The sequence below is a fragment of the Leptodactylus fuscus genome, chromosome 3, assembly GCF_031893055.1.
Source record: "Leptodactylus fuscus isolate aLepFus1 chromosome 3, aLepFus1.hap2, whole genome shotgun sequence".
NCBI lineage: Eukaryota > Metazoa > Chordata > Amphibia > Anura > Leptodactylidae > Leptodactylus > Leptodactylus fuscus.
In genome coordinates, this window is record NC_134267.1 from 47,303,180 (window position 1) to 47,879,895 (window position 576,716).

The following is a 576,716-nucleotide window of genomic DNA, read 5'->3' on the forward strand; positions in this document are numbered from 1 at the left end:
CTTTGGAGGTGGTCTGTGGATTGTCCTTGACTGTTCTCACCATTCTTCTTCTCTGCCTTTCTGATATTTTTCTTGGCCTGCCACTTCTGGGCTTAACAAGAACTGTCCCTGTGGTCTTCCATTTCCTTACTATGTTCCTCACAGTGGAAACTGACAGGTTAAATCTCTGAGACAACGTTTTGTATCCTTCCCCTGAACAACTATGTTGAACAATCTTTGTTTTCAGATCATTTGAGAGTGGGCTGTCCATGTTCGGCGACCATCAAACTTAACTGAACTTGAATTGTGTTGTAGAAAGAAATGGTCCAAAATCCCTTCATCCAGGATCCAGGAACTGATTAAAAGCTACAGGAAGCGACTAGAGGCTGTTATCTTTGCAAAAGGAGGATGTACTAAATATTAATGTCACTTTTCTGTTGAGGTGCCCATATTTTTGCACCGGTCAAATTTTGGTTTAATGCATATTGCACATTTTCTGTTAGTACAATAAACCTCATTTCAATCCTGAAATATTACTGTGTCCATCAGTTATTAGATATATCAAACTGAAATGGCTGCTGCAAACACCAAAATATTTAGAACTAAAAATGATTAAGATTAATAGGGGTGCCCAAACTTTTTCATAGGACTGTATAGAGCAGTGCCCCCTAGTGCCCATTCATAATTACCAGAATATTGTCTTACGCACATGGCCATACTACAGCTCAGATTTTGTACAGTGTTGTAATGGATCTATTGTACATCTATATGCCTCAGACTTCATACAGCGAGTTTTCTGCTTGGGGGAGAAAAAACCAAATGTGTGGCCTGTTTCATTGCACTTGTATGTATGGAGATATTCTCCCCAGTCAGCGACCTAAGTTGAAGCTCCCAGACCCAATGTAAAATCTGTGATGGGCCCTTACCTACCTCTTGCCATTTAGAGTGCTAATATATTTGTGTGGCAGAGGGATCAGGGCCTGGTGGTGACTACTACCTCTGCACCCCCTTATAGCTACGTTCCTGTCCCCTACAAGCATTGGGCAGATCATCTCTGTACACGCAGGTCACAATTTAAAATAGTCTTTCAGTGCAAGCATTCAGTATACATAAGCTAGATCTGGAGACACTAGCATTTATCAGAATAGGCATATGTGCTGTATTGCATGCAATATGGAGAATAAATAATAATATTCACTGTTAGAATCCATATTCTAGAGCAGTGGTCCCCAACCTTTTTTGCACCAGGGACCGACTTCAAGCAAGACCATTTTTCCGGGGACCAGTGGTTGGGAATCCCTTTTTCTAAGGGATCTAATGCAATATGGCGGACACAAGACTTCCAGGGATTGTGGTGCTGGGAAGTTTTTATGTACACAAGCCGACACAGCAGCCTATATGATGCAACATATACCATACATAAGGGTATTAAAAGTAGTGTGTCATAGGATGCACAACTGTACAATAAAATGGGAGACATGATATTTACACAATTTGTTACACATGATAGACAATCTCTCTTCCCTACACCACTGATAGATGCCGCCCCATATTATGGCTCCTTGTAGAAACGCCATCTCGACTAGATAAAATCTAACTAAACAAAGTTTACCAGATTTCGTGCACACCTTGTGACATTTTTTGCGCAGTTTATAATGGATGTCTTCTGTATTTTGTGTAGTAAATCTCACAACCTTTTCTCTATATTCATCTTTTTCTCTGCATCACATCCAATATTGGCCTGTATACAGAAATGCTGATGTAATCCATCAGCGTTCCTCCCCCTACAGCAGCATGTGCCACCCTTGGGAACAGAATTCGGTGTATTATTCATTTATAACACATTTGTAGCTGTTATAGCAACAGTAACGTAGTAACCTTCTCCTTCCTATTCGCCAGCAGCGACATGCCCAACACCCAAAATGCCATCTGGGAAATACTGTAGTATGTGTTATCTATTACAGGATAAATCTGTGCAGCCGAAACGTAAAATGTGCTTTGAAAAGAACACAGAATAAAATAGGTTAGCATTAGAGATGAGTGAGTAGTACTCGATTGAGTAGGTATTCGAATGAACACTACGGTATTTGAAATACTCGTACTCTATTGAATACTACTCCTATTCGCAGTAAAGATTTGATTCAGAACCAACATTGATTGGCCGAATGCTATAGCATTCGACCATTCAACGCTGGCTCTGCAGCAGGTTCGTCTTTGCTAGTCGGGAGAGCTGGCAGCTTGCGGTTATGCGGGAACTCACTTTTTCTCATAGGAATGCATTGATTAGTGTTGATTGGCCGAATGCTATACAGTTTACAGCATTCGGCCAATCAACGTTGGCTCTGCCAGAGGCTCGTCTGTGACAAGGCGGAGTCTAAAATCGGACTACAATGGAGACTGTTGTGGTTGTGCTTGTAGTTGCACTAATATTCCGTTCGGGGGGGTCCTCCTGCGGACTCCTTCCGGCCCATAGTCTATGGGGTCCGTGCGCTTTAACTGCACTTCGCTCCTCCTAAACACTCTCCTCCTGCTACTCGTGGACTTGGTGACTCTCCTTTAGTCGAACAGTGGTTTCCCCTGAAACGAGCATTTTTTCCCATGGACTATAATGTGATTCAATATTCGATCAAGTAGTCGAATATTGAGGCTCTACTCGAAACGAATATCGAATGTCGAATATTTCACCTCTCGCTCATCTCTAGTTAGTGTGTAAAATATAGACCTGTGAGGTCAGGCCTATGACATGAAGCATGGGGAACTCCTTATAACAGGACTGGGAAGATATTACACTGTTGGCATTCACTAAACACTACGCTAAGAACTAGAAAAACAAATTGCTGCAAAATGATATTAGACACATGTAGTGCTGCTTATACACCCAATAACATTTAACCATCGCAAGGCATTGACCATCATGCAGAGTACAAAACGGAAACGGGTGTGCAGTGTCCGCTGGGATAGTCTTCACAGGTGGGAGGAGGTGGAGAAACACAATTTCAGCGTGTAAGGGTTTGAGCCATCTGTGGAAAGAAAAAAATAGGAGGAATTTAAGCAATGAGTTAAGTGGATTAACAGAAAAAAAAACTGCTGCAAGATTAATTTTTACCACATATTGACCTACATATCTGCTGGGAATACTGAACACTGAATTCCATACATGTATATGATGCTGATTGAGTCGATGCAGGAACTGGGCTGTAAGGGCATGTTCACTCTGCTGAATCTTTGAAAAAATTTTTTTTGGCAGTGGATTTTGACGCGGAATCCACCTCAAAATCCATCTGCCAAAATAGCTCCCATTGACTTCAATAGGAGCCGCTTGCTTCTATTTTCTGCTAGTTAGTAGCGGAAAAAAGAAGCGAGATGACTTATCTTGCTGCGGATTCTGCGGCTGACTCAGCCGCGATGCAAGACTCCCTCCCGATTAGGTCAATTCATTCGGGCCTAATCCAGAACGGAATGCCGCGATGGGATGCCGGTGCACTTCAGCGCATGGCATGTTGACACGCAGAATCCTTTTTCCGCCATGTGAACCTACTCTTCTTTGCTGAAAAATTCCACAACTGCCATATGATATTTTTCCCTTCACATTCATTTCAATGGGAGTTATCAGGTGAAATAAGCCTGAAGATACAGCATGAAGCTTTTTTTTTTTTTTTTTTCTGCTAGCTGACAAAATCAGCGCCTGCCTTCTACTGAAATAAGTACAGGTTGGTTTCAGGCAGAATTTGGAGCAGATTCAGGCGGTAACCAACTCAAATTTATAGTTAAACTCTGGTGTGTGAACATACCCTAAGGCCGGGTTCAGACGGGGTATTTTGGACTGGAATTAGATGCGAAGGCTGCCTCAGGTTCCGGTCCAAAATACAGGTAGCCGTGACTGGATGACGATGCAGTGCATCCAGTCGCGGCACTCTGATCCGGATTAGTCCCAATCCAGATTAGGCCCAAAAGAAGCAACATGCTCAGTCTTCAGGTGGCAAATCTGCCTGAAGAAGAAGCATGTTGCTTCTTTTTTCCGGAAAAAAAAGAACTGACTGTCTCCCATTCATTTCAATGGCAGCCGTTTTTTTGGTCAAGATTTTGAGGTGAATTCAAGCTCAAAATCCTGACCGAAAAACTACTTGTGAACTCAGCCTAAATAGTAGCCAGGCTACCGCTGTCCATGGGCTATGTTGGTTACTGCAACTCTTAACTGAATATGGTGTCACTTTATATGTGCTGCTATCCTCAACTATCCCTTTAAGTCACCATGACCAGCACAAATAATGTTTCCATCTGTGGGACAATGCAAGAGCAGAAATTCAAGCACATTAAGTAATGCTGGCGTACTGCTGAGTGAAGTTATGAAATTAGTAAAGCAAGGGTCAATTCACATGGTGCAGTTATGCTTCAGGTTTTGTGTTTTTTTTCTTCTCAATTCCACAAAATACAGTAAAAAAAAGAATTTTGGGGGCATTTGCTGTGTAACAAAAACTATGGCACAACCAGTTTGTGAATACATGATATCTTAACTAGTTTCAGAGGGATTTTCATTATACAGAGGTGAAGATCAGCTACAGCTTATTGGAATTGTATTAATACTTGCAATTGGGTAGATCACCAACTGTGTGTATAGTTCATACGCTGCCAATTCCACCCCAACATGCGACGTCAGTTCCCAAGACTTTACAGTGTTTTAATAATAATAGGATCCTCTTCCTTAGCTACCCATCAGAAGGAATTCTCTAATTTCATATGCGCCTATAAACAGCCTGATATTCATATACACACTATATCTCCATAGGAGATCAGGAGAACTGCCGTTCCCTCATTATAAATACTATGTTGCCGCTAAGCTCTGCAAACTTTGTACCATCTATAACAAAACAGACTGTCCACAATGGGTCACATTGGAGTCAATGCTAGTAGCCCCAACCTCTCTACAAGCCCTGCTTTGGACCTCATGGTCACCATTCTCCATACAATTCCACTGTGGTGGAGGATTCATTTTAGCCATCGACTACATCAGAGTTTTTTGGTCAGGAATCTGCCTCAAAATCAGCCGGCCAATGAAAACAATTGCTAGCAGGAAAAAAAAAAGCGAGCGACTCTAATTGAAACGAATGGGAGATGTTTTTGCAGGTGAATTTTGAGGCAGATTCCGTGTCAAAATCCACCTGCAAAAACCTCTGTGTGAACATGCCCTTAGAGTAGCATACAGACTCACAAAGGAAATCAGTCAGGGGATGACCAGAGAAAAGAAACAGAGCTCTGTAGTATACAAGTTGTAAGAACTGGAGCATGATTTTGAAGTAAAAAGAGTAAATCCTGACAGGACTCCTAGGAGCAAGTTCACACCGGGTATTTTGCATCAGAACCTGAGGCAGAGGCCACCTCAGGTTCCAGTCCAAAAACTGGGTAGCCGCGACTGAAAGCCAGTGCACTGCACCAGCATCCAGCCGCGCACTCCGCTCCAGATTAGGCCCAATGAATGGGCCTAGTCAGGAGGAGGGCGTGTCTTCAGGTCGAATTGCGAGGCGACTCAGCCTGAAAAATGAGCATCTCGCTTCTTTTTTCCAGGAGCCGGAAGAAATGGCTCCTGGAAAAAACTCCTGAGCGGCTTCCATTGATTTCAATGGGAGCCGTCTTTTTGGTGAGGATTTTGAGGCGGATACGGTCTCAAAATCCTGACCAAAAATCTCCGTTAACTTCGTTCACATGGAGTTTTTTGGTCAGGAATTTGGTCAGGAAACTGACTCAAATACCTTCTCCTAAAAACGCCTCACTATAGGACTTTATGGTGAGGTGTTTTTTTTGGAGGAGGAATTGGATTCGGACGTGCCAGTAAAGCCTATTTGATTTGATTTGTTCTCACAACCCTACAGTCATCACCTTGACTGAAATAATAATATAGAGAGCCGTTTTATAGCCGTCTCCATACAGAGGATGTGGTTCAATTTCTATAGAAGTCTAGTCATGTGTGCTTATAAGCTCTGCTGTGATTCTGACATATTGTATATGCATAGAAAGTCTAGTATATAGCCTAAGAGAATTCATCCCAGTGCTCGCTGTCATGCAAGTACTTCAGGCAACTACCCTGGAATACTGCGCCTTATTATCTGCACAGATGCAGGAATAAACTAGAACCAGAACTAAACACACTGTAAATATGAACCGTTATTTTCATTTCTCACCAGCAGGGGGACAATGAGCACATTGGATTGTATACAGGGAGGAGGTCATGTGCAACAGCCATACTGCGAAACAACGGCACTTTCTCTCATGGTACAAACAAGCATGTACTAGTGCTGGGGATTAGCAGCGATCAGGAGCGTATTAACCCAGCTTAAAAGATAGCTGCCATTCTTGTGCCAGGCTCCTTCAGACCGGCACTGTTTCAATCCAGGAGTAAGCAATGTTAGAAAAAAATGTGTTATATGTGTTTTCTGAACAAAAATAAAGAATAACTTCTGTTGAGAGCTGTGTAATTCTCTATTAGACGCGTCAATTAAAGCCAACATCTTCCGCAGCACTATATACATTGTGATCTCTATTATCGATGGATAGATAAACAGACAGAGAGATATATTAAAGTCAGTAATGAAACAGCAAGTACTCGGTGCCTGTGATCTAGATCTACACAACAGAAATGTAAAAGTGGTTAAAGAGATCAATGCAACCTATTAAAATAAACTCCTATATGCAGTACTATGCATAGGGCTTATGCAGTGGCGTAACTAGGAATGGCAGGGCCCCATGGCGATCTTTTGACATGCCCCCCCCCCCCCCCCAGACCGACACCAAAGACCTCGACCGATCCCCTCCTACGCATTCCTGCGCGCTCTATTATGCCCCATAGTGGCCCCTGCACACAGTATTATGTCCCACTGTGGACACCCATAAACAATTATTATACTCTGGGGTCTTTTCAGACCCCAGAGTATAATAATCAGAGACCTAGGGGGAGAAAAACATAAAAAAACACCATTACTCACCTATCTCCCAGCTCTGCTGCAGTCCTCCACTGTCAGCCTCCGCTGTAGTCCATCTTCAATGACGTCAGACGTCACATAACCCGGGACGCAGGCCGGGGTCATGAAACGTCAGACGACTAGGCCTGAAGCCTGTCCGGACCGTGCAGAGATAAGTAACAGTGTTTTTTATGTTTCTTACCTTTCCCGGGCCTCCGATCATTATACTCGGGGGTCTGAAAAGACCCCCGAGTATAATGATAGTGTTTGTGGGGCCCGCGGTATCACTTACCGATCCTAGCCCTGCCAGGATTGTTAAGTAAATAGGGCCCGTTACCGGCTGGAGTTACTAACGGCCTATTAAGAAGAAGAAAAAAAAACGCAGCGGTAGCGGCTGTCGCCGGGCCCTGTGGCAGTTGCTACTGCTGCTACCCCATATACCCCGCTGCTTTTAGATTATAACCAGACTTCTTTACCAGATAACAGGCCTTAATGATATTCTCGTCTGCATCATACAAATGACGACATTTCCATTCTCAGTGACCACAGAGTCTAGTCATCTTCAATTGTACACAAGAAATACTAAGAAATGAGAAAAAACAGGCGCAGTATACTCATTGCAACATAAAATGTCACACAGGAAGAACTGTGTAACACAATAATATGGTTAACCATTGAGACAAATTTCAGAATGTACAATGAAGGAAAACAGCAACTAATGACAAGTGTCATGGCTCCTGAATGGACCATATAGAAAAATACTAGATCAACGGTTTCATAAATCTCCCCCAAAAGTGTACTAACACAGTATATTCTATATTAGCAGGTTACATTTCATATAAGACATACAACGTGGTGTGCAAGGACGCTTACCAAGAGTCAGAATTAGGCTTAATTAACATCTTTGTCAGATTAGAAAGATTAGAAAAGAAAGTTGACGTATGGCAGAAAAAATGTGACTACTTAGAGAATAGGTGGAGCAGAAATAATGTTCGGATTACTGGATCCGAGAACATGGCACTCGAGATTTTCCAGGAGTAGCCATTTTCTGTAGCCTTTGTAGTGGAGAGAGCCCACCAAGTGCTGGCAAAGCCCCCAGAGCCGGGCCTACCACCACGCCCTATACTAAATTGGGAGGACAGTGATCTCATCCTACAGTCGGCTCACAAACACACAGATATCAGACATGAGAACGCACAGAATTCATTGTTCCCGGACTTTTCGGCAGACCAGCAGCACAGAAAGGCCACATTTGTTGCGGTAAAGCGAGACATTGGGATCTCAATCTCCTCTTGGCTTATCCTGCCAAGCTTAGTGTGGTAGATGGCAACCACACTGTTTTCTTCACCGATCCACTCAAATTGATATCCAGAATCCTGCTTCCATAACTTCATGTTGAGTTAAGTGTTGGTTGGTTATAGAGGACAACCCTCACTTTCCCCTCCTCCCCTTATTCTTTCCCTCTTCTCCCCTATATTTATTTCCTTGCATAGCTGTGTACTAGATAGGTAGAAGTGTTAGACCCACATATACCCCCCTTAGAGGATTTGCTTGTCCACAAGTTTAAAGACTGAGGAACTCTCCCACCTTCAGTATTGGGTAGGATGAACTTAATAAAAATAATTATTTTGCCCAAGGTACTCTATATTCTGGAACATTCTATTGGACCAATTCCATGAGACTTTTTCTAGAGCTTGTCCCACATGGTTGGTTTTGTCTGTGGGGGCTTCCCGGAAACAAATAGCCCTTTGTACCCTGCAACAGCCCAAAGCCCAGGGAGGCCTTGCTTTGCCAGAGCGATTTCTTTATTTTATCGTGGTTCAGGTGAGTTACCGGTCATCATGGATATGTATAAAGTCCCATATACAAACAGAATATCTCTTAGCCGAGGTGCTGAGACTCTTGGCCCTGTGGCAGGGCAGGCTGCTATTACTGCATAGATTGGCTAACTAGGTATGGAAGTCAAAGATGTACAAGGGTTTTGGGGACCTGGCTGAGGACAATGATATATGGAAAAACCTAATGTGTCCACACTTCTGGGATCTAGATGGCCATAATCTTTGGAGAAAGGGGGGGGGGGGGTGTCATTGCAAAATATTCTACTATTATTTCAGCAATTGAAATATAAGCTAGATCTCCCAGTCCATCTTCTATATATACTTGCAGCTGAGATAAATGCACAATTCTCTGCAAATCATCCACCCACATTTAAATTCCCTCTAACTGGGATCCTAAATACACAGGATCCTCCGGGTATGATCTCTGCACTTTATACACTGCTGCTATGTGCCAGGATAGACACCCACGGGCTGGCAGTAGAGGATTGATGGAGAGGACTCATTCCACCCGCTTACACAGACCACACTGCTATGGATGCAACACATGTCAAATGCTCAAAGATTGCAGAGTTACTCTGCCTGCATTGTATCTAATGAAGGTAAACGGGATTGTGTTACTGTGACAACAACACAATGATCTCAAAAAATCTAAATCTTATGTACTGCATGGCGTCACCTTGTTAAGGCAAGTCACAACAGACAAGCATTTGCACATACAGCATTACATATGCACAGTGAGATAATCCTTGCTGTCCACCCTCAGGTGATATACTTGCATTTTCAATACCACTCCATGACACAAAGACATTGGTTTCCTGAAATATCTGATTTGGCATTTACAACACAGAACATTATAAATGTAGTCACACTTACTAGGTACTCTGATTTGGTAGTGATTTAATACTGTAAGTGCTTCAACTGCTTCAGTCTTTGTTTCCCACTCAAGAAGACCAGACAAAGTTTTTGATGATGCTGCAAAAGACATAAAGAATATTATAAGCTTAAATAAGAACAAAAAAAACATAACTATAAGATTAAGACAAATAATAAAAGTGTCATCTTACTGAAAGTACATCACTGAGTATTGACTGTCCCTCTGACATGTCTTAGCTTTATCTGAAAGGGAATCTCTCAAAGACTGAACTATTGCTGTGTCCACCCTCTACTAACAGACCTAACCCTGATACACTTCAGTCTGTGGTCTTACCATAATGCCTGTTGCTTTGGGGTTATGTTTTACTCAGACCTTTCCATCACCCCCAGATACTCAATTACTCGCACGCTCATGTCATCTCCGCCTCAAAAACATCCCTTTCCTTATCATGGAAACCTTGAAAGTCAATTTGACTACCGTAACTCCCTACTAATCATTTTTTACTAAACTCTCCCCTGTACAATCTATTCTGAATGTAGCGGTCAGGCCCAACAGTCTAAACACTATACCAGTGCCACTGGTCTGTCACTACATTGGAATACAATATAAACTTATCACCCTCATCCACAAAAGCTCTCTATAATTCTACAGAGGACTTCTTCTGAGTTGCACCACTGCCCTGGAATGCTCTACCCTTGACAATTAGATTAACTCACAACTTACAAGCACATTCTAAAGACACAGCTCTTCAGACAGGCCTATCAAAATTCCTAATCTCAGCCCTTCTGCAGTTTAAGTTCCTAAAACGAACCCTGCACTGTTCCTGCATTACCCCACAGGACATAATGCCTTATCAGAGTGTAACCCTGTATGTTCAGGCACCATCTGCACACAAAAGGACACTGACTGGTGACGGCTCATACGGCTTTATTGATATGTGTAATTGCTGGACCACTGTATAAGCAATGCTACCTCCTATACCACTTCTACCTTGTGTGTCATCCCCTCTACCTCATAGATTGTAAGCTCTTGCACGCAGAGCATTGTGAGCATTCACCATTGTGTGAATTGATTTATTACTCTGCTAGATCACATTTTGTCTGTACTTTAACCCTATTATATGTAAAGTGCTGCAGAATATCTTGGCACTATGTAAATAAAATATATTAACCCCTTCCCGCCGGTACCGGGGATACTAACTTTATATGGTTTAAGTTACATTTTAACCCCTTAACAAAAATCTAAAACTGTGCCAAATTTTTATTTTTCTAAAAGTCGCCATATTCTGACACCCATAACTTTTTTTTATACTTTCGTGTACGGGGATGCATAGGGCGTCTTTTTATGTGGGGCAGGGTGTACTTTTTAGTTATACCATTTTGGGGAATTGTTATTACTTTGATCACTTTTTATTCAAATTTTTATCAGATGCAAAACAGTGAAAAGAGTTTTTAATATTTTAATTTTTTTTATATATTTTTTTACTTTTTTTTTTTTTTTTTGCAATTATTGAACCCCAGGGGGTCTTATCAGTAATGCAATACATTACAATGATAATGCATTGCGAAAATCTGGCATTTCTATTGCAGGCTACATAAAGTAGTCTGCAATAGAAAGTATAGAATGACAAGCCTGAGAGCCTTCACAAAGCTCCCAGCTGCCATGGACGCAGGCCCCAGAGCTTTGACCGAGGCGCCAGAGGGGTTAATTTGTGTTCTAGTACATGGGGTTAATATGGTGTACTAGTAGTAGAGGGGTTGATCGGTGTACTAGTACGGTGGATGTTAGGAAGGGGTTAAGAATAATATTATTATTATCAGTTTGGAACACACATTAGACTTGGAATGAACATCTGATCTCAGATATGACACCCATCATAGCAATCAGCTGATCACTCAAGGTCTGACTCCTTAGCACCCAGCTGACTTCTCCATGGAGAGAAGGACAAGGTGTGCATTTTCCTCTTCTTCAGCGACTGCTGCACGAGAAACATAGTAAAACAAGGGAGCCATTCAGACAGACGACGGGAGCAAGAGCCACTGTTTAATACAGAAGCAGCTTTTAACTCCGGCCTAGAGAGGTGTAGGGGGGTCCTGAGCAAAGAACACTGGTCACATATACAGGGATTGTCATGATGAGATACTTCCATGGGTGGAGCTACAGGGCTAGCAGATACAGCTTCTGATATGGGCTCAACAACTAAGAGGGCCCATTATCACTGTGAAGGCAATTAGTTATAACTATGGATGACAGAGGAGCAATATGCACTGTGCATTATCCCTGTACTGTGACATCACTGTGTGCATTATCCCTGTACTGTGGCATCACTGTGTGCATTATCCCTGTACTGTGACATCACTGTGTGTATTATCCCTGTACTGTGACATCACTGTGTGTATTATCCCTGTACTGTGACATCACTGAGTGTATTATCTCTGTACTGTGACATCACTGTGTGCATTATCTCTGTACTGTGACATCACTGTGTGCATTATCTCTGTACTGTGACATCACTGTATGCATTATCCCTGTACTGTGACATCACTGTATGCATTATCCCTGTACTGTGGCATCACTGTGTGCATTATCCCTGTACTGTGGCATCACTGTGTGCATTATCCCTGTACTGTGACATCACTGTGTGTATTATCCCTGTACTGTGGCATCACTGTGTGCATTATCCCTGTACTGTGACATCACTGAGTGTATTATCTCTGTACTGTGACATCACTGTGTGCATTATCTCTGTACTGTGACATCACTGTGTGTATTATCTCTGTACTGTGACATCACTGTGTGTATTATCCCTGTACTGTGATATCAATGTGTGCATTATCTCTGTACTGTGACATCACTGTGTGTATTATCCTGTACTGTGATATCAATGTGTGCATTATCCCTGTACTGTGACATCACTGTGTGCATTATCCCTGTACTGTGACATCACTGTGTGCATTATCCCTGTACTGTGACATCACTGTGTGCATTATCCCTGTACTGTGGCATCACTGTGTGCATTATCCCTGTACTGTGACATCACTGTGTGCATTATCCCTGTACTGTGACATCACTGTGTGCATTATCCCTGTACTGTGACATCACTGTGTGCATTCTCCCTGTACTATGACATCACTGTGTGTATTATCCCTGTACTGTGACATCACTGTGTGCATTATCCCTGTACTATGACATCACTGTGTGTATTATCCCTGTACTGTGACATCACTGTGTGCATTATCCCTGTACTGTGACATCACTGTGTGCATTACCCCTGTACTGTGACATCACTGTGTGCATTACCCCTGTACTGTGACATCACTGTGTGCATTATCCCTGTACTGTGGCATCACTGTGTGCATTATCCCTGTACTGTGACATCACTGTGTGTATTATCCCTGTACTGTGGCATCACTGTGTGTATTATCCCTGTACTGTGACATCACTGAGTGTATTATCTCTGTACTGTGACATCACTGTGTGCATTATCTCTGTACTGTGACATCACTGTGTGTATTATCTCTGTACTGTGACATCACTGTGTGTATTATCCCTGTACTGTGATATCAATGTGTGCATTATCTCTGTACTGTGACATCAGTGTGTGTATTATCCCTGTACTGTGATATCAATGTGTGCATTATCCCTGTACTGTGACATCACTGTGTGCATTATCCCTGTACTGTGACATCACTGTGTGCATTATCCCTGTACTGTGACATCACTGTGTGCATTATCCCTGTACTGTGGCATCACTGTGTGCATTATCCCTGTACTGTGACATCACTGTGTGCATTATCCCTGTACTGTGACATCACTGTGTGCATTATCCCTGTACTGTGACATCACTGTGTGCATTCTCCCTGTACTATGACATCACTGTGTGTATTATCCCTGTACTGTGACATCACTGTGTGCATTATCCCTGTACTATGACATCACTGTGTGTATTATCCCTGTACTGTGACATCACTGTGTGCATTATCCCTGTACTGTGACATCACTGTGTGCATTACCCCTGTACTGTGACATCACTGTGTGCATTATCCCTGTACTGTGACATCACTGTGTACATTATCATTGTACTGTGACATCACTGTGTGTATTATCCCTGTACTATTACATCACTGTGTGTATTATCCCTGTACTGGGTCCCTCTGTGTGTATTACCCTTGTACTGTGACATCACTATGTACATTCTCCCTGTACTGTAAAATCCTTGCGTACGTTATTTTGACCAAATAATTAATTATACACATTTCAAGTTCTGAACTTTCTGCTTAAGGTGGTCATGGTAGAGTGGAGCTCCCAACCCTTTGTTATGGGACCCCATGGTTACTTATTACACCCCTAGACAATTCCTTTTGGTCTGACCTTGAACCAACACGGATTTCCAGAATGAAAGGATTCTATGGAGAATGTAATCCTGTTTTGCCTAGAAATCTCTCCAAAGTACCGATGAAAGTGCCTATCACCAGGGCTCCAGGAACTGCAGTTTTTAACCCCAAATACCCTATGCATAGATATATTTGAAACCCTAGTGGCGAATCATTTTAGGACATCTGTGAGGCAGTAAATTTAAAGGGCAGAAACTTAAATGTATATCTGGGTGTAGGTGAAAATTCCCCAGTGTCTATTTATGTATTTGATCCTGATGGGGAGCAACATGTACTGTCTGTGACATAGAAACTATAAACAGACACCTAGATATAAAGGGAAATCTCCTAAAACCCAATACATTCCGTTAACCTTAGGGGGGGAATGAGTAGTGGCATTATTGAATAGGGGATAGGCTGATTTGCTATGGGACCCCATGGTTACTTATTACACCCCTAGACAATTCCTTTTGGTCTGACCTTGAACCACCACTGATTTCTAGAATGAAAGGGTTCTATGGAGAATGTAATCCTGTTTTGCAGGGCTCAGAGATTTCACATATTAGAAATATTACAGAAGATTACAAGCAAAATGTAAGTGATTTGTTTTCTTAGAATGCTGATAAAGCACTGAATTGTGCAGGGGTTGGACCTTTTTATTCTGAAAATTGGATTTCACCTCAAATCAAAAATTTCACCAATATAATCTTACCACATTGATATAGCACATATCAGAAGATCATGCCCGTCATATTTCCCCTTAAAGTTTTTTTTCCCATGAACACTATGTAAGTACAGCTACATTTGTAGACAAGTAAAAAAAAATGAAACATAATTAAAAAAATGAGTTTAAGATTTTCTATAACCATCATAGTGGCAACACTCTTTTATCTTGATAGGTTGTCAAAGTGGATACAACCATAAGAGCAGAACTGTTTATGGTCTGGCACTTCACAGAAAGCCAGCCATTAATTATTTCCTTATTGTGGTTGGTTTACTTTCTTATGCATGCGCTCTCCCTGACTGTTTTTATGTGAGAAATAAGAGTTTCTCACAGGTCTCAGACCATAGGAGGTTTCTGCATTCATGGTTGTGTCTATAGGGAATCGGTCATGACAAAATCTTAAATACTCTGAAAAATGTTTTTTATTTATATTTGCAAAAATGTTTAGAAGAGGACGTTTCACGTCCTCTAACATGTGACATGTTACCACTGCAAAGCTGACAGTGCGCTGAATTCAGGGTTCCCAGAGATATTGGTACTGTTAGTTTCAGTACACTGGAGGAGAGGTCAGAGTCATCGCTTGTCTTGTGAAGGAGGAAATCCTCACCACCAAGCTGTGAGCTCAGCCCCTCTGACATTGCAGTGATATTGGGACTGAAACTAATGGCATTGATATCTCTGCCACCAAGGAACATGCTGCAAGACTTCTCTTTGCAACAGTATGTTACATGGCACATACTAAAGGACATGAAAGGTTCCTTAGCATTTACTTGTCTACAAATTTAAATATGATTATGTTCAAGGTAAAACCCCGTTAGGCCGAGTCCTCACGTTGTGTAAGAGCAGCCCTTTTTGTTGCATATTTTGTGAACCAAACTCAGGAGTGGATTGAGAAGAAGGTAGAAGTGTAAGAACTTCTCATATATTCCCCATTCCTTTTGTAACTTATTCTGAGGGATATACCCTCAATATGGAGGAATCGGCTGCGCGCTCCTTTCGGTGGAATGAAATGCTGGTACGCTGATGTAACAACAACGTGATTTATTTAAGATGTATTTAAGATACATTTAATATCATTTTGTAGCCATTTTTGGCTATGGCTTGAAAAACCTCAAAAAATCTGCAACAAAAAAAGCTGCGTTTCCGCAACGTGGGACCGTTATACAATGTGATACTAGTCTTAACTAGCCAGTGATTTCAAGACTACAAACATTTTAATAGATTTACTATTTTATGTTCTTGTGACAGGTGTAATGATAGCAATGTTGCATTATACTAACGTTTGGCATCAAACACTTTGTACTTGATGAATTTCGGAACATCGTGATCTTCACAGAGCTGCAATAATAATAAAAAAAAAATTAAAAAGAAAAGAAAACACAATAGTACAACATGTATGGCAAATTATTAGAGAACAGTAGTCATAAGGAGACAGGCGGCATCTTTTTCTAAAGATACATTGGAAAGTTTCTTATATTCACTTGTACTATTGAGTCACGAAAAGGTACACTTCAAAAACTGAAAAAAAAGGAAAGGAAACCATCCCAATAAACAGACATGCAAAGCTACAATATATCCACCTGGCACATAATACAGTATTTCTGCTTTTTTAGTTTCCACAAATATTCATCACACACACACACACACACACACACACACACACACCCACCCTCTTTCCCAACACTGACGGTGGAACCACTTACATAGACCAGTTCCTCGTGTGTAGTAGTGGAAATTCTCATCTACTCAGACTAGAGTTTGACAAATTTCAATGGATATTTATGGTTCAGGTATAGAATTGTATGTATGGCGCCTATGGGCTTACCATTTGGCCAGGGTAGGGGTTAGAAAACATCCAGGACATAATTATAGTTTTCCATGCATATATCTGCCATCCACTTATGGAGGACTGCAAATAGTTCAGTGCGATAAGACTGGATAAGGGGATATAAACAAATGATTGGCTTAGCCAAATTAGGGGTATAAGGTAAGTTTTATAAACTAGACCCGTGAGGATCCAACTTCAGACTGGAGTGTGACATAGCTGTAAGTATCTGACAAATCCTGTTATCAATATGTTTTTTGTAATCCATGGAAAAATGTGTCAATCAATCAATATATATGTCTATCAGATCAGTATATTTAAGATATTTGTAGAAGATGACCAGAAACCCACACCACAGTGCTCAGAAAAGTGTGGATTAAGCCATTTCAGGGTTCTGGGTGATATTGTGCCAGGGTTACCTTCTAGGTGGTGTGGGCTATTTTTCAGGCATTTGATGCCCTGACACGTTGATTCCCGTGGAGGTACCTATAAGGGAACAGTATATTTGCAAGGCCTTCATGAGACTCAATGCTCAATATAGGGTGTAGGCTAAACGTCTGAGATCAAGGTCTAAAGGTACCTTGACATGGAGCAATTATCGCAACAATTATTGGAATTATTGGATTCCTATCGCTAGGAACGATAGTATCCTATGATCATCCAACAAACCAGCATAATGCTCATTTGTCAGGGGATCACATAGTTCATGGCAGGAGCACAACACCTTGTGTAAACCAAAAAATGCCAACTGTATGGGGTGAACAATTCTCTTATTCACGTACATCAACGAGATGCAGCAAACCAGCGAGCAATGAAAGTTCCCAAATAACTTGCTTTCTAGATCACTGCTCCCGAGTTGGCCCGTCAAAGGGGACATTAACCACTAATGTGTTTATTCACTATAATGTAAATCTCACTCACCTGTTGGAAGATATTTTCTTCCATACACAATGGAACATTATAGTAGTGCAGAACACAAGACGGCGGCTGGATTATGTTTTTAGAAGCCTGGCCCGCACTAGTAAACCTATTATTCTTGCTCATTGCAAAATCTTTGTAACTACTTGTGCCATCTTCTAGCTCAAATATCTGACTTGGAACAACATAGTGCTGCTTTGACACACTGAAAAGAAGAAATGCAGACAATTATTAGGCAAGATTTTTAAAAATAATATACCATAAATATGCAGCAAAATGAAAAAAGTGAAAGTGCTAAAACATTTCTAATTTTCTGCCATTTCAAGCACCAGCACTAAGGTATGATGTCATGATGTGCTTTATCCTGGCCTAGTAACATCATAGTGTCCATTATCCCTACATGGTGACTCCACAGCGTCCATTATCACGGCACAGTGACACCACAGTGTCCATTATCCCGGGACGGTGATGCCACAGTGTCCATTATTCCATTATCCCAGCACGGTGATGCCACAGTGTCCATTATTCCATTATCCCAGCACGGTGATGCCACAGTGTCCATTATTCCATTATCCCAGCACGGTGAAGCCACAGTGTCCATTATCCCGGCACAGTTCTGATCTTGCTGCTCAAGGTGGGCATGGCATAGCGGGCCCCCTGATTACTTGTTACACCCCTAGTGAAAGTATTCGTGGTAGTCAAATAAGCCAATAGTACAAATCATGTTATTTTTTCCCACAAATTTGCCACAGGCTGTGCAACGCACAGCTTGCTTTGCATTGCTTGCTTTGTTAGGGTGGTCGAATTTGGTCAGGAAAAAATCCGCTTTAGGAATTAGGAAGCTTTTTTGGAGCATTTTTTGACGAGGCATTTTTTTTGGAGCGTTTTTTGTTTTAGGTTTTTTTCCTCCAGCACCTCCAGTGAATGGACCTTGCAAAAACCGCCTGGCGTTTTTTGAGGCATTTTTGCCAAAAAGCACTAACGGTTTTTCCGCCTCCCATTGATTTGTATTGATTTCCTGAGGTGGAATCCGCCTGAAGAAAAGTCATATCGCTTCTTTTCACCACTAGCGGAAAAAAGAATGCTAGCGGTCTACATAGACTTCTATTGTGAGGGGGCTAATTTTGAGGTGGATTACACGTCAAAACCCGCCCTCTCTTTCCCCGTGTGAACCAGCCCTTATGGCATCCTATATTGGAGCTCAGGATGCTGTTCAGTACATTGAGTATCACTTGCATTTGTATCATTTTAGCAGATGCCTCACTATCAATACAACATATCCTCTTATACATTTAAACAGGAGTGTTGAAGAAAATGTCAAATATCTCAGTCTCTACTTTTTAATGAAATCTTGGAGATTTTAAACTGTAACCACGAATATACTGTAAGAGAATCTCAAGGTTCTCCATTAAGATTTCATGTCGATGAATACATCAGCAGGAATAAATAAATGTCCAGCAGCACGGTGGTTCAGTGGTTAGCACTGCAGCCTTGCAACAACGTCTGCAAGGCGTTATTATGTATAATAAATAAATGTTACATAACCCCATCTGTCTTACCAAACATTAAGTCTCTGTCCAAAAACCTTCACGTTATTGAGATGAGTAACTGCTCTTTCCACGGCATACTCATCACCCATCTCCACCAGCGCTGTGCCTGGAATCGTCTTCATGAACTTCACCTGTAATCAAAGAAAAATTGGAACAATGTAATAAAGTCTGGATCAGCAACATATGAAGGGGGATACATGTAAACCACACTGGATAAACTTGGATTTCGTGATCATGTGAAATAAGGCCAGCTATGAAAGGCATGTCTTCTCATAAAAATGAAGAGAAAGAAAATCTCAGCAGGCCTGCACAAACTCGAATGCAGGCAGATTGTCTTAATGTAGATTCACACATGACAATGAGGTTCTCAGGACACATTGTATGAGCATTGTAGGGAGATGGGCTCACACAATGTGTGCTAAGAACCTAGTTCTCAGGAATTTATATATACAGTAGTTACAGCACTTTTGATCTTAGAGACTGTACTGCATCATGGCAGCGCCTACCTGCACATATACTTCATATTATTTAGCAGGGCTGACTAATTTTGTTTATCTGTTGCATCAGACAGCTAGCCTTGTTAACCCCTTAAGGAAATAGGGTAAGATGGACGTTAATGCTTCCAAAATTCTTAAGTTCTTTATTTTTCTATTGACATAACTACACAGTCCAGTCACAATAATGTGACCACCGCCTACTTTGGTGCACTCATCATTGTATTATGCCCCATAGTGGCCCCTACACACACTATTATGCCCCATAGTGGCAACAGCACACACTATTATACCCCATAGTGGTCCCAGCACACAGTATTATGCCCTACTGTGGACACCCATGTACAATTATTATACCCTGGGGTCTTTTCAGACCACAGAGTATAATAATCGGAGCCCGAAGGGGGTACCAACATAAAAAAACACTGTTACTCACCTATCTCCAGCTCCGCTGCAGTCCTCTGTGGTGTCTGCCATCTTCATGTCCCGGGTCATGTGACATCAGGGAGAGTCACAGAAGTAGGACCGAACCTTCCCGGAGAGGTAACAGTGTTTGTTATGTTAACTGACCTCTCCTGCACTTCCAATCATTATACTCGGGGTTCTGGAAAGACCCCTGAGTATAATAATGACATTTGTGGGGCCTGTGGCGTCACTTACCAATCCCAGCCACTGCTAGAATCGGTAAGTAAATAGGGCCTGTAACGGCCTATTAAGAAAAGAAAAAACATGTAGCGGTAGCGGCTGTCGCTGGGCCCCTAATGTCCTGGGCCCTGTGGCAGCCGCTACCCCTGCAACCCCGGTAGGTACGCCACTGATCTCAACCTATGGGTTCAGGGGGTATGCATAACAATAAAAAATAGTTACCATAACCACCATTGTGCATCCATGGAGTAGGTTAAGGATAAAACTGCCTTGTAATGTTGCATGCATCTTAAGTGCTTCCACTTTTTACTAGCTAAAGGTGCCTCATAACAGTGTTTTCCAACAACAAGTGCCTCCACAAGGACCTTTATTTATATATTTATTTTTTTAAATATACATTTATAAGATTTCTTGAGGGTACCCGATTAGAAAATTTTGTTGCTAGGGGTTGCAAAAGGTTTAAAAACACTGCACTAGAAAACATGTACTAGCATTTTCATGCAGGTTACACAGAATCATGGCCTCTAGATAGAAGAGAAGGCCATATGTATCATCTAAAAATACTTATTTTATGTAAAGTTGTATACAGAGTTGTACACAGCTCCTCAGTCCTTCCTTACCTTTTCAATGTTTCCATATAAGCAGAACAAGTTAAACACTTGATAACAGTTCATCTTTTCCTGGTGGAGGCCACTAACCATGGCTACTGAACCAACCGGAGGCCCACCATGGATGTATGAAGACGACGTCTGCGGCAAAGGATATGAAACCAGCTCTGGGGTGTCTCTAGATCCCATTCTGTAGCGGTTTGGTAATGGTAGTAATGGGCCATGATTTCCTGCACAAAAAGATTTAGGGTTTCTGTTATTGAAAAGTCTTTAGTGCGTGATAAAAATAATTTAGAAAAATGCCACATCTGCACAACATATTTTACAACAATACACAATTGAAATATAAGTTGCAAACATTGCTATTCATTATATTGGGGTTTCAGTTGGCTATACATATGCAATAATTGTTCTCTGAATGCTCTTTCAGGTGACAGCTATTTTAACCAAAGCCAAATGTGCATTGTGGTACATTGTGAAGCCCTGTGGGGTTATGTAAACACATTTGGGGGGTGAAGAAAGTGCAACCCTTCAGTTATATCTGTGCAGTGCAGCATTAATATGGTTGCCGATAGATGGGTCAGGTCACATGACCCTCTAACAGTGGCTATTTCATGAATGGCGAGCTAATCTGCAGTGTCTCAGTCCCACCACTACACAGAGAACAGAGCTGTCTGCTTCCTGTCCCATTCCCTGTGTATTGCCTGCAGAGAACAACTGATTGGAGGGGGTGCTGGGTGCAGATTATGTGACTTGTCAAAGTATTGTCAAAAGACAGGGGCAGTGTCATATGTTTATTTCATAGCGGTAAATGGAGCTACTGGTTCTCTTCGACCTCTGATCCTCCCAAAGTAAGGTGATCCTATAGTAGTGGGTCTCATTACACCACTGACTGGAAAGATTAAAGAAAGATATAGAAGTAGCATACCATAGCCATCATAACTATAGGATGATGGGTGGTCTCCCAGAATGGCTTGTCTCTGGCGCCCCTTACCGTGGTCTGGAAAAGAACAAAATATTAATTATTAGTAAGTTGAACATAGATCATGCATTAACAAATAAATCCTGGTTATTTATTGCCTATTTTTTAATGATAATATCAACCATTAGAAGGGTTTTATGATGTTATAACAGACTAAATCAACAGAACAGTAGACAGGAGATATATAGAGATCATATTGGAAATATCCCAACCCTTTTGAGGAGCCAGTGTAAGTAAAGAATCCCTATCTTTGCAGTCATGGTCCATAAGCATGGCAAATAATCATAACAGTGTAGACTAGATTAGATTGTAGAACTATCTCATAGGAATTAATGAAGAAACTATTTCCACCTCTTAACCCCCCCCCCCCCCAGAAAAAAAAAAATAAAATCTGCAAAATGCAGGGATCTAGTCGATAATGGTAAGTTCACACGATGTAACATTGAGTGTGATCTGGCACGTATACACGTGCCGGCAGATGACGCGCTCAAAATGCTCCCATTCATTTCAATGGGAGTTAGGAGCGTATACGCCGCGTTATTTTGCACCCGTAAAATAACGCGGCATATACGATCCTAACTCCCATTGAAATGAATGGGATCTTTTTGCGAGCGCAATCTGCTCACACGTGTATACGTGCCAGATTGCGCTCCACTTTCCTCCGTGTGAACTCACCCTTAGAGGTTACATAATCTGTAAACCCTTTTACTATAGTCTTCCATACAAGAGTTTTCAGGCTCAAAAATCCCACATGTACAAAGCAAATATTCCCATACTGACATCCATTGTAGAAAAATAACAAATCAGATACAAGCGAGACTGAAGAAATTTCACCAAATATGAAATAGGAAGTAATAATCTGAGTTACAGAGAAATACAAGATGATGCAAGATACAGAAGAAGAAGAATACAGAGCGTCTAACAGTTTTTTATAGTAAACTATATGAACACAATTGTTTTTCATGATAGGCATAGAACAGGTTGGTGAAAAAAAAAATGAAATACATCTGAAAGTTGAGAAATAAATAGTGGGTGAAATAGTGGCGGTATACGGCTGTGCGCCATAGACACCATGTCTGCAGCAGGAATCACTCTAAAGATGTCCTGTCAGCTTTCCCGACAGGCCTGTGTTAGGAAATACTTGTCTGGATCATCTCTTCTCAGAACTGACAACTGAGTGTCGCCATACAGTGCACAGTGTCAGACTGTGTAGCCACAAATGCTAGTTATACACTTTGGCCTGTACTGGGATTTTTTTTTAAACAGTTTCAGAAACTCTACAGTCAGGTGTTGCTTTAACCCTTTAGCCTTTATATCTGTATGCTGTTCCAAGATTCAGGCTCAGACTTGGGGGCTGAGCTTATACCATTCACAGAAGGTGTTAGCTGTGTTATACATTTGACACCTGTCAGAAGCTTATGGGATAGGTAAAAATTCAGATCTCAGAACTTTAACCCCTCAGATAATGTGCTCAATAGCAACCAAGGCATCTGTGGGAATAAATGTAATATGAGGGTTTTCTCCACTACACAACGTAATCTCTGAGTGGCAATTATACACAGTCCAGTCATATTAATGTGACCACCGCCTACTTTTGGCGTCAACGTTAAATAACCAATGGCAGAAGGCACGTGTCATCAGCCATCTGTGGAAGGCACGATGGATCAACACAAGTATGCATCTATCCTTGCAGACCATGTTCACCCCTACATGCGAATTGTTTTTCCTCAGGATGATGGTATCTACCAGCAGGACAATGCGACGTGTCATAAAGCTCGCAGTGTACGTGCGTGATTTGAGGAGCACCAGGATGAGTTTACCGTATTCCCTTGGCCAGCAAATTCCCCGGACTTGAACCCAATCGAGAATCTGTGGGACCACCTTGATCGGGTAGTTCATGCCATGGATGCTCAACCGCGTAACGTAGCGCAGCTGGCCACAGCACTGGAGTCGGCATGGCTCAACATCCCAGTGACATCATCACATCATCCCCTCTCTTCCTGCACGTCTCGCAGCGGCCCGCTCTGCCAAAGGTGGTTATTCTGGATTTTGACAGGTGGTCACATTAATGTGACTGGACTGCATAGGTTTGGAAATGTAACATAGTGAACTGAAAAGTGCTGAGAGTCTCCATATTCTGCCAATATGATATCTTCAGCTTGTAGGGAAGGTTATTGATATGATACGCTGCAGCTTTCAGATGACACTAGAAGAAATTTTCTAGGTGATATAAAACCAAACATACAGCAATTTGGAAAGAGACTCTCTGTGGCATTTGATATGTGTGTGTATACTAACAATATATGATAAATATGGGGGCAGAGCTTCCTGCACTGCTAAAGAGAACTTTAGAACTTTTTTTTTCTTTTAGACATTAAAGTTTAAGTTTTATAAACCTCAAATTATTTTTGTTATAAAACTTCTTTTCTGCTAATAGATCAAAAATATTCAGTTAAAAAAAAAGGAGTTACCCAATCGAATGATACTAAAAAAAAATACAAAAAAAAAAAAAAAGCGCTACGGGGAGTGAGGAACAAAGAAAACAATATCTAAAATATACTGGAAAAAAGTGTGTGAAGAAGAGGAACCCGAGGAGTTCTAAGAAAAAGATGCTGCAGAATTGTTACTACACAAGGAATACAATCGCATTTCATATCAGCAACGCAACATTTCAGGAATAGGAATGTAACAAGTCACATGCTTTACACAGTACCTTATTCATACTACAAGCTTCACCATTTTCAAAGAGGATTCCTTTCAAGAGGTCTCAGCATAATCCAACAATAACCTGTATTACATGGTTTCACAATTAACAATCCGCATTGAACAATACACAACAGTATGACATTTTAATGCTGAACAGAATTAAACAGGAAAATAGACATGTTTTTTCTTAATTTAATCCAGTAAACATTAACATTCAATTTATGCTCCATGAATACAATTAAGAATAATAAATTAAGCAGGGCTCAATAGACACTTATAAGCCTGTGCACAATAAGGATAGTTTAAAGGGGATGTCCACAATCTCTATTGAGCACCTACCCATAGGTGCTGGTGATAGGTCCCTGCGGCCAGACATTTATCAGCTGTGCTTTGAATAGAGAATAAATGTTGATTGTAAGAAACCACTTTACAAGAGTATTACCCTGGGACGTTTATAGCATATTCACAGGATATGCCAGAAAAATCTAAGAGATGAATATGCCATGAATGTTCCAGATGGGAATACGCCTGTAAGTACAAATGGCTTCATTCATAGGAAACGTCACAAAGGCTGGTGCTCTGGGTTACCACAAGGGCAGCTGACTTGTGTTATATTTAGGGTAGAGCCAATGTTGAGATTTCAGGATCGATTTCAAAATCCGATTTCCGATCATTTTCCAGCCGATCCCGTTCGTGAAATTTGCTCGATCGCCGATTGGGATCCGATCTTTTCCGATCCTCAACCCTAGTCAATGCCTCTCTATGGGAAAAGTCACTTGATAGCTGAGCCGATCTTGAAAAAATCTCCGATCGCAATCCTGCTGGAAAAGATCGGTCAGAATTCCGATCGCGAAATTTACTCGATCGCCGATTGGAATCCGATCTTTTTCGATCCCAATCGCTCAACCCTAGTTATATTACAGTACTGCACCTTGTCCTTAACTGTTCACCGAAATTACAGACAAATGAGATATTCAGACACAATAGAGCTGGCCATACAAGGATGAGGCCTGCTTGGAGAACAGAATTTCAACTCTTCTGGCTACAGCAAGAATCAATACAATGCTAACACACTGTGAATACTGACTGCTCCATGGAGTACCTAGTCCAGCGTCAAATTGAAAGGGCCAGGTGCCATATGCCTGTATGTTTGCTCTGTGTTACAGCATGATGATTACACAGGTGAAGGGCTTGGTACAATGTATCATTTGGGCATAAATGTAATCATAAGCCGAGAATCAATGGAATTTTGTTTCATGTCTAGAAACTGGACAGAATTTATACACATCTTTTACCTCTTATATATATAAAAATGATTTTTTTGTCTGTTCTTTATGCACGACCAAATGACTGGTCCGATCCTCACCAAATTTGGCACACAGGTTTATCAGGTGTCCAGGAAGGTTTTAGACCAGGTCTCAGCTCTCTAGGATGTATCATTCCTCCCCCCCCAAAAAAAAACCTGCATTAGCGAATACAAGCCTGCAAGTCTTTCACTCATATTCCAATTGCCATACACATGTCCCTTATCAGCCAATAGAAGCTCGCAGGCGCATAGTTTCCACATGCACACAGTTTTACTCCAGGTTTCCATTACAGCCCAGCCATTTTTCTTCACCGCTGTACGTCAGGTTTATAGGGACAGGGCGCGGTAGATGATACTGCTATACAAGCTCATATGCACACAGCTTTATTCCAGGTTTCCATAACAAATGATCACAGATTTTTCACTGATATCCAAATAAGAGATACAAATGACGCTTAGGGACCAATGGAAGCTCGCAGGTTCTTCAGTCTTTACATACACACAGATTTACACCAGGTTTCCATAGCAACCAACCTATTCTTACACAAACAAAAAAGAAAATATACCTGTGCAAAGCCGGGTTCCTTCTGCTAATAGACTATAAAACTTGAAAACTTCATGCAATTATTATATTTGCTAGATCCAGAATATTCCTTTACAACATAAGTGTTTTATATGCTGAAGTAATACTGGGAACCTGGGTAATGAGATATTGAAGACCATTCAATAGGACACACAAACACAATAATATGGGGCACATCGAAGGTGACAAACACTCTTTCACACTATGTTGCTTTGACTTGTTTGCCTATGGGCAAGATAAAATTCAGAAACTCTTCATAACTGGATATATTTGAGATAAGTTTGAGTTTACAGAGGATATATTTTCTACATATATCCCTCTTCCTGTGCAATAACTCCAGTGATATTGTTTCACCACTAACTGTGAAAACACTATCATTTGTACATAACTATAAAGTATATGTAATAAAATACAAACAGACAATTAAAGTGACCCTCCAATCAGAAGGCCACTCCAAGCCCCCCCCCCAAAAAAAAAATAAATAAAAATAAATAAATAAATTTTTTATAACATTCTTACATAAGCTGGCAACTTTAGCAGTAGTCTTGGTGACAGAGGTCTTGGTGACAGAGGTCACTGAAGGAAGCGAGAGTCTGAAACCTTCATACAGCAGAGATTGTCACAGTGCAGTATTCACAGTGCTTTCTTGTATAGGCACATGCTTGCATTGTTTTAAAGGATATGTAATAAATATAGCCAGAAGAGAGAACATAATAAATGAAGTGTCCGATTGTTGATTTCCACACATCTATAAATAGACATGTGCAATATAATTTTCTTTGTACATTTTGGATGTTCTGAGTTTCACTCATTTTTATAATCTTTCAAACTAAACCCAAAAGGAGATCTGCAAGTTCTGGAAACCACAAAGGAATAGGGATCTTGAGAAATACATTTCACAACAAGGCCGCTACACTTATGTACAAGATGTTAATTACATCCATAAATGTCTTACGTGTTCCATCGTTTAAAGGCTATGGAAACCTTCATAAAAAGTTTTTTTGATCATTTTATGTATTTTATGAAATTTTCTGTATTTGCAATTTATTTCTGTTAAAAATGTCATATGTTTTATTGTGGGGGGGTTTTGTATCTTGGATGCTTTTCTATACCCTGAAAGTAGCTCTATTCCTTTTTGTGCAAAATCTTAGAGATCTTTGATAGTTTACACTGCAGCACCTCTACACATCTCTTGTGAATGCTCATGTGATCACTACTTAGCCAACTCCTATCACAGTTTAGGTGGAAGACTGTCTACAGCAGATCACAGCATAGTGTAGGGGGAACAGGGTATACAGCAGCTCACAGCATAGTGTAGGGGGAACAGGGTATACAGCAGCACAATGCACTGTGTATGGTGAAGGCTGTCTACAGCAGCTCACTTCACAGTGTAGAGGGAACAAGGTATACAGCAGCTCACAGCATAGTCTAGGATGAAGATAGTCTACAACAGCTCAAAGCACGTTGTAGACAAAATGGTATACGGTACCTCACAGCACAGTGTAAGGTAGCGAAGTAACTCATAGCACCTAACAGCACATTATGGGAAAGAATGGTCTCCAGCAGCCCACAGCACAGTGTAAAGAAGATGGTCTATCATCTAACAGCACACTGTAGGGGTGGAGAGGTCACACATAGCACCTCACAACACATAGGAAAAATAATCTACAGCTGCTCACGGCACAGTGTGCAGGGGAGGTAACCCATAGCACATTATGATCTACAACAGCTCATAGAGAAGTGTAGGGGAAAGATGGTCTTCAGAATCTAACAGGACATTGTAGGGGAGGGGAGGTCACACAAAGTACCTCATAACACAGTATAGGAAAGAGAACCTACAGCAGCTCATAGATAAGTGTCGTGGAATGATTGTCTACAGTGTAGAGGGATCAACATCTCACAGCGGAAGAATGGAGGGCAAAGGCAAGATACACAAAATAGCCGCTGAAAGAGGAGCCAGAGTCAGTTTTGGGTGGAATTGGATCTGGAAAATAAGTTACCAAACTTAACTTCTAAATGATACAGTGATTTTTATACAAATATCAATATCGTATCATGAATTAGATGTATAAGTTTGTTACGTATTGTCAGATACTTTCATAGCAGTTAGATCACTAGTTTTTTTTTTCCTGAAATAAAGGAGCTTTACGGCTTCTATTTGTACATGGGTGTTAGTCATTTAGTGAAGGAGTCCAAGTCAGACCAGGAGTCAGAGTTGGAGTCAGGATGTGGGAAAATAGAGGAGTCATATTTGGAGGTTTGGTGTACAGACTCCACAGCCCTGGAAGGGAGAGTGAAGAGCTTAGATGAAGCTTAGAATGTAAGCTCTTGTGAGCAAGGCCCTTATTCATACTGTTTGATATGTTTATTTCTTTGTCACATTGTAATGTTTCATATTGTCTGTCCATGTGTCCTCTGATTTGTATAGTGTTACGGAATATGTGGCTGCTATATAAATGAAGATAATAATAATAATAATAATAATAATAATAAATAATAATAATAAACTGTGCTCCTTCACAAGAAATAAAAACAGCCAGATAAGATAACATGACCAGTGCTATGGAAAATCCCCATTTAAATGCAGAATAGGTTGTAAACCAGCTATGAGGGTTGCGGAATGAATAAAATGAATGCACAAAGTGTCAGATCTGTGCAACTCTTACTTCACTACAGAAACCTAGTGAGATGTGCAGTTATTAATTTTTCACGTACAAAGGTGTCCATAGCCTTTAATGGAATAACTTGGGGATGCAAAGTCTCTGAAACCTGTATGTTTTTGTAAAGACTACTAGGAAATGTTGGTAGCGATATAGAGCAGAAAAGGAAATTGCAAATCATTCCCGTGATTAACATCTACCTGGACTGCATTGTGAAGGTGACTAAATTCACAAACCGCAGAAATCTAGAAAACAAAGGCCTGTGTATCTGAAAAGTCATATACAGTGAGAAGATATGCCATTCCTCTAAAGTCCTGAAAATGCTGATTTGCACTCACATTATTAAGTCAATGTACATCCAGGTGACACTTTTCAAGGAGCAATGACACCATATTCAATCCATGCAAGTATGCAGAGGGCTCTCAATTGTCCATCTCTAGGAGCCTGTGGTGGTGGTGATGATGCATGCAGAATGCAGTCAAAGTGAGTTGCAAGTCTGTGGTTTTAAGAAGGATATTTTCAGAGAGCTGATGCCGATATGGTGCATGGTAGAGTCAGCCTGATGGATGATCCTCCACTAGACTTCGGAATGCCTTGTCCAGCTTGGGAATAAAGTCTTGTCCGTTGAGTTGCAGCGTGCAAGTTTATGGATTGATAAAATACATTCCTTCTCTTAGCATACAGATAGAAAGTGAGAGGGAAAAACAGGGAGTGAATCTGTTCAGAGAAACAGCACTGCAAGCATGTCAGCATGTGGGGGCTTCTTCTGGTATCTGAATGGTTCACCACAGAGACAGGTACTAAAACAAAACCTACAGGAAAGCTACTCTGGACCTAAACCAGAATGGAACCACACACAACATTATCCATACATGACAAAACTGTGAAACTCCTACCTCGTCTGTTCAAGTAGGGTTTGCTGTAATCCCAACTATCATTGTCATTGCGAATAACGTTGAGGCGCGTGGGCTGTGTGCAATGAAACAAGTGGTTAATGTCACTGCAGCTAAAGAAACAGTAAAGAGATAGACAGAGCGAAGAGTGAACAAGACTTACCCTGGCATATTCTATTTTTAGTGTGCAGCATCCAACATAAATGTCTGCTCCATTCAGTGCAGCTTTGGCCTTCTGGGCACTATGTACAGTCTCAAATGTCCAAATGAGTTAAGGAACATGGATGCTAATAAATGCATGAACTCACAATAATAAGAAATGTGATACAATAGCCGGCAATATTTAATATCTTTTATAGCATTCAACGTAGCATTTTATAATACTGATAAAAGACATTAAAAATAAGTATGTGATGAAATGCTGTGCCTTCACTATTCACTAATACTTAGAGATAAAACTAGACAAACACACAACTTTCTCCTGGATTGTTGCGCTGCCCATCTGTCTCATACTGGTCAAATATGATAAAGGCTTCTGAAGAATATGTGAACAGCAAGAAGTTTCAATAATCCTTTGCTGGTGTATCCTAGCTCTAACTCACAGCAGGAAAGCAGATCTGGATCTCCAGGACTGACTACATACATAATGTATACTGGACTTGTTTCTGGTCCAGCATACATTATGTATATGCCTGATAGTGGAATCTATTTCCATTGCGTAGAAATATAGGGCTCCATAGCTAATGCACTATATACAAATCAAACTAAACATACAAATATGGTGCCGACAAGCGACAGCAAGCAACAAAACAATGCAATAGGAAAAAAATAAATAATTCCATCTACTGACCATGCAGATGGAATCAACTGAACACAGAAAACACTCTGTGAACACATTGCTGGAATTCCCCTATATAATAACTAAAGTGCTGTCTAAGCTGAGCCTCAGTAAAAGAAATAAATGTATATTTTCATATGTACATACTAAAATAAAATTCTGTAATGAAAAAACATTTCTCTAACCAACTCTCTTTTTAAAGCGGACCACCTCCACCAATTCCAGTTCTTGGCATTGTTAATAGGCAACTCTGATTCCAGCATAGTTGTAATTTTTTCAGTAGCCCCCACCATTCCCAAGCTATCAATGCCGTTCATTTTGGTGTCCAATGTGATATATAAACTTTGTAATGTCAGGAGGGCGGTGTCAGGCAGGGGGGTGATTCAGAGCTCCAATTAGAGGCAGCCAGTGTCAGAGCTCAGAGTCACACCCCCTGCCTGACACTGCCCTCTTCACTGTACAGAGACTAAATAACATATCAGGCACCAAAGCTAACTGCACTTACTGCTTGAGAACAGTGGGGGATAGAGAGAAAACCCTTCTAAATTTTCCTGGAGCAGAGTGCTAAGCCATCTAGTTTCCTATGCATATCCGTTACGCTAGCTACTATAATATCCAAGCTATATGCCATGACAATTTGACAAAAGCATTTTAACTGTTTTCACATATGAAGGAATCTTTAGACGGGACGACCCAGAGAACAGCTACAAGAAAAGTGTAATTGTGTACATTAACTATACTCCCAATATTTCCTTTAGCAGGAGATGGAAATATACTTTGAAATAAGATGCACTTGGAGCACATTTGTAAGTGCTTGTCTACATTTAGTGCTGGAAGTAATACAGTAAGAGGTAAATCATATCAACTATATTTAGTAGTCAAGGTGGCTTCACTGACCTTTAGGATGGTTTTACACGGTGCTTTTCGCCATAAACAAACATGTGTTTTTATATTAAACACACATGCAAAAAAAAAAAAAGTTTTTCAGAAATGCATGTATTTTTAGTATAAGAACACACGTATTTCTGTATGTATTTTCTCTGCAAAATATATATTCTACAAATTTTATCACGACTACATTAAAAGGCTGCAGAATGAAATAACTAATTTTATCTACAGTCAACAATTCTGAAACAACTGGTTACATAGCAGCAATGCCCAACTCTAGCCCCGAGAGCTGCCCACATCCCCTGTGTGCTAGCACTGCGAGCCAGGGGAATGCAACTCATACTGTACAGCTACCTCCCCCAGGTTACTGAGCAGACCTGTAAACTCAGCTATACGCCTATCCATAAGTAAAAAAAGAAGAAAAGACTGGCTGTCATTTAGCTGTTCTAATCTCTAATATGGGGGCACTGTAGCCTCTATCTTGTCTCCAAAGAAGGGGGTTGGATGTGTATGCATATATACATATGGGCTTTTTGTATATTTGTGGTCAGTATCCTTCTCTTTTGTTGTGTACTAGTTGTATTCCCCTATGCTGGGATTTATAGATTACAAGTTTCACTGTGTATGCAGATCAGATTGTATATGTGTGTTGTAAGCCGATGGCTGGTCAGGTAATGGAGGGGGTGTACATCTCACCCAGACTACTCAGGTGGGAGAGATGAAAAACTCCAGAAAGACTGGTTCTCAGCAGATAACTTTTGTCTGCTAGGTGTTATTTCAAGTTCTCTCTATTGGGCTGGATTTTTAGGAATGGCAGGTAGGTTGGTAGTGGGACCTGTCATTCCAACCCCCTCCAGTCCACACATTGTGGATGTTTCTGCAGCGTGTCAGCTGCTGAGAATTGTCCTCACCAGTGAGATTTAAAAGGTCAGCTCCAGCAGCAAGACTGTGGACAGAGCTTGGCTGGAGAGCCAGCAGGAAGGTCAGACTGTTGGAGCTGCCTTGGTTGATGCAACCTACTGTTGAGTCTGCTATCCTAGGTGAGGTAACCTATTCTATGTTTAGTTAGAGCCTATTCAGGCAGGTATTTATTTTTGTGTTGTTTCCTTTTGTTGCTGCACTACCTTTTTGATTAAAAATAAAACTCTTCCTTTGTTTTGGACTAAAGAAACTGGACTTGTGTGTCTATGCCACCCCACCTAGCAACCTCAGACCCTGACAGTGTAGACTTAACCCTTATCCCACTGACTACATTTGAGGCCCACCTACTAATGTCAGATTAATCCTTACTGCAGTAAAGGATATTCTACCATGGCCTGGATTCCATTCCTCTTAAAAATGACTATTCGTTCCACTTTTCCTACCGGATTGCAGACAGAATGAAGGACGTCCTATGGAAAAAGAAAACAGTTTATTTATGGAAATTTATTAAGGATGCAATCTATATACACATTATAAATATATAATCGAATGTTAGTCTTAGTTCACATGTTCACGATGGATGAAGGTTTAGACGTGGATTCAGATAAGCTGACATTTTGCATCCAATGAGCTGAATGGGGTATTTTGTCCTCAATTCAAATGTAGTTAAAAAAAAAAAAAAAAACATTCCACGTAAAATAATGACTGTGCTGTGGATTTTAAAGACTCCTTGTTTACATGGATTTCACACAGAAAGGATAAAAGGGCTGATCATTATGCAGATCAAATAGCATATCTATGGCAGAAATCAGTGTCAGTGTCAATCTCAGATCTCTATCACAGAAAGTGCATATGGCAAATCCTAGAAATAGGAATATACCCTTAGTGGTGAGACACACATGCAACCATAACACAAATAACTGTACTAGAATCGGTTATATGTAAGCACACAGGCTTTGGCTGGATTTTTTGCAGTGGCTCCTGGCTTCCCAACTTCATAGCAGGCAGTTCTAGTATCTTTGCCTAGTCTTGTATTACTACATATCTGCCACGACAGAAAATATTACTGATATTTCACTTCTTGGTTGGTGAATTTCTACAATGAAGGTCTCTGACCATACAGAATGGCACATTTGCTACTTAAATATAAATCCCTGCTAGTGAAGTAGACAGGAGTGCAGAAATAAGCACAGTACATTGCATGGGTGCGGGGTCTGTCGCATGTGTAATGGCGCTGCTGGCAAGGAATCTTTGTGATTATTTTATAGTTATTGCTTTGTGACTGGCACAATTCTGTGGGCAACTCATAACCGTACTGGCATTAACATTTCGCAAATATTAATGCTATTCAGTATTGAAAACCTGCAAGGTAGCGCAATACTGCAATAGTGCAAGGCTGCCTTTTGCTGGAAGTCCTCGCCAGATGTGACAGCTCGGGTCGCTTCTACTGATTGGCCTTAGTGGTCATGTGAAAGCGGAGTTCAAGCAGTGGCCTAAGAAAAGGACCAAAGGATGTCACAGGTAGTGACACCCCATGTTTTTTTGCTGAGGTCGCTGGTGGGCTTCAGTGGTCACATGCGGCAGGGACTAACGTTGGTTGAAAACAACAGAGCAGCAGGATCAGACCGAGCTGGAAGACACCAGAGCACCAGGGACAGGTGAGTATTTTTTATTTTGTTTTTTCAGCTCCCTTGGCTTAATTGAAAAAAAAAAAAGTTATCCTGGACGACCCCATTAAAGCTGAGTTCACAAGGGGTTTTTTTGTAAAGAATTTTGATGTGCAAAATCCGCTCAAAAAAACCTGCCCATGGCTAGCTGCAACTGTATGCCAGTGTAATGCACACAGAGTTTTCTGGCATCCAGTCGTGGCATACCGCTCCAGATTAGGCCCAAATGAATGGGCCTAATTGGGAGGGAGTGTTGTGCTGCGGACGTCTGCGGCTGAATCAGCCTCGGAATCGGTGTCAAGAAAGGGCAGGTCTCTTCTTTTTTCCACGAGCGGGAACAAACCGCTCGCGGAAAAAGAAACCTATTGAAGTCAATGGGAGGTGGTTTTTTTAAGCTGGATTTTGACACGGATTCCAAGTCAAAATCAGGACCAAGAAACCCCGTGTGAACCCGGCTTAAGACTCCACAAATGCAGCAAGTCAATAATGCGATTCCCAAAAGGCAGGTAGTGGGTCCTTCCTGCTGAACGGTATAACATTTGTACTTAGAGACTTACCACTGTTATTGGATAAAGCGGATTTTGGATGGAAAGAAGAAGAACTTTATTTCCACCAGATGGGTCTTCAGTGTTTGCTGGTCTAGTAATCCGTTTGCTTGTGGAGTAGTTAAAAAATGCCTGTTGTCCTGCTATGTAGACTGGTTCATTGCTAGCAAAAGTCACACACTTCTTTGAAAATTCTGTATCCTCAAATTCAACCAGAGCTTGCCGCTTGAAAGGCATCATCATGACATAGCTAAACAAGGGGGAAAACCAGTAAGAATCTGCATTTGGTTTATCAATAGATAAGGAAATCTAGAGGAAAAAAACAAAATATAGCTCTCTCATTCTAACAAATAAAGGTGAACACTAACATCACCTTTACTTGTAAATTCTACAGTGGACATTACTGACATATAGCGCATCTCTACTGTAAGCTATATCATCATTTAAAACTGGGTTCAGATCTGCGCCTATTGGAGACTATGTCGCAGTCACCATTGAAAATCCCCAGATGAAAAAGTGCTTTCTGGCAGCTTCAGCTTGAAAAACAGACACCCGACGGATCCCATTATAGTTAATGGCGTCCCTTCAGGTAGGGATGTTAACTGCTATTTTAATAGTTTTTGTGTCCATTGTTCTGCTTCCCCAATGGACCAGAACAGTGAACACACGGGTGCAGATGTGAACAGTGTAAGCTCCCTATGAAGAAAAAAAAAAATCTAGAAATGTACTCCATATCTCTAAACAAAATTCATGCTCATGTTCAGATTTAGAGAGAAATTTGAAGCCTACCATATTGTGCCAAATTTAGAGAGTGCCTCCACAAGGTCCGCTTCCACCACGGACTCACAAAGCCCCCGAACATGAACTACTGGAGAGACTGATACTTTGTGATGGTTTCCACCTCCATCCTGTAGATAACATGAGAAAAGAATTTAGGAGTTACGACTCTTCTTTCAGTGCAAGGTAACAAGTGACAATACTCAACCTTCATTCACATGACTATTTTCACACGTTCCATGTTGCCTTGGATCGCTCACATGGGTCATTAAAACAATGGCACCAATTAAGTATCAATGTATAAATAACACAAAAAATGCTTTTGATTTTAAATCTAAATTTATTGTTACAAAAAATTTTTTAATTGAAATCAGAAGAATTTTTTGTGTTATTTATACATTGATACTTAGTTGGTGCTTTGAGTTTTTGCGGGTATCTTTGTTTATCTAGTATTGAGATTGCTTTGGGTTTGACATTAAAACAATGGTCATGCGACTACATCCATTAAAATCTATGGGTCTGTGTGCTGGTCATGGAATCCTGTCATGTGAACGAGCCCTTACTGTGAAAGTGTAGTCTGGATAGGTTTGCCAAACAAAAGCACGAAGCCATTAGACATCAAGTAACTTAATATTACCCTGATATTAGAGTAAAGTAGGCACCATCCCTCATACACACAAACCAAGCGGATAATGAGAAATTGATGCCTCTTAAAGCGATGCAATTTTTTTTTTAAAGAAGCCATGTACCTAAAAACTCGCCAAACATGAGTAACATGTGTTTTCATAACCAGGGACTCTGTGGCTGCATCATCCAAGGCATTTGCAGTAAGTTCAAGCAGGACACTTATTTTTTCAGCAGCCTGCTTCGATCTCTGCCTCCCATTGTTTTCAGGGTGGAATCTGAAATCTAACGTAGGTACATATAAGAGTTTCAATTCATTTAATGGAAGGTGATATAAAACCACTAAAATGGCTGGAAAAGTAATTTTGGTTACAAGAGTGGAAATAAAATTAAAACACATTAAAATAAGAAAGTGATTTGGCCGTCTGGATGTTAGTGTTTTTGCTCTAAAAACTTTATCTGCAGGCTCTGAATAATTTTCCAGGGGCACATTCAAGGAACTCCCACAATGACAACTTTGTCCCTAGAGCATAACAGGGTTCCTGTACATGAGTAGCTGCACGTAAAGGGAGAGACTGCCATAGAGCAAACATAGCATGTCGTCCTCTTAATATGCCATTCGCTGCTTGCTAGTATTAGCATGGAGATCTGGTCTGAGTGTCTTTCTTAGTTCGCCAAGTGCAGCCACAGATGCAGCATTGTTTTCATTTTCGGCATCCCAATTCAATTATGTAAGTTTTTGTACCCATCCTCCCACAATTACGTGTACCGCAGAATAGTTTAGACATGTTATAGATAGATAGTCGCAGACAGATAAGGCGGCGCTATACACTGATGTTCTGTCACAGTTCCATCACTTTGTTGACTTCAATAACTTTAAGATTAATCTGTCCAAGAGCGAAACTTAAAGGGGCTCAATCACTAGATTCCCATGTTTTTAGCTAAAGATATTCCTGAATAGCCTTTAAAAAAGCTATTCAGGTGCTGCTAATCGTTTGTAGAAAGACCCCCATTTTTGTTAATTTTGTTAATCATGCACGTGCGCAGTAGCACTCCCTCCGGCGTGCTACTGTGCACACTCTAGCACCATTTTCCTGTAGAGAACATTGCGAGCTGGCGCTGGAGCATGCGCAGTAGCGCCACAATGGTGGCGGTGAATAAGCAGGAAGAGGAAGGCTTGGAGGCAGCGGTGAGTGTCCAAAAAGTATGACGCAAGGGGGTGCCCACCTTGCACCCTGAAGCTGATCTGCATATCGATTTCCACGGTAATTAACAAAAACCAGGAGGAAGGGTGTCTGTCTATAAACGATTAGCAGTACCCAAATAGCCTTTTTAAAGGCTATCCAGGCATATCTTTAGCTAAAAACATGAAAATCTAGTGATAGAGCCCCTTTAACATTACTCTACCCCAGATGAGGTTGCCCATCTGACAGATCAATTCCCCTTCATATGGCAGTCTACCTTGAGAAAATACTTAAGGATTCAGATTCCCTTTGACCTTTCTTGCATCTTTCATCTTAACTATCTTTCTATACCAAAAACCATTTTGACAGATTAACAAAAATATGACTTAGGCTATACTGGTTTGGTTGCATTATTGCTCTGAAAATAGATATAGTTCCCCGACTTCTTTATGTGTTCCAGGCCTTCCCTATCCGCTTCCCATGACATCTCTTCACCTGGCTACAATCAGCCTTCGGGAAGTTTGTATGGGGTTTTGGCCCGGTGACATGCCTCTGGTTCTTCTTAGGGTTGTCCCCCTCCCCTCTCTTTTTCAGTCTTAGCCTAATCACCCTTCCTCCTTTGTATCTTTTTGCTTCTTCCTTCTGTATCCTTTTGATAATTGTCTCCCCCTCCCATATGTGTCTTTGGATTCCCTTTTGTGTGACCTGCGTGGTCAGTTCCCATACTTTGTCATCTCCTTCCCTTCCCCATGGTTCTAACATAAGATAGACTTAGGTAGAGATAATTCTGAGCCTAGGTTCTTCTACACCCTTTTTTAGTGTGAATACATCATATTTGTTTTCCCAAATGCTCAGGTCTTCTTTTAATTATATGTTTGCCATCTTCTTTCTTTTTGTACACCATAACTTGCCTCGAAGTATTAAATAATATTGTTTGATTCTTTTACTAGAAAAATATATTGAATAAACTTTGATTCTATCTATCTATCTATCTATCTATCTATCTATCTATCTAGGAATACAGAGACACTCACAAACAGATTAATGTCTCGTTCACATCTGCGCCCGGGACTCTGTTACGCAGGTTTCCGTTTCCTGCACAAAACAAAGCAGGAGACGGAAACCTGCCGGCATTTTTCAGACCCATTCATTTGAATGGTTTTGAAAAGTGTCCGTGAGCGCCGATGAGTGTTTTATTCCCTTCCCGATGAAACAGTTTTTAGTTTTTTTTTTTAACCGGACACAGAGTCGGACATGCAGTACTCTGTGTCTGGTTTAAAAAAAATGGTTTCGCCTAAGAGAGTTCAAAACGTTCCCCAGCGCTCACGGCCGGACTCAGCATGACGGAAACCTAATACGGAATGCCGAACACTGGTGTGAACCCAGCGTAAGAGGAAAAGCTAAAGCTTTCTATGCCAATATCTGTAATAGCAAGTGCTCACTAACTCCTTTCTGCACTGCAGCACAATAGTATAGGGCGGGGATAATATAGTTCCTAAACCATGCTGCACTAATATGGCACAGAAATGGAGCAAGCTCAGGAAATGTGCCTTCACCATCAGTTGCAAGTACCAGCTATAACATGCAGTTAGATACCCTACTGCAACAGCCAGAATCGAGGATACCTGCAAATCCAGCTGTACCTTAAGGGTAAGTTCACACAGGGTTTTTTTTGGCCAGGAACCTAAGGCAGGGGCCGCCTCAGGTTCCGGACCAAAAAAAACGGGTAGCCGCAATTGAATGCCAGTGGTCGCGCACTCCGCTCTGGATTAGGCCAAATGAATGGACCTAGTCCAGGGGAGGGAGTGTCTTCAGGCGGACGTTGTGAGGTGAATCGGCCTGAAGAACGAGCATCTCGCTTCTTTTTCCGGGAGCCAGAACAAACCATTGATTTCAATGGGAGCCATCTTTTTGGTCGGGATTTTAAGGCGGATTCGGCCTCAAAATCCTGACCAAAAAACCCCGTGTGAGCTGGCAAAGTTGTGTATTGACTGGCAAAGTTGTGGTAGTCTGACCTCTACTAATGACAAGCTATCCCAAGTACAGATCTTCAATAGTAAAGTTGTGGAAAAGTATAAAAATAGAAAAGTTATGGCAGGCAGAAACAAAAAATAATGTCTCTTTTTTTATTGTGCAGTGGTAATAGAAAGAGAAAAACAGTAGAAGTCTGAGACAGCCGGTGAACTGCAGTAAAATTCATCTAAATTGTGCAGCTTCAGCCTAAATTTGGCCTTGCTATTACTGTAAAGATGCACAGAAATAAAGTTATGTTATTTATGCCACAAAAAGAAATTCCAAGAAACAATCGTACATCTACGTGGATGGAAAAGAAATACTAGTTTTGAAAAAGCACAGCACCCTCCGACAAGGCCACCATAAGACAGACAACCCATTTAAAGTAACACTATGAACGTAAAGCAAGCTTCCCATGAACATACAGTAACAAAAAATAAAATCTTTAAAACTCTGCAAAATTTTAAATTATTTATATTTTAAAAAAAAAGTTTGATTTTCAATTGTCTACAAATATATACCTGGTTATGTTCATGAGAAAACCCTTTACATCCACACATTGAATATACAACGGCTTTTAGGAAGTTTTACTGCAAACAGTTCACGTGGCATTAAGATAGATATTAATATATGTGTGAGACTGTGCAGGATACAGCACTACTACGTGTCAGGGGTGAATATATGTGTGTGACTGTGCAGGATACAGTACTACTACATGTCTGGGGTGAATATATGTGTATGACTGTGCAGGATACAGCACTACTATGTGTCAGGGGTGAATATACAGTGTTGGCCAAAAGTATTGGCACCCCTGCAATTCTGTCAGATAATACATATTTTCTTCCAGAAAATGATTGCAAACAAATTCTTTGGTATTATTATTTTCATTTAATTTGTCTTCAATGGAAAACCACAAATTTGTCAAAAAGCCAAACATAAAAAGGGGGTGGACAAAAGTATTGGCACTGTTTGAAAAATCATGTGATGCTTCTCTAATTTGTGTAATTAACAGCACCTGTTACTTACCTGAGGCACCTAACAGGTGGTGGCAATCACTAAATCACACTTGCAGCCAGTTGAAATGGATTAAAGTTGACTCAACCTCTGTCCTGTGTCCTTGTGTACCACATTGAGCATGGAGAAAAGAAAGAAGACCAAAGAACTGTCTGAGGACTTGAGAAGCAAAAATTGTGAGGAAGCATGAGCAATCTCAAGGCTACAAGTCCATCTCCAAAGACCTGAATGTTCCTGTGTCTACCGTGCGCAGTGTCATCAAGAAGTTTAAAGCCCATAGCACTGTGGCTAACCTCCCTAGATGTGGACGGAAAAGAAAAATTGACGAGAGATTTCAACGCAAGATTGTGCGGATGGTGGATAAAGAACGACTAACATCCAAACAAGTTCAAGCTGCCCTGCAGTCCGAGGGTACAACAGTGTCAACCCATACTATCCGTCAGCGTCTGAATGAAAAGGGACTGTATGGTAGGAGACCCAGGAAGACCCCACTTCTTACCCAGAGACATAAAAAAGGGAGGCTGGAGTTTGCCAAAACTTACCTGAGAAAGCCAAAAACCTTTTGGAATAATGTTCTCTGGTCAGATGAGACAAAAGTTGAGCTTTTTGGGAAAAGACATCAACATAGAGTTTAGAGGGAAAAAAAAAAAGAGGCCTTCAAAGAAAAGAAGACGGTCCCTACAGTCAAACATGGCGGAGGTTCCCTGATGTTTTGGGGTTGCTTTGCTGCCTCTGGCACTGAACTGCTTGACCGTGTGCATGGCATTATGAAGTCTACCAACAAATGTTGCAGCATAATGTAGGGCCCAGTGTGAGAAAGCTGGGTCTCCCTCAGAGGTCATGGGTCTTCCAGCAGGACAATGACCCAAAACACACTTCAAAAAGCACTAGAAAATGGTTTGAGAGAAAGCACTGGAGACTTCTAAAGTGGCAGCAATGAGTCCAGACCTGAATCCCATAGAACACCTGTGGGGGAGGAGAGATCTCTTGATGGCAGTTTGGAGAAGGCCCCCTTCACATCTCAGGGACCTGGAGCAGTTTGCCAAAGAAGAATGGTCTAAAATTCCAGCAGAGCCTTGTAAGAAACTCATTGATGGTTACCGGAAGCGGTTGTGCACAGTTATTTTGTCTAAAGGTTGTGCTAGCAAGTATTAGGCTGAGGGGGACAATACTTTTGTCCGGCCCATTTTTGGAGTTTTGTGTAAAATGATCAATGATTTGACTTTTTTTTTTTCCATTCTCTTTTGTGTTTTTTCATTGGAAGCAAAATAAATGAAGATATTAATACCAAAGAGTTTGTGCTTGCAATCATTTTCTGGAAGAAAACGAGTAATTATCTGAAAGAATTGCAGGGGTGCCAATACTTTTGGCCAACACTGTATCTGTGTGACTGCGCAGGATACAGCACTACTACGTGTCAGAGGTGAATATATGTTGACTTGAAGCAGATTGTTCTGTTACTGAAGTTTTTTGTTCTTTATATTTGCAGAGCACTTAATACTATTGGCATCTCAATGTTATCAAAGCTGTTCTAGATTCCGGATTATAACCACTTAGACGATGAGTGCTTGAAAAGATGCAGCCTTGTGGAATACCAGGAATATGCATTTATAGAAAGAAATGATTGTCACCGGTGAAAAGAAAAAACACAACATATTTATTCACATAAGGGCCCGTGCACACGGAGTTAACGCGAGCATATTTTAGCAGAATACACGTGTATAGAATACACGTGTTAAAATAACACTCCCATTGACTTCAATGAAATCTTTTACATGTGTATTATGCTAAAATGTGTTTGCGTAAACTCAGTGTGCACGGGCCCTTAGAGTGAAGGTGCGTTCACAGCTAAGTCTGTCTGAAACGACAGACAAAGAAGTCCTAACCCAACTTTTATGTCTAGCCATGTCAGGGAAAAAAAACACAAAATATCAAACAGACACAATTATAATCAAAGGGGTCTCTCAGGATTCAATGTTGATTCTTTTAATTTTTTTCTTCTGGTCCTATGCAGGACCAAAATAAACGGATTAAAAAAAAAAAAAAAGCTGATGTGAACGCACCCCTCTCTGGCTGGGCAGCTCTCCACCTGCTTCTCTGGCAAGATTGATCAGTCTGCTTGGGGAAAGCTGATCTGCTTAAAAGTGGTTATCTGTTGGAAATCCACAGACCCCATGAATTATATAAAGGGGTTTCTGCCAGAAAAATCTGGATAGAAAAGTCAGGACTTTTCTCCGCATTTTTCCAGGGGATTTGGGGATAGAAAACTTGAACAGAGTTTGAACGCTGGTGTGAATCTGGCCGTAAGAGGGTCTGCACAACACAGCAGCATAGTCTTTGAGACTTATCCGGGGGTTCTGCTCTCAAACCCGACCAACAAATCCTGCTTTTCGGAATTGTGATTATATTTCTCAATGTCATTAATAGTCCTCGGTTGGGTGACCACTGGATGTCCTGGACTTGGACTCAGCTGTGCTAGCGGGATCTCCCTGATCTGGACTGCTTGCCTGCAGACTCTGGGGCTTCCCAGAACTGTTTTTCTGTTGCTGAAATTACATTTTTAGGCTTGTTCACATGGGACAAGAGGGGGCGGATTTTGGCGCCGAATCCACCGCCTCACAATGGTGGTCTTCAGGCAGATTCTGCAGCTGAATCAGCTCTGGTAGCACGCTCAGACCTAGGCCCATTCATTTGGGCCTAATCTGGAGCGGAAAGCTGCGACGGGATGCCATGCTCTGCACAGATATCCCGTCGCGGCAGCCGCGACAGAATATACACACGCATATTCACTGGCTTTTTAGCATTATATTCCTGCTTGCTGAACCATAATATGGTTGTTATGATGACCTAGGACTGACTGGTTTACAGGTCTGTTTGTAAATTCGTATTCACACTGAGCCTGGAAAACTTCTCTCATCAGTTGCATAAAAAGCCTGTCTGTGACAAAACTGCTGCTTTCATAGTCTGGTGCCTCCCACTAAGCGGGTGCTACTATGTGGAATGTGGAGAGCCCTCAGACTTACAAAGCAAATAATGAACTGGTTCATGACCTTGAAGAATGTGCATCACTTGTCCACATACTTTCCTTGGAACAGTAGACAGGAGTCCAAACTATATGAATGGGAAAGAAGCAGTGAAGTAATACAGCAATGAAACTTGAGGCTATATTCACATGACCATGATATAAAGTGGGGAAAAAAGTATTTAGTCAGCCACCAATGGTGCAAGTTCTCCCACTTAAAAAGATGAGGTCGGCCTGTAATTGACATCATAGGTGACCTCAACTATGAGACTACATGAGATAAATCCAGAAAATCCGATTTGGAAAGTATTTATTTGCAAATTATGGTGGAAAATAAGTATTTGGTCATTAACAAAATTTAATCTCAATACTTTGTTCTATATCCTTTGTTGGCAATGGCAGAGGTCAAACGTTTTCTGTAAGTCTTCACAAGGTTGGCACACACTGTTGTTGGTATGTTGGCCCATTCCTCCATGCAGATCTCCTCTAGAGCAGTGTCGTTTTGGGGCTGTCGCTGGGCAACATGGACTTTCAACTCCCTCCAAAGAAGATCTGGAGACTGGCTAGGCTTGGGATCATTGTCATGTTGAAAGACCCAGCCACGTTTCATCTTCAATGCCCTTGCTGATGGAAGGAGGTTTGCACTCAAAATCTCACGATACATGGCCCCATTCATTCTTTCGTGTACCCGGATCAGTCATCCTGGTCGCTTTGCAGAGAAACAGCCCCAAAGCATGATGTTTCCACCCCCATGCTTCACAGTAGGTACGGTGTTCTTTGGATGCAACTCAGCTTTCTTTCTCCTTCAAACATGACGAGTTGTGATTCTACCAAACAGTTCTACTTTGGTTTCATCAGACCATATGACATTCTCCCAATACTCCTCTGGATCATCCGGATGCTCTCTAGCAAACTTCAGATGGGCCCAGACAGGTCTGTGAGAGCCAGACATCTTGCTTGTTTGTAGGTGAACAAATACTTATTTTCCACCATAATTCACAAATAATTACTTTCCAGATCAGACAATGTGATTTTCTGGATTTGTTTTCTCACTTTGTCTCTCATAGTTGAGGTCTACCTATGATGTCAATTACAGGCCTCTGTCATCTTTTTAAGTGGGAGAACTTGCACAATTGGTGGCTGACTAAATACTTTTTTCCCCACTGTAAGTTGGCCATGAAAAACCAATGAACTGATCCATTTTTTAAAGACCAATTTGCATCTAAATAACATCTGCTTTCTCAAATCTCAGAGTTGAGTCTATTCAGTGATCTGTGAAAATAGCCAAGAACATGCCTTATTATTTGACAAGCCACCATTCCCAGATGTTTTTTATACCACAAGCTACAGTATGGCAGTGGGTGACACTATCTGTTCCACTGAGCGCCTCAGCTCCTCTAATTTGCAATGATGTGTTTTCTGACCCACTTAGTCACCACGCTTAGTGCAACTTCATGGCGTCCACCTTCCTGGACATCTGTTCCATTATTTTATTGCCATGTTTGTAGCCATGAGGATTTACGCCATATGTTCTATGCTGGATGAACAGATCTATTTGGACCCATAAAATTAGCTGGATTTCCCTTTTTCTGGATTTTAATTTAAATGTGTATGGGCAACTTAAATCTTAAAGTCACCAAAGTGCTGCTCTGCTTCAAACAGATGAAATATGGGGGAAGGGAGATGCCTAATATCTTCCTTTCTATTTTCAATTATTTTTCAAGCCACTTCTGAAAAAAAAACAAAAAAAAAAAACCACAGCAAAATCTGCCACTGTTTCCACAACATGGGGCCTTAGCCTTAATATTAGCGTAACCAATAGACTTCTGCACTGCTGTCAAACTATCTGACACATATGGGGGTGCCCTGACAATTTATTTTAGTGCAAGCTTACTGATATTAAAAGTGTATAGTCCCCTTTAGATTTTCGTATTGCATAAACACCACTGTCAGGAGGAAGAAATGGGCATGTTGAATTTTACATGCCTGACCTATTTGTTTTCAGGGGGAGATAAGCAGATGCCAGAGGTTTCTGGCAGCCATTTATTCCTCTCTCTCTCCATTCAAAACACATGAAAGTAAGGGGGCGTTCACACTACCGTCGGTGTTTAACAGCTAGCTTCGGACACTAGCTGTGTCTGTTCCATTTTGCATTGATTTAATGGGACATTGTGTGCGTTCTTTTACAGTCCGTGTCTGTCCTTAAGTGTCCGTTCACAAAGATGTCCGATTTTTCAAGCGGACAGCAAAACCCTACAAGATTTACTCGGGAATATCAACCAATGCATAGAGGCCATTTAGGGCACGGAGAGCTTGACTCCAGCCCTTGACTCTCCGCCTCAATGACACTCATTTGTATATTGAATAACAGATATTCTCCACATTGAGATGATTCTGGGCTATAAAAAAGCCATCATTTTGAAACTCTGCCACTGCTTTGTAAGGTACCGATGCTGGTTTGGGGTGTGAATTGTCCCTGACAGGCTTCCTTTAGGGATTTCCTCCTAAATAACATTTATAACCTGTAACTGCAGTTATGGGTAACACATTCTACTATGCCAGTAAAGCTCCATGCACCCCGATGTGTGCTTTGTCACTGTGCTAGCCAAGTACTTCACGGCTAGCACACTGCACACCATTTTATTCTATTGGCCTCATACACACACCTGTATTTTAGCCCATGAGCCCAAAATACAACTCAGGACGGGTTCTATACCTGTCCATTTCGTGGCCCAAGCTCACTGAAGGAAATTAATGGCTCCGTGGAGATACTGGCAGCACACGAATCATTCATACTGTCTTACCATGGAACCTGGCATATGCACACATTTGCATGGAGCCTAAACCAGAGACTTTCAATTTAATACCAATTTGCATACAGGAGAAATGCATAGCAAAATGTGCAACTCATCACAGCAATGAGAAACTGCATGCAGTTCTTCAGTACAAGATGGCACCATGTGAACCCATATTCACAAATCTGTGAGGTATGAAGATAGCACTTACATAAAGAGAGTAGTAGCTATACATATGGAGGAGCCGGCTCTGGGCATGTCTTTGTAAATACTGATGACTCTGATGTTTTTTCATCTGGTGTGATCGAGATCCTGGCAAACGAACAGTGACTAAAGCATCCTGCTCCGAATGTGCCTGGAACTGGCAAGTGTCCATGGACCAGGGGCTGATAAACACACAGAATAGAAGCCCTCACCCTGGTGTTATTCTGTCCAGAATGCCTTATAAGGTCATATTAACAAGGAGCAAGTAGTGATGCCCCCCCCCCCATTATTCCTTCAAAATACAGAAAATCCCCTGTGTATTAGTACATGTAGTTCTGCTTTGGATTTTTAGTATATTCATCAGCACAAGTTTACCTTTGTTACATGGTTAATACGGCTGAAAAAAAGATGCCAGTCCATCAAGTTCAAACAAGGGATGGAAAAGTACATGGCTGAATCCTAGGCCTTAAAGAAGCAGCTCTCGGAAATGTTCCTAAAGCTGAGGCCCCACGTTGCAGAAACGCAGCCTCTTTTTGTTGCAGATTTTGCTGCTTTTGGAGCCAAAGCCAGAAATGGCTACAAACATCATGGAAAATATACAGGAAGCTCTTATACTTCTACCTGCTGCACAATCCACTCCTGGCTTTGGCTCAAAAAACACAGCAAAATCTGCAACAACAAAAAAAAAAAAGCTGAGTTTCCACAATGTGGGGCCTCAGCCTAAAACTTACAGTGGGGCAAAAAAGTATTTAGTCAGTCACCAATAGTGCAAGTTCCACCACTTAAAAAGATGAGAGGCGTCTGTAATTTACATCATAGGTAGACCTCAACTATGAGAGACAAAATGAGAAAACAAATCCAGAAAATCACATTGTCTGATTTTGTAAGAATTTTTTTGCAAATTATGGTGGAAAATAAGTATTTGGTCACCTACAAACAATCAAGATTTCTGGCTCTCACAGACCTGTAGCTTCTTCTTTAAGAGTCTCCTCTTTCCTCCACTCATTACCTGTAGTAATGGCACCTGTTTAAACTTATCAGTATAAAAAGACACCTGTGCACACCCTCAAACAGTCAGACTCCAAACTCCACTATGGTGAAGACCAAAGAGCTGTCAAAGGACACCAGAAACAAAATTGTAGCCCTGCACCAGGCTGGGAAGACTGAATCTGCAATAGGCAACCAGCTTGGATTGAAGAAATCAACTGTGGGAGCAATAATTAGAAAATGGAAGACATACAAGACCACTGATAATCTCCCTCGCTCTGGGGCTCCACGGAAAATCTCACCCCGTGGGGTCAAAATGATCACAAGAACGGTGAGCAAAAATCCCAGAACCAGGCGGGGGGACCTAGTGAATGAACTGCAGAGAGCTGGGACCAATGTAACAAAGCCTACCATCAGTAACACACTACGCCGCCAGGGACTCAGATCCTGCAGTGCCAGACGTGTCCCACTGCTTAAGCCAGTACATGTCCGGGCCCGTCTGAAGTTTGCTAGAGAGCATTTGGATGATCCAGAAGAGTATTGGGAGAATGTCCTATGGTCTGATGAAACCAAACTGGAACTGTTTGGTAGAGACACCACTTTTCGTGTTTGGAGGAAAAAGAATACTGAGTTGCATCCATCAAACACCATACCTACTGTAAAGCATGGGGGTGGAAACATCATGCTTTGGGGCTGTTTCTCTGCAAAGGGGCCAGGACGACTGATCCGGGTACATGAAAGAATGAATGGGGCCATGTATCGTGAGATTTTGAGTGCAAACCTCCTTCCATCAGCAAGGGCATTGAAGATGAAACGTGGCTGGGTCTTTCAACATGACAATGATCCAAAGCACACTGCCAGGGCAACGAAGGAGTGGCTTTGTAAGAAGCATTTCAAGGTCCTGGAGTGGCCTAGCCAGTCTCCAGATCTCAACCCCATAGAAAACCTTTGGAGGGAGTTGAAAGTCCGTGTTGCCAAGTGACAGCCCCAAAACATCACTGCTCTAGAGGAGATCTGCATGGAGGAATGGGCCAACATACCAACAACAGTGTGTGCCAACCTTGTGAAGACTTACAGAAAACGTTTGACCTCTGTCATTGCCAACAAAGGATATAGAACAAAGTATTGAGATGAAATTTTGTTACTGACCAAATACTTATTTTCCACCATAATTTGCAAATAAATTCTTACAAAATCAGACAATGTGATTTTCTGGATTTTTTTTCTCATTTTGTCTCTCATAGTTGAGGTCTACCTATGATGTAAATTACAGACGCCTCTCATCTTTCTAAGTGGTGGAACTTGCACTATTGGTGACTGACTAAATACTTTTTTGCCCCACTGTATATATGCCAAACTCACTACAGTATTTGGCTCCAGGCATACAATCAAACAGGCGCTTTATCAGTGTGGCATATTTTTAGCAGCTAACTCATTGACCCATTATTTTCTATGGCCATAATGGCCCTACACGCCTGTATATTATCACAGGTCCACGTAGGTTCCCATGAGACCAGGGCAGTAACAACAGAATGGACCAATGCACGAGGATCTGCTCGGTGTTGCCTCCTCTTCCGTTTTATGAGACCAGGGCAGGTCCATTTTGTGGCCTGGGCTCACTACATAAAATTGATGGGTCTATGGGTACTCAGGTGGCATACATATATCATCCATACTGCTTTCCCACGGACCTGTGGCTGAATACTTTCACATATGCATTTTACCTTACGCCAAGTACAGTACTACAGTATTATTTTAATAACTCACTTGGGGGGGAAGTCACAAAAAAATGCCACATTAACGCACACCCTAGACATCCTGTGACAATGTGCCACAATGTGTGAGAATGGGATTTTAGGACACAATAATGCTATGATGCATATACCTCACCCCAGATACAGAGAGCTGAAGAGAATATACACTCACCGGCCACTTTATTAGGTACACCTGTCCAACTGCTCGTTAACACTTAATTTCTAATCAGCCAATCACATGGCGGCAACTCAGTGCATTTAGGCATGTAGACATGGTCAAGACAATCTCCTGCAGTTCAAACCGAGCATCAGTATGGGGAAGAAAGGTGATTTGAGTGCCTTTGAACGTGGCACGGTTGTTGGTGCCAGAAGGGCTGGTCTGAGTATTTCAGAAACTGCTGATCTACTGGGATTTTCACGCACAACCATCTCTAGGGTTTACAGAGAATGGTCCGAAAAAGAAAAAACATCCAGTGAGCGGCAGTTCTGTGGGCGGAAATGCGTTGTTGATGCCAGAGGTCAGAGGAGAATGGCCAGACTGGTTCGAGCTGATAGAAAGGCAACATTGACTCAAATAGCCACCCGTTACAACCAAGGTAGCCAGAAGAGCATCTCTGAATGCACAGTACGTCGAACTTTGAGGCAGATGGGCTACAGCAGCAGAAGACCACACTGGGTGCCACTCCTTTCAGCTAAGAACAGGAAACTGAGGCTACAATTTGCACAAGCTCATCGAAATTGGACAATTGAAGATTGGAAAAACGTTGCCTGGTCTGATGAGTCTCGATTTCTGCTGCGACATTCGGATGGTAGGGTCAGAATTTGGCGTCAACAACATGAAAGCATGGATCCATCCTGCCTTGTATCAACGGTTCAGGCTGGTGGTGGTGGTGTCATGGTGTGGGGAATATTTTCTTGGCACTCTTTGGGCCCCTTGGTACCAATTGAGCATCGTTGCAACGCCAAAGCCTACCTGAGTATTGTTGCTGACCATGTCCATCCCTTTATGACCACAATGTACCCAACATCTGATGGCTACTTTCAGCAGGATAATGCGCCATGTCATAAAGCTGGAATCATCTCAGACTGGTTTCTTGAACATGACAATGAGTTCACTGTACTCCAATGGCCTCCACAGTCACCAGATCTCAATCCAATAGAGCATCTTTGGGATGTGGTGGAACGGGAGATTCGCATCATGGATGTGCAGCCGACAAATCTGCGGCAACTGTGTGATGCCATCATGTCAATATAGACCAAAATCTCTGAGGAATGCTTCCAGCACCTTGTTGAATCTATGCCACGAAGAATTGAGGCAGTTCTGAAGGCAAAAGGGGGTCCAACCCGTTACTAGCATGGTGTACCTAATAAAGTGGCCGGTGAGTGTACAAGTACCTAATATGGAACAGAGATGAACATCCTGAAAAATGATTCTCATGCCGATAGTGCTGCATAACACTACAAATACAGCACACTGACCTACAATACTGACACATTAAAGATTAGCAGATTAGCTAATATTCGTGGGTTGAACAATCTGAGTCTTATGCTTGGTTCACACATCAGTATGACATCCGTCCGTTTGAATTCAGTTTGAGACTAAAAACGGACTGATGCATATATTAAAAGTAGCAATTGTAATAAATGTCCTTATCTCTACTCTGTTTACAATTTTCTACTTTTATTCTAAAGGTAAGAGATGAATAGCCTTTCTAAAGGCTATTCCGACGTCTAAGGCTGGTCTTAAAGCACAAAAAACAGCGTTTTAGTGGTAGAATCCCTTTAAATGGGAGACAGAGATTGCAGCAGAATGCTAAAATATAAGCGTCCTCCTGCTCAATCTTGCCACCGCCGATTCAGCAGTTTAGGACTCCCTGACAGTTAGGCCCATTTCTCTTCATTTTCTGCTGTGTGAACTTATGCTAACAAGCACCTATAAAACCTTATGATGATGTGTTGGTTTCAGGAATTTCTGATATAGTGGTGAAAATGCGCTGCAGTAAAGAAGTGTTATGTGATATGCATACCGCCCAAATTTTAAAGGACAGAAAGAGGGACAAAATGTGGGTGGGCTGCGACAAATTTAGCTCCACACACTTCTAAATTGAACCTGCCCATTAGCACCCATTTCTTGTTGGGTACACCCTGCACGCCACATTTCTCCCCTCACAGTACACCCATGCATCCCACATCTCCAACACATACAGTACACACTGCATCCCACAGTACACCGTGCACCCCACATTTCACCCCCCACATCTCCCCCTCACACATAGTACACCCTGAACCCCACAACTCTCCCCCCCACACACAGTCCACCCTGCATCTCACATCCCCCTCCCCCAGTACCTTAGACCACACATTTCTCCATCTCTTCCTCCCTGCACGGGATTCAAAGACATGCCTACCTAGTGACATGGCAGTGTGATGTCACACAGGTCCTTCTGAGCACAGTACTCAAGCTTTCCCCTGATCACCTCCCACTCTTATCCCGGTTACAACCTTTTCTCTATTATAAAAGAGCAGGTGGTGATCAGGGGATAGTTTGTTAAAAAGTAAAACACTTCAGGGACAGAGCGGGACATGCAGTAATCCGTGCGGGACCGGGGGACAGGAGTATAAAATCAGGAATGTCCCACAGAATGCAGGACGGTCGAGAGCTAAGAATATGCTATGAAAATCAAAGCAAATAAAGGACTGAAATTGTACTTTCATGTGCATTACATGCTTCCCAGCCCTTCTATTCTGTATGACGGTTATAACAGTCCTCTGATCGGACACGATACGCAATGCACCGTACATGTAGTGGCCACGACACCGGGGGTCAATTCAAACAAGGAATTCATACAGTCATGCATCTTACATAGCCATCACCTTAGGTACATATATAATACTCTCCCCATTCTCTAAATAGCGATGGCAGCAATTTTAACTCTCAAAACCCTAAATTGTATAATATTAAAATGTAAAAACCCTCACATAATTTTGTTTTGCAATCTAATATGAGATCAATTGCTGTAAAGCACTGCGGAATATGCTGGTGCTATACATACAAGATAAAAAATAAACAGATCACAATGTATATGTCCCAGGAGCCCACCCTAAGGCCCGGTTCACATCTGCGCTCAGAAACCAAATAGAAACCTATATGTGTATAAAAGAAAAAAAAAAAAAAAAAAAAACGTAGGCTCCATAGACTATAATGGGATCCATGTGATTTCTGCACAAAACATACGGAGAGAAAAGTGTGGAAACCACACGGACCCCATTACAGTCCTTTGGGGTTCGCGGGTTTCCTTAGGTAACTGCTTTTTTTTATGCGTATAGGTTTCTGTTCGGGGTCCCCAGCAGACTCAAGGGGCAAGTAGGCCCCGAATGCAGATGTGAACCAATAGACATGATGTCCAGGGGATAACTATGAAAATAAACAAAGAAAGAGAGAGAGAGATGGGAAATGTAACTGAAGCTATTGCAGGTGGATGGATATTTATTTTCTGTTATACAATCACAACTTCCAGAAAAATGATATTAATGAACGAACGGCTGTAGTGGGGTCAACGCAGCAGAATAATGGAAATATGTCAGACACACAGTAGTTGAATGTATTGTGTCTGTACTAGCTGAATCAATGACCATAACCTATTCAATCGTTGCACAGCAAATGTCTTGTTTATGTTGCACATGTGTCTGTACAAGCCATCATGCCCGCAGCCATATAGGAGAGATCATGTTCAGCTTCCTATTTAGTATTATAACTTACACAGCGTGTGAATTATTCATATTTCATAGAAAGCAGAGTGTTACTGTTACAAGTGTGATGACGCTACATTGTAACTATTGTTTGCAATGCTCTGACGGGTGTACCCATCATGTGCAAGCCGTGGATACAGACTGGGATGCTCAGGCCATGTAAACCCTGGCTACATACGCCACATGTGACATTTTTATGTAGTTTGCAAAACTGCAGGTAAATAAGTCAGAACATATGTAGTGAGAACATAGTAAGTGCTATAAGTGTGCTGCATATTGTGGACAAATCATGTGATATATAGAAGGATATGCCACAAGGAGCAATACCAGTGATGGGACTGAAACCAATGCAACACACAACACTGTATATATCTATATATACACACACATACGTCTGTGTATGTGTACATATACATGTATATAGAATGTAAGCTCTTGTGAGCAACACTCGCTCCTATTGTTTGACATGTTCATTTTTTTGTTACATTGTAAAGTCAAATATTGTCTGTTCAGGTCTGACTTGTAAAGTGCTGAATAATATTGGAACTATATATATGCATACATATATACTGTATATACACACGTATATGACATATGGCACACACAAGTATAATAATACTGCCCACAGTACATCAGCAGTCACACGTATACAGCACAGGACACAGACGAGACCATATATATATATATATATATATATATATATATATATATATAAAATAATATATCATGTTTTACCCCATGGCCGCCCGCGCCCCGAGCACTGCTCTCTGTGGTAACATTAGACTCTTCGTGCTCCTCTGATGTATAGTCTAGCTCCCCGTCCTCCTGGCTGCTCTTCAGTCTCTTGGGCTGACTCTCATATTCGCCCTCTTCGTATTGCTCGGAAGATGAAGACGACGACATGACTGCGGCTCCTTTGTCCCGCACTGACTGACACTTATACACTCAAGGTCCATCCAACCGGGAGAGGGGCGGGCACAGGATGACGCCGCTGCTATCAAGTGGGCGTGGCCTGTCAGCCGCTGGCGCTCTGGAATTGTAAAGAACAGGGCGCAGGTCTCTCCGACAAGCCCCGAGCCAGCAGCTAGAGGGCGGGGCTGGACGATTAGAGCCACGCCCTCTGGCCGGCTGCTTTCTTCCATTGGAAAGCTTGTTGTCATGGTGATGATGTTTTCTGCTTGCCGCTAGTTGTAATGGCCGTAGGGACCTGACGGACGGATGCTGGCGAGGGTCAGACGGAGGCTAGTGAGGGTCAGACGGAGGCTAGTAAGAGTCAGACGGAGGCTAGTGAGGGTCAGACGGAGGCTAGTAAGTGTCAGACGGAGGCTAGTGAGGGTCAGACGGAGGCTAGTGAGGGTCAGACGGAGGCTAGTGAGGGTCAGACGGAGGCTAGTGAGGGTCAGACGGATGCTAGTGAGGGTCACACAGGCGGGGAGGGATAACTGTATTACAGAAATAACACACTCCAATGGGAATTCACTTTTACATTTTTATTAATTTAGGTTTTTTTTATTATCATATTTGAGCTCGTCAGAGAAGATATAAAATGGTGGATAAAATAAATAATATGTGTTTTTAACAGCAAAACATAATATGGTTAAAACAGCTGGTGTCAGGTCATATACCAACAACAGGGGGGCCTGATAGAAGTACAGTATATGGGAACCTGCCATACAGTATAGTATTTCCACCCTGAGCTGTGATGTCACAGCGGCACGCCTGACCGCATCCTGTGCGTGATGTCACAGCGGCCTAACTGACTGAATCCTGTGCGTGATGTCACAGCGGCACACCAGACTGCATCCTGTGCGTGATGTCACAGCGGCCTAACTGACTGAATCCTGTGCGTGATGTCACAGCGGCACGCCAGACTGCATCCTGTGCGTGATGTCACAGCGGCCTAACTGACTGAATCCTGTGCGTGATGTCACAGCGGCCTAACTGACTGAATCCTGTGCGTGATGTCACAGCGGCACACCAGACTGCATCCTGTGCGTGATGTCACAGCGGCCTAACTGACTGAATCCTGTGCGTGATGTCACAGCGGCACGCCTGACCGCATCCTGTGCGTGATGTCACAGCGGCCTAACTGACTGAATCCTGTGCGTGATGTCACAGCGGCACACCAGACTGCATCCTGTGCGTGATGTCACAGCGGCCTAACTGACTGAATCCTGTGCGTGATGTCACAGCGGCACGCCAGACTGCATCCTGTGCGTGATGTCACAGCGGCCTAACTGACTGAATCCTGTGCGTGATGTCACAGCGGCCTAACTGACTGAATTCTGTGCGTGATGTCACAGCGGCACACCAGACTGCATCCTGTGCGTGATGTCACAGCGGCCTAACTGACTGAATCCTGTGCGTGATGTCACAGCGTTACGCCTGACCGCATCCTGTGCGTGATGTCACAGCGGCCTAACTGACTGCATCCTGTGCGTGATGTCACAGCGGCCTAACTGACTGAATCCTGTGCGTGATGTCACAGCGGCACACCAGACTGCATCCTGTGCGTGATGTCACAGCGGCCTAACTGACTGAATCCTGTGCGTGATGTCACAGCGGCACACCAGACTGCATCCTGTGCGTGATGTCACAGCGGCCTAACTGACTGAATCCTGTGCGTGGTCACAGCGGCACACCAGACTGCATCCTGTGCGTGATGTCACAGCGGCACGCCTGACTGAATCCTTTGCGTGATGTCACAGCAAATGACATGACTGAAAGCCATATACAATGACAAAGCAAATTACCTGATGGAAACCCATTTGTGACCAAAAGTCACATGTATTATCACAGCAGCATACCGTGCCGAAACCCACAGAAAAAAAAACCCATACTCATACCTCCCAACCGTCTCAGATTCTGCAGGACAGTGCCAGATTGTGTGATGTGTCCCGGTCATCCAGAGAGGACACACAGGAGTACAGTATGAATACCGTGGTGAAGCAGGAGCGGGCAGCCCCTGCCTCATCACTGTACCACTGTGCACCTGCATGCTCCAGGACCTGTGTGCACAAGTTGATGATGTCACTCACATCCCGCCTGCAGCTCCCTGAACAGACTGGGACAAGAGACTGCAGAGTGCGCAGCAGGGGTGTGAGGAGAGTATCAGTGTTTTTTACATTAAACTTTGGCACTGGAAGAGGGACATTAAAGAGAGGGCAGCTGGGGGGGGGGGGTAAATAAATATCCATTAATTAATTAAAGAGATCATATCTTTCAAACCCTTTTTTTTTCTAACTAACACGTCAGAATAGCCTTAAAGGGGCTCTATCATCAACCGCTAATGGTATTTTAAAAGCCCCCCCCCGTTTTAAAGTAGGACCGTAAAAACATATATGCACATTATACTTATGAAAGGTAGGAGAAGAATAGCCTTTCTTAAGGCTATTCCGACGTGTTAGAACAAAAAGGGTTTGAAAGATAGGATCCCTTTAAAGGGGCTCTATCAGCAAAATCATGCTGATAGAGCCCCACATATGCGTGAATAGCCTATTCAAGGCTATTCAGGCATCGGTAAAGTTATATTAAACTACTCCCCCCCCTTCCCGTTTTAAAATAAAACTCTAAAACAGAATATGTTCAACTTACCGAACGTGCATAGGGGGGCGGGCATTCAGGGACCGACATCATCTTCAGCCACGCCTCCTCTTCCAGCGATGTCCTCGGGTCCCGTCTAACTAGCGAACTGACATTGATAAAAAATGGTGCAGTAGCAAAAGCAGCATGCTACTGTGCATGCACCCGCGCCATTTTTTATCAATGTCAGTTAGACGGGACCCGAGGACATCGCTGGAAGAGGAGGCGTGGCTGAAGATGATGTCGGTCCCTGAATGCCCGCCCCTGTGCACGTTCGGTAAGTTGAACATATTCTGTTTTAGGGTTTTATTTTAAAACAGGGGGGTAGTTTAATATAACTTTAGCGGTGCCTGAATAGCTTTTTTAAAGACTATTCACGTATATGTGGGGCTCTATCAGCATAATTTTACTGATAGAGCCCCTTTAATGGGTTTTCTGGGCTGGGCCCCCTCCGGTCTGTTCCTAACTCAAGTACCCACAGGAAGCCTAGTAACTGCTTCATGAGATATAATTTGTTGTACTGGAACCATTCCAATAACTTTGTTATGTGTGCCTTGCAAAAGTATTCATACCCCAAAAATCTTAGTATCTAGATGCGCAAAGCCGGAAGAGACATAGCCCAAAAGACTTGAAGCTGTAATTGCAGCAAAAGGTGTCTCTACAAAGTATTGACTACTTTTGCACATTACGTCACACTGGTGTATTACCGTATATACTCGAGTATAAGCCAACCCGAATATAAGCCGAGACCCCTAATTTTACCACAAAAAACTGGGAAAACTTATTGACTCGAGTATAAGCTGAGGGGGGGGAAATCCACCATTGGAGATAAAGTCTGGTCATGTGCATTGCAGCTTAGGAACTCGATGGGGATCATAGTAATAGCAGTTAACCCCATCATGTCCCTCACATTAACCCCCTGTGTGCCTCACATAAGAGTTACTGATATGTGGGACATATGGAGGTAATAATTAGGTATCTTCATTAGAGAAGAGCGAACACTGTTCGGATCAGCCAATCCAAACAGCATGCTCCCATAGAAATGAATGGAAGCACCTGTGACGCTGACTTTGCCGGCGCCCGGTCGGCGTCACAGGTGCTTCCATTCATTTCTATGGGAGCGTGCTGTTCGGATCGGCTGATCCGAACAGTGTTCGCTCATCTCTAATCTTCATAATTAAGGTCCTTCATTAGTACCCTCATGTGTCTCGCATATTAGTAACCCTTATATGGGGCATACAGGGGTTAATATGAGGGACATGATGGGGTTAACTGTTATTAATGTGAGGCACATGGAGTTACTGAAACTAAATGAATAACCCCAAATGCCTGACATTAATAGGCCGAGTAACTAAAGGAAGGTCCCTGTGTGTCACGTTACTGTAGCTTCCTCTCCTCCATACAACAGACATCTTCCATAAGACACAATGAATCCTGGCCACTCATCTGCAGGGTAGATGCTAAATCCTAGTGTGCTAAAGACCTCTGATGACGTCATGACCATGTGATCGGACTCTGGTGTGGGCGGAAGCTACTAGGATTTAGACTCAACCTTATCTGCTGATGTTACATACCAGTGGCTACAGGACCTTTGATGACATCACAGTCACGTGACCTCATGACAAGCCAATCACAGAGCAGTAGCACTAAAGGACCTCGCCCTTCCAGGTCCTTCCAGTTTTCTGTGCTCCGTGGACCCTGACTTGTGTATAAGCCAAGGAGAGCTTTTTCTGCATGAAAAATGTGCTGAAAAAGTCGGCTTATACTCGAGTATATACGGTACTTAAAATCTCAAAAATACATTTAAGTTTGTGCTTGAAATTGACAAAATGTGAAAAAGTTCAAGGAGTATGAATACTTTGCAAGGCGCTGTATATTATTAGTATTATGTAAAACAGCAGCGTTCCTTCCCTGGAGCCTCATGTGCTCTTAGGGACAGAATCTGGCAATAGTAACGTGACAATCTATTCCTGATTACCGTATTTTTCAGACTATAAGACGCACTGTACTATAAGACGCACCTAGGTGTTACAGGAGAAAAATAGGGAAAAAAAAATTTCAAGCAAAAAATGGTAAAATATTTAATATATGGGAGTTGTAGTTTTGCAACGGCTGCAAGTCCACATTGACAGGTGACCCTGCAGCGGTATGCGGATGTATAGAGCGTTTTTAGTTATACCATTTTGGGAAATGTCTATTGCTTAGATCACCTTTTATTTAAATCAGAGGCAAAACGGTGAGAAAAACCCAGCGGTTTAGCACTTTTGATTTTGACGTTCACTGTACAGGAAAAATATTAGTAGACTGGGCATTTTCGGACACAGGGATACTTAATGTATATATGTTTCACAGTAATGTTATACTTTTATATGTATTCTAGGGAAAGGAGGTAAACTTTTATTTTTTATTATATTTTTTTTTTTTTACTATTTTATTAGCGACCCCCTAGGGGGCTTGAACCTGCAATCATTTGATTGCAAGTCCCATAGACAGCAATACAAGTGTATTGCCATCTATGGGAGATTCTATACATTACTATTGCGGAGGGTCATAGACCAGCTGCAATAGTAATATAGCGATGACAGGCCTGGGAGCCTTCAGTAGGCTCCCGGCTGTCACCGGAACAGGTCGACTCCTGCAAGCTCGCCGCGCAGGAGCTGGCCTGCAACTTTAAAGGTACGGGGCCAGTGGGGACTGCCCCCAAGGCTAACTTTAAACTTTTTTTTTTTTTTTTTGGGGGGGGGGGGGAGAGGATATCTCCGGTGGGCATCTCTGCTGTAATTTTTACAGCGGAGTTGTTGGAGATCGTGCCTGCAATCTCTGATTGCAGGCATAAGCTTCGGTATTTGATGGGGGGGGGGGGACTTTGATGCCTGCGATCAGAGATATATATAGAATGGCGGATGCCGGGGAGTGTGTTAGCCACCGGCACAGGGCCTGCAGTATTGCCATGCTCCTGCCGCTGCAGAACACCAACGGTGGCAGGAGCGCGGCGATGCTGCAATTCGGCTCCTCCCCCCTCCTTCGGACTATAAAACGCACCCTCATTTGCCTCCGAAATTTGGGGGGGGGGGGGGGGAGTGCGTCTTATAGTCCAAAAAATACGGTACTTACCAAAGTGGTACCCAACATCTAAGATACCATTTGGGATATATTTCTTATTCGATTCAATACAGATTAAATCTGTGCCTTGCATCCAAACATTAAAATATACTTTACATGTAATATGGGAATATAATAGGGTAGTATTTAAAATACAGACATGGAAATGTTAGGTCAAGTGGAAAATATAAAGCGTTATAACCGGACTGGAAAGATATTGTTGGCATTAAAGGGGTTTTCCAATAGTTTTTATGGCCTATTCCTAGGTGAAGCCATATATATATATATATATATATATATATATATATATATATATATATATATATATGTATACACTCACCGGCCACTTTATTAGGTACACCATGCTAGTAACGGGTTGGACCCCCTTTTGCCTTCAGAACTGCCTCAATTCTTCGTGGCATAGATTCAACAAGGTGCTGGAAGCATTCCTCAGAGATTTTGGTCTATATTGACATGATGGCATCACACAGTTGCCGCAGATTTGTCGGCTGCACATCCATGATGCGAATCTCCCGTTCCACCACATCCCAAATATGCTCTATTGGATTGAGATCTGGTGACTGTGGAGGCCATTGGAGTACAGTGAACTCATTGTCATGTTCAAGAAACCAGTCTGAGATGATTCCAGCTTTATGACATGGCGCATTATCCTGCTGAAAGTAGCCATCAGATGTTGGGTACATTGTGGTCATAAAGGGATGGACATGGTCAGCAACAATACTCAGGTAGGCTTTGGCGTTGCAACGATGCTCAATTGGTACCAAGGGGCCCCAAGAGTGCCAAGAAAATATTCCCCACACCATGACACCACCACCACCAGCCTGAACCGTTGATACAAGGCAGGATGGATCCATGCTTTCATGTTGTTGACGCCAAATTCTGACCCTACCATCCGAATGTCGCAGCAGAAATCGAGACTCATCAGACCAGGCAACGTTTTTCCAATCTTCAATTGTCCAATTTCGATGAGCTTGTGCAAATTGTAGCCTCAGTTTCCTGTCCTTAGCTAAAAGGAGTGGCACCCGGTGTGGTCTTCTGCTGCTGTAGCCCATCTGCCTCAAAGTTCGACGTACTGTGCGTTCAGAGATGCTCTTCTGGCTACCTTGGTTGTAACGGGTGGCTATTTGAGTCACTGTTGCCTTTCTATCAACTCGAACCAGTCTGGCCATTCTCCTCTGACCTCTGGCATCAACAACGCATTTCCGCCCACAGAACTGCCGCTCACTGGATGTTTTTTCTTTTTCGGACCATTCTCTGTAAACCCTAGAGATGGTTGTGCGTGAAAATCCCAGTAGATCAGCAGTTTCTGAAATACTCAGACCAGCCCTTCTGGCACCAACAACCATGCCACGTTCAAAGGCACTCAAATCACCTTTCTTCCCCATACTGATGCTCGGTTTGAACTGCAGGAGATTGTCTTGACCATGTCTACATGCCTAAATGCACTGAGTTGCCGCCATGTGATTGGCTGATTAGAAATTAAGTGTTAATGAGCAGTTGGACAGGTGTACCTAATAAAGTGGCCGGTGAGTGTATATATATATATATATATATATATATATATATATATATATATATATATATATATATATATATATTGTAAGCCGATGGCTGGTCAGGTAATGGAAGGGGTGTACATCTCACCCAGACTACTCAGGTGGGTGAGATGAGAAAACTCCAAAAGGAATGTTTGTTCTCAGCAGACAACTTTCGTTTTGGTAAATGCTCAGTATTGGGCTGGATTTTTAGGAATGGCAGGTAGTTTGGTAGTGCGACCTGTCATTCCACCCCCCTCCAGTCCACACTTTGGGGATGTTCCGGCAGTGACTCAGCTGCAGAGAGTCTGCTCATCAAGGGAGGCTTAAGAAGCCAGCTCCAGCAGCAGACTGTGGGCAGAGCTTGGCTGGAGAGCCAATACAGAGAGATCATATTTTTGGAGCTGTGTCCTGAGTGATTCTACTGTCTTTTTGATTTCTGTTATTCTAGGTGAGGTAACCTATTCTATGTTTAGTTAGAGCCTAGCCGGGCAGGTATTTATTTTTGTATTGTTTCCCTTTTGTTGCTGCACTATATTTTTGAGTGAAAATAAAACTCTACTTTTGTTTTGGACTAAAGAAACTGGACTTGTGTGTCTATGCCACCCCACCTAGCAACCCCAGACCCTGACAAAAATCCTGAAACCCCACCCCTTTAACTAAAAATTTACAATTACAAAAACAAGTGGATGAAAATATTAGACACATGTAGTGCTGCTTAAAACACCTAATAAAATGTAACCATTGCATGATACTGATCATAAACAGGACGGCTGTACAGTGTTCTTTCGGACACAGGATTCATAGGTGTGAAGAAGTGGAGAAACACAATTTCAGTGTGTATAAATTTGAGCTATCTGTGGAAAGAAAAAAAAAAAACAACATGAGGCATGTTAGCAATAACTAAGTGAATTCACCTACTGCGGGTGTCACTGTCCTCAATCCATCCATTTAGATTTAAAGGGAATATTATCATCCGAGAAGCAGGATTGATATTTGATAGTGGAATAATGGCTAGAGTACATTTTTATACATGGAAATCTAGACTAAAATATATACGAATCTCCACACTTATGTAAAAAGGAATGTTTTCCTTCTATATTGGAATTGCTGGTAGAGAATATTACTGATAAGTTACCAGCAATCACTGTAGGGCCCAAATAAAGATCCTTCTATAGGATAAGGCGCAAGTAGGGTGGAAACTTGAAGTGCATTGAATAAAACTGGCCTATTGTTCAGTGGTACACCAATATAAAGTTATAAATCTTCTGTGAACTTTTCCAGTTACATTTTCACTAACTTTTCAACTTGGTCTCACCTAATAGAGAATGTGACTCCTCAGAAAAATGTAATGCACTTTAACCAAAAATGTTGCTGCTTTCTGCCTGAAAAACCTCTCAAGTTCCTGCCACTAAGTGTCTCCCTTCTAGCCAATTTGTCGTTCACACTCTGTTGCTATGTAAGTCCCATCCATAAATACCATAAGATAAGTAAGACATCTTCACAGTGAATAAAAAGGAGAGGGCCTGGTCTGTTCATACTGTAAATGCAAATGGGAGGGGCTGATTCTCCTCACAGCCTTCAAACACATCTGCAAACTGCTGAAACTGAACATTCTGCACCACTCACAGCTTACAATGTAAGGAAAGTCTACTTATGTACTTCTATCTACTTTTGGCTGGTTGCGTGATTATAGACGGGATATTATTTACAGACAGTAAGCAGCTTTCCTGACTGTGCTCATAGATGGCTCTTCCTGTGTCACAAATCTTACAAGCTACATCATGCCTGGACATATTTGCAGTCCAGTTTCCTTAATCTCCTATTTAGGCTCACTTAGGCTTTTCTCAGATATTTCTTTTCATTGTTACTCTTAGTAGAATTGCATGTAAATGAACCAGTATGAGTAATAATGGATAGGGGAGCGGGGCAGACTGCTTATCGCAAACTATATCAATCACCGGGAACAGTCACTAACAAAATAGGGAGGAGTAGTTGTTCCTTTTACTCATGAGAGAGCCATTGGAGACTGCTTTTTGAGATAGAGGGTGGTGGTAACCAACTGTGATTTATTACATGTGGCTGAGTCTGCAGCACTCCTCTTATGCTTTGGCTACTACTTAGCAAGGTTAGCTAGATAGCACAGATTAAGTCTAAATTTAAGGGAGGATGGGAATGGTTGTTCCTTTTCTTCCTAGTCCTGAATATTAAATCCTGCCAACTGATTGACCACAGAGGTCTGGCATGTAAATATCTATAGGTGGTTACACTTCTGCAAGCCTTAACGGGGTTTTCCAAGCAAAAATTATTTGTTTAAAACAGTCTGTTACTGCTATTAATGTGTCAATAGGTACACCCATATACCTTTAGCAGTGTTTTGAGTGATTTCTGTGTTTCTCTGAGAGCTCCCAGCATCCTCTCCGTTTGTGTATATGGTGTAGCTTCCTGTGCTTCTAGCCTACAACTACCATAATGCTTTGCTCCGTCCCCCTCCATCCCTCACTCCCTTACAACCCCTCCCTGTCTCTCAAGCTAGTCCACCCACTACTAGCTCTTCCCAACTAACTCACTCAACCCACCCTTCCACCGGCCCTTCACATCAAACTTACCTGTCTTCCTGTCTCCTCCTCTTCTCCACATGTCCTGGAGCGCTGCAGGCCTCCAAAGCTGCCTGGAGCCGGGCCAGACGTCACTTCGGGAAGTGACGCCACGGCATGGCTCAGAATAGAAGCAAAAGAAGATAGGCAAGTATTGTGTGCCAGCTTCCCAGGCACTATTACGTGTGCATGGGGAACTGGCACACAGAAGAGGAGGAGGTGGCTTTTCCTGGATGACACGTTGGTGGGTATAGCGGAAATGTTAAGTATAATGGGGCTGGGGGGCAAGGTGTTTACACTGACATAACAGGTCAGGATAGGAATTATACCAATGACCCATTATATCAGCGGAAAGGTAAAAAATGTAAAATATGTAAGTCACATGACCATATATTACTGAAAAACTATATAATATGGATACAAAAGGTAGATTAGAAAGATGAAGGGGGTGCATGAGTGACTTAGCTAGGAATTGTCAATTAATCCTGGACAACCCCTTCAATAAAATTATGTGGGTTATATCTATGTTCAGTCTCTAAATGGAAAAAAGAGGCGTTTAGGATTTATAGGCAATAGATGAATGTATCTAGCACAATTATATACTATGAGAAGGTGAAAGGCAAAGTGCTGGAATCACACTATATCATCCCCAGATTCCAGTGCGGGTCCGGAGTAGGCCTCAGCCCAGGTGTGGATCATAGGCTTGATATTGGGTCATAAAAGCCTGCTGAGCCTGCACTTCCGAACAGATCGTGGGAGGAGAAGAAGTGACTGGGTCTGTCCTGTAACCCTGATTTCCAATTTGTGCTTCGTATAGTTAGGTTAGAACTTTCTGTTTAGCTCAAAGAAAACAGAAACACAGTGCTGAGCGGCCAATAGTGTAACTCCATATACAGTCCTATGAAAAAGTTTGGGCACCCCTATTAATCTTAATCATTTTTAGTTCTAAATATTTTGGTGTTTGCAGCAGCCATTTCAGTTTGATATATCTAATAACTGATGGACACAGTAATATTTCAGGATTGAAATGAGGTTTATTGTACTAACAGAAAATGCGCAATATGCATCAAACCAAAATTTGACTGGTGCAAAAGTATGGGCACCTCAACAGAAAAGTGACATTAATATTTAGTAGATCCTCCTTTTGCAAAGATAACAGCCTCTAGTCGCTTCCTGTAGCTTTTAATCAGTTCCTGGATCCTGGATGAAGGGATTTTGGACCATTCCTCTTTACAAAACAATTCGCGTTCAGTTAAGTTTGATGGTCGCTGAGCATGGACAGCCCGCTTCAAATCATCCCACAGATGTTCAATGATATTCAGGTCTGGGGACTGGGATGGCCATTCCAGAACATTGTAATTGTTCCTCTGCATGAATGCAGAGTCGATTTGGAGCGGTGTTTTGGATCATTGTCTTGCTGAAATATCCATCCCCGGCGTAACTTCAACTTCGTCACTGATTCTTGAACATTATTCTCAAGAATCTGCTGATACTGAGTGGAATCCATGCGACACTCAACTTTAACAAGATTCCTGGTGCCGGCATTGGCCACACAGCCCCAAAGCATGATGGAACCTCCACCAAATTTTACAGTGGGTAGCAAGTGTTTTTCGTGTAATGCTGTTTTTTTTTGGATGCCATGCATAACGCCTTTTTGTATGACCAAAAAACTCAATCTTTGTATCATCAGTCCACAGGACCTTCTTCCAAAATGAAGCTGGCTTGTCAAAATGTGCATTTGCATACCTCAGGTGACTCTGTTTGTGGCGTGCTTGCAGAAACGGCTTCTTTCTCATCACTCTCTAATACAGCTTCTGATTGTGCAAAGTGCGCTCTATTGTTGACCGATGCACAGTGACACCATCTGCAGCAAGATGATGCTGCAGCTCTTTGGAGGTGGTCTGTGGATTGTCCTTGACTGTTCTCACCATTCTTCTTCCCTGCCTTTCTGATATTTTTCTTGGCCTGCCACTTCTGGGCTTAACAAGAACTGTCCCTGTGGTCTTCCATTTCCTTACTATGTTCCTCACAGTGGAAACTGACAGATTAAATCTCTGAGACAACTCTTTGTATCCTTCCCCTGAACAACTATGTTGAACAATCTTTGTTTTCAGATCATTTGAGAGTTGTTTTGAGTAGCCCATGATGCCACTCTTCAGAGGAGATTCAAATAGGAGAACAACTTGCAATTGGCCACCTTAAATATCTTTTCTCATGATTGGATACTCCTGGTTATGAAGTTCAAAGCTCAGTGAGCTTACAAAACCAATTTTGTGCTTCAATAAGTCAGTAAAAAGTAGTTAGGAGTATTCAAATCAATAAAATGATAAGGGTGCCCATACTTTTGCATCGGTCAAATTTTGGTTTAATGCATATTGCACATTTTCTGTTAGTACAATAAACCTCATTTCAATCCTGAAATATTACTGTGTCCATCAGTTATTAGATATATCAAACTGAAATGGCTGCTGCAAACACCAAAATATTTAGAACTAAAAATGATTAAGATTAATAGGGGTGCCCAAACTTTTTCATAGGACTGTATATGGTGGTAAGTATTAGGCAAAAAAGGAGAGGTTCACCTTGTCGGGTTATGGACTGGCCACAGCTCCATATAGAGCAGTAGGGCTAATTTTGTCACAGAGCCCCTCTCTGTAAATGAATATGGATAAAGGACCAAATCTAGACTTCGTTGTGACGTCTAGATTGTAGGAAATGAGCTTCTACCATAGATGTGTGAACAAAATGGCTTTATTAAATGCACTTCACATATAAAGAGAATACTATTCAATGGTCGGATTCACCTCCACTATATCAGGCACAATGAGGTGGGGCAGGTAGAAAGTCAACACAGGCTGTGACACTACAAATATGAAACCTATCTTCTTATCACAGGAAAATGCTATCTGCTGTTATAAGCTCCTAACCCATCTTCTATACCGCTCAGTTCACAAAGAGATCAGTCTTCAGTACAGGGCCGGCGTCAGCGCACGGCATAGTCGGGCAAGTGCCGGGGCCCACAGAGCCTCTGGGGGCCCCCCGGCACTTGCCTGTCACAATTTCAGCTCATCGGCGTCCGTCCGCCGATGAGCTGGAATACATACGCGATGCAGGAGCTGTGAGATCAGCTCCTGCTTTAAAGCTCCGGCCCGGCTTGCGTGTGTAGGCGCGATGACGTCATCGCATCACGCCTACACACGCAAGCCGGGCCGGAGCTAAGCAGGAGCTGATCTCACAGCTCCTGCATCGCGTATGTGACTGGAGAGAGGAGCATCGGGGGAACGATGGAAGGTGAGTGATGGAAGGTGAGTGTAAGTGTTTGTTTTGTATTAAATATAAAGGTGGAACATAATGAAGGGGGCCCATGAAACTGGGGGGCAAATGAAGGGGAGGGGGGAACGGCATGACACTGGGGAAGATGAAGGGGGTGGGGAGAGAACGGCATGAAACTGGGGACAGAGATGGAGGGGGCCCAAAGAAACTGGGGGGCAAATGAAGGGGAGGGGGGAACAGCATGACACTGGGGCAGATGGAGGGGGGGGAGAACAGCATGACACTGGGGCAGATGGAGGGGGTGGGGAGAGAACGGCATGGAACTGGGGACAGAGATGGAGGGGGCCCAATGAAACTGAAGGGGCAAATGAAGGGGAGGGGGGAACAGCATGACACTGGGGCAGATGGAGGGGGGGGAGAACAGCATGACACTGGGGCAGATGGAGGGGGTGGGGAGAGAATGGCATGGAACTGGGGACAGAGATGGAGGGGGCCCAATGAAACTGAAGGGGCAAATGAAGGGGAGGGGGGGGGAACGGCATGACACTGGGGCAGAGACGGGGGACATGAAACTGTGGGCAGATGAAGGGGGAGAACGTGATGAAACTGGGGACAGAGATGGAGGGGGGACATGAAACTGGGGGCAGAGGAAGGGTGTATATGAAACTGGGGGAGAGATGGAGGGGGGGCATATAATTTACAGGTGACTGTAGGAGGATTATACTGTGTGGGAGCACATAATGAATGTGAATGGGTGGAATCAACATAAAAGTGGGTGGAGCTAAATTTGCAACGGCGCGCAGAGCGCGCCGCACATTTTGCCCCTCTTTCTACTCTTTAAAAGATTGGGAGGTATGGCGTTGGTGACGCCACACTCCTGCATGACGTCACTCGCTTCATTTGCAACGCACAGTGTCTCGACTCCCCCACCTCCTTTACAAGGGGGCCCACTGAGGCTCTGTCGCCCAAGGGCCCATAAAAACCTGGAGCCGACCCTGCTTCAGTATGAAGGCAGTTACAGTTCAGCTAACCTTAGGTTACACAGAAGGTTATGGAGGAGAAGGAAGGAAGCAGAGCCCAGTAAATGAGAAATAATCACAGGCACAAGTTGATAAAGAGAACAGCAAGCTTTATAGCACTTTTGTGCAGGTCTTAAGTAGAACCGAGTGGTAGAGATGTCAATAAAGTTCTGATAAGAGAGATACCTTACTCTAAGGCCTAGCTTACATGGGGTTCTGCAGTGCACCAGCACCCCATCGCGTCTTTCCACTCCTGATTAGGCTCAAATGAATGGGCCTAGTCCGGAGGGAGGTGTCGCGAGGCGGACGTCTGCAGCTGAATCAGCCGCGGAATCCACCTGAAGAAAGGGCCGGTCGCTTCTTTCTTCCGCAAGCAGGAACAAACCGCTAGCAGAAAAGAAGAACGCTAGCGGTCTACATAGGGCTCTTTTATGAGGGGGAAAATTTTGAGGTGGATTCCACATCAAAATCCTCCCCTTCTTGCCCGTGTGAACTGGCCCTAACCTGTTCAAGGATAAGGCTCCAGGGGATGTCCCGCAGCAATAAAACACTGCAGGAAAAACTGCGGCAGGATCACATCGCGGTTCTTCCCGCAGCACTTAAAACAGAAAGTATGTGGAGTTTTCCTCTGCGGACTTTCTGTTACAATTATACCTATGGTTATACAGCGTTTCTGTAGGTATAACTGACATACTGTGATTTCCAAAACTGCGCCAGTTTTTACCACAAAGTGGGCATGGGATTTGCTAGAATCCCATCCACTTTGCCTGTACTACAAAACGCAGCGATTTTTCCTGAGACGCTTCGCGCTGACAAATCGCAGCATTTCCCTCCCGTGGGGCCTTAGCCTAAGAGAGCCTCAAGAACGATACCATTTTTCATTCTTGTTCCATGCTCCCTGAGGCAAAGTTTTATTGCAGGGACTAAGAAATGAAAGACACAAAAAAAAAAAATCAAACCCAACAGTCTCATATCGTGTTTAGTGAAATCCCTCCAAAATGTAATACTTGGTAATAATAAAATATAGTTACCCCATTTACATCACAATTACCTATGCTCTCCATATCCATGTCAGAACAAAAAGGGTTAACAAAAATCAATACAATCTATTAAGATAAATAGATTGAAAAATAAAAGTAAAACTATTGGTATTTCATATATATTGTAGGTTGTTAAAAAAAAATTCTAATCATGTAGAAATGTGCTTAGGTTGGTTATTTCAATTCACTTCTCTAATATAGATTGGATTCAATAGAAAGTGGTGTAACTAGCACAAAAACAAAATTTATGGGGTCTGTGATTTAATATGAAAAGGGAGCGTTTTTAGCTGCATTTTGCTACACGGGGCTTAGCTTTTCCTGCCCCAAACAGATTTCCATAGAATAGGTTATTGGTATGTAGGCAGCCAGTTATATTTTTTAAATGAGGGTCAGCAACCATTCAATTGTCAAAGGGTCCTGAGTAGATTGTTAGTTGCCCAGCTTTATGAGCATCCTTCACTAAAAACTGTGGTACAGCTCAGGAGCCACTAACTCTACGCCCCTTTGCATCTGCCATGAGGCAAGCTGAGGATCTTGCCTCAGGCAGTGGCCTGCACCTTCCAGGAACTTACTTGAACACACTACAACACAGAACATTATACATGTAGTCACACTTACTAGGTACTTTTATTTGGTAGTGATTTAATACTGTAAGTGCCTCGACTGCTTCAGTCTTTGTTTCCCATTCAAGAAGACCAGAAAAAGTCTTTGATGATGCTGTAAAAGACATACAGAATATTATAATCTTAAAAAGGGAATAACAACCATAGCCATGAGTGGGATTAGAATTAATTCTGAAAATGGAACAGACTTGGCCTAGACCAGAGAGTCAACATTACATGTGTCATTTTCACAACAGGAAATTCACATTGAGTGAGATTAAGGTCATAGCCTAAAAATGAAAATCCAGAATATATTAATTTCTGATTTATAGATCACATTGGTTCAATGGGTTGTTCAGTATGCATGAACCGTGAACCATGTAGTATGATATCTACCACAAGGATTAGATGATCATTGCAAGTATGATCATGCGGCAACCGGCTGACTTTGCAATTGGAAGAAGAAGCCAACTATACATGTCTTCAACCTGCTGCAGGTGAAATTGTAATAGTAAAAGACAGACATTCAGATGAAAGAGCCAGTAAACCATAAGAGGAGCCATTGCTTGTTAGCAGCTCTTCTCTCCCCATAGGAGGTGGTTCGAGTGCAGGGGCATATGGACAGGGTTTGTCCTGAAGGGACAACCCCTTTCATGCTGCCTTTATTTTTAGAATGTCGTATCAGGAGTTCTGTAATACTAATCTATGAGAAGTGCCAACGTGGTTTAAGATCATGATCAAGCTCACTTTCACAGTATTCTGCCTAAATTCAATATACAGCTTAAAGGGGTTTTCCGGACAGACAATCTTTTTTTTTTTTTTTCTTTAGAAAAATCTGTTAGAGCTAGTGATGGGTTAATAAGTGCACCCATACACCTTTAGCAGTGTTTGGAGAGATTTCTGGGTGTCTCTGGTTGCTGATGCATCCTCTGTTTGTTTATATGGTGCGCAGCTTCCTGTGTAGCTTCTGCACTAACTCCCTCTCACTCAGCCTCCTCCTTTCTCACTCTGTTACAAAACCCTCCATCTCGCTAAGCCTAGCCCCTCCCACCCACACTGTCTCACTAGCCCCTCCCATCTCACTGACTAGCAATCCCGCCCATTACTAGTCCTCCCACCCTCACTAAGTCTATCGATCCCACCTATTACTAGCCCCTCCCATGCTCCCCCACCTCCCTGGCTAACCTATCCCACCCACTACTAGAAGACAGAGAGGCGTAGACCCCAGACACAGGAAGGCTTGGTAAGTATTGATGGGAATAGGGGAGGGGGAAGAGTGATGGTGATGTTCCATTTCGGAAGCAGTGAAACAGTACGTCACCAGATTATCAGAAAGTGTCCCTGGAGCAGTCACATGACAGCTCCAGGGATATGGGTAATTATACAATTTTTTTTTAAATTGAAGTAAATTAGAAGTTGTGTGGGGAGGAGGGAATTTAGCTTAGGGGTTAATTATCAGTTTATCCTGGACAACTCCTATAAGCTTTAGACTAATGTCGTGGAAAATACAGCAGCAATGGTTTTAAGACTACAAACATTTACTATTTTATGTTCCTGTGAAAGATGTGACATTAGCAGGATTGGATTATACTCACGTCTGACATCAAATACTTTGGACTTGATGAATTTTGGAACTCGGTGATCTTCACAGAGCTGCAATAAGAAAGATAGAAATAAAAGATATTAATGTGTTATAAATTAAAAGTCATTATTAAAGCAGTATTACACCTTCTTGTGTGTTTATTTTCAGTGACTACCACATAGGAGGAGGGCTTGTGATGAAGGACATTTGGGGCATTTTTTGTGGTTAAAAGGACAATAGTGCTGATGCAAGATACCGAACTATCAGCTGTGAGCAGGAGATCTCACCACCTACCAAAGGAACTACCACATGTTATCATGATAGCTGCATATGTCCCCCACCTCTGCAAAAATTTCTGCTTGTTATATCCACATGCTGTGACCCCCCCTCCTTGTGTCCTACAACCAAGTCGGCTGTATTATTATTATTATAATTATTATTATTAACATCAATCCGCACAGAGAACTAAATGATCCTGCAGTGTGTCTGTGTTTCTTTCTTTTTTAGTTGCTATGATTCCTAGGATTTCTCTATCTGCCTTGAGCTTGTATGTGTTTCTCTCTTGTTATATACTACTGTACCATCTATGAAACTGTATCACTGAAATTTCCCCATTGTGGGACTATTAAAGGAATATCTTATCTTATCTTATCTTATAGTTTGTTGCACCACGTCACAATACAGACTATCATTTTGTGGTGTGACAAATATAGCAGAAAACAGTACTAAATACGTGGGTACTAAAATTTAGTACCCATGCCCACCATCAGGGCGTGGGTAACGGTGGTTGTTACTGCCATTTTCTAAATCATCGTCCATCTTTACCGCTTAGCTAGTTATCAGTCTCCTGATGATCTCTTAGGCAGAGAGAAACGCGTAGAGAAACTTTAGTAGTTTAAGAGGGGGCGAGTGAAGTAATATGAGCGATGAGGTGCTACATTGTTACTACCTACACTACTTGCAACAAATAGTTACTGCTCCCATGCTATCCATGTGGAAGGAATCTATCATGGTAGCAATATAGCCTGTATGTTGTGAACCTGGAATTGCTAATTCCCCCCACCATATTGGTTTCTCATCTCTGCTAGCGGTCTAGTTTAGACACAGAAACATAATATACTTTCTCACGTGTCCGTTCCGGTTGTCCGGCATTTGAGCAATTTTTTAATACATTATCCTCCAATTTAAAACAACTTTATCCAGTAATTGGGCAGATGCATGCAGCTGTAGAACATATTTAGGTGCTGCATTGCGCTGTTCTTTAGTATCATTTTTTTGCCCTTCAATTTAACACTTTGTAACTAAGACACACCTTGGCATACGCTGATACATACTAGGGACTTGTTAATTATATCTTAGGTGCGTATGCTATAGGGAATAGTGTCAGTTGCATGGTTTGGAATTTACAAATCGTTACTCCATTCACAAAAGATAAGGGCTTTATTACTGCATTTAAACTCTTATACCCTGGATTTACAGTATTTATCTTAATGCAGATCAATAAATGAATGTTTTTAGTATTTTTCCATATACTGGTATTGGATTTAGTGTTAGAATAAGTGAGGTTCCCTTGGATTGACAAATACTACTATGCCAATAATGTAGTAAAGGTGTGTGGCTGAGAGAGCATTAAGCCCCAGGGATTGCTTGCTTAAACCCAATTCTGATGCACCATTCTGTAACTCTAACTTACCTTTTGGAAGATACTTTCGTCCATGCACAAGGGAACATTATAGTAGTGCAGAATGCAAGATGGCGGCTGGATTATGTTTTTAGAAGCTTGACCGACACTATTAAACCTATTATCCTTGCTCATTGCAAAATCTTTGTAACTTCTTGTACCATCTTCAAGTTCAAATATCTGACTTGGGACAACAGAGTGCTGCCTTGACACACTAAAGAAATAAATATAATAATAATTATTAGGAAGCATTTTTATATACGCCTCATCACAAAAGCCCAGAAAATGGACTTTTCATAAATCCAGTTTATTTCAATAGTAAGTGTCCACTGAGATTAAAATTTCTTCTTTTTACCAGCTAAACGGTCGACTGTATGTCTTCTACACCTATCAAATAACAACTCTTTGCTGTTGCTTATCTACAATCATATACACTTAACCAACTATGCAAGCCTATTTTCATAAAGCGAGAATTCTGTAAAACCTCAGGGTGCTGCTTATGTGCCACGTGAAAAATGATCAGGAATGTTGAACTCCAACACACAGAATCCTCATTTACCCCATTTTCAAAATTTTATAAAGGGATTTTCCCACAAACATAATTTTTAATTTTGTAGACAATTAGAAGTTAAACATATTGCAAATATAAATGATTTATAAATTTGCAGAGTAAGATTTTCTCCAACTATCTTAATGGTGGCAGTTCTTTATTTTGGTAGGTTTCCAGTGGATACAACCATGAATGTAGGAACTTTCTATGGTCTGGTATGGCTTCTGCTGCAGTGTGTGATTGGCTATAGTAGTCATCTGACACAAAAGGGACATCAAGGACAGGCCACCAATATTTAGGATTGGCAAGACTAAGGAGTCGTGCTAATAAATATACAGTATACAAAGTTCTGTAAATGCAGTAACACTCTTGTTGTTAGAGCTCCGGCCTGGAGCCTCTACTGCACCACACGGAGGCTGCCGGCCCGCTCTGTCTTTTGCGCCGGCTCGGTGCTTCCATTCCCTAATGAAGGAGGGTCGGAACCTCCACAATATTCTGCGGGGATTCCAGTCTCCTCCTGGTACCAGAACTTGGTTTCTGGGGTTTTGTGGGCCGGAGGCTATTTAGGCCTCGTTTTGGCTCCGGTCCGCCACTGGTTATTTAGTTCTTCTGGTTACAGCTATCCCTACACTCCGTATTCCTCCTGACTCTGTTCCTCCTGCTCCCCCTTCTGTATTCCCGTTGTTTGGCCTTCTGTGTTTGACCTCGGCTTGACTTCCAGACTACCTCTCCTTGATCTTCTGATTTGGATACCTTCTGACCTCAGTTTGTTTCCAGATTACTCCTACTTGATCTTTGCTTGGCTACTTTTTGACCTCTTGTGTATGACCCGGCTCTCCTGACTACTCATTTGCTTCACCCTTCTGCTACCTCTTGACCTCCTGTGTACTGCTCCGGCTTATTGACTTCGTCTTGGCTTTCCCTGGAACCTGCAAAACTTCCTGTATACCGACTAGGTCTGTACGACCTTCCTATGGTGTTTCTGCTATTTTCTGGCAGTCCTCTGAATATCACCAGCTCCTCCCATTTCTTCATTTGCTGAGGTTAGCGTTAGCAGGTTTTCTAGGTCCTCTGCTACTTGGGGTGCGCTGAGTGTGCAGCGCTCTCTGGACAGTTGTGGTTCTGGGTCTCAGAATTTAACAAGTCCAACTCCACCATCAGGTCTGGCGAAGACCTTTGGGGCCTGGTTCCGCTCTGGTTAGGAGAGCGTCGTACATTCGGTGCTGTTTGGCCTCAGTGTGTGGGGATTCTGGTTGCCCAGGACTAACTGTCCATTGAACAGAAAAGCAAGAAAAATCCAGCGTCCACCAGGCGAAAAATAAAAATTAACTTTTATTGATCCATGTTAAAAACCATCATAGGATGTCCAAAACTTTTTGCAGATGATACAGCATAGAAACAGCTACGCGTTTCGGGACTAGCAACCCGAGGAAGTTCCTTGCCAAGAGGAAGGGACAGGTTGCTAGTCCCGAAATGCGTAGCTGTTTCTATGCTGTATCATCTGCAAAAAGTCTTGGACATCCTATGATGGTTTTTAACATGGATCAATAAAAGTTAATTTTTATTTTTCGCCTGGTGGACGCTGGATTCTTCTTGCTTTTCTGTTCCGTGATCATTGGGGATTTAAGTCCATCTTCAATCCGTGCAGCCCAGGACGAAATTTTATGAATGGCAGGGTAAGCCGGAATATTTTATATTTAGTGTGCAATACTAACTGTCCACTGTTGTTGCATCCGGTTCCTAACACTTATTAAGCGTCTAGTTTGTATAGTTTGTTAAATGTCCATATGTCTTCCACATAACATAGCCGCTTTAACCTTCATACATGCAAGTCTAAATTAGTACAGGAAAAGCATTTATAAACGTATTTTATGAAGATTCGAATTGTGAAATTTTTCTTACCATACAATAAGCTAGAACAATTCATTAATTACAATTTTGCAGTGTTTAATAAAAACTAACTAAAACTCCTATCATGAATATAATCTAAGGGGGGGGGGGAGTCAAAACTTGGTGGCGGATCATTAAGAGAACACTTTCCAGCTAGTTAAACCAGGGATACAAAGATGTATATCCAAGTTACATAACCCAATCTGTCTTACCAAACTTTAAGAGTCTTTCCAAAAACCTTCACATTATCAAGATGAGTAACCGCTCTTTTCACAGCATACTGATCTCCCATCTCCACCAACGCTGTGCCTGAAATGGTCTTCATGAACGTTACCTACATTTGAAAGAAGATTATAACATGGTATGGATGTTCATCATGACCATCATCATCGCCATCAAGTGTATAGCATTAGATAGAGTACATAAAATGAAGAACTATAATGAGTAGGGGTTTGGAGGATCTTAGTGATGAGGAACGAATAAATGAACAAGGGGCACCCCACTGTCTTGAGAAACGAACGGTTCAGTCTCCAGAGGTGACAAGGCTTCTTTACCAAAAGGTCTACCGCTGTATGCAGCACTATTCTTACTGTCAACTCGACAGAGGCGCTTCTAAAGGAGATTCATAAGCAGATGTGAATACACAGTAGTCTTATAATACCCAACAGCAATGGCTGGCATCCCAGGTTGTACATTATGTTCCCGCTCATACTAAAACAACCGTGGATTTATACATTACAATGTATTTTACTGCTGCTTACTGCTCAATTATTCATTTACAACGATTGTGTGATAAAAGCTAAATTTAGAGTTCCTGCATCCTACAGGAGACAAAAAGCAGAATGCGTCATCTGCAGAAAATACTCATTGCTGTGGTTAAGGGACACAATTTATAGACCAGTAGTGTGGTTAGTGTGTGTGTAGTCTAGCAGGCCTTTAGAACCATACAAAATGACTTTAGCTTTGATGCAGGTAGAAACGTCAGGCTTTTAGTGTCATGACTTTACAGCTAAATGTCTTTATAGAGGACCTTTCATGTCCTCGAGCACACGTGGTTCTATGTACCGCTAGAAACAACAGTGTCCTGACTTCCGTGCACTGTCATCTTTTCCGTTATGTGCCCCAGGGGAAGAGATATCGGTGCAATTACCAATAGCTTTTCATTCCTGACAGTCTAGCTGGGCTGTGAGAAATGTCCCTCCTGGCAATACTCGTCCATAGTCCTGTACTGTCAGAGGGGGCGTTCCTTAATGCCCAACCATGACGCTAAGCTGTGAGGAACGTCCCCCTCCTCCTGACAGTACTCACCCATAGACTAGTACTGAGGGGGGGGGGCGTTCCTCACCACTCAGCGTGACGGCTGGGCGGTAAGGAACACCCCCTCACAGTATAGCGCTACACACAGTACTGTCAGGAGGGGTGTTCCCAGCTAGACTGAATTTAGCGCACTGTCTGCTTTCTAGCAGTATATAAAACCGAATGTGCCGGAGGACATGAAAGGTTCTCTTTATACTTTTTTTCTGCATAGAGTATGCTTTAAGAACTCCAGCAAAAACATAACTACAGACTAACACACTACAGTCTTCTTTCATGTATACTAAATTTTTTTTTTTTTTTTTTTTAGGGTAACTACTCTTCAGCTCCTGATCAGGGACCATCTTGGCTTACATATTTCTCTTACTCTACGGCTCATGCTAGAATGGAGTGGATAAAAGTAGGTTCTTCTTGGTGTGGCATGGATCTAATAAATGACACACCATCCGGGTCGGTATGTTGTTGCTGAAGCATGGTCCAAGTGACAGTAACTCAATATGGCCTGTGTGGAACAGTCCAGCATACAGGAAGGAGAGAAGCTGACACTTTGTGCAATAACTCCTGGAGATCTTATCTAGTCACAGTGAGATCACATGACCCAAAGGAATTGAAGGATTATGAAACAAAGGAATAACTATATGAAGTAGTCACTGTTAATGACCAATGGGGGAGAGATGCAGGGGCTTCTGCAGAGCACCTTCTGTGAATGAAGGAACTGCCCTGTAATTTAAATAAATACTCAGTGCCCCTTCCCCACAGATAGACAAGCAACCAATGACCTCTGTAGTCAACAAATCTGTTTTCCAGGATTTAATTAGGAAAATGATGCCTCTGCTTGCTGCCCTTAAGGACAGTCCCCTTAAATATCATGCATGACTTTTTCAACAAGCCTTAAGCTATGATGCGGGGTTTAGCCAAACCAGTAAATCTATTACAAAAGCAACAGAATCCCAGCTGTGGACAGCGCTGTTTCAATCTGATTGGATCTCATCAGCACAGTGTAGGGAAAACTGGTTTGGATGAGATTAGAGACTGTTAGACCAGGGTCTGGGGATAATAACACTCCTTGCAGAGAGAGCGCCTTTGCAGGCATGTGGAGACTTACAAAGCCCTGGTCTAATAGTCTCTCATCTCAGCCAAACCAGTTTTCTCTACTCTGTGCTGATGAGATCCAATCAGATCGAAACAGCACTGTAGTTTTAAATTACTTTACAAGATTGGGGTTACTACTAGTCTGTGAAAGTAGGTGGGCGATCAACAGTAAACCTGATCACCCAGCTAGATTGATTCTAGCTAAAGAGGTACTTGCACTAGCAAGGAACCAAACGTCCATCTTCTGGCAGATAGGTCACCCAAGATGCACCACAATTATTAATACTTCAGTGTCTTCCTTCTCAGATTCCTCTCCAGAAACTGACTCTGTGGAACCCGTGGCAGAAAGCTGAAGCCAAGGCTAATAAAGCTTGAGCCTCAAGCTGTAAAATCAAGCCATGGATATCGCTCCGATCAAGCAGGGCGGGGTGGTTTTTTTAAGCACAATGTTGCACTTATAGTACTATAGAGTGTTATAGTAAACAGTGCCACACAGTGACCAAAAAAAGCAGGCCATGCTCCAAGTGTGCTAAGAAAGGATGGCTAACAAAAACACAACTGCTACAGAGATTTTGCAATTATTCTTGGGCAACAGACACTGGATAGCTGCTTTTTAGGCATGCACTGGACTAAAAAAAAATGCAGATTAGCAGTTTTTTTTGTTAGTCAACAGAATCTTTATGCATTTGGGCCCACTTACAGATGCAAGATAGAATTAATTTCCAACATCATTACATATTCAGACCATCAGGTGCTTTTTTAGCAATACCAGAATATGTGTAAGGGAGACTAACGATGAACTTTTTATATAAAGGAAAGACAAGATAAATAAAAAAAAAAATGGGCAGCTGTGTTTACCAGGTGATGCTTCCAAACCCAAACAATGAGCATAGTAGAAACTACAAAAGGGATACTGCAGAAAACATGTACTAGTATACATACAAAGGGAGTTTACCACCACCAAGATCATTTCTAAACCGCTTGTTTGTAGTATAGTTAAGTGTAGTATAGTGAACATACTTTTTCTTGTGCAACCATGGCATGGCAGGGTCTGCCAGGGTACTGGTTTTTCCTGCAGATACCTTCAAGAGAATCTCAGCTAAAAAGATTGACAGGTCCCGATGTGCTGGGACCACAGGCAAACATGGATGTTCCATAAGTTGCATCCAGTGCACTCAACAAGTCATGTGTCTGCAGATTAAAAAGGTATTTTCACTATATCTCCTACCACATATAAGTGGTTTAGAAGATCTAAAAGTGGTTAGAAGATAAAAGGAAGAACAAAAAGAAAAGGCAGTCCCTAATAATATAATCTATAAATACTTATTGTAAGAAAACAGAGTTGTACACAGCTCCTCAGTCCTTCCTTACCTTTTCAATGTTCCCATATAAGCAGAACAAGTTAAATACCCGAGAACAGTTCATCTTTTCCTGGTGGAGGCCACTAACCATGGCTACTGAACCAACCGGAGGCCCACCATGGATGTATGAAGACGACGTCTGAGGCAAAGGATATGAAACCAACTCTGGAGTGTCTCTAGATCCCATTCTGTAGCGGTTTGGTAATGGTAATAATGGGCCATGATTTCCTATAAAGATAAAGTTATGGGGTTACTGAAAAAATAACTTACTGGGTAATCTATAAAATAATTTTAATCATTGACAACTATTTAGCCAATTCTTAAAATAAATCTACTCCTACATCAGAAAATCTACCACCAACATACCATAGCATTCTGTGATGTAGAGAATGAAATGGCCTAACAAATATCTGGAATATTAAGAGCTGCAGTTTAAGTGACCACACACATTTCTCTTTTTTGGCTTGAACAACTGACCTTTACCACCATATACTTGCAGATTCTCCTCCTAAGAATCTGGTACAGCATTAAAACTGTTTAGCTGGTACCCGCAACTTCGTCTGCGGTGACTGTAGAAGTGGGTATATACAGGCGCGGGTAAGGTTTTCGTACTGTGTATAAGGTATGGGATATGAAATGTAACTGTGTATCTTGTTTTTGCTGTAATTCTGAGAACACATGAGACTTTTGTGTTGAATGTAATTTGTATTTCAGCTGCTATACGGTGTTCTGAGAAACTGTACATAGTGTCTTTGGGACAGAGGTATTTCAAGTGAATATACTTCGATATACGACATGGTATGATTTGTTATTTTCCGCCAGTACATGTAAGTTTTGGGCACAGGATACTCTTGAGCAAGCAACATAAAGTCTGTCCCTGTGCATGACAGTTTAGTAACTCCATGTGCCTCTTATTAATAGCAATTAACCCCATTATGTCCCTCACATTAACCCTTGTGTAAGAGTTACTGATATGTGAGTACTTGGAGGTAATAATTAAGTATCTTCATTATTGAGGTCTTTTATTAGTAGCTCCATATGTCTCACATATTAGTAACCTTTATATGAGGCACACAGGGGTTAATATGAGGGACATGATGGGGTTTATTCCTATTAATGTGAGGCACACAGGGGTTAATATGAGGGACATGATGGGGTTTATTCCTATTAATGTGAGGCACATGGAGTTACTAACACTAAACTAATAACCCCAAATGCCTGACATTAATGAGAATAGTAATCCTATGTACCTGTGTGTTTTTCAGTTTCACTTTGCTAGCAGCTTCCTTTCCTCCTCGGGAAATCTTTGCAGGATGCAGACCACTATAGCAGGCACAGACCTGAGCGATTAAGCTCCACCCCTGGGTTTCCTGCACCCCTCTCAAAGGAGAGTGTCCTTATGCCTCAGCTCTAGCAGAGCACTGAAGAGACTCAGACTTCATTTAACTCTTGCAGGTCCTGTGCTGCTGGCATGCCAGTGAAATATGGCAGAAGTGCCACTCTTGGCACGTGTGCCCCTGCTTACCTCTGCTGTAGAGGGTAATATGAAATTTGTGGCTTGCTATGGTCCAAAGTGTGTGAGATTGCAGAGATAGTGATGTGAGTTTGGGTTTTGTGGGGGTCCTGGGAAAAACGTATGTGCGCTATTGTGACAAAAAGTAGCCTATTGCGCAATACAGTGTAGTAACTATGTTTGTGGAAAATTTCAGCCAAATCGGTGGAGCGGGTTTTGCGTGATTGAGGAACAAACATCCAAACTCACAAACTTTCACCTTTATAAAAAAAGTGCACATTATTAATATTTCATCTAAGTGCTGATGGTAGGACTGAGGCAATATATCCTAAAGGATGTGCTGTATATGTATGCATCCCTTTTTTGTCGGTCACCATCCACTCAGTACACTTTTGCAGTTCCATCAAAATTTAGATACTGCAACTTAGAGAGTATTACACACGTAATGTCTAACTATTTGCAGAGTACTAAAAATACTCTATTATTTATGAGGCTCTCTCTCAATCTGATTGAAAGGGTTTTCCAGGATCTCAGTATGGATGGGCCATCAACAGGTCATTTAGGATCCAGCTCTACTCTTTCCTTGTTTACATCTGTCTATCCACCTACACGACAACTGAATAGGTCGAGGTAAACAGCACGATTATACATGGACGTGTTTAAACTATGAAGAGGTCACTTCAGTTGGCTGAGCGCTGCATCCACTTCAAACAGACACTCACTAATCTGATACAGATAACCTATCCTATACCTAGGACATCCCATCAATGTCTTAAATGAGAAAATCTATTTAGGATAAGGCCACAAGTTGTGGAAAAACTGTGTTTTTGTTGCAGATTTTCCTGATTTTTTTGAACCAAAGTCAGTAATGGATTTCGCAAAGGTGAAAGGTATAAGAACTTCTATATATTACCCCATTTCTTAGGAAATCAGTCTCAGATTTTGCTTAAAGTAAAAGCAGGAAAATCTTCAGCAAAAAAAAAAAAAAAATGCTGCATTTCTGTAAGGTATGGCCTTGGACTTAGGGTCTCGTCACACCACTCACTGGATAATTTACAAATATAAATATTGCATACCACAGCCGTCATGTATATAGGATGATGGACGGTCTCCTAGAATGGATTTTCTTTGGTGCCCCTTGTCCTGGTCTAAGAGAAAAATAAAAGTAAAAAAAAAAAAAAAAAAAGTAAAATTCTATTTCAACAAATTAACAAAACAAATAACTGTTATCCTTATTGATAATCTAAGGCTAGGTTCACACCAGCGCTTAAACTCAGTTTGGGGTTTCTATCCCTGAACCGGTTTTAAAAAAAAATACGGGAAGAAAAACGCTGCATGCAGAGCTTTTCTCTCCACATTTTCTGCACTTTTCAGGCGGAAACTGGGCAAACTTCATTACAGTCTATGGGGTTCGCGGGTAACTGGTTTTTTTAAGCGAATTAGGTTTCCGTTCAGGGGGTTCCCAGGTGGATTCCCCTCATCCCCCGAACGCAGGTGTGAACCTAGCATTAGGAATTATACACACAAATAGAAAACAGGACAATGGACTAGACAGATCTCATGTCTGATGTTGAGCATGGTACATGGGATTATTCTAGAGGGAGTGCATTTCAACAGAGTAAATACTTAGTTAGGCCACTGGGTAATTAATCAAGAAATAATTGAAAATAACCGTCAATCTGGTTAACCAATTTGATTTTGTGCACGTTGGTTATTACAGTATTCACAAGCGTGCTATTATACTCTTCAGACCCCACATTATAATTGGCCCATGGAAGGCGAGGAAACAAAAAAAAATACATATAGTGTTATTTACATCCCCTGGGCTTCGGCGCTAATCGTCACAAATAGATGCAAGCATCACAACGTCAGGGCAATGCTGAGGCCTGCGATTAGCGTAACATCATCGAGTAGGCCAGAAGAGGCTAGAGCCCGGGTAAGGGGTATAACACTTTCACCCTTATAATCCGTGCCTGGAGGCAAGGCTTTTTAAAAGGGGGTGTGGCCTAAAATAATTTACACTAATCATAATCGAGGTAAAATGCTCAATTAAATTGGGTTTTGAATTAGGTCATAATTGCCCAGCCCTACATAGTTAGCACTGCTATCTTATTAAAACCCTTTAAGTTAGTCACCCACACAGTTTTGAGCATCGTAAAGCAAGTATACAAAGCAAACATTGTCATTCTGAGAACTATGGTGGAAAACTAAACATAGCTCGTATGGGAGGGGAAAAAAAAACAAAACATGACTTCAATCCATCAAGTTAAACCAAGGGAAGGGAAGGAACATGCCTGGCATGACTGAAGGGATGAGAGAAGGAGGAAAGCGTCCTATATATTTCTATAAAGCATCAATGCTATTTTGCTAATCCTATTCAAGTGATACTAAAGTAATGTTAAATCTATAAACTTCAATACAAGTGAATAGTGATTATTTAGGGAACTACATAAAATACATTTTCAGTAAGCAAGATACAGAAGAATACATGGGATCTTACAGATTTTGTCTAATTAAAAAGTATATGAACACCAAAAATACATACAAATACAATGGTGACCCAAAATAAATACAAAAAAGATTAAAAGACATAAAAGGTGGAATAGTGAAGATGTCAAATTTACTCTATGCAAGTCGGGAGCTCCAAAAAATTAACCAAATCGATCAGGAACTCGGAAGTACCAAATCTACTCTAAAGAGGTCCTGTCAGCAATCCTGGCACGTGTACGTTACCAAATACATGCCTTTCAATAAAATAACTCTGCTGGGCCATCTCTTCTTAGAGATCTGACATGTTGTTCTGGAAGCATATGGCGGACAACTAGACATTACCAACAATTTCTGACATTGTTCAGTCAGCCAAGTGGTTGCTCAACAAAACTGAATGATCAGAAATCTCTGAAAAAGAAATAGTAACCGTCCCCCATGACTCAGAGTTCTGTGTCAAAGGCATCTCACTTATTCTGTACCTTGCTTTGTAATAAGAGACAAAAACTTGCAAATAGTACAGCACTGTCACCCCCAGTGTGGTATCGGTATTAGTCTATATTGGCTTTTTGACTCGTGGCCTTTGGCCATCATAGATTAGAAGTTCAGTTTCAGTCCACTGTTGCTTCGTGGTACAGGGTTACTCCCTCCGAAATAAAAGCAACATGACCACTGATCACCTCTCAGCCAGGTACGTGACACGCTTGGGTAATATTGGTCTACATCTACATCTTATCCCTGGAAGTAGATTGAAGACATTATCAAAAATTCTCCACCACCATTAAAGACATCAATGAGGATCTGTGCCAACATAGACAAAGCCACTGGCATTACGCTTCTTAATGTGTTTCCAGATGGGGGTCTCGGATTTGGCCTGTATTGTTAGATACGTTTTAAGGTTCTTTAAATGGGTTGGACATTGACTTACAGAGTAGAGCCATCTATAGGTAGCTGCAAACAATTTTCTTCATCCTGGAGGAGAACTAAGTTGCATACATCCCACTCCCCCATAAGGAATTCCCTGTGAAACCCCCTACACCAGCTAAATATCGCAAGGAGTACCAGTTCTCCAAGTCCTACACCTCCAAGAGCTTCATTAGGAATGAAAGACTTTACTAAATCGTGTCTAGAGCCGACAGGTCCTCTTTAAGGAAATCGGTGTGGTACAATGGCCCAGTAATATCTTAGTAATACCACATTTTAGGAACAGGAATATAAGAAGTCACATGCTTTACACAGTACCTTATTCATACTACAAGCTTCACCATTTTCAAAGTGGATTCTTTTGGAGAGGTCTCAGCATAATCCAACAATAACCTGTATTACATGGTGTTACAAGTAACAAACAATGTGAAAGATTAAAATAATGGCAAAAATATACATAGGTTTCCGTGAAATTAATCCAGGAAATATGAACATTGGGACAGATTTATGTAAACTGACTTAAAAGAAATGCTGCCTTAGTTGCCCATGGCCACCAATAACACTGCAGCTGTCCGTAGCACTTTAATATCAAAGCTGGGCTGATTGCTATTGGCAAATAAGGGCCCCTTCACACTACGGATACGCTGACTGATTCTGAACGTTAAGGGGGAGTTCACATGGAGTAACGTGCCGCGTGATGTGGCACATATACGGCGTGTGAGACTTTGCGGGCCGTATACGCTCCCATTGATTTCAATGGGAGCCGGCATACGAGCGCTCCCCATTGAAATGAATGGGCTGCTTTTTTCTCTACGAGCGCTCCCATTGAAGTGAATGGGAAGCGCTTGCGTGTACGGCTCGCTCGGCTCATTCCGAGCCGTACATGCGAGCGCTTCCCATTCACTTCAATGGGAGCGCTCGTAGAGAAAAAAGCAGCCCATTAATTTCAATGGGGAGCGCTCGTATGCCGGCTCCCATTGAAATGAATGGGATCTGCTTTATACGCGCTGATTCTGAACGTGCTTTAACGTTCAGAATCAGTCAGCGTATCCGTAGTGTGAAGGGGCCCTAATAGTCACAATAGAATTGAAAAAAAACGTCCTGAAAAGGTCACATTTTTATCGCAGATTTTCAATTTTTAGCTCAAATAACCATTTCTAGCACACAATTTTGGTGCCTTATACAATTTAACCCTTTATCAACGTAACACATTTTAGCCTTAAACCAGTAGTATTAGACCTGCCTCTACATTCCAGCTATTATAACTTTTTTTGTTTTATTTAGCTTTTACACAACCCTTTGTGGCTACATAAATCTGTTTGATCAGTTTTTATTACTTTTTGTTTTTAGAGATGTGAATTGAACAGTGAACATCAATTCTAGCATCTCAATTTTTAGGTTTATGGCATTTATCATGTAGAATAAGTAACAATTTTATTTTAGGGGTTGTTACAAAAGTGGTGATACCAATTGTGTTAATTTTTTTTCATTAACCACTTTAGTACTGGGACAAATTGTGGTTCAGGACCCGAACCACAATTTGGAACCACTATAGAGCTAATACAGTATGTACCCTGTAGGACCCAGTATCTCTAACAGAGTCTGATCCCAGTGGATCTTGTGACCGCCGGGTCAAAGGGGAGCCATACCATGGCGGCTCCCATAGCTGTGTATATAGCGCTCACTGAGTGCTGTGTGCACAGCGATTGGGAAAGCAGGGACAGTAATAAACCTTCCCTGCCTTCTCTATGGGAGCTTTGGCTGTAGTAAGTCAGCTCCCAGTTTCAACAGCTGGACAATTTCGTGCAGCTGCTGTAAACTGCATGGATGTACCGATACATCTTTGCAGAACAAGAAAGCCACTATCCAGATGTAAAAATCCAATGGGTGGTCCAGAAGTGGTTAACAAGGCAGAAAAAAAGTCTATTTTTCCTTTTTTTTCTGTAAAACCACCTAAGTGCTGCTGTCAAGCATTTAATGAATTAAAGGTTTTGAAGTTTTAAATTTCTGACAATTAAATGTTAAACATTTTTGCAAGCATAAATTAAACATTTTGTAGAGTTTAAAGATTTCCTCTAACCATTTATGCAGTCTTGTCTCAGTAGTTGTAAGTGGATAAGACCATGAATGCAGGAACTTTCTATGCTCACAATTTCCTTATTGTGGTCAGGATATTTTCTCCTACATGTCCCTGTACAAGTAGTAAGGAAATCATGACTGGGTTTTTGACAAGTGCCAGAGCATAAAAAGTTCCTGCATTCATGACCATATCCATTGGCAACCAAGCACAACAAGAGACTGTTACCACTTAGGTGATTGCAGAAAAAAAAAAAAGAGAACTTTAAAGCACTGCAAGTTATTTTAAAGAGGACCTTTCATGTCTTCGGGCACATGCGGCTTTATATACCGCTAGAAAGCCAACAGTGCGCTGAGTACCCCCAGTACTAGTCTATGGACAAGTACAGTCTGGGGGGAGGGCGATTCTCAAGCTCAGTGTCATGGCTGGGCGATAAGGAACTCCCTCTGTCAGTATAGCGCTACAAACAGCAATGTCAGGAGGGGGGGTTCCTAGCTAGACTGTCAGGAATGCCCTTATATCAGTGAAGAGCTATCGGTAATGGCACTGATAGCTCATCCTCCTGGGGCACATAATGGGAAAGCCAACCGTGCGCCGATTTCGGCGCACTGACGGCTTTCTAGCGGTATATAAAACCGCATGTGCCCAAGAATATGAAAGGTCCTCTTTAAAGGGGCTCTATCATTGGTAAAAGTCATTGTTAACTAATCACATCTTTGCATAGCCTTTAGAAAGTCTATTCCATGCCTACCTTTAGTATGTACATCGACTCAGTGGTTTCTGAATAAGTCAGTTTTTATTCATATGCTAATGAGCTTCCAGCCAGCACAGGAAGTTCCCAGCAGCACTCGTCCCTGCTATTATCTCCTATGTGTGTGTGGAAACAGGAAGCTGAATCATCATCAGCAGCAGCAGCCTGTGCTGTATACACTCATAGGAAACAATAGCACAGAGGGTGCATGATGCATCGTGTACCCAGTCTAATTAGCATATGAATAAAAACTGACTTATTCAAAAACCACTGAGGCAATTTACATACTAAAGGTAGGTGTGGAATAGACTTTCTAAAGGCTATGCAAGGATGTGATTAGTTAAAAAAAAGTCTGAAATCTGACAAAAGCTTTTTCACAGGGTAGTAGTGTTAGTAGTCATGCTCACAAGATGTAATAAATGTAGACAGAATGGAGAACCTTAAGTATATAAAGCAGTAAGCTCACTCCTCCCCGATGTAAAATTTAACGGATAAGAAGCCTAACCAAAGTTGGTTGAAGTGTAAGCAACTCTAAGTAATGTATTAAAATGAGATCTGCAAGTCATGTAAACCACAAAGGAATAAGGATCTTGAGAAATGCATTTCTCAAGAAATTATAACAAACTTTTCAACAAACTTTGCATACCTTAAGAGTACAGTTTGTGTACAAGAAATTCCCCAGAAAGTGGTAATAAAAATTTAGCCAATAGGATATAGACAACTCAAAATGATGGTAATGAACAAAACAACCTAAAACACAAACTCTCAAATTGCTACATTAAAAAACAAAACAATGAAAAACAGGAAAGCTATGGCTTAAAGAATATGGCAATGAGAAAACAAAACAAATCTGTGTTCTAAAGGTCAAAGGTGGTTGTATCCTTAAAGGTATTATCCAGAATTGGCCAAACCAGATAGAAATAGATCTACGTTTCCCAGTCTCCAGCTGCCGCTGCTCTCCACTCAGGTGTGCGTTGTGCCTTTGCCATAAGTGACAGCTACGGCCAATCAGTGGCGCCTGGAAAAGACCTGGTGACGTCACTCACATACGTCACAGGGACCACTCCTGCAGCCGCTGAGGTCACTGAGCAGCAACAGATATTGAAGTGCCGGGGACAGGAGTGTATGATCTTCCCCAGCCTTCTCTCCAGTTGTCCAATTCCAGGAAAACCGCTTTAAAGGAGCTAAAAGGGCAACGAGATGGACATACAAGATATCCCATACACACGTGTCAGATTAATACCCATATTATCATATTTCACCATTTAAACTGTGTTTTAAAAACGACCTATAATTAGAACTGAAAAGCCGAATGACATAGCGTAGAGGCATCTGATAGACACTGTCACCCTGTACATTGGGGTGTTTATATCCAAATCCATTCAACACTAATCCCTGTCAACCTGTCAATGCTTAAGCAAATTAGGGTTTGTTAGTCAAATGGGTGGTAATACTGACAGAGTCACTGCCCCCAGAGAAACCACAGTGTTACTGTCCAGCTACTGAGACCAGATTAGATATCCTCTTTAATGTGAAGTCCCTGAAACCTCTATGAAGTTGTGAAGACTACTGATAAATAGTGGTATCTAGACTAACATTATAGACAATATATACAAAATATTCTCAAACTTACATAACATCTACCTGTACTGCCTTTGTCTGACTATACATATCATAAGAGTCTAAGGATTTCACAATGAAAGTCATATACAGTTAGAAGATATTCTAATCCTCTAGTGTCCAGAATATGCTGATTTGCATTCATATCCAATGTATATCATGTAACAGATTTGAATGTGCAAGAACTCAATCCATGCAAGTATGCAGAGGGCTCTCAATTGTCCATTTCTAGGAGCCTGTGGTGGTGATGATGGTGATGATGATGATGCATGCAGAATGCAGTCAAAGTGAGTTGCAAGTCTGGTTTTATACACATTTTCAGACAGCTGATGCCGTAGTGGTGCATGAAGAAGTGTACAGTCAGCCTGATTGATGATCCTCCACTAGACTTCTGAATGCTTTGTCCAGCTTGGGAATAAAGTCTTGTCCGTTGAGTTGCAGTGTGCAAACTTATGGATTGATAAAATACATTCCTTCTCTTAGCATACAGATAGAAAGTGAGAGGGGAAAACAGGGAGTGAATCTGTTCAGAGAAACAGCACTGCAGGACTGGGGGCTTTTCGTGGTTTCTGGATGAGACAGCTACTAAAACAAAAAACTACAGGACAGCTATCGTTGACCTTACCCAGAACAGAACTATACATCAAATGTCACCATGCCTGAAACAAGCCAAATCTTACCTTGTATGTTCAAGTAGGGTTTGCTGTAATCCCAACTATCACTGTTGTTCCGAATAACAGTAAGGCGCGTGGGCTGTGTGCAATGAAACAAGTAGTTAAGGTCACTGCAACAGAAAACCGTAAGGATATAGACAGAATAAAGAGTGAACAAGACTTACCTTGGCATATTCGATTTTTAGATTGCAGCATCCAACATAAATGTCTGCTCCATTCAGGGCAGCTTTGGCCTTCTGGGCACTATGTACAGTCTCAAATGTCCAAATGAGTTAAGGAACATGGATGCTAATAACTGCATGCTGCATGAACTCACAGTAAGAAATACTAGTATGTTAATATCCAGCAATAATCTATAAACATATCAATAAATAACAATATAACCAATAGAAGTGAATGAAAAGTTAATAGTGCTTACATAAAAAAAAGTTTCATCCATTATATGGATTTTCTGGATCAGGGGCCAATTTCGATTATGTGGGGGTCCATCACTCATACTCAGCGCTGATTTTAGCTCTTCTCGTCATCCTCTTCACTGCCTAGCAGCCACCTCTGTCTTCAGCGGTATCCAAATCCCGCACTTGCGCTCTACACACGGCCACATCGGGTTTGGGATGAGTGTACAGTGCATTCTCCACCAGTCATCTTTATTATATTCCTACTGGAGTGAATAGTGCATGAGCAGGATTTCGATCCCGCTGAAGATAGAGGTGGCTGCTAGGCAGCGAAGAAGAAGACAAGAAGAGCTAATCTGCATGAAGGAACGGCCTAGGAGGCGGCATCAAGAGTACGACGCTGTGGTGCTCGGAGCACAGGAGAACGCCCCCTGCGCTCCTTGAGCTTCATTTACATATTTTCCAAAAACGATATATATTTAAAAAACGGCTGTGAGCAGGAAAGAAAGAAAGGTAAGACTAGAATACCCTTCTAAAGGTTAATCCAACGTGTGTTTACTTAAAAAAAAACAAAATCTCCAATGATAGACTCCTTTTGGTGACTACAAGGCCTTCAGCATTAAAGAATACTAAGTCATCAGCATTAAAATTGAGCCCTGGCCTGGAAAACCCCTTTAAAAGCTAGTAAGTACATACAAAAATTGGAACAGCTCACCCACTGTGGATATATTTCTCCAGTCCAGCAGATGCTAATGGTGCATGGGCCCCTTCTAATACTACAAGTAACAGTATACATATAAAGAGTTTAATTGATCTAGCAACAGCAAGGTTAAAACGTACCTCCAGGTATAAACAACTTTTAAGAAATTAATAGTATAGGTGAATATAAGAAACTTTGGGAAAAAAAAGGATCTAATTCCTTCACCACTTATTATGTTATTCTCCTGCTCCTTATCTTTAATCTCAGAGCTTTGTTTACGTTATATTTGTCTCGATATTCATCCTCACACATATAACTCTATGGAGACTCTGTGCTCTCACAGTCTCTTATCTACAACCTAGCAGTGTTATTATAAAGCAAGGAATAGCATAGTGCAACAGCATCAATTATTATTGTCTTTTCTATCCCCTCTCCCCCTCTTTATAGACCAATATGAAGAAAGTAACTATATTAACTATAACTATAGTAAATATATTAACTATAACTATAACTATAGTAAATATATTTTCACGGTTGAAACTTGGTTGTGTGAATAAACTGTAAAGTGTGTGTGTGTGTGTGTGTGTGTGTGTGTATTATATTTATTACACACCATTTGTCCCACAGCTACATCTGAATTGCCCACAAATAAGTTGATTCCCAACACTTTAAAAGGATATTCCACCATGGCTTTAATTAAATTTCTCTTAAAAATTACTATGCGTTCCACTTTTCCTACAGGGTTGAAAACAGCATAAAGGACATCCTATGGATGAAAGATAGGAAATTTAATACAATCATAATATTAAAGACACATGTAGCACTACATAAAAAGTTGTGTGCACGAAGACCAAGAGAGTGCAAAGTTGGGATAGACGGTCTCAAACTAAACCATATGTGCAGCGTCTAATGCTGGATGTTAAATCTGTCACATTATTAGATTTGTCTTGTCCTAAATTTACACCTCCGATTATTTAAATTAATCTAGTCAAATATTGGCACCACACACACTTCATAGGCTCACAAACTTCATGCCAAGACCCACCCCTTTCCTATTAAGTTACTTCAAGAAGTTGTAAATCTGTCTAAAACACTTAAAGGGGTATTCCCACGTCGCATACTCACCAGTCTTCGCTGCTGTAAAATCTTCTTTCTTCCTGCTTTGTTGCGTCATTGGTGGGCGGGGTTACATATGCAAAGCCAGGCCCTGCGTGTGCGCTCCCAATGCAGCTAGGCATCAGACGTACAGCCTTCACAATGCAATACAGATCCGGCATCCGCTGTAATAGAGAGGCGGATCCCGGGGAGTGTAGAAGCCGGCACAGGTGCCTGCAACATCACTACGCTCCTGCCCTGCATGAAGCCAGGAGCGGCAGGAGCGATACTGCTATTCCGCTCCTCCGCCCCCCCCCCCTCCTCCGGAATAGCAGCTTCGCTCCTGCCGCTGCTGGCTTCATGCAGGGCAGGAGCGTAGCGATGTTGCAGGCACCTGTGACGGCGTCTAACCCTCGCCGGCATCCGACTCTCTATTACAGTGGATGCTGGGTCTGTATTGGCGGCCCCTTCCCCCTCCAAAGTGTAAACCACCACCCCCCCCAGGCTCGCTCCCGTGCACTTAGCCCCTCCTTCCTCCCCCCTCAGAGCAGCAGATACATCACTTGACTTTTGACCAGATAAGTCAAGGGATGTGTCCACAATGAATTGAATAAAGTAAGATAGTGTACAAACAAAGCAGTTTTGCTGAAGCAGTGTATTTAGGAAAAGGCTTACATTCACATTAACAAGCAGTATAGATAGGATCCTTGTGATGGACAAGGCATGTTAGGCAGTTTTTTGGAACAGATTACATCAGAATTCTAGCAATTTTGTAATATTTTTTCTTCTATCCCATGTTAAACATTTATACAAAGCCCCCTAGAATCATTGTAGTATTAAATGGATCATGTCTGACATCCCTGCTACGATCTGTGGCCTAGTTGAGACTACCACGAACGGACTGCAGCACCCACCCTGATGGCCGATAAGAGTGGCCTTCAAGAGGCGGTCAGTGGGTTCTCCTGTTGAATTTTATAATTTCTATATTCAGACTTACCACTGTAATCGGATAGAGTGGATTGTGGATGGAAACAAGGAGAACTTTATTTCCACCAGATGGGTCTTCAGTGTTTTCCGGTCTGGTAATCCGTTTGCTTGTGGAGTAGTTAAAAAATGCCTGTTGTCCTGCTATGTAGACTGGTTCATTGCTAGCAAAAGTCACACACTTCTCGGAAAATTCTGTGTCCTCAAATTCAACCAGAGCTTGCCGCTTGAAAGGCATCATCATCACGTAGCTAAAGAGGTGGAGAAAGAATTACAGATGAGATGATGATTTCTGAATACACCATTAAGGTTATCTCCTTCATCTGACAAGTCTGCTTAGTACTTGTATTCGCCATAAGAAATATTATTTTCTTAGAAAATATTTAGTACCTTTTCCTTGTTATTCCTCTTAGAAATGAATGACTAAATAGACAACTGGGTTTTACTGTTGTGTGTCAAAGGCGTGTGTCCATATACAGTATCTATAGGTTGCCATACAATACTAAACATATGGCTTTGCTAGGAGCAGGGTCTCCAAATATTAGTTCTTACAAAAAAATAAATAAAAATTTATGAAGCAGATTCATCAACACCAGGCTTGATATGCCTTGGGCCTGCAGAAGATGCACTTAAAAGGGGTTGTTTACGAATTTCAGGACCCAGGGAGAAAGCCATGGAAGGGCAAAGATTAAAAAAAAAAAAATCCAAACCTGTTCCCGGCACTCGCCACTGCTATCTAGTCCATTGTGTGCTGTGGAGTCACCACTGGAGTCCCGTGCCGTTTTGACTGCTGTCAGTCTAATGAAAGGCCTCAGAGGTCACAGAAAAGGATAGGATAGCATGCTTTATTTTTTTAGGTTTCTCCTTCCTTGGCCGCCTGGGTCCTGAACTTCGTGAAAGATCCCTTTAGTAGGTACAAGCCTTATTATAAATTAGGCATGTCCTTCAGCAGTCCATGCGCCTAAGCTGCAATCTACACTAGCTGGTAGATTTGTACGCCAGAAAACTGGTGTAAATGTGCCAAAGGAAGAATAAAGACGCCAGTTGCCGTCATTTGTGTCGCAAGTGACTTTTAAAATGTCACAGACCCAAACTGGCAACATTTCTTATTCCACTTTTCTGGCATAGGTGCATTATAAATATGCTCCATTATGTCATTATTCAGGGAAAAAATATTCACGAGTGGCCATCTTGTTCCCTATGCGTCAGTTTTTCAATCAGGGACAGGACATAAAGTAGATCACAGCTTAACATGCCAGCCCCATTTAATTATGAGGATAGCGTTTATTATGGCTTCATATCTGTGGTAAATACTTGCATAGATTCTGTAGTATTTTCTTATATTATAGAACACTACATTGCATGGATTCTGTGTTATCCCTAATAGAAATGTAGGAATTAATTGACATGTTGGTGTAACAAGCTGGAGTCACTGCACACTCTCACACTGTTCAATCGGTGCTGACATCTCCAGACTGAGCAGATACAGATCACACTGGCCTAAAGGAATGGTAACGTTACATAAACAATTTATTAGTATTTATTTATTAGTAATTTCTAGGATTAACCCAGTAACAGAATTATAAGTAAATGAAAAAAAAGGACTTAGAAGTAAATACCTCCAATTCCCAATGTAATAATCTTGGGCCAGATAAAATGTAGGCCATGGTTAGCCACTTTTGTATATTTTGCAATCAATAAAGAAATATCCTTGAAGAACCCCGTGAGTGCTGCTACATTCTTCTTTTTAAATGTGAATATAACAGATAAGCAGACAAGCCTACCTTATGGTGCCAAATCTAGAGAGTGCCGTCGCCAAGTCAGCTTCCACCACGGACTCACAGAGCCCTCTAACATGAACTACTGGAGAGACTGATACTTTGTGATGGTTTCCACGTTCATCCTATAAATAACATGAGATGAGAATTTGGGAATTGTTACAGTGAAGTTCTTCCATTAGTGCAAGGTTACAAGAGGTTGAGGTCCAAGGTAGATTACCTCTTCCCACTAGGTATCTGTAAAACTAGCCTAGTGTTACCCTAATCTTAGGCCTGGTTCACATCTGTGTTCGGAATTCCGTTTGGGGAGTCCCCTCGGGAATCCCCCCCAAACAGAACACCAAATGCATTAAAAAGCAGTTAGCTAAGAAAGCACACGGACCCCATAAACTATAATGGGTTCTGTGTGTTTTCCACACAAATAATGCGGAGAGAAAAGTGCTGCTTGCAGTACGGCTATGGACTAAAGCCGCTGTATCTTTAGCAGCAAATTCAGGTTACCTTTTGGGTTGCATATCATCATCATTTCATTCATACAAAGTTTCATTTAGGTTCAGCAACTTCATCTTGGTGTGTTATGTTTTTGTCAATGAATGAATACTTGAAAGCCCTCGTGGATCACCCCATTATAAAAACCTCAAATCATTCAAATCAAAAAATTTTAATTTTTTTTCCAGCAATACATTCATTCAGTCCAATAAAGTGTTGTTGCTGGACTTCTTATACCTTAAAAGGGAACACGTAGCCAAGATTTTGACCACTAACCTCACAGCAATGTCATGTAGGGAATCCTTTTTAGCTTTCCTTCTGTTATTTGTAAGTAACCAGGTAATTTTTATATATGTCACCTAAGAGGTCAGTATGCAGGAGTCATGATGAAAAGCTAGAGGAAGGAGAATGAGTCCAGATGCCAATATGTTGTGCTGTGCAGCACCTAGAACCACGGTTCTGGTATTGTTTTAGAGCTGAGAATCTTGTATGTAAAACCTCACCAGGCTTGTGGTTCTATGTGCAACAGAAGTGGAGGTATTAGAAGTTAAATACACAGCTAACTGGGTCTTTAACTGCTTGTATCTCCACATTTGTAGGATATAGAAGCACAATCCTAGAGTGACCTTAGAAGACAGATTATCTGCTTTAAAAGACCAAAGCCATTTTTCTAGGTGCCTCAGAGCCCAACATATCAGCATATAAAGGACTGGGCCCTCCAAGCCTTTCAGCAGGACTCAGAAAATCAGGATACAAAAAATTATATTTAATACCCTACCTGAAAGTACTGTGGGTTTTCACCCAACACATAGTTTTATTCATCTTGCTCAGTTTTCCAGTTACTGCTGATTTTACTTCTTCAGTGTTTACAATGTGTTGCCTAGGTATTCAACTAACTGGGCTATGTCTGAGCTGGTGACGTCAGTCCCTCTTCCTGGCCACCTCTATTCTCTCTGCACCGTAACGTATGACAAACACAGCAAACTGTCAGCTCTGCAAAACTGATGAGCCTTGATAAGGGCTAGAACGGTGCTTGATCAGTGGCTTGGCTTTCTCCATATGTAAATACAAAGAAAATATTGTGCAGTTTCAAAAAATGAAGAATGGACCCGGTGCATACTCCTTGCATGTATATCACATCATGCAAGGTAGGCCTACCCACCAGATTATCACAAAGTGAGGGCAAGAGTAGCTGAAAACATTAGATGGGAAATTGTTAACCCCCTGACAGTTCTGAATGATTCCTGCAGAGGGAGCAGTCACTTTAAACGGCTCTAACTCCAGATCCGCAATCTTTGTTTTGATTTAAAGCCACGAATCTTTGCTTTAAAATAAGGCTAAAATGATGCCTGTAGCCGAACTAGATTATGAGATATCACCGGTTAAAACAAAGCTGCATATACTTGGAGATTTGACTTCAACCAGTGTGCAGAACACGTGAAGCTGATAGTGTGCGGGAGAATGATGTTTTTTTTTATATTCTTGGCCATGTCACTTAAGATGACCCCAGGGTAGAAGGTACAATGCAGTTTTTTTCATGATATCACATCCCCCATTATCAATCAGAAAACATACATGTCATTTAACCCCATATATGCTGCGGTCAATGCTGACTGCAGAATCTAAGTAGTTTACAAATTTAAAATAAACTTTTTTGTCCCTGTTAATGAAAGTATATTATTTATTAAACACCATGAACCTTAAAATTCAGATGCCAGAATTGCTATTTACTGTTCTTCTCAGCTCTCCAAAACAAAAAGTAATAAAATTGATCAAAAAGTTATAAAAACAGGAATGCAGAGAGGGAATGCTAAATGCCTTACATCACTAAAGGGTTAAAATGTACATAAGGCACCAGAGTTGTATGTGCCAGATATTTCATACAGTCTGTAATAAAAAAAAAGTTATATTTTGTAGGAGGCTTTTAGCCATTTTAATGTGACTGTTGGGAGGGTTGAAGTCTACCTCCTCCCCAAAGAATAGTCAACGGGCACAAGATTAGAAGGATCTATTCAAGTAACGTATAGAAAATCAAAGACGACATAAAATAACATCTTTATACCCACAAATAAAATCACTCTTATAGAGGAAGTACTACTGCAGGTTAGTTAGTGTTAGTAATGTGTGTGTGTGTGTGTGTGTGTGTGTGTATATGTGTATGTATATATGTGTGTGTGTGTGTGTACGTGTGTATGTATATATGAGTGTGTGTATGTGTATGTATATATGTGTGTATGTATATATATATATATATATATGTGTGTGTGTATGTGTGTGTGTATGCATATATGTGTGTATGTACATATGTGTGTGTATGTATATATGTGTGTGTATGTGTGTGTGTGTATGTATATATGTGTGTGTGTATGTGTGTATGTATGTATATGTGTCTGTGTGTGTATGTGCGTATGTGTGTGTGTATGTATATATGTGTGTGTGTGTATGTATAAATGTGTGTGTGTATGTGTATATGTGTGTGTATGCATATATGTGTGTATGTACATATGTGTGTGTGTATGTGTGTGTGTGTATGTATGTATATATGTGTGTGTGTGTGTGTGTGTGTGTGTATGTGTGAACATCCAGGATACAGCAGTTCCACGTGTCAAGGGTAAGTTTGTGCACTGCTTTTAGTGCAGTTTGTTCTTCGTATTTGCAGAGCAATTAATACTCTCGGTAACTCAAAGTTATCAAAACGTCTTCAGATTTCTCCTTTATTCCACTCAGATGATTTGAAAGGACTACTCACAAGGGCTGTACAATCTCCAACACCAACACTGAGCTTTTCTGATCTCTACCACAACAATATCTACACTCCAGACAGCACATGGACGATAGCAGTGTGCCATCCGTACCCTCCACATTCCAATAAGGAGCTCAGGCCACAAAGCAGACTGGAAGAGAAGCTGCCCTGAGTTTTGCTCCTGGGCTCACAACCCCCTACATGAGCCCTTGATAATACAAGGTTGTGTGTATGGGGCCATAAGACTATAATGGGTCAGTGTGATACCTGTTAACACTGATAGCACACCATTAAAAAAAGGCTATGGCCATACAACGACTTTGGTCTCATAAACTGTTATTCAACCAAAGATAGTCTGGTCGCTCTTTGACTCCTTCACTAATGTTTCAATCTGAACACTGCTAGACCTTTTTTTTTTCTTCTATTACACTAGGGGTCACAATCTGACACCAGTTACTAACGTGAAAAAGTCATAGGATGACTGGCACTCTCTCGTCAAGGGAGTTGCAGCCAAATTCTCCATGTAGCCTTAGGGCTCGTTCACATCTGCGTTCTGCTCTCCGTACTGCAGGTTTCCGTTTCCTGCATAAAACAGAGCAGGAGACGGAAACCTGCAGGACTCTTTCATACCCATTCATTTGAATGGGTGAGAAAGCTGTCCGGCCGTGAGCGGCAGTGAGCGTTTTGCGCTCTCCGCAGCGAAACCGGGTTTTTTAATCCGGACACAGAGTCGGACATGCGGTACTCTGTGTCCGGATTTAAAAAAACGGTTTCGCGGTGGAGAGCATAAAACGCTCACTGCCGGACCCGGTCTGTGCTTTCCGTCTTCTGGCATGCAGAAGACGGAAAGCACAGAACGGAGAGTAGAACGCAGGTGTGAACCTAGTGTCAGGCTAAAGCTCTAACTGTAAAAAATATATATTTGGAAAGGTCACCGAAACCTTACATCTTCCAACCTAAACATTCACCATGGCCTGAAAACGCCGCAACAAGTAAAAAACGCTGCCCTGACCTGGTACGTCTACGGCAGCTGACTTTTCTATTAACAATTCGGATTAAAGAACAATAAGCAGAAAACTAAGGCTACGTTCACACTACCGTTATTAATGTGTGTCGAAGTTATCTGTCATAGGAGGCCAGAAAGAGACTTTAACGATAGCGAAAAGACACCAACAGAATCCCCTCCCATTGACTCTAATGTAAACATCATGGTGGACCCTGTCTTCTGTCAAGTTACTTTTTCTAAAGGAAAAAAATTCCGAAGTGGAGGCCTTTTCTTCTGTCAGAAAAGTAAAAAACATCATGGAAGAAAACTTCCGCCATGTTTTTATATTTTGGGGTGAATGCACATTGACACCAGACTGAAGGGATATTGAATAACTGTAGTGTGAACCTACCCCACCAGATAAGGCAGGCTCTTACAAACATACAAGATATATAGTATGGTACATGTAGTATTGTATGTCAGCGAGGCCCTGATGGGCAGCCATTCAGCACATCAGTATTGCAGCACAAGCCAATTCAGGTAACCTCACCCACAATATAAAGCACTGAGGGGCGTTTTACCAGGGTAAATGCAGCCATCCGAGTGCAAAAAGCAGGGCCTTGTCTGTCATGTAAAAAAGGTCTAGAAAAAGACAACCGAAAATATTGTATTTTGATGTATACACTAAACTAATAAGAATATGACTGACTTTGTATGCATTGCCATGCCTATTTCTCACATGCACCACACCACCTACCTTCCTGTCTTCTGGTAAACTCATGTGCAGGTTTTAGTCTTAGAAAAATAAGGTTTCCTTTCCTTAATTGTAACATTGAAGAGACAAAGTCATTTTATTTACCAGTGCATGGTACATTATATAATCCTCTCTTCGTCATCACACATGGTAATTCAACATTATATATTTCATATGAATACACCTTCATGGTTTACATCTGTTTAAGGATTCTAACACATAATTGTGGATAGAAACAAAACATGCAGAAATCGCGGCAAATGCTGCTACAAATCTGCAACGGAAAATTTCTGCTGCAAGTGTCCCATGTGGTTGTCCCATAACTACATATTCTATAAGGTAAATATACATAAACAGAGGTAACATAACTCTCCATCGTGTATCACATTGAAAGCAATAGTTAAAAAAGCCTCCCATTGAGTTCAATGGGTAGCGCGCGTAAGACCGAACCCATCGAGGTCAATGGGATTCTGTTTTACATCGCGCACTCTGATAAGTGTTTTTGTGTCAGAATGAGCAGAGTGTTACTCCGTGTGAAAGCAGCCTAATAGGTAAAAACGTCTCCCATTGAGTTCAAGCCGGCACCCATTGAAGTCAACGGGATCTGTTTTGAAGTGTCTCAGTTGGACACGTGTTTACGTGTCAGAATGAGCGGCGCATTACTCCGTGGGAACGGAACCTTACAGTGCAGTGTTATGCTATACTGTTCCCTTAACCCCATAAGGGTGGTAACACACTATGAACCTGGATGCAGCTACAGTCCTATGAAAAAGTTTGGGCACCCCTATTAATCTTAATCATTTTTAGTTCTAAATATTTTGGTATTTGCAACAGCCATTTCAGTTTGATATAGCTAATAACTGATGGACACAGTAATATTTCAGGATTGAAATGAGGTTTATTGTACTAACAGAAAATGTGCAATATGCATTAAACCAAAATTTGACCGGTGCAAAAGTATGGGCACCTCAACAGAAAAGTGACATTAATATTTAGTAGATCCTCCTTTTGCAAAGATAACAGCCTCTAGTCGCTTCCTGTAGCTTTTAATCAGTTCCTGGATCCTGGATAAAGGTATTTTGGACAAACAATTCAAGTTCAGTTAAGTTTGATGGTCGCCGAGCATGGACAGCCCGCTTCAAATCATCCCACAGATGTTCAATGATATTCAGGTCTGGGGACTGGGATGGCCATTCCAGAACATTGTAATTGTTCCTCTGCATGAATGCCTGAGTCGATTGGAGCGGTGTTTTGGATCATTGTCTTGCTGAAATATCCATCCCCGGCGTAACTTCAACTTCGTCACTGATTCTTGAACATTATTCTCAAGAATCTGCTGATACTGAGTGGAATCCATGCGACCCTCAACTTTAACAAGATTCCCGATGCCGGCATTGGCCACACAGCCCCAAAGCATGATGGAACCTCCACCAAATTTTACAGTGGGTAGCAAGTGTTTTTCTTGGAATGCTGTTTCTTTTTGGACGCCATGCATAACGCCTTTTTTTTATAACCAAACAACTCAATCTTTGTTTCCAAAATGAAGTTGGCTTCTCCAAATGTGCTTTTGCATACCTCAGGCAACTCTATTTGTGGCGTACGTGCAGAAACGGCTTCTTTCTCATCACTCTCCCATACAGCTTCTCCTTGTGCAAAGTGCGCTGTATTGTTGACCGATGCACAGTGACACCATCTGCAGCAAGATGATGCTGCAGCTCTTTGGAGGTGGTCTGTGGATTGTCCTTGACTGTTCTCACCATTCTTCTTCTCTGCCTTTGTGATATTTTTCTTGGCCTGCCACTTCTGGGCTTAACAAGAACTGTCCCTGTGGTCTTCCATTTCCTTACTATGTTCCTCACAGTGGAAACTGACAGGTTAAATCTCTGAGACAACGTTTTGTATCCTTCCCCTGAACAACTATGTTGAACAATCTTTGTTTTCAGATCATTTGAGAGAGAGCTGTCCATGTTCGGCGACCATCAAACTTAACTGAACTTGAATTGTTTTGTAGAAAGAAATGGTCCAAAATACCTTCATCCAGGATCCAGGAACTGATTAAAAGCTACAGGAAGCGACTAGAGGCTGTTATCTTTGCAAAAGGAGGATGTACTAAATATTAATGTCACTTTTCTGTTGAGGTGCCCATATTTTTGCACCGGTCAAATTTTGGTTTAATGCATATTGCGCATTTTCTGTTAGTACAATAAATCTCATTTCAATCCTGAAATATTACTGTGTCCATCAGTTATTAGATATATCAAACTGAAATGGCTGCTGCAAACACCAAAAGATTTAGAACTAAAAATGATTAAGATTAATAGGGGTGCCCAAACTTTTTCATAGGACTGTATAGTCACCGATGCTTTTACTCCTGTGTAAGAGAAAGATTGATGAATTTAAAACTTTGCAGGTTTTGTTTTACGGCACCTATGTCACCTCTTTTTCCCTCTGCCACTCCAGCACACAGCTCCAATGTTCTCTGCCTGCTCTTATTTCCAGGGCTCCAGCTATGAAACCACTGAACTCAGCAGGTAAGTTGGGGTAATCATGTAAGTCTTGCTGACATCTATCTTCTATGCAGGGGCGGATCCAGGGCCGGGCAAGTCGGGCAACCGCCCAGGGCCCCACGCCCAGCGGCCCGGACCTAACAAAACGGTCCCGGTCGGAGGGAGGTATGTCCCGATATAAAATCAGCGTGCATAGGATGAGCTGAATACCTAGGCGTTTAAAGCAGGAGCTGTCACAGCTCAGCTCCTGCTTTAACACTGCTCTCCTGCATTTGTAGCCGTGATGTGATGACGTCACATCGTGCCTACAACTATGTGTATGAGTGAGAGAGTGGAGAGAGCGGCGGGAGAGAGATGGAAGGTGAGTGTGTTTTTTTTGTGTTAAACATTTAGGTGGAACATAATGTAGGGGGCCCATGAAACTGGGGGCAGATGAGGGAGGTGGGAGAATGGCATGACACTGGGGCAGATGAAGGGGGGGAGAACGGCATGACACTGGGGGAGATGAAGGGGGGGAGAACGGCATGAAACTGGGGACAGAGATGGAGGGGGGAAATGAAACTAGGGGAAGATGAAGGGTGTATATGAAACTGGGGAAGAGATGGAGGGGGGGACATATAATTTACGAGTGACTGTAGGAGGATTATACTGTGTGGGAGCACATAAAAAATGAATGAGAATGGGCGGAGTCAACATAAAAGTGGGCGGAGCCAAATTTGCTGCAGCGCTACGCGCGCCGCACATTTTATTCCCTCTTTCTAGTCTTCAAAAGTTGGGAGGTACGGGTTAGAAGCACGAGACTCCCCCAGACCCCCGGTAAGTAGGGACCCGCCAAAGTCAATTGCCAAGGGCCCCGCAAACCCTGGATCCGCCACTGCTTCTATGCTTATAATATGCAATGTGTAGTCTCACAGTTAAAGGATAATATAAAAATACACTACAAGTACCTAATGTACACTGATGAGCAAATTCATAACCCTATTCATGCAGACACCAATGAATGTTCCATTCTAATTGTCATATTTTGCAGCAACCCATAAAATGTTATTGGTGTCCATATTTGTAGGTTCTTCTTCTCAGCCAAAATGTTACATTATTTTTATGAACAGTTATGAAACACGTGTCCAACACTTCTTTAAAGTCGGCACCAGTGTAAACGCAAATAGGTACGCCCTTATAGAACTGTATGGTAATCTATGTTCTGTTCCATAAAACCACAGAAAGTGGTCCCAAAAACTAAGACGTGGCTTTACTACAGATATTATGTGAAATATGGATCAAATAGCACAGTGTACAGAGGAATGAACATTTACACTAAGGCTAGGCCTGCAAGTAAACAACCATGTGATAAGCGTGTGCTATTTATCACATTAGACTGCAGTGAGATATGCAATGCATTGCTATGGGGAGACAGGAAATAATAAAGGTGAATAGAAGTTCACGCTACTGAGAAATCAAAAATTCCATTTATTTTTTTTAATGAATATTGAATATCATGTGATGCTTTCAATTATATTGAGGTTTAACCGATAACCTGTATAACAGTGAACTGTGAAAACACCTTCAATTTTGTTGTGCAATCTGATGTGGGAACAATTTGCATTCACTGTGTAGCCCAACTTAATATGATCCGGGATCCCCCCTTTTTTTTGTGAATAATTAACTACTAGGAAAAGAGGGCACAATTTTGTCAAGTTATAAAGTGTACCAGATTTATTACTGCAAGTTTTTTTGGCACAAAACAGTGTGAGGCAGAGGCCCCACGTTGCGGAAACGCAGCTTTTTTCGTTACAGATTTTGTTGCGGTTTTTTGAGCCAAAGCCTGAAATGAATTTAGCAAAAGGAAGCAAAATAAGTTCCCTGTCGTCCGTACCAGCGGCACAATGTGGGGTATTTCTGCCCCTGTGTGCTGGTAGGACAGGCGGATGTTTAATTAGCCAGTAAACGCATGGCTTGTCCTATAAGAGGGCACAAGCACCTTCCCCTGCGTGTTTTTTTCTGTCCTGTGTGACAAGGGACAGGTGGGAGGACTTGTGTCCTCTTAGAGGCTCAGTACTGTTCTTACCTGGGCTTCCTTTCTTTCTTCCTGATGTCTGATCATCGAATTGGCAACATTTTCAATGCCTGGTGTCTCCAGCACGATGTGGACTCCACCAATTCCCCTACTGGGGCGATCCTGGACTTCCTTCAAGACGGATTAGACAGAGGTCTGGCTGCTGCTACATTGAAAGTACAAGTAGCTGCCCTGTCCGCCTATCTGGGGAGGCGTTTGTGTCCACCCCTGTCCACCAATGGGACCTTACTTCGGTCCTCACCGCCGTATGTGAAGAGCCATTTGAGCCCCTGGAGGAAGCTTCCCTAAAGTCTTTAGCTGGCAAGGTGGCTTTGTTATTGGCGATAACTACTGCCAAGAGGGTCAGCGAGCTACAAGCCCTGTCCTTTGAGGAGCCGTATATTTCATTTTTTCCTGACCACGTACAACTCCGGTTCCTCCTGGGGTTTCAACCCAAGGTTCCGTCAACAGCAAATATCAACCAGCTGATTTCACTTCCAGTTTTTTTTCCTTTTCTGTCCTCGCCTGAGGAGGAAAGGTTTCATATGCTGGACGTGGTCCGGTGTTTGCAAGTCTACTTGCTCCGCACACGCCCCTTCAGAAAATCAGAAAATTTACTGATTAATTATATGGGGAAAAACAAAGGCTCCAAAGCCTCTAAGGCTACAATATCACGGTGGGTCACTGAGACCATTAAGGTCGCATGCACCTCCCAGGGGCTGTCTCCACCGGCTTTCCTGCGCGTCCACTCAACCCGGACGGTATCCACCTCATGCGCAGAAAGTAGAGCACTCTCCCTGGATCAGATCTGCGCTGCCGCCTCATGGGCATCTGAATCCACCTTCATCCTTTATTACCGGCTAAAGGATCGAGTTGCTGGCTCTACGGCCTTTGATCATACCGTCCTGAGCTCTGTTGTAGAGTGATCCCACCCAAATCGGAGAATTACTTGCTATCTCCCCACATTGTGCCGCTGGTACGGACGACAGGGAACAAGTGATTATGAAGATAATCTTGTTTCCCTTAGTCCTAACAGCGGCACAAGATTTCCCGCCCTGGGAGTCATGTCTGATGTATATAACGATATGTCTGTAATGTTTACGCTATTACTTTTGTATAAACACGCAGGGGGGGGAGATGCTTGTGCCCTCTTATAGGACAAGCTATGCGTTTATTGGCTAATTAAACATCCGCCTGTCCTACCAGCACACAGGGGCAGAAATACCCCACAATGTGTCGCTGTTAGGACTAAGGGAAACAAGATTATCTTCATAATCACTTGAAGTTTCCTACATATTTCCCATTACTTTTGTAAACATTCTTGGCTTTGGCTAAAAAAACTGCAACAAAAAAATCTGCATTTCTGCAACGTGGGGTCATTCCCATTATATCTACGGGAAAGCCACCGGTGTTTTCGTAGATATAATTGACATGCTGCGATTTGCAAAGCCGCAACGGCTTTGCAAATCACAGCGTGTCCGCACTGTGATCTTTTCCGCAAAGTGGGGATGTGATTCGCATGAATCCCATCCACTTTGCCTGCCCTGTACAACGCCGCGATTTTTCCCACAGTGTCTCCACTGCGGGCAAATTGCAGCGTTTACGTCCCGTGGGGCCCCGGCCTTAAAAAGGAAAATGTCCACTATGCACCAACGATGTATTAACTCTATCAAATGGCATGACATCACTGCGATAGATCTGGCGCATCATCTACGTGCCTCACCGATGTTTATGTTACCACTATTATGTCTACCAAAGTATTGGAAATCATTTCTGATAAAGACAGAATAGACTGTGGTCCTTGACTTACCTATAAAACAGACACTTAATGCTTTTGTCTATTATTGCTACATAGTAAGTACTGAAAGTTCCAAGTTTGAGTACAGGTCCTAACACCTGGATCATACTTGAGTTTATTCACATTTTGTCTAGTATCGGAATTTACACAGTTTGTGTATTATTTCTATTTTATAGAAAGCAGATAGTTAACTGCTAAAAATTGCAATGCTGCTACATTGTAACAATTGAAGGTAGCAACCACCATGTGCCAGCTATGTTAGCACACAGACATAATCCCAGGGATCAAACTCTGCAGTGCATCTTTACAACACATATCTAAGTACCATAAAAGTGAAGTACTTTTCTCTCTGCATGACTCGTGCGGACACCGCACAGAAAATACACGGACCCCATTATAGTCTATGGGGTCCATGTGCTTTCATAGCTCACCGCTTTTTATTGCGTTCAGTATTCTGTTCAGGGGGGTTACCAAAAAGACTCCTGGTTTTGTAATGAGTTAGGGAGCGTTCACAATACCGTCGGTGTCCAACAGCTAGTGTCCACTGCTAACGTCCGTTCAAAATCTTGTGTGGACATTAGCAGTGGACACCAGCTGTGTCCGTGACATTTTGCATTGATTTACATGGACATCGGGTGCGTTCTTTTACTGTCAAAAACCTACATGTCGGGTTTAGCCGTCCGCTTGAAAAGTCGGACATCTTTTGGAACGGACAGTTAAGGACAGACACGGAGTGTAAAAGAACACACCCGATCTCCATTTAAATCAATACAAAATGTCACGGACACAGCTAGTGTCCGATGCTAATGTCCGCACAAGAACGCCCCCTTAGAGGATCTTTACCGCTTCTGACTGACCATGACCGTCAACCATTTATGAAGGAGTCAGAGATTTGGACTACCAACTCCACCGCCTTGGTCAGATGTATAGTATAGAAGATACCCTAGGAAACAACTGGGATAGAAAAAAGATCCTAAAACCATTTTTTATAGCACACTAAGGTTACATTCAGATGACCGAAGTGCAAAATGGCCATGACAAATCTTCCAGTTTTTACAGCTGTCTTGCACCTGAGGACCACCAGTTTTCATGGATTCCCTATATATTTTAGGGTATGGAAGGATTCGTGAAAATGGAAAAAATAGGATACAAACCTATATTTTGACGGTCTGTGACAACAGACCGTCAAAATAACGGTTATGTGAATAGCCCCCATTCATGGACACTGAATGTAATGCTGCAGTGTGACATCCATTTAAAAAAAAAAAAAAAAGTTACACGTCCATTAGCTTTATGCTTCATTCAACCAAACAATGGAAAAAAAAAAAAAAGATACAAAGAACAGAGAAACATTTTTCCATTTTCACAGATCCCTGCTAGACTCGAGTGTAGTGAAGGATCCATGAAAACTGACAAAACTATGCGAATAGACTGAAACCAATGGGGCAGACTTGGGCAACTGGCACAGAGCACGATTGATGTACGAAAAGGCTCCAACCTATAAATCTGAATGGAGATCTGGCGAAGATTTCTACTATAACTCAGACCTGAAAACTGGCATGATGTATAAAGAATACGTCGGGCCAAGGTCCCACCTTCCCGCTCATATTTGAACAATGTGACGTGTGAGATGAAGAACAGGGGTTGTGGCACCCAGTTGACACAATAAAGGGTCACAATATCATCCTTCTAATCCAGAAATCTGGCATTGAAAGATTGATAAATCCCCCTCCCCAAAGTATGCTCTAACAACCGCAAGATGACACCCGTTATAAAAGCAGAGGTCACACAAAGTAATGTTAGGCCTGGTTCACATCTGCGATCGGTATTACATTCGGGGAGTTCTCCTGGGGATGTCCCCGAACTGAATACCAAATGCATTAAAAAGCGGTGAGCAATGAAAGCACACGGACCCCATAGACTATAATGGGGTCCGTGTGTTGTCTGTGCGGATTCTGCACGAATCATGCCGAGAGAAAATTAGTGCTTGAAGTACTTTTCTCTCTGCATGACTCGTGCGGACACCGCGTGGAAAACACACGGACTCCATTATAGTCTATGGGTTCGTGTGCTTTCATTGCTCACCGCTTATTAATGTGTTCAGTATTCCATTTGGGGGGTCCCCAGACGGACTTCCCGAACGGAATACCGAATGCAGATGTGAACCAGGCCTTATTTTGTCCACACAGTGAACATTAAAACAAAATAAATAAAAAAATCTGCGTCAGGAATTGCTGTTTTTGATTCATCTGGTCTCCAAAAAACAGTATAAATAGCAATCAAGTAGACACAAAATGATAACATCCTGCAAAAAAATAAACCCCTCAAATAGTCCCACCAACTAGAAAGCAAAAATAAAAGGGGGAGAAAAAATACATATATTATATATATGCTCATACACTATTTTTTTTCCGCCATAGTTGTAACCAGCCGAAGACATCATTTATACCGCAAGGTAAATCACATGAAAAAAGATCGCAGGATCACATTTGATACACAAACCTTTGAGGTTTTGAACATTATATGCAATCCCAAAATAATACTTCTGATAAACTGTGCCCTCCTACAGCTACAGCCATGGAAATGTATCACAAGTTATTACCCTGGGGAAGCAAGGATGAAAAACTGACTGCAATAGAGCAGGCAATGAAAAGTGACTGTATTGGCAGATATATGCACAGAGTAAGATACCCTGGACTAGTCCATGAGCGCCCAGCACTGGGGGGTGATCACACTGCATGCAAGTGATATAATACACATATACACAGTACATGACACAGACATATTACACGTATACATTACCCCGCGCCTGCCTGTGCCCCGAGCACTGCTCTCTATAGTAACTTGTAACTCCCCGTCCTCCCGGCTGCTCTTCAGTCTCTTGGGCTGACTCTCGTACTCGTCCTCTGAGGATGAAGTACCGGACATGGCTCCTGCACTACATACACTGCTGCACTTATCACACTGCTCGCTGCACTTCAAGCTAACTGGCAGCGGGGCGGGGACTGGGCAGAGGGTTCACCAAGTGGGCGTGTCCTGTCAGGCTCTGGCTCCGGACTTGTGCCGGGCACATGTCACTGACAAACTCTGCCCCAGTAAGCAGAGGGCTAGGGCTAGGAACGCTATTGGTGTAATACCGTAGTAATACTGGCACAGCTGTGCACAGTGCTACACATGGTACCTGAGCACACACTGGAGTGCCAAGTGGCTTCTAGAGTTGTATTTTATTTTAAATTGATCTGGTCAAGTAGTATAAATGTAGACAGGGCGCTATGTACATGTGGGAGCGATATACCGACTGACACCGATGTCACTGTGGCTCAACTGGTGTAAACCCCATTGGTGATGTCACAGCTGCATAGCTGACTGACACTGAGTGTGATGTCACAGCTGCATAGCTGACTGACACTGAGTGTGATGTCACAGCAGTATATCTGACTGACACTGAGTGTGATGTCACAGCTGCATATCTGACTGACACTGAGTGTGATGTCACAGCAGCATATCTGACTGACCCTGAGTATGATGTCACAGCTGCATATCTGACTGACACTGAGTGTGAATGCACAGCAGCATATCTGACTGACCCTGAGTATGATGTCACAGCAGTATATCTGACTGACCCTGAGTATGATGTCACAGCAGTATATCTGACTGACACTGAGTATGATGTCATAGCAGCATAACTGACTGACACTGAGTGTGATGTCACAGCAGTATATCTGACTGACACTGAGTATGATGTCATAGCAGCATAACTGACTGGCACTGAGTGTGATGTCACAGCAGCATAACTGACTGACACTGAGTGTGATGTCACAGCAGCATATGTGACTGACACTGAGTATGATGTCACAGCAGTATATCTGACTGACACTGAGTATGATGTCACAGCAGTATATCTGACTGACACTGAGTATGATGTCACAGCAGCATATCTGACTGACACTGAGTGTGATGTCACAGCAGCATACCTGACTGACCCTGAGTGTGATGTCACAGCAGCATATCTGACTGACACTGAGTGTGATGTCATATCAGCTTACCTTAGTGTCAGCAGCATAACTGACTGACACTGAGTATGATGTCACAGCAGTATATCTGACTGACACTGAGTGTGATGTCATAGCAGCATATCTGACTGACACTGAGTATGATGTCACAGCAGCATAGCTGACTGACACTGACACTGAGTATGATGTCACAGCAGCATATCTGACTGACACTGAGTGTGATGTCATAGCAGCATATCTGACTGACACTGAGTATGATGTCACAGCAGTATATCTGACTGACACTGAGTGTGATGTCACAGCAGTATATCTGACTTACACTGAGTATGATGTCACAGCAGTATATCTGACTGGCACTGAGTATGATGTCACAGCAGTATATCTGACTTACACTGAGTATGATGTCACAGCAGTATATCTGACTGGCACTGAGTATGATGTCACAGCAGCATATCTGACTGACACTGAGTATGATGTCACAGCAGTATATCTGACTGACACTGAGTGTGATGTCACAGCAGCATATCTGACTGACACTGAGTATGATGTCACAGCAGTATATCTGACTTACACTGAGTATGATGTCACAGCAGTATATCTGACTGACACTGAGTATGATGTCACAGCAGTATATCTGACTGGCACTGAGTATGATGTCATATCAGCTTACCTGACGTTCACTAATTGTGATGTCACAACAACTTGCCTGATTGACGCTAATAGTGATGTCACAACAACTTGCCTGATTGACGCTAATAGTGATGTCATGGCTGCTTACCTGACTGTACTAAACTGAACCCACACCTACATCTCGAGCAGAGTCATCAGGGACCCCATTTTGTAGTTGTGTATGGCTCTCTCTGTTCTGTTCTATGGGAGTTGCAATAATAACTGAGTTTGGCATCGTTCACATCTCCTTTGGAGACTTCGTTGCAGATTTCTGAGCATACTGAGTATCCCAGGATGGCTTCACTTCACTTCTGGGTGTAGGGAGCAGTATGCTCAGTTGTCCAGTACACTCGTATAGCAGACTACCGGAAAATGGCCACTCGGGCATGTGCAGTTGGCTCTGCCTGAAGCCGAAGTGGCAGAGCCGATTGTGCATGCGCAATATTTTACGTACGTACAGTTCTGCATCAAAGGCCTGTGAAAGGCAGAAGTTCCAGACAATAGGAGGAGAGGAGTGATCAGAAGCATAAAAGGGGTGGTGGAGAGTTATGATGCGGGGAGTGCTCGCAGCACTGGTGGAACGCACACTTTTTAAAGGCTATTCCAACGTGCCATTAGTTAAAAACGTGTTTTTCTAATGATAGACTCCCTTTAAGTGACTAGAGCCTCACATCAGTCAGGGAACTCATTAAGACTGGCATATGTAATGTCAGTCTTTATAAATCTCCCTATAGTGTACAGATAGAATTGTTTCCTGTTACGTATGCTTTATAGCACTGGGCCTGGAAGTAATCAAGCAGATCATTGGTGTGGGGGTGTTGGCAATAAGATGTTGATAGCCTCTTCCAATGATAGGCCATCCTCATGACAGGCTATCAGAAAAAACATCCCAGAAAACCCCTTTAGCTGCTTTTACCACATATAACCACACAGGGTGGCTCAGAAATTAGCACTGTGGACTTGCATCACAAAAATTTTGGCAGATTTTTGGCCCATCATGTTGCATTAAAGCCACACACCCTTTTTCTGAGATGTGCCACCAGTGTCTAGTTTTAACTACAATCGTACATCTTGGCTGTATTCTTAGTTTCAACTCATTTAGTCAAGTCTCAGCTTTGCTATAGGCCTTAATATCTACTGGGATGGGTTCTAATCTAGTGGCGTATTAGTGACAGTGAGGGCTCTTGCTGAGGCTGTAGTACACTAGTTTCATATGAGGTGCATGAGATAGATAGGAAATGGAGTTAATAGGTCAACAAGGTGGCTCAGTGGTTAGCACTGGAGTCCTGTGTTCAAATTCTGCCAAGGACAGCTTCTGCAATGAGTTTGTATGTTCTCCCCGTGTTTGCGTTGGCTTCCTTCCTCCCACACGCCAAAGACATACTGATAGGGACTGTAGATTGTGAGCCCTATATAGGGGACAGTGACTGTCAATGTCTGTAAAGCGCTGTGGAATATGATGACGTTATACATGTAAGCATAATAAATAAATAATAATATCCCCCTTAGTTCAGAAGTCAGGGCAGGGGATATATGCAATTGTCCTTTAAGACTTCAAATTAGGGAAATAATTCATTATTCACAACATGGTGATTGCATTGGTCTGAAGGTAGACCTACACTCATATGAGTCATTTACTCAGGCTCACATCTGCACACTCATGTTACTTTATCAGTGTTACTTTGGCTTCATCATCATCATCATCTGACGGTGCTTATGGTCCAAAAAGGGCTGTTCTCCCTTTAAAAATCTATCCATGGGTTTCTCAAATATATAGCGAGAAACCCTACAATTGGCCTTACGATTGATACAGCTTGGACTGAAGGAGAGTGCAGACACAGTATATAAAGTCAAGAATGGTTTTACCCTGCCACCAGCATCCTGGAAAGATTTGGTAGAATATCCTACTATAAAGTCAACCCGAATAAGTCCCAAATTCTGCCCATCATTGCCCCCCCCCCCCCTCCCTGTGGGATGTTCTCCGGCTTAACTTTCCTTATCAGTGGAAAGGTGATTGTATCACTTACCTAGGGATTACCCTGACGGGCCCCTAGCTCTAATTTTTTCTCTGTGAATTATACCCCGCTTATACCTAAAATTTCCTCCCTGTTGGCCAACTTTTCTAAGCCGATGTTGTCCTGGGCGAGCAGGATTTCCATTGTTAAGATGATGGCACTGCCCTTGATTTTATATTTGTTCTGTACTGTAACTATTCATATACCTGATTCCTATTTCTCTAAGCTCCAATCTATATTGTCACAATTTATCTGGGAAGGTAAAAGACCCAGGATCCGTTCTCAGGTGATGTCTCGGCCATGGTCCCATGAGGGTGCTGGGGTTCCCGATGTTAAAAAGTACTATGTGGCGGCGACCCTTGAGCAGCTCCGGGTTAGTTGGTGTGAGGTGGCTAGCTGCAAGTGGGCAGAGATTGGGAGAATGTGTTGGAGGCTCCCCTTATGAGTCTCTTGAGTCCTAAGGATATTGGCCCACACTATAGTCAGAGCTCACTGCTGAGCATAAAGACGTCCGTATGGGCATGGCCATATCTCTTGTCGCATACCTCCCGAGAAGATTTAGTACCCTAGTGAAGCTGCCACTGCTCTATGCGACCGCATTCCTTCCCCAATTATGGATACGTAGCTGGATAGCGAAGGGACTTAGTAAAATCTCTTATTTATATGAGAATGACTGCTTTAAATCCTTTTCTGTGTTGCGAGAGGAATAAGATCTTCCTCACAAGGATTTTTTTAAGTACTTGCAACTTAGGCATCTCCTTCAAACCCACGGTGCTTCAAGACTCATTTTTCCCAGGCTGGCACAGAAGCTGTGGAGACAGGCTGCTCCTTCTAAGGGTGGCATTTCAATTTTTTATACCTTTCTCTCTACCCCCTCTGAGCGAGTCAAACCTCTATACCTTACTAGATGGGAAGCAGACCTTGCTAAATCCATCTCTCTGCCTGAATGATACGAATGAAACCTGTGGGTTTGTCAAACGGGTGTTGAAGGATGCGGCGCACTGGGAGACGGCTCAGAAGATCCTATTACGTTGGTATAGATCTCCTAGACAGTTGGCGCATATTGATGCCTCATTCTCGAAACTCTTCTGGAGGGGATGCGGTCGCGAAGGAACCCTTTTACATATGTGGTGGGAATGTCTCCCGGTCGGTACCTTTTGGACCGCTGTCTTCCAATTTATGTCCTCTGTAGCTGGGCTCCCTATTTCTCCCTCCCCGGAGTTGGTGCTCTGTTTTTTGGACACTGGGTCTTTTCCGACAGGCATGCATGTGGTGTTGGGCCAAATCCTGCTAGCAGCTAGATCTATGATAGTGAGGCAGTGGAAGTTTACTCCTTGCTTGACAATCAGTGAGCTTACTCGTCATGTGGACCTCGCTTTCAGCCTGGAGCGGATGCTGGCCACCAAAAACCACACTTTTTCTAGCTTTCGCTCCAGGTGGGCCCTCTGGTTCTCCTTTATGGAGGACAGGGGAGATCCCCCTGCCCGAACCTCACTCTCTTCCCCTAGTGCATCCCACTAGTGCGCTCCACAAGCTGGCTCTCGCTACTGCTAATATTGTTCCTGTTCTTTTCCTTCCATGGACCACGTGTGTTTGTGTATGTATTTGTATGCTGCCCTCCTTACCTCACTTATTAGCAATGCACCATCTTGCTCTGAGCATGTGGTATTCTCTGTCATCAGATAGTCACTGATTTCAACTAGCCAAATTTGTTCTTTATATTTCTGTTTTTCCATTGTTTTGTGCTCCCTAGCCCACATTCTCTCCTTGCCCTTCTTGCCCCCCCTCCCCTTCTTCCCCATCCCCCTTATGTTGCCCTGGGGTCTACTCGAATCATCATTTGTTTCAATGGGAGTCAGCCTGCTTTTTTTTCAGCGCTACTTTTTCAGTTAGCTGAAGAAAGAAATATCATGCCCTGAGACATGCGGCACAACAAAAAAAATGCTCCAAACCCATTGAAAACAATGGAACACTTCAAAAACACTTAAAAAATACTCTGAATTGTTAAAAATAAAAAAAAATCTGCTTTTGGAAACTGCGTCGCAAAGTAGCAGTATGAAGTCACCCTTAGCCTAAAGCCCCATGCAGAAGGCTGCAGCGTAAAAGTGCTGTGGGAAAAACTGCAGGAAAAAAATTCTGCAACATCCTGTGATTTCCAAAACTGTAATGGTTTTGGGAATTCCAGTGTTTCCGCTGTACATATTTGTCTGCAATATATGGATGGGATTTGAGAGAATCCTGTCCACACTGCAGTGACATTTACGCCATGTAGGGCCACAGACTTAAAGTAATGGTTACAAAGATTTTGTGTGGGGCCACTATCATAGCAGTTATTGAAATTCTCTCAATGAGTCTAAGTTTACACCACCTATTTATACTCCAAAATTGTGCAGCAATGTTATGGTATATTGGGATGTATCTTAGGCAAACCCCTTTTCTATCAAGCCAAGCCCTCTTTTTCCTAAGCCATGCCGAACCTTTTCCAATTTTAATATGTCCTGGTGGGTTCAAATCCCACTCTTGCTAATTTTACTTCTTTCAATAGGCAATGATAAAAGTGTTTCAGAATCCACGTAAGTGCATTAATACGGAATCTTCTACATCTCTGTGGCGGCATAATCACACTTCTTAGGGAAAACTTCCGCTAGGATTTCTTTTGTTTTTTTGGGGTGAAGCTGCCGAAACTGCTTGGAATAATTGGGCGTTCTGACACTACATCTTGTCATGGAACATTGGTGATGAGGACACAGAAAGACTGTGTTACCTTAGAAGAAGATCTTACTCAGATCTTGCTCCATTTAGAGAGTATTTCAAGAAATCTGAAGTTAAAACTCATAACAGGAGTGGGGTTCGAACCCACGCGGATACATATCCATTGGATTTTAAGCCCAACGCCTTAACCACTCTGCCATCCTGGTGCGACATTTTGCTGAATGGGTGTGCCGACAAGCGGGTTACAGAAAGTGCGATTTTGTTCCAAAGATTTTGCTAAATACTTGCTAATACAACAAAGTCGATTTTGAGACACTCTCATCAGTGCCATTTGAAACAAAAAGTGTTACCAGGAGTGGGGTTTGAACCCACGCAGATATATATCCATTGGATCTTAAGCCCAACGCCTTAACCACTCGGCCATCCTGGTGAGATGTCAAATAAGTTTTGCTCACGATTGATGTTTAATGCAAACGCAGTTCTATTTTTTTTTTGTAAGTTTAGACTAGTGAACTTCATTTTTTGATAGTCATTGTACAAAAGAAGTAGATCAGGCACCACATCAATTATAGCATTCACTTAAATATCATGCAATAGTCTTGCATATTTTGCATATACAGTTTCAGAATTATTGCTAGTCAGACAGTGTACACTTAGGCAGGTAGACTGAGAATGCATTAGATGCTGAATGATAAATCTAGTGAATCTTTATACTGTCCAGTCTAAGTTGATACCACCTTTTAATTGGCCTAATTTGGGCCAACATTTTGCAACAGAACATTGAACCATTTAAACTACATCTCATTTTCAGAAAATCCACGTGTCTACAAACTTGAAAACATTTTGAACTCAAACTAGATGCGACAATTTCCGTCAGTTATCGAACACAATGGAACCTCTCCAAGAGACTCTGGGGCAGATTTGCTAATACTGCCTAAGGGAGCGTTCACACTTCCGTCGGTGTCCGACAGGTAGTGTCCGCTGCTAATGTCCGTTCAAAATCTTGCGTGGACATTAGCAGCGGACACTAGCTGTGTCCGTGACATTTTTCATTGATTTAAATGGAGATCGGGTGCGTTCTTTTATAGTCCATGTCTGTCCTTAACTGTCCATTCCTAAAGATGTCCGACTTTTCAAGCGGACAGCAAAACCCGACATGTAGGTTTTTGAAGAAGTCTGAAGAGTATTTCAAGAAGTCTGAAGTTAAAACTCATACCAGGAGTGGGGTTCGTACCCACGCGGATACATATCCATTGGATCTTAAGCCCAACACCTTAACCACTCGGCCATCCTGGTGTGGCGTTTTGCTGGATGGATGTGCCGACAAGCAGGTTACAGAAAGTGCGATTTTGTTCCAAAGATTTTGCTGAATACATGCTAATACAACAAAGTTGATTGTGAGACATTCTCATCAGTGCCATTTGAAACAAAAAGCATTACCAGGAGTGGGGTTTGAACCCATGCGGATATATATCCATTGGATCTTAAGTCCAACACCTTAACCACTCCGCCATCCTGGTGGGATGACAAATGGATTTTGCTCACAATTGATGTTTGATGCAAACGCAGCTCTATTTTTATTTTTTGCATAACACCATCACTTGGTGACAAGATGGTACCTGGCAGAACTTATCCCAAGCAGCCACTGCCCATAGCAACAGTTCTTATCTAACGGGTGGATTACCACACACTTGTGACCCATAGAAGGCCAATGTCCACTCTCTCACAATCCACAGGAGGATTGTCCACATGGTAATAATCCACAGGGGGGATGTCCACAGCACATTGCACTCACTTCAATTTAGCCCACCTGTACCGCAGCGAGAGCTGCTATGTACAGTGTAGCGTGCTCCTTGCTGTCACTGAGTAACACGGTTGCAGGTGACGTTGTAGTATGGCCAATTGCCACTCTGGCCTAGGTCATAGCTTATACATACTCCAGTCTGTGCATTACTTACTATGCCTCCACTAAGCATTATCATCAGGCAAAAGAAAGTTTATTTTTATGAAGTGGGTGGTTTTTATTCGAAGTTGGTGGCATATTACTATAGAAAGTTCTGGGGGCGTTTTGTGGTTTGGAGGTCGTGGGAGGAAGTAATTTATCTGTAAAAATCAAAATACTTTTTTGCAGTGTCATTCAAGACATAGTCTACTGAGTTTGTTGAATATATTAACTTTCTTAAAAGGGTTTTCTGGGGTAAAAATATTGATGACCTATCCTAAGGGGTCATTTTGACTCAAACAAACCTGTCCCTACATCATCCAATCAGTACTGCCATATACTTATGCGACCACCCCGGGAGAACCGTGCAGGAGGCTGGACTGTCACGGTGACCTTATAGGCACCAGAACTCCCAGGAGTGGTGCACAGGGAAATAGGCAGAGTCAGTTAGATGTGACGCCAGTTGGAGTATTGAGACACCCGCTGGTCCCTGGGCTGAGATGGTGATGTGGGTGCCAGTGCTCTACTCCAACAAAGAGCTTTAGCCCAGGGCTTAGCTACAAGGAAGGCAATGTCCAGGCCAGGATCAGTAGAAGTGCTCACTGCTTTATTGTAACAGGCATCTACTGGTCACTTGTCCTGTAGCAGTGAGCTGTGGCACAGTGGCTTGTAGCTAGCTGACACCTTCCCATGTATTAGCAGAGAGTCTAAGATGTCTGCAGATCCAGCTTCTGGTCTACTGCAGGGGCTCAGTTACCTTGTAGAGGTCGGTGCAGGCTGCCAGGGTTATAGCTCTGCTTAGCCTGATATAATCCTGTCCTCTTACTGATGGTGATGGAGGCACTGTCACACAGCTTCTCTGTCCTGCTACTGCTGTGGAAATCCTCACAACACAGTGTCTGACACACAAGATGGCCACTGCCACCCTTCTCCTTCCCTGGCTCTTACAGAATACTACTTCCTCTCCCTGCTATGACTATTTCCTGTTCCAGCTACAGATCCACTCACTATAGTATGTGTTGCTATGGAGACCACAGCTCACTAGGACAAGTGAAACCAGAGAACAATAGCTTAACAACATTACACAAATGAATACAGAATAAACATGGCAACATATACAATCCATCATAACATGTAAGGCACTTATATGGCCAAATAACCATTAGTAACTCCTGTGAGGGGGTTACATCCCTCCCTTCTTGAATGTAGCACGTCCTTGGGCTACCAATAACACAGAAAACAGTCAATGGCTTAAATATCCCATAGTACAAAGCAAATGGAATAAACGTTAAATGGGTTAGGAACAAATAATAAACATAGAGGTAGAACTTTGGGCAGTCCAAGCATGGTGTCGCCACTATGGCACCAGGTATATGGCTTATTTGTTGAAGTGAAGACAAACAAAAGTTTCCAAGGCAGATGATCAGCTGAAATGCACAGTCTACTATGGCTGATCTTGGCATGTTCCTTTAAGGGCTGTAGCGAACTGAGGGTTTACCCTTTGGGATCTCCTTTGAGAAATTGTTTCAGGCTCTGAGGCCTCCTCTCTGTCAACAGGGAGTACCTGAGTATCCGGAGTCTCTGATACAAAGTCCTCTAAGGAAATGGAGTCACTTGTTTCCCTTGACACAGAAGGAATCTCTCTCTGCAACGGTGTAACCGTAGGTTTCACAAAGAAGTATAAGTTAGGGGAAGCCAGAGCAAGTCCTAATTCTGTACCATGTTGGCCAGGAATGGGTATACAGGGTAATGTCCGTCTTGGTTGTGACAGAGCGTGTGGAGTAGCCGGTAACCGACGGGTCACTCTAGTACTTGTATAAGAGGAGGGACAGACTTTGAGATCATCTCGAGACACTAGCTGGGATGGACCTTCTCCATCCTCTGGAACAATTTTACACACTTTAGGGTTATCATGTGGTGCCTCTTGGACAACATAGGCTTTGTCTTCCCAACGATCCTCTAACTTATGATGCCTAACATGTCGTTTTTTTAGGACCTTATCTCCAGGTTGCAAGGGTTGAGCATTTGCTCCTTTGTCATACTGGAGAGCCTGTTTGTGTCTAGCCTGGTCCAGAGATTTACACACAAGTTCCTGAAGTTCTCTATTAACCCTTAGTCTTTCTGCTACCCAAGTGTCATTTGGTAAAGGTGGGGACCTAACCTCTGTAATCACTCCCATTTGGTGATCAGCGGGGAGCTGCCCTAACTGTCCTCTAAGGAGGTATGCAGGAGTGTACCCTGTGGAATCCTGTCTGGTGTTATTATAGATCTCAGTGATCTCTGGCAATAGCTCTGGCCACTCAGATCGTTTTTCACGGGCAACTGTTCTCAGCATGTTGATAATGATTTGATTGGCTTTTTCACAAAGCCCATTACCCTGGGGATGGTAGGCTGTAGTGCGGATCTTTTGACACCCATAGAGGTTGCAGAACTCTTGAAAAAGTTCTGACTCAAATGCAGGTCCTTGATCAGTAAGGATCTTTTCAGGATAACCGTAGGGTCGCCCAAAATGTCTTTGGAATTCCCAAGCTGCTGTTTTACCAGTGAGATCTTTTACTGGGACTACAACCATGAATTTTGAAAAATGATCAATCATTGTTAGTGCATAAGTGTAACCTGACCGACTTGGAGTCAACTTGACGTGGTCAAGCGCTACCAACTCTAGTGGTCTGACTGTGACAATGCCCTGTAGAGGGGCCCGTTGGTTAGATCCTCTCCGCAAAGCACATTGTGCACAATCCCGGCACCACTGTTCAATTTGAGGGCGCATTCCCACCCAGTAGAAACGATCTTTAATGGTTCGTTCTGTCTTTTGGGCATTGAAATGTCCTGACTGATTATGATACGCATCCAAGATCAAAGGAGCGTCATGTCTTGGTATCACAATCTGAAACACTCGCTCATGGGTACGAGGATTTACATAACGGCGGACCAGTTTTCCCTGCAGATAAGTTAAACGACCGCGCTCTCGCCAGAGATTTTGAAGTTCAGGGCTTGCATTGTTATCTGGACCTATTGAATTTGAATCTTTTAAAAGGTCTTTTAATCTTTGCAATGTTGGATCTTGTTTTTGGACTTGTTCCCAATCCATATGATGGAGGGACTCAACCCGCATGGTCTGAAGGTTACAATATTTGGTCCGGACATTTTGATTAACACGTTGAGTGACTTTGTCATAGAAGTCAGGGAGTTCAACTTCTTCCCATTTGTCAGGGTCATCTAGGTCATTAGTTGACTCTTGGTGTAACCGAGATAAAATGTCAGCATTAACATTCTCCCTCCCTGCACGGAATTTTAAGGTAAACTGATAATTGGCAAGACGTGAAGCCCAACGCTGCTCAATTGCTCCCAATTTGGCAGTGCTAAGATAGGTCAGAGGATTATTATCTGTGTATGCAACAAAAGGAGTGGCGGTGAGATAATGATGGAATTTTTCGGTAACCGCCCAAACCAAGGCCAGAAACTCCAACTTAAAGGAGCTATAGTTAGAGTCATTACGTTCAGTCGCCCGAAGCGAACGACTGGCAAATGCAATGGGTCTAATCAAACCTTCTTGTTTCTGGGAAAGGACAGCACCAAGTCCAGTTTTACTTGCGTCTGTTTGCAGAATGAACGGTTTACTGTAATCAGGGTAAGCAAGGACATTTGGACCGACTAAGGCCGCTTTTAACTCCTCAAATGCTTTTTGCATTTCAGGGGTCCATTGGATAGTTGGACTCTTACCAGATCGGGTGGTAGACTGACCTATCAGTACAGCCTGTAAGGGTGCAGCAATCCGGGCAAAGTTTTTTACAAATCGGCGGTAATAACCGGCGAACCCAAGGAATCTACGGATGTCTTTTACCGTTTCAGGAGTTGGCCAGTCGCGTATCCGTTCAGTGTACTGAGGATCTGGCGACACCCCATCAGCGCTCACAATGTGTCCCAGGTATTGGATTTCAGATTTTAGGAGATGGCATTTGGAAGGTTTGAGTTTCAGACCATAGCGATCCAAAGACTCAAACACTCTCGCAAGGTGATCCAAATGCTCTGCATATGTTCTGGAGTAAACAATTATATCATCCAGATATAACAGGACAGACTCAAAGTTTAGATGACCTAAACAGAACTCCATGAGCCGTTGGAATGTGGCAGGCGCATTGCACAACCCAAATGGCATCCGGTCAAATTCAAACAGACCCATTGGTGTTGTGAAGGCAGTTTTTTCAGCATCAGCTGGGGACATAGGGACCTGCCAGTATCCACTGGTAAGGTCCAGGACAGAGAAGTAGGCTGCAGACTGAAGAGCTGCAAGGGACTCCTCTATCCGGGGCAGCGGATATGCATCCTTGTGAGTGATATCATTCAATTTGCGGTAATCCACGCAAAGGCGAATAGTACCGTCCTTCTTTTTGACGAGTACTAAGGGAGCAGCCCAAGGGCTTCGGCTGTCCCTTATAACACCGGAATCCTTCATGTTTTGGAGTAAGCCTTTTACTTGTTGGTATTGTGCTGGGGGAATGGGCCTATGTCTTTGCTTGATGGGAGGATGATCACCAGTTTGAATTGTGTGTTCTACTGCAGTGACATGCCCAAAGTCCATAGGGGACTTGCTGAAAATGTGTTCGTATTCGTGAACTACCCGCAATACCCCTTTCAGCTGAGATGAAGGCGTCTCAGGGGTTCCAAGGTGAATCTCTTGCCACCATTCTTTTTGCTCCCCAGTGGGGTTACATGTGGGTTGTGAATTGGTGGTCTGAGCTTCACAATGGACTCTCTGGAGGCAATCAGCATCCTGAACTCTGGATAATTTGGCAACCACTGTATACCGAGGTAGTGTAACTTCAGAATCCCCAAAATTCAACAATTGTATAGGGACTCGTCCATGGGTCACCTTAGCCAAACTACGGGCAGCAATAACTGTACGATCCGTAGGCATTGACTCGATGAGCACGGAGTAATCCCTGCCTTTGACACCAAACCTGGCCCGGCACCAGACCATCATCACATGACCAGGTGGTAAGATGATGGGTCTAGCGTCAGTCACCCTAGCTTTTCCGATCTCACCTTGGGAAAGTTGTACCTGTTGTTGTTGTACCAAAACCTTAATGGCCTTATGGTAGATGTGTCTCTCTTTTGGAGCGGCTATTTGAAGAGTGTCAGACAAGGCAGCAATGGCTTCATCAAAACAATTAACTAAGACATTGGTCCCAATGATGATGGAGGGAGTGTCTCTGTCTTTGGCAACGTCCACAATGACAATCCCTTGATCCTTCAGTTCGGTTTTGCCAATCTTAAGGGTGGCTAGGAAGTATCCTACCTGTTTAAGTTCTTGTCCATTGCTGGCAATTAGAGTCACATGCTCATGAGGATTGCATGGTTGTAGCTGATCTCGAGACCAATATTTTTCAAACTGGGCAAGGGGCATGGTAGTCATCTGTGATCCCGTATCCAAGAGAGCAGTCAGTGGGATGTTGTTCATATTGATGGAAAGGATAGGGCGGTCTCCAATGAAATGTCGGCCCCATTCAGGTGATAGTGGACCATGGTGGTGGTTGTCTCCTGGGGGTAGGTCCTCTGCCCCAGGACGGCCTAGTTTAAAGGCTGGCATTCTCGTTCAACATGTCCTGGTAAATGACAACTTCGACAGATGGGCCTTCCGGATGAATCAAACTGGTCCGTGACCCTGCGACCGGGTCGGAATAACGGTCTGCGTGAATACTGACGTGGCGAAGGTCGCTGCCAGTGCCGGGATGAGGGAGACCTCGGTGGTGTCAGCTGAAGGTCATCCACTTTTTTGCAAAGCTTAATTAGATTCTTTGAAAGTTCAGCGATTTGTCCTTGGAGTTCAAGGTTGGAGTCAGAAGGTTGGATCTGTGTGCACTGAGAAATGGGTTGTTGGATTACACAGGGCGGAGGTGCTGTAGAAGCTGAGGGCACATTATGCTGTTCCTCTGGCATTGTGTCCACTTTAAGGATTTGGATGGCTGTCTCTTTAAATAGGTTGAAGGGTCGGTCGGGGTCTTGAGAGTTAAGCATACGTAGTTGCATTTTAACTGCATCAGGTGTAGCACCCTCGATGAATTGCTCCTTCAGCGTGCAATCATAATTGTGAAGCTCATGAGGATCTAGTTGCGCAACCTGGCGGAGAGCTTCATCCAAGCTCAGAGCATAGTCTCTAAGACTTTCACCTGCGTTCTGCTTGCGGCTAAAGAACCGAGCTTTTAGTTCTGACAGAGTCTTAGTTTCAAATATGGCGCGCAGTTTATCAAAAATTTGCTTAACAGTTTGTTTCTCCTTAACATCCCAGGACTTAACTTCACGGAAGGCTGCTCCTCCCATCTGACCCATTAACATAGCAACCTTCTGCTCAGCAGTGAGGGGATAAACTTTGAAAGTCGCTTGCATCTTTTCTTTAAAGTCCTTTAGGGTATTTGGCTCGCCTACATAGAGTGGCAGCCATGGCACGCCTGGGTAATAAGGCATTGTGATTGGCATTACTGCAGCTGTGGGGGCTGAAACACTACACCCCTCTTCCTCATCTTCACTACTGAACCCTTGGTGTTTAAAACTGACAAAATCCTTTTTTTCTTTGTTCCTAAACATACTGGAGGTACGTGGCTCACCTGATGTTGCCTGTGCTGTAGATTCAGGTATAGCGTGCGATGCAGGGCCAAGATGGCGATATTGCACAGTGTCGCAGTCACAGATCCTTTTTCCTGCCAGCAGCTCAAGTGCCTCCCTTCTTTTTTTCAATGGCACAGCAATCCTGTTCGTGACGCCAACTGCGACCACCCCGGGAGAACCGTGCAGGAGGCTGGACTGTCACGGTGACCTTATAGGCACCAGAACTCCCAGGAGTGGTGCACAGGGAAATAGGCAGAGTCAGTTAGATGTGACGCCAGTTGGAGTATTGAGACACCCGCTGGTCCCTGGGCTGAGATGGTGATGTGGGTGCCAGTGCTCTACTCCAACAAAGAGCTTTAGCCCAGGGCTTAGCTACAAGGAAGGCAATGTCCAGGCCAGGATCAGTAGAAGTGCTCACTGCTTTATTGTAACTGGCATCTGCTGGTCACTTGTCCTGTAGCAGTGAGCTGTGGCACAGTGGCTTGTAGCTAGCTGACACCTTCCCATGTATTAGCAGAGAGTCTAAGATGTCTGCAGATCCAGCTTCTGGTCTACTGCAGGGGCTCAGTTACCTTGTAGAGGTCGGTGCAGGCTGCCAGGGTTATAGCTCTGCTTAGCCTGATATAATCCTGTCCTCTTACTGATGGTGATGGAGGCGCTGTCACAGCTTCTCTGTCCTGCTACTGCTGTGGAAATCCTCACAACACAGTGTCTGACACACAAGATGGCCACTGCCACCCTTCTCCTTGCTTCTCCTTCCCTGGCTCTTACAGAATACTACTTCCTCTCCCTGCTATGACTATTTCCTGTTCCAGCTACAGATCCACTCACTATAGTATGTGTTGCTATGGAGACCACAGCTCACTAGGACAAGTGAAACCAGAGAACAATAGCTTAACAACATTACACAAATGAATACAGAATAAACATGGCAACATATACAATCCATCATAACATGTAAGGCACTTCTATGGCCAAATAACCATTAGTAACTCCTGTGAGGGGGTTACACTTATATAACATGAGCATAGAGTCCCAAACATGCACCAACGCTGGTGAAATCTCACGTTCACATTACTATAACAAAGCATCCAAATAACATTGCTACACATTGCTTACATAATAGCGCCACATTGTGTTTAAATAGTACTAACAAATAAGATAAAATGCCATAGAGTGCTACATAAAAGTACAACTCAGTACCTACATAATATTACATACTATACAATGCAGTCCATATAATGCTGTCATACAATACATAATAGTACAATATAGTGTGCACATAACACTTTCATACAGTGTTCAAACAGTAGCATGCAGAATCCATGCTCACTCTCTCTGGGGAGAAGGGGGCACAAGAGACAGTGAGCCCTGGTCTCAAATCCCCTACTTTCCCTTCCTGCTTGCCAGTCCTATCCTAGGTAATAGGCGAAAACTGGACGACAAAGCCCTTCCTACATACATGATACACAAAACGCAGACAAGACAAACAACAACAAGGGAGGTCAGCTGGCCAGGGGTCAGTAACAGTCGAATAATGAAGTGTCAAAATCGGAATCCAAAAGAATAGTCAATAGGGAAAGCCAGAGGTCAAGAAACAGAATATAAGAAATAACAGTGAGAGAAAAAGCCAGCACGCACAAGGCAATAGCAAGCACCAGTGTGAATGTGAGCATAAATAGGGAGGAAGAACCCACCCTGGACCTGATAGGAAGGCAGGTTGTCAATCACAGAGCAAGACTAAGTTTAAGTATTAGAGGAGCAGAAGAGAAAATGAAGGTGAAGGAGATGGGTCTGGTGGGAAATCAATTAACAAGGTGAAGGAATAGGACAGTGTTCAGACAATGCCAAACAAACCCAAAAGAAGAAATCACAGCCGAACACGTCTCCTGCGCCGCAGCATGCGACCGGATGATGACGCCAAAGCCCGGACGGGCAAAGATGTTACAGTCAACTTGTTATAAAAACAATGTGGAGGTTTATTAATGTGTTCAAGGAGAATGCAGGAACACAGGGAAAACTTCCAGAATAACAGAAATATCAGTCAATGTCTCATTAGCTTACATCATCAGAAAAGCTCATAGGTAGGTTTCTTCATCTGGATATCTTGTAGAGTTACAGCTTGGTTCGTGCTTAATCATCTGGTTGATGGACTCTGGGCTGGTCATGAAGTCTTGTTCAGTATAACAGAGATAGCAGGCAGACCTGCCATAGATCCCCCATGGGTGACCACCACCACCCACGACAACCACCCACAATGGCCCAGACATGTATATCTGCCACTCATTTATGTTCATGAGAGGGGGTGTTGCTTTACTTGTTGCTTTGGAAGGACAACTCTAAAATGGTGTACGCTAGCCGCACCCATGTACCAAAATATAGAGGAGTGAAGTCAGCAGAGTATTAATCCCAAGTATGCCAACAAAACTGCAACCCAAAACCCACTAATTTATCACAAAGTGCCAAAACGGGAATTTAACCTTAATAATGTGCGGATCCACAATTGCACACAATTATAGACCTGCAAAATATGGTCATACGAATGGGGCTTTATAGAGCTTTCTGCTCCACTGTGACCCTTACGCAGTCCAATCTGCTCCACAGTGGCCCCACACAGTCCAATTTGCTCCACAGTGGCCCGCACACAGTATTATCTGCTGCACAGTGGTCCTCACACAGTACAATGTGTTCCACAGTGGCCCCCACACACAGTATAATCTGTTCCATGGATGGGTGCCCAAAGAGAGGGCTCTGAGTGCCACCTCTGGCACCCGTGCCATAGGTTCGCCATCATGGTACTAGAACTTCCATATTTTATGTCTCGGAATAATATTGTAATACTAGTATCCACATTCTGTACAAATAACAGGAACTGGAAACAGCAGGTGACTAATGTAAGAATAGACATGAGGAATAGAATTGTTTCTTATTCCATGTTATTCACCACTAGAATCATTTTGAGATATTTGTGGCATGATGTTCCTACTTTTTAGCTGCAGACCAAAATACTTTCCACTAGATAAACCAGTGGTATAATGCTGAGCATGGGAAGAGAAAGCTCATACAAATATATCAGTAGTTTTAATATGTCGAAATATACTTTCATGCTGTGGCCATTTGGCTTCATTTAGCAAAACCATGTTAGCCTCTGTTCACACTAGCATAATGAATTTAACTAATTTAAATTTTCATTTACAACATCATATATTCAATAGAAACCATAAAGCCCAATAGCAAAATACTGAATGGATCCCCCTCACCACTGAAAGCTACACCACCCTCACTGTGTATGTATTGTGATCTTCAACAATCCAATTTTATGTCCAAAATTCTGTGTTTATGAATTTAAAAATGTATCTGTATATTGTAGCTCTATATCAGGGGTGCAGAACCTCCTGCATTTGGCCAGCATTACCATTCAACCATCAGGACCCAAATATACATGTCTTGCTCCAATGGTTCAGAAACACAGTAGCCAAATTCTACATAAGTCAGTCAAATCCTACTGATGCAGAAAATGTGCCACCATGTCACTTTAATGAGAAGAAGAACATTGCACTCCTTGATGTGTTGAACTTAGAAAATAATTTTATTAGCAGCATCAGTTACAGTTAGTGATGTTTCAGTCTCATGACCATCAGACACAATGGGGGGCTGCAGTGTGCCTAGGCACTACAGTAAGGTGTCTTGGCCACTGTCAAAGGAGTGCAAGGTTCTTCTTTTGAATAATATTTAGTTTTAGACCCTACCTCTGCACCCACAATACAAGCCAAAGCCAAAATCCCCAACATGCCCTGAACAAGGCTCAAATAAAAGGAATAATTGAGATAGACAGAGAGCAGTACATCGAGGAATGGAGAAGCGCAATAAATAACTCCAAGAAACTCACCGTGTACCAGTCATTGCAAAGGGACTACACCATGGTCACCTACCTGGAGAGAATACGCCACCCCAAACACAGACAGACCCTGAGCCGGTATAGACTGAGTGCCCACAACCTGGAGATGGAGACGGGGCGATACAGGCAGACGTACAAGCCATGGGAGAACAGACTGTGCCAGCACTGTGACCAGGGGGCCCTAGAAGAAGAGACCCACTTCCTGCTAGACTGCACCAAATACTCAGCTGTGAGGGCCGTCTACTTCCAAAGACTCTCTGCCCACATCCCAGACTTCACATCTGCAGACGAGAAGAGGAAACTCTACATCCTACTGGGAGAAGAAGAGGCTGCTGTGGAGATCGCTGCCCAAAACGTGTCCACTAGAGATGAGCGAGTACTGTTCTGATCAGCCGATCCGAACAGCACGCTCGCATAGAAATGAATGGACATAGCCGGCACGCGGGGGGTTAAGCTGTCAAAGCGGAAGTACCAGGTGCATCCATTTATTTCTATGGAGCGTGCTGTTCGGATCGGCTGATCCGAACAGTACACGCTCATCTCTAGTGTCCACCTGTCACCAAACAAGAGGAAGATGAGACCCCACGGATTGTTATACCCCAAACCACCCCACCTCCCCATATAACTGGTAACTCCACATACATTACTTATATATTTTTCTAGCTTATGTGGTGCTAACATATGTCACAGGCCTTACAAACATTGTCATCAATCGCTGTCCCCAGTCAAACAAACAATTTTGTCTTTGGAATGTGGAAAAAACTGTAGTTCTCAGAGGCCACCTATGCAAACACAAGGTGTCTTGAAAGTTGTAGTTTTGTAAGAGTTGGAGAGTAACAGGTTGAAGACTAGTGCACTATACAACACACCTAGAAATAGGTTTCCTGTTGTCGTCACTTTATCTTTTTTTTTGTCTACCTTGCCAGATTATTTTTGATTATGATCTGCTACCTGTTTGCTATAGAATTCTTTCCATACGTGCATATGCCATGTTCTATGATGTAATCATCAAAGTCTATACAGAAAGAAGTGTTATCTGAAGCCTCACCGGAGCGTTATAAAGTGTAGCCTGTTTACCGGAAGCAAAGTATTGAAATGAATGATGAAACAATATCACACCAATTGTACTTATAACAATGCTAAGAGAAAGAGAAAATGGAAAAAATTACTAATCCTCAAGTTTTGAACTCCCACGTGTGCACCACAATTCTGGAGTTTCCCATTAGTGTGCGGGAAGAGGTGAGCCAATAATGGCTGCTTTATTTAGGACCTTTATTACTGCCTTGAACAATAGAGCTGCAGTGCAGGACCCTTACACTTGATATGTACATGAGTGAGTTTATGCCTGACCCTGGATTTTTTAAAGAATGAGCAAGCCTGACCCATGGAGGTCCTATGGAGGACGCTGAGGCCTCTTCATTATTCATCCATCTGCATATTGTCTACTTAGTAGGGCAGTGCTGGATATTACAGCTTTGTACCTGTGGGAAAACCAGGTAGATTAACAGCAGAAGGATGGCTGGATGGAGAGTCATGGTAGTACAACATTACACACTGCTGCCACTGGTGTAACTAAAGTCTTGTGGGCCCCATTGCAATCTTTTGTCTGGGCCCCCCTACTTCATCCCTACAGTGAAATCTTGATAGAGATGGTTAGAGGTGCTAAGGAGTTTAATCAACCTTAGTGTGGTCAGGGTAATCTGTGGGTCTCCTTGGTTTATGGGCCAGATGGAAGCTGCAAGCTCAATACTGATACCAGTGCTTATGGGCCCCCTAAGGCTCCTTGTGCAACTGCACCATCTGTACCCCCTCAAGTTACACCCCTGACTGCTGCTAAATATGTATATGGCACACAGGTAGACAGGCTGATGTAAACAATAAAGAGGCTTCAATACCCACGCATTAAAGAGGACCTTTGACCACTTGGGGCACATGCGGTTTTATATACCGATAGAAAGCCGACGGTGTGCTGAATTCAGTGTACTGTCGGCTTTCATGTTCTGTGTCCCAAGTGAAGAGCTATCGGTGGCAGTACCATAGCTCTTCACTGTCAGAAGGGAGTTTCTGACAGTCAGTCAGGAACGTCCTTCTTCACAGTAGTGCCTATTGTGCTGTACTGTGAGAGCAGGGAGGAACGCCTCCCCCACTACTCGTCTATGGAGTACACAAGAATATCTAATGTGTATTTTTAATCGTACTTGTATATGCTTTTATATAGTTCTAGGTGTTGTGAATGTTTATTTCTTTTTCAAAAATTAGACTTTGGAGGGTCCATAAGGTGTCCCTGAGAAATATGAGTAGACCTATAGTAATACTATAAATGATAGCTCATACTAGGGTTTAGTAGTGAACGGGTGGGGAAGCTATGCTGAACTTCTGCTTCTTCCCGACATAGGTTCACTGTACTTTCTTGCAATTGCCACTAGACAAGCTAAGTCCAAAGAGATTGTGTTAGGTGGGCCGAAGCCTCCACTGTACTGCGCGGAGGTTGCCGGCCAACTATGTCTGCAGCGCTGGAGTGGCGCTTCCGATCCCCTGTGAAGGAGGGCCCGACCCTCCACATTAGTCTGCAGGGATTTCGGTCTCCTGGCACTTCCGGGGTTGAGGGGTCAGTGGTGGGCCAGAGGCTATTTAGGACTCATTCTGGCTCCAGCCGACCACTGGTTATTCAGTTTCACCTGGTGACAGCTCCCCCTGCGCTTTGTCCTGCTCCTGACCCTCTTGTGCCTCACTGTGTTCCCATTTTTTTGACCTTGGCTCGTCTTCCAGACTACCTTTCTTTTAGCTCTGGATTTGGATGCCATTATGATCTCCTGTGGATTACCTCAGCTTGTTTCCTGACTACTCCTGCTTGACCTCTGGCTACTCCTTGACCTCTTGTGTATGATCCAGCTCTCCTGACTACGCATTAGCTTCTCCCTCCTGCTACTTCGTGACCTCCTGTGTACCAAATCGGCTTGATTGACTTTGCCTTGGCTATCCCTGAAACCTGCAAGACCTCCTGTGTACCAACTTGGCTTGTACGACCTTCCTGCGGAGCTTCCGCTACTTCCTATTGACCAGCTCCTCCGTCTCCTCATCTGCTGAGGTTAGTGTTACTGGGTTTTCCGGGTCCTCTGCTACGTGGGGATTGCTGAGTGTGCAGCGCTCTCTGGGCAGTTGCAGTTCTGGGTCTCAGAATTTACCATGTCCAACTCCACCATCGGGAGCTCTGGCAAAGACCTATGGGCCTGGTTCCACTCTGGTTAGAAGAGCATTGTACATTCAGGATTGTTTTGTTTTTTTTGTTTTTTTTAAATGTAGATTGTAAGCCCACACAGAGCTCACAATGTACATTTTTCCCTATCAGTATGTCTTTGGAATATGGGATGGAAATCCATGCAAACACGGGGAGAACATACAAACTCCTTGCAGATGGTTTTTTGTCCTTGGCGGGATTTGAACACCAGGACTCCAGCGCTGCAAGGCTGCAGTGCTAACCACTGAGCCACCGTGTGGCCCCTTTCAGGATTGTTTTTGGCCTCAATGTTTGGGGATTCTGGTTGTCCAGGACTAACTGTCCATTATTGTCGCATCAGGTTTAGAGATTAGCGAACACTATTTGAAACAGCCGTTTCGAATAGCACGCTCCCATAGAAATGAATGGACGTAGCCGGCATGCGGGGGGTTAAGCGACTGGCTGCCGGCAAAGTCTGCGTGCTAGCTGCTTCCACTCATTTCTATGGTAGCATGCTATTCAAAACGTCTGTTTCGAATAGTATTCGCTCATCTCTAATCAGGTTCCTAACAGATTGTTTTAGCTTCCTTCATTCCTATGTACTGTTCTCCCCATAAGGTTATGTTCACAATGAGTTTTTTCGCAGCGGACTTTGACGCAATATCTGCCTCAAAATCTGCTGCCTAAACCGGCTCCCATGGACTTCAATGGAAGTCACTCACTTCTTTTTTCCACTAGCTAGTAGCGGAAAAAATAAGCGAGATGCCCTATCTTGACGCAGATTCCGCAGCTGACTCAGCAGCGAAGTCCGCGACGCGAGACTCCCTCTCGATTAGGCTCATTCATTCGGGCCTAATCTAGAGCGGAATGCCGTGATGGGATGCTGGTGCACTGCATTGGCATCCGTCGCGGCTAGCCATGATGGAATATTCACACGCGGAATCCATTTTCCGCCGTGTGAACGTACCCTAATGGTGGCTACAGGCAGCCAGAATTATCAATTGCTATGCGAGGGAAACCAGAAAATTCAGAGCTGTAGTAAGATAAATGATCAATGTGTTTATCCCAGTTGTCTGGGATAAATGCACTGAAAAATACTCTGTAGCAACAGCCCTACTTTTTCTGACATTGAAGTGGAGGTTGAGTATTTTAACTAAAAAAATTCCTCAATTTACAATAATAACGATAACAATAATTATAATAAATCCCTTGGAAGGTGGAGCTGCCTGTACTATATTTTCTCTATATTGTCTTTGTATACCCCTGGCTTGGTACAGATTTGGATTTAGGCATGCTGATGGCCGTGACTGACTGTGTGCCACCCTTGCTTCTGCGGCCGCATTCATTCAATGAATAGGAGCCATGGAAGTCCTGAGTTTTGCAGCCCGGACTGGCTACCCACATGCTAATCCATGTAATAAATACACAGTCATGTGCGTGGCCCGATAGAAATGAAAAACCCGGATAGCACACTCATCTACCCCACGGTCATCTACAAGGGGCTAAGGCCCAGGAGTGTCATTTTACAGGTCTGTGCATCAGTGTCCTTTCTCTTTAGGCTAGGGCTATTAAATGTCTGCAATTTTTTCACTACTGTAAGTAAATGGAGTCACATTGCGTCCCCAAGGATGCTGCGACTGCAGACGTTGCAGGACCCTGAAGGCGAGGTGCAAAGTCAGCTATACAGTAAAATATGTTATAACCTTCCATCCAGATATACGTCCAGAGGCTTAGCTATAGGGGATGCAGAGGTAGCAATCACTACCCGGCCCTGGGGCATCAGTGGGCCATAAGAAGATGCCAGCATTGTAATAGCACATGGTAAGAAGAGGCCACATTACATATTTGGTATTGGGGTTCTGGAACTTCAAGTGACCTCTGAAAGAAGGAAAAAAACATAGATGGGAACCAAATTTTTTAACATCAAAGAATGATGTAGAACAAATCTACTTATTAGTATAGGTGCATTTTTTTCTGCAACTTTTTGGCATTTACGCCAGCAGTGGATGATAAAGAAAGGAAACCTGTAAATATAAAACAATGTATAAAATGTTTCTCTTATTTGTTATTTCCTTCCTATGTGAGCGTGGCTTGAGGCAAGTGGACATCATGCAGAGAGCACGGTCTGCCATCCATGTCCACCACACACTGCTCCTGCCAGGACTCCTATGTTCCTGCTGAATAAAGTTTTAGCTTCAGTAGAAACAGGAACTGTGTCTCCTCCTCCTCCATCTGCACAGTGCACAGGAAGAAGTGACTGACAGTGAATACAGGTCACATGAGACGTATGCAGTCATTGTGATTCAGGTATTTCCTGATTTCTGCACTTTATAATGGGACAGATGTTTGCATTTTAGGTTCTGTATAGAGTAATGTCCGATCAGTTACTTGTTCAATGGCTGCATTATGTAATACATAAAAGACTCCTTGTGTCTTATCACTAAGACTATGTTTCTATCTGTATATCACAGTATTCTGGCTAAGTGTACACGTCTGTTGCAAATAAATCCTTGTGCTTGATAAGCATTGATACTATTTCTGTGTATAAATGATTGTATAAGTGCTCATATATACTTTGTGCTAAAATTGCTGCTTTTTTTCTAGGAAATATTTGTAGATTTATTTCCTTAGAAACCATAAGCAATGCATGTAATGTGTGTAAACGTATTTCTGCGTGCAAGGCAACAAGGAATGTATACATACAGCAATCTCTTCTTAGAGTGTAAGCTCTTGTGAGCAGGGCCCTCAATCCCATTGTGTGACGTGACTATTTCTTTGTAATGTATCTTTTTGTCTGTACTTGAACCCTACAAATTGTACAGCGCTGCGGAATATGTTGGCGCTTTATAAATAAAATGTATTGTTATTATTATTTCCAGACGTGGCTGGTTTTCGGTTAGATAGTGTGAAATCTGCCCCCCACCCATCATTTATTTAAAAAAAAAAAAAAAAACCTTGCACCACCACCTAGCCTATAACAAACAATATGCTATCCAGAATCAACCTCAGTATAAAATAGGGTACTATTCCGTTATCGGGCCAGCAGCAGCGCAGTTCAGCAGCAGCTTTCGGGACAGCAGTTCAGCAGCGGGAATTACAATGACATCCGAGGACTGCTGGCCCGATGCTTGTGCCCAGTAACCAGTACATCGATGACCCCCCTCCCCCATCCTTCTCCTCCTGCCAGTGCTGCCCCCCAGCTCTCCTTACATCTTCCCCGTACCCTCTCCCCGCCACACGACTAGGCCTCACCTCAGCGCTAGTACCGAGACCGAAAGGAAAGACACCGGGGCTCAATCCAGGCCCTGACAAGAAACACGCCGACTATAGGAACGGTGAGCTACAGCGAGCCGGAGGGACAAACTTTCTGCAGCGTCCGGCGGCTATCTAGTAGCATTCATTGCTCAAGATTTACGGTGAGGCCTATTACAGGGAGAGGGTACGGGGCAGATGTAAGAAGAGCTGGGGGGCAGCACTGGAAGGAAGAGGAGGATGAGGGCATCGATCGATGTACTGCCTACTACACACAAGCACGGCCTCTATCATCGGGCCAGCATCGGCTTAGTCATGTGGCGGGGAGAGGGTACGGGGTAGATGTAAGGAGAGCTGGGGGGCAGCACTGGAAGGAGGAGGAGATGGAGGGGGGGTCATTGATGTACTGGCTACTGGGCACAAGCATCGGGCCAGCAGTCCTCGGATGTCATTGTAATTCCCGCTGCTGAACTGAACTGCTGTCCCGAAAGCTGGTGCTGAAATGCGCTGCTGCTGGCCCGATAACGGAATAGTACCTAAAATAGTCACATTGCACCCTATGATTAATATTTGCACCCTTTGTGCGCCATAGGAAAACACTTAAAAAAAATAAAAATACTCCCATACTGACCCTGATTATATAAAATACCCTCACCGCACCCCCTGAGTATGTCCCACTCTATCTAAATAAGAAAGACAGACAGGGCGGTGACTTCATTATACCACCACAGCAGTGGTGCAAGGGTATAGTCACACAATGAATATTGAGGCTGATTTTGAGGTCAATGGGAATCAAAGATCAAAGCAGGATGCTGAAAAAATAAGTCGTGCTAGAACTTGACATTGATTCCTCTGAGCTTGATCGACAAGGGAAAATCCGTGGTAGAAAGTCAAAGCTCTGCCTCAGCTTTCTGCCATTGGCAGTTGGAGGGGCAGAAGTGGAAGAGGAATCTGAGGCGGAAGTCTACCTCAAATTGCACTTCCATTTCTGCAGAATATACCCCATCTTGTTCCATTGTGTTTGGATACAAATTAATTCAATCAAGTGGGAATGTTAGGGGACTGTGTGTGCCCCTCCCATGCACATGGTCACATAGGTCCAGAGATCACTACGGTATATACTCTCACAGATCCAACCGTTTACTATAGCTTTGTCCCGCTGTCTCCTTCTTCTTCTATTCTGTGTGTATCAACTGCCACTAATCTGATATTTCTGACCTATCCTTTGGATAGGTCATGAATATTTTTAGCCCAGAAAATCCCCTCATTTCTGAACCATGTAATAAATCTTCAAATAACTTCTGGGCCACCAGGTATTCAAGTGTGTATCAGCAACATCTCCTCTATAGTGATTTATCATATTTTTCGCTTATGCTTTACCAGATCAATGACGTCAGTGACAAGAGATGTGTTTGGTAACCTGCCAGATGGCAAAACGGTGGAGAAGTTTCTTCTTGAGTCAAACCTTGTCAAGGCAGAGATCATAACCTTTGGCTGCATCATAACTCGTTTAGAAACCAAAGACAGACATGGAAATTTCACAGATATTGTTCTCGGGTTTGATAGTATAGAAGGTGAGTTTTATTTTTTTTCCATCATTTATCGGCTGAAGGCCCTCAGCCTCCTGAGCAGGTAGAGTCTGCTGTGGCCCTTTCTGTGCAGCGCCTCCAGGTGATCAGCCCAGTCTAGTTTATTATTGAGGAGCACACCCAGGTACTTATAGGTCCTGACTATCTCAATGCATGTCCCTTGGATCTCCACCGGGGTGGGAGCACTTCTCTATTTACTAAAGTCCACCACCATCTCCTTGGTCTTCCCAGCATTAATCCTGAGGTGATTCTGCTGGCACCATTCAACAAAGTCCCAGTTTAAATCGCCATCAGTGATAAGACCTAAATAGTCCCTTAATAGTGGCAGACGCCTATATAGATCACATCATTGGGTGTCACAACAGTCATAGTAAATTTAATAGGTATATGCACCTTTTTATAGTCCTTTACAAAAATAATCTAAGTTTCACAATGATGTGAGTGATTGAAGAGTTGTATATAGTGATAACATCAGTTACATAGGAAGTGTAGCATAGATAAAACCAACACTCACTGAGCTTCTTATATAGCAAATTCTGTATAGAAGACAGACAGAATGTGAACAAGTGCCAAAAATAAAGATGCGATGTGTTAAAACCTCACAAGACAGTGAAAATCTCCAAAGAATAGATTTACCAAATATTAAAAAGGGTTATGTAATACTGAAATATTGGCTGGCACGAGCACGCACATTACGTCTGTAGTCTGAGTCTAGTCTAGTCGCACTTTACTTATTAATAATAACATTTTTATGTTACATGAACATGTCGAGATACTGAGCGATATCCACAAATACATGCTAAAAAACTGAATGAACCACGAAAAACATATAAAATGTAAGTCAAAAGCCTCCTAGTATGATGTGATCCATAGGAGCTGTATTTGATTTTACAGAGGAGAATATCATAAGTCATAGCATACAATATCTCCAAGGGTTAAAGTGCAGGAAAGTACTTGTTATCTACGCAATTCAAAGCTAATATGACCCTGCGATCACAATAAAATATAATAATGAATAATACATAATTAATACAGTACATCTGGTGCCCCCCTCATTGTCTCAGTAAAATGGCAACCAGTTATTCCAGTTATAACTCTAGGCACACTGTGGTTTGGTAGTCTGAGACGCGCCCCATGCTCTTACTTGGTCCAATAAGGAGCAGAGGAGACATTACTCTACGCACTGTATACTCTGGTAATGAGAAGATGGTAGCTGTGATATAGAAATAAGAGGGGCCTAGGAAAATAGCCCTCTGTAAATGCCATCTATACCCACTATAAATATAAAAAAAAAACAAAAAAAAAACATTTAGGCTACATGCACATAACAGAAGACTGATGTCCTAGCAGAAAGCACTCAGACATCCAAGTCCCATCCACCCCTCATTGACTTCAATAGGGAGTTCCATTCTGCTCTATTCTGATGTCACGAAATAGGATAGGACCTGCTATATAATCATCTGACCCCACATTGGGAGAGAGTTGGTCTGTGTACTCAGTTGTGTGCAGGAGACCTCATACTTACCTGGCTCCTGTAGTCCTGGCGCCGGCACTGTTCTTCAGCGAAGCTAGTGGACTACACCTCAGCTTTGATGTGCATGTGCCAGACCTAAGGACACCTCCGGCTTTACTGAAGGGAAGTATTGAGGTTTTCTGTTGTTTTAATGCAGGCATGAATAGCCTGTTACTACAGGTCTATATGGGACACTAAACCCCAGGTCCATAAGGAGCTGTGAGTGATTTACTGTCCAACATCAACATGACAGGTTCCCTTTTATAGGAGATCTTCCAGTAGTTTAGCCATACATTATACATTTATTGTAAAAGCTATTAACTGGACATCACTTTAAATCGGGATAGGCCATGGGAATGAAGTACTAAGGATCATACAGGCAGTCATGAGACAGGCCAAGGTAACATCTGCTGAAGGACCAAGGGCATTAGGGACGCTTGAGAAGACTCACGTGTAAAGAAAAAGGAAGACAATAATTGAGCAAGGTACAATATGAGGAAGAATTGGTCGTTTTAGTAGAGCGCTATATCTTCAGTATAAAAGGGAAATGCACCTGTGCCTTTAATAGGACACGTGACCACAAAGATGCCACAGTGGAAAAGAAGACAACTGAAGGTAGCAGTCAGCAGATGTGCGACGCCTCTACAGAGAGGAGGAAACGCTACATGCTTGTAACGCAGGAAATATTATCAGCAAAGTATAGTGATATTATTACAGTTTTGTCCGGTAACCACTTGAGGACACAGCACATTTCTATTTTTGCATTTTTTGGTTTTCTGCCTCCTCTTCCAAAAGACTTAACTTTTTTATTTTTCTGTTATTGACAGATGTACGTGACAATGAAAAAAATTAGAATGTGGTGAAATTGAAAAAAAAAAAGGCAATTGTCCTATATTCTTCCAGGTTATGTTTTGTGGGGAAAGCTGCATTTTTTAATGATATCATTTTATGGAATGAATGATGTTTTGATCACTTTTATATTTAAGGGAAGTGGTGAATAAGCAGTAATTTGTGATTTTATTTTTTCCTTGTCACTGTGTTGACCATATGGGCTGAATATTTATATATTGTATTAGTACAGGCATTTTTGGACACAGTGATACCTAATGCGGTTCCTTTAGTTTTTGAGTAAACTAGGGAGAGGGGGGAGATTTAAATAATTTATTTATTTTTTAATATTTGCGCATTTCCTTGATAAGATCTATTGATGACATCCCATATGTGATCTGACGTGTACTATAGTAGGTCACAGGCCTCAGCTGTAACCTGAACATAAACAGAACATGACTGCTTAGGCCAGTTGGTCACATGCAAAATGCTGTGTACATTGTACAGATAATCTCTGATACCAGGGGCGTAACTTGAGGCGGTGCAGGGGGTGCAGTCGCACCGGGGCCCAGGAGCCTTAGAGGGCCCATAAGCTTTGGCATCAATATAGAGATTGCAGCTTCCATCTGGCCCATAAACCAAGGAGACCCACAGATTACCCTAACCACACTAAGTAACCCGTAACCGTCACTATGAAGAATTCGCTGTAGGGATGAGGTAGGGGGCCCCGGACAAAGGATTGCAACAGGGCCCACAAAATTGTAGTTACACCACTGACTGCCATTGATTGGCTGCAGTGGTCACCTAACAACAAATGGAAGGTCATTGAGGACTAGTAGTAGCAGAGAAATGCATTATCTACAAAATCTTTGAGAATAGAGTTGACCAGTCTGAAATGTATTTCATTCTATATAATTTAACAATGGTTGTGTAAAGTTGCTGACAGTTGTAGGTTGGAGGAGCTTTTTCACTCCACTCCATCTGAAATGTTGTTGTATTTGGCATTTTTGGTTGACTTTCGTTGGTTGTAATGATCTTGTTGAAGTGAATTAAGCTGTTAAAGGGGCTCTATCACTCGGAAAAGTCATTTTTAACTAATCACATCTTTGCATAGCCTTTAGAAAGTCTATTCCACACTTACCTTTAGTATGTAGATTGCCTCAGTGGTTTCTGAATAAGTCCGTTTTAATTCATATGCTAATTAGACTGGTGCACGATACATCGTGCACCCCTTTGCTATTGTTTCCTATGGGAGGCTCCTGCTGCTGCTGATGACTCTGCTTCCTGTTTCCACACACACATAGGAGATAATAGCAGGGACGAGTGCTGCTGGGAACTTCCTGTGCTGGCTGGAAGCTCATTAGCATATGAATAAAAATGGACTTATACAGAAACCACTGAGGCAATCTACATACTAAAGGTAGGTGTGAAATAGCATTTCTAAAGCCTATGCAAGGATGTGATTAGTTAAAAATGACTTTTCCAAGTGATAGAGCCCCTTTAAATGTTTAATAATCCGAGTCGATGTAAATTAGTTGTAGAGATTTATTCCATATCACATTTATTGTAGTTACAGGCTTGTATGTATCACATCGGTGCACCAGGTATCTACTCGGATTTGTTTACTATGTGATATTTTTCAGGTTACTTAAACAAGCATCCCTACTTTGGAGCAGTGGTTGGACGAGTTGCAAACAGGATCGCCAATGGTAAATTTACTGTTGATGGACAGGATTATCAGTTACCTATAAACAATGGGCCAAATAGCATCCATGGAGGACTCAAGGGCTTTGATAAGGTAAGGCACCTTGTTAATATCTCTGTATCTCTACACTGTATTTATAAACATTAGTGTAACAATGGGCAGTTAATGTCATATTGGTACTTAGGTACATAAGGAAGCACATTAATAAGGATAGGCTTGTTTCCCACTTATGAATGGATTATGTGGCTATGCTTTATCCTCAATGTAAAAGGCTAGATCACTTAGGGACACTTGCAGTTTTAAGTTTCAAGGGCTATTCCCATCTCAGACATTTATGGCATATTCACAATGTACGGCCAACTTTGCCTGTATGTGCCCCAATTGTATAGATATCCCAACATTGTCCGAGGGGTCGGCCTTGCAGCTCAGCATTATCGCTGGGCTTTGAGGAACATCACTCTGACAATACAAGGCTATAGAAGTGTACCATAATGTGGGCGTTCCTTAAAGTTCAAGCCATGACGTTGTGCTGTAAGGCCGTCCTCTCTGACAGTGCAGTGACATTGTTGCCAAAACTTTCTAGATGTATATAAGACTGCCAATGTCAGAGAACATGAGATGTCCACTTTAAATAGATGACTGATTCCTCCTTGGACCACACAAATAGTTGCCAGTTTCATGGATAGGAAGGGGAGGTATTCAGCCACTGTTCACACTGTTTGTATACACTGTGTAACATACTGGTTATCCTGGGTCACTTTGGCTACTATTGGTCATCGCACAGACGTAATTTTAGGAAGGTTCTGGATTCTGTATTGTGCAGCGACTCTTAATAGCAAGAAAAGAGTTGTACCTATAAGTTACATGCAGATCTTTTACTCTCTTGCGGTGCAGCTCATTGACATCAGAACAACCAAAGAAGTCAATGGAAAGATCCATGCATACACAGCAACCTCTCTTTTCACAATGGCTGCCAAACAAGGGCTGGGAACCTTCAATCTTGAGATACTGTAGAAGCATAGCATATCCTGTGGGTGTGTTATAAATGCCTGAGCGGGCAGAATTCCTCCCCAATATTTTGCAGTGGAAGATAACCGCAACAGGCCTAGTTCTGACCTCAGATTATTAGACAAAAGTCACATTTTTTTCACATATGCAAATGTTAACAGATACAATAAAAAAGGATGTTGATGGAAGGAAATCTATTTTATATATTAAAAAGGAAAAACAAATCTGTTGCTCTCCGTTGCTTTTGTGTCCAACAGATATAAGAGACAGTTGTTTGTTTTACATTGAACTATAGACAAAATAAATGCCCCTCTATTTGTACTGTATATATTTTTAGCATGTCCATTAAAGAGATCTGCTAAATGTGGTAAAAATGTAATATGAACTTACCCTTAGCTATTTTATTTAAAACTAGCCTCTGCCCACGACTTCGTCTGCAGGTTGTTGGAGTCGATGATCCGCCTATTTTCAGCAAATTGGTGCCATCGATGGTTTGCCTGCTTCGGCGTTTTGGCAGCTCTTAAGCTGTCCTGCTGCTGAACTTGTTCCTCGTGCTGTGCCTGTGATTTTTCGGGGATCTCAGCAGGTCAATAGGATGCCATATAATGAGCGTGTTGTTGGTGTTGATGATGCGCCTGCTCAGGTGTTTCAACAGCTGTGAAGCTGTCCTGTCGCTGAATGTGTTCTTCGTGTTGTGCCCGTGATTGTTCTGGCAACTCAGCAACTCGCTGGGAAGCCATATAATGAGCGTGATGTTGGCGTTGATGATCCGCATGCTCCGGCATTTCGGCAACTCTCAAGCTGGCTTGCCACTGAACTCGTTCCTCGTGCTGTGCTTGTGATTATTGCGGCATCTCAGCAGCTCGCTGTGATGCCATATAGTGAGCGTGTTGTTGGTGTCGATGATCGGCATGCTTCGGCGTTTCTGCAGTTCTCAAGCTGGCCTGGCACTTAAATTGTTCTTCACATCATGCCTGTAATTGTTGGCATCTCAGCAGCTTGCTGCAATGCCATATAATGAGTGTGGTTGGTGTCCATGATCCCCGTCAGTTCCACTTGAGGAGAACTCTGTGACTTCTGGTTCCTTCATAGAGCTCATTGTTTGCGACAAATTAGATTTTCTTTTTTTCGACATGTTTAAAATTGACAAACTGCCAATTTGGATTAAAGGTGTTTGTTCATGTCAGTTTGTCTGCAGTGCCTGGAGCAGATCACAGAGATAACAGCCCTGGCTTTCTCAGAAGGTGAGATAAGAGCAGTGTAATATAGTATGTGAACAAAAATTCATAACTTTCGTGAAGCCATGTCATTTACCGGGATAAAAAGTAGCCTATATTTTAATCGCGGTTACAATCTATCTGTGTGCCGAATTTCATCCAAATCCGTTCAGCCATTTTTGCATGATTGAGGAACAAACACACAAACATCCAAACTTTCACATTCATAATATTAGTAGGATGATTTATGTTTAGCAATAAACTCTTAGAAAACCCAATTCTCTTATGATCTAATATGAACATACATTTCTAGAAGTGCATCTGCCACCAGGAAACAGAAGAAGCGCAGAACCCTTATTATAGGTTCCAAGAACACACTTAATATCCAAAGAACACCATATGTATCACAATCTGGAAACCTCCGATCCCATAAGACAATAAGATTCCTTTGCTTATCTCTTCACATACGGATCATGCTTGACATATTCGTTTCAAGAGGAATTTTGGTCCTTTCACCCATTCTGCGTTGTCAACATTACATCATGAGTGCTTGACCCCAATATGACAAGCATATAGTCTTCTAGAGAGGTGCAACCCTATTATTTATACATCACTGAGAGTCTATGATCACACACTCACTCTGATGCCATTGTCTGACATTTACAAAGAAGATATTCTGTACTGCTGCAGAATTGCAAGTAACAGGCCAGTCTCAGATGATTCACCGTCTATTCTCTGGAAACATAAAAATTGCATTCCCGATCATTGAAGAGGTTTTCTGGGATCATATTATTTGGTTGTCTCTCATTAGGATAGGCCATTCATCTCAGGTCAATGGGAGTCTGTCTCTCATCTAGCAGATGCCAATACGATTGAAATTGTTACTTTGCAACAGACCCTAGGAGGGCTCCTCAAAGTCAGTAGGCCCGGGGTCATCAGCCCTTCTGTATCTCCCCTCTCTACTAGCTATGTCTCTGTATAATACCATTTACCATCTGGCCAATTCTCTCAGACGATAACCATAAAATAATATCAGTTTCCCCACAAATCAAGTTCATCGGGACAAATAGCCAATTAATTACCAACATCTAAACCAATAACATGTAATATCAATTGACAGTATGATAATGCCAGTATATCGATCAATAATGACAACAATATACAGCACGCCCGCTTCATCTATGCCTCAGGCGCCTCTTTCCAGACTTAGGTGGTTTTCATCTGTACCCCTCTCCCTACAGCTAAGGTTACTTCATATTCAATAGGATTTGTGTCCGTGCAGGTGAGCCACAGCAACAACCACCTGATTTCGAGTGCTTTTAGCAGCAATTTTACAGATATTTAGACATTCAGCAACATTTGCAACTCCTCTGTTTTTCTTCAACTCCTTCATAAATGGCCGACATTCATGGTCAGACAAATGTTAGCACCAGTGTGGCATCCTTTTTATTCACGGTCCGTGAAAATGGCGCTGTGTTTCTGATCTGTGAATAAAGTGTAATGTGTTCTATTTTTTCACGAATCACGGGGACGTCACTAGTGTTAATAAATAGGGTTGAGCGATCGTGTTCGGAAAAGATCGGATTCCGATCGGCGATCGAGAAAATTTCACGATCGCCATCGGAATTTCGAACACGATCTTTTTATGTGGGATCGAGATCGGTGATCTTTTCCCACAATGCATTGTTTAGCCTTCACACTGAGTTTACGCTGTATACTCAGTGTGAAGGCTCCGCTGCAGTTCCATAGGAATGAATGGAAGCAGCCAGCACACAGCCTTAACCCCCTGCGCGCCGGCTGCCTCCATTCATTGGAATGGGAGGCTAAACTAACATCTGTAGCAGCTACTTACCACTAGAGATGGCTGCTCCGGTGCCCTCCTTCTTCTTGCCTCGCTGCCCCGCCTCCCAGGTTAGTGTTTAAAGCGCTAGGTAGGTGGGGCTTGTGGCTTAGGAGAGTGTGGGCGGGTACAGGGTGGGGAGACGTGACTCTCCTAACCCGCCCACACACTCCTAACCTGGCAGGGAGGGGGCAGGGAGCAGCGTGGAGCGGCAGCGATGCAAAGAAGAAGGCACCGGGCACCGCACCAGCCATCTCTGGAGGTAAGTGGACACCAGGGGGGACTAAGTAGCCAGAGGATTAAAAAAAAATCCTCTGGCTACTTTAGTGATTCACTACACAGCGTGGATTCTAACAGATTCCATGCTGTATAGTGAATAGGATTGCTTTTAAAACCCGATCTCCGATTAATAAAAAAAATCCCATTGACTTGCATTGGGATCGGAATTGGGATCGAGATCGCGTTCGAATGAAAAAGGATCGGAAATCGGATTTTAAAATCGATCCTGAAAAGTCAAGATCGGCTCAACACTATTAATAAACTATTAGTGGAAACATTCTTTATAGTTGCATTTACTGTCTTATTTTTTATTACAAGGGATAAACAGTGAGCACTTTCTCTATCCTATAAATATAGTAGACATTTAGTATTACCCTCAAGCCCAAGGCGATCATACGCTAAATTAAATGACGGCACATACATAATGGTTGAGCTTTTCTGCTAATTTTCCAAACTATTACAGACATCACAATAAAAATAAAGTGACCTAAATGAGCAAAGAGCCATGAAATGTCCTGAGCAATGTTCTGCATTGTCTCCTATGGGGAATGACATTTAGAAAAGAGGAGATAACTGCTTTCAGCACTGCAGCTGAGATAGGCCGTGCTCCGAATACATCAGTCACTTCAATAAGCACACACAAACTACATTACATAACGCTTAGTATGGAGTGTATGGGATTTTATTAAAGGGGTTTCCCCAGCTCAGAAAGTAATAGAATTATATATGTTGTTAGGGTCTGGGGTTGCTAGGTCGGGTGGCATAGACACACAAGTCAAGTTTCTTTAGTCCAAAACAAAAGTAGAGTTTTATTTTCACTCACAAAGGGTAGTGCAGCAACAAAAGGAAACAATACAAAAATAAATCCCTGCCCGGCTAGGCTCTAACTAAACATAGAATAGGTTACCTCACCTAGAATAACAGAAATCAAAAACCAGTTCAATAATTCAGGACACAGCTCCAAAAAACGACCTCTCTGTTTGGCACTCCAGCCAAGCTCTGCCAAAGGTCTGCTGCTGGAGCTGACTTCTTAAGCCTCCTTGACGAGGAGACTCTCAACAGCTGAGTCGCTGCCGGAACATCCCCAAATATATACAGTGTTGGCCAAAAGTATTGGCACCCCTGCAATTCTGTCAGATAATACTCTTTTTTTTTTTTTCCATAAAATGATTGCAATCACAAATTCTTTGGTATTATTATCTTCATTTAATTTGTCTTCAATGGAAAACCACAAAAAGAATTGTCAAAAAGCCAAATTAGATATAATTCCACACCAAATATAAAAAAGGGTGTGGACAAAAGTATTGGCACTGTTTTAAAAATCATGTGATGCTTCTTTAATTGGTGTAATTAACAGCACCTGTTACTTACCTGAGGCACCTAACAGGTGGTGGCAATAACTAAATCACACTTGCAGCTAGTTGAAATGGATTAAAGTTGACTTAACCTCTGTCCTGTGTCCTTGTGTGTACCACATTGAGCATGGAGAAAAGAAAGAAGACCAAAGAACTGTCTGAGGACTTGAGAAGCAAAATTGTGAGGAAGCATGAGAAATCTCAAGGCTACAAGTCCATCTCCAAAGACCTGAATGTTCCCGTGTCTACTGTGCACAGTGTCATCAAGAAGTTTAAAGCCCATGGCACTGTGGCTAACCTCCCTAGATGTGGACGGAAAAGAAAAATTGACAAGAGATTTTAACGCAAGATTGTGCGGATGGTGGATAAAGAACCTCGACTAACATCCAAACAAGTTCAAGCTGCCCTGCAGTCCGAGGATACAACAGTGTCAACCCGTACTATCCGACGGCGTCTGACTGAAAAGGGACTGTATGGTAGGATACCCAGGAAGACCTCACTTCTTACCCAGAGACATAAAAAAGCCAGGCTGGAGTTTGTCAAATCTTACCTGAGAAAGCCAAAAACGTTTTGGAACAATGTTCTCTGGTCAGATGAGACAAAAGTAGAGCTTTTTGGGAAAAGGCATCAACATAGAGTTTACAGGGAAAAAAAAGAGGTCTTCAAAGAAAAGAACACGGTCCCTACAGTCAAACATGGCGGAGATTCCCTGATGTTTTGGGGTTGCTTTGCTGCCTCTGGCACTGGACTGCTTGACCGTGTACATGGCATTATGAAGTCTGAAGACTACCAACAAATGTTGCAGCATAATGTAGGGCCCAGTGTGAGAAAGCTGGGTCTCCCTCAGAGGTCATGGGTCTTCCAGCAGGCAATGACCCAAAACACACTTCAAAAAGCACTAGAAAATGGTTTGAGAGAAAGCACTGGAGACTTCTAAAGTGGCCAGCAAAGAGTCCAGACCTGAATCCCATAGAACACCTGTGGAGAGATCTCAAAATGGCAGTTTGGAGAAGGCCCCCTTCACATCTCAGGGACCTGGAGCAGTTTGCCAAAGAAGAATGGTCTAAAATTCCAGCAGAGCATTGTAAGAAACTCATTGATGGTTTCCGGAAGCGGTTGTGGCCAACACTGTAGTGAGAAAATGACAGGCAGAGTGCTGGAGTCCAGCTATGTCAGCCCCAGGTTTCTGATATATGTGTGGTCCAGAGCAGATCTGGGGTAGGCCTCAGCCTTAGTGTAGATCCAGGGCTCATTACTGGGCCAGAAAAAGGCTGCAGATCCTGCATTGCAGTGCAGATCCATGGAGTAAAAGGAAATGTATGGTTGTGTGATGTAACCCTGAGTCCAGTGAGACAAAGTTGTGCTTGTTTTGTTCGTGTGGCTAGAAGTAAGCCACACATATAGTTAGGTTATTTGTTCTGTTTAGTTAGTTGCTCAGACAAGCAGGATTTTATTTTGTTTTTGCCTGAAGTTAAGGCTGTATTTTGTTTTTTCTCGTTTTGTGCCTGAAGTCAAGGTTTATTTATGTTCCTGGTTTTTTTTTTCTAAATAAACTGGTTTGCTGCATATTTCTTGTCCCTGTCTTGACTGTTTGGGTCTGCACCACTGCTTCTACCGAGCTAACTTCCCCATAGTGTACAGTATATATGTGAAATGTACAAGTTCAGTATCTTGAAAATTCCTATTATTTTATTACATTTCTTTAATTTATAACTCGGATCTAAATGCTGATTTTGGCCAATGCCAAACAGTATTCATGATGTCTTCATATTATTTCTGTCTCAGGTGCTCTGGAAACCTAAAGAGGTTGAAAATGGAGTTCAGTTCTCATATACAAGTTCTGATGGAGAAGAAGGATACCCTGGTGAATTAGAAGTCTGGGTTACTTACACACTTGTTGGCAGTGAACTCACCATAAACTATAAGGCTCGGACAACTAAGACCACTCCTGTCAATCTAACAAATCACTCTTACTTCAATCTGGCAGGACAGGTAAAATGATATTATTGATGAAAAAATAAAAAGTTATGATTCTTGAAATGAATCAAAACCACAAAAAAACTAAGGCCTATTTCACATCTGCGTCGGTAATCCATTCGGGGGAGTCCGCATGGGGACCCCCCTGAATGGACTACCGAACGCATTGGCAAGCGGTGTGCAGTTAAAGCACACGGACCCCATAGGCTATAACGGTCTCCGCACGGAACATGCGGACAGAAAAGTAGTTCATGATCTATTTTCCTGTCCACATGACTTGTATGAAGCGGAACGCACACCGCTTGCCAATGCGTTCGGTAGTCCATTCAGGGGACTTCCTGAACGGATTACTGACGCAGATGTGAACGAGGCCTAAGCTGTATCTGTATCTGTTTATCTAATAGCATACCTCCCTATTTTAGAGACTGTAGAATCTAGTCTAATAGACCTGTCTGTCCTAGTAGCATACAATGCAAAGACAGGGAATTTATAATGTGAGCCCTGGGATATGGCATGGTGACTGACAAAGTCTTTAAGGCGCTGCAGAATATGTTGGCGCTATACAAGTAAGAGAAGTAAAAAAAAGATAAGTGCTTGTGGAAGACATACAAAGACATGTTCAGCTGTTTGTGGAAAATGCATTACTTACATTCATTCATTCATTCATTCATTTATTTAAAGTGTACCTCCAGCTATAAACAACTTTTTTTTTTTTTTTTTTATCAATGAATAGTACATGTGAAAACAAGAAACTTTGTAATATTTTTTTTTAAAGAAATCTTCTCCACTTTTTAGGCAGAGTTACTTCTTCTTAATCTATGAAGCGAGGAGAGGGATAGAAAAGACACTCAAATAATTGCTGCTGTTACACTCTACTGTTCCTTGCTAAATTATACGTAATCTGACACAGAATGAGGCAATAAATCAACTGACTAGACGGCAGGAGAATCCCTACTCCACCCCTCCCTCCTCCATAGAGCTTTATGTGTCAGGCCGAAGATGGAAACAAATACAGTCCTATGAAAAAGTTTGGGCACCCCTATTAATCTTAATCATTTTTAGTTCTAAATATTTTGGTGTTTGCAACAGCCATTTCAGTTTGATATATCTAATAACTGATGGACACAGTAATATTTCAGGATTGAAATGAGGTTTATTGTACTAACAGAAAATGCGCAATATGCATTAAACCAAAATTTGACCGGTGCAAAAATATGGGCACCTCAACAGAAAAGTGACATTAATATTTAGTACATCCTCCTTTTGCAAAGATAACAGCCTCTAGTCGCTTCCTGTAGCTTTTAATCAGTTCCTGGATCCTGGATGAAGGTATTTTGGACCATTTCTTTCTACAAAACAATTCAAGTTCAGTTAAGTTTGATGGTCGCCGAACATGGACAGCCCGCTCTCAAATGATCTGAAAACAAAGATTGTTCAACATAGTTGTTCAGGGGAAGGATACAAAACGTTGTCTCAGAGATTTAACCTGTCAGTTTCCACTGTGAGGAACATAGTAAGGAAATGGAAGACCACAGGGACAGTTCTTGTTAAGCCCAGAAGTGGCAGGCCAAGAAAAATATCAGAAAGGCAGAGAAGAAGAATGGTGAGAACAGTCAAGGACAATCCACAGACCACCTCCAAAGAGCTGCAGCATCATCTTGCTGCAGATGGTGTCACTGTGCATCGGTCAACTATACAGCGCACTTTGCACAAATAGAAGCTGTATGGGAGAGTGCTGAGAAAGAAGCCGTTTCTGCACGTACGCCACAAATAGAGTTGCCTGAGGTATGAAAAAGCACATTTGGGCAAGGCAGCTTCATTTTGGAAACAAAAATTGAGTTGTTTGGTTATAAAAAAAAAGGCGTTATGCATGGCGTCCAAAAAGAAACAGCATTCCAAGAAAAACACTTGCTACCCACTGTAAAATTTGGTGGAGGTTCCATCATGCTTTGGGGCTGTGTGGCCAATGCCGGCATCGGGAATCTTGTTAAAGTTGAGAGTCGCATGGATTCCACTCAGTATCAGCAGATTCTTGAGAATAATGTTCAAGAATCAGTGACGAAGTTGAAGTTACGCCGGGGATGGATATTTCAGCAAGACAATGATCCAAAACACCGCTCCAAATCCTCAGGCATTCATGCAGAGGAACAATTACAATGTTCTGGAATGGCCATCCCAGTCCCCAGACCTGGATATCATTGAACATCTGTGGGATGATTTGAAGTGGGCTGTCCATGCTCGGCGACCATCTAACTTAACTGAACTTGAATTGTTTGTCCAAAATACCTTTATCCAGGATCCAGGAACTGATTAAAAGCTACAGGAAGCGACTAGAGGCTGTTATCTTTGCAAAAGGAGGATGTACTAAATATTAATGTCACTTTTCTGTTGAGGTGCCCATACTTTTGCACCGGTCAAATTTTGGTTTAATGCATATTGCACATTTTCTGTTAGTACAATAAACCTCATTTCAATCCTGAAATATTACTGTGTCCATCAGTTATTAGATATATCAAACTGAAATGGCTGTTGCAAGTACCAAAATATTTAGAACTAAAAATGATTAAGATTAATAGGGGTGCCCAAACTTTTTCATAGGACTGTATAATGTAACCAAAGCAGTCAGACTGCAGAGAAGGAGCAGGAGAACAGCTTAAAAATTGGTAAAAGAAAGAGTTCTCCGTAATAAAATAAATTACAGTTTCTTATTTTCACCTGTACTATTCATTTATGAAAAGTTGTTTATAACTGGAGGTTTGTTTTTGGGTGCAGTTAAATGAGTTTTATAAAATATTGCCCCATCTTATCCATTTATACATTTAGATGTTAATACTACTGAGGCACGCTACTATCTTTAACAAGTTAACATGTCTTTTCTGAGAAAATACCCATCACCTCGGAAAAATTCACAAAATTCAGTCTTTTCCTTTCTTACTTTTTTAAGGGATCAGAGAACATATATGATCATGAGATTTCCATCACTGCTGAGCACTACCTTCCTGTAGATGACACCATGATACCAACAGGTAAAAAAAAAGTGATGTAACAGGATGGTAGCGATACTGCCTTTACTGCCATCCAGGGCTCACACATATGGATGGTGAAAAGAATAAAAAAATATAACTACCTGTCCCCTGTGCTTCCCAGCACAGTCTGGTCCTGCAGTTCTGTTGTTGTCTAGTTAACACACAGGGTATAGGGTAACCAACTTCAAACACTAAACACCAAGGGTTCCCACTTATATTAATCTCAATGTATTAAAATATAACTTTTAATAGTAAATCTTTAAAATGTCAGACTCCTTCCCATTAATAAAAGAAACTATAATTCCCCCGAACATTGGTTCCTGGCTATTAAAAAGGCCGTGAGAGAACAGGAGTTACGGTCAATCCTTCAGTCTAGATGTGTATGAAGGATGTCAATACTCCTTTCTGACTCCTAGAATGTGAGGGGAAGAATATGCAAATCTGACTTCCCTGATGTAATTAGGAAGCCAGTGCCTCAAGAATGCACACCAATAGAGGGCGCTCACTGAGAATGTGCAAGTCTATCTTCCATGATGTAATTAGGAAGACAGAGTCTCAGTCAAGCAAACCTTCTGCTAAATCCACACCTGACTGTGGCTTTAAATGTACCTCCAGTTATAAAAACTTTTCACAAATGAATAGTACAGGTGAATATAAGAAACTTTGTAAAATATCTTAAATGTTTTTTTTTAAATTTTCCTCCATATTTCACAATTCTTCTCTGCGTTGTCTCTGAAGAGGGGAGGGGTAGTAAGAGGCTGGTAGAAAAGACACTCAAGTAATTGTGGCTGCTATTAATACAGCTAGGTTGTAGATAAGAGGCTACCAGTGCACAGAATAAGGCAATAAATCAATGAATTAGTAGGAACTTCCTACTTAACCCCTCCCTCCTCCAAAGAACTCTGTACGTGAGGATGAATATGGAAATAAATCTAATGTAAAAAAGTAGTCAGATTGAAGATAAGACGTAGGAGAACAGCTTAACAAGTGGAGAGGGAAACAAAACGTCTTTAAAAGATATATTGTAAAGTTTCTTATATTTGCATGCAATATCTAGTTATGAAAACTTGTTATAAATGGAGGCACGCTTTAAAGAAAAAATATATGCAGCTTTTCCGCAGTGTTTTCTGCAGGGAATGTTTTATACCTCATCCATTACGTTAACCAAAATGAAATGGGGCTGCAACTCTACCTAGTGCAGTTACATCCAGCAAAGCCAGTGTTTATCATGCACTTCACAGGAAGCAGGTACTAGAAATGTGGTTTCCTTCTGCTCAGCAAAACGATTCATTCAGCTGTATGAAAATAAAGCCATCAATATGTGACTTGTGTGTACGGCTTTCATATACCGTCTTATCTGTTATGCCAAAATGTATTCCTATGGAGCAAGGTATTTGAAACTAATGATCTGAGTGGCTGTCATAGCTGCCAGGTCTCCGCTGTAATACATCGTTACATAGTAGATGAGGCTGGATGAAGACATCAGTCCATCAAGTCCAACCTATAACCCTACAATCCCCTACAGTTTTGTTCCAGGGGAAGGAAAAAACCCCATGAAGCTTATGCCAGTTGCCTCATTTCAGGGAAAAAATTCCTTCCCTGGATCAATGTGTCCTTAAAGTCTATAACCTATAATATACGTATTGTATAAATAAAGAGAAACATATTACGTATCCTTGTCTCTTAAATCGCCTGATCTACAAAATCCTAAAAATATTTCACCCATACGAACACTGTAGCAGGAAAAAAATAAAATCAAAATCGATAAACCAACGTTCGCTGTTTTGTCTCTAATAAAATTTTTAACAAAAACGCACCAAAACATCAGACATTCCCCAAAATGGTAAATATAAAAAGTATATCTGCCCCCCAAAATAGAAGCTTTATGCAGCTCATACATGGATATATTAGGTTATTGGTGTCAGAATATTATGACTCTAAGAAATTTAATTAGCAAAGTTCTGGATTTTTTAAAACATAAAAAAACATATAAATTTGGTATCCCCAGAATTGTACCTACCCATAGAATACACAAGACATGTCATTTTAGCTGCATCGTCAATGCCATGGAATCGAAACCTGTAAGAAAGTCACACAAATAAAGTTTTTCTCCAATTTCACCCCATTTTTTCCAGCTTTCCAGTAGATCATATGGGTTATTAAATGATGCCATTACGAAGTTTCTAAATTTTTCCCACAAAAGTTAAGCATTCATACAGCTGTGTGAATGGAAATCGCTTTTTGGAATGTGGGGAGTCAAAAAGGAAAATCGAAAAATGTCTGCAACATCAAGGGGTTAAAGTGTCGAACTTTCCAACACATTTATGAAGTAGAAAAGAAAAAATGTGGCACAGATTATATTGAACAAAGTAGACTAAGTTTAAAATGGTGTAAACTTGTGCAAATTTACTTTGTGTGTCATAAATTCCCATTGTGCAGCAGATATTTGTCTCTTCAGTAAGTGAGAGATGATTGGTGTCTGCTTATTTTACACCAAAATTGCAGGTTTTTTATCCATGTGCCAAATATTTTTACGTTTATGTTACGTTTATGAATAAGAGCCACGTTAGAATGGGCCGCAAAATAGGATAGGAATAGAACCTGTCTTATCTGATGTGGCCCAGACTGTCGGCCCGCACAAGGGACCATGAAAACCACGGTTCTGTGTACAGGCCCATAGAACACAATGGGTCAGTGTGCTATCTGTGAAATTTGGTGATAGCACATTGACCCACACCACGGTCGTCTGCAAGGGGCCTACAACAAAGTTTGACAGTTCCCTTACTTCTCTGTAACCCTGTTAGTTTTTTAGGTTGTTATTCTAGATACTGCTTGAAATGAAAAAATTCCAGCTGTCTTTTTTTTTTGCCGTGATTTGCGCCAACTATCATGGATTTGCCACAATTTTACACACCAGTTGAAATTGGCTGAAAACGGAACTATTTATTGATGTTTTAATCAATACCAGTAAATCAAATTCAGCTGATTCTCGGAAATCTGTCCTGGCTTGAAATCTTGGTCCTTTTTGTGAATCTTATTGTAGCTTCTGTTTAGTTCTACATTGTTATAATTGGTGGTGCAAACATCAGCTTCAGTCTGTCTTGTGTAACCAGATGGGATGCATTTGCTTTCTGGCATGTACTTCAGGGTTCTTATTCTTGTATCTATTGATTGTAGGAGAGGTGGCGCCAGTTCAAGGAACCAGCTTTGACTTACGAAAGCCTGTTGACCTTGGCAGTCAGATACCCAAACTGAAAGGAAATGGCTTTGACCACAATTTTTGCTTGAATATGAATGACCTGCAACACGATTGCACAAGGTAAGAAAAACCATTCTAGTCTTGTACCGTTTTATGATCTTCCCAGTTCTGAGCGTCACATTTTTTCCCTGGACGGCCCGTTTAAGGATAAACATAAGAGGAACCATAGATTTCCCTAGGACATATTTCAATAGATGAGGAACCCCTAACACTACCCAAGAGTGAATGACTATGGCTTTAGTTGATTTCGCCATATTCATTCCTGCAGTGTAGAGACTTTTCTTGCTCTGTCCAGAAATGTCTCCCCAGCTCGTTCTTTTAATTTATTTTCTGTTCTACTTTAAGGTAAAAGAGAATAAGGAAATCTATTATGTGGTGCTAATTCCAGTATCTAGGTAGATGCTTTATGTCATGAGTTAAATAAAGTGTTATTCAACCTTGTTCTACATCATTTATATATGCCTTGTCTATCACAGAGTATATCACAAGCCGAGTGGCAGAGTGCTCACTGTCCGTACAACTCAGCCTGGAATCCAATTCTACACTGCTAATTTCCTGGACGGGTCTCTTAAGGGAAAAGATGGTGCCGTGTATCCTAAGCATTCTGCATTTTGCCTTGAGACTCAGGCATGGCCGGATGCCGTAAACAAGGTTAGTTTATTTCATGCTAAGTATAGAATATGGAAGACTAGATAGATTTAATGTAACAACTGTAGAGTCTATGGTAGTAGTTGTCTACAACCCTGGTGATCTAGGGCAGTAGAGGGGTTAAAGGGGTATTCCCACGTCACATACTCACCAGTCTTCGCTGCTGTAAAATCTTCTTTCTTCCGGCTTTGTTGCGTCATTGGTGGGCGGGGTTACATATGCAAAGCCAGTGGCGAGATGACATCCCTTCTATGCCGCTGACCCTGCGTGCGCGCTAATAGATAATGAGACCAGTCAGTTCTCCAGCCTTTACAATGCCAATACAGACCTGGCATCCGCTGTAATAGAAAGGCGGATGTCGGCACAGGTGCCTGCGACATCGCTACGCTCCTGCCCTGCATGAAGCCAGCAGTGGCAGGAGCGATGCTGCTATTCCGCTCCTCCGTCCCCCCCCCCCTCCAGAATAGCAGCATCGCTCCTGCCGCTGCTGGCTTCATGCAGGGCAGGAGCGTAGCGATGTCGCAGGCACCTGTGCTGGCGTCTAACCCTCCCCAGCATCTGCCTCTCTATTACAGCAGATGCCGGGTCCGTATTGGCGGCCCCTTCCCCCAAAGTGTAAACTACCCCCCCCCCCCTCCAGGCTGGCTCCCGTGCACTTAGCCCCTCCTCCCTCCCCCCTGAGAGCAGGCAGATACATCACTTGACTTTTGAGCAGATAAGTCAGGGCTGTGGCCACAAAGAAATGAATAAAGTAAGATAGTGGACAAACAAAGCAGTTTTGCTGAAGCAATGTATTTAGGAAAAGTCTTACATCTACATTAACAAGCAGTATAGATAGGATCCTTGTGATGGGGCAACCCCTTTAATGTCTGGATACTTGGCGGCCTACAGCAGAGAAAGGTTCATCATGCTATTCCTGGTGGTCTATGGCCTCTGACGTGTCTGCTGTGGCTATCAGCTACTGAATAGGCTCAGATGAATGGGCCGAAACATTGAAGTGGTCTGTGCCACATGTTCTGCAGCTAAACCAGCCAAGAAATCCATGGCAAGATCGTCCAGGATCCTTATCGTTCTGCTTCCTTTTGAAAACAAAGGGAGGCAGAATTTGATGCTGATTTTAAGGTGGAATCTACCTCAAAATCAGCGCCACATTTTAATATCTGAACATATCTTAACAGGACAAGGTTGCAGTTTGTTGCTCTGCACTGTTTGTCATTTTGGGTGTAATATGTGATAGATATGTGCCTAATGGCACCATTATAATGCACTTTGTAAATGTTTTATGTGTTTTTATCCACAGCCACAATTCCCAAGCGTCCTTCTACATCCAGGACAGGAGTATGACCAGACCACGTGGTTCAATTTCTCTGTACAATAAAATCACTTTTGCCCTTCAGCAGAAGTTTCCAGTAGTCTGTCCCTCAGGAGCTGCTGGGAAATGGTGTCCTCTTGTCCTTCTAGGTCTACAATGAAAATCTTACACTATAAATGTACATAAAGATCTGAATACTGAAATGATTCCAGATAGAGATATTACCTAATGCTGACTTTTTTAAAAAATTAATCTTCTTTTACTTTTGCATATCTTGGACAGTCAGGGGTCTGGCGTGTGAGTACAATGATAAAGAAACCTCTAGTTCTTTAGTATATTTCTCTGTATAATAAATGGCAAGAGTTTGTAAGACGGCGTAATAAAGAATACTCTTGTTTCTTTGTATAGGTTTTATGGCTGTTTTTTCAAACACATGACACATAGTGAGCTCATCTTAAAGGGGATGTGCAGGACTTCTAACTTGTCTGCCTTCTTCTTCTTGGAAAGTGTCCTCACATCCATTGGTCACATGGCAAAACCATATTTTACGTCCCATTAAAACATAATAAGACTGAGCTGCAGCATGGCCATGTGACCAATATTATGACGTATGGGCCCCATCTCAGTGATAGTCCCTACAAATTATCGCTACAGTGGAAACGGTATAAATTGCTAGGCAGGTCACGCCTTCAGTGGCAACTGCAGAAAGTACAATGATTCTTTCTTGGCAAGTAATAGTTGTTAAGTAGCCGGTCTGCCTCTATTGTAGGAATGTCCATGTTACTGTCTCATGCATGTAATTGTATGGGGGATTGTATCACACAGAATATGGTGATAATGCATTTCAATGAAGACAAACATGGTGTTGCATTTTCATTCAGTACTAAAAATGACTTGCACCATTTTCAATTGAATACCTTGCCACATTCCTGCAAGATGTGCTGCTGCCACTCCAGTCCTCTCAGTGGCGTTGGCTGAGAAGTTGGGTAGTGTGTGCACCGTAGGCATGGTCTTAGACCGGGGGCACGACCACTCTGTGCAGGTACTTCTGTTTACGCTCTGGTACTTTATACCTGTAATATTATTCCTGATGTCTTGGAATTCTGATGATTTTCTTAGATTTTCCCTTTGTTGCCACTATTGTTTTCCCTTATATCACAATTGTCTTTCAAAAAATCTTCTACCTTAGTTAATGCATTTGTTGTTGCAGCTGCAAATTAAATTATATTGATGCGACCATCGCTAGAAATGTATACGTACAGTTGTTGAAATTCAGCAATCCTTTTAAGTTGTTGACACCCAATAATTCAACCCTGTTAACTTCGTTACTCCTCAGAGCTCAAATCGTGTTAGTGCCATCCATTGTGAGTTCATGTGTTTCATGTCTTGGAGTCTTTTTCCTCGATTGCCATTCTGGGCTTGCTCTGGCTGTGTAAACCTAATGCCATTACAGATTAGCAGTTTGATGCAAAAATGTAGCGTATAACTAATGCAAAATCTGTAATGTAACAGCAAAAACCAGATCCCTGTATAGGGGTTAAAAGGTGAAACTCTACAATCCCTTACACTCTGCTAACCAGAGTGGCTCAAGCCAAACCGAATAGCAAAAGCCCTGTTTCCATGTTTTCCTTGCAATAATACATATAGAAAGATTATGAATAATAATCTGTTTTCCCTTAGCCCAAACAGCAGCACAACTGGGGTATTCCTGCCCCTAATGAGCTGTTAGGACATGTGGAATTTTTAATTACCTAACAGCTTTTGACCCCTATAAGAGGCCGGAAGACATGCTCCTCCCTTGTGTTAGTAACAAGTATGATATACAGAGAGCAATTTATGCCAAGAGCTACACACACATACACAAAATCTGTACAATAGCACCTCTTAGGGAGGGAGCCTTGTGCTGCTGTTTGGGCTAAGGGAAAACAGATTATCATTCATAATCTTTCTTTCCCCCTACGCCCAACAGCAGCACAACTGGGGATTTAGCAAGTATTATCTCCCCTAGGGCGGGACCTCCTGGCAGGCTGATGCCAAGACGGAGTGCCCAAATGCTGTAGCATCGGCCGTACGCCAGTCCAATCTGTAGTGTTTGGCAAAAGTCAGCTGTGAGCTCCAAGAGGCTGCAGCACATATCTGCTCTAGAGAGAGGAACCGTGTTTCTGCCCATGATGTCGCCCCTGATCGGGTGGCATGGGCTCGTAGGAAATCTGGAACAGGAAGATTCTGAGCCCGTAGGGAACAGCTGATAGCTTCTCTGATCCATGTAGACAGGGTTACCTTTGATGCTTTAGCGCCTCTATTGTGGCCAAACACATTAACCAGAAGATTCTCTGATCTTCGGAACGGTGCTGTTCGGTCTAGGTAAATACGTAGTGCTCTTACCAGATCCAGTGTGTGCAGCTTCTCCTCCTACTCAGTAGCAGGGGAGGGAAAGAAACCCGGTAGGGTGATCACTTGATTGGTGTTCTGAAGTGTGGGTACCTTCGGCAAGAATCCTGGGACGAACCTTAGCTGTATTCTGTCAGGAAAGAAAGTTATAAAAGGTTCGGAGGCTGCTAGAGCCTGCAATTCGCCAACCCTCTTGGCGGAGGTTATTGCCAACAGAAAGGTCACTTTAAATGACAGGTACTTCCAGTCCACTTCAGATAATGGTTCGAAGGGGGGCGCACATAGCCCTTGTAGAACCGCGGCCAGGTCCCACCTGGGGACAGGGGGCCGTACCTGGGGGCGGAGCCTGGCAGCCCCCCTAAGGAACTGTTTGACAAGATTATCTTGTGATAACCGTGTCTCCAGGAGAGCAGATAGAGCTGACACTTGAACCTTGAGGGTGGCAGGTGCTAGTCCTCTCTCCAGGCCGTTCTGTAAGAACTCTAGGACTGCATCTCTGTCTGGATCGTGGTGGCTGCCTGTACACCAATCTCGGAATATCCGGGCGATCCTTTGGTAGCTCTGATTGGTTGCCTCTGCTCTTGAATGGGCTAAGGTACTTAGCACTCCCTGGGACAATCCTCTGTCTGCGCGTATGGCGCGGTTAGCCTCCAGGCAGTGAGGTTGAATTTGTCTAGGCCCAGGCACAGCTGACTGTTCAGTGACACCAGGTTCCTGACTGGTGGAAGCCTCCAGTAGTTCCCCCGACTCATAAGGATAAGGTCGGTGAACCATGCCCTTTTTGGCCAGAACGGCATGATCACTATTGCCGAAGTCTGGTTCTGCCTGAGTTTCGCCAATACCTTTGGTATCATCGGGATGGGAGGGAACACGTATGCCAGTTCGAACCTCCATGGTATTGACAGGGCATCCACAGCCAAAGGGTTGTCTTCCCGGTACAGGGAGCAAAACCTTTCTACTTTGGCATTGTGTTGGGTGGCCATCAGATCCACCTCGGGGAGACCCCACCTCCTGGTCAGGTAGTGGAAGATGTCCTGATTCAGGGACCATTCGCCTGCGGTCGGCCGGCCTCTGCTGAGTTGATCCACTAGGATGTTCAGGCGGCCCTGGATATGTACCGCGGCCAGCTGGGAGAGGTTTCGTTCTGCCCAGGAGAAGATCAGGTTGGTGACTTGCATGAGCGAGGGGGACCTGGTTCCTCCCTGCTTGTTGATATAGTGGACTGTCGTCAGACTGTCTGATCTTACTTTGACTGCTTTCCCTCGTAGAAGTGGTGCAAATGACAGAAGGGCTCGATGAACTGCGGTAAGCTCTCGCCAGTTGGATGAGTGCGTCCTCTCCCGCTGATTCCATGTACCTTGAACCGGGGTCTCCCCCAGATGAGCTCCCCAGCCTGTGAGGGAGGCATCTGTAGTCAACAGGGTCCAGGTGGGCTGGACCGAGGACTTCCCATCTCGCAGATGGGTCCACCAGGGCAAGGTTTGCCGGGTGCTGATGGTTAACTGGATTGGCTTCTGTAAACCTGAAGGACTGTGATTCCAGACTCTCAAGATCTCGTTCTGTAGCGTAGGGCCCAAGGAACTGCATCTAGGGCAGCGGACATCAATCCAAGGACATTCATAGCCGTCCTGATGGTGACCTTTCGTGTGGAAGACAAATGATGTGCCGCCCGAGCAATTTTCCTTTTGCGAGAAGAGGGTAGAGAGACCGTCATGTTGAGAGAGTCTAGAATAAGTCCCAGGAACTGAACTCGTGTTGATGGCACCATCACTGACTTCTGCCAGTTTACCAGCCACCCCAGCTTGTCTAGTAGAGCTACGACGGTCTGCACCTGCGTGGTAAGAACCTCCTTTGAATGAGCCTTCAGAAGCCAGTCGTCCAGGTACGGGACTATGAATATGCCTTGAAGGCGCAGGGCGGCAGCGACCGGAGCTATAACCTTTGTGAAGGTGTGGGGGGCGGAGGATATGCCGAACGGGAGGGTTGCGAACTGGAAGTGCGCCTCTTTCCCTTGTATGTGTACGGCAATCCTTAGGAACTTTCGGTGTGCCAGAAAGATGGGTACGTGGAGGTAGGCGTCCTTCAGGTCCAGAGTGACGAAGTGATCTCCAGGGTGCATGAAAGGTAGTACTGACCTTATGGTTTCCATGCGAAACCGTATCCTGCGGATGAAGTGATTCAGATACCTGAGATCGATGATCATACGCCACTCGCCTGATGGCTTGGGGACCAGGAAGACTGAAGAGTAGACGCCTGTGCCTTGCTCTGCGCGAGGAACCACCTCTAGCGCGGCCTTGTCCACATACTCCTGAATCAATCTCTCCAGATGAAGTTGTTTGGGGCCCTGAAGAGGGCGGGTTCTTACCATCTTCTCTGGCGGCTGGGAAACAAAATTAATTTTATAGCCTTCCTGGATCGTCTGGATGACCCAGGGGTCCCGAATATTCTGCCGCCAGGCCTCCACATAGTGGAAAAGACGACCGCCCACCCCAGGGGAGGGTAGGGAGGGGGGGTGTACTGAGAGGGAATTAGAAGGGGGCATTCTTACGGCCACGAGATCGCCGCTGGCCTCTGGTGCCTCTCCGGGTGCCTCTTCCTTGAAAGGAGGTACTCCGACCTTCAAGGGGCTGTGGCAGGTTCTTGCCCCTGGAGTCGGCCCAGCCTTCCATGATGTGGTCGAGCTCCCTTCCGAACAGCCGTCCGGGCTCAAAGGGGAGACCACAGAGGCTATTTTTGGAAGTAAGGTCAGCCTTCCAGGGCTTCAGCCATAGGGGTCGGCGAGCCACAGTAGCCAGTGCCATGGATCTAGCCGCCAGACGGGTCTGAAAATGGGTAGCCTCTGTCAGGTGATCCACCAACAGCGTGATGTCGGACACTGCTGCGAGGAGATCATCACGATCCACGCCGGAATCGATGTCCTTGGCCAGGGATGACAGTTCTGCGCGTAAGCCAGTTGCTACCTCATTTGCGACCATGCCCAAAGAGGCCTGGGCAGAGGCGGACGAATATACACGCCTCAAAGATCCTTCGACTCGGCGATCCATGGGGACCCTGAGGCCCGAGCCGTCCTCTGATGGAAGGATGGAGCGCCTTGATAACTTGGCCACAGCGACGTCCACCTTTGGTGGGGGACCCCACACCTTTAGTTGACTTTCAGAGACGGGAAAAAGTGCCTTGAAGCGTGTGGATGGCGCAAAGGATCTCTCCGGGTGCCTCCATTCGCCCTCCATCAGGCGGAGCATCTCCGAAGAGGGCCTGAAGGTACGAGACCTACGGCTAGAGCCTTCCCCACCTTCCCGGTCTCTGATTCTTAGGGTCTTGAATACTCTGGACATTTTGTCCAGGGGAAAAATCTCCTTCTCCTCCTCCGTACTAGAAGACGACTCCAAATCCCTGAGGCGCAGCTTTTCCAGAGGCGGCAGGGATAATTCACAATCCAGCCGTGGCCTCTTGGCCAGGGAGACGGCTTCCATCCTTTTCATGGAGTCCTGGACGTACCCCTTCACCCAGGAAACCATCTCTCGCATGGGAGTTGTTTCAACAGAGGGGGCTCTGCACCCCTGACAGAACCGATATTGGGAGTCATCAGGCAGTGGCACTCTACAGGAAGCGCACGCCAGATGCTTCCTTTTGGAAGCAGACTTCCTTCTAGGAGGAACAGTGGAGGAAGAAGAAGACATTTTGAGGAGGAAGAAAAGGATACACTAACTACTTACTGCCCCCAGGGATGCAACTCCCCAACCTCCCCCCCGGCCATGTCCACCAAACCTTAGTCAATGAAGACAGCTCTCCAGCAATGAAATGACCAGGGAGCTTCACCAACTGATGTGCTTGCAACCGGAGCGACAAGCACTAACTGAAGCTCTAGGGGGGACTTAAATAGGCCAGGGGGCGGGGTTTTGCCCGGAGGGCAGGGGCTACAACGGAGCCAGAATCTCCATGAGAAAAGGGGAGGGGGGGGAAGACAGGGGGGAGGGGGGGGATCCGACTCAGGTATGGTCCCAAGGACCGGGGGACCCCCCCCCCCTTCCCCCGAACTACCACGGCAAGGCTCGTGTCTAGGGGTTATTCTCTTTCCGTCCGCTGCGAGACCTGCGCGGCGGACCCGAGGAACCTGAGAAAGGTTCCTAGGTCTAGCGTTCCTATACCCGGGGAAAACCACGACCCGGCGCGCCAGCCAGACAGGAGCGCGCACGGGCCGGCAGGGTCCCCGCCGGGAGAAGAGGACCCCTGCTGAAAAAAGAAGAGGATGTCCAAGAAAAAGATCTTCCGCTGTCAGGTACGGATGGGGGAGAGTAGTGGACCCCTATAGGAGGTCAGAACACCTGCTCCCCCCCTGACCACCTGTCCTGTCTCACAGGACAGAAAAAAACACAAGGGAGGAGCATGTCTTCCGGCCTCTTATAGGGGTCAAAAGCTGTTAGGACAGGTGGAATTTTTAATTACCTAACAGCTCATTAGGGGCAGGAATACCCCAGTTGTGCTGCTGTTGGGCGTAGGGGGAAACCCACATACAAGAGGCTCAGTGCTAAGCATATTGCTTAAATGGGGTATCAACCAACTTTTAAACATTGGTTGCGTATTCTTTTTTTAAAAGGGTTATGCCATGAGGTGACAACAGGAGGTTCTTTACCCCACTGCTTACTTAGTAGATGGTGCTGCCATTCACTTCAATGGAAGTGCCAGAGATAGCCAAGTGCTGTAATTCAGCGAATGAGAGCACCATCCACCACCAGTCATACCTACATTCAGCCTGGCTTGGGATCAGTCGGGCCTTATCTGTGACCCACCTATCAGGTTTTTATTTTCTGTTGTATAGATAGAGGATAAATACTTTTAGCGGCATCACCCCTTTACAAGATGGGCACTGCACTGCTCATCGAAATTTTAGTAGCAGTGATTATGGTTATTACAACAATATCACATTGAAATCTATGGGACACTGCAGGTTCACTCATAACCTTGTTACTAAAGGTAATTCATTTATCTTCCTTACATTGTATGCTTTGTCACTTTCTAAAAAAGTAAAAAAAAACAAAAAAAAAAACAAAACAATAGAAATCCATTATTCAGAAGGAAAAAAGAACTTAGACCAAATCTGTGCATGCTGGTTACAGTATTTGTATGACTAATGCTCTGGTGCCACCTAGTGTCAGCCCACAAAATAAGATACCGATACCTGAGATGTATTGACATATCTGTCTGTTAAAAGAAGTTATACTGCAGCATATTTATTATGTTGGCCCAAGATTTGGCATAAAAAAGAGCAAACCTTGAGTTTGCACCTTTTTGAATTACCAGTTGTGAGATTCCCCATTAAAAGACATTAAGCCAGTAATAACAGGATAGGGAATAAGAGTCTGATAGGGGTCTGATTCTTGGGATCCCCGACAATCAAAGAGAAAGAAAGATTATGAATGATAATCTGTTTTCCCTTAGCCCAAACAGCAGCACAACTGGGGGTATTTTTGCCCCTATGAGCTGTTAGGACATGTGGAATTTTTAATTACCTAACAGCTTTTGACCCCTATAAGAGGCCGGAAGACATGCTCCTCCCTTGTGTTAGTAACAAGTATGATACACAGAGAGCAATTTATGCCAGGAGATACACACACATATACAAAAAATCTGTACAATAGTACCTCCTAGGGAGGGAGCCTTGTGCTGCTGTTTGGGCTAAGGGAAAACAGATTATCATTCATAATCTTTCTTTCCCCCTACGCCCAACAGCAGCACAACTGGGGATTTAGCAAGTATTGTTTCCCCTAGGGCGGGTCCTCCTGGCAGGCTGATGCCAAGACGGAGTGCCCAAATGCTGTAGCATCGGCCGTACGCCAGTCCAGTCTGTAGTGTTTGGCAAAAGTCAGCTGTGAGCTCCAAGAGGCTGCAGCACATATCTGCTCTAGAGAGAGGAACCGTGTCTCTGCCCATGACGTCGTCACTGCCCAGGTGGCATGGGCTCGTAGGAAATCTGGAACAGGAAGATCTTGGGCCTGTAGGGAATAGGTGATGGCTTCTCTGATCCATCTAGACAGGGTTACCTTTGATGCTTTAGCGCCTCTATTGTGGCCAAACACATTAACCAGAAGATTCTCTGATCTTCGGAACGGAGCTGTACGGTCTAGGTAGATACGTAGTGCTCTTACCAGGTCTAGTGTGTGTAGCTTCTCCTCCTGCTCCGTAGCAGGAGAGGGAAAGAAAACCGGCAGGGTGATCAACTGATTGGTGTTCTGAATTGTGGGTACCTTTGGCAAGAATCCCGGAACGAACCTTAGCTGTACCCTGACAGGGAAGAAGGTTATGAAAGGTTCGGAGGCTGCTAGGGCCTGCAATTCGCCAACCCTCTTGGCGGAGGTTATTGCCAGCAGGAAAGTCACCTTAAATGACAGGTACTTCCAGTCCACCAGATAATGGTTCGAAGGGGGGCGCACATAGCCCTTGTAGAACCGCGGCCACCCCCCTAAGGAACTGTTTGACAAGAGGATCTTGTGATAACCGTGTCTCCAGGAGAGCAGATACAGCTGACACTTGGACCTTGAGGGTGGCATGTGCTAGTCCTCTCTCCAGGCCGTTCTGTAAGAACTCTAGGACTGCATCTGTCTGGATCGTGGTGGCTGCCTGTACACCAATCTCGGAAAATCCGGGGCGATCCTGTGGTAGCTCTGATTGGTTTCCTCTGCTCTTGAATGGGCTAAGGTACTTAGCACTCCCTGGGACAATCCTCTGTCTGCGCGTATGGCGCGGTTAACCTCCAGGCAGTGAGGTTGAATTTGTCTAGGCCCAGGCAAGGCTGACTGTTCAGTGACACCAGGTTCCTGACTGGTGGAAGCCTCCAGTAGTTCCCCCGACTCATAAAGATAAGGTCGGTGAACCATGCCCTTTTTGGCCAGAACTATAGCCGAAGTCTGGTCCTGCCTGAGTTTCGCCAATACCTTCGGTATCATCGGGATGGGAGGGAACACGTATGCCAGTTTGAACCTCCATGGTATTGACAGGGCATCCACAGCCAAAGGGTTGTCTTCCTGGTACAGGGAGCAAAACCTTTCTACTTTGGCATTGTGTTGGGTGGCCATCAGATCCACCTCGGGAGACCCCACCTCCTGGTCAGGTAGTGGAAGATGTCCTGATTCAAGGACCATTCGTCTGCGGTCGGGCGGCCTCTGCTGAGTTGATCCGCTAGGACGTTCAGGCGGCCCTGGATATGTACCGTGGTCAGCTGGGAGAGGTTCCGTTCTGCCCAGGAGAAGATCAGGTTGGCGACTTGCAGGAGCGAGGGGGACCTGGTACCTCCCTGCTTCTTGATATAATGGACTGTCGTCAGATTGTCCGACCTTACTTTGACCGCCTTCTCCCGTAGAAGTGGTGCAAATGACAGAAGGGCTCGATGAACCACGGTAAGCTCGCGCCAATTGGATGAGCGCATTCTCTCCAGCTGATTCCACATACCTTGTCTCCCCCAGATGAGCTCCCCAGCCTGTGAGGGAGGCATCTGTAATCAACAGGGTCCAGGCAAGCTGGACCGATGACTTCCCATCGCGCAGATGGGTCCACCAGGGCAGAGTTTGCCGGGTGCTGATGGTTAACTGGATTGGCTTCTGTAAACCTGAAGGACTGTGATTCCAGACTCTCAAGATCTCGTTCTGTAGTGGGCGCATATGCCATAGGGCCCAAGGAACTGCATCTAGGGTAGCGGACATCAATCCGAGGACCTTCATAGCCGTCCTGATAGTGACCTTCCGTGTAGAAGATAAATGATGTACTGCCCGAGCAATTTTCCTTTTACGAGGAGAGGGTAGAGAGACCGTCATGTTGAGAGAGTCTAGAATAAGTCCCAGGAACTGAACTTGTGTTGATGGCACCACCACTGACTTCTGCCAGTTTACCAGCCACCCCAGCTTGTCTAGTAGAGCTACGACGGTCTGCACCTGCGTGGTAAGAACCTCCTTTAAATGAGCTTTGAGAAGCCAGTCGTCCAGATAGGGGACTATAAATATGCCTTGAAGGCGCAGGGCGGCAGCGAGCGGAGCTATAACCTTTGTGAAGGTGTGGGGGGCGGAGGATATGCCGAACGGGAGGGCTGCAAACTGGAAATGCGCATCTTTCCCTTTTATGCATACGGCAATCCTTAGGAACTTTCGGTGTGCCGGAAAGAGGTACGTGGAGGTAGGCGTCCTTCAGATCCAGAGTGACAGTGTGATCTCCAGGCTGTAGGAAGGGCAGCACAGACCTGATGGTTTCCATGCGAAACCACACCTTGCGGATGAAGTGGTTCAGGTACCTGAGATCGATGATCATACGCCACTCGCCCGATGACTTGGGGACCAAGAAGACTGGAGAATAGATGCCTGAGCCTTGATCTGCGCGAGGAACCACCTCCAGCGCGGCCTTGTCCACATACTCCTGAATCAATTTCTCCAGATGAAGTTGTTTGGGGCCCTGAAGAGGGCGGGTTCTTACCATCTTCTCTGGCGGCTGGGAAATAAATTTTATAACCCTCCTGGATCGTCTGAATGACCCAGGGGTCCCGAATATTTTGGCGCCAGGCATCCACATAGTGGGAAAGACAACCGCCCACCACAGGGCATTTTCAGACACAGGGATACCTAATGTGTGTCTTACAGTAATGTTCTACTTTTATTTGTGATTGGATGTGATTAAACAGTTTGGGGGTTTTTCAATTTTTTATTAGCCCTACCCCTTCCAGGTGGCTTGAGCTTGCAATTATTTAATTGCAAGTGCCATAGACTGCAATACAAGTATATTGCCGTCTATGGGAGACTGTATACATTACTATTGTGGCTGGTCATAGACCTACCCTTAAAATTATAGACTGTTCATGTCTTTGTCAGTGGGTAATTTACAAAATCAGCAAGGGATGAAATAATTATTTCCTTCACTGTAAATATGAACATGAAAAGCTAAAAATCCTCACCAAAAATTTAATAAGTTTAATAACTTCAATGTAAAGACAGACATAGGAACCTTTAACAGACTCCCAACTGTCATGGAGAACTGATCACCACCTGTCTGACGTTTTGCGGGCTGGCAGGACCAATATGGCAGAGCCCACGCAATTACCTTGGTCACAATTGACGATTATAAAAGTTAGACAATTTGTGCAGTAACCGATGACTGCCATTAGCAGAAACTGGTCATAGCTGGGAATGGAGGGCACAGCTCCTGAGCCCTCTCTATACCAAAACAATATGTCATGGTGTTGATATGCAAGTTTAAGGAGTTAAATGCAGGGCTATGGAGTCCAGGAAATTCTTGTGTGGAGTTAAAGTAACTGACTTGAGCTGCAAAATGAAATCTGACCCGCAAAAAATGAGCCCACAACCAACTTTGTCAATCAAAAAATAAAAACATTACAAATCTCAGAAGACTGCCATGCAAAAATCATTAACCTCCAGGGCTCTGCAAAAATGTGGCATCCAGACAGCCCCTCTAAATCTGTAACCCCAAAAACTCAAAACTCCTTCCCTTCTGAGCCCTGCTGTGTGCCCAAACTGCAGTGTACACCCACATATATAATTTTTTTTGCCCCTCAAAAAGGCCCACTTAATAGTTTTAGGAGTGCAGGTCGCTGATGCCACAAAGTTGCAACGTATTAGTCACTGTAATTGCATATTTCTTTTTGGGAAGCATTTTTAGGCTCAAAATGATAATACCCCTCAAAACATTCTTTGATGTAGTTTCTAAAATGGGGTCACTTTTGTGGGGTTTCCATTGTAGTGATACTTCAGGGACTCTGCAAATGAGACATGGCACCAGAAAACTATTCCAGCCACACTTGCCCTTCAAAAGCCAGACAGCGCTCTTTCCATTCTGAGCCCCGCCATGTACCAATACAGCAGATTATGGCCACATATGGGGTATTGCCGTGTTCAGGAGAAATTGTGTAACGAACATTAGGGAGCTTTCCTTTATCCTCGTTAAAATAAAAAACTTGGGGCTAAATTACTGTATTTTTCGGACTATAAGACGCCCTTTTTTCCCCCCAAATTTGGAGGGAAAAGAAGGGTGCGTCTTATAGTCCGAATGTGGCGCCTGGCATCCGCTGTAATAGATAGGTGGATGCCGGCAAGGGATAGAAGCCGGGGCCTGAGACATCGCTGCGCTCCTCTGCCCTGCATGAAGCCAGCAGCGGCAGGGGCGATGCTATTCCACTCCTCCGTCCCCCGCCGCTGGCTTCATGCAGGGCAGAGGAGCGCAGCGATGTCTCAGGCCCCGGCACCGGTGCCAGCGTCTATCCCTCGCCGGCATCCGCCTCTCTAGTACAGCAGATGCCGGGTCAGTATCGGCGGCCCCTTCTCCCCCGGGGCCGGTCCCCACTGGCCCCATACCTGTGAAGTTGCAGGCCGGCTCCTGCGCGGTGATATTGCAGGAGCCGACCTGTTCTGGTGACAGCCGGGAGCCTAATGAGGCTCCCAGGCCTGTCACTGCTATATATTAGTATTGCGGCTGGGTCTATGACCAGCCGTAATACTAATATACAGAATGTCCCATAGACGGCAATACTGCCATCTATGGGACTTGCAATCAAGTGACCGCAGGTTCAAGCCCCCGGGGGGAATAAAATAGTAAAAAAAAAAAAAAAAAAAAAAAAAAAAGCTTTAAAAATACATAAAAATATGAAATAAATAAAAGTTCTAAATCACCTCCTGTCCCTAGAATGAATATATATATATATATATATATATATATATATATATATATATTTATATATATATATTAAAGTAGAAAATCATATATCATAAACCAGGGGGTTTTTTTTTTTTCAATACAAGGTGATCTAAGCAATAGATATTCCCCAAAATGGTATAACTAAAAAGTACTTCTGGCCCCACAAAAAAAAAAAAACAAACAAAAAAAAAAAAAACACACACTATGCGTCCCCGTACAGCTGCAGGGTCACCTGTCAATGTGGCCTTGCAGCTGTTGCAAAACTACAACTCCCATATATTAAATATTTTACCATTTTTTGCTTCAAAATTTTTTTCCCCTATTTTCCTCCTCTAAAACCTGGGTGCGTCTTATAGTCCGAAAAATACGGTAACAGTTTATTGGATAAAAAGTAATTTTTCATTTTCATGTCCCAAAGTTAAAATCTGTGAAACAGCTGTGGGGTCAAAATACCCCTTGATGTGTTCTGTGAGGTGTGTAGTTTCTAAAATGGGGTCACTTTTACGGGGTTTCCACTGTATTGGTAGTCTAGGGGCTCTGCAAATGCAACATGGCACCTGAAAACTATTCCAGCAAAATCTGTCCTCCAAAAGCAAAATAGCGCTCTGTCCATTCTGAGCTCCACCATGTACCCATATAACAGCAGTTTATGACCACATATGGGGTATCGCAGTGTTCAGGAATAGTTGTTTAACAAACTGGGGGGGAAAGAAGGGGGGGCGCTCTCTCCCATTTAATCCCTTGTAAAAAATAAAAAAAAAAGAAAATTTTCACGATAAAGTGACATTTCAGTAATTTTTCCACTTACACATGCCAATGTTCGTAAAATCTGTGAAAAGGCTGTGGGGTCAAAATACTCACTATACCCCTCGATCTCTGTCAAGGGTTTAGTTTCTAAAATGGGGTCACTTTTAGGAATTTTTCCATTATTTTGGTACTTTAGGGACTCTACAAATGAGACATGGCGCCTGAAAACTACTCCAGCAAAATCTGGTTTTCAAACATCCAGTGTTGTTCCTTCCCTTCCATGCGCTCCTGAGTGGCCAAAAATCTGTACTCAGAAGAAATTGCATATATATATATATATATATATATATATATATATATATATATATATATAAATGTATTAGTGAAAAAAATCCAAAATTTCACCTCCATATTTTTATTCTTATGAAATGCTTATAGGGTTAAACATCCAAAATACTGTTTTGAATTCTGAGAGGTGCAGTTTTGAAAATGGGATTAAAAAAAAAATGTAAGGATTAAAAAATAAAGTAATCGAAAGATGCCAATATAAAGCAGAGTTATGGTAGATCTTTCTTAATGTATTTGGGTGGTATGACTATCTGCCAGAAAAGCAGAGAATTTAGCATTTTGAAAATTGCGTTTTTTTCAAGTTTCCTTTAAAAAAAATATTGGATTAGTGTTTACCACTAACATGAAGTATGGTGTTACGAAAAAAACCACAACCCTCAAAAACACTTATGCAAGTTAAAGCGTCTCAAAGTTCTTGTCATTTAAAGAGATATCAATTTTGAAAAATGAGGCCTCGTCCTTAGTGCACATTTGGGCTGTGTCCTTAAGGGGTTAATTATACAGTTATTGGTATTTAATAATTAGGGTTATACATTTTTTTTTTCAAAATTCAGTCAATAGCTTTATTCTAATTAGAGGAATTTTACTGCTTGTAGCCGACCACAGCCGTCAGCTATTTATGAAGGAGCCGGAGCCCGGCTGTGTAAAGTTAGTTTGGCCCTTTGTGATACAACTGCAGCAGCTATAGTTTGCAGTAAGCCATCAGGACTACACAAAGAAAACAGCAACCAACGATATTGGAAAGAAAAACAAACCTTTATTTAGAACATCACATATGCTGAAGTTCTAAAGTGTGCAGTTTTAAAGCTCTAGACAGCTTCAAATGCGGTGGTCCTGTATACAAGCTGCTCATGTCAGAGCTGCCGCGCGATGTAAGTCTTCATAATACAGCGCCACAATATGGAAATGCAGAGGACAGACATTGGGGCAGAACCACAAGTTATCCCAGATATCCAACCATATTGTCGTAACTCAGCCGCAACATAAGCTAGCCCAGCTGCCAGTCTGCCAAGACCTTCACATCCAAATTTACTCAAGAGTGCTTAAGTAGCCATGTGCATCAGGCGCATATTTACACAGGTTTTATACTAAGTCAATTAACTCATGCACCCCTTTAAATATCCCTGCAGTTTTTGGATATGAAATTCTAGTCATGACAGTTCACATTCATTGAACAAGTACTTTTAATATCAAGATACAAAATTTTCACTTTTAGATGACAGGATATAACATACATTGTACGCTAGCCTACCAAAGTGACCGTTTAAAACAAATTAAAGATGAAAACAAAAAAAAAAAAAAAAAAAGAAATAGAAAAAAAAAGAAATCTGTAGCAAGTATCTAGCCATTCCTCTCTGGGGTTATGCTCCTTCGTGGACTTCGGGATGGTGAGCGGCTGTAAATGAGAGAAATTAGCACATTAGTATTTTAATTCAACAGAGACTTCCAAAAGTCAACAAATCAGGTCAATGTGTATCACACTGCATGCCAAGCTAGCCATCTTCTTAATGAAAACCTCAGAGAAAGATTTTATCCTGTAGCTTTAAAACAGAAAATACATACCTTCTTTTGGGAGAAGCTGATCTTGACTTTGATCTACAAGAGAGAAATAATTTAGGACATTTATCTGTAACTCAGCCATGAGCTTCCTAGTGGAGTGGCAAAGATTTCTTTTCATGTGTAGTGTCAATGCCTTATATCCACAATAAGGAAGTTATGTCAGGCGCCCAGCCAAGTCCCAGGCCATAGAAAGTTTCTTAATTCAAGATTGTACCCACTAGCAACCCATCAATACAAAAACTGTTATTAAAATGGTTAGAGAGAATTTGTAAGATTTAAAAAATAAAATCTCTACAAACTTCACTATGTTCATGGAACTACCTATCATGAAGCTACACTGCATATACAGACACTTGCACTCAGCTTAGTAAATAACTATATAAAAGCTACACCAAACAGAGTAGAGAAGCAGTGTCCGGAGTCTTACCTGCTTCTGGGGTGTGAGACAGACCTGGATCTTGAGCGAGACCTAGACCTTAAAGAGGGAGGGGGAAAAAAAATGTGTTTTTAATCATTCAACTTGTAACAAGTAATGTAACACCAGATTATAAAATCCAACTAATATTTTATATGTAATGTTCACTTACCTTGATCTTTTAACTGAAGGAGATCGAGACCTGCGTGGAGAACCAGATCTTGACCTACGAGGTGACCCAGATCTTGATCTACGTGGAGATCCAGACCTAGACCTAAAAAAAAAATAAAAATAGAAATTTGGATTTAAAAAAAAAAAAAAAAAGGTTCAAATGGCTGATATAAACTGCACTCAAAGTAACAAGGTATTTTAGCAGTTTCACAAAAAAAAAAATGACAAAATTATATGTATATAGAACATTATTAAGCGTGCGACTAAACTTTCACAACTTCTGATTTTCTGACAGCATTTGTCTCAATACGTTTCGCAGTGTTTAGTAGGGTATAATGTAATGTGATCTACAGTGCTGTCTGATATACTAGTTCCAGTTATGAGACTTGTTACTGTAAAAGACCTCAAGCACTTTCATCTCCAGTTTAAAACAGATGACACGTTCAAAGTTACAGTTCAGATAACGCATCTCCACATTGAGATTACACATTTCTACCGTTTCACTGTAACAGGGGGAAAAAAACAAAACAAAACCCAAAACCCTAAAACTCACCTCCTTCCTCGGCTTCTGCTTCTAGAACGTGAGTATCTCCTTCCGCGGGATCTTGAATGAGAACGTGACCTGGATCTAAATAGGTAAAATAAAGTTAGTTGACAGCTGAGGACGGTCAGTTATGTAGCCTACAGTCAGACAATAATGAGTGTCTGATAACAGGAAACCTATTTCCTTCAACAGAACTACCTAGGAGAAACTTGTTATAAAAAGTTCCAACTTTACAATAAAAGTTACAACTAAATAAAAAGAAAAAAAAACAAAGAAAAATAAAAGGAAAATAAAAACAAGACTAGAATTTGTAGTAAATAAACCTTGCAAGTCTGCAGGTCGACCCTCTTTGGCCCAAGGTCTAGAAGATCTAGACGGTCTAGAAGGATCTACCAGCCGATCACTTCATCTACTGTAGGTCTTCAATCTAACGACGATCATACTGACAGCCATATGAGCCCGGTGAGGCTTGATTGACGCATGAAGGTTTTTTCTAGGTGGGAATGTGGTCAATCTGTAGTTCTTTTCTAAACCGGAGGGGAGCCCCAATTGTATGCCAGTATTACTTTGATACGGCGATCACAGTAGATCTTAGATTTCAAGGCCTCTACAGAATCTTAAAGGATCATCTAGTTGTAGAAGGCTTGAGGGGATCGGGTCTCTTATGCTGATCACCTCAAGGTCTAGCAGAATCTTAAGGTCGGATTTGCAAGGCGCCTCAGTATCAAATCTTAAGGCTCGTGACATTCTGAATCAAGTCGACTGACTCAAACGAAGAAACCTGAAAGGTTTTGACCAGGTTGATTATTAATATATTTGAACAGTTCAAAGTCATTACAAAAGCCATAATGCACAGAAAGCAGCAGCACTTTTAGGATAGTAAGAAAAAAAATAAAATGCCTGATTTTCAGAGATTCTCACCTATATTTCAAACATCATATTCTGCAAGCACATGCATAGAATACTAAAGATCCCTCAAAACTTAGTCTAAACGTGTCAAACATTTAGTCTTAGGGCAAGAAAAAGTAACATCGCTGAAGTGTTTGTGCACTAAACAGATTTGACCCCAACCTGGGAGGAAGTGTAATTTTCCCTTAAAGTTGACCCCTTTGAGCAATACACGTTTCAGTAGACAAGCAGAAGATTACAGCCATTTTTTTTTTTGCCGATTGGCTACAGATAGATCACCCTGCATAATCCAATCTTTTTCTGCCACTACTGCCCACAGACTTGTTTGACACATTTTGCGCATAACTAATACTATTCAATATGACAATGCCCCCTACATCTGGCCTTACACTGGGTCCCACATAATAGTCTACAGAAGAAGGAGAAAAAAAAAGAAAAAAAAAGAACTGCTGATTTAGAATCATTGCGCAAGCCTTATGCATCATTGAAAATCTGATTTTTAACAGAACAAACAAAAACTAACGTACCTGCTCCTCCGCCGTCTGCTGTATCTTAGACAGTCATAAGCATAGTGACCCTTTTCACCACACTCATAACATCTATCACTTGGGTCGAAAGGACGACGTGCTGGGGGTCTGTCATAGCGAGATCTTCTTGGCATACCTGTGGATAGTTCTACTCTAACTCTTGACCCACAGATTACCCTGCAAAGACAAAAACCTGCAGTTAAGTCATTGTATGTAACAGATAAGCTTTAGAAGCTGGGGGAGGGGATGTATTAGACTGGTGTTTACTACAACAAGGCTGCAGCATGAGAGAGGTTCCAAGCACCAGAAATGAAATTATGTAAATGGTGAATGTGTTGAGCTGGGGCGTCCCCTCCCAATCTCATGTGCCAAAAATTCACTACATCTATTCTACAGAACTATTGTGGGTGGGTTAGCAAGTCTCCATATTCCAATACAACACAGTAGTTAGTAACTGCAATTACAGTTTCTTCTATATTCGAGCGCATTATGACAGATTGCAGTTGTATCTTAGGAAATCTAAGAAAAATAGAGCAACATTGTCAGGCATGTGGGAGTTTAGCATTTCAGATGCTGCTGATCTCAGGGATAGGCAAGATGCCATCAGGTGTGTCTACATGAGAGAGAAAAAGCAAGCCCAACAAGTTGGAAAGGACAAGACTACAAGTTATGAGACACCAGTAATTTTTTCATCAGTTTGACTGAAATAAGGGGAAGAGAGAAACTGCAAAAAGCTTCAAATAGATTTTCTGCAACTTCCATTAAAGAGGACCTTTCACCTCCTGGGGCCCATGTGGTGTAATACACCGCTAGAAAGCAGACAGTGCACTGAATTCAGCACATTATTAGCTTTCCCATTCTGTGCACCCAGTGAAGACCCATCAGTGCTGGTACCATAGCTCTTCAGTGTCAGAAAGGCGTTTCTCACAGTAGCATCTATAGTGCTGTACTGTGAGAGCAGTTAATGCTTACTGCCCAGCCATAATTTGTGTGTGTGTTGGGGGGGGGGGGGGGGGGTCTCTCACAGTAGCGCTATAAGCGCTACTGTGAGAAAGGGCGTTCTTGACTGACTTTCAGAAACTCCCTTCTGATGGTGAAGAGCTACAGATCAGGAAAGCTGAGAGTGCACTGAATTCAGCTTTCTAGCGGTGTATTAAACCACATGTGCCCCCGGAGGTGAAAGGTCCTCTTTAAAGGGGTTCTATCATTGGGAAAAGTAATTTTTAAATAAACACATACTTGCATATCCTTTAGAAAGGCTATTCCACACCTACCATTTGTATGTAAATTGCCTCAGTAGTTTTTGAATAAGTCCGTTTTTATCCATATGCTAATTAGGCTCCAGCATGCACAGGAAGTTCTCAGCGAGCACTACTACTGAGGCAATTTACATACAAAAGGTAGGTGTGGAATATACTTGCATAGCCTTTAGAAAGTTAAAAATGACTTTCCCAATGATAGAGCCCCTTTAAATTTAAAAGATGCATCTAAGAACAACGACAGCGCATTTCCAGAACTGATGCATCCTACCAGTGCAGCTTTAGACTAGGTTCAAGACAGCTCCTAACGAACTGCTATATAACTATTACTACAAAGAGATTGCTAGGAGGCGAGTCAGAACCACAGATAACTTTGTGTCAACCGAATCATGAATATTGGCAAAAACTGCCACCTCAGCAATGGAGGCAAAGAATCAAATTGAAAACAAAGTTTGATTCTGATGACCCAAAGACAATCTGCAGTACTGGGGTGATCTGCAGCATTCACCTGAAAGACTCCCTTTAAACTTCATTTGTTACACTAGAATAAAGAGGCCAAAAGCACATACTTTCCATCCAAGCCTCGCACAGCGTCTTCAGCGTCCCGCGTGTCTTCAAACTCTACAAAAGCAAATCCAGGGGGGTTGCGGGCAATCCAGACTGTCCGCAGAGGGCCGTAGTAGCTAAATGCTCGTTCCAGCTCTCCTTTGCCGGCACCAGTTCCTAGATTACCAACATAGACTTTTGCTTCTGACAAAGGAAAAAAACCAAAATGTCAATATAAAGAACATTTACCATCACAAATTGTTTTGCAAAGCAAGTAGACCAGTGTTCCAACTAAGGGGTGTTCAGCTTATGCTAAAATAGTTTGTTCTAGATGACCCTAGGTGATGCTTGTGTCACCATGGACCCATTGATTACCAGCAACAAATTTAGGTCATAAACCTGTCTTGAGATCTGTTCAAGGCTCACAGCCCCATACACGGGACATATGAAAATACAGACATCTATGGAGGCCATAGTGAATAATGAGTCAGGGTGCTAACTGGTAAACACAAAGCTAACACATAGACCAAGCAGACTTTAGTTTCAACACCCATTATGACACTTAGTAGAAAACATACGTTTCACTGACTGCAAACCCACAAAATTGTGAGAAAGTGTAGTAGTATAGCAGACGACAGTGGAACATGCTGCAGGGGAATGGAGGGGGAAAAAAAAAAAAAAAATAAAAATAAAATCAGGGCTCGTTCACATCTGCACCCGGTCTCCGTTCATGCAGGTTTCTGTTTCCTGCACAAACCAGAGCAGGAGACGGAAACCTGCAGGACTCTTTCAAACCTATTCATTTGAATGGATTTGAAATATGTCCGGCCGTGAGTGCCGGTGAGCGTTTTATGCTCTCTGCTGTGAAACCTCTCTTAAATTGGACACAGTCGGACATGCAGTACTCTGTGTCTGGATTAAAAACAAATTGTTTCACGGCAGAGAGCATAAAACGCTCATAGCCAGACCTGCTCTGACAAGCTCAGAACGGACTCCGGGTGCTAGTGTGAACCTAGTGTTAGAGGACTGATCCACTGAAGACAGAGTGGACAGGAGCAGGAAACATGGCACCCAAGTCATCCAGGGCACCACCCGGACACACACCTGCTACCCCCAAACAGGAGATTGTTAGCCCCCAGCTTTAAATTATTAGCCTTTTTTTTAACCCTTCACAAGACAGCACCAAAATCTTTAACAGCCAAGATGAAGACATCTACAGGTTTTAGATAAGGGAACATTTGGAGACTCCACATTGTCCTCAGTGCACCAAGTAATATCAGATCTCATATTATACATCCCCCGGCCAATATTACTAATCCCAATGGACTATACATTGTATACGCAGGTAGATGAAATATATCCAACCCAGAATAAGCCCTGACATTGTACATAGCCGGATCTCCTATAGGCCCCCACACAGGGCTCACACCCCCCACCACTGGGGACATGACACAGCCAGAAGCCAGGCAGATCCTCCATGCAGCAAGCCGCAATCTACATGCCCAGAGATCACGTCCTGCTCCGTACACTGCTCCACTAGCACAGATGCCGCCGCCGCCGCCACGTGCCGGTACCGATCTCCGTTGGACATGACCAGGCTACAGACGGGTCCGCCCACCGCAAACCTGCTCAACTGTCATTACACAACAGGAAACCGAGGGCTGATAGTGCGGTAGGTGCGCACAGCAGGGAGAGCCGGCCTAGCTAGAACACAGCCAATACCACATAACAGAGAGAGCACAAACCGAACGTATAGAGAGAAGACCCGCCATTACCAGAGCTATAGGCGCCACACAAAGCGCCAGGCACGTGACCAGCGCACACTGCAAAATGGCGACCACAGGCCAAACACGCCTCCACCAGCAGGAAGGGAAAGCGCCCACTTCCCCGAGCCCCCGCACCGCACACTCCGCCACCTACATACCGAGGGCGCACTTACCTCCACTGTAGCGGCCGTACCGAGACATGTCCGCAGCAGCTCACAGGTTACCTCAGCTCCACAGCCGAAACTGCACCACTGCCGCGCGCCTTCTGCTCCTTATTACACACCAACGCTCAACACAATCGTTGAAGCCTGCGATTGGTTAAGCGTAGAGTGACGTCACTTCAACTCCTCCTCTTTAGGTTGAAGTCCTGCTTTTTCCGTAGTTGCTGGGTAACGGTAGGGACGGGGCGGGGCTCCTGGTGACCATGGAGCTTGTCTACACAGTCTTTGTTGTAAGCTCCGTAGTAATGGCTGCCTCCCTATCAGTGCATGGCCTCATGTGGAATATAGCATGGAAGATATGGGGGAGATTTATTAAAACGGTCCAAAAGCAAGGCTATTTTAGTTGCCCACTGTAACCAATCACAATGCAGCTTTCATTTTTCAGATGCAGAATACAAAAGGAAAGCTGCGCTGTGATTGGTTGGTACGGTATGGACAACTAAGGGCTAGTTCACACGTGAACTGCCCGCGCGGGTTTTGACACAGAGAGAGACGCGGCGAGCCGCGTCTCTCTCTTGTCAAAACTCGCCCGCCGCGACCATCACGGTCGCGGCTTTCACCTCCGCTGTCGGCTCAAATGAATGAGCCAACATGGAGGGTGCTGCAGCCGGGCGGAAGCCGTGCGGCTGAGCCCGCGCGGCTTCTGCCTGAAGAAAGAGCATGTCGCTTCTTTTCTCCGCTAGCAGCAGCCCGCCGCTAGCGGAGAAAAGAAGCCCGGCGGTCTCCATAGACCACCATTATAAGGGGAGGTTTTGGACGCGAAATCCGCTGTCAAAAACCTCCCCTTATACTCACGTGTGAACTAGCCCTAAGGCAGTTTTGGTTTTAGACCATTTTAATAAATCTTTTCTATTGTGTCTTTATCAGATTGGTAAACTCCATTCACTTGTATTCTTAGTCTGTGTTCACACATCTACATTGTTATTTGAACAGATCAAGACACAAACAGGACCCGGCAGAGCCCACTGAATGTGAATGCTATAATATTACCATCATAGTGCCAGAAGTCAAGGAATCTGCAAGACAAGCTCCTAAGGCTGTGTTCACATGACCAGCAGCACACAACTGTGTGTATGTAGCCTTACACAACATACACACAGTTGTGTACAGGTCTGTGAAAAAATGGTGTTGTACAATATTATATTAATCTCATGGTGCTTTACATTTGGAGGTTTACATATGCTACACAAACTATATAGGCCAGGGCCCCACGGGACGTAAACACCGCGATTTGCCTGCAGTGGAGACGCTGCGGGAAAAATCACAGCGTTTTACAGTGCAAGCATAGGAGATGGGATTCACGCGAATCCCATGCCCACTTTGCAGAAAAAAGCGCAGTGCGGACACGCTGCATTTTGCAAAGCCGTTGCAGCTTTGCAAATCGCAGCATGTCAATTATATCTACGGAAACGCCGGCGGATTTCATACCTCCCAACTGTCCCGATTTCCACGGGACATTCACGATTCTGGTGACGTGTCCTGCGGTCCCGGTTGGAGGGAGGTATGTCCTGATTTCAACTCAGATCTCATTTGCTGCACCTATAGATCTATTAAAAAACATCGGACGGCCCTTTCCAACCAGTGACCTGCACACGCGCCGCCATATTGTGTGCGCAGATTTGGCCATCTCAGTAATGTAGTTCTCTAGGGAATAGTCTGACAATAGTCCCTTATACTGCAGTGTATTGTTAGGTAGGAGCCAGCAATGTGAAGGAACAACTTCATGTTATCTTGTTTTAAACGCTTAGGCATGTACTGAAGCAATAGTAGCCGTATACATGTATAATATATACATATGGAGATGTATAAACCTATAGCTAATCGTTTTCCTTGGTCACTTCTCGCCTCTCCCGCCATTACTGAGGCATTACTGACTACTCCAGGAGCTGCCGCGCGGGGCATGCTGGGTAACATGCGCCGGGATGTGACGTCAGAGCAGGGGGCGTGTCACTGAGAGGGAGATGCTGCCGGGCTGAGGCTGAGCTGGTGCTGTGTATGGGACACCGCTGGAGGACGCTGTGAGTAGCAACATGAGGGCTGCAATGAACACTTGTGGCAGACATGTGCAGGCCTTCCTACTCATGAGCTTCTCTATACATAACATCTGCCTCAGCTTATACTTGTAATCTAGTGTTGTCAGGCTGGTGGAGATCTAGTGATCACTATGTCAGGCTGGTGGAGATCTAGTGATCACTATGTCAGGCTGGTGGAGATCTAGTAGTGATCGATATGTCAGGCTGGTGGAGATCTAGTGATCACTATGTCAGGCTGGTGGAGATCTAGTGATCACTATGTCAGGCTGGTGGAGATCTAGTGATCACTATGTCAGGCTGGTGGAGATCTAGTGATCACTATGTCAGGCTGGTGGAGATCTAGTAGTGATCGATATGTCAGGCTGGTGGAGATCTAGTGATCACTATGTCAGGCTGGTGGAGATCTAGTGATCACTATGTCAGGCTGGTGGAGATCTAGTAGTGATCACTATGTCAGGCTGGTGGAGATCTAGTGATCACTATGTCAGGCTGGTGGAGATCTAGTGATCACTATGAGGATCTCATAAGCTATTCTGATGCATCAAGGCTTTTGTTTTGAATGGTGCTGAATATAAGTCTAGGGCCGTATTCACATGTTCAGGATTATTTAGGATATTACGAGTTATCCCCAGTTGAAGGTACAGGGGCTGCTGTGTTATTACTGCCAGTCTGACTGCTGTTACCCCTATTGATTTATAAGAATGAGAGCCCTTTGTGCCCCATATAAATGTGCAGGCTGTAGGTATCATTCACATCTATGGGACTGTGCAGAGAAAAAGATTATCTCCTCATAGACTGTAAGCCCTCGTGGGCAGGGCCCTCTACCCCACTGTGCCAGTCGGTCATTGTTAGTATTATATCTACCTGTATATTCTGTGTATTGTATGTAACCCCCAAATGTAAAGCACCATGGAATTAATGGTGCTATATAAATAATAATAATTATTATACAGATTGTACAGTGCTGCGGAATATGCTGGCGCTATGTAAATAACATGTATTATTATTTTTATTATAGCGTCCACCTATCGCCAGCAGCCCTATGGAATTGAATGCAATGGCAGTGCGCGCCTGACCTGCCTCTCTGTTCAAACCTGACACACACAACCCCGTGTTCTCAAGACCATTGGGGTCCCAGCAGCTGTGGACCCCACCTATTAGATGGTGTTCTCTTATCCTGTGAATACTCTATACACAATATCGTGCACCCAGTAATGAACACCCAGTAGATCATGTTCATCATTGCTGCAGATTCCATTCTGAAAATATAAGGATCAGCTCTGCTGAATTATCATGGGGCTAATCCACATGTGGCTCTTTATCCCCAGTATTTTCCTTTGTGAATCGGTGCCCACAGACCACTGGTACCAAGGGGGGGGGGGGGCACGTCACTCACTTGCTGTGCAATCTGCAGCAGCGAGTGAAGGTGCTGCAGCACTGCCCCATACACTTCAATAGGGCTACGCTACAGTACCTACACTTGCCCCTACAGATTGTATGGTGAGTGATCTAATATTGATGGCCTATCCCGAGCCTAACCCCTTTAATGCTGGTCATAGATATAATATATTCAACCACTACAAAAAGTGTCCAGGTTTTTTTTTTGTTTTTTTTTCTTGTAATTAGGAAATTCATATAGCAAGTAAAATCTACAAACCAAAAAAGATATAAGATGGTGGGGGTGACACAAAAAGTAGAATAAGAATATATATATAAAAAAATTAAATTTTATTGATAAGAATAAAAATGGACATAATAAATAAGATACACTGAACAACAAAAAATAGTGTCAGAAAGAAAAAAAGTGATTCATAAAAGGCACGAACATAAAACATTCTCACTGAATGCCTTTAGCACTTTTTTTTTTTTTTTTACAATTTTCAGAACATTATTGATAAGTAGAGATGAGCGAATAGTATTCGATTGAATACCTCGCTCCCATAGGAACGCGTGTAAGCGGCCGAACACCAGGGGGTTAAGTGCAGTGAATATTCGATGTGCTTAACCCCTTGGTGTTCGGCCGCTTACTCGCATTCCGATGGGAGCGAGGTATTCGATTGAATACTACTCGCTCATCTCTTTTGATATGTATTCTGTCGGTCACTAGATTTAGTAATAGAAACAGCTCAAGGTATGTTTTTTTCCCCCCTCTGGTTATTGCTATACAGATAAAAAGTGTTGTGTTGGGGTTTTTGCTATTTTATTTTAGTGTACTACGGTATTTTTATGTATACTTATATCATTTTAATTGATATTTTCTCTTTCAGATTGCAAACAATTATCACACAGTGCAATGGACACTGACTCAATGATACAAGGTAAGATGTGCACTCTTCACATAGCAGCTGAGTGTGTATATATTCTGAAAAAGGGGCCTGCTAGCAGAAAAGTACCGTAATGACTCTAGTATAAGCCAAGGAGTACTTTTTCAGCGCAAAAACTGTGCTGAAAAACTCGGCTTATACTCGAGTATATACGGTAGTACAGTATTTATTCTGCATGATAAATGCCATAAACCTTAATATTTACCGTATTTTTCGGACTATAAGATGCACTTTTTTTCCCAAAAATTTTTGGGGAAAAGAAGGGTGCGTCTTATAGTCCGAATGTGGCGCCTGGCACCCGCTGTAATAGAGAGGCGGAAGCTGGCAAGGGATAGACGCCGGGGCCTGAGACATTGCTGCGCTCCTCTGCCCTGCATGAAGCCAGCAGCGGCGATGCTATTCCGCTCCTCCGTCCCCCCGCCGCTGGCTTCATGCAGGGCAGAGGAGCGCAGCGATGTCTCAGGCCCCGGCACCTGTGCCAGCGTCTATCCGGCCGGCATCCGCCTCTCTAGTACAGCGGATGCCGGGTCAGTATCGGTGGCCCCTTCTCCCCCGGGGCCGGTCCCCATCGGCCCCGTACCTGTGAAGTTGCAGGCCAGCTCCTGCGCGGCGATATCGCAGGAGCCAACCTGTTCGGGTGACAGCCGGGAGCCTACTGAGGCTCCCGGGCCTGTCACTGCTGTATTAGTATTGCGGCTGGGTCTATGACCAGCCGTAATACTAATATACAGAATGTCCCATAGACGGCAATACAGTTGTATTGCCGTCTATGGGACTTGCAATCAAGTGACCGCAGGTTCAAGCCCCCGGGGGGGGAATAAAATAGTAAAAAAAAAAAAAAAAGCTATAAAAATATGACATAAATAAAAGTTCTAAATCACCTCCTGTCCCTAGAATATATATATATAAAAGTAGAAAATCATATGTCATAAACCACCGGGTTTTTTTTTCAATACAAGATGATCTAAGCAATAGATATTCCCCAAAATGGTATAACTAAAAAGTACTTCTGGCCCCGCAAAAAAAAACACTCTATGCATCCCCGTACAGCTGCAGGGTCACCTGTCAATGTGGCCTTGAAGCTGTTGCAAAACTACAACTCCCATATATTAAATATTTTACCATTTTTTGCTTCAAAATTTTTTTCCCCTATTTTCCTCCTCTAAAACCTAGGTGCGTCTTATAGTCCGAAAAATACGGTATATGCCAGAATTGATGTTTTCTGATCCCCCAGTAAAAGAAAAAACTGATCAAAAAGTCTTTCTGTACCCATAAAATACAAGGTCTTGTAAAGCTACATTGAAATAAAATGTAAAAAAAAAAAAGTTATGAACAGGGAATGCAGAGAGGGATAAAATGTTACTGGTTTAAGGTTAAAATGTAATAGATTGCTAAATGGTAAAATGTACATAAGGCACCGAAGTTATGTGTCAGTATTATTTATTTGGCCCTAAATTCAAAATCTATGCAGTACAAAAGTCACAATTTTCGGGAGGATTAAGACAAGAGGTGTTTGGCTTTATATAGGGAAATGTAGATTGTGAGCCCTCTATGGGACAGTGACTGACGATGTCTGTAAAAGCTCTGTGGAATATAAAGGCGCTATATAAGTAAGCAAAATAAATACCGGTAATAATATAATATAGGTTTATATTTTATTGGATCCCTTTAGTTCGATTATCCAGATGTGTGGAGTTGGTAGACCAAACCATCCACCGTGACGTATTTATTGCTCCCTATTAAAATTTGTATGTCATTAAAAATATTTATTTATTTTGAAGTTGGACTCAGTAACTTTTTTTCTGCCCAAAATTGGTCCCGACTCCACAGCCCTGTGAATAACCATATTTGTGTTTAACCATTTCATTGATAGAACAAGAGAAAACCATAACCAGTTGGACGGACAAAACCCCACTGGAGTGGCAAGCCTATGTGAACAAAGAGGTCACCGTTCTAGCTGATGAGAAGAATGAATACCAGGGATGGGTTGTCACCATCGATCCAGTGTCCGCAAGGTAAATGTAATTACCATGTGAACAGTTGTTGAAGGCTGACACAATATATACACAAATATACGAATATATGAATATACACAAGTATGTAAAGCAGATATTTTAGCATGCGGGGGTATACTGTGTGTCCAGAGGAATTACATTTTCATGCAAGTTTCTCCACCCTATAGGAAGGCATGGGACTTTTTCTGTTACACTCTCCGTTTAATTTGACCCCTGTAGTTCGGTGCAGGTCTAAGTTTCATATGTAAATTTCCTATTCTTTTGTATAAGAAGAACATATTACCATGTCTGCTGAGACTATGAATGTCTGCCATAGCAAAGACTGCAGCCGATATCCAGGCTTTTCAACGTCCTGCTTTGCATTCACTTGTAAATATGTTTATATTGTTTTGTGAGAGAGGTTTTAAATGAAGATCTAGAGTGAGAGAGACAACATTCTGCGCTTTCCTCCAAGTATTTTGCACTTGCAAATAAATGATGTTTATATGTAGATGTCCATGTAAATCTATTGCATTGCTTTGTAGGCTTAGGGTGTATTCAAGTTTTTTACATTCATTTAGCAGATCTGTTTCTAAAGTGATCAGTGTGGGGATGGAGATGATAGATAGATAGATAGATAGATAGATAGATAGATAGATAGATAGATAGATCTTTTCTCTCTGCATGATTCGTGCAGAAACCACACAGACCCCATTATAGCCTATGGGGTTCGTGTGGTTTCTTAGCTAACCACGTTTTAATGCCTTCGGTATTCCGTTTGAGAGATCCCCAGGCAGATTTTCCAAACACAGATGTAAACCAGGCCTTACAGAAACAGTGCAGAAGAATTAGTATTGCAGTGAACAAGGTCGAGTTGCAATACCACACACAGTTCATAGACAGATGTGGCACAATTTGTGGTAGTAAGCAGCCATGTTGCCCCCAGCTTCAGAGAGGTAGGCACACCTTGATGAATATTCACTGAGCAGCAAACACCACAAGACACAAACATTGGGTTTTCCTCTTGCTCCTGGTGCCAGTGTTGTCAGTGACTTTTCGGCGCGGTCCTGATGATTTAGTTTTGTTTCACGGTAATTCTGTCTTTCAGCATTGTCCTCATTAACTTTGAAGATGATCAGAAGACGTCGGTCCGCATAGTGATGGGGCATGCGGTGCAGAAAGTGGAAATACTTAAAGAATCAGATGAGGTGACCCAACAGAAACTTCTAAATATCTTCAACCTTCAGGAAAGCAGCACCGCTTACAGCAAGGAGGATCTGGAAACCAAAAAGGCCAATCTGAAAAGCTGGCTGCAGCAGAATAACATTCCAGTTACCGAACAAGGTGAATCTATGAGGACATTGTGTGTTGCTGGTGTATTAACCATTGATCCTCCATATGGCCCTGAAAACTGCAACAGCACAAATGAGATCATATTGTCTCGAGTACAAGGACTCATACAGGGGTATATGACAAACCAATAAAACAGACTGAATTGACTGCGTTGTATGCTGCAACAGTGTATGTTATTTCTAAAAGGTGGGGAATTGTCATGCCTGGTACGTGTAGGGAAGCTTAAGGCTAAAGCACCACGTTGCGGAAATACAGGTTTTTTTATTGCAGATTTTGTTGTGTTTTTTTGAGCTTATACTTCAAACTTTTACTCAATCCACTACTTGCTTTGGCTCAAAAAAACGCAATAAAATCTGCAACAAAAAAAAAAAAAAGCTGTGTTTCCGCAACATGGGGCCTTAGCCTAAGAGGCAGTCTGTCAGCAGAAGAATCCAATATAAACTAATCACTGTAGGGCACTTTATACAGATTACTTTGGTACCTTGTATATCATGATCCGATAATTTTTGGTATCTCGTGTTCATATTTAACCACTTCCGGACCGCCTATAGACTATATACATCCGGGAAGTGGTTGCCTTGCTCTGACAGGACGTGCCAGTACGTCCTGTCAGAACACAGCTATTGCACAAGATCGTGCAATTGCTGAAGCTGGGTGTCTTGCAAGAGCTGCTGGGTCCTACAGGAACCAGATCAGCTATGTATACTGCTGTATTCCACCTACAACTGTGGCTAAATGTACCAGCCCCAGTTGCAAGGGAAATTAGCCTCCCTAACAAAGAAAAAAGTGATCAGGTCTCTTATGACCTTATGGGTACACCATGTGAAAAAAAAAATATAGATATAAAAAAAAAAAAAAGTTAAAAAAAATATGTTAAATAATACGCCAATAAAATGCCATTATTAAAGGTTATAGCCCCACCCCCGACGACACCATATAAAATAAAAATTACCGTAAAGGAGAGGAAAAATTATTTTATAAGGTTTTTCAGTAGCACTTTGTGTTATTAAATAAAGAAAAGTGAAAACCAGACACAATTTCCCTCCTATTTTGTTTATATGTTCCTGGATATAAAAAAAAATAAATTAAAACATATTCGAAAATAAAAACAATATAAAAATAAAGCCCTATGTGTCCCCGAAAAAGACGCAGAAATTAGTTGAGACGTATGAGAAAAACGTTACAGCCCTCTAAACCTCACATACAAAATAAACCTAAAATGTGTCTGGTCCTGGACCACAAATTGGCCCAGTACTGAAGTGGTTAAATAAAGATGGATTTCTACACAATACTTCATTGGATCACAATAAACAAAGTTACCAAAAGGATCATTGTGACCTGCCCTACAGTATTTTTGGTGAATGTATAAAGACCTACATATTGTACACTGGTTTCGCTGGCGAATTAGACTGGTTAGTGCTGCTGATCTTGACTTAAATCTGGTGCATTCTCTGCTGGAACGTGCCCCTAATGCCGTGTTCACACTTACACTTGTGCCTGTCCGTCGTGATTCCGTCTAAATCCCCAGAAAAAAAACTGATTGGGGACGGCTTGCCAGCGGTTAGTTTTAAAACCCATTCATTTCAATGGGTTTTTAAAGCAAGCTGCCAGTGTCCGTATGCAGCCTCTCTGCCATGAAACCGGTTTGGTTTTTTTTGCACAGACACAAAATCCTGCATGTCTGACTTTGTGTCCATGCAAGAAAAACAAACAAAAAGTTTCATGGTTAGAGGCTACATACGGACACTGGCGGCTTGCTTTAAAAACCCATTAAAATGAAGGAGTTTTTAAACTAACCACAGCAAGCCATCCTCAAGTAGTTTTTCCAGAGATTTAGGTGGAATCATGGTGTACAGGTCAAGGCGCAAGTGTGAACACTGCATACCTGAAATCTACACCAGCTCATGGCATGATCATGGCAGTTTATAGCACATAAACCATGGAAAGATATAGGTCTGCATAGGAACTGTGTATGCAAAAGGAGTATAAATTTTTAGTTGAAAGGGATTGTCAGGTTTTTAGTATTGATGGCCTATCTGTGACTTCCAAAGGTCATATGCACCAAGACAGTGTGGCTCCTAGTAATATTTACATACACCTAGCCACGCTGCTCACTCACCATAAACACTGTACGAGCAAGTTTCGGTACTGCAGCACTGCCCCATAGATTTTAGGAAGGAAAGTCAGCTGTGCGGATTGTGATACAGTATGTAAATATTAACAATCTGAGGTTTGTGTCAGCCCATAGGTGCCCTCAAAACTCAGTTTCCTAAACACGTTAGTCTGTGACCCTGTTTTCATATGTTCAGTCAACTCCTCAATGACTTCCAATACATGATATATTATTCATACATACTGGATATGAGACTGTCATTGCATAAGCCACAGCCCCTGCATGAAAATAGGGTTTACATGCAATAAAAAGTTTTCATGCAGATTTGTATCCCCAAGAAAGAAATCTGCAGCAATAATGGATTTATAACACTTTTAACTGTACATCACATAAGATATGAGGCCGCCCCAGATTTTTGCGGGATCAGATTTCGGCCGACCATGGACATGCTCTTTTTTCTTTGTATTTGTTCAGATTCAGGATACCCTAAAATGTGTCAGGTTTAATAAGCACAATTCTAAAAGCCGGTAAAGAGAAATATTATTCTTTATTTATACAGTTACATTTTTTTACACTTTGCATAGAATTTGCAATTGTAATCATTTCCTGAAATAAATATTACAGCTGAAGGTGAATATCCTTTACCAGGTGTAGAAATCTCATCAATCGCCTGATTATCACATGAAAGGCCGAGGTCGCCAGTATCTGCAATACAGTATACATGATCTGCACCACCTATGTACCCTTTTGTAGGGCATACAATAAGAAGACAAAAGACAAAACAACTCATTGAGAATAGTGCTACAGTCTCTTCAAGGATCTCTTACAAGGTCATTTAAAGAAGGCTTTTGGGTTTTTTGTCAGTTATACAACCGCAATGTATGAACACAGCCGAACACTGTGTAATCTTTATGGTGCCACATTTTACCTCTACATTCCTCCAATTTTATACATTAAAAAAAAAGGGGGGGTAGGATGTTCTCTACTGAATGTCGTCATATGATGCCGCCATACAGTGGAATAGAGCACAGAAAAGAAGACGTTACGGAGGCTAAACCTGCATTGTGGTAACCTTCACTCTCAACTGGTGCAGGTCTGGGCTGTGGATGCCAATGGATTAGAAAGTGGCATATACTAGCAAGATGGCATCAGTTTACGTGAAGGGAAAACTCATTTCACAGGTTTCTGGACTATAAATAGGGACACCAAGTCAAGTAACAGCAATCTCAGTAATATACATTTTCACTGAGTTTGAATGCAGATATCATTGTAAACATTTATTTCCCTCATTCTATTTGCTATGCCCACGGACATTTGTCAATGCTGTTCACAGACAGGCACTTCTAGAAGCTGCTTCTACGTGGAAAAATCTCAATACTGTTATGATCTCTCTATGTCATATAGGACAATATCAGAACTCACAAGTCATCCTAACAAATGCACAATTGTCCTGGGGGTGCAGACAATGTTAATCCTGCAAGATCCAGGAATACAAATTAACATAAGGCAAGGTTAAAGTTATGTCCACCCAGGATATATAGGCTGCACAACTATGGGTGGAAATGCCACAGCACTTACAGCAGCAGAAAAGTGGATGAGGTTTATAGTATTTTGGGCAGATATGCAGCATATAGTGCATGCTTTGGGTGGACATAACCTGACGCTACCTTCACATATAGTTTTTGCATGACTTTTTTTGCACTCTTTGCAATACTTGCCCCTGCTTTTTTTTATGCACACAGCGTTTTTCCTGCAAGTGACTGAAAAAAAAGCCATACCGAAACAAGCAAAAAAAGAAGTCATGAAATGTTATCAAATATTCTGCAATGGGTTAAACTGCTGCAGTGTGATATCCTATAACAAACAGCAATGAAAAGTTATTGCAAAAAAACATTTTGCAGCAACTTTTCATTGTTTTTTTGTTGTCTTCTATGATAACAATCATGCTGCAGCAGTTTAACCCATTGCAGAAGTTCAGGTCAACTCTGCCACCGCTATACGTCCATTAGAAATAAGGTATTTACTGCTTTCCACACCCATGTGAATAATGTCACTACCTTCCAGAAGTGAATGTTTTTTTCTATCTGCATGCAATACATACATAAAGTAAGCTCTTTGCATATGGGAGTTTTTATTGTGTCAGGGTTACTGTGTGGTCACCAGTTTTACAATCATTGCAATAATACGAGAGCCCCGGGGGCAGGTGCACAGGTCCATTGTTGGATTCTTGATTTTATCCTGCAGCAACTGATCCAGTTCACTGCGCAGCTCTTTTACCAGTTCTGCTACCTGTGAAAATACAATGACAGGGATTATGTATGTGCAGTATTTATTTGTGGCACTGTCAGCCTATGCCACAAGCTGCCATAGAACTGTGTGCTGTAACACGTGCTTGGGTGTTGTAGTCTGCACTCGACCGTCCTATGTTCAGTGTCCTATCCATGTACCGTATTTTTCGGACTATAAGACGCCCTTTTTTTCCCCAAAATTTGGGGGGAAAAGAAGGGTGCGTCTTATAGTCTGAATGTGGCCGCCCGGCATCCGCTGTAATAGAGAGGCGGAAGCCGGCAAGGGATAGACGCCGGGGCCTGAGACATCGCTACGTTCCTCTGCCCTGCATGAAGCCAGCAGCGGCAGCGGCGATGCTATTCCGCTCCTCCCCCCGCTGGCTTCAGGCAGGGCAGAGGAGCGATGTCTCAGGCCCTGGCACCTGTGCCAGCGTCTATCCCTCGCCCGGCATCCGCCTCTCTAGTACAGCGGATGCCGGGTCAGTATCGGTGGCCCCTTCTCCCCCGGGGCCGGTCCCCACCGGCCCCGTACCTCTGAAGTTGCAGGCCGGCTCCTGCGCAGCGATATCGCAGGAGCCGACCTGTTCGGGTGACAGCCGGGAGCCTAATGAGGCTCCCTGGCCTGTCACGGCTATATTAGTATTGCGGCTGGTCTCTATGACCAGCCGTAATACTAATAGACAGAATGTCCCATAGACGGCAATACACTTGTATTGCCGTCTATGGGACTTGCAATCAAGTGACCGCAGGTTCAAGCCCCCGGGGGGGAATAAAATAGTAAAAAAAAAAAAAAAGCTTTAAAAATATATAATAAAAATATGAAATAAATAAAAGTTCTAAATCACCTCCTGTTTTTTTTCTTTTCAATACAAGGTGATCTAAGAAATAGACATTCCCCAAAATGGTATAACTAAAAAGTACATCTGGCCCCGCAAAAAAAAACACTCTATGCATCCCCGTACAGCTGCAGGGTCACCTGTCAATGTGGCCTTGCAGCTGTTGCAAAACTACAACTCCCATATATTAAATATTTTACCAGTTTTTGCTTCAAATTTTTTTCTCCCTATTTTCTTCCTCTAAAACCTAGGTGCGTCTTATAGTCCAGTGCGTCTTATAGTCCGAAAAATATTTCCAGGATAGCACACTGACCCATTAATTTCTATGGGCCCGTATACATGACTGTGAATTACAAGGTCACATGTGCGGGCCAACAGTCTGTGCCGTGAAATATAGTACAGGTACTATTCCCTTGCTTCCGTGGCTCCTATTCATTTAATGAAAGGAACCACGGAAGAAAGTGCGGCACACAGGGAACATCTACGATGTCTCCCGTGTACTGCCCATGCCTCTAATTCACGGCCAGTCGGCAGCACATTCTTGTGTAACTGGCCTTAGGCTGAGTTCACACAGGGTATTTTGGTCAGGATTTTGAGGCCGTATCCACTTCAAAATCCTGACAAAAAAGATGGCTCCCATTGAAACGAGCTGGTCAGGTCTTTTTTCCGGGAGTCGTTTGTTCCTGCTCCCGGAAAAAAGAACGGACATGCTCATTCTTCAGGCTGATTCATCTCGCGAATCGGCCTGAAGACACTCCCGACTAGGCCCTTAGAGTAAGTGCACATAGGGTTTTTTGGTCTGGAAGCTGAGGCGGAGGCCGCTTCAGGTTCTGGACCAAAATACAGGTAGCCGTGACTGAATGCTGTGGCACTGCACCGGCATCCAGTCGCGCACTCCGCTCTGGATTAGGCCCAATGAATGGGCCTCGTCGGGAGGAGGGAGTGTCTTTCAGGCCGATTCGCGATGTCCATTCTTTTTTCCGGGAGCCGGAACAAACAAATTCGGCCTCAAAATCCTGGCCAAAAACTCCGTGTGAACTCAGCCTTGTAGTCAGGCTCATCATCGTCATCGTCATCATCATCATCATGTCATTTTTATACCCAAAATTCTTAACTGGTGATTTTTCTAAATATATATTTATATGGGGAAAAAAAGCTAGGACTGGGCAATGAATCACAAAATAACCAAAACCAAAAGTCAGTTCAATAAATCAATGTGAATGTGAATATTAATTTTTACAATTATTTGCTTTTCTGTCATCCTGCCTCACACTGCCATTGGCTAAAGGAAATGTCTTTTACTGTACGCTATCTAGTCAGGTAAATAAACTAAACTAAAATTCAGTGGCGTGGCCTGGTGTATAAATAGCGGGCATGGCATGTCCTTATATAATCTTTTATTAATTGTAATCAAGATAAAATGTTGAATTAAATATGACGCTCATTCAGATCATAGTCGCCCAGCCCCAGTAAGAGCCTTATTCTATTAGACTAAGGGTGCATGCACACTGAGTAACGCCGGGCGTGTATGAGAGTCGTACATGCCGGCATTACAGCAGACTGCCGAACACTTCCCATTCACTTCAATGGGAGCGCTCGTAACAGCGGCGTTTACGAGCGCTCCCATTGAAGTGAATGGGAAGTGTTCGGCAGCCCTGCTGTAACGCCGGCGTGTACGGCTCTCATACACGCTCGGCGTTACGTAGTGTGCATGCACCCTTAGGAATAGACATAAATGTAAAGAAAACCACCACTAGGGGGAGCCTAAGAGCCTATTGCTTATTGTTTAGTTCATGCATAAATAATGCAGTAGGCTCCCTCTAGTGGTGGCCTCAAGAAGCAGCATGTTGTCTTACAAAAGGAATAGAACTATTGGTATTAACAGAAAAATAAATCTATGCTAAAGAGTTTCTGAACATAAACAATCAAAGCAAAATTGTGTCAGCATACTGTCAATTTTTATAAGTAATTTTCAGAATTAAATACTGTAAAAATTCTATTTTGACTCATTTTAAATTACAGGCGTTTAACCTCTATATATTTTAAACTACCCTCATTCCCTTTACATGTAGATTTGAATGTGAGGTTACATGACCTAAGAAGCAGAATCTCAGGGAGAACCGATGCAATTAGCTGATCCATGGGGGAGGGGTTTGGATCCCTGCCCTTTAATAGACATTAGCTCTCAGGTGAAGTGCACAGTGAAATGGTAGACATTACTGCAATCAAAAAAGTTCTTAATTACAAAAGCACAATGTAAATCCTGCCACATTATAGAAAAGCTGCTTTTCTGTTGCAGATATTGCTGCAGTTTTTTTGAGCCAAAGTCAAGAGTGGCTAGAAAAAGAATGGAAAATATAAAAGAAGCTCTTAGAGGTTTCCCTTCTATTAAATCCACTCCTGACTTTGGCTCACAAAACCACAGCAATATCTGCAATAAAATAAAGCTGCTTTCCTGACCTTCTTTAAGACTAAGGCCCCAGCTGGCGTGCTGCAGCAAGTTGGCGCTGCAGGAAAAACCGCGGCACCAATGCATCGTGTTTCTTCCTGCAGCGCTTTGGACAGAAAGTTCACAGAGATTTCCTCTGCGGACTGTCTGGTTCAATTATATCTATAGAGAAACCACCGATGTTTCCGTAGGTATAATTGACATGCCGTAATTTCCAAAAGTGCAACGTAGTTTATTCGCAAATTGAATCCCATCCACTTTGCAATGACTGTAAAAGGCTGTGTTTTTTCTGTTGCGTTCCTGCTGCAGGCAAACCGCAGCACATTAGTGTTTCAGTCAGTGATCTGCACCAGTGATTGTGACGCTAGGTTCACACCTGCGTTCTTCTTTCCGTTCTGTGCTTTCCGTCTTCTGCATGCCAGAAGACGGAAAGCACAGACCGGGTCCGGCCGTGCGCGGCGGTGAGCGTTTTATGCTCTCCGCCGTGAAACCGGATTTTTTAATCCGGACACAGAGTACTGCATGTCCGACTCTGTGTCCGGATTATAAAACCCGGTTTCGCGGCAGAGAGAGCATATAACGCTCACCGCCGCTCACGGCCGGACATCTCTCTCACCCATTCAAATGAATGGGTGAGAAAGTCTCCTGCAGGTTTCCGTCTCCTGCCTCTGTTTTAGGCAGGAAACGGAAACCTGCATAACGGAGTTCACAACGCTGATGTGAACGAGCCCTGAGTGGAGACTACACAGAGATCAGCTATAATGAAGGATTTACACTTGTTATGTGTTTTTGACCCTTTCCTGATTTTAGCTCACAATCAAATATAAAAATCCCTGACCAAAACCCCAACTTGTGAATAAGACCAAACGTTGCGGAAATCCTGCTTTTTTTTGTTTGTTTCAGATTTAGCTGCGATCTTTAGAGCCAAAGTTAAGAGTGTATATACAAATTTAAGAGTGGATTGAGCAGAAAAGAGAAGTGTATAAAGTGCATAAAAAAGAAGCATTTCCACAACATGGGGCCTCAGCCTTCGGATCACTGTTCCTACTAATGGTAGAGTTACCTGATGTGAGGCAGCTGCAAACCGGATCCATCCATCATCCAGCGATATGAGAAATTCTCCTTTTTTAAGCTCAACATTGACTTGTCCACCGCCAAATAGGACCAGTGGGTACACGGACACCATGCTGCAGTCTCGTACAAAAACACGGCTGGTCTTAATCTTTTCATGATAAACCAGGTAAGGGCTGTCAAAGTGTCCCACCTGAAACACACACACCCATATAAAAAAGATTGTGAGGAACATGGACTTATAAATGGGCTGAATGAAAGAACAGCAATGTCTGGGACCAACCTGGTAGTTAATGGAGGAGGGATGGATGTGAACGTAACCATCATTCTTGGTAACAAACTTCAGCTCCTCGGCTTTTGGTTGCATTTTTACTGCTCCTGCTCTTGTCACTTGATATTTTCCTTCTGGTGATTTTACCTGAGAAAACATTTAAGAAGCTGCTTATAATAGTTTATAATAATCAGATTAAAAATTTTAAAGAGATTCCTTGCAGATATTATAGAGATATTGTAGAGATCCTCGAGCAGGTCATCAATATCAGATCAGTGGGGGCCCGATTCTCAGCACCCCAACCAGCCAGTGGTTTTTGTTTGCAAAGAGGTGGTCACTTTGGATATCACAAGGCCCGTATACACATTAGATGGTTGTACAGCATTATACCCTATCCACAGTATATGGGATAGGTTTCTGATCCCTAGGACCAGGTTTCCTCTAAACACTCTAGAGAGGAGTTAAAAATTCCAAATTTTGCAGCCACATAGAGTTGTGGTCGATAATTTTTTAGACACTCCATAGAACATAAACATTCTCTTCTAACTAATTTGGAGTTTCACTCCTTTGCTACCAAGGAAATACCTTCCTAGATAGGAGGATAGAAGTAAGATGGACCACAGTGTGTGGCAATGTTTTTCTTGCTTCACACAGTGAATGGAGGGGTTGTTTCTCCTCACAGCATGTCTGCAAATTTATGGATCTGTGGAAACAACTGAAAATTCTGCAAATCTTTAGAGCTTACAATGTAAGAGAAGCCGCCTATGTACTTGTATCTAGTTTTGGCTGATTGTGTGATTAAGGATGGAATATTATTCACAGACAGCAAGCAGCTTTACTGGCTGTTATAGCAATAAGGTCATTATAAGGCAGCAGAAAAACTGATAGGACATCACATATGAAGGCTAATACAGTCATAAAACAGACTGCCCAGCAAGACCCTGCACATATTTCAACTTTTCCAGAAAACGAAGGTGGGATTGTCAATAGGTATTGGTGTATGTTGTTTTAACTTTTTCCTTTCCAGAACCGACAGTTTAGAGGGAAACATTGGTTGGGGCTCCTTAAAGTCAGAAGAGCAAGAGGTCCCAAGCTCTCTTTGTGAAAATGAATGTCATATGCTCCATTCATTTCTTTGGGACTGATGTTGTGCTGCATTTAGCAATCTTCTATGATCTTATAGATATGAATGGAGTAGGGGTCACAAATGTGCATTACTGCTTCATTCACACAGGGGATTCAGGGCCCCCCATTCTCATGGTCTCTCAAAGTTAAATGAGCTGGAAAAGGGAAAATTATCTTCAACGGATTAAATCTATCGGATCTATGTGCAGAATGGCTGTCACTTTCCTGTCCCCATACAAAAAAAATGTAAAATATGTGTTTTGTTCCTGTAAGAGCTGCAATGTTACAATGGATAAATCACTGAAATATGTGAAAAAGTGCCCGAATGCTTTTCTCGAGTGTAATATTTCCAGGTATGGATACGAAATGACTGGAAATGGGTTGTTAATCTAACAATTTTTTCCATATGTCATTTTTGGCATTGGACCGGGTGGACAATGACAGAGCTCAGAATCAGATCCCCTGCTCTGGCCCAAGACCACCCAGTTGTAGCCTAATAAGCAAATCAGGGCTAGAGAAGAACATGCAACTGTGGCAGAATCGACAATGTAAAAGATGTAAAGAACTGGAGATGGTGCGGGTGGTGAAAGGTCCTCGTTAAAAATAAAATGCCATAATTATTAAAGGGGGTTTCCCCATTTCCATATTTTATATAACATATAGATATATGTTATGTTATAGTTGGGTGAGCTCATTCATATATGACTATGACTAAGAGGCAAACCGAACAAGCCTCGAAACGCGTCAGCGGTTACTACAGCGGTAACAGCATGTAATTCGATCTTTCCCCTTTTTTTCTATTCTCCTGTTTTGGTATGTCATGCCTATATATATTTTTTTCACTTTATGTCTCTGTGAATGGTTTATTGATTTTTTTCATTAAATGTTACGTTTTATAAAATAATATTTTTGGATCCGTTTTTTGCTGGACAACATTTTCATTTTGTTTCGAGCTCACTCATATACACCGTTAATACTCTGAGGGAGTATCTGCTGCATAGAATCAGTACTGCTATGTATTGCATTGTTTCCCCTAAATCTGATATGTGCTACCTACAACTTCTGGTCCAGGTACTGAAACTGCCAACAATCAGCTGGTAGCTTTGGGACTGTTTGCTTTACAGACACGGAAAAATAAAATGGGAATATGAAGGCGGGATATAGAGAGAATATTTTACAATTGTGCTTGAAAACAAAAGTGACCAGAATTGATATTCAATTATCGGACCAGCTATTGCGACACAAACATGACACACACACACATTTATATATATATATATATATATATATATATATATATATATATATATATATATATATATATATATATATTATATATACACACATATACACACACATTTATTTATATTATTTTGCCATCTTCCGTAAAGCAGTGTATTTTAAAGATAAGAAGCCATAAACTTACTTGAACCACATTGGGATATAAAGCTGCACATAGCATCGCTGACATAAGCTTAATGTTCTCTGCATTGGTATTTGCCTGTGAGGGAATACAAGGAAGGTGATTACAAGCATTACAAGATAGCAGAGCAATGTCGAGGACAAAGAATAAAGTTTTTCTTTTTTTTTTACATACTTGTACATGGCTGTGCGATAATCTAGAATATGTAATAATATTAATATCTGTACCTGTAGATATATTTCTATCTATATTTCTTTCGCATCCGAAAATGTCCAGTAATAGCGTGAATGGTGGGGCACAATGTATATGCTCTACCATTGTATTTCACAATATCTGAATCCTGAGGAGGGCAATATGTCCCTGGCCAAATGTAGCACAACCTATGCATCTCTCTGCTGGTTGACAGAACATATCTGCAGAATTGGCTGACCTGAGATGTATGGGGTTGGATTTCAGCATGTCCCCAATCCTCAAACAAGATAAGCCAATGTCAAAAGTGTATAGCAGAGGTTTTTGTCCTCACTCCCCAAGCGAATGGTGTAATGTATATACTATACAAGCAGTCGATACATGCTTAATGACAATCAGGTCATGAAATACAAGAGAAACTGCTTATTTCTGCTTTTTACCTACAGACATTGTGTTGCTAGATGTAATTTTTCTTAAAGGGGTTGTCCCATCTCAAGGATCCTATGTACACTGGTAGCTTATGTAAATTGAAGACTTTTCCTAAATATATTGCTTTAGAAATGCTGCTTTGTTTGCCTGCTATGTGAACTTATTCATCCCATTATTTACACATTGTTTCCATAATCCCGGACCTATGTGATAGGCAAATTACGTCGCTCACTGCTCTGCTGGCAGGACGATCAATTCAGCTAACTGCAGTTTGCTGATAAAACCTGGTCTGTTATGTAAACACACAGATAACACTGAGTCTGTTCTCTACAAGCATGTGCATATTATCTGATCTGCATAGGTATTGTGATACTTCATAGTGTGCCATTCAGCAAGCTGTTAGAGGGAGAAATACAGGAAGTGAGAAGAAGAGACAGCAGGCAAACTGCTGAAACAGGGAGATGGGAAAACCCCTTTAACCATTTTGTTCTTTATTATTAGGTATATTAAGGACTTACCTCCTCGCCCGTAGATTCCACTACTCCATCTCCCCTCTGAGCCCATCTCTTCTCAATATCTCTAGCTCGAAGCCCTTCTTTCACAAAACCAATGTCAGACAAAAGTTCTGTAAATTGTCTTTTCAAACTGGCTATTTCCTGTAATGTAAAAGTTGCTGTAATTTAATATTGCTTTACAATGTGGTAATGCTTACATTTAGTGAAATAGTTCTAAGATTTCTTCCGAAAAAGATGAACCTATGTCTTAACCTTTTCACTGCCAAGGGTTTCTGAAAATTTTGCACCTCCAGTAGCCAGAGCAATTTTCACAGTTTTGAGATGGACAAATCAAACCTAAATTGCAACATTAAAAAAGCATCCAACCCCCCCATACCTATATATTTTCTTAAAGTAGACACCTGCAGCATTGTCTCAATGCCACTTGGTACTGTATACGAACAGGCACCTTCATGCAAATTAAATAGGACTTTACATAAAAATGTTATTTTCCATCTCCCCTATAAAAATTTTAGCAATCTATACGTTCATCTCTAGTGATAATTGTTATTACTATTATTTTAGCATGTAACGGATATCACTAGAGACGTATTTTACTGTAGAAAGCTCAGGGATTGGGTGAAATGTAAACTTTATTCATGACTTTGTGTATATGTTGTGTGAGTATTTGTGCAACTTTTTTTTTTTGGTGCTGCGACCTAGACAATGGTAAACGTCTGGGTCACAGCGCCAATAACCTTCCTGGTTATGTTTAGAGGGTATAACATAAGAATACCCGAATACCCCACTAGTAAAGCTCAGGGGGGAATTACATTATACCTGTATGTGACAATCAGACAGCAAAAGTATAGTATGCGCTCTGATTGGCAGGATAAAGGTTAATAGGGACAGAAGAGTCCCTGGCACCCCCCTCCTGGTGTCACCTACAAGTTATGCACTGAGTCAGATTGTTTCTCTGTCTCTATGCAGCTGCTGGGCACTTTAGAACCCTATATCTTTGGACTGCTTCAACATATCTTTATGCTTTAAAATGCATAAGAATAAAAATAAGTTGATCACAGGTGTCTTAGTTACTGTGATCCTGTCACAGCTACAATCTTCAAGGAAACCTGCAAATGTTCAATTCATCGCATGGTGCCCACTGAAATAAAGGCAATGTTCACGTAACATCAGTATTTGAAAATGGATTATCTACACCAGTCAATCACTGTAATCCCGAGGTTCTATTCACACTGGTGTTACGAGTTCAGATTTTACAGGATCCATGATGGGTACAGTGGATTAATTTTGTAAGTTAACATATCAATTTGACTTTTTGTCAAAATGGTAGTTTTTAGCACATAGAAATTTCCAAAACCATCTTATTCAGCCCCTCAAAAAGCAACATAAACTCAATTTAATAAAATATCAGTGTAAACATAATCTTGTCCTTGTGATAAAAATATTACAGTAGGAGTTAAAATGTTACCAATGCTTCTGTTAACCACCAATTAATGCTTATTAAGTTCTCCCATTATTAAACAAATCCTTTATGGAGCCGTCTTGAATGTCCCAACCAAGCCAATTGGATAGATAAGAATACGAAGTCATACACATGGGTAATACTCAGTTGTTAGTTCTCTTTCACATATTATTCAAGATGAACTTAAACCACAAGATACATCTAAGAGCAGGATAGGAGAAAACGTGGGCACTCGGACACATAAATTTATGCCATTTGGAGGTTTTTTTCCACATAAAAAGCAGAGTAAACCCTGGCAGGACTCATAGGAGAGCCAACAAGAGTCCTGCATACCCCACCTACACACAGAGAAGCAAAAAGTGGCTGGAGGCTCCCTTTATATATCAGAAATCATTCATAACATTTGCAAAAATAGAAGAATTGCTAAGAAATATTTACCTGAAGCACTCTAGAAGACAAAAAGTTGTCCCTGCAATACTGGTATCCTGCTCGTGGGTTCTCTCTTATGACTGTACTCCATGCCTATACAAGTGAAGAAATTTAAAGTTTTCATGAACAGCAGATTTTCACTTTACAGTTTTAACAATACATATTTTAAAATTAGAAGAACCCAACTAAGCACAGACTAAAAGCTTCCTTTTCTAATGTTTGCATTTAAACACAGAGATGTTCTAGTAGAAAAGGCACCAAGTTCACACTACGCGGGGTTACAAAATATCAGATAGAAACAAACACTTGTATCTGTAGCATAAACATTTGGGACCCTGTGGCAAAACTGTACTGAGCCCTCCACCTATCTACCCATATAAGTATATGTATGTTCTAGAAATTAAGCATTTATTTGTATAGCAAATATTAAAAAAAAAAGTTTCGGAACTCTAGGCTCCTTTCTCAAGTAAATTTAAAGCCATTTCTGAAGGATGCATATTTATATACAAAAAAGGGATAGAATTCCAGGAGAAAGGGGGGTAGAGGGTTGTTAGTAATTGGTAGAAACTATGTAAACACTTACAGGTCCTTATCAGTTCACAGGTCAGTGATTTCTGTAAAGTGACATAAAACCATGTGACAAATTTAACCTCCTCTCCAGTGTTTGAAGCAGGGTCATGTTTCCATGCGGACAGAAAAGGTGTAAAACCTGCCCTCACATATTGACCACTGACAGGATAGAGATACCAAACTCTAACAGGGAATATAAAATCACAGGTACGTTCACCTGCAGCACACCCAATGTAGTGTATTTAATAATGTGCACCAAATGTTCCACTGAAAATCTGTATGTTGGAGAGACCAGACAGCAGCTTAGAATGCGGATGAACTCACATCGCCATACAATTAGAGAACGAAGACTTGACCTTCCTGTATCAAAACATTTCTGCAATGAGGATCATAATATCACCGATCACATGAAAGTTTTGGTTTTGGGAGGGAATTTCAACTCAAAGAGAGAACGACGCATTTATGAGTGTAAATTTATGACCCTGCTTCAAACACTGGAGAAGGGGTTAAATTTGTCACATGGTTTTATGTCACTTTACAGAAATCACTGACCTGTGAACTGATATATAAACCTGTAAGTGTTTACATTGTTTCTACCAATTACTAACAACCCTCTAAACACCCCCCCCCCCCCCCCGTCCTCCTGGAATTCTATCCCTTTTTTGTATATAAATCTGCTCCTTCAGAAATGACTTTAAATTTACTTGAGAAAGGAACCTAGACGTTCTGAAACGTTGTAATCTGTCATCATCATTATTAGTTAGCCATTAAAAAGGTATCAACTACTGAAGACTATCAAGTTTTTTTGTTTTTTTATATTTCCTACCCACTGGCTAACACGGTACAAGAACAAACATTTTCCTTATTTGTATAGCAAAGTCAAGCATGACATCACTCTACCTCTGTCCTTCCAGGCAATGCCAATGATAGCTATTTCTACAGCCCCTTTAGCCACGACACTGTTTAGAACACCTAAGTGTAACTATCATTTGAACAAACTTCTGACAGGTGTTTGTGACATGTGAAATGTTTTGATCGGTGGGACTGAATGCTCAGACACTCACCAATCACTAAAATGAAAGGGACAGTACCACTCCCCTCAGTGAGGTGTACCTTCAACTGCGTAAAGCCCCCCTTGGAAGGCTGGATTAAGGAAGTACACATTTATAGACTTAATAGGAACTCCTATATACTCCAATAGACTCTCCTGAGATCCAAAATGGCACAGCACTCTGACAATTATTGGATTACCAGGCTACTAACAGATTATTTAGGAATCGGTGGTGGCTGGGGGGTTACAGTTACACTAGTATTTAACACAATAAGGTATTTTATAGTCTGCAGGACCTTTGTTCCAAAGTACAGCACTCAGCTATCAGTCATTTCAATGGGGGCACTGACCACCACCAGTCCCATCCACATTCAGCCTGGCTGCGCTCAGCTTGAATGTGGATTGGGATAAAAGTCATGCAGACTTTACTTTGTGGGACAATCCCTTTAAGCAAACCATACAAATTAGATCAAAGTCTGCCAAAAATCAACGGTCTCTTCTACATAGACAGGAGACCGCTCTATCTCTGGGGCTAGGGGTGGTGCCCAGATATAACCTCATGGTGTTTATAGAGTATTATACACAGTGGGTTTGAATCTGACGCATACATTGCTATACACTGATATATGAGGTTATAGGACTATCCCTCAACACCACGTTCACTTGGTTGCATTTAGGTTTATATTTGTATCTTGTCTTGTTGTTTTATTTTTATCTCGATAAAGGTGAAGTTTTATACACATTTTCCCTTTGAGGGCATCCCAAAATTTTGTCATATATCCCTATGTATATATGGAGTCCATATTGTCAGAACTGCTCCTCTACCTTATAAGCCTGGAGAAGAGCCAAGTGATCACTGCTGGCTACAGCAAATTCTTGTTTTTTCTTGTTTGCTTCTTCTTTTTTATCCCATGGACATACCTAAAAAAAAAGATAGATGTAATACTAACAGTGAAGCAATAAATTGCTGATAGGTTTAGGCAACTTTGCAATGATGCAGTACATAACATTTTAAGTGAAAATCACCAGGATGGGATAATGGCTAAGGATCTGTCCACATCACATTGCAACTGCAGGTGTATATGTTCATAACTTCTAGCATATATACCAAACTTGCCCAACACAGGCCAAAAGAATATCCTTTTGGGTCTGTATACTTTTTGTGGCATGTTATTGTATGCAAAGATATGCATGAAAACGGAGACCTAAAAAGTCTGTTTTTTATTTATTTATTTATTTTTTGTGGGGAGGGGGGAGGGGGGGGTAGTTTCAGCCATCGTTAGGAGGTAAGGGATGGACTGTAAAACCCATATCCATACATGAAACTAATGGCACTGAAATCTCTGTAACCGGGGCAGGTCAGCTTTGCAACAGTATATAACCCTCCCGGATCTTAGTGGATATGAAAGATCCTCTTTGCTGAAATACACATGTCAATATAGGTGACAGGTCCCCATTGACAGTAAATACTTGTATTCCTCATGGCAAAATTCTGGAGCATCTTTTAAGAACTTTGCATTATGCTGTTCCTCTTCCTACTCCTCTTAGAACGTCTTCATCAAAAGTTACTTAACACTCTGTGCTGTGTGGGCAGTTGTATTGTCACGATGGAAAAACCAGACACCAATTTGACAAAAACTGGGACATTTTCTCTCTAAAGCTTGACACAACCTGTTCACAATTTGCAAGAGAAATCCTTGGCTGACTGTTTGACCAAGGGTCACAACCTGAGTGTGCACAATCCCTATTACATCACAGAAATAGATGAGCAAACTTTTTCACCAAAATTTAACAGCTGTTCTCAATAAAGCCAAACACAAACTAATATAAATTATGTTTTCTTCACCAAATTTACAATTTCTAAAGAGAGGTTTAGTTTCACATAATGATACTCACAAAAGGAGACTTAAAGGCCAGGCTGGCAGCAATAGTGAGAGCAGGGTCCAGACAGCGAAAGATGGCACCAAACAGCATGAGTTTGCCAATCCTCACATCCACTGGCAGAGAAGCCAAATGGTACCCAAGTGGTGTCAGCTGTTCTTGCTGGGTCAGGGCCCCGAGATCCTGAAGACGTAATTTGGAGGTTTGCAGAGATTCCACTCTGGGGGGTTCAATTAATCTGGACAAGACTGTTTCCAGGCGACATGCTGAAAACATCTCTAAAATTTTTATTCTGTCAATAAAAAAATATATATATATATATATATATATATATATATATATATATATAAAAAAAAATTTAAAGTTCACAGGTGACGGAAAGAGACAACTTTTAAAATAGTAAATGAATATGGCAACTGGAAACTGAAAAAGCACAAGAAGAGATTTAGGGCTAGTTCACACGGGGCAAGTTGGCAGCGGATTTTGAGGCGGAAACCGCCTCAAAATCCGCTGCTCCCATTGACTTCAATGGGAGCCACTCGCTTCTTTTTTCCGCTAGCTAGTAGCAGAAAAAAGAGGCGAGCTGCCCTATCTTGCTGCGGATTCCGTGGCTGAATCCGCGGCTTTGGCCCAGTTATTTGGGCCTAATCCATCGCGGAATGCCGCAACGGGATGCCGGTGCACTGCACTGCATGTGTACATGCGGAACCCCATGTGAACTAGCCCTTGCAGTCTAAATATCATCATTTTGTAAGATTTAAACAGAAAACACAAGATGCAGAAAGTCAAATAACACAATTTCCCCAAGGGGAATCTGGCTGGGGAAAGAAATGAACTAAACCTTTGAGAAGTACAATTAAATTATATTTGTTGTATAAGCATGTGAGCATGAGACTGCACTTATGTAAGGAATCAAATCAGGCTAAGAAATGTGTCTTTGTTTAGGACACGGAATAACTTGCTAATTTGTTAAAGAGGTTCTCCATTTTGGAAATACCTACTTCTTAAAATGACCCCCAGCTAATAAACTGATCATAGTGTCCCCTTACCGGGACCCCCAGCAATCGGCTGTAAGCAAGTTAAGAAATGCAGAGACATATGTTAAGATAAAAAAGCATAAGTTACAGGCCACTTTACATAGGTATAAATTAAAGGGGTTGTCTGGCCTAAATCAAATTTTCAAACTGATGACCTAGCAATAGGATACATCATCACTATGTGATCTGATGGGGTTCTGACACCTACATCATATGCTCTAGCAGTCTCTTGGTTTTAGATGCGGTTAGTGGACGGATGCAGTACCTCTACATTTCAAGTGATGGCAGCGCTTCAGTTGACCGGAACCACTGCAGAGTCTTCCTGTCCTCTAGCAGCTACCACCACCCGGAGACTGCTAGAACAGATGATCTGTGCGGGGTCTGGTTGCTGAACTTGAGAGATCACACACTGATGACCTATCCTATGGCTATCAGTATGACCTATATTATGGTAATTAATATGAACATTTAATTTGTAGCCAGAAACCCCTTTCAGCTGCAACAAACGCCAATCAACTAAAATTAACAAGTCAGTTGGTGCTTTGTAGAATTCCTATAAGCAGGGCTTGAATCTGAAATGAACAGTCATAATAACAATTATTCACAATGAAGGATTTCTGGAGCACTCATGTTTACACTACTGTTGGCAGCATATCACCTATTACCTAGGGAAATGTGTTGGCGATGATTGTACATCTTTTGTGTTACATAACAGATGAGATCAGCTAACAAAGTATGTGCTTTATTGTTAGCTGATCTTTGATCTGTATAATTGGCCCAATAATAGGGTCAAGTAAAGGGATTTTAAGACAACTTGGCCATTAGCAATACCTTAAACAGAGTTGTTCCAGTGGTATCCGATGGATCTCTGGTGGCTGCTGCTCTAAAAGCTGATACTCATAGTGATGGCTGGTGAAGAGGTGAAAACAAACTCCAGAGGCCACACGTCCAGCTCTTCCTCTCCTTTGTATAGCATTGGCTTGAGATACCCAAGTGTCTTCCAGACTCTCCATGCTTTTACCTGGGTCATACCTAAAAAGCAGTAACATAACATCTCCCCGTTAGTTACATTGCAAAGCTTGTATAGGATATCAGGTAAACGGTTAGTGCCCATGTCTGTGCGCAGCTAAACCATGTGCACAGACAAAGTATGGCGGCATACAAAGTCCCTACAGCTGCATATTACACATGCCACACTATGGTACCTCTGAAAAGCAATGTATTCTTGTTTACAATAAGCACTCATTGTAACAAGTCAAATATTTGAAGTATTCCATAGGAATCCATATAAAATCAGAGGAACAATCAGTACTAACCCATTAAAGCCTATATGTTATATTACATATAGGCTGTAATGTGCACGGACCCTAAGAGATGTGTCTATCAATAACGTGCTAACCAAGTCTGCCAGAAGTATGCCTTCTGCTGTGGATAGAAAGTAGACATGACCTAATTCAATACTGTACAAGATAAAGATAAGCAAATTTTGCTTATTAGCAAGGATCATAAGGTCCAGATCATAATGTCCTGGAGCTACTGGTCATTTGGCTCATGACATTGATGTCAAAGACTTTGTATTATTATCTCCCATTTACAGTATATATATCTTTCAATACCTTTTCTCCCTCATCTTGCCCGAGTCAATCACGTACACAACATCATCAATAGTGATGGAAGTTTCAGCAATGTTGGTGGAGATTATTATCTTTGTAACCCCTTGTGGGGGTTTTAGGAATACAGCTTGCTGCTCCTCACTGGATAAAGATGAGTGGAGGGGGTAAATGACACACCTATTGGAGAAACCAAACAAAAAAGACTTATCATTCATGATGTTATTATGTTTGACCATTAAAGGGGTATTCCCATCTCAAGGATCCTATCTATACTGGTAGCATATGTAAATTGAAGACTTTTCCTAAATATATTGCTTTAGAAATGCAGCTTTGTTATCCTGCTATGTGAACTTATTCCTCCCATTGTTTACACAGCATTTCCATAACCACAGAACTGTGAGATAGGACAAGTGACATCACTCACTGCTCTGCCAGCAGGACAATCAGCTAATTGCAGTTCACTGATAAAGCAGAGTCTGTTATCTCTCTGTGTAAACACACAGATAACACTGAGTCAATTATGTACAAGCATGTGCATATTATCTGATCTGCATAAGTATGGAGATACCTCGTAGTGTCCCATTCAGCAAGCTGGGGGGGGGGGGAATACAGATAGTGAGAAGAAGAGACAGCAGGCAAAGCTAAACAGTGAGATTGGAAAACCCCTTTAAGAATATATATGGCACATCTGCAATGAAAAGTTACCTCTTATTACGTCTATTGCTGAACAAGGCATTTGACTGCAACTGTTCATATAGCATTTTGATTTCTGCAAGACCTGGAAGGAAAACTAAAACTGCACCTGGTAATAGAAATAAAAGATGAGGATTATGCAGGAATCTAGTACAAAACTGGGCTAATATAATGGAAAATTAAGTAATATTTAAAATCAGGATGTATTAAAAGCAAATGACTTGTATTGGTGCAGAAGTTACATTTGATACTTTTTTTTTTTTATTTATGTAGATTGTGAGCCTATAGGGATCACAATGTACATTTTTTTCCTATCAGTATGTCTTTGTAGATTGGGAGGAAATACATGCAAACATGGGGAGCAGTGGCATAACTAGTAATGGCGGGGCCCTGTGGCGAACTTTTGACATCCCCCCCCCCCCGACCGACACCGAAGACCTCGACCAACCCCCTCCTACGCATTCCTGCGCGCTCTATTATCCCCCATAGTGGCCCCTGCACACAGTATTATCTCCCATAGTGGCTCCTGCACACAGTATTATGTCCCACTGTGGACACCCATAAACAATTATTATACTATGGGGTCCTTTCAGAACCCAGAGTATAATAATCGGAGACCCGGGGGAATAAAAACATAAAAAACTACTGTTTCTTACTTGTCCCCCGGCTCCTATGCTGTCGGCCTCCGCTGCCGTGCTTCTTCAATGACGTCGGACGTCACATGACTCGGGACGCAGGCCGGGTTCAAGTGACGTCAGACAACTAGGAAGGAGGCCTGGCCAGGAACGTGAAGAGGTAAGTAACAGTGTTTCTAACCTCTCCCAGTCCGCCAATCATTATACTCGGGGGTTCGAAAAGACCTCCCCCCCACCTGAGTATAATGATAGCAGCGGTAGCGGCTGTCACCGGGCCCCTAATGTCCTGGGCCCTGTGGCAGCTGCCTCTGCTGCTATGGCGGTAGTTACGCCACTGATGGGGAGAACATACAAACTCTTTACAGATGTTGTTCCTGGCGGGATTCAAACCACTGAGCCACCATGTTGCCCCTACATTTGATACATTTTGATAAAGAATGTCAATGTAAAGGCCCATTCACACAACAGGCTTCCACGGCCGGCCGTGTGCTAGCTTTTGAAGTAACCACCAGCACACGGCCCTACAGACTTTAATGGATCTATTCACATGATCGTTGTTTTAATGATTAGTGTCAACAATCTGAGGGAAAAAAAAAAATAGATCTTGCTAGTTCACGGCCCAATTTCATGGATCCTTCTTAAAAAAAAAAAAAAAAAACAATAAAAACCTGACAACCCAGTGTTTTAGGGAAAAAGAACCAAACCACTTTTATATTTCACATATACTGCATCCTGGAATTTAAGCCATGTTAAAATAATAAATAATAATTAAAATTAATTAAATTTAGGGGAGAAATAAAACAATGTAAAATTAACTCTTTGTCGATTTACTAACCTGGTGGATAAGAGTGATCTCCACTGACAATCCATTCCAACAGAGCTTCTATTAAATCCAAATTAATTTTATCCAGGTCCATAGCCGATAGGGTTTTAATAACAGATTTACTAACACCTATGATCATTAGAAAAAAGAAATAAGACATTTTACCCCACTTTGGCTGCAACATCACTTCTGTGGTAACATAACCCATTTAATCTTTGCTTCATGCATGTCAATCAATAAAGGAATATAAAATAATGGAACATACTATATGGGATAGGGTACTCACTACGGTAAATTAGAAGTCATCAAGGAATTCTTAACCATAGCAGCAGGCTGAAAGCATTAACTCTAGGTGACTTCTAATACTGTTCTGAGAAATTCCTACCCATTAGGGGAGTATCAGGAGACCCTCTTATACATGGGCTGCTTTACACATATGCTGAAAGGCAACAAATCCCCTACTTCAATGAATAGAGCACCTATGGACATTATTGCATTTAAGGGCATTACCACTATAACGGACTGAGAGCTCCTTGAAACTCAGCTGCTGATCTGACATGCTGTTCTTCACGGTTCTGGTGTCTTGCAACCTCAGGCTTGAATTAATATCTTCCTCTAATTCTTCAAGAACGTCTCCATAACTCTTCCCCTTCTTTCCTCTAGAAGAATCCTGTGCGTAGGAATGCTTAGAAGACCGATGGTAGGGGCTTCCATCTTCTAGAACATACCTGCCAGGAAGTACAAGGAACACTGGTTAAGTTGATGCAATGATGGGTCAGTGGTGTTATCTATAGCGGTGTTATTACATTCTATTGTAACGCTATCTATTCTGTGATGACAAGATGTGATGTCTAGTAAATGAGGTGACTGTTACAAAGAAAACCCCCTACAGAATAGGCAACTGTAAGTCTATTATTAGGCTTAATGGCCAGAGTGCATTGCAACATTTAGTACAGTACTTTTTTTATATAGTGACAAGGAACATTAAACAAATATATATAAAAAATATAGGTTTAACACAAAAATATTATTTTAAAATAGGTAATTTTCTGCTAGCACATTCCCTTTAAAGAGGACCTTTCACCATATCTGGGCACATGCAGTGTTATATACTGCCGGAAAGCTGACAGTGCGCTGAATTCAGCGCACTGTCGGCTTTCCCGATCTGTGCCCGGTGTGAAGAGCTTACGGTCCGGTACCGTAGCTCTTCTATGGTCAGAAGGGAGTTTCTGACCATTAGCCAGAGACGTCCTTCTGCCTCGCGGCGCCAATCACACTGTGCTGTGGAGCGGGGAGGAACGCCCCCTCCCTCTGCTCACAGCGCTCGTCCATAGACGAGCATTATCAGGAGGGGAGGGGGGCTGTGAGCAGAGGGAGGGGGCGTTCCTCCCCGCTCCACAGCACAGTGTGATTGGCGCCGCGAGGCAGAAGGACGTCTCTGGCTAATGGTCAGAAACTCCCTTCTGACCATAGAAGAGCTACGGTACCGGACCGTAAGCTCTTCACACCGGGCACAGATCGGGAAAGCCGACAGTGCGCTGAATTCAGCGCACTGTCAGCTTTCCGGCAGTATATAACACTGCATGTGCCCAGATATGGTGAAAGGTCCTCTTTAAGTAACTCTGAAGAATTCTATATAGTTGAGTCAGTTTGTGAGGGGACATCATAGTTCTATACTTAAAACATTTTAGACTTCACCTTGTCTTGGCAATGGCATCCTCCAGGAAGTATTGGTCTACTGGGAAAGTACGACCTGAAATATAAAAGATTCAATCACTCAGTCTAGCAAATCTAGAATGAATAAAATATTATTAATAAAACAATATTTTGCATTTTTGGAAATAAAATTTTGTTTCCTAAAAGCATCCCCAAAGATATTGAAGACTTGGCCATTGTAATTCACTTAAGGGGGATGAGTTAAATGTTCAGATCTTTATTGTGTTTCCATTTTACATTGTATGGGGTGGTCTGATTGCCCATATAATACACTGCAGTATTAGTGTATTGCATTGTATTATAAAAGACACTGACTTCCATTACAGACTGTTAGCGAAGGGTGCTGGCTGCATTATACAGTCCACATGTGCCTTCTATGGAGAGGGCTCAGCTCCTGGGCGCTCTCCATATAATCCCTTGCGGCCAATGACTTACAGGTACCAGCAGCCTCTGTTATTTACTGTACATCCTTATATTAAGGGATCCTTTATATAGGGAGATGTAAAAAGACTGATCGATGATAATAGCCGGTCATTGCCATTTGGTATGTTTAAAGTAGGGGACAGAATATTGATAATTCTGTTGATCTGTTGTGTCCGTACATGTTGTGGGTAGCTGATCCCATTTGCAGTGAGAGATGTGCTACAAAAGACTATTCTTTTCCCTCCATAACATATACAGTCACCTGCTGTGTGTATTCTGGCAATGATCGGAAAAAAACCTTCTACTATGAAGATTTGTTCTCTCAAGTCCCTTTACATTTTATGCCTTTTCTGTTTTGTGGATTTGGTCTGCTTTATTTTTTGATCATGTGGTTTTAGGACCTATTGGTCCATATTAGAATAACTTCAGCTCTTACCAGGTATATGTATAACTGGACACCCAGAGAAGTACTGTGAGAAGAGCTCAGCATTCACTGTGGCACTCATAAGCAAAATTTTTAGGTCTGGTCTCTTAAACATGACATCTTTGAGAACCAATAGGAGGAAGTCACTGGATGGAAAAATAGAAAGAAAGATATGGTCGCTCATTCATAAAATAATGAAAGGAGATGTAGCATTTGCTGTTAATGGCACAGGGTACCATATTTGTTAGTACTATTGCAGGGGACCAGTTTCAGGTACTACCTTTCCTCTGTCCTCTCATGGACTTCATCCACAATAACATGAGTGACACCATGCAAAGTGCTGTCACCTTCAAGACGCCTTAAAAGGACACCAGTTGTGCAATACAGAAGTCTGGTGGCAGAAGACTGTGAACAGAAGGACATAGAATGATTGGAAAAAGTTTTTCGACTACTTTCACCAAGTACCTAAAACCCCCGCAGTAACCTTCGGCCAATGCAGTAGGCACGGGTATTTAAAGGGTTATTGCTTTTCCACTATTAAGCTAGCCAAACACATTAGGGTAAGATAGAAACAGTCCGGACACTGGTACAGAATAACAATTTCACTTCATCTCATCCCAGTCTAGCTGGACATATAGAAAGAATACTCCAAAGCAGTGACCTAAGGTTTTTCCCATAATCGTCTTAAGCAACTCTATACTGTGAAAGGTGCCTTATACTCGGAGCCAAGATTATTTCTGCCTCAACACTGGACAAGCAAGTGAATGGTCTGTCTGAGTTTTCCTATACCACAAGTTTATTATCTAAGCAATAGGAACTGACCTTAACACTCTCCAGTCTAATCTGATAGCCCACAGACAGGCCAACTCTCTCCGCTCTCTCCTGAGCCACACGTTCAGCCACAGAAATGGCGGATATCCTTCGTGGCTGTGTACATACGATATTGGAAACAAGGTTGGCAGATCCTTGCAAGGATGCATCTAGAATAAATTGTGGAATCTGTGTAGTCTTACCACATCTAGAGAGAAAAAAAAGGAATAAAGATTTTAAGGCAGTGTGATAAGGGCAAAGGGCTGTTAACGCTGATAAAACCATGTGAGCCTTTTCTGCTGAGGACAGCAGTTGACATTACTAGTGTACAGATATGATCCAACCTTAGAGCCCCTTCACACAGCGCAAGCGCGCCACTCACTTAGACCGTACACGCGAGCGCTTCAAAACACATCCCATTCACTTCAATGGGAGCGCGCGTAAAGCCAGCTTCACGCGCTCCCATTGACGTGAATGGGATGTGTTTTGAAGTGCTCGCGTGTACGGGTCTAAGTGAGCGGCGCGCTTACGCCGTGTAAAGGGGCCCTTAGAGTTAAGTATATGCTTCATAGTATTGTACACTTTATATTACTACACTACTATACTTTGTTATGGTAATATGCAGACAAAATTCTATTCTTTGTGTATAACATTACATATAGGATTATTCAGGTCCATTATCCATAAAAAAAAAAGATAAGAATGTAAAGGGTTTATCCCATAAAGCACAATTATTACCTAGCTTCTTTATACCCATAGTTGGAACTGCCAAGTATAGTTATCGATGGAGCCCCCTCCCCAGGAAGCAATAATGATGGTCGCAAGCCCCTGTTCCTCCTCACAGCATGACCATAGCGAGAAGCTTTAATGTATTTTACTTGTTACTCCAATATCAGTCTATGGGACGGAGACAACAGAGTTAACTGTAAAACTGTTTTCCAGTCCCATAGATTCTGAATTGCACATTCATCCAACATCCCATTAAAGGGATCCTATCATTAACACTCTTTTTTTTCTGCCTACCACATAGGAATAGCCTTAAGAAAGGCTATTCTTCTCCTACCTTTAGATGTCTTCTCCGCACCGCCATTCGGTGTATATAATCCAGTTTTCGTCGGTGTGCAAATGAGTTCTCTCGCAGCACTGGGGGTGGGCCCAATGCTGCAGAGAACTCTTCAGCGCCTCCTCCATCTTCTTCAGGAACGGGTCTTCTTCGTGTCTTCTTTCGGCGGTGGCTTCAAACTTCTAGGCCTCGGGCAGCCGACTGCGCATACTTGTCAGCCACAAAAAAATGGCCACTTACAATACTGTGTATATGGCCATTTTCTTGTGGCTGGCGGGCATGCGCAGTTGGATTTGCCCTAGGCCTACACGTTTGAAGCCACCGCCGGAAGAAGACACAGAGAAGACTCGTTCCTGAAGATGATGAAGGTGGTGCTGGAGAGTTCTCTCGCAGCATTGGCCCCCAGTGCTGCGAGAGAACCCATTTGCACACCGACGAAAACCAGATTATATACTGAACGGCGGTGCAGAGAAGATATCTAAAGATAGGAGAAGAATAGCCTTTCATCAGATCGGGCACATGCAGTTTTATATACTGCTGGAAAGCTGACAGTGCACTGAATTCAGCGCACTATCGGCTTTCCCGATCTGTGCCCCGGGTAAAGCGCTATCGGTCCCGGTACCGTAGGGCTTTACAGTCAGAAGGGCGTTTCTGACACTTAGCCAGGGACGCCCTTCTGCCCAGCAGCGACTATCGCGCTGTGCTCTAAGACTGGGGAGGAACGTCCCCCTCCCCTCCTGATAATACTCATCTATGGATGAGCTGTGTGAGCAGAGGGTGGGGGCGTTCCTCCCCGCACACACAGTACAGCGCGATAGGCGCTGCTGGGCAGAAGGGCGTCCCTGGCTAAGTGTCAGAAACGCCCTTCTGACTGTAAAGCCCTACGGTAGCGGGACCAATAGCGCTTTACTCCGGGCACAGATCGGGAAAGCCGACAGTACGCTGAATTCAGCGCACTGTCAGCTTTCCAGCAGTATATAAAACTGCATGTGCCCGATCTGATGAAAGGTCCTCTTTAAGGTTATTCCTACGTGGTAGACAGAAAAAAAAAAAAAAGAGTTTTAATGATAGGATCCCTGTAAAGCTCTGGTTGTACAATGAGGAGAACTGAGGGGCTCAGGACTCCTGTTATATTTAGTGCGTGTCATTTTTAGAATTTCAATAAACCAAAGGTTTTCAATTTAACAGAGATTAGCTTTCAGGTGAAATACACAGAAATATTTTCATTACTGAATTAAAAAGTAACATGTGAATCCATTTTTGTTTTTTTAAACATATGAAGGCTTCAACCACAATAGCTAAGCACACCCTTAGAGCTTGTACAACATCTCAGTATCTCAGGAGCCCACACAGAAGGTTCCCAATTATTAGTAACAAGTCTGAATTTGTCTTTACACTGAATGAAGCAGGCTGCACAAGATAGAAGGGTTTTCCCATCTCAGTTGGGTTGTACGTGACCGTATGCCATATTTTACAGCCTGGACTGTGCGATGGGTAAATCAGATATTTGTAGACAAAACTTTTGCTTACCCTGTCATTCCACATACAACCAAAACCTGATGCTTTTCCAGGTTTTTCAGTATTGTATCTTGTTGCTCCCATGCTGGAAGCTTCATCCTCTCTTGACGCATAGACTGGTAACTTTTAGAAGCCTAGTAACAAAATACGTGTTAATGGCATTTTATAATCAGAAATGCCCAATCCCAAAAGCCAAAACTAAAACAAATAAAACATGAAAACATGCCCAAAGATTTGTTTTGAGCAGCTGTATGGTTATATCTGATCCATTACAGTTTATATGGTGCTCATCATCTTTTGCAGACTCCTGAATAGGAGTCATACAGTAGTATGCCCCACGCTGCCATACTTGCTCTTCCAAAGGCAAAACACATATGGGACTTGTAAAGACAGGTATAACTATAGAAAGCGCTGACTATAGTTTATAGAGGGGGAGGATTCAAGGAATTTTTATTTTGGTAGCAAGATCATGCCGACTTAAAGGGGCTTTCCAGGACTTTTTAACTGATGAACTATCCTCAGGATAGTTACTGTAAGGGTGAGTTCACATGGAATAAAGTGCCGCGTGATGTGGCACGTAGACGCCGCGTGAGCTTTTGCGGGCCGTTCACACTCCCATTGATTTCATTGGGAGACGGGATCGTATATGCGGCGCTATTTTGCGCGGCACTTTACTCCGTGTGAACTCACCCTTACTGTACTGCACTGTGCTTTTTAAGTACTAAACAGGCTGCAGTCTCTTCAAAGAGCTGATCAGCCAGGGGCCTGTGTGTGGGATTGCTGTCGATCTTTAATTTATTACATATCGTAAGTATAGGCCCTTTTACATTTTTTTTTCAAAGTTTTTCCTTTATAATTTTTTGTTTCTAATATACAGAAAAGAGATACCGTATTTTTCGGACTATAAGACACACTTTTTTCCCCCCAAATTTGGGGGGAAAGAAGGGTGTGTCTTATAGTCAGAATGTGGCCGCCCGGCATCCGCTGTAATAGAGAGGCGGATGCCGTCGAGGGATAGACGCCGGCACAGGTGCCGGGGCCTGTGACATCGCTATGCTCCTGCTCTGCATGAAGCCAGCAGCGGCAGGAGCGATGCTGCTATTCCGCTCCTCCGTCCCCCCACCGGGAATAACAGCATCGCTCCTGCCGCTGCTGGCTTCATGCAGGGCAGGAGCGTAGCGATGTCTCAGGCCCCGGCACCTGTGCCGGCGTCTATCCCTCGCCGGCATCCACCTCTCTATTACAGCAGATGCCGGGTCTGTATTGGCGGCCTCTTCTCCCCCGGGGCCGGTCCCCACCGGCCCCATACCTGTAATGTTGCAGTCCAGCTTCTGCGCGGCGATATCGCAGGAGCCGAGCTGTTCGGGTGACAGCCGGGAGCCTACTGAAGGCTCCCAGGCCTGTCACTGCTATATTACCATTGCGGCTAGTCTATGACCAGCCGTAATAGTAATATACAGAATGTCCCATAGACAGCAATACAGTTGTATTGCCGTCTATGGGACTTGCAATCAAATGACTGCAGGTTCAAGCCCCTCGGGGGCGAATAGTAAAAAAAAAAAAAAAAAAAAAAAAGCTTTAAAAATATATAATAAAAAAATGAAATAAATAAAAGTTCTAAATCACCTCCTTTCTCTGGAATACATATAAAAGTAGAAAATCATATATCAAACACATACACATTAGGTATCCCTGTGTCCGAAAATGCCCGGTCTACTAATAGTTTTCCTGTAGGTGAACGTCAAAATCACAAGTGCTAAACTGCCGGGGGTTTTTTTCAATAAAAGGTGATCTAAGCAATAGATATTCCCCAAAATGGTATAACTAAAAAGTACATCTGGCCCCGCAAAAAAAAAAAACATTCTATGCGTCCCCGTACAGCTGCAGGGTCACCTGTCAATGTGGCCTTGCAGCTGTTGCAAAACTACAACTCCCATATATTAAATATTTTACCATTTCTTGCTTCAAAATTTTTTTCCCCTATTTTCCTCCTCTAAAACCTAGGTGCGTCTTATAGTCCGAAAAATACGGTATAGACGTATGCTTTTTTGGCATGATTTTTTTTCTATGCCATTGCAGTAAGACTTCTAGAATGTGGAGGCGCTGTATGACAGCACATTGGATGAGAAATTCACCTGTTTGGTCTTGAAGTGTTTACAGATCTTGGCATTCTCTGTAATTAAAGCTTTAGGGTTCCAGTATTTTTTGGCTTGTTTTTTCTTGAGATTGGCATAGCTTTCATTTTCTACCAACACAGCCTCCGATTCCAGCTCATCTGGTTGATCCTCTTCAGTCTGAGTACATTTACTATACTCTTCCCTCGCATTATTCAACTCCTTTTTACCTAGAGATAGAAACATAAGCAAAGTGGTACAAATGTCAAGAATGCCGCAGAATAATACATGTCCTGTATATTCAGACATGGCACAGAACTGCTTTTCTTTATATGTATTGGCACATTGGCACTGCACAATACCACTGCTCTTATCCTGTATGTTTAAAGCATCATGCACATGATGGAGTGTGCCGGTTGAGGGGGTGGGTGATTATAAAGTAGAATGTCAGCGTGCCTTCTGCCTCCCTGCTTGCAGAACTTTTCTCTTTGCACTTTTCATGCAGAGAGGGGACCGGAATTCCCGAATGCAGATGTGACCCGGGCCTCGCAGTATCACTACCTTTGCCCTATATGCAGGGAGTTATTGTCGGGATCTGTTCTTACTCTGTATACATGGACAGTGCACAGTACTACCTCTCTCATCCTGTACGCTGGGGAAATCTCAGTATCTGACCTTATTCTCTATATATGGATGGTGCACAGTACTACTACATTTGTCCTGTATGCCTGGTTTCATTCTCAGAATCTGTTTCTATCGGGTAAAGAGGGCATTTCACTTTTCACCTCAGGCAGCAGAAAGAATAGGTGTAGTTCTTCCAGTAGTACAACCTCAAGTGTTGGTCAGTAAGTAATAATCTCAAATAATCTCAGCATCGAGGATATGATGGTTAAAAATATGTAACGGTTTATTTGCATGTTTTTGTAACGGTCGTCACATGGCAGTTTTGAGAACATATTGATTTCAATGAGTCTATTCAAATGCCCATTTTTTTGGAGACCGTCCAAAAAACTGAAATGCCCTATCCTTGTCAGTTTCCACAGAAATATGGACCTAATAGAAATCAATTACCCATGTTTAACTGATGTAAAACAGATTGACATCCAAGTTACATCCATTAAAAACGGACCAGTGGGTTATGTCAAAAATGAAAGACCAATGAAATTTATCCATTTAGCCATGAAACATTCATCTGTAATGGCTGTTAGATCCGTCACTGCCGTGTGAATAAGGCCTATAGGTAATTATTATTATTGTTAATCAAAGGATCATAATGGGTAAATAGAGACAATACTCACCTTACTAATTGCCCCATTCCTGTTCTGATTCTGCATGGGTCCCCTGCTAGTCTCTACTTCATGATCTCTCTAAACACACAGGAACTGTCGCTCAGCTGGCCAATCACTGGCCAGATCAGTCCCTGAGCACATTTACTGTATGTCAAAAGCCACCAGAAGGTGGAGACTGCCGGCAGACCTGATCAGTAACAGATCATGTATTTTTTAACCCATTAAAACCCTTTGGAAAAAAGTCTGTACCTACCATTAAGTCATTATCTAACCGCTTATGATGCCTAATATCTTTTTTAGCTCTACTTGTTATTAGCGTTCTCTTACCTTCTGGAACACGAGCTGGTTTTTCAGAGATCACTGGTTTATTAACAATTATGGGAGGTTTCTTGGTTTCAAACATTGGTTGTATGATAGGCGGTGGGATACTGTATCGGTGATGTGTATTGGCAAGTAACTGTATAATATCATCTTCATCCTCCAAGCAGCTGACAAGGGAATAGACAGCTGGTTCACCAGTTAGAGCAATTGTCAATGCTTTTTCATACAGGTACTCTGCCATGTGTAGGCGACAACCCATTGGCAGATTCTCGTTGAGGGAATGAAATGCTATCAGGGGTGCTTGATAAGGGTACTTATTATCCTCTGTAAAGCGAATTTCCAGTTCATATAGGTAACTGCTGTCACTAGCAGTTAGGTGCGATTCATCCTTCATGTCCTGCTTTGGGGATTCATGCCTAAATCGACATTTTGACCCAAACCGGCAATTTTCTCCTTTCAGAAAAAACCTGCATATATTATTGGGGGTTCGATTCACAAACTCTTTGGCACGGTCTTTATTACGGGGTTTCTGAAGTCTATCCGTTAAGTAACCCAGCTCAAGGCCCACAGTCCAAACTTTGTTTGGGATTCTCTCAATAAACTTTTCCCCACATATCGAACTGAGGACAAAAGCTTCTTCCTGCCGCAAGGCCAAGATGTCTTCCATACTAATGTCATCAGCAGTCCGGGGTGTCTTTGTCTGGATCCCAAAAGCTTCTTGAAAACACTCTAGCAACAAATATTCAAGAGATGATCCAACATCTCCATCATGAGTTCTCAAGGCAGTCAGACATCTTTCTCTGTCAAATCCATAACTGCAGAACAGCAGAAATAAAATTACACATTGTTATCAACCATTTTTTTCTTCAAATCTCATTATCAACCATTTTTAACATAGCCAAGGTGATGTGTAGAATATCTTAGTTATGGATATGAGCAAGCTGTCAATTTTTCATTTGCACTAGTTTATATCAATTTTCCGTACTAGCCATTCAGGATTCAAAGATATCGATATAATTTTTTAACTATGATATGGCTGCCTGAGGCCTTGATTTTTGTACCCACAAAAATCAACTTAGAGTTCTACATTTATTGACTAGGTCATTACAGTTGGGACATCAGTCTATGTTATTTGGTAGCTTCCATTAATAGGTTTAAAAAGTTTTGTTTTTTTTTATTACATTTTATCACACATACAGTAATTTTTTTATAGTGTGTTTTATTTGCTAGCAATTTATCCTATTAACAGATGATGGCTATGGCATCTAAAAGATAAGATACCTCTGGAGTCCTTCAATGGACTGCAAACTTTCTGCCTATCTTTGAGACTCTTACAAAGGGGCACCTTCCCCTTGTACCTCCACCATTATAACAGAAGAGCACCTAAGAGTGGTAATCAAACTCCCAAATAATGTCAATGCTGTAACAGTATAATGGTTTGACAACAGGATAACCAAGAATGGCTGTCTACACTAAGGCCCCATTCACACAGGGAGCGGAAGGGCAGATTTTGGCACAGAGAGTGACCCGGCTCCCCGCGTCACTCTCGGGCCAAAATCCGCCTACCATGACTGTCGCAGATTCCGACAGTCACGGCTTTCCCCTCCGTAGTAAGCTCAAATGAATGGGTCGACTCCGGAGGTTGCTGCTGCAAGGAATCCGCCTGAAGAAAGGACAGTTCGCTTCTTTTTGCCGCTAGCAGCATGTTGCCATTAGCGGAAAAAAGAACGCTAGCGGTCTCCATAGACCACCATTGTGAGGGGGCGGATTATGATGTGGATTTCGCGCCATAATCTGCCCCCTCTGTGCCCATGTGAACTAGCTCTAAGAGATTTGTTTATGAATGTGCTCATCACGGAACGTTATATGGCATAATGATGAACTTACCGAGATAATTTCCCAATAGCAAAAGGCGATATCACTGCCTCAGGTAACATCTGGGCAGGTGACCCCGAGGAAAACTTCCCAGCTACTTCCAATGCTTCCTGTGGAGAGGACCAGACATCAAATCCTGAATCAGCTTCATCGTATTCATTATTGTTGTCCTCATCTTCTTCATCTTGAGAGCTACTGTACTCATAGTCTTCATCCAAGTCTGACCCCACATCCCTGTGTATGGTAATAAATTTGTTGTTTTATAAAGAGATAAGATAAGAGATAAGATATTCCTTTAATAGTCCCACAATGGGGAAATTTCAGTGATACAGTTTCATAGATGGTACAGTAGTATATAACAAGAGAGAAACACATAGAAGCTCATGGCAGATAGAGAAATCCTAGGAATCATAGCAACTAAAAAGAAAGAAACACAGACACACTGCAGGGTCATTTAGTTCTCTGTGCGGATTGATGTTAATAATAATACAGCCGAATGTGGTTGTAGGGCACGAGGAGGGGTCACAGCATGTGGATATAACAAGCAGAATTTTTTTTTTTTTTTTTTTTTTTTTATAAATGATACAAATAGTAATACATACAGAATAATACAATATTTAATTCCATATCTACTTACTCATCAACTGCGTCTAGCTCTGGCTCTTGAAGATCACGCAAAAGAGCCTTCACTCGTTCTTGGTTTTCAGTAGTCATGTGCAAAGTCTGAAGAGGAGTGCTGTGGGTACTCCCACCACGACCCCGCTGACTATATCTGCTACTATGACTGTAACTAAAAAAAAGGAAGCAGTTATACAAAATAAAACTTTGCGCAAAAAGTCAGCCTAAAAGTTAAAAATCAGCTTTTATTTAGAACTGAGTCTCCAAAAGTTTCAATTTCCTAAATGGGATCATTCTGGAGAGCCCCCATATCATGTTCTAGCTGATAAATGAAGCCTGTATGGGCCATGAGACACTAACCATGAACAGCCTTTTAAAATGGCTATATATTAGAAGACTGCAACAATGGCCAACATTTGGCAGTTGCATTTTTGCAACAGTCATATAATTTGGTATGATAACCTTAGTTGTAAATTTAATGATATATTTGGCATTGATATATTAAATGATTGGATCCCAACGGGAGGACACATATAAGGAAAAGGCCACATGGACCAAAAACACAATAGTCTGGACTGATTTATAGGTCTATGGGGGAGTACTATAAACATAAACTTTGTCCCAACGTTGCGAAAAAGCAACTTTTTTGTTGTTGCAGATCTTGCTGCAGTTTTTCAGCCAATGTATATTGTCTCTGTAAACTAATAGTGATTGCACTGGCAAAAAGGTAAAGTCAACAGCAATGTGTACTGAAGCCTACAGTAAGGTACAAATACAGTCCCAGGCATGTGGTACTAGTCTGTCTGTTCCATCCAGGACCACCCACCTGACAATAGAGAGCCTAATTAGCATATTGAGTCTTGAAACTAATAGCAATGATTGGGCGGAAACAGTGTCAATGAAGCAGAGTCTACTAAAGCAGGCGTCAGCAATCTTTGGCACACCAGCTGCTATAACACTACTGTACAACTTCCAGCACAATCCATTTAAACATGTGTGAGTGACATTGCATACCCTGCTGGTCTTTCTGGTTTCCTGGAGAAGCAAATGTCATCTCCATCATCCCAAGCTTTACTAGAGCTTTTCTTGCCTCCATAGCCTGCTCCAGGTTCAGATCTGCCTCTTCCTCCTCTATTAGCTCCTCGCCCACTACCAGCTCCTCGCCCACTACCACCTCCTCTTCTTCCTCCTCCTCTTCCAGAACCACGACCTTTGCCACCTCCTTTGTTTGGTTTTCCTTTCCTCCTAGTTGGAAAATCCATCTGTGGATACACAATATCACATGGCATTATACATGATCCTCCAGTTCATAACCAGGGCCCAGGAGTCGGTAGGCCCCAGCACTGAATCTTAGCACTGCTTAATAAATGGGTGACAGCCATGGTCAGACAAATGACAGATGGCAGGATATGGAAGATCAATTCCATGAAACACTGGCAGGAACAACCATTGTTTGCATAATTTAATTTTATTGTGTTTATTAGTTTTCATATCTTAAAGGGAGTCTATCAGCAGGAAAATTGGTATCAACCTAATGATCGTAGAGCTTTCAAAGCACTTGGTGACTTATCTGCATATTTATAAAAATCTGACTTTTTCAGCATTGGACCATTGAATCACAATAAAACTATTACCATAGGAATCTGTGTGAACTGATAAAGTGGCACATCTGTGCTGCTACTGGGTGCTGTGCCCCAGTAAATTCCCACAAGTTTTCGGCTTGTGTTGTTTTTCTTTTGCATTTTTAGATCAGTTGTATTTTACATAGGCTTCATGTATGTGTGTATGTATGTAATAAAAAAAAAAATCACAATGAAAAAGACTCAAACGTCATGATGTTTTTACAAGACAAAAACCAGAAGAGAAAGCCTTATAATCTAAAAATAGCTATTGTTGTAAATAGCTCAAGCAAAAAAAAAAAAAGCCTTAAAGAGGGCGTTTACTTTCAGACCAATTTTAAGAGGCAAATGTTATTGCTTGTATAATAAAAAGTTATACAAATTCCCAATATACTTTCTGTATTAATTCCTTGCTCTTTTCCTCTGCTTGATGTCATTCATTCTGCTTACTCCCAGTGGGTAAAAATCAGTCCATGGTCATGTGATGTACAGTCCAGGGTCATGTGGTGGACACACAGGTGCTGCTCTAATAGTCACAGAAGAGTAATCAGACCTCTGCCTGGTAACAAGCTGTGCATTTGTGTGTGCATCACATGACCATGGACTGAAGCTCACATGACCATGGACTGAAGCTCACATGACCATGGACTGAAGCTCACATGACCATGGACTGAAGCTCACATGACCATGGACTGTAGCTCACATGACCATGGACTGTAGCTCACATGACCATGGACTGTAGCTCACATGACCATGGACTGTAGCTCACATGACCATGGACTGATTTGTATCCACTGGAAGTTAGCAGAATGAATGACAGTAAGCAGAGATATAAAAAATCATAAGGAACTGATACATAATATTTGTTTCTCAATATTGGTCTGAAAGTGGACAACCCCTTTAAATGAAGTCTGTCCCCAGAACCCAGCATACCAAACCAGCCCTGTATATTGATTTAGGTGACCCTAACCTAACAGTGTCTTCCCCTCGTGAATCAGTGACTCTTTTGCTGAAATATCACTTTCTTATATGCAAATGAGCTGTTTGGAGCAATGAAGGCATTGCTGTTGCTCCAGAGAAGTAACTGGCAATGTCCACATTGCTCCATAGAGTGATATATCGGTAGTGGAGGCCCTCATTCACAACGGTTTGATTATCATACCGATCCATAGATAGGTAACATAATTTTGGCTGCGCAGTAAACCTATAAGAAAATGGTGTAAATGTAATTTTTCTCTAATTCCTCCCCACTCTGAAGCTTCATATAACATGTTTTTATTGGTACCATTAGGAAGTACAACATCAAACCGTACTATGGCTCTATAGATGGTATAATAGAAAAGTTATGGATTTTGGAAGGAAGGGGTTAAAAGTCCCCCAACAAAATATGCAATGTATTAAAGGCGTTAAAACCTGAAAAAAAAAGATTTTTTCATATAAAATTATACATAGACATCACTCTATAATACTGGAGGGCATCACTGGATAGAGCTACATGTGATAGCTGAAAGCACACAGCAGCCACAGACCAATGACATAGTAACACATGGTGCACTAGCTGCTGAAGTACTACAACCCCCAGCATGCTGTGTCCAGCTGTAGCCAACACAGCACTTTCCTAGCCCTGAATTCCATCATATTGATATCATTTCTATTGTTATTGTTACAATTTGTCCGGTACAATAAAGATTTGTCAATATTTACAATTGGAAACCACACAGAGAAGACATTGATAACAACAGACACGTTCACCTACTGCTATCACTGGAGCGAGGGGCAACTTCCTGCGGGATCACGTGACGCGCACACGGCCGGCATCCTAGACCAGCCCCCCGCACTCTATTGGTCTGTTATATTATACGTCACTTTTTCCCCGCCTCCTCTGTGAGCGCGTTCTACCCTCGTTTCTATGGTAACACAGCAGCTTGGTGGCTGGAAAAAGCAAAAATGGAAAAAGCATGTATTGCGGAGGATGGCGGTAAGGATGCGGTATTTTGTAGGATAAACTCTACCTGGCTGCGTCATATTTATGACGTGTATTACAGTGTACTCCGTCATTTGTGAGACTTAGTAGGTCCCAGAGTAAAGGAGCTGCACAGTATAATCATGTTTATATTAGAAGGTCTTTCTTCCAGAAACAGCGCCGCACAAGTAGTTACAGGTTGTGTCAGGTACTGCAGCTTAATCCTATTTCACTTCAGGCTGCACTGCAATACCGGGCACAACCTGTGGATATGTGTGGCACTGTTTTCAAAGAAAAGCTAAAAATTGAGTCTTCAGTAGTTGATACATTTTTAATGGCTAACAATAATGGCCAACTATAATGGGGTCCGTGTGCTTGCCGCCAGATCTCTGCACAGAGCATGTGGAGAAGAAAGTAGTTCACAATCTACTTTTCTGTCCACATGATTTGAGCAGGCAGCGCGTGGCAAGCACATGGACCCCATTATAGTCTATGGGGTCCGTGTGCTTTTACATGCACAGCGCTTGCAATTGCATTTGGTACTCCTTTCGGGGGGGACCCCATGCGGACTCCCCAGACGTAATACCAACGCAGATGCGAACGAAGGGTAAGGGAATGCGAATTGGATTGCGGTGTAATGATAACACAGTCCTTGGTTGAAGGTGGCACTGTTTCACAGAATACCAAAGCTCCTCTGTTCCAGGCACCATATGGTAGTCGCCATGGTTGAATCACTACCGATCAGACATTGGTGGCCTGTCATATTAGTATGCTGAAAAAAGTTTATAGGCCACAGCCATATGGGATGAACTCACGGGAAATTCTGTAGCTTGTTCCTCTGCAAGTCATTGTTGTAAAAATCCAAGATTCATAGACCTGTTCTATGGCTTACCTGCAGGTTTCCTTGAAGGCGCTTTATAACTTTCAACTTTTCCATAAAAAAGGTAAAACCTGGGCTATGGGTTTAAAACCTGCACTTTATACTTGTGACGTTTGTCACAACACACATCACACTACCACTGAGGATCGCAGCAAGTTAGCCTCCAGTCTCACAGCAGCAAACGTATTCTGCTCAGCATGTGCATGGCTCTGGCCATAGAGTGGATTTCTGCTTAGGTCCTCCTGGGCACTGTGTATCATTCTTGTATACTTTACCTTTACAACCATCTCTTTGTTTTCTTTTAGGAGCCGCTGAAGTTTTTCAGATTTCATTTGTATTTCCAAATAGAGACACTTATGGTAAGAAACAGAGGTGTCCCTTGAAGCTCCTGGGCCCCAATGCAAAATAACAGGACCTCTAATTACTATTTGCTATGTGTAATATTGATGTTTTAATATACTGGGAAGAAGTCTTTAGGCCAGTCTTTGGTTAGAATAAGTATAAGCCTAAGGTCCCATGTAGCGGGCCACAGCAAAAAACGTGCTGCAGCGGCAACACATTGTGGTTATTCACGCAGCGCTTTTCACAGAAAATCCACAGAGGTTTCCTTTCTGCTTCCATTAAATTTACAGCGTTTCTGAAGATGGAATAGACATGCTGTGAGTTCCAAAAATGCAAGATTTGCTAGAAACCCATCCACACATTGTGGATGCACGGTGTAAATGTTGCGATTTCCAAAACTGTCAAGGTTTTGGAATTCGCAGCATATCAATTATTCCTACGGAAACGCTGGCAGTTTCCCTATATTTATAATGGGAGAAAAAAGTCTGTGAAAAGCGATGCAGGAAAAACCAGAATGCATTATAAATGAATGTGGTCTTAATACCATGGATAAATACTGTATAATTTTGCAAAAAAACTGGCTTATGGTTTGAACATCCAAGACCCAATAAGGGACCATGGAACATTCTATATGTGGCGAAAAGATGTTTTCAGATTCCTATATTAGATAGGTGTCCGTGAAAAACTGCTGTGTGTGTCTGTGCTAGTACACGGACAGCCCTTAGGCCTCGTTCTCATCTTCATCGGTAATCTGTTTAGGGGAGTCCGCATGGGGACCCCCCTAAACGGACTACCGAACGCATTGGCAAGTGGAGTACAGTTAAAGCACATGGACCCTATAGACTATAATGGGGTCTGTGTGCTTTCCGCACGGAACATGCGACAGAAAAGTATTTCACAATCTACTTCCCTGTCCGCATGACTCGTGCGGAGACCGTGCGGGAAACACATGGACTCCATTATAATCTATGGGGTCTGTGTGATTTCACTGCACACCGCTTGCCAAAGTGTTCGGTAGTCAGTTCGGGGGGGTCACCATGCGGACTCCCCTGAACGGATTACCGACGCAGATGTGAACAGGTCTTATGCACAGGCTGTCACATGGCCATTATAGAACACATGGGTCTGGGTTTGATGGGTCTATTCACCTGCCACTATCTATGTCCTGTTTTCCCAGACAAAGATACTGCATGTTAGTTTTTTGACGGCCGTGAAAAATGCACCGTTAAGAAACCAGACATGTGAATAGACACAATGAACTGTCAGAACAGACGCGTGATGGCTCTGGCATGTCTTTCACTGTTATGTGAATAAGCCAGAATAAAGGGATATTGTCACTCCTTGGGGAGAGACCACCATATAGGTGTGTGGAGACTTATTAAGCCTTTAGCACTCCACTTCGCAAGGGATCATGGGAAGAATATGCAAATCTGTCTTCCATGATGTAATTAGAAAGTAAGCTGCTACCTCAGTGTTGCAAACCAATAGAGGGCGCTCACTGGAATGTGCAAGCCTGTCTTCCCTGATGTAGTTAGGATGACAGAATTCCAGTGAAATAACCCAATAATGGCTGCTCCCTTTAGCATCATGCTCGACCTTCCAAGAGGCCTTTGTTTTGCAATGACGCTGGGATTATTACCGGGTATAGTCTCTCAATCGAGGACGGCCGTTTCGATGTACTTGCATCTTATCAGCTCAATGTAGAGAGGACTATAACCTGGTAGAGGTGAGAGGCTTAGACAGGGTTAAGGGGATATTGTTGGACGCTGTGTACTTTATGAATGTTGTTTCAACCTAAGTAAGTATTTAGTTACCACATTGAAAAAAGTGTTCACATCTATCTGCTAAACAGGTTAGACTCTTTCAGTTTGTCTGATGTAAAAGACAAGATGAAATGGTCGTGGGTATATCTGTGGAAAATAAGTGGCAATAGTTCTAACAAAGGTATTACACCTGCCTACAGTAGTTGTGTAACAGAGACACAAGTAATACTTTTTCGGGTTTTATTTATGTGCCAGTGGCACCTGGTTGTAGCAGATCTCACCTCCATCTTGGTCTGATGTAGGTAATGGTAGAAAGCAGGTTTAGGAGATTCTACAGTAGAAATGTTCTGCACCTCAGAATGTTATGTTATGTGCTATACTGGATGAAGAACCTGCCACCAATGTATTCAGTACTACAATGGTCTTTATTCAATACGACAAAGGAGACACTTCATCGTGCTCAATTCACGTAAAATACAGAGTCCGTATTAAATTTCATATCGTCCATTTTTTGTGAATTTTTATAAAAAATTACCCCCCCCCAAGTGAAACATTAATATCTTGTCCTAAACCCGCTAATTTTATTTAATTCATTGCATTGTGAATAGAGATGAGCGAACACTGTTCGGATCAGCTGATCCGAACAGCACGCACCCATAGAAATGAATGGAAGCGCCTGTGACGCCGGCCGGCCGCCGGCAAAGTCAGCGTCACAGGTGCTTCCATTCATTTCTATGGGTGCGTGCTGTTCGGATCGGCTGATCCGAACAGTGTTCGCTCATCTCTAATTGTAAACTTTCTGACCTGTAGTTATGTTATCCTGGAAATTCCTTTAAACTGTGCTACACTGTGGTTTTATAACCTTACACAACAAGACACACAACCGCCCATCATTACAATGGAGAGCTGCTGTGAGGTCGCACATGGGCAGCAAAAATTGCCAGAGCAGCTTTATAAACGCAAGCCGCAGCATCTGGAGAGACTGGAAAAGTGCTCATTTGGAAAAGCCTCTGCATAGGATGCCGTGTTACTTCAGCACCTCCCGTCATGCTGTGAGTGCTGAAATCGCTATTACCAGATGTTGTTCAGCTGAAATGAGGTGATCTGTTAGGGCATAGAACAATGTTCGGAGCACTTTAAATGCTGCATAGTGTCTTGAGATCCAAGAAGATACCCACAAGATGCTGCTGGTGATGAAGGAAGCCCTGGAGGGGGCAGTTACATTTTTCTTTATTACAATCTAATGGGTTGTACCACATGGCAGTTTTTAGTACAATGCAGCTCTTGGGACTAAGCTTAATCATTATAATGAATTGCACTATTAACCAGTTAAGTACTGTGCACCAAATATTTTCAGCACACGATCCTGGTTCATTATACCAATGACAAATGACATTGACAGACATTTGTAATGTGCTCATGAGGACTCAAACCGCAGGAGACTCAAAGTGCAGGGACGTTGTGGAGTGAGGGAGTTAGTGGTTGCAATACTGACTTGCATCCATAACACCTACAAGGGTCAGTTGTTTTACAGGACGCCAATTTACCGGATTTAACCAGAGAAAACCCGCACAAACACAGTGAGAATATACGAGCTCCGTGCAGATTATACCAGAATATACAGCAAATTCCCAAGCTGCACCTTAAAGGGAGTGTATCACCCCACAAGTACAGTGGTGTATAGGCATTTTAAAGGGGTTGTCCATCCCTATAATCTCCACTATAGTAGGGGACTAGGCTGCTGCCCCGATCCTCTTTGAATAGAAGAGTCTGTGCCCGCTCTCTGTCCACTGCTTTAGCTTCCAGCACCTAGAGACTGCAGAAATAGCTGATCTGTATGGGATTTGGGTGTCAGACCCCCCCAAATTACATATGGATGACCTATACTGGGGATAGATGAGAAATCAGTTTGGGGTTGGACAACCCTTGTACAGTCATGGCCAAAAGTTTTGAGAATGATACAAATATTAATTTTTACAAAGTCTACTGCTTCAGTTTTTCTAATGGCAATTTGCATATACTCCAGAATGTTATAAAGAGTGATCAGCTTAACAGCAATTACTTGAAAAGTCAATATTTGCCTAGAAAATGAACTTTATCCCCCAAAACACATTTCAACATCATTGCAGCCCTGCCTTAAAAGGACCAGCTAACATCGTTTCAGTGATTGCTCCATTAACACAGGTGTAGGTGTTGATGAGGACAGGGCTGGAGATCAATCTGTCATGATTAAGTAAGAATGACACCACTGGACACTTTAAAAGGAGGCTGGTGCTTGGCATCATTGTTTCTCTTCTGTTAACCATGGTTATCTCTAAAGAAACACGTGCAGTCATCATTGCACTGCACAAAAATGGCCTAACAGGGAAGAGTATAGCAGCTAGAAAGATTGCACCTCAGTCAACAATCTATCGCATCATCAAGAACTTCAAGGAGAGAGGTTCCATTGTTGGCAAAAAGGCTCCAGGGCGCCCAAGAAAGACCAGCAAGCGCCAGGACCATCTCTTAAAAGTGTTTCAGCTGCGGGATCGGGCTACCAGCAGTGCAGAGCTTGCTCAGGAATGGCAGCAGGCAGGTGTGAGTGCATCTGCACGCACTGTGAGGCGGAGACTCTTGGAGCAAGGCCTGGTCTCAAGGAGGGCAGCAAAGAAGCCACTTCTCTCCAGAAAAAACATCAGGGACAGACTGATATTCTGCAAAAGGTACAGGGAGTGGACTGCTGAGGACTGGTGTAAAGTCATTTTCTCTGATGAATCTCCTTTTCAATTGTTTGGGACATCTGGAAAACAGCTTATTCAGAGAAGACGAGGTGAGCGCTACCACCAGTCTTGTCTCATGCCAACTGTAAAGCATCCTGAAACCATTCATGTGTGGGGTTGCTTCTCAGCCAAGGGAATCGGCTCTCTCACAGTCTTGCCTAAAAACACAGCCATGAATAAGAATGGTACCAGAATGTCCTCCAAGATCAACTTCTCCCAACCGTCCAAGAGCAGTTTGGCGATCAACAATGCCTTTTCCAGCATGATGGAGCACCTTGCCATAAAGCAAAGGTGATAACTAAATGGCTCAGGGAACAAAACATAGAGATTTTGGGTCCATGGCCTGGAAACTCCCCAGATCTTAATCCCATTGAGAACTTGTGGTCAATCATCAAGAGACAAACAAAACAAAAACCTACAAATTCTGACAAAATGCAAGCATTGATTGTGCAAGAATGGACTGCTATCAGTCAGGATTTGGTCCAGAAGTTGATTGAGAGCATGCCAGGGAGAATTGCAAAGGTCCTGAAGAAGAAGGGTCAACACTGCAAATATTGACTTGCTGCATTAACTCATTCTAACATTCTAAGCTTTTGTTACTCATAATATGATTGCAATTATATTTCTGTATGTGATAAAAACATCTGACAAACACACATAAAAAGCAGAGGCCAGCATATCATGTGAAAATATAAGATTTGTGTCATTCTCAAAACTTTTGGCCATGACTGTAAAGTATACTTTCACTTTTTCAGAAATACATAGTGCAGGAGAAGATAACAAATCTAGTAATATACTGTATTAAATATAATGGCCTGATTCTTCACTTATTTCATTCCTTTTACCACTGATCAAATCTGCATAATATACATTTCTGAACCAAAATACAAACTCCTCACAATAAGTGTCCCATAAATAAAGCTACTATAACTACAGCTGAAAAATGTTCCTGGAAACAATTCATAGAAAAAAATATATTGATTTTTTTTATACAAAATATACAGCATATCAATAAATATTACATATTAATATACCGTAATCACAAAAGTAAGTATACATACAAAAACACTGCAAAAAACAGCGTCTATGATGCCAAAAGCATAATATACAATTATTTAGAGGGAAGGTGGGAGATAGAGGAGAGCCCCTCGAATCAGAGAGACATCTACAATATGCAGAGAGGTTTTTCTTTTAGTTGGTGCGCTGGGGGCGGGCCTTCAGCTCCCTGGTGCACTGCTTTTGTCTCATTGACACTTACAGAAACGGTTGGATCGCAGTGATTGCCTCAAAAGGTTGTGCTGCAAAATATTAAGTTAAAGGGATCCTATCACTCAGACATGATTTTTTCTAAGTACCATGTCGGAATAGACTTAAGAAAGGCTATTCTTCTCCTACCTTTCGCCGTCTTCTCCGCGCCGCCGTTCGCCTACAATCCCAGTTCTTGTCGGTATGCTAATGAGCTCTCTCGCAGCACTGGGAGCGGGCCCCAATGCTGTGAGAGAACTCTCTCCAGCGCCGCCTCCTCTTCTTCAGCAGCGTCATCTTCAGCCTCTTCTTCTGGCGGTGTTTGTCCACTATCTTACTTTATTCACTTCATTATGGACACTAGCACCTGGCCCCCTGCTCATTGCTGAGGGAGCCACATGACGTAGCTCCCTGCTGTGTGGGGGGAGAGAGGGGGGGGGCTGAGTGTACGGAGCCAGCCTGTGTCTGCACCACACATACACATCACATACACATCACCTAGCTCCCTGCTGTGAGATAGAGGGGGGTATGTGGAATAAGTGCTGCTTTCTTATATAAAGCAGTCTAAATCCTACTGGGCTAAAGGACCTGGTCTCTCTGTTCACTAGGATAAAGCTTTATTATATAGAGCAGGCTGCTAGTGGGCAGAGGAGCCAGGTCCCTTTAGGAAACTCCGTACAAGGTAAATCCAAGTCTACAGGCCCTTCAGTCATCCCATAGGATCACGCTATGTGGTGGGCGGAGCTTCACATTAGATTAGTTTTAAAATTAAAATTGAAATGTTTGTTTTAATAACATGAATAAAAGTTTTCCTAATATTACAAAATGGTGTTTTACATTACCCTCATCAGAAAGTCTTATTTTCACATGACACACATAATTTAATTATTAACATAATGATTGCGATTGTGATTCTTAAGATGTAGTAAGTAAAAAAATTTGGGGGGCTGCTAGAAAATAATTAATTCTCGAAGTGGGCGGTAGACAAAATAAGTTTGAGAACCTCTGCTTTAAGGGAACCATCATTTCTGTCCAGGCCTATTTCATGAGTTTTATTGTATTTTTAAACTCTGTTGAAGCGAAAAGCAACATCTGACTTTCATTTGATCATTTTCATAGAATTTTTATTTATTATTACTTTTGTCAGATTCAAGTTACGGTATTTCTGTGACCATTGTGGGTTTTTCTTTCATTAAATGAGGGGGACCAACTATTTTGTCCACGTGTGTAGATACTGGTCCCTTGTTGCACCAATACTAAGCTTATACTGCACTGCTTGGGGACCAGAACTCTTCTGTTTCAACCTGCTTTGCTGATGCTCCAACTGTTCGTTACGTGACTGTTTCCTCCCCCACACACACATATACTCCTGCAGCTTGGAGACTAAAGGGGCTGTTCATGTGAGGAGGAGTCAGAGCATTATCAGAAAAGGCTGAAGATTTATGTTCACCCAACAGCGAAATGAAAAACTCAGTATCCATGTGCATATGAATACACTGCAGAACATTTTTACTACCCACATATCCCCCTTATATTCCCCAACTAATATTGTAACAGTTTGGACACACCTTCTCATTCAAAGAGTTTTCTGTATTTTCATGACTATGAAAATTGATGATTCACACTGAAGGAATCAAAACTATGAATTACCACATGTGGAATTATATACTTAACATAAAAGTGTGAAACAACTGAAAATATGTCTTATATTCTCGGTTCTTCAAAGTAGCCACCTTTAGCTTTGATTCCTGCTTTGCATACTCTTGGCATTCTCTTGATGAGCTTCAAGAAGTAGTCACCGGAAATGGTCTTCCAACAATCTTGAAGGAGTTCCCAGAGATGCTTAGCACTTGTTGGCCCTTTTGCCTTCACTCTGCAGTCCAGCTCACCCCAAACCATCTAGATCGGGTTAAGGTCTGGTGACTGTGGAGGCCAGCTCATCTGGTGTAGCACCCCATCACTCTCCTTCTTGGTCAAATAGCCCTTACACAGCCTGGAGGTGTTTGGGGTCATTGTACTGTTGAAAAATAAATGATGGTCCAACTAAACGTAAACCGGAAGGAATAGCATGCCGCTGCAAGACGCTGTGGTAGCCATGTTGGTTCAGTATGCCTTTAATTTTGAATAAATCCCCAACAGTGTCACCAGCAAAGCACCCTCACACCAGCACACCTCCCCCTCTATGCTTCATGTTGGGAACCAGATATGTAGAGTCCATCCGTTCACCTTTTCTGTGTCGGACAAAGACACGGTGGTTGGAACCAAACATCTCGAATTTGGACTCATCTGAACAAAGCACAGATTTCCCCTGGTCTAATGTCCATTCCTTGGGTTCTTTAGCCCAAACAAGTCTCTTCTGCTTGTTGCCTGTCCTTAGCAGTGGTTTTCTAGCAGCTATTTTACCATGAAGGCCTGCTGCACAAAGTCTCCTCTTAACAGTTGTTGTAGAGATGTGTCTGCTGCTAGAACTCTGTGTGGCATTGACCTGGTCTCTAATCTGAGCTGCTGTTAACCTGCGATTTCTGAGGCTGGTGACTCAGATGAACTTATCCTCCGCAGCAGAGGTGACTCTTGGTCTTCCTTTCCTGGGGCGCTCCTCATGTGAGCCAGTTTCTTTGTAGAGCTTGATGGTTTTTGCAACTACACTTGGGGACACTTTCAAATTTTTCCCAATTTTTCAGACTGACTGACCTTCATTTCTTAAAGTAATGATGGCCACTCATTTTTCTTTACTTAGCTGCTTTTTTCTTGCCATAATACAAATTCTAACAGTCTATTCAGTAGGGCTATCAGCTGTGTATCCACCTGACTTCTGCACAACACAACTGATTTATAAGGCAAGAAATCCCACTTATTAAACCTGACAGGACATATCTGTGAAGTGAAAACCATTTCCGGTGACTACCTCTTGAAGCTCATCAAGAGAATGCCAAGAGTGTGCAAAGCAGTAATCAAAGCAAAAGAACCGAGAATATAAGATATATTTTCAGTTATTTCACACTTTTTTGTTAAGTATATAATTCCACTTGTGGTAATTCATAGTTTTGATGCCTTCAGTTTGAATGAGAAGGTGTGTCCAAACTTTTGGTCTGTACTTTATATGTTCCTTATAGATTGTAAACTGTTATAGGTAGGACTGTTCCATTTCTGTAAACCACATTCACTTTTGTATCTGGGTCTCACTTTATACATTTGCCTTATTTTCATTTTAGAGGGGGAATGCAGAAGATCATCAACAGGAGCACTGGAGAGGAGTGGAATGGGAGTATCCAGGAGTCCAAATGGTGTGACGTATACTGGTACATGGAAAAATGACAGGGTAATTTGACTTGGGTATGCCATAAAAACATAATTTTGTTCTGTAAACTAGTACTAGAAACTGAAGGACACAATCCTGACAATAGTCAAAGAGAATGATATTGTCATAGGTTTTAGACTACCACTTCTCCCCAGTGGCAGTTTGGGGAAGCAGTAGTCTGAGACGGTGCTGACCTGTATTATTAGACATCTTCTTCCTCTTAAATAGTTTGCAATGCTATAAGTTGATTTGTATCTCTGTCACACAGATGCATGGGATTGGGAAGCTGGAGCATCCTTCAGGAGCAGTGTATGAAGGAGAGTTCATTGACAACAATTTTCACGGTAGAGGTACTTACACATTTTCCGATGGAGCTCAGTATATGGGAAACTTTACAGAGAACAAGTAAGTGGAATGCAACTGCATTTTTAAAACCACACGGAAAATGCATGTATTTTTTAAATGCACAAACTGTACGTTTTTTTTTTCCACCAAGACCTTTGTTTTGCATTTTTGGTCCATAAAATTATATTATTAGTATATTAATTAAAATGCAAATAAGTGCTGTTGCAAAAAATGCAAATGTCTTTTATGAAAGTGTGTTTTCCCTGCATTACTAACTGCTACAAAAATGTTTTGTTTCACAGTTGAAACATGTTAACTAAATATTTCAGCAGAAAAAACATTACTGCATTAACAACTTGTCAAAAATATATTTATCCACTAGCTTTTACCCGCGACTTCGTCTGCGGTGATTTGAGAATTGGGCGGACACAGACGTGTGAAACTGTAAAAGTGCTTTAAAAAGTTTGGTGGGATAGCAAATGTGATGTGTTATATTGTGTATGTAGTGATACAGACAATGTGATGTGTTATTGTAAGGATTGGAGTCAGGGTCAGGCAGTGCAAGGTGACACAGCTGGGAAAGCAACACTGTGCAACTAAGGACAAAAGGGGTCGCAGGCCCTGCAGCTATAACTATGCTGTAATATCTGAGATGAGGCAGACCAATGCACTTCCTAATTGAAGTCAGACGAGCAAGAGGTCAAGCCAGGAGATATAATAAAAGGTACCAAATCAAAAGACAAGGGATAGTCAAAAATACAAGCCGGGTCTAAAAACCAAGAAACATATGGAATACAAACAGACAGGGAATCAGACTGAGCAGGGGGACCAGGAAACACAAAGTGAATGGCTGGCAAGGATCCATGCCTGGGTGGAGTTTAAATAGCAGCAAGGAAACACACCTGATAGCTAATGACATGGAGACTGAAAGTAAGGAAAATATTAACCCTTAATGACCTAAGCACACCCAATAGAACTCCTAACACGTCTCCCAGGGAGACGCCGCGCAGCAAGGAGACCGTGGCGACTCCGTATCCTGACAGTTATATTGTGTATGTAGTGATACAGACAATGTGATGTGTTATATTGTGTACGTAGTGATACAGACAATGCGATGTGTTATATTGTGTATGTAGTGATACAGACAATGCGATGTGTTATATTGTGTATGTAGTGATACAGACAATGTGATGTGTTATATTGTGTATGTAGTGATACACACAATGTGATGTGTTATATTGTGTATATAGTGATACAGACAATGTGATGTGTTATATTGTGTATGTAGCGATACAGACAATGTGATGTGTTATATTGTGTATGTAGCGATACAGACAATGTGATGTGTTATATTGTGTATGTAGCGATACAGACAATGTGATGTGTTATATTGTGTATGTAGCGATACAGACAATGTGATGTGTTATATTGTGTATGTAGCGATACAGACAATGTGATGTGTTATATTGTGTATGTAGCGATACAGACAATGTGATGTGTTATATTGTGTATGTAGCGATACAGACAATGTGATGTGTTATATTGTGATGTGAGTGAGTAGAGTGAGGGCTACTCCTGAGGTGACAGTAAGAAGTGTCCAGGCAGGTTGAGGTAGGAAATGCCAGGCAGTGTGTGTGAGTCTATAGCTGATGTGTTGTATTGAGTATGTAGTGATACAGACAATGTGAATGTGATGTGTTATATTGTGTATGTAGTGATACAGACAATGTGAATGTGATGTGTTGTATTGTGTATGTAGTAATACAGACAATGTGATGTGTTATATTGTGTATGTAGTAATACAGACAATGTGATGTGTTATATTGTGTATGTAGTGATACAGACAATGTGATGTGTTATATTGTGTATGTAGTGATACAGACAATGTGATCTGTTTATGTAAATGTGAGTGAGTAGAGTGAGGGCTACTCCTGAGGTGACAGTAAGGAGTGTGCAGGCAGGTTGAGGCAGGCAATGCCAGGCAGTGTGTGTGAGTCTATAGCTGGGGCTAGGAGTCCTGCTTTTGTGAGTCTCCTGCTAGGAAGCCATGTTGTTTAGTGGCACCAAAAGTAGCCTGTGACTCAATCCTAAGGGAAAACTATGTTTGTGGAAAATTGCACGCAAATCCGTCCAGGTGTTTTAGCGTGATTGAGGAACAAACATCCAAACTCACAAACATCCAAACACAGAAACTTTCACACTTATAATATTAGTAGGATATCTCCTTCAGTGAGAGAGCGATGTAGAGCTCTCCCTTAATGATGATCAGAGGAGAAAAATTTAAAGGGGCTCTATCACTGGGAAAAGTCGTTTTTAACTAATCACATCCTTGCATAGACTTTAGAAATGCTATTCCACACCTACCTATAGTATGTAAATTGCCTCAGCGGTTTGTGAATAAGTCTGTTTTTATTCATATGCTAATGAGCTTCCAGCCAGCACAGGAAGTTCCCAGCAGCACTCCCTCTCCTATTATCTCCTATGTGTGCGTTCAAACAGGAAGCTGAGTCATCAGCAGCAGCCTCCCATAGGAAACAATAGGAGAGGAGTGCACAATGTATCATACACCAGTCTAATTAGCATATGAATAAAAACTGGTATTATAACATAAATGAGTTTAAAGCTTCATGCTTATACCAAGCCTTCAATTCACCCCCATTGGACTCTGTGACTCCATTTCTGCTCAAATAGGTTCCTAGAAGAACATTGCATGGCCTATAAGATCCCTTACACTTTCATCCCTTACACTTTTTTTTTTCAATTCAGAATTAATTGATTTTCGACAAAAATAAAAAGACATAATACAAGGCGTATAAGATTATTATTTATTTATTTATTATGCTTACTTATATAGCGCCATCATATTCCGCAGCGCTTTACAGATATTGTCAGTCACTGTCCCATACAGGGCTCACAATGTACATTCCCTATCAGTATGTCTTTGGTGTGTGGGAGGAAACCGAAGTACCCGGAGGAAACCCACACAAACACGGGGAGAACATACAAACTCCTTGCAGATGTTGCCCTTGGCAGGATTTGAACCTAGGACTCCAGCGCTGCAAGGCTGTATAAGATCATACCAAGTAAATAACAATATCTAAGTAACAACAGGATCAAGTATCCTGAGCAATAGCTGTGAGGTAGAGGGAAGGAGAGGAAAGGGACAAAGAAAAGCCTAGAGGAAGGAGGAGAAAAGTAAGGAGGAAAGAGGTAGAATAAGTAGTTGGGAAATAGGTGATAAACAATAAGGGGGATAAAAAAAGGGGGGGGGTGAATTATACGAAGGGGAAGCTAGAGCTGGAATCAAGAAGTGAAGCCTGAGTTAGGGCCCAGGAGTTCATACTGTCTGAACCTCATAACAGAAGTGACCATACAACTCCAGTCACCACAAGGTTCTAATTCTCATGATAAGATAAGATAATCCTTTAATAGTACCAGTGGGGAAATTTCAGTATGTTACAGCAGCATAGTAATACAGATACAGGATAATACACAGTAATATATTACGGAAGTAGACACACATATGTTGAGAAGGGAAGATATACTAGGAGTCCATAGCAGGTAAGGAAGAGAAGAAAGAAAGAAGGAAGACTTCAGAATCATTTAGTTCTCTGTGCGGAGTGATCTTCGCTCAGTCTGATGTAGATTATGTAGCCTGATCACGGTTGGAAGGAAGGACTTGCGATAGCGCTCCTTCTCGGAGAAGAGAAGGTGTTCTGACTGCACAAGGCACGAAACACAGATCTTGTAGCATTAGTGAAGCCTCTTGAATGACTTTACAGCAATCCATTTATTTTATAGTAACAGGCCTTACAATATAAAATGTTTCATCCAATGGGAATAGCGCCTTTGGGGAGGCACTCCCAATCAGAATTGCCATAACATGTGATGCATGAGTATATTAAATGTATAGAGCACTCTGACCAGACAAAGAAACTTGGTTCAGATTATTTCCCACTATATGCAGAAGAAGGGGGTAGCTAGATCTATTAGACAGTGATCAGCAGCCCAAGAAGTTAGATCTGTTTAACTCTATATTCTCTTCAGCCTACCTTATCACTGTATTACCAATGCCGCCTTTTCTCTGCTGATGTCACTAGGATGACTTAATCATTTTCAGACTAATAAAAGCCTAAGATCAGAGAAAAGTTTTAGAATGATATGCTTCTTGTTTCACCCTCATGTTGTGCAATTGTTTCTAGTAGTCTCCTGAATTAGTGGCACCGAACATTTTTTACTTTCCCTTTAAATAGTATGCTCTTTTAGTTTTACTACAAATTAAGAGCAGTTTATCTTCCTGCTTTGATTATTACAGTATGTGCTATTTTTAGACCCAACGTCTGTACACAAGAGCGCTGCATTAGCCACTTAATGAACACTATTAGTCTTGTTCACTTCACCGTAGTTGGATCTGGATTGTCTATTTTTTTTTTTTTTTTTTTTTTATAAAAGCTTCATCTCAAAAATAGATTCCAACATATCACCCCAGGAGTACAGAGAGGAAACAAGAACACACTTAAAGATGTCATTTATAGCTATGTACAATATACAGTTATATAGATTTGTTTGTTTGTATTATCCCCCTATGCTAAGCTTTCAATTCCTCCCTTCTGGTTCTCCGTCACCTAGTGGCAGCCCAAGCTGATTTAAAGGGGTATTCCCATGACACTTGTTCACTAACCTGCAGGCTGTTGTGCTCTCTTCACTTCCTGCTTTTCTCGGCACATAGGTGGGCGGGGTTTCACTTGCACAGGATTGGTTGTAAATGAATTACCACAGTGTGAAGCTGATGTAGCAGAGCTGGATTTGAGTCAGTTTGCATTACATACAGAGGTAAACTACCATAATCTTCCCCCGAAATCCTGACTACTCTTAATGCCCTGTTCACTTACAAGATGATAGTGAGGGTCCTGAAGGACCTACCAAATGGGAAGTCTCTGGGAACTGATGAGTTTACCTACCTATATTATAAAAAATCTTCTAGGATGAATTTCTTTCCCACCTGAAGAGACTGAATAACTACTTCTTAGATGGCTTTCCCATACCACGGTCATTGCTGCACTCTTATTTGACCCTTGTCTCAAAACTTAGGACCCACAGGAGTGCTCTAGCTATCGATCCATTGCCCTACTAAATAAAGATTTGAAGTTGTTTACCAAGCTCCTGGCCAATCTATTGAATGTTTAGCATCTTTCTCTTATCCGGAGAGACCAAGTGGGTATCATCTCCTGTCATCAAAGGGAGATAACTAGAAGGACTATGGACCTGATTGACGTAGCCAATCATTGTTCGACTCCTGCCCTTCTTCTTAGCCTTGATGCAGAGAAGGTCTTTGATCGTATTGATTGGTCCATTATGATGGCATCCTTGAAGGTTTTGGGGGGCGTTCCTGCAGTTTATTCGGGCACTATACAGTACTTTACCCCTGCGTCTACAGTAAAACTCCCTCATTTTTGTGCTCTGTATTGATCTGTTGGGAGCATGTATATGCTTGAACCCTGATATAAGTGGAATTGGGGTTCCAGACAGGGACTTTAAAATTTGCTTGTTTACTCATGATAACCTCCTTACCCTTATTAGCCCCCACACCTCTTTGCCTAATCCTATGGCTGCCCTCTGTGATTATCGCCGCCCCTCTGGCTAAACCTACCAGATGGAGACCCTTCCCTTGAATATTCCCCACCCAGATGTATAATTGTTACGCAGTAACTATAACTTCCAATGACAAGAACAGTCCCTCAAATTCCTGGGAATTCATCTCAGGTTTTCACAAAATGGATGGAGATTGAGAGGCTGTGGCTTGCTCCCATGCTCCTTAATGCTCTCTTGTGATTTCGGTCCCCGTCTTTCCCCCTTTCCTATTCACTTCGCCCGAGCAAGATGTTCCCTCTTGCCTTGCAGAACTCCTCCATGTTCTTCTTTTTGTATAATACACGTCTCACAGAGGAATTGTCTTGGTCCAGGGCTGGCAACTTTAGACTGGCTTAAGTAGTTGACCCCTTGACATTGGAGGCTCTTTGAGTATTTTACTACAACATTGCACCTCCCTGAATTCGAGTGGTTCCATTATCAACGTATAGTTCACTTTACATTATCTCTATTTTGCTCACTGAAGTTTACGGCTCCTACTGCCTTTGAGAAGCTTTGTCAGGCAGGTTCCTCCACAAAAAGCTTGATCACTATGATCTACCATCTCTTGTCCTCCCCCGAAGGCTGAATGCCCCTGGTCATAAGTATATGACCCACTGTGAAGAGGTCTTGGGACATAGGATCCCCCCCAATCAATGGCAGATTATCTAGTTGTGTGCAGCTAAGTCCTCCACGTGTGTAACATTTAAAGAGCGGCAGTACAAACTCCTGATGCATTGGTATCACACGCCTGCACTCCTAAACTCCCGGAATCCCATAGTAGCCTCAGTTTTCTGATAGTGTAATTCTGCCATGGACGCACTTTGTCATATATTTTAGGACTGTCTGTAGATAAGAGGGTGAAGGGGGTCAAGGAGACAAGGACATTACTAATGATTTCTTCCTTCAGGAAGTTCCCCTTGTTTCACATCCAATTGCTTAATTTCCTACCGAGACAGATAGGCAAGAAATCCTCCAAACTTTTTCTTTACCTCTGTACAGCAGCCAAATCTCTGATATTGATCTTTTTGCTTAAGTCAAAGACATTCTCAATCTGGAATAATAGATGACTAACATGAATAATACGGTTGCTGCCTTCGATTCGATTTGGTCCCGTGGGATATATATATCCCACTATATATTGCCTGGGATATACATATATTATATGTCCCTATATATTGCCTGTGGGATATATATCCCACTATATATTGTACCTTTGCAGGGTCTCTGATCTGATCTCCTTTCCCCATACCCTTACCAACTTGTCTTCTTTTATGTGTCTTCCCTTATCTGTTTGTAGACAATGTCCTTGTGGCAGTTGTCTCCAGCAAATCTGGCCCACCCCCAGGTCACTTGTAAGCTGATTTGCAATTCCATAAAGTTATGATTATCTCTGCATTGCTTTGACAGTAGGTGGCCAGTATGTTTCTGCTCATATTAAGGGTGAGTTCACACTGAGTATACGCCAGCTTATTCTGAACGTAAAACACGTTCAGAATCAGCGGCGTATAAAGCAGTTCCCATTCATTTCTATGGGAGCCGGCATATGAGCACTCCCCATAGAAATGAATGGGAACTGCTTTATACGCCGCTGATTCTGAACGTGTTTTACGTTCAGAATAAGCTGGCGTATACTCAGTGTGAACTCACCCTAAGGGTCCCTACATGGCATTATCATTGGCTATAAAAGAATTTTGGACCTGATAGACTCCCTGAAACCAAGAAAACTTTTTCTACTTTCCAAAAAACACAGCAAAATCTGCAAAAAAAAAAAACACTGCAGAAAAATCGCGGCATTTTACAGTATCTGAAAAGTGAATGGGATTCATGCAAATCCCATGCCCACTTTGCGTTTCAAACCGCAGCGCAGACACGCTGCGATTTCCAAAATGGGCGCGGTTTTGGAAATCTCCGCATGTCAATTATATCTACGGAACAGCCAGCGGCTTTCCCATAGATATAATGGTAACAGAAAGTCCATGGAGGAAAACTCTGTGAACTTTCTGTTCAAAGCGCTGCGGGAAGAACCATGATGCGTTCCCACTGCGGTTTTTCCTGCAGCGCTTTAGCGCTGCGTATTGTCCCGTGGCGCCTTAGGGTTGGTTCACACTAGCGCTTGTATTCCATCCATCCGGAGTCCGCATGGACACCCCCCGGACGGAATACAATCGCAATTGGAAGCGATGTGCTATCAAAGCACACGGACCCCATAGACTATGATGGGCTCCGTGTGCTTACCGCGCACTTCCCGCATGAATGATTGAGTAGACAGCATCAGACTGTTATGGGACCACGCTCTATTGTCAAAGGAAATGGTACTGCTCAGTTATCAATTATTCATTTATTTCCAGGAGGAATAACAGAGTCCCTATCAAGAAAAAAAATGAAAACACAATTTTGGCTTAACATTTGACTTGCAAACCTTTCTATTGAGTCTTCACTGCCAGAGATAGAGGTTGGTCCTGACTGTGGAGAGCTGCCCATGTCTGACCAAAGTTACCCATGATACCATTATTATTCACCAAGCAGGACTTGGGGCAGAAATAGGGCAGGTTGATGGTCAAATCTCCAGCTAAAACATAATTTTGCTTTTTGCATTTCTACATAAAATCCCACATTGCAAATGTGTGTTCTAAAAACCGGAAGATAAAAAGCAAGTTTCTTCATATATCTCAAAGGTTGTATTTGTAGAGCGAATGTTACTAAGAAAATGGATAACTTTAAAATAAAACTCAATTATCTTTCTAATTAAATAGCATTGTAAGTAAGAATGTGAGTGCGCAGCGTCTGTCACATGTGATCCTGCTCAGCAGAACAATCATCTGTAGTAGAAATAGACATCTAGGGCAGTAAATTAGAGCATTTCATGCATGAAGTACGTGTCAGAGAGAATCAGGCCTCACCCAGATTCTTGTACCTTCACAGGATGATCGGAGAAGGTGAATATGTGGATGCCAATGGGCTGCAGTGGAAAGGATCGTTCCATGATAAAGCAGCACCCGGACTGAAGTTAAGGCTGAAAATGTAAATGATACCAGGCTGACAGTGAATGGAACGTCTTATCATCACCTGCTATGTAATACACATCGTCTTGGATCATTTAACCGTTAAAGGATTTCAAGAGCCTGATCTGTAGACATACGGCCACGTTCCATCTTTGACTTTGTCGGTCATGTGAATACTTCAAGTCAAGTGTGGCCATGTGATGGCGTGAAAAAAATCATTTGTCTGAATCGAGCTTAAGTCATGAAGCAAGATATCCACTGAGTAAATTCTTAAGATACCTCCTGAAATCATTCCTTATATTACAGACTACGAGGTGATAACGTTCTATGTATGGCTATGTATGTTTTGTATGAAGAAAAACAGCAAATTAAAATTTAATGTAAAACACACAACTAGCTCCATAGATGATTTACCAATGAGAACCGGACAATTCTTTATAACTACAAGATACTGATTAAGGCAGGGTTCACACCAGCGCTGGAACTCCACTTAAAAAATGCAGCACTTTTCTCTCTGCATTTTTTGCCCTTTACGGGTAGAAACTCAGCAGACCCCATTATAGTCTATGGGGGTCTGTAGGCAACCGCTTTTTTAAACAGATTAGAACGCAAATGTGAACCTAGCCTAACTTGATGAGTTTGAATTGCTACTGATAACTTGCTGCAAAGGCAACAAAAGCCATGGGAAAGCCAATAAATAAATCAAGTTGGACAGGGGCCCCACGGGCCGAAAACGAAGCGACTTGCCCGCAGTGGAAAAATTGTGGCATTTTACAGTATCTGCCAAGTGGATGGGATTCATACAAATCCCATGCCCACTTTGCATTTAAAAACGCAGCGAGGACACGCTGCATTTTCCGGTTTGGCATGTATCAGCCAAATACTAGCCAAATAGTCTAGGCATACTGTACCAGATTGTACTCATAAAAAGGAAATACAGCACTGCTGGCTTTGTCTGTATATGAATCTGTTGATGCTCAGATGTATAGTATGTTACTGACCCATATAATTCAATATACTTTTATTCCAATGACTGTTTTGCTCTACACGTGCCTTATGAAGACCTTTCCTGAGACCAGGAGGATGGATCTAGCTGAATGAGAATGTAATCTGTGTGTGTTTATTTACAGGTAAAACCTCTGCTTCTTTATAAGGGTATGTTCACACGGCGGAAAATGAAAATGAATTCCTCTTCATTTTCCACCGCCAGCATTTTTACCGCGATTTAGCCATGACGGTGCAGTGCATCAGCTTTCTGTCTCAGTATCCCGCTCTTGTTAAGCCCCATATGCATTGACCTAATCAGGAGGAATTCTCAAGCCATGGACCTTTCCTGTCCACATTATCCCTGCGGAGATCTGGTGGCAAGAACACGGACCCCATTAAAGTCTATGGGGTCCGTGTGCTTTCACTGGCACACCGCTTGCAGTTACATTCGGTATTCCGTTCGGAGGGTCCTCATACGGAATCCACACGCAGATGTGAACGAGGCCTAAGCCATACTGTGCCATACATGATCAGCTCTGGGAATCACAATGACTGTACATATGGCACGCCATTATTGACAATGTGCACATTGCTGCACATCACTTTTAAACAAAGACCAGGGGTCGCCAGGGTTTTATTGCTATATTTAATAGAATTTGGGGCCTTTTTATGATAATAAAACACAACTAGCCCTTTAATTATGCCGGTGAAATACATTTTACCGTGGGTAGCGCACTTGCACATTGCAGCAACATAAATAGTTTTTGTTAGTGCCGTGTATAATTTATGAGAACTATGTTTTGCTACAACAAGCCGAATTATCAGGTTCCCAGGAGTCCATGTCAGTTGCAGGAGTCTAAAGAAGACAAGAACACGGGATGACACAATTATGACTTTAACTTGCTGAAAATAACACTGGCAACAATTTTGTCTGACAACAGACAGGGAGACATATCTTCTCTATAGTAAAGGGAAATTGTCATATGATGACATTTAAAAGCAGTACCTTGTCTATGGCGTTTAATAGGAAGCAACCAAAGAGATAAAAACTCACTGATGTACATTGTTTGTTATTTCTTTACTGTCAGCAGACAATTGGAGTATCGGGACCCACTATCAGGGCTCCTGGAAATGCAGTTTTCATTGCAATTGGGTATATGCACCTATTACACATCATAAATCCTCTTGGTAAGTCCCTCAGTACTTACTGGGGATGAAACGCATTTCAGGGCACTGTCTATAAGGGTTAAAATATTTACCCTGACATCTGCCCTAAGAGCCTTCTGACATGTCAGCTTCATATACGGTACCTCTTAATTATATGTGATACTTTTTATGTCTTTAGACCATTACATACCCAGTCTAACAATACATTAGTTATATATAATCTTAATCATCATTGTCTTTTGGTAGTAGGAGTATATATGGTCATAGAAAACGTTCGGAGGGCTCTAACATAATTATACCCTTCCCAAATGTCCTTGGAGGATAATCACTCGGGGACATGTCACAATTTGCTAAGTTGTCACACTCAGTTTTATAGATTAGATTCATTCTTTTTTCTTCCGTTCACTCTCTGTGAATCCGTGTTAAGCTGAGTTCACACAGGGTTTTTTGGTCCAGATTTTGATGCAGAATCCAGCTCCAAAAAACGCCTCCCATTGATTTCAATGGGAGCCATTCACTTCTTTTTTCCACTAACGTTTTTTTGCCGCTCGTGTTATAAAGAAGTGAGCTGCCCTAGCTTGACGTGGATTCCATGGCTGAATCCGCCGCGGCGTCCGCAGCGCGACACTCTCTCCCTCCCAACTAGGCCTATTCATTTGAGCCTAATCCAGAGCAGAATGCCACGACTGAATGCCGATGCACTGCACCAGCATCCAGTCGTGGCTAGCTGTTTCTCAGACCAGATTCTGAGGCGGCCTCCGCATCAAAATCCGGTCCAAAAAACCCTGTGCGAACTCAGCTTTAGGCTGTTGTCTTCAGATCCTTTTTGTTAGTTAGATAATACAACTTTTTGTGAAATCTTAATATCTAGTTTTAGTTATCAAGAAATTCTGATGGGGCAGATTTACTAATACTGTCTAAAGGTCAGGCAGTTAGATTTAATATGGCATTGTGACCAACGGACATGATGTAATTTCAAGGCATGTCAAATCCTGTACAACCTCTTTAAACAGTGCACTGGCATCCAGTCGCGTACTCTGCTCCGGATTAGGCCCAAACGAATGGGCCTAGTCGGGATGGAGTGTCTTCAGGCGGATGTTGCAAGGTGAATCTGCCTGAAAGAATGAGCATCTCGCTTCTTTTTCCAGGAGCCAGAACAAAACGGCTCCAGGAAACAACCCTTTAGATGCAGTGGTGAATAGCAACTGCAGCATCAAAATTGTTTTAAAAGGAGAGGGCTTCCTTGGAAAGTCGCGAGGCAAAGGAACAACATTAAGTTGAAATGTTGTTCACAACAGATCTTCTCTATGACCAGAGCACTATGCTTCCTAGTTTCTCTATTTTGGAAACATTAGTGGTAGGCTTTCTTGACAGTAGATTGATTGCAAAGGGTTCCATTGATGGTTCCTTCATCAGTATCTGGTATCTGTGGGAAACCTGTCAGTATTACATTTTCTTGCAGCAATACCCCTGAGCCTTACACAGTGACCACTCAAATCTAAGGGATGTCTATGTAACACAGGACAGGATAGATTGGTCCTCCAATGTGTAAACTGACCCCTATTTCCTCAATTGTTTTGTTTGTTGAAAAATGTAAACACAATGTAAACTTTTTATAGATATAACTTTTTATGCACGTCTGACTGGTAAGTAAAGTACGACAGCATCATTTCAGAAATCGTATCCGACTGTACTGATCAGAACCTATACACCCACACAGATATAACCTATGTCAGCAAGGATCATTCGTGCTGGAATTTCTATTGATAAAGATATATATCAAGCTGAGCTTAGTGAAACTGTGACCAGATGTCAATAATGTATAGTCCATTTCTTTCCTCATTAATAAAGTAGACATCCTCCTCATTAAGAACAGTATCCATTAATATGGCCACTACAGAAAGCAGATTATTTCATCTATTCGGTAAAATGTATGGATCTCTTATTGATTTTTTTTCCCTTTTAATGAAGGGTTTGAGAAACCTCTTGTCACTTGAAACGGTTTCAGTGTCTAAAAACGCACATTAGACGTCACTGGGTTCTTCTTCCATCAGATGGACTTTAATAAGCAACCTGAGATATGTCACTATTCATTCATCTCTTGTTATAGAGGCAGCCCAGGAAACAGTAAAAGAGCACAAGAAACGTGAAAACAGAAAAACCAATGGAATTAGATTTCCTCCCAGCACCTGAAAACCACTGAAGTAATCATTGGTAATAAGCGCCAGGGAAGACGGAGAAATCATATCTATTTCTGTAGAATACACAATTGGATCTAAAGATAATACGGCCTATAGTATATGAGCGGCTTCACTCCAACATCATCTTAATGTCTTTAAAAAAAGAAATCTGTAATATATTTTTAACCACGTTCTGGATTCATCTTATGGGCTGTTCATGTAGAATGAGAATAACCATGGACAGCAAGTTATTCGGGATGCAAAATATAGCATTTTTTCAGTAAAAGTTACAGACCTGTATAAACTCCAGGTTGTAAGGAAGCTATAATATGAGACAAGTACATGCCTATGGGGTTATAATACTTCTCCATATAATTCCTTTATTTATATACAGAATTCACCCAAAAAATTGTTCCATGCTTTATTGGTTGCTGTTTAAGGGAGCCTTCACACGGAGTAAACGCTCCGCTCATTCTGAACGTAAACTCGTTCAGAGTGAGCGGTGTTAAAACAGATTCCATTGATTTCTATGGGTGCCGATATACGCGCGTATCACATTGAAAGCAATAGGTAAAAAAGTCTCACATTGATTTCAATGGGTAGCGCGTGTATGCGGCACCCATTCAAGTCAATGGGATCTGTTTTTTACGTCGCTCACTCTGAACGAGTTTTACGTTCAGAATGAGCAAGCGTAAACTCCGTGTGAAGGCTCCTTAAGGCTGAGGCCCCATGTTGCGGAAACGCAGCTTTTTTTGTTGCAGATTTTGCTGTGACTTTATGAGCCAAAGCTAAGAATGGCCACAAAAGAAATGGGAAACATATAGGAAGTTCTTAGACTTCTCCCTTCTGCTCAATCCACTCCTGGCTTTGGCTCAAAAAAACGCAGCAAAATCTACAACAAAAAAAGCTGCGTTTCAGGGGCCACACGGTGGCTCAGTGGTTAGCACTGCAGCCTTGCAGCGCTGGAGTCCTGGTGTTCAAATCCCGCCAAGGGCAAAAAAAAAAAAACCATCTGCAAGGAGTTTGGATGTTTTCCCCGTGTTTGCATGGATTTCCATCCCATATTCCAAAAAAGACATACTGATAGGGAAAAATGTACATTGTGAGCTCCATGTGGGGCTCACAATCTACAAAAAAAAAAAAAAAAAAAAAAAAAAGCTGCGTTTCTGCATTGTGGGACCTCAGCCTTATAGTGGTGTTCTCCCTTAGAAGCAATGATCATAATTAGAGTTGTTGTTCCAAGATATTAGATGAGATTAGATGAATAGATGAGATGGGATCCATGTCTTGGACACCCACTAATCTCTCATTGAGCTATCCTGGATACAGGTCATTAATAAAAAAAAAAGAACTGGATAACTCCTTTAACAATATCCAACCATACTCAGAATGTCTTTGTTTCCATAGTACTTGGACTGTGTGCGACATTGTTCTGTCTCTGTGCACACAGCAGAGCTGTACATGATGCCTTCTTGACATTTTGGGACTCCACTTTGGGCGCCACGTGTAAAAGTGATGACACTAGTCATGTCAAACAATGTCGCAAGTGTTTAGTGTCAGAAAATGTGCAAAAACATCTCATGCCAAACCCAGTCCTATTATAAATCAAAAAGTCCAGATTCTGTATCAAGACATATGTCAGAAATAATTAGGCTGTCCTTGACTTGTACTTATGTGATAAGAAATGTGTGACAGTACAAAAGTAGTTCTCAGCCCCCAGTGTGAACATATGTTTAGATACATACAGGATATGTGTGGTGACGCTCTGCAGGTCAGTGCATTGAAGTGCTTGCGGAGGGCAAAGGTGTGGTGCAGTGCAGCAATAAACAAGGAGGAGGTATGGAGCTTCAATTATCAGGGTAAGTCTGTTTAGCATGCCTCAATACTCTTCTAGTCAATATCTAGAGTACTTCATATTAAGCAGGTACATGTGTGATTGTAGTCTGTATGAGAGGCTGCACTGGGACATATTTGTATGACTATATGACTGTATTGTCTCTTTGATAGAGGGCATCGCAGCATAGACGGCAATATTTGCCATAAAGTGTTAATGTGTTGCCATTAACTTTCCCAGGACCGCTCACTTTAGGGACTGAAAGACAGAGCAGCCTTGTTCAGAGCCTGTGTTCTGCTTGAAGTGAGCACACTGCTTTGATTGCTGAGTCTGAAGGTTATGTAACAAGAAGAAGAAGAGTACATTAGTTCCTCTCGCCTCTAAAACCAATGACTAGCTAGTGACAGTTCTAGCCCAGGAGCATTGAGCTGAAGGAGGGCTGCAGTCCCTCCACTCTTCTCACATGCACCTCCAGCTGAGACAGAGCTGTCCTCACAGGCGCACCTTAAACCGCACCGAAGTGACCTGTGGTGGTGAGTTGACCCTTCATCACTTTGCTTTTAAGACTTCATTCATCTTATGTTATATTGTAATATTTTTATCCTATTAACTGGATTATTATGACGTGGAGTTTTGGAAACTAAATGCTTTATATTACAATTTGTCTGTGTGTATATATATATATATATATATATATATATATATATATATATATATCTGTAATACATACACACACACACACACACATATATATATATATATATATATATATATATATATATACACAGTCTTCATTTTTGTATACAGTTAGCTAGTCAGTTTTCTATCTATCCGGTCACGGATAATGGTTGTTACAGAATGTTCTTTGGATAAATACCACTGCACAGCTGGGTTAGTTTTTGCACTCATGCCAAACTACCGAGGATCTTTTCTAAACTGCATGCATTGTCTCCTCGCCTGTCTGCTTTCTTCCTTTGGGAGAGGTTAATAGCTGCATTTGGAAAAAGGAGATGATACAATTAACCCTAATGCTGCATGCATACTGCTATCTATTACATGGATGTGCATGGCTGCCTGGCTGTAAATAACAATTTTTCAGGATTATTATCAGTATTATCATCTCCTTGTCTCCTTCTCTCCACTTAAACACTTTGACTTTGATTCATGTAGTCTTACATACTATAGGAGGTAAGTGACCTAAATGTTCAGTTATCTGCTATGGCAGAAGCGAAACCTCACAATTGATAACTCACCCAAATTGCCATTGGGACATTACATACGTAACATTACAATATATAGGGTCACAGTAGTTAAACAGTGAACTTTTATTTCGCAACCTCTTTAGGATTTTTTTTTTATAATGTCATTATTTGCTATAGTAAATAGAGAAAGAAAAAAAATAAATATATATATATATATATATATATATATATATATATATAATTATTGAAATAACATATTAAATGTTATTATTCAAATAACAATTGACAGTGACTTTTATATCTAGATGATATCACGGCGGATACAGATTAGTAGTTCTGACACCATAAAGCTAATGGATTCATAGGGTATTGTAAAGCTAAATTTGGGAACTGCCTTTTACGTTCCAGCTTTATTCTGGTTGATTCACCTAGGGTGACCCTGTCTCTTCAATGCTTCAAAATATATGCGTATATGACAAACAGTAGCCTGCAGGAATCTTAAGCAGCAGTATGAGACTTTAACTTGGCTAGATGAAAAGGACACAGTGAGAAGATAATGAAGAAGTGCAATGAGTAGGGAGCATATTAAATATGTATGTGCTATAATAAAAGACTAGCAAAAGAAATGTGTAAACAAAATCACAGAATGCCTTGTACTGCTTATTGCAACTGATGATAACAAATGCATCAGAGGTTCCAATCCAATATAACGTTATTCAATTTCATTTTATGCTAATGATTTGATTAAACATGTAGGACATATACCTTCTGATCCATCTAGATATCAGCTTTGTTGGTTCCATCCCAAATATAGATTACTAGGATCCAGTTAAAACAACAACGACAAACCTTTTCTCCCAAATAATTGAAAGCGCAGTCCAGGAGTAAAGTGATCGATCATAGAGGTGTCTACGGAGAGAGTACAGCTCTATCCCACTGCCTAAATGTGGGTCAGGACAAGTGGCGACTCACGATAAAAAGGTAGCTTGTTTGCCTCGAGTTATTACATAGGTCATTACAAAGTAAACAGAAGAGGAACTTATTACACTTATTGGGAGCAACACATCTCTGCTTATACAGGACAATGTGCTGTAGATAATCTTTTGTCCTGCTTAAAGAGGACCTATCACCGATTTGGGCACAGGCAGTTCTATATACTGCTGGAAAGCTGACAGTGCGCTGAATTCAGTGTACTGTCGGCTTTCCCGATCTGTGACCCGGGGAAAGATCTATCTGTCCTGGTACTGTAGCTCTTTACAGTCAGAAGGGTGTTCCTGACAGTCAGTCAGGTACGTCATTCTCCGCAGAAGCGCCTATAGCGCTGTACAGTGTGAGCGGAGAGGAACGCCCCCCCCTCCTGATAATACTCATCTATGGACGAGCACTGTGAGTAGAGGGAGGGGGCGTTCCTCCCCGCTCACACTGTACAGCGCTATAGGCGCTTCTGCGGAGAATGACGTACCTGACTGACTGTCAGGAACGCCCTTCTGACTGTAAAGAGCTACGGTACCGGGACCGATAGCTCTTTACCTGGGGCACAGATCGAGAAAGCGGCCAGTGTGCTGAATTCAGCGCACTGTCAGCTTTCCAGCAGTATATAGAACTGCCTGTGCCAAAATCACGAAAGGTCCTCTGTAAGACTGTGGTCCCCCGTTACAGAAATGCAACTTTTTATGTTGCAGATTTTGCTGATTTTTTTTAAAGTGAAAGCCAGGAGTGGATTGAGCAGAAGGTAGAAGTATAAGAATTTCCTAGATATTTCCCATTCCCTTTGTAGCCATTCTTGGCTTTGGCTCGAAAAAACACAGCAAAATCTGCGTCAAATAAAGTTGCGTTTCCATAACATGGGGTCTCTGCCTAAAAGGACTTTTAGGCAAATGATGATAACCTATCTTTAGGATAAATCATCAATAACAGATCCTGGGACCCACACTGATCAGCTGTTCTCAGCAGCCACTATATGGAAAGGAAATTCAGACATGGCTGGTTCTGTTCTCTGCATAGTGGCTGCTCCGAGTTACTGCAGCTCAGTTCCCATTCACTTGTGAAGAAGAAGCTCTACTATAATTCAGCACAGCCACTGTCTGTTTTTTGTTTCTGTTCTCTCTATAATGGCTACTGAGAGCAGCTGATCAACAGGGGTCCCTGGTGTCAGTCCCTCACCAATCTGAAATTGGTGACCTATCTTAAGAATATCATTTGCTTGGAAACCCCTTCAACCACTTAAGGACCTAGGGTAGTTTGTATGATAATGTTCGGCAACTTTTTTAAATTTTCATTTCCCACGTTCCAAAATTCATAACTTTTTTCTTTTTCTTTTGACATAGCTACGTGTGGGCTTATTCTTTTTTTTTTTAATTCAAACTTTATTAATTTTTTCAAAGTACAGAGAACAACAACAGTACCATAGGCAAAATAAGAGAACAGCAGAGAAAATGAGCATAAGACCAAAGACCATGGGCTTATTCTTTGCAAGATGGGTTGTATTTTCATTTTGCACCATTTTGGGGTATATACAATGTATTGATAAGGGGTCCATGTTAACACCCCCCCCACACACACACACACACACACACACACACAATTCTATCATCATTTTTTGCATTTTGTTTTTACAGCGTTCACTCTGCATTAATAATAACATGGCAGCTTTGTCCGGTGGGTCATTACGATAACGGCGTATTAGTACGGCGCAGAGCAGGAAGGAGTTTGCTTTTATGCTGTTACTGCTGATTTCCTGAAGCGGCCATATACATTTACCACTAATTGGACCATTGCTTGAAATAGGAAATTACAATTGCACTCAGGCAATGAGCGGTAAATGCATGTGTCAGCAGTACTAGCTGCATATGTCCCCCCCTCTGCTAAAGCTGACGCTGCCTGTGAAGTCCTCCATGCTGTTGTGAGTGAGCTGCAATCATCTCACCCCCATGCCCTGCTCCTAGTGTCTGGAGACTTCAACCATGTCTCAGCATCCACTCTACCAGGCTTCACACAGTATGTAACCTGCCATACAAGAGACAACAAGACGCTGGACTTGCTCTTTGCCAATGTAAGGGATGCATATAACTCATCTGCCCTACCACCCCTAGGCAGATCAGATCACAACCTGGTACATCTGCGACCCACATACATTCCACTGGTGCGCAGAGAACCGGCGGTTACCCGTACCGTGAAGATTTGGTCAGAGGGAAGTGTCGAGTCTCTAAGGGACTGCTTTGATATAACTTTATGGGAAGTGTTTCAAGACTCATTTCCAGAGGACATTGAGGGACTCACACATTGCATAACGGACTACATTAATTTCTGTGTGGACAGCACGGTACCAACTAGGAAGGTGAGGTGTTTCTCCAATAACAAACCATGGATTAACTCTGAGATTAAAACTCTCCTCAAGCAAAAAAAGAGAATTTTTAGGTCTGGGGACAAAGATGGCCTGGGGGCGGTTCAGAAACAGCTGAGACAATTGATCAGGGAAGGGAAAGCCAACTACAGACGGAAGATGGAGCTACAGATGGGGGAGGGTAGAATCTCTGAGGTGTGGGACAGCCTTAAGGCAATTTCAGGACACAAGGAAAAGACAAGGCACCGAACAGTAGGGGACAGGAAGTGGCTTAACGAGCTTAATCTATTCTTCAATAGATTCGACTCCAAGCAAATGCTCCCTCCACCAGCATGTCAGCTAACCGCCCTCCCCTCACACACCAAGACCCAACCCCCACCGACCTGCGGTCAACTGCAATCTGACTATCTGATCCTGCAGGAGTCTCAGGTGTGTAAGGAAATGAAGAATATTAGAGCGAACAAAGCGGGGGGACCTGATGGTATAAGCGCAAGAGTTCTTAAAATGTGCAGTGACCAGCTGTGTGGTATTATAACGCACATGTACAATATGAGCCTGAAGCTGGGGGTGGTACCTCAACTGTGGAAAACATCTTGCGTGGTACCAGTCCCAAAGAAACCCAACCCGATGGGCTACAATGACTACCGACCTGTAGCACTGACATCACACCTAATGAAGGTCCTAGAGAGACTGGTCCTGACACACCTACGCCCCCTAGTGAGCTCCGCTCTGGACCCCCTCCAGTTTGCCTACCGGCCAGGCATTTGGGCCACCTTCTTCACAGAGCTCTCTCTCACCTGGAGAAACCCGGGAACACTGTGAGAATAATGTTCTTTGATTTCTCCAGTGCGTTCAACACCATTCAGCCAGGGCTACTGAGGGAGAAGCTGAACCTTGGTGGTGCGGACCATCACCTGTCCAACTGGATCCTAGACTACCTGACAAACCGCCCTCAGTATGTGAGAGCCCAGGACTGTGTGTCTGACACTGTGATCTGTAGTACGGGGGCACCACAAGGTACAGTTCTTGCCCCATTCCTCTTCACACTGTACACTGCTGACTTCAGGCACAACTCATCCAGCTGTTACTTACAGAAGTACTCCGATGACTCTGCTATAGTCGGCCTTATCACTGATGGCGATGATAGGGAATACAGAGACTTAAACCGGGATTTTGTTGAATGGTGCCAGCAGAACCAGCTCAGGATTAATGCTGGGAAGACCAAGGAGATGGTGGTGGACTTTAGTAAACGGAGAGGTGCTCCGACCCCGGTGGAGATCCAAGGAACATGTATTGAGATAGTCAGGACCTATAAGTACCTGGGCGTGCTCCTCAATAATAAACTAGACTGGGCTGATCACCTGGAGGCGCTGCACAGAAAGGGCCACAGCAGACTCTACCTGCTCAGGAGGCTGAGGGCCTTCGGAGTCCAGGGGACACTTCTTAGGGCCTTCTTCAACTCTGTGGTTGCCTCAGCCATCTTTTTCGGTGTGGCCTGCTGGGGAAGCAGTATATCAACCAGGGACAGAAATAGACTTGACAGGCTGATCAGGAGGGCCAGCTCTGTCCTGGGGAGCCCCTTGGACCCAGTACAGGTGGTGGGTGACAGAAGGATACTGTCTGTGGTGACCTCCATGCGGGGGAACAAATCCCACCCCATGTATGGGACTTGGCAGCACTGTAAGCGACCGTCTGCTTCACCCCAAGTGTGAGAAGGAGCGCTATCGCAGGTCCTTCCTTCCAACCGCGACCAGGCTGTATAATCTACATCAGACCAAACGAAGAGCTCTCCGCACAGAGAACTAATGATTATGAGGATGACCATGAGGTCTTCCTCTTTCTCTTCTGTTTTTTCCTTAGCTGCCATGGACTCCTAGTATATCTTCTCTTCTCAGCTTATCTGTGTCTACGTCTGTAACATATTACTCTGTATTATCCTGTATCTGTATTACTATGCTGCTGTAACACGCTGAAATTTCCCCAAGGTGGGACTATTAAAGGATTATCTTATCTTATCTTATCTAAAAGAAGCAGTTAACCATGAAATTAGAGAACCCACTCTGCCGCCAAACTGGGTTGACTTTAGGTCACCTCTAAGGACATTGTCTTAGCAGACTCCCAGCTAGTCACTCTCTAACCCCCATATGGGGATCTGGACTTCCCTGCAGAGAGTCTAACCAGGAAGGTGAGGAACTACGGTGCAGCAAAGCAAAATCTGAGTAGATAGAAAACATGCACTGAGGAAAAATAGAAAGAAGTTGAGTACTGGTAACAGAGGAACTAAATCAGAAACAGTCCAGAATCTCCATATAACAAAGGCTGGGTCTAAAACATAATCGAAGGCCTGTAGGTCACAGGTAGCAGAAGTATAACAGGCCAAACTTTCATGACAGAAGCCCATAGACCATAGATGGGACTATTAAAGGATTATCTAATCTTAACATGTATGCCCCAAAAGCCTATATGACAAACATTAATAACAGAAGTCCAAAGGTCATAGGTAGCAGAGGTACTAACATATGTCCATAGGTCCAACATTCACAGTGGAATAGGTCACAGGTAGCAGAGGCATAGCAGGCCAGACTTTTATGATAGAAGCCCATAGGCCACAGGTAGCAGAGATACACACATAGTGGTAGCCTTTAGGCCCCTGGCCAAACATTCATAACAGAAGTCCAAAGGCCACAGGTAGCAGAGGTGTAGCAGGCTGTAGGTCAAACCTTCATTGCAGAAACCTGTAGGCTACAGGTAGAAGAGATACAAACATGAAAGAGAGAAGGACATGTCCAAGCATCAGCAGCAGGAGCTGCGTCTGCTACATCACTACCTTCAAAACCTTAAATAGTCAAAATTTGTTGCAATGAGCAAAAGTATAGCCAGGAATGGTTTCCACTAGTGATCATCTATTACAGATACACCACAATCATCTATTGCCGCACCAGCTTCTCGCTCTTTTGTAATAGTCACTAACTTTTCAGACATATTACTCTAATTTAATAGAGCATGTGATTCTGGACCAAAATGTAACACACTATAATTAAAAAGGTTGCTGCTTTTTGTCTGAAAAACTTCTCTAAAGTTCCTACAACTAGGTGTCTCCCTTTTAGCTAATGTAGAGATCACTGCCTGTTTCTTGGCTAGTTTCATCATGGGTTTACCTTGCGTGGAAGGGGAAGGGCTGATCACTTCACATTCAGATGGGATGGGCTAATTTACGTCATAGCCTCACACAGGTCTGCAGACATTGCTCTATGCAAAGGAATAAAGATTCTGCACATCTCACAGCTTACAATGTGCATCTGTCTTCTTCTGACTGCTTGTGTGATTACAGATGGGATATTATTCACAACAAGCAAGCAGCTTTCATAGATTCTTCTTTTCTATGTGAAACCTACATAGCCTGGGGGCTATGTGTCAGAGGACCTAGGTGTGGAGTGATATGTGTATTATGGGTATGTTTCATCTATTTCCTCGCTGTATAGTGGTTATTATACGACTAACCTCTCCTTGAGTTTCTGTCATTAGCCTGCTGTGACTAGGGATTCGGCTTTTGCTATTCCCTATCATTTAGGGGATTTCCCCTCTTTATATAGTTGAATATGTCCATTGGATTGTTATTGTATTTATGACTGTGTTTTGTATTATTGTAGCATGTAATGTTGTGATCTCAACCACTGCTGATACTAAGATTCACTACTTACATCATATACTAGTGAGGTGCATATTTATTGCTGCTACCTATCTACAGATATTTATTTCTTACATTTTCCTTCACTTTCATTCCCATATGTATGTTTTTATGTCCACTCCTGTGTCCTTGACACATTCTCATTGTATGTGTTCCCTATTTTGATAGTAATAAACTTTCATTGTAAACGTAACTTGGTGATGTTGAGCGCCCCCACTCTATTCTATGTCAAGCCTACATGGTAGATGCAAGAGTGAAGTGGGTACCTGCATGTATCTGCCCAATATTTGCAGTTCAGTATTCTTGGATCTCCTATCATATGTTCACTTGGGCATTTCACTGCTTGCTATTGTACATATTCCTAGCCTGAGATAGAAATGCAAATTATGCATCAGACATATTTTGCTTATTAGCAGCAGAAAAACTTAATGACGGCAAAACTGCAGGGAAATGGTATGTCATAAAACACCGGACTCTCAGCTTGCAAGTCCATCTCCCGTGCCAAACCGATCTCTCCAACTTCTCCGCTGCCAGCTGTGACTTGAGTGAAAGGACTAAAGCCAATTGTATCCCACATAAAACAACACATCACTAAGCAGGCCATCACCATTAACATGGGGGGGGGGGGGGGAACGCACAGTCACAACTACCTGAAAGGCAGCTACAAAGCCAGGGGATGGGGAAGGGCTAAAGGGGAACATCCACAGTCAGGAGGCATTCATATAATAACTGGGTGCCCTACGCTACAAAAAGTATCTCTGTCTCTAAAGTAAATGACACATCCTTTTATTACTTGGACTGCCGATTCATTTTATTAGGCACCAGATTTACATGGAGTAACTATTAGATAAAACCCAGACAACCTATTTGCAGATTGTTTTCAGATATTTTTACTTGTTATGTCTACATTTTTGTGTGATACAGCAAATACAGGAACAAAGTATATGAGGTATTAACGTTGTGTAAAAATTAGAAGGCTAAAGGGTCACTCTGGGCAGAATGTGTGCAGTGAAGAAGTTGGATTTACAGTATTTTAGTTCCAAGGTATATAAGAAATTGTTAGAATGGCGTTTCAGATTTTATTTAGGGTGCATTCAGACGGAGTAACGTGCCACGTGATGTGGCACGTATACGGCGTGTGCGACTTTGCACGCCGTAAAAGCTCCCATTGATTTCAATGGGAGCCTGGATCGTATACGCTGCTTTATTTTGCGGCCGTGATAAAATGGATCTTCAGGCTGCAATAGATAGTTCAGTCTCCACACTACATGTTTCAGAATGCTATGGTCAATATAGATGGGAGTCAGGTTACAGAGGTAGCACAGAGAACAATGGGAGGCCACAGAGTACAAGAGCATACTGTGCTCCTCCGGTACAGCACATGCGCGGGATTTTGATCCCATTGAAGACGGTGACCTCTGCTTACGCAGTGAAGAGAAGGACCAGGACATCTCAGGGGGCGTGATGTAACAGCCCAGGAGACGGCATTCAAGGCATGACTAAGCTGTGCTCGGTGCACAGGGGGAACTCCCCCTGTGCTCCCTAAGCATCATTTGCATATATGAACCAGAGGTGGGCGTAGAAGAGCCTTTCTAAAAGCTATTCCAACATGTGCTTATTTTATAATGCATATCCCCAATGATATGCAAAATGCGCGTCAGGCATTGTGCTGGTCTCCTCCTTCCTCGTATGGTAATTTAACATATTTGGTCATGTTGTCTTATGCTCCTATGGGTTTTTGCACTATGATTACTATGTATCTATTTATTATTCACACATAGCAGCATTAGTACACATGCATATCATTTGCTTCTACTTACTTGTATACACCCTGGCACTATATCCATGCAACTGTATCTCTCACCAGTATTGAACTATCAGGCTGGAAAAACCGCAGCGTTTTACAGTACCTGCAAAGTGGATGGGATTCATGCAAATCCCATGCCCACTTTGCATTTCAAACTGCAGCGTGGACACATTGCGATTTCCAAAACCAGCGCAGTTTTGGAAATCGCAGCATGTCCCATGTCCCATAGATATACAGTCCTATGAAAAAGTTTGGGCACCCCTATTAATCTTAATAATTTTTAGTTCTAAATATTTTGGTATTTGCAACAGCCATTTCAGTTTGATATATCTAATAACTGATGGACACAGTAATATTTCAGGATTGAAATGAGGTTTATTGTACTAACAGAAAATGTGCAATATGCATTAAACCAAAATTTGACCGGTGCAAAAGTATGGGCACCTCAACAGAAAAGTGACATTAATATTTAGTAGATCCTCCTTTTGCAAAGATAACGGCCTCTAGTCGCTTCCTGTAGCTTTTAATCAGTTCCTGGATCCTGGATAAAGGTATTTTGGACAAACAATTCAAGTTCAGTTAAGTTTGATGGTCGCCGAGCATGGACAGCCCGCTTCAAACCATCCCACAGATGTTCAATGATATCCAGGTCTGCGGACTGGGATGGCCATTCCAGAACATTGTAATTGTTCCTCTGCATGAATGCCTGAGTTGATTTGGAGCAGTGTTTTGGATCATTGTCTTGCTGAAATATCCATCCCCGGCGTAACTTCAACTTCGTCACTGATTCTTGAACATTATTCTCAAGAATCTGCTGATACTGAGTGGAATCCATGTGACCCTCAACTTTAACAAGATTCCCGGTGCCGGCATTGGCCACACAGCCCCAAAGCATGATGGAACCCCCACCAAATTTTACAGTGGGTAGCAAGTGTTTTTCTTGGAATGCTGTTTCTTTTTGGACGCCATGCATAACGCCTTTTTTTATAGCTAAACAACTCAATCTTTGTTTCCAAAATGAAGTTGGCTTCTCCAAATGTGCTTTTGCATACCTCAGGCGACTCTGTTTGTGGCGTACGTGCAGAAACGGCTTCTTTCTCATCACTCTCCCATACAGCTTTTCCTTGTGCAAAGTGCGCTGTATAGTTGACCGATGCACAGTGACACCATCTGCAGCAAGATGATGCTGCAGCTCTTTGGAGGTGGTCTGTGGATTGTCCTTGACTGTTCTCACCATTCTTCTTCTCTGCCTTTCTGATATTTTTCTTGGCCTGCCACTTCTGGGCTTAACAAGAACTGTCCCTGTGGTCTTCCATTTCCTTACTATGTTCCTCACAGTGGAAACTGACAGGTTAAATCTCTGAGACAACGTTTTGTATCCTTCCCCTGAACAACTATGTTGAACAATCTTTGTTTTCAGATCATTTGAGAGCGGGCTGTCCATGTTCAGCGACCATCAAACTTAACTGAACTTGAATTGTTTTGTAGAAAGAAATGGTCCAAAATACCTTTATCCAGGATCCAGGAACTGATTAAAAGCTACAGGAAGCGACTAGAGGCTGTTATCTTTGCAAAAGGAGGATCTACTAAATATTAATGTCACTTTTCTGTTGAGGTGCCCATATTTTTGCACCGGTCAAATTTTGGTTTAATGCATATTGCGCATTTTCTGTTAGTACAATAAACCTCATTTCAATCCTGAAATATTACTGTGTCCATCAGTTATTAGATATATCAAACTGAAATGGCTGTTGCAAACACCAAAATATTTAGAACTAAAAATGATTAAGATTAATAGGGGTGCCCAAACTTTTTCATAGGACTGTAATAGTAACAGAAAGTCCATGGAGGAAAACTCTGTGATCTTTCTGTTCAAAGCGCTGCGGGAAGAACTGCGATGCGTTGCCGTTGCGGTTTTTCCTGCAGCGCTTTAGCGCTGCGTATCGTCCCGTGGGGATTTAGCCTTATAGTTCCCACCTCCCCATTCCCCCCTTTTTTTGTTACTTCATTATGATGTTTTATGTGATTTTATGAATCATTTAATAAAGCCGTGAATTTTCAGACTTTGAGATTTGATAGTTTTTATATAGTATTATTGAATTGTCTCATGATACATCTAGTTCTATTGTTTTTTTGTGAGTTTTGGAATTTCCTGTGCATTGAATTATTGATACTAAACATTTCTGAAGTCTTGAGCCCTGATCTGGGTGATATAAAAGGTTCATCATTATGAGATATGTATGACTGTATTCAGTGAACTATTAACCTTCATTCTCCATCAGGACAGCCTGCGGGAATACACTAGTCAGATTGTAATGAAAGCAACCTTTTGTTGTTTAACTCTTTATCCTGATTTGGGTTTATTCTCTGCAATAGTAGGCCTTATCACTGATGGTGACAATAGGGAATATAGAGACTTAAACCAGGACTTTGTTGAATGGCGCCAGCAGAACCAGCTCAGGATTAATGCTGGGAAGACCAAGGAGATGGTGGCGGACTTTAGTAAACGGAGAATTGCTCCGACCCCGGTGGAGATCCAAGGGACAGGCACTGAGATAGTCAGGACCTATAAGTTTGTGGGTGTGCTCCTCAATAATAAACTAGACTGGGCTGATCACCTGGAGGCGCTGCACAGAAAGGGCCACAGCAGACTCTACCTGCTCAGGAGGCTGAGGGCCTTCGGAGTCCAGGGGACACTTGTTAGGGCTTTTTTCAACTCTGTGGTTGCTTCAGCCATCTTTTTCGGTGTGGCCTGCTGAGGGAGCAGTATATCAACCAGGGACAGAAATAGACTTGACAGGCTGATCAGAAGGGCCAACTCTGTCCTGGGGAGCCCCCTGGACCCAGTACAGGTGGTGGGTGACAGAAGGATACTGTCCGTGGTGACCTCCATGCGGGAGAACAAATCCCACCCCATGTATGAGACCTTGATGGGACTTGGCAAGGGTGAGAAGGAGCGCTATCGCAGGTCCTTCCTTCCAACCGCGATCAGGCTGTATAATCTACATCAGACCAAGCGATGATCACTCCGTACAGAAAACTAATGATTATGATAATGAAGTCTTCCTTCTTTCTTCTTCTTTTGTTCCTTAGCTGCTATGGACTCCTAGTATATCTTCTCTTTTCAGCTTATGTGTGTCTACGTCTGTAATATATTACTGTGTATTATCCTGTATCTGTATTACTATGCTGCTGTAACACACTGAAATTTCCCAACTGTGGGACTATTAAAGGATTGTCTTATTCCAATATAATGCAATGAACTTGTCTCATAAATATATATAAGGTTGCACGGGAATGATTATAATAATTTCTGGTCAGAAAAAGCAATATGCTACCATGTTCACAAAGGTGCAGCTGCCATATATATAGATATAGGGACACATTTACTAAGATTGTCTAATAAACCACAGAGACTGATGCTAAAGGAGATAAATGTGATCATCTGCGCAGTTTTTTTTTGGTTCATGATATTGCATTTTAAACAAAAAATAGTTCTGCAATATCCCCAGCATAAAAGTGTCTAAAACAATTAATAAATGTGGTGTATGGCACATATACCTGTGTATTGGCTCACGTTATGGCACAATTGGGGTGTGTTTTTATTAGAAAATTGCGCATAAAGTTTTGTCTTTGTGCCAGTGAATATCAATAACTCAAAGTGCCTACAGTACATATACAATGTCCAGGTGCTGCACCTTCCATGAGGTGACCTGAGGCAAGAGGGCCAGGCAGCGCCTCCCACCATAGATGACGGCGGCATTTTTTTTTTTAATCGGCTTTGACCTCTTGGTTTATTCCGAGAAGCAGCAGCCGATATTTTACTCACTGACCCCCACTCCTGTCCTATTCACTTCTGCTTCATCCTTCGGAGAGTACAGCAGCATTCTTCAGCATTTGCGCCCTGGAGGCAGAAGCAGAGTCCAGACATGACAGGAGTAGAGACCAGTAAGTAAAATATCAGTCACTACCTGTTGAAATAATCAAATAGGTAGCAGTCAAACTTATACAGCAATAGGGGAGGTGAGTAAAAACAACAAACAGTTATACTCACCTCTCCTGGGAGTCCAGCTGTTCTCCTGCGTCCTCTTCAGGCCTCTTCTGGCCTGTGTCTGATGTCACATGTCCTGAGATCACTGATGAACATTATGGAATCAGCCCACTCAGCACGCCTCATGTGACCGCAGAGACCCAATCACAGGCCTGAAAAGGATGGAAGCCACAAAGAGGTGGGGTCTCCCATTAGGAGACCCCAGAGTATAATAGTGCTTTGTGGATGATGAACTGCCAAAACTATTGGAAAATTTGGGTCGAATCTAAAGCTAAAATATCACTCATTTATAAGCTAGTACATCAATATTGTAATTCCAGAAAACTCTTTTATAATATTTCTACAGGGATGAGATAAAACATCAACCATATTTATGTTATGTTATGTTATGTTATGGAGTCCAGTTGAAGGGAAGTTACAGTGCATAGATAATAAGGCTGAAAAAAAGATGCAGGTTGATCAATCTTACCAATAATCCTACAGCATTGATCCGGAAAGGAAGACAAAATTGAGATGGACTCAAGTTACACCATATTAGGGGAAAGTATTGCTTCCCAACTCCTAAATCAGATAAAATCCATGGGTCTTGTCAACTCTACAAATCTACTTATCTATAACTGTCAAAGTCATTTATTATTGGATATACATCTTGCTCTTTTATTAAGTGATGATATAACATCTGCATGTTAGGCATGATCTGACCACGTTAACTGTGAAGAACCCTTTGCTATATAGACACCTTAACTACCTCAGTTAGTGGCGAAACTAGGACTGACAGGGCCCCAAGGCGAACATTTAACATGGGGCCCCCCCAGCCACTTGAAACACCCCACCCCCCGCACAAACTGCATTCCTGCACGCACAATTATGCCCCATAGTGGCCCCTGTACACAGTATTATGTCCCATAGTGTCCCCTGCACACAGTATTATGTTCCATAGTGGTCCCTGCACACAGTATTATGCCCCATAGTGGCCCCTGCACACAGTATTATGCCCCATAGTGGCCCCTGCACACAGTATTATGCCCCATAGTGGCTCCTGCACACAGTATTATGCCCTGTAATGGCCCCTTCAAACACTATTATGCCCCTAAGTGGCCCCTGCACACAGTATTATGACTCATTGTGGGCCACCCATGAACAATTACAGTCCTATGAAAAAGTTTGGGCACCCCTATTAATCTTAATCATTTTTAGTTCTAAATATTTTGGTATTTGCAACAGCCATTTCAGTTTGATATATCTAATAACTGATGGACACAGTAATATTTCAGGATTGAAATGACGTTTATTGTACTAATAGAAAATGTGCAATATGCATTAAACCAAAATTTGACCGGTGCAAAAGTATGGGCACCTCAACAGAAAAGTGACATTAATATTTAGTAGATCCTCCTTTTGCAAAGATAACGGCCTCTAGTCGCTTCCTGTAGCTTTTAATCAGTTCCTGGATCCTGGATAAAGGTATTTTGGACAAACAATTCAAGTTCAGTTAAGTTTGATGGTCGCCGAGCATGGACAGCCCGCTTCAAACCATCCCACAGATGTTCAATGATATTCAGGTCTGGGGACTGGGATGGCCATTCCAGAACATTGTAATTGTTCCTCTGCATGAATGCCTGAGTTGATTTGGAGCAGTGTTTTGGATCATTGTCTTGCTGAAATATCCATCCCCGGCGTAACTTCAACTTCGTCACTGATTCTTGAACATTATTCTCAAGAATCTGCTGATACTGAGTGGAATCCATGTGACCCTCAACTTTAACAAGATTCCCGGTGCCGGCATTGGCCACACAGCCCCAAAGCATGATGGAACCCCCACCAAATTTTACAGTGGGTAGCAAGTGTTTTTCTTGGAATGCTGTTTCTTTTTGGACGCCATGCATAACGCCTTTTTTTATAACCAAACAACTCAATCTTTGTTTCCAAAATGAAGTTGGCTTCTCCAAATGTGCTTTTGCATACCTCAGGCGACTCTGTTTGTGGCATGCTTGCAGAAACGGCTTCTTTCTCATCACTCTCCCATACAGCTTTTCCTTATGCAAAGTGCGCTGTATTGTTGACCGATGCACAGTGACACCATCTGCAGCAAGATGATGCTGCAGCTCTTTGGAGGTGGTCTGTGGATTGTCCTTGACTGTTCTCACCATTCTTCTTCTCTGCCTTTCTGATATTTTTCTTGGCCTGCCACTTCTGGGCTTAACAAGAACTGTCCCTGTGGTCTTCCATTTCCTTACTATGTTCCTCACAGTGGAAACTGACAGGTTAAATCTCTGAGACAACGTTTTGTATCCTTCCCCTGAACAACTATGTTGAACAATCTTTGTTTTCAGATCATTTGAGAGCGGGCTGTCCATGTTCGGCGACCATCAAACTTAACTGAACTTGAATTGTTTTGTAGAAAGAAATGGTCCAAAATACCTTCATCCAGGATCCAGGAACTGATTAAAAGCTACAGGAAGCGACTAGAGGCTGTAATCTTTGCAAAAGGAGGATCTACTAAATATTAATGTCAATAACAACCGCAAGAAAGGTAAGTATGACATAAATATACAAAATACTAATAAAAATATCAAAAATCTTTATTATAATAATTTAACACATATATAAAAATAGGACAATGTCAAGAAAACAGATGTACACATACAAAAAATGGGTGTAGTGGGATGCCACAGCTGATAGTGGTCCCTTTAGATACTGCTAATTTTCCTCACAAAAAACATCAGAAAATACAACATATACCCTCATATCATGTAATAAGATCCACCTAGGTGAGTGTTACCGTCAATTATGGTTATATAGAACCTAAATATAGACTTTTTTAAATCCCAATGCTATTTGTTCGCCCCATGAAGGGGAACAGTATATATATAGTATCAAGGTCTATAGGTTCTATTGCAATATATCTTGCTTCCTATATGCAAAAAGAGGTACATACATTGCCCTCAAAGATCAGTAACCAACATACATTAGGAAGACAACATGTTTGTAGGTATCACTAAAGCATATCTCACTTCCTATATATAGTGAATAGCACATGCATTGCCCTCAAGGGTCCAATAGTCAGCATAGATTAGGAAGTAGACATGTTATAAATACAACAAGGCAAACCAGTATAGCCACTCACCCATGGAGAGGATTGTAAGCAGATCACCAGGGACGGGCACCCACCACCCAAGCCCCCTGGTTCTATATAACCATAATTGACGGTAACACTCACCTAGGTGGATCTTATTACATGATATGAGGGTATATGTTGTATTTTCTGATGTTTTTTGTGAGGAAAATTAGCAGTATCTAAAGGGACCACTATCAGCTGTGGCATCCCACTACACCCATTTTTTGTATGTGTACATCTGTTTTCTTGACATTGTCCTATTTTTATATATGTGTTAAATTATTATAATAAAGATTTTTGATATTTTTATTAGTATTTTGTATATTTATGTCATACTTACCTTTCTTGCGGTTGTTATTCGTATCTTGGCGGTAAGGACATGTTTCTATAAGGCGTAGAGTACATAATGGAACTTATATATCAACTACTGTTATACTTACAGTGTGTTCCGATTTTGCTGTGTGTTTTACAAATTTATAAATATTAATGTCACTTTTCTGTTGAGGTGCCCATATTTTTGCACCGGTCAAATTTTGGTTTAATGCATATTGCGCATTTTCTGTTAGTACAATAAACCTCATTTCAATCCTGAAATATTACTGTGTCCATCAGTTATTAGATATATCAAACTGAAATGGCTGTTGCAAACACCAAAATATTTAGAACTAAAAATGATTAAGATTAATAGGGGTGCCCAAACTTTTTCATAGGACTGTATTATACTCTGGGGTGTTTTCAGACCCCAGAGTATAATGATTGGAGACCCAGGGGAGGATACAAACATAAAAAAACAAGGTTACTTAACTCTCCCTGGCTCCGACGCACTCCCCGCAGATCTCTTCAATGTTGGACCAGACGTCACATGACCCAGGCCAGCGCCACAACACATAATGACACCGGCTGGGCCACATGACATCTGTGACATCACCAAACAGGTCAGGGCCCTGTGGCAGCCGCTACCACTCCTACCCCGGTAGTTATGCCCCTGTGCTCAGTCTCAGTCCATAAAGAATATCCCTTGGTCCTTTGTACACTTCTTGAATAGAATAAATCACACGTCAATTCATTGTACTGACTACGTATATATTTATAGATGTAAATCAGGTCACCACTAAGGTGTTAATTTTTTCAAACTGCAGAACCCCAATTTTCCTAACCTGTCAACATAAGTGATACCTTCCATCCCTTATAATAATCTAGTAGTGCACATTAATCCCACTTTAGCTCTACTTTTTTTCTAGAATGTGAAGTCTAAAAGTAAATTGGAAGGTGAAAGTTGAAGTCATAATGTAAAAAATGGTAGCACTCCAATGTTTTATTCCTTAAATTGCGCAATGCTGGACCAGCCTCCAGTGTTGGAACACCTTGTACTGTTTTTCGGTATAATACTTTTGCATACCATCATCTTGCCACCTGATGTTCTTCTTTCTTCTCAGGAATCTTCATGCAGTCCCACCAAGAGTTGTCTCAACCTTACCACTGGACTTCATACATTTATGCATAAACTACTAACACCGATAGCACTGGCTTACAAATTCAAGCTCCCTTATTGGGTGACTGACTGAGAAGTACAGTCTAGAATGGTACCTATGGGTGCACAACTCAGTCAGGTGGGAGAACATCCACAAAATTCACTAAATTTGGTTTGGAATTCACTAAGCTCAGGTAGCATCCACATCTTTTATTTTCTTTCAGTCTCCTAGAAGATTATCCCTTATATTATTGAACTAATTCTAGTTTAAACGGGCTCTATCAGCAAAATTATGCTGACAGAGCCCCACGTATGCGTGAATAGCCTTTAAAAAGGCTATTCAGGCACCGTAAATGTTATATTAAACTGCCCCCCGTTTTAAAATAGAACCCTAAAACAGAATATGTTCATCTTACCGAACGTGCACGGGGGGCGGGCATTCAGGGTCCGACGTCATCTTCAGCCACGCCTCCACTTCCAGCGACGTCCTTAGGTCCCGTCTAACTTTTTTTTAAATTTTGATTATTTCAATAGATAATGGCCAATATTAATTCTCATCTCTCCTTGTTCCTCCCAATGTCAGCCTCTGGACATAAAGTGGAGAACCTGCTGAAGCCACTCCTTGATGGCAGCACCATTGCCTAATGGCATAAGCCGCTGTTCCTCTGACTAGACCATGAGTGACCAGGAATTGCAGTGGCAGAGGGGTGGAGAAAGACTGAGAAGATAAGAGATAAGATAATCCTTTAATAGTCCCACCATGGGGAAATTCAGTGTGTTACAGCAGCATAGATAATACAGTAATACAGTCCTATGAAAAAGTTTGGGCACCCCTATTAATCTTAATCATTTTTAGTTCTAAATATTTTGGTGTTTGCAGCAGCCATTTCAGTTTGATATATCTAATAACTGATGGACACAGTAATATTTCAGGATTGAAATGAGATTTATTGTACTAACAGAAAATGCGCAATATGCATTAAACCAAAATTTGACCGGTGCAAAAGTATGGGCACCTCAACAGAAAAGTGACATTAATATTTAGTAGATCCTCCTTTTGCAAAGATAACAGCCTCTAGTCGCTTCCTGTAGCTTTTAATCAGTTCCTGGATCCTGGATGAAGGTATTTTGGACAAACAATTCAAGTTCAGTTAAGTTACAGTCCTATGAAAAAGTTTGGGCACCCCTATTAATCTTAATCATTTTTTGTTCTAAATATTTTGGTGTTTGCAACAGCCATTTCAGTTTGATATATCTAATAACTGATGGACACAGTAATATTTCAGGATTGAAATGAGGTTTATTGTACTAACAGAAAATGTGCAATATGCATTAAACCAAAATTTGACTGGTGCAAAAGTATGGGCACCCTTATCATTTTATTGATTTGAATTCCCCTAACTACTTTTTACTGACTTACTGAAGCACAAAATTGGTTTTGTAACCTCAGTGAGCTTTGAACTTCATAGCCAGATGTATCCAATCATGAGAAAAGGTATTTAAGGTGGCCAATTGCAAGTTGATCTCCTATTTGAATCTCCTCTGAAGCGTGGCATCATGGGCTACTCAAAACAACTCTCAAATGATCTGAAAACAAAGATTGTTCAACATAGTTGTTCAGGGGAAGGATACAAAAAGTTGTCTCAGAGATTTAACCTGTCAGATTCCACTGTGAGGAACATAGTAAGGAAATGGAAGACCACAGGGACAGTTCTTGTTAAGCCCAGAAGTGGCAGGCCAAGAAAAATATCAGAAAGGCAGAGAAGAAGAATGGTGAGAACAGTCAAGGACAATCCACAGACCACCTCCAAAGAGCTGCAGCATCATCTTGCTGCAGATGGTGTCACTGTGCATCGGTCAACTATACAGCGCACTTTGCACAAATAGAAGCTGTATGGGAGAGTGATGAGAAAGAAGCCGTTTCTGCACGTACGCCACAAATAGAGTTGCCTGAGGTATGAAAAAGCACATTTGGACAAGGCAGCTTCATTTTGGAAACAAAAATTGAGTTGTTTGGTTATAAAAAAAGGCGTTATGCATGGCGTCCAAAAAGAAACAGCATTCCAAGAAAAACACATGCTACCCACTGTAAAATTTGGTGGAGGTTCCATCATGCTTTGGGGCTGTGTGGCCAATGCCGGCACCGGGAATCTTGTTAAAGTTGAGGGTCACATGGATTCCACTCAGTATCAGCAGATTCTTGAGAATAATGTTCAAGAATCAGTGACGAAGTTGAAGTTACGCCGGGGATGGATATTTCAGCAAGACAATGATGCAAAACACCGCTCCAAATCCTCAGGCATTCATGCAGAGGAACAATTACAATGTTCTGGAATGGCCATCCCAGTCCCCAGACCTGAAAATCATTGAACATCTGTGGGATGATTTGAAGCGGGCTGTCCATGCTCGGCGACCATCTACAGTCCTATGAAAAAGTTTGGGCACCCCTATTAATCTTAATCATTTTTAGTTCTAAATATTTTGGTGTTTATAACAGCCATTTCAGTTTGATATATCTAATAACTGATGGACACAGTAATATTTCAGGATTGAAATGAGGTTTATTGTACTAACAGAAAATGTGCAATATGCATTAAACCAAAATTTGACCGGTGCAAAAGTATGGGCACCTCAACAGAAAAGTGACATTAATATTTAGTAGATCCTCCTTTTGCAAAGATAACAGCCTCTAGTCGCTTCCTGTAGCTTTTAATCAGTTCCTGGATCCTGGATAAAGGTATTTTGGACAAACAATTCAAGTTCAGTTAAGTTAGATGGTCGCCGAGCATGGACAGCCCGCTTCAAATCATCCCACAGATGTTCAATGATATTCAGGTCTGGGGACTGGGATGGCCATTCCAGAACATTGTAATTGTTCCTTTGTGTGGATGTTCATCTGTGGGATGATTTGAAGCGGGCTGTCCATGCTCGGCGACCATCTAACTTAACTGAACTTGAATTGTTTGTCCAAAATACCTTTATCCAGGATCCAGGAACTGATTAAAAGCTACAGGAAGCGACTAGAGGCTGTTATCTTTGCAAAAGGAGGATCTACTAAATATTAATGTCACTTTTCTGTTGAGGTGCCCATACTTTTGCACCGGTCAAATTTTGGTTTAATGCATATTGCACATTTTCTGTTAGTACAATAAACCTCATTTCAATCCTGAAATATTACTGTGTCCATCAGTTATTAGATATATCAAACTGAAATGGCTGTTATAAACACCAAAATATTTAGAACTAAAAATGATTAAGATTAATAGGGGTGCCCAAACTTTTTCATAGGACTGTAGATGGTCGCCGAGCATGGACAGCCCGCTTCAAATCATCCCACAGATGTTCAATGATTTTCAGGTCTGGGGACTGGGATGGCCATTCCAGAACATTGTAATTGTTCCTCTGCATGAATGCCTGAGGATTTGGAGCGGTGTTTTGCATCATTGTCTTGCTGAAATATCCATCCCCGGCGTAACTTCAACTTCGTCACTGATTCTTGAACATTATTCTCAAGAATCTGCTGATACTGAGTGGAATCCATGTGACCCTCAACTTTAACAAGATTCCCGGTGCCGGCATTGGCCACACAGCCCCAAAGCATGATGGAACCTCCACCAAATTTTACAGTGGGTAGCATGTGTTTTTCTTGGAATGCTGTTTCTTTTTGGACGCCATGCATAACGCCTTTTTTTATAACCAAACAACTCAATTTTTGTTTCCAAAATGAAGCTGCCTTGTCCAAATGTGCTTTTTCATACCTCAGGCAACTCTATTTGTGGCGTACGTGCAGAAACGGCTTCTTTCTCATCACTCTCCCATACAGCTTCTATTTGTGCAAAGTGCGCTGTATAGTTGACCGATGCACAGTGACACTATCTGCAGCAAGATGATGCTGCAGCTCTTTGGAGGTGGTCTGTGGATTGTCCTTGACTGTTCTCACCATTCTTCTTCTCTGCCTTTCTGATATTTTTCTTGGCCTGCCACTTCTGGGCTTAACAAGAACTGTCCCTGTGGTCTTCCATTTCCTTACTATGTTCCTCACAGTGGAATCTGACAGGTTAAATCTCTGAGACAACTTTTTGTATCCTTCCCCTGAACAACTATGTTGAACAATCTTTGTTTTCAGATCATTTGAGAGTTGTTTTGAGTAGCCCATGATGCCACGCTTCAGAGGAGATTCAAATAGGAGATCAACTTGCAATTGGCCACCTTAAATACCTTTTCTTATGATTGGATACATCTGGCTATGAAGTTCAAAGCTCACTGAGGTTACAAAACCAATTTTGTGCTTCAGTAAGTCAGTAAAAAGTAGTTAGGGGAATTCAAATCAATAAAATGATAAGGGTGCCCATACTTTTGCACCGGTCAAATTTTGGTTTAATGCATACTGCACATTTTCTGTTAGTACAATAAACCTCATTTCAATCCTGAAATATTACTGTGTCCATCAGTTATTAGATATATCAAACTGAAATGGCTGTTGCAAACACCAAAATATTTAGAACAAAAAATGATTAAGATTAATAGGGGTGCCCAAACTTTTTCATAGGACTGTATATTACAAGAAAGAACACATACAAGCTCATAGCAGATAGAAAAGACACTAGGAGTCATAGCAACTAAGAAGAAAGACTTCAGGATCATTTAGTTCTCTGTGCGGAGTGATCTTTGCTTAGCCTGTTGTAGATTATGTAGCCTGACCGCGGTTGGGAGAAAGGATCTCCGATAGCGTCCCTTCTCACGCTTGGGGTTAAGCAGTCGGTCACTGACAGTACTGCCAAGTGCTGTCACAGTTTCTGCTTGGGATGTGATCCCGAGCAGCTTTGGGAACCATCGCGAGGGCAGTATAATGTGTCTGGAGTCACTGAGAGGGTATCAAAGTGTGTGAAGAAATATACTGAATGTGGAGACACTAAAGGAACAGTATCAAGTGCATAACTTGAGAGGGTGCGGAGGGTACAGTTGTATCAGATCCCAGAAGCCTTAAGAGGCCACCAGATGTCTCTTACCACTATAGGGAGACCAATACAGTAAACAATATGATATTGTTGGTACAGATTTTGCACTGGGGCCCAGGAGCTTCATGTTACACCTGTAGGCAGTATACTGTGCACTAATGGGCACTATGAGGGTAGTATTATTGGGGCCTTAAGACATAACTCTGCTTGGGCCCCAGAGATGCCAAATCCACTCCTGTATACACTGAATTTGTGCCCAAAGTGATATGAAAACAAGATTGTTGCTGATACAAATATACTGTACATATAACACAACATTTGCTTTAGTGTTTGATAAATTGCACCTGAAATCCATCAGTCTTTGACAATATAGTTAAAAGGACAGAAGCGTATTTGTAATCTCTTTTAAGGAGAAATATATGTACTGGATAATAGCCAAGTCAAAGCAATTATCCACTAAAGTCCTGGGGACACATCACAAATTAGAGAAGACCGTTTACAGCCGGCTATGGAGGTGGCGAGGGAGAATTTGTTTTTAAAGGTCAAAAAAGCTTCGGCACAAAAGAACAGTCAATAGTTTACGATGGTAATTAGAATTGCTGAATTGCTTGTATATTTCTCATTGGCTATGTAGGGCTAATAAAGAAGGACTTGCAGTGATTGGGATCTGTGTGTGTTTCCCATAAATACAATTTACACTCATCGCTAGACCTTAATAGAAAACTTCACTAGGAGCAGCAATACATAACATCGCATAGTTAAACTCTACATAAAACATCTTTAAAAAAAATTGTGTTTTTTTTTTTTATTAAGTTCCGATTTTGAATGACATAATGGTTTGTTCTTTTCCATTCAGAATTATGTTTTCTCCATCTTATTAGAGAATGATGCATTGTGGAAGTTCAGATTCTACAGCTAGGACACAAATGTATCATTAAGGCAAACTTCAGACTCCAACTCTGACCCTGACTCCTCCATTCTAATACAGAATATAATTTTATTTTTTTTTACTAGAATTTTTATAAAAAATTTCCAAATTGTTAACAAACTGAAATACAAATAGAAACCATAAACCGAAAACAATGGAAACAGGCAATAATTTGTTCCAAAGAAGCAATGAACACAGAGTAGGGGATACAAATAACAAGGGAGATACACGAAAGGAAAGAAGTGGGGAGGGGTGAGGGCATTAGAGACCTTGCAAGATGGAGTAGGTATCCCATGGAGACCAAATGGTTTGGAAGATCTCCACCATATCATTAAGGGTCGCAAGAATTCCAGGCTGCAAACATTCTTAATATGGGTCCCTTAGGGGATGGGTGCTCTTCCGATGGAAGACACCTTGCAAAAAGAGGACATCTGTCAACTCCTTCACCTTGGTCCAGAAGGGACAGATTATAGGGTAATCCCAGAAAATATGGTGTAGTGTATGTAGGGCAAAGAGACATCTCCAACAGGTGGGAGGATTGCAAGTTTGAGGATGTGTAAGAGTGGGGTTGTATTAAAATTTTGTACTGTGTCTCCTGGAAGGTTACACACGTGGAGGACTTGGCTACACGGGACCATATAATCTGCCACTGACCAGATCTATTTGCCAAGCACCTCTTTCAGTTTCAACATATGCTTATGGAGGAGGGGAGTGTGGCTGTAAAATCCTTCTTATAGTATTGTTTTGGTATCGATACAACAATAAGGAAAAGTATTGAAGTCCAAAGTGACAATCCTGCCTTATGTATCTTCATATTTGGATGACTTCATCCTTGTAATATGCTAGTATCACATTAAATATATATTCATTTGAATGGGTTTATAAAGCAATGGGTTCTTATACCGGTTTCTTATTATTATTATTATTATTGTTTATTTATATAGCACCATTAATTCTATGGTGCTTCACATTTGGGGGTTACATACGGTACACAAAATATACAGGTAGATATAATACTAACAGTGACCGACTGGCACAGTGGGGTAGAGGACCCTGCCCACGAGGGCTTACAATCTATGGGGGAAGAGGGGTAGAGACAGAAGGAGAGGGGGAGACTGTACAGATGGCAGTGCGGTGATAGTGTTATTGGAGATTGTATGCCTTCCTGAATAGGTGAGTCTTCAGGGCCTTCTTGAAGCCTGTGATTGTGGGGGTCAGTCTTATGTGTCTTGGTAAGGAGTTCCAGAGTATGGGGGATGCATGGGAGAAATCCTGGAGACGGTTGTGTGAGGAGCGGATGAGAGAAGAGCGGAGTATGAGGTCATTGGAGGATCTGAGGTTACGTGTGGGCAGGTAGCGGGAGATTAGGTCAGAGATATATGGAGGGGACAGGTTGTGGATGGCTTTGTATGTTAGCGTTAGTAGCTTGAACTCAATTCGCTGGACTATAGGTAGCCAGTGGAGGGACTGGCAGAGGGGAGCAGCCGATGAAGATCGGGGGGAGAGGTGAATTAAGCGAGCAGCGCAGTTTAAGGTGGGCTGGAGGGGGGCGAGGGTGTTTGCTGGGAGTCCATGGAGAAGGGTGTTGCAGTAGTCTAAGCGGGAGATTATGAGAGCATGGATGAGCATCTTGGTAGTTTCAGGGGTGAGGAAGGAGCAGATTCGATGGATGTTCTTGAGCTGGAGGCGGCAGGAAGTGTTGAGGGTTTGAATGTGTGACTTGAAGGATAGGTCGGGGTCCAGGGTAACCCCAAGGCATCGGGCCTGTGGGACAGGGGTAAGTGGGGTTCTGTTAACTTTGATAGATGGGTCAGGTGGAGGGGCCATACGGGGTGGGGTTTCTTTGTGTAGACACAAAGTCGGACATGCAGGATTTTGTGTCCGCGCAAAAACAACGGTTTCCCTGTGGAGAGGCTGCATACACACCGACAGTTTGCTTTAAAAACCGTCGGGAATCCGTCCCCTGTCCAGATTTCCCAGGGAATAAGACGGAGATGGATGCAAGTGTGAACACCCCCTTGTATAAAAATGAACATAACCTGAGTCTGTGGATGGAACCAATGCGTTTTAATAACTGATATAGCACAAATATATGTGTGTACATTGATTTTCATATAGTATAATAGCATGGACAAGGAGAACCAAAGACAGAATTAGTAAGGATTGGAGCTTATAATATCAAGGAAGGTTGGACTTACGCAGATGTATTTTGGAGGAGGATCCAGTTTTCTTTTCATAGATTACTGTCCCATTCAGATAAACCTCAGTTGCATAAGATAGCATGTCACTGCATGTGAGTTCAACATTTTCATTCTTTACATCCAGAATTTCAATAAACCCTTTATCCTTTTTATGAAAACAGGCATTGGCCGTCTTGAAACATCATTGAACTCACATGATAGTTACTGCTGCCCCATGAGCTGCTCTCAGAGGACAGGAGACTGTAGCTCTGTGAAAGGATGATCTGTGATTCTTCAGAACAGGGAAAGCCAGCCATGGACTCAAACAAACAAGAAGGTAAAATCTTTCTAATACACATTGGGTGGGTCCGGAATATAGGGAATATCTTGGTGCATGATTTGTATCTTATACTGATATCACTATGTAATACTGAGGCCATCACATCTTAAAAACACACAAAGAAGCAATAAATGGACAAGATGCAAGAAAATATATCATTTTCCAAAACAGATAGAACTTATTAGAAATTTCATTAATGACATCCCTGGCGACTAAGGAGTAATATAATATAAAAAACACCTACGGATGGTGAAAGGTGCTGGTCAGTATGTGGCCACCAGGCTGCTACTATGTGATTCCATCTCCAGTTTGGGATTAGGAGTCTGGTGTATTGTTCTATACTAACTCTTTGGATGTTATTCATTTGTATTATTGTGCTATACGTTGCCTCATTAGTTAAACCGTTAATATAATCTCCCTGTCTTGGAAACTGATATATTTTCTTACAGTATATATTTGTTTAATCCTCACTAACACTTTGGTTTTTGCAGTTTATTTTGTGCGTTTTTAGCTCATAATTTTTGGTTATTACTAAATATGTTCTAATAAAGTTGTTATCTTTTGAATTCTACATTTTTGTGCAAATTTTTTGTGTACTTTTTTTAAGAAATTGACTTATAGGAAACACTAGAGCAAGTTCCGACTTTGTACCAAGTAGGACTTATTTGTATACGTTGATAGATGTATACTTTGCACTGTGTGGAATGATTATGTTTTTTGGAATACTTAAAGGGGCTCTATCATTGGGAAAAGTCATTTTTAGCTAATCACATCCTTGCATAGGCTTTAGAAAGGCTATTCCACACCTACCTTTAGTATGTAGATTGCCTCAGTGGTCTCTGAATAAGTCTGTTTTTATTCATATGCTAATGAGCTTCCAGCCAGCACAGGAAGTTCCCAGCATCCTACTCTCTCCTATTATCTCCTATTTGTGTGTGCAAACAGGAAGCTGAGTCATCATCATCATCAGCAGCAGCAGCAGCAGCCTGTGCCGTATACACTCATAGGAAACAATAGCAAAGAGGGTGCATGATGCATCGTGCACCCAGTCTAATTAGCATATGAATAAAAACGGACTTTACATACTAAAGGTAGGTGTGGAATAGACTTTCTAAAGCCTATGCAAGGATGTGATTAGTTTAAAATGACTTTTCCCAATGATAGAGCCCCTTTAAAGGGGTTGTCCAGGCAGAAAATCTTTTTTTTTTTTTTTTAATAGAAAGGTTTGTTAGTGCTAGTGATGGGTTAAAGGGGTTTTCCCACCTCAGTGTATCAGCCAGGCTTCCTGCAGTGTCTGCTTCCCACTTCCTATATTTTTTCTCACTCCCCCTCACTCCTGCTGAACGGGACAAACAATCCTTCTGCAGATCAGATAATATACAGATGCTTGTAAACAATGGACTCAGTTTTATCTGTGTGTTTACATAGAGAAATAACAGACCAGGCTTTATCAGCAAACTGCAGTTATCTGAATGATTGTCCTACCAGCAAGAGCAGTGAATGAGTGACATCACTTGACCTACAGGTCCGAGGTTATAGCAACTCTGTGTAAACAATGGGAGGAATAAGGTCACATAGCAGGCAAACAAAGCAGCATTTCTAAAGCAATATATTTAGGAAAAGTCTTCCGTTTACATAAGCTGCCAATATAGATAGGATACATGAGATGGGACAACCCCTTTATTACTATAGGTGTTAATAGATGTAGCAGTGAGGCTAAGCAGCGGTTGCCATAGACATAGGTGGATCCTATAGACTATATTGGGGTATGCCATGTGTCCATTGGGTGCTTACCATTTTTATAATGATACTGGCCTGAGTGAAATGTCCTCTGAGCTGGACTTTTCTCTCCGCTGATTTTCAATGGTTTCTGTAATGGAATACCCAACAGAAACTTCGACGCAGATGTGAAATTAGCCTGCGCTTGTACTTAAACTAATATACTCTACCTGCTCAATTTATGAGTGCATGTTACATTGATAATAGTGCATCTTCCCCATTATTCCCATCTGTTTGAGAGTCTGCTCCTCCATTGGTAGAACACAGGCTCCCATTAAAGACATTCTGGGTGATTTCTTGGATCCATCCCTATAGTAGAGACTTTGGTTCTTGTAATAAAGGTGTATTTGAGAATTTCTGTATATACACTTGATGAATATACATGTGTATTCTATTCTCATACTTCTCTTCATATATTGTTACTTCTATGAGCAGTCCTTCACATGGGCTTAACTATAGAATGTACAGAAGTTTTAGTTGTACCTGGATCATAAGGTCTGGAGAAGGGGGAATATTCAGCACATACTATATAGGAGGTTTTTTTTATTTTCTGTATTTTCTTATGACTTAATTGTGCCTTAATTGTCTTATTGTTTGGTTGTATTACTGTTTATTTCTCCAATCCTGAGACACTATGGACCAGAAAATTTATCTAAAATGTTACTAACTGTGGTTCTACTGTGGGTACTTTTTAAACACCGTTTGTCCACAGTTTTGTGAAATTGTTACATTTTGGTGTTGATGTGAATAAATTTTTAGTTTTCAGTTTTATTAAATCTAAGCCAGCTATGAACTGACATAGAGTTCATTCAAGGTGCAGGGACTTAATCACTTCAGAAGTTATGTGCTTCCTCCAAGTACAGGGGATATCAAAATCTAAGCAAAAAATGCCATTTTTCATAAATATGAATATTAATAGAGAAACAATGGCTGGAGGAGTCCAGACTCAGAGAAGGAAAGTCCACAAGTCCTTTGTATCATATACAAAGTCTCTGCAGCTTCACATTTGGCAATGTTGTTCATATTAAACAAATCAGTCACTTGCCTCCTCTTAAAGGGGTTACCCAGAGCCATTTTTTTTTTAAACTCATTTTCCCCTCTTCCTATTTCATCCAAATCTTGGGTTCCCATTCTTGTTCCAGAACTTAACAACCAAGTTGATCCGATTCCTCCCTACTCTCCAATGTCCATATGTATTACCTGTATTATGGCTTGTACCACCAGGTTATTGTTCATTATAAGTGTAATGAGTTTATTGTTGCTTATTTGAGGTTTTATTGTCTATTACTATTATGTATCCATACTTTACATATTTTACATGGAGTTTTCAGAGGCACCATCTAGTAAACCATCAAAAACTTCTGTAAAACAAGGCCTCATGCTGCTGTGATGTTTCATTTGTTTCCCTGGTGGGGAAGTTAGTTGTGAGTTTGCAATTAAAACATCACAGCATCATGTGACCTCGGCTGTGGGAGGGATTTTCTACCTGTAATAACAGTGGAAAGGGGAGGAGTACATGTAGTACATGGGAAATGTAGTTTGTCCACAAAGTCCCTGCATGTTAATAACAGTGATAGAAGGAGCAGCAAATAAAATAAAGCCAAGCAAAGGGTGCACATGGGAACAGTGAGTATTTGCAGATCATTTTTGGAAACTGGATAACCCCTTTAAGTGCTCTCAACTATGGTAAAGTGGCTTGCTGACGGCCCCTCTGGCACTGAGTACCCGGGATACATGTCTCTGATTCTCTTAGCTATAACATAAGGATCCAAAGCATGACTTTTACCAGCTACCACATATTTGATCATGACTGATTCCTCTAAGCCCTGGTCTGACTTTTATATCTATACTCACTATACACCTTTAAAGCAAGGAGGTCATACCTATAAGTAGGTGGCAAATGCAAGTGAAGATACTCAACAAATTTTGCATAAAATATTGAATTATAATGCTTTACTTTACCCAGGGTAACAGGTTGAGAATTAATAAAGGATGCAATAAAGTGTCGATCAATGTCAAGGTTTATGGGCCCAGTGCACTTAGTGGTTGTTTTTAAAGGGAATCTACCAACTCCCCCAAGCATATTCAACTGTTACTACTGCATTGCAGAGCACATGATAAACAACATACTTTTATCATATATGTCACTTTTCTAAATTTGGTGAAAAACAACTTTGAACTATTATGCAAATGAGGCAGTTGGTGCACTGGGGGCGGGTCTTCATCCCTGGGAGCACTGCTCTTTATGTTCAAGTAGGATGGCTGATGTCATAGCAGTGGGAGGAGCAAATCTCATTACACGGGATGCGCAGGCAGGAAGTGGTGGCAACGCTCCAACTTCTTACTGCATTTTTTTAAATGCATTTACTAAGTCAGTATGGTCCCAGCAATACCAATTGTAGGCTGAGGCCACATGTTAATCTTATCCCCACAATGTGGAAAAAAATGCTGTATCCAAGTCACAGTGTCCACCGAAAATCAGCGGAGGAAAAAGTCCTACACGGAAGACATGATCCTCACTGGTTTCAGTTTAAAAACAATGGACACCTGACAGAGCCTCTTATAGTGAATGGGGTCTGCTGACTCCTTGTGTAACCGATGGACCCGAACAACATAAATACAATGCTAGTGATAACCTACAAAACAAGAGATATAGGATATGTACAATCACAAAGAACCAATAAAAAATCTAATATAAATGTATAATATTATTAGGTATTACACAACACAATAAAAGCAATTATGTTATGTACAGTACACCAGCAGACTATCACCCTAATATATCACCCTAGTTTTTTAGGGTGATAGTCCGGTGGTATGCATAGCATAGGTGTTTCTTAATTGTATTTATTGTATTGTTTGATGCCCAATAAACATTATACATTTCTGTTAGATTTGCCTATTCATAGGCTCTTTATCTTGTGTACTATGAGCAGTTGAGGTGAAATGTTCAGAAGATATTTGTCATCTGCGTTGCTCTGAATGGCAGCAGTGGTTTACGTTAATGTGATCTTCAGTGCAGGAAAGCCCAGAGGTAATCTAATGATGTCTTTATCGTGTACCATATGCTTACAGTAAAACACTCCTACTCCATGTTGTGCTCAATGTGTGTTTTATAGGTCAATGTCTTTCTTTCTTTTACAGGAGAAACTGACAATGTTCCAGTAACCACCTTACCAGCCCAGATATATCAGGTAACAATACCATAAAATAATCGCCACAATATAGTATGTCGGGCTAGTTACTCTGCTGATAGCCTGCGCACATACATACCTTGGGTCCCGGATTGAACGATAGGCTACATGGAATTCCCGTACACCCTCGCAATTAACTACCGTGCCCGCTGCTTCTCACGGTTCAATTCGCTGCAGGACCTGGCACGCTGTAGGACCTGGGATGACGTCATTCCAGCCCTTTCAGCAGCTCACCTCATTGGGTGCCGCTTCTGTATGTGGGTGGAGTTACTCTGGGGCAGGGACATGTCCATATGCTGCCCCACCTGTGTGGCCTCACCACGGGACCGCAGTACTCTGCCGCGGCTGGACAGAGGGTCGCCTGCGCCGCGCTCTGGAATGCCGGTTCGGCCAGCTGTCCCGCAGCGTCTGCCGTCTCTAGACACTACAAGTCGGAACATCGGTGCACGGGAAGCCCAGGGTGTGGTGAGAACGGGGCCACAGGTTGGTAGGGGGAAAGGGGACACACGGTCGGCAGGGTCTGGTGGGGGGAAAAGGGGGCACGGGGTAGGTAAGATGGGGGAAGGGGGCATGGGGTAGAAGGAAGGACTGACCACATGGGGAAGCGGGTAGGGAGAAAGGAGGGTGGTGGGCACCAGGAGGGAGAGGAGGTAAACAGTTCCAGCGGGCCGCAAGGTGAGGGGGGCACGGGGTAGGTAAGACGGGGGAAGGGGGCATGGGGTAGAAGGAAGGAGTGACCACATGGGGAAGCGGGTAGGGAGAAAGGGGGGTGGTGGGCGCCAGGAGGGAGAGGAGGTAAACAGTTCCAGCGGGCTGCAGGGTGGGCCCTGAGAGTCCATGGAACCACAGGTGTAGGAAGGGCCCGCTGCGGACACAAGGCAAAGGAACAAGCCTGCGCACCGCTCCAGGTGGGTCCCGCAGGGGGTCGGGGTTCCGCGGACGAAGTCGCGGGTAAAAACTAGTAGTACATAAGAGAATCTCTGTATCCTGTAAATGGAGCAGTTATGAAAAAAGAACCATCAAAAAAACAGACATGTGAATAGACACATTCAATAGACACAGGACGAATGTTGTAAAAATTGCTTTCACTCATTCGATTTTCTCTTAGGCCTTATGCACACGTCAGTTTGATGTTTTTGATCCATCAGTTATTGATGTACGTTTCGCATCCGTCTAACATCAGTTTGTAACTGTCAGTAATAAAACAGATGAATTTCATTACTCTTCCTTTTGTGACCTAGCCCACTGATCCATAGTTAATGGACGTCAATCCACTGTACATCCATTAAAAACAGATCAATTGATTTCTATCGGGTCCATGTGTTTGAAAATGGATGGCCATGAAAGATAACTAAATAGATTATATCGGCCATCACTGATCCTTTGTGATTTCAAAATGCCATCATGTATTACAGAAGGGATTATGTCAGCTTTGGAGCTTTCAGTAGTCTATTTTGGTTGTATAAAATTATTATTATTTTTGTAGAGAAGTGCTCCTCAAGATGTGAAGCAGGTCTCACTGACTGGTTAGGTGCAGGTTCCTATACTCGAAAGCCTTCAACTATCCATAGTCTCCTGGTAGATGTAATGTAGATGCAATGAATGTGCTGGTAAAATCAGGTCCTGCCTGGTATGCCATGGTGGCGCTGCCTCCTGTGACTATTAGTATGAGGCATCACCAGTTGTATCCACATTAAACCAGGCAGGTTAGGCTTTGTTCATATTTGTGTAGGTAATCTGTTCAGGGGAGTCCACATGGGGATCTCCCCGAACGGACTACCGAACACATTGGCAAGCGGTGTGCAGTGAAAGCACACGGACCCTATAGACTATAATGGGGTCCATGTGCATTCCGTACTGTCTCTGCACGGAACACGCGGACATAAGAGTAGTTCACAATCTACTTTCCTGTCCGCAGGACTCATGCATAGACCGTGCGGAAAGGACACAGACCCCATTATAGACTATGGGGTCCATGTGCTTTCACTGCACACCGCTTGCCAATGCGGACTCCCCTGAATGGATTACCAACACAGAGGTGAACAAGGCATTAGGGTTGCATATAGGAGAGGCATGATTAACCTCTGCTTCAATAATACAAACTTGAAAATGCTGAGGCTGGCAAGGGGGAGCCAGACTACACAGCTAACACTCCTGGAGCCGAGGCAGCTCCACTGAATGGATTCATGAAGGACCTGTGATGACATCATCTCTAAAAGTCTACAAGTCCTTTATATGGAAGCTTTGCTGCCGGAGTCTGCAGGCTGCATTCTCTAATCTGAAGGGAGGGTTGAGTCTAGACGTGGTTTAAATAAGGTGTATCGTGGATCCAGTAGGTGGCGCTGTTTGAAAGTATTAGTTGTGTGGGCAGAGATAGTGGCATTTTTTAGGCACCCCATAGTTGTATTTCTTTGCCGCTACGACCCCACATCACAACAGATTAATTTCTGAATCCACAAATTTGGAGAAAGCCCAGGCATAGAGGACTCAGTATTGAAACATTGTGTAAGACATTAAATGAAAATGATGCAAAACTTTTCAATTCTGTTTTCTAAATATTTTCTTAGTTGCAGATTTTGGCCTCTGAACTGAAGACAGGCTTTACAGAGGCTATGCAGGAATTGTCCCGAATTCAACATGGCGAATATGCCTTGGAAGAAAAGGTTAAGAGTTGTCGCTGTACCATGGAAGAGAAGGTTACAGAGTTGAAAAATTCGCTTAACAACTTGAAGGTAACAGTACTAGGAGGGCGTCCTGTTATAGTGTGTAAGGGATATTGTATATGCTGTATCTCCAACATGGAGAACTTAAAGGGAGTCTGTCAGCACAAACATAACCTGAAACAGATTCCAAAGGTACCTTTATATTGTGATCTGATAGTCTAAACCCCCTTGCACACAACTGTATGAATGGTCAGTGGTTTTTCCCAGATAACACACTGACCCATTCATTTCTATGGGCCGTACGCATGACCGTGAAACACACAAGTGTTTTTGCAAATCATAGCATGTCAATTATACCTATGGAAACGCTGGCATTTTCCAAAACGGTTAAGGTATAATGGAGACAGAAAGTCAACAGAGGAAAACTTTGCAAACTTTCTGCAATGCGTTTATGCCACGGTCTTTTCTGCAGCATTTTTTGGCTGTGGCTTGCTATGTGGGGCCTTAGCCTGAATAGGTTTTTTTTTGGCATCTAAGTTAGCTTTCGTAAATAATGAAGTCCCACCCTCTCAAAATTATATTGAAAGACAACCAAATTGTTGATTATTGATCCCAATACACAGATTCTCATGGACATGAAAACCTAATTACGTGTAATATTACTCTCAAATTAACTCAGAAATACCATTTCAACTTTGTCCATCGAGACAAATCACAGCTAACAAACGTAATATGTCTAATAGAACCTATAAGCAGATTTGGGACCAGCAAACCCCCGGGATGTTGTTACGCAGTCACTAAACAGCCTTTTTGCGTTCTACGCCAATTCAGCATTAGGGCATAAACAAGTGTTATAAATGGCTCTCTAAAATTTCAGTGTAGTGGGCTTCTGCTCACTCCCCCTCTCACTATGTGCCACAAGTAGAGCGTTCTTTGGAAATAAGATTTGGTCACTGTGTATAAAGTATAACTTTTATTCGTATGCTTTAAAATGAGTCCTCCAGAAAGGAGCGTCCTGTCCTGGTTTACTGATGGACACATTGAATGAGGCCCCGTCTCTCTGTGACCTCAGAATTTCCCAATTGGGTATATGAAAATGGGTTACTTTTAATTACATTTACAAACCTATCAAAAGAAATTCTCTGTCCCCAAATTGTTTTTTTTATGTACTGATGACCCATCTACAGGATCAGTCATCAGTTTGTGAACCATTGGGGTGGTTCTGGGTAAGTATAACACCCATACTTATACTGCTATAGCTTCCGGCACCCAGACCCTGCTGTCACAGCTGATCAATATGAAAAATCAATTTGGGGCCTTTAAAATGTTCTTACATTTTTTCAGCACTATTTAGTTATTATGGCCTTATTATCAATCATCATTAATAACATATCACCAATGACATGAAAATTTTGGTTTTAAGAGGAGATTTCAAATCTAAGAACGACAGGAGGATTTATGAGTACAAGCTCATGACCCTGTTCAGTACACTCCAGGAAGGGTTGAATCTGTCACATGGGTATATGACACCTTACAGGAATCACTGATCTGAGGCAGCCGTAAAAGACCACTCTTTGAACTGATAAGGACCTTGGACCTTGTATGTACCAATAACTTTCCACCCTCCCACCTAAAATTCTATTCCTATGTGTCCCTTTGTACATAAATATGCATCCTTCAGAAATTGTTTTTAAATTTACCTGAGGAAGAAGCCGAGAGCTTCGAAACATTATATTCTGTCATCATTATTAGTTAGTAGAGATGAGCGAGTAGTACTCGATTGAGTAGGTATTCGATCGAATACTACGGTATTCGAAATACTCGTACTCGATAGAGTACCACTCGCTGTTCGATTGTAAAAGTTCGATGCAGAACCAGCATTGATTGGCCGAATGCTATACCGTCGGCCAATCAACGCTGGTTCTTCTCCTACCTTTAGAAGTCTTCTCCGTGCAGCTTCCCTGCGGCGTCTTCTGGCTCTTCATTCACTCTGCCAGGCATCGGGCATGGGCAGAGCCGACTGCGCATGTCCGCTTGTAGTGCGGGCATGCGCAGTCGGCTCTCCAGGCCCAATGCCTGGCAGAGTGAATTCAGAGCCGAAAGATGCCGCGGGGACGCTGCACGGAGAAGACTGCACGGAGGATCCAGCCCGACCCTCACTCGTGGACTTGGTAAGTATAATTTGATCGAACGTTGCCTACCCCTGAAACGAGCATTTTCTCCCCATAGACTATAATAGGGTTCGATATTCGATTCGAGTGGTCGAATACGAATATCGAACCTCGAGCATTTTACTGTTCTCTATTAGTTAGCCATTAAAAAAGGTATCAACGACTGAAGACTCTCAAGTTTTTGTTTTTTTATATTTCATTAACAACATAACAATATACCTTCCCCTATCGATAATGATATATTTCCCATAGGAAGAGGTGAACACGGCCATGGCAATGATTCACGCTATCATTGCTAAGCAGGAAGAGATGCAGCAGAAGATTGAGCAACTGCAACAAGAGAAAAGGAGAGAATCCCGAAAAGTGAAGAATAAGTGAGTGGGGTTGGCTACATTTTTCTAACGTATCACATTTATTCTCTTCGATATGTTATATGTACATGATCTGAAAATGAAAGAAAATGAAAATTAAAAAATGTAGGATGATGAGAGGAGTAGTTTGGATGTCAGAAGTCCTATGAGTATTCTTAGACTAATTATGTAGTCGGCATTGTTCCTCTTATTAGGATCCAGGTCACCCTGCCTCTAATTAGAAGTAATTCGCAGAGCATTGGCTTTCTTGTCTTCCCGGGAAGGTGGGGATTGTTACTGATCTAATTATCTATCATATTATTTTCCATAAAACTATTAGAGAAAAAAGAAGGTTTAACTAGAATTATAGAACTTAACACCAAGTCCTATAATGGGTCAGATAGAAAGCTGCAAGTTTTACCTAAAAAGAGTTAGATTTCCGAAGTCCTTGGCTCTCGCTCTAGGGATACATCTGTAATAGTGGAGGTCTATATAAATATACTGTATATTTTTACGCTAGGGCGTGCGGCTCTTTATCTAGAAGGTTCTGCTTCTGTCCTGATATTGTGACTTTAATCGGTGCAGATTGTTGTATATTCAGAGCTTTGGGATACTTTGCAGTAATTTACTCAAGTAGGTGTTCAGAACCATGGCAGACAATTGTGGCAAAATTCTGGAAATGTTTTTGTTAAGTTGTTTTTTTAAAATCATTTATCTATTATTAATTTCACTTATGTAAGGCTAGGTTCACATCTGTGCTTGGTAAGTGCTTAGGGCTTCTGTTCCCCATTCTGCCTTAAAAATTCAAGCAGGACTCTTCTCTCTCTGTATTTTTTGGGCAGAAGCCATTTTAGCATATCAGGTTCACGGGTAACCGCTTTTTAAAGGGATACTATCATTAAAATTGAAATTTTTTGTCTCTAACACGTAGGAATAGCCTTAAGAAAGGCTATTCATCTCCTACCTTTAGATGTCTTCTCCGTGCCGCCGTACCATAGAAATCCCGGTTTTTGCCGGTATGTAAATGAGTTCTTGCGCAGCACTGGGGGCAGGCCCCAGCGCTCTAACAGCACTGGGGGCATCCCCAATTTTGCGAGAGAACTCTCCAGCACCACCACCATCTTCTTCAGAAACTGGTCTTCCTCGCGTCTTCTTCTGGGGGTTGGCTTCCAATTTCTAGGCCTCGGGTCTAGGACAAAGCCGACTGTGCATGCCCACCAGCCACAAGAAAATGGCCGCTTACAATACTGTAGGATTATAAATAATGAAGTAGTCCTTTTACTGAATTCCAAAAATTGTAGTCCAATGTTGGGAACAGAAGCCCCTCAAATTGCGTTAATAACTGATTTAGCCAGGTATAACATAGTCGTATACATGAGGCCTTAGCAGTGCATAAAAATCTTATACACTGTCTACCAATAAGTATTTGGACACCCAGTAAAGTTTGGCAGAGGTAGTGTTATGGTTCAGGGTGTTTCTCCTGGTATGGACTGGGACCCTTCACCCCAGTGCATGGTAAACTCAACGCCGATGCCTATTGCACTATTTTAGATAACAGTGTGCTTCCTACACTATGGCGGTTCTATGGGTCGGACCAATGTTACTTCCAGGATGACAACGCCAGCTGTCATGTAGCAAGGTCTACCATGGCTTGGTACAGTGAAAATCAGGTTAACTGACTGGTCTGGCCTGCCCAGAGCCCAGACTTGAACCCTATCGAGCACCTTTGGGACAAATTGTATCGCCATACTAAGGGGTACAGTAGCCGTCCAAAATCAGGGAAAGAACTTACCTGTCTTCTCCAAGCCAAATGGAATAAAATACCACTAGCCATCATACAAGGACTTGTGGAAAGCATGCCCCGGAGGGTTGAGTCTGTAATTGCTGCTCGTGCCGCTCGGACCGCAGGTGTCCAAATACTTATTGGTTGGTAGACAGTGTATCACCTATGCAGATAAAGTTTCAAAAGCTGAGAAGGTGATCCCAAGTCTGGCAAGTGCTCCGAATTTCATGACTAAATCCTATCCTGCTCCTCCCATTTGGTCTTAATTGATGATTCCACCATTATGTGATGTTACTGTTATTGGCTGGAGAACTTGCTGGGCTTGAGACCGCACTTAGGGCACTTGTCACTTTAAATTCTAAAATAATATAAAGACAATGGGGCAGATTTTCTAATAGACACTAATTTAGACAGTGTGACCCAGATTTACTATACCTTGTATTCCAGTTTTTTTGGGTGTATAAGGCATAAAAAGTCGCATTAGCTACTTTCCCAAAAAGGGGACACAGCAGAAGTGTGCCGGAGACAGGGGCTCTTTACCCCCACCAAATTTACCATCATGTACGCCACATTTTGCTTAATAAATCTCCCCCAAAGTATATTCCAATTTACCATACAGATTTTCTGACACATAGTTTTTGTCTATACTTTTCTGTTGTCCCCAGAAGGATCCAGAAGGAAGAACATACAGTTCAAACCCAATCAGCCCAGAACAGCAACTTCCAAAACTCCAATCATTCGGAATCAATGATGGTCAATTACCATAGCAACCTTGTACAGCCCTCCCCATATGAAAAAGGTAACGTGACTTTCAATATAGTAAAATATTCAAAGGTTAGATTATATATTTACCCCTTATCGAACAGGTTATTTTAGGACTTATTGTGAAAGCAGTTTTTCGTCTTTTCATTGTTGCAATACGAGAGACATAATTTTTACATTTTTTTGTTATTGACAAAAAGCTAAAAGGTAAGTATGTGTGAACACAGCCCAACTCATGTACAGTATAAAGCAATCCCAAACTTCCAGGGTCTTTACCTCCTGTGTACAGATTTCTTACTCCTCGGCTGGAGACAGTAACCACTTGAAACAAGAAAAAAACGAAATCCAGCAATCCAGAGGAATCCCAATAATTTTCTTAAAACTTAGCTTTTAATATTTCCATGAAAAAGGTGGTATAAAAACAACCATCAATCAGAACAATCCATGTTATCTTACGTGTTTCAGAGCTGTAGGTTCCTTACTCATAGAGTTCCTTACTCATACCATGCTATGAAAAAGGAACTTAGAGTTCCAAAATGCGTAAGCTAACATGGAGTTCCCGCTTCTACTTATAGTATGCCATGAGTAAGGAACCTAGAGTTCGGAAATACGTAAGCAAACATTGATTGTTCTGATTGATGGTCGTTTTTATACAACCTAATGGAAACATTAAAATCTAAGTTTTAAGAAAATTATTGGGATTCCTCTGGATTTCTGGATTTAGTTTTTTCTTGTTTCAAATAATAGTAAAAGTGCTTGTGTTTCTATGTGGGGTGAGTTATATTTTTCATTAGAATCTTTTATAATTCTTTCTAGTATTAAATAGTAGTAAAATAAGAGCAATTCCGTTTTTTTGCATTATAAATTTTATGCGATTCACTGGGTAGCGTAATAACATGTTACCTTTGTTCTATGGGATAGTGTGATTCTATCAATATGTAGAGGTTTTTAATTTTTTATTACTTTTGTATAGTAAAACCACTTTGTTTTTGTGTCGCCATATTATACTCAGTCACTGATACAGGTTCATTTTCTATCCATACAGCTCCTGCGGCTAGGACAGTAAGTGCTGGCAGTGAAAGTAATATGACAGTCACCAACACAGGTAAGTAAAAAAAAATCATTGTCATTTACATTTTATTAGTCCTTGTCATCATGAAAGACTTCTTTTCCTGTATGTGGACCATGACATCTCACATCCTCAAGGTTTTTTTAGGCTTCCGCTGTGTATGGGACACCAGCAACTAACGTTAAGACTAAAATCAAAGCTGGCCCTGCACAGCTTTCATTTTACAAAAGTACTATAGGAAATGTAAATCGTGCTATGATTGGTTACTATTAGAGATGAGCGAACACTAAAATGTTCGAGGTTCGAAATTCGATTCGAACAGCCGCTCACTGTTCGAGTGTTCGAATGGGTTTCGAACCCCATTATAGTCTATGGGGAACATAAACTCGTTAAGGGGGAAACCCAAATCCGTGTCTGGAGGGTCACCAAGTCCACTATGACACCCCAGGAAATGATACCAACACCCTGGAATGACACTGGGACAGCAGGGGAAGCATGTCTGGGGGCATAAAAGTCACTTTATTTCATGGAAATCCCTGTCAGTTTGCGATTTTCGCAAGCTAACTTTTCCCCATAGAAATGCATTGGCCAGTGCTGATTGGCCAGAGTACGGAACTCGACCAATCAGCGCTGGCTCTGCTGGAGGAGGCGGAGTCTAAGATCGCTCCACACCAGTCTCCATTCAGGTCCGACCTTAGACTCCGCCTCCTCCGGCAGAGACAGCGCTGATTGGCCGAAGGCTGGCCAATGCATTCCTATGCGAATGCAGAGACTTAGCAGTGCTGAGCCAGTTCTGCTCAACTACACATCTGATGCACACTCGGCACTGCTACATCAGATGTAGCAATCTGATGTAGCAGAGCCGAGGGTGCACTAGAACCCCTGTGCAAACTCAGTTCACGCTAATAGAATGCATTGGCCAGCGCTGATTGGCCAATGCATTCTATTAGCCCGATGAAGTAGAGCTGAATGTGTGTGCTAAGCACACACATTCAGCTCTACTTCATCGGGCTAATAGAATGCATTGGCCAGCGCTGATTGGCCAGAGTACGGAACTCGACCAATCAGCGCTGGCTCTGCTGGAGGAGGCGGAGTCTAAGATCGCTCCACACCAGTCTCCATTTAGGTCCGACCTTAGACTCCGCCTCCTCCAGCAGAGCCAGCGCTGATTGGCCGAATTCCGTACTCTGGCCAATCAGTGCTGGCCAATGCATTCTGTTGGCATGATGAAGCAGTGCTGAATGTGTGTGTTTAGCTCAACTACACCGGTGGAGTAGTTGAGCTAAGCACACAGATTCAGCTCTGCTTCAATCAGCGCTGGCCAATGCATTCTATTAGCTTGATGAAGCAGAGTGTGCACAAGGGTTCAAGCGCACCCTCGGCTCTGATGTAGCAGAGCCGAGGGTGCACAAGGGTTCAAGCGCACCCTCGGCTCTGATGTAGCAGAGCCGAGGGTGCACAAGGGTTCAAGCGCACCCTCGGCTCTGATGTAGCAGAGCCGAGGCTGCACAAGGGTTCAAGCGCACCCTCGGCTCTGATGTAGCAGAGCCGAGGGTGCACAAGGGTTCAAGCGCACCCTCGGCTCTGATGTAGCAGAGCCGAGGCTGCACAAGGGTTCAAGCACACCCTCGGCTCTTATGTAGCAGAGCCGAGGGTGCACAAGGGTTCAAGTGCACCCTCGGCTCTGCTACATCAGAGCCGAGGGTGCGCTTGAACCCTTGTGCAGCCTCGGCTCTGCTACATCAGAGCCGAGGGTGCGCTTGAACCCTTGTGCACACTTTGCTTCATCAAGCTAATAGAATGCATTGGCCAGCGCTGATTGAAGCAGAGCTGAATCTGTGTGCTTAGCTCAACTACTCCACCGGTGTAGTTGAGCTAAACACACACATTCAGCACTGCTTCATCACGCCAACAGAATGCATTGCCAGCACTGATTGCCCAGAGTACGGAATTCGGCCAATCAGCGCTGGCTCTGCTGGAGGAGGCGGAGTCTAAGGTCGGACCTGAATGGAGACTGGTGTGGAGCGACCTTAGACTCCGCCTCCTCCAGCAGAGCCAGCGCTGATTGGTCGAGTTCCGTACTCTGGCCAATCAGCGCTGGCCAATGCATTCTATTAGCCCGATGAAGTAGAGCTGAATGTGTGTGCTTAGCACACACATTCAGCTCTACTTCATCGGGCTAATAGAATGCATTGGCCAATCAGCGCTGGCCAATGCATTCTATTAGCGTGAACTGAGTTTGCACAGGGGTTCTAGTGCACCCTCGGCTCTGCTACATCAGATTGCTACATCTGATGTAGCAGTGCCGAGTGTGCATCAGATGTGTAGTTGAGCAGAACTGGCTCAGCACTGCTAAGTCTCTGCATTCGCATAGGAATGCATTGGCCAGCCTTCGGCCAATCAGCGCTGTCTCTGCCGGAGGAGGCGGAGTCTAAGGTCGGACCTGAATGGAGACTGGTGTGGAGCGATCTTAGACTCCGCCTCCTCCAGCAGAGCCAGCGCTGATTGGCCGAATTCCGTACTCTGGCCAATCAGCACCGGCTAATGCATTGTATTGGCGTGATGAAGCAGTGCTGAATGTGTGTGCTTAGCACACACATTCAGCTCTACTTCATCGGGCTAATAGAATGCATTGGCCAATCAGCGCTGGCCAATGTATTCTATTAGCTTGATGAAGCAGAGTGTACACAAGGGTTCAAGCGCACCCTCGGCTCTGATGTAGCAGAGCCGAGGGTGCACAAGGGTTCAAGTGTAGTTGAGCTAAACACACACATTCAGCACTGCTTCATCACGCCAATAGAATGCATTGGCCAGCACTGATTGGCCAGAGTACGGAATTCGGCCAATCAGCGCTGGCCAATGCATCCCTATGGGAAAAAGTTTATCTCACAAAAATCACAATTACACACCCGATAGAGCCCCAAAAAGTTATTTTTAATAACATTCCCCCTTAAATAAAGGTTATCCCTAGCTATCCCTGCCTGTACAGCTATCCCTGTCTCATAGTCACAAAGTTCACATTCTCATATGACCCGGATTTGAAATCCACTATTCGTCTAAAATGGAGGTCACCTGATTTCGGCAGCCAATGACTTTTTCCAATTTTTTTCAATGCCCCCGGTGTCGTAGTTCCTGTCCCACCTTCATTGCGCTGTTATTGGTGCAAAAAAGGCGCCAGGGAAGGTGGGAGGGGAATCGAATTTTGGCGCACTTTACCACGCGGTGTTCGATTCGATTCGAACATGGCGAACACCCTGATATCCGATCGAACATGTGTTCGATAGAACACTGTTCGCTCATCTCTAGTTACTATGAGACCATTTTCCTTTAAGACATTTCTCGTGAATCTGCCCCTCTAAATGTTTTTTCTTTAAAGCTACTCGAACAACTCATGAAGAAACTGATGAAAGTTTCAAGTCCTCAATGACAATTGAAGGTCAGTCCAGAATGTATATGCCTTCACTGATCTGGAGACAACCAAAAGATGGAAGGGAATGGGAAGAAGAAAGCCCTAAAGAACAAACAGATAGACCAAGGGAACTAGTACAAAGCCGAGTCGCCCCAGTGGAGAATTCCCTCAGCGAGGCCAGTGTTTTTGGTAAAACATAGTATTAAAATTATTTGATCTTATAAACTGTGTAACCTAATTCATCTGACATTGGCTTAGGTTTACTATTGCGGATATGACTAGACACTGGTGTAAACATGGTGCATTGTAGCACATCTCTGGACCAATGTGGCACAGCTAATTTGGGTTAGAATTTTTTTGACATACTAGACAAGTGGGTGCGCATTGTCAGAAAAAAAGGAGAGTGGCATAAATGCACCACAATGAAGCCGTCAAAAATGGCGGAAACCTGACGGACATCTGGCGGACCCTATTATATTCTGCAGGGTCTGCTGGTGTCTGTGTCTAACCAATAAAACAACAGTCTGTCTTTCCATCGTTCATCGTCTCCCAGCAGACCCAAACAAAGGATGGAACAGTGCAGATGTGAACCTATCCTCAAAAAGTTTTTCGCAGCCCTATTCATACACAATTGAACATTTTTCTAGCAATATACGAGGGGGGACCCAAAAGTTTCCAGAAAAGTTGTTTTTGAAGCGTGTAATTTTTTGTACAAAATTCTTTCAATCTCCTTCAAAGTACTCTCCTTTAGCAGCAATACACTTGTCAAATCTCGTCTGACATTGTTCAAAACATTTTTTAAACTCATCTACTTTGATGTCTGCAAGCACCTCTGTCGTTTTCCTCTTCACCTCCTCCACGTCGGTGAAACGCTTCCCTTTGAGGTTCCTCTTCATTTGTGGGAATAAAAAAACATCACTGGGAGCCATATCGGGTGAATATGGTAGGTGGGGCAAGACAGCCATGCCGTTTCTTGCCATGAAAGTGGTCACCAAGATGGCGGTGTGGGCTGGGGCATTGTCGTGGTGGAAAAACCAATCACGAGACTGACACATTTCAGGCCTTTTTCGCCGCACACTGTTGCGCAAAGTCTTGAGAACCCCCAAGTAGAAAACCTGGTTAACGGTCTGACCTGTTGGAACAATCCCTTTTGCATCGAAAAAACAAATGACCATTGTCTTCACATTGGACTTCACTTGACGAGCCTTTTTGGTGCGGGGCGAGGATGGCGTCTTCCAGTGGCTTGATTGTTGTTTGGTTTCCGGTCGTAAGCATAGCACCAAGACTCATCTCCCGTAATAATTTTAGAAAAATATTCTGGGTCGGTTTCAGTATGTTCTTTCAAGGCATGGCATATTTTGATGCGACGCTCTTTCTGTTGATCAGTCAAGAGCTGCGGCACAAACTTTGCAGCGACCCTTGACATGCCCAAATCCTCCGATAAATTGCGCTGAATCGAGCTCAAACTCATTCCAGACAACTCTTCGAGTTCCTCAGTGGTTCATCGTCGATCTTCACGCACAAGCTCGTTGATTTTTTGGACACTTTTGTCCGTTCGGGAAGTTGACGGACGTCCAGAACGCGGTTGATCATCAATTGACATTTCACCATTTTTAAAGTGGGTGAACCACGAGTAAACTTGAGCTTGACACATAGCGTCATCCTTGTAAGCGGTCTTCAACATTTTAACGGTTTCCGATGCATTTTAACCGAGCAAAAAGCAAAACTTCACAGCCGCACGCTGCTCATAAAACTTCTCCATCAAGAAAAACGGCGGCTGGACAAAACAGCTCTTGCAAGAAAACTCACTGCGGGTAGACGAAACCTTCCGCATCAACGCTGCTTGGCACACTGACTGAGAAGGCATGGTTGAACAAATAACTAGCTGCAGAATCGCGTACTACGAAAACTGTGCGCGCAGCAGCCTCATTCTGGATACTTTTGGGTTCCCCCTCGTATGTGGTGTTGCTTCAGAAAAAAATCAGTCACAAAAATAAATAGCATTTGTGTGGAAAATCTAAGCTTCAAAATGCCAACATTTTTTTTTTTGACAATTCTGACCAATTTTGACCACTCCTGACTCATCTGTTTTAGTAAAAGTTTGTAAAATTTTAGTGAAATAATTTTGCAACACCATGTGCATTGTGTAATTCATCTGTTCCTTCTGGAAATGTATGAACAAAGTGACAGCTGAGAATTACCATTCCAGTAGTCAATAAAAAGTATGTTTATATAGTCAGACATTGACAAAGAAAATGTTTGTTTTTTTTGTCTTACATTTTTTTTGTCATACATTGTCAGAGTAGCAACAATGTAGAGAGTCCTAAGGAAAGATGCAACCAAAATTGATATTTTAAGTTAAAAGCAAGTATCTTTAAAATAAACATCAGAAAAGTTGACTACTTTAATCTGGAGATACAGCTGGGAATCTGTTCCTTTTGGAATAGGGTATGGGGGCACTCATCCACATTAGGGAGAGTGTTCGCCTACATAGGCAGTACGGAGACTTACAAGTCATTCCTGCTCCGCTAGGAATTATGGGTAAAAAATATGCAAATCTAGTCTCCTGGATGGAACTAGGAGAACAGAGTGCACTCTGTACACCACCCTATAGAGGGCAGCATCCTTAAACATCATGAACGACTCAGTTATAAAGTCTTTTAATCATAATGTGGATTTAATTGCTAAATCAGTATTTCTGTCCCAAAAGGAACAGATTCCCAACTATGGACAGCGCTGTTTCGGCCTATTGGGCCATCCTCAGCATAGTGTAGGGATACTGATTAAAAGACTTTATATCTGAGTCGTTCATGATGTTTAAGGATGCTGCCCTCTATAGGGTGGTGTACAGAGTGCACTCTGTTCTCCTAATTCCATCCAGGAGACTAGATTTGCATATTTTTTACCCATAATCCCTAGCGGAGCAGGAATGACTTGTAAGTCTCCGTACTGCCTATGTAGGCGAACACTCTCCCTAATGTGGATGAGTGCCCCCATACCCTGGTCTATAGTCTTTCACCATGCTAAATCAGTATCCCTACACTATGCTGAGGATGGCCCAATAGGCCGAAACAGCGCTGTCCATAGTTGGGAATCTGTTCCTTTTGGGACAGAAATACTGATTTAGCAATTAAATCCACATTATGATTAAAAGACTTTATAACTGAGTCGTTCATGATGTTTAAGGATGCTGCCCTCTATAGGGTGGTGTACAGAGTGCACTCTGTTCTCCTAATTCCATCCAGGAGACTAGATTTGCATATTTTTTACCCTTTTGGAATAGAAATACTAATTTGGCAATTAAATCCGCATCATGATTAAATAGACTTGTTAACTGAGTCATGCATGATGTTAAGGATGCTGCCCTCTAGAGGATAGCGTACAGAGTGCACTGTTCTCCTAATTACATCCTGGAGAATAGATTTGCATATTTTTTACTTTAGTCTGGAGACAGACATTGCGGAAAAGCTGCAATTTTTTTTGCAGTTTTTGCTGAGCTTTTGTTTTTTTTGAGCCAAAGCCAATGGCTTCACAAGGAATAGACAATATATCGGGATTTTTTTTTATACGTCTCCCTTCTGCTAAATCCACTCCTAGCTTTGGCTAAAAAAAACACAGCAAAATCTGCATTAAAAATGTAGCATTTCTGCAATGTGGGGCTTCAGCCTAGTGTATGTACATTGTTACTTCACTGCTCGCAGGGGTTATGCACTGTTATTGTCATTTAATATTATGGTTTTATGGAGTAGATAGCAAAACTCTGCGTGGAACTTACAAAATTAGGCACGCAGTCTTTAGTCATAAAATCTGTCAAATAGAAATGCAGGAAAGTTTTGGTACCAAATACATTCATTTTGCAGTATACAGGACCCTAGCTATGGCAATGAAGGTATAAATTGCTCAATGATTATTGGATTGGGTATGGAGATACTGCTCATATAGGGGCGCATAGCTATAGGGGTGCAGAGGTAGCAATTGCTATTGGACCCTGGAACCTCTGGGTGTCCAAAGGCCTCTCTATATTGTAAGAAGACACCAGTATTTGAAATGGCACCTGGTAAGTGGTGACCACGTTACAGATTTGGCCCTGTGGCCCAGGAGCATTAGGTCACTCCTCTGGGGTGAGACACCACAGTGCAGTTGCTGCACAAGACCAAACCCTAAAGTACAACTACTAAAGTCAAAATAAGCACTATGCTCGCCACACTACATGTAATCCAAATAGGAGCAATTGGAATAATAGAACTAGTAAAACATAACCTTTAATAAATCGGTTAAAATACTAAGATAACATAAATACATAGAAATACCCACATAAGACAATAAGTCCAACTCAATCACCACATATCTGGACACGGCGGTCCCAAAAGGAAATTAAGCCAATTGGTGACTCACCTCTTTGTGGTGGATGACCTGGAACTACTTTAAAAACAATCCAGGGAAGAAGTCTCCGTCCTGATGAAAGTGTTTGAGACAATAAAGAAAAATGTCCCTAGACTGTAAGACAGGGAGGGAGCTGTATACCCCTAAGCCTAACACGGGGTCACCTCCCTAAATGGCCAGTGCCCCGACCGGAACCTTGCCCTGGTATTGGGATGTCCCTATACACGCCCTCCTGGACAAAGATTTGAAAAAATGTGCTATAAAGAGTTAATTACAACTAAAGATGACATACCCGACATGCATGTTTCGTGGTGCATAAGTGGCAGTAACACACACACTCATCAGGGGTAAATAACAAGGTTGCTAATAAACCGCACACATAAACATATGGGCATATGTATATATTAGCCCATCAGGGGAACAGACAGTCACTAAGGCTAGTGACTCAGTCACATTCATACCACACTAATGACAAGTGGTTAGATAGGCAGGACAGAGAAATGAACAAGTGAAAATAAAGTTCAGTCCTCAGAACACTACGGAGTGCCGAACAGTGTACGTCCAAACCCTTCCCCTCGGGAGAGACGCGCCAAATGCGGGCATTTAAAGGAAACAGAAATGCGCATGCGCGATAAGTAAAACAGTCGCGCATGCCCAGATTTCACTGCCTTCGTACTCTAAATCGGGCGCATGCGCATTACATTGTCTGAGCGCCGCATATCCCGATCATAGAAGCGGAGCCAAACTCAGGTAAATTTTGGCATCTAGGACAGCCTCAATATTCTACCAGCTGGCCAAACATGAAAACAGGCTCATACAACTGACCCATATCAATAAGGGGCAGAGAATATGCCTGAGCGCAAAAAGGGGCAATCCCCTATGCATAAAAAGTACAAAAACGCACCATCTGTATTGTTACTAACCAGACAGTACCAATTTCATAGGAATATTTAAACTGGTTAAAAGATTCAGGAACAGCTACAAGATAGCATACCAAGTGGTCGAATTTATACACATATAGTGCCAAATATTATATGAATGAAGCAAAACTGAGTTGTTCATTAAGACCCCTAGGGTGTGTGGTCTGTAGCCTAAAGATCCACTTTGTCTCTGTCTGTGTGACCAATCTATCCCAGTCGCCTTTGCGTGCTGGAAATTTAACGACATCAATGCCCGTGAATCTTAAACCGGTGAAATTTCCTGCATGCACGTCACGGATGTGTCGCGCAATAGGGGTATCTCGTGAATGTCGTATATCACCTAAGTGTTCACCTACACGTCTACGAAATTCCCTGATAGTTTTGCCAATGTACTCAAGGCCACATTGACAGATGGCCCTATAGATCACACCTTTAGTACGGCAATTGATGAAATGTTGGATAGTATACTTTGCTCCTGTAACCTGACTCGTAAACTGTTTGCCACAGGCGATATATGGGCAAGCCACACACCCACTACACCTGTAGCAACCTTTTGTCTTGACTGGTAGCCAAGACCAAACCCCAAGCACACACACAGTGCTAATGGATGGCAGATTTTCATGGTAATTACCATCAAAATTGTACGGTAACTGCGAGCAAGTGAGGAATCTGCTCCTTGTGGCACTGGACTTTAAAAATGGTGAAAATTGTTCATTGTGTACATTTACCGCACCAGTGAAATTGAGTTACTCTAGTGATCTTTGCACATAATCCAGCAAGTGTCTTCAAGGGAGATTCATCACAGCTAGGCAGGGTGTATCCTAATAGTATCATTCCATCATGTCCCCTTTTTCTTTGCACCACTTTCTCATTTTAAGTCCATTTGTTTTTGTAGACACATTTTCAAGGACAGAAAGTCACTATCACCTATTATTAATAACCACAAGTCAGCTGCGCTTTACGATCCTCAGTGGTATCACGCCACCACCGTACAGTCATTATCGAGTGTCAGTTTGATGGCTTAGTCCTCACTGTATTCAGGGGATATGAATATAACCTCTCTCACACAGAAACAACCCTGCTAAGTTTGACGTTAAAAATTTATTTTGTGACCGTGGCTCAAGTCTATTCCTTTGTGTGCTGCAGAACGAACATCAAGACATCAATAATGTAAATAACTTTATCATCAGTCTGGGATATAAAGTACACTAACAGATGACGTTCACCTTAAGGGACAATTCACAAAATTCATAAATCACACTCCCAGTCTTCAGTTTACAATTTAAAGGGGTATTCCCATCTGAGACATGTATGTCTGATAGGTAGTGGTCCCACCTGTCTTCTGAAATGGGGTGTGAAAGTGGAGAGGAGGACTACTGTCAGAATACTCCCATATTCTGAAATCCCTCAGACTCTGAAAATCCAAAATTTTAATGGATTCTGCCCTTGAATTTGGGGTTTTGGCTGTATAGGTGATCTTAATAGGCAAATTTGTCACTTTAGTATAGACAATCAGAGAAACAGATGACAACGTAACTCCTATTATGTTATCTTCACTTAATAAATGCCAAGGTTTTCAATTATCCTCACCACGTGTTGATATTCAGAACTGAATGGTAACATTAATTTATATTTTCTATGGCCACTCCAATCTCCCCAGTGGATCTACAATTATCTTTTTAAAACAAAAGAGAGATCTATCAAGCTGTCTAGCTTTTTCTCAGGCTTCCAATAAGGTTTTAGCAGGACATTCCTTTTCTTGGAATTGAGAAATCAGATGACCGTCTTCTTTTCCAAATTCTGCCATCTTTGATCAATTCCGTCTAAGACCAAGGCAGGTGGCAACTTGAATGTAAATTGAACCAGTTTCTGGCTATTGGTTTCATACAATGGCGGCCAAAAAACCCACACCATTTCACAAAATGTAGTGATTGTCTTTTTCCATTTCTATCCACTTCTCTCCTGGATGATGAGTATTTGGCAATTTTGTACATGTCACAAGACATTTTTCAGTCGATTTAGTAGTAGGAGGTATACATATCATCTGCAGGAACTCCACTGGTGGTGCATTTTTTTTTTGGCTGCCACTGTATATGTGCTGCAAGTCAACCGCTGATCCTTAACTATAATCCAAATATAATATAAGGTCTAAATATTCAACAGAAGCAGCTAGAATATTAGGTGAAATTTTAAATTTAAAAACATTAGAATTTAGATCAAAATTATGTCATCGATGTACTGCTTCCAGAGTACCAGGCTCACTACAAGTCTGGGAGGTTTATTATTTGCCTTTGTAAGTCTGGACAAGGTGATCAATTGTTCCTAATATGGCATAAAGAGATTGGCATAACTTGAAGCGAATCTGGTGTCCATAGTGGTGCCCAAAGTTTGTCGATAAAATGAATTTACTTGATGCCTTTCAATTTTAACTCCGATTGCTCAGACTCCCCTTTGTGATCTGTCTAACCTCATCCGTACCCTGGGAATGGTTAATACAGGTGCATTGTGAACTAATGTCCAAAGTGGCCAAAAGACCCTTCGATATCCCAATCAATGGTTCTAACATCCTTATAATATTAGTTGGATCCTCAAGATAGCTGGAAATAATTTTAACATATGGTTCAAGAAATCTATTTTTACACTGAGATAAATTAGAAATCAGAGTCCTGAGCCAATATAATGGATCTCCTGAAGGTGGTGTTGGGGGGATTGTCCAAGTTCTTATGTTATAACTCCCCCATACACATAAAATATTCTTATATGTATGACTATTCAAATTTTTGCATTTTAGTATCTGTATACAGGGTATTAGAAGGTCGAGGTCTGCGCTCACTGGTAAACCTTGTGTGACAGCCAAGAGTCGATACAATGGTGAGATAATAAATGGTGGATTTATTGAAAAAATAGCACGACGCGTTTCGGACCACCACGGGTCCTTTCTCAAGTGCAGATTTTGATAAAAGAAATATACAAAGAATAAAATGTAAAATAAAAAAATATAAAATAAAATATACAAATAGTACAAGAAGCATCAAGCCCATAAATACACAAAGAACATGTTGCAGATATCAATTGCAGCAATAAATAAATATAGTAATAATAAACATGTCTCCAAAGTTATTATACTTTACAAAAGAGTGATGTACACCTCAAGAAATGGCAATGCAGATCTTTTTGCAAGGTGAGTATGTGCACAAATGGATACATAAATAAATGGGTAAATAGATAAATACAGAAACCAGGTTCAGCAGGAAAAAAAGCAACAAGGCAATGAATATTAATTAAAATATTAGTTAAAATGCAGACACTACTGAAAGATACCTGTGTAATGTTTTTTCTTTTCAAGTTACAATCAGTATCTATCATCTTAAACACCTGTTCTCTCAGGGATTACTCAAAGGCAAATGAGTACAAACATAGGTCAAGGCTATATTGATATTGTTCAATATAGCCTTGACCTAATGGTTCAATATAGCCTTGACCTATGTTTGTACTCATTTGCCTTTGAGTAATCCCTGAGAGAACAGGTGTTTAAGATGATAGATACTGATTGTAACTTGAAAAGAAAAAACATTACACAGGTATCTTTCAGTAGTGTCTGCATTTTAACTAATATTTTAATTAATATTCATTGCCTTGTTGCTTTTTTTCCTGCTGAACCTGGTTTCTGTATTTATCTATTTACCCATTTATTTATGTATCCATTTGTGCACATACTCACCTTGCATAAAGATCTGCATTGCCATTTCTTGAGGTGTACATCACTCTTTTGTAAAGTATAATAACTTTGGAGACATGTTTATTATTACTATATTTATTTATTGCTGCAATTGATATCTGCAACATGTTCTTTGTGTATTTATGGGCTTGATGCTTCTTGTACTATTTGTATATTTTATTTTATATTTTTTTATTTTACATTTTATTCTTTGTATATTTCTTTTAGCAAAATCTGCACTTGAGAAAGGACCCGTGGTGGTCCGAAACGCGTCGTGCTATTTTTTCAATAAATCCACCATTTATTATCTCACCATTGTATCGACTCTTGGCTGTCACACAAGGTTTACCAGTGAGCGCAGACCTCGACCTTCTAATACCCTAACTTTTCCCTCCGGTTTTCCGGTGTTTTCGTTGGTTCTGCAGCCACTCCCACCTGGAGTTTTCCTTACGTATGTGACAATAAAGGACACATACTCTTCAGGTGAGAGGTCTACTGGTATTACTCACTGTTATATACATTTTTCTGAAATTGGCATTAATACTACGCTTAGAGCGCTCGGTGTCTCTCTCTTTCTTTTTAGTATCTGTATACAGCTTGCAATTATTATACAGGTCCAACAAGAATTGGCCATGGTGTATTTCTGGTATTTCTCTATCCATTAAGTACAAACTGATATCTGCCAGCCAGAACAACTGATCAACACTGATTCTTACATCCATTGGTGTGTGCGTAATAACACTCATGTTTTTTGTATGAAGCAAGAAGACAGACGGCTGCCAAGGACCTTCTGGAATCAGAGCGAAAATATGTCCTGAATCTGTCTCATATCCTTAAGATAAGAGCAACTCTTCAAGGGTCTGACATCAAGAGGACCACGAAGGAGAGAAGGTACTGAAGTTTGCTCTGTTTCTAATGTAAAATGTAGCAATGATAGTATAGACAGCACAGGAAAGCAACATAGGAGATGATAGCAAGGAAAGCAACATAGCAGATGATAGCACTAAATACAATAAATGTAAGCAGCAGGAAAATGGCAACCATGACATGTACTGTGTGCAAATGACTGTAAGGTGAAAACTGCGCTATTGGTCATAACAACTACATACAGGACATTAGTAATGGTCAAGCCAACACATTCCAAGAAAATCACCTATATGGCTTTGCCTTCTACTGGCACCTTTGGGCTGTATGTCAGACATATGACGCTTACATGGGCCCCCTGGGCTACCACTTTTTATATCATACAGGCAAAACTGATTTTTAAAAAAAAAAAAAAAAAAATAGATTACATGTAAAAACACAAGTGGTATTGCTTATTAGGGCCAGCAGATTTATTTTTTGCTACTTGAGTTCTTGGAAATGTTACTTCAGTTCAGTCTTCCATTGTCCTGTTGAGGACTTTTGTTCCCTTCTATGTGCGAACAGCTTTTATTTCAGCATTGACTGCTTGTAGAAGGTCCAAGGAGAGTGACGTTTTGACATGTAGCTCTGTAAAGGATTGTAGGACATTTTAAGGATCTGGGACACCATCCATCCACAGTAAATGGCAAGCCATTATTGTCAAGTGGAGAAGGCTTAAAATAGCAATGAATCGCCCTAGAATTGTCCAGGCTGCCAAATCACAAGGGCTCAGCCACAACTCCAGGGAATTACAAAACATCACAAAAGAGCATCCAAAAACTAGAGAACTGTCTATTCATGGCTAAGCCGGTATCAATGACTCCACATTGACAAAAAGACTGGTCTAGAGTAGCAATATACCAAGTATAATATAAAATATATATATATAAAATATATAAAATATAATCAGTATCTATCATCTTAAACACCTGTTCTCTCAGGGATTACTCAAAGGCAAATGAGTACAAACATAGGTCAACGCTATATTGAACCATTAGGTCAAGGCTATATTGGTCACTGGTTCTTGGTCACGTGATATGTGACAGCAAGCCAAGGCAGCATATTACAGCAAGAACATGATGCTAGTAGTGTAATGGTATGGCCATGCTTTTCTGTCTCAGGTCTGGACAACATGCCATTATTGATGGAAGCAAGCAGTCTGGGCTGTTCCAAAAACAATTATGACAGTGGTCAGTAATCTCACTTCATGTATATTTGTTTGGCACAGGGCTCTCTCTGATGCTTAACTGTAGCTGAATGGGTTCAAGCAACAAAACAGACCAGGCTATGTGAGGGATATCCTCTGCCTCTCCCCCAAAGCTGACTTACGGCAAATCACCCTGAATCCTGTGTTCAGCCAAAAGTCATAACCACCAGAGAAGAATCATCTGTGCACAAAAAGTCTTGGCCAAGAATCATATTGAAATGGAAGTTTTTCGATTTTCATTTTTCATTTTTGACTCCCCTCCTTCCAAACCCCATGACTTTGTTATTTTTCCGCTTTCAGGGCTAAATGAGGTCTTAATGTTTGCAGGACAAATTTTTGTTCATGATACTACCATTTATTACTCTGTGCAATGTACTAGGAAGTTGGAAACAAATTCAGGATGGGGTGGATTTGAAGAAAAAATGCATTTGTTTGACTTTCTTACAGGCTTTGTTTTTACGGTCTACAGGATCTGAGGTTACGTGTGGGCAGGTAGCGGGAGATTAGTTCGGAGATATATGGAGGGGACAGATTGTGGATGGCTTTGTATGTTAGCATTAGTAGCTTGAACTCAATTCGCTGGGCTATGGGTAGCCAGTGGAGGGACTGGCAGAGGGGAGCAGCTGATGAAGATCGGGGGGTGAGGTGAATTAAGCGGGCAGCGCAGTTTAAGGTGGACTGGAGGGGGGGGCGAGGGGTTATTTGGTTACTATTATGTATGCATTGAATAACTTTCATATAGGGGTCAACATCCTTACAATTATTGCATGGCACTCTGGCTATTTCATCTATGTCCTTTTTTGTTTTTAAAAAAAATCAGTGCACCATACAACAAAGGTTCCTGACCCCTGAGAAAAATCAGATTCTATGAGGTGTATGGTTTTATATTATATGTGTTAAGTTGTGTGAAGTCCATTATTAAAGGGGTTGGCCAGGAGTATACTGTTATTAGCCTATCCTTATGACTGTTCATCAGTAGCAGATCATTGTGGGTCTGACCTCCAGTTGTTTGGAATGTCCATAGTGCACAGGATCTAGCCCAGCTCTGTACACTGTATGGTGGCTTAGAAATGGACTGCAAACTCTGTCTTATCGGAGACTTGAGGACTCCAATTCCTCATGAAACCAATTCAAAACAATATTGAAACATGATAGGTCATCAATAGTTTTCTTCTGGACAATCCCTGTAAATAAAAAATGGAACTTCTTCACGGTTCTGAAACAAAGAGCCCTTTGATGGTTAGACAACTTCTGTCTGGGCTTAGCATATTTATTCTACTTTGCAGTTTTCTCGCAGCTTTGATAGACAGAATCAAAGGAAAGAAGATCAAACGTTGTATTTCCCCATTGTAACCAATCAGCCATAATGCTGGAAGTTTCGGCAGCATCTGAGCAGGCTGTGCTTGTTGTTTCCATAATTTCTAGAGAGGTTAAAGTGATATACAGAAACAGGGTGATACACAAGCTATGCTGTTTCTGTAACTTGTGCTACACATTTCTGTAGCCGACCCTCATTTACTTCTATGGGAGTTATGGAAACAGCATGGCATATTGTGTGACTTGTGGATGAAAGAGGTCGCGGCGTGCTGTTATTGCAATAGACGCATGTGACAGAGATGGGACCCATATTTATGACTTTTATGACGTATCCTGTGGATATGCTATAATTGGTAGAGCTGGAAATATCCCTTTAGGATGGAATTCTTTTTTGTTGTATATTCTAAAATTAAATTTCCTTTAAAGGAAATGCAATTCACAAGCCAGAACGAGAGAAAGATTTTATCCAAGACTTACTTCACATGATAGCATTTTATTCATTTTATTGAGCATACAATGTAATATGGTGTACATTTTCATATTTGGCACAAAATAGTAGTACAATTCATGGCATAAAACAACAACAACAAAATCACAGATTAATCAAATAAGGATCAGTTGAAAGCTGTAAATCAATGCAAACATTTTACAGTAATAGGTTAACATAGGGATCAAACCCTATATGCATATTGTATCTTTTACATTGTAAATAACATGTAAAACCAATAAACGAGAACAAACCACATATAGTGCACATATAGTATATGAAATAAGAAAAAATTGAAGTTTTGCACACGGAAGGACCCTCAAGTCTAGAGTGGAGAGGAACTGGGGTATATCCAAATTATTCAGGGGTACCGTATATGCTTATGCACCAATTTCTTGTATTGGATGGAATTATTAACACATAATAGCATTTTGAATAGTATTTTGTATTGGTTTTTGTAAGACAAAACCAGAAGAACCAAATATTCTATTCCACTTTTTCTATGTAGGTTCCTCTCTTGGTGGTGTTTTACAAATATAGTCCTTCCTTACCTTTCCTCTTAGCGGAACATGTCCAAATTGAATATGCCCTGATATATGTATTATGAGATAACTAGCTTTTCAAGACATCATGATTTTGTGATGATTGCTGAGAAGTTATCTCTACAGAGACCATATTGCCTTGTTTTGATGAACAATGTGCCTCTAAACATATTTGCTTATGTGTTTTTATACTTTGCCTTTAAATTGCAGGGCTTGGCTCTAGGGGCTGCTAGTTACAAGGAGGACTCTGGGAAGAATGGGGAAGCAGAACATTAGCATTAGAATCAGGAAGCAGCGGTGGGCCAGTCACACTCAACTGGGGATGCAGGGGTGCTAGATGGTGCATGGTCCATGGAAGTGTAGATAGCAGAGGCAGTGCTCATGAGGATCCCCTCATACAGGACATTGAGCGCATCACCCACAAAGATGGGCGAATAAAGAGATCTATAAGGGTGGGTTTTTCGCCCCTACTGAGAGTCGCATGTGGTCCCGGATACTGCAGTGAGAAATAGAGACCTGGGGCCTGTCACAGAGTGGTGGGGCAAGTAGGGGGATGGGGTGTCAACATGAAATACCGGAGTAATGTCAGGTCGATGTGAAGTCTAGGGAGCAGATCACCCCAGAGTAAGGCAAGTTCACCCCAAACAATATTTCAGGATTGCTTTATAATACAGATTGTGGCATGGAAATTTAGAAAAAAAATTATCACAAAATGTGATTTAAACAATTAGTTATTTTCAGTGCTAAAACCTTCTAGATTGTACATGTGGATTCTTCTTTTGTTGTCAGATAATCCTTTGATTCATCTTATCCCATTAATAAGGATGAAATCATCTTCAAGGGTCACTTTTTGTTCATTTCTCAGTTTCTTCCCCAGTTCTTTGCGGTACTTGATCCAGCACCACCTGGACCTGCTCCACGTATTGCAGGAGAGAGTAGTAAAGTGGTCCAGACAAGGAATCCTGGGAGACATATTCCTGAAGTTAACCAATGATGAGGTAACTATGCTGTTGTGTAAATGCAGTGAAAGCTTTTTGAGACGACCACCCAAAAGTGCATAAAAAATGGTCTCAAAGAAGATGACTACTACGGAAAGTGAAAATCCATTACAGAAAATTTGGTCTGGATGAAGAGGTGGTCTTCTCAAAAAGATTTTACTGTATCTTGCTTGTCTTAAAGCGCTACTTCCGTGTTCAGGTCTTGTTGATGCAAATTTTGCAAATTTTTTCCCAGATGTGGGTTATAAAGAGAGAGAACTTATAAAGCATCTTCTTCTAATGCTCCTTCTCTTTTCCATCCAATCCTAGTTTTGATTTAAAAAATAGCACCAACAAAATCTGATCATTGAAACCCAACCTATGGAGGCGGTGAAAGGTCCTCCTCAAATATGTAACTCGTGATGTCGATCTGCCTAACTTACCCCTTTCCACCCTTTCTATTGATTCTCTTACCAGTAGGGTTGAGCCGATCTTGAGATTTCAAGATCGATTTTAAAATCCGATTTCCGATCATTTTCCAGCCGATCTCGATCCCGATCTCGATCGTGAAATTTGCTCGATCGCCGATCAGAATCTGATCTTTTCCAATCCCGATCTTCAACCCTAGTCAATGCTTTTCTATGGGAAAAGTCACTTTTAGGGTTGAGCCGATCTTGAGATAACCTCCGATCTCGATCCCACTGGAAAAGATCGGGTCGGAATTCCAATCGCGATCGTGAAATTTACTCGATCGCCGATCGGAATCCGATCTTTTCCGATACCGATCGCTCAACCCTACTTACCAGCGATAACTTTATTGGCTAGCCTGGTATTAATTTAGTAATAATTCCTATGGTTATATATTAATACAAATATTACTCCATCTTTTTTTTTTTTTTTTTTTTAGAACAATTTCTTGGACTACTACGTTGCTTACTTGAAAGACTTACCAGAAAGTATATCAGTGATCCACATTGTGGTCCTTAAAGAGGTAAGTGTACTATATGTATGGGTAGAAAGTAAGCTTGTATTTCTTAGAGAAAGGGGCTGAAGCTTAAGCTCTCGGAACATCATTTTTTTCCGCTATTACATGTGTCATCGAGGAATTGTATGTATCCTAGAAACAATTGAGATTGTAGAGGGACCTTTTTGGGTGATAGGGGAATATTGCTGCAGAGTCTTTCTATCCTATTAATATTATAAATGTGAAAGTTTGTGGGTTTGTGAGTTTGGATGTTCGGATGTTTGTTCCTCAATCACGCAAAACCCGCTCGACCGATTTGGCTGAAAGTTTCCACAAACATAGTTAATACACCCGATTGCGCAATAGGCTACTTTTCATCACAATAGCGCACATACGTTTGTGCCAGGACCCCCACAAAACCCAAACTCACATCACCATCTCTGCAATCTCACACACTTTGGACCATAGCAAGCCACAAAATTCATATTGCCCTCTACAGCCTCGCCCCTAACCCCACACAATCACATATACATATACTTTACCACTCTGCCCCTCACCTTAACGATACTCCAGGAGGCGCTCTATAACGCTCCGGAGCAGCCATGTTTGCCGACCCCCACCGCTCTGACAATCCGCGACACCGCCCACCCATGTCAATACCCCTAGGCAGTCTAATAAATGCAAAAAAAAAAAAGTTTAAAAAAAGTAAAAAAAATATATGAAAACAAATAAAAAGGATTAAAAATTCAAATCACCCCCCTTTCCCTAGAACATATATAAAAGTAGTTAAAAACTGTGAAACACATACATGTTAGGTATCCCCGCATCCGAAATTGCCCACTCTACAAAGCTATACAAATATTTTTCCTGTTCGGTAAACGCCGTAGCGGGAAAAATGGTCAAAAGTGCCAAACCGCCGTTTTTTCACTGTTTTGATTCTGATAAAAATTTGAATAAAAAGTGATCAAAGCAATAACATTTCCCAAAAATGGTAGAACTACAAAGTACACCTGGTCCCGCAAAAAAAGATGCCCTATGCATCCCCGTACACGGACGTATAAAAAAGTTACGGCTGTCGGAATATGGCGACTTTTCAAAAAAAAATTTTTTAACATAGTTTTGGATTTTTTTAAGGGGTCAAAATGTAAATAAAACCATATCAATTTGGTATCCCCGGAATCATAACAAAACACAGAATACAGGGGACATGTCATTGTGGCTGCACAGTGAACGCCGTAAAACCAAAGCCCGTAAGAAAGTCGCAGAAATGCATTTTTTCTTCAAATCCACCCCATTCTGAATTTTTTTCCCTGCTTCCCAGTACATTACATAGAATAAATAATGGTGATGAAGAAAAATTTGTCCCAGAAAAATTAAGACCTCATATGGCTCTGGGAGCGGAGAAATAAAAACGTTATGGGGTTTAGAAGGAGGGGAGTCAAAAACTAAAAACCAAAATCACAAAAATGCCATCGGCGGGAAAGGGTTAACTTCAAATACTTCTGTCCCAAAGTCACTCACAACAGTTTCTCACAACACCGTATATATATATATATATATATATATATATATATAGCAGCTCAAATACAAATTAACTTCAACACAAAAGTCTCACGTATTCTATGAATTACAGCAAAAACAAGATACAAACTTACATTTCATATCCCATCCCTTATACACAGTACGAAAACCTTACCCACGCCTGTATATACCCACTTCTACAATCACCGCAGACGAAGTCGCAGGTACCAGCTAGTAATACATAAGGGTAACATTATCTGTTATAACAAGCCCATACTGTAAAAATCTGATTAATAGTGAAATATGGAATGGGAAAAGGCAATAAAATCTAAGTGTATGGTAAGCATAGGTTATCAATATCAGATCAGAGAGAGTCTGATACCTGGCAAACTTATTGACCAGCAGCTAATACACAGAGAATGGAGCAGGAAGCAATTCAAGTGATCTTTTAAATCTGCAGTAATCTGATCTGACCACTAGACAGAGAACGGTGCTGTCTGCTTCCTTCTCCATTTACTATGTATCAGCTTCTAAGAACAGTTAATCAATGGGGGTGCCAGGTGTCAGAGCCCAGAAAACCCCTTTAAAGGGAGTCTATTTGCGGCCATAGCTGAGGCACTGAGCATTATTGTATTATCTAGAAATATGTAAAATCTTAAACCTTCTGTTATCTGACTAGGCTGAAGAAGACCTGAAGTCAGATTTGTACATACTGCTTTTCCATGTAGTTCAGCGCATCCCAGAATATCTTATACTATTGCAGGTAAGAATAATACATTATTTCTATCTGACTTCACAAGGCCTCCAGCAGTATGTGATGTAAGTTAGTGGATATCTGAGTATAACCAGTGAAATAAATACAATGTGACTGCTCACGGGGTCCTATAAAACCTTGTGCAGGAACGTCACTTACATTATTCAATGAGAAAGTTTTCCGTACTGCAATTTATAATTGTGAATGACTATTGTACTTGTATATGAGGGTTATCTCAGGCAACCAGGTACCTTGTACTAACATATGAAGGAATCCTCAAAAAACATATGTATTTCATCTTTACAGAATATGATAAAAAAGCACAATACCTTTATGTAACACATAAAGTGGTTGTATAAGACAAGACATTGATGATCTATTCTTTAAGTGTATGGGAGCTGATCTGTAATAGAACAGCATGGACGCTATACAGCATATGGAGCCATCTATTACCCCTGTGCACTGTAAGATATGGTTGTTGGGCGTCAGACCTCCCACCGCTCTGATATTGAGAACCTATCCATCAATATCTGATCTTTGATTTTCAATTACCCCTTTGGTGGTCCTTCAGGAATATGTGATGTCTGGAGACTGGGACACCATGTGGTCAGGTTACCATTGAGGGAGCTTAAAAAAAAGAAATGGACTTGTCTAAATCCAATATCGAAGTTTATCGCTTTTAATAATAATACCCAGAAAACCATTTTGATACAAAAGTTATTTGTGGCATATCCACAGAATCCAGGCTGGAGTGTGTCTGTAACTCCCATAGTCTAAAATATAGAGATGTGGATGTGAGCAGATTCCTATTCTCCCAGCTTAGGGGTTAAGTTTTAATTTAGCACGGATAACCCCTTTAAAGGGGTTTTCTCATCTCAGTATTTCAGCAGTCTCTTCTTCTCACTCCCTGTATTTCTGACACTTTCCATTCCTCTTGCCTGAAAAGTTTGACAATACTTCTGCAGTTCATATACTATGCACATGCTTCTAGAGAATGGACTCAGTGTTATCTGTGTGTTTACATAGAGATATATCAGACTTGGCTTTATCAGCAAAACTGCAATTAGCTGAACGATTGCCCTGTCGGCAAGAGTAGTGAGTAAGTTACATCACTTATCCTATAGTTCCGTGGTTAGAGCAACATAGTGTAAACCATGGCATGAATAAGTTCACATAGCAGGCAAACAAAGCAGCATTTCTAAAGGCATATATTTAAGAAAAGGCTTCAATTTACATAAGCTACCCATATAGATAGGCTCCTTGAGATGGGACAATCCCTTTAAGGATGCTACGCCAGTTTTGTGATTTGAAATAGTCACTTTTTTGGTGCATGCAGAATTTCCACCCTTTTCTAGCTCTCATAACACTTTTTCAAAAAGTAGTCAGAATAGTGTCAGGGCCTCCACGGTATATCACATGTAATATAATTTGTGGTAGGAAACTGGCACATAGTATAACTGAAATCTTGGGGCTGGCAGAGGTTTCAGCTTTCTACACAAGACAGGTGCCACAGTTCTTATAGGATCTGTACCTCTTAATAATTGTGAATTGTCTGACTCAAGCGGGGAATAGAGTATGACCAGTGTATGAAACATCGGACAATAATTTCTCCCCAATATCTGTTTTGTCTATATGTACAATTTTATTATTGTTTTAAGTTATTAGTTTATATGAATTATTTTTCTGTTGGTCATGTACTTAGAGGTGTGAAATTGACAAGAATAAAAGGATTTGTATTTCAGCTTCTTATTTGCTCTTTTCCATTTAGAATATCCTGAAATTTACAGAACAGGATCACCCGGACTATTACCTGCTGTTGGTTTGTGTCCAAAGGCTGCGTGTTTTTATATCACACTATAGTGTTCTCTTCCAATACAATGAGGATTTGTTAATCCAGAAAAGGAAAAAACTTAAAAAGTACGTTTTCACAAATGAAGATGTGAAATACAATTAAAATAATAAGTATATGTTGTGTATATATAGAAAAATAAATTAGTGTAAAATGTTTTATTGTCCAAAAACAACACCACTCTTGTCCATGGGTTGTGTCTGGTGTTACAGCTTAGGTTAGTTTACCTGAATGAAGATGATCTACAATACCTGACACAGGAAGATGGTGTTGTTCCTGGAAACAAAATGTAAAATGTCTGATACTATACTGAACGCCCCCACAAACGGAATACTGAACGCATTAAAAAGCGGTGAGCAATGAAAACACATGGACCCCATAGACTATAATGGGGTCCGTGTGTTTTCCATGTGGTGTCTGCACAAATCATGCGGAGAGGAAAGTACTTCAAGAACTACTTTCCTCTCCACGTGATTCGTGCAGACACCGTGCGGAAAACACACGGACCCTATTATAGTCTACGGGGTCCATGTGTTTTCATTGCTCACCGCTTTTTAATGCGTTCAGTATTCCGTTCGGGTGGGCCCCAAGCAGACTCCCCAAACGGAATACTGAACGCAGATGTGAACCGGGCCTGAGAGAGATCATGAAGATGTAATCTGTGGGGATTTGATACCCAAGAACCTAAAGATAAGTTGCCCAATGAGGGACTCAGGTGAATTCTGCTTCTACTTCACAGGCCGGTGTGTTCACATAGCTGGCGACAAATTTCTGGACAATTTTGCCTCATCCCATCCAGCCCAGGATGTCCACACACTACCTACTTTAAGAGCTAATGTTACCCAAATTTTTCCTAATTTGCTGTTAGTCACACCAACCCCTCTGATCTGATATTGGTGTCCTATACCAAGGACAGGTCATCCATATTACAATCTTAGAAAACTCCTTTCATTTTATTGGTATAACTGCTTGTGTCTTACCAATAAGACTGATGAAGAAGAAATAATAATGTCAAGGTGAAAAACAAATTTTGTGAAAGATTTACCGTCACATAAAGGAGCTACAAACATTAGAAAATCAATATGGCTACTTACATTCATTATAGTTTAACAACCAGTGTTCAGATTTTTTATTGTGTTTAGATTTTCCTGACAGGTAATAGATGATTTTTTTTTATTTAGCCACAACAAATGACAAGAAGAAAGTGATGAAATGTGTTAAGGAAGAAGTTATCACTGGGATCCAGGGTTAGAATCCAGCCAAGGACAACATCTCCATGAAGTTTATATGTTAGGCCTTGTTCACATCTGCATCGGTAATCCATTTGGGGGAGTTCGCATGGTGACTCCCCCCTAATGAATTACTGAACACATTGGCAAGTGGTGTACAGTGAAAGCACACAGACCCCATAGACTATAATAGGGTCTTTGTGCTCTCCACACGAATCATGCGGACAGGAAAGTAGATCATGAACTGGTATCCTGTCCGCATGTTCCTTGCAGAGACCATGTGGAAAGCATATGGACCCCATTATAGTCTATGGGGTCCGTGTGCTTTTACTTCACACCGCTTGCCAATGCGTTCGGTAGTCCGTTCGTGGGGGCCCCATGTGGATTCCCCTGAACGGAGTATCAACGCAGATGTGAACCAGGCCTTACATTGGTTTCCTCCCAGGCTTCAAAGAATGATGGCGAATTTAGGTTTTGAGGCCTACTTGGGACAGTTAGCGTTGACAGTATGTAAAATGCTGCAGCATATTTTGGTGGTATATAAGCAAACAAAAAACTAAAGTCTGTCTGTGGGATGTGTCTAATATATCTTTAAAATACACACAACCCATAGACGTTTTTTCTGAAAAAAATATTGAAAATCTTCGTTTTCCAATCCTGTTAAAGTGCTAAATATTCAAGCTATTGAAATTATTTTTATTTGCATCTTCTTATAACATTTGCATAAAGGATCTTGTTTTTTTTCTTAGATCTTCTCTGATTAAGCTGTACAAAGGCCTCGCGTCTCAGTCCACGGTGACTGGTCAGGAACCTCCGCCTAATCTGACCAATTCTGCAAACATTAAAGAAAATGTCGCTCAATCTGACGAGACCCTCCAGCCCTACAACACTACATCAGGCTCCTCATCCTCCGTCATGTAAGGGGGTTCATGATGAAGATCACTAGAAATTGTATGGGGGTCTATAATGGCGTATTTGGGGCATATTTGTCATAGATAGATAGATAGATAAGAGGTAGGTAGGTAGATAGATAGATAGATAGATAGATAGATAGATAGATAGATAGATAGATAGATAGATAGATAGATAGATATATGTACCTGCATGTTTGTGTTTTAGTAACATCTGGCTAGTATGGCATGCTTTAGAAGCCATATCTGACACCCATCACACAGCACTTGATATATTAGTAGTCATACATGCCAAAGTCTCTTACTTTAAGTGTTTTATAAGACTGGACTTTTGTTGATATAGTGAAGTGACAAATTACCCTCTTTACTAAAAATGAATGAATTTTTTTCATCTTATACCCATTTATGATCTCTTAAAGGGCATCCATATGAACAGGAGATCAGTGTAGAATAAACTGTTAATATTTGTTGGTACTTTAATACTCATCAGTGGAAATTTTCCATTAAAACATCTATAAATAAAATGTATATAATGTAAAATCTTGCGCTGATGTCAGAACCTGACAATTATAGACTGTGTCCTGTAAAAGCAGTGTAATGTAGTTCACTGTTAGGAGAAGCTTCTGCTGTATCAGGAATTGACTGACGGACTGAAATAGCGCCCCCTCTGCCTTTAAATGGATTCTCCAGCGTGCCTGTGAACGTGAACATTTGCTACCTCCAGGGTTTTGGTCAGTGAGCCCAAGGGTTCCAAGCTACTTCAGAGTCACGTGATCGGAGTGAGTATCTGGTCTCCTAGTTTACCTGTGATATGGTGTCTGGCTTAACTACTATAATCATGTATTCAGCCAGGCCCATAGCACAGGTAGCTAGCAATGAACAGGAGAGTAGAGAGGAGACAGAGCAACTCAGGAGCTGGGTGCTGGTTCCAAACCAACATGGAACCCCTGGGTTTGTTGCCTGTATATACTGATTTCAGACAGACATTGCGACCAAGTCTTCCACGGAGACTCCGATGCAAATGTGAACGTAGCCTGAGTATTGCAAGGAACAATGTAATTCTTATTTCAATTTATAAAGTAGATTAGAAATCACCTTGAAGTTCCATAACCCTTAGTAATGTACTACGGCCTTAAGCTTTTATATAACCATTACATTCTCAGCCTTTTACCATCCATTGCACAAGTAGAAAAAGTTCCAGCACAAAGGGCAATATTCAATAAAATTTAACGTTTATTCTGGAAACATATTCCATATGATAAAAATAAAAAAGGAGAAAAGCCAAAAAAGCAGAAAAAACATGCATCAGACAAGGGGAATCAAAAAAAGTGAACAAACTCACATTACGTGTGTGTATGGTGTTGGGATGCCATACACACACGTAATGTGAGTTTGTTCACTTTTTTTGTTTCCCCTTGTCTGATGCATGTTTTTTCTGCTTTTTTGGCTTTTCTCCTTTTTTATTTTTATCATATGGAATATGTTTCCAGAATAAACGTTAAATTTTATTGAATATTGCCCTTTGTGCTGGAACTTTTTCTACTTGTGCAATATCACTTAGCTTGACCGGAGGACTTTAGTTTCTGTGCACTCAGGGATTATAACCAGTGCAGTTTGTTCACTTTTGGAAGCTGTGGATATCCTTTGCGTGCTTTTTCTTTTACCATCCATACTATAATCTAAACTCATCTCTATATGTTTAAGGCATCTAGTTCCTCATGCTAAAAAGAGCAGACAGACTCCAGTGGAAACCATCCAGCCCTTAAAGGCATCTGATTGGGAAACTGAAGGAAAGAAGCATGAAAGGTCGGAGAATATCACCGGGCCATTGTCATTCATTGGGAGCGACCAAGAAGCAAATTCTCTCCCTTTACAGTCTATCCCAGAAATGGAATATGAAAGCAACTCTGTGGATACAATGCTTGATGTTGAAAGGTCTATGAGAACCTCATCCAATATTCTACCGGATGGTAACTTTGCCCGAAACTATGAAGAATTTGAGTATGGAGGAGAAATAATAGGAATTTCTACTCCATACGAAGAGGAAAGCTTTCCAAATAGGACCCTTTATGAGTCATGTTCAGCGGGGTCCTCAGAGTCCAGCCTTGATATTTGCTTTTTAAGACCGATCAATTTCACACTTGAGTCCAACAGAACAGATCGTTCCCATCAACCTCTGGCCAGAAGCTGCATGTCACCAGTGAGCAATAGTAGCTACAGGCATGAAGGTATCCATGCAAAAAACAAACCATTAAGTCGATCTCTCAAGGAGTTCCCTCGTAGTCATGAGACAGTGACTACCAGGTTGTACAGCACCAGAAGCACCCATGCCAATAGGATGCAATTCAAGCAGGATCGAAGCACCCAAGCCCACGGTCTATCAGCTTCAGCCCGTAGCTCCCATAGGCCCTTCTACATTCCACCGAGACCCCACGTGGAGAGTAGGTCTTTACTAGAGGTAAGTAGTGTGATAATTGAGTAGTTTCGACAAATTGTTTTGGAAGTTTTTGAGAATATCTTTTTTTTTTTTTTTTTAAAGGATATCCATATGGATGGAAACGCAAGATTCTATCATAAGGACGAAACTGAGCAAACATCTTTTAGTGATCATCATCCCAGGTCAGATCAGAAGGGCGGCTTCCGAAGCTCATTCCGTAAACTGTTTAAAAAGAAGTGAGTGCAGCCAAGGCTTTGTATCTCTAGTATGAGGGATGTCCAGAATTGATGCAGGTAGTGGAGTAGCACAGGGACACCCGCAATAACTGTTTTAGGTAGAATAGATGTAAGCTATACAGGAGACTAGCTACATGTGGCAATACTAAATGATCAGGAGTATAGCATGCAGCATCTTCATTCACAGTCACCGAGTCAAAATAAAGAAAACATTCTAAAGACAATTAGGCAGAATGATTAAAAGTGCCATTTTGTGCGCCAGTCTTAATAAAAGCCCTGACTGGCGCAAAGGCGCTCCTGAATTATCAAGAGGCTCCGGTAACTGGTATAGATTTCCTGTATAAATCACATCAGAAAACTGGCGTGAGTTATAATAAAGCCAAGACATCCCGACTCACTGTCCACCCGCTCTGTCTACATTTGAAGAAAATGCTGAGCAAGGTACAGAACAGGGTACGTAGTGCAACTATGGCCCAAGAAAGAGCCTTGTGTAAAATATGTGCCAAATTATAAAACATCTACACCAAATTGCCCCAATCTTCTATAGTCTTTATCCGTCACTGCAACCATACTGTTCTTCTACAAGTCAGGTAATTCAATGGAAACATCACTGAGATTGTGAATTATTGTCCATGTATACAATCCAGTGTTCCAATCTCACAACAGCGTCTTCTCTAGTGCACTACCAGTCAGTGCATGCGAGGTCATAATGTAACATACATGAAACAGTTTCCTCATATTTAAAGCTGCATGGAAGATACAACTGATCAGGTCTCATGAAAAAAAACAAAACAACAAATGTTCTTCATTGGATTTTATTTAAAGGGGTTTTCCCATCTCAGTGTTTCAGCAGTCTGCCCGCAGTCTCTTCGTTCTTCTTCTCACTTCCTGTATTCCTTCCCCCCAGGGGAATGGGTCTGAGAAGTATCACAATACATATGCAGATCAGATAATATGGAGATGCTTATAGAGAACGGACTCAGTGTTATCTGTAAGCTTACATAGAGATATAACAGACTTGGCTTTATCAGCGAACTGCAATTAACTAAACTGATTGTCCTGCCGGCACTGAGTAAGTGACGTCACTTGTCCTACAGGTACGTGGTTATAGCAACGCTGTGTAAACAATGGGAGGAATAAGTTCACATAGCAGGCATACAAAGCAGCATTGCTAAAGCAATATATTTACAAACAGTCTTCAATTTACATAAGCTACCAATATAGATAGGATCCTTGAGATGGGACAATCCCTTTAAATTAAAAAGTGGGGTTTTTCTTGGTTGTTTTTTTTTTTTTTTTTTTTTTAAATAAAGTTTAGTTTAATACAACAAAAATATTTGAAAGCCCTTGATACTGCGATCTTGGCTGAGAAAGGGGCACCATATAGATAAATATCTGTGACCAGCAAACTTAGCTACAAGACTACCATCCCTTGTGTTGAAAGAGGCTCCTACTCTGCCTCCATTCACTAATCTTGAAGTCCTCGATACAGTCACATTAACAGCTAAAACAGTTTTCATTGACATTATATGACATCTAGATATGTTTTTGCATTTGTTTTGAATCTGATGAATTATATCAAATTGTGTCTTTGCTATGTTCTGAGATTTTAGGTCCTCTGGACTAGAAAACAAAGAGAAGATGAGTGAGAAGTCATCCATAGACCAGTCTCCAACTAGGCAGGAGATCTTCAGGGCTCACTCTGCTCTGCTTAATGAGCTTGACCGAGGTACAGCCGTGTAGTAGGAAGCTGTAACTCTGTGTAGTCGAGGGGGCTGACTACAAGCCTTATGGGAGCCACAACAATGGCTAGCTGGCATTCAGGATCCTCAGTCATGGAAACAGAAAAACACATCTTACAACAGATATTTCACATGTGCATCCCTTAGCGTTACCCACAAAACCTTGTCAAGTCTCCAAATCCTTATTATTATGTTGACTATTGTGTTCTGTGGATGCCCAAAGCTATAGACCAAAATAATGCCCAATGCCTATGAGTTGTCCACATAATGTGTCACAATGGAATCTCAGATATTTCACTACAGTCCTCATACAGTAGTGTAGGCAAAATCAGCACAAGTACCCAGCATTAACCAGAAATGTACACCCTATAATATGAAGCGGAACTGCTATCTACTCTTCTACAGGCAATGTTCAGCATTGGAGACTATCACCAAGCATTTTATCAAGGTTCCTTGATATTGTGGACATTTGTTTGTCATAGGGTTGGGCATGTAAAAGTTATATTATTGCCATACTGGGTGTAGAGAGTTACTGGACCTGTGACCTGCCACCAGGAACAATGCTATCACTACTGACATAACTGGTGCCATTCCTGTTGATACAGCGGATACCTACGGGGAAGAACAGTCGTATTATCGAAATTTATCAATTAGTGCTATAATATTTCTGCCTAATAGAGAATAATAAGAAAATGAGAGGTAAAAGCTTTTACTATACATGCTTATTACTGATACCGCTATACGTCCTTGGTCTCAACACATAGTTGCTTGTTTAACCCTTTATTTAATATACCGAATGTATTATTATTATTATTTATTACCATTATTTACTGTGGGAGGAATGGAGTGATCTCTTGTTAACAGGACTTAGTCCCTTTAAGTAAATGATAAGATATCTAGATATTGTATTCTGCACATGCTGAAGGGGGCGCTGATTTATAAAAAGTTAGAATATTTTTGCATAAATGTTCCTTGGGGTCAGAGCTTGTTTTTAATGCAAACTGGTTTACGAGATGTGAAATGTGCCATTAGATACAATGAGTTACAGCGATTAGTGGCCCCCAACCAGTAGCTGGGGAGCCACATGTGACTCATGGCCCCAATCTTTGTGGCTCGCCATGGAAGCCCCAAGTGTCCCCCCCCCCCGCACTGGTTACATATGACTTACATACTGGCAATATTGAATATGTATCTAAAACCTAGCAATGGCCGAGGAACTAGAAGACACGATCCTTCCAATATGTACAGTAATCTTAGGATTCTCTAATATGAGACAGAAGTAAATCACATCAACTTACTCTAAAAATAAAGATAGTACATAGTGAAATTCATGGTTAAAAACACTAGAGATCTACAATTAAAGGGGTTGTCCAGTTTCTGACCAATATTAAAAGACAAATACTACAAATATACCGTTCGTATAATAAAAAATTCTACAATTTTCCAATATAATTTCTGTATCAATTCTGCACAGGTTTCTATATCTCTGCTTGCTGTCTTGGCCATTTTTTCAGGTGTGGATTAGCCCCTACTTTCAGTGGATAAAAATCAGTCCATGGTCATGTGATGTACACACAGGTGCACAGTTCATTACCAGGCAGATGTCTGATTACTGATATCTGATTACGAGCCGTGCACCTGTGTGTTCATCACATGACCATGGACTGTACATCACATGACCATGGACTGTACATCACATGATCATGGACTGTATATCACATGACCATGGACTGTATACCACATGACCATGGACTGTACATCACATGACCATGGACTGTACATCACATGATCATGGACTGTACATCACATGATCATGGACTGTACATCACATGACCATGGACTGTATATCACATGACCATGGACTGTATATCACATGACTATGGACTGTACATGACATGATCATGGAATGTACATCACATAACCATGGACTGTACATCACATGACCATGGACTGTACATCACATGACCATGGACTGTACATGACATGACCATGGACTGTATATCACATGACCATGGACTGTATACCATATGACCATGGACTGTAGATCACATGACCATGGACTGTACATCACATGATCATGGACTGATATTTATCTACTGGAAGTAAGCAGAATGAATGACAGCATGCAGAGATATAGAAAATTAGGAGCAATTGATATAAAAAGTATATTGGAAAATTGTCTATCTTTTTATGATACAAACCATAACATTTGATTTTCAATATTGGTCTGAAAGTGGTCAACCCGTTTAAGGCTGCAGTTTTAATGAAGGCCCGACTAGCTCAAGGGTGCATCTGAATTTTCAAGAAGCTCTAGGAACGGCATAGAGTTCCTGTATATTGAAAATATATTGGAGAATTTTATACATTTTATGCATTTTTATTATGCAGACCTTAGCCCTTGTCTCTCAATATTGGTCTGGACAACCCCTTTAAATTCTATTAATCCATTAGTCAAAATGTTATTACACTGGGGCATAGAAACCTCAAGTTTGCATTATTTTAATGCCATATTTAAAAAGAACTTTGCACGACCTCCACTGCTTTGCATCCTTCAATAGGAGCTATTCCACTGATTTGGAATTTTTCTTTAGCCCACTGTCCCTGAGCAATCAATGCAGTTAAGGTTAGAGGTTAAAACTGGAATCAGTGGAGCGGCATCTATTGAGGAAAGGTCTTTTTTAATTATACACTTACTGTACAGAGATCTGTTCATACAATATAGAAACATATGGACAAACTCATCTTAAAGACGTTTGATTTTGAAGTTTAGTAGTAATGAGAGATCTAGATGTCTCAGGCCAATATAACAGAGACATTACATGACATAACCAACATACTCCCTATTGGATCGGTCAGAGCCACCATCATAGGCAAAGTGTATAAGGTATTGTTAGCAGAGAGGTAGAGGTAGGTGACCCATAGCGACTGCTTGTACAAGTATGTGCTTTTAGAAAGCAGCCCGTAAGTTGGCAAAGAATAAAAGCAATATATTGTGGGACTGTAATATACCGAGTTTGGAAGGGGGATAACAAAGTGACGCAAATACTGATAGACTGGCTTCTTATGGTAGATTGTGCGAATAGTAAAGGGGCGAATAGTAAAGCAGAAGGTGCAGAACAGCATGTGACATTTCTCATACATCAAGGACTATGGAGAGTGTTATTTAGGATGGTGGTTGGGGTGACAACTGTGCAGATTTGGTCTACAATAAAGTACAACAAAACACTAAAAAAGTATCCAAAATATAATGTCTTTCTTATAAATGCAATTCTCTTTCCTAACATAGTAAGAAGCTACAACCCACTGCATAAAGGAGTTGTCCTATATTAGAAAAAAAACCACCTGCTTTATTTTTTCCCAGAAACATCACCTCTATTGTCCATGACCGGTCTGGGTCTGATTTTATAGCTCATGCCCATGGACAAAAGCGGCAGTGGATCCTGGAAAAACATAAAGCAGACACTTTGCAAAGACACTTTGAATATTTGTGCATTGTTCATTATTACCATTATTGTTAATCTTACCATTTATAGCATTTTTTTCTATTGGTGACCTTTAATATCTCTTGTAATAAATCTTTTCGGCTACCTTACTTTTGACTGCTTACTAAACATCTGGGAATGTGTTATTTACTTTTTTGGAGCACAGTAAGTGTTGTTTTACAGCATGTTGGCAGGTTTGCTGTATATACATAAAGAGGACCTTTTACCACCTCCAAACCTCCAACAAGTCAATGTCTTTGCATTTAATAGACACTGCTCCACTGAATCTAGAACAGTTGGATTTTTTTCTCTAGCCCCACCATTCCTGAGCAATCACTGCTGTTCATTTTGGTGCCTGATATGTATTTAGGTTTAGGTGGGCGGTGTCAGGCAGGAGCAGACAAGGGTTGTGATTCTGAGCTCTGACACTGGCTGCATCTGATTGGAGCTCTGAATCACACCCCCTGCCTGACACTGCCCTTCTGACATTACAGAGCTTAAATAAGATATCAGGTACCAAAACTAACTGCACTTGTTGCTCAGTAATGGTGGGGCTAGAGAGAAAATTACAACTGCATTGGATTCAGTAGAGCAACACCTATTAACACATGGATGGGTTGAACAATCTGACACCAGGGTGAAGCATATTAAACCATCAACACAATGCAATGTGTTTTTTACTCATGACAATTCATGCCCCTATTGCCGAGATATTTATTAATTTCACCATATGCTAATGAGTATTCTGGAGCACCGAGGGCGGCTATGTTGTCTAGGAATGTCCTCCTTCCTTCCTTTTTTTGAGTAACAGGGCTTGGCTTCCAACTTATTAGAGCCGTGTGGGATGCAGCAGTTTGGAGAAATGGAGTTGTCCTGAGTGCTCCATATATTGTGAAATAACTGAACATTTTAGCAATAAAGACACAAAATTCATGAAGTGAGCCTGACCTATCTAACGATGCTGCCATCAGGATAGCTGATACATGTATGATACATGTATGATTGCTGGGGGTCCTACCACTTTGATCTCTACCAATCACTAGACCATGGATCACCGAGTCCCTGAGTGCATGGAGTTGTACTGAGCCCTGCTCTATTCACTTCTATGAGGCGGCCAGAGAGCTGATTTGGACTATCTTTGTCAGTCCCCCGAAAGGCGCAGAACTCAGGGATGGTTTTCAACCAAACGACACGATTTTGCAATCAATGTTAATGGGTACGAGAGTTTGCAGTCGTTAAAAGGGATTTCTGTCCTAGTCAAAAAAAGTAATTGAGGGCCTGAGGAGCGGGTAACATATAAAAAAGAAATGATTCTCACCTACCCCTGGACCTTGGTTTGGTTGGCCCAACTCGGATTCCCTCCAATCACTGGCTTCAACAGTCGCATGTTGGATTCCGGTGATATTGTTGCTGCCATTTGGCTCATTGGGGTCACCTTTGCCCCTGCACTTCTGACCTGAGCAGTCTAGGGACTGGAGGTAATGGGGACAATTGCCCCAGCCGAGGACCTGGAATAGGATGGTATCTTTTCCTTTCTTCATTTTCAGCCATTCTCAGCCCCCAGTTAGTTTTTCGGTTAACCATTCTGTATCGACAAATTTATTTTTTTTTAATGCATTTCATTACTATGTATCTTATTTCGTTGTCACTTTGCCTCACGATACATATATTGTTTTTTACCTTTAGAAGGGTCTTTGTGTTTCGGTCAATGGTTTTGCCAACTATGACTATGCCCACTTAAGGCGACACTGTCCCTTTCTAGTCATTTGCCAGTGTAGCTTACCCAAGTGGCTTCATGGAGACAACATGCTGAATCTTCCTCTGATACATGGAGAATAGAATGGAGGAGATATTACAGTGAGCACGATACTGACTCAGGAGGGAATGTTGGCAATGTTCAATGTTGGTTAGTAGACTTGTTACTACACCGGCAGTAATGAACACTATTTTATTAGACTATAGACCTGAATTGGTAGGAGCAGGTTTATACCGCTCTATAAATGCACTAATAAAACTTTATGAAGCTGCCATCTAGTATGTAAAATAACTCTCCTGGTAGAACATATGGGCATTGAGACATGTTGTATTCTATCCATTGTATAATACATACAAAAACTATAAATAGGATGTCCACTATCAGGTACGTTGTAGGTTGCTTATTTGAAGGTTGGGATGGTACGGCCTCTAGGCACCATGTATACTGGCATTTTTGTTCTCCATCCCAGAGGTTCACTAACAAACCTGAAACTGAAGGGTCAGAAAAGTGAGTAGCTGGCAACAGATTTCCAGGAAAAAATAGAAGAATTAAGTGGCTCCAGAGCTGTAGTTCTCTACAGTATAAAGTAAGGGCTAGTTCACACGGGGGCAAGGAGGTGGATTTTGACAGCAGATTTCGCCTCAAAATCCGCCTCCATACAATGGTGGTCTATGGAGACCACTAGCGTTCTTTTTTCCCCGCTATTGGCAACATGCCGATAGCGGAAAAAAGAAGCGAGCTGCCCTTTCTTCAGGCGGATTCCGCAACTCGCTGAGCCCCAGCTTCCGCCTAGCGGCAACAACCTCTGGAGTCGGCCCATTCATTTGAGCCAACCCCGGATGGGGAAGCCACGACTGTGACGGTCGTGGCAGGCTGGTTTTGACCCGAGAGTGACGCAGCGTCACCCTCGGTGCCAAAATCCACCCCACCGCCCCGTGTGAACGAGCCCTAAAGGAATAAAATATAAAGAGACTTATTTCATCATAGAGTCACATTGTACAGTTGTCTATTTGCATCACTTGTCCATCTCTTCCATTTCACAATATCTGCCCTTACCTCACACAGTAGCCCGAGGTAAAATTGCTACTCAGACTTTGTGACAATCCTGTTCACACCTGTGTTATTTCCATTTTTCTGTCATAGAAGCAGGACAATTCTGGATCTTCCACCACATGATGGGCACACTTGGCACTGACGGCCCTCATTGACTATGACATGGTCCATCATGGTTCTTGCCATTGTAACAAACAAGATAGCAACACATTCTGAGTTATTATGTCTGCCATTTTGGACGGGGCCTCCAACACAGATGTGAACATAGTCTTATATAAATAACAGACCACAAGTACTATGGAAAAGTACTGAAAGAACATTCTGCACATACAAATAAACATGGGTTTAGAGACTTTGCTTGGCTTTTCTCTATACACTTCTATACTTCTATGTGTTTGGATAGATAACTTGTATTATGGAAAAATCAAGATGGTGCTGACATCCTGTAATGTAAGCCAATAAACTATTCACGTGTCAGAGACGTCTCTGTGATCTTGTGTTCAATGAAAAGGTTAACCGTAATTTTCATTCCTTTTTTTGATGTCTCTTTTGGTGCCATATATAAGGAGATATTACATGTCATATATCATTCTTCTCAATCCAAAAACTGAAAACGTGTTTTTTGCAGAATTTGTAAATCTGTGCATTTTTACTTAATTTTAGCATTGTTCTACTTTGCTTCAGCTGAAGCCTGGATTGGCCATGTCAACCAAGCAGTAGTCACCCGAAAAGCCACCTCCTAAGAACTTACTGGGTGCCATCTTACATTATACAGCTACAGCCTAGCAGAGGAAAGAGCCAAAAGAACTAAAACTTTTTGGTAAATGTTGCCATACACAAGTGTAGCTTAAAGCTGAATTAATTTTTTTTTTGCGCTCCAAGTTACACCTTAAAGGTAACCTTTAATGTACAATGTGACACTTATAGAGAAGCCAGTCCAGGAGGTAGAAGGCGCCCCATTCACACACTGCAGATGTACGCATGTGGCTCAGCATCTGGGGCTTTCACTTCTCTTTCTCCTGTGGTTAGATCCAGTTTCCCTCTTCTGAGACCGAAGAGAACACCCAGATTTACTATTGTGGTTATGGCTAGTTTGGGCTAAAATTTTCCAACCTGCTAAATATGTGGTTGTAAATTCTCAGAAAAAAGGAGATGTGGCTTAAATGCACCAAAATTGTGTCATGTAATACTGACTGAAAGTAAGCCAACGTTAAAGGTGATGTAAATGTAGACTAGACCTTCTAAAGATACAACAGATTAGTCACTGTGATAAATCTGATGTATTTTTAAACTGCCTAAGGCCTCATGCACATGACCATGTACAGTGTGCTAGTCGTGTTGTTCGCGGTTAGTACACTGATCCATTCATTTCTATGGCCCCATAGACACGACCGTGTATTTTCATGGTTCGGTATATCGGGCTGTGAGCAAAATTCAGGACATGTCCTATTCCTGTCCATTTTGTGGACCATGCTCACTGTCCTCAGTGAATGAAGCCATGGAAGCACAGGTGGCACATGAATGCTATCCATGTGCCGTTCAATAATGCCTAACTCAGCAATTACTAACTAGGAAAGGTGATTGTGACACTCTGGTTGGGAAGATGACCGGTTCAAAATTGAGATTCTCAGAATCCACATATACAACAATAGTCAGTGAGACTGAACGCCGATTTACTGTGACCAGGTACTCTGGGGACTCTAGGTCTTGATCAAACCAGCACATGGAATGTTAAAAGAGAAGGTTCTGATACGTGTGAAGATTGCATTGTTACTGCATGTCGCATGCAGCCATATAAGACTTTCATTGAGGTGCATGGGTCGTCTTCTCAATAAATTCAAAAGAATACACTATGGCATACTCTATTAATCTCTATGTATGGAGATATTCTCTACTAAAACACTGTACATGGGGTCAGATGGAGTCACTAACGTTCCGTACTAGCGTCCTAAACAAACATGTTCACATTTACTGGCTGCAGTGCACCCCAGGAGAATCACAGTACTGGAATAGACAGGCTATTTAGAAGTCTTATGAGATTTTATAAAGAATAACAAATTCACATAAAGTCTAATGTGACTATTTATGTGACCTCCGACCTCAAACCGATGCAGATATGTATGCATTGAAATGTAGAAACATACTCAAAGGTTTTTTTTCAAGACAATGATATTAAGATGGATGTCATTTCTTTATCATTAGAACTCATGAAACTGGCCACAAAGTTACCCTACTGACTGCCTTAAAGAGGACCTGTCACGGCCTGGGGCACATGTGTTGTAATACACCGCTACAAAGCCGACAGTGCACTGAATTCAGCGCACTATTGGCTTTCCTTCTCTGTGCCCCCCGGCGTAGAGCTATCAATGCCGGTACCGTAGCTCTTCACTGTCAGAAGGGTGTTTCTGACAGTCAGGAACGTCCTTCCTCACAGTAGCACCTATAGTGCTGTACTGTGAGAGCGGTGAGGAACGCCCCCCAGTATTTGTCTATGGATGAGTACTATCAGAGGGGCAGGGGGGCGTTCCTCAGTTGACACGCATATTTGGTTTCCGCCATTTGTACAAACCCTAAGTGTTTCTGATGAATGCTATAAGGTATACCATAGGGTGCCATTGTATTTTAATGCAATGTATGTTTTTTTTCTTACTACATACTGTAGTGTATGACATGACTCCATACTGTTTTTTTTTTTTATAAATACTTATGCATTCTGACTAGACAGAGGCCATAAGGGACACTTTTGGCCTTCATCTTGCTAATGCACAGTAACCCTATGGATATATTTAGTGGCTTCAGGAGTTTTTCCAGTGTACATGCCAGATGAACATTGCAAACATGATGTGAACCTAGCCCTAGAAGATACAGTACATAGAACAGTTTCATAGAACAATGTATTAAAAAAGACGGAAGCTTTGTCCATGAATGTTACCAAATATATGTATGTAAGTTGATGAACCTGCTTTAGTAGGTAGATCTGTACTAGACGCCCGATATCCAGGAGCCTGAACCCATTCTGGTGGGCACAAGTAACTGGTCCGGGATCAACACAGTAACAACCACCTCCACATCACCCAAGAAACAACCCAAAAAACGAAGGTTGAAAACAATCCATTGGAGCAACACTAAGGAGGACGGAGACCACAAGCAGATGTCACACATAGCTTTGCTACTGCTTTAATGATAAGACTGTTTCCCCTTGGTTGAAGGCAATAATTACACATTCTTTCCAGCTAAAAAGTCCTTTTCTTAACTGGCTCCGTAATTGACTTTTTATAAAAACCAAAAAAAAAAAAAAAAAAATTAAAGGAAATTAAACTAAAAACAAAAAAATACCTCTTTGGTGAGGCAGGTACCAAGAGAACGCATGGAACATTTTGTAAACTGAATGGGCATTACAGCGCTATACTTTACTTTTATAAAGTCGGGTACCACAGATAGTCATCACAAAGCTCCTTGTGATTTAGAAAATAAGTTTAAAGCAGAGGCACGAAGCAAAAGAGAATTTATGTAGGATATAAACATCCCTGTTTATATAGATTTATATATATATATATATATATATATATATATATATATATATATATATATATATATAAAAAAAAGTGCATAATATTCTAGTTTGTATCTCATTGACATGATGTGGCCACATCGCTCACGGTTCCCACCTACGTATCTATCAACCGTTAGCGGTTCGCAAAAGACTTCCTCCTGCCTGACCAACAGTCTATTCTTGTAATGGTGCAATATGCATCCGAGAGGAATAGCGGTGAGACAGGACGTCCCTTTTGTTAAGTCAGCTGACAGTCATGGCATTCTCAGCCGGTACGCTTTAGTCCTTTTATCAATGATTCATTTGTTGAGTTTTTAGTGTTCAGAATACACTATCTGTATTACAAAGAATTGGCATTTTCCAACAATGGGGGCCCATCTCTGTGAATAGATGGATGCGGAGGCTCCCTTTTATAAGTTTTTGGTGGGAGCTTTGGGATAGGCTGAGAAGTGCTTTGTCTAGGTGGCACAGGAGGCCCAGTCATTGGAGGCAGTTCTAGATCTTGCACTATTAAAGGGGGCGAAGGCAGATGTCTTCTTGGTCCGAGGGGAGAAGGAGTCTGTGGTGGAGGTGGGGTAAATGGTGACGGGCTATAAGAAAAGAAAGTGGTGGTGTGTTCACTTTTCCGTCCTAGTGGAGGAGGTTGAAGATGTAGGGGAGAGCTGGAGAAGACATCTGGGGTGCGCACTGGTTCTCGAGGTGGTAAAAGTGGGGGGCTTTCAGGTCCTTCAGAAACTGAAGAGCGTTCAGACATCGGATACCGTGGAGAATATACTACTTTTGATGTAGGTTGCCGAGGTGGGATAGCTGGAGGGCTGTCAGCGTGTTTAGACATGATCTGTAAAGGAAATAAGTGAATTATGACAAGTATGTTCATTAGACCATAACCAAAAATAGAGGCAATAACCTAATAACTTGAGTAATGATAGCAGAATTGATGAATTAATGTGTAACTATCATGCTGACTCATATAAAGGGGTATTCCAGGACTGTAATACTAATGACCTAGGCTTAGTGGGGGGTCCGACACCCGGGACTTACACCGATCAGCTATGCAAAAGGCTGTGGCCTCTTCACTAAATTACATGCGTAGTGCAAACTAATGGTAATACCTTGCAGAGCTGCTTCTACATTCTCCAAAAGTATCTCTTACTCTGCATTGCAGCTCCATTTTCATGAATATCAGGATTTTATTTTTATGCAAATTATCTGAAAAGACCTTTATGGGCGTTTTTTCTCCAGCTGGGGCTTCACTTTCTGCTCCAGATAATCCCCCCGACCTGCTGTCCAGCTCTGTCCCCCATTGTTTGAGTGACATCTTCCACTTTTCACACTTTGCAGTTAGAAGTGGATATATAGAGAAGAGAGCGAAGCCCCCAGTAGGAGGAAAAACGCTTTCAGCTGATTTGCATAATAAAATCCTGATTTCCATGAAAATGTAGCTGCAATGCAGAATAAGAAAGACATCTTTGGGAAGTGTAGAAGCAGCGCTACAAGTTACTATCATTAGTTTGATGCACATTTTCCTGCTGACAGACTCTCTTTAAATGGAACTGGGCTACAAACAGGCGACTTGGCGAAGAACATGACGCCACAGGCCAGTGAACAAGAAGTCCTTACCAGAGACATGTTCTCACCTCGCTCAGCTGATCTGTGGGGGTCGGGGGTATCTGATCCCCACTGATCAGATACTGATATTCTGTCCTACGGATAAACCACCAACATTTAACCAAAAACCCCTTTAATAATATTAATAAATAGTCGTGCTCTATTTTGCGTTACATGCAGAGCAGCCGTTATTCTTTCCCTTATTATATAGCACCAACATATTCTGTAGCGCTTTACAGACAGTGGGGGTATGTTTAGCAACACACTGAAGAGAAATTGAAATATCGAGTTCAAAGGGGGCGCTATTCTGCAAACACCTGGTTCCGACCGCAGGCAATATGTAAGTGTTCTCTATAGTGTTTGTGTTTCCCATCCTTCTCATGGATTCCTAATGGGGAATTTTTACCTATATACCTAATACCTTATCCAGGAGGGTGAAGGCTAAAGGAAGCAACTCTGTCCAATAAGTTCAAAGATTCTACAGAAAACCTGGACCACCGTTTCAGTGACATGCTAACGGAACAGAATTTACCACAAGCAGTTACTTTAGCCTGGAGCAGACCATACTATGGCTAAGGAAAGTAAGATAATCGGGATTAAGCCAGCAAAAAGCACCCCGGTGCTTGGAAGGTATTGGGACCTGGATGCTACCTTATCTACCTGGATTGCTAGGGATCTGACATCTGGGACCCCCTGAGCCTAGGAATGAATGGCCTGCTCTGCAAGGGTACCACTATGTTCCCTTATGCAGCAGACCCTGCCACTTGGCTGTGCAGGAAAATATTATAAGGTGACACAAAGGAGACCAAGGTGTTTCCCTTTCATTCTCAGGACTGATGGTGATCCCACAGGTTGGATGCCTCCATTGACTATAAAGTCATGGCTACTATAAAGTCATGGCAAATCCTAGCAATATGTCATAACTTTAGGGGATAGGAAAACCCCTTTAAGAATGAGAACAGACAGTGGATTAGTTTACCTTTGAGGGGGACGATTCCGTAGGGGCGGATTCCGGTCGTCTACGAGGTGGTACTGGTGGTGGAACCTGCATTTCATCACAGTTCTTAGGGAAATTAATTGAAGATACTGATGCAGAACCTGAGGATGATTCCAACATAAGGGTTAATGTCGGGTCATAACTGTGCCTCATGTAAAATACAGCTATGCCTGCACAAGGACTGATAATATCTGACCACCAGGTGGCAGTACAACAATATGATGTCCAAAAAAAGCCATTCAGTTCTGGAATTTTCATTGTATCCTGGATATTGCCATCATGTACCGTAAAAGTGCAGCCAATTTTGGTTTTAAGAAGGAGATATGTGCGGCCATATAACTATGGAAAACAACAGGAAAGCTAGTATTGCTGATGTAACTATATAAGGCCTTATATTTTTTACTAGTACATGTGTAAGTTTAAGGCTAATTCTAATATCTGCAAAATACAGCCATGTTTTTTCAAAGATCACCTAAAAGCAGGTTTCTGAATTGAGAATAAGAGGTTATAAACACTTTGTAAACATCTGTACCAAATTCTATTTAGCAGAACTAGAATATGAACTCACCTCCATATTCACAGATACATTACTATTAAAAAAAACAAAATGTTGTAGATACAAAATATGGAACGTACGTGAATGAAAAGGGCTTGAGGGGTCTGACTCAAAGACGCTGCAGACGTCAGTCGTACTGGTTGCCGCAGATGGTAGAGGAGGAGTCAGTGGCGTCCTTGGAGAATTTGGGGCAGATGCTGTTTCTGTTTCACTCTCAGGGATGCGACTGTAACTGATTTTCCTGGGTTCCTGCTGTAAAGGAGTGGGATGCCTCATGGTACCCGGCCTTGGGTTTGATGGCCGCACACCCGGTGACTTGAGGGGATAAGTGTATTTCTTTTGCTGAAAAAAAGGAGAAAAAAACAAACATGTTTACTACTATAAAATAAATAAATAAATAGTTACCAACCTCTCAACAAACTTTACATAAATCAATAGTACAGGCAGTTCTAATAAGCTTAATATCATATTAGAGCAAATGCCTCTTCTGCTGTTGTCAGGCTGCCCATCTCCTCTGCTGAACTGTGAATATCCCTGCTATATTTATCTCCTTTCAATAGAAGTCTATGGAGAGGAGAAGGGAGAGGACTGAGCAGAGGGGAAGATGCTGGAGCTAAATAAAAGCTTACAATCATGACCAAAGTAACCCATTCATACCAGCACAGGTCAGTAGTTTTCTAGTACTGGGGTTGTTACTGAGTGAGAGAGACAGCCAATAAGCAGATTCTCCTCTACCTGTGTGCAGTATATTGTAGCTAGTATCCACCCTCATAGAAGAGTGTAAGCTACAGACAGAGCCTTTAGATCAGGGGTAGGGAACGTACGGCTCTCCAGCTGTTGCAAAACTACAACTCCCAGCATGCATACTGGCTCTGCTGTTCTGGGAACTCCCATGGAAGTGAATGGAGCATGCTGGGAGTTGTAGTTTCACAGCAGCTGGAGAGCCAAAGGTTCCCTATCCCTGCTTTAGATGGACAAACTGCTAAAAATGACAGAATATAAGTTACATAATAGCCTGAAAAAGTGTTATTCCCCCATGTACACACCGTACTGCTGATTTATATAAGGTTTACTTAAAGATTAGGTACGCTTTAAGTGCAATGAAGAAAACATGAGGGCTGAAACGAACGGCATAATAGAGATTTGCATCTTTTGCAAGCACTTCCATCTTGTAACATTCCTTGAAGGGTTAGTTTAGGTTCAGGTCCCAGGGTTCAAACTGATATACGTCAAAGAATTAAGTAAACTTCTGGGAAGCAGGAGAATAAACACTTGAGTACATGCAATAGTTGTGTAGAGCGCAACATCGTTCAGGTCAGCCTCAAGCAAGGCGTAAAGAAAGAGGGGCTAAAGGGATTCCCAAAATTCTACAAAACTATTGCATGTACTTAATAGAGTGCTGACCTCAGTCTCAGATTTAGGATTTATCTTCTAACATACCATAGAGAAAGAGAAAAGCACAGGCCATCAATATCTATAACCCAGGAAACCCTACAAGGGCTACTTACAAATCGTGGCAGGGTCTTTGCATTTCTTGGCTCAATTTCCAATGACTTTTTAAAGAGATAATCTTCAAACTCCTTTTCTGCGATGTTGCCCATAGGATTCAGATTTTCAAAAAATCTCTGAAATGAATTATTTGTGAAAAGTGTTATGGGAATTTGGCCTTAAGTGCATAATAAAAGATTTGCGTTATACCTCCACGATTACAGGTCGGCCCAGGAGCCAGGTCTACTTACCCGGATGTCGGCCTCTACTTGTAAACAGTACGGCTGATTCTGGTACTGCTGGATTTCCCCGGTGATCTCAGCCACTTTCCTCCGTTTGCTAAAATTCACCAGTTCTTTCCCATGTCTCTTCAGAAAATCAGGATTGCCTTCTTCTGTTTTTAAAATATTGGTCAAATAAATTCCTGAAATAGAAATAATATATATTTCAATTTGAGTCATTATTGGTTGGTAGGGGAAGTTCCTGTGTTTACCCATGGGATAAGCGGTAAATGTGGTGTCTGGAAGCCCCTTTTCTCAACAACAAGCCCATTCAGTAGAGGATTTGTTGTGTTTATAGGCTCGTCTATGGCCTATTAGAAATTATACAGTACCATGCTTATTATAGTCAGTATTAAGGCTTAAAGGGGAGGTCAGTGCTTCATGAGCTGGCAGTGGTACCTTGGAAACAAAAAGTGTTCACAACCCATCGACTTTGTATACACTGTGGAAATAACCAAGAAGTTCACAAAGCTACATGCACATAAAAGTGTTGCGTATACACGTCCATGAGAAAATGACTAATATGGCATATGGATTATATGTGTGTCCATCCGTATCCTTCACAGGCCCATACATTTCAATAAAGGGATTCTATCATTAAAATGGCATTTTTTGTCCCTAACACTTAGGAATAGCCTGAAGAAAGGCTATTCTTCTCCTACCTTTAGATGTCTCTGTGCCGCCGTTCGGTAGAAATACCAGTTTTCTTTGGTATGCAAATGAGTTCTCTCGCAGCATTGGGGGCGGTCCCCAGAGCTCAAACACCACTGGGGGCATCCCCAATGCTGCAAGAGAAATCTCCAGCGACGCCTCTATCTTTTTCTGGAACACCCTCTACCTGTGTCTACTTACTGTGTAAGCGGCCACAAAAAAATGGCCGCTTACACAGCTTACTGTGTAAGCGGCCATTTTTCTTGTGGCCACGGGCATGCGCAGTCTGCTCTGCCCCCAGTGCTGCGAGAGAGCTAATTTGCATACCTAAGACCACCAGCATTTCTTCCGAACGGCGGTGCGGAGAAGACATCTAAAGGTAGGAGAAGAATAGCTTTTCTTAAGGCTATTCCTATGTGTTAGGGACAAAAACGTCATTTTAATGATAGAATCCCTTTAATAAGCCTGACATAACAGGAAGGAATAGGAACTGTCCTGAGTTTTGCCTCCGGGGTCCATGACCCTGTGATATTACACAGCCATGTGCAGAGGGGCTTATTCATCATTCTCATCAAAGTGCAGCAGAGAACTCTATATGGATATCCACAGTTATAGTTACATTGCTAGGAGGATGTGCTGCAGTTGGTAGGTTCATGTGTTATGTGAGCTGTTCATTTTACTTTTATCATCTTGGTCTACTTCCAGACCCTGACAGACAGAAGTTTGGTGCTGTATATTTATTCTCTCTATTCAGTGTCAAAGTTAGTGACATATTGTACACAAGGGGTGAACATGTCACTAAAAATCCTTTTTATTGACTTTCACTTGGACTATTTCCAGGTAAATCTCAATACTGAGTGAAGAAAACCCGAAAAAATGGCTCCACTGACTTTTTTGAAAAAACAAAGGAAAACATATTGATGTCTATTTTGCGTCATTCCCCCACGGATACAAAACTTTAATATATCACTGTGTTGTGTCAGAGAAAAAATATATAAAAATGGAAAAGCTGCTTTGTGCACCATGCTTCTAATGAAGTCAATGGAACCAATGTGAGATACATCTGAATATTTTGTGGGTTGTCAAACATATCTCATAATCAGATATTACAAGGGGACAAAAACGTGATATGATTTATCACGTATATAGGTATGTATACATGGATATATGTTTTCTTGGCATTTAAAAACACAAGTTTCTTAAAAACTATGAGTGATAGAAACAAGTGAAGAACAGATTTAAATTCAATGGAAAAATACTAGTAGGATCAGATCACATGTATGTGACAAAAAAAAAAATTCTCATTTTGTAGAACATGGCTATCTCTAAATTAGAGTTATTTTATTTATTTAAGCCATGGCAAATATGATGATCCCTATATCAGGCACAATAGAAATACTTACCGCAGAAAGGCACGCATGGTGGATTAATAGACCTGAGTTTAGCCAAATACTTCTTTTGGTGGTCTTCACTCAATTCATGAGCTTCTTCTAGAATCTTCCTCTGCCGACTAGGAACTTGCTATACAGAAATGTAAAGTCAAGTAAATATGTGCATCAAGCAAATTAAGAATACCATATTGTTAAAGGGTTTGTTCAGGGATTACAATTTTATGCCTATTCTTAGGATGGCCATAAATATATGATCGGTGAAGGGCTGACTGAAGTTAATGGAGGTGAGCTAAGGTACTGGCACCTGGCCACTTCACAGGGCACGGGCCCAGTTGCTTGTGACCCAGTGATGTTTATAGTATGGACGTTGGTAGTTACTGCTATCTTTGACATCAAAATGACACGTTAGAACCTGATGGTCTCCACTGAAAGTTCATGCAGGTAAAGTAGCTCTCCTTCAGGATGAACGTTCTCTCTAGTGCTACCTATTGGGCAGTAGCAACCCTATAGGTAGAGGTTTAATCCTCGCACCATGACTAAGGATAAAAGCCAAAAAAAAAAAAAAGAATCTTCTACAAAACGAACAAATACCATTTTATGGAAAACTTTATGGGTTTTTGCTTTTCATTAGTTAAAAAAAACCAACAACCCAGGGCACTGGTTGTAATACATTGGAACATACAGGAATACATATATTACAAGTTTAATAGTATAAATCATAAAAACAAGTTATTGATCATCACCGCACACACTTACCTCAAAGGTGTTATCAAGTCTGTATATTGGAGAGGAGTTCATGGCACTTACAACTTCAAGTACTCCATTAAAATTGTTTAGCTCTTGAAAAACCTGTAGGATTTCAATGATACGACTGACAACAACCACCCGCTCTTCAAGGTTTTCAGTTTCTACAATACATCTGCAGGGGAATGGAGAAAGAAATAACTGACTGAAAACAATAAAGCAAAAGACACACTAAACAATAAAAAAAAAATCAAGTGAATTATATAGGAACCTGCCATATGTGCACACGGGACAAGAAGTAACAAGTATAGACAGAGGACTGTGTGTATATTGGGTAGTCCTCAGACTCTTGACACCACTTTATGCTAAGAGTCGGGGCTCTGGAGTCGAGTTAGCGGAGTCAGAGCTGGAACCAATATTGGATGGAGTCCAAGTCAGAAAAAAGTTATCCATTTTGGCTTCAAAATAAAAAATTTACTAATAATTATTTTTAATTATATTATACAATTATAGGGATTGTATAACCAATTTGATATATATGAAAGGAAACAGACAACACCAAACTCCGGCATGAGTTTAAAGAATTTTTAAAATAATAATAATAATTTATACACATATACATATAGACACTTCTGCCAGTAAAAGGATGGAATACTTTTTTTTTTTTTTTATTGGAGACAGAAATACGTATCAGCTTGCACAAGGGGCTTCATTGCAGGTGACCAGGACCATTTATGAAGGAGTCATAGTCAGATTATGGAAAATGGAGTTAGAGTAGATGGTTTGGTCTACTGACTTCACTATGGCTTAAGACATCACTGGTCCCCCAAGCAAAAGCTACCAACCCTAAATGTGACGCACCTAGTAAATTATGGCCACTATTACCCTATAAAGTAGTTTAAGTGTCCATTACCAAGTTATTTCCTATATGTAAAAGAAGACATTGAATTTAGCGAATCAATTGCTATATATTCTATTAGAAAATCTTAATAAAATGAGGGGGTCCTCTATTCAGGTTGCTCAAGTCTAGGCCAGTGGGAGAACAGTTACAAAGAGAGTCTCCTGCCTTGGAGGACCAATCCTGTCCTGCATTACATAGACAAGCCATTCATTTGAATGGGAAATGTTTCATGCTTCATTTTCCCCAGTGGTGGCGCTGCAGGGAAGCGGAGGACTTGCAGCAGATTCCCCACAGATCACGGCGCTATCTCTGCAAACCCTTTAAACAAAGATGATCAGGAATAAAAAAAAATATATATATATATATTGCTTGAGAAAGTGGCTGGTCATATTATTTCTCTGGAGCAGCCACTTACACAAGGTCACCCTTTAACTAAAGCATTACTAATGGTGACATGGTGAGTTGCCTGATCAGGGCATTGAAGTTGTGGAGTTGGAGTCAGGAACAGTTTTGGGTGCAAAAAAAGAAAGCTACTGACTGGTTAAAAAAATAAAATGATTAATTATTTTATATTACAAAGTTATGGATACTGTATACTGAATTAGATACATAGTTCGCTGCATATTTACTAGTCAATCACTAGCTTTTTTTTGTGAAATACAGGAGCTTTATTGTATCTGCCTCCACCACGGCTGTCAGCTATTTATGAAGAAGTCAGACGGTGGAAAAATAGTTGCAGTTGATGACTCCACAGTCCTGCACCTTAGTTAAAATGTTTATTTTGCTAGAAAGTGTTTCATAAACTCTGGAAACTTCATGGCACGAGACTCAAAAGAACATTTAAGGAGGCAAAACAGTCTTAATATTAAGAAACAATTAGAATCTAAATTTATACAAATACTACAACAATAACAGACGAGGATGTGAGGGCGCAGGAAACGCCTCCAATTAAAAGGTGCCAGATTTACTGAATTTCCAGGTATTAACTACATGTAAACAGTTTCCCCAAGTAGGTCATTTCGAAGTTCCTCTTAACCTCAGAGCGCGGGCGATGAAAACAGGAGCATTATATGCCAGCTAAATATTGGCAACACTCCATGAAGGTACATTACACAACAATGGTTGGGCCACTTTGGCTAAGAGGAAGCACACAGCTTTACACACAATGGAAAGTAAAGTAGGGAGCTGGTACCTTCAAAATAACTTCATTTTCCAAAACAGTAAAAGTCTGTAAACATTCGGCCATGGCGTCATATTGGAAAACATATTTATTATTATGGTCACCTACCATTAGGTTTATTGTTCACTAGAAGGTCTAATAATAAAGTGCAAACACATTTACCTTATAGAACCTCTCGGTGCCAATTCTTTGGCTAAAAACATGTTTAATGAAAGGACAGTAGAAATGAATGTTTTTTAAAGGCCTATTCACACTGCATTTGCTGAATACGTCAGAGCTATAAATCATGCAACATATAACTTATAACCGATGCTTCTGATGTATGTCAATGTAAAGTCATGGCAGTGACATAAGTCACCGATAGGTCCTATGATTAATTGTCATATCATATCATTATATAATATATTAAATTAGCATAGAGTGGTTGCCGTGCTCAGAACCCCTATGTATGAGCCCTGAGGGGGTCACTATGAATAAATGCATTTAGCTCTGGTGGACCTGGTCTGTCCATGTATAAGTTGGATGGTATTTTATTTGATTGGTCAACATGTAATACTACATTTCTCCTGTAGTGGCCACCACAGGATGCATAGCTGGCTGCAGCATCTTATGGTGAATAGTCAGCCAGAGATTGCCGAAACTAAATGTATGCCAGCTGGCCCAGGGTCTGCCTTCCATTATAAACAACGGAGGCTTCATGAGACAACTCTGTCAACTTGGTTGGCTTCATAAATACAATACAAATTATCTGTTACAAATAAAGATTCCAGTAGTAATTGGGTACAATGACACATGTAGTGACAAAAAGGCCAAGATCTGAAACTGTTCTTGCTAAAACAAACACCCCTCAAAGAGCTTGCAGTAGGACTGGGTGGTTTTGTCTAAAACTAAAATCCAAACTTCTTTTAAGTTTAAGTGTGATTCTTTACTTGTCTCCAGTCACATGTTTTTCCTTAAAGAAACCAAAAAAGTTCAGTGATATTTGTTGCAGGCTTCCCTGTCCTGGTACCCAACTAGAGAGAGGATACGGTTTGCTGGAGGAGATCAGACTCCGGGACAGGACTAAGCAATTTCACCATTCTGATGAAAATCAGAATCACTATTTTTCGGAAACGGTGATTTAATCAAATTGGATTAACTGCAGAACCACAACTTATAGAGAATGTGTAAGGGTTTGACTCGTACCAATCTTATGTATATGGTACGGCCAGTTTTAGATACCGTATATACTCGAGTATAAGCCGAACCGAATATAAGCTGAGGCCCCTAATTTTACCACAAAAAACTGGGAAAACTTATTGATTCGAGTATAAGCCGAGGGGGGGAAATGCAGCAGCTACTGGAAAATTTCAAAGATTAAAATGGTCGGAGTTTTTGGGTGCAGTAATTGCTGGTGCTGGGGAAGGGAAGGGGGTGTTTTGGTTGTCTGTCTGCCCCTTCCCTGAGCTTGAGGACTGTTTTTTTTTTTTCCCCACTTGGAATTCAGCCTGGCTGACTATAGGGTATATGCAGTGCTCCTATTAACCCCTTCCCGATGGAACAGGAGCACTACAGATCCCCTATATTCAGTAGACCAGGCACTTTCAGACACAGGGATACCTAATGTGTTTGTGTTTCTCAGTAATTTTCTACTTTTTTATGTATTCTAGGGAAAGGAGGGATTTAGAACTTTTTATTTTTTTTATTATATTTTTCTAAAGCTTCTTTTTTTTCACTATTTTATGGGAGATTCTATACATTTACTATTGCTGAAACACTAGGCTTATACTTGAGAATATACGTATATAATCTGTGTGCTGCCCTCATGAAACTGCGACAAAAATGAACATGCCTTTTTTTTCTATTTCCATGATGTGGTTTTCTAGCTCACACATGAAAAAAAAAAATTATATTAGAACAGCATGGTTTCCTATTGAATGTTATGGGATAGGTGTCCAGGGTGGAAAACACGCTGAAACCTTCAGCACAAAAATACTGTGTGAACATACCCTGGAGTAAGATCAGAGGAAAGTCAGAGAATACTTACTTCTCAAACCATAAGGTAAGATTGGTTGTGTGCCTTATCATTTTTAAGAGGTTGGGGGAGTTAATTTCTTTATCTTCTTTAGTCCACACACTTCCGACAAGCTCAGAAGACTGAACAGCCCTACAATGAGATAAACACATTTTAATACCCATTGTTAAAGCCCAGTAGGTGAAGTCTCTAGAAAGCAAAACATTTTTAGATTTCCTACAAATAAAATACAGGCGTCTTACCGTACCGTTCATTTATGGCAAATGATCTATATCTGAAGACACGTGGTCTGTTTTTGTTGCTGCAAGTTTTTTTTTTTTTTTTTTTTTTTTACCAAAGCCAAGAGTGCATTCAAAGTAAATATAAATGAAAGACTTAGAAGGTTTTCACACATAGAAATTTTATGCTGAATTTGTCAAGCAGAAGATTTCTATGTGCCAAACACCAACGCAGGTTCTGATGCTGAATTTATAGCAGATTTTGATGTTGGATTTCATGCAGAATTTGTAGAAGAGTGCCACTTTATTTTGTCTTTATTGGACAGGGCCAATTTCCAAACTCTGCGAGCAGATTTTGACAATCCGTAATCCACCTAAACATCGAGCAGAATTCCACTCAGGCTTTGGCTCAAAAGACTCTAGCGAAATCTGCATTAAAAAAAAGCAACAAAAACTGAACATGTATCTTCATCCTAAAAGTTTTAATCTTTTGCATAAACAAGGTTTTAATGAACAGGTCTTGTGCTGTACGTTTCTAGCAAAGTGCTTGTTACAAGCGTCTCTTCAAGTATTTGTCCACCAGGACACTACAGGAAACCTCCGCCCTCTTTGGCTTTATTACCGGCTTCTGATTAAAGAGAACTGTAGACTAAATAAAGATCTCCGCTGACTCCTTTCACTTATACAAAAGCTACTCTAAAGAAAGCTATGGAACTGAGCTACATGGAGTAAAAGCAAGAGTTAAGGAAGCCCTGCATGGGATATGTTCACATAATCCAGTAAATCATACAATTTCTCCCAAGTGGATTAGGACACGAATAGGTCTTTGGGAATGAAGAGCAAATATACCAATGCTTGCCATCTCCAATATAGCATACTGAAGTGTCCACTGGGCAGTACTTCCCCTGTACAGGGTCCTGTGTTAACAGTGACAGCTCTTCCCAAACCCTTCCCATCAACTCAACACTGGAATCTTCTGTAGAGGACACTGAATAAGGCAGAAGGTCGCCAAACAGATGGGTGGGAACGCTGTCATTAGCACAGGACTCTTTGTAGATGCAGGAAAGCCCAGCAGACACTTCAGGAAGAATCTGCATACGATGTACAATTTTAGGCCATATTCACATGGTAGTATTCTGCTCAGTAAATTGCATCAAGATTTGTAAGCTAAAACTACGACTGGGCCCCAAGAGTTGCAAATCTTTCCATTATACTTTCTGCAGATTCCACCTCCAGTTCTGGAGCAGAGGTGCGAATGCAAGCAAAATAGTGACTATGTGAAAACATACAGAAAGTGAAATCTGTCACACAAACTCTCTCAGAGCTACGTTAGGTTAAGGCCTCACGCAGCGAGCCACAGCCAAAAAGCGTTGCGCCAAACCACGGCAGAAACACATTACGGTTTTTCCCACATCACCTTTCACAGAACGCACGCAGGGTTTTCTGTCGACTTTTTGGCTCAATTATACCTAAATGGAAAACTCCAATGTTTCTGTATAGGTATAATTGACATGCTTCAATTTACAAAAACGCGATGGTTGTTGAAGCTGCAGCATGCCCGCTCCAGATATTTTTCTGCAATGTTTGGATGTTACTAGCCAGAATCCAATTCGCTTTCGCTAGGTTCACACCTGCGTTCATGTCTCCGTTCTATGGTTTCCGTCTTCTGCATGGCAGAAGACGGAAACCATAGACCGGGTCCGGCCGTGAGCGTTTTAGGCTCTCCGCCGCGAAACCAGATTTTTTTATCCGGACACAGAGTACTGCATGTCCGACTGTGTCTGGATTATAAAACCCGGTTTCGCGGCGGAGAGCGCAAAACGCTCACTGCCGCTCACGGCCGGACAGCTTTCTCACCCATTCAAATGAATGGGTGAGAAAGTCTCCTGAAGGCTTCCGTCTCCTGCATCTGTTTTATGCAGGAAACGGAAACCTGCAATAAGGACAGATGAACGCTGATGTGAACGAGCCCTTTGCAGGTACTGTAATAATGCAGCGTTTACACTATGTGGGGCCCCGGCCTGAAGGGCGTTTTACAAGGGCTGATGAACATCGGTAAGAACATTCATTCCCTACCAATGCCCAGCGTATACATGACCAGTGATTTGCGCATAATGAAAGTGAAATCCTGTGCTATTTCTGCTGTATATCATTAATGGCCATGTGGCAACAGCAAAACTGCTCAGCCAGTAACTAAATGCAGCTGAAATTAATCCACAGTGTATATAAGGAGAAGTGAAAGTGAGGCCAAGGCAGAGCACATACAGCAGGAATAATCCCTTAAAGACATCAAACCCCCCCCCCCCCCAGCATATACTTTCATCGTTTGCTGGAAGCACAACACTTATTACACAAGGTGATATCCTGACGAAAGCAACCTGATGAGGAAAGGCCAGGTTCACATCTGCGCCCGGTGTCCAGTTTGCACAATCTGGCGGGTTTCCGTCTTCTGCCCCAAGAAACTGGACAGGAGACAGATACCTGGCGGTCAGTTTTCAAATCCATTCACATGCAGGGCTTTGTATCCGGTAAAAAAAAAAAAAAAAATCCCTCAGTTTCGCCGCGGACAGGGAGAAGACGCACACGGGCGGTCACTTTGCAAACCCATTCAAGTGAATGGGTTTGAAAACTGACTGCTGGCTTTCCAGTTTCTCGGGACAGAGGATGGAAACCCACTGGATTGGCTAAAGCGGAGCCCGGATGCAGATGTGAACCCGCCCTAAACAGGTCTTGCACAAGTATTCGTTCCCGAAAACTGACTACCAAATTGCCCTGTCTAATACAGGCTTTAGGCTCAGTGAATATACTTGGACCATGGAAAGCATACCTATATAAATCGGACTCCAGCAAGGTCAGTTGTCGAGCTATCTCTATGGGATGTAATGTAAGGAGGTCAAAGGTTTCTATCTGTCCCGGCCGGCTAATGTGCCATTCTATAGAAGGTGGTAAGCTTTCAAATGTTATATTGTGGCTAGGTCCATTGGCTTGCGCTTGCTTTTTACGTTGTATGATCTTTGTGATAGATTCAACCCATTTTTTCATGGCTTTTCCTGGAGAAAGAAATCAATAATAATTAATAAAACTATATTATAAAGCTCATTTATAATTTGTGATATCAGAATATATGAGCTCATAACAAATCTAAACGCCATACCTCTGACTGTCCCAATAAACTCTTCGAGTCGCACTAACAGATCGGCATCTCGTTCAAAGTCATAGAAATGATGCTCAACCCAATGCCGGCAAACATTCAGAACACTAGAAGTGAAGGAAAATCTCAATTAAAACTGACCGCAGACGTAAAGATTTGGCCGTGATACCATGAACATAACGGAACAAAAAATAAAGTCAGGGAGATGGAAAAAAACAAAATAAGCAGAAATGACCGTGAAGAAGTATATTTTCAATTTTTATAGTGTGTAGGGGTCAAAAAGTGGTTGGCCACTCATGACAGACAACCGAATACACACAAGAGCAGACTTTACCAAAGACGACATACCTGGACCATGTCCATATATTGGTGACTTAAGTCTATCGGTGGGAAGTACTCTTCTACTGTTTAGAGTCTTGGAGGGGGATCCCAAGCAGTGAATTCCCTTCTATGACACCCATAAAGCATACGGACAGGGGATGTCTTTATGAGACAATGTTTTTACAGTCATGCCAAGGAACTCTCTTTTAAGTTCTTATCAAGTGCAACTTTACATTGGACAGTAATGGAGGAAATGAATCCCTAAAACTTACCGTAACTGCACAGGTTGTACATATTCTTTTCTAAACCTTTTCAGCTCTGCACTAAGTGGTTGGTCTCCATTTTCCATGGCAATTCTGTCTGCTTCACTTGGTTCGGGCTCCGGAATCTCAAACCTGGTTGCCGTGAACGTAAAAATAGTGTAAAATTACAATTATGGCTTCTAGAATATTTACTACAATTAATAAAATGTCAGGAGATTGGGTACATTATTATAATTTTTTTATGTAGATTGTGAGCCCCATATAGAGCTCACAAAGTACATCTTCCCCTATCAGTATGTCTTTGGGGCATGGGAGGAAATTCATGCAAACACTGGGAGAACATACAAACTCCTTGCAGATGTTGTCCTTGGCAGGATTCCAACCCAGGACTCCAGCGTTGCAAGGCTGCAGTGCTAAACACTGAGCCAACGTGTTGCCTCGAGATTGGGTACATTATTATGAATCCATCTGTCTATAGAATAACCTTCACGCAAAATACCCACAAAAATATATATTGAAAAAATGCTGACATAGTACATGGAGTCACGCTCCACTGTTATCAGGGACTTACCTTTCTATAAGAAGGCTCAGAAGTTCCTGTGGTTTGCAGAAAGACCTATATGTTGTGAGAAATGTTCGCACAAAGTTGGGATCTGAAAACAGAATTTCAACAACATATGAGGAAGCGAAACTGACTTTGGTATAACCTTGAAGAATTCTCAGAATCTAAGGTGTATGTATACTTTTGGTCACTGTGGATCCCAGAGGTCTAGACTCATGTAATACTAAATGTATACATGGTGACAAAAATATTATAATCCCTATTTATTTCTTGAAAAAAAAAAAAAAAAAAACCCCACTCCATTAACCCAACAGACACCAGACATTGCCTTTAAGGGATCCATGATAATAGTCATGGTTGCACTAATGGCTAGAAGGCATGACACCAGTCTAAACAAGGCCTTAATCTGGGACTTTTTGGCTTGTAATGACTGTATTCCTGTGCTGATGATAGGGAGGATCTCCACTGACCAAACATTAGAAAGGGAGGACCCCCAATGAGGGATTGGTCATCAACGTATTCCCTTTCTATTCCTAAATCAAGTTTACATAGAAACCTCAACAACTAAATAGACATACATTACAAAAAAAACACCCCACTAAAAAAGGGCATACCCAAATATATATATATATATATATATATATATATATATATATATATATATATATATATATATATATATATATATATATGGTTTGTCTTCTGATACCCTTATATGTTCCACAACGGGTTGGACAATTTTTGCCCCTGTTCATGTTTTTTTTTTTAAACTATTTATTGTGCTAATAAAGTATTGGAGAGCAGGATGCGGAAAGAGGAAAGTGGCGCATCTCTGGTGCACTGAAGCCCTGTGTGCTGAGGATGAACCACAACTATTCCCATCTATGCCAGTTTTCTAGCGTAGGAATAGCAAATCTCCCTCTCCCCAGTATTTTCCATCATTATGTTAGGGAATCCCATACATTGCAGTTCCATAATATATTCTCTAATGTGGAACTTCATTGAAAAAACAAACAAAAAAAAGACTCCAAATAATGCTCACTCTTCATACCGCGTGTACTTGTACTGCAAAATGAGGCAATTTATAGATAGCAGAAAACAATACTGTGACCTACAATTAGCTCTAAACAATCTCCCTTGAATTCCTTAAGAAAGGAAACAGACTTCTTGCTGACGCACAAAAGTTATTTTTGAATACAAAAAAAAAAGAACCAGAAATAGATCTGTACAGACTTGGAGAACAATACTTGGTCGGAGAGAGAGTCAGAACCCTAACAGCGACTCCTTGGAACGCAATTAATTACGGAGGACAAGATAACAGACAAGTCATTTCCTTCTACTGGGGCCGCAGACGTTACTCATTAAGACCAGAGCAAACGCTTCTATTCCAAAAATATCAGAACCACGGCAGATCTTTGTCTTGGAGACAAGAACCCCCTTCTTCCGTTATCGTCACTTCTTGTCCAGTGGAAAAAAAAGTCAACTTTTATGGCAAAGCTGGAGAGTCAGATGTTTGTCCTGGGCTTCAGCCATCAAGTTATTTTAAAACCAATAGAAAAGTCCAGAAGGCAAAACAAATTCACGGACAAAGTGCGTTAGTATAAGAAGTGCGGCCCTGGACTACAGGCAACGTATAGGCTATAGGTACGACGTCTTGTATCACATTCTGTCAGGAACATTTAATCTAATCTATCTATCTATCTATACATATAATCACATCTTCATACGGTTATCCCCAATAAAGCTCACAAAGAATGTCTACATGTTACAAGCTCTACAAGAACAGTACAAAAGGCCTACATAGGATAGAATACAGTAATGAACCTCATTTGGAAGGTAGACAATGGGAGCGATATATCTCAAAGTGCACATTATATTTCTTATAGTGTATTGGAAAAATGAAAGCTGCGTTCTGATTGGCTGCTATCAGCAACAGAGAGTTTCCATTAGGCATAATGGGGCAGACTTATTGAACTGCCACTGTCGCCTAATCACAACACAACTTTCATTTTTCAAAAGCAATATAAGAAATAAAAGCTGCACTGTGATTGGTTGTTCTGGTCAACTAAGACAATTTCTCCTTGAGACAGTTTTCCTAAACCTGCCCCCAATGTCTCTTCTACCGAGGTTCTCTCTCTAGTAACACGACCACTACAGCCAGTACTACAGTACAATATATCCAAGTCACGCGCCGCCATCTTCAGCAAAGGGAACAAATGGCCATTTTGCCCCATATATTGTAAGGTGTCCAAGTGATGTGCCATCCATGGAGGTGACACTACTGTGAATACATAGGCGACACCTCTACTGAGCAGAGCCTGTAAAGGGTATTTCATCTGAAGGCGGTTTTCTTATACTATATATAAGATACTCAGACTATATTGGCAAGACTCCCATTCATCAGACATTAGGGGACTACCACAGACATGCTTAAAATACCTTTTTATACTAGCGCCGTGTGACCCTTCAAAGATTCTGTCCCCAATTCTGATTGAAAAATGCAGAGACAAAAGTCCCGTTCTGCATTTTCCCGGAGGACACTATGGGGTCCACAGGTAACCACTTTTTAAGCAGATTGGGTTTCCGTATTTTTGGGTCCCCAGGTGCACCCAAAGAACAGAAACCTCAACGCTAGTGTGAATCTAGCATGAGGCCATAAGGGTTGGGTCTGCTGCAGCAACCCGCTATAGACCCACTGTTACACATACAAGATGAAATCAGCCATTTTTGCCACAGCTTTCAGCTATAAATTGTGGGTGACTGGCCGGGTTTCGACCTTTATATTGCAACCATGGCTGAAAACCTGTAGCACAAGACATTTTGTTCAGTGGTTTTTTCAGCAGTGTGTGAATACAATTTATCTAAATCCCATCCACTACTCGTTTATTATATTAATCTTCGGCGACTCCACTGAAGCTAATCCACCGCTGATCCCATGTGTCATTGGCCTTAAAGGGGTTGAAGGCCCATCTTACCCCACTGGTCATAGTGTTCCAGCGAGCGCCATCATCCCCTTCATGGTTTTCAAGACACAGTGCCGTACATTTAGTAGTGGCTGTGCCAGGTACATTATATTCCACTATGAATTCTAGTAGTTCAGATTTCAGAAACAGATCCACAATGCTAATACTATATAGACAATATTTTGGCCTGTACTAACTGAACATTATTGGACATGTAATGCCACCATCACAGAGTCAAACATACATACTGCTATGGTACAGTACAGTAAACTATGGTAGATGTGCCAATTACCTTTATTACCAAGTGAATGCGGCACGGTTGGCTTTACGCCTTACGTTAGATAAAGTGACTTACAAATCAGTAAAATATCTCATCTGTCATTTTATAGCAGATTGGCTGAGAAGGTGGAGTGATACCGTACCTGCATACATGTGGTAAGTTAGTCTTTCGATGAGTTTCACTACAGTCCCAGCCTTGATGATGGGAATACCAGATTTGGGTTGTACATTTTCCTCAAATATAATATTCTCTTCCGAGTCCGGCTCTGCAAATCTATAGAGCTTGGGGCTGGGGAGCCGTAGCTGCTCCTCCTTCTCCTCCTGCATTATAGTCCCATCCAACATACGTTCTAACGTACTTCTATACTGCAGCGATATTAAGGCAGCCATCCAGTTATTCTTTTCTTCTGCTGATTTAGCAGCAAAAATAACACTGTTCTCGTCCTTTAAAATAATCTCAAAAGCGTGTCTATACTCATTAGTGTCATCCTTGTCATTGATCTGTACCTTCCGCATAAAGAACTTCTCCTTTAGCCGATACTCTGCGTTGCTTGCGCCCGGTAGCCTTGGTTGTCCGTGATTCGACTTACAACAGATCATCAAGCCATCGAAGAGGAATATGTGTCTCTCGTGCTTAGCCCCTACTCGTGTTAGGGCGCCCTCCATGATGAATTCATTACAGCACTGTCCAATGTCCTTTCCTTCCCATCCGTCGATGTTTTTCTGAATTTCGTTCATTTTCTTAATGGCTAACTGTTTTCCCTTCATTTGATGATTATAAAATCGACATGCAGACTCGCTGTGGAATGAAAGAGTAATGCATTACTAGGGAAATATCACATATATTTAGAAGAAAAAATACATACATATACACAATATATAATATATATATATAATATATAACATATATATAACATATATAATACATATATATAAAATATATAATATATATATATATATATAAAATATATAATATATATAATACATATATATATACATACATATACACAAATAAATGCACATATAACAGTGGTAAGCATCTGGTCACTGATAAAATATTACAATTACAGCGCTTATCCAGGACGCAGGCCACCGTTCTCATGAACGGTTGGGATCCCAACAGTGATCAAACAGTTGCCACCTATCCTGTGGATAGATAAGCTGCTATAAAACGACAATCCCTTTAAGAGTAAAGATTCTAGCTTTGCAGATATTTATAGCAAAAAGCGATATTCATTTCTGCACTGAATGTAGACAAATATTAATATACCTCAATATAAAAATATAGAATGCATAACTAATAAGTGATCAATATAAGTGACACAAATTAGAATATTCAACTAAAGCAGCAATACAATTATAAATTACAAAGCATTTGGAAAAAAAGAAAATTATTCACAAAAAAAAGCTGTAAAATTAGAGCCTTTCCCATATGCGAACCTGAAAGATATCCACTTCTTGAACATCCAAGGCTCCCTGGTAAGAATGTCTTGAGCCGCAGTGACAATTTATTGTAATAGTTTTGTGGACAATAAGAATGCCTGACTTTAATGTCACTTCCTTTAAAAACAATAGACAGGACTTGGTCTCTCCCACTTCTCTGCGTGCTCTACATAATGTTTATGCTAAACCCGCGCAGGAAAAAGTATAGCAAGGGTAAATAAACCACTTCAATTACTTTCAAGACTTTTTTTTAAGAACATCAAACCTCAATGTTTTTACAGTAAAGAAAATTGAAAGTGCAGAACACAGCGAATGTGCACTTTATTTGTACCACAACATAAACGACTACACAAATGTTACATAAAAAGGCAGTAAATGTAAGAGCCTATTCACACAACCAATTGTCTTAGCTGTGTGGTGTCTGTGAACTGTGATAATATAGTGCACGCATATCATGCCAAAAAGTGTGTTTAATGAGCAAAACTAGACAACTTTACATATTTGGTACTATTGTAATAATACTAACACACAGAATATTTATACCGCACTGTGAATGGTGCAAGATTTTAAATGCAAAAACAATAGCGGGAATTGCTGTGTTTTTTTCTACTTGTATCCAGAAAGAGTTAATAAAGGTTAATTAATATGTTATATGTAACCATAAATGCCGCCCTCTATAGCAAGCACCCTGAACAACATGCCCGACTTCCCAGAAGCCTTTGCTGCATGATGCGAGGTTATAACCAAATCAATTTCTCAGCTACGGACGGCACCGTTTCTGTCTCTTCGGACTTCATCAGCGCAGCGTAGAGAGAATTGATTTGATTTAAGTGAGAGGCTGTGAGACCAGAGTATAATAATCAGAGACCCGGGGGAGGATACAAACATAAAAAAAATTGTTACTAATCTTTCCCTGGCTCCGGTGCACTCCCGGCAGATGTTGGTCATCTTCAATGATGTACATAGCATCATGTGAGCAGGGGCTTGCGTCGTGACGCATAAGGACGCAAGTCTCAGTCCATGTAATGTCTAGGACGTCACTGAAGCCTTCCGGAGCCAGGAGAAGTAAATAACAATGTTCCGCATTCGGCTTCAGACATTTCTTTATAATGCAATGCTTTTAGACAGTTTGCAGTTATGCAGTTATGCCAGACATATATATATATATATATATATATATATATATATATATATATATACATACATACATACACACACACACACACACACACGGTGTCCCAAAAAAATGTATACACATTTTAGCAGCTGATAACTCAATTATTTATTCTTTCTTTACAGACTGTACCCATTAAGCCGAGTGATGGCATACAGACTTGACTTTGAAGAAAGGAAATTTATTCTATATGTGTAAAGAATATAAATATATGTAATGAAAGAATAAATAATTGAGTTATCAGCTGCTAAAATGTGTATACATTTCTTTTGGGACACCCTGTGTGTGTGTATATATATATATATATATATATATATATATATATATATATATATATATATAGTCTCAGGATTTGATGAAGCAAAAACAAAAAAGAAAAACAAAAAAAGCATTTTTATTGTGTAACACATAAAAAGACTATACATATTTAGCATTAATGTAACCATACTGACCCACAGAATACAGGCTAAACATTATTTATGTCGTGTGGATTACTTACAGTGTCACTCAAACTTTAATAGAATTTAATTAATGACTTATAGATACCCAAAAATGCTACTGTAAAAAAAACAAACAATTTAACAAAAATAATTTGTCCTGAAGAGGTTAAGGTATTAAAATGCCACATAGTGGCAATGCTTTGTTAACAAATGGTAATTAAAAAATTATCAGGATGGGAATATAAACAAAGAATTATTACAGTATATTATTTATTAGGGAAATTGCTTGAAAAAATAAAATAAATGACATTTTTGTGTGCAGATGAAATAGGTGACTCCTATTGAGGTTACATACCTGAGACGTCTTTTGGCCAGGCTCTTAGAACATATCCTTTCCATACTGCTCTGAAGGTTGAGTAAGGCAGTTATGGATTGCTTCAGACATTCTTTATCCTCCTCATCCTCACTTTTTTCTTCTAATTGCTACAAAGAAGAGATCAAACAGAAACATGTCTGCTATGCTTAAAGTGCGACAGTCCACAGATAACAATGACAAAACAGCCGTACAGACTGACAGAACAATGGTGCCCACTATCTGGTGTGTCCATGTTCATACACCAAATCCAACAACCTATACAGATACCAGGCTACGTATATATGTTATTTTGAAAGACATCAGTGCTGCCAACAGCAACCACACCTAAAAGTGATAGAGGAAAACACTGTTGCTATAGCACTATTTTTTTTTGTTTATCTGCATTATACTCAATAGGGAAATTTATTAATAGCTTATGGTTTTCTGTATTGCTACTCTTACTGCACCTGAATTACCACGAGGTTCTGGCCTGTTAATATTTCCGGTGCCATTCAGTGCACCAGAATAGAAATCGATGCCGTTCAGGAACTAGATAGATAGACATAAACATAGATTTCCAATGTAGTTAACATCAGTTTTCTGGGACAAGTTATCGGAAAATTGTTAGTTAGGCCAAGGCATCTCCCTTCTGATCCAGCTTGCTCTCTATCTTACTCCACCCAGTCTCATTAAAAGTGGCAAGTGAGGCACAGAAAGAGGCAAGTTGTGTATCTTTGCTGTAAAACAGACTGGTGTACCAAAGAGGTACTCCAACAATTCCCACCTCAAATGTCTTTACACATATATTATTGGTCCTATTTAGGGTATAGCCACAAGCTCTGACTGATACACACAGCCAAAAGCCCATCAACCCATTTGCCTTGCAATTGTAAAGGAAACACCTCAGATCAGTGGAGTAACTAGGAATGGCGGGGCCCCGTGGCGAACCAAAGACCTTGACCGACCACCCCCCTCTCCAATTCCTGCACGCTCTATTATGCCCCATAGTGGCCCCTGCAAACAGTATTATGCCCATAGTGGCCCCTACACACACTATTATGCCCCATAATGAACACCCATGAACAATTATTATACTCTGGGGTCTTTTCAGACCCCAGAGTGTAATGATCGGAGACTGAGGGGGGATACAAACATAAAAAAACACTATCCTCAGCTCCGCTGCAGTCCTCAATGGAGTCTTCCATCTACAATGACATCAGGACATCACATGACCTGGGACGCAGGTCCCAGTCAAGCGACGATAAGTACGTCACACAACTAGGCCTGAAGCCTGTATGGAGCGCAGAGAGGTAAGTAACACTGTTTTTTATGTTCCCTTACCTCTCCCGGGCCTCCGATCATTATACTCGGGGGTCAGAAAAGACACCCCCCCACCCCCGAATATAATAATAGTGTTTGTGGGGCCCGTGGTGTCAGGGGCCAGGATCGGTAAGAAAATAGGGCCCGTTACCAGCCGGTAACGACCTGTTAAGAAAAAATAAACACAGCGGTAGCGGCTGTCGCCAGGCCCCTAATGTACCGGGCCCTGTGGCAGCCGCTACCCCGATAGTTATGCCAATGCATCATATTTAGGATTCCCAAAATATATGCCTTAAAATAATGAGTTGTCTGGTTGATATTACTATATTGGATATTACATGCACCGCAGTAGCTCGTTCAGCCAATAAATAGCATTACAGTAACCAGCACTACAAACCATATTCTATTACTATTGGGGAAATAGACAGTACATCACAGTGACTACATTCATATTTCATCTGTATTTGTAAGTCTAAGACAGTGAAACTATGATCCACCAGATCGCTGTTCACATACAGGAAAATAGATCTCTCACCCTGAGCTTCTTAATGGTTGACACACAAGAGCAGGAAATCCCAGTGAGGTCACCACCGCAATTTCCAGTATAAGTGAGTACAAACATAACACAAAGAGGGGCCCCTAATAAGAATATGTTATTTCATAAGAATAGGTGACATATTTCTGTGGGGACTGCCTTCTATGACCTACATAAGTCTGCACATGACACATTAACAGTAGTTGTTTAGTCAGGACAGTTGGCTGTGCAACCGACATGTCTTTTTTTTTTTCTTTTTAAATACTTGAATTCCCCATTAAACAACAATTCAGGAGCATAAAAAACAAAAAACAAAACAAAAAAAACAAACTGTGCTGCTCCTCTGTTATTCCTCCTGAGTTTTTATGAATATATTGATAGCTGGGTATTTCCATTTCCTTTAACTAAGGGGAGCGTTCTTACACTGGCAGTTCCAACTGGACAATGTACAAGCACGCCCCCAACTGGTAACACTCACGTTAATATCTATAATATACTAGAAGGAATAACAGAGGAACAGAAAGCTAAGAAATGTCAGAAAACATGATAGTCCGCTTAAAAGAGGACAAACATCTTTTACATTGCAATAGGTTGTTCATCTATCCATAAGAGATATATATATATATATATATATATATATATATATATATATATTATGAATAAATATATATAATATATATATATATATATTAGTTAGGAATTCCAAACTGGCTCCATTACAAGCCTGAGCAGAATTCACATTACAGGCTGCTCTATGACAGCTTGTGCCTGCTGCTCCATATGTAGAACCAGCGCTTATAGTTATTTTAACACATTTGGAAGGAAACATATATGAATATGCATTACCTTCACTATTTATACCATTCCCTGATATTTAGCTATAACATCACCAAAAGTCAAACCACATTTCAAGCAAAACCAAAAATACGACAGAATTGAACACATGAACGCTATTGTACCTTAATAAATTCAAAGTAGTGCAGGCAGTAGTAAACAGGAGCTAGAAGTAGCCGAGGCAAAACGTATTGCACAGCTTCTTTAAAACCTTCACCTATAGACTGGAAGCAAAATACATACCATAAATAAATATACTGGTGACTATAAAACTCATTACATGTCATTTAATGGTCACGTAAGTACATACAAAGCACATATAGCATACAGGCAGACAATTTACCATTAAACTATATTACATGTATCTTAAAATGGTATTCTGGAGGGACAGGGAGTAACATGCTGGTTGTAAATGCCTTCTCCTATACCGTTCCTGCGCGGTTCCTTACTGCTGGCATCTCCCACACCAGATGTGTCTTTGGTCCTGTTTGTTGACATCTCTCCTGACGCTCCCTATGCTGTGGAGTGGGTCCTGCTGCTCATATACCCAATGATATGGATTGATCTTGCTTAAGAGGTGATTGTGTTCCAGAGACCATCCATATACTGAGCATTTTATACTTCTATTGTATCAGTGGGAATATACTATGGCACTGCTCAGGGCTTTAGATTGCCTGAGTGCTCTACTTTGGTCAACAGACCCACTGAAATGAATTAAGTGGGGCCACACATTTCTGACCACTACAACCATTGAAACTGGAGTGAAAAACTGGAGCCCAACCATTGGAATCGCGCAACCAGTTACCCCCTATCCTTTGGATAGCAGATAACTTTTTGTTGCTGGAATACCCCATTTATAGTGTAGATTAACATTTAAAGTGGGTTTCCCATAAATGACATTTATCCCCTATCCACAGAATAAACTGCTAATTGTGGACCCCACAGATCACAAGAACAAGGGTCCCAGGCCCCCTTCCCCTCTCAATGTTCTCAGCATGATGCTCATGATCACATGGCCAGTGACAGGTCGCAGCAACCACATGAGCAGCCAGTGACATCATCACATTTCATTTCCATAGAAGAATTTTAAGTCCTCAGATGACCGTCTTCACGAGGGAACCGGAGAAATTACAGATAAATTGAGTCCTTCCTAGAACACGTGAAGTCAGGTCAAAGTTCTGAAAGTGTTAGGAGTTTAGTCATTTTTGCGTAACTTCTTAATTCCTAACAGAGGTAACACATTGTGTTTGTGCAATCCTGTAAATGTTTTCCTGTGTCTTTAGAAGAGGAGGAACATGACAGTAAAAGAGCTCATGAATAGCGAACCTCTGCTCAGACGGACATACCTGTAAATAAAGAGCAGCACCGGGCTTTGAAAGCTGGCCAAGAAAGTGATCATGAAAACCTGGTCGTAGAATATCCTGAGCGTAGGATTCGTATGGATCAAAGGCTAATTCCTATAAGAGAAGAAGTGCACCATAAATTATTGGACTGTCAGAGGTGAACAGCTTATCCTGCGGGGTACAAATAGTGATCATCGATATCAGACTGGTGAGGGTCAGATACCTGGACCCCTACCGATCAGCTTTCAGAACAGACCACAGCATGCAGATAAATGTTGCAACCTCTTCATTGCTCACCAAACATAGCAACATACATTGTATAGTGCCTGTGCTTTGTACAATGGCCACTCACTTGAATGGGACTGAGCCGAATATAGGTCATGTGATTACTAAATGTGACGTTATCGATATATGAATCTGCATTCCCCTAAGCAAGCTGATGCATCCATCATCTAATCCCAAGTGGTAGATCCCAATGATCAGATATCGATTTATCATAAGGACAGTTCAATGGTTTATAAATCCTGGGAAACCCCTTTAAAGGGATATCCTGAACTTTGACATTTATAGCATGTGGTCAGAATGTGCCATAAAGGTCTAATAATTTCAGGTTCTACTTCTGGGATCTGTATGTATGTGGATTGATCCCAGAGCCAGCTGCAGGCCACTATCAGACAGGCTGACCATGCATAAGCAGCTGTGTGTGGACATCTTGGTCTGGAGATAGGTGTAGTTCAGTAATCACTTTTGGAATCCATTAATAGATTTTCATTCTAGTAGCAGCCACTGACCAATATACACGACCTATGGTCTGAACTGCCTCTCTGGTACCTAAGGACATATATCCATGTGTACTGCATTCTGCAGCCACCAATACATTCTGAACGGCATTATAACATCCCTGTTCTCTAGATCAGTGGGGTCTCAGCAACCAGACCCCACCAATCAGCAATTTACCCTCTATCCTATGGATAGGAGTTACGTGGTTTATTTTGATAGAATACCTTTAAGCTTGTGGTTCTGTACATTCTGATAATATACATTAGATATAGAATAACAGCAATTCAAGATAATAAAAAAGGAAAGCAGGAAGAATCTGCTGCCCCCTAATGGCATAAAAAGGAAATATAGCATGTTCTTTTGCTAAATGTATACTTGAAAAATCTACGTGACAATCAAACTTGACGCCATGTATTGTCTCCAAGGGTTTTTAGCGATACCATTTGTCGCACAGCGCTCACAGCAGCAGGTATATAATGTGTGGCTGAACAAAGGATTTTGTAGGGGAAAAGTTGGCAAAAAAGAAGAAAAAAAAAACAAAACTGCTGCAACCCACATCTCTCAGACATCTTGTGGAGATGTTATAAATGTATGACATAGAATATCCCTTTAAATAATGTAAAACCTCACCTCCGCTAAATCCTCGAAGCAGCTTCCGACTAATGGGTGAGGACTGCTCTCATCGGTCATTTCCACCGTGTCTTCAATAAGGCCCAAAAGCTTCACACTAAGTTCATGGATATCAATGATTCGACTAAATATATTTTCTACATCCTGAAAGGAAACATAAACTTAAGATTTGCTGAAGACAAGATCACGTTATCATTATAATATGCCGATTTTCAGATCAAGCACAGCAAAAACTTTTTTGATGTATACCATAAAAATGCATCTCCTCTGTCCACTGACTGCCTGCGGTATTCAGGTTCAACCCCATCAATTACAATGGGATGGCTGTTTCTAAATTAAAGTAGCCATATTTTATAGTGCCGTATAACCTCTTTGCTGACATCAAAGTTATAAAAACAAGTCAAAACAGCGGCACTGCTACCATAACAGCCATACAACAGCTATAAAGCCAGTGGGAAAAGGGGCATATTGCTAACCTTCTTCATATCACACAATCATAGTATTTCCTAAAGTCTCCACTAGGGGGTGCTAACTACACACAGATTTTTACAGTATAATATTTGCATAACAACATAAAAACATCTGCATTTAGCTCCACCTAGTGGTGGTTGCAGGAAGCTAGAATATTATCTTTAAATATACACTTAATGGTAACTTTATTGCCCCTTAGAGCTGCAGCAATTGATCGTGGTATACACAGTTATCATCCACAGATATGAGGGGACCCAAAGTATGACATTCCACCAAACCCCATTACTTCACCTCCACTATCAGCTTGGTGCCACTGAACTCTTGATTTATCAAACCTGACAATGTTTTACAAAAGTCCAATTTTTGCACTCTTTGCCCCCTTAGGTCTTGCCTTTTCCAGTCTCTTTTTGACAGTAATGAACAAGTGTGCTGTTATATCCTATACATGTTACGGACCGATGAGCTATATGCTCTGATACATTTGTTTGAGTAGTGTAAAGATGGTAAGTTTTTTTTACATACTAGCCCTACCTACTCTAGCATGTATGACTATGCCTTATTCAAAATGATTCAGATCAACAAATTTCCAAATGTAATGAGGAACGACATTAAAACTGATCCACAGAAAACTTGTGTATTTGATCTTATGCTGTTTTCTGAAGGTCACGTGTCTAATAGGTAGAAGTTCCTATCAGGAAATGGCAGGGGTCTCTAATAAAGAGATGTATTATAGTTTCCTGATGTAAAAAAGCCACAAACCTCAGGTTTAGAGATGAGTGAACACTATTCAAAACCGCCGTTTCGAATAGCACGCTCCCATAGAAATGAATGGAAGCGGCCATTCATTTCTATGGGAGCGTGCTATTCGAAACGGCTGTTCCGAATAGTGTTCGCTCATCTCTACTCAGGTTCCAATTCCAGTTCCTACAAAGGCACATGGTCCAGCGGACGGTGCACATGATGAGTTGTGCATCCCCTTATAAATCTGGCTCACCCTCCTCCAGGGCAGGAGAAAAGAATAATGGCGTCGAAAAAACACTTCATAAACCTCCTCCAAAGAGAGAATTTTCAAGAACCCAGAAGCCATTATACCATGAACCAATCCCTTTTTATCCAATACTCCTGATATTCTATAGATTGGCTACTCAGCTAGTTCTACAATAAATCTCACTTTCAGCACAAACTAAAACCACATCAACCATGATAGGACATGTGGGCAGATCTGCTACAGTAAGGAAAACAGAAAAATACACAAAAAAAGGCAAACGTGGTTAAAAACTTACATGAGCTGAAAACAGTTTTGTGCTGGAGGCAAAAGGTTCTCTGAATACTTTGATAATGAGGTTTAATTCCCTTATATATTGCCTAACTTCTGCCATAAAGGACTTAACAAGGTCATAGTATGTTTGTTCCCCCAAAGTGGATGGCTCTTCGTCAGCTAAGGATAATACACTAATGTCTTCTTCATCCTGATGGAACATGTCCATCAATACCTGGGGAAAAAGAACAACAGACACATGTCACGGAAGGTTAATGGATAAAAGAGGCTTTATTACCTAGTCCCTCCACCCAAAAGGAACATAAACGTGAAACGGTATGCATCTACCCCTAGGACACCAAGGTATTTAATATTGATGCGGTTTGGAAAGGCTTTTGGGGTCTTCCAGAGTGACAAATAATGAGTAATTCCACGTTGTAGATACTAGCTGCTTTTTTGGTAATGAACAGGATAGACAAAAACGATACAATAACACATATTTTACATTTTTGTATGAAGCTTGGTAGACTAATGGTGATCTATGTATCTTTGGATATTATTGTAAAGGGTTAAAATTACTTCTTGGAGATTCTCTCACTTCAATCTAGCTTTGTGTTACCTTTCTAGAATGTCTTGGCACTGTCTGATACAAAAGATGTAATGTCAAAATCCAAACCAGTGACCAGCAGACATGCATACATGTAGCTTTCTATAAGGTGCTATACATTAAGAAGGTGGGCTGGCTGGAACGCAATAAATGTTAAGAATAAGTTAGGCCAGCCAAGCCAATGACTACAGAGGTCTGCTTGGTTCCCATTATCTGTGATCTGCTTGTATACCTTGGGGTGTCCAGCTAGCTGACATTGGGGTCACCCCAGCTTGAGTAGATTTGCTTACATTCTTGTTTATGGTCTTCTACTTGAAATCACTTACATCATTGACTTACGACATTACTGATCCCCACTGTCCTTAGAACCCACATAAATACAAGCTATAATACGCCGCATGTTCTTACCTTATCTACACACATCGCCACCTTTATGTCCTGCTTGGTAATCTCATAATGCCTTATATTCCGTACGTAATTCCCAGCAAGTTTCAATATATCAGCAGAAATGTATTCTAATACTGCAACTATGTAAACAGATACTTGATGATCAATTTTATAACCTAAAACCTCCTGTAAGAAAGAGAGAAAATACTAAGACTGGGGGAAATACAACAGAGTCACATCAAAGCACTTGGTAGAAAGGTGTATGACATATGATCTAATGGTGGACAAACCTTTGGATATATGAGAAGCACACAGTGAAGGTTTGTCTCTAAAAAGCATTTCAGTTTACGTCTAGACTGATTTTACCCCTCAATGTATGCCTATGGGAGTCAATTAAAGGCAGTCATAGACCAGAATAGAGGAAATGACTCTCAGTCCACAATGAAGAGGTTGTAGGATCTGAGTAGTCACAATGTGTCCATGTGGTAACACATTGCTACAGAACGGTGACTGCTCGATACAGCAGATCGCCAATGGTAAGAGGATGACATTTACTACCGTACTATGTAAACCATGTCCATTACTAAACAGGACAATATAAACCATTTCTTCTGGCGTGCCGCTTAGAAGGCCTGTTGACATCGATGACAGCTGAGCTGTAGTAATGTCACTTGCCCACTTTATAGGACACAGAGCAATCTAATTCTGGCTCCGTGCAGTCTATGGTACAGGGATCAGACACACTCCCGAAAGACAGCTGAACCATGCCAGGGATGGCAGTCAGCACCCCACCGATCAGATATTCATGACCTATCCTGGGGATGCTGAGCGGTAAGGAACGCTCCCCAGTGCAAGTCTAGCTAGACTGTCAGGAACGCCCTTCTGACGGTGTGCAAAGATCAGTGCCGAAACTAACGGCACCGATATCTACAGCCCAAAGTCGTGTAAAGGGAAAGCAGACAGTGCTGAATTCAAAACACACACAAAACAGTGTATATAACATAGAAATTGGCGACACTCTGAAAGAAATCAAGGTTTCTATTGCCCCATACAAGTGTTCTGAGCTGAAACATTGCTTGTATGGGGCACTAAAAACCCTCACTTCTCCCCCCATTGATCTCATTTGGAGTGCCACCTATGTTCTATTATTGGGCCAGCCTGAATCCTTAGGCGGGCCCCCTCTCTGATGCTGGTGCAGTATTTATGTGGACTCTATATTTCTCGTGATTTGAAACTGCCCAAATTATACCCCAATTATAAATCAATGTATAATGTACAAAAAAGTGCACTTTATTGCGGTTGTACATGTAATCTCTTTTGCTGTTTTTTGTACCTTCAATACGAGAATATGCAGATGGCACAGCAAAGACTGACAATCCTTACAATATATTATCTGGAAATCCATATCTAGCTTCTGTATTACCTTTAACAAAGGATGGATTTTATCTACAGGGAGAGAGAGTGGATTCCGCCGTTTCTTCTTCTCAATCGCAGACTGAGCATCAGCAATTGCCCATTTATCTATTGGGTGAGGAAAGCTTTTCTGAACACGTTCCTGCAAGAAGAGAGAAATCTCAGTGTTTAGTACATTGTGCACATATCTGTAAACTACTACAGATGTCTGTAAGTAACACAACAGGTATATTAATAGACATCTATATAGTGTTAGCGTGTTTGTGTACATTATATGGAAAACTAGGACAAACTATGGGTAACAAATCTGGGACTTAAACTGATTGCTATGGGCAACATGCGTCGTGTTACCAATGTAAATATAGGGTCTGGCATGCTGCAGAGTCTTCTAAGCCATTAATATCAACTTAAGCATTCCCAGCCGCATGTCTGGAAAGGTCAAAATATCATTCGTTCTTGAGCTTCCATTACGTCACACTGGAGATCTCATTCAAGAAGTAACATTACAGCAGATCCCGTTATATATAGAGCGAGTACTATTCGAAACTCCCGTGTCGAATGGAATGCGCCCATAGGAATGAATGGACGCAGCCGACACGCAGGGGGTTAAACGGACGGCCGCCGGCAAAGTCTGCATGCCGGCCACTTCCATTCATTCCTATAGTTGCGTGCTATTCGAAACGGCCGTTTCAAATAGTACTCGCTCATCTCTAGTTACAGTGGGGCAAAAAAGTATTTAGTCAATCACCAATAGTGCAAGTTCCACCACTTAAAAAGATGAGAGGCGTCTGTAATTTACATCATAGGTAGACCTCAACTATGAGAGACCAAATGAGAAAACAAATCCAGATAATCACATTGTCTGATTTTGTAAGAATGTTTTTTCAAATTATGGTGGAAAATAGGTATTTGGTCACCTACAAACAATCAAGATTTCTGGCTCTCACAGACCTGTAACTTCTTCTTTAAGAGTCTCCTTTTTCCTCCACTCATTACCTGTAGTAATGGCACCTGTTTAAACTTATCAGTATAAAAAGACACCTGTGCACACCCTCAAACAGTCAGACGCCAAACTCCACAATGGTGAAGAACAAAGAGCTGTCAAAGGACACCAGAAACAAAATTGTAGCCCTGCACCAGGCTAGGAAGATGAAACCAAACTGGAACTGTTTGGTAGAAACGCAACTTTTCATGTTTGGAGGAAAAAGAATACTGAGTTGCATCCATCAAACACCATACCTACTGTAAAGCATGGGGGTGGAAACATCATGCTTTGGGGCTGTTTCTCTGCAAAGGGGCCAGGACGACTGATCCGGGTACATGAAAGAATGAATGGGGCCATGTATCGTGAGATTTTGAGTGCAAGCCTCCTTCCATCAGCAAGGGCATTGAAGATGAAACGTGGCTGGGTCTTTCAACATGACAATGATCCAAAGCACACCACCAGGGCAACGAAGGAGTGGCTTTGTAAGAAGCATTTCAAGGTCCTGGAGTGGCCCAGCCAGTCTCCAGATCTCAACCCCATAGAAAACCTTTGGAGGGAGTTGAAAGTCCGTGTTGCCAAGCGACAGCCCCAAAACATCACTGCTCTAGAGGAGATCTGCATGGAGGAATGGGCCAACATACCAACAACAGTGTGTGCCAACCTTGTGAAGACTTACAGAAAACGCTTGACCTCTGTCATTGCCAACAAAGGATATAGAACAAAGTATTGAGATGAAATTTTGTTACTGACCAAATACTTATTTTTCACCATAATTTGCAAATAAATTCTTACAAAATCAGACAATGTGATTTTCTGGATTTGTTTTCTCATTTTGTCTCTCATAGTTGAGGTCTACCTATGATGTAAATTACAGACGCCTCTCATCTTTTTAAGTGGTGGAACTTGCACTATTGGTGACTGACTAAATACTTTTTTGCCCCACTGTATATACACTTTCTTAAGAGCCAAAAGACCCGAAGGCGTAAAAATAAAGAAGTGTAAGTATATAGGGTATGCCTAATAGGTGAAGGTCCCAAATCTAGGACAGGGCTCAGTTTGTGTCCGTTCCTCTGCTATCGCTAATGTCCGTTGCTGTCATCCCATGACAGAGTACAGCAATGGACATTAACGGTAGATTGAACGTAGTTAGTAGCAGTCTGCACTCTGCAAACATTTACTTCCAGACTCAGGGCTCGTTCACATCTGCGCCCGGTCTCCGTTATGCAGGTTTCTGTTTCCTGCACAAAACAGAGCAGGAGACGGAAACCTGCAGATCTCTTTCATACCCATTCATTTGAATGGGTTTGAAAGATGTCCGGCCGTGAGTGCCGGTGAGCGTTTTATGTTCTCTGCCACGAAACCGTTTTTTTTTTTTTTTTAAACCGGACACAGAGTCGGACATGCAGTACTCTGTGTCTGGTTTAAAAATAAAAAAAAAAAAAAACGGTTTCGCGGCCGGACCCGGTCTGACAGGTTTCCGTCTTCTGCATGTAGAAGACAGAAACCTGAAAACGGAGACCGGGCGCTAGTATGAACCCAGCGTTCACTATTTAGCATCCTAGATTACAGGAAGACGGTAAAAACGGTCCTTTACGTATGTCAGAGAGCTGAAAGGTTTCCGTTCCCAGATGAATGGTACATATAAATGGATGCCTAAACTAATTATTACTAGAACTGTGTGAATCTTCCATTATTTCCTAGAAGTCAAGATAGCCAGAAAGGTCACTGGCCTCTGTGTGCCATAAATGCTAACATTAGCGTGACACTTGCCAGTGGTCCTCTGCATATATGGCATGTCATTCTTGGTGGGAGACCACTAAAGTATCAGCACTGGGGCAGCAAGGATGTACACTTCACACTTCCATTGAAATTTGGGGTGTGCCAAAAAATGAGCTAAATTTAAAAAAACAAACAAAATTTTTTTTTTAAAAGATACCTTTTTCAGGCTTTTTTTTTTTTAAAAAAAAGCTGGACCAAAGCTGTGTGAACCCACCCCAAGAACTTCACCTTTATCCTGGGAAATTATAGCAAGCATATACGGTCCTCTAAACTTTGCTTGAGGCTTGTGCCAACCAAAAGATGGCAGTATCACACCATTCAAAAGGCGAAAGGCTACAATTTTAGGAAAACCTATGGGTCTCACGAATCCAAGCTCCTTTTTGCCCAACACTTATTTTTGTCTTAATGATAATGAAAGTGCAAAACGTTTTCACTATTCTTTCGCTATCAATTCCTCAGGGTTTTTATGACTGCTGGATGGCGTCATTAACCCCTGCATGACATGCAATACTCGCTCTACACGCAGTGGGTGCCACCTGCGTTATACAGCCGATAATCCTGGCTGTTTTATCCCTAAAATGTCGCATGTACCCATGCAAATAAATGGGTTTTAAAGCCAACTGCTCACAAGCCGTCTGCCATCCGGTTTCCCCGGAGTTTACCACGGACACCCCGGGGCGGACAGCAGCAGCAGTGTGAACGCCACTTAAGAATATCCTGAAAACATGATCTAATGGCAAACTTAGATCGCAACTGCATCTCCAACAGTTTTGATATACGAGGCCAATTATGATCGATTAAGTAGAGCTTAACTATAAATGGAGTATAGAAGTATACAGTGAACATGGCGTAAAACAACAATGCGCACTAACAGTTTAGGGGAAAAAAAATACATCCAAGTATTATTTGCATTATACACTGATCTACAAAAATTTTGTTCAAGGTTTATAAGCCCACTAGCCACTTCATGGCAGTGGGGCATTGGGGGCGCTATTGGGCTGCTGGGTAGCTTCCCTTGTGGCCGTGTGATCAAAATGTATACTAAGAACCTCGCATCTATTTTTGTAGATTTTAGATCAGTGTATAGATATTTGGATTTACAGTCCATATCCTTTTTCTAAAATGCTGGTAAATAATAATGCGGCTGAAAGGAAAAAAAAAATGTGCATGTATGGCAAGAGGGCTTACAATGATAAATGAGACGTCCTATATCAGGGGTCTCAATCTCAATTTACACGGGGGCCGCTGGAGGTAGAGTCTGGGTGAGGCTGGGCCGCATCAGGTTTTCCACAAGCTATGCTCGACGCAGCAAATTTAGCTCCGCCCAATTTTATGATGACTCCACCCATTCTCATTCATTTTTCATGTGCCCCCACACAGTATAATCCTCCTACAGTCACCCGTCCATTATATGTCCCCACATTATAATGTTCCCTTCCAACTGCCCCACAGTATTAAGTCCCTCTCCTGTGCCCCAGTTTAAACTGGGGGAAACTAGAGGGGACATGAAACTGGGGCAGATGGAGGGGACATAAAACAGTGGGGGTAGTAAGAGGGGGGCAATAAATTAATGGCAGCTGAAGTGGGACATTAAACTGGGGGCAACTAGAGGGGGACATTAAACTCGGGAGGCTAGAAGCAGACATTAAACTGTAGGGGTAGGTGGACGGTGACAATAAACTGGGGATAACTAGAGGCAGACAGGTCCCCCTCCAGCTACTCCTACGGTTTAATGCCCCCTCCAGTTGTCCCCAGTTTAAGTGCCCCCCTTCATCTACCCTCAGTTTCATCTCCCCCCACCATTTCTCCCACAGTTTGATATCCCCCTTCATTAGCCCCATTTTATGTCCCCCCCTCCATCTGTCCCCAGTTTTATGTCGTCCCTCCATCTGCCCCAGTTTCATATTCCCCTCCATCTGCCCCAATTTCAAATACCCCCTTCATCTGCCCCCATTTTCATGCTCCCCCTTCCATCTGTGACCCAAGGTTCATGTCCCCCCTCCATCTCTGCCCCTAGGTTACCGACACACACTGACACACACACACACACACACACACACTCCATCTCACATTCCTTTCAGTACTACATCTCTTCATCTTTCGGCCGTCACACTAAGACACGCCTCCAATAGTCACATGACGTCTGACGTCACACACAGGTCCTTGAGTCTTAAACTTCAGCAGTACTAGCTTTCCACTGATCACCCATCTGTTATAACAGAAATAAAAGCGATGGGTGATCAGTGGATAGCTAATACTGCTGAAGTAAGACTCAAGGACCTGTGTGTGACGTCAGACGTCATGTGACTATTGGAGGCGTGTCTTAGTGTGCCGGCCGAAAAATAACTATAGCGGGACATGCAGGGAGCTGCGCGGGGGCCGCTAACTTTCGTCCTGAGGGCTGCAGATGGCCCGCGGGCCGCAAGTTTGAGACCCCTGTCCTATATGAAGGTCTCTCCCATAGGACTCATGGTGTAAAGAGAACAACGTATTATTGCGCCATTGCATGATGAGGTGAACAACCAATACTATTCTGTAATGCATGTCATATTCCTTGAAATATCCTTATGCAGATTGAGTGGGGGGCGAATCCTCATTTGTTTCTATACGTATGTAACTTACAGGAAGGGAGAATATATTTTGAGGAGGAGTTCTTCTCTATTACTTTTACAAGAAATACTGGTTTGTCTATTTAGTAATTTGTGGAAGTTTGCAGAAACATAACGGTATATTGTGACACATAATGCAAATTGTTCATGCAATTTGGGAAGCAGCTATTGTAATTCTAAATAGTGCAAGAGCCTCTATGCCGGGCTGGGCCCCATTGCAAGATTTTCTAGGCACATTATTAGCCCGTTCTTGTTGTCACGTGATCATTCCCAGGCAGATAAAGATGTTGTAGATTTCTATATAGATTTAGCTATGTGACAATCTGGTGTGCATGTATAGTAATGGCGCCATTTGATCATTCTTACAGCAAAACCCGAAATCCATGTGACCACCTACACCCTGCACACAATGCTACTTTTACAGAACACCACATTTACGAGTATTGAGAAACAAGCCAGAAAATTTGCTATGTAAGGATAAATGGTGATGTTCCAAATATTTTTGCTGTGAAGACACAAGGACCTTGATGGATTTTTGGCTGCTGAACAATGTAGTCACTGCAAGAAGAGTAAAATGCAGTCCCTTTAAGTGGCATCTTTATGAGCAGATCAATATATAAAGTATTTGTGAGTACCTCTACATCCAGGACACTGCGGGGCTGTGCTTGGCAGAGCATGCTAAGCAGCTGCAGAATTAACTCTTCCACATACTGGAGAGCGTCTTCAGCTGACGCCAGGTTGGGATGGACCTGTACTTGAACCTGCAAAAAATAGAACACAAGCAGATTTTTAGCACTTTATTTTGGGCTACCTTCCAAATGACTGCTTACCCTTACAAATGACAATGCAATAATCCAGCAGATGTTAAATGGGTTCTCCAGTCACCTAAATTGTAGAAAACATTTAGAAATGCTAAAATAAAAAAAACTACTAATACTTCCCACACGCCGCACCCAGGCCGAGACGTCTGGGGTAACCTGCATGTCATTGCTCCATTGATGAAGTGTTGACAAGTCACTCATACTTGAATACTGTGAATGGGGTCCACCCTAGTCCAGCTAATGGGGTTTGCATTCTTAAAATAGCGTTCACATGAACTTGCCCAGTCTGAAAATATTAATCCCAATCCCATGGATTGCAGTAAATAATCAGTGACCACAGGAGTAACCTTGGTGGTGTTGTCATATCAATGCTAAAGCAGTGGCCATGTTCCTGTGTTATGGCTAAATAACACGGAGTAAAATGAACTCCGCGTGTACACATTCCGTCGTGGCTAGCCGCAACGCCAATGCAGTGCACTGGTATCCCGTTGCGACATTCCGTGATGGATTAGGCCCAAATGAATGGGCCGGAGCCTCGTGCCATGGTATCCGCGGCAAGATAGGGCAAGATACTAGCTAGCGGAAAAAAGAAGCGAGCGGCTCCCATTGAAGTCAATGGGAGCCATTTTTGGCAGCGGATTCTGAGGCGGATTCAGAGTCAAAATCCGCTGCCAACGTCCCCTTTGTGAACTAGTGCTTAACATATCACTGAAGTAGTGAGAACATAGATTAGCTGGGGAACCAGAGAACGCAAAGCTGGAGTGGCTAGTGATCGGAAAGAAGAAAATTGCGTTTCTTTTTATAGCATTCTCAGAGTTTTTGATTTTATTTTAAATTTTTGGTGGCTGAACAACAAGTTCACACATAGAACCTATATAGGCCTAAGCTCCAATTATATTAGACTTCCCTTTTATACATTTTATTAATATCGTGTAGCATCACTTTTGTTCTGAATAAGGCTCACATCTGCTTCTTTTAAGCTATGAATAAGTAACTGTATGCAGCTATGTAGAGTAATAAAAGACGACAGAAGAAGCTTCCATCTTGTTTTTTTTTACATTACAGTGAATGGTGATGAATACAGACAAAAGTGTCCTGTGATAATATTAGTTTATGACAAACAACATAGAACAACAGACCTAACTTTTGTCAAGATTGTAGCAAAGTGACAACTAGAGCCTTTGCAGCAGGAATTTCTTTCCACCCCCCACCATTCTTGAGTAATCACTATTGTGAGTTTCAACACAATTATGCTCTCTGTAGTCAGGTGGGCGGTCCCTGTTTCTATGCTCCAACCCAGCACCACCCACCTGACAGTAGAGGGCCTAATTAGCATATTGGGTGGTGAAACTAACAGCAGTAATTGCTCAGGAACAGTTGTTGGTGGTGGAGGTGTTGAAAAGACCAAGAGTCCTCCCAATAGTAACCACTGGATTACGAGTAAATCCACTGTAAGGCCCCGTTCACATGAGGTACGGGATAGAGTATTTTGCTCCTGATATTGACACGGGAAGCCGCGTCAAAATAGAGCCGAAATGCGCCTGCCACGACTGTCGCAGCTTCCCGCTCCGGAGTAGGCCCAAATGAATGGGCCTAGCCTGGAGGGTGCTGCCATGAGGCAGACACCGCAAGCTGAATCAGCCGCGGAATCCGCCTGAAGAAAGGGCAGCTCGCTTCTTTTTTCCCGTGAGTGGCAACATACCGCTCACGGAAAAAAGGAAGCTAGCGGTCTACATAGACTTCTATTGTGAGAGGGTGGATTCTGACGTGGATTCAGCGCTAAAATCCGTCCCCTCTTGCCCCGTGTGAACTAGCCCTAATATTCAAGAAGAAGAGTGGGGACATTTTAAATAAAACTCTAATATTTTAAGAAAGCACAGCATATGAGCACGCTACATACAAATCTATATGCATATCTATATGTAGCTATCTCACCAGCAGCTCTCTCCAAAATCTTCCTAATAAAGCTGTAAACTAGGCATATACATGTACACTTGACTAATGGTGGCCAACAATCTAATATATATTAGACATCTGTCTCTCCTAGCCAAAGGAACGGCACTGTACACTGTGTAGCGGCCATGCCTGATCACAACAGACCTTTCCAATTAACCAGAGGCCTACAGTCAGCTAATCGGTAGGGGTGCCGTGAGTCAGACCTCCATCGGTCTACTATTAGAAACTTATATTGTAAAGGATAGGTCAGGAATGGTAAATTATCAGAAAGCCCCCTAGAAGTGAACCAGTCACCAACTTCAATCTGAGGACAATTTATAGTGTTTTTCCAGCACTATGATCAACCTTTACATACACATCACCCATCTACGGAATTGGGGGTAAACACCTGAGCCATGACGGACTGACTACTGTGACCCTCACGGACCATGAGAATAGGGGTCCTTTGACCCCCTATATGACTGGAGCTGTAGTCAAGCAGGGGAGCCGCCATTGCACTCTGCTATCTTCTGCAATCCCACAGAGACGAATGGGACGACAGCATGCGTCCTCCATCTTCATCCCGTTCTAGTGATCACTTATCTCCTTATCCTACTCATAGGTGATGTTTAAAACTCGGTAAATCCCCTTTTAAAAGACAAAGTACAACGCAAGCAATACACGTCAATGTCTGAATAGGATTTAAGGCGAATGACAATCTGCAGCAAGATCTTTTTTTTCATTCTTTTAAAACCCTATTCACTAACACTGTACTTTTTGCTGTGGATTTTTCATACAGAATGCAAGTCGAAAAACTTAAGGTAAAATAAGGTTAATATGCAGATTGAGCCATGCAGGCTGCTGATCGTGTAGGATATGTAACCTAAAGTGTTATTCACACATTGCTATGTGGTTTTCTGGTCGCAACCATCTTCTTACAGAAGGTCACATGACCCGCTTCAGTTCCAGGAATGCTATTTTGCCCTCTCATAGATTTGCCCAGTAAATTCGGAGGAACCTGCATTGAAAGCAAATTTCTACTACAATAGTCTTATCTAGAGCAGCGGTCTGTAATCTGCTGACAGCTCGTTTTTGTCTGAAATGTGGAAAAGTAAAAATATTAGTTGCCGTTGGTTTTGCTACAGTACGGTTGTATATTTTAGCTTGCACTTTGCTGGTAACCTCTGTGCCATAATCCCCATTATTGCAAATGATACAGATAATCTGATCGGCTGCGGGATTCCCAGAAACATAGAACATAAGCCATCTTTCTCCAGTTAGGTGCACTGTCACTACACTTTCCAGGAATATCCATTGAAGGTCTATCTATTGGACTGACTGTCCGTAGATAAGTATTACTGCCATATGGCAGCGGCATCTATTAAATACCCAAAACAGGTGAAAGAGAACCTATCACTCCTTATACAGCTGCAGGTCACGTTATGGGTGCATGCTTAGTGGATCTGTTTAACAATATTTTTTAATAGTAAAAATGGATACATATGTGCAGACTTTTTTACGTTATAGACTATGGGGTCCGTGGGTAACCACTTTTTTAAGTGGATTAGAAACCAGGACGCAGTTGTGAACCTAACGTAAAAAAAAAAAAAAAAAAAAAAAAATTGTTTATGATTGTGACAAGTATAGGAAGAGGTGGCGCCTGCATATTGCTCGACTAAAGTAAGGAGAAGATGTGAGGGAGAAACTTGGCAGGAGATGAGGTATAAAATGGAGAAGCATGAAGGGGAATGTGGTACTTGGTAAATGGTGGAGAAATCTGACAGGGATGAGGTGTGCCATGCATGTGGGAGTAGCCTGGCGTGGAATGTGGTGCTCAGTGCATGTGAGAGAAGCCCAGAAGGGGATACAGGGCTCGGTGTATGAGGGAGAAGCCAGGCAGAATGTGGAGATCAGTGCATAAGGGAGAAGCTCAGCAGAGGATACGGTGCTCAGTACAGGAAGGAAAAGCCTGGAAGGGATACGGTGCTCAGTGCATGATAGAGAAGCCAGGCAGGAAATGTGGTGCTCAATGCTTAAGGGAGAAGCCAGGCAGAATGCGGAGAGGAGTATAAGGGCGAAGCCCGGCAGAGGATACGTGCTCGGTGCAAGAGGGAAAATCCTGGAAGGGATACGGTGCTCAGTGCATGATAGGGAAGCCAGGCAGGAAATGTGATGCTCATTGCTTAAGGGAGAAGCCAGGCAGAATGTGGAGATCAGTGCATAAGGGAGAAGCTCAGCAGAGGATACGGTGCTCAGTACAGGAAGGAAAAGCCTGGAAGGGATACGGTGCTCAGTGCATGACAGAGAAGCCAGGCAGAATGCGGAGATGAGTATATAAGGGCGAAGCCTGGCAGAGGATACGGTGCTCGGTGCACGAGGGAGAAGCTCGGCAGAGGATACGGTGCTCAGTGCATGAGAAAGAAGCTCGGCACAGGATACGGTGCATGGAAGAGAAGCTCGGCAGAGGATACGATGCTCAGTGCATGAAAGTGAAGCCAGGCGGGAATTGTGGTGATCAGTGCATGAAGGAGAAGCCAAGTGGGGAAGGTGGCGATTGCTGAATGAAGGAGAGGCCTGACAGGGAATTCGGTACTCTGTGCATGACGAGGCCTGCTGGGGAATGTGGTGCTCAGTGCATAAGGAATAATCCTGGTGAAGATTTCCTTGCATGACGATGAAGGCTGCTGGGGAATGTGGTGCTCAGTGCATTAAAGAGAAGCCTGCCAGCAGATGTGGTGATCAGTGCATGAGGAAGAAACAAGGTGGGAAGAGAAGACTGGCGAGAGGTCTCTACTCTCTGGTTTTTTTTGGTACTAGATGCTTTTCTGTCTTCACAACCAAGCACAGAGTCTATAACAGACACTAAACTCAATAATTTTATTTCATTACAGCCTATGGGTCTGCTTTAGAAACAAAATAGCTTTAAAAGCGTATCAATTGGACAGCCCCCAATAACGTGATGTAACTGGACCCTTAGATGTAATGGAGCCAGAAATCTGGCCCATACTTTTTTTCCATTATACTGCTTGGCGACCATGTGCCATGAGATTCAGATGTCTCTCTTCTGCTACGTACCCTCTTATCTATGTCATAAATATTTAAAATGGGATTCCCCTTTAACAAAAAAAAAAAAAAAAAAATTCCTCCATAGCGGCTTCTAATGTAAAACATAATAGTAAAAGGCATGCATTCACTGAATGATAGACAATGTTATAAGGGGCTGTGCAAAATCCCCCAGACCTAAACTGTAAGTATGGGACCCCCCAACGACGTCCGTATACAACCACAAGACAAATGAATAGATGTTATCTTGCTGAAATCTCGACAACAGCATGGAGAGTTCCGGTGGTCACCTCTGGTATAAGGACCATCCTACCACATCTGAGCATGTTCCCACCATACATTATTCCTTATGTAGCCAGAAGGACAAATATATTTGAGACACTGAAGAATATCTCACTTGAAGCTTACTCTGAACAAATCTCATAAATCCAGTGCATTAGAAGATGCATTGCATGCCCCTAAACGTCCTACACCAAAATTCCACGTCAGTGACAAGATCCATTAAACCGACATTTTATTAATAATGCATGCTACAGCAGACTTTCCTGCAATTTTTCCTCATTTACTTTTTGCTGAAAATGACAATTGAGCTGAGCGTTCCCATTAAGGTGTCATTTCCTTAGTGAATAGCCATCATCATCAGTCAGCAAGCGCTGAGAACACAGAATGATGTAAATGGAGAATAGCACGCAGCAGATTTTCTTGCCTAATGTTTAACAATAGATAACTTTAGATGTTTTACTGGAAGACACACAGAAAAGAAAAATATCCCCCCAAACTGATATTTAAAGGGGTTCCCTAGGGGAATAATCTTTCCTACAAAATAATAGTTGATTCCCACTAATCTGCATAAGTTCAGGTCCAAGCTAGTCTTTACTTCCAAGTGACTCAACAGACACAGGCAATGCTGGGACATACCCACGCTGCACACGCATGCAATACCCAGATATGCCCACTCGACACACATAGGCAACGCCTGGATATACCCACTCGACACACACAGGCAATGCCGGGATATACCCATTTGACACACACAGGCGACACCTGGATGTACCCACGCGGCACACACATGCAATGCCTGGATATACCCACTCAACACACACATGCAATGCCCGGATATACCCACTCAACACACACATGCAATGCCCGGATATAACATAGATTAACCTTTAATAGTACCACCATGGGGAAATTCAGTGTGTTACAGCAGCATGGATAATACAGTAATAGTACAAGAAAAGACATACAAAGCTCAGAATAGAAGACAAAAAAGATACTTGGAATCATAGCAAATAAAGAGAAAGACTCAGGATCATTTAGTTCTCTGTGCAGAGTGATCTCTGCATAGCCTGATGTTGATTATACAGCCTGACTGCGGTTGGGAGGAAGGATCTCCGATAGTGCTTTCTTCTCACACTTGGGGTGAAGCAGTCGGTCACTGACAGTACTGCCAAGTGCCATCAAGGTCTCATACATGGAATGTGATTTGTTCTCCAGCACGAAACTCACCATGGACAATATCTTTCTGTCACCCACCACCTGTACTGGGTCCAGGGGCTCCCCAGGACAGGGCTGGCCCCTCTAACCAGCCTGTCAAATCTATTTCTGTCCCTGACTGGTGTGCTACACCCCCAGCAGGCCACTCCGAAGAAGAATATACCCACTTGACACAGAGTGTCAGAGTGTGAAACCCACTCTAATCGGTTACTGATAACCTATCTTTAGTATAGGTCATCAATGTTTTCAGCCCCCAAAAAAACCTTTAATATTGACAGTTACGGTTACTGGCAGTGACTGCCTTGTGCAACAAAATATTAAGTTATGAGAACCATCATTTCTGTCCAGGCCTGTTTCATGAGTTTTATTTTTTATTTTTTAAATTCTGTTGAAACGAAAAGCAATGTCTGACTTTCATTTTCATAGAATTTTTATTATTACTTTTGTCAGATTCAAGTTATTTCTGTGACCATTGTGGGTTTTTCTTTCATTATTTAATGAACCAACAATTTTGGCCACGTGTGTAGCTGAACACATTTCAATTACTTCCCCAAATCTAGCACAGTTACAGCATGTATACTAGTGTTTTGTTTCCCAACACATACAAGTGCAACACAATTCTCAGTAATACCGATCCACAAGATAGATTTCAAAGAAACAGGAAACAAAGTGAAATTCTGGTAGACAAACGGTACAGAAGTAAAACAATAGAGGATGCGTCGGGGACACTGAACATTCTCCATAATCTTGGTATGGTTGGTTATACAAAAAAAGTGTTTTTAGGAATAACGTAGAGTCGTTTTCCCAGCATTTTTCTGCAACAAGAGGTTTGCAGAATAGTGACATGCAAAACACGTTGAAAACAAAGATTTACTGCTTTGTGGGGTTTTTTTCTTCATTTTTCTCAAAACACAGGATCCTTTAGGAATTGCATTTGTAAGAGAAAAGTCCTGCAAGCCGCATGTTTCTCTCTGTATTTTTTGTGCAGAAACCAAGTGGAAACCACACAGACCCCAATATTGTCTATGGGTTGCGCGGGTTTCCTTAGGCAACTGCTTTTTTATGCAGATTAGGTTTCCATTCAGGGGGTCCCCAAGCCGACTCCCCGAACAGAAACCCAAATGCAGATGTGAACGGGGCCTTAAAGGGGTTGTCCCATCACAAGGATCCTATCTATACTGCTTGTTAATGTGGATGTAAGACTTTTCCTAAATACACTGCTTCAGCAAAACTGCTTTGTTTGTCCACTATCTTACTTTATTCAATTCATTGTTGACACAGCCCTGACTTATCTGCTCAAAAGTCAAGTGATGTATCTGCTGCTCTCAGGGGGGAGGGAGGAGGGGCTAAGTGCACGGGAGTGAGCCTGTGTCTACACCGCATGACCTAGCTTCCTGCTCTCAGATAGGGGAGAGGATCTGCTTTCATTTCTGAACTCGTCTTCTGTTTCCCAGTTATCAGGCTAGCTAATTCAATTGTGTTCATTATGGCAGAGACAGGCAGTCTCTGTATGTAACACAGAATGGAGTTGCTCCTGCCTGTACTTCATAGTCCAATATTGTGCATATAGTGTTTAAGGACCTTTGATGACATAACAGGCCCTTCAGCCACCCCATAGGACCACACTATGTGGTGGGCGGAGCTACATGTTAATTTGGGGGCAGGTTGCACGTGAAACCTCGCCCACCAAATGATGCAAGAAACCAGGAAGAAAGAAGATTTTACAGCAGTGAAGACTGGCGAGTATGCAACGTGGGAATACCCCTTTAAGCAAAATACCTACAAATATAATTAACAAGTTTGTGGTGAAACATTGCAAATATATTGTGCAAAACTGGAGTTTCAATAACCCCTTTCAAAATTTGGCTGCTGGTGCGCTTAGCTCTACATATTCGAGTCACTGGAGGCCAGGCAGGCATTTATCCTGTAAGCAAAATGTACTATTACATACATGGTGGTTATTAAAACGAACAGCGATCTATACAATATACAGATGCTCAAGTCCATCTAAATAGGAGCAGATCTCCGCTCTGGCATCAAAATGGTCTAAGGTGACATACGAGAGGGTGGTCTTCATAAAAAAATGGTTTAAAGGGAACTTGTCACATGGTAAAATGTTCAATCTGCAGGAAACATATTGTAGCTGAGGAGTCGAGCAGTCTGATGTATAGATTTATAGGAAAATAATTCAGTATAACTTGTCATTTATCCATTGAAATCTTTGTTCTACGTTGAGACATCGAGGAGGCGGTCCTATCAGTGATTGACAGACTCTCCTCTATGACTATACATACAGATATAGTGGTCAATCACTAATAGGATCACCTCCTAAGACTTCTCACCAATGAATCCATACAGGTGCGACAGGGGCAGAGCTCCTCCGGCTTCTGTTAGAATATTTTTAGAGAAGGTCCTATTTGGATCGGAACCAGAAGGCCTGAACACTGTTGGGTTCTACTCGGATAGCACACTTGGTCTTGTGCGTGAACCCTTAGGGGTATATCTGTCACTGCACAGAAAGTAGCATTTACCGGTACCTACGACGGATATATACATCACAGGTTGTTAAGGGGTTAAACAAGAAAACTACTGCTATGGTTTTCACACATAAAACATAAAGAACTCCAACAAGTAAAACAGAACCCAATTATATTCCAGCAGGTACAGAAAGAAAAACAAAGCAAAGCATAATGAGGCCTGGTTTACCAACTGAAGCCCCACAAGAAAGGGCCCGCTGACTAGATGCAAATGTGTCATGGGAACAGCAATAGTGAGAGCGCGTTCCCACAGAAAAGCCCTGCACACATCAAATTCCAATCATGTTTCCATTGCCAAGTTCAGATCATCTTTCATTTGTTTTACTGCAAACCAAAACTGCAATATTCCCCCTTTCAAAGTAAAGCTTTGCTCTCCTTGTGTCCTGCAGGCATGGATTGTGGGAACAGGGATCGTACTCTGCCAGTAAATAAGTCTTTGGGAACTTTGATATTTAAATGAGCCTAAAGAAATTCTTAGCCCGAATTCACATTTTCACCGAGTCACGAGAAACCTACCTATTTCTTAAAAGGTTTCTTACATGGCTAGTAAATAGTGATGAAACGCGACAGTTCAGTTTGTCCTCTGCAAATACTATTTTGCTAAAGTATTGGAATCTCCTCCCCCCTGTCAATCACAGCTCAGCGTCTTAGCGGGGAAGTAATTGCCGTTCTGGCTTCTTTAGTGTGTGGGAGGTGATAATAAGCCTGAGGTCAGATCTCCAGCTGCACACACACAGGCACAAGGCTGTACACTAGTGGCAGCGTGTAATTCTGCTGCTGACTGGCAGATGGTGCTGGGATTTCCCGCTCTGAACGAGAAAGAGCAACTGTCTGACCCTAATAGGGTTTTTTTTAATTTTCTAATCCAGGCAAACTCTCTAAGGCTAAGATTACTACTACCGGGAAAAGAAAAATGGAGCAAAAATGCATCAATCTAAATAAAAATCAGATCTGTTTTCGTATAGTTTGGGTGGAATGTATCATTTTCTCTTCACCACAATACTGACATAGAGGAATGACATTGAGTATGCCTCAAACCCAGATCGACACCTCACCCACAACAATCTCCAAATGTAGGAGGTGTGAGGTGGGGGATCAGGTTGGCCCATGGTGGGACCGATTTATTAAAACTCATGCCAGTCACAGACTCTTCATAAATCTCTTAGCCATTTATTAAGACTAGCATATCTATGCGAACGGATGGCCATCTGTTAAACAGATGTAAAACACATGATGTGAATGGAGGTTTATTTTGCTGGGACACGACACTTTTTTCTGCTGTGTTTACGACACGTGTGGCCTCAGCCTAATGGAGGATCTGTCTCCTCTCCCATCAAGTTTAAGTAAGCTAATACAGATATAAGACTCCTGATGAAGAGCTTTTGCCAGCGGGGCTGGAAATCTTCTAGTATGCTCATGTCAGACTATGGATCACATGGCCGACCACACTCTATTCAGAGGACAAGAAGGAGCAGAACATAGTTAGGCACTTTATCCAGAGTTGGGGGGGGGGGAGGTCATCTGGGGAGCCAAGCGACATGACTTGGGGCCTCCAGACAGTGCTATTAAAAGCTTATTCTGCTACAGATGGTTTGGCTCAACGATAACCCCTATAAATTTCTGTGTTCTGTTGTTATTCCTCCTAGAAATGCATTAATAAATTGGAAGCTGGGTGTTACCAGTCGTAGTTAGGTTCTCTCATATTCTTACACTGTGTAACCAGTCCTGCTACAGCCAGTAGGTCTTGGGACATGTCCCTGTGACTATAGGAATGGTAAGGCCCTATTGTCAATTTATTCAGAAACGTTCATGCAGAATAAAGTCACAGGGAGACATGTCTCATTGCCGCTTGTGTCAGATATGACACTCAAACAGCATGACATGATGAAGCCTATGGCACTAGTGTCACCACGGCAGCACGTCACTTTGACTTTGAACGTGGGATGATAATCGGGGCAAGACGCATGGGGCATAGCATTTTGGACATTACCAGGGCATTTGGGTTTACTTGGTCAACAGTGTCTCGGGTGGACCTGCAATATCACAGAGACAATGTTGGCAGCCGCATAAACTGGCGCATTGGTCGACTACAAGTGTTCAATGAGTCGTATGGGCCTCTCCTCAGTCAAATCGCCACCGATTTGAAGGTGGGACGCCAGGACTCCATTTCCATCAGGACTGTACGCCAAGAACTGCACTGCATAGGCTTCAACAGTCGATGCCCGACCCATGTCCCGTTGCTGATGCTGCAACATAGAGCTTGAAGACTGGCATGGGCCCACAACCATCGTCATTGGACCATGGACCAGTGGCAGCATGTGGCATGGTCTAATCAATCACGGTTCCGGTTGTACAGAGCCGATGGGCGTGTGAGAGTGTGGCGTGTGCCCCATGAAGCCATGGATCCTGTCTACCAACAGGGACGTGTCCAGGTGGGAGGTGGCTCCATCATGGTCTGGACCGTATTCACATAGTCGAAATTGTGCCCCATTGTCCGGGTGCAGTGATCAATAACCGGTGCTCGATACGTGCAACTTATGGCAGATCATCTGCACCCCTTTCTGGTGTTGGAGTTCCCTGATGGGGATGCTGTGTACCAACAGGACAATGCAACATATCATTGTTCGTTGGTGGCACAGGACTGGCTTAATGAACACACCAGTGACCTCACGACCCTCGATTGGCCTACCCGGTCGCCTGACCTCATCATAGAGCATTTATGGAATGATGTGGATACCAGTGTCCGCTCCATGGACCCAGCGCCAACTACAGAGAACCAATTGTGGGTTGCAGTGCAGAATGCGTGGATCAATATCCCTCCAGAACTCTTCCAACACCTCGTAGGGTCTATGCCTCGTCATCTTGCTGCAGTTATCAAGGCTCACGGATGGGTGCCCCGCTATTAATGGCCCATCCAATACCTTACCATGACTTTTGGCCACTCAGTTTATAACAAAATGCAGAGGTATCAACACTTTCACTATTGTTAGGGCTTATTCCCATTTTCAGATCTATTTTCCATCCATTAAAAAAAAAAAAAGTCCATGAAAAAGAAAGGTAAACAGCCCATTTTTGGGGCCAACCCATTGGAAAGGCCACAAGACTGCAAAGATGCCATTTCCCGAGCTGCTCATATCAAGTTTCAACTAACCCCTGTTCATTTGTCCACTGAGCACAAAGTGATGACAATTATTAGAAAATATATATTTTACATTCTTAAAAAAAGAAAGGATTTTAAACCATATTGCAAACTTTACTCAACTACACTTAGTAATTCTGCAACAACCAAATCTGGCAGTAGAAGGTTCAAGATATTCCCAGTCAGAGCCCACTTTTATTTTCAATAATCTTAAGATTATATACAGTCCTATGAAAAAGTTTGGGCACCCCTATTAATCTTAATCATTTTTAGTTCTAAATATTTTGGTGTTTGCAACAGCCATTTCAGTTTGATATATCTAATAACTGATGGACACAGTAATATTTCAGGATTGAAATTAGGTTTATTGTACTAACAGAAAATGCGCAATATGCATTAAACCAAAATTTGACCGGTGCAAAAATATGGGCACCTCAACAGAAAAGTGACATTAATATTTAGTACATCCTCCTTTTGCAAAGATAACAGCCTCTAGTCGCTTCATGTAGCTTTTAATCAGTTCCTGGATCCTGGATGAAGGTATTTTGGACAAACAATTCAAGTTCAGTTAAGTTTGACTGTAAGAGAAATCATGTTTTTGCACTGCCTGTCTGTTCCGGGCGCATGAAGACATGAAGTACCCTTTTCATTTCATGGAAAGAACTTGACTATACATAGAAAGCTAAAATAAAACCCTGTGCAGTCACGTAAGGACAACGTCAAGAAGTGAGCAGAACGCATAATTACAGATAGCAAGCCAAGCATCCCAGTCACCTCGGCACTCCGTCTTAAAAGACAGACAGTTCAAGCATCTTCATGATATGGCCACACAATGAATTACCTGCTGGGCACTTGTCAATTCTTAGAAGCAATATCTGTCCCCTGCACTTACAATCCTTCAAAGAACGGCTTAGCTATATGACGAAAAACAGTAAAAATAACACAAAAATTAAAGTCTCGGAGCTGCGCGATAGGCTATGTTCACACCTAAAGGGATTTGATGTGGATTTTCCACACTAAAATTTCACCCCCCAAAATGTGAAAACTTCTGCACTGAAAAAAAGTCTGCGTCATGTATGTAAGATTAGGAAAATCTTACTGATTTATATGTTACAGTAAATCCATACATAATCGCAACGTGTACATGTAGTCTAAAGAAATATCTTCTTTCATTTCCTGGAAGCTACGGATAAAAAGCAATATGGCTGCTAGGTCATCACACAGCTTTTCCATGACTCCTGAACGGGTTGAGTCTAGAATGGAGTTGTTTTAAATGAGGTCTGTTGGGGATCCAGTAGGTGACAGCGCTTCACCTCTGGGATTGTTAATTCAGCCCGTCACAGTTAAAGGGGTTGTCCCATCACAAGGATCCTATCTATACTGCTTGTTAATGTGAATGTAAGACTTTTCCTAAATACACTGCTTCAGCAAAACTGCTTTGTTTGTCCACTATCTTACTTTATTCATTTTTTTTTTTACACATCCCTTGACTTATCTGGTCATAAGTCAAGTGATGTGTCAGCCTGCTCTCAGGGGGGAGGGAGGAGGGGTAAGTGCACGGGAGCGAGCCTGGAGGGAGGAAGGGGCCGCCAATACAGACCCGGCATCCGCTGTAATACAGAGGCAGATGCTGGGGACGGTTAGACGCCGGCTCAGATGTCTGCAACGTTGCTATGCTCCTGCCCTGCATGAAGCCAGCAGCGGAGGAGCGGAATAACAGCATCGCTCCTGCCACTGCTGGCTTCATGCAGGGCAGGAGCATAGCGATGTTGCAGGCATCTGTGCCAGCGTCTAACTGTCCCCGCCTCTCTATTACAGCGGATGCCAGGTCTATATTCACATATGCAAAGCCAGCGGCGAGATGCCATTGGCTCTGCGCGCACGCTCATAGATGGTGAGACCAGTCTAGCCTTCACAATGTGAATACAGACCCGGCATCCGTTGTAATAGAGAGAGGCGGATGCCGGGTCTGCATTCGCATTGTGAAGGCTAGACTGGTCTCACCATCTATGAGCGTGCACACAGGGCCAGCGGCATCTCACCGCTGGCTTTGCATATGTAACTCCGCCCACTGACAACGCAACAAAGCAGGAAGACAGAAGATTTTACAGCAATGAAGACTGGTGAGTATGTGACGTAGGAATACCCCTTTAACACACTCAGAACTGTTGCATTTTCGGCTGTTGGATTGTTAAAGTAGAAGCCATCCATGCCTTCTCCTATATGCAACACAATCCCGCCTGATTCGACATGGATACAACATGTAGTGCTATATACTAACTTATGTATAAAACACATGCCTCCAAATAACTGGCCTCACATATGTGAATGTTTGCACCACGCGACAGCTCTGTTCATAGCTTTCCCTGCTTGCGCTTACATAAAGATAGATATACACACATGTACAAGCAAGTGAAGCTATGGCCGCAGTGGTCACATCACACGAACATTTACATGTATAAAGCAGCTTACGCTATATTCACATTGGAGTCTCCGTTTGGAAAATTCGTTGTAGTGTGCGTCCAAAACCACCGGAAGAAAAAATTTTGCAAGTCCAACTTTTTCGTCTAGCAGTTTAAGTTGAACAACAGAGACACAATAGATTCCACTAGAATTACTGCAGCCTGTCCAGCTCTATACGTGAAAGCTATTGTAGTGGTCCGCCTATCCATTGTTCTAACCTCTGACGGACCAGAACAATAGATAGCGTTATACTTGGTCTTTTAATCCCCCTAAAATTTAAGGGATTTTCCAGGTCTATGTTAACAATTAATTCCTCAGGGATCAATAAAGTGTTATTCTGTTCTATTCTAATGACCATTAGTATCAGGTCAGTAAAGTCCTACACCTCCTTCCCATCACAGTCCAGAGGCCTGCTGCTCCAGCATCTTCTCAAAGTGAAACTGCTTGCCAGTTGAGACTTCGTGGATCGCTCCCGCTGATGGGCCTGAGCAGCCTCAGGAAGAGACTCTCATTCTACCACTAAAAATCTTTTATGTTCCAGCTCACGGAAAAAAGAAGCGAGCTGCCCTTTCTTCAGGCGGATTCCGCAGATGAATCAGCTGCGGCGTCCGCCTCGCGACAGCACCCTCCGGACTTGGTCCATTCATTTGGGCCTATTCCGGACCGGGAAACCGCGACTGTCGCATTTTGGTCCTATTCTGACGCAGCTTCCCGCATCAAAATCAGGACCAAAATATACAGTCCCGTGCCCCTTGTGAACCAGCCTAAAGATATATATATATTTCGTGGAATTGCTTTATCAATTTAGCAACTATTATCAATGCAGACAGCCAGCGCCTTAGCAGCTACAGAGAGAAGAAAAAAAAACAGGAATCTAGTTATTCTTTATTTATAGGAGAGCAACATATTACACCGCACTTAACAGAGAATATTTAATCATTCACATCAGCTGCTGCCCCAGTGGAGCAATATAATAATCTACATTTTCCAACCTTCTGAGGCACGGGAAGTGCAAACTCAGACAATTCTAGTTTTCAGAAGTGTAGCCCTTGGAAATAAAACATAAATCACACCAGACAAACCTCAACGGACTCCAGAGCTTAGACACCTAAAGACGGCGTGAGGTTTCTAGGTCCTGAAGATTACCGTCCAGATGTAGCAATATCAACACTATCCAAAATGTGGCTAAAGGCTGTAACACGGGAAGATGTCCTAGCCTGACCTTGAAATCAAATAAGTCAATTTACAGGACCGGCGAGATCTGATAGATTTCGGCCAGCATCTCGGACATGTTTGGGAGCCTGCACATTGGGACACTGATGGCATCTGTAACGGATATACCATCAATACTGTCCACAGTCACACATGCCTGGTTTTCCCCTGCACAGCACACAGACCTATTGATTTGTAGATGGTCATTCAGACTTCAGGTTTTCCTTTTATTTTATTATGAAAAAATTTCAATGAAAATTTTTGAAAAATATTGTTAAAAAAATGGTTGCAGTTATTTGCACAGACAAGGACCTTTGTGGGTCCCAAACGCAGATGCAAATGGTCAGAGATTTTATATCCACAAGATGTCCGTATCCTTACACCACTCAAATGGGAGTCAAACTTTTTTTTAAAAAAAATGTCAGCTTGTTTTTACAGGTTTTAATTTTTTTTTTTTTGGTCCATCGGTCTGAGGAATACATCTAAAATATTCTAGAATTGCTCGGAGGTGTGGGAAGAAGCCTGCTATATTACTCATCTCTTAAGGATCTGCCCGTGCAAAGTGCTTGAGGTTGTAGTGTAAACTGCAGCAGCTCTGCTATGTAATGAGTTCACGCAAAGTGGATGAAACACTAACATTTACAACTTATTTCATGCTAATGGATTTTATGAGGGTTGTATTGAATGCTCGAGTCTTTCTTACTAATGCTCTAAGATAACAGATTAATGTGACATGCTAAATGTACAGTAGATTTGCTCACGTCTTCTCATTGCCAGGATTCTGCAAAGCACAAGGCACAAGACTTCTCACTGCACATTATAAGAAATCAAAAATTCATCAGTGTACGATAGGAATTATGTGAACCCAGTTACTGCAGGGTTAAATTTCGCCCCCCCCCAAAAAAGAGAAACATCAATGATTTAGGCAATACCTAAAAGATAATAAACCTATAATCATCTCTGTAAGAAAAAATATTAGGGAAGTTAATGGACATTAAAGGCCCTTTAACAAATATTGGAAGAGCCATCAGGAGCAAATGTCGCTATGAGCAGTCATTCTACTAATATTTTGTGTGTTTGGATGTTTGTTCCTCAATCACACAAAAACAGCTGAATGGATTTGGATGAAATTAGGAATATAGATAGTTTGTAACCTCGATTAAAGCATAGGCTACTTTTATCCCGGTAAAGGACATGGCTTCACAACTGCTATGAATTTATGTTCACATACTATATTAAACTGCTCTTGCAGTTTCTCAGTATCTCAGCTTCTGAAAAAGGCAGGTCTGTTATCTCTCTATGTAAACACTCAGCTAACCCTCAGTCCATTCTGTACATGCATTTGCATATTATCTGATCTGCTTTAGGCAACATGCTGACACGCTGGATGGGTAAACACCTTTAATCCAAATTGGCAGTTTGCTACTTTTAAACATGCTGGGAAAAAGAAAATCTAATTTGTCGCAAAATTTTAAAATGACAGCTATGAAGGTAGTCAGCAGTTACAGAGTTCTCCTCAAGCGGAGCTGAGGGGGATCATCGACACCAACAACACACTCATTATATGACGTCCCAGCGAGCTGCTGAGATGCCAGAAAGTCACGAGCACAGCACAAGGAACGAGTTCAGCAGCAGGCCAGATTGACAGCTGCCAAAACTCTGGAGATGGCGGATCATCGACACCAACAACACGCTAATTATATGGCATCCTAGCGAGCTGCTGAGATGCCGGAACAATGACGGGCACAGTCCAAGGAACGAGTTTAGCAGCAGGCCAGCTTCACAGCAGCCGAATTATGAACGCCAACAACACGATCATTATATGGTATCCCAGCGAGCTACTGAGATGCTGGAATAATCATAGGCACGGCGTGATGAACAAGTTCAGCAGCAGGACAGCTTAAGAGCTGCTGAAACGCCGGAGCAGGCAAACCATCGACAGCAGAAATTTGCTGAATATAGGCGGATCATCGATGCCGACAACACGCAGATGAAGTCACGGGCAGAGGCTAGTTCCTGATAAATGGTTCATGTAAATAAATACAAAAAAATAATAATAATAACCAAACGTGTTATGGACAGTTGGACACTAGAACACCTCCAAAGATGATGTCTACATAACTTCCCGATGATCACACTTTACCAACCATACAGGGATCTACCTTTCAGAATAGTCCTGGTATAGGTGGCAGCTCGCCAAGGGCCAGAGAGGGCCAATGCGAAGCAAACGATCAGGTAAAGAAGGAGTGAGGAACTGGCTGAAAGTCTGCGACAGGCAGCAAGCACACAAGGTCATAACAGGCAAAAGGTGAAGGCAGGCAGCTCAGGTGCAAAGGTCAGAGACAAGGAGACTCAAATCTATGAGAGATCTGTAAGAAAGGTTGCTGCACATGATTTTTTTTTTATTCTAATTCGTATCACCATCCATTTATCTAGCTCTACCTTAGGGCCAAACATTCATAGGAACATTTCAAAGTCCTTTTTACGTCCCTTTACAAAATTTTCATGTTGCCTAAAAGATGTAAGATTATTGATAAGGTATTGGCAGCTCGTCTTAGAGGGCGATTCCATTCTTATAAATTCATAACATAGCCACAAAATCCAAAGGCCACAAGTGTCTGTTAGGGATGGGTCCCAGAAGTCAAAACTGCATCTATTTCCAAAGTGGGTTTTTTTTGAGCCTAGCCACGCCTGGTAATACAGAAGCTGGTTGCGGCATCAATGCAAAAGATAGTGAGGACGGAAAGTTGACCTCACGTGTGCGATGCTCTCTGTCCACTTTCACAGGGGTTACCCAAGCCAACACGATTGGATGTTTCAATGACTCCAGTAAATGCAAAGGAGTAAAGCACAGCCCCCTCTCCATTCATTCCCAGAGGGCAGACCCCCATTGATCATAAAATGATAGCATATCCTAGTGACATCTAACATGAAAACATCTCATTTAATTTTATTAAAGGGATATTACTATAACAGATGGTAAATGTTAGGCTGCTACTGGGTGATGTGAGAAAATTCAGTATCCCTCATAGAGTTCTGAAGAGATTCCAAGGTTAACACCTATCACCTACCCCATAGACAGTGTGGAATAACCCATTAAGTTAAAACAAGTCTCCATAGGTCAAGGCTGGGTTCCAACCATATTCATTTTTGTAAAAACAATGGGAGAATGTACTTGCCACTATACAAAGTCCTTATTAGCCTATTAATTCTGGTGCGATTTTCCACCAGTTCACACAATATTAGGATGGGCTCAATATGTGTTGGTCTTAATCTATTTCCCCCAAAGACCCAGATTTACTATTGTGGATACGAGACACTAGTGTAACATGGCACATCTTTGGCACAATGTGATGAATCTACACCACCACTGAAAATCTGGGCCAATGTGTTTTTCTTGCCATTTGGGCAGCCAAAAATGCCCAAATGTTACATGGTAGTCAAAAAGGAATTAGGAAACGCCATACAAACAGGGTCCCTTTTTCTAGTAGCATTTTGTTCTCTTCCTGGCACTGCTGGTTCAAAGGCATCCTCTTGGTATAGCTTTTTTTTTTTTTTTTTTTTTATGGCTAGTCTCATCTGGACGCAGAACTTTTCTCTTCGCATCTTTCAAGCAGAACAGGGAATAGAATCCCTGAACGGTGAGCAAGAGCAGATGTGCACCCAGTCTTACAGGAGAATTAGGTCTCCTGCAACCTTCAAGTTTTGTATTAATGCAAATAATACTGTAACAATGTATTACAATAGGTTATACTGTAACAATGTATTATTGTAGTTCGGTTGCCGCTGTAAATATAAAGTTGGGTGGTGGTCTGCCATCACAAGTAATGATTCCCGGATTTATACACTATAGTATTGCGTACATGTATATAACAAGGTGTGCCAGAGTACATGTATTCCGATCACATTGCCCGCAGTTCTCTGCAATTTTCACAAAACCTGGAAGCCCCCATGGGAGCACCGGTTAGTGCAATAGTATAATGTTTTCCTTCTGTTGCTGTGGTTGTAATAACTGAATCATTGTTCTGCTCTCATTTCTTGGCTTTCCTTTATCAATGGGCAGGGAGCCGAGCACACAGCACAGGCCCAAGCCCAGCCTTCCCTGCCAGTCGCTTTGTAGACTACATAACCATTTCACATAGACTGAGGTCCTTCTGCTGCCCGAGTGCTGTACCTAGAATGTAAATTTTGGAAATACAGTACCTGCACAATGTTAGCCTAAAGCTGGTCATACACCTTACAAAGTTGTCACCCAACAGCTATTCCTCCGGATTCCCTCATATGTTGTTGTGTGCGTTGCTGATGGACAAGGTTGCTGATGCTTTCACTTTAAAGTAAAAGTGCCGATTGTCTAGCAGCTTCTCTTCAATGGTGTCTGCACAATTTTTCTTGTTATAGTGCAGTAATAAAAAGCAATGGTTCTGGGGAACTGCAGCGCCGCTATTAATTGAATAGGAGCAGGCGCCACATACTACCCATCCACTGCACCAGCTTTTAGAACCTGGAAACTACTGGGACAGCTGATCTGCGCGGGGGCCAGCTATTTGACTGCCACAGATCACACAAAAAAAAAAGTTTAAGCGACTTTTTAAAGAGGACCTTTCATGGTTTGGGGCACAGGCAGTTCTATATACTGCAGGAAAGCCAAGAGTGCGCTGAATTCAGCACACTGTCATCTTTCCCAATCTGTGCCCCGGGTAAAGAGCTTCAGGTGCCAGTATCGTAGCTATTTACAGTCAGAAGGGCGTTCCTGACAGTCTGTCAGGAACGTCCTTCTGCCCAGCAGCGCCTATCGCACTGTACTGTGTGAACGGGGAGGAACGCCCCCTCCCTCTGCTCACAGTGCTCGTCCATAGACTAGTATTATCAGGAGGGGAGGGGGGCGTTCCTCCCCGCTCACACTGTACAGCGCGATAGGCGCTGCTGGGAAGAAGGACGTTCCTGACAGACTGTCAGGAACGCCCTTCTGACTGTAAATAGCTACGATACTGGCACCTGAAGCTCTTTACCTGGGGCACAGATTGGGAAAGACAACAGTGCGCTGAATTCAGCGCACTGTCAGCTTTCAGCAGTATATAGAACTGCCTGTGCCCCAAACTATGAAAGGTCCTCTTTAAGCTCCTCTTGCTACAGACTGGAGTAGATTTCAGTATCGTGGACTACCGTGAAAAATAATTGTCCCCAAAATAATAAATCCCCCCAATGTATGTTAGCAAGCTCTTTTCTAGATCTTTATGACTGTTGCCCACCATAATAACTACATCTATAATGAGTACAACCCACCAGGTCTACACACAGTTGTATACTACACAACAGTAACATGTCTAACATGCCGTCCTATAAGTTTGTGACAGAAGCATTTCCGGTACAGAACCTGAATGAAGAATCATGTGTTATAGCATTATTTACTTAGAAAATGTCAACATACTCCCCCATGCGAGGAAAATAGACAACTCTGAATAAAATGACAACCTTCTGTGGAACAGTAGATAAGGATGACCTTCTCAAGGAGCTTGCAATCTAGTAGAAACAGGCGGCAACTTAAGATTTTAAACATGACTCATGGAGGAGTAATTCTGTAGGAGTAAAGCGAGGGAAGCAAGGAGGCATACAGAAGTGTAGCTATCTAACACAATAGTATAGCAAAAGGACAATGCACGGATGCTTCAACTTAACATTATGTCCTAGTGACGCAATATTCCATTTCTCATATGGGGCCTATTCTGCACGCCAGGGAGACAAGTTCAATACTAACAATACTGTGCAGCCAGAGGTGAGATGGGGGCAATTTTAGTGTATTTACACAGAGTTTTTTGGTAGCGGATTTTGATGCGGAATCTGCCTGCCAAAAAGGCTCCGCTTGACTGCAATCGGAGCTGCACACTTCTCATTTCCACTAGCTAGTAGCGGAAAAAAGAAGTGATATGATCTATCTTGCCGTGGATTCTGTGGCCCGAGACTTCCATTCATTCGAGCCTAATCCGGAGCGGAATGCGGGTGCACTGCATCGGCATCCCGTCGCGGCTAACGGTGCGGTATGTTCACACGCGGAATCCATTTTCCGCTGTGTGAACATACCCTTAGAGGGAAATGCACCCAGATGACATCAGAGTGTGAACCAGGCCTGAGTAAACCGGACTGCCCCTTTAGTCTAAAGCCCCACATAGCGACCTGTAGCAAAAAAAAAAAAAAAAGTACCATATTTTTTTCCGCAACGTTTTTCACAAAAAGACTTTCTGCCCCTATTATACCTATACAGAAACAGCCAGGGTTTCTGTAGGAATAATTGACAAGCTTTTCCGCTGCAGATTTTTTTGCAATACGTGGATGGGAAATAGCTAGAAATGCATAATGTATAACGCAGAACTTATGCAACATGAGGCCCAAGTCTTAAAGGGGTTGTCCCATCACAAGGATCCTATCTATACTGCTTGATAATGTGAATGTAAGACTATTCCTAAATACACTGCTTCAGCAAAACTGCTTTGTTTGTCCACTATCTTACTTTATTCATTTCTCTGTTGACACATCCCTTGACTTATCTGGTCATAAGTCAAGTGATGTATCTGCTGCTCTCAGGGGGGAGGGAGGAGGGGCCAAGTGCACGGGAGCGGGGGGGGGGGGGGGAGTAGTTTAACCTTTGGGGGGAAGGGACCGACAATACAGACTGTGCCGGCGTCTACACTCCCTGGCTTCCGCCTCCCTATTACAGCGGATGCCGGGGAGTGTAGACGCCGGCACAGATGCCTGCAACATCACTATGCTCCTGCCCTGCATGAAGCCAGCAGCGGCAGGAGCGATGCTGCTATTCCGGGGGGGGGCTGCTGCTGGCTTCATACAGGGCAGAAGCATAGCGATGTTGCAGGCATCTGTGCCGGCGTCTACACTCCCCGGCATCCGCCTCTCTATTACAGCGGATACAGGGTCTGTATTCACATATGCATAGCCAGCAGCGACATGCTGCTGGCCCTGCGTGCACGCTCATAGTGAGACCAGTCTAGCCCTCACAATGCGAATACAGACCCGGCATCCTCTGTAATAGAGAGAGGCAGATGCTGGGTCTGTATTCGCATTGTGAAGGCTAGACTGGTCTCACCATCTATGAGCGTGCACGCAGGCTTTGCATATGTAACCCCGCCCACCAATGACGCAACAAAGCAGGAAGACAGAAGATTTTACAGCAACGAAGACTGGTGAGTATGCAACGTGGGAATACCCTTTTAATGACAGATGGAGACAGAGCCCCCCATTTGGTGTCGGTCTGCATTTACCCCTAGTAAAACACATAACAGAACATTCCGTGAGGTTTTTATTAAAGAGGACCTTTCATGGGTTTGGGCACATGCAGTGTTATATACCGCTGAATTCAGCGCACTGTCAGCTTTCCCGATCTGTGCCCTGGGTGAAGAGCTATCGGTCCTGGTACCGTAGTTCTTCACAGTCAGAAGGGCATTCCTGACAGTCAGTCAGGAACATCCTTCTCCACAGCAGCGCCTATAGCGCTGTACAGTGTGAGCAGGGAGGAACGCCCCCCTCCCCTCCTGATAATACTGAGCTGTGTGAGCAGAAGGAGGGGGCGTTCCTCCCCGCTCACACTGTACAGCACGATAGGCGCTGCTGTGCAGAAGGACGTACCTCACTGACTGTCAGGAATGCCCTTCTGACTGTAAAGAGCTACGGTACTGGGACCGATAGCGCTTCACCCGGGGCACAGATCGGGAAAGCCGACAGTGCGCTGAATTCAGCGCACTGTCGGCTTTCCAGCGGTATATAACACCGCATGTGCCCAAATCCTCTTTAAATTGTCTGATGGAAGAAAAAGTTGTACATGTGAGACATTCTGTTACAAAAGTAAAACAGATGTGACGAAAGAATAATAATAATAATAATAATAATAATAAAGCAAATATTAATAAAGAAAGTGTACGTCATGTTTTTTTTTTTACATTAGAGTCAATGGGAACGGACACAGACGGAGACAGAAGTGTCAAGCGCACTAAAGAAATAAAAATATTGAAGCAGCAAAGTTTGTGAAAACAAAAAACTGTGTCAGTCTCAAAACTTTTGGCCACAACTGTATATAAACATGTTATAGAACAAAACCCTCTGATATGCAGTACTTGCTTCAGTCACGCAGGCCACAGACTGACCAATGTGGTTTTCACTCCAGGGCGCAATAATAGCTTTTACATGTAGTATATACAGCTCATATACATACTCCAATAAAACTGAGAAAGCAGTATTTTTACTTTGTTAAAAAATACTCCGTGCCAACTCCGCTCAAGCTATCCTTGGGAAGTCTTCCAGCAGGAGTAGAAAAACATGGTTACTCCACACTTGTTTTGCAGAAAAAACTGCTGTGTGATACGTAGACCAAAAGCCAAAAGTTCTGCTGACGAGCTTCTGGACAAAGACATCATTTCTATGAATACTTCAAAAACTGAGTAATCCATGTGCAAAACCTTAGTGGAATAGAAGTCACCGCTCCAGATTCACTTGATCTTCCTGGACTTTCTAACAACAAAGCTTTCTGGAAAATGCCAGGTCATGTGCTGCTCAAGGAACAAAAAAATGTCCTTTATGTTATGAGTCAACAGATTGGCACCTTGCAGTAAAGAAATTAGATACGGGCCGGCAGCGCACTTGTTCTCACTGTGAATATCGCCTACCAGGTAATAAACGCAGAGATATCACAAGGAAAGATAACATAAGCCTGGGACTGTAGGCCAACGGCACATCTGGATTTCATAACATATAGGTTACTTCTCATCTAGCATATAGTCTGCCTTACACAATAAGGAATGGGTAACTAAGGAGCAAAATGAAGAAAAAAGCAAAGAAAAAAATCCTATAAGAAACAGCAACTGAATATCTAGGACAGTAAATATGTAACAAACTAGACATCTAACTCATTATATGATAATTGTATAATTAAAAATAATCAATACTTTTATTTAGACGCTGCAATAGCCAACCTTTTTACTGCTTTTCTCTCTGCATTTTTCCGGTGGAAATCTGGCGGAACCCTTTAAATCCTATGGGGTCCGCGGGTAACTGCTTTTAAAGCAGATTGGGTTTCCGTTTTCCGTATCCCTAAGCACACCCTAATAGAGATGAGCGAACAGTATTTGGAACAGCCGTTCCAAATAGCACGCTCCCATAGAATTGAGTGGAAGCGGCCGGCACGCACACTTTGCTGGCGGCCGGTCGCTTAACCCCCCCGTGTGCTACGTCCATTCATTTCTATGGGAGCATGCTATTCGGAACGGCTGTTCCGAATAGTGTTCACTCATCTCTACAACCTAAGGCTGCCTTCACACGGAGTAATGCCGGGCTTGTAAAAATTCTCTTTCACAGCCGTACACGCGAGCTCTGTGGAAGGCTCCCGAACACTTCCCATTCACTTCAATGGGAACGCTCGTAAAGCCGGCGTTTTGTATGTAAAGCACCATGGAATTAATGGTGCTATATAAATAAATAATATTTTTTTTTTTTGGTTGCGTGGGTGTGCCACTTTAAATTATAACAGAAAGCATGGCTCGCTAGTTATCGGATTTTCACCATTTATAAAAAAAATAAATATAAATATAAAAATGTAAGAAAACCAAAAACCAAAACACAGAATCTGTCCGTGTTTCTATGATTTGATACTTATGGGATCTGGGCATCTACTCAGCAAAGCAAAGGCAAAAATATCTGAAGTGGTATTGCAGTTTTACGCTAGGTCAAGAGGACCAGAACAACGGACAGGTGGACCGCTAACATAGTGGTTACATATGGAGATGGATGGACCCTATTGATTAAAATGGGGTCCATTGCTTTGAAACTGAAAGTTACACAAGTAGGACTTTTTTTTTTTCGGACACTGATGCAAATGTGAACATAGCCTCAAAGGAATTGTCTAGTGAATACTACCGGTAAGTACTTTTAAACCTGTTCTGTACGCCATTGTATCCTGGTTTAAAAGAAATTTTGCAGGACAATTCCTTTAATTAAATCTATACCACTGAACACCATTTAGATTACTGTACCTAAATACATCCCAAATTTACCAGTTTATCTGAGACAGAGCTTGACATTCGCTGCATATCCAGCATCAGGTATCACAACCAAGAGCTATTTAATGCATACACACAGCTTTAGGCTATAAGAAACATTTTTGACACTTAAAAGTGACACCTCAGCTCTCCTGACATGTTTATAGACGTGTCTGTGTGAAGAAATATTTGCATTTGCCATAAGATAAATATTCTGGAGCACCTGCATTATGCCGTTCCTCTGTTAGTCCTCATGGAAATGTATGCAGAAATTGCCAGCTGAGTATTACCATCCCCTTTGACAATGGTACATATGTCAGTGTCATAGACAGGACTCTTCATTACACAATGGAGCTCTGAGATCTTCCCTATAAAGCTAAGGCCCCATGCACACCACCGCATTGTGTCTACTTGGGGGCTGCAAATCTCATGAATGTCCTATTCCTGTCTGTTTTGTGGTCATTCACTTGAGTGTATGGGTTCTTGAAAAGAAAGGGTTCTTTCTTTTTTTTTTTTGAAGGACCCATACCTGCATGAGGCCTTGTGGTTTTTCTACCATGGAATAGGGGATATAAAATCTGCAGTGCTTTAGAGTAGTAACAAAGTGGACGAGCCAAATATCATCTACACACTGCAATCTGGAGTATATGGCCATATTCACACCTAGGAATCTAGATAAAAAAATCCAGTACATTAACCAGTCAGTCCAGGGACCCGGACTCCCACCTAATCATTGCTCAACTGTCTTGGCCTGGATATAGTATAGACAGTAGAGCAGCGGTAAGGCCGGGACTCCTGGCATCACAGATCACTATAATGTGTGGTCACTGTGTGGAACTGATTTTCAATTTCGAATATCTCCGTGTGAAACTGACTGCGACTACAGATTTCATCATACATAATATAATTTTATTTATATAATACCAATATATTCCGCACCACTTAATAAATTATTAACTATTCTTATGCAATAACATAGAAAACTGACAAATCAAAGTACTGTATATCCTCGAGTATAAGGAGAGTTTTTCAGCACAGTATTTGTGCTGAAAAAGCCCCCTCAGCTTATACTCGAGTCAAGCAAAAAAAAAAAAAATTCTTTTTTTTTTTTTTTAAATTAATTTTATATATATATATATAAATATATATATATATATATTTTTTTTTTTTTTGGGTGGGGTCTATGACCAGTCGTAATAGTAATGTATAGAATCTCCAATAAAATAGTGACAAAAATAAATAAATAAATTAGTTCTAAATCCCTCCTTTCCCTAGAATACATATAAAAGTAGAAAATGAATGTGAAACACATACACATTAGGTATCCATGTGTCTGACAGTGCCCAGTCTACTGAATATGGGGGATCTGCAGTGCTCCTGTTCCGTCGGGAAGGGGTTAATAGGAGCACTGCAGAGACCCTATATTCAGCCAGGCTGAATTCCAAGTAGGGGAAGAAAACAGTCCTCAAGCTCAGGGAAGGGGCAGACAGACAACCAAAATACCCCCTCCCTTCCCCAGCACCCAGCATCTACTGCACCCAAAAACTCCGACCATTTTAATTTTTGAAATTTTCCAGTAGCCGCTGCATCCCCCCCCTCCTCGGCTTATACTCGAGTATATATGGTAATAGCACTAAGAATGAAACATATAAAATGCCAATATTTGGTGCGGTTTTTGCCACACCAAAAATTCTTCAGTGTATCAGTACTGCATGGATACAACCAAATTGAGCACTGCATTGTAAACCCAATGGTTCAATGCAGTAATAAAGCAAACTATGTTTATTCTACAGGGCAATATGGTCCCATATACACTTTGGACCATGTTGAAGTGTGCTGTGTGCAAAAAAAAAATAATAAAAAGGCAATGAAAAACTCAGAATACTGATCAATTTGATGAGTCTCATAATCCTCAAAAAAAAAAAAATATAATTATTACTAAAATCTCACATCAGGAATCGACATTTATGTGACAAGGCATTTTACTGGGGATATAAATACACTTTAAAATACTACTACTCAGCAAAATAGCTGCCAAGATGAAAACCTCGGCCACCTGTAAGCACTTTTCTAAATTTGCTTCAATTCATAGCCAAAAATATTACTAATCATAACCTATGCTGCAGCTCCTCTCCATTTCAGTTTGGCGCTGTCTCCAGAACACATCCCAGGCACCCCGGTGTAGGTAATTCTGTATAAATCACATTATATCTTACAGTCTGCACCCGAGAACTGCAAATCCCTTATTGCATGAACTCACCACTGCATCACTTGTCTACTATAGTGGCAAGTAAAGACACAAGTCACAAAAAAAGAGCTATAGTCGCTCATGACCAGGATGAAGGAGCCGCAGAACCTGCAGTACAAAGCTTACAAGTGTATAGCCTATATACAAACCAGCTGATATCAGTCACACAGTATATGGAAACGTTTCTGAGACTGGGGTCACACCAGAACTTGTATTATGTTCAGGGATTCCGTTCCCCTCACCACAAGAAAAATGCAGAGAGAAAAGCGCCCCTTCACACAGCGTAAGCGCTCGGCTCATTCCAAGCCATACACGCGAGCGCTTCTAAACATTTCCCATTCACTTCAATGGGAGCGCGCTTAAAGCTGGCTTTACGATCGCTCCCATTGAAGTGAATGGGAAGTGTTTAGAAGCGCTCGCGTGTACGGCTCGGAATGAGCCGAGCGCTTACGCCGACTGAAAGGGGCTCTAAATATGGGCTAAGTGCCCTATTACTGGGGGCCACACATGGCCATTGTAAATAGAGCTCTGGTGTGTGCGCTCGGGAAGATGTAGCTCAAGAACAACATTCTTCCACAGAATAGGTGATAAAGGAATGATGGCGTGGGGTTTGACCACTGGGACCATCACCAACTCAAGAATGGAGGTCCCGGGTACCCTTATGAGAATGGAGCAGTAGTGGGCACTTCTATGAGCGCTGTACTTGGCTATCTCCATCAGTGAATGGAATAGTGGCCACACATGCGTCTCCATTCACATAACAAAACCCCAGCTCTTCAGATGGGTGAGGATCTCTGCATTCTGACCCCATCGATCCTGTAGATTGATTATAAATGTTAAAGGGGTATTCCCACGTCGCATACTCACCAGTCTTCGTTGTTGCAAAATCTTCTGTATTCTGCGAATACAAACCCGACATCCGCCTCTCTCTATTACAGCGGGTGCCGGGTCTGTATTCACATTGTGAAGGCTAGACTGGTCTATGAGCGTGCACGCAGGGCCAGCGGCATCTCGACGCTTGGCTTTGCATATGTGAATACAGACCCGGCATCCGCTGTAATAGAGAGGCGGATGCCGGGGAGTGTAGACGCCGGCACAGATGCACAGACGCCAGCAACATTGCTATGCTTCTGCCCTGCATGAAGCCAGCAGCGGCAGAAGTGTTGCTGTTATTCCGCTCCTGCCGCTGCTGGCTTCATGCAGGGCAGAAGCATAGCGATGTTGCTGGCATCTGTGCTGGCGTCTAACCGTCCCCGACATCCGCCTCTCTATTACAGCCGATGCCAGGTCTGTATTGGCGGCCCCTTCCCCCCAAAGGGTAAACTACCCCCCCCCCCAGGCTCGCTCCCTGCACTTAGCCCCTCCTCCCTCCCCCCCTCAGAGCAGCAGATACATCACTTGACTTATGACCAGATAAGTCAAGGGATGTGTCCCAAAAAAATGAATAAAGTAAGTTAGTGGACAAACAAAGCAGTTTTGCTGAAGCAATGTATGTAGGAAAAGTCTTACATTCACATTAACAAACAGTATAGATAGGATCCTTGTGATGGGACAACCCCTTTAAATGATTAAGAGATTAATGTGAAAGGATTACATGGGATTACATCAGTCCACAAAGCAACCAGCAGTCTGCATTGTGCCTAAAAGGCTTCACAAAAAGAAGTAAACAGAGAGGGAAGGAACAATGATTGATGTGATTTTCCTTAAGAGTCCTATGTGCATTACAGGGATTTTCCCAGTCTTTTATCACGTCTCATAGACATATCGCTGAAAAATGATCTGTGACTATTTGCACATGCTAAAAACAAAAATTAATATCTTCATAGAGTGGACATGAATAGATGTAACAGAGGAAAATTACGTTTTATAACATTCTGGTCACATCTGTGTTGCTTCTATTGACAACTAAATCCACAAGACTGTGATGGATCAGTCACACCCGATGGACCCTACTGACATGTAATAGGGCGCCATCAGGTTCTATCATGGGGTCTCATGGTGTTCTCCTGCTGCCGCTCCGGCTTCTGGCTCTGACATCACAAACTCCACTCTACTCTGTCTGCAGCTCCAGAGAGTAGAGCGGCGTCAGTCACATGAATGCACTAGGAAAATATTATACACCCAATAACACAGCGGATAACGTTATTGGGGTTAGTGCTGCAAAACAATAGTCACATTTGGCCAAAATAAGAACGGATTCAACACATTTCATTTTTAATGAACATAAAAGACCATTAGGGCTTTCATATTTTGGAGCGGTCTGCGACAGATGGAGATGGGTGCTGTCAATGGTGTGCAATTGATCTGGCCCTGGAGAAAGATCATGGAACTGGGATGACTTCCTAGTGAGCAGGATCTTTCCAAGACGGCATAGCGACAACAGCAATTACGGCAGAGGCACAAACTATATCAGTAGGATGGCACGTCATATAATAATACCTGGATAATAAGCAGCTACGCTCACCTTATAGTCAGAAGCAGCCAAACCCACCAGTCTTGGTCAAGCCTAGCTGGAAACATGTGACAGATGTCGACCAACAAATTTGCCCCTCTGCCCCCAAAAAATAAGTTATGTCAAAGCCTTAATGGACATTACATAGGGCATATATTTTCAACCCAATTACCATGGAGGAACCCTATACAATGTAACCACTCCATTCCCACCTATAGAAGCATTCTAGAATTCTTGCCCAGCTCTATATTTTGAGATGTGATGACCGATATACCTTGTGACGACAACAATGTGCCATCTTTAATGTGACAGGTCATGATACGAAGAACTACAGATCAGGATCCAAGGAAGCCCTGAACCACACAGTCAGATACAGTCACTGTCTTGATGCAATTCCTGTTTTTTACATGATCTGAAAAGTTGCATTTAGAAGGGTATCCTATCCATAAGACAAGGATTAAGTATCTGAACACTGGGGTTCCCTAAATTCACTATGGGTATGCAGTGGTGAGGCGCATGGGAGACCACCATTCACTTCTATGGGACTGATAGAAAAAGCTGAGTACACCGCTCTATCGTTCCATAGATGCAAACAGAGTGGCGGTCACACATGAGCACCACCAACCCTGTTTGCATGATCATTGGGGCCCTAGTGGTCAGATATCCAAACAACTATAACCTCTACTGTGGGTTTTTTTTTAATGTAGATTGTGAGCCCCATATAGGGATCACAATGTACTTTTTTTTTTCTTTCATTTAAGTATGTCTTTGTAGAATGGGAGGAAATCTACGCAAACATGGGGAGAACCTACAAACTCCTTGCGGATGTTGCTCCTGGCGGGATTCGAACCCAGGATCCCAGCACTGCAGTGCTAACCACTGAGCCACAGTGTTGCCCACTCTACTGTGGGTTATTGTAGGAAAATACCTTGAAAGTTTAGACTACATTCATACAGTGTTCAGCAGTGTCTGTTGCAAAGTTGAGAGGATTTTCTGCCAGATCATACTTTACAGACATACAGGGGCATCTTTCGCCCACAGCTTCCCAATAAAAAAAAAAGTATAGAATAGCGCAGTAGACTGGGCCCTTGTTGGCTAATGGGGGCTTCTGGATATATTTAAGATAAGCCCCTACACATTTTCCAGCACATACAGTAAATATATACTGCAGATGTAATGTAGTGTTACATTATAATCATAATGCCACAGCCAGAATAACAGATATGAACAGAATAGCGTCATTACACAAACTGGATTTGCTACTAGAAATTTCACACTAAAAGGGGTACTGCTCCCAGAGGACAAGCTACCCCCATACACGCCACTACCACGCGGTCCATGTGTTTTCCACATGAGTCATGCAGAGAGGAAAGTAGTTTATGAAGTACTTACCGCTCCACAAGACTCGTGCGGACACTACGCGGAAAACACACGGACCTCATGGGGTCCGTGTGCTTTCATATGCTCACTGCATGTCAATGCGTTCGCTATTCCGTTTGGTGGGGTCCCCATGCAGACTCACCGAACACAGATGTGAACCAGGCCTGAGACTCTGCACCTATCACTTAAAGTGAAACAAAGCCTGTGCACAGCAGCAGCTTCCAGCAACTGCAACAGTGTAACGGTGCGGGGTCCGGATTATGGAACCCCACTGATCAGATACTGATAGCCTATCCTGTGAATTGGTCATCTGTATTAAAAACGCTGTTGGGGCCCAGGAAACCCCTTTACGGGACAACCCTAATAGATCAGACAGGTTTAGATTATAAAACTGTTCATTTTAACCATCAAAAAAACGGAAGCACATAATAAGGACTGCTTGCCCACTGCGACAAATCAGATGACTTCTGTCACTTTCTAGCCTGCTTTAAAAAAATGAAAGCTGTGACCTGATTGGCCGGTATAAGCAGCAGCTCTTATGGGATGTGGATATGATGAGGGCTAGGTTCACAGCTGTGTACAATGACAGATGCGTCACATGACAGACTGCGGCAGCGTCACTATAAGGCGGTCACTAGGTTTCCATCAAGGGCGGCCAGAACACAGATGTGAACACAGTCCTATATGTGTAAAGCTCATACTGACAGAATATAGAGGATCCGGGTTGTCTCACCTTCTTGAGGGAGGAGACCAGCAGATTCCTCCACTTGGGGGCATTCTCTTCACTAAAGAAGTCGTACTGCAGCTGGGGCGCCTGCATGACTGTGCTGTGCGGGGCCACAACCCTGGAGCACACAGGCACCTGCAGTTAGGGAGGAGGCTTGGTCCACAGGAGCTGTCACACGTCCCCAAATAGAAGATCCCTTTAAGAGGAGGCAGCAGCGGCCAGTATTAAGGCAGAAGATCGTCCATACGGGGGGCGCCCCTTAATAGGGGCAGCATATGGAGGGAGCAGGGAGACGCAGCACCCCCGTGCGGGGAGAAGGGCACCGCTGGGAGCTGGCCTGCACATATATGACAGCTGTGTGTATACATGCAGCCAGTGCTGGGGCCGAGGAGATCAGTCACCCCACAATCGCGCTGGCTGTCCGGGGAGACAGGAGGCCTCGGCTGCGGATCCTGCCCTCCTGGGGCGCCGTGACAGCGCGAATGACAACCCAATCAGCCGCAGCTCATCTCCGCTAAGGTGCATGGACAGCGTGAGGGCAGAGATCGGGCGTCACAGGGGAGACCCCAGTCCCCCTGCTGTGTGATCGGAGACACCCCGGCTCCCCTCCCTTCTGTCTGCCCCGTCCGCCGCCCAGGCCGCCTTCCCTTGTCCGCCAGACAGCAGCCCCGGGTGCCGGTGGTGTCGCCGGAAGTCAGCCGCTGTGTCACTCACGGCTTGTTATTATTATTGTTGTTGTTTATTTTCCCCCTGCGTTCTCTCCCGACAGTTGCACTCAGCGGCCGTTGGAAGAGGCTCGCACCGCGCCTGCGCGCTGCTGGGAGGACAGAAGGGCTGCCTGCCACCATCACGTGATTAGCGTGTCTAGCCACGCCTCCGTTCCCTGCCCGAGCAAAGCGTAGGCTTTTTTTTTCACCCAACTTTATTAATATTGTAACATCACAGACAAACTTGCAAGTATCATGTATCTAATCCATTTTTATTGTGGCCCATACAGAGGAAATCCTTGAAAAATCAAATACACCAAAATATCACCACAGTATAAAATATTCACTGAACTAAGGCCCGGTTCACATACCTCCCAACTTTTGAACAACAGAAAGAGGAACAAAATGTGCGGCTTTCATAGCGCGCAGCGGCAAATGTAGCTGTGCCCACTTTTATGCTGAATCCGCCCATTCTCATTCATTTTTCATGTCCCCTGACACAGTATAATCTTCCTACAGTCACCCGCACATTATATGTCCATACCTCCCAACCGTCCCGATTTCCGCAGAACATTGACGATTTGGGTGACATGTCCCGTGGTCCCGGTTGGAGGGAGGTATGTCCCGAATTCAACTTAGATCTGTGTCCAGAGGATGCAGATCTGAGTTGAACACGTACGCGGCTAAAGCAAGGAGCTGACACAGTTCAGCTCCTTGCTTCGTCGCTGCCGCCGCCTACTGGCTGTGTAGACGCCATGTGATGACATCACATCGCGTCTACAACAGTGTCAGCGAGAGAGAGAGAGAGGCACGCAGAGAGCGGCGAGGGAGCGACGGAGAAGGTAAGTGTAATGTGTACACTAAGGTGGAACGTGAAACTGGGGGCAGATGAAGGAGAGGACGGCATTACACTGGGGGCAGAGATGTGGGGACATGAATCTGGGGGCAGAGATGTGGGGACATGAATCTGGGGGCAGAGATGTGGGGACATGAATCTGGGGGCAGAGATGTGGAGACATGAATTTGGGGGCAGAGATGTGGAGACATGAATTTGGGGGCAGAGATGGAGGGGACATGAATCTGGGGGCAGAGATGTGGGGACATGAATCTGGGGCAGAGATGTGGAGACATGAATTTGGGGGCAGAGATGGAGGGGACATGAATCTGGTGGCAGAGATGGGGGGACATGAATCTGGGGGCAGAGATGGAGAGGACATGAATCTGGGGGCAGAGATGGAGGAACATGAATATGGGGGCAGAGATGGAGGGGACATGAATCTGGGGGCAGAGATGGAGGGGACATGAATCAAGGGGCAGAGATGGAGGGGACATGAATCTGGGGGCAGAGATGGAGGGGACATGAATCTGGTGGCAGAGATGGGGGGACATGAATCTGGGGGCAGAGATGGAGAGGACATGAATCTGGGGGCAGAGATGGAGGAACATGAATCTGGGGGCAGAGATGGAGGGGACATGAATCTGGGGGCAGAGATGGAGGGGACATGAATCAAGGGGCAGAGATGGAGGGGACATGAATCTGGGGGCAGAGATGGAGGGGACATGAATCTGGGGCAGAGATGTGGGGACATGAATCTGGGGGCAGAGATGGAGGGACATGAAACTGGGGGCAGAGATGGAGGGGACATGAATTTGGGGGCAGAGATGGAGGGGACATGAATCTGGGGGAAGAGGTGGGGGGACATGAATCTGGGGGCAGAGATGGAGGGGACATGATTCTGGGGGCAGAGATAGAGGGGACATGATTCTGGGGGCAGAGATAGAGGGGACATGAATCTGGGGGCAGAGATGGAGGGGACATGAATCAAGGGGCAGAGGTGGGGGGACATGAATCTGGGGGCAGAGATGGAGGGGACATGATTCTGGGGGCAGAGATAGAGGGGACATGATTCTGGGGGCAGAGATAGAGGGGACATGAATCTGGGGGCAGAGATGGAGGGGACATGAATCAAGGGGCAGAGGTGGGGGGACATGAATCTGGGGGCAGAGATGGAGGGGACATGATTCTGGGGGCAGAGATAGAGGGGACATGATTCTGGGGGCAGAGATAGAGGGGACAAGAAACTGGAGGCAGAGATGGGACAGGAAACTGAGGGCAGAGATGGGGGACATGAATCTGGGGACAGAGATGGAGGGACATGAAACTGGGGGCAGAGATGGGGGACAAGAATCTGGGGGCAGAGATGGGGGACATGAATCTGGGGACAGAGATGGAGGGACATGAAACTGGGGGCAGAGATGGGGGACATGAATCTGGGGACAGAGATGGAGGGACATGAAACTGGGGGAAGAGATGGGGGACATGAATCTGGGGGCAGAGATGGAGGGGACATCAAACTGGGGGCAGAGATGGAGGGGGGACATATAATTTACGGGTGACTGTAGGAGGATTATACTGTGTGCGGGCACATGAAAAATTAATGAGTGGGAGGAGTCAACACAAAAGTGGGCGGGGCTAAATTTGCACATTTTCTCTCTCGGTTCTTCAAAAGTTGGGAGGTATGATATCCCCTTTCATATTCCCCCAGTTTCATGTACCCCCTCCATCTCTGCCCCCAGTATAATGACAAACACACACAGAGACACTCACTCTCTCTCTCTCTCTCTCTCTCTCTCTCTCTCTCTCTCTCTCCATCCTGCATCTCACATCCCTCCCCTCCCTTCTCAGTACCTTACACGCCTCTCTTCTTCACTGCACGGGACACTGACACTCCCACTTAGTCACGTGACCATGTGATGTCACACAAAAGTCCTTGAACCATAGTGAAGCGTTGCTCAAATCACCAGAGCCATTTATCTGTTATAAGAGCAGGCGGTGATCGGAGGAATGATTGTTTAGTAAAACATTAAAGGGACATGTAGGGAGCTGTGCGGGACAGGGGTTTAAAACCGGAACTGTCCCACCAAATGCGGGATGGTTGGGAGGTATGGGTTCACATTTGCGTTCGGGTTTTCATTTAGGGAGTCTGCTTGGGGACCCCCTGAAAGGAAACCTGTCCACATAAAAAAGCGGTTACCTAAGGAAACGCATGGCCACCATAGACTATAATGGGGTCTATGTGATTTCCGCTCAGTTTCCACATGAAAAATGCGGATAGAAAAGTGCTTTTTGCAGAACTTTTCTTTGCACATATTTCATACGGATAGGGGAACGGATGGCCCGAACGCAGATGTGATGCTTTTTCCTGGGGCTCACTACCAGTATCCACATCAGCCTTAGCAATTCAATAACACCTTTAGCATCATAGGTCCACCATCAGCCATGAATGTCCCTCAACTTGCCCCTCATCCCAGATACCTTTTCTTGTGGTCCCGCACACTTTTTGGACCTCCATAGGTATTAACGTGACACACTGCACCCTGGCCCCTGTTTGAAAGTCGTTCTGCACTCTGACGTCTCTCACCGGAGCGGTCTTCTTCTGGGCAGCCCTGATCCTCTCCTGACTGCAGGGTGCACCTAAATTATTAAAAGGCTCCTGCCTCTTAAAGGGAGTCTGTCATTAGAACCCAGCATATCAACCCAGTCCTACAGATAGATAGGTTAAGGTCACGTGATTCACATAGTGATTTTCCTCTTGTGCTCCATTGCTGAGAGATCATTGTTTTTGTCAATATGAAAATGAGCTCATTGGAGCAACGAGGGCAATGCCATTGCTCCAAAGATGCAAGTGGTCGATAACCCAAGTTCTGGTGAGAGACTCCCTTTAATAAATCAGAAAATTAAAATCTATGCCATTGTATCTATGCCTGTTCGGGCCTCTGCACCACCCTCCGCTCACACGCTGCAGCCCAGGAGGCACGTTCAGTTATGATTCCTCTCTTTAGGTTCTTGCTATACTGTCTTGCTATACTATACTCTCACCTCTATAATCAATTTTCCACCACACCCATCTCTTACAACTTTGTTTCCCTCTGCTCCTTAAATAGTTAATTTCAGCCTTTCTTGTGTTCTTTCTTCCTATATATTGTTTTCTCGCCCTCATCTTAGTGCTTGCTATTTGCCTTTCTGTGTGTGGGCTCTATACTGTTACTGTTTGTATTTACAATTATGACCTTTTCTCATGAATACCCTCTTGGATTTTGATTCTGTACTGCGCTGCTCAACTGTTTCCGACCCCCTGGCTAGCTGACCTCCCATTTGTTGTTGTTTGTCTTTGCACTCTGTGTTATGACCTATATTATATATAAAAAAAAAAAAAAAAAACTTGTGAGTCTTCAGTAGTTGATACCTTTTTTTAATGGCTAACTAATAATGATGACAGATTACAGCGCATATCTAAAAGCATGCTCAGTATGCTCAGTTCCATGCTACTGCGCCGGCGCGGGATTACAAGCAATGACGCCATAAGAAGATGACGAGGAAGACGGGGACACGAGTACATCGCTGCAAGAAGAAAGAAGATGTAGGCGTGGCTAAAGATGACATCGGACTGTGCATGCCTGCCCAGTGTGCACGATAAGGTATGATTATCATACTCTTTTTCAGGGTATTATTTTAAAATGGGGGGTAGTTTAATATAACATTAGCAATGCCTGAATGGCCTTTTTAAAGGCTATTCACGCATATGTGGGGCTCTATCAGCATAATTTTGCTGATAGAGCCCCTTTAAATACACTACATTAGGTGTGTTACAGGTGAACGTACCTGGGATTTTATATTCCCTGTTAGAATTTGGTATATTTTTCTTGTCTGTGGTCAGTATGTGAGGGCAGGTTTTGCACCTTTTCTGTCCGCATGGAAATGTTCCTGTGTTAGTTGGAGGTAACACAGGAACATTTCCATGCGGACAGAAAAGGTGCAAAACCTGCCCTCACATACTGACCACAGACAAGATAATGATACAAAATTCTAACAGGGAATATAAAATCCCAGGTATGTTCACCTGTAACACACCTAATGTAGTGTATTTAATAATATGCACCAGATGTTCCACTGAAAATTTGTATGTTGGAGACATGGAGACTGGTCAGAAGCTTAGAATGCGGATTAATTCACATCGCCATACAATTCGAGAACAAAGAATCGACTTTCCCGTGTCAAAACATTTCAGCAATGAAGATCATAATATCACCAATGACATGAAAAATTTGGTTTTAAGGGGGAATTTTAAATCAAGGAAAAAGAGGTGGATTTATGAGTACAAGCTGATGACCTTGTTTAACACTCTCCAGAAAGGGATGAATCTGTCACGTGGGTTCATGGCATCCTACAGAAATCACTGAACTGAGACAGCCATAAAAGACACTCTCTGAACTGATAAGAACATTGCGAACTGATGCATTGTTTATTTGTATGTACCAATAACCTTCTTCCACCCTCCCTCCTAGAATTCTATTGCTGAGTGTCCTTTTGTACATAAATATGCATCCTTCAGAAATAGTTTTTTAGATATACCTGAAGAAGAAGCCCAGAGCTTCGAAACGTTGTAATCTGTCATCATTATTAGTTAGCCATTAAAAAAGGTATCAACTACTGAAGACTCTCAAGTTTTTTGTTTTTTTATATTTCCTACCCACTGACTAACACGGTACAAAAACAAACATTTTCCTCCACCTATATTATAAGAAGGGACTACCATCCAGTTGTCCTCTGCCACCTCAGGTAGTGAGGCAAGTAGGCAGGGACAGGGGGGGGGGTTCAGTTTTTTCGTTCCCTTCCCCCCAGGGTTCACCAGCAGCTACTGGGGAATTGCATGACTGAGTTAGATACCTAAATGGTCTGGATAATCCAGACTGCCTAAACAGATAGCAGGAAGGAACCCACCCTTACTTAGAGCCTGATATCGGAGGACAATTGTCAGATGGGCTTCAGAGCAACAACCCTGACTGTGTTGCTTGACAGACTTGGCACCCTGTAAACATTCGCCATACAGAGGGTTTTGGTGACTTTCTGTAAGAGAGTGAAGGTGGCATACAGAGTAGATGAACCATCCTTTGTAAGGAACGTGCAGACTGCCATCTGGGTGTACCAACTTTCAACTCAATGCCAACTCACAGTGGTAAAGTTGCAAGAAGTGGAGCTCCAGTTGTTTTATACCTTATGTAAAGTTGCGAGTTGCCCTATTTTCTTGTGTCTCCTGAGTCTTATTCTTTCATAACTATCATGAGCATTCCAACCCCCATCAGGTTTAGGAAAGATGACTACAACTAGGCTATGCTTCACCATCACATACCCTGCAGCCCCCCTCAGCATTGCACCAGCCTAGAAGGAGATCTGGAGGGAATTGGTAGAGATTTATAATCTCTCCCTGCCCCAAGGATTCCTCCAACAGGTTACTGCAAACATATTAGATAGTTAAAAGTAGCTAAGATGCCCATGATATCCTTTTTATATTTAGCCAGAAGAATTGGAGGGAACCAGCAGGGGGGTTTGTTCTCTCTGATGGCTTGTCATTATGGTTGTAAATATAGATGGACTGTGTGATAACTTAAAGAAAACATAGTCTGACATCTAGTGGATATTAGTAACATATGAAGCTATAATCTTTCAAAGGGAAGCTACACATATAAATCTTTTTACTACACTGCTCAAAAAATAAAGGGAACACTTAAACAACACAATGTAACTTCAAGTCAATGACCCATCTGTGAAATCCTCCTGTCCAGTTATGAAGCAACACTGAATGTCAATCAATTTCTTCTGCTATTGTACAAATGGAACAGAGAACAGGTAGAAATGATAGGCAATAAGCAAGACCACCACCACATTCTCTGTTCTCATCCTTTTTGGCTCTTTTTTTGGTTACTTTTGTATTTTGTCCTTGCTCTCACCCCTAAGAGGTAGCATTAGGCAGTGTCTACAACCCACAGAAATTGCTCAGGTAGGTCAGCTAATCTAAGATAGCACATCAATGTGAGCTGTGGCAAGAATTCTAGCTGCATTTGTCAGCAATGTGTCCATAGCATAGAGCAGATACCAGGAGACAGGCCAGTACACCAGGAGACGTGGAGGGGGTCGTAGGAGGGCAACAATCCAACATCAGGACCTCTACCTCCTTCTTTGTGCAAGGAGGAACAGGAGGAGCACTGTGAGAGCCCTCCAAAATGACCTTCAGCAGGCCACTAACATCCATATATCTGCTCAAACTGTCAGAAACAGACTCCATGAGGGTGGTATGCGGGACTGACGTCCACAAGTAGGTGTTTTGCTTACAGTTCTAAACCATGTAGGGTGGTGGCAGTTGCCAGAGACCATCAAGATTGGCAGGTTTGACATTGGCACCCTATGCGCTTCACCGATGAGGGCAGGTTCACAATGAGCACATGTGACAGACGTCACAGAGCCTGGAGCCATGGAGAGCGATCTGCTGCCTACATCATCCTTCAGCATGACCAGTTTGGCAGTGGGTCAATAATGATGTGGGGTGGCATTTCTTTGGAGGGCCGCACAGCCCTCCATGGGCTGGCCAGAGGTACCCTAACTGCCATCAGGTACCGGGATGAGATCCTCAGACACGTTGTGAGACCATATGCAGGTGCAGTGGGCCCTGGGTTCCTTCTGATTCATGATAATGCTAGACCTCATGTGGCTGGAGTGTGTCAGCATTTCCTGCATGATGAAGGCATTGAGGCTATAGACTGGCCTGCTTGCTCCCCAGACCTGAATCCAGCGCCGCACCTCCCATGAGGCGACCTGAAGCGAGCACTTCAGGCGGCGCTGTGTCAGGGCCTCAGGGAGGGCAGCATTTTTGCTAACCTAAGCCAGTCCAGGACAAGCTGTCCTGGACTGGCTTAGCACGGAGTGGTGGTTTGGGGAGGCCACTGGAGCAGCGCTGCTCCAGCAGCCTCCCCTCACGCTCAGGCAGAGCGCAGGCAGTCTCCGGGCCTGCTCTCTGCCGGCGAACGGCGCTAAGCCCCGCCCCCTCTGCTAAGCCCCGCTCCGCTCCGCCCCCTCCCCCGGCGGGGGGGGGGGGGGACTTTCTGTACTTCGCCTCGGGCGGCGAAAGGGGCAGGTTCACCCCTGCCTGAATCCAATAGAGCACATCTGGGACATCATGTCTCCTTCCATCCACCAAAGCCTTGTTGCACCACAGATTGTCCAGGAGTCGACTGATGATTTAATTCAGTTCTGGTAGAAGATTCCTGAGGAGAACATCCATCGCCTCATCAGAAGCATGCCCTGGCATTGCGGGAGGTTATAGAGGCATGTGGAGGCCACACACGCTGCTGAGCCACATTTCCTTGAACTTGAGGCATTTCCACTAAAGTTGGATCTGCCTATAATTTGATTTTCCACTTTGATTTTGCGCATATTTCCATATCTAGACCTCCATGGGATATTAATTTACATTTACATTGATCGTTTTTATGTTTTATTGTTCTCTACACATTATAAGTTCACTCAGAGTTTTTTGGTCAGGAATTTGGTCAGGAAACTGACTCAAATACCTCCTCTTAAAAACGCCTCACCATACAGTCCTATGGTGAGGCTTTTTAGGAGGAGGAATTTGAGTCAGTTGCTTAACCAAATTCCTGACCAAAAAACAAATCTATCGAATGGGGCCAAAACAAGCCAGTTTGGTGACCCAGGCAAATAAATTTAAATTAGGCTCCTGCCTTTTCCACACTAGAATGGTTTCAGAATAGTAGTGACTGGATCATTGGTAGCAAAGTGTCTGAGTGAAATACGCCCTTAAGGACCAATATAAATACCCCTTTAAAGGGATTCTACCATTATAATCAAATTTTTTGTCATTGAAATAGCCTTTCTTAAGGCTATTCTTCTCCTACCTCTAGATGTCTTCTCTGCACTGCCGTTCGTTATAAATATTCACAAAAAAAGTATGTCCAGCAACCATTGAATAAAATATAACTTTTACTTTATCAAAAAAATAAAAAGGAAACATCTTACATGCTCCAGGAACAAGACAGAATAAAAAATATCAGCTTACGCGTTTCGGGACATGTTGACCGAAACGCGTAAGCTGATATTTTTTATTCTGTCTTGTTCCTGGAGCATGTAAGATGTTTCCTTTTTATTTTTTGATAAAGTAAAAGTTATATTTTATTCAATGGTTGCTGGACATATTTTTTTTGTTAATGTTTGAACATTGTTGACCCCTTGCAGTCGGGGTTTTGTCCGATGCAACCATATTGGATCTACAATTGAGTCGGATGTAGCATTTATCTTTTGTATGTTCGTTATAAATACCAGTTTTCGTCGATATGAAAAGGAGTTCTTTTGCAGCATTGGGCGTGGGCCCCAGCGCTCAAACACCACTGGGAGAAGTGGCGTAACTACCGCCGTAGCAGCAGAGACAGCTGCCATAGGGCCTGGGACATTAGGGGGCCCGGCGACAGCTGCTACCGCAGCGTTTTTGTTTTTTTTAATAGGTCGTTACCGGCTGGAGTTCCTCCAGCCAGTAACGGGCCCTATTTACTTACCGTTCCTGGCAGGGCCGGGATCGGTAAGTGATGCTGCGGGCCCCACAAACACTATCATTATACTCAGGGGTCTTTTCAGACCCCCGAGAATAATGATCGGAGGCCAGGGATGGGTAAGAAACATAAAAAACACTGTTACTTACCTCTCCACGATCCGGGCAGGCTTTAGGCCTAATCGTCTGACGTCTCTGACGTCACATGACCCCCGCCTGCGTCCCGGGTCATGTGATGTCTGACGTCATAGAAGATGGACTACAGCGGAGGCCGACAGCGGAGGACTGCAGCGGAGCCGGGAGATAGGTGAGTAACAGTGTTTTTTTATTTTTTTATCCCCCCCTGGGTCTCCGATTATTATACTCTGGAATCTGAAAAGACCCCATAGTATAATAATTGTTTATGGGTGTCCACAGTGGGGCATAATACTGTGTGTAGGGCCACTAAGGGACATAAAACTGTGTGAAGGGCCACTAAGAGACATAATATTGTGTGCAGGGGCCACTAAGGGACATAATACTGTGTATAGGGGCCACTAAGGGACATAATACTGTGCGCAGGGGCCACTATGGGGGATAATACTGTGTGTAGGGGCCACTGAGAGACATAATACTGTGTGTAGGGGCCACTAAGGGATATAATACTGTATGCAGGGGCCACTATGGGGTATAATACTGTGTGCAGGAGCCACTAAGTGACATAATACTGTGTGCAGGGGCCACTATGGAGCATAATACTGTGTGTAGGGACCACTAAGGGACATAATACTGTGTGTAGGGGCCACAGAGGGACATAATACTGTGTGCAGGGGCCACTAAAGGACATAATACTGTGTGTAGGGGCCACTAAGGTACATAATACTATGTGCAGGGGCCACTATGGGGGATAATACTGTGTGCAGGGGCCACTAAGGGACATAATACTGTGTGCAGGGGCCACTATGGGGCATAATAGAACTCGCAGGAATGCGGAGGAGGGGGGCGGTCGAGGTCTTCGGTGTCCGGGGGTGGGGGTGGGGGGGGGGGGCATGTCAAAAGTTTGCCACGGGGCCATTCCTAGTTACGCCACTGACTGGGAGAAAGGGAAATTGTGGATCAGGAGCAGAATAATGCAACGTTTTGGTTATTGAACCTTCATCTGGCTAGATCCTTAGCAGTGTGGAGATAGAGATTCATTGCATTAGAAGCTACGGGTGTCAGAACATGGCGGCACCTTTTTTCTTTTTTTTTTTTTTTTTTTGAAAGGTTACTCATTTTTTAAAAGGTATTAAACATTACAAATACTATATCAATTTGGTATCACCATGATCGTTCTCACGCACAAAATACAAATAACATGTAGTTTTACCTTAAAGTGAAAATCATAAGAATTAAATCCATAAGAAATTGGCATAAATGCATTTTTCTTCTATTTTCATGTGATTCAAATTTTTTTTCCAGCTTTCCAGTACATTGTACAGCATATTGAATGGTGCCATTACAAAGTACAATTTCTCCCACAAACAATAAGCCATCATTTGATACTTTCAACTTAAAAATAAAAAATAAATAAATCACTTTTTGGAAAGTGGGGAAAAAACATATGCAAAAATGAAAATAGGCTTGGTCTTTATGGGCCTTAACATTATAATATTATTCTCATTAGCATAACCATATTGAAATTTATAGACAATTACAAGTTAAACATTTTGCAAATATAAGTCATTAGAATTTGAGAGAGTTTTACAGATTTTCTCTAACCATCTGTCACGTGTCTGTTGTCAACAGATATGACCATGAATGCAGGAACTTGTCAAAGATTTGGTTTATTTGTTGTGGACGGGTTTAGGATCAGGCAGGGACACTACACACATAACCTGGCCACAATAAGGAAATCATGTCTATTTTCCTGACTATACAAAGTACTTACATTTATGGTCGTTTCCTTTGCCTTGGCCCAAGTTGTGAAAATATAGCAGAAAAAAAAGCTGCATTTTACAATACCAGCAAAGTGAATGAGATTCTGGCTAATCACATCCATACATTAGGAGGGAAAAAAAGCTGTGGAAAAACTACGTTTTCAAAAAACGCACACGATTTTGAAAATTGCTTTCCAGAAACCTAAGCCTGGTTCACATCTGCGTTTGATTTTCCGTGTGGGGATTCCGCATGGGGACCCCTTGAACGGAATACCGAACGCATTAAAAAGCAGTTAGTTGTCTGATATTGATTTATTGGCACAGTGTTCTGTTGTTCTTCTTTTTGCTTATTTTTTCTATTCTGGAACGATATTGACTTGTCGTTGTTGTTGTTTTCTCCTTATTGATAAAATAATTTAAATAAACAGTTTTTTTTTAAAAAAAGCAGTTAGTTAAGAAACCACACGGACCCCATAGACTTAATGGGGTCCATGTGTTTTCCGCATGGTGTCCGCACGAATCATGTGGAGAGAAAACTGCTGGACACTGCACGCAAAACACATGAACCCCATTATAGTATATGGGGTCCGTGTGGTTTCTTAGCTAACCGCTTTATAATGCATTCACATTGGAAGCTGAGTATAAGTGTTTTTTTGTGTTAAACATTGAGGTGGAACATAATGGGGGGGGGGGGGGAATGGCATGAAACTGGGCAGAGATGGAGGGACATGAATCTGGGGGAAGAGATGGGGGGACATAAATCTGGGGGCAGAGATGGGGGACATGAAACTGGGGGCAGAGATGGGGGGACATGAAACGGGGGACAGAGATGGAGGGGACATGAATTTGGGGGCAGAGATAGGGGGGCATGAATCTGGGGGCAGAGATGGGGTGGCATGAAACTGGGGGAAGAGATGGAGGGGACATGAATCTGGGGGCAGAGATGGAGGGGACATGAATCTGGGGGTAGAGATGGAGGGGACATGAAACTGGGGGCAGATGAAGGGGTTATATGAAACTGGGGGAGAGATGGAGAGGGGACGTATAATGTACGGGTGACTAGGATTATATTGTGTGGGGGAACATGGAAAATGAATGAGAATGGGCGGAGTCAACATAAAAGTGGGCGGGGCTAAATTTGCCGCACGTTTTGTCCCTCTTTCGGTTCTTCAGAAGTTAGGAGGTATGCATGTATAACAGCTACCAGCATTCACTACAGGGGGAAGTTTGTTCATTGTACAGCTCCTATACAGTACTTAGCTCCCTCTGGTGGTGGGCAGAATAATGCATTACTATGTCCCTAACTGATGCTGTGTTGAATACACACTGTCGTGTTCTACATGTACAGCCCATAGTACTGACACTTTCACCAAGACTACTGTATGTATCTGGCGACACTTGAACATCTTTTACAGGTTTGACCCAAGCGAGCACCCGTAGGTGAAGCAGGAAGTGCCGGCAGTCACGTTGTACTGTGCTGCTGTAGTCTCCAGTGACCTCTGCTGTACGCAGTAGAGATGGTGGCTATTAACAAGTATGTGCTCGGAGCCTCCATGGTGGGAACGGTTTTTGGAGCCTCAGTCCTCCTGAAGTCAGTAATGTATATGGTCACTGTGTGACATGTGTGTCCCATGTGATCAGTGCTGGCACTGCCATTATTCCTCCAGTCACTGACTAGATCGTGTCCTGTGTCTTCTGTAGCTGAGCCTGTACCTGTCTGCTGCTATTAACCCTTTGCTTCTGCTGCTTTATCTGTCAGTACAGATCTCTAAACATCAAGTCTATATGGGGGCTGCACAGATCATATTAGTGACTACAAAGAATGTATCATATATATATTGTATTATTTTTTTATAAAACTAATAATACATTTTATTTATATGGCGCAGACATATTCTGCCACACTTTACAATTTGTAGGGTTGAAGTAGAAACAAAAAGATACGTTACAGAGAATTAGTCAATTCACACAATGGGACTAAGGACCCTGCTCGCGAGAGCTTACAAGCTGTAAAATACCTATGGGACACATTCACACTTTATTGCTCACAGTTACAAGGGTAAACAGTCCAATATCATGACACTGGCAACTGGCAGATGTGATCCGGGTCTATCGGAGGATAGGTTATCAATAAAAAGGCGTTGGACACCCCCTTTAAACCCACATTTGACATATGTCTGATAGTGGAATCTTCATCTATGGGGAGAATCGGGGTCCCTACTTCCATCACACCTGGTGAGACAGTCATTGGCTGTCACATCCCAAGCAAAGAAGAAATAGAGATATGGCTACTCTCTTGTGCAGCTCTCTCCATTCATTTCAATGTGAGTTATGGAAACTGTCAGGTACTCAGAATATAGGCCACTAGGTAGTGAAAACTGTTTTTATTGTTGGTTGGGGAAAGGGACCAAATACTCTTTGTCGTATTACACACATCAATTATTGTAATTATTATTGTTTAATACTTGTTCTTTTCTTTAGGGACTATGTAGGTGGTGGTCCATGTCCAAGTAAAGCAAAAATTGAAGGGAAGACAGTCATAGTAACTGGTGCTAATACAGGAATTGGTAAAGAAACTGCTTTGGAGCTTGCAAAAAGAGGTAAGAATGTGGCACAACCATAACAGCACACACATATAGGTTGTCCAGTCTGTTAAAATGATTCTGATAAATGTCTTATCACTAGTCTTGTTCACTTCTAAGAGTCTCAGGGTGCATTCACACAATGTAACCCGGCGCTGATTCTTGCATAATAACTCGCGTAAGAGTCAGCACTGCAAAACAGAATCCCATTGAGTTTAATGGGTTCCCTTTAATGCGCGTAACACATTGAAATCAATGGGAGGCTTTTTAACACATTAAACTCAATGGGATTCTGTTTTGCAGCGCTGATTCTTACACGAGTTATTGTGCAAGAATCAGCGCGACGTTACATCGTGTGAATGCACCCTTACATAGATAGTCAAGTATAGTTCTCTTTCAGTCCCATATAAATGAAAGGAGTAGTAGTCATGCATGCACACTTCCACTCTATTCACTCTGGAGACTTGGAGGCCATCATTATCTTTATCAGGGTGACACAAGCAGTAGGACCTCCAGTGATCATACATTTATCACCTATATTATGTATAGGTAAAATCTCAGAGGAAAAAACCTTAAAAGACATAGGGTTTTACTGCTTTAGGGTCTCTAGCTTGATATCTAAGGTTATGTCCACATTAGGTTTTTTTAGGGGCAGCAAATAATCAGTCACTAAATCTGCTTGCTTGTTTTCTAATATGATTTTTGGAGGCATATTTATATTTATATTTTTTGGAGCAGGTTTCGGGGGGGAAAAAACACATAAAAATTTGCTCAAAAACTCAACTCAAAAGAGGGTATATTCACAAGATGGCTTTCGGAGAGGATTTTTTTTTTAAAGTGGTTTTCTACCTCAATATTTTCCCCAAAAGCTGAGACAATTCTGCATCTACTATAGTTTTCACTGGTAGGTAGTGATGGACGTTTCTTGTTTTATCATGCTAAAAGAAAGAAGTGCCCTGCTCGATTTTGCCTTGATCACTGCTGAAACATGTCATTGTCCTTCAACCTCTGAATCCCATTGAAACCAGTGAGAGGCAAAATCAGGGCAGAATCTGCTGCTGATTTTAGGGTGGAATCTTCTTCAAAATCAAAGCTAGATTTTACCATATGAATGGGCCCGGTTCACAGTGGCAAAACACTTGTTGGAAAAAATTAGGAAAATATGGAATTCACAGCAAATAGCCTAGACTGAGCTGGAAGAAGAAGCCCAAGACAGAAGTTTACCAGCACGTTTCTGTTGCTGGTAGTGAAGGAGAAAAATGTATATTGCAGTTTATTTACAAGAGATTGTAAATGAGTTCCCTAAAATCTGTTTGCACATTTCTTCATTTTTTATCATTTTGCAGGTGGTAGAATAATCATGGCATGCCGCGACATGGGAAAATGTGAAAATGCAGCAAAGGAAATCCGTGGGACAACACTAAATCACAATGTGTATGCTAGACACCTGGACTTGGCATCTACAAAATCAATCAAAGAATTTGCAAAACACGTTCTACAGGGTAATACAGAAATGTAATGAGTGTAGGAAATTATCTGAATATTTGTTTGCAGGTGCTTGACTACACCTCAACTATAAAAGGATTCTTCAAGATTTGATATTGATGGCCCAGCGTTAGGAGAGGTGTTTAGCAGTACAGCTGTGGTCACCAGAACTCTGGCATAATTTGTGCCAAAAATGGTTACATATTTTAGACACTTTCTGGCGGATGAGGCTTACAGATAAAGGGCTGGGTTACAGAGTGCACCAAAAAAATTTAGGGCATATTCAGGATGTAAAATGGCTAATAAGTGGCATAAATGTAGACTAGACAGTGTAAAGATACACCAGGGTTATCAAATAACATTAGACACTAATAAATCTACTGCAGTTTAACACTTACTAGTTTAAAGGGATTCTACCATTAAAACCTCTTTTTTTGGCGATCACACGTCGGAATAGCCTTTAGAAAGGCTATTTGTCTCTTACCTTTAGATGTGATCTTCGCCGCGCCATTCCTTAGAAATACCGTTTTTTACCGGTATGCAAATTAGTTCTCTGGCAGCGATGGGGGCGGGCCTCAGCGCTGAAAATGCGATGGAGGCATCCCCACTGCTTCTCGAGAACACGATCCTGCGACACCTCTATCTTCGGCTGGATCCTCCCCTTCTCTGTCATCTTCCTCCTGCGTCACCTCCGACGCCTGCGCAGTTGGCTCTGCCAGTGAGACACCAGCAGAGCCGAGTGCGAATGCCAGCCAGCAGCCATTTTTGGGAGGCTGCTCCTGCATTGAACTTCAAGAGCGGCCTCCCAAAAATGGCCGCCGTCATTCGCACTCGGCTCTGCTGGTGTCTCACTGGCAGGCATCGGAGGTGACGCAGGAGGAAGATGACAGAGAAGGGGAGGATCCAGCCGAAGATAGAGACGTCGCAAGATCGTGTTCTCGAGCAGCAGTGGGGACGCCCCCATCACATTTTCAGCGCTGGGGCCCGCCCCCATCGCTGCCAGAGAACTAATTTGCATACCGGTAAAAACTGGTATTTCTAAGGAACGGCGCGGCGGAGATCACATCTAAAGGTAAGAGACGAATAGCCTTTCTAAAGGCTATAACGATGTCTTATGCACAAAAAAAGAGGTTTTAATGGTAGAATCCCTTTAAGTCCTCAGTATTACTGTAGTAAATCTTCCTCACGGTGTTAAAAGTAGGATCAACTATCAATATTGAATCTTGGAGAACTTCTTTAACCTTTCTAGCTATTTATTTACAGGGTTATTTCCATCTGATAAATTGATGACATATCACTTTATTAATGGTAGGGTCTGGCCTCTGAGACTCCCAAAAATCCTGAGAATGAAAGTGCTGTACCGCTTATTCTGGGCTGGAGCCCCTTCCCAAATTTCCCTAACAAGCAGTGCTCCTGGTCACATGCTATGTAGTGGAAATGAACCACAGCCCCATTTGTGTGAAAGCGACCTGTTGCAGTTTCCTTCTACAGCCCCTTTGTTCTGTGGATGAGTGGACGTCCCAGAGATCGGACTCTCACCACTCGTAAACAAAGGCATATCCCGAAGAATACCCAGTCTTTTCATTGATATTTTTTTTTAAGGTTTGTCTTTCCTTTTTTTAGAGGAAGAACACATAGATGTTTTAATAAACAATGCAGCAGTGATGAGGTGTCCGCAGTGGAAGACAGAAGATGGATTTGAAATGCAGTTTGGAGTCAACCATTTAGGTAAGAATGTCATGAAAATAGATCTGAAACATACATCAGAGCAGAGGCCAACAGATCAGTTTGGAATCCCAAGATGTTTTGGGTTTTTAGTACAACTGAACACTATGGATTATAAATTTGGAAGCCTGCTGGACCCTCAGATGTGTGGTGGGCTAAAGGAACTTCATTCATTATTAAGAATGTGATATTAAAGGGAACCTGTCAGGTGCTTTGGGGATATAAAACCACCCATAGGCTCTTATGGACCGGTGCTTTTGTGTCCCCAATAGCTCTATTGTAACCCTGTCTGCAGCTGTAGTTAAACAAAAAAAACTTACACAACTGGCTCCTATAGCCCCAACTTTTACTAAAGGAGGACCTCAGGTGCACTTGCTGTGAAGCAGAGATATACTTCCCCTGCTTCACTGAATAACTGCACAGACATCAGGAGCACCAGAGATCAATCCCATAGGACTTATCTGACTCAACAAAGGTTTTTTTTTTTTTTTTTTTTTTTTTTACAGGGTTACATTAGGGCTATTTGGAACCCTAAAGCACAGGTACATAAGGACTGGTGGGTGGTTCAAAGGGGTGATCCAGGATAAACTGATAATTAACACCTAAACTAAACTCCCTTCCCCCACCTAACTTCTAACGTACATCAATTAAAAAAAAATCTATAATTACCCATATCCTTGGAGCAGTCATGTGACTACCCCAGGGACACTTTCTGTTAATCCAGTGACGTTCAGTTTCCGAAACAGAACATCATCATCACTCTTCCCCTTCCCCTATCCCCTGCACTACTTACCAAGCCTTCCTGTGTCGGGGGAACGGCTCCTCCCCTCTTTCTGTCTTCTGGCAGTGGATGAAATAACTTAGCTAGGGACACAGGGGGAGTGGGAGGGGCTAGTAATGGGCGGGATTGCCGTTCTGTGCCCACAGTGAAGAGCTATCGGTTCCGGTACCGAAGCTCTTCACTGTCAGAAGGGCGTTTCTGACAGTCAGTCAGGAATGCCCTTCCTCACAGCAGCGCCTATAGCGCTGTATTCTGAGAGCAGTGAGGAATGCCTCCCTCCCCTCCTGATAGTACTCGTCGATAGACGAGTATTGGGGAGGGGCGTTCCTCACCGCTCAGCATCATCGCTGGGCGGTAAGCAACGACCGCTCTCACAGTACAGCGCTATAGGCGCTGCTGTGAAGAAGGGCATTCCTGACTGACTGTCAGAAACGCCCTTCTGACAGTGAAGAGCTACGGTACCGGCACCAATAGCTCTTCACCGGGGGCACCGAACGGGAAAGCCAACAGTGCACTGAATTCAGCACACTGTCGGCTTTCTGGCGGCGTATTAAACCGCATGTGTCCCAGGAGGTGAAAGTTCCTCTTTAATAACAGGAGCACTGGAGTGAGATACTCCAAATTATTTATTGCAGTATCTGATGGTGTCCATGTGCCAAAACAACAAATCTATGCCAGCTATTAGATGGAGTTGATGTGTACTTTAAGTTATACCAGTTGCTCTGCGGAGGGGTTTTCAACAAATGTATAGTGCTTTGATTAAAGAGCATGGGTGTAACTATAGAGGTTACAGGTTCATGTTACACTTTTGTTGCTGTTATGTCCTCTAAACATTATACATTAAATCTTTTGCGTTCAACTGAGAAATAATTTTCCTTTTCTTCATTTCTATTCTTTACAGGCCACTTCCTACTGACTAACCTGTTACTAGATAGACTCAAGGAGTCTGGCCAATCCCGGATTATTAATGTGTCTTCCTTAGCTCATATAGTAGGTGAGATTGACTTTGAGGATCTAAACTGGGAGAAGAAGAAATATGACACAAAGGGAGCTTACTGTCAAAGCAAACTAGCCAATGTTCTCTTTACAAATGAACTGGCAAAAAGGCTACAAGGTAAGGATATGACAGAAAGACAATTCTATATGTTATAAAGTCAATTTAGTAAATCTCAGTTTTGTGACTGATTAAAGATTTGAGCAAGGAGAAGATGAGAACAGCCCATCAGTGTATCGATACAACATGATTCCCATACCATTCTGCTGGGTTGGTAAATGTATAGGAAGAGTAAACTAGATTCATATTAAGGACAGGTTACCAAGACTGATAGACATTGGATTGTCAATATTTCCTGCTAAATTGTCTTAAAGCATACCTCCAATTATAAAACAACTTTTAATAAGTGAGTAGTAGAGGTGAATATAAGAACTTAGTAAAACATATATAAGGGATATGTTATTTCCTTCTCCACTCATTAGGCTGCCCTCCTCATCTTCACTTATATTTATCTTTGTAGCATTCCTACTGTCTTTAGCCTCACACACACAAGTCTATGGAAAGGGTAAGGGGACCGGATGTTGCTGCCAGATACAACAATGTCAGGAGAGATCTCCCTCACAGTGAAGCAGAATTTAGCAGCTGCAGTTATTTATATGTATTTTTCAGCAACCTCCTCCTCCCCCATCACCTCTTCATAGACTTCTATGTAAAAAGTAACTCAGCCCGATATGTGGAAATGGAAACATTAAATAAGATATTACAAAGTTTCTTAGATTCATTTCTACAGGTCATTTACATTTATTAGAAGTTATTTCATAACTGGAGGGGCACTGTAAGATTTTCACTTATTCCCTGATCACAGGATAGGGTATAAGTGTTTTATCTGAAGGTCTGACAACTGGGGCTCACAAGAAAAGAGACTTTAGAGTCCCCTGTCTGCATAAAGCAGTAGTGCACATGCTTGATCGGTAATCCTTTTACTTCTAGTGAAGATATATACTCTAAGTGCTCTTGCTCCCTTAGGCTAAGGCCCCACTGGGCGTAAACTCAGAGCTAAAGCGCTGCGTAAAGAACCGCTTCGTGAACGCATTGTTGTTCTTTCCGCAGTGCTTTTTAAGAGAAAGTTCACAGAGTTTTCCTCTGCGAACTTTCTCTTAACATTATATCTACGGGAAAGTCGCCGGTGTTTCCGTAGATCTAATTGACATGCTGCGATTTACAAATCCGCAACAACTTTGCAAATCTCAGCGTGTCCGCACTGTGTTTTTTTCTGCAAAGTGGGGATGGGATTCGCATGAATCCCATCCCCTTTGCTTGCACTGTAAAACGCTGCGATTTTTCCTGCAGGCTCACCACTGCGGGCAAATCGCGGCGTTTACGCCCAGTGGGGCCCCGGCCTTAGAAGTGAGTTGATGTCATGGTCAGGTATGTGCACTACTGCTCAAGTAGAAGGAACTTGGGGACGCCCATTTTGATGACCACAGGAGGTCCTAAATGTCAGCTCCCCCCAATAATCGGGCACTTATCCCCTATCTTCTGGATAGTGAAATAATTATGTTTGTACTGAAAAACCAGAGTGGATGGATACATACATAAATAAGAGCTATATACATTAAAGGGGTTGTCCAGTTTCAGACAACTATTGAGATACAAACGCTATGAAAAGTTATACAATTTTCCAATATACTTTCTGTATCTGTTCCTCAGTTTTGTAGATCTTTGCTTGCAGTCATTTAGTTTCCTTACTTCCAGTGAATAAAAATAAGTCCATGGTCATGTAATATATGGACCACGGTCATGTGATGCACACACAGGTGCATAGCTTGTTACTAAACAGATGTCTGTTTACTGTGCTGTGACTATAACAAGCTGTGCACCTGTGTATCATCACATGACCATTGACTGTATATAACATGACCATGGACCGTATATAACATGACCGTGGACTGATTTTTTATCCACTGTGAGTAAGCAGAATGAATGACAGCAAGCAGAGGTCTAGAAAACAGCAAGGAATTGGTACAGACAATATATTAAAAAAATGTACAATTTTTTATTTTACATGCAATAACATTGGTCTCTCAATATTTGTCAAAAACTGGCCAAAACCTATAAAGAGAGTTCTGCCATTAAAGAGGACCTTTCATGTCCTAAGACACATGCGGTTTTATATACTGATAGAAAGCCAACAATGCGCTGAATTCAACGTACTGTCAACTTTCCTGTTATGTGCCCTGAGGCTGGAGCTATCGTGCTGCTACCAATCACTGCCCGCTGTCAGAAGGGCTTTCCTGACAGTGTAGCTGGGCTGTGAGGAACTCCCCCCCCCCCCCTCATCCATAGTCCTGTACTGTCAGAAGGGACGATCCTTACCACCCAGTGATGATGCTAAGCTGTGAAGAATGCCCCCCAATACTAGTCTGTGGACGAGTACTGTCAGAGCTCAGGTGTCATCGGTGGGCGGTAAGGAACTCCCCCTCTGACTATACAGGTCTATGGACGAGTACTGTCAGAGCTCAGGTGTCATCGGTGGGCGGTAAGGAACTCCCCCTCTGACTATACAGGTCTATGGACGAGTACTGTCAGAGCTCAGGTGTCATCGGTGGGCGGTAAGGAACTCCCCCTCTGACTATACAGGTCTATGGACAAGTACTGTCAGGAGGGGGCGTTCCTCACAGCCCAGCTAGACTGCAGCTGTCAGAATACATTTCTGTGTGCATTCCAGATACATCCAAGCACACTTTATTTGCAGAATGACAGTCTGTATTTTTGACATGGTTTATTTCACCATACTAATATATGATTTTATATTGAACATTATTTGTTGTACTCTATTTGTTTAGAGATCCAGTAGTTTCTGTTTCACTGATGAACGTAACTCTCGTATTTAGGAACAGGAGTCACAGCCAACTCCCTGCACCCTGGCGTTGCAGATACCGAACTGGGAAGACACACGGGAATGCACAAATCTGCTTTTTCCAGTGCTGTTCTAGGTAAGAGCTATTATCTTACAATAATTTAGTGCAGAGGGTGAAACCTACAGCCACATTTTTTTTTATAAAGGCCTGCTCATATCTGTGATGCTATCTTCTGTTTTATGTGCCTGTATGAGGAAAAATAATGGCACTGCTGGATTGGATTCATTGCATGATGGATATTAGTGGGGTCTAGTGGACCCTATTCATGTCTGTTCAGTTTCTGTCTAAAGCCCCTGCTGTCGCATTGGATCACCTCAGCTCACCTTGGACCACTCTTGTTGTTTTATCACTGTAAAAAAAAGAAAAGTACCGCAAAGTATGGTACTTTATGGTTTATGGAACCAAGCAAGCCAAAATGGTACAACATGGTCATGCATCCAAACACTGCTCAGCTGATTGGTCAAAACTTACATGACAACCAGCTATAAGAAGCAGATATGTCATGGAATGGAAACCAAGATACATGGTATATGGTATAGTTGATTTGGTACAATTAAGTTGAAAAGTAGCTATATTGTCCATCATTTTATTGGATACAATAGAGCAGCACTCGTGATTTTTTTTTTTTTTTTTTTGCATTTCTGACACAAATTTCTCCTAGCACTGCCAGATACAGTATATATGTATAATATTGCTACCTTTTAACAAGTGGAAGATAATCTATTCATTCAGAATTAGTTTTAAATTAGCCTTACACAATTTTTTTAGGTACATTCATTTAATTTTTCCTATGATCTTATTCATTATATATCTTATTGCAGCTCCAATATTTTGGTTCGTGGTAAAAAGCGCAAGACAAGCAGCTCAGTCCAGTGTCTATTTGGCTGTTGCTGAAGAGCTCCAAGGAACATCTGGGAAATATTTTAATGCATTGAAAGAAAAAGAGCCAGGCAAACAGGCTTTGGATGAGAAGACTGCACAGAAACTCTGGGAAGAAAGTGCCCGACTTGTTCGTCTTGATGAAGCTTTACAAGAATGTAAAGTCTGATGCCATTAGAATTAGTCTTGGGCCTGATGCACATGACCGAGATGGCAGGCTGCGAGTTGTCCGATCCTCTGTTCCGAAAAATATAAAGCAGGTCCTATCCAGTTCCTTGTTATCGGAACAGAATGGATCTGAAGCCCCCGTAGAAGTGAGTGCATCATGGAAGGCACTCGATCTCACTTTTGAGTGTCATCCATGTGCATCCTCGGACGGCACACTCGGTTATGTGCATGGGGCCTTATAGTAATCAACCACCTTCAGTGAAGGTCCTGAGTGCTCTTATGTTTGTTATTACCTGTGTCATATAGTAATAAAACTGTGTGCCAGTCACTCCTTGTACTCTGCACCACTCATTCTAATCCAGTAACAGGATGTATAGGGGCAAAGCATCCTACAAGCTTAATCTATCCATTTACATTTCTTTTTGGAGTAAAATAAGATAAGATAATCCTTTAATAGTCCCACATTGGGGAAATTTCAGCATGTTACAGCAGCATAGTAATACAGATACAGGATAATACACAGTAATATAATACAGACGTAGGCATACATATGCTGAGAAGAGAAGACGTACTAGGAGTCCATGGCAGCTAAGGAAAAACGGAAGAGGAAGACTTCATGGTCATCGTCATAATCATTAGTTCTCTGTGCGGAGTGATCTACGCTTGGTTTGATGTAGATTATACAGCCTGGTCACGGTTGGAAGGAAGGACCTGCGATAGCGCTCCTTCTCACACTTGGGGTGAAGCAGACGGTCACTTACAGTACTGCCGAGTCCCATCAGGGTCCCATACATGGGGTGGGATTTGTTCTCCCGCATGGAGGTCACCACAGACAGTATCCTTCTGTCACCCACCACCTGTACTGGGTCCAAGGGGCTCCCCAGGACAGAGCTGGCCCTCCTGATCAGCCTGTCAAGTCTATTTCTGTCCCTGGTTGATATACTGCTCCCCCAGCAGACCACACCGAAAAAGATGGCTCAGGCAACCACAGAGTTGAAGAAGGCCCTAAGAAGTGTCCCCTGGACTCCGAAGGCCCTCAGCCTCCTGAGCAGGTAGAGTCTGCTGTGGCCCTTTCTGTGCAGCGCCTTCAGGTGATCAGCCCAGTCTAGTTTATTATTGAGGATCACGCCCAGATACTTATAAGTCCTGACTATCTCAATACATGTTCCTTGGATCTCCACCGGGGTTGGAGCACCTCTCCGTTTACTAAAGTCCGCCACCATCTCCTTGGTCTTCCCAACATTAATCCTGAGCTGGTTCTGCTGGCAACATTCAACAAAATCCCGGTTTAAGTCTCTGTATTCCCTATCGTCGCCATCAGTGATAAGGCCTACTATAGCAGAGTCATCGGAGTACTTCTGTAAGTAACAGCTGGATGAGTTGTGCCTAAAGTCAGCAGTGTACAGTGTGAAGAGAAATGGGGCAAGAACTGTACCTTGTGGTGCCCCCGTACTACAGATCACAGTGTCAGACACACCGTCCTGGGCTCTCACATACTGAGGGCGGTTTGTCAGGTAGTCTAGGATCCAGTTGGACAGGTGATGGTCCACACCACCAAGGTTCAGCTTCTCCCTAAGTAGTCCTGGCTGAATGGTGTTGAAAGCACTGGAGAAGTCAAAGAACATTATTCTCACAGGTTTCTCTAGGTGAGAAAGAGCTCTATGAAGAAGGTGGATGATGGCGTCATCTACCCCAATGCCTGGCCGATAGGCAAACTGGAGGGGGTCCAGAGTGGAGCTCACTAGGGGGCGTAGGTGTGTCAGGACCAGTCTCTCTAGGACCTTCATCAGGTGGGATGAGTGTGCTACAGGTCGGTAGTCATTGTAGCCCATCAGGTTGGGTTTCTTTGGGACTGGTACCACACAAGATGTTTTCCACAGTCGAGGTACCACTCCCAGCTTTAGACTCATATTGTACATGTGCGTAATAATGCCACCTAGCTGGTCACTGCACATTTTAAGAACTCTTGTGCTTATACCATCAGGTCCTCAAGCTTTGTCTACCGTATATACTCGATTATAAGCCAACCCGAATATAAGCCGAGGCCCCTAATTTTACCACAAAAAACTGGGAAAACGTATTAACTCGAGTATAAGCTGGGGGGGGGGGGGGGGAGATGCAGCAGCTACTGGAAAATTTCAAAAATTAAAATGGTTGTAGTTTTTGGGTAGTTTTCGGGTGCAGTAGTTGCTGGGTGCTGGTTGGCTAATCCTGCCAAAACTGGCTAGTTCAACTTACTTTCATCTGATATGTATGGCTATATTAGGCTTCCCCTGCAAATTTTTAAGAAGTAGTCAGCAGCTCAGTTCCTTGTCGTTGCTGTGTTAGTTCGCATGATGGTGTCTGCTGGGAACAACTAATAGGTCAGCAATATCTGTAACCTGGAACTTATAAACTGAAGGTGTTTCTTCTAGTGATGGTGACCCAATAAAAGCCATTTTTAAAGTTGATATACTAGTGTTTGGTAGTGTTGCCTCATAGTAGTAAACAGGGAGGGCTGGGGTGTGGGGTCTCACATACTTGTGGCTGCCGCCTAGTTCAGCTGATATAATTCATTGTGAGCTAATATGGAATAATGGAAATCATTGAGCAACTTACATCGGCAACTCAGCACTAGGCAGAAAAAAAATCTGTATTTTATGACTTCAAACATTCGGAGCAGACACTTTGTATCTCTGTTTAGATATATTGTAAGCCAATGGCTGGAAGGGGTGTACATGTCACCCAGATTGCCCAGATGGGTGAGATGGTAAAAGTCCAGAAAAGTTGTTTCTCAGCAAACATCTAGGCTTTGCTGAGCCTTGTTTAAGAGCTCTGCACAAGGACTGGATTTTTAGGGAATGGTAGGTAGGCTGATAGTGGGACTTACCATTCCCATCCCCTCTAGTCCACATTTTGTGTATACTAGTGCAGCAACTCAGCTGTACAGGGTTTGCCTTTGTTAGCGAGACATAAGAAGTCTGCTGGGAGAACAAACTTTGTCAGAGCTTGGCTGGAAAGCCACCTAGGAGGTTGTTACTGCCTGAGACTGATTTATCACAGTAAAGCCATAAACAATTCCTACAACCCACTGAAGAATATTCTATACAGCGATATGGGAAATAAACATTTATTAACTATGCAGACTTATCTTGAACATATACATTTCAATGAACCAGTTCTGACAGTCTTTACAGAAAATGAAGCCTAATACTATATCGCCTCTGCTCATTAACACTGGGGGGTGAGGATGGCCTTTTAGTGAAGCTTTGCTGTAATGTCTCAGATTCTCCAATCTCAGCATCAGCTTCTGTGTTACTATAGGTTGGGGATAGCACCTCTGGTACTCTGAACCTTATCTGTTCACTTACACTTGGTGATGATGATGATGGCTTTGGGGTAGAAGCTCTTGGATGCCCCATTGCTGCTGCACTCTCAAAATCAGATTCTACACTGCTACTGGTTGTAAGTAACCCCTCAGTTACACTAAGCCATCGCTGTTCATTTAAGCTTGATAACAATGGCAGCCTTGGAGTATAATCCTCTGGATGGTTCTCAACTTCTCCATTCTCAAAATCAGATTCAGTGTTACTATTGGTTAGGGATACCACACCTGTCACTCTAAGCCATCTCTGGTCATTTACATCGGAATATGATGATAGCCCTGGCGTGGAAGCCTTTGGATAGTCCACAGATTCTCCATACTCAGCGTCAGATTCGGTGCATCTATTGTATGATGTGACTTCCTCAGACACATTAAGTGAAGTGTCATAGTTTAAGGACAGCTCACGTAAAATGTTACCTATAAGATGCATTGCTTGGATGACTTCGTGCTGAGTCTTATTCCGTAGGTCCAGTAGCTTACACGAAAACCCAGGTTCTATATTCTCAAGTACTTTCATGACTATATCTTTTGCGTATGATTCTAGTCTTGAACTGGTAATGTTTACGTGTGCCAGGAAAGTGCCAATATCTTCATTTTGCACATGAACTGGAAGGTGAGGCTTGTACTTAAGAGCTATCGTAGCAGCAAAAGCAGCGGTTTTATCACTTACAGCGGCTACTAACTGATGGCCGAGTGAATAGTCTACAAAAGACCCATCCATTGAATTTGTTCTGTCACATCGAATATGAACATGAGAATTATTTCTTGTTTCTGAAAAACAAGGCATATCCTTGGGTTGTAATAACATGCAACAATGTTCTTCAGAAGAAAGGTTGGGGTAGGACAAAACATCTTGTAGATATCTGGAAAGCTTTGCGATTATTAGTTCAACTATGTTCTTGGCCACAAATTTAACATCAGAGCTAGTAAATCCTAAGCAGGTTTCACAAAAATATTCAGAGGAAGATTCATTCGGCTGATTGTTATAGAGGGATAGCTGAAATCTGTCCGACTTCAATTCCAGTACAATGTTTGTCTGAACCTCGTACAGGACGCATTCCACTTCATGTATCAATGCTGATACTTCCGATTCTGAGCATGAAGCCCTATGGGACAGCCGACTCATTTTACATTTAGTTTCATGTGTATGGATGCCATTGGTATTGTATGATACATTTGTTAAACTGGTTTCACGTGAAGCACCTTTGACATCAAAGGTCTCTAAAATAATATTCACAATTTCACTTGCTAGAGTATTGTTATCGAGGATGTATTTTTTATCTCCATGCACAAACCTTTTTTCTTCTTCTAGCTCTCTTTGGATAAGTGCTAGTACAGAATCGGACAAAATCTTTGCACAAATGTCAAGAGTTATATTAGAAAGATTAACGTTTCTCAAATTATCAATGGTATCCCCGATGACTGTTTCCACCATTTTTGCAATCTCCATTGCATTACATTTGATAGCTTTTTCTTGGTTTTCTTCTTTGACGGATGATGATAACATGTTTAGTCCTTCCTGTTCTTGATATGCGTGCTTTAAAGACTGTGTAAGGACACTGACTATTCGATCACCTACATCAGTATTAGATAGTGGCAAGAAATTGTCACTAGGAAAGGTGTCCTTGATCTGTTCACGTAGATGTTCTTCAGCTTGGCAAAGTATCTTGTCGGCTAACTCTTGAGCATAGCTCTCAAGTCTTGTATTTCCTTTTTTTGTCTCGGATTGTGACGGTTCCTTGATCAACTGGCAGAAGAGACTAAGGATTTTAGAAACCACAAACTTCTTTACCCTTGTAAAAATAGTATTTGTAGCTTTGCCACCATAAATATGATCCAGTATGTTTCTATTTGGGTCAACAGTTGGGTCATGAAATTCACTCTCATTAGACGTATGTATAATGTCAGACAGGATCTTTAGGATATCCCTAGAAAGATTATCTACTTCAGAATCAGAAAAAGGAGAACTGTCTACATTCTGGTTGGAGGTCAGTAAGGTTTCTGAAAGTAGCTTTTGATGGATCTTATTCATCTGGCTAGAATGGGGTCCTTTAAGAGGTACACTTAAATCAATCAAGAGCTGTTTAAAGACCATCAAAATAACCTTCTTCACTTCATGTCCAATTTCTGGCCTAACCAAGTCTTCGACTTTAAGATGTGCACCAAGTTTTTGTAAAATATTTCTTCTTATGTTGGTCTCTATATACTGCATGATATGAGCATCCTCATCCTGTGAAAAACTAGAGTGCAAGCTTAACTGTTGTACCTCAAAGACAAGCGGGTTGTTGGATTCAGCTACGGCTTCACTTTCACGTAAAGAATGTCTGATGTTATTAGAGATTTTGTCTAGTTGGTTCTGTATAACATGTACAATTTCATGAGAAAGGTGTTTTGAATGTTCATACACATTGGATTTTGGCTGAGAACTTCTTAGTTTTCTTTTTGGATCTTCGATAGAACAGTAAAATAAATCCTGTTGGACAAACATTCTTGGGAAATAGATTTCTTCTGATATATTTCTGCTTAAGGGATGAATAAGTTTCACTGCAAGACTCATGAATCCTCTAAATTTTACAAAAAGTTCTCCAAGAACTGATTGACTTATTGTTTCGAGAAAAAATTCTGTAACTACAGATCCTTGGTGCTGAAACAAAGACTTATCCCGCTTCATTCTTTGCTTTGCACTACACAATGTGTTTATAAGATCTTCCACAATGGATTTCGATAGCGCATTGATTTCCATTTGCAAGAATTTGAAGCTGTCTTGGCAACATTTGGAAAGATCGGTGTCAAAACCTAGTGCTGTTGACTGGGCAGAGACAGACTGGAGAGATTTCGCCTCTATTGTTTCCATTATTTGCTTGAATGTCTCTCCTAATATAGAAGATGCAATGTCTTGTAGCCTGGACTTTGGTGAGCATGTTTGTAAAGGTCTGGCACTAATATTGTGCAGGACACAACCAGAGTCTAAGCAATCATGTGACGTTGACAATTTTGGCTGCCATTCTTCGGCGCCTATATGGCATTGTTTGTTGGATATATGGTCAAGCAAAGAATGTATCAATGCACAAGTTAAACTTGTGTCATCTTCTTCCTCGGAAACGGATTCTGCAATTTTACCTAAAAGCCTAGTCACAATACCCTTGGTGTGAACCTCTAATTCTTTGTGCATTCCTGGAATGGATTGTATTAGATTAGTGTCAGGTATTTCTTCTGTACTTAGATATGTCTTAAACTTCAGCAGTAAGAAACTTTGCATTTTTGCTGAGACAGTTTGAGCTATTTCCTCCCAAATGTTGTGTACTTGAGAGTGGCACAATTTGGAAGGTGATGCCACCTTATTGCAGTCAGTCAATACATAAGTATTTTGTATGGATTCCACTTGGGAAAAAATGGAGAGCAAAGATTCCTTCCACTTATCATATGAGGATGTTGCATACAACTTTTTGAGAATGTACTCTACAAGGTGATGGGAGAAAGAGCTGATGTCAGAGGGTAACAACAATGCGTTGCTATCTTTTTGGTATTTGATTGTAGTGTCTACATCATATTTGCTGTTAGGGAAGTCTAACAAGCCATATAGGTGTTCAGGAATGGGGTATTGTAGGTCATTTAGTATTTTAATTAAGGTTTTAGAGACAAGATCGACGATGACGTTGAGGGGACGATTAAATTCATTCTGACTATACGCCAGATGGTCAAAGTTGAACATATTAAGAAGAAAGCAATTGTGGTCTAAGTTGTCCTGATTTACCAATGGATGTGAAGTAAAGTTGACACTCTGATAATGCCCTCTATATTGCCAATAATGGTCCAATTTTATCCCATCTGCTTTTATGTTATCGAGTCTATCTTCATCTTCCAAGTGACTAACCATCCCCGGTACATTGACTTCTTCAATCACAGCTCTTAAGAACTGTTCCCCTGAGTCTGGAACCGTAAATGATTCTTCGTCCACATCTCCCTCATGAGATTTAGGCAACCTCAGAATCGTGGAGTAATTTCTCAGTCGCTCCTTTTTAAATGGGTTGTAGTTTTTTTCAAGATATTTGTACATCATGAACTTTTCCTCGGCTGATATTGTAATTTTCTTCCCGGTTTCTAGCCTTCTGTCATTATCAATTTTTACACCGATAATCTTAAGAATTGTTGTGATAAGTAATTTAATGCTCATTTGCTCAGGTTGGTCAATACTTTTTGCCAGATTCTCTAGTTCCTTTTTCAGAAAGTTCTGAGATGGTTCATATGGTCTTAAGACATCAGTCAATGATCTTGTTACTAAAGAATTATCGTCAGATTTTAAAGATTTATCTGTTAAGGAAAAAACAACCGCAGAGTCTGACTGATGTTTAGAAGGCGCCCTGGATCTTGAGTTTGCAAATTTTTCTAAATGAGCGAGCACAATCTTTACAATTTCTTCATTACTTTCCTGTATGGATTCGGTGGCTATAGGTAGGGCTGCCTTGTACATTTCTTCTTGGTTACGTGCACAGATAAAAAACTTGAAAAGCTTCCTGAATGAAGTTCTTTCCTCAAATATGGCGTCATACTGAATGCTACATTTTTGGACAGCAATTTCATGCCATTTGCTCAAAACATTGTCGACAATCTCACTGGCAACTGACATCACTTCAAGTCTAGAAATTAAGTATCTGCATGCCGATTTCCCTCTGACGTCATGCCATGTTTCTTTCGCTGTTGTTTTTATGGGTGTAAATTCAATATGGTGCCCGGGTGCTGCAGAACATATCTTGTCAAAAACGACTTCTACAAGGTCTTCGGAAATAGATGATAAGTAGTCACTTTGACCGCTAAATATTTTTTGAAACATGGTGGAATATGTGTCTTTAAAATGTTCAAGATCACATGCTGGGAGGTCCCATTTTACTATTGTCTCAATAGAAGTAGACGTGGTTAAAGAAAAAGTATTGCCTTTTGATGGGTCTAATTCAGAAACTTTTTCCTCTGTATGAACATCTGTATTAAAACCAGTCTCTGGAGTGGGACTGGTCAGTGCTTGGGCGCCAAATTTTTGCGTTGCTGGTTGTAGGTGAGATAGAGAAGGATCATATTTTGTTAATAAATCACTGGGAGAAGTCACAGGTGAGGACGTAGCTTTGGTTTCTAATGATTCTAATATAGAAGATGTTTTTTCTTTATGGATATTTGAAGTAAAAACTGTGTATGAACTCAAGCTGCTTGCATCTCCTGAATCACCACATATTCCCAAAACTGGCTTTCTCTTTTCCTTTAACAAAAATAAAAAATGTATATTAGAGAGGTTGTCTGGGATAATTATAAATCCCTACACTAATCTAAACACTAATCTTGCCCTGCCTACTTTCTAAATTGCATAATTAATCAAAAAAGTATAGTTACTAGCGTTGATCGAGAAGAATTTGATCGAATACCTCGCCGGCATAGGAATGCATGTAATCGGCCGAACACCAAGGGTATAAACGCATCGAATATTCAAAGTGTTTAACCCCTTGGTGCTCAGCCGATTACACGCATTCCTATGCCGGCGAGGTATTCGATCGAATACTACTCGCTCAACACAAATAGTTACCCATATCCCTGGGACGGTTATGTGACTGCTCCAGGAACATTTTATGATTGTCCAGTGACGATCCATTTCCCCATTTCTGGAAACAGATCAACACTTCTAACTCCTTCCCCCCAAATCTACTCCATCATACTTACCCATCTTCTTCCTGTCTCGGTTGCCTTCTCTTGGGAATGGCTCCTCCTCCTTCCTTGACGTTAGCATGTGCAATCGCAACAGAGCCAGAGTCCTGGCTTAGCGCTGAAGCTGAAAATATATCTCTATTGCGCAAGCTGGGAGCCTGTGCAATAGAGATGTATTGAAGGCTACGGCACAGTGATGCGCGCTTGGAATCAAAAAAGAGGGGGAGCTGTTCTCCACAGAAGGAAGATAAGTAAAGTATAACAGGGTATGAGAGTGGGCTGAGTAAGTTGGGAAGGACTAGAAGTGGGAGGAATAGCTAGAGAGACATGGAGAGGGTGTTAGAGAGGGAAGGGGGGAAGATTGAGAGCGAGATAGTGTGAGAGCCTACAGCTACTAGAATGCATTGCATTAGCTCAGACAGCAGGAAGCTAACCTTGTAAACAAATGCAGAAGATGCTAAGAACTGCTAAAGAAACCCAGAAATCACTTAATACACTGCGATATTATTAATATATTTGTTGTTATTATTATTATTATTATTATTAATAATAATAATAATAATAATAATAATAATTAAAAGCACTAACAGACCTTTTTTTAAAATAAATAAATAAATAATTTTTTGCCTGGAAAACTCCTTTAACATTGCATAAAGCGGTAAAAAAAATGTTGTTATGGTTGGGTTTTTACATTAATTCAATGCATTTAAAATAAAAACTGCTTGTGACTATTTGTATTGCCCGACTGCATTTAAAATAAAATAAAAAATGTAGGTACTTTGCAAATAGTCTGCAAAGGTCATACCATTTTGTGTCTAAAGCATGTATGCAGATCATAAACCTGGGCAATTAATCATAAAATAACCAAACTCAAAATTAATCTTTAATTAAAATTAATCAATAATCAATTAATCTTTGTGAACTTGTTAACATTGGTTATTTCAATTATTTTGCATAGATGCCATGCTGTTTCAGGCTAGGGTCACTTCTGCACATCGGCCTACGTCATTTCAGGACTGCTGAATCGTGAATTACCAAAATTCTATTGCATGGCATATAAATATAGAGAGTGTCCTAAAATAATCATTCAATAATCGTAATTGAGGTAAAATTTTCAATTAATGGTGATTTGGATCACAATCACCCAGCCCTAGCAGACCTATGTGTCTGCTAGATAAGAAAGTACAATCAAACCCTGTGTAGTGATGTTCTGTGATCATACTCCATTTCCTCTGTCGCCTACTTCTTCCTAATGTATATTTTGGAGGTTGGCAATCAGAAGGGGACAAATGTCAAGGAATAGTTTGCGTTTGATTTACCTGTACTGGTTTGTGTGACCTCTCCTTTCTCATTTGTGAAAGAAGACGCAAGTCATTCTTTTGCCAGTTCTGGAAAACAATATTGTGAATAGAAAACTAATTACTTTATATCTGTGTTAAATAAAAAATAAAAAGATTAACACTGCATTTTTTTTTTTTATCACACACCTCTTATATTATGTTCACATCTTCATTCGGATTTTTATTTTTCATTCAGTTATAGGAAAAAAAATATAAACCCCCCAGCTAGGATCTAGGAAACCTCCTAGGATACACCATCATTATCACCCTTGGCACACCACCAATTAGCTATTTGAAGGGGGGCTCATGGCACTAGTGCTCCATTCACAAGGAGACCTTAGGCCGGGTTCAGACGGGGTCTTTTGGGCCGGATTTTGACGCAGAATCCACGTCAGAATCCGACTCAGAAAACTGCCTCCCATTGAAATCAATGTGAGCCGGTCATTTCCTTTTTCAGTGGCGTTTTGTTCCCACTCGCGGAAAAAAGAAGCAACATGTCCATTCTTCAGGCGGTCGTCTGCCTCGCAACACTACCTCTCAACTAGGCCCATTCATTTGGGCCTAATTCGGAGCGGAATGCAGTAATTCGATGCTGGTGCACTGTATGCACCGCAGCGGCATCCAGTCACGGCTAGTCGTTTTTTGGACCGGAGTCTGAGGCGGCCTCTGCGTTAAAATCCAGTCCAAAAAAACTCCCGTGTGAACCTGGCCTTAGAGGTATTCCAATCAAAAAAACAATGATTTGCAGCATAAAGCAGTTTCCATATAAAAATTCTCCTTGTGGGATTAATCCATTACAGGAAAACCCGTTTGAACAATGTACTGTAACTACAGTATATGGCCAGTATTAGTAAGTTAATAAATCATCAATTTCTGATTTGACAATTTATATTAACCATCTTACAGGTACTTTTTCTTAACTTACATTTTTTCATTGATTTCATGTTTTGTTTAACTTATGTTAGGCTCACCTTCTCCATTTTTTTCAGCAGCTGAGTTTTATATTGTTCCCTTTTGTGTATCTTTTCCAGAAGTTTAGCACTGTTCAATAAATACAAATTCATTTTAAAGAGAGAATCACATTAATGATGACAATTAAAGTAGTTGTCCGAAACTAAAACTAGATATAAATGGCCTAACTTTAGATTGATGGGAGTCTGGCACCAGCCCCCCCCCCCCCCCCCCCTTATCACATTCTATTCAACCTGATGGAGCCCATTAAAGTCTAAGCGGACTCAAAATACAGAAAGCCGAACTCTAGTGTGAACCTAGCATAAGAGTTCTCAGTAGTCGATACCTTTTATTAATAATAAAGGTCCTGTTAGATCTGCCGATGCAGGCCTAAAATTAGCACTTATTGATGATAAACTTCTGGATTGGCAATTGTTTGCAATGGCCTATTACCATGGCCAATACAGAGTTAAGGGGGGAGCTTTCACATTTATTCCTCCATCATTCAGCTGCATTGATTATTGGTAGCACATCTGCGGTTGCATCATGTATGCAGCTTTAAAGGTGCAAGACAGTCAGCTGACCAACAATGGTTTGTCCATCTCATGTGATAACTGACTTGTGACCACTTCTGGTTTGTACATCAACACTGGCATATGAAATGCTAGTCTTGATATATTTCCCCATTATTTTTTCTGCTTTATTCTGCATGTCTCTAACTGTAAAAGTGGCAATTTCCATCGGATTCCATATATACTCTAAGGCAGGGGTCCTCAAACTTTTTAAACAGTGGGCCGGAGGCAGAGCAGGTCGCACAGACATCGGGAGCGGTGCCCTCCAATAGATAAAATGAAGTGCCCTCCATGGCCTGGCCCGAGCTCCCCAGGAGCTTCATTATAAATGCACGCCTGCCGGTGTTGTCGGCGGGGCCAGACAGAAGTGCTTGGCGGGCCGCATGTGGCCCTTGGGCCTCAGTTTGAGGACCCCTGCTCTAAGGTATTGTCCCATACAAGCATTATACAGCGTATGGAGAATGTATGGTTACGTGTGCAAGATTCCTTACACTAAGTTCACACTACTGTATATCCAGACTAAAAGGGCATATTTATCAATGCAACTGTGCAAGTTTTCTAGCATTGATGATGAATGTCATATTTATCAAGTTTCTTGACACATTTCTCAATTTTATTTTCACCGACAGGCTGAACACACCACATGCCAGGGGCATAACTTGAGGGGGCGCAGAGGGTGCAGTCGCACCGTAGCCCAGGAGCCTTAAGGAGTACATAATCACTGGCACTAGTATTGAGATTGGAGCTTCCATCCCGACATAAGTCAAGGAGACCTACAGCTTATCCTAACCACACTAAGGTGGATTAAACTCCTTGGTTCCCGCAACCATCACTATCACGAATTCGCTATTGGGATGAGGTAGGGGGCCCTGGACAAAAGATTGCACTGAGGTCCACAAGACTTAGTTTCGCCACTGCCACATGCTACTGCTTGGTTAATGTACTGCAAGGAGCAAAGACCATATTGTGATTGGTCCAATTGTTGGAAGCGAACATTTCTGATATTTGGCCCATGTAAAGGGTAAGGACACATGTTTCGGTTTTATACATATTGTGAAACATGACAGGACTACAGTTCCAATAAGCAATATTTTACTCACTTGCTTCTATTAATGTTATCTATTTGCTTCCTAATATGCTCCTAAAACAAGAAGAAAACACAAATAATGATTACTCTCAATATTGTAGAAAAAAAAGGATGTCAGTAAAAATAAGCAAATCAGAACTTTGGATAAATTTAAAGATATATCCCTTTCCGTAGTAGATCCTGGAATTTGGGGCTTTATCACACCTTATCCAGATAAGATCACAGTAGAGCAGGGTAAAAAAATATTTTCTAACATAGTCCAGTGTAAGAATTCTGCCTGCTGTGAAATAAAATAACAAAAACACAAAGTACAGTATGGGGCAGGCTTATGGTACAGCCAAGCAAATACGCAGCCTCTGTTAATACCAAGTCAACAACGTATTTTTTATAGTAACAAAAATATATTCTTTTGATTAGAAATTATATGTAGTAACATTTGGAGCGGTTATTTCTGTAGTGTAAACCTATCAGTATATTTAGGTGGGTTTCCCATTATAACAAGTGTTAGCACATAACCAAGATATAGATTCACTTTGTGGTCAGAGAGGCCTAACTACTAGAACCCCACCATCCACCACAACAAAGACCTTACAGTGCTAGGTAGAAGGTGAGAATTTGAGTCTTAGGGTCCATTCACATGGAATGCGAATGCATAATACATATTATAAAGAATACACGATTAAAAATAAGACTCCCATTGGCTTCAATGACATTTTTTACACGTGTGAAAAAAACCCATCAAAAAACATGAAGAGCTGACAGAGAGGTTATATTTTTGGAGCTGTGTCCTGAATGATTCTACTGGCTTTTTGATTTCTGTTATTCTGTGTGAGGTAACCTATTCTATGTTTAGTTAGAGCCTAGCCGGGCAGGTATTTATTTTTGTATTGTTTCCTTTTGTTGCTGCACTACGTCTATGAGTGAAAATAAACTCTACCTTTGTTTTGGACTATAGAAACTGGACTTTTGTGTCTATGCCACCCCATCTAGCAACCCCAGACCCTGACAAATTACATAGATAGTCTATCTATTTGGCGCAGAACCAAAAAAAATCAAGTAGGTGAAGGGACAAACTAAAGGCCTTTTGGCCATACCTAGATCAAGTGATGTACTTTACCTGAGTTCTTCATACTGTACGTCTTTGTATTTGTGGACTTCTCGTCTTGTACATATTTTTTTTTAATTACATAATGAAATTATACTTACTTGTTCCTTCATATATTGTTTGTTCAATGCAGTCATCCTATGATGAATATAGTTACTGTACTGGTTAAATTCTTGTAAAGAACACTTGACCTAAACAAAAACAGTTAAAATAGATAACACATCAAGGCCAAGTGTGCATGTGTGTGGGATAGGTGGGTGAGGATCAGTAACAACTATTTAGCTCCTTTCTACCATTTTTAAATTTTCAATTTTCATTTCACTACCTGCTTTCCAAAAGCTATAACTTTTTTATTTTACCTGTCACAAAGCCGTATGCGTGCTTAATATTTGCAGGGCAAATTGTACTTGGTAATGGTACCATTTAATATTCTATACAGTGTATGGGGAAGCTGGAGAAAAATTCTGGTAGAATTGGAGAAAAATTGCATTTGTGCCACTTTCCTATGGGCTTTACTTTTTGTCACTTGTATTCTATGGGTTGAAACAATTCAGGGGATGCCAAATGTATACAGTTCTTTTCATGTTTTTGCTCTCTTAAAAATCCAAAACTTTACCAAAAAAAAAAAAAATGTTTTGAAGCCCCGCCCCTTTGAAGAAAATGGCAAGTATGAAACAGAACTTCAAAAATCACAAAATAGTTTTTTAAAGGGATCCAATCATTGTAATCCCATTTTTTCTCCCTAACCCTCCCTAACCACATTTTCTTGTGGTTGTAAGTGGCCACAAGGAAATGGCCGTGGGCATGCACAGTCGGCTCTGCCCAATGGAAGAGCCGACTGCACATGCCTAGAAGTTTGAAACCCAGGACAGATGAAGACTCGGAGAGAGGCGTCTCAGGCAAAGATAGAGGCAGGGCCGGAGATTTCTTTCGCAGCATAGGGGACACCCCCAGTGCTGTCTGAGCGCTGGGGCCCGCCCCCTGTGCTGCGAGAGAACTCATTTGCATACAGAAAAAAACTGGAATTTCTACCAAATGGTGGAGCGGAGAAGACATCTAAAGGTAGGAGAAGAATAGCCATTCTTAAGCCTATTCCTAAGTGTTAGGGAGATAAAATGGGATTCCAATGATTGGATCCCTTTAATTTCTGACATAAAAAATTGTGATTTCATGCCTTGTATGTGAGTTTTCTGGTGCACAAACCATGATAAATTGTAACCACAGTGGGAGTACAGCATGCATAAAACAGGATTTCAGGACTGGTTAACAATGATACTGAATTATTACCAGGCCCTGCACAGGAGTCTAGAGCAGGACATCAGGGCAGGTAGCAGAAGTACAAACTAAACACAGAAATACGTAACAGAAACTATTGATCCAAGACTACAGCAGTTTAGTGGAACCGGTGAAATAGACTCCAATGCTAAGATAAGGGATCACGGAACAAGATACATAGCTCAATGCAAGGAATGGAATGCAGGTTTAATTTGAGGACTCAGACAACCATTCCTATACAAGGCTCAGGGTTACAGACATTCAGGCAGAAGGACAAACACATAGCAGAAGTACATATATAATGGAAGCCCAGAGATGAGTATAGATAATAGAAATATATACATGATTAAAGCCTAAAGTCCAATCATTCATAGCAGAAGGACATACTTGTCCACACAGGAATACATAGCAGAAGGACATAACCATCCAAACATGGCAGGCACAAACTAGAGCATAGTTCAGCCAAACAGACAATAGAATGACATAGCTTCAGCCAAACTGATGAAGGACGTTAGTCCAAACAAAGTTATGGCATACAAGAGCACAAACTAGAGAATTAGACATACAGATGGAAGGACAGCATGTATCCAAACAACAGGTCATAAAACAGAAAATAGAGATTTACTCTAACATACAAAGAGCTAGACATGTGGGGCACACAGGAATATCTAGCAAAGATTGAAGCACTGTTCACACAGGATGAAACAGACTTGTATACAAGGGGCAGTGGCGTAACTAGGAATGGCGGGGCCCCGTGGTGAACTTTTGACATGGGGCCCATAACAAAAATACAAAAAGAAAAAACCATAAAGAGAGAAAAGTCAAGCAAACAATGCTGCAGATCACTATGTCCATATGAATTAAAGAACAGGGTAGTATTAATGAGAGTGGTATACAGTAAGAAGGTGGTGACGTCATATCATAAAAAACATTAAGTGAGATTAAAAAACGGTTTTCATCACGGAGACCAGAAGACACTCACGGGCGGACACTGACTGCCGGGTTTCCGTCTACTGTCCAATTTCTCGGGCAGAAGACGGAAACCCACAAAGCAGAGACCGGGCGCAGGGGTGAACCCGCCCTTAGAAGTCATGGATACTCCCATCGGCTTCCCTCGCTTAGGTGACCAGCAAGTGTAGAGCAGTTATGTTAATGCTTTAAATAATTTTTGGTTACATTTTAAAAATTTTCCATCTTATCTATATTTAAAAGAAATGAATACAAATCATGCAGCTCTGACTCTGGCCACTGAGCCTAATAATATGTTGACAATTTATTTTCTCTGTAGGAGAATTCTTTGCAGCATCCACCTCACTTATCAGTACGCTGGTAATCACACCACATCATGTATCGGTATATGTAGACACAGAATCCGCCAGTCACTATAGGTGATTTCACAGGTTTTCTATGCTCCCCTCTGTCCAATGATCTCTGTGGAGGTCACACAGCATGCCTAGAAAACTCTCCCATAGAAATAAATAGGGCCTGCTCGATACTATTGTGTCTATAGCCATGGCCCATCTCCAGGAGACAGGAAGACATAAAACTATTTTAGGTTTAGTGGTAAGAACTAGAATTGCAAATTTTTAGGATTTTTAAACAAAATATAAACAGAAAATTAAAAACAACTTTGTCAAAAATTCTTTATAAATAATGTAATTTAAAGTGTACCTCCAATTATAAGCAACTTTTTATATATGTATATTGCAAGTGAAAAGAATAAACTTTGTAATATATCTTATTAAGGAGATCTGTTTCCGTCACTTATTAAGCTGTTCTCCTGGTCATTATCATTAATCTAACTGCTTGTTTACATTATATTCATCTCTGTATTCAGCTTCACACCCACAGCCCTATAGAGAAAGGAGGGGTGGAATAGGATTCTCCTGCCAGATAGTGAATTGATTTATTGTCCCAGTCTGTGTTTTAGCAGCCTCTTATCTACAAGCTTAGCACTACTAAACGTGTACAGAATAGCCCTAGTGTAATTATCCTCCTCCCCTCTTCATAGACTAATAAGTATAAAGTAATCCTGAAAAGAGGAGAAGAAAACATATTTCTTTAATAAGATATGTTATAAAGTTTCTTATAATCACCTGTACTATTAATTTATACAAAGTTGTTTATAACTGGGGGTACACTATGTAATTTCCTGCTGACACTTTCCCTTTAAATCAACAAGAGTGTACTCAAATGTAACCAGGTGACTAGGTATGATGTAAAAGGTAGTATGCTGGCAAGTGCAGAGCGCCGATGTTATAGAGATGCCAACTCAGCCAATCATAGAGTGTCAGATAGATATGTAGATACAGTCCTATGAAAAAGTTTGGGCACCCCTATTAATCTTAATCATTTTTAGTTCTAAATATTTTGGTGTTTGCAGCAGCCATGTCAGTTTGATATATCTAATAACTGATGGACACAGTAATATTTCAGGATTGAAATGAAGTTTATTGTAGTAACAGAAAATGTGCAATATGCATTAAACCAAAATTTGACCAGTGCAAAAGTATGGGCACCTCAACAGAAAAGTGACATTAATATTTAGTAGATCCTCCTTTTGCAAAGATAACAGCCTCTAGTCGCTTCCTGTAGCTTTTAATCAGTTCCTGGATCCTGGATGAAGGTATTTTGGACCATTCCTCTTTGCAAAACAATTCAAGTTCAGTTAAGTTTGATGGTGGCCGAGCATGGACAGCCCGCTTCAAATCATCCCACAAATGTTCAATGATATTCAGGTCTGGGATGGCCATTCCAGAAAATTGTAATTGTTCCTCTGCATGAATGCCTGAGTCGATTTGGAGCGGTGTTTCGGATCATTGTCTTGCTGAAATATCCATCCCCGGCGTAACTTCAACTTCGTCACTGATTCTTGAACATTATTCTCAAGAATCTGCTGATACTGAGTGGAATCCATGTGACCCTCAACTTTAACAAGATTCCCGGTGCCGGCATTGGCCACATAGCCCCAAAGCATGGTGAAACCTCCACCAAATTTTACAGTGGGTAGCAAGTGTTATTCTTGGAATGCTGTTTTTTTTGGACGTCATGCATAACGCCTTTTTGTATGACCAAACAACTTAATCTATGTTTCATCAGTCCACAGGACCTTCTTCCAAAATGAAGCTAGCTTGTCCAAATGTGCTTTTGCATACCTCAGGCGACTCTGTTTGTGGCGTGCTCGCAGAAACGGCTTCTTTCTCATCACTCTCCCATACAGCTTCTATTTGTGCAAAGTGCGCTGTATTGTTACCGATGCACAGTGACACCATCTGCAGCAAGATGATGCTGCAGCTCTTTGGAGGTGGTCTGTGGATTGTCCTTGACTGTTCTCACCATTCTTCTTCTCTGCCTTTCTGATATTTTTCTTGGCCTGCCACTTCTGGGCTTAACAAGAACTGTCCCTGTGATCTTCCAATTCCTTACTATGTTCCTCACAGTGGAAACTGACAGGTTAAATCTCTGAGACAACTTTTTGTATCCTTCCCCTGAACAACTATGTTGAACAATCTTTGTTTTCAGATCATTTGAGAGCGGGATGTCCATGCTCAGCGACCATCAAACTTATCTGAACTTGAATTGTTTTGCGAAGAGGAATGGTCCAAAATCCCTTCATCCAGGATCCAGGAACTGATTAAAAGCTACAGGAAGCGACTAGAGGCTGTTATCTTTGCAAAAGGAGGATCTACTAAATATTAATGTCACTTTTCTGTTGAGGTGCCCATACTTTTGCACCGGTCAAATTTTGGTTTAATGCATATTGCACATTTTCTGTTACTACAATAAACCTCATTTCAATCCTGAAATATTACTGTGTCCATCAGTTATTAGATATATCAAACTGAAATGGCTGTTGCAAACACCAAAATATTTAGAACTAAAAATGATTAAGATTAATAGGGGTGCCCAAACTTTTTCATAGGACTGTATATTAGTGCATCTCAATAAATTAGAATATCATCAAAAAGTAATTGAATTCAATTGAAAAAGTGAAACCCATATATTATGTTGAGTCATATCAAACAGAGTGAACTTTTTCAAGTGTTTATTGCTGTTAATGTTGATGATTATGGCTTACAGCCAAGGAAACCCGAAAGTCATTAGAAAATTATATAAGACCAATTATTTAACACAGAAATGTTGGCCAAATGAAAAGTCTGTCCAGTAAATGCCCTCAATACTTGGTGGGGGCTTCTTTTGCATGAATGACGGCATCAATGTGGCAATGTGGCACGGAGAGATCAGCCTGTGGCACTGCAAAGGTGTTATGGAAGCCCAGGTTGTATGATAGCAGCCCTCAGCTCGTCTGCATTGTTGGGTCTGGGGTCTCTCATCTTCCTCTTGACAATACCCCTTAGATTCTCTATGGGGTTAAGGTCAGGGGAGTTTGCTGGCCAATCATGCACAGTGATACTGTGGTTACTAAACCAGGTCTTGGTACTTTTGGCAGTGTGGACAGGTGCCAAGTCCTGTTGTAAAATGAAAATTCCATCTCCATAAAGCTTGTGGGCAGAGGGAAGCATGAAGTGCTCTCGAATTTCCTGGTAGACGGCTGCACTGACTTTGGTCTTGATAAAACACAGTGGACCTACACCAGCAGATGACATGGCTGCCAAACCATCAGTGATTGTGGAAACTTCACACTACACCTCATGCAGCTTGGAATGTGTACAGCGGCCTCTCCACTCTTCCTCCAGACTCTGGGGCCTTGATTTCCAAATGAAATGCAAAATTTACTTTCATCTGAAAACACCTTTGACCACTGAGCAACAGTCAGGGCCGCACCTCTAATGAGGCGAGGTGAAGCGACGGCTTCAGGTGGCACTTTGGAGGGGACGGCAGCCAGGGCAATTTGATCATTTACAGTGGGGCAAAAAAGTATTTAGTCAGTCACCAATAGTGCAAGTTCCACCACTTAAAAAGATGAGAGGCGTCTGTAATTTACATCATAGGTAGACCTCAACTATGAGAGACAAAATGAGAAAACAAATCCAGAAAATCACATTGTCTGATTTTGTAAGAATTTATTTGCAAATTATGGTGGAAAATAAGTATTCGGTCAGTAACAAAATTTCATCTCAATACTTTGTTATATATCCTTTGTTGGCAATGACAGAGGTCAAACGTTTTCTGTAAGTCTTCACAAGGTTGGCACACACTGTTGTTGGTATGTTGGCCCATTCCTCCATGCAGATCTCCTCTAGAGCAGTGATGTTTTGGGGCTGTTGCTTGGCAACACGGACTTTCAACTCCCTCCAAAGGTTTTCTATAGGGTTGAGATCTGGAGACTGGCTAGGCCACTCCAGGACCTTGAAATGCTTCTTACAAAGCCACTCTTTCGTTGCCCTGGCGGTGTGCTTTGGATCATTGTCATGTTGAAAGACCCAGCCACGTTTCATCTTCAATGCCCTTGCTGATGGAAGGAGGTTTGCACTCAAAATCTCACGATACATGGCCCCATTCATTCTTTCATGTACCCGGATCAGTCGTCCTGGCCCCTTTGCAGAGAAACAGCCCCAAAGCATGATGTTTCCACCCCCATGCTTTACAGTAGGTATGGTGTTTGATGGATGCAACTCAGTATTCTTTTTCCTCCAAACACAAAAAGTTGTGTTTCTACCAAACAGTTCCAGTTTGGTTTCATCAGACCATAGGACATGTCCTGGGCACCCAGCAAGTCACCCAAATGTGAGTATATATTCTTGTGTAAAATATGTATAGATGTTTATATTTGTGTACATTATGTGTTTTATATACTGTGTGTGTGTGTGAATGGATGTGTATATGTGTAAGTATATACAACATATCTATCTATCTCCTATCTATCTATCTATCTATCTATCTCCTATCTATCTATCTATCTATCTATCTATCTATCTATCTATATCTATCTGTGTTTGCTTCCATACATGTCTACCATTATACGTACTATTATATAATGTGATGCTTAGGCCTGATTCCCATCTGCGTTTAGGTTTCTGTTCGTGGAGTCTGCTTTGGGACCCCCCAAACAGAAACCTATACACATTAAAAAGCAGCAACCTTCAGGAAACCCACAGGCTCCAAAGTTAATACTGGGGTCCATGTGGTTTCCACACAAAAAATGTGGAGAGAAAAGTGCTGCTTACAGGAGCCACAAAGGGAAGTGACGGGAAATGTGGGAAGACGTCCTCCTGTAAGTATTACTGCTCCAACATATTACTTCATTGTATTCACGGTAATGTTACCAACAACCCCCACTGTCTGAGGCAGATGATCAAGAGATGACCCCCCCCCCCCCCCCGGTATTCAGTCGGGGGGGTGTCTTTTGATCGTCCGCCTCAGGCAGCAGGAGGGCTAGGTTCACCACTGCTCCTCACCCTACTATTTGTCCTTACCCTGTCCTAAGTGCCTGTGTGACCCCACCCTACTGCTTGTTACTCACCCATCCTACGGGTTCTACTACCCCCTCCCCCACTAAGGTGCTGTGCAACCCCATCTTACTGTTTTCCCCCCTTACCCATCCTAAGGGCTTCTGTGGCCCCCATTCTACTGTTTGTTCCTCATCCATTCTAAGGGGCCATACAGCCCTACTCTATTTCGTACCTTTCACCCATCCTAAGGGGCTGTGTGCTCCCACCCTTTTATGTATATTTCAACTGTCCTACCCTATTGTTTGTCCCTCACTCGCCCTAAGGGGTTGTGTGGCCCCACCTTACTTTTTGTCCCCTTTTGTAATGTGTTACATTTCAAATTAAGTTGAGTCATTTAGGCTTATATAGGATTTTTACTTTTCTTATGTCTGATAATCATAATATAATATTTTTTCTTGTATTTTTTTTTTCAGTATTTTTCTTGTCTGAAGAATACTGTAAATACTGGACTGTTCAGCTCAGACTTTTAGTTGTTGGCTGCCCTTGGTCAAGTTGAGTACCCCTGCTGTAGAGGATGGAACCAGCTGCTTGTATGCAAGCCCTTTACTTGTTTATTAATTCCATCATCCACAGTACGGTCATGGCCAAAAGTTTTGAGAATGACACAAATATTATATTTTCACATGATCTGCTGGCCTCTGGTTTTTATGTGTGTTTGTCAGATGTTTTTATCACATACAGAAATATAATTGCAATCATATTATGAGTAACAAAAGCTTATATTGACAGCTAGAATGAGTTAATGCAGCAAGTCAATATTTGCAGTGTTGACCCTTCTTCTTCAGGACCTCTGCAATTCTCCCTGGCATGCTCTCAATCAACTTCTGGACCAAATCCTGACTGATAGCAGTCCATTCTTGCACAATCAATGCTTGCATTTTGTCAGAATTTGTAGGTTTTTGTTTGTCCACCCGTCTCTTGATGATTGACCACAAGTTCTCAATGGGATTAAGATCTGGGGAGTTTCCAGGCCAGAAATCCAAAATCTCTATGTTTTGTTCCCTGAGCCATTTAGTTATCACCTTTGCTTTATGGCAAGGTGCTCCATCATGCTGGAAAAGGCATTGTTGATCGCCAAACTGCTCTTGGACGGTTGGGAGAAGTTGATCTTGGAGGACATTCTGGTACCATTCTTTATTCATGCCTGTGTTTTTAGGCAAGACTGTGAGAGAGCCGATTCCCTTGGCTGAGAAGCAACCCCACACATGAATGGTTTCAGGATGCTTTACAGTTGACACGAGACAAGACTGGTGGTAGCGCTCACCTCGTCTTCTCCAAATAAGCTGTTTTCCAGATGTCCCAAACAATCGAAAAGGGGATTCATCAGAGAAAATGACTTTACCCCAGTCCTCAGCAGTCCACTCCCTGTACCTTTTGCAAAATATCAGTCTGTCACTGCTGTTTTTTCTGGAGAGAAGTGGCTTCTTTGCTGCCCTCCTTGAGACCAGGTCTTGCTCCAAGAGTCTCCGCCTCACAGTGCGTGCAGATGCACTCACACCTGCCTGCTGCCATTCCTGAGCAAGCTCTGCACTGCTGGTAGCCCGATCCTGCAGCTGAAACACTTTTAAGAGATGGTCCTGGCGCTTGTGGTCTTTCTTGGGCGCCCTGGAGCCTTTTTGCCAACAATGGAACCTCTCTCCTTGAAGTTCTTGATGATGCGATAGATTGTTGACTGAGGTGCAATCTTTCTAGCTGCGATACTCTTCCCTGTTAGGCCATTTTTGTGCAGTGCAATGATGACTGCACGTGTTTCTTTAGAGATAACCATGGTTAACAGAAGAGAAACAATGATGCCAAGCACCAGCTTCCTTTTAAAGTGTCCAGTGGTGTCATTCTTACTTAATCATGGCAGATTGATTTCCAGCCCTGTCCTCATCAACACCCACACCTGTGTTAATGGAGCAATTACTGAAACGATGTTAGCTGGTCCTTTTAAGGCAGGGATGCAATGATGTTGAAATGTGTTTTGGGGGATAAAGTTCATTTCCTAGGCAAATATTGACTTTGCAAGTAATTGCTGTTAAGCTGATCACTCTTTATAACATTCTGGAGTATATGCAAATTGCCATTAGGAAAACTGAAGCAGTAGACTTTGTAAAAATTTATATTTGTATCATTCTCAAAACTTTTGGCCATGACTGTATATACAATATGTGCTGCTGACCTCTAGTGGTCATGTACTGAATGCATAGTCAATTGGAACTTTGCAAAGAAGCAAACAGTACAAGAATTCATAGTTGGACGGCTCCCTCTATGTGCAAAATTACGGGCACAAAATAACGCGGTGTATATGCTCGTAACTCCCATTGAAATCAATGGGATCTTTTTGAGCGCTCAAACTCTGACATGCCGTATACGTGCCAGATCACGCTCCATTTTACATCGTGTGAACGCACCCTAAGGGTACAACTAATAATATATCATAAAATAGTAAAGAGGAAAAAAAAAAGAATCATCAATTGCAATAAAAATATCCACAGACTACAGTCCTAGCCTACTGCCATATTCAACTTGGCTGGAATGTTGTTAGGACATCACATGATCCATGACATCACAATCTACATGACATCACAATACACATGACCACAGGTAAGTGTATAGAACATTCTAAATCAGAAGCAGGCTGTGTCACTGGAGGAACACATCTAGAAGAGGACAAGTCCAGGAAAGAACACGTATTTCTACTGTGGTTTGTCCCCAACTTACTGTTTGTCCATCACACGCATCCTAATGGACTGTGTGGTCCCACCCTATTGTTTGTCCCTCACTCACACTATTGTTTGCGTGGCCTCACCTTACTTTTTGTCCCTCTTCCCTCATAAGACATTGTGCATCCCCACTCTACTCTGTATCCCTTCCCTGTCCTAAGGGGTTTCATGGCCCCATCCTACTGTATGCCCCTCACCCTACTATTTGCCCTTCACCTGTCCTAAATGGCTGTGTGACACTGTCCTGTTTGTTACCCATCCTAAGGGGTTCTACTTCCCCTCCCTCCACAAAGGGGCTATGCGCCACCACCCTATTGTGTGTCCCTCACCTGTTCTAAGGCGCTGTGCAGCCCCACCCTACTGTTTGTCTACCACCCACCTTACTGGTTTTCCCTCTTCCGTAATAAGACATTGTGTATCCCCACTCTACTGTTTATCTCTTGCCTGTCCTGAGGGGTTTTATTGCCTCATCCTACTGTATGCCCCTCACCCTACTATTTGTCCTTACCCTGTCCTAAGTGGCTGTGTGACCCCACCCTACTGCTTGTTACTCACCCATCCTACGGGTTCTACTACCCCCTCCCCCACTAAGGTGCTGTGCAACCCCATCTTACTGTTTTCGCCCCTTACCCATCCTAAGGGCTTCTGTGGCCCCCACTCTACTGTTTGTTCCTCCTCCATTCTAAGGGGCCATGCAGCCTCACCCTATTGTGTAACTTTCACCCATTCTAAGGGGCTGTGTGCTCCCACCCTTTTATGTGTATTTCAACTGTCCTACCCTATTGTTTGTCCCTCACTCGCCCTAAGGGGTTGTGTGGCCTCACTTTACTTTTTGTCCCCTTTTGTAATGTGTTAAATTTCAAATTGAGTTGAGTCAAGTATTTAGGCTTATATAGTATGTGCATATGTGTGTATGTATATTATAGTCATAGCAATCTCTATATACAGTATGTGTATATAGAGCCCATCAACCACTTAGTGGCTTTATTATGATGGGTCCCTACACTAACACTTTATATATGGGGCAGGAGATAACCTTCTTCTAAACTCACTGTTACAGTGCTGTCTCTAAGAATGTTACGTCTCCTAGGGTTTGTCTATAGGGGAAGTAAAACAGTTATTATATAAATAAAGTCTTAGGGTAGGGACCCATCTGAATGAGGTTGCCTTGACGTGGCAGATGGGCTCGCACATTGCACCAAGCTGTGCGCTAAGAACCTCACATTTATATCTGTAGGCAGTGATACATGAAAGTGTAGGTGAAAAATTTTATTGTTTAAAACTCCACACCAGATATATAAACTCTTATCGTAATTAGATCTAATCTCAACAGTCCATAACGTTTTGAAAATATTCTAATTTATTGAGATGCTCTAGTATATAGAAAAAGGCAGTTTATATACACGAGTGATGAAAACTTACCATGCTGTCTTTGGATATTAGTCCTCGTGACAGTAGTTGACCACGTCTGATTTTGTTATAGAAAAAGGATTTCAGGTGAGGATCATGTAAATTGTTGTACTCAGTTTTCAGCAAATAACAGTTTGGATCTGTCAGATCAAACTCATATGCTGGCTGGTGAAGCTGAAATGAAAAAAAAACAAAACACAAAAAAACAAACAAAAAAACAACAAAAAACAACCTTTACTTTAATTGTAATTTGAGAAAGGGGGTCCAGCCCCTGAATATTATATTATATGGAGCTGTTACAGGGCTATGGGGCCCAAAGTGTCAGTGGGCCTAGCCATCCTGCCTGTCACATAATCAGACCAAAAAATTAAAGATACACAGTATTATTTACAGTGTGTACTTAAAATATTTAGACACCTTTAAATTTTTCACTTGTTGTTTCATCACAGCCATTTGCTAAAATCTAAAAAGTTCATTTTATTTCATATTATTGTACACTCAGCACCCCATCTTGACAGGAAAAAACAAAAATGTAGATATTTTTGCAAATTTATTAAAAAAGAAAAACTGAAATATCACATGGTCATAAGTATTCAGACCCTTTGCTGTGACACTCATATTTAGCTCATATGCTGTCCATTTCCTACTGATCCTCCTTGAGATGGTTCTACTTCTTCATTAGAGTCCAGCTGTGTTTAATTAATAATAATAATAATAATATAAATTTTATTTATGTAGCGCCAACATATTCCGCAGCGCTGTACAATTTGTAGGGTTCAAATACAGACAGAAAGATACATTACAAAGAAAATCATTTCACACAATGGGACTGAGGGCCTGCTCGCAAGAGCTTACAATCTATGAGGTAGAGGGGGTGACACAAGAGGTAGCAGGGGCGGCATTGCTTATGCAGAGGTCAGACGCTTTTGTAATAGAGGTGACTGTCATTACACAAACATAAGACTGTATGAGCTGTCACTAGTCGTGTCCTTTAACATGTGGATGGAGCTTGGACCTATGAAGTTAGCATGAGATTACATCATATCATGTGGGGAAATGTGGGAGCGGGGACAGAGGAGGGTTAAGGGTTTACGTTAGACATTGTGATAGGCTTGTCTGAAAAGATGTGTCTTTAGTTTGCGTTTGAAACTGTAGAAATTGGGAGTTAATCTGATTGTCCGGGGTAGAGCATTCCAGAGAAGTGGTGCAGCTCGGGAGAAGTCTTGTATACGAGCGTGGGAGGTTCTGATAATAGAGGATGTAAGTGTTAGGTCATTGAGTGAACGGAGAACACGGGTTGGGCGGTAGACAGAGATGAGGGAGGAAATGTAGGGAGGTGCGGCATTATGGAGAGCCTTGTGGATGAGGGTGATAACTTTATATTTTATTCTATAATGAATAGGCAGCCAATGTAACGACTGGCACAGACCAGAGGCATCGCTGCAGCGTCTAGCCTAATAGATGAGCCTGGCCGCTGCATTCAGAATAGATTGTAGAGGGGAGAGTTTAGTGAGGGGAAGACCGATTAGTAAGGAGTTACAGTAGTCAAGGCGAGAATGAATCAGAGAGACAATAAGTGTCTTTAGTGTATCTCTGGTAAGGAAAGGGCGTATTCTGGAGATGTTTTTGAGGTGGAGGTGACATGAACATGTGAGTGATTCAATATGAGGGTTGAAGGAAAGGTCTGCATCAAACGTGACCCTGAGGCAGCGGGCCTGCTGCCTAGGAGTTATAGTAAGGCCTGAGACTACAATGGATATATCAGGGACAGATCTATTAGATGGTGGAAACAGTAGTAGTTCAGTCTTAGAGAGATTTAGTTTCAGATAGATTAATTAAACTGATTGGACTTGATTAGGAAAGGCACACACTTGTCTATATAAGACCTCACAGCTCAAAGTGCATGTCAGAGCAAATGAGAATCATGAAGTCAAAGGAACTGCCCAAGGAGCTCAGAGACAGAATTGTGGCAAGAAACAGATCTGGCCAAGGTTACAAAATAATTTCTGCAGCACTCAAGGTTCCTAAGAGCACAGTGGCCACCATAATCCTTAAATGGAAGAAGTTTGGGATGACCAGAACTTTTCCTCGACCTGGCCATCCAGCCAAACTGAGCAATCATGGGAGAAGAGCCCTGGTGAGAGATGTAAAGAAGAACCCGAAGATCACTGTGGATGAGCTTCAGAGATGCAGTAGGGAGATGGGAGAAAGTTCAACAAAGTCAACTATCACTGCAGCCCTCCACCAGTTGGGGCTTTATGGCAGAGTGGCCCGAAGGAAGCCTCTCCTCAGCGCAAGACATATGAAAGACCGCCTAGAATTTGAAAAAAACAAACAAATGAAGGACTCCTAGAATATGAGAGATAAGATTCTCTGGTCTGATGAAGACAACGATATAACTTTTTGGCATTAATTCTAAGAAGTATGTGTGGAGAAAACTGGCACTGCTCATCACCTGCCCAATACAATCCCAACAGTGAAACATGGTGGTGGCAGCATCATGCTATGGGGAGTTTTTCAGCTGCAGGGACAGGACCACTGGTTGCAATTGAAGGAAAGATGAATGCGGCCATGTACAGAGATATCCTGGAAGAAAGTCTCTTCCAGAGTGCACTGGGCCTTAGACTGGGCCGAAGGTTCACCTTCCAGCAAGACAATGACCCTAAGCACAAGGCTAAAATAACAAAGGAGTGGCTTCGGAACAGCTCTGTGACCATTCTTGACTGGCCCAGCCAGAGCCCTGACCTAAACCCAATTGAGCATCTCTGGAGAGACCTGAATATGGCTGTCCACCAATGTTCACCATCCAACCTGACTGAACTGGAGAGGATCTGCAAGGAAGAATGACAGAGGATCCCCAAATCCAGATGTGAAAAAGTTCCCAAAAAGACTTATGGCTGTACTAGCTCAAAAGGGTGCAAATACTCAATACTGAGCAAAGGGTCGGAATACTTATGACTAGAGATGAGCGAGTAGTATTTGGCAGTTTCGAATAGCACGCACCCATAGGAATGAATGGAGCTGGCTGGCACGCAGACGGGGCCGGCGTCCTGCCGCTTAACCCCCTGCATGCCAGCTGCGTCCATTCATTCCTATAGGTGCGTGCTATTCGAAACTTCCGTTTCGAATACTACTCGCTCATCTCTACTTATGACTATGTAATATATCAGTTTATATATATATATATATATATATATATATATATATAATATAAATTTGCAAAAATATCTACATTTCTGTTTTTTTCTGTCAAGATGAGGTGCTAAGTGTACAATTAAACACAGAGTGAAAAATTTAAGGGGGTCTGAATAATTTCCATACCCATACTGTATAAAAGTATTGTAGAAGAAACTTTCTAGTCCTGCCATGCTGTGAATCCTCTCCCTCCGCTATCCTCCATAGTGCACACGGGTCAGAGAGGAGAGGCCAGTGGAGGGAGAGGATTCACAGCATGGCAGGACTAGAAAGTTTCTTCTACAATACTTTGTGTGCTATATTGACAGATAGATGATAGATAGATAGATAGATAGATAGATAGATAGATAGATAGATAGATAGATAGATAGATAGATAGTGGAAGATTTACCGGTTCACCAAGTCTTGTCCTGTAGAAGGAATACTTGTAGCCAGACTTTACAGGATATTTCGATGCCATGTCTAGTTGTCTACCTGCAGTAATTGAAGAAATAAAATATCAATGTGTGACAATGAGTTGTCCAGGTTTTAATTTAATTCACAATGACTTCATGTGTTCCTTTAACCCCTTCCCGACAACCTCCATACTAGTACGGCGAATGCCGGGTCTTTAACTATGGCGGCTGCCCGGTGTCTGCTGTTTTATACAGCAGACACCATGCGCTAATACCCGTGGTTGGTGGCTGGGCGCTGCCATTTTTCCAGCAATCGCAGGCACCCAGAGCAAGCTCCGGGGCCTGTGTCCAGTTTCTATGACAGCCAGGAGCCTTGTGAAGGCTCTCCGGCCTGTCATTCAGTATTTTCTATTGCAGGCTACTCTATGTAGCCTGCAATAGAAATGTCTTTTTTTTTGCAACCCATTGTAATTAGAGATGAGCGAGTACTGTTCGGATCAGCCGATCCGAACAGCACGCTCACATAGAAATGAATGGACGTAGCCAGCACACGGGGGGTTAAGCGGCCGGCCGCCATCAAAGTGGAAGTACCAGGGGCATCCATTCATTTCTATGGAGCGTGCTGTTCGGATCGGCTGATCCGAACAGTACTCGCTCATCTCTAATTGTAATGCATTGCATTATTGATCAGACCACCTGGGGTTCAAGACCCCTAGGGGGTCTAATAAATACTAAACATAAAGTAAAAAAAAGTAAAAAAAAAATAAAAAAAAAAATAGAAAGTATTGAAAATTTAAATTACCCCCTTTCCCTAGAACACATATAATATATAATATATATACTTAAATACTGTGAAATACATACATATCAGACATCTAAACCAGATCTAATCCCCTCTAAACCACATTCAGAAGCCAAATCTGGTGACATGTTGAATTACTTAGAGCAATAAACATCCATAGGAACAATGTAAATGGTTTCCAGACATTGCCAGTGATGATCTGACAGTCTGATCCTTTCTGACCAACTTATTTTTGGGAGTCTGCAGGCCAAAGATGCCACAACACCTGTTACATTAGAAGGGGGTCCCCAGGGTTGTAACTAGGAAGGGATGGGCTTCGTAGCAAACATTTAAATGGCTGTCCTGTTCTCTTGAGCATGTAGGTTACAAGCCAAAATGAACACTGTTGTGTGCACAAGGACTAAATCGGTTAAAGGTACCTCCTATATTACTGGTTTTGTCATCTTCAAACACAAGTTTATATGTGATGATGAGAGATGCAGCTGTACGGTCACATACAGGAGGGGACACAGCACATAGAAGACTGCACAAACAGAGCATGGTGCTTTACTGAACAGGGTGTGATCTGTGCACATGCCTTCACACAGAGTAAACGCGTGTGTATTTTTGCAAAATACACGTGTAAAAATAAGACTCCCATTGACTTCAATGACATTTTACAGGCGTATTTTTACAGGCGTATTTTTACACGTGTAAAAAATATCATTGAAGTCAATGGGAGTCTTATTTTTACATGTGTATTTTGCAAAAATACACACGCGTTTACTCTGTGTGAAGGCTCCCTTAGGGCTCCCCACATAACTATACAAGAAATAACAAGTATATACATCTGTGCCTGTCCCCATACTAGTTACCCTGCAGACACATACTTCGAGTAATTTGATGATATTAACCAATTTGTTTGCTTTTCAAGTGTGGCAGGAACCGAGGAACCCGGATGATACCCGCACAAAAGATAACTGGGTATAATTTCTTGCCATCCACTACACGGCTTATATCAGTATGAAATGTTCAGGTCTCACAATAGGATACGGCCTGACATCTGAAACTAAGGCAAACCATAGCAACCAATCAGACCTCTGCTTTCATTTTCTAATCCGCATCAGTACAATAGCTGAAAGCTGATTGGTTGCCCCATATTGCTGTGTTATGTATGTACGTACGCCCTTAAATACCCCTAACAGTCCCCTATACATCATGGCCCATAAGGACAACCACATTGCTCCTATAATATTGATCTCTACAACGACCTTTTATTTATGACAAAGTGCCCTATGATAATGACAGCCGCAGGGCTTCCATAAATATAGTTACTTATACCAGCGATAACCACAGTAACCAACATAACAGATGGCCATAGTAACCCCATAAGGGGGCGTTCACACTACCGTCAGTGTCCGACAGGTAGTGTCCGCTGCTAGTGTCTGTTCAAAATCTCGCATGGACATTAGGAGCGGACACTAGCTGTGTCCGTGACACTTTTCATTCATTTAAATGGCGATCAGGTGCGTTCTTTTTCACTCTGTGCCTGTCCTTAACTGTCCACTTGTAAAGATGTCTGACTTTTCAAGCGGACAGAAAAAACCTACATGTCGGGTTTTTCTGTCCGCTTGAAAAGTCGGACATCTTTACAAGCGGACAATGAAGGACAGGCACAGAGTGCAAAAGAACGCACCCGATCTCCATTTAAATGAAGGACAAGTGTCACGGACACAGCTAGTGTCCGCTCCTAATGTCCGTGCGAGATTTTGAACAGAAACTAGGAGCGGACACTACCTGTCGGACACTGACGGTAGTGTGAACGCCCCCGAGTTACATTATTCCCATATCAGTAGAAGCCACCATGTCCTTGTGTCCCAAGCAGAAGTCACCCTATTGGCATAACAAAGCATATATGTCTTCGCAGCAAGGCTAACTACATTGTACCCGGCTTAGTCACCAGCTATTACATATCCACCACCGCCTCTGCTCTGAAAGTCATCGTCAGGAACTATCTTACATCACATTTGACCAGTGTATGTTAGTAGATCCAGGGAGAATTGTTATCAAAAATGGGAGACTGAAAACTGTTACTCCACATTCACATCTGCTTAAAGTCTCCAGTGCAGAAATCTCAGACAAAAAAGTCCCATAAGCACAACTTTTCTTGGTGGTCTATAAAAAAAAACAACAGACACCTGACGGACCCCATTGCAGTCAGCTGGGTCTCTGGGATCCATTGTTATCTCTAAAAAGATGGACCATTTTTTTCTGTTGTTCTGGTCCTGTTATGAACCTGAAAATGGATACCCCAACCCCAGGTAAACTCAGCTTTATAGATGTTCAATGATTTATATCGCAGAGAAACTGGACTGGTTGACTGGTTTCACAAGGATGTGTCCATGGCTCTTAGGGAACCATTATTCATAGTGTTTTTACTAATATTAATGCATGTGCTGCCTTTTGTACACCAATGAAAATGACTAACATTGATTGAAAATGCAAAATGTGGTGTTTCAAGAAACATCCATCAATGCAAGTAAAAACAGGAGTGTAATAACACCCTCACTGTAAAAAATGTAAGTTGTTGTTTGAATGACCTATCTTTGAAATTGGTCATTGATATCAGATTGTCCGGGTTTTCAGTAGTTGCTATACAGAGAATAGAGCCAGAAGCAGACAGCTCTATTCTTTATGTAGTGGCTGTGCTCCTTTACCACAGATCAGTTTCTATACAAATTGGGGTCCCAGGTGTCCTAAAGATAAGTAATCAATATCATTTGCCCAGAAAATTGCTTTATTAGCAATTCCATGTCTAACCCATTACCCAAATGAAGGAAAAGCATGGACGATTCCCAGGTTTTCAAAAAACTGTGCTGCACAACTGCAGGCACGAGGAGCCTCCTCCTCCAACTCCTCTCCTGAGATTAATGTGGAGAGAAAAGCACTTCATGCAGCACTTTTCTCTCCACATGATTCATGCAGACACCGTGCGGAAACCACATGGACCCCATTATAGTTTATGGGGTCCATGTGCTTTCTTTGCTAATCTTTTTAATGTCTTCGGTATTCCGTTTGGGAGGTCCCCAAGCGGATTTCCCGAACGGAATACCGAATGCAGATGTGAACCAGGCCTAAGCCATTTATGTTGGAGTCAGAGTCAGGCTATGTTCACATGGTGGATTTGGGGCAGATTCCACCTCGAATCAAGTGATTGTACCAGGACACTGAAAAAATACGTATTCTGCTCAATTTTGCTGTGGATTTCCAAGAAAAAATCCCTGAAACAACTCTGGCTGATTCTTGTTGAGATCAATAGGACGCAGAATTGAAGCTTTTCCCCCAACTTCTTCCAGTTTCTTAGAATCAGAGACAGATTTGCAAAAACCTGCAGTAAGTTCATTGATGTGACTGGGGTTGCAGAAAGCCATGCGTTTCTTAGACACGACCACATTCACATAAATAAAACTGATTGATTTTCAGTTGCAAACATTTCAGGGTGTGAATTCACCTTAACTGACTTTGATTTATGGTGGATTTCACTTTCTTATTTTATCTAGCAGATGGGCCAATAATTGTAATGAAAATAGAAATTATAATTGAAGGAGCCAAATTATAGAAGAAATGGCCAAGGTCAATTATCTAGAGAATGACAAGAATCACAAATCTCTCCCTCTTGTAACTCGGTCGATTACTGCCCCCTACAGGCTACTCTCATTTATGCATACTCCATAGACATCGGAACATTCCCAAAGTAAAGATGGCTTCCGGCCACGTAGATATAATAGACACGTGACGTGACGCTCTACATTCAACCAACCAATGAATGAGAAGCCGGTCTCTATGCCAACGTGGTCCGCCCCCATTCAGAGGCTCTTCCGGCCCCGGGTTCCTAAACATGGTGAGTGCCGTGTATCCTGCTGCGGAGACTTATCGGGAGATGGGATGTGTCACGATAGGGACGGCTATGTGGCGACATAAAGTAGAAGGAATGACAGCGCAGTGACCTGGCTGCTCGCGCACTGCCTTCATACATAGACCTGAGCTATAGGTGTCACATGGAGGATGTCTGCCCTGTAACTTCACTATGGTAGTCTCTGGCCTGTATGTGGACGTCCCTGAGTGCGCCATATGTAATAGAAGGAGTTGTCCAGGAATGGATGAGCAGTCCTGGCGCTGGTCTGTGGGGGCAGGGATGGAAGTGGGGTCGGGTACAAGTGTCTGGGTGCTAGGGGGCGACTGTCAGTGCTCACAAGAATGGAGGACACTGTGTAAGGACTGGTAGTGCTATGTGTGAGGACTGGTAGTTCTATGTGTGAGGACTGGTAGTGTTATGTGTGAGGACTGGTAGTGCTATGTCTGAGGGCTGGTAGTGCTATGTGTGAGGACTGGTAGTGCTATGTGTGAGGACTGGTAGTGCTATGTGGTAGTGCTATGTGTGAGGACTGGTAGTGCTATGTGTGAGGACTGGTAGTGCTATGTGTGAGGACTGGTAGTGCTATGTGTGAGGACTGGTAGTGCTATGTGTGAGGACTGGTAGTGCTATGTGTGAGGACTGGTAGTGCTATGTGTGAGGACTGGTAGTGCTATGTGTGAGGACTGGTAGTGCTATGTGTGAGGACTGGTAGTGCTATGTGTGAGGACTGGTAGTGCTATGTGTGAGGACTGGTAGTGGTATGTGTGAGGACTGGTAGTGGTATGTGTGAGGACTGGTAGTGGTATGTGTGAGGACTGGTAGTGGTATGTGTGAGGACTGGTAGTGGTATGTGTGAGGACTGGTAGTGGTATGTGTGAGGACTGGTAGTGGTATGTGTGAGGACTGGTAGTGGTATGTGTGAGGACTGGTAGTGGTATGTGTGAGGACTGGTAGTGGTATGTGTGAGGACTGGTAGTGGTATGTGTGAGGACTGGTAGTGGTATGTGTGAGGACTGGTAGTGGTATGTGTGAGGACTGGTAGTGGTATGTGTGAGGACTGGTAGTGGTATGTGTGAGGACTGGTAGTGGTATGTGTGAGGACTGGTAGTGGTATGTGTGAGGACTGGTAGTGGTATGTGTGAGGACTGGTAGTGGTATGTGTGAGGACTGGTAGTGCTATGTGTGAGGACTGGTAGTGCTATGTGTGAGGACTGGTAGTGCTATGTGTGAGGACTGGTAGTGCTATGTGTGAGGACTGGTAGTGCTATGTGTGAGGACTGGTAGTGCTATGTGTGAGGACTGGTAGTGCTATGTGTGAGGACCACTCCATTCTCTTGTAATGGGACTGATGCACAGATCTGAGGACACCATCATATCCGTCCCATAGGAGTGAAAGGAGCTCTGGTCATACATGTGCACTACCGAACCATTCACATGGGGCTCTGCTGTTGTGATCACTGGGGCTCCCATCTGTTGGACCCCTGCAGATCAGACCGTCTTCCCTTCCCCTCTCTGGTTGATATAGTTAGTCATAAACCAGTGACATTCTCTCCCCCCTCCATGATGCCCATTCTTTTTAATAGGATATAACACAGTGGTCCCTTGACTTTTGCGGGGGATACGTTCCAAGGCCGCCCGCGAACGTCAAATTTCCGCAAAGTGGAGATGCGGTGTTTAATCTCATGTTAGGGGATGTCCTGCAATACTGTTCATATCCAAAATAGTCTACGTACAGTACAGTACAGTATATGAAGTGATATGGATACTCACCATTGAAGAAGATACACAAAACTTTTCTGATGATATTGATGAGCGGCTGCGGGAAAACCCGTGGTGTTCAAAAAAAAACAACGGAGTATCCTTCCATTAATATTAAAACCCATGGTATAGCCCTTCTGCGAAAGTCAGACCCGCGAACGTCCAGGGACCACTGTAATGGTTGAAAACGCCCCCTTTTAAAGGACAATCCGGTGCAGCCATCTACTGCGTTCAGTCATTCCTAAACTTCAATAATGGATTTTTTTTTCGCTGGGGGTGGGGTAAAAAGAAGAAAAAAAATGATACCCCTCTTCACCGTATCTGCTGTTCTTGCATTGCAGGCGCTGGTTTGGATGGAAGTGAAGCAACTCTAACAGGCTTTAGTAGTCACATGTTTGGTAGCAGGCATGTCACTTCTACAGCTAGGTTCACACTAGTGTTTGACTCTCTCTGTGTTAAAATCGGCAGAGAGAAAAATCCTGCAAGGAGAACTTTACTCTCCGCTGGTCTCAGCATAAAAAGGCAGAAACCATTTTAGGTTAATGGGGTTTGTGGGTTTCCTCGTGTAATTTTTGTTTAAGCAGGCAGGGTTTCCGTCTTTTGGGTCCACGTGCAGACCCAAAGGACGTAAAAACCCGAATGTTAGTGTGAACCTAGCATAAGATATCACATTTCACGGTATTGGCCGTAGCATTCACCTAAAGAGGATGGAATGGAAACAGAGGACCAGGGGTAGATGAGCATCACTTCTTTTTATTTTTCCAGTGTACCTGGAAAATCCCTTGAGGCCCCTTGCAGATGACCGTGGGCTAGATCATTGTGCAATCGGGGTTTTTCCAGGACAGCACACTAACCAATTAATTTCTGTCAGTCCACACACACGACTGTGCCATAGATGGTCCCATGTGCGGGCTGACAGTCCAGTATGAATAACTCCCGACAGGACCTATTCTTGTCTGGTTTTGCTTCTGTGGCTCCTCCTGATTGATTGAATGAATGGAGCCACGGAAGTGCAGCCTGTGCATGGGTGGCATATGGCTGCCAGTTCAATCACTCTGGCGATTAGTGCATGGGCAACTGGCCTTAGGCTGAGGCCACATAGGGTAAGGCTAAAGTTATAGCAGCTTAAAGGGTTTATCAGTGGTATAATAAAGTAACCAATGCATTCCCTGTAGTGGATAAGAGTTATTTCTAATATATAAGCAGGTCTCTCCAGAGCTCAGATGATTACAGTTGAAAACTTCAGCAAGGCGCTAAGAAATGTCTACAGTAAATTTGCCATGTGTGAACCTGTAAACGTGAATTAACCAGTTGGTTGGTCTTGTTTCCTCAGTTTCATGAAATTCTTAATGTGGTTGTTCAATACCCTATGTGTATGGGAGGCTGATGACCTATCTGCAGGTTAGATCATCAGGATCTGATCAGTGGGTATAAAACTATATCCTGCACTTAAGAAATGCAGTAGGTTGATACCAGCAAGCAGCAATAGTCTGTAAAGCAGGCATGTCCAAAATGTGACCAGTGTTCAAATTCCCACCGGCTCGCAGCTTCTGTCATAAAATCAATAATATGCGGTCCGCTAGCACTGTTGACTATAGCAGGCCTGGACTAGCCCACCGAGGTGCCGGTGATTCCCCAGGTGGGTTAAAGGGGGCCTTGCTGGACCCCTACTACTTTTTTTTTTTTTTTTTTTTTATAATGTAGATTAGGAGCCTCATAACCACTGAGCCACCCCACCGTGTTGCCCCCCCCCCCCCTCCTGCTTTTTCAGTAGGCAGTGGAAGTCCAGTTATTATGGCCCCTATTAACTTGCCTAAACTCGCTCTTGTTCGTGGTCTTCTCTTCCCTCTTTAGCTTCTAGGGGGCCTCTGTGCACCACACGTTACATCATTTGGATTTGATGTGCAGTACACGGGGCCCATTAAAGGCTGAAGAGGGTGCCGTGAGCAGGAGCAGTAAGTGAATGCTGACAGGTTCTGCCTGGTTTTGCCGATCTGGTTTTTAAAACCGGATTGACAGAACCGAGGAGAAGCATGGCCTACCTGCTTCTTCTACTCGGCCACTTGCCGACTTGTGGGCCACAGGCCACTTCAAGCTAAGTACCAATACTTACCCGTCTGCTCTCTGGCACTTAACTCTTCTTCTGACTCTGGGTGCATGTAACGTCACAATAGTGCACCCCGAGCAGGTAGACAGAGTGGGACTAGGGAGCTGAGGGGTAAGTAATGACCTAATATTGCTATAGGGGGGACTAGTGAAGGGGCGACTGTATGGTCCATATAGTGGCCTCTTCACTGGTCCCCCCCATACTGTATAGGGACCAGGGATGAGGCCATTATATTTTTTTCATGGTCTACCCGGAAGATAGGCTGTAAGTACCTAATTGGTAGGTGGCCTACACCAGCTGTACAGAGCCACTTCTGGCGCCTGTCTTGTACATAAATAAGGGGCTGGAAGCAGAAAGCTCCATGCACTGTATAGGGCCCAGGCAACTTCACTGTATCTCAGCATTTACTGAAATCAGTGGGAGCTGACCAGCAGTGATGGCGCCCAGCTACCATACAGCAAATGGAGCTTTCTGCTTCCGGCTCTGTACTGTGTACAAAACGGATGCCGGATGTGACTCTGTACAGCTGATAGGGCGGTATATCAGCCCCCTACTGATCAAGTATTTATTATGAGGATAGACCATAAAAAAATGAACAAAAATCCCTTTAATGTACCCCCAGAGGATGTTTGCCCCCCATTACTCCACACAGTATAATGGCCCCATCACTGTTGCCCATTCAGTATGGGGGCTACTGAAGTGGCCATAAAGACATTAGGCACAGACAACCCTTTTAAAGAGGTTGTCCATAAATTGCAGTGATATTGATGGCCTGTGCAGAGGATAGGCCATCAAAATTACACCTGTAGGGGTCTGACAGCCAGGACCTCTGCAGATCAGTTTTTCCAGGACAGTGCGGCTACAGGTTATTCTAACAATTCCAGTAGCCATGCTGCTCACTTACCATACAGAGTATAGCGCAGAGTTTAGGAGGTGCACATCGCAGGGCAGGTGAGCAGTATGGCTAACATCATGTTATTACCTGTAGCCGTGCTGTCTCAGTAGAAGCTGATCTATAAGTTCCTGGTAGTGGGCCCCTAGAAACAATTCCACTGTTGGGCCCTAGACACACAGTCTGACACTAGACCACAGTATGAAATACACAAGTACAAACATTTACTATTTCACCAGAAGATGGCAGTAGACCTCCGTGGCCGTACTCTTGCTGCTTGACCCTTGTGTGATCTTTTCCATCCCATTTTTAAAATGAGGACTGTAAATAAAAAAATGAAAGTTGACAGTGAGAGCCGCCGCTTCCTGGACTAGTGGAAAGTGAAATACAAAATAAACTGTTGCCTAATTTGCTAAGAGACTGTGGCTGTTTTCAAGGAATTCAATATCGAGGCATTACCGGATGAACCACGCTAACTATCTAGAGCAAGCTAACTGGGAACAAACATGGCAACATTTGAAGCACTTGGAAGCTGTTTTAACGGCACAGCGGCACTTTTTCACTAGAGCCCGTGTGCCACAAAAGTGGGCTACGAGGTGCAAATGCTGAATGCCAAGCACTGCAAACCTTTTACTGAGGGTGAATTTATTAAAGACTCCATGATGAAAATGGTGGAGAACACTTGTCTGGAGAAGAATCAAGAGTTTGCCAATGTTTGCCTAGCTCGTAACACTGCGGCATGGAGAATTGAAGACGTTTCATCATCTAAGAGACAGAGGCAAAAGGAGTGGAGTCTGATTTATATTTGTTAGCCTGCAACAAAAGCCCAGATACCTCTGACACTGCTCAGTTACTGATGGTTTTTTTTGTGAGAAGTGGACAATGAAATGGACGTGAGTGAGTGAAGAGCTACTTGACCTCCAGTGACATAAGGACCTTCTGTTTGTTCTGCCGCAGAATAAAGTCACTGCGTTTGGGCCATTCCGTTGCCATCTCCGCATGAAACATACGGAAACCGAAGTCCTGCAAGCAGCACTTTTCTCTGCATTTTTTGTGAAGAAACCAAATGAAACCCATTATAGTCTGGGGTTCGTAGGTTTCCTTAGGTAATCGCTTTTTTTATGCGGATTAGGTTTCTTTTTGGGTTTCCCCAAGCAGTCTCCCTGAACGGAAACCCATGCGTAGATGTGAACTGGACCTAACAAAGTCGGCGAAGAAGGAGGCAAAACTATAAAGGTAAGTTCACATGGGGTTTTGTGGTCAGGATTTTGAGGCCGTATTCGTCTCAAAATCCTGACCAAAAAGATGGCTCCCATTGAAATTAATGAGGGCCGGTCCGTCCTTTTTTTTGGGCTCCCGGAAAAAAGAAGCGAGCTGCTCATTCTTTTAGACAGATTCGCCTCACAACATCCGTCTGAAGACACTCCCTCCTGACTAGGTCCATTCATTTGGGCCTAATCCGGAGCAGAGTGCGCGACTGAATGCCGGAGCACTGCATTGGTATCCAGTCGCAGCTACACGTATTTTGGTCTGGAACCTGAGGCGGCCTTTGCCTCAGGTTCTGGACCAAAAAACCCTGAGTGACCTTACCCTAAACCTCCCCTGTATTATTCACCAACTAGTAATCCGGTGACCAAGGCTATTCGTTATATTCACTCCAAAGCCTTGCACCTCTGCCAGTTTCTTCAAAGTTTCTTCTTATATACCCAGTATATACCTTCCAGCAGCCACATCAGATGATCGGTGTCACGTCCTGGTGTTGGACTCCCATTGATCAGATACAGATGAGCTGTGGGATCAGTATCCAAAACACATGGGGTCTTGGACAACCCTTTTATATCAGATATAAATGTATGTTCTTGTTTTCCTTTCAGAAACCCTGACAAGTTGGTACTTGGTGATCAATGCTTGCGGCTTGTGTTGAAGGAATAGCTTTGATTTGTTATAGCCTACAGATATGTTTTATGTTATATGACAAAAGGTTCTATGATGTTTCCAAATGCATTTGCATTGAATACTGGCTTTGGGATATGATGGATATCTTTAAGATTTATCTACAACTGTCTGCTACAGAATGTCTTTAAAGTGACTTTTCAACTGTGTTGATTTTTTTTTTTTTTCTTAAAGTGGTAGTCTAAGGTCAGATATTGAGGCCCTACACATTCCAAGTAAATGGGAACTGAGCTTTGGTATCCCAGCATGGCCAATACACGGTGTACAAAGCCTTCTGAGGATAGGCCATCTGTATATGATCTTTGACAAACCCTTTAATGCCACTCATTTATATCTTCGCGATCTTTCAGCTTTTATTTTTTTTCTTTTCTATTATTTTGACATTTAAACTCTTTTTTTGTTTCATAAAGGGGACTATACATCTTTTCCGGAAGACACAGCGTTCGCTTTTGGGTAAACTCACACAAGAGTTTCGATTGGTGACATCTGATCGGAGGGTAAGTAGTTGCTACTTCAGTATGAATGCACATTATAACAGGAAAATGGAGTCTTTGGAGTGACATTAAGGGAGGCATCATGGTCATTGGTGCTGGACTAGCCAGTGTATGAAAAGCTGTGAGGTTCTCTTGTGTAAAGCTGTGAGAGTATGTCGAGAATGAGCAACTAATGAAAGGGTATCCTGTGGGTGTAAGGAAGCCAAGCAAACTGCAGCTGAATACAACGCTGGGCTCCAACTAATATGTCTGAGGGCACAACTCATGGGTCACAAGCATGGATGGGTTACCACAGCAGACAACCATATTGAGTGTTGTTGAAGGAAACAGAAAGGCAAGACACCCGTGGGCAAAAGAGAACAATTGGGTCACTGAGCAGTTGAAAAACATTGCCAGGTCCTATGAATCCAGATTTGGACGGTCAGAATGTGGGTCAGAATTTGAGGCAAGCAGCAGGAATCTATGCACCCATTGTGTCAGATGTCAACACTTCAGACTGGTGGAGGTGCAGTAATGGTGTATGATGAAATGCTTGGTTGGCACACCCTGTGTCTTCTGATATTGTGGATGATACCTATATGTATGCTACAGTGAATTGCTGAATGCTGAAAGGAGTTCCAAAATACTACCCCATTATTTATGCATAAAACCTATAAATGGAATTACACTTTTTTTTGTATTATTGTGACTGATCAATCCATGGAGATGCGTTGAGTTGCAAAATGTATTCAACTGAATGTGAGGTCCGGTTCACATCTGTATTCAGGCCATTCAGTTCCCCTATCCGCATGAAATATGCATAGAGAAAAGTCCTGCAAGCAGCACTTTTCTTTCCGCTTTTTTTGTGCGGAAACCACGCGGACCCTATTATAGTCTATGGGGTCTGCAGGGTTCCTTAGGTAACCGCTGTTTTATGCGGATAGGTTTCCATTCGGGGAGTCCATAAGCAGACTTCCCAAACGCAGATGTGAACCGGGCCATTATGGCCACCCTTTTGTACATTTATTCATGATTTGGTTTGCTATGTCTGTCCATTTAAAAACATTGTGAATTTTGCAGTTGTCAGATTGACCATTAGATGGCGCAGCAGACAAAAAAAAAAACCTAGCAAAGTAAAACTACAGTCTGACTGGTAGTAGGAGGATAATGATAGACTGACTGGTGTATTGTAAGTCCATAACAGGTAATTTTTGGCTAGACTGAATATTCCCTCTAGTAATTACATCTCTGGTTTTTCACACTTAATTATGGTCCGTGAATGGAAACTAATGTTTGTATTTTGTATAACTGATTTGGACTTTCTTTTGCAGTCATGGAAGATCTTGCTGTTTGGTGCTATAAATGTAGTTTGCACAGGATTCTTGCTGACATGGTGCAGCTCTACAAACAGTATGGGTATGTTCTTACAAGACAACGGATGTGTATGTTCACCTACTACACTGTCATGAGCAGCACTGCGGAAACCTGCACTCTCCATAAACTCCCATTGTGAGCTGCAGTCTGACACCTCCATGAGCCCGTACTGCTCTAGCAAGAAGGATTAAAGGTTTTTTCAACACTAAAATTATTGATGATCTTTCTTAAGATCATCTGACACCACCCAATCACTGTTTTCAGCAGTTAATACACAAACAATAGCGCAGGAAGCAGGCAGCTCTGTTTTTAGTGTGCTGGACAAACAGGTTACTGCAAACACACTATTAGTAGTGTCTGTTGCTAGCATTTATTACACAGTGTTAACAACGGACACTAACAGAACCATCATAAATCCGTCAAAATTAGTGTCTGTTTACACCAAATCCATCACTTTTTTTTTTTTTTTTTCATGGACATAACCCGGCATGCATGACTTTTGTGTCCATTCAAAATAATGCACTTATGTCCCTTATTTTTTAACATTAAAGTCAGAAAGCAGAATTAAAATAAGGACAGAATAAAAATGGACACTATTGTAACTTACTGATGCTAATGTGTCGGACGCCCCCTTTGTGAACGTGTGAATGCCCCGTGTGCTGCAGCCACTACCCAGAGGACAGAGCTGTCTGCTTCCTGCTCCGTTCATGCTGAGAACAGCTTATCGGTGGGAGCGGTGGATGGCTTTGTCATTAGGATAGGTCATCAATATTCTTCACCTGGAACAAACCTTTAGCAAAGATATCAGAATAAAGGTCAATTTTGGAGGGAGGGTGAGAAATAAATCACATAAGATAAATTATAACATTTCTTAGATTTGTTTGTACTATTGACTTGTGCAAAATTTGTTAAAAAGTGTCTGCCAATTGGTGAATATCCATAGGCGAGCCTTTTTATCAGGATCATTTCAATATTTGTTAAATAAAGACAGTATTCTTATCAAAGTGATTACTACCGTATATCATTATGACATGATTTGTGTGGCGGTTTTACAGTCATTGAGTAGTGGATGGGATTTTAGCATATCCCATCCCCACAGTGTGGTAAAATACACGCTGCGGACATATGGTGATTTCCAAAACGGTTTTGAAAATCACAGCATGTCAATTATACCTACAGAAATGCCAGCGATTTCCCAAAGGTATATTTGAAGCAAAAAAGTCCTCAGAGGTTTCCTTCCTGTGAAAAGCGTTGCAGTAAAAACCGCATTGCGTTGCTGCTGCAATTTTTCACACAGCACTTTTTTCTGCTGAGGGACACCATGTGGGGACTTAGCCTTAAAGGGATCCTATAATTCAGACGACATTTTTTTAAGTGCCACGTCGGAATAGCCTTAAGAAAGGCTTTTCTTCTACCTTTCGTTGTCTTCTCCATGCCGCCGTTCGCCTACAATCCTGATTCTTGTCGGTATGTAAATTAGCTCTCTTGCAGCACTGGGGGCGTCCCCAATGCTGCAAGAGAACTCTCTCCAGCGCCGCCTCCTCTTCTTCAGCAGCGTCATCTTCAGCCTCTTCTTCCGGCGGTGGCTTGTAACTTCTAAGGCCTCCGACCTTGGGCAGCGCAGACTGTGCATGCACATAAGCCACGAGAAAATGGCCAAATGCATAGTATTTTAAGCGGCCATTTTCTCGGGGCCTGTGGGCATGCGCAGTCTGCTCTGCCTGAGGCCTAGAAGTAAGAAGACACCGCCGGACGAAGAGAATGAAGAGGCCGTTCCTTATGTAGATGGGGGCGGCGCTGGAGAGAGTTCTTTCGCAGCATTGGGGACGCCCCTAGTGCTGTCTGAGCGCTGGGAACAGCCCTCAGTGCTGCGAGAGAGCTAATTTAAATACCGACAAGAATCGGGATTGTAGGCAAACGGCGGCGTGGAGAATACAATGTAAGGTAGGAGACGAATAGCCTTTCTAAAGGCTATTCCGACGTGGTACTTAAAAATAAATGTCGTCTGAATGATAGGATCCCTTTAAGTATTTAATGCAGTCTTTTAGCTGTAAACTAAACCAGCACCTTGTGATTCTTTTTCAGCTTTAACTGCTTATACCTACCTTACAATTTTTGACCTCTTTAGGTAAGTCTTCTAAATACCATAATTCTATCTTTATTCGGTTATTTATAAGATTAATAGCAGAAGTATTAAAATTTGATTATTTTCCTTCTTTACTTCATGTTCTCATCTGTATATAGATTCAGCATCTACTCTATTGCCGTATACAGCTTTTATCACTGCTGTCACTCCCATTGACTAGTAGGACTACCTGTTCAGTTTCCTATTATTACATATACAAATCTAATACAGCCAATTTCCTAGAAAGATTATGAGTAATATTTGGAATTCGAAACCTTGTAAAACCGAGGCAAACAAAAACCAGCTACATGCAGACAACCTGCTCAGGTTCACAAGTTTCCTCCATTGCACAACAATACGTGGATTTGGCGATAGCGGTCTCTGACAACCCTTTAGTCCTCTATGGACATATGGATTGCACACTCGCATAAAAAATTGTCAATTATGAGGATTATAACTGAGGATTTTAATTTTAGATACATGTTGTTTATGGCATTGACATCACTTGCAGCATGCTGGCCTACTGTGATTTCCATATATGAATTTTCCTGTGCTCTATACTTAATATTGGACGCTGGATATCTTGTATTCCTTGTCCTATTTCTGTCCTGCGATACCATTAGATGCCTGAGGTTTCCTGTGTATTACTTTCCATTACTCTAAAACTATGTTATTTCTTCATTTTGCAGTTTGATAACCAGTTTAATAAGCTATTGGGTGATGATCAAAAAACCAAGTCCAACATATTCTTTTGGGTATGTATCTTTGCTTAGTTTTGTGTGTTTATGTTGTATGGGCACCAGCACAAAGACTGTACCATAGAAGCTCTTCTCATAAGTAGAGTGCATCTTTATCTGGTCGTATTAAAGGGATATTTCCATGTTGTAATGGTATTTGTTACTAGAAGTTGTAATATTTCTTATTCGGAGGATCCGCAGGTGTCCAAAAATTTGGTTTCCTACCATTTGGAAATGATATGCCATCACTGTTTGTAGTGTGCAAACCTTTTTATTATCCCAATATTGATAATGAACTATAATAGACTATATAGACTATACATTAGTTCCCCCTGATCTTGCCGGTTGGTGCTAAGAAGGAACAGGTGTCTTGGGACCTCTGCATACTATTGGTAGTTGCAGGTCCCAATAAGTGGGTTGTAGTATTCTGCCTGAATGGCCACCTTTAGGGTTTACTGATCTGTTACAAGAATCTCATGTGGTACATGACCTTGCTGATAGGCTCCAATTTACTATTGATCTCCTAAAATTCAGCAAGCAGTCTAAAAGCTGGAGGATATCATTTGCTTTAATACAATTTTTTTTTTAAATATAATCTAATTTTTAAAAAAATCTTTTTAGATTTGAAAGATTTGAAGTGTTGGCAGTTTTCGCATCAACAGTTCTGGCCCAGTTGGGAGCGCTCTTCATACTGAAAGAAAGGTATATATCCAATTGTCCTATATACATAAACCCCAAAACCGACTTGGATGTTATATACCAGAAAAGACGTGACCTAACTTTATTATCACTTGGCAGAGGTTGGTGTAATACTGACCAGTATCACAATATAGAAATAATTCCAAATATAATAAGTTACATAACACATTCTAAATAGTCTACTGGAAAGCGGCATATAAGGTCTATCAACTAATGATACACTTGGCACAAACATATATGTGATATATATACATACATATATAAAATAACTGCACCAGCTGTGGCTGCTACATTGACCTGCAATATATAAATGGGTGACATGAATCCGGTATTCAGTCTGGTATTGTGTTAGACCAGCAAATATGGTCTGGTTAATTAAAGGGATGTGGATATATTTCACAACAGCCTTCTATATACACTCCAATTCTCAAAAAAGTTCTCCATTTTGAGTAGTCTACTGCTCAAGTGTCACTGTGTGAAGGACTCTTCTGGGTCTTTAAGATATTGGTGGTGAGTGGTAGCAGTTGCTACTGGGCCCTGGACTTTGAGGGGCCCCAAAGAGAACGTCTTACCCCATGAAAAATATCAGTAAGTTAAATGGCACAAGTTTGGTGGGGGCCCTAGGAGCTTCGCTTTACGTCTCTGATTCCCGGTATATGTAACTTATTTCTGAGATTTCCTGTCCTATGAAAGGGGTGTTCCAGGAGTAAATAAATTGGTGACAACAGGCAGAGAGAGAGACTTGTTTCACAATCCCCTTCTCCTCCATTTGTGATGCTGCCTAGGTTCCTGCTGGTCTCTACTTGCAGCTCCAGGTCAGACAGTCATGGAGAGGTGATTTCTAAGCTTTTCTTATGTTTCAAGATGGGACCAGGAAAAAAGGACCAGTGGGGGTATCATCAGTATGGGAGTTATAGAGAGGAGTGTTTTTTTTTTTTGTTTTGTTTTTTTTATAGTATTTTCATAAGCCTGTCACCAATTATTATTTTTTTTCCCTCTGGAAAATTCTTCCAGTAGTCTGATAGAAGAGAATAACACGACAGTGCCCCTGCATGACCGGTGTTACATTCAGAATGCGGTGTTCTCTTGGTCTTTTGAGTCTCTGTAGTTGGACCTGCACAGATCTGCAAGGTATCTGTTGCTAGCAGATAAGACACTCTTATAGGTAAACTCCTTTTAAAGCGTGATTTAACATTTACTTATTTTTTCCATAGGAAAAAATATGCAAATCTGTAATTAGGATGTAATTCGGAGAACAGTGCCTCTGTTTGCTGCCCTCTAGGGGCAGCCCACTTAACATCATGCGTGACTCGTTTAGTGAGCCTAATAACATAATGCGGGGATTATTGCCAAACTAGTATTTCTATTCCAAAAGGAACAGATTCCCAGCTATGGACAGCGCTGTTTCGATCTGTTGGATCTCCTCAGCATAGCGTAGGGATACTAGTTTGGCAGAGTGTACGCCTGTGTAGGTGCACACTCTCCCTAATGAGTATGATTATCCCCTGTTCCTTATTTTTTTCCATTAATCCATAGTATAGGTGAAGATAAACTTTGTTGTATCATCTGTTAAAGAAAGGGTATGATTATTCACTTATTTTCTTCTTTCTACCATTGACCAAATCTGTACCGTAGACGCCTACGGAGAGGAGGGGGGAGGGAGGGAAACTGTTAGAGAAACTGTTGTTTTCTTTCACAACACAGCTGGGTTATCAGGAATTACTATCCACCCTTCTGACTGTAGACTACCTCATATCTGTCTCTCTCCTTCTCCTCCTCCATAGACTTCATTGTAAACTTATCTACTTGTATGGAAGGATAGACAAAAATCACTTTTCTTTAGTGAAGTACAGTTAGGGCCAGAAATATTTGGACAGTGACACAAGTTTTGTTATTTTAGCTGTTTACTAAAACATGTTCAGAAATACAATTATATATATAATATGGGCTGAAAGTGCACACTCCCAGCTGCAATATGAGAGTTTCCACATCCAAATCGGAGAAAGGGTTTAGGAATCATAGCTCTGTAATGCATAGCCTCCTCTTTTTCAAGGGACCAAAAGTAATTGGACAATGGACTCTAAGGGCTGCAATTAACTCTGAAGGCGTCTCCCCCGTAAACCTGTAATCAATGAAGTAGTTAAAAGGTCTGGGGTTGATTCCAGGTGTGTGGTTTTGCATTTGGAAGCTGTTGCTGTGACCAGACAACATGCGGTCAAAGGAACTCTCAATTGAGGTGAAGCAGAACATCCTGAGGCTGAAAAAAAAGAAAAAAATCCATCAGAGAGATAGCAGACATGCTTGGAGTAGCAAAATCAACAGTCGGGTACATTCTAAGAAAAAAGGAATTGACTGGTGAGCTTGGGAACTCAAAAAGGCCTGGGCGTCCACGGATGACAACAGTGGTGGATGATCGCCGCATACTTTCTTTGGTCAAGAAGAACCCATTCACAACATCAACTGAAGTCCAGAACACTCTCAGTGAAGTAGGTGTATCTGTCTCTTAAGTCAACAGTAAAGAGAAGACTCCATGAAAGTAAATACAAAGGGTTCACATCTAGATGCAAACCATTCATCAATTCCAAAAATAGACAGGCCAGAGTTAAATTTGCTGAAAAACACCTCAAGAAGCCAGCTCAGTTCTGGAAAAGTATTCTATGGACAGATGAGACAAAGATCAACCTGTACCAGAATGATGGGAAGAAAAAAGTTTGGAGAAGAAAGGGAACGGCACATGATCCAAGGCACACCACATCCTCTGTAAAACATGGTGGAGGCAACGTGATGGCATGGGCATGCATGGCTTTCAATGACACTGGGTCACTTGTGTTTATTGATGACATAACAGCAGACAAGAGTAGCCGGATGAATTCTGAAGTGTACCGGGATATACTTTCAGCCCAGATTCAGCCAAATGCTGCCAAGTTGATCGGACGGCGCTTCATAGTACAGATGGGCAATGACCCCAAGCATACAGCCAAAGCTACCCAGGAGTTCATGAGTGCAAAAAAGTGGAACATTCTGCAATGGCCAAGTCAATCACCAGATAATAACCCAATTGAGCATGCATTTCACTTGCTCAAATCCAGACTTAAGGCGGAAAGACCCACAAACAAGCAAGACCTGAAGGCTGCGGCTGTAAAGGCCTGGCAAAGCATTAAGAAGGAGGAAACCCAGCGTTTGGTGATGTCCATGGGTTCCAGACTTAAGGCAGTGATTGCCTCCAAAGGATTCGCAACAAAATATTGAAAAAAAAATATTTTGTTTGGGTTATGTTTATTTGTCCAATTACTTTTGAGCTCCTAAAATGTGGAGTGTTTGTAAAGAAATGTGTACAATTCCTACATTTTCTATCAGATATTTTTGTTCAACCCTTCAAATTAAACGTTACAATCTGCACTTGAATTCTGTTGTAGAGGTTTCATTTCAAAACCAATGTGGTGGCATGCAGAGCCCAACTCGCGAAAATTGTGTCACTGTCCAAATATTTCTGGCCCTAACTGTATATTGCAAAGTTTCTTCTCTACACTTGCACTGCTGATTTATGAAAATAAATAAATAAGCTTACACTGTAAGGCACCACATTAACTGTATATTGATCCCAGTGACTCAGACCCCATTCATGTTTTATATCAACAATATCTCCAGTGTTATATATAGCTTTAGTACAGGAAACAGAAATCATCTGCAATTAATGTGTCATATTTTTCTTTTCAGTGCTGAAAGATTTTTGGAGCAACCAGAGATTCACACGTAAGTATATATTCTCTCCCGTCGCCTTTTAGGCCCCCCCCAAAATAAATAAATACATTTCTGTAATTCTTCATATTTGGGATCCCTATACACCGTTTCTTATACATTGTCTCTCCTTTCTTCTCCTAGGGGTCGTCTGCTTGTGGGAACCTTTGTTGCCCTGTTTTTCAATTTATTCACTATGCTTTCAGTTAGGAATAAGCCGTTTGCTTATGTTTCAGAAGGTAAGCTCCATTTCTACTAGTACATACACTGCTTTCTCTGAACATCTGGGGTCACAGGACGATATAATTATACAGTCCTCAAATGTATGTTGTATACTCGCCAGTAAGGATGAAGCCCATACGTTGACAGTATATTTACAATGTCCTCTGCACTGTGCAGAATTTTTATTTTTTTCTTCTAAAAGAAGAAAGTGAACAGCATTGTTCTTAAAACAGTTGAGTACTTCTTTGTTTCTTTGTTATATCTTGCAGCTGCTAGTACAAGCTGGCTTCAAGAACATGTAGCAGACCTGAGCCGCAGGTAGAGTGCTTCTATTTCTGCAATCCTACCATAGTAAGCTGTGGTGCATGCTGTCAGTTACGATGTATGCCCAAATGCCCTTGAGGTCCTTAAGTTTGTGTGCAGGTGTGGAATGGTAATTCCGGCAACTAACTTCATTTCAACGTGACAAAATACCATAGGGCAGAGTCACTACTATTGCCTAACCCTCAGTGTAAATTTCCACCAGGTCGTCTACAGATGCATCAAATGGCTTATGCTGTGTAATAAATTTGGTGCATCTTTAGAAACCTTTGGTTGATATTTTGGTACATGCCTGTAAAGCCATGTCCCTTTTCTGCAAATCAGTTAAATAACATAGAAAAGATCAGTTCACATCATAATATCAAATAACATAATAAGGCTTCGTTCACATCTGCAGTGTTTGCCTGAAATTGACGGGCAAGAAAATCCTGCTCACACAATGTTTTCGTCCACTTATTTCAGTTTAAAAATGACAGACATCCGACAAGTCCCATTATAGTCAGTGGAGTCCATCGGGCACTATATGGACCTGTTGTTTTAGTGGTCTGCCTGTCCGTTGTTCTGGTCCTCTGATGGTCAAGAGCAACGAACAGGCCTGCACAGATGTGAGCTTAGCCCAAGTGTAGTGTATGGCATGTACACCATTTATTTGTGCCTAGTAAGACAGAATTCTGGGGCGTTTTGTTAGGTAAAACTCCCTCATGTGGTTTTATTTTTAGTTAAATAGAATTTTAATGAATAGGCTGTCTAAAGCTTTTTTATTCTCTTTGGTGCAGTCTTAAAGGAGAACTACATCTAGAAATGAATTTTTAGGGCTAGTTCACACAGGGGCAAAGAGGCTGATTTTGACAGCGGCTTTAGCTTCAAAATCCGCCCCTTTACAGTAGTGGTCTATGTAGACTGCTAGCTTTTTTTTTTTCTGCTAGCAGAAAAAAAAGAAGCGACATGACCTTTCTTCAGTCTTTTTCCGCCGGAAGAAAGCAATAGAAGTGAATGGGAGGCGAAAAACACACATTTTTCTATGCGCGTTTTTTTTTTGGCCAGTTCACTTTACAGGAGGGGAAAACAACATGGCTTGTTTTCAAGCGGTTTTTACTACAACAACAACAACAACAAAAACGCTCCAAAAAGCGCAGAAAGGTCCAAAAAAAGCTTCCTAATTAGGAAGCGTTTTTTTCCAGTGCCAAAATAAGCCACACGTAATTTACGTGTGAAATAAGCCTTGAGGTTAACATAGGGTAAAATTTCTGACGCTGTCTTAATGTGCACAATTTTCTTATGATCCTGAGCCAGTCAGTTTTGCAGAAAACACAGATCCCAACTTCCTCATTGCTTCTGTATCTGCAGGCCGTTGGCTGAGCGGGCTAGGCTTAGGCTCTTTGTAACGTGGCACAGACAAAGCAATACTGTAGGAGTATAGGTGTCATGATAACCAGTTAGTTACATAGTCAATAAGGTTGATAAAACAGGCAGGTCTATGAAGTCCAATCTTACAGTACTGATCCAAAGGAAGGCAAAGCCCCTACGTAGTGGCTTTCATATTAGGAGAAACCTTTCTTCCTGGTTCTAAATCTGGCTATAGGACTATATCCCTAGATGCTGTTCCATCTCCAGAAATCTCATTCCTTTGACTTGTGATTAGATGAATTATATCTTTTATTAGATCTCTACTATTATTACTCCTGGGGTAGGACATACCATAGTCAGACTACTCTAACAGTAAAGTTCCCTTTTCTGTCTCAGTGCCTAAACTACCTTTCTTGTCTATCTAATGAATGTTCCTGGCTCTTAGGGCACTTCTTAAAGAGGTCCTTTTACCAACTCTAGTTCTAGGCGCCCCCACCATTTCCAAGGAATCATTGCAGTCAGTTTTGGTGCCTGATATGTTACTGTCTTATGGGCAGAAGCAGACAAGTTTTGCGATTCTGAGCTCTGACACTGTCTGACTACCCTTCTGACCGTATAGAGCTTATATAACATGTGGAGGTTAGAGAAAAAATCCAACTGCGCCAAAATTGGTGGAGTGATACCTATTAAATGATTCAATGTAGTGGTGAAAGATCCTCTGTAAACTGAATCACTCGCGTCAGTTCTTTTTCCAAATAGCTATATTCCCAATTCTATTACATTTCACCAACACCAAGTTGTTTGGCGTCCCTGTGAAACCTTGTAAATCCGTGATCCATTAACAAATGTCACAAAAATAATGAGATCTTTCTGTACTGTTCTGGTCTACCCATGTCTATATGAAATGATTGAGATCAAGTAGTTACTTTTCTAATTTCTTGTCGTCTTTCAGTGTATGTGGCATTATCCCAGGGCTGAGCAGCGTCTTCTTACCCCGGATGAACCCTTTTGTGCTAATTGACATTGCTGGAGCATTAGCACTTTGCATTACTTACATGCTGATTGAAATTAAGTAAGTATATGCTTGTCACATACATTCTTTCTTGTGTGCCAAGTGGAGTGGCAGGCTATGCTTTTAAGTACCGTCAAAATGGTATCCAACCATGACATATATGAAAGTACAGCTTAGATTTCTATCCTAAATATTCGTAAGCAGAGCCAAAATGGCCAATTTATTATTCAATCTATTATTTGAAAGGAGCAACTATATTTGATGAGGGAAAATTCAGGAAATCTAAAATGAGTTTAGTACATATGGATAGAATAGTTTCTGCTTTATGTGCATGAATTTCTGTATACCTTTGTCATATTGTAAATACATGACAGAAGTCATATCTGCCATAGATTTGCAGTTTTCTATACACTGATTTAAAGCCATTCAGTAGGGGAATCCACCTGTGAGTAACTCCTGCCATGGTTAGAATTGATACAAATTTGTGGTAAAAAAAAATAAATTCTGTGACTGCATAACTGCATTTTTTTTCCCAATGGGAAATCAATGGGATGTGTTTTTAAGAGTGGATTTCATATGCAATGTGCTCCATAATCCAAGTGAGAAAACCAGCATGTGAGCATGCCTTTAATGAATTGCTCATTATGCAGTACGTTAAAATAATCTAGGATTATTCAAATAAAATAGGCAGGACATAATGTAGTTTGCCAATGCATTTACTGCACTGAGTGAGCTTTACTGCTATTATACAGTTTATAAAGGTCCCCTAGGGCCCTGATAATATTCTTTGCAGAGTTTTACTTGGGAAGATGAGAAGTCTTATTCCTCTTCCTCCCCTGCTGATTCCCTGACTCTTGGTCATGTGAGGGCTCGTTCACATCTGCACCCGGTCTCCGTTCATGCAGGTTTCCGTTTCCTGCACAAAACTGAGGCAGGAGACGGAAACCTGCAGGACTCTTTCAAAACCATTCATTTGAATGCACCGCAAAACCGTTTTTTTTTTTAAGTCGGACATGCAGTACTCTGTGTCCAGTTTTAAAAAAACAGTTTAGCGGCGGAGAGCATAAACCGCTCGCCGGCGCTCACGGCCGGACCCGGTCTGACAGCCTTCCATCTTCGGCAAGCTCAGAACAGACTCCGGGCGCTAATGTGAACCCAGCGTAACTGTACTCTATGAACCTGCAGTAAGAGTATAGTGGAGATGGCAATGTCACTGAGAGCTGGAGCAGTCGCAGTGGTATGCAATGTACAGAGACTTCGGCCACCACACTTCTCTGTGCAAATGTAATCTCATGAGGGCTCTGTGGGACCTGCTTAAATGTTAAAAATAAATCTTAATTCCTTTTAGAAAGGCCATTGGTATCAGATTGGGAATGTGATTTGATGCTTCTGTCAATCAGCAACTGTGGCTCTTGTGTGAATGCTGCAGCCTCCTTAATGTTTACATCTGTCAGTCTACCTACAGTCTGTACCTATAGCATGGTAGAGCCAGGGTACTTAGTCCCTGTCATATGTCTGCTACTAGGTCGGCAAAGTGCAGGTAGCTGGCCATATGTGAATATTAAAGACAACTGAACCTCTCTAGGAATAGGATAAACAGGGTGCCGACAGTTTCATCTTCATTGCTATTAATGTGCTGGTTCCAGAATACCCCTTTAAATCTTCACTTAAAGAGGATCTTTCATCCAAGTTCCTGACATCTGTTAATGGGCACCACATGACCGATTCCAGCACAGTTGGCATTTTCTCTCTAGCCTCCACCGTTTCTGAGCAACAAGTGTACTTCTTTATGGTGCCGGATGTATTATTTCAGCTCTGTAATGTCAAAAGGGTGGTGTCAGGGGTGTGATTCAGAGCTCCAATCAGAGGAAGCCAGTGTCAGATATCAGAATCACACACCTTGCCTGCTCCTGCCTGACACCGCCCCCCTGACGGTACAGAGAATAAATAGCATAAAAATTGCTCAGGAATGGTGTGGGCTAGATAAAAAATTCCATTTGTGCCAGAATCAATGGAGCAGTGTCTATTAAATGGTGTAAAGAACTGGACTTGTTGGAGATGGTGAAAGGTTCTCGTTGACTGTAAAAGATAAGGTTCTGAGGCACAAGCTCAACTTAAAGAAGCATTATTTCTCAGCAAACTGCATAGACGAGAATCCATTGTACCCGTCAACACCTTTTAAAGCAGTATTCTTATTAAAGGCAACATGCTTTAAAACCGTGCAGTGAAAAAAAATGATTACTATGTACAATAGGTATACATTATCAAAAATGAAGCAAAATCCAGATCTGTTTCTCTGTTTTCTGCTATTAAGTGTTAGAGCTCACAAAACCTGGAGCTGGGCTAGCAAATGCCAGACCGCAGTATATTCCTAGGAGATGCAATTGCTTGATAGTCACATATTACAAGCAAGGTTTTTTTTTTGTTGTTTTTTTGTTTCTGAGATAACCTCTTTACTCTCCCTCCATTACCAATGATGCATGTAAGAATCTGGATATCATTACATATTATTAATACTCCCCTTGTCCTTGCAGCAACTATTTTTCAGTGGACACTGCATCAGCTGTCGCCATTGCTCTTATGACGTTTGGCACCATGTATCCAATGAGTGTGTACAGTGGCAAAGTTCTGCTCCAAGTAAGGCTATTTCCATTATCATGTACAGGTTCTGTTGTAACATTGTATGATCTGATCATTTATTCTTAAAAGGTTTGTCTACTGTAGTTTCTGTGCCCGCAGCCACTGCTAAGCGCAGGGTTTTTGTTTGGAACCCACTTATACTGAAAGGCAGGACAAAGAGCCCTTCTCGCTGCAGCCCTCCCATGTATTATATGGTCAACTTTTCATTTTAGTGTTTCATTGGTAATACTATATTCTGTGTAGAGGAAATAATGCCAGCTAATGACGTGGGGTCTTCATGAAACTAGGCTTATGATGCATAGCTGATTTCCAGTTTGGCTTTAATTAGAGGAATCTTGTCTTTTGAGAGATCCCCTCTTAGCCTCTTCTCACTCCTTGACTGATATTAAAGGGATCCTATCATATAAACCCTTTTTTTTTTCTGAGTAACACGTCGGAATAGCCTTAAGAAAGGCTATTCGTCTCCTACCTTTCGTTGTCTTCTCCGCGGCGCCGTTCTGTAGGAATCCCGGTTCTTGTCAGTATGCAAATTAGTTCTTTCGCAGCACTGGGGGCTGGTCCCAGTGCTCAAACAGCACTGAGGGCGTCGCCAATGCTGCAAGAGAACTCTCTCCAGCGCCGGCTCCATCTTCGTCAGCAGCGTCGTCTTCATCCTCTTCTTCCGGCGGTGGCTTGTAACTTGTAGGCCTCGGGTCTTGAGCAGAGCAGACTGCGCATGCCCCAAGGCCACGAGAAAATGGCCGCTTGCACAGTATTGTAAGCGGCCATTTTCTTGTGGCCTGTGCCATCTGCTCTGCCTGAGGCCTAGAAGTTAGAAGCCACCGCCGGAAGAAGAGGACGCTGCTGACGAAGATGGAGGTGGCGCTGGAGAGAGTTCTCGCGCAGCCTTGGGGACACCCCCAGTACTGTTTGAGCGCTGGGGCCCACCCCCAGTGCCGCAAGAGAACTCATTTGCATACCGTCAAGAACCGGGGTTCCTACGGAACGGCGGCTTGGAGAAGACAACGAAAGGTAGGAGACGAGTAGCCTTTCTTAAGGCTATTCCTACGTGTTACTCAGAAAAAAAGTGTTTATATGATAGGATCCCTTTAATAGCTCTAGTGCATATTGCTTGGTACCGGAGCTGAGCCTATGCCATCAGCAATGGTTGGCAGCTGTTGTGACTTGGATTAATTATTCAGTTCCATTGATTCTCCCTCTTCTTTACACTTTCTTAGTTTTAGGCATATGGAGTGGGGTTTCAAAGAGGGGTTCTCTTATAATGTGTTCCAAATAGGTAATATGGGTATGAGATTTCTGTTGTAAACAATCCATCAAGAGAAGCTCAGGTATCTGTAGTGATTTACCTTAAAGGGGTATTCCCACCTCACATACTCAGCAGTCTTCACTCTTGTAAAATCTTCTTTCTTCCTGGTTTCTTGCATCATTTTGGTGGGCGGGGTTTCACAGGCAACCTGCTGTTTAGCTCCGCCCCCAAATTCGTGTATAGCTCCGCCCAACCATATTGGACTATGAAGTACAGGCAGCAGCAACTCCATTCTGTGTTACATACAGAGACTGCCTGTCTCTGCCATAATGAGCACAATTGTATTAGCTAGCCTGATAACTGGGAGAACAGAAGTAATGAAAGCAGCTCCTCTCCCCTATCTGAGAGCAGGACCTAGGTCACATGGTGTAGACACAGGAATAGCTAGAAACACAGGCTCGCTCCCTGCACTTAGCCCCTCCTCCCTCCCCCCTGAGAGCAGCAGATACATCATTTGACTCAGGAGCAACTAAGTCAGGGCTGTGGCCACAAAAAATTGAATAAAGTAAGATAGTGGACAGACAAAGCAGTTTTGCTGAAGCAATGTATTTAGGAAAAGTCTTACATCCACATTAACAAGCAGTATAGATAGGATCCTTGTGATGGGACAACCCCTTTAAGGAATGTGAACATTCCTTGGTTGCATTGATACAAGTATGTATGTGGGTATACTGGTTGGATAGGAAGCACATTCCTGCATTCCATTTTCCTTGGTTTAGGGACATTTTGCAATAGGGCAATGGGGTCACTTACAGGGCCAGATGTATTCTACCTGCAGAACACAGCAAATCTAATGTAGCTCAATGATTCTTTAAGATTTCCAAGTAATGTATAGCATTGGTTTAAAAATAAAAGTGAAATTGTGTAAACTACCGCATGTTATTTGAGTGTTATAAGAGAGGTTTAATAGTTGCAGGTCCGACTTCTGGGACATGCACCTATCTGTACAGCAGGGAGTCACCAGGGTGTATACACTTCGAGGCTGCCCCAGGACCAGCTAATTCTCATTTTTGAATTTTTTTTAACATCTTTTCAATGTTTTGATATATTTCTCGAAGTAGTATAAAAGTTTTTAGTTCTGTTTCTAGTTATTTGGGAAATATGGATAAATCATAAATGTTTGATAGATGCGCGTCCCACCTCTGGAACACACATATGGACAATGGGGCCTCTGACCCCAGCCTTGTAGCCATCATGAGTGGAGAGGTAACACGTATGTGTGGCTCTCTATTCAGTTCTATGGGAATCTGATAAATAATAGACAAGTGTGCTGTCCAGCCCTACCCCTCCTCACCGTAACCACAAGACTGGGGTTAGGGGGACCCCTGCTCTGAAGATAGTTGTGGAGCCCAGAGGTGGATTTGCCATTTTAATATGTTGCACAGTTGGGACTAAGAGGTCTTATACATTAACACCCTAAAAGACAAAATTCTGTGTTCTTGGTGACTCTGGCAATCTCAACCATTGGCACATAGGAACCATATTTATCAGTTTTCAGACTCTGTGCCCACCATGGGAGGGTCTGTTTTAAAGTCATCTTGTGCCCCTGCTGTATAGGGGTTCAGTCATACTCCTTTCTGTGAAGAGGATTGCTTTTTGGTAAATACATTTCCTGCTAGTTTAAAGACCTTGTACAATGTCAAGTATACATTGTCAAAATCTGTGCTTAGCAATAGTAGCTTGCAGTATGGAGGTCCTTGGTTTGGATCTGACAGTTTAGACCTCCAAATGCTTGGATTTTATACATGCATCATGCATTTCATTTTCAATCCTACTTGCAAGAAAATCCTGCGAGGGCTGTACCTGGCTATGGTATGCTGTGCCGTGTGTGTATGACCCCCTATCTGAGATAAGGTGAGTAGATAGTGAGGCCCATTGGGGACAGGGACTGATGTAACTGCTATCTATGTACGCCAGTCTGGAATGTGGCCCTGCTTCATCTTCAACAACTTACATGCCTGATTGACATGTTTACTAGCTCATGTTTCCATGTCCTAACTGTATGAAGAGAAAGGAATATTTAGTATCGGTCCAAAACTTGGACACACATGACTGAATGTTGGTTTCTCTTGATAAAGGGACATTTTGATCTAAAGACTTATAGCTTAAAGGGGTTTCCAGGGTCTGAAGATATTTGATACTGATGACGTAAGCACAAGATAAGTCATCAGTATCAAATTGGTCACCCAAACCTCAAACAAGTCCGCTGAGACAGCTGCTGGAAGCCATATGCTGAGTTTACAGCTTGAAGTGGACCTGCTCCAATTCAAGTGAAGGGGAGTGGGACTGCGGATCCCTGGCACCACCACTACAGTAATGTATCTATGGCAAAAAATGTTTGCAGGGCTGATAGCCTCGCCAACAGCACCCCCACGCCATGCCCCCTTTTTCAGAGAGTGTCAAGGGCAGCGCTAAAAAAAAAAAAAAAAAAGCTCATGCAACAATTTTTTTTTCTAATGTAGATTGTGAGCCCCATATAGGGATCACAATGTACTTTTTTATTTCCCCCCTATCGATATGTCTTTGTAGAATGGGAGGAAATCCACGCAAACACGGGGAGAACATACAAACTTCTTGCAGATGTTGTTCCTGGCAGGATTTGAACCCAGGACTCCAGCACTGCAAGGCTGCAGTGCTAACCACTGAGCCACCATGTTGGCCCTACTCATGCAATGATTTTTGTCACCGGTATATATTATGTTCCATCCTCTTATGTTCGACAATAAGACTCATTCCTCAGCCTCCCCTGCTGACGCTAATGGTCATATAACCGACTCCTCTGTTCTCCATGGACCTACAGATCTCACCCTCTGCTAAGTTAATTGTCCCCCCCCCTACAGTGAAAATATTATACAGCGTTCTGAATGCAAAGTTGTGCATACCAGATGCGCCATTTTTTTCTGATAGTTTTTGGAATGTTTTGGAATGCCATTTGGTAGTGTTGACAAGGTAGGGTGAGGGGTCATTTGTAGAGATGAGCGAACACTGTTTGGATCAGCCGATCCGAACAGCACGCACCCATAGAAATTAATGGAAAAACCTGTGACGCTGACTTTGCCAGTGGCCGGCCGGCGTCACAGGTGTTTCCATTCATTTCTATGGGTGCGTGCTGTTCGGATCGGCTGATCCAAACAGTGTTCGCTCATCTCTAGTCTTTTGTGACTCCCATTGGGTCTTTCAGTGTTAGCCCACAGTATGGCTAGTACATGCATGGCTCAAATAAGAAAAGGAAGAAGAAAACTGTTTGATCATTACTGTAAGAAGGCAGATTAGACAATATGGAAAATTGTAAGTACTTTGAAGTTTCCTCCAGGTTTGGGATATATTACCACAAGAAAGGCAGATCAATCATTACAAGTATATTTGAGAAACTAGCGTTTAGATATTGACTAGTGACCGGGTCAGTATTTCCCCTGCACCTCCCCCGTGTCTTATGCCCTAGTTACTCTCGGACAGTACCTTTGCCTGGCCCTGCCTCCATTTACACCCCTTGCTCCATATACTACTTAATTCCGATTAGTGTACTATTATTCTAAAATATGTAAAGAAAGCCCCATAGGGGTAGGTGTGTCTCACCCTTTGACTGGTACGGTATACTCCACCTCTGTTCTGTATGGCTGCTAAACTACCTCATGAGTACGGCTACTTTGTGAAATATAATCTCTTACCATCAAGGTGTAAACACTTGCAAATCGAGTTTTTCCCATCACATGTACAAGCATCTGCCATTACCACGAATGTATCTATCACTTCTGGGTGTTGTAGCAGTAACAGTGAGTGATAGATCTCACAAATACTTATCACATGAAACCCATCCAAACGCAACACATGCACAAACACATCCTTGTGTTTTCTATAAACATCCGAGCTTCCGGTATATATCACATTACTTACTGTATGCTGTGGCTTCTGATAGTGGGGATTATCTAATATTGTCTTCAAGTCAATTGGAAATGGTGAAGAGATTGGTCATACATTGTAACAAATGTTTTTGTTTCCTTCAAGACAACTCCACCACATGTCATTGGTCAACTGGATAAACTGCTTCGAGAGGTAAGAAAAGGAAACCGTAGACTAAATAGATTTTACAATAAACCTTTTCTAATTAAAATCAGACGTAGGAGGTGACGATCCGTGAATTAGAAAACCATGAAACAAGGATTTAGCATTTATCAGGTCGTTTACCTTAAATGTGTTAATACTGTGGAATTTTTGTAGGTGTCTACATTGGACGGAGTGCTTGAAGTTCGCAATGAGCATTTTTGGACTCTGGGATTTGGCACCATGGTATGTGTGTGAACGGGGATATGTGGTCGCTTTGCAGCAGTCACCTGCATAACATTGTTGAAATAAGAGACTTCCTATTTATTTATCTTTGAAAATGTATTTTATATGCACTATAAGGATAGGTTCACACGGAGGAAAAGGTGGCAGAAACCTTTTCTGCCATGTGAACATTCCGTCGCGGCTAGGGTTGAGCGATCAAAATCGGAAAAGATCGGATTTCGATCATCGACCGAGTAAATTTCACAATTGCGATCAGAATTCTGATCCCGATCTTATTAGATGGGATCAAGGTCGGAGATTATTTCCCACAATGCTTGATTATTATCATTTTTAAAATCTGATCTTCAAGTATTAAAACAATCCCATTGACTTGCATTGGGATCGGGTTCAAATGGAAAATGATCGGAAATTGGATTTTAAAAACGATCTTGAAATCTCAATATCGGGTCAACCCTAGTCACAGCATACCGCTCTTGATTAGGCCGGAATGAATGGGCCTAAACAGGAGCGTGTCTCGAGCTGTGGACGTTGTGGCTGAATTAACCGTGGAATCCGCGGCAAGATAGGGCATCTCTCTTCTTTTTTTCTGCTTTTAGCTAGCAGGGAAAAAAAGCGAGCCATTTTTGCAGTATATGGTTGACCATAGGCATAGAAGTAAATACTCCATTCAAGCAGAGCGTATGATTTTTTTGATGACATATTGTACATACAGTAACCATTAAGTATTTAGTAAAAAAAATCCATCTACAGATCTGTAGCTCTTTATCACATGCTGTATTCCCTGTAGAGGCACAGCAAGGAAAACAAACATAACCATTGTGGGTCTGCAGCCATGACCAACTGCACCTATTGAAGTTTTCAGGATTGGACCCCCAAAATGTTTCATTGAAAAAATATTTGTTCCTCTGTTTTTCCCATCACTGCTATTAGATCATATTATTTTTTATCTTACTACTATCTATCTATCTATCTATCTATCTATCTATCTATCTATCTATCTATCTATCTTATATATAATTATTTTTTTTGGTACCTTTTCAGGCTGGATCGGTTCATGTCCGGATTAGAAGAGACGCAAATGAACAGTTGGTTCTGGCGCATGTTACAAACCGACTCAATACTTTGGTCTCTACTCTGACTGTTCAGATCTTCAAGGATGAATGGGCCAGGCCTGTCCTGTCTTCTGGTCCCATGCCACCCAACATGCTGAACATCTCAGACCATCACATCATTCAGATGCCATCTTTGAAATCTCCAGGCGATGAATTAAGTCCTTTGACTTCAACACCTTCAAAACCGAGCAGCCCACCTCCAGAATTTGCCTTTAATACACCAGGCAAAAATATCAATCCTGTCATTCTTCCAAATGCACAAGCAAGGCCATACGGCCTAGGACTTCATTATGGCTCTGCACCGTATGGTGCTACATTTAGCCAAGGACTTGGCGTGCCAGGCATTGGCAACAATCAGGGGTTGAGGACTGGTTTTACAAATGTTGCCAACAGATATGGGACATACACTCCAGGACAGTTCACACAGTTCAAACAGTGACTTTATTGCGTTGTGTGGTAGTTTTTCTACCATTTTGGAAAGGTTTTTTTTGTTTTTTGAAGGTGAAAACTTTGAGATATCAGGACATTCGGACCTATCACGGTTTTAGACCTTATGCTTTTGAATGTCACTGATACATTCCACTTTTTTAATGTTTTACTTTTTTTTTTTTTTTCTTCCCTAAAAACTCCAAGTATTTGCGGTATAAAGCAACAAACCTATTTTAATAAATTAAATGACCTACATCTTGTTTCACCCGTGTTTTCCCATATTGACATTACTTTGGGTATTGGAGAACATTGTTACCTAGAACTATGGTAAGTGACACGTGTGACTACACTCCCTGTACATCAATGAAGAAATTATATAAGGGTGGAGCGAACTTTTTGATCCTATCTATAGTGAATGATATAAAACACACTGCAACTACACTTGTATACACCTTAACAGTAGCAACTTCTAAATCTACAGAGAACAATTTGTGAAAGCAAAACTTCTAGAAACAAAGGTGAATGTTTTATCTTGTTTATATAGCGCCAAAATATTCAGTAGTGCTGTACAGAAATTGTAGTCCTTCTGTTCCCATCTTTATATGAAATAATGAAACCATGTAATGAGCATGTTGTTGGCACCTATGATCCCCGTCAGCTCTGCTTGAGGAGAACTCTGTTCACTTCTGGCTACCTTCATAGCTCTTGTTGTTTTAGAATTTTGCAACAAATTACATTTTCTTTTTCCCAGCATGTTTAAAAGTAGCAAACTGCCAATTTGAGCTTAAAGGTGTTTTCCCATCCAGTGTGTCAGCACTGCCTGGAGCAGATCAGATTATATGCAAATGCCTGTACACAATCCACTGAGGGTTAGCTGTGTGTTTACATAGAGAGATAACAGCCCTGGCTTTATCAGAAGCTGAGATAAGCTGCTGCAAGAGCATTGTGATATAGTATGTGAACATAAATTCATAACCGTCGTGAAACCATGTCATTTACCGGGATAAAAAGTAGCCTATGTTTTAATCAAGGTTACAAACTATCTATGTGCCAAATTTCATCCAAATTCGTTCAGCTGTTTTTGCGTGATTGAAGAACAAACATGTAAACACACAAAATTTCACAAGATATATATAATGACTTTACGCTGGCAGTTTTCCTATAGGTATAATTACAGTAAGAAAGCAGCAGAAAGTCCGCACAGGAAGTTTTGTGTGAAAAGGGCCATGGTAAAAAGCACAGTTTTTCTCCGCAGTGCTTTTTTTGTCGCAGGATGTTTTTCGGACTGGCTAGACAAGGATATGGCTTAGATTAATCAGTCATTAGTTATAAATGTGATAACTTAGTGATCGGTCATTATGATAAATCTGGTGTATTTTAAGACTGATTAATCTAAGTTATCTAACTATTAGTAAATGGTGGCCACCATACATTTAATTGGCCAGAATACATTACCTTGCCTGGATATTGCCATACAATGCACACATGAAGCAATCTATTAGACACCTACATTGTCCATCTAGTGTAATATTTTGCCAATTTAAAACCAAGCAAAAAATAAATAAAAATTACCAGCTTGACAGTAAAAATCCTGGGTAGGCCAGTAGAAGAGCTGGACCAATGAAGTCACTATTGTGCTTGTCTGTGCCAAACTAGTGAATGGTGGAGCAGGGAGCTGACATCTACATTCAGCCTGTAACGGTGGGACAGCACCTGAAATCTGGACGCAGTCCCCCTGAATCTGGGATGGCTGATAGGGTTCCTCATGCTGCCATAGGGCCTAGTTTAGGTGCACCATTTGCCCTTTGGTTAAAGTTGCCCTGTCTATAATATTTGTACGTGACACATAAAAAGTGTTGATATTCTCAGGTTTTTGTGGGCAGAGGCCAAGCCACTTATTTTATTTCATATTTGTAAAATTGAACATTTATCTTACTAGAGCGTGAAATCCATTGCACTGCTTCCCTTTCTTATTTCACCTTCTGATTGCATATTCTTATAACATTATATATATATATATATATATATATATATATATATATATATATAACAATCTTAATTATCTGTTATTGACAATTAAAAATTCATTATGCATAAGGGATCTGAACATATTAATCCAGCCGGCCGGCCGGCCGGCGGCTCCTCTTATAACATATTCCACTAATATCAATATTATGATGGGGAGTTGTGCAATGTCATCTATATGGATCGTAGAAACCTATATATCATTTCCTAAAATTTGAAAGGAATGTTTTATGTATTTCTATATGCAAGCTACAAATATCTTTGTGTATGTCATATACCGTTGCCCTGGAGGAATATGATCTGCAACTCTAAGCGATACACTTAATTGTTTGGTGCAATGCGCGCGATCAGTCGCACTTGGAGCATGAGACAAAACTGTCAATAAGGGAACCAGTTTTAGAAAAAAAACTAAAACAGAGTGGACTTGTGTACAGTGGGAAATGGCTGAACAACTGTTACAAACACATTTCAGACAGTCATGGTCAAAATTTTTCACTCTAGAAGATCACATTTTGGCCAACCAGGAGTTGGCCATTGCACGCAGTGGTTGGCTGAAAGATGAATAGTCAGTAAAATCCAACGTCAAACCAGGAATGGTTCAAATATAATCCACAGTAAGTATATAAATAATAACTTTTATTGAAATAAAAAAAACTAAAATAGTTACATCGTAACTAGCAGAGCTAATTGGCTCATGAGAGAGCTACGCGTTTTGGGACCTGCGTGTCTCTTTTTCAATAGCCAGATTGGCCATTTAACCATCTTTTATTTTATATGTATGGGCAACTTTAGATTTCAGACTTGTGTAGAATGTGAGATTGACCACTTCATGACGTATGCCCCTACTAGCTGGACTGATATTCAGGACTGTTATTAGCAGCAAGCACCTCTAGGAACGATAATATCTCTGTCTGCAAACGCTCACTATTCAGCTGATCTTATCTTCAGAGTGCTAACAATAATCCATGAGGCCAAATGGGCCATGTCGTGTCCTCCCAGGGCGGTCCAGTCCTGCATCTTGGCTGCCTTTTTGCTGTTGAATTTCTCATTTGCTGATGTATCGCCAATCAACAACCTCAGAAATGCAGCGGGGACAACACAGGTAGTGATGTCCTCAGTTCCCTTCTTCAAGCCACTGGTTGGTCTCAGTGTTCATGTGACTGGAGGCAGCGGAGCACTGGGGGCAGGTTAGGATGGTTATATTTTATTTCCCCCCTAATTAATAAATAAAATTTTAGCCTGGTCAACCCCTTTAAGAGAGTCCTTCCCCAATAGTGAGTGATGCCGTATCACAACAAATGGCGCAGCAGTTCTAGCAATGTTGTCCGCTCATAGTTATCTTACTAGTGAAACACTTATGCAGCAGAATAAACACCATAGCAAATAAAATCCACAAATCTCTTCCTATTTATTATATAATACTATACATTGCTTAGTGCTTGATAATGTTGTCAATGTATATTTCAGTATAGATGTGTATCATTTTGACATAATAGTTTCTATGAAACTAGGAAGTATGTAGGAACACCCACAGTGAGTGTCAGCAATCTGGTTAGACTTGTCTATAAATATGTTTGGAGAGAACATTTCAACTCCCTTTATCATTCAGATGCAGAATCTTTTACATTGCACATGGAATAATCCACAAAATATCATGTATAGTGCGCTCCTCTCCACCGGGTACATGGTCCTATGTGGAATCTGCTAGTCTATGATATCCGTTTGGTCAGGTGTCTAAAAAAATTTATAGTGAGGAGCATGCCATATCCTACAAACTACAGTAATGTTATAGAGCAAAAGCAGCTGAGCAGATTGATCCATAGTTATGTGGGAATAATTCAGTATAATTTGTCCATTGAAATCTCTGTTCTTTCTATGCTGAGAAGTGGGGGAGGCAGAGCTATCAGTGATTGACAGCTATCTCTGTATACAGGTCATACATGGAGGGCCTATCAATCACTTGCTTGTACCATTATATAACACTTGGGCCTATCTACAGTGTTGACCAAAAGTATTGGCACCCCTGCAATTCTGTCAGATAATACACATTTTCTTCCAGAAAATGATTGCAAGCACAAACTCTTTGGTAATATCTTCATTTAATTTGTCTTCAATGGAAAACCACAAAAAGAATTGTCAAAAAGCCAAATTGGATATAATTCCACACCAAACATAAAAAAGGGGGTGGACAAAAGTATTGGCATTGTTTGAAAAATTATGTGATGCTTCTCTAATTTGTGTAATTAACAGCACCTGTTACTTACCTGAGGCACCTAACAGGTGGTGGCAATAACTAAATCACACTTGCAGCCAGTTGAAATGGATTAATCTTGACTCAACCTCTGTCCTGTGTCCTTGTGTGTACTACATTGAGCATGTAGAAAAGAAAGAAGACCAAAGAACTGTCTGAGGACTTGAGAAGCAAAATTGTGAGGAAGCATGAGCAATCTCAAGGCTACAAGTCCATCTCCAAAGACCTGAATGTTCCTGTGTCTACCGTGCGCAGTGTCATCAAGAAGTTTAAAGCCCATGTCACTGTGGCTAACCTCCCTAGATGTGGACGGAAAAGAAAAATTGACGAGAGATTTCAACGCAAGATTGTGCGGATGGTGGATAAAGAACCTCGACTAACATCCAAACAAGTTCAAGCTGCCCTGCAGTCCAAGGGTACAACAGTGTCACCCCGTACTATCCGTCAGCGTCTGAATGAGAAGGGACTGTATGGTAGGAGACCCAGGAAGACCCCACTTCTTACCCAGAGACATAAAAAAGCCAGGCTGGAGTTTGCCAAAACTTACCTGAGAAAGCCAAAAACGTTTTGGAAGAATGTTCTCTGGTCAGATGAGACAAAAGTAGAGCTGTTTGGGAAAAGGCATCAACATAGAGCTTACAGGGAAAAAAAGAAGCCTTCAAAGAAAAGAAGACGGTCCCTACAGTCAAACATGGCGGAGGTTCCCTGATGTTTTGGGGTTGCTTTGCTGCCTCTGGCACTGGACTGCTTGACCGTGTGCATGGCATTATGAAGTCTGAAGACTACCAACAAATTTTGCAGCATAATGTAGGGCCCAGTGTGAGAAAGCTGGGTCTCCCTCAGAGGTCATGGGTCTTCCAGCAGGACAATGACCCAAAACACACTTCAGGTCAGCACTAGAAAATGGTTTGAGAGAAAGCACTGGAGACTTCTAAAGTGGCCAGCAATGAGTCCAGCCCTGAATCCCATAGAACACCTGTGGAGAGATCTCTTGATGGCAGTTTGGAGAAGGCCCCCTTCACATCTCAGGGACCTGGAGCAGTTTGCCAAAGAAGAATGGTCTAAAATTCCAGCAGAGCCTTGTAAGAAACTCATTGATGGTTACCGGAAGCGGTTGTGCGCAGTTATTGTGTCTAAAGGTTGTGCTACCAAGTATTAGGCTGAGGGCGCCAATACTTTTGTCCGGCCCATTTTTGGAGTTTTGTGTAAAATGATCAATGATTTGATTTTTTTTTCACTCTCTTTTGTGTTTTTTCATTGCAAGCAAAATAAATGAAGATATTAATACCAAAGAGTTTGTGCTTGCAATCATTTTCTGGAAGAACAGGAGTATTATCTGACAGAATTGCAGGGGGGCCAATACTTTTGGCCAACACTGTACATCCTGCAGTGAACCATTGCCTGACCTAACATCAGAGAGATACAATCTCTTTTTAGTGTTATCATTTCTAGTAATGTCATTGTTTTGCCTTGTAAAGTACATCAGATATATGGCATTACATGTTGTTCTTGAGGGCTTTCATTTAGGTTTATGAGCTTCATTTCCATCCCTTGTGGTCCCTAGTATCCTGCACAGGGTGTGGGTCACATGATACAGTGGAGGACCAGAATACAGCTTAACAGGCAGCAATTATACTACTGGTAACAAAACCAGCACAGCTACATATCGGATGGCTGGACATTACAAATAATGGTGAATGATAAAAAATTACCTGTAAAGCTTCCTTAGGCTACAGCCCCACAGATCACATCACAGTTATTCCCGTAATGCTTTTCTGCTTCACTTATACCTATAGGGAACACGCCAGCATTTCCATCATTTTTGAAAACTGCAGTGTTTCCAGTGCACATATTTTTCTGCAATGTGTGGATGGGATTCACTAGGCCAAACCACGGCATTTACGCCACATGTGGTATCGGCCTTAAAGGGCTCTCCAATTGGAAAAATAGTTAAAGCTTTAGTTTGATACCGGACCATGTTTTGTTAGGGATATAATTGTATTAAATTAAAATTGCCGCTGCCCTAGAAGGTAAAAATAGCACCCAAAACTTGTGCGGGGAGGAGTCAGAGGTGGGACTTAATATTGCTTCTGTTTAGGCTGACTAGTGTCATGGCAGATGGTTTGTGGCACTGTCCACGGGGGCAGAATCGGCACAACATTGTAAGATTACACAAACCATTCCGTTCTACAGCCACTTGTTGATCCTGGTGTAGCCGTAGTCAGCGCTTAAACCTTAACCTTGTCAGGCTGCTGCACGGCCTTAATAGAAACAAGCAGTTTTTAGCGCTACCTCTGACCCTGCCACCGGAGGTCATACGTGGCATGTAACTCGTCCTGTTTCTCACACAGGACAGGGGCCATTTCATTTACTGCAGCGATACCCACCCTAGGCAAAACATTCTCTTGTGTATTCAGGAATGTATCCGTGCAACTATCCTGACATGTCTTTATTTTTTAAATGTTTTTCTTTTTTGGTAATTTTTCTTTTTTTTTCTTACAAGAAAAGAAAAAAAAAACAAAGATAAACAAAGATGGTATTTCGTGTGACACTTGAACGAGTGTCAGATCCAACATTTAAAGGGGAATGGGGGAGGTAGAAATAATCAAACAAAATATCAATATATAATACTGCAAAAATATAAACAGTGGAAGTTAGCTCTCCTCGTCTCTAAAGATAAAAAAGGGGAAGAAAGGAAGTGTCATCTTGGTGCCTCCGATGTGGCTCCTGCGGCACCAACCAGTAGCTTTCTATTTACAGTATTTATTTATTTTAAAGTCTCAGAGAATCCCTTTAAGTGGGCACTGGACAAAACTCAGGGCAATTTCTGGGGCAGTAACTGAGGGGGTGCTGCATGACAGTGAATCAGAGAACATGAATAGAGAATCCTGGTATCATGTGCCCCCCACCCCCACCCACCCATCCAGGGCCAGCATTAGGTATAACACATAGTTACACTTGTTCCCGGTGTGTTCTTTTAAGCTAAAATGTAATTTTATTGATTGATTGATTTCTTTTAGTCTACAAGCTCACATCACACCTAATCTGGTCATGCATCAGGCATATAAGAGTGTACAGTGGGGCAAAAAAGTATTTAGTCAGTCACCAATAGTGCAAGTTCCACCACTTAAAAAGATGAGAGGCGTCTGTAATTTACATCATAGGTAGACCTCAACTATGAGAGACAAAATGAGAAAACAAATCCAGAAAATCACATTGTCTGATTTTGTAAGAATTTATTTGCAAATTATGGTGGAAAATAAGTATTTGGTCAGTAACAAAATTTCATCTCAATACTTTGTTATATATCCTTTGTTGGCAATGACAGAGGTCAAACGTTTTCTGTAAGTCTTCACAAGGTTGGCACGTGGGACACGTCTGGCACTGCAGGATCTGAGTCCCTGGCGGCGTAGTGTGTTACTGATGGTAGGCTTTGTTACATTGGTCCCAGCTCTCTGCAGTTCATTCACTAGGTCCCCCCGCGTGGTTCTGGGATTTTTGCTCACCGTTCTTGTGATCATTTTGACCCCACGGGGTGAGATTTTGCGTGGAGCCCCAGATCGAGGGAGATTATCAGTGGTCTTGTATGTCTTCCATTTTCTAATTATTGCTCCCACAGTTGATTTCTTCAATCCAAGCTGGTTGCCTATTGCAGATTCAGTCTTCCCAGCCTGGTGCAGGGCTACAATTTTGTTTCTGGTGTCCTTTGACAGCTCTTTGGTCTTCACCATAGTGGAGTTTGGAGTCTGACTATTTGAGGGTGTGCACAGGTGTCTTTTTATACTGATAACAAGTTTAAACAGGTGCCATTACTACAGGTAATGAGTGGAAGAAAGAGGAGACTCTTAAAGAAGAAGTCACAGATCTGTGAGAGCCAGAAATCTTGATTGTTTGTAGGTGACCAAATACTTATTTTCCACCATAATTTGCAAATAAATTCTTACAAAATCAGACAATGTGATTTTCTGGATTTGTTTTCTCATTTTGTCTCTCATAGTTGAGGTCTACCTATGATGTAAATTACAGACGCCTCTCATCTTTTTAAGTGGTGGAACTTGCACTATTGGTGACTGACTAAATACTTTTTTGCCCCACTGTATGTTTCATGCAAGCGGCATGTCTTCTTAACATTTCCATTTGTATATGTCAGCATACAGCATTGTTGTCCTGCTCTATAGTTCATGCCCTTAATCTCAACATTATATTTTAGTTGTCTGGTCACAGCAGTAATGTTTTATTATGTATGTAACAGCCTCATTCATATAGAACTTCTCACTCTCCTGTTTTGACAACATTTTTTCTTTAAAAAAAAAAAAAAAAAAGTTTCCTTTAATTAAAAAAAACTGCAAGGACCGAAAATGGTCTATGAGGTCCATGGGTTTCCTTAGGTAACCGCCTTTTTATGCAGATTAGGTTTCCACTTGGGGGGGGGGGGCCCAAGCAGACTGAACGGAACAGAAACCCATGCGCATATGTGAACTGGCAGCAAGTGAATTTTATGCTGCCTTTTCCTTTGCAGCTTTTCTCCACAATATGTTGTTGAAGATTAAATTAAATCTCGTTCACTTTGCCAGTATTGTAAAATGCAGCGTTTTTACCGTTGCGTTTCTGCAATGTAAGGGAGCCTTCACACGGAGTAAATGCTCCGCTCATTCTGAACGTAAACTCATTCACAGTGAGCGGTGTTAAAACAGATCCCATTGATTTCTATGGGTGCCGAAATATGCGCGTATCACATTGAAAGCAATAGGTAAAAAAGCCTCCCATTGATTTCAATGGGGAGTGCGCATATGCCGGCACCCTTAGAAATCAATGGGATCTGTTTTAACACCGCTCACTGTGAACGAGTTTACGTTCAGAATGAGCGGAGCGTTTACTCCGTGTGAAGGCTCCCTAAGATCCTAACGGAAACCCGAACACAGATGTGAATAGTGCCTGAGTATCTATTTGCTCTTCCAAGGTATCAAAACAGCATCCAAATTGTGATGCATCATACAACCATAGTATACATATAACTGCTGAACACCCGTATGTATAGGCATACCCTCCAGATATATCCCGGGAGGAATATCCTACACGGTACTTTATTATGTTGGTTTAATGTAGTAAGGCTACATGTATTACATTGATACATTAACATATGAATACAATAGGCACTGCTCACCTACCCCCATGTTTACAGAGTTTATCACATACTGCATTCAGTACCTACAATGGTTTACAAGCTGTAGACCTTCAGCAGACTGGATGAGTGATTAGTAAATGTATATTTATACGGTATAATCAGTGTTTATTTTACTACATGCAATTTGTTATTTTCAGTGCATTTGATTTTATTAGGTTAGATGACGGCATTCTTTACATTCTCTCATGTACACCTCACAGTTCCCCGATACTTAGTCTAGAATTTTTATTGCTTGGTGAGTAACTATGTACGTCAGCCTATGTTATGTAATTTTATATGTAACACAATGTCATGTTCCACAAACCTCACAAGCTGTACTTTTCTCTCCACATTTTGTGTGCGGAAACTGAGCAGAAAACACACTGACCTAATTATAGTCTATGGGGTCCGCGGGTTTCCTTAAGTAACCACTTTTTATGCGTATAGGTTTCCGTTCGGGGAGTCTCCAAGTGAACTCCCCGAACGGCATACCAAACACAGATGTGAATCGGGCCTAAAACATGACCAAGACCTGTCCTGTGTAAAGCCACTTGGGACAATTAAATATTTATAAAGAAGTGGAGGCGTACTAACCTGTATAGGAATGTCTTTATAAACCAGCCGTGACAAAGATACTGTAGGTTAACGAAGCTTTACTATATCATAGTCTAGTCTTCAAATGTCCTCCCTTTTAAAGGGATTCTATCATTAGAATCACATTTTTTAAGACTAACACATAGGAATAGTCTTAAGAAAGGCTATTCTTCGCCTACCTTTTGAACGCTTCTCTGCGGTGCTGTTCCATAGATAACCTGGTTTTCTTTGGTATGAAAATGAGTTCTCTCGCAGCACTGGGGGCAGTCCCCAGCGCTCAAACAGCACTGGCGGCATCCCCAATGCTGCGAGAGAAATCTCTAGTGACAGCCTCTGTCTTCTTCTGGCACGCCTCTCTGCAATGTCTTCTTCCGATTGTTTCTTCTGGATTTAGATGTGACGTATGCGCAGTCGACTCTGCCATTGGCAAGAAGATATCACAGGGTGTTCCAGAAGAAGACAGAGGCCATCGCTGGAGAGTTTTCTCGCAACATAAGTGACGCCCCCAGTGCTGTTTGAGCGCAGTGCTGCAAGAAAACTCATTTGCATACCAAAGAAAACTGGCACTGTACGGCGGTGCAAAGAAGACTTCTGAAGGTAGGAGAAGAATAGCCTTTCTTAAGGCTATACTTACGTGTCAGTTTAAAAAAAAATGGGATTCTAATGATAGAATCCCTTTAACTCCAGCCAGCCATAGAATCATCAATATTAAAATCTTAACACTGAATTTTGGAGTAGCATGAGATGTGTAGATCATTGGATGTATAGTGATAAAGCGTGTAATGATAAAATGATACATATAATTAAAAGTGATTCTCAATAGATGTTGCAGTGCACCTGTCCAGAGATGCTTGGCCATATGTACCATACTGATGTGGTGATGGTTTATCTCCCTTGAGAATAAAGAATCTGACATTTTAAAATCTAAAATGTCAGCACTTTTCCCCAGATATCGTTGCAATATCGAACACTCCCATACACATTAAATGGTCACCGAGCCTGCTGAAGCTTTTTGTACATTCCCCTTTTTAGAAGGCTTCTGCCTTAAACAGGGTATCCAGTTCCTTGTATTGATTATATATCTTTAGGAGTCCCAGGTGTCGGATCACCTGTATCGAAACATACCGCGAGACTCTCTGCCCACTTGCAGGACAAACTGTGGCAGTGAGTGTAGGTACAGCACCATAGACTTCCTGTTATAGCTTATACAGCGAGTGAGCAGCGTTATGTAAACATTGATGAGGGCCACACTGTTTCGATACAGGTGACTCGACACCTGAGACTCCTGTATGGATTAGTTCTGGAGAGATCCAACCTAATATTGAAGGCCTATCCTAAGAACAGGCCATCAATACTGGAAACCACATAACTCCTTTAAGCTGGTATGCACATAAAGTAGTAACATGGTTGTGTAATTTATAAGGCTGAGAAATTACATAACTCCATTAAATCCAACCTATAATCCTACAGCACTAATCCAGAACAAGACATGAATCCATTCCTGGCACCAAATATGGACATCGCGATAACCGTCTGGATGAACTTCTTATCTAGAACAATCAAATTCCAATAACTCGTAGTTAGATTAATTGTAAATGTCATGCTTTATTAGATAAGTATCTAGATTTTTTTACATGCTGACATGAACATTACTACCTCTTCGGGTAGGGCGTTCCATAGTTTGGTTACTCTAACTGTAAAGGATCCTTTCCTATATAGATGCCTAAAACTTTCCACCACCAGAATATCCCCGGGTCCTTTGTTCATTTCTTGTGCCAATCGTGTACTGACCAGACACGTATGTAAATCATATTCCAAGCATTTTTCTTTGCAAGCTAAACAAGCTTACACTATGGTCACACTAGCATTCGGGTTTCCCTACTTCGGGTCTGCATGGGGACCTGAAAGGCAGAAACCCTGTCTACTTAAAAAGCGGTAACGCGTGGAAATCCGTGGATCCCATAGACTATAATGGTGTGTGCCAGGTTTCCTCATAGTGTGTGCCATTTTTATACTGAAACGAGCTGAGAGAAGAGTCTTCCTTGCAGGGCTTTTCCCTCTGATGATTTTAAGCAGAATCTGAGATGGAGAAACTCGAATGCTAGTGTGAACCTAACTTTAAGTCTTTTTGGTCTCTTATTATAAGAGACCCTTTATCCGATTTGATAAAATAGTTGCCCCTCTGTAGCTCCTATTTCCTTTTTAGAATGTGGAGCCCAAAACTGACTACCATACTTGAGATGTGACTTTACAAGGGATGTATGGAGGGGCAATATTACATCAGGATCTTATTAGCTTTTGCAGCTTCTGCTTGACACTGAGTACTGTTGTTTAGCTTACTCAAATCTTCTCTTGTTCTGTTGTCTCAAGTGTTATTCCATTATTATTGTCAGACATCATTATATATAGATGTATACTTGTCTAAGTGTACGGGAGAGTTGAAAAAGCTTCTGTTTCAGACTTCTCTAGTGCATGCTGGATTTCCTTCTTTCCAAGGAGGAATTCACATTAGGCTGTCCCCTCATGTCACATCTTTGTGAAAGTCTCCATTTGGTGCCTCTTAGAGATGAGCGAACACTGTTCGGATCAGCCGATCCGAACAGCACGCACCCATAGAAATGAATGGAAGCACCTGTGACGCTGACATTGGCGGCGGCCGGCCGGCATCACAGGTGCTTCCATTCATTTCTATGTGTGCGTGCTGTTCGGATCGGCTGATCCGAACAGTGTTCGCTCATCTCTAGACTGCCTCTGTCACAGAATCTGTCATATTTAATGGGAAAAATATTGCTGCAACCAACTATATGGCTGACTTTATTCATATGTGCCAAACAAAATAAATGTTAAAAAAATGTACATATCTGACCATAAAGAATCAAAAAAAGCTGCACTCATGCCCCTATATATATGACTACTGTAGAGCAATTTATATGGATCTTTGAAAGCTGAGTACAATGAATAAAAACTTTTCAATTGTTCTGCACATTTTTTAAAGAAACCTTTTTTTTTTTTTTTTTTTTTTTTCCAATTCCTTGACTGTTTGCTGAGAGTTAGGCTGGTCTTACACGACCGTAATGCTTTTACGGTCCGCAAGTTGCTGATCAGCAACTAGTGTTAACTTACACTCCACAGATGTCCGTGACCTGCCGCACTCGCCCATAGAGTTCTAATTGCGGACATTACGGACATGTTCTAAAAAGTGCGGACCTCGGTTGCGGCCTGGCACACCACAGATAAAATATCCGGTGGTGTAAGAGGCCGCATTGAGTATAATGTGTCCGCAATTGAAAACGCTCAATTGCGGACCATTTGCAGACTTAAACTACGGTCATGTAAGACCAGCCTTAAAGGGGTTTTCTCATCAAAGTAAGTTATACCCTATCCATTCAATGGAAGTGCTGGAGATAGCTGAACACTATACTTCCGCTATCTCCGGCATTCCCATTGAAATTAATGGAGCAATGCCCAAAGCCCTCATTCTCTTGATCAATAGGAGTCACCGATCTGCAAGTTATCCCCTAAACTTCCTTTGATGGGAAACATTTATTAGTACACATCACTGTAAGATAAAGCACGTCAGATCATACCATAGAAGAGATACAGGAACATCCATAAGCCATACTGATTCACTTCAAGCTCCATATATGGAAGCAGAATACATGTAAATGAATGCACCCCGAATTAGAATAATTCAGGAAGGGCAATTATTGGCTTTATAACTATCATTCATGAGTCAACAACAAGAGATCTTGTAACAATGCAGAATCTATTAATAGGCGATCACATCCAGCCACTAACATTACACCCATGTCAGAAATGAATTAGGCGTGAATATCTGCAGTATTGTAATAAGAATGAATATACTTGTCACTGCGGGAACTTTAGTGTCATTTATTTCTCCTCCCTCCTTGGTCATTTATTGACGTAAATTGTCATAAAATATCATTGGTCTATATACTGGTCTGAAATCTGATGTATGAAATAGTAGTACAGTTCATTGTAAAATACATCATAGTGGATATAGAATTATGTTCTTCATGAGACTTATAGCCTGGTGAGACAATATCATTGCTTTTTACAGTATCTAGGTGACAGATAATCGGCCCTGCAGCATTTTGTGTATTGTTAACAAAGCCATAGCAAGCAACAAAATCAGTTCAGTTCTCCTTTAGTTGTAATATTTCAAGAGTTTCCTCAAAATTGGCAGGTTTGGCTTCAGTTGACTTCTTATATTAAGCTTTTAACCAGCTAAAATCATACTTACCAACATTTAGGTTAGCAAAGTAGGGTATATTTAAGGACTTCACCAGAGCACCACCGGAAATGCCCTCAAACCAGATGGGACTTCCGGATGGGTTTTTTTTAAGCCACACTCAATATACGGGTCAGGACATACCTGAATTTGCTGAGATGATTTGGGAATATTCTTGCAAATTTGGGGCAGTTGCCATCTATGCTATAGGTCAGTGATGGCAAACCTTTTAGAGACTGAGTGCCCAAACTGCGACCCAAAACCCACTAATTTATCACAAAGTGCCAACATGGCAATTTAACCTTAATACTGTGCGGATCCACAATTGTGGACAGCTATGGACGGTCTGTAATATAATCACTTGTCTGCTATAAAACAGATACAATCTGATAAAAATAGTGAAGGGCCTCCACAGAGTACAATCTGCTCCACAGTGGCCAAAACACAGTACAATTTGCTCCACAGTCACCTCCACACAGTGTAATTTGCTGCAAACTGGCCCCACACAGTATAATCTGTTCCACAGATGGGTGTCCAAAGAGAGGGCTCTGAGTACCACTTCTGGCACCCGTGCCATAGGTTCGCCATTATAGCTATAGGTTGTCAGATAAGGATCACGTTTTAATAAAAATGTTTAATTTACTGTAAGTCTAGGATTATTTGACTAATGGGATGTTGTAAGGGGGTCAGACCTTACCAGAATCTAAGCCCAGTGAGCAGTATATCTGCGGATGCTCTGCAAAGCTATGCCTATAAGACAACTTTTCTAACTTGGCAGGCTTAGATACAGCAGATCAGCTTTAAGTATGGCAGTATACCATTACAATGACAAGTTTAGATACAGCGGCGCAGCTCTATATATGGTGGTATGCTGATATAATAGAATCTTGTAGTAGTGGGTATGGAGTAAAATCTTTTCTATAGCTCAGCAGTCTCTTCAGTGCACTATATATATATATATATATATATAGATTGCCAAAGTGTTGTGACAGTGGCAGGTGGGCTCCCCAGCTTATGGGCACAGTGACCCCTATGTGCATATGTAATTGCAAAGGAGATGGACCAATTAGGGTTGGTTCCTCTGGTCCCCTCTCCTCAAGGACTCACAGCAGCAGCCATTGAAATAAGTATACCATTAAATACTGCTATAGTGTTAGGACAGATCTGACCAAGGACCGAACCTGCACATACATAGAATAGGTAATAAATATGTGGACATCAAGGCCCAAACGTGCTTCAGCCATGATGTGGTTATGTTTTTTGTTTGTGTTGTATCTAAGCCTGTGTGTAAGCGACATGATGATATAGATATAGGAAGCCTGGAGGATAGGCGGGTAGAGTACAAAAACTAGAAAGACTCATAATATTTCTAAGAGAAGTGTAATAAATACGTAAGTCCATACACAATAGTCACTTCACTCTGCCTCAGGCTTTAGCATGTCAAATTTGACATTGTAGCCGTATTTTATGCTACATTATTATTGTTGTAACTATTTCAGCAAAAAGCTGTACTCTATATAAAATATACAGGGCTGGGTACTCGCTAGTATTAACATTCCAGTAATGTAGTGCAAGTGACTAGAATGACTGCTGTATGTTCCACTAAATCACTAGACCCCAGTTATTATAGTATTTTTTATATTGTACTTTTAGGTCTAACTGATGTATAAAATGACGTGAACCTTGCCTTAAACAAATCACCTGAGAGATTGCCTTCTTTGTTAATATGCATAGAAGCTCTTTGGAACAGCAAGGAGTTGCCGCTTGCCCAGGGGTGAATTTGAGGGGGTGCAGAGGGTGCAATCGCATCAGGGCCCAGGAGCCTTAGGGGGCCCATAAGCACTGGCATCAGTATTGAAATTGCAACTTCCATCTGGCCCATAAGCCAAGGAGACCCACAGATTACCCTAACCACACTAAGGCGGATTAAACTCCTTAGCTCCCATAGCTATCACTATCAAGAATTTTCTGTAGGGAGGAAGTAGGGTTCCCAGACAAAAGATTGCATCGGGGCCCACAAGACTTTAGGTATTCCACTGTGCCTGCTTCTTTGGAGTCCAAGAGCTCTTCAAAAATGACAGTGTCCTTTTCAAAGGAGGGGGATTCTTACATAAAAAGGTCCTGGCTAGCCTACAGCCAGAAGATATAGACAGTATAAGTCCGTCTAATTCTGAAACAATTTACTTTCTATAGCAATTGTCTCAGAATAGTGCGGGGTCTCCCGCACTGAAATAAGGGTCTCCTTCCTTTAGGCACCTCTGAGAAGACGATCACAAGGGTCCGATGTCTTTACATGACAGGGCCACTTTCTGTATAATCCTGTTAGGCTGTGTCAAAGGCATGGAACTTGACAGTCAGACTAATACATTGGACTACATAGGTAGTGCAAGATATTATATAAGCAGGGATGTAACCAAAGCCTGTAAAGGGGGCCCCTATAGTATAGGACCCTGTAACAGGAGTCATAGTGTATGGGGACCTGAAACATGGGCCCTTCCTATAACAGGCCCCCATACGGTAAGGGGTCCCTGTTACAGGACCCCACACTATATAGTGACCCCATAGGCTGTTTCTCACAGGATTACTCCAGTGGGTAACGGATGATTTTCACTTACCTTTCCCTGCTAGTGTCCATAGCTGCCTCCACTGAGTCCTACAGGGGGTGACACATGTTATATCCGGATGCTCAGCGTTATGATGCGATGTCTGGGATGTTTTATACAGCAGCACCTCGAGGTCTTTGCACTGTCAGAAACATATTGGATAACTGATATATGTGTAGTTATACTTATTATGTAACGTTGATAGTGATTAAATCCTACTAATATTATAAGTGTGAAAGTTTGTGAATTTGGATGTTTGTGAGTTTGGATGTTTATTCCTCAATCACGCTAAAACGCCTGGACGGATTTGCGTGCAATTTTCCACAAACATAGTTTTCCCTTAGGATTGAGTCACAGGCTACTTTTGGTGCCCCTAAACAACATGGCTTCCTAGCAGGAGACTCACAAAAGCAGGACTCCTAGCCCCAGCTATAGACTCACACACACTGCCTGGCATTGCCTGCCTCAACCTGCCTGCACACTCCTTACTGTCACCTCAGGAGTAGCCCTCATTCTACTCACTCACATTTACATATAGCTTTCCACTATATAACACATCACATTGTCTGTATCACTACATACACAATATAACACATCACATTGTCTGTATCACTACATACACAATACAACACATCACATTGTCTGTATCACTACATACACAATACAACACATCACATTGTCTGTACCACGACATACACAATACAACACATCACACTGTCTGTACCACGACATACACAATACAACACATCACATTGTCTGTACCATGACATACACAATACAACACATCACATTGTCTGTATCACTACATACACAATATAACACATCACATCACATTTGCTAGCCCACCAAACTTTTTAAAGCACTTTTACAGTTTCACACGTCTGTGTCCGCCCAATTCTCAAATCACCGCAGACGAAGTCACGGGTAAAAGCTAGTTGATATATAAGGGTTTGGGATATATCATGATGTATGGTCAGTGTTAGTTGACCTGTGTTGGTTGCAACATACAATCTATATATATTTTTATATTTATTTGAGTGTTAGCTAATACAAATATGTAATTAAATTTTACTCTGTAATGTGCTGTGCTGTCTATATATATATATATATATATATATATATATATATATATATATATATATAAGTGTTTTGAGTGTTAAGGTGCTATACACGCCTTTGCCTGGATTGGTACCCGGGACTATAGGTGTTATGAATCACCTATAGCAACTCTCACTAGTAACCAAAATACAATGCAAAATAAAATATAGTATGCAGAGTTCATCTATATACATATAAAGCATAGAGTCCAGTAGGTGTTGTAGAAGGAATGCAGCTCATTCATGTAGGTAATCCATGATTTAGACAATGTCCCCAGGTCTCTAAAGCTCCATCCTGCTCATCCATAGGGGGCTGTGCCCACAATAATACCACTGTATAACATAAAGCTTAAAGCAAGTTATGGAATCTGGTGTAAAAGGGGATTGTTCTTGAGAAGTGGCATACCTATGTAAATAATGTATCCACCATCTGCAGATATCAGTATGTAATATACAGTGGTGTTAGTACATTTGTTCTCCTGGATGGTGGTCATGTTGACATCAATGCAAGAAAGCTGACAAGTTACTCAGGGTATCAGAATCCTTAGAACAAGGTTACATACTAAATTTGATATTTCATTGGACTATTTTTAAAGCAGATTGTAAAACGTTATGATGAAGGAGCACTGAATATATGACAGATGCATAAGTCTTATATGAATGCATGTAATGTACACATTTTACAAGGTGAATATGCGAGAATTAATTGTCAGTATTGTCAGTATTGTTTGAGTCACGGCTTAGGTCACACAAAAAAGTCAAACAGTTATACAACAAATAAAATATATTAAAATATGATGCAAATATTATTAAAGGGGTTTGGATATGGGAAAAAAAGCTTGAGGTGCTGACAGCTCTGTAGTGTATGTCATGGCAGCCCTGACTCCATTGCTCTAGCGCACATAGTAGAAAATAAAGCACTTGAAATAAAAATTTCTTCCTTTAGTAACATAAAGTGAGCAATACAGCCATAATAATCCATGCCAAAGGATAGCAATATCATATTGTGGGAGTATGACACCTACACATCATCATACTGCTGTGTTGTCTGTGCGATGGTCAGGCAAGGTTCTTACAGGTCAGCTCCTATTCACTTGAATGGAAACCAAGCTGCGGTGACTCAATCTAGCCACTAGTTTTGTAAAATGTAGTAAATCTCAATGAATTCAGTCTGTCTAGTCTAAGTTTAACCGCCTATTACTTGGCTTATTTTGGAGCGATTTTGATGCACATTTTCATTTCTTACCCCACTCTCCCTTCTACAAAGCCACATCCTATCCTATTAAACCATGCCCCTTTGTTGGATAAAACAATAAAAGTGTCTAAAGCAATAGATTTGGTGCAAAACATGTATATCAGTTTTTGCAGCCAAAATCCAGGAGTAGACTTATTAGACAGTAGAAGTATAAAGTGTCGAGACTCCCTCCCGATTAGGCGGCATTCCGCCATGCCTAGCTGCGCAGTATGTTCACATGTGGAATCCTTTTTCCACGTGTGAACATACCCTTAACTTTGGCAAAAACAAAATAAATACCTGCTCGTCTGAGCTACTAGCTAAACAGAATTATTAACCTAACTATACATGTGGCTTACTTCCAGCCACACAAACAAAACAGGAGCAATATTGTCTCACTGGACTCAGGGTTACAGGACAGAACCATACACCTCCTCTCACTCCATGGATCTGCACTGCAAAGCAGGATCTGCAGCCTTTTCTGGCCCAGTAATGAGCCCAGAATCTACACCTGGGCTGAGGCCTACTCCAGATCCACACATATGTCAGAAACCTGGGGCTGGTATATCTGAACTCCAGCACTCTGCCTGTCATCTTCTCACAGTATCTTAGAGTAAGTTCACATGGCAGAAAAGGAAAAAGGAATTCCTCTTCAGTTGCTAGCCACTTTCCGTCGCGGCCTAATCAGCCGGGAGTCTCGAGTCGCAGAAATCAGCTGCGGTATCCGTGGCAAGAATGAACAGGATGCTTATTTTTTCTAGCATCCTGCTGTGATCTCTGCCTCCCATTGAAAACAACGGGAGACAGAATCTGCACAGAATCTGCTACCAATTCCTCTGTGAGAATTAAGCCTTATTTTTTCATTGTCCTGCTGCAATTTCTGCCTCTTATTGAAAACAAAGGGAGGCAGAATCTGGGCGGATTCTGTCCCCAAATCCACAGCAGATTCTCCTTAAGATACTTCCTCAGTATCTGAAAAACAAGGCAACACATATACAGTTTTGCTGTATACCAAGATGATGGGGCACCTTTAGAGTCAGACCCCGTAGCTGCTATGAAACTTTAGAATAAGAGGTTGGCAACAACTCAGTTGGCTCCCTTTTCTATATCGGTTGTGTAAACCTATGTAGGACTTGGCATGAAATCAGCAAACAAGCAGAGGAAAGTGACATGCAAACCACCGACTTCTCCACTTTGCAAAATTTGCTCAGTCCTCCTGTTTCAATAATGGGTATTGAGGTGGGCTAAGCCAGCACCAAGGAAAAGCCCTGTTCCAATGTCTGAATTTGATGACATTCATCCACTAGCTAATTCACAGTAGCTGTTGCCAAACCCAGTCCTAAATGAAGAAACATTCACAAGGTAATTTCATAGGCTGATCGGTACAGAAAAAGGGAGAGGTGCATCTCATTGGTGACTCCTTGGTAACATTTGTAGTTTCACTGTGTACATCTCTACCTTGACATGTGTTACGGATGTAATTTACTGGGGACCTGCTTCATATTTTCTCAGCCCAACCCTTTGTGTCACAAAAGTTGTAACCGCCCAACATATTTCAGCTTGCAATACTTGTTTGACTTCTTCAAAGTGTAGTCCCAATTGTGACAAGTGACATAGCTCATTTCCCTTGTGTCCGGATCACCAGACTCTTCAACCAGGGCATCCTCTAAAGGTAAATACGCATAGACATATATTCACGCTATGTCATATGTTTCATTTCATGGAGTTAAACTTAAGTAAATGGGAGCAAAGGAAATGATTGTGTCTGTATTAGGATGTAGAGTGTTATGTACTAAAGTTCTACAATTGTGTTTAGGGATATTACCATAACCTTACAAACTGGCAATTTATGTGAAGAGGGATATATATATATATATATATATATATATATATATATAATTTATTTATTTTTAGTACTGTATATAGAGATGCATGTATTTGTTAGACTTCTCAGTCTGTTAATATTAACATACAAGATTAAAAGATATATATATATGTATATATATATATATATATATATATATATATATATATATATATACACATTATATCCACTCATTTGGGTTCTCTGTTATTTCAAGTCCTATGGATTGTCACCTTCAAATTACCCAATACAGAAGTCTTCATCATAACGACACAACTTTGTAAATTTGAGAATAGGAATCTCTATACCTGTAAGACATACTTGACTTTGTGCAAGTATTTAAGCTATCCTGCTTCTTCCAAAAACCTTGTTGGAAATGCTGTTTTCAGAGATAAGGCTGGAATGGCAATTTTCCACTTACATATTCCTGGAAACATTGTGCACGTCATTTATAAATTATATATGTCATGGAAGTGTTATTGGAGGGGATGCAGTTACTGGGACCCTCAATGATCTCAACAGCAATCCCCATAAGGACACTAGTTGTATGGATTAGTAATGAGGTGGACATACAAGTATATGGGCTCATAGATTGTAAGCTCTTGCGAGCAGGGCCCTCAGTCCCATTGTGTCAAGTGACTATTTCTTTGTAATGTATCTTTTAGTCTGTACTTGAACCCTACAAATTGCACAGTGCTGCGGAATATGTTGGCGCTGTATAAATAAAATGCATTATTATATGGGCACCACACCTCTATATGCCTCTACAGGACTCCAGGTGTATGCAGACAATATGTCCATAGACATCACATCAGACAGGGGCGATCCTGCGATCCTTAAGGAGCTTTACAGCTTCTGTGCCAATATACATAAGCCATTATAATGAATGAAATATACAGCTACAGGCAAGCATACTCACTTGGCTGCTTGTGTATATGCTATACCAGTTTTATGATGGGACACTTCTTTAAATGGCTCATTTAGGATTCATGTCTTATACTATATAACCTGAACTATAGTTGTGAGCACCTTTCCATGTTTCCTTATATATGGTGACATAATATTAACACACATGTGGAGCAATTTTTGTGTACGTACATCCTGCCCATAAGGTTGTGTTAGGAAAAATTGACATCAAACTAGCGGACAAATACAGTGTATTATGTATAGTAGATTTTTTGGTATGCAGGAACCTGATAGTCATACACCAGATACCCCTCATAGTCCCCTATTATATTTGAGTGGATATATCTAAAGAGGTTCTGCAGGTGAACTTAAGTTGAGAAAAATCTGATTATAAAATAAACTGAGCTAGCAAATAATATTGTATGACTTCACACTGACTAATATCCATTGTCCGCTAATACGGTTGTTAGATGTTTCTTCCGGCTAGTCTAACAATACTTAGATATTCAGCTCGGCACAGAATTACCAGCATGGCGCACGTCTCAGGTAGTTTTATTAATTGGATTGAAAAAAATGAACCAGAAGTAGTTAAAGGGAATTTCCAGGAATTAAATATGGATGACCAACTTAAGGGTAGGTCATCAAAATCTGGTTGGTGGGATGTGATACCTGTGACCCCCACTATCAGCTGTTTGAAGCTGCAGCAGTGATCAGGTGAGCGCTACATCCAATTTCCAAGTCCTATGAATCATTGGTCAGAGCTTAGTCCTATTCAAGCAAATGGGGTTGAGCTGTGATACCAAGCACAGTTGTTATATGGGTGATCTGACATTGATGACCTACCCAAAGGGCAAGTCATTAATATTCAAGTCCCAGAAAACCCCTTAAGGCTAAAGCCCCACGTACCACTTATCACAGAGGTTTCCTCTGCTGACTTTCTGCTTCCATTATTCCTATAGGGAAACCGCTGGCGTTTCCGCAGGTCTAATTGACATGCTGCAATTTCCAAAAACTGCAACTATTTCGGAAATTGCTGCACATACTTTTTCGCAAGGTGTGGATGGAATTCAATAGAATCTCATCCATCTTGCAGTGACTGTAAAATGCCTCGTGGGGCCTCGAGCTAAATGTACATTACATACGTTCCTTTAAGATTATGTCAATAGAGACACAGCAGATATCTGATATAAACCTCCTTTATGACATAACTGAGTATTGACTTTCCATGGTCTAATAAGAAGGATGTTACAACCTCCATCCTATTTAGCCTAGTGTATATGTAAAGGCTAGGTTTGGTAATGTGAGGTATTCCGTCCTAGGTGTGACAGATACAAGTATGCCTGATATGTCCAGGATGACTATGCCCTAAATGAAATATGGGCCACAATGTGGACTATGATGAGTAACTAGTATTGCTTAGACCTCAAATATGTGATCAATGCAAAGGTATAGGGAGTGGAAAGTGAGAATACACGTGTGTCACTTGGAAGCCATTGCCAGGATTTATTAGTGAACTGACAAATGAAGTGGTCAGGAATGTTGTCAGGTAAGTCCATAGCAAAGTATCCATGCCGAAATAGTGCCTTTGTACAATAAAGGGTAAATAACTGCAGTGTGAGCTAATACTACTGCAATACATCATACTGTGCCTACATGATACGATGCTTCCATTGGGTACAATTTAGTGCAGCGGAAAACACAATACATTGGGTTTATTCACACAGACGTGGTGCAAATCAGCAGTGAAAAATCGAATGTTGGCCAAATTGTCTACCTGCAGCGCCCGTTTTCACAGATCCCTCATAGACTTGAGTGTTTGAGTCATCCGTGAAAAATGGACAGAAATAGGACACGTCCTATTCTTTGAACATGTGAATGACATGCGACTTGGATGTTACATGATACATAGTTGGCCTTTAGCGGATAGCATTGATGCCTGGCTTACAGAGGGGTCTGCCTGGGTCAACTAAGGTGTCCTTGCTTTGTCTAAAAGATAGAGCTTGTTTTTCCTACCCAATAATAAGGAATGTCCAGTTGAGGCTGCGATGTGAGATAGGTGTGAATATGGCCTGACCATTTCATGATAACTCCTTTATTAGATTATAACACCCCCCCCCCCCCCCCAAGAAGAATCTGTTCCATCATAGTGGGCATCAATATAATTCTGCTGTTACTTCTACTTGTATGCGTAATATCACATATAGAAAGGGGTTCGTCCTGTTAAAACAACCCTTTAAAAACAATGAGTGTCGAATTTTAAAATTTGGTGACTACTAAATTATCATGAATTTTGATAACAACAATGTTGCCATTCACCATATTGGAGAAGGAGCCTGACACGACCCATTATTTTACATAATTGATGGTTATCTAAGACTCAGTGGAAATTGGACTGAGAGTTATCAGGTATGTACTGTATATATGACTGCAAGGCGATGACGTGTGACCTACATTCACCCGGCTAGTTTATGACCAAGCTGAATGATATATGGCCGCTTGGCAAATACTGGGATTTTGTCCAGGTATATATTCAGTTGTTGGGTCACTAGGTGCAGATTTTCTTTTGTCTTACAATAGTCACATCTGTTTTGAACACCCCCATAACCCATGTAGGCTTCATAATCCACATGTAGCAGCTCCGGCTTTAAGGAATGTAGCAACCTTTACATTATTTACCCGTTACCCTGTAGTCTCTCCTCACAAGGTATCTTGGCATCCGGAGTATTTGACTTTTAGTGAAAGAAGTCAGTCCGGTTTGACTACATTTCAGGTGGGGTGTGCCTATGATTTCATGAACAGATGTCTTACCCTAGACCTAGTATTTTGTGAAAAAAAAAATCAGCAAATTCAAGTGCACGACCCCAGACCATCTTTTCTGACAACTGCAAAGTAACTGAGAAACCTGCGGAGACGTACAGTAGAAGTGTAGTGGATGGGATTTAATCCTCTCCACATGCTGCAGAAACAAACCCACAGCAGAAACTGTCTTCTGCTGCAAGTTTCCAACACGTAGCATGTCAATTATTGCCGCATGTTCACTTTTTCAACCTTTACAGCCTCCAACCATGGCGAAAATCGGTTGTTTCCAGGTTTGTTTTTTTTCGCTGCTGGTCAGTCTGCTGCAGGATGTCTGTGGCAACCTAGAGGGTTTTTTCAGAATCAGCAAAAAGAGGCCTGGGTAGGGGGTATAATGTAATGACGGAACCATTACTCGCCTATTGGATCCTTATTATCCCAGTGTCGACCCTTTGGTGCTTTCTGGCAGGTTTTGTTATTTGTGCTGCAGCAATGATAGACAAATGCAGATGAATGTCAGAAAATGCAATAATTATCAGTTATGTTTAGTTTACTACCTTATGCCCCCGTCCCCCTAACCAGACCCTTTATACACTGTCTACCAATAAGTATTTGGACACCTGCGATCCAAGCGGCACAAATGGCAATTACAGCCTCAGCCTCCGGGGCATGCTTTCCACAAGTCCTTGTATGATGGCTAGTGGTATTTTATTCCATTTGGCTTGGAGAAGACAGGTAAGTTCTTTCACCGATTTTGGTCGGCTGCTGCACCCATTAGTTTGGCGATCCAACTCGTCCCAGAGGTGCTCAATAGGGTTCAAGTCTGAGCTCTGGGCAGGCCAGTGCAGTCGGGTAACCTGATTGTCACTGTACCAAGCCATGGTAGACCTTGCTACATGACAGCTGGTGTTGTCATCCTTAAAGTAACATTGGTCCGACCCATAGATCCGCCATAATGTAGGAAGCACACTGTTATCTAAAATAGTGCAATAGGCGTCGGCGTCGAGTTTACCATGCACTGGGACCAAGGGTCCTAGTCCATACCAAGAGCAACACCCCCAGACCATAACTCCACCTCCGAAGAACTTTACTGGGTGTCAAAATACTTATTGTAGACAGTGTATTTGCGAAGCACTTTATATAAGAAAATGGACTGTCAGCAATATATACCTAATATATATGTTTTTACCATTATCATCTTCCATAACAGTAGTTCAGGTAACAAAGCAGAGCAACATTGGAGGAAATCAAATGCAATACAGTATACAGTATATACTGTATGTGTATAGCAGACTACAATCTGTGAATGAAGTGAGCTGATGGGCATTAGGCTAGGTTCACACCTATGCCTCATCTCCGTTCGGGGTTTCCATTTCGGAATCTGGTTACAAAATGCGGAGAGAAAAGCAGAACTTTTTCTCTACATTTTTCTGCCTTCTTTGGGTGGAACCCCGACACATCCCATTATAGTCTATGGGGTCTGCGAGTAACCGCTTTTTTCCATTCGTTGGATCCCAATGAACAGAAACCCAAACGTAGGTGTGAACCTAGTGTTAGTTCACTGGTGTACTCATTTCATTGGATAATAGATAAATAGCAGTCCTACAACTACAACTCCCAGCATTCTGAGAGTCGATGTTTTGCTCAAGAGCTAGAATAGTTTTCGAGTCTTTTAACTATAACTTTGCCAAAGTTTATGTTAATATGCCTTAAGCTCAACTACTCTGACCCTATGACTACCATGCTCGGAGGTACAATTATGTAAGTATATTAATGAATGGTACATGTGGCATAATACTTACATAGTAGTAAAGCACATTTTTCTATAATTACATAGTGTCCCAGTTTTCTAGTGCCAGCAGATTTGGGTAGACTTAGTCACTGACTAATTAAAAGAATTAAGGTCACAATTTTAAGCAAAAGTTCATTGAATCTGACATAAGACTTAAAGTGTAACTCCATTGTTACAATAGGACATAGTCTGACAAGGCAAATTTACAAAGGTAAAATTGACATTTGGCTGTGAAATCCAGGGGATTATTAGCAGGATAACGTAAGTGTGTATTAAAGTGCACAATCAAAATCATTTTATGGGGCAGTGCACAGAAAAAAGTTTGCCCTATAAGCCCCACCATGACTATGTTGTCCACAGGCTTCCATTAGCATCTGATGTACATTTTGAAGCTTTGCTGAGTCAGCATAGGTTGACTGGGGCAGCTCAGAGAATTCAGTAAATCCACGTCTCACCAGGGTAGCAGTGGCAGCCTGTCTAAGATCACCTATCCCCAACACTGCGTCGTCCGCCACTGGTGTTTGTCTTGTCTTCTGCTGGTGCATGGAGACCAACCAGTGACCTCAGCAGTAGTTGGAGAGGGACTGGTGATGTCATTTACGTACATCAGCACTGGTTAGTCTCAACTGTCACTTGAAGTGGAAATATTCCGATATTAATGCGCCAATATAAGACCAAACAGACAACCGCAATGGACAATGTAGAGACAGGGACAGGTGAGGATGTTTTTTTTTTTTTTTTTTTATACATCCCCAGCCTGAGTACCGTACTATTACCTTGGGCCTGTGGCAATACTGCCGGGTCACGGCTGTATATTACACACACATACACACACACAAAAAAATAATATATATATATTTCCTATAGAATCCTCGTACATATTCCAATGTGTAGTCATACAGTGACCAGTGACATACATTGCCCTCAGGCTCTCACGTTATCACATTAAGCTTTAGTTCACATCTGTGTTGGAATCTCATTTGGAGTCTCGGTCGCAATGTCCGCCAGAAATCGGCAGACGAAAAAGTCCTGCACAGAGGAATTTTTCCTCTGTCAGTTTCAGTTTTAAAACGACAGACCCCATACACCCCATTCTAGTCAATGACGTCCTCTAAGCTCCGTATCTAACTGCTATTACAGTTGGTGAACCAGAACAATAGACAGACAACACTAGTGTGATCCTAATATAGTAAAAAATGTATCATACCATATATCATGAACTAGATGCGTCTATAGGGAATTATGTAGTTAACTGTCATATTCTATACAGTTGTAGACAAGGTATACCAATGTATAGTAGCTCGACACATGCCAACAGGGCACTTTTTTGGCATTTATCAAGTGGATGAACCAGTTTCGCAATCCAAATGAACTTCCAACAGCAACCTGTATTGTAGTTGGCATGCAGCTGAAGGGTTTATATGGTGTATAGCAATAGTTTAATGCAGTTAGGAGTATCTGTCAGTCTACAATTTTCTATGATTGTAACACCGAGGACCTATATACTAAAGGTGGCCATTCATCTGGAGCCTTCTGACTCTTCCGGATGGAAACTGTTGGGGGAGATTACTGACAAATCTTTTGATCTCAAGGAGCTAAACCACAGCAAGAGGAGTCTGTCAGCAATGCCCTCTCCCTGTCTATTCCATACTAATACACTGCTTATCCAAGTGAGACATACATGTGTAACAGGAGTCAGGCGAGATAACTGTCCACCAAACCAGAGTTCCATCTATAGTGTATGGTTGGCTTGGGTTGCCCATTTTTATGGATGACCTATCTTCAGAATAGGTTATCAATAAAAGACCAGTGTGGGAGTCTGACACCCACAACCCCCACTGACCAGCTGTTGAAGTGGTTGCAGCCCTTGTACGACCACCCTGACCCCTGCTCTTGTTACATTACACAATATTTTTCATAGTGACCATGTGATGTAATGACAACTTCATCCATGTCACGTCCATGGGAGAAGGCTGTAGTTACATTGCAAGGCCGCTATGAAACAAGCAGTGTGCCAAATCAGCAGAGTAGAGATCACGGCGTTCACACGAGCACTATGGAGCCTTTAAACAGCTGATCAGTAGGGGTCCTGTGTGTAGGAATCAAAATGTGAGGGTCCTGAGGATAGAGAAACAAAAGTGAGCTGGGCAGTACCTTTAAGATAGTCCATCATTGACTGGTGGTCCGATCTCCTGAACCCCTACCTATGTGCCCACTGAAGGAGAAACAGGACTGCAAATGTCATATCCCCTTCAGTGTTTACATAGACACAGAGGTTTATCTGTATGTGCAACTACATAAGCCGTGATGTAGCTGAAGAATGGTACAACTTACTCATCTCATGCCAAGTAAGAAAGGTAGACTATAAAGCCAATACAAACACAATTTATTAAACCTCAACTTGAAGGAAGTCAATAAAAGTAACTAAGGATGACATTTATGTTGAGTGGTGTCTGATCAGTTGCTGCCTATAGGCATTGAACTGCTGTCTTAACCATACAAATATATATATATATATACATTTACAGGCCTGAATATGTCACGTATTATTATACAGCTCACAACAAAGAACTAGTACAAAAGTACAAATCCCTTTGCATTTGTAATGTAAATTATATAGTAATAAATCCTTAGGCCTAAAATACTAGTAAATTAGGTCCTCGATGACATCTAGCAATAAAACTAAGTAATTGTGTCACAGTCTTTAGCTAGATTTCTGTTGAATCATGGGATCTTTAATAATACCCTGTTCCTGAATATTTACCCTGTTTGGTCATCATAGTAAGGTTTTCACCCTGTACGGCTGCAATGTTTAGCACAACCTTACACATTCATCCTCTAATATAGCCCATTTAAAGTTGAATATTTTGGTAATACGTTACTTATGGATTATCATACCCTTTTATGTTTCCATGAATTCCTCAATCCTATCTTCCCCATATCTTTCCTTATAAATCTACATTGTTATACCTCCTGGAAACATCTGAATAAATTGACTCCTATTTCCAACAGTGTGTTCGCTCTCTGTACAGTCGACCCTGGTTGGACTATGTTAAAGTTGGGCACATATTTGGACAAAAGAGATGGGAACACCTATCTGTTAAGTTATTTAAACATTTCCAAGAGGAATAACTGAGGAATTGCACAACACCGAGTTCTAAGAAAAGATATCATAAAATCATTTTATAGGCAGCCTAAGTATTTACTAAAGCATGTCTTGAGAGCTGACAGGTCTTCTTTAAGTATATTCCAAGCTCTTCTTCTGTCCTAGAAACTAGAAAGGTTTAAGTTATTCTAAAAAGTGAACAGTTGGTTTAGAGATGAGCGAACACTGTTCGGAACAGCCGTTCCGAACAGCACGCTCCCATAGAAATGAATGGACGTAGCCGGCACGGGGGGGGGGGGGGGGTAAGCGACCAGCCGCCGGCAAAGTGTACGTGCCAGCTGCTTCCATTCATTTCTATGGGAGCGTGCCGTTCGGAATGGCTGATCCGAACAGTGTTCGCTCATCTCTATTCTGCTCCTTAGAATGTCTACTTGAAATCGCAAACTAGAGGTACCAAGCTTGTGGCAGAGGGTGCCCCGTGTCTGCTGTGTAGCTCAATGCCGAATATCCCAGCAGGAGTGATCTGAGATTACTTCTGTGTCATTGGTGTCCTCATATGGCTCCAGAAAATTCCTGGGTTCACATCTGTTTGGAGACTCTGTCCCAGTGACCACTGAAAATTGCTGGATGAAAAAGTGCTATAAGTCTAATATTTTCATCTGGCGATTTCAGTTCAAAACAATAGACACAAGATGGAGCTCATTATAATCAATGGGGTCCATCAAGCACCATTGGTGGCAGTGGTTTCAGCAGTCCATGTTACTTTCGGAGGACCAAAACAGTAGACACTACAGGGCTGATGTGAACATAGTGTCAGCAGAAAACAGAAGATAAGACAAATATGTCAATGGAATAAGTAAAGAAGCCAACAAAGCAGGGGCACAGATTGGCAGGTGGGGCTAGCCATATAGGTGATGTAGGTTCTCAATGTCAGGGATGATCAGTAAGTTACTCTGCCTCGGTTAGGGTATTTACATCAAGCAAACTCAATCTTGGCTCTAGGGTAAGGAAAGCCGAGCTATGCCTTTGTGTGAAGTTACTCAAGTTCACTGTAGAGTATTGTAAAAACGTTCAAGAATGAAGTTTCCCTTAACTTGTTCACACCTAATTACAATCGCCTAAAAAAAATAGTTTACTGACCTTTTATAAGAGCTCGTGGTTCATAATGTAATATTTGTTAAAGGGGCCCTAAATCGATATGTAATTAATAGTATTGATCTACTCATACGTGGTGAAGGGTTCACTGGGCCACCATGTCCAGGACACTGGTGAGACTCCTACCTCTGCACCATTATTGATCACTACATCTTTGGGCTCGAACAGTTCTAATTATTTTGTCATTTTAAGATCAGTTTAGAAAATCTAATATTTCATGTTTTCATACAAGCCTCCTACAAGTTATTGAATTTCTTGCACATCCACTAAACCATTTTTAAAAACATGTACTTCACAGCCAACTATAGTCCTGGAGGGGAGGAGGGGGGGCACACGGTGGCTCAGTGGCTAGCACTGCAGCCTTGCAGCACTGGAGTCCTGGTGTTCAAATCCCGCCTAGGGCATAATACCATCCGCAAGGAGCCTGTGGGGGCCACACGTTGGCTCAGTGGCCAGCACTGCAGCGCTGGAGTCCTGCTTTTCAAATCCCGCCAAGGGCATAATACCATCTGCAAGGAGTTTGTATGTTCTCCCCGTGTTTGCATGGATTTCCATCCCATATTCCAAAAGACATACTGATAGGGAAAAAATGTGCATTGTGGGCTCACAATCTACATTTAAAAAACCCAAAAAAAACTATAGTCCTGGGAACTGTAGCAATGATATTTTAGGCGCTGTTTACATCATATCGTGAGACTTTCGAAACATAAGGAATTCTTCTGACCGATTTGTACGTTTTTTGGCCTCCATTGAGCCTACAGGTGTCTATAGATGGTCTTTAAAAGGAGTCTGTCAGCAGCGAAATTGGTATCAAACTAATGAAAGTACTTTGTAGGGCGGCTTCTACACTTTCCAAAGATGCCTTTCTTATTCTGCATTGCAGCTCCATTTTCATGAAAATCAGTGTATTATTCTTATGCAGATTGGCTGAAAAGGGCTTTAGGGCCGTTTCTTCTCCTGCCAGGACTTCATTCTCTGCTCCAGATAACTGCCCGTAGCTGCAAACACTCAAGCAATGAGGGGTGAATCTGTCCGTCAGGGGCAGGTATCTAGTGCAGGAGAAGGAATGTCCCTAAAACCCTTTTCAGACAATCTGCATATCAATAAAACATTGATTTTCATGAAAATGGAGCTGCAATGCACAATAAGAACGGCATCTTTGGAAAGTGTAGGAGCAGCTCTAAAAGGAATTGTCCATTGTCTGATAGCAATTTCCCTAATGACAGACTCCTTTTAAAGTGTACACTGGTGTGAACACAGACTTAACTGTTTTTTAAATGATTCCTTTGGTATGATGGTTATATGATTTGTGGGCTTTATATGATTTATAGATGTCCTTTGTCCTTGCTATATTTTTAGGAAGTTTGAAATACCTTGCAGTATTAGTATGAGTAGCTTAGATAATAATGTCCTTATATCTGCTACGGTAAGGTGTGTGCATATATTTCTAATCACAGGGTACCATTTTGTGAAGCTTTAGGAATGTGGTAGAGTTACATATTTGGCCAGGATTTACTTTAAGTGTATGAGCAAGGGGAGAAATGTCCTGAAGCTGAGGTGTAGCTTAGAAAGCTATTCACACTATAGATACTAAAGAATGCACCGTGTCAAAGTCATACCGTCACATAGAGCTATGTAATAAAACCACAATACATCCAGTCTACAAAACAGTAGACTACAGAGGCATGGCTTAAAGCATACCTGTAATACAGAATCTGTATTATCTGCGCCGTTTATAAGGGGACATTCAGGTTACTGTTGTGAACGTCCATTGCTCTCATCCATTATATGATAAGAGGACTCTAACAGCAATAGGGTGACTGACACAGACTGAGCCATCTTCGTTTGTGTCCATTCCCATTGACTCTAATGTAAAAAAAATGACGAAAGTTTTCTGCCTGCATGCATGACTTTTTTCATGACAGATATGGGAGAACAGCAATCATGTTGTATTCTGAAAGTGTATCCTCCTTTTATCTAACTGAGGCATTCTTGGCATTTTATTAGCAGTATGTTTGCAGACACATTTATGAATTAAATATGCACTAAATGAATAAAACAGGCGAGTACTTTCAAGTATCTGAGATATCGCTACAGCACCCATAACCATCATTATCAAGAATATGCTATAGGGAAGGGGTAGGGGGCCCTGGATAAAATTTGCCTTGGGGCCCACAAGACTTAAGTTATGCCACTGACATCCATACAGGTCAGTACTTCTCTATCTATGTCCTGTTGTATGGTCCTGGAGTTGATTCTAAGAGACAGAGAGATAGTTATAGAGAAGACTCCTCCTCTTCTTATTTTGAGTAGTGTATGGCCGCTACTCCCCACCTACCAGCTCAAGGAGACCTGCAAGCTACAGATATAACATGTAAAAAATCTGCCAAATATAAATCCTACAATAAGAAATAGCGTAACTTCTTATGCACGCATACATGGCACCTCTGCTGTGACCTCCATGGATCAATAAAAGTGTATGGGACGGATGACAATAGTCAAGTGCTATACTAGGCTAGTTCTGGCATGTGCGACCATAATCGGTGGAGTTATAATTTACTCCAGTGTTTTAGCGTAAAATATAATATATTAGATAGGCCATGAAGTTCACCCACTCCCTACCCTGTATTTATTACAGTTCTTTCAAGATGGTGCAAAGGAAAAATGATAAAAGTAGCAAATTGACGTGTGTCAAAAATTTCACAACTTTTTAACAGAATATTGGAGCATGGGCATGAAAAAACGTGCTCTAGTCTATTTTGATCACTGCTGGTCTGCCTGGGAGAACAGGAGAGATTTGGAAAAATCCGTCAATATCCAACTTTATCTCATCTACGTCCTCGCCAGGCTTTGCTATGTCATTTTATTATTTTGCTGAAAAGAAATAGAGTTGTGTGTAATTGTTTGCATAGCTTTTAGCTCTGTCCACACATGGCTCATACACCAGTGGATGTGATCAGAGTGACAGAGATCCAGGCAGCGCTCCAAAGTAAAGATCCTTCCTCATCCTGTTATATCCAGTTTGCAGGCAGCTCATACAAGTGTGTAGTAGGACCGAGCAGATGAGCAGATCTTACAAAATGTTTGCAGAGGAAACCAGGGCACACACAAGAGATTAAGTGCAAGCAGGAATGTAGTTTATTTGCTCAGCAGAGCTAGGTATGTAGATAGAACATTGTCCACTGCTAACTCTTTAGATATAAAAAATATTGTTTTCAGATCAAATTGGCGATATTTCAGCCGGAGTGGACCTTTATCAAGCCAGATCTGTGTATGGCGGGAGGAATTGGGCAGGGTGGAGCACTGCTGATCAAATAAACTACATTTGTGCTTGTAATAAATCTCTTATGTGTTCAGTGGTTTCCTCTACATGTACATTGGGTTGGAGAACCCTACCATGCAGCAGCACCATCAAACAAAATTGTTCAGGACTACAATTGTAAAATATAGTGAAGAAAATGTATTATGATGTATTATATTTTTCCAGACTATTCTTGCCCAACATATGTTTGTATGAATAAAATAAAATCTTTCTTAAATATAGGCTACATAGACAGGTGTTACAGTTATCAATTCATTTCTGTACACACCCATACTAATAGATATTGCTTTGACATATCCCACGTTACACCTAATGTGTAATCTTCCTACTAAACAGGTTGTTAGGTTGGGTTCACATGTGGCAATCCTTCGCTGTCTTATAGAAATGCTGGAGGGAAATTAATACCATAACTCATCCCATGTTTTTCTGTGGGATTATTTCTGCCATCCAATGCATAAGTTGATATGGAGGATGTTTTTTTCCTGCATCAAACCTGCATACTGCATTTTTATTTCTAATGCTGCACCAATGCACACCTTGCACAAAAATGTCATCAGTTGTGCGGGCTCAGGCATAAAAAAGAACTGGCTGGACACAGCTGATAAATACGAAACCAGTCATTCAAGGGCATAAGAAGGATTGCATACTTATGCAAGAAATATGTTTCCTTCTCAATATATCAGCTTTAGCTACTTTTTACATATTTTCCATTAGAGAGGGGAGGAGGGAGGAGGAGGCTGCTGGAAAAGGCTGCCGCTGCTACTCTATGAGTGAGGGAACCCTTCTGTCACTGCTATGTTTTGAGATAACACTCTATCACTGCACAGCATCATTAATGTAGTTGTTACAATGATGGATATATACTACAGCCCTGCAAACAGTGAACAGCATTTTCGCTGTTTGCAGCCTTAGCCTAACAGGTAGAAGCCCTCCTATGAGAAAGACCAGATATTTACATCATAGACATGCTGCCCAACCTTGTCATACCAGGGAGCATATTATGGAGACTGGTACACTCTCCTAAAAGACTGTGCCATTGTGCCTCCTCACAGTGACTAATAAGCCACATACACAGCAGCCAGTTGTCCATCACAATGAGGGGGGAGGGAGGAAGCGGAGGAATGTCTTCCTGAGACACCAGACTCATAAACCATGTGGCCAATGGGTTTTCTGATTGATCAAAGTAGTCAAAGATCTCAATATTTTTCTACTGGTTTGGCTAGTAGGAGAGTGGATGTTTCTACACTATGTTGCCCTTACATAAGACAATAAATTCTGCTGACAAATTCGATTTAACATACAATTCAGATGTAATATCTTCCTTTAAATCACCGTAACTTTTTAGAAATCAGGTTGGAGCTGGCAGTAAGTGCGCTATTTCATCTCGGAGGGGTAATTTACAAGGATTCCCAACAGCCACTATTCAGACATTAAAAGACCTCTTTTGTCATAACAATACCAATTACATTTCTTATGAAACAATTATATCACAAAGATCACAGTGTCTGAAGGTGACAGTATACTGGCCATTTCAGATTACTGCTTTCATGTAGTCACCCATAAAGATCATAGTCTGAAAGGTGTGCATCCATAAATCATCTTTATTTTATGAGGATCATACAGCATGAATGCAGAAGGAGTGACACTTTAGCAGGATGAGAAGACATGAGGACCTTTCGGACTACCCCTGGAATAAACCAGGCCCTGTTATGTGACCCTCATACAATTATTGACTCACCAGAAAAAAACTACACAGGGCAGAACAGACAAGATGGCGTTGAGTGGGTAGGTCAGTGGGGTGAGAGGAAGAAGTACAAGGGGGAAGGAACAAGGGCTGGATGTGGATCAAGAGTTGGAGGTATAGCAAGGCACTAACAGTAGGAGTTCCAAAAACAGCATCAAAGTTGTCCTGATGGTTCTGAATAGGAGCTGTCAGAAGTTCCATTTGACGGATTTCACATCTAGATTGCAGTTCCCTTTCTGAAGGTGCTGACCTCTGCTTCCAATGACTTGCAATAAAACACTTGGTGGCCGCAAAAAAAGATGAAAAATCACCCTGGAGGATTACCATTTATCCAGCCCCCAGGGAGTAACGTTAAGGTGTAGGATAACTGTGTCCATCAGGAAGTCTAAAGACAATACCGATCTCAAAAGACTCCTGTACATGTGCCAATATGGATGGATGAACGGGAAGTCTCACAAAATGTGACAGAGCGTGTTCCTAGACTTATAGCACCTCCAACACAAGGCCAGGACTGGGATTTATTGAATCTAAGGGAGCCTGCACACGGAGCTTACACTCTGCTCATTCTGTACATAAAACTCATTCAGAGTGAGCGGCGTAAAAAACAGATCCCATTGACTTGAATGGGTGCCAGCATATGCGCAATACCCATTGAAATCAACGAGAGGCTTTTTTACCTATTGCTTTCAATGTGATATGCGCGTATCACATTGTAAGCAATAGATAAAAACGCCTCCCATTGATTTCAATGGAGAGCACACGTATGCCGGCACCCATTCAAGTCAATGGGATCTGTTTTTTACGCCATTCACTCTGAACAAGTTTTACATTCAGAATGAGCGAGCGTAAACTCTGTGTGCAGGCTCCCTAATACAACTGGTACCAACAGTAAAAAAGTTTGTACTGGTTCTCTTTGATTTTGTTGAAGATAGAAGTCTTTAATGCCCTACTCTATATCTGGGACCATGTAAAACATTTTTTTAATTTTATAAAGTAGTCATACCAATTCCCTACTGGTTTGGGTCCAATGATTCATGATCAATAATGTGGCCTACAGCAATGACGTTCTGACATGGACATGTTGGGATGTCATTGCCAGAGGTCAGGAGATAGAAACAATTGGGATCCAGAAAGCATTGGAACTTCTTTTTAAAGTATAACTAAACTCTTTTTTTCATCACTACATAGTGCAGGTGAAGATAACAAGCTTTGTAATATACATTATATTAGAAAAGTGCTTGTTTCTTATTTGCCTCTTTCTGCCACTGATCAAATCTGAACAGTAGAACTCTATGGAGAGATGAGGGGGAATAAAACGAAACCTCCTCAAACTCAGAGACATCTGCAATATAAAAAGACACCTCTTTTCCCCATATAGCTGGGTTATCAGGAATTGTTATCCAATTTTTATCTGATAGGAAAAAGCTGTATAAAGCTCCATATCTGTGTCTTTCTCCTTCTTCTACTCCCCCTGCCCTCTCCATAGATTCCACTGTCAAATGATCTGTTTCAAGTCAATCAGATAAGGAGATATAGGAAAAAAAAGGACACAGGCATTTTTATTTAGTGAAGTGTATTGCAAACTTTGTTCCCTTCACCTGCAAAATGGCGTACTAGTCTGTAAGAGAGTCTGTAGCCATCAAAATCACTTCTAAATCACTTATGTGCCATTGTAGGGAAGGTTTATGGCGTTTGTGAACAAATCTTTGTCTCAAAGTGAGAAAGTCAACGATTCCATATGCAAATAAGCTGTTCAGTGAACCCAGGATGGAGCAATATGATTTAGGTAGACAAAGGACCAGTCAATATTAGGAGGTGCCATGAGGCGGAGACCAGGTACAATAATGGGAGCTCCGGCAAGTGTGGCCACAGCCCTGGTGCAACGAATAGCTAATTTGCACATCAAATAAAAGCTCATGATCTCCAGATAAGACTGCAATAAAAGAAGGCAGAGAAGGTACTGTATGTTCACTAGTCCACTAACCTACTTCCCCTACAACAGTATACGGGGGTGTTCACACTTGTGCCCGTGTCCGCCCGCCAGGTCTGCATCCTAATCCCCGGAAAAAACTGCATAGGGGAAGGCTTCCCAGTGGTCAGTTTTAAAACCCATTTATTTGAATGGGTTTTTAAAGCAAACCAACGGTGTTCATATGCAGCCACTCGAGAGGAAACCGTTTTTTTTGGACAGACACAAAGTCCTGCATGTCCGATGGGCGGGCGGGAGGACACGGGCGCAAGTGTGAATGTCCCCTAAGTAGCTTAAGAGCACTTTTGGTTGTGGTAGACTTCCTTTCACAAGTGGTTTACTTAGTATATTAGTGGTTATGAAAGTGCTAAATATTTACATGACTTTAATTGCATTCTCATTTTTGATATTCGCATAGTTTTTGTTCTATTCTATTCTATTGTATTTTATATTAAGAGTGTTGTCCGGGGGTTAAGATTAGCTTACTTGACCCAGCAATAGGCTCTTCATGATAGACCCAAAGATTCTGTCCTGGGTCCAACGCCCAGGTCTCATCATACGCACTAGTATTCCAACCACTGGGTCACTCTTCCCCTTCCTTCATTCCCAGATTTCACAGGTACCTGAGCTATAGGGACTGACTTTAATATAGTGCAGGCCAGAACCCCTGGGTCTATTACCAAGATTCTGCCGCTGTAGTCACATAAGCTAATCTCACCTCCCTGGACAACCCCTTTAAACCAACTCAAAGGGATTGACTCTAATGGTAAGTCAGTTTGTCTTCGGCACAACATCTACAGCCTGTTATGGTATCAGAACGTGATTCTCATGGACAATCTTCTGGTATACTAGTACGCCAGGCTGACTCTGCTCTTATGTCCATTACCACTATAGAAACATTAGCCAAATGAATCCTGGCGTATATAAGTCCTCAAATAGCTTGAACCTACTTTCTACATTTGCAGATCTAAATCTCTAGGGGTTAAATATAACATAGATACATACTGTAAGTGTTATTGCATTATATCATGGTGACAATATCTGATCTAAGTTGTTCTAAGGTGTTCATATTTGTTTTTGTAGATATGTAAGAAGATCCAGCATAGTATGAAAGTGTGACATTGTATCCAAAATGGTGAGTATGTAAACTTTGCTTTGTAAATATGAGCCATGATAACCAGTATGTTATGCGGGAAACTTTATTTTTGACACATAACACCCATATCTTTATGATCATATGGGAGAATTTGTTGGTGTAAAACCTGAATGTCAAGTCATGGGAAAAAAAAGTGCATGCTTAATGTTATGTTATATGGTCTGTGTGAAGATTACTGAAGTCAAGGGAGTAGCTATAGAAGGTGCAGAGGTAGTAGTTGCTACCGGGCCCCAGAGTTTAGGGGGCCCAAAACCTCTCTACTCATAAGAAAACACCAATGTTATAGACAGCATAAGTGGGGTCCATGCAGTGGCGTAACTAGGAATGGCAGGGCCCCGTGGCGAACTTTTGACATGACCGACCCCCTCCTCCGCACTCTATTATGTCCCTTAGTAAGCCCTGCACACAGTATTATCCCCCATAGTGGCCCCTTCACACAGTATTATGTCCATTAGTGACCCCTGCACACAGTATTATGTCCATTAGTGACCCCTGCACACAGTATTATCCCCCATAGTGTCCCCTGCACACAGTATTACCCTTGTATTCTTGCAGGGCTGCAAACACTTTACAGTGGTAAACAATCTGACTGTATTATCCTTCAATGCAATGTCTGCTTCACACTCACAGCTTTATGTCAAATCATTTTCATACAGATGTAGCATTTTTTCAAGGAGCTTAACCAATTGTAGTTCAGGATAATTCTGCTACATCTGTATATATTTGCGAATGTTATTAGGGATTCTTTCCATTTACACACTGTATACTTTGGATGTATGACAGCGAGTGATAACAATTTACTATGCTCCTGCTCATTTTTTTGGGGGGGTTGCATTTAGGTTGTTTTCATGCTTTTTGCTCTGCAGCTGATCGATACTGATAACAACATTAGTTCCCATTAGTTTGCATCAGTTTCAGGGTGTGTTTCCATGTTCATGTTTTGCATGTAGTTTTTGAAGTCTAAACCAGGTGTGGATCATAAAAGGAGAACATGGGAAGCTGAAGACACATAATGGCTCCTATTTATTGTGCACCATTTTTAACCACTTATGCACATTGGCACCAAATGAATTTGGCAAAAATACATCTTGTGAACCCAACTAGAGATGAGCGAACAGTGTTCTATCGAACTCATGTTCGATCGGATATTAGGCTGTTCGGCATGTTCGAATCGAATCGAACACCGCGTGGTAAAGTGCGCCATTACTCGATTCCCCTCCCACCTTCCCTGGCGCCTTTTTTGCTCCAATAACAGCGCTGGGTAGGTGGGACAGGAACTACGACACCGGTGACGTTGAAAAAAGTAGGCAAAACCCATTGGCTGCCGAAAACATGTGACCTCTAATTTAAAAGAACAGCGACGCCCAGCTTCGCGTCATTCTGAGCTTGCAATTCACCGAGGACGGAGGTTTCCGTCCAGCTAGCTAGGGCTTAGATTCTGGGTAGGCAGGGACAGGCTAGGATAGGAAGGAGAAGACAACCAACAGCTCTTGTAAGAGCTAAATTCCAGGGAGAAGCTTGTCAGTGTAACGTGGCACTGACGGGCTCAATCGCCGCAACCCAGCTTTCCCAGGATCCTGAATGGAATACACTGTCAGTGTATTCCCGTATACCCGATATATACCCCGATACCTGTTCCAACGGTGTGCCCCCCCACCTTCACCCCAGAAATACCCTGCAAGTCCCCTAGCAATAGAATTGGGGCTATATACACCCACAATTTTTACTACTGGTATACAGTGCCATTGTCTGACTGGGAATTCAAAGAATATATTGGGAATACAAATACCCTCATTTCTTGCTACTGCCATATAGTGCCAGTTTCTGACTGGTAATTCAAAGAATATATTGGGGTTACGTGCACCCACAATTTTTACTACTGGTATACAGTGCCATTGTCTGACTGGGAATTCAAAGAATATATTGGGAATACAAATACCCTCATTTCTTGCTACTGCCATATAGTGCCAGTGTCTGACTGGGAATTCAAAGAATATATTGGGGTTACGTGCACCCACAATTTTTACTACTGGTATACAGTGCCATTGTCTGACTGGGAATTCAAAGAGTATATTGGGAATACAAATACCCTCATTTCTTGCTACTGCCATATAGTGCCAGTTTCTGACTGGGAATTCAAAGAATATATTGGGGTTACGTGCACCCACAATTTTTACTACTGGTATACAGTGCCATTGTCTGACTGGGAATTCAAAGAATATATTGGGGTTATAAATACCCTCATTTCTTGCTACTGCCATATAGTGCCAGTTTCTGACTGGGAATTCAAAGAATATATTGGGGTTACGTGCACCCACAATTTTTACTACTGGTATACAGTGCCATTGTCTGACTGGGAATTCAAAGAGTATATTGGGAATACAAATACCCTCATTTCTTGCTACTGCCATATAGTGCCAGTTTCTGACTGGGAATTCAAAGAATATATTGGGGTTACGTGCACCCACAATTTTTACTACTGGTATACAGTGCCATTGTCTGACTGGGAATTCAAAGAGTATATTGGGAATACAAATACCCTCATTTCTTGCTACTGCCATATAGTGCCAGTTTCTGACTGGGAATTCAAAGAATATATTGGGGTTACGTGCACCCACAATTTTTACTACTGGTATACAGTGCCATTGTCTGACTGGGAATTCAAAGAATATATTGGGGTTATAAATACCCTCATTTCTTGCTACTGCCATATAGTGCCAGTTTCTGACTGGGAATTCAAAGAATATATTGGGGTTACGTGCACCCACAATTTTTACTACTGGTATACAGTGCCATTGTCTGACTGGGAATTCAAAGAATATATTGGGGTTATAAATACCCTCATTTCTTGCTACTGCCATATAGTGCCAGTTTCTGACTGGGAATTCAAAGAATATATTGGGGTTACGTGCACCCACAATTTTTACTACTGGTATACAGTGCCATTGTCTGACTGGGAATTCAAAGAATATATTGGGGTTATAAATACCCTCATTTCTTGCTACTGCCATATAGTGCCAGTTTCTGACTGGTAATTCAAAGAATATATTGGGGTTACGTGCACCCACAATTTTTACTACTGGTATACAGTGCCATTGTCTGACTGGGAATTCAAAGAGTATATTGGGAATACAAATACCCTCATTTCTTGCTACTGCCATATAGTGCCAGTGTCTGACTGGGAATTCAAAGAATATATTGGGGTTACGTGCACCCACAATTTTTACTACTGGTATACAGTGCCATTGTCTGACTGGGAATTCAAAGAGTATATTGGGAATACAAATACCCTCATTTCTTGCTACTGCCATATAGTGCCAGTTTCTGACTGGGAATTCAAAGAATATATTGGGGTTACGTGCACCCACAATTTTTACTACTGGTATACAGTGCCATTGTCTGACTGGGAATTCAAAGAGTATATTGGGAATACAAATACCCTCATTTCTTGCTACTGCCATATAGTGCCAGTGTCTGACTGGGAATTCAAAGAATATATTGGGGTTACGTGCACCCACAATTTTTACTACTGGTATACAGTGCCAATTTCTAACTAGGAATTCAAAATGCGCAAGGCTCCCGGAAAGGGACGTGGACGAGGCCGTGGGCGAGGTCGGGGGAATGGTTCTGGGGAGCAAGGTAGCAGTGAAGCCACAGGGCGTCCCGTGCCTACTCCTGTGGGGCAGCAAGCATTGCGCCACTCCACAGTGCCAGGGTTGCTTGCCACATTAACTAAACTGCAGGGTACAAACCTTAGTAGGCCCGAGAACCAGGAACAGGTCTTGCAATGGCTGTCAGAGAACGCTTACAGCACATTGTCCAGCAGCCAGTCAGACTCTGCCTCCTCTCCTCCTATTACCCAACAGTCTTGTCTTCCTTCCTCCCAAAATTCCGAAGCTTTACAGAACAATAACCCAAACTGTCCCTGCTCCCCAGAGCTGTTCTCCGCTCCTTTCATTGTCCCTCAACCTGCCTCTCCACGTCACGATTCCACGAACCTAACAGAGGAGCATCTGTATCCAGATGCTCAAACACTAGAGTCTCCTCCATCTCCGTTCGATTTGGTGGTGGATGACCAGCAACCCACCCTCATCGACGATGATGTGACGCAGTTGCCGTCAGGGCATCCAGTTGACCGGCGCATTGTGCGGGAGGAGGAGATGAGACAGGAGTTGGAAGAGGAAGTGGTGGATGATGAGGACACTGACCCGACCTGGACAGGGGGGATGTCAAGCGGGGAAAGTAGTGTGGATGTTGAGGCAGGTGCAGCACCAAAAAGGGTAGCTAGAGGCAGAGGCAGAGGTCAGCAGCTTAGGCGAAGCCAGGCCACACCCGGAATCTCCCAAGATGTTCCAGTTCGTACCCAGCCCCGAAAAACTCCCACCTCGAGGGCACGTTTCTCGAAGGTGTGGAGTTTTTTCAAGGAATGCGCCGAGGACAGATATAGTGTTGTCTGCACAATTTGCCTCTCGAAATTGATTAGGGGCTCTGAGAAGAGCAACCTGTCCACCACTTCAATGCGCCGTCATTTGGAATCCAAGCACTGGAATCAGTGGCAGGCAGCAACGGCAGGACAAAGGCCGACTGCCGTTCACGCCACTGCCACTGCCTCTGCCTCTGCCTCTGCCACTGCCACTGCTGACTGCTGGCGATGCACTCCAGAGGACGAGCCAGGACACCACTTCATCTGCCTCCGCCACTTTGTTGACTTCTACCTCATCCTCCCCTGGTCCTGTCTTATCTCCTTCTCCTGCACCATCAAAGGCACCATCAGGCGTTTCTTTACAACAACCCACCATCTCTCAGACATTGGAGCGGCGGCAGAAATACACTGCTAACCACCCACACGCGCAAGCCTTGAACGCCAACATCGCTAAACTGCTGGCCCAGGAGATGTTGGCGTTCCGGCTTGTTGAAACTCCCGCCTTCCTGGACCTGATGGCAACTGCGGCACCTCGCTATGCCGTCCCTAGCCGTCACTACTTCTCCCGGTGTGCCGTCCCCGCCTTGCACCAGCACGTGTCACTCAACATCAGGCGGGCCCTTAGTTCCGCGCTTTGCACAAAGGTCCACTTGACCACCGACGCGTGGACAAGTGCATGCGGACAGGGACGCTACATTTCACTGACGGCACACTGGGTGAATGTAGTTGAGGCTGGGACTGCTTCCCAAACTGGCCCGGTGTACCTCGTCTCCCCGCCTAACATTCCTGGCAGGGACACGAGAAGAACACCCCCCTCCTCCTCCTCCTCCTCTACCGCCTCCTCCTCCGCCACCGCCTCCTCCTCCGCCACCGCCTCCTCCTCCGCTGTTAGATTGACCCCAGCTACGAGTTGGAAACGTTGCAGCACTGGCGTTGGTAGACGTCAGCAGGCTGTGCTGAAGCTGATCAGCTTGGGGGACAGACAGCACACTGCCTCCGAGGTGAGGGATGCCCTCCTCGATGAGACGGCAATATGGTTTGAGCCGCTGCACCTGGGCCCAGGCATGGTCGTTTGTGATAACGGCCGGAACCTGGTAGCAGCTCTGGAGCTTGCCGGACTCCAACATGTTCCATGCCTGGCCCACGTCTTCAACCTAGTGGTGCAACGTTTCCTAAAGAGCTACCCCAATGTTCCAGAGCTACTGGTGAAAGTGCGGCGCATGTGCGCCCACTTTCGCAAGTCGACAGTAGCCGCTGCTAGCTTAAAATCTCTCCAGCAACGCCTGCATGTGCCACAACACCGGCTTTTGTGCGACGTCCCCACACGCTGGAACTCAACGTTTCAGATGTTGAATAGAGTGGTTGAGCAGCAGAGACCTTTGATGGAATACCAGCTACAAAACCCTAGGGTGCCACAAAGTCAGCTGCCTCAGTTTCACATCCATGAGTGGCCATGGATGAGAGACCTTTGTGACATCCTACGGGTCTTTGAGGAGTCCACAAGGAGGGTGAGCTCTGAGGATGCGATGGTGAGCCTTACAATCCCGCTCTTGTGTGTTCTGAGAGAATCCCTGATTGACATCAGGGATAACTCAGATCACACAGAGGAGTTAGGGATAGCATCCGATCCGTCACAGCTGGAGAGTAGGTCCACACATCTGTCCGCTTCACTGCGTTTAATGGAGGAGGAGGAGGAGGAGGAGGAGGAAGAAGAGTTGTCCGATGATGTGATGGTGATACAGGAGGCTTCCGGGCAACTTCGAATCGTCCCATTGTTGCAGCGCGGATGGGTAGACATGGAGGATGAGGAGGAAATGGAGATTGAACTTTCCGGTGGGGCCAGAGGAGTCATGCCAACTAACACTGTGGCAGACATGGCTGAGTTCATGTTGGGGTGCTTTACAACCGACAAGCGTATTGTCAAAATCATGGAGGACAACCAGTACTGGATCTTTGCTATCCTTGACCCCCGGTATAAAAACAACATCTCGTCTTTTATTCCGGTAGAGGGGAGGGCCAATCGCATCAATGCTTGCCACAGGCAATTGGTGCAGAATATGATGGAGATGTTTCCAGCATGTGACGTTGGCGGCAGGGAGGGCAGTTCCTCCAGTAGGCAACCAAGTTCTCACCGGTCCACACAAACGAGGGGCACACTGTCTAAGGTCTGGGACACCTTGATGGCACCCCCTCGCCAAAGTGCCGCCACGGAGGGTCCTAGTGTCACCAGGCGTGAGAAGTATAGGCGCATGTTGCGGGAATACCTTTCCGACCACAGCCCTGTCCTCTCCGACCCCTCTGCGCCCTACACGTATTGGGTGTCGAAGTTGGACCTGTGGCTTGAACTTGCCCTATATGCCTTGGAGGTGCTGTCCTGTCCTGCCGCCAGCGTCCTATCTGAGAGGGTGTTCAGTGCAGCCGGTGGCATCATCACTGACAAGCGCACCCGTCTGTCAGCTGAGAGTGCCGACCGGCTCACTTTGATAAAAATGAACCACCACTGGGTAGAGCCGTCATTTTTGTGCCCACCTGTGTAAAGCACCCCAACATGAAACTCCATGTCTGTACTCAACCTCTCCAATTCCTCCGCATCCTCATACTCATCCACCATAAGCGTTGCACAATTCTGCTAATACTAGGCTCCCTCCACCCTGATTTCCCCCAACTCTGCTGGTTAGAGGCTCCCTCCACCATGAATTTGCCCAAACTGGGCTGTTTAGAGGCTCCCTCCACCATGAATTGGTCCAAACTGGGTTTTTTAGAGGCTCCCTCCACCATGAATTTGCCCAAACTGGGCTGTTTAGAGGCTCCCTCCACCATGAATTGGTCCAAACTGGGCTGGTTAGAGGCTCCCTCCACCATGAATTTCCCAAAACTTGGCTGTTTAGAGGCTCCCTCCACCATGAATTTGCCCAAACTGGGCTGTTTAGAGGCTCCCTCCACCATTAATTGGTCCAAACTGGGCTGGTTAGAGGCTCCCTCCACCATGAATTTGCCCAAACTGGGGTGGTTAGAGGCTCCCTCCACCATTAATTGGTCCAAACTGGGCTGGTTAGAGGCTCCCTCCACCATGAATTTCCCAAAACTTGGCTGTTTAGAGGCTCCCTCCACCATTAATTGGTCCAAACTGGGCTGGTTAGAGGCTCCCTCCACCATGAATTTGCCCAAACTGGGCTGTTTAGAGGCTCCCTCCACCATTAATTGGTCCAAACTGGGCTGGTTAGAGGCTCCCTCCACCATGAATTTGCCCAAACTGGGCTGTTTAGAGGCTCCCTCCACCATGAATTGGTCCAAACTGGGGTGGTTAGAGGCTCCCTCCACCATGAATTGGTCCAAACTGGGGTGGTTAGAGGCTCCCTCCACCATTAATTGGTCCAAACTGGGCTGGTTAGAGGCTCCCTCCACAATTAATTGGTCCAAACTGGGCTAATTAGAGGCTCCCTCCACCATGAATTGGTCCAAACTGGGTTTTTTAGAGGCTCCCTCCACCATGAATTTGCCCAAACTGGGCTGTTTAGAGGCTCCCTCCACCATGAATTGGTCCAAACTGGGCTGGTTAGAGGCTCCCTCCACCATGAATTGGTCCAAACTGGGGTGGTTAGAGGCTCCCTCCACCATTAATTGGTCCAAACTGGGCTGGTTAGAGGCTCCCTCCACCATTAATTGGTCCAAACTGGGCTGGTTAGAGGCTCCCTCCACCATGAATTTGCCCAAACTGGGGTGGTTAGAGGCTCCCTCCACCATTAATTGGTCCAAACTGGGCTGGTTAGAGGCTCCCTCCACAATTAATTGGTCCAAACTGGGCTAATTAGAGGCTCCCTCCACCATGAATTGGTCCAAACTGGGTTTTTTAGAGGCTCCCTCCACCATGAATTTGCCCAAACTGGGCTGTTTAGAGGCTCCCTCCACCATGAATTGGTCCAAACTGGGCTGGTTAGAGGCTCCCTCCACCATGAATTTCCCAAAACTTGGCTGTTTAGAGGCTCCCTCCACCATTAATTGGTCCAAACTGGGCTGGTTAGAGGCTCCCTCCACCATTAATTGGTCCAAACTGGGCTGGTTAGAGGCTCCCTCCACCATTAATTGGTCCAAACTGGGCTGGTTAGAGGCTCCCTCCACCATGAATTTCCCAAAACTTGGCTGTTTAGAGGCTCCCTCCACCATTAATTGGTCCAAACTGGGCTGGTTAGAGGCTCCCTCCACCATGAATTTGCCCAAACTGGGCTGTTTAGAGGCTCCCTCCACCATGAATTGGTCCAAACTGGGTTTTTTAGAGGCTCCCTCCACCATTAATTGGTCCAAACTGGGCTGGTTAGAGGCTCCCTCCACAATTAATTGGTCCAAACTGGGCTAATTAGAGGCTCCCTCCACCATGAATTGGTCCAAACTGGGTTTTTTAGAGGCTCCCTCCACCATGAATTTGCCCAAACTGGGCTGTTTAGAGGCTCCCTCCACCATGAATTGGTCCAAACTGGGCTGGTTAGAGGCTCCCTCCACCATGAATTGGTCCAAACTGGGGTGGTTAGAGGCTCCCTCCACCATTAATTGGTCCAAACTGGGCTGGTTAGAGGCTCCCTCCACCATTAATTGGTCCAAACTGGGCTGGTTAGAGGCTCCCTCCACCATGAATTTGCCCAAACTGGGGTGGTTAGAGGCTCCCTCCACCATTAATTGGTCCAAACTGGGCTGGTTAGAGGCTCCCTCCACAATTAATTGGTCCAAACTGGGCTAATTAGAGGCTCCCTCCACCATGAATTGGTCCAAACTGGGTTTTTTAGAGGCTCCCTCCACCATGAATTTGCCCAAACTGGGCTGTTTAGAGGCTCCCTCCACCATGAATTGGTCCAAACTGGGCTGGTTAGAGGCTCCCTCCACCATGAATTTCCCAAAACTTGGCTGTTTAGAGGCTCCCTCCACCATGAATTTGCCCAAACTGGGCTGTTTAGAGGCTCCCTCCACCATTAATTGGTCCAAACTGGGCTGGTTAGAGGCTCCCTCCACCATGAATTTGCCCAAACTGGGGTGGTTAGAGGCTCCCTCCACCATTAATTGGTCCAAACTGGGCTGGTTAGAGGCTCCCTCCACCATGAATTTCCCAAAACTTGGCTGTTTAGAGGCTCCCTCCACCATTAATTGGTCCAAACTGGGCTGGTTAGAGGCTCCCTCCACCATGAATTTGCCCAAACTGGGCTGTTTAGAGGCTCCCTCCACCATTAATTGGTCCAAACTGGGCTGGTTAGAGGCTCCCTCCACCATGAATTTGCCCAAACTGGGCTGTTTAGAGGCTCCCTCCACCATGAATTGGTCCAAACTGGGGTGGTTAGAGGCTCCCTCCACCATGAATTGGTCCAAACTGGGGTGGTTAGAGGCTCCCTCCACCATTAATTGGTCCAAACTGGGCTGGTTAGAGGCTCCCTCCACAATTAATTGGTCCAAACTGGGCTAATTAGAGGCTCCCTCCACCATGAATTGGTCCAAACTGGGTTTTTTAGAGGCTCCCTCCACCATTAATTGGTCCAAACTGGGCTGGTTAGAGGCTCCCTCCACAATTAATTGGTCCAAACTGGGCTAATTAGAGGCTCCCTCCACCATGAATTGGTCCAAACTGGGTTTTTTAGAGGCTCCCTCCACCATGAATTTGCCCAAACTGGGCTGTTTAGAGGCTCCCTCCACCATTAATTGGTCCAAACTTGGCTGTTTAGAGGCTCCCTCCACCATGAATTTGCCCAAACTGGGCTGTTTAGAGGCTCCCTCCACCATTAATTGGTCCAAACTGGGCTGGTTAGAGGCTCCCTCCACCATGAATTTGCCCAAACTGGGGTGGTTAGAGGCTCCCTCCACCATTAATTGGTCCAAACTGGGCTGGTTAGAGGCTCCCTCCACCATTAATTGGTCCAAACTGGGCTGGTTAGAGGCTCCCTCCACCATGAATTTGCCCAAACTGGGCTGTTTAGAGGCTCCCTCCACCATGAATTGGTCCAAACTGGGCTGGTTAGAGGCTCCCTCCACCATGAATTTCCCAAAACTTGGCTGTTTAGAGGCTCCCTCCACCATTAATTGGTCCAAACTGGGCTGGTTAGAGGCTCCCTCCACCATGAATTGGTCCAAACTGGGGTTTTTAGAGGCTCCCTCCACCATGAATTGGTCCAAACTGGGGTTTTTAGAGTCTCCCTCCACCATGAATTGGTCCAAACTGGGGTTTTTAGAGTCTCCCTACACCATGAATTGGTCCAAACTGGGGTTTTTAGAGGCTCCCTCCACCATGAATTTGCCCAAACTCTGCTGGTTAGAGGCTCAATCCACCCTGATTTTCAAAACAAATGTTGGTGCCAACCTCAACTTACTACAAGGGCCAAATTCACTGCTGGTGACAAGCTCTCCTCACTGCAAGTGCCAAATACACATGTTTCAAGGTGTTTTCCTACTGTCAGAGAGGTGGTATTGAGTGTGTAAAGTGTGTAGTTGTTAGGCTGTGATGTTGGGGTAATAGAGGGTCTTTGGTGTGTTAGATGCCCCCAGACATGCTTCCCCTGCTGTCCCAGTGTCATTCCAGAGGTGTTGGCATCATTTCCTGGGGTGTCATAGTGGACTTGGTGACCCTCCAGACACGGATTTGGGTTTCCCCCTTAACGAGTATCTGTTCCCCATAGACTATAATGGGGTTCGAAACCCGTTCGAACACACGAACATTGAGCGGCTGTTCGAATCGAATTTCGAACCTCGAACATTTTAGTGTTCGCTCATCTCTAAACCCAACCTTAAAAAACCTGAGCTTCAATCTGTATAAAACCATGGATATTAGAGATGAGTGAACACTGTTCTGATCAGCCGATCCGAACAGCACGCACCCATAGAAATGAATGGAAGCACCTGGCACGTACACTTTGCTGGCGGCCGGTCGCCGTGCCAGGTGCTTCCATTCATTTCTATAGGTGCGTGCTGTTCGGATTGGCTGATTAGAACAGTGTTCGCTCATCTCTAATGGATATGTATAGTACGCTTCAGTGTGTGCACATCTAATATATCACAAGATTTTAATTGTCATATCTTATGCCTCGTTCACATCTGCATTTGGTAATCTGTTCGGGGAGTCTGCATGGGGACCCCCCAAACGGGCAACTGAACACACTGACAATCGGTGTGCAGTGAAAGCACACGGACCCTATAGACTATAATGGGGTCCGTGTGCTTTCCGCGTGCTGCCTGCACCAATCTTGTGGACATGAAAGTAGATCACAAAGTACTTTTCTGTCCGCATGTTGCGTGCGGAGAGCACACGGACCCTATTATAGTCTATGGGGTCGTGTGCTTGCCAGTGCGTTTGGTATATCGTTCAGGGGGTCCCCGTGCGGACTCCCCCAAACGTATTACCAAACACAGATATGACCAAGGCAGAAGAGATGACAGTTAAAATCTTGTGATATATTAGACGTGCAGACACTGGTGGATGGACTTTTACTAACACTTAGCAGTTATGACACGTATTAGCGCTACCATATTAGTAGGTTATCCTAAACCATAAAAAGTTTGTGCTAAATACCATAAACTTTCTATAAGGTATAATAAACCTTCCTGTGTCCATATAAATGCTATACAGTGTTATACACACATAGGCTATATTCTTTTTTTCTTCTTTCAGAGTTACTTGTTAGAAAACAATAGTAAGGTGCTCCGCACCGGACGCCCAGGAAGCATTTCTGATCTCTTGACCTTGGATGAGGAAAATGGAAGTGTCGTTGTTGCTGGAATTAGACGTAATGACCCTGCAGCTAGTGGTCTGGGACTGAAAGAAGGTAGGGAAATTTCTATATTTCTTCTTTGCAAGTATTTTTGGCAGACCAAGAAACCGTATATGATCATCAATTCTATACAAACTATAGGGGTTAAATTAAAGAAAATAAAAAACAACTACTGCAATGAAACATTTGACAATTACAAGGTCCTGACACCAAGTTCTATCTGTAAACTTATCTTAAACATGAAGGAGATTATCATAAGCAGTTAGTCCTTCTGTGTCGTTCTCCCAGCTACTTACAAGACCTTTACTACTTACAATTTCCAATTTCTAGAACATTTTTCTTACAGTGAAGCTGTAAAATACTTTATGTATTCAATTTTTTCGTTTAGTTTTTTTAAGCAATTCCAGGTAGTCATTGATGTAAATGCAAAATATGCTATTGCTGATACTGTCAGTAATATCTAGTACCTGTACCCATGTCTATTTCATGTTTCCACAAAACACTGCAGAGCTTGTAACACTGTATACCTGCCAGGACTGCTGCTGGTAACACTTGGGAAAGTGATGATTAATCGGAGGTCACATGGTAGTTCTCAATTGTATCTGCAGGCAGCAGGGAGACACCTCTTGTTTGCACAGCAATACATGCTAGTAAAGAGAAGTGATATTGTGAAGGAACACACTGTAGGGAGACAACCATTACTGTTAGTTTTCTGTCCCGAAACTGATTTTTCATACTGATGAATTTAGGATAGAACATCAGTGTGTGATCTGTCAGGGTCCGACACCTAAACCCTGTAAAGATTCTCTGTTCTAGCAGCCTCTGATACAGGAAACTGCTAGTAGATGGGGAATGTGTGGACGAGGCTCCTGCATCGCTTTTATTACTTGAATAGGAACTGAATGCTTCCCATCTACTGGTAGCTTACGACACCCAGAGGCTGCTAGAACAGCCGATCTGTTTGGGGTCCAAGTGTTGGACCCTGACAGATCACATACTCAGGGTGCAGTGAGTCTGCACAAGTTGGCCGATGCCAAACACTCAGCCAAATTTGTAATATTCTGTTCCACAAAGGATTGCAAGTTGATGTGGAAGGACAATATACATTATATATGTTGAACCAACATGAACCAGTATCAGTTGAGGGGGTTCTTGCTTCATTGCAAGTCTTATCTAGAAGAAGCTTAATTTATATTATTAGCAATATAAACAGATTTATCCCACTCATGTGTTAATCCATCTTTTCTACTTCCTTTCAGGAGATGAGCTTCTTGGAGCCACCATATATTTTGACAACCTACACAAAGCAGAAGTGCTTAATATCTTGAAAGCTGCAGAACCCTACAGAACTAGTGTCCAGCTACATACGAAAAATGAACCCATGATCCCTCAAGTCAGTCCCTACTCTCTAAGGACAGATAATGTGGTGAGTAGGTCTTCACTGGTTAGTTATACTAAACTAATTCTACAAGAATGAAACTGACAACAAATTTTATTTTTAGGCTATGAGTACTTCAGCATACGATGAAATCTTCAACAGCAAGATTCGTAGATATCTTAAGGGTTCGGTCTCTATGCAGGATTTGTCCAAACCAGGCCCTAGAGAAGGGCAATATAAATCATCAATGCCAGACAACAAAATGAATGCGTTTGGGTCATCCGCTCAGATATCTGATATTCCATATCCTGAATTCAATACTCCAAACGTACATGGGCAAATGAATGACGTACAGATCAAAGCACCAAAAATCAATATTAAAGGTTCACCAGTTAAAGGCAGTCTTCCAGATTATCAAATGCCCTCTGTTCATGTCTCAGGGCCAAAAATAAATGCCCCTGATGTAGACATGGATTTAAAAGCACCTTCATTTAATATGTCACAAAGACAGAACGGTTTTCAAGATGTTGATGTGAATCTAAAAGCGCCAAACGTGAAGGTTCCTAATATAGAGGTCGATGGTAACGCAAATTTACCAGAAATGGATCTCAAATCACCAAGTATTTCGGGTAAAGTGAATACTCCTGATGTAAACATTACTCCTGCAAACATAAAAGGACCAAAGTTTAAAGCTCCATCAATGAATCTTTTCAATTCTAAAAAGTCTGATCAAGATGGAGATTTTAATTTGCCCAAAGTATCAGGATCTCTTAAAGGACCTGAACTTGATGCTAATCTCCCAAGTGTCCAAGGCCCTGACATGAATGTGAGTCTCCCTACAGCAGATATAAGAGGCCCAAAACTCAGAAGTCCACAGGTAGATGTTAACCTTCCACAGTTCAAAGGTCCACAAATGAATGTGAACCTTCCCCAAAGTAGCATAGAAACTCCAAAAATCAAGGGACCAGATCTTAATGTAGATCTCCCTAAAATGGATATGAAAATGGGAAAGTTGCCAGATGTCAGCATTGATGTCCCTAAACCAGACATTAACGTTCCAAAGCTGAAAGGTGGAGAAGTCAGAGCTCCAGACATGAACATTGATTTTCCTAAAGCAAATGTCAAAATTCCCAAATTCGGTGGCCTAGATGTTAATGCAGATATCCCTGATGTCAATATAAATGGCCCTAATCTCAAAGGACCGGAAATGAATGTGGACCTACCAAAGGGTAATATTAAGGGCCCCAAATTTCCTAATATGAAGGTCGATATACCAAAACCTAACATAAACTTACCAAAGATGAAAGGCCCAGAATTTAATGTTGATCTTCCAAATGCAGATTTGCAATTGCCAAAGGTCAAAAGCCCAGATGTTAACATCGACCTTCCTAAAGCTGATATCAAAGCACCAAAACTTAAAGGTCCAGATGTTGACATCAATCTTCCTAATGCTTCTATGAAAATTCCCGATGCAGATCTTCAAATGCCAAAAATCAGGGGATCAGAGAATATCAATCTTCCTAAAGCTGATATCAAAGTTCCAAAAATGAAAGGTCCAGAAATAAACATAGACGCCCCGAATGCAGATTTAAACTTTGGTAAGCTTCATGGTCCAGATGTGAATGTGAATCTACCCAGTGCTGATATAAAACCTCCAAAAATGAAAATTCCAGATGTAAATCTCGATTACCCCAAATTAGACATGCAGGTGTCCAAACCTAAATCCCCCGGTATAAATATCAACGCTCCCAAAGTAGATTTAAATCTTCCACAATTAAAGGGTCCAGAAATGAATGTGGACCTTCCCAAAGCAGACATGAAACTGAAGACTCCAGATATTAATGCTAACCTTCCTAAATTAGATGTAACAACTCCTGACCTAAATGTTGACATGCCTAAAGGCGGAATAAAATTGCCAACGATAAAGACCCCAGATGTTAACCTTGATGTTCCCAAAGCAGAAACAAAATCAAAATTTAAGATGCCAACTTTCAACTTATTTAGCAGCAAAAAAGTACCTGATGCTGAGTTAAGTTTGAAAACCCCACAGATCAAAACGGGAACTATGAATGCAGATCTAAAGGGCCCCAGTCTTGATGTAAATGCCCCTAATGTAAATGTGTCAGTTCCAAAAATAAAGGGAGATTTGTCAGGTCCAGATGCCAATATTGACCTTCCAGAAGCAGACATAAAGGGACCCAAATTTAAGATGCCCACTTTCAATCTTAAGGGCCCTGAGGCCAAATCACCCTCACTTGAAATGTCTGGGCCAAACATTCAGACTCCTAATGTTGGTCTTGATGCATCATTGTCTGGTCCTAAAGTAGATTTAAACGCTCCACAAGTAAACCTAAAAGGACCCGACGCAGAGCTAAATGCTCCAAAGTTTAAAAAACCCACATTTAATTTCCCTTCCTTTCAAATGAAGAGTCCAAATATAAAAACACCTGATTTAAAATTGGACGGATCATTAGAGGGTCCAAAGGTAGATATTAATGCACCTGATATTGATGTTAAAGCCCCAGATGCAAAAATAAATGGTCCTAAGTTGAAATTGCCTTCAATGCAAATGTCTGGTCCTAAAATAGACACCCCTGATTTGGACGTTGATGGGTCCATTAAACCTCCACAAGTTGATCTAAATGCTCCCAACATCAGTGTAAAAGGTCCAGATGCACAGGTGAAAACCCCCACATTCAAAATGCCAAATATTAAAATGTCAGGTCCAAATGTACAAACACCTGACGTAAATCTTGGCGGTTCCTTAAGTACACCAAAAGTAGGTTTGGATGTTGATGGGTCACTAAAGACTCCAAATGTGGACATAAAAGCACCAAAAATTGATGCAAAAGTCCCAGAGATGCAAGTAAAAGCTCCAAAATTTAAAATGCCTTCATACCAAGGTCCAAGTGTTCAGACACCAAATTTAGAGGCCAGTGGCTCTGTAAATTTACCAAAAATGGATGTAAATGTTCCCCAACTTGATGTGAAAGGACCAGATGTGCAAATGAAAGACCCAAAATTTAAAATGCCTTCTTTACAAATGAAAGGTCCAAGTTGGAATACTCCAGATGCCCAAGTAGATGGGTCCTTCCAGTCTCCTCAAGTAGACATAAATGCTCCTCAAGTAAATTTGAGAGGAAAAGAGGCAAAAATGAACCAACCCAAATTTAAAATGCCCACATTTAATACGTCAGGCGGTAATATTGATTCACACATTGAAACCAAAGAATCTAAATTTAGGTTTCCAACTTTGCGTATATTTCACCCTAAAAATATTCCAGATGTTAATTTAGGCCATGAGTCTAATGGTCCATCCGTTCCAAACTTACACGGGAGTGCAACTTTGCCAAACATGAACGTTACTGCCCCAAATGTCAATCTTAAATCATCTGATAAGAAGATGACTATGCCGAAATTTAAGATGCCAACATTTGGAAAATCTAAAGCAGAAGACCTTGACTTCAAAATGAAAAAACCTGAAGCCTCTTTGCCAGATGCTAGTGTTCAACTGAAAACTCCAGAGGTTAATGCAAGCTTACCAAGTGCCAACATCAAACCTCCAAAATTTAAGGGGCAAGATGCTGATTTCAAAGTTAGAGTACCAGAACTGGAAAGAGATGTTTCTATACCAAATGTTCAAGCAAAAGCACCAAAAATTAGTCTGGAAGGCCCAGAAGGAAATATTGCATTGCCTTCTGCTAGAATATCAGGCCCTAAATTTGACATACCTGATAGTCAAATAAAAGTACCTGGTGTAGAGATACCTTCAGCACAAATCAAGGGACCCCGATTCAACACAGGTTCACCATCGGCCAACATCAAAGGACCAAGAATTAAAACCCCAGAGGTGCCAGATATGAGTATGTCTGCTCCGAGGTTGGAAAGTGATGGACTAGATCATCTGGATATAGATGTCGATCTTCCGTCTGCACGAATGAGTGATCCAAAGTGGAAAAAACCATTCTCAGGTCAAACAGAAGGACCAGGGATCGATATTGACATTCCACAAGTAAGAGGTAACGTTAATGCCTCACCACCTAAGCTGCAAATGTACCAAAATGATGACGCCTCTTTTGATATAAATTTGCCTTCTGTACAAATGAATGCTCCGAAGTGGAAAAAGCCTTTTCAGGGTTATACAGAGGAACCAGGAGATGACATAAATGTTAGAGTGCCTCCGGCTGACATTGACGTAGACCTTAACTCGCCAAGGACAAGGGACATTTCTCAATCAAAGTTCTCTTCTTTTTTCTCCGAAACTACCTTCTCATTACCCGATGTTGGCTTTGATTAATAGTTTTATGGCCAGATGAAGAAAACCATTAAAAAAAAACAAAAAAAACCCCATAAAATGGCAGAAAAGACCAAATACAAATATGTTTGTAATATCTTAGGTGAGCAAATCTAGGGACAAAACCAAACGTGTATATAGTTCAACGATATAGCCCAAAAAATCTAGTTTTAATTTCCAAAAATATTACAATTTGAGGTTTCGCTACCTTTCTAAAAGTCATATAGTGGGACATTTGGGAACTGTATTTATAGAGATATAAATGGAGCGAACGTTATAATCGATTTTATCACGTGGGGATCATTTTGTATGAATAATTGTACAGATATTTTATTTTACCAAATCCATGTCTTAAGTATACGAATAGTAATATAGATATTTCTGATATTTAATGGGCTGGAGTGCAGTTAGGGAAAATGGTGTATTATTTTTATGGAAACGGCGCCATCCTTATCCATGGGTTGTGTCTAGTATTGTGACATTGAGTTCTAATACCGGGCCAAGCCTATGGACTCAAGACCATGCTGTTTCTACCCAGTAAGGAGTATATAGCGTACATTTACTTTGACATTATACCCACCCTCAACCAACCAGATCCCGTTCCCCAGGCCCCACACCCCTCGAATACATGTTAATTACGTTATTAACACGCGGCTAAATGACATATGTATTGGGTCTCACAAGCTCTATGTGTAATATAAAGTATCCCTATGATGTATGTATGATAGATCAGTTCTATTACCTGGGGATAAAGTTTAGTAACATGAGAGATCTTACTTTATATTTCTATACTTTATATCTTTATTTATTAATAGTGTTTATAGGGGAACATCAGAAACCCCCCTAAAAGGGGTCCTTCATTGATATTATGTCATTTCTCTGCTTGTCTAAACCTTCCGAACATATAGTAGTACCACGAAATGTCTCATAAATAGAACATATCTGATTTACCTACCTAGTCCATTGTCTCTGGAATAAATAGGAATAAAATGATCCTAAACCAATAAAGATATGTTAATATATCATGGACATGAGATGCATTACTGTATCTACTATACACTGTCACTAACTAATGTGCAATATGATCACATATGAATGTAATATCTAATGTGTTATATATGTTAATGTTGTATTGTGTTATGTCACGCACATATTTCCTTGGATAAATTTTGCATGTTGCCAACATATATGTGTAAGCATATCAATAATAAGCTATGATATTTTCTTTACACTCTGTCTCAGAATTGTATTGGGGTTGAGCAAACAAATAAAGAATAATAATTGTGATGCAGAGTCTTATTTCGGTTATAAAGTGCTGCATTGAGGATGATGTCCAGTCACAAGCATAAAGGGGGTGGCCAGGAATTTTTTTATGACTTACTTTATGGCTGAGAGCTGTCACTGCAGATCAATCCCCATTGACTTCAATAAGAATCAGCACACGGCATATAGGGAACAGAGCCAACTGCTGCCTGCTCTATGCTGTGTATAGTACGGGTGTTGGACGTGGCCCTGAACATCTGATTCATCTGGGGGCCGTCTAATGTTCAGATATATATATATTTTTTAAATATAGATTGTGAGCCCCACAATGTACTCTTTTCTCTATCAGTATGTCTTTTTTTTGGAACATGGGATGGAAATCCATGCAAACACGGGGAGAACATACAAACTTCTTGCAGATGGTTTTTTGCCCTTGGAGGGATTTGAGCACCAGGACTCAGTGCTGCAAGGATGCAGTGCTAACCACTGAGCCACCATGTGGTCCCACTGAGCAGATATTTTTAGACATGCCATAGAAAAAAAACCCTCCTACAATACAACTGCCCATTGTAGGCTTCGGACAGAGGCCAGGAAGCTCAGTCAGACTGGTGTGTGGCTACACAGCAAGCTGCAATGACCATTGGCTACTGACACCTATCATAGCCAGCATTTTTCAGCAATGTGTGTGCTCCAGTATCTCCTCTGTGGGATCTGACTAACGTTTGCTTTCTGCACACATCAGTGAGCTTCAGGCATCTCTGACCTTGTTGTCTGTTCACTAGTTCTTGTTCCTTGGACCACTTTTGGAACACGTCATGCTGTTTTTTCCCAGATATACTAGATATACCACAATCATTGTATTAAGATAATTCTTTAATAGTCCCACCATAGAGAAATTCAGTGTGTTACAGCAGCATGGATAATACAGTAATATATTACAAGAACGGACACATACAAGCTCAGTATAGCAGATAGAAAAGATACTAGGAGTCATAGCAACTTATAGAAAAATAAGACTTCAGGATCATTTAGTTCTCTGTGCGGAGTGATCTTCACTTAGCCTGATGTTGATTGTGCAGCCTGACCACAATTGGGAGGAAGGACCTCCTAGCGCTTCCTTATCACACTTCGGGTGAGGCAGTCGGTCATTGACAGTACTGCCCGGTGCTGCTGTAGCGCCCCACAGAGTGGGTGACTACAAATGTCATCTTATGTGATCTATACTGTGTACTGTGAAGGTATAGTGAGATCCAGACAACCTGTTAGCACACACAAAGTTCCACAGACATTGCCTATTTAGGAAGAGGGGTGGAGCTACAGACTGGAGCCTCTCTTTGAGTTCCAGGTCAGAGTGCAGGAGTGTGAAGGAGAGAGCAGAGGGGTGTGGAGGTGCAGTGTGTGCTGCAGCTGCATGGAGTGTGAGAAGCAGCAGTGAGTAGCCCGGGGTTCTGCAGAGGTGAGATGAGACCTCACAGGCACGGGGCTGCAGTCAAAGGATCATCAATTCCTAACTAATGTGTGAAACACTTAGAATATTTAGAATAATCCTTCTTTTGCTTAAAACTCCCCTCTTTCAAGGCGCTGCCGCCCCTGGTGTCGGGCCTGCTCGCACTGTGAATCCACAGAGGCCGAGCTGGGGCGACTCACTGTCAAGGTCTCATACATGGGATGGGAGTTATTCTCCAGCATGGAGCTCACCACGGACAGTGTCCTTCTGTCACCCACCACCTGTACTGTGTCCAGGGGGCTCCCCAGGACAGAGCTGGCCCTTCTAACCAGCCTGTCAAGTCTATTTCTATCCCTGGCTGGGATGCTACTCCCCCAGCAGGCCACTCCAAATAAGATGGCTGATGTTACCACAGAGTTGGAAAAAGCCCTAAGAAGTGCCTCCTGGACTCCAAAGGCCCTCAGCCTCCTGAGCAGGTAGAGCCTTCTGTGACCCTTTCTGTGCAGTGCCTCCAGGTTATCAGCCCAGTCCAGCCTGTTATTGAGGAGCAAACTCAGGTACTTATAGGTCTTGACTATCTCAATGCCCCTGCCCTGGATGTCCACTGGATTCGGTGCACTCTTCCACTTACCAAAATCCACCACCATCTCCTTGGTCTTCCCAGCATTAATCCTGAGGTAGTATTATTGAAGAGTAGAAGCTTTTAGGAACCACAACAACTTATGCTAGGTTCACACTAGTGTTCGAGTGAATTCACTCAAGATTACGCTTAAATCAGTCCGCCGATTTCAGTATAAAATTGGTGTGAACTGGGTGGAAAACCTGGTGGACCCCATTATAGTTTATGGAGTCTGTAGGTTTTTGCAGATAACCACTTTAAGTGGACAGAGTTTCAGTCCTTCAGGTCCACTCGGGAGCCCGAAACACGGAAACCCTGTCTGCTTAAAAAGGGCGGTAAGTGTGAACCTGGTTTTAGTCAGGCAGTGGAAGACCAAGTACAATTACAGAGCAGGGTTGCTGGATGTTGCGGTGGCATAGTTTATGAAAGTGGCCAACACTCTGTTGGCTCAATAACTACAGGGTTCCAAAAATTCTCTAGCATTAACATTAGCATAAAAACATAGTATGATTTCCATGGCTGAGCAGCTTCATGCAAGCCAGATATCACAATGCTCAATGCCAAGATTCGGATGTAGCAGTTCAAAACACACCACCACTACTGTGTTCTTTGGAGTGACGAATTATGTATTATCCGGCAGTCTGATGAACTAGTCTGGGTTTGGAGAATGCCAGAACATTAACTGCAGAGACGCGTTAAAGTTTGGATATGCTGGCCAACTCTTCTGGTACATCCGGAAGACATCCCGCAGTCCTGAAAGAGCAGGTAAACTTCCTGGGCCTGGCGGAATGATCTCAGTTTTGCTGGGCTAGCAGTCATTTTATATGTGACATGGGAACTTTATGTGCTGGTCAAGTCCTAGAAAAGGGGGCAATTTGTGTCCAATTAAAGGGAGCATTTTTAGGTCCAAATGGGCATAGGGTGCCACCCAAAGGGGGAGTCACTGTCTAGAAATTGTCATGGTTTACATGTTCTCCTGGGTACACTGCCACAAATGTTGACAAGTATGGAGTCGTTTTTTAGGGGTTGCCCTTGTCACCAAGTACAAAATACTAAACCCCATTTGTCATTTAATGCTCGCTGTGCCCCTGATCCTTTTGGCACTCTTGTTTCTAAACTCCATCGACCCATTCAAAAGATATAATCCCATGGGGCAACACGGTGGCTCAGTGGTTAGCACTGCAGCCTTGCAGTGCTGGAGTCCTGGGTTTGAATCCAGCTGGGCACAACATATGCAAGGAGCTTATATGTTCTCCCTGTGTTTGCGTGGATTTCCTCCCATTCTACAAAGACATGCTGATAGGAAACAAAAATGTACATTCTGATCCCTGTATGGGGCTCACAATCTAGATTAAAAAAAAAAAGATATGACCCCAAGTGGGTTGGAACCTTTCTCAAAGAAAATAAAGAGTTACCACATAAGACCAATAACGGCTAATTTACATACACTCAATCGAGAGGGTCGATAAATTTTTAAAAATAAAAATTGCAAATTATTTAGGACAACTGTTTACTTCCAGTTGTGTGGGAACAGTTTGGGGAAGGTCATTTTCTGTTTCAGCATGATTGTGCAAGGTACATGAAAAGCATGGTTGGGTGAGTTTAATGTAAAAGATATTGACTGACCCTCAATCCCATCAATTACTAAGTATGCAGATTGTAGGCCTCACAAATGCACTTCTGGATGGGTGGGCAGAAATTCCCACTGACCGGGTCCAAAATATTGTAGAAGTCCTTCCCATAAGAGTGGAATCTGTGTTAGAGGAAAAGGGGAGGGCAGGAGCAACTTCATATTAAAACTAAAGATGAGCAAATACTATTCGAAACGGTTGTTTCGAATAGCACGCACTCATAGGAATGAATGGAAGCGGTCCTATGGGTGTGTGCTATTCGAAACGGGATTTTCGAATAGTACTCGCTCATCTCTAATTAAAACCTATGGACACCTAGAATGAGATGTCATGAAAGCTCCAATAACTGTAAAGTGTAATATGTATAGTGTAAAAATATATATTTAAAAAAATTCACCTTGGAGTTAGTTGGGATCACATTATAGCCATATGATAATATAGAAATACTGACATTCAGTGGCTGGTTGTGGTATTGTCCATAATCCAATTTATGGGTAAGTTTGCGGCTGCAAAATCACGGGGCGTATACGCTCCTAACTCCCATTGAAATGAATGGGAGCATTTTGAGCGCGTCATCTGCCGGCATGTATATACGTGCCAGATCACGCTCAACGTTACATCATGTGAACTTACCGTAACCGTTTTTCAGTGTTTCATTGAAAGGTATTTTCCTTGATAAAAATGTAATGTACCTCTAGTTACACATAAAAATGTTTTTTTTTTTCTTTATGTAGATTGTGAGCCGCACATAGGGATCACAATGTACTTTTTTTTTTCCCTATCAGTATGTCTTCGTAGAATGGGAGGAAATCCACGCAAAGACAAGGAGAGCATACAAACTCCTTGTAGATGGTTTTTTGCCCTTGGCAGGATTTGAACCGAGGACTCCAGCGCTGCAGTGCTAACCAGTGAGCCACTGTGTAGCCCCTTCTCAGTTTTTTCTTGACATGAAAGTCACACAGTTCTAGTTCAGTGGAGAATTCACCAGTTATAGACAGCTACATAGGCACATAAAAATGCCGATCCCAGATGTGTGCTGTAATGTGAAAGCAGAGAACGCCATAGTTCACATGACACCAGAACCACTGTTCTATTGCCAGACCTGTCATCCCTATTTCATCACTGGCTTTTACACATTGGCGTCCAGAGGAACCACTGTCCCTTAGCAGCATGCCACACACTGGATGGAGTTCTCAATCACCACTTTCCATTTATTCAGGTGTCTCCATACCTTTGGCCCACCCTGTAGAACAAAGATTATTGCAGATACCTAAATGTCTGCTTGGTTAGGGTCTGACCACCAGGGCTCTCCAATCCTGAGAAAAGGCTGATGGAAAGACTCTACTGGACTGTACAGTACATATGCACCTGGCTGCTTCCTTTAAAGAGGTTGTCCTGGATAAATAAAAAAATATTCTAATCCCTAATCTAAACCCCCTCCCTCTGCCTAACTTTTAATTGACTTTAGTTTAAAAAAAAAAATCTATATTTATCTATATACCTGTGGTGGTCACGTGACCATGCCAGGCACATTTTCTGATGATCCGGTGATGTTCCATTTCCAGAATCGAAGCATCAGCAATACTCCCGCTCCCTCGCCCCTATCATACTTGCCTATCTTCAGTCTTCTGGCATGAAGTGTCAGGATGTCAGGAGGTCCCAGAGAAAGCCAGAAATCACTCAAAACAATGCTAAAGGTATTTTGGTGTAATTATTAACCCATTAATAGCCCTAAAATACCTTTTTTTCAACAAAAAAATAAAAGAAAACGATTTTTGCCCAGAAAACCCCTTTAAATTGTATGAGAAAACGTAATGCAGCCACCAAGGCTGTGAAGTTGGACTCAGTAAGCCAAACCACCAATATATTTCCAATATACGGGGCCAACTCTATCAAGTTTATTTCCCAAAGTAAAGAATGGACATAAGGGAATACATAAAGTAAAAATTTAATAAAAAGCATGACACAAGCAATACTCAGGTACATGAAGAGAAATGCCCTTTACTCTTACATAAAGTTATTGAATACTTATAGAAAAGTCAGCATGTGCTATACACACGTGTACCCGAAATCCACCCAAAGCAGTCCAAGACTCATCTAAGCACGCCCATTTAATAGTAAACTTTCTGATAAACTATCTACACTTAGGGTTTGCAAATCGCAATAGGATGTATGTATGATGTATGTATGTATGATGTATGTATGTATGATGTATGTATGTATGATGTAGATGTGATCGGTTCTATTTATTACATGAAGGCTGGGGCTTTACAACTATTTTGGCAGCAACACATGTGAGTGTTGTGTTATTGGCTTCGGGATTCTCAACGCAAATGGGAATGGCTTCTACCGAAAAACATGCAGTTTCCTTATATATTTAATAGGAGAAGAAATAAAGTTCTGCGGAAAAAAAAGTCTATGTTTTCACTGCATTTCTTCATTTTTTCGTTGCATTTCACTATGTGGGGCCTTAGCCTAAGTCACTTTTTTCACCTGTATGTTTTAGTAAAATATGAACTCAGTTTGGAGTTGTCTAAGAAATTTCCCCCCTTTAAGAAAAATAGTGGACATAGAATTGTCCTTTCTGTGTCTTATTCTCATCTACAATTGATCTAAGTGGCCCCGGCCATCAGAAACTACAATCACATCAGGAATGAGTTGGACCTTATACAATGCTCAAAAATATCCCTGGTCCACAACACTCTTCGCCATCACACGCTGCTCCTGTACGTTTTATGGACTCTCACGGGCCAATCCACATTGACCCATTTTAACAAGACTTTCTGGACATCAACCCTTTTGTAGAGTTTACACAGGTCGATGAGCTGCTCCACAGTCCTCTCACTGTTCCGTAACAAGAACCCAATGGTCGGACTTTGCTGCCTCTGCTCCAGGAAACATAATTCATCATAACTCATTCCCCACTTGCTGGCAAAATTTCTCCAGTTTTTCACTGTAGGATGGCATGGATCCAGTTTTATCTTCAGAGTATACAGCAGATCCTCATCGTCCAGCAAGTCACTTATTGTGGGCGGCAAGTTGGTTTCACTTATTTCTTTGTACGAATTAGTTAAATCTGTGAACAATAAGAATAAGAATGTATGAGTGTACCTGGACAAGCAATTCCAATGACCAAAAAAGGATGTCTTGGCTTATCTGCCTTAGTATGATCTAAGTTCTCATCTAAAAGAAAATCTTTCTAAGGCCAGGGGATATAGGTGTGGCCCCATCTGAAATATGCAGGTAAGTTCTGGGCACCAGTTCACAGAATGGATATCTTAGAACAAGACCTCCTTTTCTCACTGCCCATTTCAGAATAAAATTGTTGGAAATGAGGTGGACCCCAGTATAGTCTATGGGGTCAATGGGGAACCAAGTTTTAAGCGGATAGGGCTTCCCAAACGCTTGTTTTAGTTAATAGGAGAGATTAAGGCCAGGGCCCCACGTGGCATAAACTCCGCAATTTGCCTGCGCGGAAACACCATGGGAAAAATCACCACATTTTACAGTCAGGGCAAAGTGAATGGGGTTCTAGTGAATCCCATGCCCACTAGCACGGTTTTGGAAATCACAGCATGTCGATTATACCTATGGAAACGCCGGTGGGTTCCCCATAGGTATAACAGAAACAGAAAGTCCGTGGAGGAAACCTGACATGGCTGGATCTCCAGAGCATGAAGACAAGACAGTGACATCATCTCCTTGCAATGTCTTTTGCTAAATATAGGGCCATGTTTCGCAAAACCATGCCAATAAAATGTATCTACAAATTTAGACACAAAATCCCACATTTCTTTTTTTTAACCTTTGTCTACAAACCAACCTTTTTCCAGAAGACTAAAGATTTTATTTAGCTTACCTAATGTAGAAATCTGAAATACTCAGCTGGCATGAAATAACTTTTAGTTTGTATGGACATAATGAATTCTGATGGGCAGCCTGGTGGCTCAGTGGTTATGTGCTCAGTGGTTATGTTGCTGTCCTGGATTCCAAGCAGTTTATATGCTCTTCCCATATTTGTGTGGGTTTCTCCAGACACTCCAGTTTATTCTTACACCCCACAGACACACTGAGAGGGAATTTATATTCTTCTTCTTCTAGTGGCAATTGCAGGGCAATGTTTACTGGTGGCTAGGATAAGTATAAGTATTCTCCAGAGAAACTGCATAGGGGACGGTTTCCCTATAGTCAGTTTTAGACTAAGGCCCCACGGGCCGTATCCGCAGCACTAAAGCGCTGCAGGAAGAACCGCTGCATGAACGCATTGTGGCTCTTTCCACAGCGCTTTTAAGAGAAAGTTCACAGAGTTTTCCTCTGCGGACTTTCTCTTAACATTATATCTACGGGACGGGAAAGACGCTGGCGTTTCCGTAGATATAATTGACATGCTGCGATTTGCAAAGCTGCACTGGCTTTGCAAATCGTAGCGTGTCTGCGCTGTGATCTTTTCCGCAAAGTGGGGATGGGATTTGCATGAATCCCATCCACTTTGCCTGCACTATACAATGCTGCGATTTTTCCAGCAGTGTATCTGCTGCGGGCAAATCGCGGCATTTCCGGCCATGGGGCCCCGGCCTTAAAACCCATTCGGACATGCAAGGCTTTGTGTCTGTACAAAAAAAGAAAGGCTGCATATGGACTGCAGGGAAGCCATCCCCTATGCAGTTTCTCTGGGGAATAGGACGGAGACCTGGCAGGAGGACACGGGTTTAAGTGTGAACACCCCCTAACAAAGTCACAGGCAAAAAACAGCTGCTCCTCCATTACAGTTTTGGAAATCACAACATGTCAACTATGCCTATGCAAATGTCAGCAATTTCGTATAGGTGTAATGGAAGCAGAAAGCGCACAGAGGAAACCTCTGCAGACGTTCTGTGAAAAACGCTGCAGTATAACCGTGATGCATTGGCGCTGCGCTTTTTCCCACAATGCTTTTTTGCGGCGGCTCGCTTCGTGGGGCCTTAGCCTGACAGTTGATTTTCTCTGCAGCAGAATTTGGTGTTAACCTCCTTTTTTGTTAATAACGGTTGTAATGCCAGCGCCCTTGGCAGGGATGTGGTTAATGTTGGCTTTGCCAGTAGTGAAAAAAGGTAGTTAAAAGGTTTCTAAACATGGCTTCCCTTTCCTATACATGTCCCCCTGAAGTCCTTTCTATAAAAAAAGAATTTCGAGCTATTCCCTGGGGCCCATAGTGCGTCGGGTTGCATTTATCTCACCTGATAGAGCGTTTATAGTTGTCATAGGACAGTCGTTTTCTTCTGGCTGGAAATAAAAGGAAATAGTGTAAGCTTAGTATGATATAGCGAGGACTGGTCATGGACATGGTGTAGAACATCGTGAGAATAAAGAGGAACCCTACCTGCTTTATCCTGTCAGAGTCCGGTATTGTGGCAGGCATAGGATGGGCTGGATTCTCCATCACATTGTCATCAGTGAAACAGCTTTCCTCTACAGGAGAATTGCTTGTATCAGTCACTACGATACAGAGAGCAGAGTGTTAATATTTGTGGACTGATTTAATATATTACCATATTTTATTTCCATTGAAATTGATAGGAACCACGAGAAGACTTAGGGCTAGGTCACACGGGGGGCGTAGGGGTGGATTTTGGCACCGAGAGTGACGTGGGGAGCCGTGTCACTCTCGGGTCAAAACCCGCCTGTCGGAGTAGGCTCAAATGAATGGGCCGACTTCGGAGGTTGCTGCCGCAAGGTGGAGGCCGCAGCTCCACAAGCCGCGAAATCCGCCTGAAGAAAGGGCAGCCCGCCTCTTTTTTCCGTAAGTAGCCTGGCGGTCTCCATAGACCACCATTGTGAGGGGGATTATGACGTAGATTACGCACCATAATCCGCCCCCTCTGTGCCCATGTGAATTAACCCTTAAGGTCACAGTACTATGGGTATAATGCCGCCATACTCCATACATGGCATAGTTGTCTGCCTCAGATCTCCCAAATTTCCAGGACTCCACAGTCTATATATTTGTATTAGGAAACTGTTACCAAAAGTGACTTCTACAGTAATATCCACTAAAGTACAGTACTAGTTAAAGGAAATTAGATTTGGCCCTGGATGCATTCTTTACAGTGACACAAGGGGGCAGTATTGAAACATAAAGCTGCATAGTAGTTGCAACCTTCTTCACAGAATTGCCTAGAATCCCGAGAACTGTACAAGATATCGGAAGCAAAAAACTTCAAGGTGGTTTCCAATCGTTTTTCCTTTCTTAAGTCTCATAATGTTATCTACTTAAGCCAAGAAAAAGGTGTGAACAGAGCCCAAACCGTTTAACCCCTTCTTGCCGCAGCCATTTTTCAATTTTCGTTTCATAACTTTTATTTCTCCGCATGAGCACTTAATTTTTGTGGGACAAATTGTACTTCATAATGGTACCATTTACTATTCTATACAATGTACTGGGAAACTGGAAAAAAACGGAATAACTGTCAACTTTCTTATGGGTTTTGTATTTACAATGGTCACTGTGCATCCAAAATTTATGTTTTAATCCTTTCAAAAAATTCAAATTTGCAAAAAAATTTAATTCTTGCTGTCGCCTTATTCTCACACCCATAACTTTTTCATGTATATATGTATTTCTGTGTATGGGGATGCATGAGGTGTATTTTTTTGTGGACTAGATATACTTTTTAATTATATCAGTTTGGGGAACGTCTTATGGTTTGATCAAATTTTGTTCAAACTTTTATGAGAGGAAAAAAAATAACGCATTGATGCTTTTTCTGCTACAATGTTCACGGTATGGGAAAATCATTTTGATAAGTAATGTGTATTTGTTTTACTTTCTATACTTTTATATGTGTTCTAGGGAAAGAGGGGGAGATTTGATTTTTGTAATACTTTTTTATGTTTAGACCCCCTAGTGGTCTTGAACCGCAAGGGGTCTGATCACTAATTTAATTCAGAAATTGAAGTGATACCAATGCCAAATGAATGACAAGACTGGGAGAGTTCAATAGTAACAGATGTCATGGTAACGGATTGCCAGCTCTTGGATCTCACTCCTGGTGCAGGTGATGCACCCCAAAATACCAGGACCTCTGCACTGTCCAGAAAATGGAGCCTCAGTCCACCACCACCAACAGCTCTTCTCAACTACTTCTATGTTGTTGTAGAGGTGGTTAAAGGCATAGCTGCTGAGATCAACTTTTAATTAATATGCAAATGAACTTTCTGCATCAGGGGCCAGTTTTCGCCTGAGGTCACCACCCAACATAAGACTGACAGACCCTGATGTGCGGTAACCACAGGCAAAAACAGGTGTCATGGTAAACACGGCCACGTCATGATCCATCCGAACCGTTGATTTGCATAAGGATAAAAGGATTAGTTCATCTCCTTGGCAGCAAAACTTCACTGTGACAGAAAAAAAGGTATGTTCACCCTACCAGTAACAGACGTTACAACAGTATATAACTGGTTTACAGAGGTTTTAGTGACGGGAGACTTCCTTTAAAAAAAACAAAACATCCAGAAAGTCAAATGTTGACATAGAATCCCACTATTCCTATTTTTAACCCTTAGTTACTAGAGATGAGCGAGTACTGTACAGTACGCTCGCATAGAAATGAATGGACGTAGCCGGCACGCGGGGGGTTAAGCGGCCGGCCGCCGTCAAAGCGGAAGTACCAGGTGCATCCATTCATTTCTATGGAGCGTGCTGTTCGGATCGGCTGATCCGAACAGTACTCGCTCATCTCTATTAGTTACCCATATACTGTATTTCAGCCAAGCATGCCCCTCCTCACCAGTCAGAGGCAGCGGTGTCAGAGCTCAGAATCACCCCCCCCTGTCGGCTCCTGCCAGACACCGCCCTATGCTGTGGGGCCCTATGAAATTTCTGCACACTTCGGTCTGTTTCTCCATGCGCCATAGATTTTTATGAAGAGTAATGATATCTGTTGGGCCATAATGGAGACCAGGGATTGTTCTTGAGATTGTAGCAGCGAGTACTAGCGAGCGGTCTTTATCTAGAAGACGTTTGAGGCATATCCAGTGGATATAAACACCATAGAAAAGGACCAATAAAAATTATACTTTAATAAATATAGAATCCCTTTTTTTGTACTACACAAAAAAGGGATTCTAATGATAGAATCCCTTTAAGGCATATGAATGCCATAGAGTTTCCTGTTCTTGATACTGCCCTGAGAGCGAGAACAGACAGCTGCTCCTGTGCTGACAGACATGTTCCATCTATGCAGAACATTACATTATTGTGTCCTTAAGTGGCCTGAAAATACATCCTATTTATCACAGTGGCTAATTCTGGATAATAGATCTGGTGTAACACCTGTAGGTCCATACTCTAGGTCTGCAAATAAACAATGGAAGCACGGCCTCTTTTTCACTAATTCTGTATAACAGATGCATCATATCAATGAAAGTCTATGGATCTGTGAAAACCATCATTTCAGCAAATGACATTCATTTTTCACCAATCCAGAGACATATAAAATATATAGAATGTAACAAAGAAAACAAAAGTACAGCCATTCACATGTGAAAAGCGGATCAAACACGGACAGCACAGCATCAGCAAATGAACAGGGTAAGGTGCTATCTGTGAAAAGCGTGGACCAGGGATGCGGATGTATGAATAAGGCCTCAAGTGGGTCGAGACTGAGGCTCCGAATTGAAGAAATGCAGCAATTCTGGTTAATCTAAAAAAAAAATGCTGCAAGTCCATTTTATCTGCAGAAATTCTCGCATTTGCCCCATAGATTTAACAAGGGAAGAAAAACTGCAGTGAAAATGCAATGAAAAATGCTGCGGAAAAAAATTAAACGTGTTAGATGAAGCCATATCCCAATTTCCTGAGAAGCCGCACCCATGTGTCTTCATGTCTAGCAAGTCGGAAATTTTAGATTAAACTACATGCATATAAGATACGCCACATTTACTCCAGAGTCTAGTCGTAGCCACAATAATAAATGCCACTTTATGCTTTACCCACTCCTCTGTTACTCCACAAGGAAATCTATGAATAACTTGACAACTATTACCTGTCTATTAGGGTTGAGCGATCGTGTTTAGAAAAGATCGGATTCCGATCGGCGATGAAGAAAATTTCACGATCACGATCAGAATTCCGAACACAATCTTTTTAGGTGGAATCGAGATCGGTACTATTTCCCACAATGCTTTGCTTAGCCTTCACACTGAGTATATAGTGTATATTCAGTGTGAAGGCTCTGCTGCGGATCCTTAGGAATGAATGGAAGCAGCCAACACACAGCCTTAACCCTCTGCGCGCCGGCTGCCTCCAATCATTCTAATGGGAGACTAAACTAACATCTCTAGTAGCTACTTACCTCCAGAGATGGCTGCTCCGGTGTTCTTCGCCTCACTGGCCCTCCATGCTGCTCTTCTCGCCTCACTGCCCCGCCTTCCAGGTTAGTGTTTAAAGAGCTAAGAAGGCGGGGCTTGTGGCTTAGGAGAATGTGGGCGGGTACAGGGCGGGGAGACATGACGTCTCCCCTCCCAGTACCTGCCCACACTCTCCTAACCCGCCCACACTCTCCTAACCTGGGAGGCAGGGGGCAGTGAGGCGAGAAGAGCAGCGTGGAGCGGCAGCGAGGTGAAGAACACCGGAGCAGCCATCTCTGCAGGTAAGTGGACACCAGGGGGGACTAAGTAGTAAGAGGATTAAAAAAAAAAATCTTCTGGCTACTTAGTAATTCACTACACAGCGTGGATTCTAACAATTAAAGTGTTCAATTGCTAGATTCCATGCTGTATAGTGAATAGGATTGCTTTTAAAAAAATCCCATTGACTTGCATTGGGATCGAGATTGGGTTCGAATGAAAAATGATCAGAAATCGGATTTTAAAATTGATCCTGAAAAGTCAAGATCGGCTCAACCCTACTGTCTATACATGTACATGTCTATACAAAACTGGACACTAGACAATGTGAGATGTGACATTTGACTGGTCAAGGGAATGGTAACACACCACTGCATTCTATGTATTCATGGCCTTCCAGGAGGAGTAACAGAAGAACAGCACGATGAAGAGTACCTATGAAACAACAATAGTGGTGAACGCTTCCTTAGTATTCACTAAAACAAATATTTAGAGTAATGTATATGCAAATGGAAACCCCCTTTAAGTACATTAACAGACCACTATGGTAACTGATACTTTATACAGAAATGTCAATGGAAATTCCACTGTTTTAAAATATAAAATATATCTAGTTTGTTGTATCAGAGAATATATTCCTGGAACAGAGCGATGTGAATCTAGGTCGACAGCTTCATGTAACTACATTTTACCGTTCGTATGTATAAGTTCACGTAAGTCTAAGTAACAGATGAAAGAACCCGGCTGCGTCTATACATGTCGCTGGCAGCTCCTCCTATCCATCCCCTGGGCATGAAGCAGAATAACATGGCTCCCATCCAGACAGATGAAGGGGTTACAAGTGATTATCAAGCACTATTACTAATGAAATTAGTTTATTCCAACTTGCTAAGAGAATTTCCCATTACAATCTATGTGCAGCTAAAAATCCTTTAATCTTCCATGATATTAAACTATTTGTACAGCGCTTCAGTAGATTTTTACCGAGGCGAACTATTATAAATAAAACTTCATGCCAACACTAATAATTTAGAACTAATTTATTCATTTTCAGAATGATTTAGGAAATTTTCATGGTCGCGTTTCCTAATTCTGACTATACGATAAAACGTCTGCTGGGGCTCCCGACAACACCGCCATAGTACATGTCGTCTGTATATGCCATTTATTGGGAAAGAGTCATTGCGACAAACTCTTGCATCATGTAACGTGAAGTTAGTGAAGAACTAGAAGAGGAGTCGGGTAGTTGGGTTTAGGTAACCACGGTTTCACGAGGGAAGCAACAACGTATCACTGGATAAGATGTATGGCGAATCCCAATGGTGTCAGAGAGACCCCCCCTCCTTTGTTGACATGTGCCCTATCAAGGGTCCTGCCACTTTATGAGCAAGAATAGAACTGTGTGCGGAACTCAATATCTAACAACAGTGTGAACACTACCTAATGTGGGAGATTTTTAAAAATGTTGAGATACTTAAATTGTTATGCTTGTCTACATATAAGGAAGGGTAAAACTACCATTGACTTGCACTTGACTGTAGTGAGCTTGTAGGTAGCGAGTATACATGTGTGTATACATGTACATAGTTAAACTCTATAGTAACACGGTATATGTAGAGAGTGTGCACATGTATGTTTATTTTAATATCATGGTAAATGTCGGAGGCAGACTATAGCATATGGCTGCATACATCTAGCCATACATTTACTCGTCTGTATCAAAATGGTGCGATTCTGATCAAACTCCTCTTTGTACTTGTGGGTTTATTCATGCAAAAGTGAAAAACAGTGTTGAAGCCAGATTGACTTCAAAGTGTCTATTACGTGTGTCCTTTTTTTTTTTTTTTTTGGGGGGGGGGGAATTGTAGCAAGTCAACTATACCTATGGAAACACTGGCCATTTCCCTATAGAATGGAGACAACGAGCCAGTGTCTCTATTCAAAGGATTTTAGTGAATATGTTATAAAATTGGAGACTCCTAATCTTTAAGAATCTGTGAATATCCATTTCACTAGCCAAAAGTCAACAGAGGAATCCTCTATGAGCTTTCTATGAAAACCATTGTAGGAAAAAAATGCGACGTGTTGCTGCCTCAGTTTTCCCCGCAGCGCTTTTTTGCTGCGGGACACTACGTGGGTCTTTAGCCTCAGAGTAACCCTGCATGACATGCAGTACACAGAGACAACACCCCAAGAGAATCCACAATGTTTCCACCCACATCTTTGCAATGGTTATTGGCCATTTCAGAGAAAAAAAAAATGTCAGGCCAAAGCGTCCTTGTTCTGTTCCACCCCACTCATATTCACATAATATGGCAAGTGCAGCGCCGCACCTCTCAAGAGGCCACCTGAAGCAAGCGGTGGATAGGGGAGGCCCTGTGGACGCAGCGCTGCTTTAACTTACCTATTAGCAGCGCTGCTCCACCGGCCGCCCCTCACGCTTAGCAGAGAGCAGGTCCTCTCCCTGCCTGCTCTCTACCTGCTAACGCCGCCCCCTCCGCCCCTCCTCCCCCTCCTCCCAACACGCCGGGTGATGTGGCCACGTAATCAGGCCTGCACCCGACGTGTGCCTGCGTCCTACACGCGGAGGGGGGGAGGGGGGGGCGCTCTGAAGACCAGACAGAGGAACGGACCCAGAAGAACAGGGAGCTGCAGGTAAGTGGACACCGGTGGGGGGAGGGGGTTAATCACTACACAGCATGGGGTCCAAAAATTGAAACAATTTTTGGACTACATGCTGTGCAGTCAGGGATGAACCTAGCCTTTTTGCCGTGTGTGTGTGGGGGGGTGTGGTGGTGGTAGGGTTGGGATTTGGGAAACGTCTTTCTGTCGTCCGCCTCAGGTGGCAAAAAGGCTAGGTTCACCCCTGGGCAAGTGGGGTGTAGAATGGGGGTTCTGGAGCACATATGGTTCAAGAAAGGGTGTTGCACCAAACATGCACCACAAATATGACCCCTTTACTCCAGAAAATGAATTAATATTTTCAGGGACATAGAACTTTATTAAATAATGTATTATTATTGGAACACAATTTAGTTATTTTTGGGGCTCCTGAGGTGGGTAATGACTAAAGCTGTATTTATACACAACAATATAATCTGCATACAGATTGCCGCTTACACCTCATTGTTACAAAACCCAGTATCATTTTTGATCAATAAAGTTTTCTTTCAGCCAAGAACATGTATCTCCTATTCACCGGTTATATTGCCAGTATGGCAGACCCTGGTGCCATCTCCAGCAATGAGCCAAAACTTAATCTGCACCAATCTATTGAGTATTGCCCAAGTGAGTTTGACCATGTAAGCCCATAATACGATATCCCAATATGGTGCTCATGACAGAGAGTTCACTAGTAACAGATAGCCTGGCCAGAACATGGTGTCAATGCTGCAGCCTCGGGCTATATATAAGATTTCAGGGAAAGTCCTTTCTATGATGTTCACTTATGATGTAATGAAGGAATGTCACCTTGGGGTCAGATCTTTTTGATGAGTTCACATTCTGAAAAATTCATTTTACATCATGAAAGTTGGTTTGATGATTTTGTAGAACTTCATTTGTGACATATATAGTATCATGTCAGGTATAGTATATTTGCTATATACTCTGGTATTAGAATAAAAATGCTCATTGTTTTCCCTTAAAACACATTTCTTGGATCATTATTTTACAATTTACATAATTAAAATGTTTACTAATTGTGTAAATATGTTACATTAGCGATCCTGCATTACAGCGTATAGGTGTGAATAACACAAGGTGCACCCTTGATATTGGTTTATGTATCAGGACCAAAAAACTTCTGGTCTTTAGAAGGTCTTAAAAGAAGAATTAATTCCCACTAGCCAAATGGAAATATTAACTACCTCCCATTGTTTTTCAGTATTAGCTTCCCAGCTAGCCCTTGCCTTGGACTAGCGCTGTGAGCAAGGTGACTGGTGATGGGGGCCTCGCAGTGAAAGTGAGGAGATGGAGCTCAGGAGGGAGGACATTGGTTGACCAGCTACCGAATGCATCTATATGTAAAAATCTGGGTAGTTTGTTGAATATTCTTCCCAGTTTATTATATGGGCGTATAGACTGCATGAGATGCTGTATACCGCCTGTATGTAAAGCAGTGAGCGTACTGTGCCATGCACCAGGGCCGCTTTAACCATAGGGCCAACGGTGCACTTGCATCGGGCCTTATGGTAGCGGGAGCCCCCTTTGGACAGCAGGACAGGGCAGTGGGTCCGAGCTACCCCAACTCATCGGCATCCTCTGGACGCCGATGAGTTGAGGCCAGTGATGAAGTAGAGAGCCATCCACTCCTTGCTTCACCACCTAGCCACTGTTTTTGCTCTCAGTGTCCTGGGTGTAGGAGGCGCGATGTAGTGGCATCACTTACATCGTGCCTGTTATTCCTTAAAGACTCCGGGACCAGAGAGGAGTGAATGGGAGCAACCTGGGAGATGGGGGGGGGGGGGCGCGTGACACTGTAGGGGCAACCTGGGGGAGTGGGGGGGACATGATACTGTGGAGGCAACGCCAGGGTGAGGACATGATATTGTGGGGGCAATCTGAATGGGACATGTTTGTGTAGGGGGACATGATACTGTGGAGCAACCTGAGGGGGGCATGACACAGTGGGAGCAACTTGGGAGGGGGCATGGTGGGGGCAACCTGGAGGGGGACAAGAATCTGTGGGGGCAACCTGGAGGGGGACATTATAAGATGACTATTGTATGTGGCCACTAGGAAACCATTATACTATGTGAGAGCCACTAAGGGGCATTGTACTACATGGGGGCCATTGAGGGAGCATTATAATTTGTTCTGGTCAGGTGATGGTGATGGGGGTGCCACTTATAAAATCTTTGCACAGGGTCAACCAATGTTTTAAAACGGCCCTGCCATGCACCACTCTGAACCAAGCAGTGTTTTCCCTTTGTGACCCGGAGCCTCCATTGCTGAGATATCGCTTTTTTTTTCTGTCAATATTCAAATGGTCTTTTTGGAGCAATAAGGGTCTGCTTAGCTTTCCATACACTGCCTCTGCACTTTGGTCTCGTTTCTGTTAAATAAATGATAAAACACTAATCTGTCACATCTTGTTCATCTGAGGTTGTACTTACCTAATTTTAAGAATTATGGAGCAGATGTTTTATATATATGTCCTGTTACGTGAAACTATAGAATTCAAAGAGAGTGCACTTTGTTTTTCTCATGACTGTATATTATAGTCTAGATCTCTACTCACAATTCTGAAGGATTCTGAGTTAAAATATCCCAGCACTCCTTTCTGCGTAGTGTCTGGTTATATGTGTTGTGCAAGGTTTCTTCTTTATATCACATAATGTACTATAATTTTATGCAGACAAACAATAATTCTTCCTTAAAAACAGTTTTTTATACCCACAGCGCACCCTTTTACAGTACCCTTGAAATTGAAATCTGTTCTGTGATTGTTTGGCTAGGGTGACATCTACAGTCATGGCCAAAAGTTTTGAGAATGATACAAATATAATTTTTTACAAAGTCTACTGCTTCAGTTTTCCTAATGGCAATTTGCATATACTCCAGAATGTTATAAAGCGTGATCAGTTTAACAGCAATTACTTGGAAAGTCAATATTTGCCTAGAAAATTAACTTTATCCCCCAAAACACATTTCAACATCATTGCAGCCCTGCCTTAAAAGGACCAGCTAACATCGTTTCAGTGATTGCTCCATTAACACAGGTGTGGGTGTTGATGAGGACAGGGCTGGAGATCAATCTGTCATGATTAAGTAAGAATGACACCACTGGACACTTTAAAAGGAGGCTGGTGCTTGGCATCATTGTTTCTCTTCTGTTAACCATGGTTATCTCTAAAGAAACACGTGCAGTCATCATTGCACTGCACAAAAATGGCCTAACAGGGAAGAGTATTGCAGCTAGAAAGATTGCACCTCTGTCAACAGTCTATCGCATCATCAAGAACTTCAAGGAGAGAGGTTCCATTGTTGGCAAAAAGGCTCCAGGGTACCCAAGAAAGACCAGCAAGCACCAGGACGTCTCTTAAAAGTGTTTCAGCTGCAGGATCGGGCTACCAACAGTGCAGAGCTTGCTCAGGAATGGCAGCAGGCAGGTGTGAGTGCATCTGCACGCACTGTGAGGTGGAAACTCTTGCAGCAAGGCCTGGTCTCAAGGAGGGCAGCAGAATAGCCACTTCTCTCCAGAAAAAACATCAGGGACAGACTGATATTCTGCAAAAGGTACAGGGAGTGGACTGCTGAGGACTGGGGTAAAGTCATTTTCTCTGATGAATCCCCTTTTCGATTGTTTGGGACATCTGGAAAACAGCTTATTCGGAGAAGACGAGGTGAGTGCTACCACCAGTCTTGTCTCATGCCAACTGTAAAGCATCCTGAAACCATTCAGGTGTGGGGTTGATTCTTATCCAAGGGAATCGGCTCTCTCACAGTCTTATCTAAAAACACAGGCATGAATAAAGAATGGTACCAGAATGTCCTCCAAGATCAACTTCTCCCAACTGTCCAAGAGCAGTTTGGCGATCAACAATGCCTTTTCCAGCATGATGGAGCACCTTGCCATAAAGCAAAGGTGATAACTAAATGGCTCAGGGAACAAAACATAGAGATTTTGGGTCCATGGCCTGGAAACTCCCCAGAGCTTAATCCCATTGAGAACTTGTGGTCAATCATCAAGAGATGGGTGGACAAACAAAAACCTACAAATTCTGACAAAATGCAAGCATTGATTGTGCAAGAATGGACTGCTATCAGTCAGGATTCGGTCCAGAAGTTGATTGAGAGCATGCCAGGGAGAATTGCAGAGGTCCTGAAGAAGAAGGGTCAACACTGCAAATATTGACTTGCTGCATTAACTCATTCTAACTATCAATATAAGCTTTTGTTACTCATAATATGATTGCAATTATATTTCTGTATGTGATAAAAACATCCGACAAACACACATAAAAACCAGAGGGCAGCGGATCATGTGAAAATATAAGATTTGTGTCATTCTCAAAACTTTTGGCCATGACTGTACATTAGAACCTAACAGAGAGAAGTCCTTTAGTAGAAAATCGGCAGAAACCCGATGGACACCCAACAGACCTCATTATAGTCTATGGGCTCTGCAGGTTACTGGTTAGGCGTTGCGTCATTTGCATCCCACAGCAGACACCATACAGACAGAGAGCCCACTATAGTGTGAACCTAGACTTACTATGTTTTTCTGTTTTGATCTCCACCCAGCTAGATGAATTTCTTACCTTTTGGGAGCGCCGTATCTTGCACCGGATACTTGTCTGTCTGTTGGGAGACAAACATTCAGTTCTTAGTCTATGACCATTCCACTTTGTACCTAATTAAAGATGGTTGATGTGAGTTCCCATATCGGTTGAAAAAACTGTCTACCATGTGTATCTGCGCGTCCTCCAGACACTGTTGCAGTAAGTATTAGAATAGCCAAATGATGATGACCGATGGAACAGCAAATAAAAAAATCATCAATAAATTTTATTATCACAAAATATCAAAGAAGAGCAAACCACATTAAAAACAACAAAAACACAATATCGCATCGATACTGTATATGAGTGGAGGTCGCAGGGTCTCTCAGCCTATAGAAACCATATAAACAAAGAGTATAAATGAGAGTGTGCTATGTTTTAATAAGGTGTGATGGGATACTTGAGCACATAAGGAGTTAAATATCACAAATGGTTAATAAATATAACTAGGCAACACCCCTAAGATTGGGGAATAATGTAATCTGTTATATCATTATAGCTATAGTATAGTTATAGTACATACGGGAATATATGGGGTATATACAGCTATAATAATGATACAACAGATTACATTACTCCCCAATCTTAGGGGTGTTGCCTAGTTATATTTATTAACCATTTGTGATATTTAACTCCTTATGTGCTCAAGTATCCCATCACACCTTATTAAAACATAGCACACTCTCATTTATACTCTTTGTTTATATGGTTTCTATAGGCTGAGAGACCCTGCGACCTCCACTCATATATCGATGCAATATTGTGTTTTTGTTGTTTTTAATGTGGTTTGCTCTTCTTCGATATTTTGCGATAATAACATTTATTCATGACTAAATTAATCTCTTGTTGGATGATGATGTTATAATCTTTAATACGGATATCGAATAGGTTTTTCATGATGTTTTGTTAGGTATCATGTATGCATGACACCCTAGTATTGAGGTTAAGTAGGTTTTACATCTGTATCTGCTCACCAGAATAACAACAGCACGCAGGGTGACAGCCCGAGCAATTCTGCAAGTTATTATCTCTTTATTTCTCTTTATCAAGGGACTTAGCAATATAAATGTGAAGCAGTACATAGGCAGAATAGAAAAGTACAATGTCTGATTATTAATGAATGTTCTACATACAGTTTCAAAGAGTAGTGTGCTTGGTTCCGTATCCTCGACTGGTTGTTTAGCCTCATGATCTGGTGAAAAAAATATATGATAAAATCAGATGAAAAGTCATCAATTCCTAAGCGATATTCAGTATTTACTGTATATACAGTAACTAAACCAACATACATAGTATACTTAGCATCAGTCAACTGCTTAAAGGAGTTGTCCAAGTGTAAATATTAATGGTGTATCCTTAGGATAAGATATTACAATCTGATGACTGTGACACACAGAGCCCTGAACAATCTGTACAGTACGGGAGCCAAGAGGTCTGTACAGTATGTAGATGCCATCTCATGCTACTGAAGCTCCCATGGAAGATGAGATGCATTATGCTGGCATTGGCATTAGACTCAAGCCTCACAGTCCAAAAACAGTGTTTTCATAAAACTAAATAGATCTTTTTAGAGCTAGGTTCACACCTGGTTTCTGTCAGATGACCAGAGGAATGGATCACAAAAATAGCATACATGAATTGAGACCGAGGGACTCCATTGACTAGAATGGGTTCTATTGGATGTCCATTATTTTTATTTTTAATTGAAACTACCAAATGAAAAGGTCAGACTTGCAGGACTTTTGCGGCTAGTGATTTGTGACCCGGGTAGACACCTGGCACAGATGTGAACACAGCAAGAATTGGACCACGGTTGTCCTTCAACACAGAGGAGACTGCCTTTGTGGCCACCTTTCAGATGTGCAGAGTCTTACAGGCTGTATGTGTTCTGCTGGGAATTCTAGGAAAGAATTTCCTTGATGAAAAAAAGAAAACAGTTGCTCTAGCACCACCACACCTCATCTACTCTTCCAATGAAATATTATTAACTGACATTGCATCTGTTCTCTCCCCCCACCAAATAATTTCAGACCATGCCACCTTGTTCTTGTGTTTAGATTTTTATTAAAAACAATTCCACAAGTAGGGGTGCGGTGACATGGGGCTACCTGTTGTAACCGTAGATGCCTCTAACAGGTCTGAAGAGCTGTTGGTTGGTTCTTCCACAAGCTTGTTCCCTCTTCTATAGCTATGGTTACAGGCTAACTACAACAGGTACCACTAAAGTCCTTCCACCTTCTAGAAACAGAGCAGAAGCCACTGCTTTTTGCACACAACATAGAAAAGGTCACTTAACTCCTGAGTGTCCAGCATAAAGCTGGAAAATGCAAGATGCAGTAATAAGGCAATTTATTCCTTAGTAGTAGCCATTTTGGGGGACATTTGGATTTAGTATTCTGGCACCAGACAGGTTAGGTCAATAAGACTTTGTGTTAGTGTTGTAAGAAGCTCAACCATTGGCAGCCCTTACAGATTCTAAAGAAAGAATATGGCACTTTTCACACTGTGTCTGGGAAAGATCCCAAGGCATAGGTTAAACAGGTCCATAAAATCCCATTATGGTGACAATGGCCATAATGGCTTCTCATTGAAAGTCCCACAGAATGAAGAGCATAAAAACACATGCACATGTTTCTTTTCCATTCAAATGGGGTACATAAGATTGGTGGATGTCCTAGTGGTCAGACCAGATTTGGCAGTATCCTCTATCCTGGGAATAAAGGGTAACTTGTAAATACTGAAATACCCCTTTAAGTACTTTCTGGGGACATTTATATGAATTGAGGATGTACTAAACACATATTGTACATTCCAAGATGGGAACCTTAGGAAGAATCAAGAAAGCCCAGACTATAGGGGGATACAAGATTGAAGTAATACATATGTAATGTATTTTTGCAGCTTATTACCAAAAGTTTGTTCAATCCAATACTATAAGGCAATAATTTAAGGGGTTGTCCCATCTCAAGGATCCTATCTATACTGGTAGCTTATGTGAATTGAAGACTTATCCTAAATATATTGCTTAAGAAATGCTGTTTTGTTTGCCTGCTATGTGAACTTTATCTTATTGTTTAGACATAATTGCTAAAACCACAGACCTGTAGGACAAGTGATGTAATTCACTGCCCTTTCTAAGGCACCTGTTTATTTGCCATTTGTTTTTAATTTTAAAATGGAGGCATGAACTATATGTAAAAACATGATGTGAACCTCGCCTTATTACTAACAGTTTTATCCGCACTAAAGACCACATATGCGTTCACTGAATATGACAACACATATTTCCACCACACCTTACTCTTTGATGAAAGTCCCATTTGTTTTTTCAGTTTATACACCATCACACAAAGTTTTATAGGTTTGATTCTGACTTTTATTGTTACCGTAAGTGAATCACAGAATCCTACAAATGTCATAACAAAAGATAGTAATTTGCTCTTACATTAAACATATACTTAGCAATAACATTCATCATCTCGTGGCCCAAAAAGTCTGACAACATCATATGTCTATGTGCTTGTGGAACGTTTTGTTTCATAACCATTGTATATGGTTCTCAACCTTACATTTGTAAGCGTTTCAGTCATATTTTATAGCATAGTTGTGTGGATCTGCCATCATTCAACCACAACCAGGCAACCACTTTACCACTTACAACAGAAAAGTTGAGTTATAGGTGGTAGAACCATCAGTACCAACTTCACTGTGACGGCCTCAGTTGGATGGAACAAGTGTGTTGGGACACAACTATCGAGCCCAAATGAAATATACGTAAGTCCAGCACAGCGTCATAAAGAATAAAAGTGGAGACAGACAGATAGACTTTCTATGTCGGTTAGTGATGGGCCTTAGTTGACCACAACTGACTTTATACATCAATTGCGGAAGAATAGAATAGGGTGTCGGGCACCGACAGCAGCAGGTGTATTGCTGTGTATTCAGATACAGGCACCTGCTGTGCCGCTCTCTGGTGTTTAACCCTTTAGATACTGTGGTCAACAGCAACCAGGGCATCTAACAGATATTGGAGGGAGGGGGATCTTTTCTGTAGGCATCAGCACCCTTGCAAACAACATTGCATGGGTTTGATTCCTTTACCCAGGGCTGCCTTTTGTAAAGTTCTGCCTAAAAGAATAGCTGTCTGAGTATGACAGATGGTATAATCACTGTACTAGATGGCAAGTTAAGGTCTGCCTTGTATTAAAAAAAAAATTACAATGAAAAAAAAACAAAAAACAGAAAAATCATTATAACACATAAATGTCCATCCTAAAATTTTAACAAAAAATAAAAACATAACATATATTGAATATTGCCAATGACATGAGTAATACAACAGTAATGTTATTCTCCTGGCACAGTGGACAGATAAAAATCTAGAAGAACAATACCAGAGTTGCAATTTAAAAAAATAAAAAACGTTAGGTCATCCCACAAAATATAAGCCCTGAACCCTCTGTTGACAAAAAACCCAAAAAACATTGATTCGGGTCTTGGAAAGTAATGATGGAAAAAAAAATGTTATTACTAAAAAGGCTTCTAGTTTGCAAATGTAGTAAAACATAAAAAAAACTTTACAAAGTTTGGTATCAATTCAATCATTTCACCTACTGAATATATTTATCAGGTTCACAAGGTGAATAGTGCAACATTTATAGCATAAAAAGGCACCTGCAAATTTTTTTTTTCTCTATTCCTTCACAGGAACAGGTAATAAAAGTTAATCAATGAGATATATGTACCCCAAAATGGTACCATTAAACACTACCTGTTGTCCCCACACAAAAAAAAAACCAAGCTCTTATACAGTGACATTGACAGAAAAAGAAAAAAGCTACAGGTCTTGGTATGTGATGACATAAAACCTTTCAAAAAATGGTTTGCCCAGTAAGCCCTAAAACAGGTTGGTCATTACAGGGTTAATCCATTTACAAGGCTGCCACGTGCAGAAAGTCACTGATTTGTTTTGGGTGCAGTGATCTTAATCCTAGGCTACCCCGATATGTCACAGCTCCAACTCATCTGCATCCTCCAGAAGTACAATGGTGATGCAGGGAGTCGTCTGCTCCTATGCGGCCATTCTGCTGTCTCTGCCCCCCGTGTACTGCTAGTGAGCTGGAGGTGCGATGGAGTGAAGTCACTTATATTGTGCCTGTTGCTCCCTGAAGCTGCAACAAAAGACAACAGGGGAACAGTGAAAAGTGAGTATTAAGTGTTTTTTTTTTCTGTTATTTGATACTGGGAAGGGTAACCTGAAAAGGGGATATCATACTGGTATGAGGGGGAGGCAACCTCAAAAAGTGGACATTGTATTATCCTGTATCTGTATTACCATGCTGCTGTGACATACTGAAATTTCCCCACTGTGGGACTATTATAGGATTATCTTATCTTATATTGGGAGGACAACCCGGAAAGGGGACATTATACTGTGGGGGCATCCTGGAAAGGGCACATAAATTTGTGGGGGCAAAGTGTACAGTATAAGGGACATTGTACTGTGGGGGCAAGGTGGAAGGAGAAATTATAATATAATGTCTGATGAGCCACCAGGGCGGGACAGGTTAATGTATGAGGGGTCACTGGGGGGAAACTTGTTAATGTCTGCTTCCTCTGCAGGGAATTTGATAGCTACTACGCGGCATTTTACCATGTAGGAGCCCCTGACAGGGCATTATAATTAGTGAGGGTCAGGTATTTCTAAGGGGTGGTGATAGGGGCCCATTTATGAAACTTTTGCACTGGCCCTCCACTGTGTTAAAATGCCCTAATTATGAAGAGTTGATCATTATACCAACACACATGTTTATAACCAGGGAAGGTGCGCCATAATAATTCTAGGGCAACATCATAAGTGACCTCAAGGAGACCACTGGGTCAGAATATTTTCAACATTTTTGTGGAATATTTCTGGCATCCAGTGGTTAGTGGTCACTAAACATTGTCAAAGTAAGAAAAATCTGTGACCCAGAATAAAGGACATGGGTGTCCAAGACTCATTGATGCACATAGGAAGCAAAGACTAGAGCATCTAGTCTGATCTCATGGGAGAGCTACTGGGTTGACTTGGCCTCCAAATTTACCTAGATATCTATCAGATCAAGCATCTGTGGGACGGGCTAGAAAAATAAGTCTGATTCATGAAGGGCCCACCTGGCCGGTTAAGGACTTAGAGGATCTGCTGCTAATGTCTTAGTGTGAGGTACCAAAAATGCCTGTTAGGATGTAATGCAAAATATCATATTTTAATGTTAGCATGAAAAGCTTAAACTTTATTCATTTTCAGAATGTAGATGTTAGATTCAGAGTTTTATCCGACAACCTCAAATGCTGACTGTAGATAGAATGGGAAGGAAAAAAGAATAAAAGGTTTAAGCAGGTATGAACAGGGTCAAGTGCGTGCAGTATGGGTGACCTATTTTAACTACTAGGAAATAACTTTCAAGAGCGGATCATTGAAGACAATGCCTGTCAATCAAGTATTTCCTTAAGGAGAAACGTAATGAAACTTGAACACTGCCAACACAGTGATTCCTCCACCTCCAGCACTGAACTGGTACAGTTTTTGGCTGAGCTGAGAACAGATTACTAGGTTTTTATTAATATCACACAATAGCATGGGTGTAACTGGAAGATGCAATTTTTTGAAAGAACAGCAAAATGGAATCAATTGCTTCTTATGGATCCAAAGCACAAATCTAATGCATGTGCCCAGGGCTTGCCCACCACATAACCCATGGGATTTATATATTTATTAACATATTCTGCAGCACTTTACAGATATTGTCAGTTGCTGTCCCATATAGAGCTCACAATCTACATTCCCTATCAGTGTGTGGTTGGAGTGTGGGGGAAAACCAACAGAAACACCAGGAGAACATACAAGTCCAAAACTCCAATGCTGCAAGGTGCTAACCAAAGTCTACTTGGTGGCTCAGTGGTTAGCAATGTCAGGGCCCGTGCACACGGAGTAAACGCGCACTCATTTTTGCATAATACACGTGTAAAGAATACACGTGTAAAAATCAGACTCCCATTGACTTCAATGACATTTTTTACACATGTAAAAAAACACGCCAAAAAAGCGCACTTTTTTGTGCATTTTTTGCGCGTTTGTGGCGCATTTTTTACACGTGTAAAACATGTCATTGAAGTCCATGGGAGTCTGATTTTTACACGTGTATTCTTTATACATGAGTAACTCCTGTGAGTTACGTGTATTATGTGTAAGCCGATGGCTGGTCAGATAATGGAGGGGGTGTACATCTCACCCAGACTACCCAGGTGGGTGAGATGAGAAACTCCAGAAAGACTGGTTCTCAGCAGATACTTTAGTATGCTGAGTGTTATTTCAAAGTTCTGTTTATTGGGCTGGATTTTTTAGGAATGGCAGGTAGGTTGGTAGTGGGACCTGTCATTCCACCCCCCTCCAGTCCACACTTTGCACTTGTTCCTGCAGCTGCAGAGAGTCTCCTCGTCAAGGAGGCTTAAGAAACCAGCTCCAGCAGCAGACTGTGGGCAGAGCTTGGTTGGAGAGCCAACAGAGAGGTCATATTTTTGGAGCTGTGTCCTGAATGATTCTACTGGCTTTTGGATTTCTGTTATTCTAGGTGAGGTAACCAGCCGGGCAGGTATTTATTTTTGTATTGTTTCCTTTTGTTGCTGCACTACCTTTTTGAGTGAAAATAAATAGAGATGAGCGAACACTAAAATGTTCGAGGTTCGAAATTCGATTCGAACAGCCGCTCACTGTTCGAGTGTTCGAATGGGTTTCGAACCCCATTATAGTCTATGGGGAACATAAACTCGTTAAGGGGGAAACCCAAATTCGTGTCTGGAGGGTCACCAAGTCCACTATGACACCCCAGGAAATGATACCAACACCCTGGAATGACACTGGGACAGCAGGGGAAGCATGTCTGGGGGCATAAAAGTCACTTTATTTCATGGAAATCCCTGTCAGTTTGCGATTTTCGCAAGCTAACTTTTCCCCATAGAAATGCATTGGCCAGTGCTGATTGGCCAGAGTACGGAACTCGACCAATCAGCGCTGGCTCTGCTGGAGGAGGCGGAGTCTAAGATCGCTCCACACCAGTCTCCATTCAGGTCCGACCTTAGACTCCGCCTCCTCCGGCAGAGCCAGCGCTGATTGGCCGAAGGCTGGCCAATGCATTCCTATGCGAATGCAGACTTAGCAGTGCTGAGTCAGTTTTGCTCAACTACACATCTGATGCACACTCGGCACTGCTACATCAGATGTAGCAATCTGATGTAGCAGAGCCGAGGGTGCACTAGAACCCCTGTGCAAACTCAGTTCACGCTAATAGAATGCATTGGCCAGCGCTGATTGGCCAATGCATTCTATTAGCCCGATGAAGTAGAGCTGAATGTGTGTGCTAAGCACACACATTCAGCACTGCTTCATCACGCCAATACAATGCATTAGCCAGTGCTGATTGGCCAGAGTACGGAATTCGGCCAATCAGCGCTGGCCAATGCATTCTATTAGCCCAATGAAGTAGAGCTGAATGTGTGTGCTAAGCACACACATTCAGCACTGCTTCATCACGCCAATACAATGCATTAGCCAGTGCTGATTGGCCAGAGTACGGAATTCGGCCAATCAGCGCTGGCTCTGCTGGAGGAGGCGGAGTCTAAGGTCGGACCTGAATGGAGACTGGTGTGGAGCGATCTTAGACTCCGCCTCCTCCAGCAGAGCCAGCGCTGATTGGCCGAATTCCGTACTCTGGCCAATCAGCGCTGGCCAATGCATTGTATTGGCGTGATGAAGCAGTGCTGAATGTGTGTGCTTAGCACACACATTCAGCTCTACTTCATCGGGCTAATAGAATGCATTGGCCAGCGCTGATTGGCCGAATTCCGTACTCTGGCCAATCAGTGCTGGCCAATGCATTCTATTAGCTTGATGAAGCAGAGTGTGCACAAGGGTTCAAGCGCACCCTCGGCTCTGATGTAGCAGAGCTGAGGCTGCACAAGGGTTCAAGCGCACCCTCGGCTCTGATGTAGGAGAGCCGAGGGTGCACTTGAACCCTTGTGCACCCTCAGCTCTGCTACATCAGAGCCGAGGGTGCGCTTGAACCCTTGTGCACACTCTGCTTCATCAAGCTAATAGAATGCATTGGCCAGCGCTGATTGGCCAATGTATTCTATTAGCCTGATGAAGTAGAGCTGAATGTGTGTGCTAAGCACACACATTCAGCTCTACTTCATCGGGCTAATAGAATGCATTGGCCAGTGCTGATTGGCCAGAGTACGGAACTCGACCAATCAGCGCTGGCTCTGCTGGAGGAGGCGGAGTCTAAGATCGCTCCACACCAGTCTCCATTCAGGTCCGATCTTAGACTCCGCCTCCTCCAGCAGAGCCAGCGCTGATTGGCCGAATTCCGTACTCTGGCCAATCAGCACTGGCTAATGCATTGTATTGGCGTGATGAAGCAGTGCTGAATGTGTGTGCTTAGCACACACATTCAGCTCTACTTCATCGGGCTAATAGAATGCATTGGCCAATCAGCGCTGGCCAATGCATTCTATTAGCGTGAACTGAGTTTGCACAGGGGTTCTAGTGCACCCTCGGCTCTGCTACATCAGATTGCTACATCTGATGTAGCAGTGCCGAGTGTGCATCAGATGTGTAGTTGAGCAAAACTGACTCAGCACTGCTAAGTCTGCATTCGCATAGGAATGCATTGGCCAGCCTTCGGCCAATCAGCGCTGGCTCTGCCGGAGGAGGCGGAGTCTAAGGTCGGACCTGAATGGAGACTGGTGTGGAGCGATCTTAGACTCCGCCTCCTCCAGCAGAGCCAGCGCTGATTGGTCGAGTTCCGTACTCTGGCCAATCAGCGCTGGCCAATGCATTCTATTAGCTTGATGAAGCAGAGTGTGCACAAGGGTTCAAGCGCACCCTCGGCTCTGATGTAGCAGAGCCGAGGCTGCACAAGGGTTCAAGCGCACCCTCGGCTCTGATGTAGCAGAGCTGAGGGTGCACAAGGGTTCAAGTGCACCCTCGGCTCTCCTACATCAGAGCCGAGGGTGCGCTTGAACCCTTGTGCAGCCTCGGCTCTGCTACATCAGAGCCGAGGGTGCGCTTGAACCCTTGTGCACACTCTGCTTCATCAAGCTAATAGAATGCATTGGCCAGCACTGATTGGCCAGAATACGGAATTCGGCCAATCAGCGCTGGCCAATGCATCCCTATGGGAAAAAGTTTATCTCACAAAAATCACAATTACACACCCGATAGAGCCCCAAAAAGTTATTTTTAATAACATTCCCCCCTAAATAAAGGTTATCCCTAGCTATCCCTGCCTGTACAGCTATCCCTGTCTCATAGTCACAAAGTTCACATTCTCATATGACCCGGATTTGAAATCCACTATTCGTCTAAAATGGAGGTCACCTGATTTCGGCAGCCAATGACTTTTTCCAATTTTTTTCAATGCCCCCGGTGTCGTAGTTCCTGTCCCACCTCCCCTGCGCTGTTATTGGTGCAAAAAAGGCGCCAGGGAAGGTGGGAGGGGAATCGAATTTTGGCGCACTTTACCACGTGGTGTTCGATTCGATTCGAACATGGCGAACACCCTGATATCCGATCGAACATGTGTTCGATAGAACACTGTTCGCTCATCTCTAAAAATAAACTCTACCTTTGTTTTGGACTAAAGAAACTGGACTTGTGTGTCTATGCCACCCCACCTAGCAACCCCAGACCCTGACATATGCAAAACTGAGCGCGTGTTTACTCCGTGTGCACGGGCCCTCACCTTGTAGATAATGGATGGGGGCTACAGAAAAAATCTTAAGTCCATGGAGTGATGCCTATTGAAGGATGCAAT

At 42.2% G+C, this 576,716-nt stretch overlaps 13 protein-coding genes and 4 non-coding genes across 21 annotated transcripts in view; 7 read left to right on the forward strand and 10 right to left on the reverse strand.

Annotated features, from left to right (window-relative positions):
* Positions 1–572: 572 nt before the first annotated feature.
* On the reverse strand, positions 573–53,874 carry LOC142197339 (heterogeneous nuclear ribonucleoprotein L-like). Its single transcript, XM_075267551.1, has 13 exons — positions 53,630–53,874; positions 35,560–35,678; positions 34,783–35,020; positions 32,941–33,028; positions 30,075–30,169; positions 29,915–29,987; positions 21,710–21,781; positions 20,794–21,011; positions 19,044–19,165; positions 17,488–17,689; positions 16,022–16,079; positions 9,644–9,742; positions 573–2,999 (listed from the first exon to the last, which is right to left on the reverse strand). The coding sequence occupies exons 1-13, from the start codon at positions 53,795–53,797 to the stop codon at positions 2,944–2,946; spliced, it is 1,608 nt and encodes a 535-aa protein (XP_075123652.1). The 5' UTR covers positions 53,798–53,874; the 3' UTR covers positions 573–2,943.
* Positions 53,875–61,863: 7,989 nt separating this feature from the next.
* On the reverse strand, positions 61,864–108,403 carry LOC142197346 (heterogeneous nuclear ribonucleoprotein L-like). The gene is made up of 13 exons (XM_075267562.1): positions 108,265–108,403; positions 94,140–94,258; positions 92,369–92,606; positions 90,957–91,042; positions 89,346–89,442; positions 89,188–89,260; positions 81,725–81,796; positions 79,146–79,363; positions 75,581–75,702; positions 72,941–73,142; positions 71,261–71,318; positions 69,682–69,780; positions 61,864–61,991 (listed from the first exon to the last, which is right to left on the reverse strand). The coding sequence occupies exons 1-13, from the start codon at positions 108,388–108,390 to the stop codon at positions 61,936–61,938; spliced, it is 1,566 nt and encodes a 521-aa protein (XP_075123663.1). The 5' UTR covers positions 108,391–108,403; the 3' UTR covers positions 61,864–61,935.
* Positions 108,404–114,994: 6,591 nt separating this feature from the next.
* On the reverse strand, positions 114,995–115,077 carry TRNAL-UAA (transfer RNA leucine (anticodon UAA)). The gene has a single exon. It is a non-coding gene; the product is annotated as a tRNA-Leu (tRNA).
* A 141-nt stretch (positions 115,078–115,218) lies between these two features.
* On the reverse strand, positions 115,219–115,301 carry TRNAL-UAA (transfer RNA leucine (anticodon UAA)). The gene has a single exon. It is a non-coding gene; the product is annotated as a tRNA-Leu (tRNA).
* Positions 115,302–116,084: 783 nt separating this feature from the next.
* Positions 116,085–116,167, reverse strand: TRNAL-UAA (transfer RNA leucine (anticodon UAA)). The gene has a single exon. It is a non-coding gene; the product is annotated as a tRNA-Leu (tRNA).
* Positions 116,168–116,308: 141 nt separating this feature from the next.
* TRNAL-UAA (transfer RNA leucine (anticodon UAA)) lies at positions 116,309–116,391 on the reverse strand. Its single transcript has one exon. It is a non-coding gene; the product is annotated as a tRNA-Leu (tRNA).
* Positions 116,392–132,766: 16,375 nt separating this feature from the next.
* GALM (galactose mutarotase) lies at positions 132,767–155,710 on the forward strand. The gene is made up of 8 exons (XM_075266566.1): positions 132,767–132,841; positions 135,170–135,360; positions 139,360–139,514; positions 146,906–147,112; positions 150,042–150,123; positions 153,301–153,442; positions 153,859–154,033; positions 155,331–155,710. Exons 2-8 carry the CDS (start codon positions 135,174–135,176, stop codon positions 155,406–155,408), a joined length of 1,026 nt encoding a protein of 341 aa, XP_075122667.1. The 5' UTR covers positions 132,767–132,841; positions 135,170–135,173; the 3' UTR covers positions 155,409–155,710.
* Positions 155,711–170,286: 14,576 nt separating this feature from the next.
* Positions 170,287–177,513, reverse strand: SRSF7 (serine and arginine rich splicing factor 7). The gene is made up of 8 exons (XM_075267519.1): positions 177,385–177,513; positions 175,469–175,649; positions 173,641–173,817; positions 172,214–172,288; positions 171,662–171,763; positions 171,502–171,549; positions 171,078–171,110; positions 170,287–170,910 (listed from the first exon to the last, which is right to left on the reverse strand). Exons 1-8 carry the CDS (start codon positions 177,410–177,412, stop codon positions 170,856–170,858), a joined length of 699 nt encoding a protein of 232 aa, XP_075123620.1. The 5' UTR covers positions 177,413–177,513; the 3' UTR covers positions 170,287–170,855.
* Positions 177,514–179,376: 1,863 nt separating this feature from the next.
* On the forward strand, positions 179,377–185,323 carry GEMIN6 (gem nuclear organelle associated protein 6). The gene is made up of 4 exons (XM_075266567.1): positions 179,377–179,450; positions 181,733–181,783; positions 183,663–183,804; positions 184,892–185,323. Exons 2-4 carry the CDS (start codon positions 181,759–181,761, stop codon positions 185,265–185,267), a joined length of 543 nt encoding a protein of 180 aa, XP_075122668.1. The 5' UTR covers positions 179,377–179,450; positions 181,733–181,758; the 3' UTR covers positions 185,268–185,323.
* Positions 185,324–189,181: 3,858 nt separating this feature from the next.
* DHX57 (DExH-box helicase 57) lies at positions 189,182–223,660 on the reverse strand. The gene is made up of 24 exons (XM_075267532.1): positions 223,586–223,660; positions 221,225–221,472; positions 220,230–220,382; positions 219,605–219,826; positions 217,724–218,532; positions 216,129–216,337; positions 214,006–214,127; positions 211,425–211,620; positions 210,883–211,007; positions 210,615–210,748; positions 209,738–209,792; positions 208,550–208,767; positions 208,052–208,168; positions 206,594–206,690; positions 205,892–206,065; positions 205,107–205,307; positions 203,254–203,530; positions 202,183–202,278; positions 199,746–199,829; positions 197,849–197,986; positions 196,716–196,790; positions 194,177–194,311; positions 193,886–194,086; positions 189,182–189,538 (listed from the first exon to the last, which is right to left on the reverse strand). The coding sequence occupies exons 2-24, from the start codon at positions 221,470–221,472 to the stop codon at positions 189,395–189,397; spliced, it is 4,230 nt and encodes a 1,409-aa protein (XP_075123633.1). The 5' UTR covers positions 223,586–223,660; the 3' UTR covers positions 189,182–189,394.
* Positions 223,661–223,773: 113 nt separating this feature from the next.
* MORN2 (MORN repeat containing 2) lies at positions 223,774–243,095 on the forward strand. Its single transcript, XM_075267561.1, has 5 exons — positions 223,774–223,807; positions 224,978–225,031; positions 233,994–234,100; positions 234,348–234,484; positions 242,978–243,095. Exons 1-5 carry the CDS (start codon positions 223,777–223,779, stop codon positions 243,078–243,080), a joined length of 432 nt encoding a protein of 143 aa, XP_075123662.1. The 5' UTR covers positions 223,774–223,776; the 3' UTR covers positions 243,081–243,095.
* Positions 243,096–249,574: 6,479 nt separating this feature from the next.
* On the forward strand, positions 249,575–320,635 carry ARHGEF33 (Rho guanine nucleotide exchange factor 33). 4 transcript variants are annotated; one of them, XM_075267542.1, is made up of 17 exons: positions 249,663–249,758; positions 276,154–276,308; positions 281,235–281,284; positions 283,852–284,016; positions 286,371–286,492; positions 288,917–289,050; positions 290,059–290,118; positions 293,459–293,680; positions 303,274–303,403; positions 307,834–307,966; positions 308,853–308,936; positions 311,110–311,193; positions 312,953–313,101; positions 315,012–315,179; positions 316,878–317,631; positions 317,713–317,846; positions 319,460–320,635. In XM_075267542.1, exons 2-17 carry the CDS (start codon positions 276,251–276,253, stop codon positions 319,587–319,589), a joined length of 2,577 nt encoding a protein of 858 aa, XP_075123643.1. In that variant the 5' UTR covers positions 249,663–249,758; positions 276,154–276,250; the 3' UTR covers positions 319,590–320,635. The 4 variants fall into 4 exon arrangements, with proteins under 4 accessions (XP_075123641.1, XP_075123644.1, XP_075123642.1 ...); XM_075267540.1 differs by lacking the exon at positions 276,154–276,308 and having other exon boundaries at positions 249,575–249,758; XM_075267543.1 differs by lacking the exon at positions 276,154–276,308 and having other exon boundaries at positions 249,575–249,758; positions 307,846–307,966.
* Positions 320,636–329,367: 8,732 nt separating this feature from the next.
* SOS1 (SOS Ras/Rac guanine nucleotide exchange factor 1) lies at positions 329,368–401,701 on the reverse strand. Its single transcript, XM_075267533.1, has 22 exons — positions 400,881–401,701; positions 367,999–368,124; positions 362,001–362,132; positions 360,599–360,763; positions 359,609–359,818; positions 357,855–357,998; positions 356,448–356,558; positions 355,227–355,325; positions 352,413–352,540; positions 349,144–349,799; positions 345,768–345,849; positions 345,206–345,328; positions 344,616–344,719; positions 344,289–344,511; positions 341,256–341,375; positions 337,161–337,323; positions 336,417–336,534; positions 334,333–334,505; positions 334,102–334,218; positions 332,674–332,935; positions 332,020–332,138; positions 329,368–330,270 (listed from the first exon to the last, which is right to left on the reverse strand). Exons 1-22 carry the CDS (start codon positions 400,965–400,967, stop codon positions 329,773–329,775), a joined length of 3,960 nt encoding a protein of 1,319 aa, XP_075123634.1. The 5' UTR covers positions 400,968–401,701; the 3' UTR covers positions 329,368–329,772.
* A 12,621-nt stretch (positions 401,702–414,322) lies between these two features.
* RDH13 (retinol dehydrogenase 13) lies at positions 414,323–424,798 on the forward strand. Of its 2 annotated transcripts, none has more exons than XM_075266569.1 (7): positions 414,323–414,408; positions 415,356–415,474; positions 416,803–416,958; positions 418,565–418,669; positions 420,349–420,561; positions 423,336–423,437; positions 424,184–424,798. In XM_075266569.1, exons 1-7 carry the CDS (start codon positions 414,392–414,394, stop codon positions 424,408–424,410), a joined length of 939 nt encoding a protein of 312 aa, XP_075122670.1. In that variant the 5' UTR covers positions 414,323–414,391; the 3' UTR covers positions 424,411–424,798. The 2 variants fall into 2 exon arrangements, with proteins under 2 accessions (XP_075122670.1, XP_075122669.1); XM_075266568.1 differs by having other exon boundaries at positions 414,337–414,465.
* A 33,755-nt stretch (positions 424,799–458,553) lies between these two features.
* Positions 458,554–487,396, forward strand: SLC30A6 (solute carrier family 30 member 6). Its single transcript, XM_075267553.1, has 14 exons — positions 458,554–458,594; positions 465,730–465,816; positions 467,124–467,208; positions 469,252–469,294; positions 469,981–470,046; positions 470,650–470,730; positions 474,445–474,480; positions 474,610–474,704; positions 474,957–475,005; positions 477,308–477,427; positions 479,902–480,004; positions 485,319–485,366; positions 485,532–485,600; positions 486,642–487,396. Exons 1-14 carry the CDS (start codon positions 458,592–458,594, stop codon positions 487,149–487,151), a joined length of 1,395 nt encoding a protein of 464 aa, XP_075123654.1. The 5' UTR covers positions 458,554–458,591; the 3' UTR covers positions 487,152–487,396.
* Positions 487,397–507,967: 20,571 nt separating this feature from the next.
* Positions 507,968–544,008, forward strand: LOC142198473 (uncharacterized). The gene is made up of 5 exons (XM_075269508.1): positions 507,968–508,033; positions 526,099–526,150; positions 538,234–538,387; positions 539,593–539,759; positions 539,836–544,008. Exons 2-5 carry the CDS (start codon positions 526,148–526,150, stop codon positions 544,006–544,008), a joined length of 4,497 nt encoding a protein of 1,498 aa, XP_075125609.1. The 5' UTR covers positions 507,968–508,033; positions 526,099–526,147.
* A 6,929-nt stretch (positions 544,009–550,937) lies between these two features.
* EDARADD (EDAR associated via death domain) overlaps positions 550,938–576,716 on the reverse strand; it is a 44,635-nt gene continuing 18,856 nt past the window's right edge. The window contains exons 2-6 of the mRNA XM_075267560.1: positions 566,994–567,052; positions 565,840–565,879; positions 554,325–554,440; positions 554,182–554,227; positions 550,938–552,041 (exon numbers count right to left, since the gene is read on the reverse strand). Coding sequence (XP_075123661.1) covers positions 551,677–552,041; positions 554,182–554,227; positions 554,325–554,440; positions 565,840–565,879; positions 566,994–567,052 — 626 coding nt within the window. The 3' untranslated portion in view covers positions 550,938–551,676. The remainder of the gene's footprint in view (positions 552,042–554,181; positions 554,228–554,324; positions 554,441–565,839; positions 565,880–566,993; positions 567,053–576,716) is intronic.

Coding starts and splice junctions, on each gene's coding strand:
- LOC142197339 (XM_075267551.1), bottom strand. CDS start 53,797: ATGTCGTCGTCTTCATCTTCCGAGCAATACGAAGAGGGCGAATATGAG. Junction 33,029..34,782: donor CGCTTTATCCAATAACAGTG/GTAAGTCTCTAA, acceptor CTTTTTCCATAG/GACGTCCTTCATTCTGTCTG. Junction 19,166..20,793: donor TATATGGAAACATTGAAAAG/GTAAGGAAGGAC, acceptor CTTTGATTACAG/GTGAAGTTCATGAAGACGAT.
- LOC142197346 (XM_075267562.1), bottom strand. CDS start 108,390: ATGTCCGGTACTTCATCCTCAGAGGACGAGTACGAGAGTCAGCCCAAG. Junction 89,443..90,956: donor TTAATTAAAGCCATGGTGGA/ATATCCTTTTAA, acceptor ACTCATTTGGAC/ATTTGAGACTGTACATAGTG. Junction 89,261..89,345: donor TAAAAATCGAATATGCCAAG/GTAAGTCTTGTT, acceptor CATTGCACACAG/CCCACGCGCCTTACTGTTAT.
- GALM (XM_075266566.1), top strand. CDS start 135,174: ATGACGTCAGTGACAAGAGATGTGTTTGGTAACCTGCCAGATGGCAAA. Junction 147,113..150,041: donor ACTTCAATCTGGCAGGACAG/GTAAAATGATAT, acceptor TACTTTTTTAAG/GGATCAGAGAACATATATGA. Junction 154,034..155,330: donor GGCCGGATGCCGTAAACAAG/GTTAGTTTATTT, acceptor TTTTATCCACAG/CCACAATTCCCAAGCGTCCT.
- SRSF7 (XM_075267519.1), bottom strand. CDS start 177,412: ATGTCTCGGTACGGCCGCTACAGTGGAG. Junction 171,111..171,501: donor GTCTCACACCCCAGAAGCAG/GTAAGACTCCGG, acceptor TCTCTCTTGTAG/ATCAAAGTCAAGATCAGCTT. Junction 170,911..171,077: donor TCAGCTTCTCCCAAAAGAAG/GTATGTATTTTC, acceptor TCTCATTTACAG/CCGCTCACCATCCCGAAGTC.
- GEMIN6 (XM_075266567.1), top strand. CDS start 181,759: ATGGACACTGACTCAATGATACAAG. Junction 181,784..183,662: donor CACTGACTCAATGATACAAG/GTAAGATGTGCA, acceptor TTTCATTGATAG/AACAAGAGAAAACCATAACC. Junction 183,805..184,891: donor ATCGATCCAGTGTCCGCAAG/GTAAATGTAATT, acceptor TCTGTCTTTCAG/CATTGTCCTCATTAACTTTG.
- DHX57 (XM_075267532.1), bottom strand. CDS start 221,472: ATGGATTTTCCAACTAGGAGGAAAGGAAAACCAAACAAAGGAGGTGGC. Junction 208,169..208,549: donor GCTCTCAGTCCGTTATAGTG/GTAATGCCCTTA, acceptor TAATGATCATAG/GTGTTAGTAAATCTGTTATT. Junction 197,987..199,745: donor TGTCTTCTAGAGTGCTTCAG/GTAAATATTTCT, acceptor TTTACATTACAG/GAAATAGCCAGTTTGAAAAG.
- MORN2 (XM_075267561.1), top strand. CDS start 223,777: ATGGAAAAAGCATGTATTGCGGAGGATGGCG. Junction 225,032..233,993: donor TCCAAATAGAGACACTTATG/GTAAGAAACAGA, acceptor TTTTCATTTTAG/AGGGGGAATGCAGAAGATCA. Junction 234,485..242,977: donor GGAAACTTTACAGAGAACAA/GTAAGTGGAATG, acceptor GTACCTTCACAG/GATGATCGGAGAAGGTGAAT.
- ARHGEF33 (XM_075267540.1), top strand. CDS start 249,689: ATGCACCTCCAGCTGAGACAGAGCTGTCCTCACAGGCGCACCTTAAAC. Junction 281,285..283,851: donor TACCAGCCCAGATATATCAG/GTAACAATACCA, acceptor ATATTTTCTTAG/TTGCAGATTTTGGCCTCTGA. Junction 290,119..293,458: donor TATGACAGTCACCAACACAG/GTAAGTAAAAAA, acceptor TTTTCTTTAAAG/CTACTCGAACAACTCATGAA.
- SOS1 (XM_075267533.1), bottom strand. CDS start 400,967: ATGCAGGCGCCCCAGCTGCAGTACGACTTCTTTAGTGAAGAGAATGCC. Junction 368,125..400,880: donor TGGTCTCCTCCCTCAAGAAG/GTGAGACAACCC, acceptor TATTTTTTGCAG/GTTCAAGTACAGGTCCATCC. Junction 344,512..344,615: donor GTTTATTGGGACAGTCAGAG/GTATGGCGTTTA, acceptor TTCTTTCTCCAG/GAAAAGCCATGAAAAAATGG.
- RDH13 (XM_075266568.1), top strand. CDS start 414,392: ATGGTGGCTATTAACAAGTATGTGCTCGGAGCCTCCATGGTGGGAACG. Junction 416,959..418,564: donor TGCAAAACACGTTCTACAGG/GTAATACAGAAA, acceptor TCCTTTTTTTAG/AGGAAGAACACATAGATGTT. Junction 423,438..424,183: donor TTTTTCCAGTGCTGTTCTAG/GTAAGAGCTATT, acceptor ATCTTATTGCAG/CTCCAATATTTTGGTTCGTG.
- SLC30A6 (XM_075267553.1), top strand. Junction 474,705..474,956: donor GTTTGCTTATGTTTCAGAAG/GTAAGCTCCATT, acceptor TATATCTTGCAG/CTGCTAGTACAAGCTGGCTT. Junction 485,367..485,531: donor TGGATAAACTGCTTCGAGAG/GTAAGAAAAGGA, acceptor GAATTTTTGTAG/GTGTCTACATTGGACGGAGT.
- LOC142198473 (XM_075269508.1), top strand. Junction 538,388..539,592: donor TGGTCTGGGACTGAAAGAAG/GTAGGGAAATTT, acceptor ACTTCCTTTCAG/GAGATGAGCTTCTTGGAGCC. Junction 539,760..539,835: donor CTCTAAGGACAGATAATGTG/GTGAGTAGGTCT, acceptor TTTTATTTTTAG/GCTATGAGTACTTCAGCATA.